The sequence below is a fragment of the Podarcis erhardii genome, assembly GCF_964252035.2.
Source record: "Podarcis erhardii genome assembly, chromosome: 5".
Lineage (NCBI taxonomy): Eukaryota > Metazoa > Chordata > Lepidosauria > Squamata > Lacertidae > Podarcis > Podarcis erhardii.
This window is the reverse complement of record NC_138509.1, coordinates 58,070,682-58,616,117: the sequence shown is the minus strand read 5'-3', so window position 1 is coordinate 58,616,117 and position 545,436 is coordinate 58,070,682. Positions and strand designations below refer to the sequence as shown.

Sequence of the window (545,436 nt, the reverse complement as noted above, 5' to 3'; positions counted from 1 at the left end):
TTAAAACTACCAATGTTGTCGTCCATGTGAACATGACATTCATTTAGCCACGTAGCTGGTCTTTTCTTTCCCCATAGAAAAATATAATAGGCTTGTCTCCCTCTCCCAGAACAATGGCCCAAATTAAACCTGCTGTTATTCAGTTTTCTCAGAAAAGAAAATTAGAGGGTCACTTCAATACAGGTCACGGCACTTTTCTTTTTTTCAACAATCACACTTGAGAAGGGGGCAGTCATCTCCTTCAGTTCTGTACTCTAGGAAAGTACTTGGTCCACAGCTTAAACACACCAAATTTTGCTCCTTAAGCAGCACTTGGACATAAAACAAACCACTAACTTGCAAAAATTAGGATTGGGTTTTAAAAGCCCCACTTCTGACAGGCTTAAACAACCCTTGGACCTTAGGCATGTAAGAGGAAGTGTGGCACTGACATAGGATTGGTATTCTGTTTCTGAGGTAGCTGGGCCTGTTTCAGACTTGTACTTGAGCTTCTAGGTGCTGCTGCCACCAACTGATTTTATCCAAATTCTCCCGTACCTCACAAATGAGAGGCTGGGTAGTAGCTTGCTCAGGAGAAGTGAGACACATTGAGCTACACCTTTGCTCTTGTATAGCCAGTGTGTGGCAATTAGGTAGGTGCAACCACACCTGGCTGGCAATAGTGCCAACAATGTAGTATCAAACCCAGCCTAAGCACGAAGAGCCAAGCACAGAGAAATGGATCAACTAGGAGAGGAAGACTGGTGTCAAAAACAGTGCAGTGCCTACCTCTGCTGAAGCTAGGGCAATGACCAGGCTCTGAATTTCCTACCCAAACATTCTAGTTTCTTTTGGAGAGCCAGCCTGCTGTAGACCAGGTCAAAGACAACACCCACATGGGAGTGGTAGCTAACAAGGCAATCTTTCCATCTTCCAACAGTTCATTGTTTGGTGACATCCTTCACAATTGTGTATATGTCTTGATAACCTCCAAAAGCAGCAATTGAGATGGCTCATCAACATGTCTCGTCTTTGCACATCAAACTATATCACACCACACCAATACTGATATAAAAGAAATGTTTAATAAGTGGCAATAAAGTAAGACTCCTTAGGGCACGCAGAGTACATACACAATGCATAAAGAGGAAGAAGAAACATGGAAAGAGGCAGAGGTCTAAGCCTCTCCTGCAGCCCCACAGTCTGTAACAAGAATGCGTTCTCTTCCACTGGTGAGTTAATAAAGCACACAGAAAAATCATGGAGCTGTCACAAAAGTAATGGCAAAGATTCAATACAATTTCCATGGTAAAGTAGCCCTAAGTGTTGTAGGTGTGTCAAACGGGTAGGAAGCCACTGAAAAGAACCTTTATTTTTATATACATTTTCAAATGTTACTCAGGTGAGGTATATAAATATTACCTAATGACACATTTTACCAACAATTCACAGCAGACACGCTCTTCTTCTAAAGTCACAGCATTTCCCAGGGCCCTGAAGGGAATGAGGCTCCAACTTAAGCCTTCAAATACCCAACTCATGATCACACACTGGGTTTGGGTGATGTGCACAGTACCAGACCTGAGGGAAGGGGAATAGAATAGACCCCCCCCCCAACACACACATTTGGTTCATCAGAATGGGGAAGATTGGAGTCTCTTGGACACAGCAAGTAAAAATACCTGTGCAACACAGAGTGAAGAATGAACTGACTATAAATCAACACAGGAAGTGCAGAACACAACCGCAGTCTTGTTGAGTGCTGTGCAACACACTGATAGAGGTTCATTCAACTGGGCAGGAGGTTATCCTAAACTTCAAGAATGCCCTTGTGGAAAGGTTGCAAGTCTACCCCTCCCCCCACCTCGTTTAACAACTTCATCTGAGAATTGAGGACTTTTACAATGGATATAGGCAGGGCTGAAGCTTTTCAGATGGCAGAAGGAGGGTGCAAGCAAAGCAACAAGTTTTCTGGAGCTCCATTAGGAAGCTGCATTGCCATGTTTTCCATAGAAAGAAGAGAGGGGTGATGGGTGGGAATTCTGAATGGCCAAGACAAACAAGAAACAAACCCTTAGGAACTTCCGCACAAGCCTAACTTTTAAAAGTATGAGATAATCACAAAAGAGACATTCAAAATAAGACTAATACAACACAGGAGGGAGCAGAGAGCATAGAAATAGTTAATGGTCCAAAGTAATAAAACAAAATAAATTCAGGGAGAGAGAGAGTAAAAAATGGGGCCCTGGACTCTTCACAGCAGCTGGAAACATGGGAAGTGATGAATGATTGGCTTAATCTAAAAAAGAAGAGGGGCAATGAGCACAGGAAACATCAAACACACAACACAAGACGTGCTGGTTAGATTACAAGAGTCAGCTATAAATGATGCTTAGAGGGCACCATCACTTCCTCCATGTATGCCACTGGCATTTCTTCCATCCTATCCCCAGCAAGAGCTCCCCTTAATTCAGTATCCCTGAGTCCACCTGCCCAGGTGAATAAGCATGCAGAGATGTTGAAGCAAAATATGTCTCTTTCTCTATGTGGCAAGGCCAATGAAGAAGGGCAGTCTTCAATGAGATGTGCACACACATTTACACAAATATCCCCATAAGGACTTAAACATTAATTTGTCACTGAAAACATTATTACTAAAAATTCTTATTGCTCACATGTACTGTCCCCAAAGATGCACGTGACAAAGCGGGCTGCCCAGAACTGTACTTTGACTCGCTTCCACAGAAAATGAGATTTTAGATAACCCATGTAATGCTTTTACTTGGTTTAGGCCCAGTTCTAAGTAATGTCATAAGCCAGGGCTTGGGCTGTTTCACTTCAGATTGCAGGCGAGAGCTCACATGATTGAACACTCTATCATATGAAAACATTCTCCCACATGCAAAAGCTAGCATATCGGGGAGGATAGGCTAAAACAATTCGCCCCAATAGCTTGCTTTCTATGTGAAAGGGCTTTTAAATATGGAGTATTCAATTATGTAAGTGTCATTAATATTCATTTGTCTATTCTGGGTATAGCCCAAATGCAACTTCAGTGGGAACTAAGTCCTTGATTTTGCAGCATAAACTCCAGACCAGATGCCAGTCCTTCTCCCCCCCCCCCAATGTCCAATTATTTTTGCAGTAGGAACCCCCCACCCACCCAAAAAACCATACTACCGGTACATTGCAAACCAACAGCACACCCAAGACTTATTAGCACAAAGTACAGGAAATAAATATTTTAAAACTATTTACAGTATTCTTCTAGTTTTTGTGACCACCCAGGAAGAAAAGGCAGCAATTACCCTGCACCTAGGAAAGCATTACAACCGCTAGCTGGATGCTATGTTAACACAGCACCTACTATATATATTTATATATAAACACACATATACATATATGTATATATTCACATTGCATTTTAAAGTCACACACAAAAAGCAGATCCTTAAAAAACCTTTGATAAGCATTACAGTGTAAAAAGACCCTCTTAGGTAAAAGGTCACACACCGGTTAACAAAACCCATTCAGACTCCACTCATTTCCACTATTTCTGTGAGAAACAATTCTTAGGGCGACACTTCAAGAGGGAAGGGTTTTTAAGAAGAGGCCAGAGCCTCCTCTACCTGCAAACCAGAGCTCCTGAGTTCATCTTAGACTAGATAGGGAATTTTTCAGTGACCTAGATAAATGTGGGGGGGGGGGGGGAGGTTTGGAAATACAAAAGAAACTAACTGACAACAGGAGAGCAAGAAGAAGGCTTAGGGAAGAACATACAAGTGTCTTTTCATTGAGATTATCTGTGCCAGGAAGATGCCACATGGAGATTATCTCTGTGCAGGAAAATAGCATGCATGAAGTGGCCCGAGGCAGTTTAACCCCTCAAAACCCCCTATGATCATATATGGGACCTTTCAGGAACACGGGGACCTCGCCCAGATAGCGCCATTCCATGAAATTCAAGAACTAGGCAGAGCTAGATTAGGTGTGCATGTAGCAGGGAAGTGAGCAGTGGCAGATGAAGTCCAAGCAAGGACAGAGGTGGGATGTGTGAAAGACTAGGGAGGCACTGGTTTGTAGGCCATTGCATAGCATCATCAAATATCTCTTATCTGCATATTTGTTTCTATTTGGTGGGCATGTGGGAACTGAGTGAAGAGAGTTATATTTATAGCAACATTTTTCAGAAGCACTCACAGATTTAATGAAGTCCCTTTTCAATTTGTGGAGGAATTCAACGTAGCACTAAGGAGATTATTCTGTCAACACAAGCATTTCAGTTTTCAAGAAGGAACAATCGCCCTTCTCCCTCCTCCGCTTGCTGTCAATTACCCTGACACACAGCCCCGAGCCAATTTGGGAGGCAGGGAGGAGAGGGGCTAAAAGCCCTGTTGCGCTCACAGAAGACCTTGTGCTGGCTCCTGCTAGTGGGACTCAATAGTTGAATCCAGCCCAATACTTGGCATTTCCCTTTGGCGCAAGTTAATTCCCCATTGCTCTGCTGTGCTTCCTGGTGATGAGGAAGAGTGGTACCAACACTGATTTCTGCAACAAAAAGAGAAGCGAGGTACTGGCTACCACCTTTAAAGAGGACAAAGGCAGAAGACTGTCTTATCAAAGCCTCTGCCAAGCTAGTGTCATCTAGATGTTTTGGCCAGGGCAGATAGGAGCTGCAGTCCAAAAAATTTGGTGGGCAGCAGGCTGGCAAAGGCTGCCTTATCACATGAGGCTACAAATGGAACAAGGAAATGACTCTGGAGAGAAAAAGATCTTTTCAGCAGCTTCTGGTTTAGAAGATGAATAGGAATAATTGGCCAGGATGTTGCAGCTCATAATAATAATAATAATAAATGATTAGTGATAAGCCTCAGTAACAGTTTTGTGCAGCTTAAATATTCCCCAGACATAGAATGGGAAAAGGGAGATATCATCATTATTCTAAACCCTATGCATAGTGACAGTAATAATGTCAGGAGGAAAGAGCCATAAATAGCATTCCTGCAGGAGCCACCCAGAAGCTATGACAAAGGAACTGTCCAGAGCTAAAGTTGCTACAAAAGTTTCTCTAAGCATTGTGTGCCCTGCACCATCAATCATTGATAATGTGCACAGAAGTTGGGGCTTTCCCTTAAGTACAAGATAACAGCCTTCATTGAAAATTACTGAAAGTAGTAATACTCTCAACCACAGGGAAAGAAAAGCACTGCACACTTGACCAAGAAAAAGGCTGTTGTGAGAAAATGGAAGCACAACTTATGGAAGATCTTTTTGTGAAGAACGTCTAGTTTGTCTCAGCAAGAAGGGAGGGCAAAGGGCCAGATTTAAAGAGATGAGATATGAAGAGATGAGCAACAGGGCAAGTTATGGGGAATTCTCCACCATACCATCAGGGGGAAGAGGGTCCCTTTTCAAACATGGTGTGTGCTAAAGGAGAGGCTAGGATTCATGATGGCCCATTGCATCTGATGGAAAGAAAACAGTACGGAGGCTAGTTTTATCCAATAAGCAAAGCCATCCACTCTCTTCTAGGAATGCCCAGGTAGCATGGAAACAAGAATGTGCAAACCACCCGAGTTTGACTATACTTGTGAGCAGGGATTTTGTGACAGTACTCACTGGTATCACCTCTTTTTTGCTGTCTGTGGAAGCCATCTTGTGCTGACACCTACCCCACTTTTATCAAGACATGAAACTTCATTTTTTACCCCCACAAAAAGCACTGCCTGTAGACCATTTTGGCAATGGGGCCCAAGATGCTTAAGCAGTAGAACCTGCCAAGCACGTAGAGAGGAGCAGAAACAGAGCCACGGTTAGAGGAACTGAAAAGCCTTTCTTGTCACTATACTGAGTAAGGCTATTACAGTCGCAACCCCAGGCTTCTCTCCTTACTCTCACAATTCTTTTGCTAGAGAGCAGCACCAGGTTCATACCAAGTTTATAACATCACCAGGCCATAGCAACTGTACTACTGCAGATAACCATCAAATCTGGAAAGAGCACCTATTTTTGCTGCAGAAACCAACAGAGGACACACACCCCTTGCAAAAAGAAAAAGAAAAAGAAAGACAAATGCTGAAGAAGTGGACGGATGGGAAACAGTGCGCAGGAATTAAGCCCCTGCAAAGAGAGGAGCCCAACCCAAGAAGGCTGGTTTCCAAAGTTATATCTACTGGAAGAATTAAGAGTCAAGTTCTCCCTACCACAAAAGTGTGTTGCAGGGCATCAAAGGGAGAGGAAATGGCCTCTTTGCAACTTACTTAGCGGACAGCATATCAACCTGGCATGTTGGTGACATAGTGTCACTTGCATGACATAAGGACTGATGCACAGAGCACAGTCTGAAGAATGCCTCCCAACCAGAAGGTAGCTTTGCTTCAATATAAATCATACTAAGCTATCACCATCAGAATTTATTTTAAAAAAACAACAACTCTAAATTGCTTTAAACTACTTGGCTCACTTCTCTCCTCCCCCGCCCCCCCAAGCTTACACTAGTCTATTGTCTACATGGCAAAGGCTTGCCTTGCCAGAAGCCACTGGTGCTAGAACCTGGGATAAATCAACCACTGGACCAAACTCTCTCCGGACCTCACCAAAACACTGCAAGGCCTGGTCACTGTATTCCAACCTCTCATAAGCAACCTTGCAGAAAAGGTGGGAGGGGAGGGGCAACTTGGGTAAGCTCTCAAATGCTACACAGGGCTTACAAAGGGATTCTCTTAAGTTACAGACCACACAAGAAATGGGAAAGCAGAAAGGTGTAGAAATATTTTATTAGCAGTGTCGGGATCAGAATCAGTAGCCAAAAGTACCACAAGGTGCTCGGCCACCCAGCACTGTGTTAGGAAGCAGCCCTGGGTTGAGGGAGCAGGAAGATTTTACACCTTTCTGGATGGAGGCGTTTGAAGTTGGAGAAAAGTAGAGGTGAAAAACCTGACATGCTCACCCTTTCCTCTCTCTCACTCACACATACATGCTCACTCACCACACTTCCTTAAATACCTTTTAATACTCCTGGTGGAATGTCTAGCACATTTTATATGTGCAGTTCAAATAGCAATCAGACAAATACGTATCAATCTTTACAGAGAATGCTAGGCCTGACTTAATGCTTACAACAATTCATTTTATACAGCATGATTTACATCAAAAGACAGAAGTTAAAAATCAATGATTCAAAAGTATCCATACAAAAAGAGTCCACCCTGATGTGTCTTATAGCTTTAGTGCACCCTCTCAAGACACAGACTTGGGTAAGCAGGTGAGCAGGAGGGCTTTGCAGTTCCAGGCGATGCCTCCCAAATCTCTTTGATCAATGGAACAAATTATACAGCTAGTTATTTGTGTTCTGCCTGCAGTAATGAGCTTTGGTATAGGAGTGCCAATGCTAACGCACCCTCCCTCCTTTAAAAAACGAAATAAAACCAATTTCCTTGCACCTAAGCCTTGTTCTTGCTCCCTAAAGAGTTTGCCTTTCCTTTTATTCTACAAATCCCTCACCAACTGGAAAGACTGGTTCCAGCCAGTTAATATAATAATGTGTAAAGATGTGTTTGAGTACGTCGATCTCAGATGGTATCCATGGAAAGCTATTCTGAAAGGTCAAGCCATTCGAAGGCCTTCGCGGGAAGCTCCTGGGTGCCACGCACAGCAAGCGAGAGGAAGTTTGCACAAGTTTCTAAGCAAATACCTCTGCCTTTGTTGTGATTTAAAGGAAAACTATGGAAATAAATAAAAGGCTGCTTTTCTCTCCAAGCCCAGAGTAGCAGCAACCACTGCCTGTCACCCAGCAGATGGGTAGCACAAAGTACAAGGGGCAGGGAGTTTCCTCTGAGAAAAAGGCTGCTTCCAAATGCTGTCAGATCCAAAACAAATGTTTGCACTGAGAAGGGGACTGTTTGCCTTTCTAATAGGTGTTCGTAGAAATACCTTGTCTGAAGACAGATACTTCTTGACCTTTACATAATGCACTGATTAAACTTGCAAGGTGAGGCCTTGCAAGGGGAGAGAAGCTTCCTTACTCTTAAGCTGGAACCAAACCACACTTGCAAAAGCACCAGATATTTCTAGTTGCTTCCTTGTTTGCAGCCAGCATTGCCTCATTCTTATTTTAATAACAATAATTTTTAAAATCTTTTTGACATACGGCAAACAGGGAAAGATGAAAAAAGAACTTGCAGCAACTGCATAGAAATCATGTAAGTTTACAGCAGAGAAGAACCTCTGACTATGGGCGCTTTCCAACATTACTTTGTACAGACCCACAAGATGCATGCAAGCTTCACTTTGGAATGGTTTTTTGTCCGTCTATTTCACTGCTAAAATGTGCTTTCAAGTACCCATATTTCAGGGGTGTTCAGGCCTCACAGTAAAATGGACAGGAATACCACCATTCTGAAATGCATCCAGGCTTCATTTTAGGACACAGGACCGAAGGCGCCCGCCTGTAAACAACCATGTCAGAAGTGGCAGGCAGTGTGCATGTACTTAATAGGGGAGGGCTCTCTATCCAAACAAGCGGTCCAGTTCCTTTCTTGGCTAAGTACAAAGTTGGCCGATCATGGCTGCCAATCACTGACGCTTCAGAATCAGCATCTTTTTGACACGAGAGCAAGGCTACGTTACAGCCAAGCCCCAGTTACACAAGATAGTCCAACTGTTCATACCTTAACAACAACACACACCATTCTGACTGACTGACAGGATTAAAGGATGCAAATGCTTTGGGTTTTGGCTTTATAATGCCCTGCTTGGCTTAAACAGTGCCAGGATGCTACAATGCACAAAAGGAAGAAAATGCTCCTGTGTGAACCCCAGCAGGTGGGCTGCCAAGGTCTATGGGATGTGCATGAAAGCTGGTTCTCTTTCCATTACAGTTCAAGTGCTTGTGCATTAACTATAAACTGCCAGCCTTTAAATCACACAGATTAATTTATTCAGTTCCTAAAAGGATAAATAAGGCACTGTACTTCGAACTGAAACTGCCAAACTCCTAGTTCCACTCCAGGAGCTTTCAGAAGCAGCAACTTTCCTTCTCAAGGGCAGAGAATAATAGCTTCCCCTTCTGCTGCAACACAGCTAGGGGGCTCTTCATCATCTGAGAGCGGGGGGTGGCCTTCGGCTAAACACTTGCATCCCTCCCCAGAATGTTCAGAAGTGGATCTGTTTAATGCATTAGGAAGTATTTCCGTGACCCACCTCCTACCCACCCCCAACCCCAGCCGGTTACTTTGCATCCAGACACCTGCGTTTGCTGGGTGAAGAGTCTTTGCTTGCCCTCAGCTTCCTCTTGCCCTGGGCTCTGCTGCTCTCCTGAATTCGCTTCATTGACCTAGTCAAGGCTTTGCCACTGCTTGCCTTTGGGGCAGCCACTTTGGGAAGTCGGCTGCTGGAGTCGTGCACCACTTTCTGCTTGGGAGGCTTAGCAAGCCCTTCTTGCCTGGAAGGCAGACTTGCCTTTTGACCGGCCTTGGCTTTCCCCTTCTGGACGGGGGGCTTCCTTTTCCCAGGTCGCAAGTCATTCAGCTTCTTTGCCTTCTCGTTCCCAGACACAGGCTTATGACTCTTGTCGGCAGCCGCCTGCTTCCTGGTAGCAGGAGGCCCTGCAGGCTTCGGTTTACTGGCCTTCTTAAGAGGAAGCCTTTCTTTGCTCGAGGTGCTCAACAGCCTCTGTGACCTGCTGCTCTCGGTCGGCGACTTCTTCCTGGTTTGCTGAAGGTGGCCTTTGGATGAGGTGTCCTCCTGTACCTTGCCTTTCGCCTTTCGCCCCTTCCCTCCTCTTTCAACCAGGCTTGTCTTAGTCGCAAGTGGGGGTGCTTGGACCTGCTGGGCCAGTTTCGGAGACACCAGGGGCTTAATGCACAGGCTCTTGCCGCTCGGCTTGCTTTCAGTAGAGGGGTGCTTGGTCACGCCATCGTTCTTGTCCTGCTTGGCCACCTTGCGTATGGCGTTGAGTTTGCCTCGCAAGTTGGAGTACTTCCTCAGGATGCGAGAGCTGGTTTGCACAGGCGTGCTGGGAGGCTGGGCGCTCTTGGCTTCGGCTTTGTGTTCCACGCTTGCTTCGGAGGGAGGCGTCTGCTTCGAACTGGCAGCCTGCTCGGGCTCTTTGTCCTCAGAGCCCTCTCGAAGCTTAGCCCACAGCCTCTGAATCTTGATGGTGTTTTTGGCCGGGGTCATAGCAGCAAACTTCTTCAAGTGTTTCTTCAGGCGCTCAGCTTGAAGGGAGCTAGGGTAGCTGCCGGAATAACAGCCCTTCTGGAGTGGAAGCTTGATGAGGGGGATGTCCCCTGGGAGACGTGTGTTCATCTTCTTCACAATGACCAGAGACTTGGTTTCAGTGGTCTCCATAAACCACTTGCAGATGTTGGACATGTCAAACCCCTTCATGAACAGCATCTGAACCGGGGAGAGCTTCTGGCCTTCCGTGGGCCCTTTTAATTTGCGGGTCCTCTTCTTGCTTTTCCAGATCTCTTTCAGTTTGTCGGATTTATTCTTGACCTTTGGAGCTGGCTGAGCCTCTTTCTCCAGCTGAATCCACCCTTTCTGGACCTTCATGTACTGAGTGTTGAAGTTAGTGATGAGTTCTTGGTTCTCTTCCTCAGCACACCATTCCACAAAACTGGGCTTGTTGTCAGAGAGCACTTCCATGCTACTGAAGCCAACGGTGTCTTCACTCTGTGCATTTTCTTGGTCTGTGACATTAGAGCCTGATTGTATAGCCACAGCATTAGAATCTCCTTGTACGGTTTCTTTTCCAGAAGTGTTTTTCGAGGCAGTGGCCACAGGGGTTGGGGCAGGGGTGTGCCTCAAGTTGTAGAACTGGAGAGCTGGCTTCTTAGATTTTACCGATCTCTCTGGTGGTACAAGCTTGCTTTCACTCCTGCTAACAGAACAGGGCCCATGCTGGGTGTGCAACTCCTCTGTAACCTCCATCATACTGTCAAAGTTATCTGGAGTGCCTGATGTCAAATCTGACTGCTTTTCACCCTTATCAGAGGTCTCTGCTGGGACACGAACACTTCTCTTAGCAGAAACACCCTCTAAGCCAATTTCAAGCATCGCCCCTGCCTTGTCCTTGTTTCCTTCTCCATTCTGGTCTTCCTCGACTATGGTCTTTTTCGCTAACAGTGTCTGAGAGGCCTGCCCCATTGTGATGTCATTTCTGTCACCTGGCTGCTGCTCAGAAGAATTCCCAATGTTGTTTAGCAATGTTTCATGGAACCCGTCATTTGGGAAACACAGCGATGCTGCACCGTCAAGTTGCACCTCCCTCTTGAAACGCTTAGCAGGGCTTTTAGAAAGCTTGTTCTGAACTTGAGGAAGCTGTAGAGACATGGAAGAAGTTGATTGCTCAGGACTATCCTCTGCAGATGACAGGGATTGCTGGCTTCGAAGACAGCGATCGGATACAATCTGAGGTTTTTTCTCCCGCTTTCGTTTTTTGTCCGGGCTTGTTTTGGAAGAAGCTCCCTCCTTGTTGTCCACTTCTGATGTTTGGGGCACTGCTGGAGCTTCGCTATCAAGTTCCTTTCCATCACCCACCTTGCTTGTTTCACTTGTATCTTTTACTGTTCCCTCTCCCCAATCTTCATCATTATCTGCAACAGGCAACACAGTCTCACTTTCCCCAGAGTGGATTCCACCTGAGTCCAGAATCCCTTCAATGCTATTTTGAGTATTAATACTTTCATGTGCATCTGCACCCTGCAAGCTGCCAGGGAGCTCTGCAGCATCCAAGTCAGAAAGTGGCTGTGAGAGCTCCATATCTAACTTGCCAGGTCCTACCACTGGAGATTCTATAGAAGGAGCCCCTGAAGGAGCCTCTAGGTCAATATGGGCAGGAGGCTCAGAAACCACAATGCCAGGAGACACTGCCCTTGAACTGGCAACAGGTTCCCCTGGACACATACGCTCTGGAATAGGAGGGAGTTCTCCAGGGAAGGCTATGGAAGGCTCCAGATGGACAAGGGCAGGAGGTTCTGCCAGGTCTATAGGGGAAAGAAGTGGGGGTTCCACATCAGAAGGTAGTTCTACAAATGGTGGCAAGTGTTCAACAGGGGCAGGCTCCTCCAGTGGAGGCATCAAGTCCATTCCGGGGGAAAGGTCTTCAGGGGGCTGAAGGGCCATGCTGTCAGGAGGCACCTGGTTTGGAAGAATGGAAGGCTCGGGGATAGCCTCGGTCTCTGAGAACATGGCACTTTCCTCACCATTGGCAACCTCTGAAGCAGACAACACCACAGATTCTCCTGTGTTGCCGCTGTCTTCATTGGGTCTGCTACTCTTACAAGAGTCTGTACCATTGCCAGCCTTCTGCACAGTGTCCATGTCCATTTCATCCTGTGGCTCCCCTTTGCTCAGTTGGCAGGGAGAGACAAGCGTGGTCTGCAGTGAAGAATTGGACAGGCTGCCTTTCTCTACACGCAAAACAAGGCCGGGTGGCGGGGAGAGAGCAATTGTGGATGCTTCAGCAGAACTGTCTTCTCTCTCCTTCACAAAACTTACCTCAGGAGCGGCCTTCTCAGCCGGACACATCTCATCTCTCTCCTGAGTAGTGTTGTTGGAGGCATCTCCTTGAGGGACGGCCACAGCAGGTCTTTTGTCACCATCGCCACTCATGGCTTGGGCTGCTGCTAAGCAGCTATCATTCGGAAGAGAAGCTCCCTGGCTAGGGCTTGTCAGCACCTCAGGCCTTGGTGCCAGAGTGTTCCCACTCTCCTGTACCTGGGAAGTCTTGGCCAGGGTGCGAACTGTGGGAATCTCACAGCACTCACCGTTGTAATAGTATCCACGAGTGCTCTTCCTTGCCGTCTTCCTAGAGGAGACCACCCTCTTGCTCTCAAAGTGGCACTCTGTAATTGGCTGGCTGATATAAACAACATCGCATTGGTTGTCATAGTCATTAATTCTCAACCCTGAAGGCCTTTTGCTCTTACGTGTGCTTTTGGTGGAGGATGAGTTACTCTTGGTCCTGGAGTGTCCATTGGTGGTTTTGTGGTGAACCACTGGCACAGGGCTATTGGATAGCCAGCCGTCCTTGGCATTCTCCACATGGGTCTTGTCAACAGGTTGCATGTTATAGCTCCCCTTGCTTTTCCCTGAAGCCTGGAGGTGGTTCTCTGCCTTCAGTCTTGCTTCTTGGTCATTCATTTCAGTATCCGAGTGCAAAGAGGCTTTGGAGCTGCACTGCAAGGCATTCTCTTTGTCTGCTCTCCTAGGGGAGTTGGTGGTGAAGCCTGGCTCTCGTGTTTCCTCTGGGAAAGCTTTAAAAGTGTTCTTCTGGGAGCCCACCAGACCGTCTTCACTCATGTGTATGTTTGTTGCTTTCACAGCATTGTAGCCTCCCAGCAAAGCTCTATTTTGCACCTGGTCTTTGTCATCCTCACCTTTCCTACCCCCCATCTCTTGGTCACTACCAAGGGCTTGGCCTTCCAGACTTTTAGCAGAGTGATGGGAATTGGAAGCAGTGAGGTATCCTTGAGAGGGACTGTCCCTGGGACTTGCAGAACTTGTTCTAACACTAGGAAGCTCAGGGAAGTCTCTTCGGACAACTGGGCTGCAGTTTTCCCTTCTATCTGTAGATTTCAGATCTACAGCCTGCTTCAGGGCATGGCAAAGTTTGCGCAGAGAGCCATGAGACCCTGATTGCTCTGTGTCCAGGGAAGAAGGGAGCTTTGATTCAGAGCAAGAAGTTCCAAGCTCCTGGTTCTCAGTGCGATACTGGCTGCAGCCAGAGCTACAAGTGGACACATCCATGTTTTCTGCTCCTGGTAACTGCTGTCCCTCACAGCCTGTCTGTACTTCAGTGCAAATGTCGTTTAGGACACGGACGAAGTGCTTCTGATGGTACGTGCACAGTCTGACCATAAATTTTTCCAATGGAGATTTCGGCTGGCCAAAACAATCTGCAGCGTCCTCACTAGAGAGAGGGAGAGAGAAAGAATCAGTAAAGTTGGGTAGCAAATCACTTTACACTGAAAATCTTCACAACTCTCTCTCTTTCTGCTCCCCTACACTGCATGCTCTACGAAGATGGCAGCTCCAATTGTCTACCTAAAATGAGCAGGCAACTAAAGCAAAAGCTCAAGATTATGTTTGTCATTTCTCCCTTGCCTCCTCATGGCTCACCTATAGCCTCAGTATATTAAACACTGAAAAGTTATTGGGACAAACCCTGCTTTATCCCTTCACTTTTGTCCCTTAGAAAGATTGGTTCTAGGGGAAACCAATCTGAACAAGCTGGAAAACAACTACAGTCATATCTTGGCTTTCGAACGTCTTGTGAGTCGAACATTTTCGGCTCCCGAATGTCGCAAACCCAGAAGTGACTGTTCTGGTTTGCAAACTATTTTTGGAAACCAAATGTCTGACGGGGCTTCCACGGCTTCTGATTGGCTGCAGGAGCTTCCATTTCCCTGCAGACATTTCCCCATTTCAGGCAATGAACAGACTGCCATCACTGCTCTGGGAATCTGGCCGAAGGGAAGGCCAAATATCTCTGTAAGTGATAAAATAAATATTATTTTCCCAAATTTGGTGCAAGTCCTCAACAGCTTCACAGGGGCAGGAGTTTAGGAAGAGACAGACACCCAACAATGAATAGTCTTTATAACAGCTATATATACAAGATCCTTAACATACTTAGACTGAATAGCCAACCTATAGACAATAGCATTTGCCCTCTCCGCATCAGCCACCACAATTCCATAAACATGAAGATCTGAAAGAGCTGTTTTGAATAATAATTAACTCAACAGGTGTGTAAGGAGGTGGCAGCCCTGAGGATAGCAAGGGGCTGGGGGATGGCAGCTGGAGTGTTTGAGAACAGCAAAGCATCAATAAACATCCCTATCAATCTTTTCCCTCCTGCCCCCAAAGTAGGTAGCCAGGTTCTGATTTATATATAATTTATATAATCCAGTGGCTAGGCTGCTGGTAGAGAAGATACATCATCCTAGAGAGTGAGCAGTATTATCTCTTGACAGCTACTGAATAAAACGATCAACCTTTCTGTCTTTGGGAAGTGCATGAAAAATTATTCACTCTCACTCATTATTGAACTCAGGAGGGGCACTACTGAAGCGGTTCATATGTTAATGGCAAGCTAGGTGACAAGGCCTTGTGCTCATGTTTTCCTCCTCCTTGCAGCGGCGTAGCATGGGTTGTCAGCACCTGGGGCAAGGCAAGTAATTTGCGCCCCCTAACCCGTGGATTTGCGCCCCTAACCCTAACCCCCAGATGTTGCGCCCGGTGCGGCCGGCCCCCCCCTGCACCCCCCACGCTACGCCACTGCCTCCTTGTGCCCCACTTCAGTTAGTTACTTCCTCTTTAGGACAAATCACAGTTTGCATCACATCTAATCTGGCAAACTGTGGTTCACACCAATCCTCCAAGCAGGAATACAAACAAGTTTTGAACCATAGTGTGCAATCTTGGAGAGCAAGCACAGAAGCCATAGTTTGTGCTCTGATGAAATGGCATCTGAACAGAGGAGAGCTATGGGACAATTGTGTGTGCTAAAGAGAAGGAAACTAACTGAACCTGAGTATGGGAGGAAATAGAGTTGTGTGTCAACACAAAGCTTGTTCAAATATAGTCAAACCCCGTTTGTCGAATGCAATCCGTTCCGGAAGCCCGTTTGGCTTCTGAAATATTCAACAACCAAGGCGCAGCTTCCGATTGGTTGCAGGAGCTTCCTGCACTCAAGCGGAAGCCGCACCGGATGTTTGGCTTCCGAAAAACGTTAAAAAAAAGAGCATTTACTTCTGGGTTTTCGGTGTTCAGGAGCCAAAACATTCCAAAATGGAGGTGTTCAGGATCCGAGGTTTGACTATAGTACCAAACCATGTCTGAACGGAGCCACTAATAGAAGCTGGCTACTGATTCCAACGAAAAAGCATTCACATTAGTTTCTTATCAGGATTGCTCAGGCCTACCTCTCACAAATGAGGGAATACTCCTGTTTCTCAGCTGTACCATTGCAGATTTCTGTTAGGGGCTCAACAAGATTGAATGCTCTTCCATTTGAAAAAATGCATAGAAAACTAGATGGCTAGGAGAAGCATCCTTGCCTTTCTCTCTAACATGTTAGTTTTCTATGTGTATTTCTTTTGAATGGAATAGCATTCAATCACTTTAAATCTCTAACCATTTACTGAAGTGGTACAGTCCAAACACAGGTTTGCCACATGAGACAACTAGAGCTCAGATTGCCTGAAGTAGAACTTTATACTCTTTTTTGTAGCTTCTCTTAACCTGAGCTCTAATTGTTGGGTACATAAACCTCATATCTGAATATTTTGCAAGCCCACATAATCCATGGAAACTTCCTTTCCAGCTCATTCATAAACAGTGTTTGCCAATCTCTGAATCAGAATGGAATTAAGTATCTTAAGTAAATATATAATTGTTCTGTCCAATACATATTCAAATGCATGCATAGGACATCATCCTAGAAAACAGGTTTTTTTCAATCTCGTTTACTAATTATACTGAGATGTCAAATCACCATTCAATTATGATGTCAATCAAGCAGTTCCACAGAAACTGAAGAAAGAATCAATGGAAAAAGTGACCAAACTAATAATGTAAACCAAGCTTTCCATTTGGTTATTTGAACTATCCTTGAGAAAGTCAGGCAAACTTAACAACTATCGTCAGTAAGCTAAAATGATAGAACCTCGGCCTAACTGAAACCCTGTCACAGTCCAAAGCAAGGGTAACCAACGTGGTACCTGTTGTTGAACTATAACTCCCATCAACTTCAGCCAGCATGAGCAGTTGTCAGGACAGCAGCCATATTTAAGTACTTAAACTGGGCTATAAAGATCCTGGATAGAGTATGGCTTCTCAACAGCATTCTCCTGGGTTCTGTTCAATCACTGTTGGGCTTTCTTTCGTTTGTTAAATTAACTAGAAGAATACTGGAAACTTAAAGGACCAACACACCAGCATATTTAACTGAGAGTCACGTTGATTTTAAAGGAACTTGCTTCCAAGTAAGTATGCTTAGGATTGCAGTCTCAAGAGGCCAAATAAAAGGTGAACTGTGCTTATTAAGGTCACTTCTTAGACCTGTTTATTGAGCATTTATCCTATTTTTTGTTAGCAAAAAGCTTGCAAGGAGGTTAGACAACATCATTCTGATTTGTTTAAAGGGAGTTTACACAATTTTACATCAAGCAATTGTTACCCCCCATTTTCACAGTACTTTCCTCATCACAAAATGTCTAGTTTTGTGGAAAACACATATAATAATAATAATAATAATAATAATAATAATAATAATAATAAATTTTATTTATGCCCTGCCCTCCCCAGCCAAGACCAGGCTCAGGGTGGCTAACACCAGGTAAAAACAATTGATTAAAATACAACTTAAAAACAAGATTAAGTAATCTGATGTACAAGAGCATCAAATCAACCACATTTGTGCTCCTTGATTTGGCAGTATGTGACTGAACCCCACCTGAAAATAGCAACAGTCTAGCAGCACCTCAAGATCATTTAATAGTTAGTTTTTAAAATGAACAAGGGATGTACTCATGACATTTCACTGAGTCTGGTCCAGACACTGCAGTCAAAAGGTTTCTTAGCAACAATTAGGATACAGGTAGGGTTCCCCGCTAGGTCACAACTTGCAGAACCTTCTCATCTCTTGGGTAGAGCCACAGCCATTAAACAGGATTCAGCTGTGGCTTTTCCTGTTTCTCCTCCTAGGCCTCTTACGCACCCTCCACCCCCAACTGCTGTGTGTCAAAACAAGAGTTTCTCTGGCTGCAGCAGGTGGGGGAAGTGTGAGTGTGGAAACTGAAGCTGCATCCTCCTTCAGAGCTGCAGCAATATTAAAGTAACAAAAGGATTCACATGGTTGTCGCCTGGCAAGCCTTGATGCATGTAGGGATGTCAAATCTGGATCTTGATCAGCCAAGCTCACACACTGCAGAAGAACTCCCATTTATGTAAGAACAAAAGAACATCCAAAATGGTGGTTGTTGCATATGCTTGTTTGCAGATAAAGTAACTCTTTGCAGGATCCACTTTTCCAAAACTCTTGAGAGCCTCCAGCTTGCATAGATTTTCCTGCACATTTTTTAAAAATACGAACTTTTAAAAATCCCAGTATAAACACATCTTTCATTAGAAATTGAGGGTAGTTTATTTTTGCTATCCTTTTTTATTACTTTACCTTGTTGATCTGACACATCTTAGCCCCCATAAAGCCCCCCCCCAATTCATCAAGGAGCTCTGTTCCTCTTCTGTTGTGCACATAATTTTAAGAGCCTGAAGGTCACCCGCAACAGATTTCACCTCTCTGCCTCCTGACTTTGGGGCTCTTATAGCACCTGCCACAGCTTTCCCCAGGGCAGCCATCATTGCTTCTTATTCCAGTTTGTCACTAAGTACGAGAGAGAGAAATCAAGGGGCAGTAGCTGTCATTTGTTCAAACACAACTGTTGCCATGCAACAGTCACAGTGCCACAATTAATGCTTTTCAGATTTTGCTCTGCAGTGCAGCTATTTGCATAGCTGGATGCTGAAACATGTCTATTTGCACAGAGCTGTCACTGGCTGGTGTTCTGTTCTCAATTAGTATGTGTGCACAAATCCCTACATGCACATATACAGTCTGTTTGTTGTTGTTGTTTGTTTTCTTCTGAAGGATGCACACAGGCTGCTAAAGAACATTTTAAAATTTCTGAGCAATGCTGGTGATTTTTAGGGTGGGGGCAGGAGATTAGCTACAATAGCAAACAACAGTAATCTTCAATTTGTAGGGATTTGGAGGGTTTACCTGAGAAATGTAGTTCTTGAAGTTCAGGCCATTCAGTTTGGCCCCTATTTGTATAACCACCAAAATCTTCTACTTAACACACAAAACACCCCCCTATTTCCCACTTCCTTAATATGACCAAAAAGGATCCATGTTCCCCAGCTACAGAACAGACTGTTTGGAATCCATCTAACTGAGCTGCTGTATATCCAAATAAGAGGGGTGCGTGTGACCCAATTAATCACCCACTGCCTCCCAAGTTTCCTTTCCATCTCCATTTAGCCTCCTGGTAAATCAGTTTGACAGAGTATAAGTTTACAGGTATGTTTTGTACCTCAGAGGCACAAGAAGAAGAAGCAGAACAAAAGTTCAAGGCTAAGTGTTTCTGTTCCTTTCAGATCACTCTAAGCACCACGATTATAGCTCTGTAAAAAAAAAAGACATAGCTATAAACTTATAAAACCCAGCCCTGGTTTTTTTTTATATACATCAAGAGGGAGACTGTTCTCTCCCTCTCCCTTATGCTTTTCAGCAGCCAACTCACAAAACAGATTATCAGCAGCAGAAGTCCCAGCACCCAGCTGTAGCAGAACTTCCTCTCCCCTTCAGACTGAGGGGGCAACAAAAACCAAGGAGTTTGAATGGACAAGATGGACATGGTTTTGAGCCTGGGCTGCAGAGGCTTTAGAAAGGTCAGTGAAGAAGTGACACATCACCTCTGTGCATAAACACCCCTTATGAACAGTGGTCCAGACCTCCTCATAGCAACCCAAAAAACACAGGTGGTTAGTTTGAAAAACTGCAACCCACACCTGGATGGGCTGAGGAAGAAGAAAAACACACTAGTTTCACCCTTAAATGCATTTTCAGAACACCAATAATGTCTTTTATTCCTGAATCTCTTGCTGATTATTTTTTAAAAAGGGGGAGACCCACTTCAAACTGAATAAAATTTTCCATCAATGTGGTTTTTTTCATGCAGAAAATGCAACCAACAAACAAAACTAAGGCCAGTTTGTGTTGCCTGTGTTGTTTCAGGCTGGCTAGTTTATGAATCAGAACAACAAAAGCATTGGCTATAATCTGGAACAAGTCTTGTGCTTCCACCCATTTGTCACCCAATGCAGGGTGGTTGGTAGAAATTAGTCTACTCTGAACACACAGGGAAATCTGAGCCAGAAAAAAAATAGTTTATGAATCAAGGGGCTTGTAAAGAGGAGGGGTAGATTTTGTACACAATTCTAAAAAAGCCAAATACATAGGCAATCAAACCTACAAGTCCCTTGATTTTCTTTGTTTTTGATGATGTCTTTTGGATTAATATACTCTATATGGGAGAGCAAGGCAGAATTTTAGCCCTTCAGAGTATGGAATTTTGGAAGTACTATACATTTTTTAAAAGCAACCTTCTTCACTATCTGAATCCAATCAAGTTAGGTAAAGAAGCCTCTGCAACCTATATCAAGGGTACCTGATCTGTGCATTTTATTTCTTTCCAGAGCGTTCTGCTCTCCTTCCCACCCACCCACCCACCCTCACCCACCCACTTTCCCCCATACAACATTTTAATCACCAGCTGTGACGCATCTAACAACCTTCTTGTGGCTAATTGAAAAACGTTATCATCCAGTCCATCCCTTTTAAACCAGGGGAGATTTATCATGCTGAAACATTAACCCACGTACTGCTTTCATTTCAAGGGCTTTTCACAATGGTCCTTGCTAATTTTTCTGATTATCAAGGACGTTGGGGAGCTTTTCTTTCTCTCCCCCCCACCCCGGGTGAATGCATGGTGTTCCTGCCGCTGATAGTACAAACACCACTCACTCACTTAACAGCTGGGCGTCGTGGCAGCCACCACGGCCACCTTTATAAAATAAAAACACAAATAAGAGCTTCCAAACTTATGAACTGATGAAAGACTTTAAACATGAAACCCAAACCCAGGAAAAAGAATCTTCTAATCTAACAATTCCAGGGCTCTGAGAATGATCTCTGTAGCTAGGAATAGAAGCCCCAAGCTACAGAGGGATACCTGACCCAAGGCCACTTCTACTACATTAAAAGGTTAGTACTGTACAGGTTTATATAAGTCTCGATTTTACTACACTCTATGAACAGAAGATACCATTCATTCGCTTAGCACAAGTTCATACATCAAATCCACTGAGTTATCTTAAAAACTTCAGGTGAGGATGTCAACCAATCATTAGAAAATGGATGAGCATCTTTAAAACATCACATGATGCCTGTATCATGTGCAAACAGAAGTTTTTAAGAGAAGATAAATATATGGATAACATAATGAATTGCTGTTATGTGAGTAAAGCATTTGTTATTTATATAGATTTATATGCTAGCCTCATATTACTTATTATAACCCAGCCTAGAACTATGGCAAACAAAGCAGATAAGAAATACAAATAAATAAAATCATACGGTAGCTAAGGGTATAATCTGGGGTTCTCAGTGCAAAACAATGGGCAATACAGCACTCTCAGGCACCTGACTTGGTGCCCCCCAATCCTCCTGCCCTCTTAATTTTTTTAAATTTAGTTTTTTAGCTTCTTGGAGAATGTTGACTGTGTTTTTTCCTGTGCTTTATTTGCTTGGGGTACACCAAGTCTGTGTTTTTGGGAAGGGGGATTCACAGCATCTCCAGTTTTTTCTTGTGTGAAACTGGCACTTTATAGTGGCTACAACAGTTTATTCAATTTCCAAACATGCCCCTTGACAAATAAAAGTTGAGGACTCCTACAAATGCCTTGAGTTATCTCTCATGATTAAGGCTACCCACACTAGACAAAAGGCACCATCAGTGCAGTGGCATAGGAAGGGGGTGCAGTGGGTGTGGTCCGCCCCGAGTGTCATCACTGAGGGGGGTGACAAAATGGCAAAAATATGTGTTTCTGGGTCACTACTGGGTGTGCCGCAATGCTCAGTGGTGCACATATTGAACGTATGTAAACGGGGGCTTCCTGTACTGTACACACACAGCCACAGCCCCACCCTCCAACACCAGTATCTACTTACTTTTCAATAGAATAGGATCTTAAACTGACCACTGCCATGGTTGCCAGTCCGTTTCCGAGCCCAGTTCAATGTGTTCATGTTAGTGTTTAAAACTGTAAATGACACAGGCCCCAATTTTCTGAAAGACTGCCTCATTCCCTATAGACCACAGGTAGGCAAACTAAGGCCTGAGGGCCGGATAAGGCCCAATTGCCTTCTGGAGTCGGGAATCGCAGCGTGGATTGCCAGCGCATGCATTCTTTCCCTCTCTCTCCCTCTCCCTTACATGGCAGCACCAGTGGCGCCCCCTCCCTCCCTCCTCCTGGCTTCTCCCCACCCTGCCTATAGAAGAGGAAGGGGGCAGGGCTTTGTTGGTGCCAGCAGCAGCAGCAGCACTTGAGCGGCCGCCATTTTAAGCAGCCCCTCTCCGGAGCCCTTTGGCGCGCTGCTCATCGTCCCCCTGTCGCCGCCAGCCCCTGCCGCTCACAAGACACAGGTAAGCAGCCACCGGGGCCTGTGGTGCTCTTGCATCATCCCCCCCCCCAAAAAAATATAGTCCAGCCCCCCACAAGTTCTGAGGGACAGTGGAGCGGCCCCCTGCTGAAAAAGTTTGCTGACCCCTGCTATAGACCATCTCAGGTGCTGCAACTGGTGGGCGGTGTGACAGCCTCAGAGACGATCTTCTCTGTGGTGGCCCCTAAGTACTCCTTCACCACAGAGGTGTGTCTGGCATCATTTTACCCTGACTTTTGACACTTGAGGTGTATATCTTAAGATGGACCTTATTTTGTCATTTTAAGTTGTCTTAAACCATTTTTAATATTTTAAATGTTTTAACCTACCCTGGGACCTTAGATGAAGTGCAAGAATCCATCCATCCATCCATGAGGGTACCAGTAGACAAGACTGCAGCAGAACAAACAGGACAGAGTTCTGCTTTCTTTCACAAATTGAAACCAGTGCCAATAGTGGCTAATGGAATCCTTATTACTGGGACTATGCTAGAGTTGACTGAATTCTCTCAGAGAAAAAATGCACTATTCAAATCTTGGCCTGGAAATTAGCACCGTTTTCAGTGTTGTGTTGCTGAGTAAATTTGACGTTAAAGTTTATTTACATGCCTGAAACCTCACAATGCTATTTCAAAAGGATTGTGTGTGTGTGCATGTGAGTAAAACTAAAGGATTAAAGACAAAGTTATAATAAAAGGGAAAAGTCACAGCAAGGTGCCTTAGCCAAAGGTAACAGCATGGCATGAAAATCATGCAGAGCCCTCCCTCCTCAGTTGACAGGGCAGTGAGGAAGGGAAATCCAGCCTTGACTTACCACCTGTATTATGTTATGTTGAAAGAAGTATATAGAGTTTCTATACTGCTGTGCGATGAATTGAATGCAAATTATGCTCCTTGCAGCAGATGGAAGGGTGGGGGGGAGCATAGAAGTTGTTTTTTGCTACCTGAAATAATAGCCACCTGAATTTTCTACTGCCTGTATTGCTCTTCCCCCTCTTCTCACCCACAGCACAGGAAGCTTTGCTAGTGAAATGAGCTGTTGTTGGGTCTTAAAGTATTTCCAATTAGTTGAATCAAATATCTGGAGTCTACAGGCAAACACAGAGCTTAGCAATACAGTGAACAGAATGAAGTGCTGCCAGTTACTCTTGTTATGCAGAAATAAGTAGCTATAAGCATTTTTAACAAAATCACATTATTTGGGCTCGTATACAGGCATTTCAGGCATAGGTAGTACTAGGCCTGCTGTCAGGCTAGTTATTAATACTAACATCAAATCTTCAGCCTATGTGGCATATGAATCACAAAAGAAAATGGCTCCTCTGCTTGTTCTGCAGCCGGCAGCACCAACTGCTCCCACGCATGACTCACTAATAACAGCACACATATTGGGAAGTGAAATCCCACTAAACTCAGTCAGACTTCCTTCCCAGTAAAGGTGTTTAGATTCAGGCTGCTACCGTCAGCACCTCCAGCTAAACCTATCGTGAGGGCTGCTACATTGAAAGGACTGGAAGGTTGTCATTCAAACAGAAATCCACTGGGCAAAAATTATTTTTTTTCCAAAATCCCATTTGATTTGCAAATAATAATTTTAAAAAATCAATGAATTGTTTGGTGATCCAAGGACATTGGAGGATGTTTGTGCAGGCAAACATGTTTCTTTCTTATACTGACCAAAACAGAAAGCATGAATTGTACACCACATCTCTTGGTTCAGTCCCACTTCCTAACTGGGTTCACTGCTGATTTGATAAGCTTGAAAGAAAACAGCCTAATTAACACAGAGATGAATCCAGACTTTACTCCTGTTGACATGCACATCCTCCTAGCAGAGTCCCACATCAGAGAACACTTTCTCTAGCAGAGTAACTTGTGCAGATTCCCTCTCCCTCTGCAGCCCCCAGTGCCACTGCCTACACTCTGCCGGAGTACTGGGGGGTACTCGAGAACAACGTGGGAGGTGGCACTGGGAACTCCAGGTGATGGAGAAATCTGCAAAGTTGGTTCATCCCATCCACCAGTAGGATCCCTCTGCTGAACCAAAACCCTTCCATGGATTGATCCAGTCTCTCTGTCAACAGAAGTTAAAGACAAATTTGCCTATTCCTAGTATGGATTACTTAGCTAAAATACAGTGTATAGATAATTAATTGCACCTGGCCCACCAAGGCTTTAATTGTACTGTAGTAGTTTTTACCTATATGGATAACCATATACATGGAAAGCCTGGCATTCCCCAGATGTGTATACAAAGGCACATACTGGCATATTTTGCTTCCAAAATTCAGACTATTCCTACAGTAAAGATGGGTAGAAGATCATAATTTCATCCAGCAATTGAGAGCACAGATTGTTGCCAAAGTAGGTCAGTTTACTTGAACACTAATTGGTCAGAACTTCCCAGGAAGCAAGTGCCCCCCATGTTATTTAGTTGAAAGGTAGAGCTGTTGCCAGTTTTTGTGCATTTGTTCTTGTGCATCTGGGAAACAACCTGCCCAGACAACCCTCCTGAAAAGAGTCTCAGGAAATCAATAGGTTTCCAATCCCTCTCCTAAAACAAAGTTTGGGAAGGGAAGAAAAGAATACTATGCTTCCAGGTGTTAAGTTAAATGTTTAGGTAAAAGGAAGAATTTCCTTACTCCCCCCCCCCAAAAAAAAACATGGGGTGCCACCATGTTTAGTTAGGGCAAAAGGCCCAATTTCAAAAGCAACTTACACCACCACATTGGATCTGTGAAGGACTGAAGGTTTGAGAGAGGTGAATTAGTAAAGGACTGTGTGTAGTAAATGCGAGGAAAGAACTCTACTCCAACTTGACAGATCTTTAACACCTATATATAAACCACAATTCCCAAGATTCTGTGGCATTCTAATGTCACATTGAGAACAAAACTCTGGATGGGGACAGGCAAAGGAAAGGAGGGGTAGCTTTAGTTCTCAAAACACTTTCATTGTATTTTGTGAGACAAACTAAATAGTCTACAGTCTGGAACACCGTCAAGAATAGATAGGCAACAGCAGGCTTAGCTCTCAAGCCACTATTGGGCCCCAAGTAGTTTCCTTTAATTTCTCTTATATAAGTAAATATTGGATGTTCATTGAGAAGGAGGGAAATAAAACATTAAGACTTCTAGCCAGTTTTGCAGTGCAGGCAAAACCTTTCACCCCTGGCAATAATAGTGCCTACTGATACAGAATTGTGGGTGACAACGGGTTGCAAAATACAGCTGCTGCCTACGTACAAAAGAACACACTACAATGATGGACATTCTGCAAGTAATTCATAATTTGCAAAGTGTCTATTAGGGACAGACAGAAGAAATTGTAGGGAGTAGGGATAAGTAATATTATTATGCAGAAACATTATGCCTCTATGCAGCTACACTATGGAAAATGTGATACCCAGCAGAGGCAAGTCTTTTTGACCCTATAACAGTGTACGACTGACCATGTCTAATCAGAAGTAGGTCCTATTGAATTCAACAGGGCTGACTCTCAGTGAGTAATCTTAGGACTGCAGCCTTAGTTTCTCAGTGGAAGCAATTCCCCTCCTCTCACAATGGACTAGTCAATTAAAAGTCCACGTATGATGGCCCATAGAATTTAAAGAGAGTTGTTGAAAATGAAGCCTCTTTCTGTCCACATAGCCTTGCCTTTGGTTGTGTTTGTTGCTGATGCAAACTGTGTGACAATGGAGGATCCCAGAAACTTGCACATATATAATGAGAACTCAGCAAACTACACAGCTGAGGTAGTTAAGAGTGCATATTAATAGGAATATGAGATTAGAAGGAAAGTGCTGTAAATGAATCATCCTGAGTGAAATATAGGATGGTGGAAAGGTTGTTTATAAAAAGTACAGGCATCACTAATATGGCCTTCTATCCAGCAGCCGCCGAAAACTATAGATCTACTTCTTTGACTGACTGGGGGGAGACGAAACTATGTAGAAAGGCCCTATAACACTGATTTCAAATCAATGCCTAGTGGCAGCATTGTGCTACACATAAGCCATATGCAAAAGGAATTAATTTTTTATCCAGATATGTACTGTGTTGCTCAAGACTTTTGTCTTGCCCATATAAATTAAAGGCTGTTAGCAATTAAAATTACAACATTTCACAGTGTCTGTGGTTAGATTCAGATATTCATTTTTGAAAGAATGTAGCAAACATAAGTTCACACATTATTTTCATATTTTCATAATTTCTTCTGAACATGCTCCCATGTGGCAGGCCTGAGATTTATCATACCTCAGATACAATGAAAACATACTGTATCTAGTAATAATACCTCACTACACTGAAAAGAGCATTCGGAAGAACCACAAGGAAGTGAAAGGTAAAAGACACCTTGTGGTGACATTTCCTCATTTGGTACAATTTATTTTTAAATCTTGCATCTCAGTTCTATATAGGAGCTTCAAAAGAGCTAAGAATAAAAAATCAATTCATGTAAAAAGTTAACTCAACTACTAAAACTGATACAATAACAGTTTAGATGAATCAAAACCATAATAATGGAGTATGTCATTGGATAGTGCTATGTTGCTAGATAATAAACCTACACATCAGCCAATCATTAAAAGGTGGCCGAAGGAGGGAACTGAAAATGTGGCTGAGAGGCAGTTACTGCATGACAAGAGTACATTTTTAAATTCATGAGCATCTGCTCTGCTACTCAAATACAAAACACGGTTTTATTTGTATCTATAAACATATATCGACCCACCCTGGTACTCCACTGAAAGAGCACCACAAGGAAACAGAACCATAGATATTTTAAAAAGACACTTTAGAAACCAGCGCTTTGAACCATTCAAGTTTTCACAACAAAATTTATTAGAAGAATAGTGGTTCTGAAAAGTCTAGCATCCAGTGAAAACTACCATACACGTTACAGCTGGGAATGTGTTTTCAAAATGACATGGCCAAAGAATACAACAGGGCTGTTAAACCCTTACACATGCACAACGAGAGAATCAGCGCTTTTGACATACAATGCAAAAAAAAAAAAAAAGTGGACCACGTGAATTAAAAATTTATAAGTACTTATCACATACATTAAGACACAGCTTATTTAGTCCAGTCAAAAAATCAGAACTGCATTAAAAATTAAATGTAGTGCAATCAAACCAAAACCTTAATTTGTGATCATAAGTGCTCTACTACATAAAATGTTGATCATAGCAAGGAACAAAAAAGTTCAAATCACACAGTACAAAAAAAATCTGTAAATAAATACAAACTACAGTACAAGAGAAATATTAAATTATACAATTCCGTCAAACTGTAAACAGTATATTGAAATGAGGTCCATAGATTAAAAAGGGGGTTCCTGCTTTATTTTTCCATGACACTTGTACTTTTAGAGGTCTGTGAAAAATGCCATTTTTCCATACTCTACATAAATAGAACTTTCTAAGGTGTAAAGCATCAAATAATAAAGCAGAGGCATTGCTGACGCACAGTTACGGTGAAATTAATGCTGGTGCGAGCAGCAGGCTTTATTTTAATGTGTTACACACATGCTCAGCAAACAGACCCACCACTACAGGCGTGAAATGCCAACACACTCACAATTAGTGCGCGGCACAAGAGGTGACACGCCCGACAAGGAGCATAAAGGTAGGCGCGATCATGTGCTCCCACAATCTATGTGCTGCTGCTGATTATTTGAAAGTTTTACACTCTTGCCATAAAACACCAACTTTGGCAGAAGGGTTACTAATAAACTCAAGCCCATCTGGCCCATTGGCTTCCATCACAGTGGCCAGTGCACAGAATTCCTAGAGACATTGCATAACTAGAATGTAGAGGTCAGACACCCAAGGGCCAGGGCTCAAGTTTAGAAGTACCTGGGATGAAGGAGAAACCACAGCCGTACTGAGAAGCTGCCCCTGTTCCATTTACAGGGACAGCCAGGAATGTATTTGACATTAGCTGTGCTGGCTTGGTAGTGGCATTTTTAAATATATACGTTTAAGATTACATATATAATATATATGTATATAACATAATACACATACTATATATAGAAATTTCTTACAATACATAATTATCAGGAACCCCCATGCGATCTTGCTCAGTAGTAATAACTGAATATACAGAATGCCACTACGTGTCTGAGGCACTGCGTGCTGGAGAGTAATATGCAGCTTTAAAATCCGTTTGGCTGAGTTATACCTGGATACCTGAACTGAGTTTAAGTTGACATTCATCAAGGATGTGCTATTAGCACATCAAAAGAAAAGCAAAAACAAAATACAAGTCACTGCTAGGTTTAAGAATAGTGTACAAGTACCTGAATTGAGTGAGGGTAGTGTGTAAACTGTCCCTGAGGGTTTTCAAACAGTGTGTGTACAAGCTGGAATCCTAAGCACGTTAGTTTATAACTTACACTGCGGACTGATAAAATACCAACATTTGACAATTTAACAAGTGGAGGTTAGAAAGAGTTATGAGCAAACACTCAAAACATATTTATACATGTTTAAGCAGCAGTAAGCTGCTGTAAGCAAAAATCCCATGGATATAACCACCCAATGGGACTCTGAGAGGCTGCAGTCTGTAATCTGTTTTTCTGATGCTAGGGCATATGACAGCCGCCATCTACCCTCTCTCAACAAGTAAAGAAGTTTCACCTGCTAATGTAGAATGCACCTAGTTACAGACTAGCAATTCAAGATTAGATTTTTAATCAAAGACTTTCCTATTACATACTAAAATCCCTTAAGATCACTAATGCTGGTATGCTAATCTAGTTAGTTTTTTTTTAATTTCCCCCTTCATTTAAGAAATATACCATTCGACAACTTAAACATTAAGATCCATTTTCAGTCCTCTGATGTAAAAAGCATGTCAGTGAATTTATATTAAAAATTTACATGGTAAAAAGGCTTGAATTTCAGCCAAAGATTCTAAATACTGCTCATTCCCTGAAGACAAAAGGGAGAGAGAATCCCTACCCATTTTCCTAGTGATATACTTTCAAACTGAGCACTACACAATGGTCTAAAACTATTCTTCATTTGGGAAACTTTACCTAGCCTCCCCCATTTAGATCCCAAACCTTAAAGCCCTGAAATGGTCTACTGAAATGTTTAATTAAAATATCATGCGTGTACACCCAGAAGCTGCCTGAACATTATAAAATTCCTGGACTGAAACTTTTACAGTACCTTAGACTCTGAAGACCAGATAAATTAAGACTCTAGTTGTAACAGTAAAAGTGCTGAAAGGTCCCTTTTCTGTCTTTTTTTAAAAAAAAAAACAGGTCAGACAAGTGCTTTAATGGTCTATCTATCTTTCTATCAAGTCTGTAAAGGTCTGATGAGTGTAGCACCGAATGTGAGGTACATTAGAGGCTGAAGTGGCATGTCCACAATTTTAGAGTGGGAGAGGAAATACTTAAGTCAGATTTTTATAAACTAGCGACCAAAGACGCAATGTATTTATTGTATAAAGAGATGGAACATCTAATCTTCTAAGGATCTTTTTTTTTAAAAAAAACTTTGTATTAATAAAAATGGATTGTGCAATCAGGTTAATAATTTGAGAATTTTATGATGAATGTTTTCAGGCCATTACCTAATTACAGATAATTTTGCAGGCTTGAAAATATTACTGACTTATACAAACTGACTAAATCAACTCTAGATATCTGTCAGAAAGATGCTGCAGTGGCCAACAACTTGAGTTTTTATTTCTCTGGCATTTTGAGTGCATCTGTGGATTATTTTAGGTGCCTACATAGATTCATCCACAAATTTGCAAAAAGTAACATTACAGTACTTGTTACATCCAATTAAACTGCATCTGCATAATTTTAGACTTCAACAAAAGCTTGCTCACTTGCAAAATTTCAGTTTATGACTAGATATTCTATGGTGTATTTCCAAGGAAGTTGCCAAGTTCTAAATTTGAGAACTCCATAAGGCTAAAGGGCCAAAAGACGCACATCTCCAAATCCTTCCCTCTCTTCCAAGCCCTAGATGAGGCCCAGACCCTGGTCAGTCTGCAGCTCCTTCCGTCTGCCTATCAGCCCACGATGTCAGAGGCCCAAATATCTACAACTGCATTCTTCTCTTTGTCTCCTTTGGACCTAATGTGAAGCTGCAAGCTTTTGATGGAAGGAGTGAACAGAAAATCTCTATCCAAATTCTCCATCAGTGATTTTCTGTTCACAATCTTGAACTGCCCAGATTTGGCCAACCCTGGTATATATCACAATTTAACAAACTGTTCACTTATCAAAAAAACTTGGAAAGCACAGATATAATGACCACATTTGGGCATAATGTTAAACTATGGTTTAGTATTATGCGAATGAGCCTCGCCTCCTGCCGGGCTCATGTATTTCCTCTCCTCATTCCTGCTGCACAGCAGGGAAGAATTTAAAAGCTTTGGTTTGCTTTTAGTTAAGTAGGGTGTGCCACTCCATCCTAACTGGGGATTGTTGTCTAACACTAACTTTGGCTAACGTCACAAAGCCAGCTGCTTAACTCATGGTCTGAAAGTGGCTTATTTTTAAACTAACCAGTCTGTGTTGAACCACAAACCCTAGCTTGAATGAAACATACCACAGTTAACTAAAACCAAAAGCAAATGTTTCTGAGCTCCTTCTGTGGAAAGTGTGGAGGGAAGGAGAGAACATGCGAATTTAGAAGGAGACTAGACTTGTTAAAATGGTGCTAAATCACAGTGTTTTAAAATTCAACTATGAAAGCCATTAGACACCCATGTGTTATAAAAGCCAACTGCAGAATGTGTAATTCGCAGATAGCAGGGAAGTTGATTTTTTTAATTACATTTCTGAAACTGCAAGGAAGAAAAGCAAAAGATGCCTGATCCACAAAGAATGGACACCCTATAACTTCCTAGAAGCACCTATTTTTTTGCCTGAAAACATATGGAAAAAAATTATTTTTATGTCAAGTTTATCTTTTCAAGACTGCCCAAGTCCTTCAAGCAGCCTTGGCTAATATGTGAACCATCCCACTATGGAGCTGAAAGCTAGACTTTTAAAACTTTCTGTTTTAGAGTTCTAGCAAAGTGCTTTTGGATAAGAAAGGGGGATGCTAGGAATGCTTCCCCAACCCACTCATCAGGTGCCATGCCTTTATCCTCTTTATCACCTCTGAGACACTCAGAGACTTTAGGAAGATTTAATCCTAAATTTATTATACATGGAGGGTGGAATCTGCTTTTCCCTGTCAACACCACAATGAAATTTGACTCCCTTTCCATTTTTTTTGGCTTGCTAAGGAGCTTACCATGAGACATCAATAGCATGATGTCAATGGGATCACAAATACAGCCAATGTGTGGAGGTTTTCATGGGAAATAAATAATTCCTGACAGTTTCTGAGCAATCATGGTGTCATCTGAGATCATAGTTCAAACTGCCTCATCATTTGTCAATATGCTTTGGGATAAGCCACAGGAAACAAAGCAGACCTGCACTGCTACCATGTTTATAAGGTACATCTCATTCTTAAAGGATAATGAAAATTTATTCCAGATTTGCATTAGAAAATATTTAAGAAAACATTCAGACTAGGCCTTTCCTTTGGAGGCAGAGCAGCAGGCAGTATGGAGCAGTCCTAGGGCCATACAGAAGCAAGGGCATATTCTTGGGGCATTTGGCTAATGCAAGAAGAGGATCTTCGTGCCCCTGGAGGAGTTATCTTTCAATCCTTTTAATAAACTCAGGAGTTTGGAGGTTATATATATATATATATCTATATATATATCTATATATAAAGTAAGGGCAACAGTCCAAACCCTACAACTTCCATTCTTTATAGCTGTAGTGAAAACAAAAAGGCCTGGGGCACAGGAAATGAGGTTCTAGAATGGCTGACAGAGGTAATAGTGTATCAGATCGCCAGGAAAGAGCTTTTATATTTTACAGATCCAAGTAAAAACTGATACATTTTCTACACACTGGGCTCGCTCCACAGAACTGCACAATAATTAACTCCACACTTGTACCCCTACAACACTAAGCCTTACTCATCTGTATAACCTGCTGTAGCAAAAGGTCACCAAGCAACATCTAAATTCCAGTACAATAGTGAACTTGATTTTAAACGTTACACAAACACACTCTAACATTAGTCTTCTAGGCTGGGAGTAGAGGGAGAACCTATCCTTCATGATACCTGGTCTGTATAAGCAGAGGCTGCCACAAATACTGTTCACAGTTTCATTCTGTCATCCAGGTGCACATGACACCGTCAACAGATACACAATAATTCCACCAAATTTTGGTTCTGGATCTAACACACATGTGGTCAAAATGTCCAGTTCTTCCTCCCAAAGACTTCACCATTTCTGGAACATTGCACTTGGCTTGTCCCCTTAATACGCTCTCAAAAACGACAGGGAAAACAAGGCCTAAGCCCTATGTCTTGCGCAAGTTACATGAGCATCCATTTACTGGAAAACAGGAGAAAACAAGGCTTCTCTTACAAAGACAGCAGCGAACCACATCTTCCCACATCAAACTATGGTCAGTTGAGGATTTTGGCCATGCAAACTTCTGTTCAGCAGAAAATTAAGCATGCTAATGGATAAACACTGATTCCATTTTTTCCTAACAGGAAAGATGCTCCCAAATACTACTCAAAGCTGCACCAAAGGCATCTGTCAGAGCAGTCTTACTTCAGTGAATCACTTAGGATCTAGAGTGAGATACAGTCACAGGATGAGCCACCTGGGCAAAAACAGGTGAGATGAAGTCTTAAACAAAAGTTAAACATTAAAAAGGTGCACCTGAATATTACAGACTAAGTTTACAAAACCTACAATAAGGTAAAATATAGATATATTTATATCTTTTGAATATTCAGCAGCTTTTTGTTTATTTTTGAGAGGCTTCTGAAATTTTAGAAAGGGACAACTAACTAATTTCAACCATGCTTCACAAAACAATAATGGCTATTTTATATTGCAATTACAAAAGTAATGCAATTAGTGCTTTAAAAATAACCTACTTTTTCCTTTTCTTTTTTTAAGCAGAGACCTTTTGAGGAAATATGGTTGTTCCAAAGCTTCTGGGATATTTTTTTTTACCTGAATAGGAAGTGATCACAGATATTAAGTGTTATATTTCAAAGCTTTGCAGATAGGAATCTTACAATCGTCAGGTCCCAGGACTTTTATCTGAGAAAATTAAGTGTTTGGTTGTTTAATTCATTTTCTAACCAAAGCAATAAGAATACGCAACTATCACTATCTATTTACAGTTCTCAACCTATGGTCTGAAATGACGTACAAGTAGTTCTCTTTCTAAACTGCAGCATTAAAGGGTAGGCACACCATTTTTCTGCTGCACGATTGTCATCCACTTAATGATACACATAGAAAATATTTAGGTAAGTAAAATGAGCAGTCCACATACACTATGACAAGGTTTTACGGAACTCAACTCATACATCACTTAAATAAAAACAGCCACAAAAGGTTAAACCTCTGACAGTAAAACTCTATGCAAGTGTTACACTTCTAGCTTGCAGCAAATCTTCTCCCACACTTTCAATAGCAGATGAAACCACAAATTTAAAACAGTGCATTTTTATTGCAATTTCCAGAAAAACTGGAGTATATTGCAGAGTTTCTACACCACTATGGAGCTTCAAACAGGTTTCTGTACTGAGATGACACCTAGATAGCTAAAGGAACTCTGCTTTTGAGTATGGAAACACATTAAGCTACCAAAACAAAAAGAAAAGTCTAAGAACAGTAGTACAAAGCATATCTGGGCCAAAAGCCCAGTCTCTCTCAAGAATGAGAAGTGCATATTTAACACGACAGCAATGGTGTGCCTAACCTTTGAATACAGTGGGTTACTGGGAAGCAATCAACCAATCAAGAAGGCCAACTCAATTAATTGCCCCCAAATTCAAGCAGCAGCCCTGGGGCTATCTAGGCCTTCTTCCTATGAATCTTAGCATCCACTTTCAGTCATTAACACACAGGATAACTAATTAAGAACAGTGCTCAAATGATGTCTCACATACAAATTCCATTGCCTCTTTTGGTTGTGCAAAGCAGTAGAGTGGAGTCTTACCAATCTTTTGCACAGCTAAGATTAAATTGTTTCTCTACCCAAAGAACCATTAAGTCTGATTCAGTGAAGCTGCAAGTCCAGAAAGCTTTATTTAAAGCTTAACATGTAAGAATGTTCAGATGCCTCTGCAACTAACAAGACTGAACTGTGGATTTAGGAGTGCTAGTGGTGATCTGCCTATGCGAGTGTGTGCTAGTCCCCTATTAAAATCAATAGTGGATGAAATAAAAACAGAAATTCAGGATATGCAAGCACATTTCCTGCTACTGGCAACTGTAGTATTTAAAAAGGAAACACCCACTGGGTGTTCAACCCTGACAGTGTTACAACTAGATAAGATGCTCAGCCTAAGTCAGACCAGAGTGATCTGATAATGGGTTTTATTAAAATTTGTAAAAATTTCTTCCCTGAACATTAACATAGATCCTTCATTTACATGACTATTTAGGCAGACTATTGAGGTTGTATGTTTAGAGATCAGTTGGTTTGATGAGGATTTTTGTTTGTTTTTTGCCCAAGATTACAGTAAGCTGTTATATGTATTCCTGACTCCCAGAAGAGAGTTCTTTAAACAAGATGTTGGAAACGCACAGTTTAGCAAACTCAGAATCCAGTCTGTTAAAAAGCACGTAGGTCACAAAAAAGCCATTATTTTGTTAAAGTGAGGAATACCCTAGTATATCATTCAATGTACCCTGATGCTCCTGAATGGAGTGTTGAGATAAGGCTACATCCTCAAGCAGGCAAGCTGAACTCTCTCGCCTTTGCAAAAGAGCAAACACAATTACAGTGAAGGTAGTGTTCCAAAGGAATGAACCAAAGCATTCTGAAGGTAGTGTATGTAAAGTTCCCCCATCCCACTCCCACCCGCCCCGCCGGGTGAGCACTAAGCAGATTGCAAATAGTAAAGGAGGAGTTGAATTTAAAACAAAATGGCTCCGATTAGACCCAACTGACTAGGAATCCAATCACTAATCACTGAATTCAAAATGACTAGCCATACTTAAAAAGTTTAAACTCTCTTTCAGGACAACTGGATCGAAGAAGAAAAAAACTGTGAAAGCCTAATTATAAGCAATTATCCAGTTTTTGTTTTACAAGTCTGGTACTAGAGCTCAAGAAAGTGATTTTTTTAAAAAGGCCATATGAAAAAAGCAAACCCAATAAAATAACTGAAAGTCCATGCAGGCTCAAGAGGCAAACAGTCCACTTCCATGCCTGCATTCTTTGTGAGGTAACTCAATTCTCTATAGAATATTAGAGAAACATGCAAAAGGCCAAAAAAAATCCCCCAACAACAAAACAAAACAAAAACACAAAAGAGGGCTCTAAGCCATTCCGGGCCAGAAAATTTACAAATATGCAACATTCAGAGCACCCTTTTCCCCCTGTGTCCACACAAGTCTTTGCTGAACTGCAAAGGAGCATGTCCTGCACCCAGTGACTGAAGAGGAGTTGGGTACATACAGCAGGAGTTGAACAATGCCATAGTGCTCACCCAGTTTATAATGTAATTGGCACTCTACAACATCCCTAATCATCCTTTGACTCATTCGCACTCTGTGCTGCCTCTCCCTGGGGATCTATCTCAAGCTTTACAGAGACATCCTGTCCCTCCGACCGCATTAATTTCATTTTTTTCTTTGGAGGGTTTTTCAAAGTGCCCAGCCTCTCTTTCACTTTATATTCCAGGGTGCTATGGGGAATCCCATAAATACTCTGAGCTTTGGAGACGCTCATTTTCCCACTCATCACCACAGAGATCGCTTCTTCCAATATCTCACTGTTGTACTGTCTGTATCTGCCTCTTTTCTTCCGAGGTTGCTTAGAGCCAGGATCTCCCTCTTGATCAGAGGTGGGATATGGCTGTCCAGAGGTAGATTGCTCAGCATCTGAGCCCCAGGAGTCTGGTCCGGGATCCAGCAAGCTCCTTCTGTTTTGTTTCGGAAGGATAGCCCTTAACTTTTTACTAAGCGCGCTCTCCGTTTGTGAACCCATCACCAAAGAGCTATAGCTATACTGGTCGCCAGAACGGGACTCCCATGAAAGGTCCATGCCTCGAACTTGTGGTATCTTTAAATCCACAGGAGTTGAATGGCTCATGTCCTTTTTCCCATCCTGTTTAGTTTGAAGTGCCATTTTTTGAAAGGCTGAATTTTCTGTAAGAAAAGGAAGGTCACTGATGTTGCTGAGTGCACCGTTTCCCCTGAATTTCATTCGGGTGAAGTTGAATTCGTAGTGTGGTTTTGCCCAAGAAGCCTCCCTGGATAGTATCATGTGCTGTCCGTGATTCTGCAGCCCAGATGGCCCATGGCTGGCAGCTGTAGCATGCTGGTTTCTGCTCAGCAGTTCTTCGCTTATCTGCAGTGATCGAGCCAATGGAACTTTGAGAGATGTGGAGTGGCCAGACCCTTCCCTCGTTCCATCCTGCCAACTTCTCGGGGGCACCCCATCACCACTCCGAAGTCCCTCTGCATGGTGCTGGCTGGGTCTCCCAGGTCGCCTAATTGGATGGAAGGAAACTGATGTGAGCAGGACTTGCACAGGTAGGGAGGAATGGGTGAGGGGGCCACTCCTTTATTAGAAGACCTTGCTTGGGTAACATCACTTTTGTGGGTTTTTATTTTTATTTTTTTAAGTCTCAGCAGTCAGTTTTTTTAAAAAAAATTGTTCAAAAATAAAGAGAAGCTTTTTGGGCAAAGAAAAACGAAACCTGTCAGCTGGTCTTTGGTTGGGTTCACAAAATCTTGGAGCAGAAAAGGCTTCGCGCAAGTGTCTGAAAATAGCATCTTAATTATAGATTAGAAAGGAATAATCATTTGCTAGAGTCTATTCACGACTGTATTACTAGTGTGACGTTACCACTAAACAAGTACAGTAATAAAAGAGTAAGCCAAGTGACAAAATGCAGCAAATTCAACACGCATACTCTCACACACCAGCCACCTGCACTTTTTATAAAATGCTGAAAGCTCTGGAGGGCATGGATTAACACAATATATGCTAAAGTTGCTGCTCAGCATCAAGAGCGCTCAGCAGAACTCAAAGGTGTTTGCTTATTTTGCATTAAACATTAGAACAGAAAAACGGAATGGTTCTCAAATAAAAATGTTGCACAAATTCAGACTCCATTTCCTTTTAAAATTAATCATAAGTCACATAAATATCAATTTGATTCTGTTTTCACATGCCTAGGTAAAGAAGCAGGATATTTTCTTGCCACATATGTATTATTTATTATGCTCTTTCCAACTTTACTGATTAAACAGATCCAGGTTAAATCTATTTTTAAAAAAGAGTATGATATACAGTCTAATCAGACTATCAATCTTGTTTTATGTACACAATTATTTCAATTCCTGTAAATAATATGAACAAAAAGTATGCAATGCATTCTTGGTACTTTGCTCATTAAGATGATTACTGTGTATATCCTATCTAGAAAACAGCCTTTATATATTCACAGACCCCTTTAACCTAGCCATCTGAGATATGTATTTTAGGACCCACCTTACTCTCTTTACTGTAATTTGTATTTCAATATTGTATTTTTACATTTTTGTAACCTGCCCTAGGACCTCATGATGAAGGGCAGGTAAGAAATCCAATCAACAACAACAATAACGACGACAACAACAACAACAACGTACAGAAGATTTGGATGCATAGCAAGGCAGAAGGAAGAACTTACATTCAAGTTTGGACTTCCTAATTCTTTAGCAAATGCCTATTAAACATTACTCAGAATTTGAAGATTCTTAATTTGGTAACGAACAGTCCACATGAATTCTGAACAAGAACCACCCCAGTGTCAAGAAAAATAATAAATTTCTACCAGAACTTTAAACATGCATTGAATATTTCAGCTAGTTCTAAAACAGTGAATCACTGTCCAGATATAAAGATTAACTAGCGCAGGCTTCTTCAAACTCAGCCCTCCGGATGTTTTGAGACTATCATCCCTGAACACTGGTCCTGCTAGCTAGGGATCATGGGAGTTGTAGGCCAAAAACATCTGGAGGGCAGAGTTTGAGGAAGCCTGAACTAACACTTTGAAAGACAAAGGGCAATAGTTAACTGGCATTTAACTTAACAGTACAAAGCAGAAACACATGCTGATCTCTTGAAGATGCTTTCAGTCAGCCATGTAGGAACACTTTTTTGTTTTAAATGCACAGAACCTGTTAGAATATTCAGAAAGGGAACAGAAATTGATATTCTCTTTCACAATACAGTGTTTAGAGTTCTGACATACAGGGTTAAGTAATATATCCATGTTGTGAGGAATTTAAATGTCTCTTTTGCAGTTATAAGTCAGTGACTGTCAACAATGGTTATTTTTATATCACTAGAAGTCCAGCAACTTGAAGATTATGTAATTCCACATCTATATTCAGCTGCTTAATATTCTAAAGGCTGATTAGCTTTAAAATTATACAAAAAATGTATTCTATCGCAGCATTTTAAAGTATCACCCCAAATTTCTTTATTCTCATGTATCTTCTCCCTATCAGCACATGCAACAAAAAATACAAAGTTGATGGGATTGTATAACCTTCACCAAGAAAAATTTGCACCCAGAAACTGTCTACTAGTCTAATAATAGTATAGTATTTGGAATGTTTGAATTATTGAGTATTCATCTTGGAAACAGCTCCAAGGTAAGTAATTACAAATCCGTCATATATCTAATGAGCCATTAGAAAACAAATGGAATTATAGCACTGTACTATAATAGTAGGTTATACAAAAAAAAAAAAATCCTAACAAATATTTTACAATTCTTGCTCAACCACTATCTTTACTTTAGTGGCCTTGCTTAGACATTCTGACTACTAAAGGAAACACTGTTTTGTTTGCTGATCTATTCAAACTTCATCCCATCCTATCAAAGGCTGAGATCGGGTTCAGATACTTATCAAGCCTCATGTGATCACCTGTGGGATGTGCATGGAACTACCAAAGGTTCACAACCCAACAAAGATCATGTGCAGCCACTGGTTGTATGACCTGATACCCCCATACATGAAGCCACTGAAACTGCATTGTGATAACACTTTTTGACTCGCTACAATCATGAAAACTGCAGTAGTCATTTGTATAAGCTTCAAGGGGAAATGGTTGTTCATACAACTGGCACCCAACATAACCCCTGCCAAGTTGTTAGCCCACTCATAGGTCCAATGCTCCCATAGTCAAATGCACAGGTGTGGCTGAGCATGTGAACAAAGTCAAAATAGTCAAATTTTTCAAAGGTTGAAAGATCATAGCTCTACATTTCATATATCAGGTACAAAACCAAAGTATTCCTGAAATGGAATTAATTTTTCAGTTGACTTCATATTTAAGGATTGGAAGAAGGTGTTTTAACAAGATGTAATTATACTCTGAAGGGTTAAATCAACCCTGTCTATGGAAGCAATAAGGAAGAATTTGACCCTCAGTTTGTTGTTATGCAAATAACTTGAGGGGGGTTTTAGCTTAAAAATACTAAGAATTTCCCTTACCCATTCCCAGGAGTAGCGGAGCAGCCAGGTGAATGGCTCAAGGAGGCGCTGCCTGCACATGGACTTTTCTTAGTGGACAGATCAAGTACTCCGTCTGCAGAGACATGAGAATTACTTGAGAATAGGAAGAAATTAATAAAACTAAACACACACAAACATACAACTTGGTAAGTTTTTATGGCTGAAACACTGTCTCAGTTCATCTTGGGTTGCTTTGGAACTTCCTACTGAACCTCAACCAAAGTCTCTTGACATATCAGCCATTATTTTATTTTCCTTATTTTGTTTTGTTAAGGACATATCAATATTATGACTTTCGTTCAATAAAATATTAATGGTAGATTAAACAGTATGAACACATTATATCTGAGAGCATAGAATGCAAGTTAATTTCAAAACATAGTTCTCTGCATATACTTCATAATGTCTGAAAAGTGGATCAAGTTACTTCTTTTTGAGCATGTATACTTCTTGTTATCCACCATACATTCATTAAGATGTAGTCTATGTATTAATAGTTTCAAGTAAGACACAAAGGAGAACAGGAAAGAAAAAAAACATCTTAACAAGTAGAACCGAAGTTCATGTACCCATAAAAGAAAACTCAACAAGTGTTTAATTCAGGAACTACAAAATGGAGCAAGAGTGGAGAATTTATTGCCTTACAATTATTATTGCAAACAAACTGCAGCTTTCATATTAAGTATTTTCTGGGTACACTTCATTTTATTTAATATATTTATATTCCATCTTTAAATTTAGCAAAAACAATACAATTTAATGGGATAGCTTACAGGGCACTCTCCAGATGCTGTAGACTACAACTTCTATTATCCCTGACCACTGGCCATGTTGGCTGGGGTAATGAGAGTTGTACCCCACAATATCTGGAGTGCACCACTTTGGCTACCACTATTCTTGCTTTTTAAAAAGTGCTGCAGTCCAGATATTCAGTCCATGAGCTATTCAGTTAGAACAGAGATAACTAGTTCAGCAATGCTAGCCTTGCAAGTTCCAAGGCAGATGGTAGAAAGTCATGTGACTGGATTTTAAAAGTCATGTAATAATATATTTTGCATTTATAAGATAATTGAGATATTGTTAGCCATTAGTGGAGGACTAACTAGTAAGCTTGATGAAATCATTTTTTTCTACACAAAGACTACAGCCTATCTCCCATGAAGCTTAAGTATAAACATTCTTAAAAGCTGGAAAATTCTGGAAGGTAACAAGCTACTTGTTATTACTAACAACTTTTAAGAGGTAGCCAGTGGGAAAGAGGAAGGGTAAGTGGTGGCAAGTGTAGAGTAGTTACCAGACAATTTGCCAGCGTGTAAATTTACAGGTGCCCGCATCCTACAAGCAGGATAGATTCTATCTTCTTTTTCTTAATAAGCTGGGTAGATTCTCAATGAATTATTGCTGTGTTTCATATAACACCTAAACTCTCAAGGGATCCAACTCCATTCCCAGCATATGGAGTCTACAGCAACTTCTAATGAACACAGGAACTCACTTTTTAGCAGCTGCAGCTCAGTGAAACAGTGAAACAGTGTCTCCTTTTCTAGCAAACAAGTAACAAAGCTATGGTTGTACAGACCACCTTTAAGACTCTTATCCAGAACTTTATTATGAATCTAAATCTTTCCACAGTATTCTCTCCTCTATCAAAACAGTTTTGGAACTGTTTCAAGTCTGTTTGTAACTACATTATTAGTACAGTTAAGGAGATTTGTTAATATTTGCTGTCCATGCATATATATGCTAAAATGTACTATTTGGCTCACAGAAATGGAAAACATTCAAGTTCATAATTATTCAAAGCAATGTTATTTAAAGCAAACCTAAATTTCAAGATCATCTATACTGTTTAACAATAAAGAATATTTAGTTTTTCAACATGTATTTTTGCAATTTAAGGGGCCAGAGTAAGGTCTGAAAAAGGTCTACTTATTAATAGAGAGATGGGGCAGTACCTCGTTACACCCTGTCCAATTATATACTTATTTGGTTCTGCAAGAAAACCAACTAGAAGACCCATGTTATTCTTCCAAGGTAGAGATTCACAATCCTTTTCACTATCACTTTTCATCTGTGTCTGGTGTAGGTGAAGTTTTACACATATGAAGTAACATGCAGAAGTGGAGAATAGCCAGCTATGCATGCTTACAAGGATTTGAGGCTTACAGTAGCTAACAAAATTAAGTGTGACTCAACAACATCAACCTGTGACAAAGATTAATTCTAATTTGCATTACATTAAGACTTAAGTAATAACAGTATTTGTCGGTAAGACATTAATTCTAGTGGGTCAAGTTTTTGGTTCCATATCTTAAGAAAGTGTTTAAAAGCTAGTGGATTCTGTATATATGTGGAACTCTCTCTGGTAAATTATATGAGGAAATGCTACAGGAATAGGTATATGTAGCCTTGAGCCCAGAAAGCCAAGTGGGCAAACAAATTATGTTTTCAAGAAATACCAGAATCAAAAGAATGAATGTTTTTTTCAGCTTTCTATGAAAACAAAGCAAAGAAGTTACAGGTTTAAAGTGGGAATTTGATGCACACTCCCTTAGGACAAAGCACAATTGAACACAGTGGGATTTTAGTTAGTAAACATGTATCAGATCGCACCTAACTGTGATTAGAATGATTTAGAAAATGGACAAGTTGCTTAAGCTGTATGTGAAAATTTCTTAAGGTTTTTAAGAAAGCTAAAAAGAAAATGCTAGACAATAATATTTTAAAGTGCTTTATTTTCTAACACATATGTATTGACTTTTCAGCAAAGTCCAAGTGGCATACAAAATAATCCAACTTTAGGGCAGACAATTGCTTTCAATAGCTTATGGATTTCTCTCGTCTCTAGAATGCATTAAAATAAACATACATTATAATGTAAGATGAAGGGCAAAATTCTTCAGGTCCATTAAAAGTACTGTGTATATGTTTACTTCCAAGGGAAAAGAACAAAATGTTCAACTGCTTCAACCTTGCATTTGTTCTTTCAAAAGCACTTGGTCAACACCAAGGTTTTCTTTTAACATAAGCACCACAATCAGAGGCTGACAAATGCAGTTACCATATCTTAAGATGCTGGCAACCACCTGCTACCTCCAGCATAAGATGAGATAGGTGCGGCTCATCTCTGATGATATTCGGGACTTTGGAAGAATGTAAGAGCCTCCTGGATCAGGCCAATGACCCATTTAGTCAAGCATCTTGTTCTCTCATTGGCTCATCTGATGCCTGTGGGAAACCTACATCTGGAATCAATGAGAAGTTCCTCTGCTTCCAAGTGTTCCAGAAGGTCAGGAACAAAATTCCATCTTTCTTCTAGAACACCCAAGAAGCGTTGATTTCACCTGACAGTGGACAGAGCATCAGTATTTCCAAAGTCTGGTGAGGCAGTTACAGTAATTTAACTAAGGCTGAAACTTGGGGGAAAGGTGAAGTCTCTTGTTTGACTTTGCCCTAGACTTCAGAATCACCTGGAACCAGTGAGAAGTGCTAATGCTTCTGGGGCTCAGAATGACACAAGCCACAAGGTCCTGACCCTGCACCAAATCTCCTTTGCATGTCAGAAGAATAGGTGGAGAACAGGGTCAGTGATAACCACAACTGGTTCCTGGCTACCAAGGTCAGTCAAAATCTGTGGATCTTGTTTAAAGCCCTTCACCAGAAGACACACTCTTATGTGTAGGGTAAAGGTAAAGGGACCCCTGACCATTAGGCCCAGTCTTGACCAACTCTGGGGTTGCGGTGCTCATCTCGCTTTATTGGCCAAGGGAGCTGGCATACAGCTTTCGGGTCATGTGGCCAGCATGACTAAGCCGCTTCTGGCGAACCAGAGCAGCACACGAAAACGCCGTTTACCTTCCTGCCGGAGCAGTACCTATTTATCTACCTGCACTTTGACGTGCTTTCGAACTGCTAGGTGGGCAAGAGTGGGGACTAAGCAATGGGAGCTCACCCCATCGCGGGGATTCAAACCGCCAACTTTCTGATCGGCAAGTTCTAGGCTCTGTGGTTTCACCCACAGCACCACCCGTCCCAATGTGTAGGATACCACATACTTAAAAGATGTCATACACAAAGAACTAAACACACAAAGAAAGTTACAATTGACATTAAGGACTATATTTTAAGTAAATAATACAGCCTTTACTAAGCGGCTGCTGTAAGACAATTTGAGTATTCAGCTCCAATTACAGGCATTCTGCTTATGAGCAAATTGCCAAAATACTTGCCAAGTGTGATTACAGGCACAATTCACTACATGGAGGCTGGAAGTACACTATCAAACCCATTAATTCAGCATAAGTAAATTTCCCAGAGAGTAAGTTTCTTTTCTGGCAGACCCAGCATCCATCTGGAATATGCTTAATAAAATGAGGGCACATAGCTGTTAGCACTTTCGCACCATTTTCAGCACAGCTTTTCTCCATTCCCTTATGCACTACTAATCAATCCATGCCTCTCTTCTTTCCGTTCTATGATTTACTTAGTCATTAATGGCCAGCAAATTGCAAATGGTTGCAAGGGGCTATGAACAGAAATGTGGCATACCTTGTTCGCTAGGATCCAACTGAGACTTTCTGACAGTGAGGTCCAAGGGCGAGTCCTGGTCAGCCATGAGAAGTTTGCTGAGCACAGGATTTTGAGCCGTTGCACCCACAGGGGATGAGGCTACCAGAGATGCTTTCAGCAGGCTTTGGTTCTTTGTGCTATTGGGCGAGCTGGAGTCCTGAGTAGAGCTAGTTTTTGAGGTATATTCAGCAGCAAACTGTCGAATCATCCGCTGCATGATCTCACGGGCCACTAGGGGAATGTTGGGGTCAGAGACCCTATGACTGTCTAAATGGTAAAATAAAATAAAAAAAATAAGAAGGAAGTTTTATGTAGAACAAATTTTAAAGCAAGACAACTTCCGATACTGAGGGTTGTGGGTTTTTTTAATTAAAAAAAGCTACAATATTTTAACATGCAATTGCAAGACAATAAAAAGGCACAGATCTTACATCAGGGGCTCTCTTAACAGCATCTTCAAGATCTGAGCAACTTATAGAATTGTGCACCCATTCCCTACAGCTCCCTCTCTTAACTGCATTTAAAAGAGCCACTATGTCTGCACCAGCTCCTTAAGATCACAATGCCCAATTTTTAACACAGAGAATTTAAAAATGATATAATACATTCACAAGAATGAAATAATTTATTCCATGCTGGAATGGGAAGAGGGAGGCAAATTAAGCATGCATTTCTTTGTACAGAGGTTTAAAGAATCACCTCCAGTATAACAGCCCTTTGCCAACATAAGACAGAGACCCTATGTATGTCCCCAGATAGAATTCTAGGTCTGCAATAATCTGCCCACCAAAATAAGCTGAGCTAAAGAGAAAGAACTAATAAATTATCAATGTCAATCTCATCTTAGTCAAAACTCTCTAGGTAGAATTAGACACACCATCTTAAATCCACAATTCCTCTTAGCTTCCCCACAACCACATGGATATAATATTTGCCTATTTACTGGTTCTGAGATAATATATCTGCGGTACTTTGAACACAAACTCTGCTGTGTAAATGCTATTATTAGTAACTCCCCAAAATTCTTCTCTTCCCACCAGTCCAGCTGCCTGAGAAATCTTGGGCACTACCAGGGCTTTTTTTCAGCTAGAACTCACCAGAACTCAGTTCCAGGTGGGTGTGATTGCCATTATAAGAGAAAAAGAGAAGTGTTCATGGCACCTCTTTTTCTAGAAAAAAAGCCCAAGGCACCGCTGCATGGAGACAAAATTTAGAGCACAAACTACCCAGAGGGTGGTGAGCCTTTCGGGCCCAGTGGGACAGAACTTTATCATCCCTCAACTCTGTGAGTCAACTTCTAACAGGTGGGTAGGACTGCCCAAATGTCAATCATCTAACATCACAGTAACACCAGCGGATTGATACATCAACATTGGGCCACAGGAGTCAGAGCACTCAGGAGATAGTTCAAAAGTCTTGTTCTTCCCTGTATGCAGCACTTCACAAATGCCAGAAAACCAGAACATTGTTGGGCCTCTGGGAAGTGCTTGGGAAGCATGTCAGGTGCAAGATATATTTAAAGGTGTCAACCAGTGTCCTTTTATAGATTATTTGTACAGATAAAAAACCTTGAGATTCTATGGAAATAATACATGGCTATCTCAAAAAAAGTATTTTAAAAAGATCAGTTAGCCAAGCATGCAAGCCAGTTAGAGTATTGATTTCATTCTTTCATCATGACCAACCTTTTCGATAAAAGACTGCATGGATAAATTCTTCCGCTTGCCTCTCGAACCGAGTGATTTTCGCTTGCTCTTGTCTAAGCAGAGCTTGGTGCCCAACTTCCAAAGCTGGCTCATCCAGACTGACTAAGTGTTCCTATGAAAAATATTTAATACAAATGTAAAAATATAAACACCTCTTCTTTTTTATGCTGACTTTAAAAAAACTGCTCACTGTAAAGCGGTGATACAATTTTATCTGATACAATTTGGAATATATGTCAGAATTTGTCAGCCATCTCTCACTGCTTAACATATAGGGCTGCACATTTATTAAGGAGCAGTTTCCACTAAACTCAGTGGCAGCTACATCTGAGTAAATATATTCAGGATCTTAATTCATCTTAAATGATGAATGCACCAACAAATTCACAATATTAAATACAAAACAAGAAAGGCAGAACCATCTTTGCATTATTTAATAAAATTTACCATATAAGGAAAAGTACTCAAAATTTTCACTTCAAACTGATCAAACACAGGGTTGTTCCAACCAAGGCATTGGGGGGGGGGTGAAATGGCAACCTGCCTGGCTGCTGACTGCAACAACTCCACATTATGTGAAGGGGCAGGGGAAAATTGGTTCAAAGAAAGTATGTGGGGGGATTATGTTGCCACTGCTGCTTTTACTACTAAGTTCTGTGCCCCAGTCTTGAAAATTTTACTACTTTCTCCTGCCCTCCAAAAAAAACTACTTCATTTTTATCCTCCCACCCACCTAAAAGTCCCTTTCCATCAAAACCTCTACCACACTCCTCATAAACTATATTTAGGGAGAGTACATGCAAAGTAGCTAAGGAAACTGATCAACACTGAGGTCAAATCACATGCCCGGTTAGGCATGTAGGTAACCTACCCATTTTCTGTCAAGGTTGAACTTAAATCTCCAGAGTCAATATTTTGTGAAAAAATGACTGTCTGAGAACCCAATCATAAGCACACAATGAACTTCAGTTTGTTAATGCTCTTACCCCTATTTAAGAAATTGGGAAATTTACATCTGAAATAGACCTCTTTAAAAGAAATCCCACATCAAGCACAGCAGTTTGTGAAATCACTAATACAGGAAACAGTTACAAAGTCCCTACTTTCCATATGCAACCACTAGATAGCACTCCTGGCCATGGTTGCCACCTGGCCTTTCCAAGAAGAAACCTGGATTCAAAAGATATTGCCAAGCAGCAAACCAGGTTCTTTAAGAGGAGTGTGATTACATTCAACAGGAATTTCCCCCTGTCTCCATTAAATCCCTGTTGATTAATTCTTATCCAAAATAGTCTGTAGGTATTTATGAAGGGTGAGGACAGATGCTGCTGGATCCAAAATAAATAAAAAATGTAGTTTGATGTTATCCACACGCAACTCTTTCCAATAGTCTAACCATCTGTGGTTTTTTTTTTTTTATAAATATTTATTAAGGTTTTTAAATATAAATGCACACATAATAAACAATCTTACTTCTTTTACAACAATTTCATCACTTCTTTGGACTCCCTCACGTCTCCCGCTCCCATTTACATCGTTAAAAAATTTTTCCAAACAAATTATCAACTTGTTTACAATCTCATGTCCACTCATTCAAATATAATCTAGCACTTCTTCCAAAATTTTTTTATATTTTCTTTAGTCTCACTTATCATCAAATTTAAATCTAGTTTAGTGGTGGCCAGTTTTTTATAATCTAGCATCCTTCTTAACATTCAACCAAATTACAATGTTTTTGTAGATACATCTTAAATTTCTCCCAGTCTTCCTCCATCTTCTCTTCTCCCAGATCACGGATTCTGCCGGTCATCTCGGCCAGTTGCATATAGTCCATCAGCTGCATCTGCCACTCTTCCAGTGTGGGTAGATCTTGAGTTTTCCAGTTTTTTGCAATGAGAATCCTTGCTGCCGTTGTTGCATACATAAAAAATGTTCGATCCTTCTTTAACACCTTCTGGCCGACAATACCCAGAAGGAAGGCCTCTGGTTTCTTTGTGAAGGTATACTTAAATACCTTTTTCAGCTCATTATATATCATTTCCCAGAAGGCCTTCACCTTAGGGCATGTCCACCAGAGGTGAAAGAATGTTCCTTCATTTTCTCTGCATTTCCAACATTTATTATCAGACGAATGGTATATTTTGGCAAGTTTAACTGGGGTCATGTACCATCTATATATCATTTTCATTACATTTTCCTTCAGAGCATTACATGCGGTGAAGTTCAGCCCAGTGGTCCACAACCTTTCCCAGTCCTCAAACATAATGTTATGCCCAATGTCCTGTGCCCATTTTATCATAGCCGATTTAACCATTTCGTCTTGTGTATTCCATTTTAGCAGCAAGTTATACATTCTAGATAGTACCTTGGTCTTTGGTTCTAACAATTCTGTTTCTAACTTCGATTTCTCCACCTGGAACCCTAACTTTTTGTCATTTTTAAAAACTTCTTTAATCTGAGCATAATGTAACCAGTCTCGCACCTTATCCTTCATTTTCTCCAAACTCTGCAATTTCCAATTGTCTCCATCTTTTTCTAATATTTCCCAATATTTTGGCCATTTGGCCTCCATATTGGGTCTTTTTCGGGCCTTAGCCTCCAGAGGTGAAAGCCACCTTGGAGTTTTATTTTCCAATAAGTCTTTATATTTTGTCCAGACATTAAACACTGCTTTCCTGACAATATGGTTCTTAAAGGCCTTATTGATCTTAACTTTGTCATACCATAAGTATGCATGCCAACCAAAAGCATTGTTAAAACCTTCCAGGTCCAGTACGTCAGTGTCTTCGAGAAGTAGCCAATCTTTTAGCCAGCAGAAAGCTGCGGCTTCATAGTACAACTTTAAGTCTGGCAGGGCAAAGCCCCCTCTTTCTTTCGCATCTGTTAATATCTTAAACTTAATTCTGGGCTTTTTGCCCTGCCAGACAAATTTAGATATATCTTTCTGCCACTTCCGGAAGCACTCCGTTTTATCCACAATCTGTAATGTTTGAAACAAAAACAACATTTTTGGCAATACATTCATCTTAATAGCAGCAATTCGGCCTAACAAAGAAAGCTTCAATTTTGTCCAACTATCCAAGTCTCTCTTAATTTCAGACCAACATTTTTCATAGTTGTCCTTGAATAGACTCAGGTTTTTTGCTGTTATGTTTACCCCTAGGTACTTTACCTTTTTAACCATAGTTAATTCTGTTTCTCTCTGAAACCGTTCTGACTCTATATCTGTCAAATTTTTTCCCAGCACCTTGGTTTTCTGTTTGTTTAATTTAAATCCCGCCACCCGACCAAAGTCCTGAATCAATTGTAATACTCTTTTCGTACTAGATTCTGGCTCCTGCTGGGTCAAAACTAGGTCATCTGCAAAAGCTTTAAGTTTGTATTGTTTCGCTCCGACCTCAATAGTCTAAGCATCTGAACCCAGTGACATTATAAACTATGGGAGCACATGTAAGTAGTTCCTGAATGTTATAGATGGAAATGGAAATGCTCAGTAGAGCCTCTCTTGTACTATAGTGAAGAGAATAACAAGATGGTGTGCTCACCCTAGTTTTGATGTACAGTAACAAAATAAGTGGAGGGGGGAGAAACACACCTCTTTCCATTTGTAGGTTCTCATAAATAATTATTTCACCCCACACAATATATAAAGAACATGAAATTTCTATAAGACAAGATGGTTTCTAGTAGATATAAACCTATCAGTGAGTATTAGACACAATACCTAAATGTTATGCTCATGTTCAAGAAGCAACATACCCTTCAGAATCAAAGTCTAGAACTGAAACAACAGGAGACACCCATTATCATTCTGTTCTGTTTCTGAGCTTCCTAGTTATTATTCACCATTGTTGGAAACAGAATGCTGAGCACAATTGAATGGACAGATCCATTTTTAGGTTCTTAATCCGAAAGGTCGTCAAAACATTGCCCTTCAACACACACACACACACACACACACACACACAATGGGAACAAAGAAAAAGAAAGGACTTTAAAATATATGATCAATGCCCATTAAGAGGTTGGGTATGAGGTAAAGTGTCTAGCATGTCTTAAGAAACACTCTCCCAAGTGCTTCAGGCCACTTATACCTTTAATATCCCACATAACTCCTTGCCAGAATTATGCAAAATAAGCAGCTTGGCTTAAGCTCTTCAACCTATGCATAATTTATAAAGGCTAAATAATTTTATTTTTTTCTTAGCACAATTTAGTTTACCTTGCTACCTGTTTGATTCAATTTTTAAAACAGAAGTGCTCACATGAATTTTAAGACCCTTCTTTATTCTGCTTTGTCTGAAAATCCATCCTTTCCTTACAGGTAAAAATACCTTGCATAGAACAAGGTACCTAATGTTAGTATATATCAGTAAAGAACTCACGGCACTTTTAAAAAAATACTTTCAGTAACACTGGCTTCATTGAATAGGGTTGCTGCTGTCCACATATGCCAACTGAATATGGTGTTATAGCGGTGAAGGACAAAAATGGATCGAAAAGCAATTGTAAGGAGGGAATAAAGAAGTGGATCAATTACAGTTAGGCACCAAATGTCTTCAAGGAATGAACCACCCTGTGTGCTGGTGTATAGCACACTGTCAAACATAGGCTAATAACACAAAACACAATAAGCTCAACAGTTCCGAAACATCAACCACCCTCAGACTAAGGCTAGGTAAGGTATTATGTAGCCCCAGCAAACCTTGGTACAAAAAAGCAAAGCAAAGGATATCTCATGTATCCAGATCACAGCAAGGGCTTACACCACTCTTGACCTATAGAACCACAATACATAGGACCACAAGAAAGAACTTGGCGATGCGAAACTTTAGTGAAAATGTACTGTACACAAACCCAAGGATAACAGGGTGCTGATAAAAAAAGTGCTACGGAAAACAAAGAAAAATAGAACATTTGTGAGTTCTGACTTTCCAAAGGAATTCTACAGTATTTATTCATGTCACACTTTCTTCCACAAGGCAATTCAACAGTGCATAGATAGGGTTCCCAAGTGCTTTCCCAATCAGGCACTGGCCAGAACCAATCCTACTTTAGCTTCAGCAAGGCTGTTGCAACATGTGCCCTCAAGCCATGCCCTAGGATCTGCATTAGGATTCTGGACACAAATGCCAAACAGAAATTTCAACTCTTGAGCTGAAACACAAGATGCAACACAAAGCACCAGCACTGGTAACCAAGGGAGGGGGAGGGCGGTTTAACACCAAAGTGTATCTTAACATACACCCAGAACAGGCATGGGCCAATGATCAGCACCAAGATCAGGAAATGTTTATACCCAGGTAAGTCCCCAATAGAAGCTACTAAAGGAATGCCAAGCACAAACAACCAAGGCCTTGGATTTCAAGCACTCTGCTCACTAGCGGTGCTTGATCTAACAACTCTATACTATCCTTTCTTGCATAATAAGCACAACCAGAAAATACACAGCAGATTAATCATGACTAAAGTAAACTATGACTGCCTACTGTAAACCACTTAGAAGTCTTTTGTTGTAGTAGACTGAAAATAAATGTTAAATAAATAAAAAATAACTTCAGTGCAATATGCTCCTCTGGAAAGATGCATACAGTCCCTAATATTAAATTTTCCAACATCTAAACCCCACCTCAATGAAGGAGAATATAAGGTGACCACAATGACAAGAGGAGCATGTATGGGTCATGGATTCCTCAGCGAGACTGATGGAATGGGGATACAGATTGAGGCTTTCTTGTGCACTGACCAATCCACTCCTTTGCAATGAACACACTTTATATATATATATATATATATATATATATATATATATGCAGGTTTTGGTGTCCTCGGGTGTCTTCCCGTGTAAAAGTTGGGGTGTCTAGGCGACGTTTCGACGAGGTCTCACTCGTCATCTTCAGGCTGGTGCTTTCGGCTTCTTGTTACTGGAACAGAGCTGGATCTCAGTGTTTGAGTTCCTATAAATACTGTAGAGGGGGTGTGGTGTATAGCCTCCAATGTTCTGGGCAGAGAGGAAGTTCCCAGGCTAGTGTGCCTTTTCTTCTTTTGTTCCTTAATTACTTGAGAGATATCTTGAGTGATTTCTTGAGTGATATCCTGAGTACCACTTAGGTGGGTCATTAGGTGTGGATTAGTTGTTAAAGTCTTTGTGTCTTGACCTCTTGAACTTTGTGAAGAGTTTTCCTGAGAAGATGGCTGTACTGTACTTTGTTGTGCTCTGGCTTGGCTTCGTGTATAGGGGCAGATTCCAAATTGCTCTTTAACACGGAACATCACCACAAGAGAATAATCATGGAAGCCATCGAGATAGAGAAACACCCTCACAACATGAACAAGCGTGACGACACATCCCGCTTGCCAGACATCTGGAAATTAGCCCTCCCCACAAAAACTGACACCAGATCCAGAGGCACACAGAACGCCAACACCAATCAACCACACCAGACCCAAACCCAGACCCTCTCCACAGATGAATTACAGACACCATCCAGTAGCCAATCCATGGTGGCACCTCCGGATGCTGCACCCCCCTGCAATCCCTACACAGACCTGGCTGACACAAGCCACAAAACCACAGCTCGCCCCTATACACGAAGCCAAGCCAGAGCACAACAAAGTACAGTACAGCCATCTTCTCAGGAAAACTCTTCACAAAGTTCAAGAGGTCAAGACACAAAGACTTTAACAACTAATCCACACCTAATGACCCACCTAAGTGGTACTCAGGATATCACTCAAGAAATCACTCAAGATATCTCTCAAGTAATTAAGGAACAAAAGAAGAAAAGGCACACTAGCCTGGGAACTTCCTCTCTGCCCAGAACATTGGAGGCTATACACCACACCCCCTCTACAGTATTTATAGGAACTCAAACACTGAGATCCAGCTCTGTTCCAGTAACAAGAAGCCGAAAGCACCAGCCTGAAGATGACGAGTGAGACCTCGTCGAAACGTCGCCTAGACACCCCAACTTTTACACGGGAAGACACCCGAGGACACCAAAACCTGCATTCCTGTACCCGTGAAAATCTACGAAAGCATATATATATATATATATATATATATATATATATATATATGAATGATTTGGTACCTATTTTTCTTTATAAAATAATCTGAAACCAGAGTATAACACAATAAAATGAATTAAAAATCAAGCAATCAATGAACAATAAAACACACATAGTTCAATAGCTATTTAGAAAGTGCAGTGACACAGATTCAACCCAAAGCCCAGGTGGTTAAGTAGGTCTTCAACTAGTGCTGAAAGCTAACAAGAGTTGCCACCAACCAATGTTTTCTTCTAGAAAAAAGGTGCCAGTACTCACCATGAAGTTGTTACATTAAGTGCCACATTTTTAAGCAGTGCTTTTCTTCTAGGAAAAAAGGTGCTGGTACTACATAACCTAAGCAAGGATGCTTCCCTACTTGGTACCACACAAACAGCTAAGATAGCCTGGAGAAGAAGTAATCCTTTGCATACTACTTGAAACCACCAGAAGAACTGAGAGAGCTGAAGCAGTTAATCCATTTACTTGACACTATTGGAGGTGGTTCAAGCGCAGGAACACTTCTCCTGCGCACCACCACGGACTTCACACATATCATATGTATGCAACAGTGCCCACAAAGGGATAACTGAGGCACTAACTGCCTTGCTGTAATAGCCACCAGAATGGAGTTTAACATCTTCCCAATGAGTAGTCACTCCTCATCAGTCATGATGATCTGGCAGCCCCTCATTCCAGCCTTACCTAGAAGTGCCAATTTATAGAATGTAGCCAAATAATTATTTTTATTTATAATCCACCAACTCATTTAAAAAAACCTAAGGTGGCGTACAGTTAAATCATTAAAACACCTTAAAATCTTAGGCTCATAAAATACAGAATGAATGGCCAACAGTGAAAATACAGGGGAAGATGGGAAATGAACACAAAGCGAAAGATGACCTGGGGATATGAGCATTCACTGACTCATTCCATCCACAATGGTCATTGAACTGTCAACCACTCCAACTAGTTTCCCCATCCTCTGTGGGACTTCACAGTTGAGGACACCAATAACTGCACTTGGAAACTTGTCATGAACAAACAAAATATTGCACCCAAATTTTGTGGTCCACTTGTATGATTAGTGGAACAGGGCCAACAAGACAAAGATAAGGAGTTAGTGGACAAAGATAGTGATTAGTGGAACAGGGCCAACAAGACAAAGATCAGGAGTTGAGGTTGGGATGTTGCTCTCACAGAGCTAGGCGCTCACCCCACTGTCTCAAATAAACTGCCTTTCTGCTACCTCTATCATTTACCATCTGAAACTGTTGCCAGCAAGAAATCTATTCAGCATATTGCACTTGTACAAAAACATTATCAGTGGCACCAGCATCATCTAAGAATGAGCTTATGCAAACCATACCCATATACTCCCAGGAACAGCCTAAATATCCTAGAGTCTCAAGTGTAATACACAGAATCTACACCTAATATGCTATTCTGCAAGGCATGGATGACCAACTGGCTAGACTGCTGATGCAGGCAAACTGCCAATGGCATGTACGAACTCTGCTAAACTATCTGCACTGGCTGTCCATTTGCTACTGGGACCAGGTTCCAGGCTCTTGTGGTAATATATAAAGCCCTGAACAACTCGAGTCCAGGATACCTTAAGGACCACCAGAGCGCTTATATCCAAACTCAATCATTAAGATAATCCAGAGGAGCAATTAGTTGTTCTCTGAGTTACAGAGGTCCAACTGGCTTCAACCAGAGGGAATTTAGTGTTGCCAGGCCCATGCTGTAGAATATTCTTCCACCAAAGAAACAGGAGGCATCCTTGCTACTGACTTTCGGGTGTCTCATGAAGAGCTTTTTATGCTGACAGGTTTATGAAGTTATTTAAACTTTCCTGATTAGCCAGTCATTTTAATGATTACTATTGGGGGTTTTTTGTTTTCATGGCATGTTATGTTTTATTGTATATACTGTTGTACATCATCTTGATATTTTATGAGTTGGCAGTATATAAATATTTCTATAAATAAAAATGATAAAAGCAATGCAAAGCAACACCATTATCGCACAGCATAGCCATCTGCAATGCAGACACTTTGGTTACAATCTTAACACCCTATCACTGATCTATGACAGAATCTCTGTGAAACAGGCATCATCATTGCCTCTTGTCTAAGAGAAGGAAAGAGTACAAAAATGGTTCCACATATGCAATAAGGAAACTTCTGCTAAGCTTGGACACTTGTAGATCAAAATGAGCACTCCACACAGATCCCTATTCAGCTTCTTAAACATGACATGGGACTGATCTACTTCCCTCAGTGGACTCAGGCATAACTGTACAAAGGGACATGGAGTACAGACAAGAAGTACATGCATGCCATCAAAGTTTCTTAACACCTACCAAAATAGCTAAAATGTATAAGACAAAAACAAATCTGTGCTGGAGGTGTGGTAAAACAGAGGGGACACTTATACATGTTTGGTGGACCTGTGAAAAAATCAACATACACAGTGTATGATGAGCTTAACAAAATGTTTAAGTATAACTTTATGAAAAATACAGAAGCTTTTCTACTAGGGATAACGGACACAGACATAGCAAGAGATGATCAGAAAATATTCCTTGATGCCACAGGAGCAGGATCCTAATTGCTGAAAACTGGGAAAAAGAAACTGTGCCAACAAAAAAGGAATGGCAAGATAAACTGTTAGAGTATATTGAACTGGCTAGATTAACAGAGGCAATTAGAGATCACACTAGACAAGTTTCAAAAAGCATGGGGGGAAATGCAGAGAATACTTCACAAAACAGTGCCCTAAAATACATACCTGGGCTTGTTTTGATGAATGTCTGCAGGAGACGTTGTGGATATGTAAGTTATAATTATAAAAATCTTAATAATTATTCATAAAGGACACAGTTTATAAGAATAAATAAGGAGGCCAGATACGAGATAAAGGAAGTCTTTTATTTGGTTGTTTGTATTGTTGTATGTTATGTTCACTGTGAGGTGGGGGTGGGGGGGTTGTGTTATGTTGTAAATAAAATTCCAATAAAAAAAACAAAGTTTCCCCATAAAATATATAAAATGAATATAGATAATAAAAAGGAATTAAGGCCAAATAGAAATTTTTGAGAGTTTTGATATTTTGTATCTGACAAAGAGAAAAAATGATACCTTGATGTTAGTATTTATTGATTTATCCCCTGCCTTTTTCTCTGACGGAACTCAAGGCAGCTTACAGATAAAAGTAAGAACTGCTAAAAACATAACAATCATTTAAAAAAATGAAACATCAGTAGAATTAAAACTATATACATATATAGAATCTGTTAAAATCGTATCAATAATTACAACACAGCACCAGCTCTTTCATTAAAACAGTCAGTTCACAAAAACATGTTGAAGCAAGGAACTCTTCACCTGCAGGCAGAAATACAACAAGGAGCGAGCCAATGTAGCTTCTCTAAGGAGGGAATTCCAAACTCTGGGAGCAGCCACTGAGAAGGCTTCCCTACCAAGTGCGCCTGTGAGGGTGGCAGAACTGAGAGAAGAGCCTCCTCTGAAGTTCTCATATGAACCCAGGAAGGTTCATCTGAGGGAATACAGTCTTTCAGATAGCTTGGACCTAGGCCCTGTAGGGCTATAGGTTGTAACCAGCACTTTGAATTGTGCCTGGAAACAGACTGGTAGCCAGCGGAGCTGTTATAGTAAGGGAGACATATGCTTCCTATAACCAACCCTGGGCCCCAATCTGGCTGCAGCTCTTTGAGCCAGTTGAAGTTTGCAAAGTGTAGTGTGTGTTACAGGCATCCAAATGGGATGTAACTAAGGAGTATATCACTGTGGCCAGTGATCAAGGGGTACAGTTGGCACACAATCTTTAACTGTGCAAATGCACTTCTTGCCCCTACAGAGACCTGGGCATCCAGGCCCAGGGCTAAGTTCAAGAGCACACCGAAACTGCAAACCTGTGTCTTCAAGGAAGTGTTACCCCCATTCAGCACAGCCTGAATCGCTGTTCCCTGTTCCGCCTTCCGAATGACCACTACTGTCTTGTCTGGATTCAGTTTCAATTTGTTCACTGTCACCCAGTCCATTACTGATGACAGGCACCATTTTAGAACCAAGACAGCTTTCTTGGATTTAGGTGGAAAGGAGAAATAGAGCTGGGTGTCATCAGCATACTAGTGACACCGAGCCCCCAAACTCTAGAAACCTCTCCCAGCAGTTTCATGTAAATGTTAAATAACAGTATAGAACCCTGAGGAACCCTGCAGGTCAACAGCCAAGACATCAAACCGAAGTCCCCCAGCATCACCTTCTGTTTTTGCTGCCCCTCCAGGAAGGGACCCACTGTTAAAGAGTGCCTCCAAGTCCCATTCCAGCAAGGCAGATCTAATCAATCTCCTCCACTCAAACTGAGGTGCCACCACACACTCTAGAACCTTGCCGAAAAATGGGATAAAGCAGGTTGGAAAAGTTTTCTTTTAAAAAACAAAAAACAAAAGTCATATTATATTTAATGTTACATTTACACTGACAGTTTACCTTAAAATAAGTGTTCTGTGCTCATCTAAAATACAAAACTAATTATAGAGCTCCTACCAAATATATTTCTATTTTTAAAACTCTTTTATGTATATTCTGGGGAAAAACACCTTTCTTATCAGGACATTCATCCCTCCAGATTTTCCTCAAATGTCTTATTATCTAACAGTGATATCCAATGCAGTGCTCACACAAGAGGGCTTCTCCTTTCTCTCCTCCCCTTGCAACCTCTTATAAACCCCCAATCTTTTTCAGAGGGGTTTGAGACACTCTCCAGAGCAAATACAGAGGCAGTAGGGGGAGAAAAGAAATCAGAAATCCTATTCTGCAAGCAGATGAATATATTGGATGTTGTCCTAAAGTTATGCTTGTCAGAGCTTTTGTCTATAAGTGCCTTGTTGAATTGTCTCTCCATCACCTGAGAGAAAATACATTTAACAAAGCTCAAAAGAAAATTGCAATCATAACTTAGGATGGCAACTGCATAGTAACACTAGCCATGTAACATATCAACCCAGCTTAAATTTATTTTATCTAGCATTCATTTTTCACAGGACAAAAACAATCTGCAACTTTAGAACTGAGCTAAAAGACCAAATGTTCAATACCTTCAGCATGACTGAGTAAAGGTAAAGGTAAAGGGACCCCTGACCATTAGGTGCAGTCGCGGATGACTCTGGGCTTACAGCGCTCATCTTGCTTTACTGGCCGAGGGAGCCAGCGTACAGCTTCCGGGTCATGTGGCCACGATGACTAAGCCGCTTCTGGCAAACCAGAGCAGCACATGGAAACGCCATTTACCTTCCCACCAGAGCGGTACCTATCTATCTACTTGCACGTGCTTTCGAACTGCTACGTTGGCAGGAGCAGGGACCGAGAAACGGGAGCTCACCCCATCGCAGGGATTCGAGCCGCTGCCCTTCTGATCGGCAAGCCCTAGGCTTTGCGGTTTACACCACAGCGCCACCCACAGGGACACAGCAAATTCATATCCATCTTCCTGAAAACAGATTAATATTTGCTGCATAAGGACATAAATCAGGGGTCTCCAAACTTTATGAGCCCCAGGACCATTTCACAGAAGAACAGGCAATGCCCAGGACCCTCCAAAAACAGGCCAAAGACACCTACATGGTCACAGAGACACACACACACCAAAACAAACAAAATGCAGGCCAAAGAAAAAGCAGGCAACTTTTCCCCAAACAAAACAATTATCAGTTTTTTAAAAATTAAATATTAGGCAGGGCAGCGGGTCTTGGCAGGCACCAAGGAGGTGTCTGAGGGCACCACAATCCCCACACTTTGGACCCTACATGCATCAGCTTAAGTGCCTGCCTAATGCTATAATAGCCATATGTGGATTCAGAATGGAAACAAGAACGAATTAGGTACTTGATTGCATTAGGAACTTGCAGTGAGGTGAGAAGTGCCATAAGCATAGTGCTGTTCCTACACTTAAAATTAGGGTCACTAACATCTGCTTTCCAAGCAGTCCACATTCTGATCTGCCTAGATTACAAAATACTTTCTTCTCCCCACTTTAATAATGATACAAAAAAGGACAGTGGTGGTGTGTACAGTGTGCAGATACTTCCAAAAACAGCAAGGCACTTGTCGCTCCTCTAGACATTGGACTCCGCAAGTAACTGCAGTATCTCCTGAGTTTACTGACAAAGGTGCATAGCTTATTTAAAGATTAGTAGAAAAGCTTGTGAATGTAGTACACAGTCCACTATGCCAAGAAAAGAAGGTGCAAAGCTAATAATATCTATTGGTAATTGTGGATTAATGTGTGCAGAGAATGAAACAGCTGCCATCAGACTGAACTCTACCCACATGCTAGATACGTATACAAGAACCACAACCAAGTAATGAAGTTAGATTCTGGCAGATATAGCTTTCTGTTGTTCTTATGGCACAACTTCATTGCAGTGAAGCAACAGATCTCCACAGAGTGCACATAGGAAAAATGACTCTATATTGCAATCACAGACAAAGTGACATGCTAGGCAGCTCCTATAGACTGAACCTCACAGTTGGCAACCACTGAAGGAATTGAGTACCATTTGCCTTCACATACAACATAGAATTTAAGCACCCCTTCACAATACAGATTCCTCTAAATAGGAAATGAGTAAAAGGAAAAGACCTCCACTGCCCAATTTTCTTTTTCCTTTGTTCGATGTCCTTTTACTTTAAGGAAGCAAATGTAGGTTCCTCTACCCATTACTATTTTTGCCAAACTAAAGCCAGATAAAAACCCAAATCCTTTTTAAAAAAAAGACTGAGCATATTTGCTTTGTTACCTTCACTTTCTCTCGTCTCAAACAGCAGAAAAGACAATTTTCATCAAAAGACCAATCAGAGACACCTTCAGGCTCAAAGTCTGTGAAGAAGAAGAAGCCGTTACTTCATATCTATAAAGACCACAACTTGCTTATGGCTAAAGCTCATTCCCAATTCACTACATGATTTAGAAGACACTTGGTGAAATTCAGAAAACACAAATTTGAATTCTGTCATGCTTTTAATTCCACAATGTTACAAAAGTATAATATTTGCCTACACACAAAGCTGATTTTCCTAAGCAACACCAAAACCACTGCCAGTTATACAGAGATGAAGGCATGCTCATTAGTAATTTTAGCCAATATGAAACTAACTGTGAGCATTGCCTGGGGGGAGGGAAAAAGCACAAATCACCAAGGTAACATACATTTTCTAGAGGCAGAGCAGAGGTTGATTTTGTCATTAGAAATGCAGATCAAGGCAAAAAAAGGGGGGGTAGATGTAATACCTTTAAACAAACTCAGATCTTTTAATAATTCAGGTCCAAACAGCCCTTCTAGAATACTTTCAAATCCTAAAAGCAAAGAAAGAATAGTTAGCTTTCTCTATAATATATGTTACTGTCAGAATATTGAAAATGGTTCTTTATTCATCTGTTCCTTGGATGCTTTTATGCAATGAACTCAAGGCCTCCTGGTCAATCATGACAAATAAATTGGGGGAGGAGAAATGAGCCTTTATGTATATTATCTTTAAGAGTTACACTAAATAACTATATTAATAATTAAGAAGTATATAGTAGAAAAAATGGAAATGTTTGTGTATCAATTGAATTAATTTTTCCACAAAAATCTACCACTCTTTTTAGGTTATAAAAAATATGTATTTTTGCCTCATCTTATTGATCACATTTTAAAGCAAAGATTTTGAACTTCAAGCCTTAGTATTTCTTAGAAAAAGGAAAGCCACTAAGGTGCAAAGGAAACAGCAAAACACAGTGTGCATGCATTGTGTATGAGCTTGTTTATTACAGAGAAGATTTTCTATGCCTTTTTAAAGAGTGCAGTCTGTTTGTGTTCTAAAAGATTCTACCACCACCACCCAATTATTGCCACTATTTGTAAATGTAAATTTAGTGTTAATCTAAAACATGGCTTGCAGCTAAAGAGATAGCCAAACTAGCTACCCGTTACCCATACCATAAGGAAAGGGGCACATTCTAGAAAATAAACCAGGGACATTTTAGGAGACATTTGTTAATTCTGCCAGAGTTTGCTCTGAAAAATAAGACACATTTTTGGGATTTTGTAGTACAATTTCCACATATACTTAACAGTACTGTACTTGTGTAATTTCTACTTTTACTACAATATTTGAAGTCAAGAAAGAAAATGAATTTTTTTCAAGAAAGCCTTGAAAAAAAGCAATGCAACAGCTATTTTTGGAGTCACAATAGAGTGCAATATAGGGCAATTTTGCTTTAGAGATGCATGACTCTCTCTCTCTCTCTCCAACAAGCTTCGCAACGCAGTGGTTGTACTTTCATTTATAAAGTATACACAAGAACCATATTGCAAATTTGGATGTGTTACAGTCATTAGCTATCAGATGTAAAACTTAAAACACACTGCTAACAGAAGCATCTCTTGATCAATGTTGATCAGCTAACAACAAATCTATCAGGGTGAAGCACAAACACAGAAGAGACAAAAATACAGAGAAAAGAAGGGAGAAGTGTAATAAATATACATGTGTGTAATGCAATGAGCACACAATAAGCCAAAATACAATGGATGCAGCTGGACATCATTATCTTACAGTTACTCTGCTAACTTTTAAAAGTTACAAAGCAAAACTGACAAAAATATGTCACAGTCAAGTCTGGGGAAACATCATTACTAAGAAAAAGTTAAAATTCTAAAAGATTATCTGTATATTATGCACATGTTTGCAACAGAGAACCGTTTGCTTTATTATTATAAAAAATAAAAGCCAGAGAAGAATCTGTGAAATGCAGAAATGGCAAGCAGAGAGACGTCCCTTCCTGCAAATGGCAACTATTTATTTATTTTTAAAGAAAAAAGTGTTGGGGCACTCTTGCACATATGCATGTAACATGTAGATGTTATATAAATATTTGTAACTCAATAAACAAACAAGTCATGGCCTGTTTCTCCACCTGCTCTTGCCTCATGCCTTTGTAACTTGGTGAGTGAGGTGGGGTGGGGTGGCAAAACAAAGCATTGTTAAGTGAGGCTATAGAGTATGGACATAATATGAAAGCATAGCCCAAAAAGAAACCATGGTTAGTCTCTTGGGTTGGGTCTGCAAGTTCAGCAAACCATAAAGGTAAAGATAAAGGATCCCTGACAGTTAAGTCCAGTCGCGAACAACTCTGGGGTTGTGGCGCTCATCTCACTTTACTGGCCGAGGGAGCCGACACTTGTCCGCAGACAGTTTTTCCTGGTCATGTGGCTAGCAATGACTAAGCCGCTTCTGGCGAAACCAGAGCAGTGCATGGAAATGCCATTTACCTTCCCGCCGGAACAGTACCTATTTATCTACTTGCACTTTGACGTGCTTTCGAACTACTAGGTTGGGAGGAGCTGGGGCCAAGCAATGAGCGTTCACCCATCGCAGGGATTTGAATTGCCGACCTTCCAATCAGCAAGCCCTAGGCTCAGTGGTTTAGACCACAGCGCCATCCATGTCAACAAACCATACCTAGGCTAAACAAAGCATTGCTTTACATTATATGCAAAGCAGGCCAAATATTATTAAGTTCTACTTATACACGCATGTAATTTTGTTCCTGTTCATTATTCCATGGTGACATCCTATGTTACTCTAAATTATAAAATACTTCCACTATTCAATAAAATCATTTTTGTTTATTTTCCTGCCTCAATCAATGGTTTTGTTAGCTTTGCCAATAGCCTGCTTTCCAAAGCTTGCAATACCATTGTTCTATCAAGATTTACTTATGTCTTCCAGTTTCTCACAATGATCTACAACTTGCTGGTGAGATAAACAGTAACATTTCTTTGTATGGCATAGTTTTGTTCTGCCCTTCAAATCACCTGGTAGTTTGGGCGTACATCTATGCATTGCCCTAATATTTTTACACACAGAAAAAAATGCCAGAAATTGTTTTTTCCATCACATGTGTTAGAACATTGCCACTTCTAGGCATCCTCTGTAACACTGAGGGCTTGGCAAACTGTATATGTGGCGTATTTCTAATGGTGTTAAATATCATCTGTGATTTTGACTGCATTCTAATCTTTGTTGACACAGATTTAAAGGGTCTTTTAGTCCATAGATTCCCATTGTTCTCCTTGTAGTTGATCCCCCATGTCTTTTCTCCCTATAGCCACTATACCTTCTGTTGTGTCGTAGATTATTTTACTATTCTTCTATATATGAAACCATCCCTATATGCTTAGTAGTTGTTCATATTCTATTACAAGTCTGATTGCATCTGCGCTTACTTTAATGTCAGAGGTAAAACTAATTTGTAGTCAGCTACTTTATATTTTACAATTGTTATTTAAATGGCTATCCTGGTTTTTTGTTTGTTCAGGTATATTAGTCTCCTAACCTGTATAGGTCCTTAACCTCTCTATCTTCATATTGCTGATTCTTTTCCTGATAGAATAGCAGGCAATATAAAAATGGGATAAGCTGAAATATACCCAGGGATATTTTTTAAAACCATTCCCTTCCCCATAATTGTAATGTTAACAGGATAAATGGATAGTGTATTCTGCTGATGTTATTTTATCCGTTATCTGGGATATCTATTGTTTTCCTACATCTCTTTCTGTACCATTGCTATCAGAAGCTTTAGTTGGTATGCTGCATCAGACCATCCAAAATTAGATATTCCTAAATCACTTTATGTTTGTTTTTCTTCTAAATCCATGCACTCCCCTCCCCTCCAAAATGTATACATGAAATTAGCAGCTTTTGCTAGGTTTTTAATTTCTCAAGAATATAAACTGGAAAAACTGGGTGGGGTAGACAAAAAGCTTGGATACAAAAGCATGTAATGTGTAGTTAGTATCTAAATGTTACTACTTAAGATTACAGTCTGTTTAGTTCTGTGCAAGGCTGAATGCTTTAAAAAACACACCCATACCTCTTACAATATCTGTAATAGTAATTACCAATGATTCATGTCCCATGGAGTTTGCTATGAATGCAATAGAAAATTCACAATGTCTGCCAAGTGGGTTACACAGCCTGGACAGTATAGAATCCTACCTTGTTCACTGTTCTCACCAATGGTAATGCCACTTGATTTTTATTAATATTAAATATTAGATTTAACAGTTGCATAGCAACAGCAGAAGAGCTTATATGTAATACTTGTCACCAAAAATGCCAAATAAGGCAAGAATGAATATATTCAAAAATTATTTTAAAGGACTTGGCATAATGCAGCAGCAAACAACATGCAGCAAGAAGCAACACAGAAATGAAGGGCTATGACCTGCCTGTTACTTTCAATCACTTAAGAGTCCATAAAAAGCATGCGCTTGTATCGGCAACAAATACCCTGAAAAAGATCTTGAAAAATGAGATCCTGGCTAGTTTTTACTAGGATTTGTCTCAATCACTCTTAGGATATAGGAGAGAACATTCCTTTCTCCAATGATATTTTCCTTCCTTCCCTATTTGACAGATTATGTTTTCTCTATATTTCAAAGGAAAAGAATTAACATGGCTGTCTGCTAAATTCCTGTATTCATACCTTCATCATTCACATGCATGTTTGATCATTTACAGCTGCTGAAGAGAAGCAGTCGTACAACAGTGACAAGCATAAGAGCTCAGGAATTGTAAGAGACTCAGGATGTTTCAAATTTGATATTTTTCACAACATTTCACAACTGATTTTACGTATGAAGACTTGGCAATAAGAGAAGGCCATTTACAATGAAAAACAGGCTTGCTGATGTTTTCATTCTACAAAAATGAGTAAGGGTACCTGGATTTTCTAAAAGTTTCCTCTACAACAAATTAGCTATTATTTACTACAGAAGGACTACTGATTGATTATTGTAAGAGTTGCTTGAAAGGAAACTGTATCTTGATGCATGCATATACACACATTTTCTTGCACTTTGGATGTAATAATAATAACAATTTCTTATTTGTACTCAGCCACTCTGGGCAGCTTCCAACAAAGATTAAAAATACATTAAAATGTCACACATTAAAAACTTCCCTAAACAGGGCTGCCTTCAGATGTCTTCTAAATGTCAGGTAGTTGTTTATCTCTTTGACATCTGATGGGAGGGTGTTCCACAGGGCGGGCACCAGAAGCCCCTCTGCCTGGTTCCCTGTAGCTTTGCTTCTCGCAGTGAGGCCCTTGGCCCTTGGCTTTGCTTCTCACACTGGACCTCAGTGTCTGGGCAGAACGATGGGGGTGGAGATGCTCCTTCAGGTATACTGGGCCAAGGCCATTTAGGGCTTTAAAGGTCAGCACCAACACTTTGAATTGTGCTCAGAAATGTCCTAGGAGCCAATGTAGGTCTTTCAGGACCGGTGTTATATGGTCTTGGCGGCCGCTCCCAGTCACCAATCTAGCTGCCACATTCTGGATTAGTAGTAGTTTCTGGGTCACCTTCAAAGGTAGCCCATTAAGCATTCTTATTTCAAACTAAATGGATCTTGGTTTTTGAAAAACAACTTAAAACAATTTGCATAGTTAAATTTGGTAATAAATAAAATTCACTGTGGGGTGGGGGGGTGAGTGTGCAGGTGCATATATGCACCTAGAATATGAAAACTGGACATTCCCCCTATTAACTAACCTTGTATTTTAGGCTAATGGTTTAATGACCTGCTTCCCTTCTTTGATAATTAAATCTTTTGGAAAATTTTGATGTACACATGCACACACACACACTGCATCATGTAGGCTAAAACAAACACAGTTCCTTTAGCTTTTCCTTGTGTAATGTGTTGCATTATCATCTTCAGAGCTTAACACAGTTCAGCACAGAATCTAGGCTGGCCCTGGTCTTTTGAGTCCAATTCATCACACTGAAGACTCATAAACCCTAAAATATCTCTCAATTGCTTTACTTAGCCAGTTATCTCTTATTGCATACCCTGGCTTTACATAGCCATTTGTCTAGTCACCTGTAATGAGCAAACACTATAAAAAGAGGGAGATTGAGTACCTACACAAGTTCACAATGGAAATAGGATTTGTGGCACAGAATAAAATGCTCTATTACAGCCCTTTAGAGACTAGACAGAAAGCCCTCTGAGTCCTAGAACCGCTTCTACTGCTCCTGGAGTGTTCCCTAGCCACTGAAGAGCAGAAACAAAGCAGCTTAGTCCTTTCCTTCCAAACTTCATACAAGAAGTCTCAAATGTCTGTCAAGAAACACTGTTTTTGCCTGGGTTTCACATGAGAGACTGCATGTGAGCCAGCCAGCCTGTTTCCTTTCCAGAAAAGTGAGGATTGGAATGCTAGCAAAGCCAGGGAATATGAGCCTAGGTTTGCTTCTCAGAACGTGTTGTGTCATAATGTGTTCTCAGTGATGTGGAGTAGATGGCAAAGGCAGCTGCAAGAAATTAATGGACTTATCACTGGTTCTTTCAAACTGTACAGAATACAGAACACCTTTAGGTATATGACTCAAACTAGTAATCTGCTATAATATTACTCTTACAAAGTTGCAGTAAGAGCTTTGTGCTACTATTCTTGCTTCTCACTTGCCTCAGATTACTCAGTCTTCTGTATCAAGTGGAATAAACTCACAAATTTTTGATACACTTACACACTCACATTCAAAGAACTAACATGCAAACAGGTAGAAAAGGTTCTTTCCTTTCATATATTTTCTGAAGACCATGAAAATAAGAACACTGCTGGACCACATCAATTGTATTTCTAGGCTACCACAGTGTTTCCCAAGGTGGCCAACCAGGTGCCGGTGGGAAGGCCAAAAGCAGGACATGAGAGCAATTCCCATTCTCATTGTTATTTCTCAGCAACTGGGATTCAAAGCCATGCCACCTCTGATCCTGGAAGTAATGTTTAGCCACCAAGACTACAATTCGTACTAGTATGATGAGAGGGAAAATTTTCACACCATGCATAACATTATGCACTTCTATCATCCCCCACTAACTCACCTTTTTTCTAAACTAAACAGAACCTAACGTTCAAACTTGTCCTCATAGAGTTGTTCCAGCTCTATGGCTGCACCAAAGATTTGTACAGACACGTCGAGATCACAAGGGGTTTTAATTTTTGTCTCTTTCCTGCTGATCTCCAACACGGAATTTGCCTTTTTCACAGCTGCTGTACACTGGATGGTCCCAAAGCTCTCCATCACAACCCCAAGACCCTGTTTCTCATCATCTACTAGCAGCTCGGTCTCCATCACTGCATATATATGAAGTTAGGAAAAGCTGTGGCACTGAGTGGGTAGAGTGTATGTGAAGCATTCTCCACACAGGCCATGTGGTTCTTCCCCAGCACTTCAGGCAATTTAATACAATCCACCTGGTAACAACTCCACAGGCAGTCCAACCCACTCACCAAACCAAAGGCCAAGACTTCACTCATTAATAGATGGCGGCAGTGCGTCAGGGTGCATTGAGAGATACCATAGGCTTGCTAGGGGGATGAGGAGTCAGTCAATGTGGCAAGCTTTCCCTTCAGCAGATGGATTTATCTCCAGCTGACCAAGCATACTCTTGCTAACTTTTAATCTAAAGGGAAATTGCAAAACATGTTCCAATGACTACTGCACAACAAAGCATCTAGACAGGATATGTAGTCAAACTCTAGTTATTCTCAGTAAGAAACTATTACAAAGTTTGTGTTGTATGCTTCAAAAAGAGATTTACAGTATGTATATAGTGGGGTACCAGTCACAACTTCATACAAATAAAGATGCTACACCTGAGAAAGAGGTAAAACAACAAAGCTACAGAACACCTGCAGCTGGCGCCAACTCCCACTCTCCTTTGCTGCTTAGGAGCAGCAAGTACACTACAAGATATGTATGAGAAGGTGGGGTCTCAGATTTTACTTCAGTATTAGCAAATAGGATACAAGGGAATCAACATTCTAATCCAGCAGACATAGGTACTGTACTTTTCCGTGTATAAGACTAGGTTTTTTTTACTTTAAAATAAGGTTAAAAATCTGGGGGCATCTTATACACAGATAGTGCATGTATCCATTTTCTAAATAGGGGGTCTCCAAAAGTAGGGGGCATCTTATACATGGGGGCATCTTATAAACGGAAAAATACAGTAATTATCAAAACAACTGATTACATGGGGGGAGACAGCCTTGCCAACATAGTGTAGTGGACACAGGTTGGCTTTGGACCAAAGACATGGGTTCCACTGTCATAAAGCTCACTCACAACCTAACCTCATTTACAGTGTTGTTTGGGATAATTCCCCCATGTATGTCATCCTGAGTTCCTTGGAACAAAAGCAGAATACAAGTGTGACTAAAGACAGTGCTTTGCAAGGGTGCTCACAGCCCCAGATACACACACAATCCTGACATGAGAGTGGGCCTATCTTTTAAATCTAATAGTTTTACAGTTGAAGTCTGACTTCACTGTTCTTGCAAATTTAGTATGTAGATATATTGGCTCCTTTGGGTAAAGCAATTTTGCAACTTTTGGCTCTGTTAATCAAGAGATAAACTGCCTTTGTTACTTCCGTAGCGATCATTCAAAATGAAGAACTTCACACCAAAATGTATATATGTAATACATATATTATACAAACATGTAGGAATGTGACCTTAGCGAGTGGTAAGATTTCATATAAATGAGTGTGTGAAAACAGGATAGATATTTATCAGGAATTGTGTAAATTAATTCATTCGGCCACAGAGCAGGACATGAGTTACATTAACTCCATGAGTGTCTTCGAATTCTTCGAAGAGATTCGCATAATCAGCATCACTTCCACCTTCACTAAGATCCTACTGATGACAAACATCTAATATAGACGCTGTATAGCCTCTAAGGACCATATCAACTTCTCACTTTAAGAACATCCTTCACATACACTGCACATAAATCCTATGTACACAGCTACATGCGCCAAATGCACACACTTCAGTATATGCAACATAAGTTACACATATTAATAATCATATGTGATGAACATGTACACAGAGTTTTTTTATTTAAAAAGAAGCATTAACGTTGCAAAGATATGCTTGGAAATGTGTGGGTGTTGCTTGTTGAAATGTCGGAAGCTAGAGGAATTGCACAATATGATTTCCAGTAGTTAAGAGAACAGCACTTCAGCACACTGTAAAGCTTTGTGCCTTCTCCATGACAAACAAAAAACAATGTAAGTTATGCAGAAGAGTAAAAATTGCAGAATTATGCAAAGTACAGTAAGAGGAATCATGCATATCTGCTGAATATTCATAATTTATAGAAGTTGTAGAATTCAGCTTCCCTTATTACAATAGAGAATGAGAACACACACTCAGCCTCTTACTGAAAACATATCCAGTCTCTTCTAAAAATATATTATATAGCAAAGCATTCAAAGAGTTTCATCTTTATATACACACCTTGAATACAAATAATTTTTATAGACTCCCTGTAAAGTAAAACAGCATTATTACCCCATGTTGTGGTTAGGGGCTAAGGCTGAGAGAATGTGACTTGCCTAAAGCCATCAAAATTCAAGATTTGAATAAAGGGCTTCCTGATTTGTAGCTCAGTCTCTTAGTCACTATACCACCCCAGCTCTCTGCTGACATCATGTAATCACCCGCACATCCCTATGCAAAACCCTAATTGACATGGATGAAACAAATCTGCAGATCCTAGGTAATTGTTGCCTTTACCTTCACATGAAGTGGTAATTGCTTTGGCAGACTGTGTCTTAATCTTCTAGATTTGAAGGGGGTGGGGAGCAAAAAAACCAACACATCCTTTGGCTTTATGTACTTTATGAGAGCCAGTGTGGTGTTGTGGTTAGGAGCGGTGGACTCGTAATCTGGGGAACCAGGTTTGCGTCTCCGCTCCTCCACATGCAGCTGCTGGGTGACCTTGGGCTAGTCCCACTTCTTTGAAGTCTCTCAGCCCCACTCACCTCACAGAGTGTTTGTTGTGGGGGAGGAAGGGAAAGGAGAATGTTAGCCGCTTTGAGACTCATTCGGGTAGTGATAAAGCGGGATATCAAATCCAAACTCTTCTTCTTCTACTTTTGACTTTTAATCTACCTAACTGTAAACGCTTTTCTCTCACTTTCTACATCCAATCAACCTCTTCTACCCAGCATACAAGATATCACTACTGTCCCTTCATCATGCTCACAGAAAAAGCATAATGGATTTAGAGGAGTATTGCATTTTTTCTCCAATTGCTTTAATAATATTTAGACTAGAAACAAAGATTTTTAAATAAGAGATTATTCTGCTGGCCAGACACAACTTCACAGGCCTCAGTCAAGGATATTACTTTTTTTTTTTTACAAGTGTTTGACTCTCTTTACATGCAACAGCAAATGCAGTCTTATGAATTCAACAATATGGAAGCCAGAATTTCTAAAGCACCATGCACAGCAGAGTGCTCTGCTGGTGTTTCCTGCTTGGCAGGGGGTTGGACTCGATGGCCCTTGTGGTCTATTCCAACTATGATTCTATGATTCTAGAGTTCTTTCCCTAGTTCTGCACTGTTCTGCCTAAGACCCCTGCTGGCAGTTTGCATATTCTTTACACTGGATGATAACAGTTTTACTTCTCATTTAAAATTAGTTAAGAGTTGTCCAAGAGAATGAAATCTAATTTCTTCCTGCACAGCCAGAGCAAGAATTGACCAGTGAAATCCATTCCTAGAAGTAACAGCAGCCTTTTTAGGACTAATGGCTTCTAAGTTGTCTAAGATTTCGGGCTGGTACTGTCAGCCAATCCAAAAATTGTGATTGTGAGGGTCTTCCCCACTGCTGGCTTGTTAGAAGCAAGTACCTCTCCCCAACACCAAAAGAAGTTCTCCCCCCTGCCCAACCTTTCCTGCAAGCTAGGAGCTTGTGAATTTCAACCAATGCTTAGTGAGAGAGCTCTGGCCCTTCCACCAAGCAAAGGCTCAAGAAACATCCCCACCTTCCTCTCCTTCAGGGAACATGCAAACTTCAGTCACTACTCAGCAGGGGACCACCATCATCAAGCAGTGGCTGGAACCCCTACCACCTCTTTCTTGCAGAAAAGAGTGCTTAGGATCATGTCAGCTTTATCAGCTGCTCAGAAGCAGAGCTCTGGGCCTGTCTCCCAAGCAACAACTGTAAAGGCCTCTTTATCTTGTGGGAAAGAGAGGCGGGAATGTGGGAGATTCAGCTGGTGAAGGCAACAGCACTTGCTTTCAAATAGCACCCAAGATGTCCATAAGCAGGAAGGGAGAGGTATTGCTGGTTTGTCCCTCTGGGACCAAGGAACTCCAGGGGGCTTGGATAAGTATTAGAAACTCAGATAGATAGATATATGCTAATTGACAAATGGCACTTTAAGCCTAGGTTATGGTCGTGTGTTTGTTGTTGTTAACTTCATTTCTAGACCACATTTCTATACCACTATACCACACATATGAGATTTTTTTAAAAAATCTCAAAGTGGTTTACAACACATTAAAACATCAAATAAAACAATCCAGAATAAAACAAATTCAAGATCGAAGGAAAATATTTAATATCCTTCTCTAAGAATTGTTTTGCTTTCCCAATATTTATTTACCAATTTAATTTATACAGCAGCCCAATAGCAGAAGTACTCTAGGAAGCCAGTATGGTATAGCGGTCAGAGTGTGGACCTGGGAGTGGAGTTCAAATCCCCACTCAGTCATGAAGCTCACTGGGTGACCTTGGACAAGTCACAACCTCTTAACCTAACCTCACAGGGTCATTGTAGGGATTGACTGAGGAGGAGGGTGAACCATGTAGTCTTTGGAGAAAAAGGTGGGATATAAATGCAGTAAATAAGCTCTTCTTCTTACCTGCTCAAGAAAACTGGAGGGGCAAGCCAGATGGAGATGTAAGTTGCCAACCTGGCATCCACAGATCTCCACATGGTCGCAATTGGACCTGCACCAGTCACAAAATGTGCCTGGTGAATTTCTAGCACAGGCATGAATCACACAACTTCAATACCATCCCTAGCCTTCCTCCCAACTTTAGAGAGGTGAAGGGGGCAGAGATTGCCTGGACATTTCTGGGATGATCCTTCCCCATTCCCTGGTTTTCAAAGTTGGGAGGAAAGCTGGCCACTCCTCATGCTTGCTAGAGGGTGGTGCCACACTTGCCATGACAAGAGTAATAGCTGAATCCTGCTCTGCTTGAAGCAGCTGATACCATTTCTCCCTACCTGCCTCAGCAAAAGAATAGGAAACAGTTGGTGGCATTGGATGAAAGAGCAAATGGGCGCATCTCTCTCAGTCAGCCAGCAATTTGTCATTCAGGACTTTCTTGTGTAGTTACCAGAATGAACGCCTTTACATGCATTTATCTTGCTGACATTCCTATGGTCAGCAAGGATAAGTGCAAATTAAAAGCTTATTAACACATGGTGATTTTAACAGGAACAAAGGAATCACACACATGGAAGGATTTATTAATCCATAGAAATCATCCCTGAGCTAGACAAATATAGGGCTTCCCTTCCCTGGGTAGCAAAATATAACAACAACAAAAGAGGAACTCTGGCCTGATGGCACAGCATGCAGCGTAGTGAGAAGTTTAAAATATCTAGCATATGCTACTCTTGTCAGTAGTGTAAATCAACATCCAGGAAGAGGTTATATATTACAATTCCCACTGCTTGATTGGTTGTACTTTGCACCCCAGTATGAGATGAGCTCTCATACTTGTGCCATGGGAACAAGAACCCTGAACTACTCTGAGTAGACCCACCGATATTAATGAACATTACTTCATTAGGTACATTCATTTCAGTGTGTCTACTCTTAAGTAAAACTTAGTTGACTATCACCCTTGAGTTTTTTACTCACATCAGCCCTGCTTAACATATAATGAAGCTCCAGATAAAAGTATATTGTATTAAAATGTGAAAATTGGGGTGAAGCTGCAACAACAGAATGTACAACTCTGTTCATAAATAGGGCTCCAGACTTCATACCAACTTCTAAGCACATCTATTTTCAAGCCCCAAATTTAAAGCCCAAAACAACGGAAAGCAAGATTCTCAACATGAATTTTGAGCCAGAGTTACCCTTGCACAGCCCTGTGTATTATTTTCACATTAGTAATCTTCAATACTCATATAAGAAAGAAGAGACCTATGAACATATCACATGTGAAAGGGGGGGGTCAAGTAAAGTTTGCTCTGGGAGGCTAATTTACTTTCCCCATCTTGTGATCCTTCAAGCTGCAAGGAAGCAGCCCCACTTAAATACTTTGTTTGGAAGGGTAGATTGGCCTCAGAGAATATACATCCAATTTCCCCTATCTTTGGTCCCTAGGCAGATGGCTATTTGCCAAAACTCTTTAGCCTAACTCCCAGCACCAGCTGGCTAAGGGCTCTTGCATACATGCTGCTCCCTGCTGCCAACATTCCCTGGCAGCCTGCAAAGAAAACCATCAGCTTCCACTTGTTTGGGGGGTTGAGGAAGAGATGGAGGGTCATTTGCATCCCTAGCGCTTTTTCCACAAGGGTAGGAGATCTGAAAATTCTGATGTGACCATCTCTTATCCTACTGCCCTATCCCAAGCACACATACATGATCTAAAACATTCATTTACTAAGCAAATGGGGGGCAGAGAGAAAGCAAGGCAAATAAGAGGATTTCCCCCCCTCCTGTAACTTTCCACCCCAAAGCCCTCACTGACATACATGCCAGAGACCAATTTTTCCAGAGGGGTAGTTGTGTTAGTCTGTTGCACCAAGAACAGAATCCTGTGGCACCTTAAAAAGAATAATTGTCAGATGCAGGAAGTGAGATCTGAGTTGGCAAATATGTACTGTATACACAAGGGTTAGGGAAAATAAATATATAAAGTGGGAGCTAAATGGCAATGTGGTGCAAAAAATGCAATCAGTGGTAATTCAACCAGAGCTTAGATGTATGTTAAACAGGCACAATATAGGAAAGCATTGTGTCTATTCAAACCAAATTAATGTTACTGAAGCATGGAGCCAGCTCTGGAAAGGGCTTTGGAGTCCTTCTGTAATCAAGGCCAAATACAACTGTGAATTGCATGAGCATTATGCTAGAAATCATTCTAGCCCACTCTTATCCCTGCTCATTGGGGCCAAACTGTTGTGGCACACAAAGTATAAGAGGCTTCACTTTCTCAGCCCTTTTGTCCCTGATATTTGCCTCAGATCCTATTCTACTCTACTCCTTGGCTGGACCTGATCTGCCTTGCTCCTTCAAATCCATCTAGGCTTGGTGGCTCCAGCTTTGACCAGAAAAGGGCACAGAGCTCCAGAGAAGGAATGCCAAATGCCCCAGAATTGCCACTGAAACCACAAGTTAATCACTGCACATTGCTCTTTATTTACAATAAACTCACTGGGTGACCTTGGGCCAATCAGTCTCTCATCCTTCCCTACCTTCTATGGTCGCTGTGGGGATAAAACAAGGAAGAAGACAATCATGTACATCACCTTGTGCTCTTTGGAGGAAAGGTAGGATATAAATATAATTAATTAATTAATTATAATTAATTAATTAATTAATTAATATACTATTCTATGCATGGTGTAGTGTTTTATAAAACTATCTTCTCTAAACCGCGTTCTGGTTCTATTCCCTTAGCGTACAGCCCCTCTCGTCTGCTGCAGTGATATGCACAATCTTACTGCAATGCTACTGTCCCCCCAATCACCCTTCTATCTCCTTTTTTCCTTTACCCATTCACAACTCTGCTTTTTTCAACCACTTTCAAATACTCCACTGGTTCATTCATTCCTCCTCACCACAGATTTCTGCATCTTGAACTTAACCATTTTTCCACTCACCCCATACAATATTTCATTCACTCCTGTTAAACACTTCCAAACAAAATATATGAGAGATTTGTGTCATTTCCACTTAAGAGCTATCAGGCAGCAGTGACAGGAAAAACTATCAGTGCTTGATGTTGGAGAACTAGATGGACCAGTGGTGTGTCAAAGAATAGGCAGTTGGTAAGTAGCAATTGCCCCTGGACAAGCAGCCAAGTGGCAAAAAGGACCACATCCCATGCTTCCCCTTCACCCTCCCACACCAATGAACTTCCCCTTTGACTGCATTGCCTGTTCACTTATTCTTATCACTGCCCCTTATGATTCCAGTTATAGCAGGACACCTCTATTATGTCTTCCTGTATGTTTGCTTTCTCTTTCATTTCATGCTTTATGTGGAGACTGAACAAAGGGAAGCAAAAGACATTTCTGAAAAGTTACTGACAAAGCTAACATTACTGTTAAGAGAAAGTTCTAGGGATCTGACCATTTACAAACTGCTTTGCATAGCATTTAGAATATAGTAGGGGAACCATGTTTTCATATTAGGCTGATTCAGCTATGCCCATCAAATTATTAAGTTTTCAGTCAATCCCTCACATTACAAAATAAAAAGAAATAAAGCAAGCAGACACCAAAGTCATGTATTTCATGCAATTTGCAGCTCTCCTACTCAAGATGGAGACTTTACTGAGAAAGATTGGTATTAAACTATGGAGCACAGACTATTCTGAACCAAATAAAAATAATGGAAAAACCAATGCCATTATTTTTGTGTTTTAGATATTAAAGTCTCTACAGACTAGAATCATCTCAACATATAGCCACTATTTAAAATTATCTTGCACAAAACACCTGAATGCAAACCATTTTATAATACCATAATCACAAAGTTTTTATTCCATTTTGGGGAAACAGACACCTAAAATCAGACCCCCAAGTACATTTGGCTTTATTTTAGTTAAAAATACTGAGCTTTCTCAACTCTCACTTGATAAAGGGAACAGACAGTAGTCAGTGCTTCCAAGAACCTATCATATTGGGATTAATTAGGCACTAGGCTTTTGGCACACATTTTCAACATCTTGGCCAAACTTTACAGAAGCTCTGTAAGTTAACTTTTTTTACTACTGCTATTTATAAAGTGCCACAATAGCCAATCATAGCCAAACAACCAATGTACAAATAGTTATTGGCAACATAACAAAGGAAGGAAAATGGTTTAAATATACTAACATCCTAGTCTTGGGGCATCCAGTCAAGCTACGCAAAGAGGTGTTTTTGTCCCTTGCATACTCCCAAATGTGGAAGTAGGATCAGAAACGGGATCTGGAAGAAAGGGTAAACAGCATGTTAGTTAAATTCACAGATGGCACTACACTGGGTAATGTTGCAAACATTAGCAGGAACAAAAATATAAATGAATTTAGGAACATACGAAGGAAAACACATCACATTTCAGGAAAGTGTGCTAATGACATGTAATGAAATTCTAGCACACAACAAAAATGTTCAAAGGAAACAGAGGATTAGTTGTAATGGATGAAAAGGAGATAAAGGGGACTGCAACAGATCAAGAAGTTAGAAAAAAGTGATGTGAGCTGTATCTGAAGTCAGTGTGCAAGCAGGACTAACACTGGCACAACAGAACATCCCTTCCCTCCCCTCCCTCCATGCAACCCTTATCTGCTTTGTGGAAAGCAGGGGAGAGAGAAGTTCTGTTGCAAAAGCAGAAGTTGTTCTGCTCATTTGATGACTTTGTTGGATACAACACTCTGCCTTCAAGCCACACTAAAGACACTCTTGTCTCATTGTGCTAGAGCCACTTGCTGTAAGCCATTGTACCAATCAGCTTTCTTCACTCTTACACACTGCTTATCTGACTAGTAGATTAGGACAGGGTGGGCAGATCTTAGACTGGTAAGATCAACTTTGTTTTTTCACTAGAATCCTGAGATCTACCAACCAGAGCCGTGTGCAAGGCACACAGAATTAAAGAACAAAGTGCCTTTGAGCATATTCTGAGCATTTTCAGGATCAAATTGAGTTTAGTGTCTTTTCACACAACAGTCCAATCCTGATTAATCTTCATTTCAGCAGACTAATTTTGGTAGGGGAAGATGTTTTGTTGCCATTGTTTAATAACTGGGAGTCAGAAATACTTGCTGATCTATCAAAAATCATCCAGAGATCCTGAATTACTGTCTGTCTACCCCAGCTTAGACAATGATACAGTACGAGATATTGATTTTTTTTGTTTCCCTGGAACTTTTTTTCTTTTTTTTAAAAGAAAATTTGGCTTCAACAGGAAATAAATAAAATTCTATGCTTCAATTGTATCATTCTCAGCAAAGCATATTCCAGGAACATAGAAGTTTATGTGGTAAGTTTGACCTTAAGATTGATCCTGAGGTCAATCTAGAGTTTTACTTATATATATATTTAAAAGTCACTGAGGGAGGGAGACTTTGCCAGTAGTCAGCATGCAGCAAGCTAGGCATGAAGATGTGGTGGGGGAAAGAGTCATATGATGTAGTATTGAAATAAAGGATTCAGAACTGAGAATGGAAGATGAAGCAGGGGAAATAGTTAGATGTCTAAAGGAGGAAATGGGATTAGGAAGGAAACACCCAAAAACAGTGGCAAGGAAGCCACGTAACCCGAAAATGAATTTCTACAGTTGTTTATTCCTCTGAACATTACTGGAGGAGGAAACAAAAGAGTCAATTTATATTAGGGTTGGCTGCCTTTTTTTGTTTGTTTGTTTGTTTGTTTGTTTGTTTTTGCCTAGAACTCTGGCAAATTAGTATTGGACTAACTTTTCCAGGTTGGTATTCTTAATGTAGATAAGAAATTAAGTTCAGTACTTAAATACAAAAAAAAATAAAAAAATAAAAAATGAAATGTAACTGTTTCACTCAATATAATCTCATGGGATACAAGATGAAAAATTTTGAATAAGCATTTTCAGAATAATTGCAATAGTAAGAAGAGCTTCAATTTATTTCCAATAATCAGGAACATTTGTGCAATTTACCTTCCCTATGCTGCAGTCCCTCCCAGCTCTTTCTCTCCCCAAGAGAACTGCACACACACACACACACACACACACACACACACACACACAATAACCAAGCCTTATTACTCTACTGGAATGACAAGAATTAAGCAAGAATTAACCAGAAGGACCATTGACCATGTTTTGGACCTTTTTGTACATAATCTGAATGGTTTATAAAATCTCATTATTAAATGTGCATAGCTTTTTTTTCTTGGCCAAGAAAAATTGGAATAAGTGTATGAACTAATAATAGCAAGGTCCTCAGAGTTAGGTTTCATACTTTTAACACCCACTGTGCTCTCCCAACAGACACAAATCCTGTAACTACTTTATATAATTTAGACAAAGTTCAAAGCACAATGCAACATATACCATATATTCTTAGCACGTGTCTGAGAAACCACAAAAGATGCAAAAGAAAGGGGTTTCCTTCTTTAGTCAAAGAAGATCCCAATGAGAAGAAAACATTTCAATATCTGTATATGCTGCTTAACCAGGGCCATCTTCGGTCAGAGGACAGTGTTAGAAGGTATTTTGTACACAGGTAGAGATGGCTGAATAGAACAGTTATATGTATGTCGTGTATGAAAAGCATATTCTATTTTTATAACACATGAAAGCTGGGCTCAATTATTTTCTCAGTTATCACTTATAGATGTATGAGCTTCACATAGACATTTTGAGAACAGAACACTGGTCTCTGTAGCTAGAGCATGTGCAGGCCTCTAAATGTTGTGCATTTTGTAGAAGATTTGTTGTTTTAACATTTTCCACTGCTCTGCAAGTCCCGAGTTACCTGCATATTTGATGCTGAACAACCAGAAAAGCCTACAAACAGAAGTCAATGAAAACAGCCTCTCTATTCACGATCAAAGAAATAAGCATGGCTGTTTTACATCTTGGGAAGAATAACCATCAGGCTATTCAAGGTCTGTAAGTGTATGCATCTATAGTAATACCAATTCCATATTTTAACTATTATACAGTATTTAGCACTGTAAAATGAAAACTAGATGTAATACTGAACAATCTATAGTTGCACACCCACTCACAATGTTCCCAAGTTCAGAGGTACTTGATTTACAATCTACAATGCTACTATTATGTAGGCCATACATAATGACAAATTTTAGTTTCCTATGATGTTCATGATTTTTAAAAGGCTTAGAGCCAAATCCAGCAGGGTATAGCATTTACAAAAAAGGAAACGTATGGGAACATTGAAGGTTTACGGGGTCGTTTTTCCTTCGCTATTCAGGAAAGTGTATGAAGTAGGTTCAGGGGTATATTAGTGGAGTTCCTATGAAAGGGAGAAGGTTGAACAAAATATTGGCATGTACACTATTGACAGGAAACAAAACATACATTATAATGCACTTTCATTAAGATTCAGAAGAAAATCATAATTTTATTTTTCTGAAAGTTTATTAAAATTTACCAGAATAGTGACGGAACATCTTTCCTTGTCTTCACTGTGCTTCTAATTTTAAGTATCATACTTTAGCTTCACAGAATTACATCTTTTGGAATCTGGACCAGGTAAGTGTGAGTGTCACTATGATGCCTGTATGAAGGTCTGGTGCATATAAATTCTAAAGTAGCACTTATAGGGACATTCAGATATTAGGTAATCAAAGTATCTTGGGAATTACTTTTTATCAATACCAAAAGCAACCATAAAAATAAAGCCTGTCGACTTTGTTCCCTGTGTTAGAAAGTGTTAGAAAGTAGCCCTTAGTATCAAGCCTATCTCTGAAACTTCCATTATTCCCTCAGAGCATTCCAAATTAATGAGATTCGCATCAAACCCTGAAAAACACACTCCTAAATTCTAAAACATGCAAATCAAAACTACAACTCAGCGCTACGCTATTGGTATGTGATTCCCCCCCCCCCAATAGTCAGTCATATCACTTCACAGATGTGTAGCTTTCAACAGCAAGATGAAAATCTGGCTATCTTAGCATGTAACCTTCCTGGCACCAATTATAGCACTTTTTATTACAATACATAGAGCACAGATAACTGATAACTGGTAAAATGACAAGTGGTTATCATTTCAAACTTAAACTCGCTGGCCTGGCATCCAGGCAAATGATCTCGTTTGTAACAACGCAAAATCAAACAAATCATATATATTGGCTTCCAAATCCTGAGCAATAAGGAAAGCTTACTTAATCAAAGCATCTTTTGGTAAGAATAGAACTAAAGATTTCCATTCCAATTTTTAATACTCTCAGCTAAACTTCATTAGAGTATAGTTCTATCTAAACAACTGACTTGCTAACTTTTAACACTCTGTTCTAGTAAAATTCAAAGCCTTTAAATCAGTGTTTCTTAATCTTTTTTTAACTCATGCCCCCTTTTAGTAATATAAAAATCCCACTCTTCCCCTTCAAACCTGGCTCCTACATTATTTTATTTTAATTCTCAAATGGATTGAAATTTTGTTTTTGTTTTTTTTACTTACACTGTACATATTTTGGAAACATTTCTGTCCCCACTCAAGATCATCAAATGCTTCCCTCCCACCCTGGTTCACAAACACTGATTTAGATTTTTAAAAATCCCATGTGGACTTTCTCCATACTTCCTCCAAGACGTCTATTAAAAATGTTGTTACTGCAATATGGCCTAACCAAAGACCATGAACACAAGATAAAATTAACAATTTCTTGTGGACTTATTGGCCCAAATCAGACCAATGATAGCTGCCACACATAATCAACCTGTCTTCCACTGGAACCAGAACCTTGCCTCTGAAGCCACAGGTAGTTCTCTTTCCCAGTACTGCTACCTGAGACAAAACCTAAAGTCCTGTATGCAAACCAAACCAATCCTCCCACCCACTAAAGTTTTATTTGGAATGGACTCATAAACTCAAATATTTTACTTTCCCAGAGAAAGATCAGGGGAAAATATCACAAATACTTATTGCACCCTGGAAGTTTATGAAGCTAAGACCTCATAAAACTGATCAATTTGAAGTTCAAACTGTTAGGTGCAATGCTATCAAGATAAAATGCTACAAACACAATTATACTTTGGACCTTCTAAAATGTTTTTGTACTTTACCTCAAAAAATAATCTGGATAGCTAGGTGATTAACCTTCGCAGCTTAGTCATTTCCTTCATATCTTCTGTTTACACAAAAGGGGGGAAAGTGCACCCACATAGATACCAAGACTACAGGGGTGGGGAGAGAAGCAAAAAGAATTATTCCCTCTAGATGCTATGTTCATTTTTTTCCAAATCGGCAACAGAAGTGCTCCAACATATCACAAATGCTCCAACATGTTTCCTTTTTGTGATATCTGATTAAGTCATACTCAGAATAGATCCACTGAAATCAATCTTAAGTGGTCTACTCCGAGTATGACTACCACTGGATATTATTTTTTTTGAGTTTGCGGACATCCTTAGTATTTCTGACCAAGCTTGAGTAAAACATTAGTATCAATCTCCCCTGCAAATCACAGAATTTCAAACAAATGTCCACAAGTACTAACAGGGATACATAACAACTCAAGTTAACTGATGACCTGAAATAATTGGAGCAGATATGTGCAACGATTGCTAGCCTTTAACCTTCTAGTATACTTTAACACTCGGACACAAACACCACCATTCAAATACATTAAAAAGATACTAGGATGAAGAATAAATTTGTGTTCAGTTCCATCAAGCAGAGGAAGTAGTAAAATGATCTTCCAGAGATAGGCACCTAACTGATAGATGCTAATACAAACAAGCAGACTCACAGCACATATTTCTCCTGAAGAAATATTCTAATGCATTACCTGCTGTAGCTTTTCCAAAAGGCAAGAAGCCATTCCATTTTTTAGTCAACCAGTTAACTCTGACCCACCTTCTAACCAGTGACATCATTCAGATGTGCTTGTGGTTCTCTCCCAAGCCCTGGTCTATTTTTTGATACAGTTAAACAAATATGACAATATACTGAATGCCATTTAATACATGCACTAGTGCAACAAAAAATGTTTCCTATTTTTTAAAAAAGAACAGCATAATTTCAGTGTTTTCTATTAACAGGTTAATATTGAGTAATTACTAACTACAGTTAAAAAGGGGCAACTGCTTAAGCAAGAGTTGTAAGGCAGTTAAATTACAATTAAGAAAAGCAGACACTGCTACAGAATTTTAAGGTGACTTGCTGGATTACAGTTAACATGATCAGCATCCATCTTTTGCTGTCTAGGAAACTAGAGTTCAACTTTAAATGATCTGCTTCTTCTGCCCCTGCTTTTTTACTCAGTAAATACTTGGTGCTTCAGGATAATAAGGCTGCTATCCCTAAGTCACATTTAAGGGATAAACCTCAGTGAAAACGGTGGTATTAATTCCTAGTAAGAATGCATGACTGCATTGTAAGTTTAATAGTATGTAGTCCATCCCTGTGCATTAAGAAAGCTACTGTCTTAAAATGTTGGAATGATGTATTATTATCTAAAGAATTCAAAGGAGAAAGCACATGGGATTTTTAAGATATTTAAATGAGCAGAAAACACTCTTACATGTTGAAATAAACCTGTATTTCACATGAAAGGAGCTTTGTCAGTTCAACCTGAAGACTGCATTATAAATAATATCCCCTTCCACATAACTGCACCTTTTCACCTGCTTCTATATTTTATAAAAAGTAAATGTGCTTTCCCTAGCACAGTGGTTCTCAACCGTAGCAGCTTATGAAGATTCCAAGGCACGTTATTCTGTCATCTTCACAATCCAAAAGATTTAGGGGAATACTACCTTTTCAACAAGAGGTATCATGGCAATAGGGTAAAATTTTCCTAACATCTGAGAACATTATGCAAGGTAAATCGGTGACTATAATATTTCGACACATACACACATCCTTATACACAATTCAGCACCAGGGGATAAACGGAGCAGGATCCGAGCTCCTTGGCCACACGGACACAATGTGGCTGAACATAGGAGAGCAAGGAGCAAACCGATTAGGGGGACCGGGAAGCAAGAATGACCTGTGTGCAAAAATCTGGAAATGGGAGAGGGGCGTGGTCACCCCGGAACAATCCTGCTCTGCCATCATCCCCAGCAAGGGTAACTTTCCCAAGCCGAATCAGCCTCTGACCGGGGGCGGGGGAGGGGGGGGCGTAATATATATATATATATAAATACATATATAGTTGGGCGAGGGGGGTGGGGAGGAGGCCACACGAAGCACTTCCTTCCCTGACCCATTCCGGCCGACACAGCCCAGCTCACCCCCTTCCCCCAAACAAAGGGCCCTCTTCTCTCCCCCGTCCTCCCACCTTCCCGAGAGGGGGCGGGGGAGGGAGGGAGGGAGGGAGAGGAGAGACCAGGCCGGAGTGGGCGGGGCGGAGCCTAGGCCGCGGTTGCTCCGTGAGGCGCGAGGAAGGGGGAGGGGTGTGAGGCGCGCGTGGAGCGGCTAATCCGCGCGGGAGGGAGCGAGCGAGGGCGCGCGCGCGCGCGCGCGGTCAGCCGGCGGGCGAACCGAGGAGTGGGTGGGGGAGGGGCTCAGCGCTCTCTCTCCCCTCACTGTGTGGAGAGAGATGAGGGGAAGTGGGGCGGAGGTGAAAAGAGGGGGGGGGTTGTCTCCACACAAGCGGTCCGCTTCCCCTCCGCCCGCCTGTCCGCCCGCCCGCCGGGCTCCGCTCCCCTCTCCGCCCCCCCATGGTCCCTCACCCACACAGCGCAGCAGCCGGTGTCGCCACGAGTCGAGCTGGTGGCGGAAGCCGCGCCTCTCGATGGAGCACTCCTGCCTCCCGCACGGACTCGCCATCTTCTGGGGGAGGGGCCCCGAGCCTCCGCCGCCGCCGCCGGCACGCCCGCCGTTTGCGTCACGCGCACGTCATCGCGCACGGCCACGCGGAGGCGGGGGGCCACCGCGGGCGCAGCTACCGCCCAAACCTGGCCGCGCGCGGAAATGCGGCGGGGGGGGGGGCAGGGAGGCGCGGACGGTTGGCCATGGCAACGATGAAAGGCGCAGCAGGAACCTGGGGAAAGGGCTCTTCCTGGTCCGCGCGCCCGATCCTCTGCGGGACCCCTGTGCTCCGGGGGCGCAAAGAAGAAACGAGGACAACCAGAGAGTGGAGGTGCGCGTGGATCCGAGTTCACGGGGTGGATCCAAGGTATCCATGGCTGTGTCTTAAACCCCACTGATGCCAGCGAGTCTGCCCTACGCATGAGTAACACGGGATCCAGACCTCCGTGCAGTAATGCTTGGGTTGGCAACATCTAGGCTGCCGTCCTAATCGCACTTAACACAGGGAGTCCGTCCTAGTGAAACCCGGGGAGAGACTTGCCGCTGCCGAGTAAATCTGGCGATGATTCTGCTATTAAAAGAGAGAAATCTGACATGAGAAGAATTTGTGTTTTATATCAAGTACCTTTATAAAAACCTGTAAAAGTTAGCATTCCTAGTGAAAACAAAAACCATAGTGTAAAAAGCTCTTCTGGATCAGACCAAAGGCCACCCTACTACCCCAGCAGCCTGTTCTCCCAGATGTTGATAAGCTTGCAAGTGGGACCTAAGTCCCACAGCATCCTCACCAGTTGCAATGCCCAGCAACTGGTACAAAGAGGTATGCTGCCTGTGCCAGTGTTGTTGGAGCATAACCGTCATGGCTAGGTGCAGGATGCCTCTGTATACCAGTTGCTGGAAGTCACATCTCTCTTGAATATCATGGATATCATGGTGTCTTCATCAGGTTTAGCAACAATGTCTTTCATATTCTCACATCCCCTTGCCGCAGCGATCTCCCAAAGCGTTAACCATTGTGAGCCATGTTTATGGTGGCAACAAACTCACCATACCAATGCCATGCTGACATTGCGGATTTAAACCCAATAAAGTCTTAATCCTGCTTCCTCCTTTCCAGCTATAATTCTGCTCTTTTAGCAGCAGCAGAAAAGGCCACGCACACACACACACCGAACTACTAACGGCTGGAAAGAAAACATCATTTTGAATTTGATCCCACAAGTTTACCTGAGCCACATAGGACACCAGAAAATGGACAGGTGGGCGTGGTTTGGGCCAAACTACTCGGACCAAATGTGAAGGCCTGGAAGGCATAATTAGGTCCATGGGCTGGAGGTTCCCCACCACTGAGAAAGCTGATATGTAGGAACCACATTCAGATTTTTAGCCCCACTCTTTTATATTGGTCTGCACGCTATACAGTAGTTCAAAAGTCTGTTGTTAAAACATTTCCCACTTTCCTGAGTAGTGAGGAATTCCAGGAACAGCACTAACATATTTAGTTCCTTTTGAAGAGAGACAGCTAAAAAAAACTAAGGTGTTTTCAAAATAGTGCTTTAAATACAAATATACAAGCAGAGCGTAAGTAGCAGACAGACACACATAAGGCAGAAGATTCCCCATAGAGCAGAGAAACCCCTGAGGCAGCAATTGCATTGCAGCCCCAAGCTAATTTTTCTGCTGCATCTCTTTCACTTACTCAAGCACAAATATCTGTCTTCTTAGCTGGAGGAGTGCCATCTTCTCCCAAGTGCTGACAGTGGATTACTCATGCAAAAACCCAGGTTCTCAAGTCAACTATCAACCATCTCCGAACTGTAACTACCTACCTACCCATCCTATGAACTCACAATTCATTGAACAAATAAATTGGTCAGCCAGCAAATATAATACTGCCATAAGCTACTTGAAGGTTGATGGCTGCTGAGATAACTCAGTCAGTAGATCATAAGGCTCTCAATTGCAGGATTGTGGGTTCCATGTTAGGCTAAAAGATTCCTGCTCTGCAGGAGGTTGGACTAGAGGACCCTCTTCAATTCTAGTATTCTATGTTGAGGTTGTAGAAATACGCTTCTCTTGCTGTTCATGAGTAGTTAAAGTATTTAAGGACCCACACACGGAGATCCAGTTTCATCAAGTTTGTCCTGTACTGATTCAGTATTTCTGTTTTTATTTTCTGTTTTAATGTGAACAACCTTAGGAGGGTTTTCCTGAAAGGTGGCATACAAATTCTGAAATAAAATAAATCATGTCACTTAGTATTTGTGTTATCTTTACCATTGCCAGAGAGATGTGGTATTTCATCCACTCACTGCATTAGTGAACAAAGCGGGATGAGCAAGAAGTGTTCTCTAATGTATGTTCAAACTGTATAGTTCAGTGCCTTCCACTATTCCCTTCATCTCTTGATTTCAGATTCCATAAAGATATTTGCCATTTTTGGCACACTTGTATCAGAAGGAACAGTATCATCTGCTATAATTTATTATTATTATTATTATTATTATTATTATTATTATTATTATTAATACCCCTCCCATCTAGCTGGGTTGCCCCACCAACATCACCACATAATTCTGAGAAGCAAGTTGTAGGACAGGGAGGGGAAAGCTGCGGCCCTCCAGATATTTCTGGACTGAAACTCCTATGAACATTGGCCGTGCTGGCTGGGGCTGATGGAAGTCTGAGTTCAGCAATACCTGGGGGAGCACAGCTTCCCCAGCCATGGTTAGGGTAATGCAACAATTTTTGTTTTGCACAAATTGAAATTGTACCTCATAACCATAAGATAAAATATAAACTTTCATATTAAAAAAAAACCCAGATCCCTGTTCTAGAAAAAATTAGGGCTGCAGTCATCCAAGGGAGTAAGCCCCCATTGAACATAGTGCAACTTACTTTCACATAAGCATGCATAGGATTGTATTATTGGTTAGGATTGCTACTGCATCTGTTAACTTCATATCATATGACATAGGCTTTCCCCATTGCAAAGGGGACATATCTCAGTAATTGAAGACATTTTTGTATGTAGAACATCCCAGGTTTAATCACTGGCATCTTCCATTTTAAAAACCCACATTCATTTATCAAGGGTTAGGAAAGATCTCTGCCTGAGAACTACTTCAAACCTCTTTCTCTTTGTCAAATCTGACAAAGTAGAGCCCCTCCTTCTAAGATGAATGTCCTTAATTTGGTCAGTGTTGTAGACTCAATAAATTAATGTAATGTCCAAACTTGCTTTTCAGGTTTTCACATGCATGAGTCTTAAAAGAGAGCAGAGAGCTCATATCAAATAATATACTTGAGGTAGTCTGAATTTCTTTATCCAGTGGCTATCAGTCACCCAGAAAGAGTGGCAGCACCCATATGAAGTATTTCACCCATATGAACGTTTTTGAATGAAGTGGGTTTTATTCCACAAAACTTTATGTGATAATAAATTTCTTCAAGGTGCCACAGTGTTGTTGTTTATTTATTTTATTTTTTTAATTTCTATTTTGTATTTTAGTATTGTATTTTGTATTTTCAGCAAAGCAATGCCACACATATATTTCGTGAAAGATTGTTGACTAATGGCTCAGGCATGGTGACCAATGTTTCCCTAAGGAGAACTAATGGTTAGAGGATGGTTTCTTGATCATCCCTCAATATATTTTTTTAAGCGGTTTTTGGAGGATGACTAATCCCTCCCCAGCTAAGCATGGGTCTTAAAGTTTGTGGGTGGGAAAACTGGTTTAAAGAGCAGCAAGAAAGAGGCAGAGCATGAGACAGTGATGGAATCAAGGAAGGAGAGATTAACTGGAGGCTGGAAAGCACCTTGGGGGTAGAGGCACATCTCTCTGGGGTGTTGATGTGGGGCAGTGAATCTACTGCCTTCTATGACTATTGGACTGCTTACCTCTACATGTAACTGCTTGCATAACTATATCAAATATTACAATAATACCATCAGTCTCCAGAGATCTCTCCTGCAAAAGGAAGCTAAAACCCTGGTAGCACTACCCTTTGACAGCTGGGGAAATGAGAAATACACATCAGTATTATAGCTCCAATTTCTTCTGCTTCATCTTCATATTTAATGGCATCTCCAGCCAAGTTGCTCACTAGATGTTTGGGGCTCCTATGATCAGCATGCTGAATATGCTATTCCGTTGCTTGTGCCATCCAAGGACAAATGGAGCAGAATTCCTTCTGGCAGAAAGGAAAGAAGTGAGCTCCCTTCTGTTCTCTGCCAAGTAACCATGGTCAGTCAGGTCTTCCCTCTTGCCACTAGCCTTCCCAGAAGGGACAAGATGTAACCTTTCAATAGCCTTGTGTTCTCTGGCCAGTGGCAGAAATATCAAAGCATCTCCCCCATGTGCCCTAGATCCAGGACACCATACTGAAGGTATCTTTTGTTCCTCATTAAAACCAATAGCATAGCAAAAAAGCCAGTAATGGAGAAGTGAGTAAAGGTTTTGACATGTGAGTTCAAAACATAACCACCTCAGCGTGGTGCCCCATGACAGCAAACAGAGGACAATTTTGCTGCAAACCTGAGTACTGGCAACTCCCCATTCACGTGGGGGTTAGGTTTTGAGGCACTGCACAACTGTGAAATCACATATATTGGGAGCACCATTGAAAAAGCATGCAAACACCACAATCGCTCCCATCAAACCTTCTTGCTCAAACTCCAACTCTCCACAGGCCTCAAATGGTTGGTGCAAGGGCTCCTGCACTTGCAATGGCTTGTGGGATTGCCAAGCACTGTTGTTGTGCTGTTTTGCAGTTGACATGCTTTTTAGGGCCATTTTTGCCCCTTTGTGCCATTTCCAAGTTCGCAGCAATGCATGCATGCGCCGTTGCATGCGTCTTGAATGTGCATAAATGGGAGTTGCCCTTACTGCAGTTCTAAAACATAAGCACATAGGTAGCACCATGAAGCCACTTTGTCAGTGAGCTTAGATGAGCATGCACATCAATTATGTTAGGTGTCTTTTGAATAGTTTTAACTCTGCTCTGGTTCTTCAGTTGCATTTTTGTCCTGTATTGGAACGGATATGTTAATATTGTTGAACATCGCCTCAAAGCTTTGTGGGAGGTGATGTAAAAATGTTATTAAAAATAAATAAATAAATAAATAAATAAATAAAGAGTATAAGAATAGCAGAATACACTCAATCATGGTTGGAACAGTAGCAGTGAGTTGCACAAGCTCATTTTCAACTTGCAGTGCTCCTGCTGAACACACAAACACTCCTTGGGCACCGTATTGGGAGAGCGTTATGCCAAAACCAAACTTCCCAACCAGACCTCCATACTGTTAAACGCAGAAAAGAGAAAGTCATTCTTTTGGTATTTACAATATGGTTTGGGATCACTTGAGTTATTTGGAAGTACTGAGCTGTGAACTGAAGAGCACAGGGATACAACACCTGAAAATATGTTGAGCCAAAGTGATATTCTAGGCATTGCTTCAGTCTAATATACAGTGGACGCTCGGGTTGCGAATGTGATCTGTGCAGGATGCACATTTGCAACCCGCAGTGTCCGCAACCCGCAGCGGCGCGTCTGTGCACACGCAGGTTGTGATTCAGTGCTTCTGCGCATGCGCAAAGCACGATTCAGCGCTTCTGCACATGCACGACCACTGAAACCTGGAAGTAACCCGGTACTTCTGGGTTTCGGCAGTCCGTAACCCAAAAATAACACAACCTGAAGCATCTGTAACCCGAGGTATGACTGTACTTTACACAGGGCAACCTTCTAGTGATATGAATGTACAATTTGGGGTGGCTAAATTCAGCACCCTAGGTTAGCATGGTTGGGCACCTGTCAACATAGGAGCCAACCCCTAGGGGCTGAGGGGGCTTTGCCCCCCAGAAAAATATTTGAGGGGGCTGCCACCCCCCAAGAAAGTTGTTGGGCATTGTCATTCAGATAGGTGTGCATACACTGCATCGTGTAATTGATTATGAGGGGCAGGGCTTACCTGGGCCCCCCAATATTTTTTTCAAGCTGGCCCCCCTGCCTGTCAAGATGCATTTCAGTACAAGGACCCAATCACAAGCCACCTGCTGCACCTACAGCAGCCTCTGGCTCACTGTCTTGCCCTTTCCTTCTGTCTTAGACGGAAGGATGCAGCTGCTGCATTCTCCTCTGGCAGCCCTCTCTGTGGCATGGGAGCAGCTGGTGATAATGGCAGCAAGGGTGAAATGGGCCCAACACTGAGTGGGGTGAGAAAGGGTGAGCCCACGCCGGCTTCACAACACAGAGCCTGCAACAAGGGATCGCCTAAAACCTATTTAAAGCTCGAGTGCTCAAATGCAGGTTATTCAATCAGCATTTGTGATGACATGTAAATGAGAGGCTTGAACACTGAAATATCTGTATAATGACAAGCTGACTTTAAAATTGCTACCTGTTGAACTCCTGGCTGGGCCACATCTTCCTCTGTTCGGAAGGCCTGAGCTTCACAGCAGGATGCCTGTTAACATCATAGGTGTCCACCCCATTTTTCTCAGAAAGTTACATCCTAAGCAGCTTACAAAGTATCTAAAAGCACATCATAATTTCCATGGCACTTTGAAATTGATGGATACATACTGGGTTTAGGCAACTATGCTATTCTCAGTTACACGGACATCAAAGCAAAGCTTGGAAGGCGGATTTTATTTCTGACATCTGTATGGTGCCTCTGGGTTCCGGAGGTTCTCTGGGCAGATTTCATACCTTCACAGAAACAGCCGCTTCTCTTGCTCTCCAGCACTATCTCAGAACAACAAAACTAAAGAAGCACATGTCAGTGCAACTGAACTGTTGTAAAGTTGCTGTATCCCCTGCAAGCTAACACAGCACTGTATCCTAAAGCTTTGGGTTTTTCATATTTGATTTGGTAAGAGATTATATCAGCTGCAATGCCTTCCAGGTCAGCATCTAAGTAGAGATTTACTACCAAAAACACTTGGTCCGCCCAAATTGTTTAATTTCAGCCAGCAAGTAATTTATGCATTGTAGCAAAAACCAACCAACCAACCCAGGAACCAGTTTTCCCCTAACAAGTCCTTTCACACACCAATGAAGCTTTGGGTGAAAAAATGTCATCAGGGCATGTCTAGGGTACAGCTACAATGGCACAGACATATAGTGTGAGACAGTGAGATGCTTGTTCTGGCATATAGTTGTGTTTAAGATTCGTGTTGCATTTGTACCTCTGAACTGTAAAATGGAGAAGGAACTTCAGATAAGAAACTAGGAACCAGCTTCAGCCTCATGCTTTAAAGTTTCAGCTTTAAAGTCCTATACTGGCTTACTCAAACCTTTTCACCCCAAGTTGCATTACTGATTAACTGCTGTTTTACACTCCCTTTCATACTCGCTACAATTTTTAAGCAGTGCCTTGGACCTTTGGAAGTGGCAAAGTTCACACCATGAACAGCAAAGGGAAACAATTGCAATCCTGCAAGAGGAACAATGCTCCAGGCACATAATTAGCCATATTTCTCCATCGTGCCGACCCCCAATGACAAGTGTCCAAGAAATCTTGAGACTTGAATTCCAGGTTTGTTGTCTTTAAAGCATTTCCACCTTGTGAATTCCAGTAAATGTGCCCTCGCTGAGAGCCCACGCTGCAGGAGATCTAGGGAAAATATAGAGCTGGTAGCCAGGCTGAATTAAAAAGCAGAGGTGCCAAGGCACAGGATCAGGAATGAGGACTCTGTTCTCAAGTTAAGTGAGGAGTTTGTGGAGCAAACATGTAGAGAGCAAGCAGATGGGACATACGGAATTTGCTTTGTATTATCAAACTGCTTATTAGTAGTAAGTCTAGACAAATGTGTGGTTTTTTAACAGGCACTGCAAGGAGCTGCTGAAGAAACAGCAGCACCCAATGGCTTTTTCTATCTGGCTTCAGAGAAACCTTCACCACATGGGTTCGGAACATCTGGAAGGCAACTCCTATCAGCTCCAGGATGCCTGGCCAATTGCCTGGGCTGATGGGAGCCCAAAATGTCTAGAAAGCACCGTATTGAGGAAGGCTGCTCCCAAGGATGGATTCTGCTTCAGAGGCACTTGTTTCCTGGAAAGACTCTTATTTTGAGGTTAGAGGAAAATCAGCTTGCCAAAATGATAAGAGACAGAATGTACTAATAGTTTGAGAGAACCAGAGGGCACACATTAAGTTTTATCAAGCTGTGCTGTTATAGAAGGTAGTACAAATGGGAGAATCTCAGTGTCATTACGGGAAGATATACTAAATACCGCGCCTAAGAAAGCCACAGGCACTCGCTCTCCTACAGGCCCCAAGTTGCAGCTTCCACACCAAACTGTCTGACATGATTGATCAGGCAAGTTTCAGCAGATATGGCACTCTCTCATGGATTCCCTTGTATCCTATCTGCTAATACTGAAGTATCATGTAGTGTACTTGCTGCTAAGAAGAATGGGAGTTGGTGCCAGCTGAAGCGATTCTGCAACCCTAAGACTACTTCCTCCCCAGGAAAAAAAACCACCCCTTGCAGAACAGTTCATGAGCGTAAGAAAGGATTTCCACACTTTCAATGCAAACATGTCTACCACCTTTGTTACATCGGTTTCAGTGATGCAGGATAAGCGGGGAAAAGCATGTGTCAAATACAGTCGTACCTCAGAAGTCGATTAGAATCCGTTCTGGAAGTCCATTCGACTTCCAAAGCATTCGAAAACCAAAGCACAGCTTCTCATTGGCTGTAGAAGCCCCGTAGGATGTTCGGCTTTCAAAAGAACATTTGAAAACAGGAACAGTCACTTCCGGGTTTCAATTGTTCAGGAGCCAAAACGTTCGAGAACTAGGCTGTTCAAAAACCAAGGTATGACTGTACATAGAAATGCTAGCAGATGTTGTGTCCAATGAGGACTGAGCATACTCAGTGCTGGCTGACTGAAGGTAGGGAGGGGGGCAGAGGAAATGGCATAGTGTCTGGAAGAGAGTGTGTCTGACTGGCTCCCTGAGCTGGAGCACTCCAAATTGCAACCTTTTCCTAGAGATCCCACTTCTACTTTGATACTGTGGGTTCCTGAATTCTCAGTCCAGGCACCAGAGGGCACCACCTATTTCAAGAATGGATTCACAAACATTACACCGTGTGGTCATTTTGAGGAGGAACTTGCCCAAAAGCAAGCCCGCATCCTAGTTGCTGGCAACTGACACGGAGTTTGCAAACAGAATGTTACTGTGTTTGCAATCATCAGGGAAAATTTTTACCTCTAAAACTGCATCCTGAAAAAGCTGCTCGGAGCTGTTGAAAAATTAGCTGTGTAGCTGGAAGTCTATGTTTACTGCATATCTTCCCAAGCTGCAGGATAGTGTGTAGATAAAATAAAGTCTATGGGGGATTTTATGCTTTGGTCTAAAAACTTCCCTAATAGATTCCAGTTGATGGTGCAGATTATGTCTTCCAAACCCTCTCTGCAGTGTCATTTCAAGGAAGTGGGCAAGCATATGTATACAAGCAGGGGGTAAGTAGACACTCTCTTGCTGAGAACATGACCTAGCACAGCTCCCTAGGGGGAGATGGACCCAATGCAAAGATGCCCCCTGCAGAACCCACAAAGTACAGAATACAGCAGCCTAGGTTGGAGTCAGCTGGTAATCTTGCCAGGATCTTCTGGATGGCATCTTATTCTCCATGCAAAGCAATGACTACATAAAAATCTCCTAGCTTGTATGGCTTGAGTGATGCATGGAACAACTTGTGCTTTTAATGTTATTCTGTTCCGGCTTCAGCAATTATGCTGTTTATTGACTGATTTATGTACAGTGCCATCCAGTGGTGAATGAGGCCACTTGCTCCAACTTGCTAAAATCCATCTCCCACACAGCGTCTCTGATCAGCTACTTGAAACATTCAGGTAGGACTTGAAACATTCAGGATGCTTGCTTTTGCCTTACTGCCAAGCAGCTAAGGCAAAAAGCACTGTGGCAGCAGGTTGTGGGGGTTCCCCATGCTGCCCTTGTGCTTCTGCCCCTTTCTTCTATCTCCATCTCCATTCCCACATCTCACACTAATTCTCTCCTCAGGGTATTAATTTCCTGTAGAATACCCATTTTCTTTAATGTCTGCTTAAGTTGTATTGGCATAGATTTCAGAGCAGAATTCACAGGCCCTTAAATCAAGCACCATGCTAGCCTATTACTTGGGCCTGTGCACAGCCACACGGATGTGCAGGTCTGATGGAAGACTGCTGAAATGTGTGCTGCTTGCACTTGAGCTAAGACCACCTTCCTACTGCAATTCAGCAAGAAACCTGAAGGATACTATATTGGGCACAGAACCCAGTTTCCAGTGAGCCTCAACTACCAAAATTTTTTTAAAAGGAAGAAAGAAAAAAGAGGCAGGTTTCTAATCCTTACAGCTTGAAAATTTTGTTTGAATTTCAGCAGGCAATGCCTACTGAGATCTCAAATATCAGGTGTTGCTAGACAAGATTCTCAGTAATCGGGACTTCAGTGTCCTTTGTAATTCCTTGCTCCTATCAGCAGCTAGAAAAAGGGGTGTATCCAAAGCAATGCCAAGTAACAGACTTTTCCCATCCCTGCATGTCTCACTGAATCTGTCCTGGCTTTCTCCCCACCAACCCTCCCGAGATTTTGGGGAGGGCACAGGGCAAGCATGAGAGAAGGGCAAGTTCCATTGCGCAAGCTTAAATCCATGGAGCACATTAGCTAGATGCTTCCCTACGTGATTGCCTTGGTACATCATCATCATAGCAATAGTAATAATAATTATTCCTACTTTGGCCTTGCAACTCTAGAAAAGGGGAGAACAACTCTGCAGGGTTTGTTGTAGAAATATACCATAGGCAGAGCAAACAGAGAAGGGGTGTGGCAGCACAGGAGACGTTCTGGGTGAGCAAGAGAACAAAACCAGCCCACCCAACCCCACAGGAGCTGAAACATGTTAACTATTGGCCATTCAGAACTGTGGTGAGCCTACATTCTTTATAGCCCTGGTGAATGTAGACTGGGAGAAACTAGACAACAAGCAGCTTCTGCAGCCCCACCCACAGCCACCTTACAGCCCACCTGTGGCTACCACAGGTTTTTAAGACAACAGCACATCCTAACTTTGTGTGGCACCCGAGGTGACCCCTTTGGACCTTGATCAGATGAGCTTGATTTCACCCTGAGGCCTTGTACCTTGCCTCCTCCAATCCTGCAGTGACAGATACAGACAGACAAAAAGTAGGAGACTGGGAAGATCTATGATTAGAGTTTATTGTCTGCATAGTGATTAAGTGGACTGAAGGCGGTTGATGTTGTTTTTCCATTCCTGTCCCCACTGTTAGAGAAAGTGTCCTTCCCCTTAAATAGTCCCTAGAAAAACAGCCAGGATAAAAATTGTTTATGGGATTTTTTTCTGTTATATTTCATTACAAAACCACGCTGGACATAGCAGCTAGGCCCAAGGGGCACCTGCCCCTGCAGCCAATCTGAGGTAAGGCTGGTGTAGGCAGATGCCTACCGGGCAACCTGAGCCCGAGAGAGCCAGCGTTACCTCTGCAGACTCCGCTGAGCCTGCTTCAATAAGGTGTCGAAGTCAAGGGAGTCAAATTTGCTCCTCGCGGGAGCAGGCTCAAAGTCATCTCGGTTTGAGTCTGAAAAACACAAAGACAGTCACCGGTGAGTCAACGAGAATCAGCAACCAGAAAAGTGCACTGGAATGGAAAGGCTGACTAGGCCTCTAGCCACCTCTACACTCCCCCTAGACTGTTTGCCCCAAGAAAACTCTGAAATCAATTATTCCGAATTCTCTCTCTCCCACCTTCTCTATCACACATAGGTCATGAATATACAGGGGTCTTACTATTATGTTATCCATTTTGGATTTTTATGTTGAAAACCACCCTGTGATCTTTGGATGAAGGGCGGTATATAAATTTAACACATAATAATAGGCAAAAATCAGTGCCAAGCTAGCTGAACCTCGACTGACAACTCCATTACCCAAGATACTTAAGACCAAGCTTCCTTTGCTGTGTTGAGAGACACCTCAATGCAGGACTGACACCACAAGAATCATGAGATCGGCAAAATATAGGTTAAGCAGGGGGCTAACCTCCTGCACAAAGAAAGTTCCAAGAACTTGGATACTCCTGTTTGCTCAAAGTCTCAGAGAAAGTTCATGGCAACTGTGTTTAACCCAAGCTCACAGTCACCTCCATGGACTCACCCAAGTCAGCGTAGTTCCTTTTGCAGAACTGCCGGCGTCCTCCAAAGCACAAGTCAAAGGGCTGCTCATCAGGGCGTTGCAGTGAATGCCCACCGTCTATGGCAGCAAAGGCATCTTCAGCATAGCGGTATGTCACAAAGCCATAGTTATCCCTGCCGGATAGGAAGGACAAGGAATTACGATTCTACAGCTGGGACCAGCCAGGAGGAAAGCGAAGGGCCAGAATCCAACACCCTGTCCTCTTCCCCCCTCTTCCTATTAGCTCCATGCGGCAAAGGAGGTTGCCCAAAGGAAGGCTTGATCCTCTCTTACCCCTGCTCCCGGAAGTGCAGGGTGCATTCCTCAATGATCCCAAACACAGAGAAACGGTGTCGTAGTTCTGAACGAGTCATCCGGCTGGGGATCTTCCCAATGAAGACAACACGCCGTTCTTCCTATGCACATAATTGAGGGAGAGAAGGAGCAGAACTCAGCCACAGTTATATCAAGCAGTCATCTTCCTCCTGCCAATCCACTTGCCCCAACACTCACTACAAACTCATTTTTAAATATAGATTCCCTTGCTTACTTGTGAGAACCACTGATGGGAAACTCATGGTCCTTCAGGATGCTAATAGAATATGCATTCCAGCATCAGTGAGCACTGCCCATCCAAGAGGAAAAATCTGGAGGGTCACAGGCTTCCAAAACTTGTTCTAACCTTTCCCATGGTGCCTCTGTGGATCACTAAAAGGAGGGCTACAGCTTCTCCGGAAAGTGCCGGAGAATTTTGGGATGGCCTCACGTTCACTCTCTATGTGGCGAATGTGTTCATGTGCTCTACGCATGAACTTCCCCACTGAACAGAAGTCATGAGCCGGTTTAGCTACTATGCAAATACCCACAACTATTAACCTTTGTTCGTGCAAATACAACTTCAACTTCTAATAGAAAGTGCCCCAGGACCAGGACCTCTCTTGGAAGTTTGCCTAAAGGGCTAAGACATTGTCAGGTTTTCCTCAAGGGAAGGGGAAAAGCCCAAGTAGGTGCACGTTCCCAAGGTAACTCAACCGTATGTGTACCATATCCAGGGAAATCCAAATTCAGCAACCAGCATGCTTTTTTGCTAGTTGAGCACATCTGTTTTTTTTTTTTTCCTTTTTTTTTTTGGCAACTCTTGTTGTGTATTTGCCCATCTCAACAAGGACAAAGACTCTGAAGAACATACCAAGCCTAAACCAGCCACCTCTATGGCTTCTGAGATTTCAGCAAGCATGGCCCACATACTGTCAAGGTCATCTCTGCAGCTCAAGAAGTAGCTACTTGCTTTTTTTTCTTTTTTAAAGCAATTGCTTGCTCAAAAACTGCACTTCTGCACTGTATTAGCACTTTGGCAGTGAGGAAAGTTCACTGTCACTTAAACAGGCCAACCTCTCCTTGTCCTTGGATCAATGGAAAAAGCAGAACTGCCTGGTTCTGGGAAAAACAGCCTAATAGTTGAAGAAAGCGTATCAATTCCAGAGCAGGAAAGCGACACATGGTCTTACAATGACCATGATTAAGGCAGCCCCCCGTGATGTTGCTGCCCTTCCTAGAACACTGGTATACCCCAGAAATACTCACTATTGCACGGTCTTTGTATCCATTTTTCTGCCTTTGGTAACGCTCACGGGAGCTGCTGGAATTGTATCTGTATGGTTTTTTTTAAAAAAAGAAGTCAAAGCAAAGAAGAGTGAAAAAAGTGAAATGGTAGCAGAAAGGTAGGAGCAGCTTGATTCTTCACTTAGGGAGATACAGCCATCATCTCCTGGTTTTAGCTCTTAGAGAAGAATGAGATGTTCTAGGCTACAAGCAGCTTCCAAGGAAGAGAGGGGGTGGGGAGAGAGAGAGAGAGAAGTACAGACACAATTGGGGTCCACTCACGTGGCTGGTCAGTATAAAGCTAAACACCCCACTCATTGTGAAGGTGGGGGGAAAGTGCCACACACAAAAAACCCACAAGCTGTTTATCAAGTGACAACTAACTTGTGAAAGTTGGCGCAGTGGCAAGAGTACAGGCAAGACCTGGAGAACCTAGGCTGCAGTTCAGCTATGAAACTCCATGCCAAAGTCACAGCACACTTTACTGCACACGAGGCAAAATACACACCTCTAAGCCCCTTGGAGGAAGAGCAGAATACTAAGGTGCCAAATATGTGGGAAGGGTTCAAGTTTTCAAGAAAGGAGAATGCAAAACTATTTCACAAGGAAAACCCATATGGTGAGTAAAAAAAGCACAAAAATGTATTTAAAGCATTTCACGTTATTTAATGTGGGGAAACAGAGAGGGAGCCCAAACTGAACATAAAATATTTGACTTTACTTTCATATTAGAATTGCTGGGGTGGTGGTGGAAAAAGGGGAAGAAGACAGATTATATATCCCACTGTTCAAGAGAATAAACACAAGTGCTGCATGTCTCACCTCTTCCTTCTGTGCAGAGAGGGGGAGCAGGAAGATGATCTTGATATGTAGGAGGAACACGAAGAAGACCGGGACCTGCCCCTCGACCGACTCCAGGAGCTCCCACAGGAAGAGGAGCTGGAACTTCGAGAATGGTACCTGGAGTGAAAGAGGGAGCCCAGTGAGACCAGCAGCTGCACACACTGTGTGTCCATGGGGGTGCATGCAAACACTCACAGGAGCTCCCCTGAGTGACCTTCAGCTTGTGCAACCTGCTTGCAGTGGAGCTTCAGCATGCCTTCTCTCCCAAGGAACAAGGGGTTCCCAAGACAGAAAACTTTGTGGCAGAGCAGACTGTGACACCTACTTGCATTTGTAGAGGTCTATCCAAAATATATTGGTCAAATGTTCACCCTAAAACATGCCCAAGATGCTTTAACACTTGTTCTGTATGGGACTGGAGGTTAATAATAGGCCATTTGCATTACATGCAGAAGATTCCCAGTGAAATTCCTAGCATCTAAAGTAAAAAGAAATCAGTTAACAGGAGATTGGGAGAGCTACCCTGGAGAGCTACTGTCAAGAATAGACAAGGCTGATCTAGATGGATGAACAGGAAGCTGCCATATACCAGGTAAGACTATGTTTAAGAAGTAACTTACTGCTAACAGTAGAAGTGCAGAATATGCACAGTGGAGTTAATTAAGGGCTGCATAGCCATTTCTATCTCCCTACTACAAGATATACCAGAAGTATGGCAGATGTTCAGGCCACTGTATTCCACCACAAATCAGGACAAAGGTCAATTTCTGTGCTTGGTATGCATTGTGCAAGTTAAGGCTTCATTTCCATCAACAGGTCTTAATACAGTGGTACCTCGGGTTACAGACGCTTCAGGTTATGCATTTTCGGGTTGCGCACTGCGCCGATCCCAGAAATACTGGAACAGGTTACTTCCAAGTTTCGGCACTCACGCATACGCAGAAGCACTAAATCGCACTTTGCGCATGCACAGAAGCGCCAAATCATGACCCAGGCATGCGCAGACACAGCACTGCGGGTTGCAGACATGCCTCCTGCACGGATCACATTCGCAACCCGAGGCTCTACTGTAATTCACCTGATCAAAATTTCTCCAGAGAGAGGCAATTAAGGAGAGAGTGCAACTTGCACATCCGTTAGCCATGGACTGTTGCCACCTATGCCACTGTGTGGCTAACCTTCCACTCCAAGGGTCCTGAACACTGGGTTTTTGGAAATAATTGAAATCTTAGGCCTTAATCATCATCAGCATCCATGTGCATTCCTCAGTACCATCAAGTGAATAGACCAGCTGAGGGCTGGATATTGGCAGCCGCCTCAGGCAGCACAAGATGTCACTAGAAGAGGCTTAATGGGCCCAGCTGAAAAGGTTCAGCAGCCCACAGGCTGCCATTCCTAGGATGGGAAGAGTCCTCATGGTAACTATATGTCACATGCAAACTGAATTAGCCTGTGGCCCCTCCGTATAAGGCGCAGAACAAATTCACCAAGAAGGGTATCCAGCTAACATGTCCAAGTAACAAAAGGATTTCTATTTATGCAAATCTGCTCCAGAAGGTTGGCAGAACCTCCAAAAGTAAAATTAGGGGGCATGGGGAGGCAGGGAGAAAGTCCTGTTGTGCAAGCAGAAATCCCTATGCTAACGGGACTGTGACTTAGCCCTGCTTTGGATTCAACCCAAAGGGACAGAAAGGGATGCTAGATGCACACTCATTAGAGCAGTTTGCAAAGCTATCCTCCAAGTAACAAGATACAAGTTGAGAAGTTCAGTCCAAAAGCTCCTCTGGAAGAAAACCAGAATAGGCATGTAAAGATAAAGGTAAAGGACATCTGGACGGTTAAGTCCAGTCAAATTTGACTATGGGGTGTTTTCCAGGTCATGTGACCAGCATGACACTTCTGGCGCAATGGAATATCATGACAGAAGCCAGAGAGTTTACCTTCCCTATTGGTACCTATTTATCTACTTACACTATACATACATAGGCATGTGTACTGTAGATAAGAGCCTAAGACTCGCTAAGCTAGGAAAGGGCCCAGCTATCCACAAGGCTAGCAAAGAGTGCAGTGGGCTTCCTTTTGGGCAACGTAGACTCCATTGCTGCTCATGTGCATGCAAAACACCCCAAGCCACCCCACAGCACTCCACACCCATAACTTTCAGCCACAACAGCTGCTGAGGGAAAAGGCCCATAAAACTTCTGTGCCACGCAAGGGCAATTTGACACTCGGGGTGCCGAGTCTTGGCAAGAGGAAAGAGACTTCATCCCTCACCTTCGCCAGCGCTTTGCTGGGGGAGACCGAGAACGTGACCGAGAAGAGGACGCAGAGGAGGAGGAAGAGGAGGAGCGGGAGGGTGAAGAGTCACTGTTGTCACTGTCTCCATCAGAGCTGGAGCTGAAGGATCGGCTGGCGCGGGTCCGGCTGCTTCTCCAGGGCCCCTCTGGGGGACTGGCTGACTTCTGCCTGCCCCGGTAGCACCGCAAGGAGCGTTTGGAAGCCAGCCGCTTCTGCCGAACCTCTTGAGGCTGCTGCAACGTGGGTCCTTCTGCATCCCGGCAGGGGGACGCAGCCGGAGATAACAGTGCGGAGCATGGATCATCGCTGCCCGCGGACCTTGGTGTGCTAGTCCGGTGGTCCAGGGGCTCCTTTTGTGAGCTGGTGGGGCTGCTGTCCAACAGCGGTGACTCTGATGTGTCAGGGCTCGAGCTGGCTGCAACAGGATTAGAGGCTCTGAGCTGCTCCCGCCCAACATCTCTGAGACTCTGGCAGGCAGCCGCCGTGCCAAGGGAGCCAGCAGGGTCCAGTCTGACAGCAGCAGGGAGCTGACTCGCAGCAGGGGGCTGATCCGGCACTTCTTTTGCCACGGCCTTGATGGGCTTTATTGTTATGTCAGAGTTTTGCTTGACGTTCCACCGGGCACCTCCCTTTGGCTGAGCAGCACTAAGCTGACAGTAGTCATGCTCACCGGAGCCGACATGAACGGGGGCTGCAGCTTTCCGGTGAGGATTGCTCAGGGATTTCATGAGCCTAACGCCTTTGGTGGAGCCAGCCTTACCCAACAGGGAGACAGCCGCCAGGGGTTTCCAGAGCTGGTGGGGCGGAGTGGCTGGAGGCGTCAGTCCTGCAGAGAGACAGAGAGCCCTCAGGAGATGGAAGAGAAACCCATGTGCACAGCACCCCTCCCACCCTCAAAAAACGTGGTCCAGGCAACTGGCCTTGTTGCCCCTCCTATGGGGGATGTAAAAGTTTTTGCCCCCAGCAATAGCCCAAAACAGCTCAATTTTGCAACTTCCTCCCAGAAAAAATTAAGAAGACGACTCCATCTTCTTGAATAGGCTATGCGGCAGGTAACCTTTTTTTTTTTTTTGTAGCATTCCCTTCTGGGCAACCTTCCAGGGACCGTATCCCAGTGTTGGGCAGAGCCAGAGATATAAGTGGGAAGAGCAAGTTATGCAACTTTTACCACTGCATAGTGGGCTACTTTCTATTTACACACCCTTCTCTGCACCCCATCTGGACAAGCAATACAGTGGTGCCCCGCAAGACGAATGCCTCGCAAGACGAAAAACTCGCTAGACGAAAGAGTTTTCCGTTTTTTGAGTCGTTCCGCAAGACGAATTTCCCTATGGGCTTGCTTCGCAAGATGAAACGTCTTGCGAGTTCTTGAGTTTTTTTCCTTTTTTTAAAAGCCGCTAAGCCGCTAATAGCCGCTAATAGCCGTGCTTCGCAAGACGAAAAAACCGCAAGATGAAAAGACTCGCGGAACGGATTAATTTCGTCTTGCGAGGCACCACTGTATACATTTTCAAAGTTTGATGACACATTACAGCTAGAGCAAAATAGTTTGGGGTGTGAAACACAAGTCAGTAAGGACTGTTGCCTGGGCGGAGTTCCAAGGGCCACACAGAGAGGCCTGAAGGGCCACACTCTGCTTCCCCATGCTGTAAACTCTTCCTATTTTTCCTAGGTCTTTGAGTGAATTGGTTGCCCCCCCAGGCAGTTTACCTTTAATGTAAATTTCATGCCTTTTCATTTTGACGGCAATTTATAATTGCTCGATTCTTTTTCTGCTTTTTAGCTTATGTCTTTTCATGTTTATGAAAAGGGTGTGTCACAGTTGCCCCATCTACCTTCCCAAAAGAGCACCCTTCCTCAGCATGAACAACCTAAGCTAGGCCCCTCAGCAAGAGCTCAACAGAGAATCTCAGGAATGCATTTTTGGGTGCTGAAGAGATGAGGCAAATTAGCTCTGCCCTCAGCGCTCACTTCACCTCTACCCCACACCACTCCTGGAGAAAGAGCGTGTTGAATTTCCTGGCATTTCAGTCTCAGGGATCATCTCTCAGTACAGAAAGAGCTTAACTCTAAGAGCCTTCACCTGCAACATTGGTGAGCTCTGGCGCCTGAAGCCGGTCCACCATTTTCTTTTCCTGCTGTGCCTCAGAGCTGAAGGGGGGAGAGGGGGGGGGAGAGAGAGAGAGAGAGAGAGAGAGAGAGAGAGAGACCTTTATTATACACAGTGTCCCACACAATCAGGAATCACCCAGTCAGCACGTGGAGCACTGAAACACCGCACGCTTGGTACTCCTTAGCAAGTTATCAGGCAACTTAGTCCAGGATGTGCGTGCTCTGAAAAGCAGGTCTCTTGCCACCAGTGTTTCTTGCCTGCCTCCAGAAATGCAGTGCTATTTGTCAACCAAGCGGAAATAATCGTGGGTGGGAAGATACCTGGATAGGACCAAGTTTTGTACTCACCCATTGTTCCCCAAAGTCACATTGTCCTTAGATTTTGCCATACTAGGAGCTTCCTTTTTGGCTAAAAAATAAAATAAAGCAAAGCATTATTCACAAGCATTTTTTCTGAGCACAAAACTTGCCTATCTTTTCTGGAGACCTAGGTTGTTTTCAATGAAAAACACATTCACCCAAGCCAGTGGGCGCTTTTATTTTATTTTTGCATTTATATCCCATCTTCGCCTTCCAGCAGCTCTAAGTAGCATACATGGTTCTCCCCTCCCCCATTTTATCGTCACAATAACCCTGTGAGGTAGGCCAGGCTGGGAGGCAGAAGCTGGCCCCAGGTCACCAGATGAGCCGGTGGGGAATTGAACTCTCATCTCTTGGCCAATACTCTTAGCCACTGTACCACACTGGCCCTCAGATAGCTCTCTTCGTTTCCACAAGAAGTTTGGTGCTTTGTGGAAAGAAAGTGCAAGGAAGCCTGGGACTGGCTGCCACCTTCATGTGATACACAAGGCAGTCAGGCATGTTTGTGTCAGCTTGCATTTCTTAGTAGAGAAAGTATTGATCTGATATGCAGAGATCTTTCCTATTCTGATTAATTCAAGAGGGTTCTGGAAGCTTCTCTGTGTGAAAGAAACAAGCAGAAGGTTCACGATGTTTGGGTTATTCCTTCAGAGAAGGCAGAGTACAGCTGGCTTAAACTGGTTCTGTTATCTCTTTTGTCAAAGTCATGCTGACTGTAATAGGAGGCCAGAAGGAGCCTCGGTTTCACTTTCTCTTTCTATCTCTTTTCCTTCTGGTGTGGTGTTCTGTATACAGTCGTACCTTGGTTGTCGAACGGAATCCGTTCCAAAGTCCGTTTGACTTCCAAAATGTTCAACAACCGAGGCGCGGCTTCCAATTGGCTGCAGAAGCTTCCTGCACGCAATCAGAAGCCGTGGAAGCCACACTGGACTTTCGGCTTCCAAAGAACATTTGCAAACTGGAACACTTGCTTCTGGGTTTGCAGTGTTTGGGAGCCAAAACGTTCAAGTCGCAAGGCATTCAGGATCCAAGGTACAGCTGTATAGTGTTAAGGTTTAGACTTATTAAAGTTGTTGTAAGTTTAAGTTAAGTCTGCTGCAACTGGATTTCTTATGGACAGTGCCAATCCTGAGTGTATTGGATTTGTGACCATTATGCTCATTTGCCTTCAGTAGCGGTAAAGCTCTGCTGGATGAAATACAATTGCCTCTGGGAATCCTGCAACGTGTTTAAGTTTTTACTCTGCTAAGTATAGGTTGGAATCTGCTCTGGATCAATATGGAGTAGAATTTCAACAACAGTTTTGGGGCAGGCGAAGAAGCTGGAGGAGTGAAGAAGCCTGCTGGCACACTGGTCAACGTGCTGAGCTGCTTGTCCAAATTTCGCAACTCACCTTCTGTCTTTTCAAATTGCTCTAGCAGGCTGGACAAATCAGAGGCTTCAATTCCTGAAGGGAAAATGATAATATTAATGCATTGTGTACACTCATTTGGGCTTCGTGACTTCTCAGAAGAAGCTTCGCTGGCCGGCCGGAGAAGCCAGGCTCCTCACAATTACCGCCTGGCCCCCTTTGCCAGCATCTTCAAAACAGTCTTAAGAGCATGAGGGGGAGTCAGACAGAATATGTAACTACTTAAGCATAAAACATGGAATGCAGTTGTTTGGAGCAAAAAAAGGGGGGTTAAGCAGGTTGCGAAGATGAGCTAGAAAGAGGACTGTCCCCAGGCTTTGAAGCAGAGCATCCCAAAGGGATTTTGACCTCCTGAAGTGAAATACCATGGGGCAGAAATAGGAAAGGAAAATAAGTTTGCAAGGTATAGTGCATAATTAGGAACTATGAGCCTCCAATGGATATGGGCTTCCTTTTCCATTGAGGAACCTCTAAGAAGGGGATCCCACTATACAGGTTTATGAGCCCACCAAGGGGGCACCCTGATCTGCACCCCAAGTTCTGTGTCCAGCAAAGGACTGCCTGCCATGCTATTCTTGGGCCACAGATGCCACTTAACCCTCTCCTCCCCCCAAACCTCAGCAGTACAGCCACTCACCAATTTCATTGATAAAGGCTTGAACAATGTCCTCTTTACAGCTGCGCTGTGCAATGTTGATGAGTGGTTGGTACTTCCAAATATGGGTTGTTTTCTTGGAGAGCTGAGCAGTTTCATGCACCTTCTGGGGCATCAATGATGCTGGAGAAGCAGTTGCTGTTGGGCCAGCTTCCTCAGCACCCACCTCCATTGCAGTTGGCGCTGTGAGCTTTTCTGGCACTGAGGCAGCAGGAAAGGAAGAACGTTCTTCTTGTGACCAGGAATCAGGAGACGCCTCTTTGGCACTTGAAGCTGCAGTGGGTATACTCAAGGTCTTCTCCATATGGTCAGAGAGCACAGGGGCCTTCCCTGAAGGTTGTAGCAGATCAGGAAAGGACAGCTCTTCTAAGGGCTTCGGGGCCTCCCTGATTTGCTGGGAAGGAGGTGCAGAATGGGGTTCCCCCAAAGACTGAGGGCTGGAGCCCTTCCTGGCACAATGAGTTAGTGCCGCTTCCCCTGAAGGCTCAATGACTGATGGAGAAGGCAGCTTCCCCAGAGCTACTTGCCTCCTTGGGTCAGACACTCTTCTGGGGTCAGCTTTGATGGCAGAAGGGACATGCGCCGGCGGGAGCTGTGTAGGCAGGCTTGGCTTCTCACTGGCTGCCAGGCTTTGCATTCTGAAGTGAGAGGGCTCTGGCATCAAGGCTGCATTCTGGGGACTAAGTGCCCCTTCGGAACAAGATGGCGCAGGCAAACTGCCAGCCAGATGTCCTTGATCCCCGTAAGGGATGGGCAACATCGGATGGGGTACTGGCATGCCCGGCCAGTACGGTGGCTGTGGCGCCCACTCAACAGAGCTGTAAGGGGGGCCTGGGGCTAAAGGTGGCAAAGGAATGGGCGGGGGAGGCCAGGTCGGAGGGGGCACAGGAGGAACCATGTGGAAGACAGAAGGGCGGGCCTCAGCAGCAGGAAGTGGTGGTGGCAGGCTTTGGTAGGCGGCTGGAACAGGGGCAAAGGGAGGCCAGGGAGGCACAGGTGGCAGGAAAGCCCCTGAGGCTGGGGGCAGGAAAGGCGGAGGCAGCGTTGGAGGCACCTGAACCCCAACAGGGGGAAAGGCACAGACTGTGCTGGGCAGTGGGGACGCAGCAGGGAGAGATGTGGTAGGTGGTGGTGGTGGAGGAGGAGGTGGAGGAGGAGGAACAGGGCTCATACAGCCATGCTGCAATGGAGGAGCCACTCTTGGTGCAGAATTTGGAGCTGGCATGGATAGAGGTGGGGCACTTGCATTGCCAGCTGGGACAGGAGCAGCAGAGGAGCCAGTTGGCTTCTCAGGGTCCTTTGCCAGTCCAGACGAAGCAACTTTGGAAGGCAGCGGTGGGACCAAGCAAGGAAGCTCAGCCAATTCTGTGGGGAGTTCAGGGAGGCTGGGCCACTTGCTGGCGCTCTGGTTCTCTGTGCCATTCCTAGAGCTCCCTTCGCGAGGCTGGCGCTGCTGACGGCGCTGCCTGTATTCGCTCAGGCTGAGAGGCCTGGGCTTGGCTTCCTTTGGGCGGCAGCCAGCATCCTCATTACTGGAAGGCTGCCTTTCAAAGTCTGCAGTACTGCTGGGGAGCTGCTGGGGAGCTTCTGGGCCAGCCACCTCATTCGCCAGCAGGACGGGCTCACTCGGCACATCCCCCTCCTTGTGCTCAGCAAACCGCAGTTCCTTGTTGCACGGCACAAGTGGGGTTTGGGGCTCCAGTTCCTCCATCTCAATGTCCAATCTTTCCACTGTATGGGCTGACTGGTCTGAGAGCAACCTGCCCTGCTCTTCCCCTCCAGCTTTCTCCACCTCCTTCTCTGGCACAGGGTGGCTTGGATTAGTCCCTGCCTGCTCTTCAGTACAGACAGGAATCGGGCCACAGCTTGTGGCCTCTTTGTGCCCCATTGTTTCCTTGTTGGATTTTCTCTTGGTGCGCATCTGGTCCTTTGCCAAGGCACTGCGCTTTGCTTTTTTCTGTGCAGCTGAGTCAGGTTCAAATATATGATCTTGATCATCCATCGAGCCCTGAGCTTTTGCCCCTGCATGAGCATCTTCTACCACTTGCAGGTCAACCCTGCCGACATCCTCAGCCCGCTTGTCCAGGTCAGGCTCTCCGTCCAGGCAGGCAGCCTTGGTGCTGTCATTAGGTGGTAATTTTTCCAGGGCAGGGTCCAGGAGTGCTGCCCCTTCATCCACATGGCTAGCTGTGCAGTTGTTCTCGGTTCCGTCCTGGATCTCTGTCTCCATTCTCTGCAGGACCACAGGGATCTCCATGCTCTCTCCACTCTCAGGCACCACCTCCAAAACAAGTGGACCAGCAAGGAGCTCCTCGGCAAGGGGCCGGTTGTTAGGACTCAGGCACACTGTGAAAGTGGGTATGCAGTAAGGGTGCATGGACCTCACCAGCTCACTGAGGGAGATGCTCTCCGGGGTAATGACACAGGGACCATCACTTGCAGGTGGGTTCGGTTCCGCCTCCTTCATCGCTGATGCTACAAGTGTCTCCTTCACACCTGCCCCCAAACCCTGCCTGCTGCTTGTTGTGGCTGCTTCCTCCTCCTCCTCTTCCTCCCCATCACTGCGCTGCAGCACAGACAGATCTCGGTCCCTGTGCCTAAACAGCACCCGCTTGCTACTGGGCTTCTTTGAAGCAGCCGAGTCGTTGTGACAACTTGGAGGCAGTCCCAAAGGGAGGCTGGCAGTGCTGGCTTCAATCTGGAGGGGAAAAGAGATTATGTAGTAAAGTTCCTTGCAGGTATTGATGATCTGGGGGGGACGGGGACGGGGGGACGGACGCGATTTCCAACTCCTTTGCTATCTCACCAAAGGATGCTTACTAAACACTGACTTGAAAATAGAAAGATCCACTGCTAGAATTACAGTGGTACCTCAGGTACAAACGCTTCCGGTTACAAACGCTTCAGGTTACAGACTCCGCTAACCCGGCTTAAGAACTTTACTTCAGGATGAGAACAGAAATTGTGCAGCGGCAGTGGGAGGCCCCATTAGCTAAAGTGGTACCTCGGGTTAAGAACAGTTTCAGGTTAAGAACGAACCTCCGGAACGAATTAAGTTCTTAACCAGAGGTACCACTGTTTATTAGTCTCTTAGGGTTGCCAGGTCATCATCCAAGGGGTGCTTTTACTTATTTACAGCATTTTTAAATGCATTTGCGCCTTTCATAGCTATGTGAAAGGCAGCAGCTAAGCAAGTGGCGTTTCTACCGTTTCTGAAGTACTCTGGTGGCAGAGGTTGCCCTTACTCGACTCCTGCTGATTTGGAACTCAGCTCCCCCTCTATGTAGCCCCCAATCCAGGAGAGGCCATGCCAAAGAGGGCTTCATAAATAATCTTGATACAAGGCAGATAGGCGCAGGAAACTATTAGTTTAATATTTTATTTCATTTTTTTTTAATACACTGCTTGATTGTAAGAAGAAAACCTCAAAGCCGTTTGCAAGATAATGTAACAAACAGTAAACCAGAGAGATAAAAACTGGGTTGCCCACTGCACAACCCACCCATTTGGTTGGAACATCTCACCTTCTCTGTCACAATGGAGCAAAGTCTAGGCTCCTTTAAGTCCTCTATGGTGTGGAAGTCTTGTTCAGGGGGTGTCACGGACAAGCTGAGAAACCTCTGAAACTGACAGAAGGAGAGTAGTTTGGAAAGCAGAAGTAAATTCAACTAAATCTGAAAATGCCATGTGAAGCGCTCCTATTTTACCAGCAGAAGCTAAGCTTTGCAAGCTAGCAGCCAATCCATGCTTGTCTGGGGTGCATAGATTAAGGGATGTTCTTCAAACCACATTTAGCATCTTTGCATGTTTCCACCCAAAGGCAAGAGAGCTCTTTTAACACTACCTAGCCACCTCTTAATGCCACAACATGTGCACCAGAGGGCGCTCTGACCTTGCAGAGTTCACAGTGTGCTAGACCCATTACATTTGGATGTCAACTTTGAAGAGGGATATTCTTGCCAGGATTTTCTGAATGCGTGTACTGATGCACATGCCTGCCAGGAAGAGGCAGCTAGCCTGGAGAAAATGATGTCACTATTGTCAATGTATAAGCAAAAAAAAAAAAAAAGACGGGACTGTCCAAAGAAACTTCATCATCAAATGCAGATTGAGATGAGATCACAGGTGAGGAAAAGGGCCTCCAGAACTTCCATAAGGGTGATAAGCATGATCCTGGAACTGTGACACAACCCACAAGAAAACCAAATGCTAGCAGCCAAGAACAGGATGCTGTTGTGTGTATATAATGATGGCAGCAATAAGCTTGGAAATCTTGGAGCTGAGTACCAAGCAAAGTATTAAGCAGCTTGGATGCTCAGCCTATGGGAGAAGTTTCCAGCTGAAGGAAGAGGAGGATGGGGTCATTCACATCCAAGTCTTCTCTTGGTGGAGAAAAAATATATACTTGTGAACTTAGTTGAGATTAGATGAGACAAACTCTGCCAGGGTTCAATCAGCCTATGGTATTACAAAGAAAGGATGAAAGTTACATTAGCTTCTGTCAAACTGACATTTCATAATTAACCCTACCCGGGATGGGCTGCAATTTCAAAGGAGCTACACTGTTGTGGTAACCCCACAATTTTAACTGGCCACACAAGAGAAGGCAAGCACAATCTTCTGTCCCATAAACCATGTCATACCGAAGAATTATCACGCTCTCTGGGTGATGTCAACAATTCAGAGTCAGGAATGGTATCAAAAGGAGAGAGAGACTCGTCATCGGTGCTATCCAGAATATCTGTGATTGCAGTCAACAGGGAAAGCTCGTTCTCTACATCCATGCGGCCTTTTGTCTGTTAGGAGGGGGAAAACAAACCAAATTTGGAATAGACACTCAGTTCATATATGAAACTCAGGGATGGCCAATTTAGCTTTACCCAGGGAGAGTCCAAGGAGCAACTCTCAAGCTCAATGCCGACACAGGCTTAACTCACTGAAAGTTACATGGAAAACAAATCAAGTAAACAAGCTGTGGAGGTCAAGGAATGGAATGATAACAGAGGGTTGCTGTTAATGGCAAACAGCTCAGATCTGCAAGATGAAGGAGCATTACCAAGATAACTTCACAACCAAATAAACACAGAATAGTTAGAACAATTGAAAATAAAATCCTTGCAGCTGGTTAACATTCCTCATACCATCCAAATAACGACTTCTGAAGCAGATATGAGGAATTTAGATATTAGGCCAGCCAGCACATAGCCACTAAGAGTATAAGGTCTATAAATCTCCCAGAGGATGTCTGAACTTTGAGCTTCAACGCAGGCCCACACCAGTAGGTTGCTGGCTGGCTTTCGTCTCTTCATAGAGCAGACCATACCTCAGTCAGACTGCTGAAATCCTCAATGATGGAGATGACGGAAGAGTCTAAGTAGTCCTGCATCGTTTCCAGGAACTCTCCTGCTTCAAGGATGGTTTCTGCATCCAGTGATGTCAAATGCAAATCCTCTGCCAATAAGTACTGGGGTGAAGGAGAAAAAGGAAGAACAGATGAGGGCACAGAAAGCTGGTTGGGGGACAATGTAAGTCAATTAAACATTACCTGCTAGGTGCAGGTAAGAGCCTTCCTAAAAGTTGACTGTCTGATATTAATGCCCTCTCCTCTATTTCAAACACTAGTCTAAACAATCATGTATCCTTCAGCATGAAGGGTAGGATATATATCAATTTAATGAAAAAAAGGTACATACAAAAGGGATTTATTGCATGTGTGGCACAAGCACCAGTTCTGCAGTTCTAAGTAATCAAGTGGGCACATATGGGGTGAAACACTCCTTCCAGTAGCCTTGTTCCAAACTGCTGATGGCATTATATACTAACAGAAACTTACTATACATACATATAGTACAATAACATTGTTTTCTCAAGTATTACAGAGCAGCTACTTGCAAGAAAAGCCTTGATGCCAATAAGGCTTACATTTTTGGTGTTGAGCTTCTTAAGAGGGAAGCAACACTGTATTTCTAAGGTAGAAAAGACCAACCATTCTGCAGTCTTGGAAAAACCTCCAAGGTGTGAAAAAACTTTTTCCCCGCCCTGAGATCATATAGGGGAAACACATACTGGAAGAATTTTGCATCTCAAGGAGATGGGTTAATTGGTTTGTACAATTATTCTTCCTTGCTTCTCAGCACATCCTTCAGGACTTTCAAGGGCTTTCTGGTTTGCTTTATTGTTTTGACTTGCTGCTTGTGTTTCAAGGATAAGTGTTGGCAGAATGTGGGAGGATCAGCTTGTGAGCAAGTTCACAAGGTTGGGTGCCTGCCAGGAGGAGTACAGCTGCAGAATTTATTAATTAGGCCAATGGACAGGGGCCAGCATATCTTACCTTGCAGGTGATGTGACATTCCTCACACCATCCAAATAATGAAGCAGATGTGAGGAATTTAGATATTAGGCCAGCCAACACATAGCCACTAAGAGTTTAAGGTATATTTATATAGCTCTCAGGTGGGATCTGAAATCTGACCTTCAATGTAGATCCAGACCAGTAGGGTGCTGTGCTGGCCAGCTTCGTCTCCTCATTTTCATTCTCATCAACTAAACAGGAAAGTATCTTATATTGTTTCTCTTATGTTGCTCTGCTTAAATACTGGTTTCAATAACTTTTATTTTGTATTGAGTGTACTATTTAATAAATCACCGAGTTTTTCTCCCCTGGTGTTATTTCCACTGACTCCCAAAGAACTCTTGCATTTGGCAAAACAGATCACTAGAGTCAGAAGTGCAGCCCTTTTCATCCAATAAATGTTGGATTCCTGCCCCTAAGTAAACTCAAGCTGTTTTGCTAATACCTTATCCTCCAATTAGGGTACCAATGGTGCCTTACTACCCAAAGCTAGCATGCACTAGGTCAGAAGTTGTCAATGTGAGGCTCTCCAACTCCCATCAACCCCAGCCAGCATGGCCAATGGAATTTGTCTGGAAAGCACAACCTTGCTATCTCTGCACTAGTTTCTATCCCCAGTTGCCTATTTCCATAGTCTCTGTTGATTAGCCCACAGCATGGAACTTTCTTGAGTCAGTGCATGTTTGCCCCCCACCAACACACACACAAAAAAATCAAAGAAAAAATGCCAAGCCACAAAATAAGGTGCAATTTGTTGCTATTACAAGAAAGGTTCATATCATCCAACTGTGCTAAACGTGTTTTTGAGGAATGGATCTTCAAATATTCTAAGCAATGGAATTATCATATCAGCACTGGAATATTCAAGAGACATTTGCACAATAGGATCACCATGCTGATCTCTTGATCACTTCTCAAGGGCTAGGGGGTGGTGAGAAAAGACAGGAGCAGTCGCTGTAAATGGCTTGCCTTAAACAAGGACAACTATTTCAAGGTAAAGGCAAAGCTGGAAGAAAGCAGTGGTCTTCATCTATTTCTACATGGCAGATTCTACAGGAGTAACATTAACTATGAGGCAGCATTCCAAAATCAGTATTGTCAGAGTCAGCAGCAAATAAACATGCATGATCTCTGGGAGGAGCCACCCATTCTGACCTGGGAGGTATTTTCTGGCTGCTGAATCAACACATTTAAGATGGGAAACTTGCCAACTGGAAAAGTTTGCCTTCACTACTGGTTCTGACAGATGGATATGGTGGGAATTCCATTTTCCAATGCCTGCCCCCTAGCCTTTAGGAAGACGTAACTGCAAGAGAACGTGATGAGCAAAGTTATGGGAAACTGTGACAGTGAATGGATTACCTGCGGACCTCCGTATGCTATTGGACTCCCAGCCATTGTGGTCCAACAATATCTATAGAGCTATAGGTTTGAACCCATACTGGACCCTGTTTAGCTTTGCAGACATGCTAGCAGTTTACTGCTGTACCACAGGTGCAAAATCCCACTTCACATTACAGAAAAAATGCAGTTGTCTCATTGACCATATGAACAACAACAAAAAATTCCATTAATGCTCCTTTATTTCCGAGGAATGTTCTCCGGACACCATATTCCACTGCAGTCTAATATCAGCCAAGGAGCATTATAAAGTCAAATATGCTGTAACACACTGTACCTCAAAAAAAACCCTCTAGCACATGCATTCAGTGAATACTATTGCAGTCTGACATATGTTTTGCAGTAACTTGGGATCCTTCTTAGCCCCGTATATCAAACTGAACTGCAATGGGAACAGCAACATTTTTATACTCTTCCAATGAACATTCTACAGGCACCACTCAACAAATCAAGGCATGGCCACCTTGCAATTAACCACTTGTTCAGAGTTGCAATCCTGTCCACGTAAGCAGTTTCCTACTACTTAGCTGCACTGCACACACATGGATGTCCAGCAGGCAAGTTGGTAAATGTTATGCAATTATCTGTAAACACTAGGTCAATGGAAGGTAGCAGAGCTGGCAGGATAGGAGAGATAAGTAAAACTATGAAGCTGAAGACTAGCTTCTCAGGGCAAAGACTATTTTTGTTATGTAACTGTAAGGTGCCCAGTGGTTGACCAAAGTGAATCTGAAGGGTAGCCTTTTGTTTTCTTTGTGTGTACATACATGGTTAACAACCAAGTCACCATGAGTAGCAGTCTGTGCTCTCCTGCCAAGGTAACAAATGCTAACATGGAAGGGCCCCCAGTCTGACAGCTGAAGGACACTGTTCCTGGCAACTGAGAGATCACTAGATGAGATAATGTTTTAGAATGCTTTTAAGAATTGTTTTGTTGTGGATGTGTTTGCAGCCTTGGACTCCTTTAGGAAGGGCAGGATACTACTACTACAGAAACTCATCTGGAGTAAGGTTTAGCTGTAATGTGAAAGTACAGCGCATTAGGCATATATATATATGTGAACAAATTCCTTGATGTCGGAAAATTGTTAATGATGGTGATGATGATGATGATAGTACTACTACTACTAGTAGTAGTAGTAGTAGTACTATCATCATCATCATCACCATCATTAACAATTTTCCGACATCAAGGAATTTGTTCACATATATATATATGCCTAATGCGCTGTACTTTCACATTACAGCTAAACCTTACTCCAGATGAGTTTCTGGAACAGAAATGTCCAATTCGTCATCCTTCACAGAATCTATGATACAGGTGCCAGGAGCCACATGGCTCCTACCTTTTCTATCCCTGGTTTCTAACACTGGTCTCCCATGCAGTTGGGGTGGGAAAGAAATAGGGAGTCACATGAACTGTTGCTCTTCCCAGATACCAAGCACAGAGATGCTAAATCCCTTCAACATGCCTGTTACCATTTTCTCTGTGCTCTGCACTTGCATCAACTCAGTGGCAATGCCCACCGCCCCCAGCAGCATGCAAGGGAGGAGATCATTCTGTCTGGCCAGCTAAAATGCTGGTGCTGATGGAACATTCACCGTAGTATGAAGTTGAATCCCACCCTGAGTTAATGCTTGCTAATCACCACCAAAGTTCTGCACCTCTCAGTTTGGTTCTCGTTTGTCAAAAATCCTGGTTTCCAGCCTGCCGTATTTTCTCATGTACATTCCTCTGTGCAAAGGCCACCGTAACAGACTCTCTTACCTGTGGCAAGCTAGGGAAAGGATGCTGCTTCTTTACAAACAAGCACCTTCTGATCCATTTCAGCACTTTGATCCTACTGCTGACAGTACTTTAACTCCACCAAGGCAGGCTCATAAACACCTCTTCCTAGGGCCACTCCTTTTTTTTTGGTGAAGCAGGGCTAGTCTCAGGATGCAAACACGCATAGAGCAGCCAGCTCAGCTTCAGGGAGGGAGGAAATGTGCAGAGCTGGTTAGAAAGCAGCTATGGAACAAGTTCTAACTCAAAGCACATTTAACCGCTTCCCTCCCTAGACATCCAGCTGAAATTATTGGGCTTTGCACAGCAGACTCTCACTACAAGGACTTGGCAATACTCCATGAATACCTGGGAGCATTCTTTGGCCTGATGTCTCAGTCACCAAATTTTTCCATGACAGCTTCCCACCTTGTCAGCCAAAATTCTTTTCAGATGCAGAATCCAGAGCAGGGCTGCTAAACTCTTCCACATTTTCCACGTGGAGGAGTCTGCATAGCTAGCTTCTCAGATTCTGAAAATTCCCATGGAGTCGTCTGCATTGCTAGCTTCTCAGATTCTGAAAATTCCTAATCAGTTTAAGCTTGAAAATAACCCAAACAAGCTCAAGGTAAGATGGTTTCACATGTGGGGGGGGGGACCATCCTGGCCTTGGATCTCCATTGTAGTCATTAACATCAACTGCTCATCTTTTGGTTGGGAAAGTGGATTTGTCTACCATCTTTCTCTGAAGGTCCAAATGTGGTGTTGTTAAGGCACTTCATAAAATGAAAACTGTTGCCACAACATGCAAAAGGAAAAAAGTGAATTTCTCAATAGGACCCATAGCTCATGATGTCAACTGGATAGGACAACATCTTTTCTTGGATTAAATGTTTATGGGTGGTATCCAGCTTTCCTGTTCCACTAGCACAAGAGACTGTGGACCAGAACCCCACCACCACCGTGCCTCCCCATGCAGTCACCAGCACACCCTCAAAGTCAGGTCTGGAAGGCTAGGAGCGGGGACCTTACAAAGATGATTTTGGGGACAAGCAGGGCAAGGACAAGGGGGTCATTTTTGCTGTGCAAGCAGAGTTCTATTTGCAGAGCATTGGGTACAACCCAGGCAGTTAGCTCAGTTGGTTAGAGCATGGTGCTGATAAGGCCAGGTTGTGGGTTCGATCCCTGTACGGACCAGCTGCATTTTCCCCTGCTGAAGGGGTTGGAATAGTTGACCCTTGTGGTTCCTTCCAACTCTACAATTATATGATTAACCCTTCATGTTCCCTTTCCCTGCTGTGGATTTCACAACTAACCTCTTCCCACCCCCACCGCCATGTGTCTGTAAATGGCATCAATGACTACAGAACAGTTTCCCACCATCAGTAGATTACTGTGGCAAAGCAGGTACCCTGTCACTAGGCCTGAGTCAATATGCTGCGTGAAGAGCTAATCACCTAAGCGAGCATGGATGCATCAGCAGGCAAATTCCTGACACTGACTGCAGGTTTGACCTTGCTGCTCTCTCAAACTGCTGTAGGTTATGTTTGGTTAGCCATCAGGTCCCTGATTACAATGCCATGTCACCTAAAGCTGGATTTTCTCTCCCAACCCCTCTCTATAACTGTGGACCAGGGATGATGGGAGTTGGAGCCCAACATCCAACTCCCTAGAGAGCTACATGCTCCTCCACCCTGCTATAAGCTCACAAGATCTTTGTCTATGCTACCCAGTGTCTTATACTGAACCTTGTTTCCAGATTTGCCTTCTCCAATAGGCAAACATATTCCAGTTATATAGTAAGCCCATAACTTACACCAGGGTTACATTCCAGGGGTTGCACCTAAAGCCAAAATTGCACATACAGTAGTCAAAACACAATGGATTCAATGGCAGGTGGGGTTGCCAAAGTCATTTTTCCCAGGCCCTTTCTGCTCCCTATCATCATCATCATCATCATCATTTTGCCATGCACATAAAGCTGAATGCACACAAGTTGTGGGCTTACTGTATCCTAATAAATGCCCCTATAAATGCCCCTAAAATACTTCAATTGTAATTTAACAAAAGTATAGATTATTAAGGAATTAACATTAAGAATACAGTGAAGGGAAATAGAAAACAAAACAAGAATCCTTAAAGAGGATTCTAAACAAGACATGACAGGTTGAGAATTAACACATCTACCACTGTAATCAAGTCACATATGTTATGAAGCCTAAAGTCTGGTGCTTGTATCTGCTTAGCAGTGTGTTCTCCATGGTATTAGGAATATAGGAAGTTGCCTTACACAGTCAGACCATTCCACTGGCCCATCTAACTCAGTACTGTCTAACTGACCAGAAGTAGCTTTCTACGATTTGTGATAGGGTATGATTGTACTCAGAAAGAATTCATGGGCTTAGTGAGCTTATTACACTGCGAAATTCAATTAAGATATGCATGCGGAATAGTGACAAATGAAAACCTAAGATAAAATCTTGCAAGAGAAGCCAAACATAGTGGTTCAGCTTCTGCAGATGAAAGCTAAGGAAGGCAGGTTCACCTACTACTTAACACCCCTTCCACTTCCAACTGCAACAGGCTGGTAATTTAGCAATATAAATTATGTTAAATGCATTTTCCTTTACTTCTCACTGCACAGACACACAAAACAACTAATTTATTTTTGCATGGTCAGGACACAGTCTGCAATCACATGCTTAGTACATTTATCACATGGTAAGGACGTGGTAAGAAGGAACTCAATTGGAGAAGAAGTCCAGCTGGAGTCCCAGCAAACTCTTCCAGTGAACAAAATGCCAAAGCAGGCCACATGCACGTTACAGCTATTTATCATTCCTAACATGGGCATACACTCTCAACTCCCATAAATGGCTTCTCTCTCAAACTGCTTGCTGGAAGCAAAAGCCATGCTCCAAGTGATCATAATTTTTCCAAAAAATATATAACCCAATACCAAGGGTTTTCAGGAATGCTGGTAGAATCAGATTCAGAGAACAAGAGATGCTAGATTGTTTGGAGCAGACAGAGGCATGCATGCTTGCAGAGTGCCTTCTCTCAGAAGAATTGAAACTGCTGAAAGACTGCATCATCAAATGGGGCTGAACAGGATCAGCAAGTGGGTGGGGATGAACACACCCAGAAATGAAAAGCTTTGGGTGGGGGGTGTATAAGAGGAAGAGGGTGGAGTTAAGGCAGGCAAAAGCATCAGGGCCCATTTTTACATGAGGGAACGCTTCCCAGTCTGCGGCCAACCCAGCACATGAGAGACAGGGCTCACCCATCTCCAGAACAAGCAAAAAGTGCTCTAGCCCACATTGGCATGGGTGGAGGAGACAAAACGAGCCCCGCCCCGCCATGAAAGATAATGTGGATATACCACAGAAGAGAGAGTTAAAAAATAATCACGGGAAAGGGGCTCATTCTGAGCCAGATTTGATCAGAGCGATTCCTAAAGTGCCACGACTAAGTGGGGAGGTCCTATTTCCCTTGCTTAAACCCAGGACCCCAGCCAAGTCATAAATACCCCAGTTCTCCACGGAAATAAGTCCAAAACTGCCCCAATGGTGGTCTTAGAGACACCCCCTCCCGACAAACCCTAAAGCCAGGACTAGCATGTCTTAGAAACCTCCAGTTTAACGTATCCGTTATGTCGAGGCCCTCAATAACTTTTTTTGTCGGGGGTGGAGGCCACCCCCAGATCTCTGAACTGCGGTGGCCCTGACCCAGCTTCCCAAAGCCCACCTTATGTCACCGTGTCACTCCTCTGGCCGCCACCGCGCGCCCGGGGCCCACGCGAGGAGCCTCTCTGGGACTCCACCATTCGCAACTTCGCAAAAGCTGGAGCCAGATGTTCCGCTGAGTATTTCCCCCTCCTGCCCCCGAAGCTCCCTTCCGAGGGCACCGGTTCCTGCCCGGTTCCAGCGCTGCCTTCGCCCTCCTCGCCTCCCAACCCCAGGGCCATGCTAACCCCGGTTTCCCGGTCGTGCTGGCCGGTGCCACCTCCCTATGCCGGCCACGCCGCCTCCACGTGTCCACCCAGCGCCAGCCAAATGGGCTAGCCCAACTCTCTCCCGCCCGCCCGCCCGCCACCAGCCGCCAGACCCGGCCATTACCTGCGTGGAAGAAAGGCCATTGCTCGCCACGGGCTCCGGGCCCCCTCGCAGCGGGAGGGTTCCCCCAGCCCCGGCATGTCCCGCGCCGCCGCCCCACAGCGCCGCCATCTTGGCACCTCCTCGCAAGCAGTTTCAGCAGCCCGGCCGGCACGCTAAAACTCTGTTTCCCAGAAGGCAGCGCGGCGGGGAAGTGAGCGTTTCTTCTGGCGCGATGTATGCTGGGAGCTCCGTTCCCTAAAGCATTATGGACGTTGTAGTTTCTTCTGCTGGAGGCGGGCTCAAACAATAATCAATCACTTCAGGCTTGCAGTAATAGCGCGGACATTCAGTGGTAAAAGCATTGCTTTATCTTTGCATTGGTCTGAGGTAATGCTACAGTTTTTAGCCTATTTGGTATGCAGTTAAGAAACTGTACAGAGGAGAAATCGTTTGGCACTGGACTTCACTGTGGTTATCGGCAGGGTATACGGTAACTAAGAGGTGTTACAGACAGGTAGCCGTGTTGGTCTGCCATAGTCAAAACAAAACAAATTCCTTCCAGTAGCACCTTAAAGACCAACTAAGTCAGTTCTTGGTATGAGCTTTCGTGTGCATGCACACTTCTTCAGATACACATGTGTTCTTCAGCCTTCGCCTGTCTAAATCTCATGCTTGGTGATGGGATCTCTTCAAGCTGCGTGGTTGATTTTTCCAGCAGCATAATCGGAGGTTCGTTTTTATGCAAGATGCAGACCCTCAAAAGTTGCTCTGCTGTTATACTACTACGCCGTTAGCATGCAGATGAAAACGATGAAGAAAGGCTACGGAGATCAGTATTGCAGTAATTGTTCTGTTTAGTCTTCTCTTTTTGTAACAGGTCCAGATCCCAAGAACTAAGGTTGCAAAAATACTGCCAACTAGCGTGCCCATTGAACACAGCGAGATTTCATAGGTCCGACTACGCACGCATAGGATCGCGCTGCTTAGCACACTATGTGCGCGGTAGGCAGCCTGGTGACTGATTTGCAGATTCGGTGACGCACAGTCTGTAGTTTTGTTCTAGCCTTGGACCCCGAAAGACGTCTCGGTACAAAGCAGTATTAAATCATTTCCGACAATTTCCTTTTTATTGAATGCGGCATTTCCTTGCTTACAGCTGCGATGAATTCTATATGCTTCTTATGCGGCGCGAGAGAAAGCAGACTCTTAACAAAGATCAGCTCTGGACTTAAGGCCGTTAGGCAATCTTGTTACATGATTACAATACAATAATACAATAATGCGAAGGAGGAAGACATTTTACAATTGGGCACGGGCTGCTGCCTCAGCTCCATCTTAATAGTAGGCGGCCCGCCCTTCGACTCCGGGAGTGGGTGACGTCACTCAGCCCCGCCTCTTTGTGGCCTCATTTTCCCGCGGTTAGAGCCCGGAAGTTTCCTCCCACAAGCTTTGCTTGGTGCGTGCTTGGCTTCCATGTGGGCAGCTGAGCTGCTGCGTGGTGAGTCAAGCTAAGCTGCAGCTCTGCCAAGAAGGAAGCAGACAAGAGGCCGTGGTAATACTCCAAGCCTCAAGGGGCGAACGGCCTGAGCAGCCGGCACTCTTAGAACCACCCAGTCCAGCTGCAGCCACTTGGGCTCAGAGGATTTACTTGTTTGTTTATTACCATTTTTTGCAGTTCATACATTTCATAAATATTAACAGTATAATAGCAGTAACAACAAGAGTGCAAAAGTGTAGCATGAACTGAGTTCAGCACGTATAAATCTTAAAATATTTTCAGCGGAAGATTCCAATTCTAAATGTAGCTAATCCTTCCATCTGTCCTCTCAAGGGGGTGTGCAACTAAAGCTATGGAGCAATAAAATGCCATTAACTGAAGCAGCAGCAGCATAAACATTTCATTGAATTACCAAATGAAAATTAAAATATATATCAACACAACAGCTTATAAAATACAGGCGGCCCCATCTATTCTGTATGCAGAAGGTCCCAAATTTAATTTTGGACATCTGGTAGGGCTGCAAATGTCTCCTGCCTGAGACTCTGAAGTGCTGCTGCCAGTCAGTGGTAGACATTACTGAGCTAGATGGACCTTATTCTGGTCCATAGGCCCAAAGGAGGGCTTGTGGGAGTGGTTGGGTGCAGGGATATTAAAGAAAGATGTCAAAAATGCCAGAGTGATCAGTTCTAGGGACATATTAAAGAGAAAGGAGTAGACTTACAGAATATCAGTTTGCAAGGTCTCCCAGCTTTTACAAATGCAGGATGGACACCACAGCAAAGAGATTGCTTATCTGTGCCCAAGCAAACATTCATGCATTTTTTATACACAAAGCAGCATACATCATTTTAGCCAGGACTTCCCATCGCTTCACCTGACCAGATGAGGGCATAGGTGGCAAAGACCCAAGTCATACTGAAGGAAGCCTGTTCTGGGCTCAGAGCCCAACACCCGAAACCCACAGATAAGAGTAACACCAAAGCAAGCCAAATAGCTTATATCAACGCATGTGAATATAAACATATATGAGCTCATTGCTACAACAACTACCACTTAATTGTGGGGTTATCTTGACTACCAAGATGGTGTTGCAGAGCTTCCAGAACAGTTCGCCTTTGGTTCAACACAGACCTAAGGTCTGACTCAGCATGAGGAAGGGAACCTGAGGTATGCCACAGCCAGGTATTTCATAAGGATGGGATGACACAGACAAGCCCTTATCTCTTGCGCCTGCTAAGCTGATAAATGTTAAGGATGGGCCTCTTGGGCAGGACCTCTGCACTCTTTCTTAGGACCTGGACAGTTCATAGAGGTGCAGGCAGTCCTTCAGATATACTTTTTGCAAGGTTTCTGCCACTTTAAAGGCAATCACCAGCCCTGGAAACACACTGGCAACTAGTGCAACTGATACAGGATTTGAATTTCCAACCACCTTGTCCCTGCAAGCAATTGGGTGGCTGTATTCTGCAACAGCTGAAACTTCTGGACCATCTTTAAATAAAGCCCCATGCAGAACACATTACAGTAAAAGGTAAAGGTAAAGGACCCCTGACAGTTAAGTCCAGTTGCAGACAACTCTGGAGTTGTGGCGCTCATCTCGCGTTACAGGTGAGGGAGCTGGCATTTGTCCACAGACAGTTTTTCCGGGTCATGTGGTCAGCATGACTAAGCTGCTTCTGGCACAACAGAACACTGAAACCAGAGCAGTGCACAGAAACGCTGTTTACCTTCCCACTGGACCTATTTATCTACTTGCACTTTTTGGCGTGCTTTCAAACTGCTAGGTTGGCAGGAGCTGGAAACAAGCGACGGGAGCTCACTCCTTCGTGGGGATTCGAACCGCCGACTTTTGATCGGCAAGCCCGAGAGGCTCCATGGTTTAGACCACAGCGCCACCCGTGTCCCAGCTGGCTGCAGATAAAAGTCCAGTTCAGTGCCAGAGTGAGGCCACATACAACAGCACTATTCTATATGTTTGTGTGCGGAAAGCAGACATGGCCTCAGTTATACACACACACTGTTTAAAATCTAGGGTAGAGTATTATAATGCTACCTGATGGAAGCTACCATTAAAGAAAGTTCAGAAACTTCATTTCATTTTTTTTATTATTAAATATTTTTTCTTAAAAATCAGCCAGCAGATACTAGAAGAAACTAGATGGCCTGCTTTGCTTTACCCCATTCCTAAATGAATTGTATTGGTTACCAAGTTGTTGGTGGGCTCCCATTTAAACTGCTGCTCTTGATTTTTACAGCAGTAAAAGGTTTGAGACCAGATTATATTGTTATAAGAATTCTGTAAGGTATCATAAATAAAATGAATGTTCATAAGTGCACGAGGTAAACACACATATATAAATACATGTCTGAAATAGTATGGGAGAAACAAAATAAAAAAATTCCTTCCAGTAGCACCTTAAAGACCAACTGAGTTAGTTCTAGGTATGAGCTTTCGTGTGCATGCACACTTCTTCACGAAAGCTCATACCTAGAACTAACTCAGTTGGTCTTTAAGGTGCTACTGGAAGGAATTTTTTTATTTTGTTTTGACCATGGCAGACCAACACGGCTACCTATCTGTAATAGTATGGGAGAGCAATCCTGAAGCCACCTGGACACTTAATGACCCCAAATATTTGCTCTGCAGAAGGAAGCATCTTGGAAAAACCTCCCCCAATAGTTCTTGTCAATTGCAAACCTTTCTAATTTTGTTTTAAGGGCATATTTTGTATATGAATAGGGTAGGCCTGTGACCTGGATTCAATAAATAAGGTATTTACCATCTCAAAAGAATGGCCCAGGCTGGCCAGGTAATGCAATCAGTGAAACATTATCAGTTATCTTAAGATCTTCCTTGTTTTCCTTCTGCTGGTTCCTTTCTCCATTCAATTTTCTCTCACAGATAACATAAGTAGGGGATACTGAATCCCTTGATGGAGAGTTGGGCTTTAAAAGCCAACCCCCTTTTCTTTTCTATAACAAGATGAATTAATTACCCGTACATGTAAATCTGCCTAAGCCTGGTGATTGGCCTCAGTAATGATGTACAAATTAGAGACCCAGGGTGTAAAGGTAAAGGTAAAGGGACCCCTGACCATTAGGTCCAGTCGCAAATGACTCTGGGGTTCCAGTGCTAATCTCGCTTTATTGGCCGAGGGAGCTGGCATACAGCTTCCGGGTCATGTGGCCAGCATGACTAAGCCGCTTCTGGCAAACCAGAGCAGCACACAGAAACGCCATTTACCTTCCCACTGGAGCGGTACCTATTTATCTACTTGACGTGCTTTCAAACTGCTAGGTTGGCAGGAGCAGAGACCGAGCAACGGGAGCTCACCCCGTCACGGGGATTCGAACCGCCGACCTTCTGATCGGCAAGCCCTAGGCTCTGTGGTTTAACCCACAGCGCCACCCGTGTCCCTTGACCCAGGGTGTAGGTTTCTGTTTTTTAAAAAATGTTTCAATATTAATTGCATTTAACCTTTGGCTCGAATGCATCCATGAATGATTCCTGCATGCCAGCGTTTTGTGACTCTCATGCCTCCCTCCTCCACTGCATTCCATCTCTCCTATCTGACCCTGAAAGTGGCACAAAAGGCAGGATGTTTTCCTATGTCTGTTGTGAATTAGCCCCATCATCTCCTTAGGGGTTTCAAGAAACAGATAGGGACAGGAATGTCAACAACCCTGTCAAAGGCTGGGTTGCTAAGGAAACAGTGATAAAGTAGCACATTTGAGACCCAAATGGCCTGAGCAGTTAGGAGCACCCAAAAGGTAATTGTGGAGGTGAAGTTACCTGTATGGAGCCATATGTGTTTTATTTCTCATGACCTGTAAACTTTCTTGATGTATGCAGAAGACTGCTTGATGTTGTATGATGCTTTGTTTGCTGTGTTTGAACTACTGTATATAAGTTTTGTTCTGATTTGTCTCTGGGCAGACTTTTTGAACTGGTTCTGCTGAGTAACTGTGCTATTGCAATAGTAAATAAATCAGGTCCCTAACTGAATATGCTGACACTTGCTGTTAATTCTTTTGGTTCTGTGTTTTATTTAAAAGGTGCTCCCTCACCTGGGTAACAAACAGGTGGCGTAGAAGCCAAATTCTTACCACAGTAATCACACTCTGTGGCTCAAAATTGGGAAGACTGGCAGGCACCAGAGATAAGGCTGTTTCAGGGGTGGTTCTGCTGCAACAAACAGCCACACAAACAGGAGGCAGAGATGTGAGAGGGCATCAAAGGAGGAAGGGAAGGAAAGAGGGATAGAGGCCAGTGTTGCCTGCGACACCCCTGACCATCATTCAAGGCACCCCAGGGTGCCACGGCACACTGGTTGAAATGTGGTGTGAATTATCCAACACGCAACAGAGTGGATTGGTGCATGTGTTCAGAATAACTCTCCTGCAATTAGTTTGCAGCAGAAGTGTAAAACAGTCCCTGTATATCATATACCATAGGTAAAGACTCTGGTTGTAAAATTTTGCACTTGCTTCTAAAGGAAGCTCCAGAGCACAAGGAGAACAGTTTTTTTCAGCCCTAAAATGCCTGGGTGAACAGGATGCAGCTCACCTTAGGCAGCTGCTGCTTGGGCAAAATGCCAGCTACCCACATGCTTCAGATGTTTTTTCATAATTCAGCCTATGAGTGGCACATTTGCACTTTCTGCCCAGACATGGCTATAGAACTGAGGAACTGTTGATTGCCATTGGGGCACCAGTAGCAGAATCTTAGAGTGCCCAAAGCCACTGTAGGGAGCCAGATGCCTTGTGATGGCATGATGACTTTGCAAGATTTAGGGGTGGTTATCCCAAAATGACCCAGCTAAGAAAACGCCCTTATTCCATGTGCTGTCATGTACTGCTCACCATGGAAAATACTTGCCTACAAGGCTTCTATTGCCTTTTGATGAATTTGGGAATTCACTCTTGACAGGTATGTGCATATGTGAGATGTTTGGACCCAGCAGGTTCCCGTATAAAAAAAGCCCTGAATAAAACCTACTTCTTTCCTTAACCCCAAGTAACATCACACATAGACAGAAACAGGGATTTAACTTTCAACATGCCCTTGACATGGACAATGCGAAATAGCCTCAGTGACCTTGGGATGACACTGGATTGTAAGACAGTGGTGGGTTGGGGTGTGTGGGATGAAGCATACAGTTAGCTTAGTGCTACAGCTGGGCATAATACGATGAATGAAAGAAAGGAGTGTTATCAATTATTTGGGAGAGATTCCTACATATTTGGTTGGACTAGATGACCCTCTGAGTCCCAACTCTACAGTTCTATGATTCTACCTGCCACTGCCAGCCTGCTGTGCACATTCCCACCCCACTCCACCCCTTTCCCCTCATTCAGCGAACCAGGACTTTCCCAGACCACCTCCAGTCACCCCAGTCAGGCTACAGAGGAGGAGTGAGGTGGGAGCAGCATCTTCAGTTTTGCCTCAAGTGGCAAAAACATCCCAGCCAACTTCCCACCCCTGGACCTGATTAATTTCCCCTCACTAGGGACTGGAGCTGTGTCCGGCACCAAGGGAATGGTTCCACAAACTAGTTAATCAAGACAACATGGTTAACATAAGGTTTCCTTCTAATTAAAACACATGGTTTGGGGAGGGGCGGTTGAAGTCAAAAGTAGACAAACTGAAAGAGAATCACAGCGATCCTCTTTACAAATAAGCTACCAGTCTCTCCAAAAAACAGTACTGTATGTTATTCAGGAGAATGGGAGCAATTCTCCTGGAATGTACCAAGCTCCAGACTTTCTCACAAACTCTTTGGGTGGCTATATGGAATCTAAGTGATTTCTCCATAGATGCTTTCCTGATCCTCTCTTCATATGGCTCCTGGCATCTTCTCCTGCCCTCCCTGCCTGCCAGCCTCTGTAGATTTTCCCCTACCCTCCTCTCAGTGGCGTAGCGTGGGTTGTCAGCACCCGGGGCAAGGCAAGTAATTTGCACCCCCTAACCCGTGGATTTGCGTCCCCTAACCCTAACCCCCCGATGTTGCGCCTGGTGCGGCCGGCCCCCCTGCACCCCCCACGCTACGCCACTGCCTCCTCTTTAAGAATACTAATATTAAAAGACTATATTCTATTGCACACACATGTTCAAGGCAAGGATGCTGGCACTGACCTAAATTTCGGAGTCTGAAACCAAAAGCCATGAGCCCAAAGACTTGGTTCCTGCATCAGTAGCCTCATTAATTTCTGTAAGGCATCTTAAATTGTTCTGAATATTTTCCGGAAATTACATTGAAAAGGAATGATACTGAAGAATGTTGCAACTCCCTAACTGGAAGACACTACATCTATTGAGGAATGTGGCTATTATTTTAAAGTTTCTGTTTTGGATACATAGTCAAGTTTCACCTGTTAGCTCTGTTGCCTGCTACAGTTTAGTGGTACTGTGTTATTGATGTCAGACTGTACATTTTAAAGGCTTTTAATTATACTTCATCTATTTGTATTGACAGAAATATGTGACAACTGTGTTCCATTTGCACTGGCTAGAATGAGCATCAGAATGTGAAGTTTCTTGTCACTATCAGAGTTTATTAGTAAGTGCTCCCTCCTTTTTGTGAATGTGTTCTGTATCCTTTCGGTATTACTTCCTTTCTCTTTGTTCTTTTAGATTCAACATCTAGGAACAGGTTATCTAATATCCTTTGGAAAGCTTCTAGTAGGAATTATCACTACCACCATTATCATCAATACTTATTGAAATACAAATTGCTTTTAGGCTAGAGGGTCAGTGTCTTTCAGAGCACCAACTTATTGAAAGCCAGGGTCTCTTCTGTTCTTCAGCTTTTGCCTCATTCTCATCAACACATGTGAAAATTTTAAATAAATCTGCACCACCCTTTTCTCTCTTTTTGGTGATAATTAAGTGACCACTTATCCCCACCCTATCTCCTCTAGTTTTGTTTAATGTCATTCTCTTGCAATAATCTGAATGCACATTTTGTTAACAGCCTGCCTCTTGTAAGAGGTTTTCAGGAAGCAGGTTTGCTCCTCATATCCCTTCCCCAACTCCATATCTGTGAAGTCCTTGCTGCTAGGTAAAAGCTAATTTATTAAAGAGCTTGGCCATCTGTTAAAAGATCAGATTGTCCCAACCCTCTGGAGAACTGTTATAATAATTTTAAGGTGTACGCACATAGTGGGCCATATTCCACAGAAAACCAATCCTTCACCCTTCAAAATTAGGAAATATTTACCTGAAAAAATAGGCACTTTACTTTAGCACACTGGACAATCCCAAAGCCATATTGTTTTTCCTAATGACCCCAAATATTTCCTCAGCAGAAGGAAGTATATTTGAAACAAACCTCCCCCAATAGTTCTTTTCACTTACAAATCCTTTAAATCATATTATGTATATGAATAGGGTAGGTCTGTTACCTGGATTCAGGAAGTAAGGTATTTACCATCTCAAAAGAATGGCCCAGGCTGGCCAAGTAATGTAATCAGTAAAATATTATCAGGTATCTTGATAGACAGGATTTGAGTCACACTCTCAAATTTCTGTTGTAGACCTCCTCTTTTGGTGGCAAGTGTATGAAGCTTTTTGGGTGCCCCCTGGCTAAGGGGCTGGGCAGTTTCTAAAGCCTTTAAAAGTTATTGGACACCTTTGTTCTGGGTCCTCACCACCTACCAAAGGGGGCGAATAATTCTGTTGCAACAGGTAAATAAAGATCTGCCTTGCTTTCACTGCCTCCTGCCTCCATCCATCCTTCTCTGACTGATAGGGGACAAGTGGAGTCCCTTGATGGAGAGCTGAGCTGTTAAAGGCAACCTCAGATTTTTCTATAACAGAATGTTGTGCTCCTCAATAAAATAGATATTGGTTATCCCTGGATAACTGGGGATGTCATCTGCAGGCACATGCATGCCCACAGGCCAAGTGTTGGCAACACGCCTCTAACCACTACACTTGCTTGTTCCCATGGTTCCCATTGCTGGGAAGTTATTAAAATAAATGGTAAGTTTGTGGATTTGTATACACCTAAAGGAAAGTACAGTATGGTGAATAAAAATAATGTAAAACATGATTCCCACCCACTCCTTTATAGCAATCACACAAAACTATTCCACCCTACCTTTGGGGGAATAAACTGTGTCAAGAGATATCAGTGAAATCCATGAATATGCAGTACTTGGAATTCACCTAGTTTTTTCTTCTTCTTCACTGGTTGCATGACATCTTCCTAAGCAGAAAATTTGAGAATTCTGCCATCACACATAGGTGCACCATCAGTTCAACTTAATAATTAATCAAAGAGTAGATATTTAATTTTTATATAAAGCTGGGGGAGGAAATAAGCTAGGTTTTTATAGAGTTCCTTCTAAAGTGGCATGAATGAAAAGAAAGGAGCAGGAAAACCTATGGTGAAACTAGAGAAAAAAGCAAAAAAAAAAAAAAAAAGCTGCACAAATCTGGTAATGCAGATAATACCAATACGTATAAAGAAGTGCTGTCAAAATTTAGAATTCTGTATTTTAAAAGTACAGCTAAGGAGAAATACTGCCATGTACTAATTAAAAATAACCTGTTTTTTACCCTAGTACACATTGACACATTGCTGGAATTGGGCTGTGGGGAGTAGTGTGGAGATGACCAAATGAGCACATGCTGTTTGTGGCCTAATATAAGGTACTCTGTGCATACAAGCGAGCTGAGGCAGGCTCTGCTTTCCTGTATCTTAAAAGCAGACTTCAAAGTATCCAGCAGGGAGTTAATATTGATTGTGTTATTGTGTATTATCTATGTGCAGTCTTGACATGGTCAGAAGTGGTTTAACAGGCTTAATTTCTAAAGATAAATTGCTGGTGGCGCTGTGGTCTAAACCACTGAGCCTAGGGCTTGCCGATCGGAAGGTCGGCGGTTCGAATCCCCACGACTGGGTGAGCTCCCGTTGTTTGGTCCCTGCTCCTGCCAACCTAGCAATTTGAAAGCACATCAAAGTGCAAGTAGATAAATAGGTACCGCTCCAGCAGGAAGGTAAACAGCATTTCCATGTGCTGCTCTGGTTTGCCAGAAGCAGCTTAGTCATGCTGGCCACATGACCCAGAAGCTGTACGCCGGCTCCCTCGGCCAGTAAAGTGAGATGAGCACTGCAACCCCAGAGTCGTCCACGACTGGACCTAATGGTCAAGGGTACCTTTACCTTTACCTTTAAGTGTGCCTGAGAGCCATATGATATCTACTAGAAGTTTTGCCCCACTATGGGTGGTATTCAGCTAGGTTTTACTTAGAAAAAGCCCACTGAAATTAATTGGACACTCCTGTAGCATAGCTGTGAACTTTCAGATTTGAAAATAAGGGATCAGCAGCCTCATCTGTCCCAGGGACAGTCTACAGGATATCTAACAATCCGGGATAGCAGCGGGAAGCAGCGGGAAACGGCGCTGGAATAAGGGAATTTCCCACAAAAAAAGGGAAGGTTGACAGCTATGTGCTGTAGTGCAATGAGTCAGTGTGTCTGGCTGTTAACCAAAAAGGTTGGTGGTTCCAGCCCACCCAGAGATAGCTGTGGGCAGAATTCCTGCATTGCAGGGGGTTGGACTGGATGACCCTCAGTGTCCCTTCCAATTATACAGTTCTACAGTTCCAAGTTAGGCCCATTAATTTCAGCTGAGTCTACTCAGAGTACAGTACAACATAGTTGAATGCCACCCTATGCTTATATTTGTGGAGCGCTGTTGATGGTTCTTTAGTTCCAAGAGAAATTAATTGAGTACTGTATATAACAAGAGTTTTACTCAGAATAGTTCCACTAAAATTCATGAACATGGCTAAGCTAGGTACATTAATTGTTATTATTTATTTTTAACTTAATTGTCCCAAGACAGAGTCATCGCATTTGAAAAGATATTGGAGCTCAAATTCTGCTCTCTGTTTTTTGTGGTCTGTTTCTCTTAATCCATTTAAGATGTGATAAGGGTATTCATATAAATTATGCAGAGGACCAAAAGTCGTAAGAGGTTGAGGCTGCAAATATAAGTCTAATTCTTCAAGTAACCAATATGAAAATCAAATTAATATATATTAAAATAAATTAAAACTGAACTTATTATTTAGAACTGAATGAGGGTCAGCGTAGTATAGTGGTCACTTTGATTAGAACTGGAGAGACTCATGTTGAAATCTTCACTCAGCTGTGAAGCCCACCAAGAACTATAGGGCTATTTCAGTCTAACCTACCTCCCAGGGTTGTTGTGAGGATACAATGTATGCTGCTTTGTCCGTGAAGGAAAATGGGTTATAAGTGAGGCAAATAATTTGAAGAACTGGATTGTAAACTGCAGTATGAAATTCAACAAGAATACAGTATTAATACAATATAGGAAAAGACTGGCTGGGCTATAGCTTTGCAGATAAAGAATACAGGCATTTCAGTAGATCACAAACTACTGTACATTACAGGAGGCACGGTCATAAAAAGGCGAAAGCCATTTTGTGTTGCCATAGTAGAAACATTATAGCCAAGACACAGTATTAGTCCTGCTCTGCTTAACACTGATTAGGTCTCAGCAGAGAGAAATATGTAAAAATTTGACTGCTTAATGCTGAATATGATGCAAAGGAAAAAATGGAAGATTCAGGAAAGAGCATCAGAAACATGATAGATATATAGGAATTTTGAAGGGACATCTCATATTTATCTTGTACAGGGAAAAACATATGGAGGTTTCAGACAATGAGTGCTACTCCTGAGCAATTGCCTCTGGAACAATTTTTTAATTTTAATTTTTCACAAAGATTGCTTTTAAAGTAGGAGGATGTGGTTTTTCTTTGATAATAAAGAACAAGATGCCATGCTTATAACTTGTGGGAAGAACCATTTAGGTTGCATTTTCCATCCAGGAATAATTACTTTGGAATACAGGTAAGGGGAGGGGAGGGAATTTGGTGTTGCTTGGTTTGGTTTTTTGATGTGGCAGATCTAACCCAGGCTCAGCTCTGAAACGTATTTGCAACAAGCAGGGTTTAGTGAGCCCTGGGAAATGTAAAGTAACAATACAAGAAAAGTGTCGCCGCCGAGCATTGCAGAGTGCCTTTCCTTCTTCGCCACTGAGTCATCGTGGCCGGTCCCCACACACCTCATTAGCAGGCCTTGCAGGGTAGGTGGCAGGCAGGCAGGCTTTGCAGCAAGCGAAACTACACAGGACACCCAGGGCAGGGCAATGGAGACAGATGGTTTGAGAAATCGGGGAACGTGGGGAGGATCGGTGCAAGAGGCTGGGCCATTTGCAGCAGGGATTTGGTCGGGGAAGGAATCCTGCCTCGGTGCAAGGGGAGAGAGGGAATGGACGGCTCCCGAGGATCCTTCTGATTTTGGAACGATTCAGCCCCAGCCACAAGTTCGCGCCTAAGCAAGATGCACGCAACGCACGTGATCCCGTGCTTTTGCACCCCCGGCGCGCACACATGTATATGCACGCTTGCAAAACATGCCAGCACATGCCACCACACGAGAATACACAGTGAGAGAGGCGAGCGCGCAGGCAAGTGCGCGCGCCTGCCTCGGCTCCCCTCCCCTCCCCGCGCGAGCCCGCCCAGGGTGGCTGCTGTGGCAGAGATTGGTGTGTTTTTCCCCATCTGCGTCACATGGCTGCCCCTCCCCCCGCCCGCCCGCCCGCCTGCCCCTCCCCTCCCTGTCGCGGCTCGGCGCTCGGCTCAGGTCACTTTGACAAGCTCGCGCTCGCTCTCCTCCCCCTCCGCCGCGCAATTAGCATATTAATCAGCCCCCGGGATCGGGATTCGGAGCCGATCGGAGCGCCTCGTCTACGCGCACGGCGAGGCCGGAACGCAGCGTAGCCCAGCCCTGGACTCGCCGAGAGACGCGGGATCGGGCTGCTGCTGCTGCTGCTGCCGCCGCCGCCGCCGCTCCGCTTGCTGCGGCTGCTGCGCTTCCCGGCGGGGAGGCCCCGCGATCGGGGGGCGGCCTTGCCCGAGGGCTCGGCCGGGGTCTCTCTCAGGGCGGCGGATGCCAGGGCCCCGCCGAGCGGGCACGTCGCACCTCCCCTGCGCCAGGCCGGGCATGTGAAGATGTCAGTGGGCTGTGCGTGCCCAGGTGAGTGCGAGCGCTCGGGGAAGCAGGGCGAGGGGAGAGAGGAGGGAGCGGTGGGGCGTACATCCTTCTCGAAGCCTGGGGAAAGCGCCTGCCTCCCTGCCCCTGCCCGGGCCCCTCTGCAACCAGACGGAAAACAACCCCGCAGAAACCTCCTCCCTCCCTCCCTCCCCTCCCCTCCCAAGCAGGGGGAGCAGTTTTGGGGATGGCGGGGTTTCAGCCGAGCATGAGGCGCGGGGCTGTGGGGGAACCTGGCGTTGGCTCGGGATCTGCGCGCGCGCGCGCGTTTGCGGTAGGGCATTTTGCTTGCCACTAGTATAGCTGGTTTCTGGCCAGAGAGTGGGGGGCGGGGGGGGGGCTGGCGCGGTGTGCCCAGCGCTGAGGTGAATGCCTGTTGGAGTTGCTCCTGTGATGGGGGAGGGTCTCCAGGGCTGGGAGTGGGGCACTGTGCAGTTAAGAGGAATGCTGGGAATGGGGGGGGGGTCGGGCTAGGATAGCTAGATCAACATTACAAAAATAGTTGTGGGAGGGACCTGTGCTCTGTGACAGCAGTGGCTGCGCGGGTACTGCTCTCCAGGGGTGTTCGGTTGTGGGGCGGAGGGTTGTCCTGTGGGGGGTTGTATTCAGCAGTGGGGTGCCGATATCCTCAAGGGATGTTGCTTTGCAGCGCGCAAAGGTGTGCGCTTCTTCCGCCTCTACAGGGTTCTGTGCAAACGTCTCTTCCGTTTTTAGGATCACTAATTCCAGTAATTCGTAGCCTGACAGTGCTCAAAGATGTGGTTTATTGGGGTTCACTCCAGTCCGGTGAGGTTAAGCATTGCCTCCAGAGTTGCTGTGGTTGTGACCACTTCTGGCTTGACTTGTGCGGCCCAAGAAGGGGGATGAGGAAGTTGCTATTTTGGGGGGACTGGGACGGACTGACTATTGCCCTGCAACTGCTCTTTTTGGAGAAACTGTTGAGACTACATGGTTGTTGGGTCTCTCCTCTTTGCTAAGTGCTTTTGAGTTGGAGTAGGGGAAGAGGAGAACTAGCTGGCTCATTAACATAGATTTTTATTGGTTTTAATTTTTGTATTATATTGCAAGTTGCTTTGAGTTTGCATTTCCTTAAAAAAAAAAAAATCAACCAACAAGTTTAATACATAAATAAATTGATCTAGCTGGCAGGCGTTCAGTTCTGTGCCAACATGGGTCTTACTGTGCTAGCAGAGTGAAAATTTCCTGATAAGCCTGGGAGTTGCTCCAGAACTAGAGAGTTTTGTAAATTCTGGGTGCTCCTCAATATAGTATTATGCCCCACAACCATTGCTCCAGAGCTTTTAAAACACTTGCACATAAGTTGTCATAGTTGTGAAATGTAAAGCCAAGCAGGGACCCATCCCATTAGTGTTTGGTAAAAGACAGGTGCCAGTCAGGAAGGCTAAGATCTGGGACTGGGTGTGTCTGATAACTGAGGAATGCATTAAGTATTCAAGACTGCTGCTAAGAGGGAGCTGATGGCCATCCTCCATAAAGCATCAAGGATGGGTACTGATTCTCTGCAGACTGTCTGTTCCATTATCAGAACTCTTTGTCTAATGTTATCTCTCTAAATGCCATGAGTGGTGGGGTGGGGTCAAACAGCTTCCCCAGTAGGTTTTCCTCAAAGATGTGTTTGACATGACCATGCTCAACTCCCTTTCCAGCCCCTTTCCTTTTGGAACAATTGTTGCCCGTGGCTCCTCTTCTGCTTCAGCAGCCTGTGACACAATCAAGCAGATTGTGTGGGCGTCACTGAAAAGTTAGGCTGCTTTCAGTAGGGAGCCTGCTGTGCTGCACCCACACAGCCCATGGTTTTTTGGGGAAAACCCTTCACAGCAGAGGCCTAATTTGCCAGAGAGGCTTCACTAATGACCTCCCATAACTGACAGGGAAGTGGCTTGACTGCCTGAGAATTTATACCTCACTCTTAGAGGGGTGCTGCACCCCACACTGAGGTAATGCTAGTGGCCAGGTAATGTGCAACTGCTCCATCTCCCAGTGACACACCAGCCTGACCCTGGGTGTGGGTTAATTTCCTCCAGTGGGCATGGGCCATTACCGTATATCTCCCAGCACACAGGAGCCTCCGCCTAATCTGACATTGGATCCCTGAGACCCTAACCTCTCAGATTCCCTCATTACCCCCTACCTGTTGTCTGCTCGAATCTACTTCCCTGGCTTGCAGCAATCTCAGTTTCTAAACAACCCCCCTTCCCTTCCACTTCCCTTCCCCCACAACCTCCTCCTCCATCTCCCGCTGGAAGCTGCCAGAGCAGCGGCAGCGGCTGCTTCCTCAAGCAGAAAGTCACGTGTTCTCCCTCCAAAGCCAGGCCAAACATTTAAAGCACCAGGCACAGCGTGGGTTTCTTCTCCCTCTCCTCCCTCCAGGCATTCCTCCTTATCTAGCCCTGCATTGGCCCTTCCCGTCTGCTGGCCAATACAAGTGGGGTGGGGTGGGGTGGGGGGGCAGCCAGGGTACTCCATGTCCCAAGGAGCCTGCAATCTGCCTATAAAAAAACAGGGCTGCTGCTGCTGCATAATGCCTGGCTTTTCATAGAGGATCTTGCATTAAGCGAGATGAAGATTGATCCTCTCTGCATCCTTAGCTACATGGCACTCCTGTTTTCTTTCACATTCAAGGTTGGACCTGTGCGTACCAAGGGGCTTGTTAAAATCCCAGCTCCCCAAGGTGTGCACAAGACAACAAATGCTGTGTTGTAGCCATGTCTTGTCCCAGGTGTTTATAGATAGCATCTTGCAAATGGCCTGGGGTCCAGAAGGCCCAGTAGGAGAACCAGGTCCCCCTGCTAGAATGGGCACTGGCTATTTCCAATGGCTTCAGAGGGGAAGTAAGCAGCCATGGTTGTGCCTCCGTGCATGTGCATCCTTTTTCATGCTGCAACTGTAGTTTCCCCCATGATTTTGCTCCTAGGAGCCCATAACAGACTGTTTATCGGAATATAGAACAAACAAGCTCTGGTTCTGGCCTCCTGCCAGCTAGAAACATTTAATGAGCCTCTCGTGTGGCTGCTCTTATGAAGGGGGGGCTGCATTAACTTGGAGGAGTTTCCAGCTGTGAGTATATTTGCCTTTAAAGGGGAAGCCATGGCATTTGTAAGTTACAACAAAAGGGTTGCCTCTATAGGGCATTTCTCCATGTGGTGTAGCTCTGTATTCCTTCCATTTTCTCTAGGACAGAAAGCAAGACTAGTGCCTCACATGCATCCTGTAGACCAGAGGGAGATACCTGATTCCAGTGTGCTTACTGAGTCTCTTGCCTTGCACCAATCCTTCCATGCCTTTTTCCAAATTCCTCCAATTTCCCAGAAGCAGACATCCTCCTTGATTTTTTTTTTAAAAGTGGGAGGTGGCTATAAAATGTATGATGCAGGAGAACCTGATGGAAAGCAGGGGTGTGTGTGTGTAATGATGATGCTGGTGCTGGGTGTGATGTCTCACTGCCACAGCTGGGCCTGCAGGGTTGTGTTATGCAGTGCGTTGTGTACCATATGTTGACTTCCATTATGAAAATTCTTGTGTGATCAGGACACCGCAGTAGTTTGTGCAAATAAATGTGCTTGTGTATATGTTATAAAGCTGTTTCCTATGAAGCTGCAATTGTTCAGATAAACAACTCTGCTTCAGAAAGGACTGGAAATGTTTAGTTTTGTAAAGGTGTTGTGGTTTTGCAGCTGAAGATTGGCTGATAAACCTGAGTCCCTGGCTTCTCCATTGGTATATGGCATGATTCACTTGCCAACACCATTTTGATCTCACCCCCCTCAAGGAGTACGGCATCCACAAAAATAATATATTGGCTTTTCTCAGTGTAGTAGTGCTGGACATAGTGATACAGGGCCCTACAGAAGCCCATTTGGCTTTCTTGGAGAGATTTCACATTTTTTTCCTTTGTTACAGACAACAGTCACTCATTGGGTTAATAAGGAGAACCCAGAAGATGTTCCTCCCATACAATTCCTTCCCATGTTTTCTCTGCTGTTTGCTTTTTCCCTTCTTCATAAAGGCATTTATACCCCACCCTTTAGCAAAAAAAGGCCCTTGAAGCGTCTTACAAAAATCAGTAGCAAGTTCTTTCTCATTGTGGTTTTTAAAAACTGGCATATGAAAATGTTCTTTTGTTTTTTTCTTTGACTTCCAGTGCAGTTGCAACACAAACATTTCAGCGGTTGCTATTGTCTCACCTGGTGCAGAAAAGTGCTTTAGAACATAGCTGGGGATAGTATGAAGTCCTGCCTTTCTGCATTGCTTACCTTGCAGCTACCTGTTTACACTTCTTCCATTACCTGTAACACAATCCCTAATGTTATTATTTGTCCAACAGTTGGCATTAGCCTTTTTTTGTTTTGTTTCACTCATTAAATTTTAATTTCATTTTATTTATGGCACTTCTCAGATTTTCCAAATTTGTAAAGCGGATTGTGGGGGGTAGGATACCTGACACTGCTCACTAGTTCTGTGCCAGGGACTGGACAGCTCTAACGTGCCACCCACTTCCACCTTTGCTCTCACATTCCAGGACGATAACAGTTTGGAACTACAGTGATAATCTCACTCTTAGCTGATTGCAGAAGAGCAGCGCCTCAATAGCACTAAAGAGCCATAATGAAGAAGCACCTTGGGTCATTGCAATGCTCTATTTGCATTTTCCCACACCTGCAAAGAATAATTTTATAAGTGGTTTTTCTGGAGATAGGAATGCAGGACATGGAACATAGGAAGCTGTTGTATATACTGAGTCAGACCATTGGTCCATCTAGCTCAGAGGTTGCACTGACTGACAACGGCTTCCTAGAATTTCAGGCAGGGAGTCTTTCCCAGCTCTACTTAGAGATGCCAGGGATTGAACCTGGGACCTTCTGCATACAAAACAGATTCTCTGCCACTGAGCTATGGTCCTTCTCATTTAAGGCAGAGGTGGAATCCTTCCCTTCCCATTACTTTCACAAGTCAATGTTACAGCTGATGGAGACTCTAGTACTGATTTCTGAAGGTGACTTTGCACAAGAAAATGGGAACCAGGTGGCCAAAGACACTTGGTTAAGTGGGTTTGTTCTGCAAAGGAGATGCTACTTATATACAGTCATACCTTGGATCTTGAACGCCTTGCGACTCAAACGTTTTGGCTCCCGAACGCCGCAAACCTGGAAGTGAGTGTTCTGGTTTGCGAACGTTCTTTGGAACCCAAATGTCTGACATGGCTTCCGTGACTTCTGATTGGCTGCAGGAGCTTCCTGCAGCCAATCGGAATCTGCACCTTGGTTTCCAAACATTTTGTAAGTCAAACGGACTTCCGGAACAGATTCCGTTCGACTTCCGAGGTTCGACTGTATAATGGCTCATATTGCCTCAGAATTATTCTCTGTTCTGAGCCCTTCATCAAATGTTGGATCTGTTCTGAGCCCTACATCCATCAAATGTAAGTAAATACAAATAGGTTATGATTGCTTTGTTTCCCTTCTACAGAATTTAGAACAGGGGTCAGCAAACTTTTTCAGCATGGGGCTGGTCCACTGTCCCTCAGACCTTGTGGGGGGCCGGACTATATTTTTTTGGGGGGAAATGAACGAATTCCTATGCCCCACAAATAACTCAGAGATGCATTTTAAATAAAAGCACACATTCTACTCATGTAAAAACACCAGCCAGCCCCACAAATAACCCAGAGATGCATTTAAAATAAAAGGACACATTCCACTCATGTAAAAACACGCTTATTCCCAGACTTTCTGCGAGCTGGATTTAGAAGGCGACTGGGCCAGATCTGGCCCCCGGGCCTTAGTTTGACTACCCATGATTTAGAATATGCTTGAGCAAGGAAAAGGGAGAGAAGCAGTCTGTTGTGGGAGCACTATAGGGGCAGAGTGATTGGAGCTGGGGCCTCAAAAGTTCTCCCATTACCCCTGGAAGCTCTAACCAAAAGCTTCTTTGGTTTCTGAATTTTCAGCAGTCTTTCTCCGCAGTTGTGAGGACCAGAAACTTGATTTAAAAAAACCAAAAACTTTATGAAAGCTGAGATGCCCAGCCCAGATACCATGCAATATTGATAGCACTAGTGTATTTGTCCTGTCGGAGCAGTTTTTCCTTAGGCATTGAATACTTCTGCCTTCACTCAAAGGGGAAGTACTGCCTAATGAAATTATGAAGTGCAATAGAGTAGTTCCTGGTTCTTCTCCATTTGAATCATCACTGAATAGTCAGGCTATTTATTAGGCTACATAGGATTTAAAGTGCTCCAGATATCCAAATGGCCTCAGAGCACATGAACAGACCCTGATTCCATGACTGCTGGCTGACTGGAGATTGTCACAAACCATGTGGCCAGTGTTAGAAACTGGGATAGAAATGGTGCCTGGGACCTGGGTTGTGGGCGCCTAAACAGAATATCTAGTGTGGCCATTTGGTGGTGGGGAAGAGTCAGCAACGCTTTTTATTTATTATTTTGATAAGCATGAACTAATACGCAATTCACATAAGTGACATATTGTTAATATCATATTTTTAACAGAAATTGTTAATACATGTTTAATTTGGTGTTTACAATAAAAATATTGGTACTATACTTCAGTTTTCAAAATGCTACTCTTTATTACTAAACTCCTTGATATATTGCCTATCCTTAAGCTCAACATATACTTCGAGCCTTCAAAGCACATACATTTCAGTAATCCTTGAGTTTCAGCCAGGTGCAAAAAATGGCACCCAGATTTTTGAGGTGCTTGCAAATGGAGAATCTTTAGATGCAAGATGCACCTGGTGCCCTGCTAATTTCAAACCCTGCATGCAGCCAGGAATGGCTTCTGTTGGGTTTGTGTGTGTGAAAAAGAGGGGTGGCGGAGGCTGTTCAATAGATATTTGAAATTTCTCCTTTCTTATGGGGTTATTCAGTACTGTGAATACTTCCCACAAATATCTGTTGCTGCTAAAGAGTCTGGGAATTTGCTTCATGCTAACTTTCTGCCCCTCTAATCCAGGGTCCACAGCTAACAATCCCAAAGACCCCATATTACCTTTAGGCTACTGTCCGATGCTTTCCATGAAGATCAAGGTGCTACTAAGTATAAACAATAGGCAGATGTTGCCTCTGACTCCCAAGGGATTATTGCTGAAGGACATTCTCTTGTGCAATTCACAACAATATTTAGAATTGGAAAGTCTTCTCTTAACCCTTTGGAGTAACTGGTCAGGGATGCTTGCATGGCAAATGGAGAAGTTCGTTGTGAGTTGAAGAAACAGGGCAGGTACCACATGGTGGCTTCAAGGACATTAAGTATAAGATGGAAGAGGCATCAGTGGTGCTCCTTACGGGAGCGAAATACACTGCTGGCCAGAATGAGAGTATTTTAGTAGCATTATAGCAGCAGGAAATTGGGTCCTTTTAGTAGACACTTGTAGAAAGACAATCTTGCTTGTGCCCAGAAAGAGGTGGCAATGGACATTCCCAGTGGGGAGAGGAAACCACTGCAGTAGCAACTTTGGAGTCACAACCTGGAATTTAATGTACAGTAGATAGAAACACAGTTGTGTGCTGATTACATGGAGATAAGGCCAGAATGCAGGTACATTCTCTCTGTCTCTGTCTGCCTTTCTGTCTCTCTCACAGAAAGAGTCTTTCTCTTTCCCAAGCTTTTGAGCAGCTCTTGATCTCTGCATGCACTTTAAAACTCCATCCTTTGCAAAGAGAAAGACATGTTTCACTCGGGTAGCCTTCCTATGGCAATCTCTAATATGGAAAATGTGGGTGTAGCCAAACAAATAATCAAAAGTATTAATGGGATCTGTTAGGTCCAGATGGGTCTGTGATTGTCCATCTGCTCCAAGAGACATAGTCAATAGAGGAAGCCACTTTACACCGAAGCAGACCACTGGTTCCTCTAACTCAGCATTGCCTACCCTGATTGGTAGCTGTCCTCCTGGGTTGCAGGCAGGAGACATTCCTAACCATTCACAGAGATACCTGGGACCTTTTGCATGCTCTATTATGAACCATGGTCCTTCCCTCGACATGACTAGGGCTGTATGATTAATTCTGTTGTAGAGTAACCAGGAACTGGAAAATTCTACATAATTCATGGATGTGAAAGAACCTAGGAGATCCATGAAGCAAATCCTGTGGAAATTGTGGAGCCTCCAAACAGGATGCCAGATGTGACTTCATGAGGCTGGAAACAGAATACTGAACTAGGCTTCAGCTAATGATGCTACTGCAGTTCCAGTTTGTCTCAGCAGTGGATGCTGGAAAGAGATGACAGGATGCATAGCAATCAGAGGGAACTTTCTTATTGTCCAAGCTAGGAAGGGGTGGAAGATGCTGGTAGGGATTGTTTTCAGATGAAGATAGGAGGTTCTAGGCAGGGCTGTTGCTGCACCTGGATGCAATAAGGGTTGGCAGCGAGAAGCAGTAGTAAGAGATTGCTTGATGGAGCCCGTGGGTGCTGAGTGGGGGCAGGAGCAGCGGATGCCTGGTGGGGGGCGAGTGAGCTGCTGTGTCATACTGGGCCATGATTGGTGCTTTCCCTGTGTGCACTCAGAACTGAAGCAGGAGTTAATTGGGAGCTGTCACATGCTGGGTGCATGTGAGCCCTTGCCAGCCACGCTGCGGCATCTAGCTCTGCTCTGCCGCTCGGCTGCCCAGGGAATTCACCAGCCAACCAGCTCTGAGACAAACACAAAGAAACCTCCGTGCTGCCAGCCTGGGGGCACACACTGCGCAGCCTGGGCATGCACCAGCCTTGGGAATAGGGAGGGGGCAGGCAGGGCCTTGGAGGGAGAACTGCAGGGGGCAGGATATGCTTCCTACTGGGGCAGGCTGGGGCTGGAGTGAAATTGGAATTCCCCTCCACCACGCGGCCAGCCCTCCCGCCGTCATTCAGACATTGCTTTCAGCAGGAAGAGTCTACTGCGTCTAAACTCACTTGCAGCTCCCTTCACAATCAAGCCATCTGCCCTGCATGTTTTGAGAGAGGAACTTTCCTAATGCATGCGCTCTTCCTCCACAGTCTGTAAGATGGAGCTTTTTTCTTGCAATAGTTGGGGAGGAATTACATGTCATGCACAACTGCACATAACAAAACACTATTAGGGTAAAGTAGTTTCAGGAGGGAGGCTGGTTCCAGAGAAGAAGCAGGGAGGCATGAGGAGGAAGTGGGTGCTTAACCCTTCTCTCAGCTGTCATTTTTCTGTTGCAGCTTCTGCCCCCCCCCCCCCCGCCACTATTCCTATGGACTTCCAGACACATGTTTGCAAGGGTGATCTTGCTTTTGGACCAATGTGGGGCAGCAGCAGGTCAGGGGAGCTGCATTAGGAAAGTGTCAGGAGGGGGAAGTGCTCCAGACACCCCACCATCCCAGTGCTCCAGTTTGCCTGCCCACCCCTGAAGGTGCTTTGCTCATGAAGTTTTGTTATGCGTTTTTTTGGGGGGGAGGGCAACGTGTATCTCTACCCTTGCAGATGACGTTGGTAAGTTTTGCCATGCGGCCTCAACATACACACTGGAAAGGAATGGAGTAGAAGACAGCTCTAGCAGTGCTCCTATGCAGAGATTAGGGCAAGGGGCTTTGTGAGTCTTATACACGATTGCATGTGGAGGGAGACTCCGCATTAGAGGTAATAAGCAAGTTGGAAGACCTGTGTGAGGAAAAATCTGCACGTATCTTCTGCCAAGATGCGGAAGCAGCATCCTGCAACCCAAATAAGCAGGTTGCAGTTACTTGAGGTTAATTTAGCAAGCCCAGTCAGGAGGGCCCCCCAAAGATACCCTCGCTGCTGAAGAGCAGCTTCTGTGGAATATGAAAGGATGCATTAGGCACTCAGCTGCAGGTGAGGCACTGTCTCCACACGGATGCTGAAGATACACGAGGCTATGCAGGGCGTAATGGAATAATAGCAGGTGGTGGTTTTTGTTTTTGTTTTAAATATTTATTAAAGTTTTTAAATATAAATGCACAAATAATAAACAATCTTACTTCTATCACAGACATAATTTCATCACTTCTTTGGACTCCCTCGCGTCTCCCGCTCCCAGCAGGTGGTGGTTTAGACCGGCTGATGGGATGACAAGCCACACCCCTAGATCATGTCCCACATAAGGCACCTGAAGGAATAACATCTTTTTTTGAGCCAAGCCTTTTCTCTTCCTCCTCACATGGATTTTCCTGGCAAGTTTCTCCCCCTCTCCACACCTTGTGCTTTGCCTAGGACTGTGCACCCCACCCATCCCCAGGGTGCCTGGGCACCATCCCTGTGAAATGAATCCCTTCATGGCTTGTGTGTGTGTGTGGGGGGGGGAACAATTAGGCTCCTAAAGGAGGTGAGTCACAAGTATGATTCTGTACTTGTGGGTGGGCTCCGTTAGGTATCCTCAAGCTAAGCTGCCTACTTTACTGGCTGTTGCTTTTTGCACACCATGGTATGGGTGCAATTATTTTGCCTGGTATATTCTGTTAGGGATGTTCAGCTGCCAAAGATACTGTTTTACTGCAGAGGTGCGCAGACCTCAGGCTTTCAGGGTCCATTTTGTTTTCCACTAGAATCCACCAGCCAGAGCCAGGTGAATAAGAGTGTCTCATGCAGGTGGCTGAGAATTAATTGGCAGAGGTTGCCTTTGAGCACAAGCTCAGCCCAGGAATTTTATCAGAACCAGAACCAAGATCACATCTTTTCAAACACAAAAATCACTCCTGGTCCCTCACCAGTGGGGGGGGGGGAGCTTTGTTGTTCTTCTTGGATAATTGGGAGTTTTTGCTGATCTACTCCAAAAAATCCAGAGATCTACCCTTAGAATCCAACCTACTTTCTGCCCACCTATGCTTTACTATAAATGGTTATCATCACTGTTAGGTCCCTTCCACACTTCTATGATAAATTCTGTACACCCAGTTGGTCCTAAGGGTGGCCCAGGATGCAGCTTTCGTTTGTCTTCTGTCCTGCTGGAGGGAGGGCGGGCAGGCCCAACAGTTGGATTGAAAGCCTAGTGTTAACTCTAGCAGAGCTTTTCGTCTAGTCTGGAATAACCCTTTGGTTATGCACCAACAGGGTCACTAATGGGGGTTCAGATCCAATCATTTCACTAGAATGAATAAACAGCATGTGGTGGAAAGAATTTGACCACGTTTTTAGCATTTTTAAACTATGCTGGCTGCTAGTACAGTGAGCTAAAGTGTTAAGAGGTAACTACTCTACATTTAGTGATCTTAATTATGGGTCTGTAAATGATGGTGGGGAAGAGCTGCCACCCTTTCATAAACCTCAAATGCTCTTAGAAACATAGGACGGGAGTTGACCTAATTGTCACCTAGTTCATTTCTGCTCTGGGACATGATATTCCATATCAGCAGTGTGCCAAAAACTGTCTATATGTATACATACATACATACATACATACATATGAATATGGAAACTTCAAGGCAGGTTATTTAAGCATTTCACACTTTTACAGTTATTAAAATTCTTTCTTACATTTAACCTAATTTTCTTCCTTGTACTTTAATAAAAATTCTTATCTTTCTTGCTGCTGAGGCTGAAATGGTCACTTTAGATCATTTTAGACAATACAAAACAGTGAGCCTATTCCCACTCCTTTGATACTTTCCTCAGGCTTGAAGATACCCTATTGATTCAGCCTGTCCTAAGTGTGATTTGCATTCTATAAACATTTATCTGGAAGTCAGCACCACCAAACACAAGTGAACATGCACAGGATTGCATTGTCAGACTGCAGTTCAGTGCACCATTATGTGGGTGTGAGCTTTGTGTAACCCAGTAGGACTTTTTTAGACTAATAATTTTAGCCTTTGCAGATCAAGGACCCACATGCAGAATAATATGTTTTGCATCTCCACTCATCTCTCTCTCTCTTTTCAAAAACCCTGAAAAGAATTGTGGTGGTATGACTCACTAGTTAAAGTCAGATCTTAGGCCTTTAATCATTTTTGTAGCTCTCTTCTGACTCCTTTCCATCTTCTTGTCAACACCCTCCTTGAATTGTGATGCTCAGAACTGTTGCCTACATGTGAGCAATGTATTTTTTCTGGCCTCAAAGCCTTGTCCTTTGTGGTTTTCAGAGACTTTCTGAGCTGGAGTTTAACTTTCGTTAGCTGGTAATCTAAAACAAAAGCCCACCATGGAATAATTTCCTCGTGTGTGATGCACATTCCGACTTCCATTGTATCTGTTTCCCACCCATTCCTTTTCATTGCACAGAGTGTTTAAATTCTGCATAAACTTGCAGTGGAGCCTGTGATTATATTGTGGGAAGGTGTGAACAAGAGAAATTGCAACCTGAGCATAACTCATGCTTCATACAGCAAAATTACCAATACTTTGGTCAGAATCTTGCTCAGGATGCATTCCTCATGCCTGTTTCCCTCCTAAAACTGTCAGTGTGGTTCAATGAGGTCAAAGGCAGAGTGGACTTAGCTTTGTAACCTCAGCAACTTGACCCTTCCTGACCCAGAACATCCCATAGGGGATTTAAAAGGGTGAGGGGAGGAAATCTTTGTTTACAAAATCCAGTTTGTGGGTACTTTGACTGCAGGCTCATCCCCAATCTTGTTCATTTCCCTTCATCTACCAGCATGTTGCCAGAATTGCCTGGTTTCCGAAACCACTCAGCTTTATTCAGAGCTATTCATTTATTAGCTGAAGTTGTCCTGTCATAGACAAGTTGGCTGAGGACTAAGAGCCCTGCTTTGTTCTTTCCTAGGGAAGCCCTATATCAGGGGTAGCCAACACAGTGCCCTCCATATGTTGTTGGGCTACAGCTTCCATTATTGCTTATCCTTGGGTTTGCTGGCTGGGGCAGACAGAAGTTGTGCTCTACAATAGTGTCCTATACCAAATGTAATTGAACTGTGAAAAAGACTATAAACTGAAAGTAGAGATGCTGTATATACTTCTTGTTTTTTTGTTTGTTTTGTAACACAATAAAATCTTTAATAAAAACTATTTATTATTATTTTAAAAGAAGGGCACCACTTTGGCTGCATCTGCCTTATATAATCTAAATCATGTTGATGGAATTTGTGCTCTGTATGTTCTACACTGGTCTCTGTGCACATGTTTCCTGCCAGTTTTTGGTGAGACTCTCTACTGGTTTTATTCATGTTCTAGCAACACAGTATTTGCTCCGTAGTCATTCTGGACAGCGACTAGGTGTCAGCCACGTTATTGCGGATTTAAATTCGCCTCTCTTCACCTGTAGGTTGGGCATTCCCAATAACAGAGTCTCCACCAGCAGGGAGTCATGTCTTTTACCACGGAGTATATGCAATAGTATTCAATAAATAAATTTAAAGGTGACAGGAAGACTAAAGAGACTGGGTAGGGATGTGCACCTCAAGGATTGGAATGCCACTCACTCAAAGAAAGAATGAAAGAGGGTTGGAGAAAGTTGAGGACTGAGTGGTGTGCTTGGATTCTGCTGTATGTGCACTCTCATGCTGATAGGATAAAGGATATGGGTCATCCTACATATTTCTTTTGGTCTGGATTGGATTGGAAAATGGATGGGCTGAGCCCAGTGTGGGCTCCTAATCTTTATTACCCCTGCTGCAAAATGTGAGTAATAACAACCTACCTCACAAAAGTGTTGTGGGTGGACATGGTACGGACTGCAAAGCTGCTGGCAGCAGAAACACTGCAGCCCAAGGGAAAACAAAAACAAAACAGCTCCTACTCATTTTACAGCCAATATGAAGAGTTCTGGAAAGACAGCAGGAACTCCCTTTTCTCTAGCCCAGCCGGGTGTTGAGTAAGATAATGCCTTTCAGTTGTTCGTTCTATGGGCAAGGGCAAAAGCTATGTTAAGCTATGCGCCTCTATTAATATGTGCATAAAAGAGGCCAAGAGAAGGATGTGTTTTAAAAGTTCTCCCAGCTGTGCATCTCATTGAAGATCACATCTCATACAGTTGGAGGCTATACAGTGGTACCTTGGGTTACAGACGCTTCAGGTTAGACGCTTCAGGTTACAGACCCTACTAACCCAGAAACAGTACCTTGGGTTAAGAACTTTGCTTCAGGATGAGAACAGAAATCACGTGGTGGTGGTGTGGCAGCAGCAGAAGGCCCCATTAGCTAAAGTGGTGCTTCAGGTAAAGAACAGTTTCAGGTTAAGAACGGACCTCTAGAACGAATTAAGTTCTTAACCCGAGGTACCACTGTTTCTAAATAACCTAGCCAGCCACATTGGTCTTTCCTGTTCTGTAGAGAACACCCACTCATGGATAAGTGGCTCCCCCACTGCTGGTAGAATGCGTAAATGGCAAGAAAAACTAACACTGATGCAGCTTGGATTGTTCAGTTCACACTGGGCTTACCCAGCCAATAGCTGTTGCCTGCCATAGCTCAATGGTAGAGAAGCTTGCTTTACATGCAGAAGGTTCCAGATTCAATCCTGAACATATCCAGGTTAGGGCTGGGAGAGAAATCCTTGCCTGAAATCCTGGAGACCCACTGCCAGTCAGTGTAGACAGTATTGTGCTAGATGGACCACCAATAGTCTGACTATTGGCAGCTTCCTGTACATTGCCAGTCCTCTTCAGCCTTGCTGCCTCCCAGAATTCCCAGCATGGCAAGTTCCCGTTAGGGCTTAGTTTTCACTGAGGTGTGAACCTGTGTTTGGGCTGTACCACTTCAGAATGTAGGTGGGGGCGCACATGACTGAATGCTGCTCCAAACAAAAAAGGGGTATGTGTGAATATAACTGCCCCTCCACAAATATGTCTAGATGGCAGGTGGGAAAGCTAGAAGCTCCTCATTCTTATGATTCCTGGAGGACCCTTAAGGCTTCTACCTCTTAAGGCTTCTCCCCGCCCACCAAAAAACAAAAACAAAAAACCCAATAGCAGCTGGGGCTGCTAAAGCCTTTCAAGATATGTAAAAAGGAAACACTCTTCTGAAGATCCAGAACTCTTAGTTGACTGGCTTAACTCCATTAGATGCTCCCCCCAAATGTGTGCTATTACAGCATCTCCAAAAAAAAATGAGTAGACTGGGGATGAGGAAAGGAATTGGAACGGCATAAGGGGGAGAGAGGACAACTTGTGTACAGCAAAACCAAATGAAAATGCAGCTGCTTGCCTACACCTGAGTCCCAGCTTCAATTTGCAGAGGTTTCTTTTCAGAGGAGAGGGAGGCTGGGGATCCTATTTAATAACCAAGGTGCCTACTGCAGCATGTATCTGGCCTGAGACAATCCAGAACTGACAGTTGCTCTTGCTTTTTAAGTCCAAATCTTCAAGGCAAATGCCATAACTCTTCCCTTCTAGGTATAGCAGCATGATCCTTTCATCTCTTGTCTTGGAAATTTCAGCTGACCAAGTCTGTGAGCAGTCCTTTCCTTGCTAGAGGCCAAAGGTGTGCGTTTGCTGCTTTTGAAACGCAGGCTCTTTCCAGCAGCGTAGCTCCCAGAGAAAACTAGATTCACAACAACTAGTGTCCAGTGGGACTGGTAGGAGAGAAGGCAGGGAGACTGACAGCAGGTGGAGCCGGAGCCAGTGACAGGCAGAGTCACCCCATGGCTGGTTGTAAGTATAAGGCAGGCAGGCAGGAGGTAGCTGAGGGCAGACTGCGGTTGGTAAGGCAGTGCTCCTTTCACCCATATTGACCAGTATTCACTGACAGTTAGATTGTTTCCTATACAGTGGAACCTTGGAAGCCAAATGCCTTTGAATTCAAACATTTTGACTCCTGAACCCGGAAGTGATTGTTCCGGTTTTCGAACGATTTTCAGAAGCCGAACGTCCGGCGTGCCTTCCGCAGCTTCTGATTGGCTGCAGGACACTGCTGCAGCCAATCAGAAGCCATGCTTTGTAAGCTGAACGCTTTGGAAGTCAAACAGACTTCTGGAACTGATTCCGCTTGACTTCCAAGGTACGACTGTACTTGTATCCTGCTGGTCCTGTAGTGAGCTCAGAGCAATAGTTTAACCCCACAACAACCCTGTGAGGAAGATCTGGCTTGTAGAGAGTGACTTTCCTGGTAAACTTCATCCCTGAGTGGGGAGGCAATTCCAGATTTCCCTTGTTCAAACCCAGCACTCTGCTGCATCACACTGGCTCTCTAGAGAAAAACAAAGAATAGTTTTGTAACTGCAAGCAGGCTCTAAATTGCTTCCTGGCTGAGAGGGGCCGGAGTGTTATGGAGTGCTCCTGTTCTCAGCATGGACAGCTTCATTGATTACCAGGGAGGCTGAGTGGTGGCTGTAGTGATGAAGAACAGAATTATTTGCCTGAGCCATGGGAAGCAGATACCATGGTTTGCTTCAGGATTTTTCTGCATGTACTGGTAACTTCTGTGACTCTTATTCCTGAGGAGCAAGCAAAAGAATTTTTGGGGGTTAGAACATTTTACTGTGGTGCTTATAGAGATCAGGGTAGAAGGACAGAGGTACACACTGCTCTGAACTTCTGGTATTATGCTGACAGGTGCCATTGGCCATTATGAATGAAACAAACCCCCTTTCTCTGCCTCTTAATGGTGAAAGGACCAGCTCAGTGTATTACCAGGAACAGTGTTAAGGATTGTGCTGGGGCTCTTACCCCTTTAGTGTCAAGAGCAAACCAGGAAAAATGTCCATAAAAGCACCGTTGCAGATGTGGTAGCTGTGAAAACTGTGCTTGTTTATTTGAGATGTTGGTGGATGAATTTGGCTAATCTCTCTTCATGTTAAAATACAGTTATTTCTAATCAGTAGAAGTGTATTGGTGTGGTTTCGCAGCTCACTGTGCAAGGCAAGCCACCCAGGGAGCCTGTTCTTCTTTCTCTGTGTGTGAGAGAGAAAGGGAGAAGGTGGAGGAGCTTGTTTAGGTGGAGGAGCTTGTTTGAGGACAGCTCATGATGGTCACCTGTGCCCTGCCATCAGTATTCTCATTCACTCTCTTTCTTGCAAGGATTCTGCAGGATCAGTGGTACTGGACACAGAATGCAAAGCATCATTCCATCTTAGATGTATTTCCTTGCTGGAATTTCCCCTGCTTTCTCCTAGGGAAAAAAACCTGGTACCTTGTTGGGATGAGTGTAATCTGCTTCTCCTAGCAAAGCCACTAAGCATTTAATCCTACCAGCCAACAGAGCTTCCCCAGTGTCCCAGTTTAAACCACCAGCCTTTTGTGTGTCTGGCAAATTCAAGTTCACTTTCAGAAGTTGACTCTCAACCAGTATTAACTCAATAGTTTCCTTTGCACAGAGAGCATCACTCACTTCTGCAGCAGGCACATTCCTAATAAATGTTAGCTGGTGTTCAAGCAATGTGAGTTCCAGTGTTCAACAACATGGGAGCAAGGAGGAGAGCCACAACAAGTAGCATTCCCTGACATACAGGTCTATAGGGAGGGGGGCCTTCACAGGTATGTGCAAAGGTCCTTTCCCTACAGACTTTCGTGCTGTACCTGCAGATGTTGGGGGAGGAGCGTGTGACCTTGGAGGTGGGGCTACTTGGATATATATATATATATATATATATATTTGCTTTCGTAGATTTTCACGGGTACAGGAATGCAGGTTTTGGTGTCCTCGGGTGTCTTCCCGTGTAAAAGTTGGGGTGTCTAGGCGACGTTTCGACGAGGTCTCACTCGTCATCTTCAGGCTGGTGCTTTCGGCTTCTTGTTACTGGAACAGAGCAGGATATCAGTGTTTGAGTTCCTATAAATACTGTAGAGGGGGTGTGGTGTATAGCCTCTCTGCCCAGAACATTGGAGGCTATACACCACACCCCCTCTACAGTATTTATAGGAACTCAAACACTGAGATCCTGCTCTGTTCCAGTAACAAGAAGCCGAAAGCACCAGCCTGAAGATGACGAGTGAGACCTCGTCGAAACGTCGCCTAGACACCCCAACTTTTACACGGGAAGACACCCGAGGACACCAAAACCTGCATATATATATATATATATATATATATATATATATATATATATAATGTATTATATATGTATATTATATATTATATATGTATTTGGTTTCACAGTTCACTGTGGGGAAAAAAATATAATGATTTTTATTAAAGATTTCTTAGTTTACAAAAATACATGTATTGTCTTATTTCGAGCTGTGTTTTCTACAGATCAGTTTCATTTGTTGTGAGACATTAGTGTTGTATGCAGTATTAGGTCGAGAAGAAAAGAGGGGGAAAGAGGGGGAGGGTGGAGAGGTGAGTGGGGTGGGAATGCTTCATTATTCTATTTAGCGGGCGGGGGGTGGTTGGTTGTGTCAGTGTCATTTGTGTTGGTCCATTATTGTTCAGCACTGGAACTCATAAACACCCAAATACTGTAGGACTTTTGCTACATTTTTGTGATTCTGTTATGAAGAGAGAATAGTGGAAACACAGCAGTGTTTTAATCGCGGAAAATTTCAGTGAGGCCTATATGACGCAAATACTTGAACTCTTGGGCAGTATTAGTATTTGTTGCCGAGTCTTTGCAAGGGACAGTTTCTGAAGCTCAGGCGGGTTGGGAAACGTTATCTGCCACCACCACTGAAGCCAGTGGGGAACAGCAGCAACTGCAGCACCATGATTAGAACCTGCTCAATGTTTCTTCCAGCTTGGAACCAGCCACCTCAGGCTCAGGAAACAAGTGGAGGAAGATGGAAGAATTACCTATTCAGTAGGGAGCTATCTGTTTAACTAGGCAGAGTCCCAATAGGGACTGTAAGCCAGGCTGGATTGAACTGCACCCCCCCTGGGGAAGGAACTGGCAGGAGAAACTCTATTCCTGATGCATTCAATATGCCCCCCCCCCCCCGGAATCCAGATGCTGGAGCTAATGGAAAGGGTGGGGCAGTGCGCATGTCTGAGCCACTGTGCATGCAAGTTAGTTAAGAGTGAGCATCTCTGTATTTGTGCAAATGCATGCATGTATGTATACCAAATACGTTTGCACACTGGAATTCTGCAATTGATATATTTGTTGTTTGTGTATCTCTGGTTTGCTTGCATTTGGGCTTTTAGGAATGGACAGGCCTTTCTCCATAGAATGCATATTGATGCCTTGGAAAAACAGTAATCAGCAGCTTCATCTTGACATGCCGAATCTAAGGCACTCTTCATATAGAGACACACACAGAACGTTTTCCTCCTTTACAAGCCTGGGAAATAAATTTGCTTTGTGCAAGTCCTGAGGGGGGCTCAGATAATCCATGGTTATCACCAACCCATTCCTCCTGAATTCTAGGTTAAAAAAAAATATTTGTGTCGCTGAGTGGGGAAAATGCTCCCTTCCTCAGCCAGCTGCAAAAAGAGCCCTGCAGATCCTCCTTATTGCCCAGCAACTGAAGGAAACCACAAGTCATGCATGCAGGTGCCCGATAAGCCTGCCTTCTGCAGAACAACTCTTGGGAGAGGGTGGGGCTGACTTTGCTGCTGCCTGTCCTCCTTTGCCTAAGTTGCTTTGTACAGTTCCACATGTTGAAGCCATGCTTAGGAAAGGGGCCCTACCAGATTTCCTCCCCAAACGCCAAAATATAGCAGCCAAGGCTCCCAGTGATTCCCAAATCCCCACGTAACCTGGGCTATTTTTGCTGGGGGTTGGTCTATTGATATCATAGGCTGCCATGGTGTTTCTGCCAATGTCTCAACATGCTTACCGTACTTCCACACTTTAAAAAGAAAGTGAAAGCAACCTGTTGTTACTAGTAGGTGATCATATCTCACCTACACACAGACATGTGTGTACACCATTGCCAATTGTATAATCAGGTAGTGCTTTGTAGCTAACTTGCATCTGATTGATGTGGGTATGTCATGCTACTGCAACTGTAATTTCTTCACAAGAGCAACGCAATTGATCCTCTGCCTTGTGTAGTAACAATATTTCATATTCAGGAAACAGTTTCCTTGTATGTTGAATCTTGTAATCTTGTACAGTGGTACCTTGGGTTACAGACGCTTCAGGTTACAGACTCCGCTAACCCAGAAATAGTACCTCGGGTTAAGAACTTTGCTTCAGGATGAGAACAGAATTCGCGCGGTCGCACGGCGGCGGCAAAGTGGCAGCAGGAGGCCCCATTAGCTAAAGTGGTACCTCAGGTTAAGAATGGTCATCCAGAACAAATTAAGTTCTTAACCAGAGGTACCACTGTATCTGCTTCTAAAGTGTAGCCTTCCACCACTGGTGCTGTTAATGTTCAAAATCTTAAGTCAACCACTAAAAGCCATGAGAATGACTTCAGAAATTCTAAACGCACATGGATATCTTTTTAAAAAAACAGTATTTAATTACCAGTTCCTGACCCTTTGATGCATTCTTCCATCACATTTTCAGCCTTTTTGTCTAGGGATGAAAGAGGTGATTAATCAATTAAAAATGTTACCTTTTATTTTTTTAAAAAAATCAGGTTTTAATCACTATGGGGAGGATGTTGGAAAAAGTAATTTTTGTACACTTCTTGACTCCACTTAACAACATAGTGAAGATAATTTCCTCAAGAAGGAGTGATCTGCCTGTTTTTGTTAGCAAGCAAAAACTAATCTTGATTAAATATCCTCAACATATCATCCAATATGGCTAATTGAAATAAACATATAATAAATGCTTCAAACAGTTGGAGACTCTATTTTCTTCACAAGAATTCCTTAGTTTAACTATGTGCTCCCAGAAGAGATAGTGATGGTGGCTAACTTGGATGGCTCTAATACAAGTTTGGCCAAATTCATGGAGAATACGACTGTCAATGGCTAGTAGCCATGATGGCTATCTTGTTGCCCCACTGTTGAGGCAGTATGCCTCTAAGTACCCATTGTGGGGTTTCACATGGGAAGAGTTCTCTGCACTCAGTCCTGCCTGTGCAGGCATCTGGTTGGCTACTGTGAGAACAAAATGCCTGATGCAGCAGAGTTACACTAGGAAAGGGTTAAGAACAACAATTTGTTCATTTCCCCCTTCCAAGTTCATTGATTTCCATTTTTCTCCAAAAGATGTCCCAAGCTTTACCCAAAGCCATACAAATGTCTCTAGACACCTGGCTATAGCGCCAGTTATTTGGAGGAACCAACTTGCTTCAGTAACTGATTAGTTTACATGTTCAAAGGATGAACCTTGAATGTGAAGTGAGCTGAAAGTCTAGCATGGTCACTCTTTCCTTTCTAGCACAGCAATTTAAATAAGATAAAGGTTGTTATCTGTGGTGGGTGGAGTCCACAGTTTCCTAGAGAAGCACAATAAATTGTAAATGGCTGAAGAGATTCCACTAGGGGGGTGTTTGCTCGGCTGGCTGGCTGGTTGCTGTAAGAATCCCCCTACCCAAGAAGCATCCACTTCTCAGAGTTGTGCAAGGCTGTTGGTTACAAACAACTCCCAGATAACAAGCTTGAGATGGAAGAGTATATTTGGCAAAGTCTGATAAGCAACTCAGCTCCTGTAAAGCATGTGGGAAGGGGTAAGTGCCATGCTTTGGGGTCTGTAGAGTTGAATGGGGTCAGGATTGGGACAGCTGTAGGCTATGTGGCTTGTGAGTAAGAGCACTTTTTGTTCTGAAGGGGGTAATGATGAATTACTGTGGTACATTTCCCCCTTCTATTTGTTCCAAACATGCTGCTCCCCCTCTCCTTCTCAGCCCTTTCTCCTGGCTTGTTTGTGTGTCCCTTGTTAACAAGAGACTCTCATGGACGGTAGTCATCTCCTTGGCATTTTGTTTGCCACTAAAACTCACATACAGGTAAGAAGTGCCAGAGTATTAGTGGGCCTGTCTGTGGCTTTCTCTCTTGCTCTTTGACAGCAGGGTGGTTTGAAGAGCTGTGGAGCAGCTGGCCTGTGCTCTTTCTGACCCTTCCCTAGCAGGAAGAGAATCACTGCTGCATGGAATTGGCATGCACAGATGTAACATGAAACCAGAAGGTTAGGGTAATGCAGAAGTTATTGGTCTGCCAGAAGCCACTTAAGTGGGACTCTGCTTGAGAGTTGTGAGCTGCATAGTGCTAGGTGTGTGGTAAAGGTAAAGGTAAAGGGACCCCTGATCGTTAGGTCAGTCGCAAACGACTCTGGGGTTGTGGCGCTCATCTTACTTTATTGGCCAAGGGAGCCAGCGTACAGCTTCTGGGTCATGTGGCCAGCATGACTAAGCCGCTTCTGGCGAACCAGAGCAGTGCACGGAAACGCCGTTTACCTTCCCGCCAGAGCGGTACCTATTTATCTACTTTGATGTGCTTTTGAACTGCTAGGTTGGCAGAAGCTGGGTGTGTGGTAGTTTCCAGCAAAAGGTTTTGCTAGTACAGACATCTTTCTGTAGGGTTTTGGTTAGCAAGTAGATTGGCTTGCCAGCTAATCTAGACCTCAAAACTAGAGTGATCGCTACTTCCCTATAGGGATAGCTGCTCCCCCTTAAGAGGGCACTAATCCCATGGGAACCACAAGAGCACTTTGGGTGCCACAGGCCTTCTTTCTAGCTATCCTCTAGAGCAGCCTTCCCTATTTTGGTGGCCTCCAGATGTTGTTAGACTCTAGTTTTCATCACCTCCAGCCAGCGTGGCTAATGGTCAAGAATGATGGAAGTTGTAGTTTAAAATGTCTTGAGGGCACCAAGTTGGAGAAATTTGCACTAGGGCATTTTTATGAAGCATTTTCTTCCCTCTGCATGCTGTATGGCTGTTTGTTATTGTGATTTCTCCAATTCCACCAACCCTGTCCACTAGGCTTGATGTCACTGAGCAGCCAGAGGGCAAGGCTGTGTGCACCCTACACAGTTAAAGCACTTTCAAAGCACCTTCTTTCCCTCAAAATAATTTTGGGCACTGTAGCCTGTTAAGGGTTGTTGGGAATCATAACTCTGTGAGGGGTAAACTACAGTGCCTAGAATTCTGTGAGGGAAAGAATGTGCTTTCTCCAGTGTCCTTTAATGTGCTTCAAATGTCCAAGTAAGAGTGAACCAGTGGAAGTTTCATTGGTCATTGGGCCAGGTGGAAGTTTTCCTCAACTGGGCAACAAATCCAGTTGCTGAAAATTAATATAAGTAGCCCTCATAGGAAAAATATTTTCTACAATCAAGCGGTACATATATATTTTATGAAATAACAATAAATAAAAATTGTACCCATTGTTTACTCAGAAGTAAGTTTCAATGAGTTCAGTGGGGCTTACTCTGCAGTGGGTGACTATAGCAATGCAGGCTCAGGAAGTCAATTTAGGGAGCAGTATGGTTGTAGAGAGACACTTGAAAACTCGCCTCAGAGAATCACATATTAACACTTGCTTCTTTTTCAATGACAGCTTCATGTTCAAAACCAGCACCACCCAGTGAAAACCAAAGGCTCTAGGCCAGGCCACCGAGAAGTGCCGCTTTAAGTGGCTTTTTTTTTTTTTAAGGGAGAAATTAGTAAACTGTACCAGTGTTCTATTATGAAAATAATGGACCATAGGCCAAGTCCTTGTTAGCTTGTTTGATAATTCCTTTGCTCGTCAAAATGACCTCAATCTCAATTGTCAGAAAAAAACCCCAACAACAAATCAGGCACAGAGCCAACAAAAAAAATATTATTGACTGCTCACAATCTTTTGTTGGGATCACCTAAATGGAGCTTATGGTCCAGTCTGAGAATCTCTGGTCTAATAGCTTAGTGCAGGAATCAGTGACAGTTACAAGCTCTGTCTAAATGTTTTCAGAGCAACTTTAAAATAATTTCCCTTCTGTCTCAATGACTGGTTCAGAGACACCTGATGTCTCTTTACTTATCTTTCAGGGGCAGTGCAGGGCCATCAAACAAATTAAGGCATGCTTTCCACCTTTTATTCAGGACAATGTGCATTACATTATCATATAATGCAAGCACAAGAATTGGTGTTGGGGTCAAACTTCAGCATCCTGAGAATGTCATCTTCTTTTAAGTTTCTAGCCCTTAAGGCTGCAAAACAAGACTTGAAAATGCCCTGAACATCATATGAAATCTCAGAAGCCAGAGGGGGAGGATGACAGGAATTTTAGTGGACAAGCAGAACAGATTTAGCACCTGGCATAGCTCTTTGTTCCTCCCTATGGCTAACAGAAAAAGAGTAGATTATGCAAAAAATAATAATAAATCAAATTGATATTGCATGATTTTATACAGGCCACTTCATTTGGTTTTCTTGGTCAAAAACAATGATTTATTTATCTCTAGACAGACACAGTCTCTTGATTATATTGTGCTACCAACAAACAACAGAAGAGATCAAATTATTCCAGGTTGCTATATGCTAAAGGTGCCTGCAGGGCAATGAAAAAGTTGGTAAAACTAGCTTTGTAGTTCTGTTGTTCAGAATACTGTCATGCCAGGAATCTGTATGTAAAATCTGGTAAGTTTTTGTAACCTAATAGAATCCAGCTGGAGCAAAAACTGTCCGTAGCTGTGAACCCCGCTTGAGGCCCTGCTACACATGAAGTAGCCACATGTTCCTGTATAGCACAGGAGATAAGCTGAGTGGCACCCATAGCAGAAGCATACCTGGGTACTGGGAACATAGCATAGAAGCTGCCTTGCTGGGGGCAGCTCTTTGGAAACCTCATTGATCAGTGGCAACAAAAGAAATGAGATCAAATGACAGTGGACTCTTTGCCTGTGGAACTAGGACTAGAGAGAGAAGATGAAGGACTCTGTTTAGCAGGCCCTGAAGGAAGCACTTAACTGCCTGAAACAAGTGACAGGAAACACCTGCTCAGCTATGGCCTTTGCAAGGTGCAGAGGTCCCCCCCTCTCCTCCCGTGACTTCGCATGCCAACAAGTCCTGGAGTAGACAGCCTGCCTCTCAGATGAGGGCCCTTCCCCACCGTCACACACAAACAGCCCCAGGATTTGTTGGTGAGCAATTGTTTTGGTGCTTTCTCTGGAGTTAACCAGTGTCCCTTCAAGCCCCTCAGGGTCCTACACATAGCATCTGGAAATCCGACCCAACCTGCACCCTCCATATTCCCTAAGGCGTTCTATCCATCTTGGCTATCCAATCTTGGCAAAGCCCCAGCGAAAAGGACTTAAGTTTCTGAGCAGCTGTGTCTCTCTTCTAACAAGGGGAAATGCTCCTTGTCGGAGAGCGGCATCCGTTGCCACGTGGTTGGATCAATGGCCGTAAAGCTGTGTCTGTGTGATTTATATCTCCCAGAGCACCAGTGCTAGCTGCACAGAGTACAGTAAAAAGGGGCTGGTGAACTGTGGCACATGAAAAGACTGAAGAGAGAGCTGCAGGAGTTGAGAGAGAGAGAGAGAGAGAGAGGTTCTTGTGCTGCTGGACTCCTATGTATAAAAGGTGGAGGGGATCTTCTTCTTCCTCTTCCTGTTAAAATATGTATAGTGCCCTTCGTCCAAAGATCACAGGGTAGTTCACAACATTAAAATACAAAATGAGACAACAAACAAATACACAATACCTCCCACTGGAGACTGAATAGGACTTCCGCCAACCACATCCCAGTCCTGCTTCAGCATCCATCCAATGCCTCTTTAATTATTAACTTGACCAGAACCAGAACCAGCTGGAGCTGCTGCATCTTTGTGGACCTGCTCCAAAGAGGGATTGCTGAAGGTGAGGATGCGCTGCAAGGCTGCTGTAGCATAAGGGTGCCCTAATTGAGAAGACGGGAGAATAAAATGCACACACAGGGCATGTTTTCTTTCTGCCTACCCAAAGGTTGCTAAAGATGTGTTCCTGCTAGAGGATGTGTTCCAGTGACATGGACTGATGCTGCTAAAAAATGATATTGCTGACCCCCACACCTACCAGTCTGCAGGACTTAGTGGTTTTCACCCTCCCCAAATACGTGTGGGAAAATTAGCCCTCCCCCCTGTTTCTGGATTTTGATACACCCCATGAGGCAGGTATAATTCCCACCCTCTCCATGCCTAGCTAACCTGAATCACAGAACTTCTAGTTTTGTTGGGAAGCTTGTTTGTCTCATTTCCTAAGCCCATTATAATATGTATGTAGACATTCTCTATCACTGCAGTGTTGATGGTGGTGCAGTTGTGTGATGTGTGAATCTGAAATGTCAGGTGGGATAGAAGTCTACAATGTGTGAATGCCTGAAAGAAATGTACTCCATTGGATTAATAGATCTGGTACTTTGATCTGGAAGCTCTTGATGTATGTTCAACTGCTGCCAGTGGCGTAGCGTGGGTTGTCAGCACCCGGGGCAAGGCAAGTACCGTATTTTTCGCTCTATAACACGCACCCGACCATAACACGGACGTAGTTTTTAGAGGAGGAAAATCCGTAGGCATGCCACCCGTAGGCATTCCCTCCATAACACGCACAGACATTTCACCTTACTTTCTAGGAGGAAAAAAGTGAGTGTTATGGTGCAAAAAATACGGTAATTTGCGCCCCCTAACCCATGGATTTGCGCTCCCTAACCCTAACCCCCAGATGTTGCACCCGGTGCGGCCGGCCCCCCCTGCACCCCCCACACTACGCCACTGACTATTGCTAAAGACTACTTATATAGTTTTGAGAGAAAAATGTTCAGCACCAATCCCACCACACCTGTAGAACAGGAATCCTGATAACTTTTCTCTCACAGCATTGTGGTGAGGTTAAATACAATAAAGGCTGTAAAGCACTTAGGAAATAAAGAATGTTATAGTAGGCAGTATTAACAGTGTTGGCACTTAGGGTTGCTTTGCTATGCTTCCCAGTGTGGCACACATACAGGTGTGAAGAGGAGGTGGAAGGGGATAAGTTATTTTGCTGTACCTCCAAAATATCAGATTTATATGATTGTGACAGCAAGGGATTGGGTCTCCTTTTCTAGGAAGCCTTGAACCTGCATCAGCCACAGGTTAGAAACCTAACAAATATGTGTGCATTAGGATATGCTGTGGCTCCATTCCCCAAGCTCATGCAGCTTTGGGTCCTGAAGAAGTGTTTCCTTGCCACTGTGGATTGTTAGGATGACACCTGTTAATGCCAGGAGAGGGAAATGGATTAAAAATAATAATATTTTACAAAGGTTATTAATATTTTTAAAATCAGATTCTTGAGTTATCAGGAAAATAGCTTCATAATCAGCCTTTCAGGTTCCATGTGACCATTCAGTGTTTTATCACATGGTATGGTACCCTGAATTTTGGAAATGACTCATAACCCTTTGCTGCAGTAGTGAACATATAGCAGCACCATCCTTTTCCAGACACCATCACTACAGCCATGGTAACTGGGCACATCAAATAACAGATCCACCATGGTGCTTCTGCTGAGAGGAGCAGTATCTCATGAAGGTGCTATTCTGTGACTCATCCTGTTTTGTCTGCCGTTCTTTGCAAAACCCAAGTTTATTAGAGGACTGCTTGGTAGCATTTTAAATCAGAGCCAGAAACTGTCCCTTGCGCCTAGGGCTAGAACCCTAGGCTATGCTGCTTTTTTATGGCATTGAAGCAGCCAAGAGGAGAAATTCTATTGCTGCCTTTGCTTATTAGGCTAGAAACTCTGTGATCCACTTGGGAGACTGAGCATAGATCTGAGAACGTAGTAGTAGCAGCTCTGTGTTTTTTTAAATACTGGCTTCCTCACCTTGATCATTTCCCTGTCTGCTCTTCTGTTGAGCTCAAATGGGTGAAACACCTTCACTACAGTTGTCTGGAACCACCCAGAAGTGTTCGCCTAACATTTTAATGTTTACCATTCCACTAGAACTGAAGGGGTAACACAGTGAAATTAAAACTAAAATCTAGTTTTTGTTTTTTAAGTTCTTTACCACAGCATGCATCATTGATCCTTGAAACATGCTACCATAAGATCATGGTGATAGCCAATAGTTTAACTAACTTCAAAAGGTGTAGAATTTCTTCCTAGACATAATCCTTACCATAGCCATTAATTAAAATGGTTCAGACATCTTATTTCTTTATAGAAATATTTTTTAATGAAATAGCAGTATAATAAATATGAAAGCAACAAAAAAGAGTAAAACCACACAGTAAAAACCATATAAAAAGTTAAACACAGACATCAATTAACCATTATAGATGTGTTCTTCATTTCCTTCACAGGCCTGGTGGAATAGAAAAGTTTTCAGCAGGCGTTTAAAAGTTGAAGCAGAAGGCGCCTGCTGAATCTCTGTTGGCAGAATATTCCACAGGCCTGGGCTGATGACTCTAAAGGCTCCATTTCTTGTTATCAAGTGAGCCTTGCTAACTTGGGGAATGATCTACAACATTCCTGCAGATTATTTTAGTTCTTGCAGATTATTTTAGTTAGTGATCAAGATGGGATATAAGGGTTCGGGTGATCCCTGAGGTACCCTGGACCTAAGTTGTTTAGGATTTTGTAAATACATACAAGGACCTCTTGCTGAGGATGTCACCAGTTTAGGAGAGTGAAATAACTGAAAAGTGAATGGCAAAGGCTGGAGTTATATGCTGATTCATTGCACTGTTTCAGGCTTCCTCTGGTACATCTGGAGCTGGTTCTTGTCAGAGAGGGGATACTGTGCTAGATCTACTAACCACATAAGACTGATCCTTTGTTTTTATGTAGCCGAGACGCACATCTCCTTGCTAGACCCTCACTAGAACTAACTCTCATTCTTAGGAAATTTGTGACCTGAATTCTGTAGCTTAGAGTCTGGTAATTAGAACCATTCCTAACGCTAGGCTGTTCCCGAAAGCAGAGCTTTGGTTTGTCCCAGTGGCAGTTTGACACACAGCACTTTAGCTACGTTTTGTGTGTGTGTGTGTGTATGATTTCGTATTTCAGCACATAATCCAAGCCCCCACTCCTTTTATGAAAAAGAAAACAGATGTGTTTTCAGCTGGAGTTGCAATTGCACGTTACCCAGAGTTCTGCAGAATGAAGTATTCTTCCATTATTTTCTTACTTGCTCAGATGAGTAGCAGGCATTTAAAATGCTGTATTTATTGACTTCTGATTTTAGCATCTGATGAAAATATGACAATCCTGGTTCAGACTGCCAGTACATTTAGGTTTGTGCTGCTAAAGCAAGCCATCAGTTATGTGGAAGGCACACATTCCATATTTTGAGGGTTTGTTCTATTACAGTCAAACCTAGAAACCTGTAACTTAAAAAAAGTCTATTGTGCTAGAACAGTTGTACACATGCAGTTGTATATGTGTGCACATTTGCACAACCAGCTATATACTCCCCCCCCCCAATTATTTTCCAGTGCTCAGTTGAAGGAAGCACCTAATTTTATGCCTTGAATCTTACTGGCTTTTTTACATGGTGTATATCTCAAAATTACTCTTCATTGCAGGAGAATTAAATATACCAACCAACACCAGCCAATCTGAGTGGCTAAAAAGGCTTGCTCTAAAATGAAATGATACATACCTGGGGTTTAGTTTCCAAGTTAAAAACAATAATGTGTTGTTATTACTTTTTTCAGGGAAAAAATGCAATTAAAAGTTCTGAAGGAAAAAGTGTCTTTTGCCAGCTCTGTCCATCAGTTCTCATTTGCAAAAGCTGCCATGTGTCCTTATTTTGGGATGTTGCATTCTACAGAACATATATTGCCCATAGAACAGGTGCTGAAAACTCACTTTTGTCCCTCGTTTCTGGCTAGCACTGGATTTCATGCTTCCCTGCTTAGTAACATTTAGGGTTTGAAAGACATCTTGTCTGTACCTGCAAGGTTCCTATATCCCAGGGCAGCTCTGAAGGGGACACAGTGGCATTAGACCTAATGAGTTGGAACTTGTAGCTCTCCAGCTGTTGTGGGATTATGGGAGTTGTAGTCCAGTGATGTCTGGAAGACACAGGTTCCCTACCCCTGCTTTAGTTCAATACTATCTTACATAAAGACCAATGCTATAGATTCACTCTGTTTCTAAAATTAGAAATGTGAAGGCTCAAACGTGCCTGCAGGTCACTATCCTGTGCTAGAAACCTTCCACTGAATTCTAAATGTGCTCATAATATTTGTAGTTATTCATCAGGCGGCCAGTATAGGTACTCTTATTTATGATTACATGACACGTTCAAGGCTGAGCCCTAGGCTAAGGTTGCATCCTTTTCTCCTGACAGTGGTTCTGTGCTATTGACAGCTGGAGGACATGCAGTGATGCAAAAGGAATGGCTTTCGCCATTCCCAGCAACCAAACTGTGAAGCTGTTGGCTCCTTTGTTGGATGGGGGGAACTGACAATCTGAGCCCTAGGTTCCATGGCTGTCCTTGGTGAGCCACACCACAAGTTTAGTTCTACTGGTTTTAGCCATTGCTCATAACAACTTGACACAAATTCAGCCCTGCTGAAAGGGAAGACAACTGTTTTTGGCTACCTATAGAAGAGACCCCATATCACAAAAAGGCACCACATCCTGGGAATTGCATTGAAGGCTTTGGACTGCACAGCCCTAGGATGTCTCAACCCAGTTGCCCTAATTACACTGAGATATAAACATTTTGCATCTGGTATTGCAGAAATTTAGGCTTTTGGTCTACTCTAAATCAAACCCTACAAGCTAGCAGGAACTGGAGTAGTTAAATGCCCATCTCCCCACATACAGTTCCGCTAGTAATTATTTTCGTGGTTGTTTGTGGGTAACAAAATATCAGTTTCAGCTGGATTCTATGCATGTTTAATTTACTTGGAAGTAACTCCTACTTAAATGCAAAGGGTTTTTGCTTCTTAGGTGCGTCCTTGCAACAAACTACCCCGTAGGAAAAAGCACTTCAAGCTATTTCAGTACGCAACCCCAACCCTTTCATTGAATTAAAGCGATTTGGGCACTAGATTTGCGTAGATGGAAGAAACGAGTGAAACCTCCCAACGTGGCGAAGTTTCCTTCCTACAGGGATATTTGCAAGACCTGGAATAAGGCACGCTTTGAAGCTCTCCATCCCGCTTAGATGGGGGTGGGGGGAATTGGCCTTTTTATGATTTTTTTGTTTTTGCTGTAGAGCCCGAGTGTTTCTTCCATGGTGGGAGAAGACCTGGTACTTCCCAGCCTGCTTTACTTAGAGTGGGGAGCTTTTCACCCACCCCTCTTCTTCTTCTTCTTCTTCACCATCATCATCTTTAAGGGCGGATGGCATCACCTCCCACCGCAGCTTTTCTCTCCTCTGGTCTTTCCGGCTGCCTGGCGTCCCCTTCCCTCCCTGGGATTTACCTCTTTCTGTCTGGGTCTGTCTCTCCCTTTTGTTTTTCTCAGCCTAGGCATGGCAGATCCCTCCCTCTTTCATGCGATCAGAGCAGCCCCTGGAGCGGGGGAGAGAGGAGTGGGAGTGGGGAGGGAAGGCCTCCTCCTCCTCCTTGGAGAGGAGCTTCTGGGCCTCTTTCTGAAAGGCACAGGGAGGTGTGTGTGTGCGTGTGCGTGCGCGCGTGTACGCGAGAGCGAGCGTGTGTGCAAGAGCCGAGCCTCCTCCATGCCCCAACAGAGGGCCTGAGACAGCAGCAGGAGCAGCCATTGTTCAGGGAAAACCTGGCAGACAAAGGAAGGGCTTCCTCCTTTTCACCGAAGCCTTCCTGTTTCCTTCGGCGGCCGCTGGCTCCGCTAGGCCTCTCGGCAGCCGCCGCCGCCGCGCTCCGCTCCCGCCTGGTCCAGTTGCAACCCGGCTCCTGGCCTTTTTCTCAATTATTCTTTCCATTTTGAACTTTCTCTCTCCTCTCCCCATGGCTGGCTGGGAGTAAAGCACCCTCGGGCAGCAGGGATGTTCTGAGTTCCCGTCTTGCCGCCGTCTCCCACTTCTCCCCCCAGCCCACCGTCCCGCCCCTCGCCCGCAACAGCGACACTCCGCCACTTCTCCCCAGGTAAGGCTCGGAGCTCGCCGCTCGCGCTCGGATCAAGTTCGGGGGAGGTCCGCGAGGCCGTCCCGGGTGCCTGGGAAAGGTCCGGGGGGGGGGTGGAGGAGCCGGCGGCGGGGGCGGTTCAATGGCTTCTTCCCAACCGTGGCTCTTGCATGGATGCGGCGCGGCGAAGGGCTTCCTCCATCCGAGCATGTCTGCGCTCCCAGAGCCATGTGAGGATTGGGAAGGAGCTGTGCTGGGCAGGAAAGGCAGAAGGATTGAAGACACTCCGGCTTGCCTTTTGGGTGGGTGGGAGGATCTCCCCGCGAGGGGGTCTTCTTGTTCCCAGCCTGTTTTTTTCCTTTCTTCTGGATTCCTTTCTCTTACCCTCCCCGCCCCGGTGTCTTTAGGCAGTGACACTAGGCCTTACTCTCCTCGGAACAGAGTTGCAAGCTGGCCCTTAAGTAAGAGGGGGTGTGGGAAGCGAAAGGAACCGAGAGGGTTGATTTGGCGATGGGGGCTTCCTAGGTCTGTGGGCTTTGCTTAGGAGCAGCAGCAGCAGCAGCAAAGATCATAAAGTTTCCTTCAAGGTGTGTGTGTATGTTTGGTCAGTGGGCGAGGGAGGCCGCCAAGACACGAGTGAGACCAGAATTCTCCTCTAGTGGAGTTTGCAACTCCCAAGTCTGCTGTTTTCAAAACAGGGGAATGGCAGAATCTCGAAGTGTTAGGAAGAAATTGTGAGAATGGTTTTTTTGGGGGGGGGGAATAGGTCCCTGGAGATAAGCAGCACGAGGGGTCGCAGTGTGCATGATGGGGGTCGTTTAATTTTTCTTTGCCGGAGGCTGTTCTCCTGCTGTCACTCTGCAGCAGTCCTCTCTGGCCTCAGACCTTTCCCTTCTGCCTTGCTCCTGCCTCTTTCTGTAAACCAGAATAGCTTGTGTTTGGCTGAGAGCTCTTTCCCCTGGAAAACCAGTTATAAGTTTTTCCAGTTTCCAGGCTGCTCAGCGAGGCTAGAGCTGGACAGGGTGGTGGAGGAGTGAGTGGCCTTTGCATATCCAGTAGGTCGGTGCTGGAGTTGGGATTCTGTCAGGGTGGAAGCTCTCTTAACCAAGCCTTCCCCTGTTTTATGCATTTCTTAAGTTTCAAACAAATGTTCGGACTTGGGATAGGACAGTAGTTCCTGGGGGAAATGTGGGGAGTGTTTTCAATTAACCTGTCATATTCTGTGATTCTTCTTAGTATCCTTGAGTCTAAACATGCTTTGTAGCTCTATCAAGCCCTGTCCAGGGGGCAAAATTTGCATTGGACACAATGTCTTCAACTTGGAAGAGCCGGCGACTTGTACCCATAGGAGTTTACTTACTGTGGTCCTTCCCTAGTGGAGAGCACATTTGTCTTGGGATCATTAGAAACACTGGCTAATTCTAATCTAGACCCTAGCTGCTGGTTGACTCAGAGCAGGGTAAAGAGGTGGGGATATGTTGAGTTTATGAAAGAGAATTCTCACCTGCACTAGGCTTAAATGAAACCTTCTACAACCTGGTGCCCTCCAGAAGTTTTGGACTGCTAACCTCAACCCCAGCCAGCATAGTCAATGGTCAGGGAGAAGGGGAGAGGTAGTCCATCTGCAACAATTGGAGGGCACCAGGTCGGGAACAGCTGCTTTAGTGTGTCTTGGGACTTTGTACTGAAATTAGAACACGTCCACTTCTTTACAGACTCTTGCCTCAAAGAGGCCCTGCATACCAGACACTAACACTGTTAGTGTAGACAACTCTACAGAACTTGAATTTCCAGTTTAGTGTCTCCCTTTGGTTTCTTGCAAGTCCTCAGGACAGGGAGAAGGATTTGTTAAAATCTCAGCTAAAGGTTTGACAGACTACCTTGTGGCACCTTAAAGACTAAACACATTTATGACAGCATACATTTTTGTGGACCAAACTCTGGTCTATATGAAAGTTTGTGCCATAATAAATTGGTTAGTCTTTAAGGTGCCTCAAGACTTTACATTTTTTGCTTCAACAGATTAGCAAGGATATTGTATTCACTTTAGGTTTTGTTATTTAGGTGCTTGGTCTCCAGACTTAGGGAAGGGTGTGTGTGTGTGTGTGTGTGTGTGTGTGTGTGTGTTATTTGACAGCAAATCATAAAAATCTTTGGACCTCTGTTGTGTGTTGACAGTGTCAGTATTCATTGTGGAAAGATAGATAAGGGATGAGATGCAGTTTCTCTAGAAGATTTGGTGAATAGAGGCTGCAATCAAGAGCTGCTCAAGGGGCACCATCTGTCCTCCAAGGTTTAAGTTTCCCCATCTGGGTAGTTATTCTGAACATGGGATGACTAAAGCAGGCTGGAAAGCAACAACCTCTCCATGACAGACTGGCCACATACAGTGTAAAGCACAGTATTGTGCTTCATCTGTACTGAGCCCAGTAGGGAGTACAAACAGGTCAGTAAGAATCATTTAAGGAGGCTGAGGAAAGCAAATAATAGGTCAACAGCCAACTTATTAATCTCCTTAGTCCTTTGTTATAAACAAGCCATTTCTATCTTTTCTGCATATTTGCAGGGCAATTGTTGTGAGTTTATTTGGAGGAGTATGCTGGTAAAATGTTTACGTTAATACTGCCAAAGGAGATATCTGATACTTGGGTGTCTCTCCTTTTCTGGAAGCATCAATGAAGGAACTGAAGAAGTCTCCACACAATGGATAATCTCTTGTTGCTGGGAAGTTTTGAATGCGCAGGGATCTGTGTTTGAGTTTGTGTCTCACTTGGAACAGTACAGAATCATAAAGCACTCTAAAGATTAAAAATATAACTATCACTCACACAACAGTGCTATCACACTTTATGTGCCCTGTGTTTTTGAATGATTGTCAGAGAACACCTTCCTGCCGAGAAATCCCATGAACATTTTTCATTTCACCCATCAAATATACCCAAGTTGAGCATATACTATACATGTGACGAAATACTCCTGTCTGTATTACTATGTTTTTGTGGTTCATTCCTCCCCCTCCCCCAACTTTTCAAATCCAAGCAGTTGAAGAGCTCCTGTCAATTACAGACCATGCCCATCATCTTTGTCTTATTGTCTATGGTCAGTTCCAGATTACTTCTGGGTTTCCTGTTGTAGAAAGAGATCTAGTAGGCATGCTGCTTCTCCGTGTTGCTCTATCCAGTTGTCATGTAAAGTAGAGGGTTCTCTAGCTATTGAGTAGCACCATAGATTTTCCAGTAGGAATTTATTTGGGCAAGGGGAGCTTCCTTTCTTTTCTTTTTTACAAGATTGTAAGAGCACCTGGATTTCAAACTATTGTTTAGAGTAGGCTATGTTGTAGTATGATTGGGGCCTGCTGGCTAAACATCACAGCCTGGATCTGCACAGGAAAACCTGCTGATTCCACTATCTCCCTCAACAAAGCAAAACAGTGTTGCAAAACAAAACCATTAGTGATTAGGTGAGGGATTATCAGTTCCCCAAAGCTGTATCTTCTTAGCTCTGTCACACCATCTCTTGAACATGCTCAGTACTGATTCAGATCTATTCTGTAGCTTTTGGAAACTGATCTAATGGAAATGTGGTTTTTCATTGTGCTTCTTTATTTTGGTTTAGAATTCCACAGCAGAGAGTCCTAGCCCAGACTCTGCAGGTCCTTGGCACTGGATTTAAGGCATGCCATCCACTCTCCAAAGCACTGTGCTACTGCCAACCCACGGGGGCTCATGGTTGCACAGCACTTTGCTGAACAAGCTGACAAGTATAATTTAAAAAGCCCACAACTCACACTTTTATTTCCTCTACTTCTTTGTCAAGGCCTTTCCAGTTGTATAGAGGTATATATGCTCCATTTTGCTTTTTGAGATCTCTCTTCCTTCCCATAAGAGTATTTGGGCCAGCTCATGTAAGGGTTAATTCATTTGGAATGTAGAATAGCTTTTGGAGGTTATAAAGAAATGGCAATAATGTGCATACAATTGACTAGCATTGGGAATGCAAATAATGGATGTGCTTGCCAGTCTCTGAAAGGGAAGCTGCTCAGCTTATTCCATGGGTAAGAGGCATGAGCCCCAAAAGGTAGTCCAGCTCATCTCATGTGTCTTACCGTGGGTGGAATGGGGAGAGATATGTATGATCCCTCTTCAGGCTTTATACTGGAAGCGTGAACCACTGGCACATCTGCTTTGCTGTAGTCCTTCACCAAATATGCCTGTCCCCCCCCCTTGTTGCTTTTAAAATGATGAATAGGACCACCCTTTCTGCACCAAGAATTTAGAATTCCAAAGTGGAGTACTTTGGGATTCTACCTTGGCTTTAAATGTTGGTTGAAGTGTGCAGGCTATAATCCTGTAAACACTTACCTGGCTGATAGGCCTACTGAGCCTAGTGGGGCTAGTGAAATAGATAACCGTCACTTCAATTGACCAAAATTTTGCTTTTTTTCTCCTAACACTGTTGCATTATAGGGTTTGAGGCATCAGACTTGATATAAATGTGGATACATAACCTCAGAAATAGTGTAGACTTCAAAATGGGCAGCACTGATGGTAGGACAAAATCTGGAGTAATGCACATTACTTTAGGAAAGATTTTCTTCAGCTTTTGATCCTTAAAACAGCAGCATGTGAGATCACAATCCTTCCACCTCTTCTTTCTTTTTCTCTTTTTTATTTGCTGTGTTTCTGTCCTGTTGTCTCCTAAAGCGGAACACACAAATGAAAGAAAAACAGAGGGCCTTCCATCAAACTTACAAACTAAAGAGACAAGACACACAAGGGAAGAGGGATAAAATGGTGAGCTGTAAGTAGGCAGTTTTAACTCACGTGTGCTTCCTTCAGCTCTCTAGTCTCAGGGTTGGAGCACATACTGGTGTTTTGGAACTCTTGGTGGAACGTTGCCTTATACACTGCAGTGCGTTATATCTTCTGAGTGTCCAGGAAACTTAATGGAGCCAGGAAGCACCTATTTATAGTGCCAGAAGCAATGCTGGGATAAGAGAGTTCAGTGTATCAAAGACATGGCAGGCCAAAGTTGCAGGCCCAGTTGATCTTCTGCAGAATGATAGTTGAAGGATCTCTGCAGCAAATGTGGTTGTGGAAACTTTGACTTGGACCCTTTTGCATTTGATACTGCATTCTACTTTCTATCCGTTACTATTGATATTTGTTAAAGAAAACTCTTCCCGCTCCCACAAAGCTTGATAAAATTATCCCAGCCGCCTTGTTGGCATGTCTCCTGCCTTACATTGTATTATTATTATTTAGATACTGAGATGTTAATAAGTTATGAGAGTCTCTTTCGTGAATTGCAGGGATGGGGAGCCTGTGGTCCTTCAGGTGTTCTTAGACTCCCCTTGGTGGCAGCCGGCATGGCCTCTAGCCAGGAGTGATGAGAATTCTAGCTCAATAACATCTGGAGGCCTGCAGATCCCCCCTCCCCAATGCATTGCAATCCACACAACTCTATATTTCTCCTAACATTTATCTGCACCAGTCCTCCTTACCATTCTACCCCTGCTGCAATCATGAGACCGCTTTTAAATATATTTATTATTTTAGTTATTTGCATTTGCTGGTCAACTTAGACTGGATGTTGTTTAGGTGCCTTGAAGCAATTAGATTTTACAACAGAATTTAAAGTACAGCATAGACTAATGCAAGCAAATTCAGTATAAAAGTCTGATACCAAACAAGGAGAATAAAACATCACAACCTTTCTCAACTTCACTGGCTCCTCATTTGCTTCCAGGCCCAATTCAAAGTGTTTGTTTTGACCTGCAAAGCCTTACACAGACTGGGACTTTGGAACCTGGCAAAAGACATCCTTCGATATTTATCATTCCATGCAATATGACCATCTAAACTGTTTTGCCTAAGTGCCCAGTCAGTCTGATATACAAAGAGTAGTTGCTAGAGAAGAGGACCTTCTCAGCAGAGTCCCTTCAGTTGTGAAATGCCCTCTCAAGAGTGGCTCACCTGATACCCACACTAATGTCTTTACAATACCCTAAGAAGGATCAGGCCAATGGCCCATCCAGTCCACATCCTGTTCTCCCAGTGGCCAATCAGATGCTGTGGGAAACCAGCAAGCAGGACCCAAGCACAAGAGCACTCTCCCCTCCGTATTACTGCCACCAACTGTGGAGGCTGAGCTTGGCCATCATGGCTTGTAGCCACTGATCCACCAGACAGACTTAGTTGTTCTCCAAGGCCTTTTAACATCTTCTAGCATTCCTTTACATTGGCATTCATCTGTGAAGCCAGCTTCTAGATGGGGTTGTAGCCGGGATGCCAACCTAAGCTGGTGAAAGGCACTGTGCACCACAGATACCACTTGCACCTCTAATAACAATGATGGATCTAAGAGTGCCCTCAGGCTACAAACATGATTTTTCAGAGGGTGTGCAACCTCATCCAGAACTTCATGTTGGAAAGTGAACTTCATAACCCCTTTGCAACATAGTGTTTATGTTGGAGTGCAGCACCAGGGAAGAGCCTTCTGGCACCTTAAAAGATGTGCACCATCTTTTGTGGACTGGGGTCCACTTTATCAGATATACCAGTGTTTCCCAAACTTGGGTCTCCAGCTGTTTTTGGACTACAACGCTCAACATCCCCAACTACCGGAACCAGTAGTCAGGGTTGGTGGAAATTGTAGTTCAGAAACAGCTGAAGACCCAAGTTTGGGAAGCACTGAGATACATGAAGTGCTATTCTATGTTTGTAGGTCAGTATAAACCTAATGGTAGAGAGAGGAAGAAGAAAGCAGCGAAGCCAGGGTGAAATGAAATGCAAAAATGTAACAGCTGGGCTAAAGCTTAAACGTATGCAAAGTTTACCATTCACAAAACAGTGTTAAAGATAACAAAAGCACCAAGCACCTGATGGTCTAGTCTATGAAAGCTTATGTCATAGTAAAATTTGTTAGCCTGTAAGACTACCATAGTTTTCCCTCTGTAAATGGCTTGAATACTTAATACCAGAGGTCAGCAAGCTTACCGGATGATGGGCCAGTCCACGCTCCGTCTGTTGGAGGATGGGTCGGAGTGTGTGCGCACGTGCACTCTTCCGGATCAGAGGAGTGCCCATGCGCACATGCTATATCCGGCGCTCCTCTGACCTGGATATGTGCCAGAAATAGCGTGTGCGCATGCGCATGGGCGCTTCTCTGTCCTCCACACATGCACACATGCTATTTCTGGCACACATCTGGGTCGGAAGAGCGCCTGTGTGCATGCACACAGGTGCCATCAACCTGGAAGTCAGTCCCCACACCGCGCCACACTGGTAAGAGCGGGTGGCGGCAGGGGTCGCCATGGGCCGGATAGACGAGCCAACCCCTGCTCAATATGCACAACTACTAAACAAGGGGTTTTTTATGTTAGGAAGAGCATACTTTGCTGCCTTATATTGGTCCATCTTGCTCAGAATTATCTGCTGTCTAGCGGTAGCTGTCCAGGATTTCAGACAGGGATGCCAGGAACTGAATTTAGTTTTGGATTTGGTATTGCAGATTCTGTAAGGGGTGTCATAACAACATAAGCAAAGCCTGCTGGATCAGGCCAATGACCCATTTGGTACAGCATCCTGTACTCATAGTGGTCAACCAGATGTTTGTGGGAAACCCTAAGCAGGACCTGAGCACAAGAGCGCTCTCCCCTCCTGTGGTTTCCAGCGGCGGGTATTCAGAAGCATTGCTGCCATTGACCACAGTGTCAGGCCCCTTTGTAGTGCACATTAACCACACTAGGACATCCTCCTGCTGAAATGGCATTAGGAGTAACTAATATAAACTCGTACCATCATTTGAATTTCCCCTCTGTTCCTCTGCAGCCTCTCTAGTTGCGGCTGTGTATTGAGCCTTCCGAATTCTAGCCATGAAATGTGTGCTGAGATATGAAGGTTCTGAATGCTGCTTGTCAAAAATGATCAGGTTAGGGCTCTGACAGACATCCAGAGAAAGGAGCAGCTACTGCAAGCACGGCTGTACATGCTTCGTGAAGTTCAAAATCGCACATAAATGAATTGGATCAGGATGACCCTATTGCCAATGGGTAGAAGAGAGGTGACTAACCCCTCGCCCATGGTCCTAACCTGGTGAGGAATTTGTCTGTCTATCTTCTCAGCTGATCTGCACTGGAGCAGCTGAGGAGGTGGAAGTATATGTGTGCTTCTCCTATGACTGTGCGTACAGAAAGCGAGAGAGCGCACTTGTGAAAGTGTGGAGTGGTCCACTTTTACATGCATCCATCACTGGCCCCTCAGGTCAAAAAATGTTTTCCTCTCCGGACTAGAAGCTATTTAGGGTTGAAGTAATTTTAAGCTTTAAAGTTCATGAGCAACCCATTTCCTTTTCCCAAAAGGCTGTTCAAAACTCTGGAGCTTGTGGATATTGTGCCCACAAACTGCCCCTTTGTAGGAGCCAGAATGCTGCTGTGTTGGGTTACTTTCTTTGTTTCATTGGCACTAGTCTGCCTAATTCAGTTATTCTAGGAAAAGCTATATGTTTGGTCTCTAATCAAGGGCCAAGTGCTCAGCTGCTCAGAGTACTTGGGAATTGTTCTAACTCCTTTTTGTGATTTCTGGCCTGTGACATTCCAGCTGTGTGCTGGAGCCTTGGTACAGAAAGCAGAGTTCAGGTCATGCATTTGGCATTTTTAACCTTGGATAGCAACTTTGCTTCCTCAGTTACACAATCCTTTTTAAGCATTTGTCTTGCATCTTCATGTAACAATCTTAAGCCAGTTAAGTTTTCTCTGGTGCAGTATATTCCAAGTGCTACTGCTTGTCTTTGCCCTATGGTCAAGTTGCAGTAGTAATCTCTTCAGAATCCCAAAACTCATCACAGTCTGTGCACTAACCTTCTTCCTGCCTGATGCCGAACAACCCTCATTGCTAAACTCTTTCCTCCCTCACAGCAAACAGTCCAGCAGGTGAAGCTCTTAGCCATTGTGTGGGTTTTTCCTTTACTCTCTTCTGTCCTTCCCCAGATGAATTCATCCAGCATCACAACTCCCTCCCTTTCAGCTAAACCATTATCACTACACATTTATTTGAACACCTGATAACATAATATTATTCTCTATTAGATGACCCTTTCTCTGGGATCCAATTCTAGGTTGTCTTCTGGAACATCCCTGCTCCCAACATAGTCTGTTCTTAAAGAAACTGCTATGCTGCCTTGTGCTCCAGGGAAGCCAAGTGCAAATTCACACGATCCTATTTGCTTTGTGATAATTCTTGCAGATGAGTGACAGTAGTAAACATCCAGCCCGGATGATTAGGTATTGCAGATACACCAATCTAAAAAGGCAAGCATATAACTTCATAACTTGAAACAATGGATTTTGTGAGCCGTCAGTAGCTGGCACCTGATCCTTGAAGTCTGTAAATTTCGGTTGCATTTAAAACCAGTTCAAACATTCAGAAAAGACATGTAGCACAATGGACTTCCTGGACTATGCCACTTCAGAATGCCAGAATGTCCCCTGCCTCTTTGAGTGCTTCCCAACTTCAAAAACTTGGTCTGTCTGGAAATATAGGATATAATGGAGAATGATATTAGAATAATTTTCTTATTGATGTGCTAGGTTTCTCAATATGGGGAGTTTTAAGGGAGAAGCATTTAAACTTGCAATCCCTCACCAGAGTTCTGACATGATATAATCTGAGGACTGTGCTATGTGCTATTCCTCAGAGTATTTGAATTGACTCCAAGTCTCTTACTGAACTGGTGGCCTTTGGTTTACACAGCTGTAAATGTGATCCACTCGGGTTTGAGCTTTTAAAGGCCATTGAATGTATTGTTTTTATAAACTGGTCCTGTGCCCACAGAATCCACTGCATGGAATGTGTGATTCTGTAGGACCACCAGAAACAGTGATTTGGAGATCACAGTGTGACCTTGCTGGAGCCCAGATCTTTCGCTCCTAAAAATTAGCATTCAAGGCACAGGAAGGAAAAATACTCCCAGAAACTCCCTTCTGGGTTTTTGCTCAGAGTCTAGAGCCTTGTGTTGACCACCTGGCCTGCTGTGAGTTTGCTCAGATAAGGGTCTTGCCTGCCAGCTGGATTTAGTTCCTCACCTCTTTTGTGGAACTTATAAAGTAACGTCCTTGCTTCTGGGAGAGTGAAGCATCTTGACTCAACCCATCTGGAAAACCACATAATAACCACATAATAAATGGAGCCAACTTTCAACTTTGATGTGCCTACCAGCTAGTATGCTTTCAAGGTGGCTCTCGTCAGAGCACACGGCTGTCAGTCCTAACATATAACACCTCTGCAAACCCAGACCAGATTTAGACAAGGCAGTATGCAAGTGAAAAACATTTATACATGCAAGATTTCCCATAGTCTGGCGTCCGATTTAAAGCGGCCTTAACTTGTATGCTGCCCCCTACAGATCTAGTTCTTGCATGCCATGGTGTGGCCTCCATCCAAGCTGTAGAGTACAAAAGGTGCATGGACTGAGGTCAACACATGGGTTAAGAACCTTTTGGTATGATGCTGGACCATATGATGCCCTGTTTTCTTTCCTAAGTGCTTTTTGCGCATCTTTGAACCGGGCCTTAGTCTTGAAATTTAAAACACCCAATTTTCAAAGACCTGAAATATGTATGACTCAAAATAAAAGGGCAGAATGGGCTGTATCACTGCAGTCTGCAGAATAAGGGCTGCCATTTATGAATCCCCCCCAAATGCAAAGAACTTATGCGTGTAAAGAGCTTGCACATCAGAGAGAGAGATTCTAGCTTGAATAATCTCTGTACTTTTGCTAGGTTTTTTTCTTGCTCACCAATACCAACAGTTTTTTTTTTAAGTGATCCCTGCAGTCTGAAGTGGTCCATTCTACCACATCATTTTACCTTTGTTCTGTTCCATATATAGTCAACATGAAAGCGCCAACACAGAAGTAAGAACAGGTCTTGGTCTCTTTCTAATGCAACTGTGAGAAAAGAACTGGGGAAAAACCCCAAGGTCTTTGAGAGAGCTTTGGCAGTTAGTATACTACTAGTTAGCTCCATGCAAATTTCTCCAGCTCAGAAGCCAGTTTTTTTTTTTTTAATGCATCATACCAACACTTGTAACCAGAATGCAATTAAGCAAGTTAAGGAAATTAGACAAATTTGTTTGCTTTGGACTGTGATAGGCTGTTAAAGTTGATGATGAGGTAAAGCAAATGATGACTGCTTTATACTTTGTGTTTGGTGACGTTGTTTCCACTCCAAAACGTAGTGTGTTCTGGGCTCATCTTGTGGATGGAGGCATCTCTATTGAATATCCCTATACCAGTGCCATTGCTCTTTCCAGGCTACTGATAACTACTGTGTAAATGTTCCACGCATTAAAGGAGCAGTGTAGACCCCTACTGTGAGGAAATATACATTCAGAAACCTAGTCTTATTATGTATTAACTGATGTATTAACTGATATTTGATGTGAGCTACATATCAATTGACTATGCAGTGAATGAGTAAGCCATGAAATTATCTGTCAGGTTGTTTTAGCTTTGCCCAAACCAGCATGAAAGCACCTACCTGATTGCCTTGGAGATCTGGCTGCAGATTTGATAAAAGAACAGTGCTTATTCATACAATGCATAATTACCTTATGCAGTTCACTAATGCAAGATATGGTGATGGCAATGATGGCCACTAGCTCAGAAGGTTTTTAAGCGTAAGGCTATCAGCAGCTTTTAGCCATGATATAGCCAGTATAGGGGCGCGGGTGGCGCTGTGGGTTGAACCACAGAGCCTAGGGCTTGCCGATCATAAGGTCGGCGGTTTGAATCCCCACGACGGGGTGAGCTCCCGTTGCTCGGTCCCAGCTTCTGCCAACCTAGCAGTTCGAAAACACGTTAAAGTGCAAGTAGATAAATAGGTACCGCTCCGGCGGGAAGGTAAACGGCGTTTCCGTGCGCTGCTCTGGTTCGCCAGAAGTGGCTTAGTCATGCTGGCCACATGACCCGGAAGCTGTACGCCAGCTCCCTCGGCCAATAAAGCGAGCTGAGCACCGCAACCCCAGAGTCGGTCACAACTGGACCTAATGATCAGGGGTCCCTTTACCTTATAGCCAGTATACCTCCTGAATACCAGTTGCCGGGGTCTAATAGTGGATGGTCATCATCATCTTGAGCTTCCAAAGATGACAGGCAGTTGTCTGGGTACCATTGGAAAAGAGATTTTGAAACAGAAGGACTTAGTTCTGATCTAGCAAGGCAATGGAGACCAATGCTTCTGCCCCTTTTTGAGTTATGGGGCCAAATAAGAAGTCCCTTCAGCTTTCAGGACACCTGGGGAATAGGCCTCCTCCAAAGTGGACTTTACCAATCCAGTATGCATGGGGTGCAAATGAGAAGGCATGGAGGGGATGCTTTAGTTTAATGAAGGTTGTGAAGACTTTGCCGAGGCCCCTCCCATGTATCCTTTTCTTCACCCCCTCCTTCCCAGTTTCATACTGTGAGTGCAGAACAGGAAAATGTGTGGCTCTCCACATGTTTGATGGGCTTCATCTCCCCATCAGCCTTGACCGCTGCTCTGAATGCAGAGTCCAGCAACAACTAGAAAGCTACAAGCTCCTCACCTGTAGAGAGGACTCTACATAAGGTCTGAGTAGCTTCCAGCCGTGTGACAGGCAACTTTTCCTGCCAAAGTGTCTGAATTAATCACAGCCTGCAATTTGAACAGTCCTTGGAGCTGTGTCCTTAGTTTAGACTTGCCGTCCGTAGAGCCTCCTTGCCAGTGTTAGAAACTCAGATATTAAATTAGAAACTCAGATATTAACTCAGATATTGTTTCCTGCTTGGCAGGGGGTTGGACTCGATGGCCCTTGTGGTCTCTTCCAACTCTATGATTCTATGATTCTAAGTGTCATGAAGGTTGCCTAAAAATGGGCTGCTCCCAAGGTGTGGGAACTGTTTCCTCCCCTCCTCTTTTTTATGCAGCTTGTTGGAGTTTAATTTAAATATTGAGAGCAGACTTTGCCTTGGAGGAGCTTGCAGTGAGTTTGCAAGGGAAGCTAAAGTGCCATGCAAATCTCTGAAATGGATGATTTTGGTGTAATTAAGCTGCCTCATGTAAAGAGCGTTAGATGTCCCTTTGGGTACCCTGATCTTGTGATCTCTGACTAGCTTTTTCTTGCTGCTGATAGAAATCCTTTCCCCATGTGGAGCTTTCAGCATATGGCAGACAGGCTCTAGGTTGATCCCATTTTAAATACCTCCCTTTTCAGACTTGCAGCTGCACAGAGATGCTGCTCCGTTGGCTGTGCATGTGGAGTGAGACTTGAGCTCATGTGCCTTCCTCCTTCCTTTTCTGGTTTAGCCATGGAGAGGAGATTGGAAGCTTTTCCTTCCATTTTAGACTTAACCACAGTTTGTCGTGGTGTCTCAGCCCAGTAAGGTGTAGTTAATTTTCAGACTGTGGCTAATTCTATGGTTTCCAAATGAGTTTTTTGCATCAAGGGGGTGGTCTTGTATTTCTTGAAATAGTGGGGTGGGGTGGAGTATAAAATCTCTAAATACATCAACCTCTTTAACTATACAGTGGACACTTGGGTTGCGAAGGTGATCCGTGCAGGATGCACGTTCACAACCCAGTGTTCGCAACCCGCGTCTGTGCATGTGCGGGTTGCGATTCAGCACTTCTGCACATGCGCGACCACCGAAACCCAGAAGTAACCCGTTCTGGTACTTCCGGGTTTCGGCAGTCCGCAACCCGAAAAAACGCAACTTGAAACATCTGTAACCCGAGGTATGACTGTAGTTTGTTTAAACAAGCCAGCTTCAAACTCTTGTTTACAAAGCTGCCTTGTTTCCTGAAACCATAGTTTAGATTAACCGCATTTTAGGGTTCATGTGTAACACTAAATTGTGGTCAATTTAAAATGGGAGTGGGAGCTTCCAGTCTCCTCCATGCAGGTGTACTGGAGGCTTAGCATTACAGGTGAGTGCAGGCACATTGCCCTTGCATAGCTTGCAGATGATTTGTTGGCTTACCTGGAAGGGGCACACAAGCATTTTGGGCAGTTTTCTTTGACTGCCAGGAAGCACAAATGTTTCAGGGTTGTTGGTCCACATGCTAGAGTTAAAAAGAGCTCAGACGTTTGGAGTGTGCAGGTCTAGTTACTAAGAACCCTTGGTCAAGCTGGACCAAGCCGGATGTGCAGCCAGCCAGCCAGCCAGCCAGCCAGGGAAACTCCATTACTCACCAGCAGCAGATGGTGCCTGTCAAGGGATGCTGAGAGGGGAGGAGCAGGGTGGTTGCCTCGGTGATTTTTTCCATCACCACAGCAACAGAAAGGTCACCCAGAGGGTCCTTCATGCTCTCCCTTCCTGTGTATGAAGCTCTGAGATTTGTTGGAACGTAAGTCAGGGGGTATGATTGGAGGGATGGTATATTCTGGGAAGGGGGCAGTGGGGGTTAGAGAGATGCCTTCGGGGATGAATTGTCTTGGGGACCCCTCTCCTGAGATCTTGGAACAGCAGGTAGTACCTGTTCCAAATTCTTTAGACTGAGTTCAAAGTACAAACGAGTGAAATGGAATCCAGAATTTGGCTTGCTTCATCTTCCAGAGTGAGAATAGTTCGTTCCTTGCTCACATGCATAGGTAAAGGTAAAGGGACCCCTGACTGTTAAGTCCAGTTGTGGACGACTCTGGGGTTGCGGCGCTCATCTCGCTTTACTGGCCAAGGGAGCCGGTGTTTGTCCGTAGACAGCTTCCGGGTCATGTGGCCAGCATGACTAAGCTGCTTCTGGCGAACCAGAGCAGCGCACGGAAACGCCGTTTACCTTCTCGCCGGAGCAGTACCTATTTATCTACTTGCGCTTTGATGTGCTTTCAAACTGCTAGGTGGGCAGGAGCAGGGACCGAGCAACGGGAGCTCACCCCGTTACAGGGATTTGAACCGCCGACCTTCTGATCAGCAAGCCCTAAGCTCTGTGGTTTAGACCACAGTGCCACCTGCGTCAGGTCACTTCATTTAGGTATTTGAAAATCAAAAGTTCCCCCACTGCCTCTCATTGAGACAAAAACTCCTCTATCAGAGCACACATGTTTCTTTGCCTTTTCCCATGTATCTACTTAGGATGAGGGACAAGAGGAGCTGCAGGTCTGTGTTCCATGTAGCAGCCTCCTGCAATAAGCATCCTGCGGAGGGAAGCAGAGAGGAGAAACTGGAACAGTTTGTCACCAGGGCATCCTATGTGGCAAGTTGCTCCTTTTCTGAAGAAGAGCCATCTGCTGTGAAGGAACCAACTGGAGTCAAATGATTCCTGATGGTGGGTGGCAGTGCAAACGCAACAATGTCTAGCACAGACAGCTCCCCAGTTGCTCCCTTGAGGCAACAGCTCAGAGGGGGGCAGCTTGGAAATTTACAACCAGGGTTCTTTAACTAAAAAACGACCGACACAAAATGCCAGGGAACTGGTTCACTGTGTCCCAGATTGCATGTTCATTCCCACACCTTGGTTCCCCTGTCTTTGATTGAATATATCCAGGGTGTTTTGCTACTTGACTAAACAAAGGGCCTGTAAGTGCCCCCTACCATTCCCCCCTCCCCCACAATGTGAATGATGTTGTTAGCTAAGCATTTCCAGCTTGAACTCGGCTGTTAGGACCAAAGGCTGGTTGGGTGGGGAAGGTGATGTGCTGCATCACATATTGTCCAGACACAGCGGCGGCACCTGCCAGGAGTGGAACTGGTCTTTCTTGCTCAGCGGGAGTGGCTGCTGCACTGGTGCAGTGCTTCTCCTGGGGAAACAGAGGCAAGATCTGGCTCTGTTCTTTTGGTCCAAAGAAGGGGGATGGAGAGGGAAAACTGTGCTAATAACACCAAAAGGGATGGGGCCAGAAACCAGTATGTGTGTCAATACTCTGCAATGATGTGGCAGAGATTGATGGAGCAGCAAATAGAGCCCTCTAGTGACACACTTGCTTGTTAGCACGAGAGACACTTGCCGGAAAAACACATGTATTTTCAGCCCCTTCCACTCCCACTGAAACTCTGGTATCTCCCCCACACATTCGCTAATTGACATTACTTTTTAGTGCTTTAAATGACACTGGATTGTCAGCGACAGCCTCCTCAAGAAGAGAGATGTAAAATTACCAGAAATTTTAAAGCCATCAAGGACAAAAAAACCAAAACAGCTTTTTTGGGGTGAAAATCTTGAGGAAATTGAAAAATAGGCAATACTTTTTTTCTAGTGCCCTTTAAAGATCCAAAATCACTTTGTTACTTTAGAAACATAAAATGTATCATGTATAACTTGGTTTGCCATTAAATTACCATGTTCTGTGTGCTATATTAAAAATACAATTTATTTAGTTAATAATTACAAATTGAATATACTTTTTGCTTTTCTTTCTTTTTGTTACATTTGGAGTTACAAGCTGCTGAGCTGTAAGAAACCTAGCATCTCTTTGGTTTTTGTACTTTATGAGAAGGCAAAAAACCCCCCCAATAAAAACAGGAGAAACCATCAAAACTACAATTTTTAAAAAAATGAAAATTATTATGTATTTTGAAAATTATTATGTGTTGTATGCAACTAAGTCCTACATTCTGTTTCTAAACAGGGATAGAAAACCTGTGGCCTTTTGGGTGCTGGCTGGATTCTAGCTCCCATCAACCATTACCAGCATGGCCAGTGGTCAGAGTTGCACATGGGAGTTGTAGTACAACAACATCTGGAGGGACACAGGTTCCCCACCCCTGGTTTAAAGCTGCTGTATGCTGAGACATTTCCCTGCTCCTTGGACTTCCCTCAGTGGGTTCTCCCATGTACAACTCTGATCCTTTAAGTCTGTGGTGCAATTTTTCCTACCCACTGCAGAGAGATTAGTCGCCAGAAGTGAGTTGGTGGATACAACACCACACTGCTCTTGATTGTACATATGACCTTGGGTATAAGGCACCAACTCCTCTTTCTCCATCACTCTGTACCAGAGCTGCTAGCCACACCCTTTGTGGCAGGAAGGATGTGGAGTGGTTCGGATTGAGGGGGTGTGCTCTGATAAAATGAACCCGTCAGGGTATTTCATTGGAGCTGCCTGAATTACCTGCAAAGAAACTTTGATCTAGATCTCTGGAAGTACACAAACCACAAGGCTAACTTTTAATTCACACCACGTGACATATTTTCTGTAGTGTCTAGATTTCTTTTTCCGTGTTGATGCAGAAATATTTGTACCTGGGCCCTACTAAGATAAATGTATCTTCCCAATCACTTCTCTGAGCTCAAAGCAAGCTGGATGAGGTGGTAAAATTTGAAGGTGGTAGAAGGGACTGTGCCACTTTAATCTGCATTACAGCACTATAGTTTTTAAATACTCTTCCACATAAAAACTCTCTGTCACAAGAAAGAAAGCATAACAAGGAGAAAGGATCCATACCTCTTGCCTGCTGTTCTGGTTTCCTACACGCATGCAGGTGCTGTTTCTGTGGTTGTTGTTTTTATTTTAATGTAGGACAGTTAAGGGGGAACCTGTGGCCTTCCAGATGTTAGATTACAGTTCCCACCATCTCTGACAGGTGCGCATTGTTTTCTGTGGCTGATGGGAAATGTGTTTCAACAACATCTTTAGGACCACTCTTTCCCCCCCACCCGCCCGGACATATAGACTCCAGAGGTTTAGGCATGAGGTTCAGAAAAGGGGAACCAAAAAGATCAAGGGGCTAATGCAACTTCTCTATGAGGAGAAGTCAAAACATTTTGGGTTTTTTAGTTTGTAGAAGAGGCGAGTAAACACAGGGGCATAATAAAGGTGCCTAAAATTATGTGTGGGGTGGAGGAAGCAGATAGAACCAAAAGCCAACAAAGAAAATCGTATGTTGGAAGAGGCATTGCACACAAAATGAACTATTTCACTGTTGGAGACAGAATCCCTTCTGAATACCAGTTGCTGGGAGACACAAGAGGGGAGTGTGCTGTTGTGCTTGTGTTTCTGCTTGGCGGGCTTCAGGAACAGGACACTGGGCAAGGTGGACCTTTGGTCTGACCCAGCAGTGCTGGTATTATGCAACAAACATATAAATGACACCTTGTGCTGCAAACCAATGTTCTGCTATTTACACCTATCGGTTTCCACTCCAGATACTATCTTGAGCAGGGGCCCCCAACTTTTCTGGGCTCAGGGCACTTGATCTACAAGAGGAAGTGGGTTCTGGGCCATGACAACCTTTGCGACAGTTACTTTGTTAACCTCTGAGGTTCCACAGGACTCGGGTGGAGAGTGCCCCCCAAACTCCTTTTATTTCTATCTCTTCTTCTGAAAATGCTACTGCCTTGTTGATGCTGGAGAAGTCTGGCAAATTAGTGTTCAATGAGGTGGTCACCTGCCACTTAATTTGGCTGGAAGTGGTTTCCTCCTGCCACAGTCCATTTCCCTGACAGGGAAAAAGCAGCACTAAACAATGGCTGTTGTTACTTTCTGCACCCTCTCCTCTTTCTCTTCTTCCCCATATCCAGTGTGAAGTCAAGGGGAGGCAGGGAAGGGAGGAGAGCATCTATAGCAGAGCATTATGCTTTCAAGGCACAACATAACTTTGGCAGCCACTCTGTGTGACTTTTTAGAAGAAGGGAGGAGTGCATGTAGCTGTAATAGGGGTTCACTGTGCTTCCTTTGCTGGGAGCCACACCACAGTGCTGGAACAGCTCCTTCCATGCGTCTCTTGCCCTTGAATGTTAGAAGACAGAACCAGAAGCACAGCTGCTATAGCGCTGTGCTGTTTTTCCATGGTGTGGGAAAGACAGTGCTGTGCAGTGGCAATAAGGGGGATGTGGCAGGTGTCAGTTTTTGGTCACCCAGCTCTTCAGCTAATGATATTTGCTCTCTTATCTCCAGCTTTGAGTTTTGTTTGATGTGGGCATTTTATATTCAGAACTTCTCTGTCTGGAGGAGCTGAGTCAGGGCTGGTGTGGTAGTGGTGTGGATGACTAAGGGGCTGCAGTAGTCACAATGAAATCACGTATGTCTCATCCTTGTCCCTTGTCTGCTTCTGGCTGAGTGATCTTCTTTCATTTTCCCTCCCCCAGGCTGTTCCTCTAAGTCATTCAAGCTGTACTCTCCAAAGGAGCCCCCAAACGGCAACGCCTTCCCCCCCTTTCACCCGGGCACTATGCTGGATCGAGATGTGGGGTAAGTGAGAAGCTCTTTTAGAGATGTATTTCCTTCCTTTTGATAGCTGAGGAGGTCACCTAAATTTGTTTCTGGAGAAACACCTCTGGAGTTCAGGGGAGCTCAGTTCCTGCGTATCATCAGCAGGGTCCACTATTGATTGGAAGGAGGGAATCCCAGAGACATTCATTGTTCAGAGAGACAGCAGGTGGTTGGTTACCTTTGAGAGTAGCTACTATATGCTGAGGGACGTGGGTGGCACTGTGGGTTAAGCCACAGAGCCTAGGATTTGCCGATCAGAAGGTCGGCGGTTCGAATCCCCATGACGGGGTGAGCTGCCATTGCTCGGTCCCTGCTCCTGCCAACCTAGCAGTTCGAAAGCACGTCAAAGTGCAAGTAGATAAATAGGTACCACTCCGGCAGGAAGGCAAACGGCGTTTCCGTGCGCAGCTCTGGTTCGCCAGAAGCGGCTTAGTCATGCTGGCCACATGACCCGGAAGCTGTACGCCGGCTCCCTCGGCCAGTAAAGCGAGATGAGCGCTGCAACCCCAGAGTCGGTCATGTCCGGACCTAATGGTCAGGGGTCCCTTTACCTTTTACTGTATGTACTGTATTAATTATTTTCTCATGGCACACCAGCCATTCTCTTCTGGCATGCTGCTGTGCCCTTGCATGCAGTGCTTTTGTTAATCTATCCTGTATTGGCTTATTTCTCTGCAGACCAACTCCTATGTATCCGCCAACATACCTGGAGCCTGGCATTGGGTAAGAGACTGCACTGCTTTTCCTTCTGACAAACTGTGTTAACAACAGGGTAAAGACAGATAAAACATTTTTCAAGTGTGGTGCAAGTTATTTCTAAGCAGATCACCCAACTGCCCCCTTGTTCACGAGGGTATGAAGGCGGTTACTTTCCCCTCACCTTGAAAAGTACATAGAGGTAAAGAAGGACGTTGGAAGACTCATTTTCCCACTTCCTCTTTTAGCTCTATGTGCTTTTCAAGGCTTAGCTTAATTCTGTTGGATCTGACTTTTACCTAGATCCCTTAGAAAAGTGAAGGTTGTGTGCGTTCTCTTTTTCTCGGGGTGGGGCTGATGTGAGGGAGAAGGGAGAGAAGTGACCAGAGAGCGTGCTACCCATAACACTAAAAAAATCCAAATGTGCCCATAGACCTAAAAAAAGGTTGGCAACCCATATAATCCATATGCATGTTGGAACCGTACCATGGTATTACTGAACTCATATTCTGGAAGAAAAACAAAACTTGGTTTCCAAGTTTAATGACAGCTGTTATAATCTCATGATACAGTCTAGCAAAGCTCTACAGTTAAATGTTTCAAGAAACATTTGCAGCCCTTTGAGGCATTTGCTTTCATGGTAGTGGATCTGTGTTCAAACCATTTGAAATATTAACATCTGTCCTCATCCAAACAGAACCTTAAATGAAGGGTGCATGCGGTGTGCATATTTATGCGTTTTCAGATATGTATGAAATTACCCATTTTGACAAGAGTCAGGACTTCAGTGTGTAGGGAGAAAAGGGGGGAAGGGAAGTGGAATCAAGCTGAGAGGAGTGGCTGGGGCAACCCAGTCTGATGGGTGGAATATAAGAAATAAATTAGCAGCAGCAACAGCAGTGGAGTGACCTTTTCTCTGTTCCTACATTGTAAATCACTCTGAGGGTTTTTGCCTACAATCAAACAGTATATAAATTTTATGAAATAAATGCACTCTCTCGTTTGAGGAAATCCCGTGAAATAGTCTCCTACATCAAGTATCATGCAGGTACTTTCTGACTAGGATTGGAACATTTGTAGAAGCAAATCCCATTGAATTCAACTGGGCTTACTCTTATAAAAGAGTCTCAAATTCAATCCCTGGCATCACAAGATAGGACTGAACTTTTTCAAAATATTGCTTTTATTTTGTATAATCATGAGATACAAATACCCATTTCCCTCCCACAGCAAAAAGCATGCAGCATGTTCTTTCTCCTATTGTTTATTTTGTTCCATAACCATTGCTGCTGATGTCTGTTTTGTTTTATAATCATGGAATGATTAGTAGATGAATCTCTGGGCTATGAAAGACTTTCACCTGAAAACTTAAGAGAACCCTTGCTAAGTCAGTGTAAACAGCAATGAGCTAAATGAATCAGTGGTTGGACCCTGTGTAAGTAAGGTAGCTTCCTGTGTTCCTATTTTAATTGACTAAAAAGCGACCCCCAATTAATCAGACAATAGGTTTTTTTTATTTAAAAAACCCCCAAATATTTTTAATATGAGTAGGTACATAAAGTTCTATGGTGGCAATTACCATCTGCAGAGACATTATCCTACAGTTTTCATCAGCAGCACCTGGTGGTGGTGGTGATTTCGCATCCCTGATCTTAATGGCTGCTGTTAGTTTAAAAAGGAAGACTCCAGGCATAGAGATAGATGCAAATATGTGGTTAATGTCACATCTAATTTTATCATAAGAACAGTAAATTAAGTGTGTACCCTCCATCGCACCTCTGGAAAGGCCTTTTATTTCTTTAACAATGAAATTGTTATTTGACAAGATTCATATACTGCTTGATTGTAAGAAAACCTTCTAAACGTTTGCAAAAATATGGTCCAGTGATTGGAAAGTTGGACACAGATGTGGAGAAACCTGAATTTACATCCCTGCTCAGCCATTAACTTGGTGGGTGGCACTTGGGGTGTGGGGAGGCATTTTTCTGTCTGTTAAATGTGAACACCAAAGCTAGTAATACATTCTGCATCATCGTAACACCCCAGACAAATTATTCTATCTTATTAGATCTAAATATTAATTGTTCAATTACTGGGGTTGATTGACAGGAGGCACACACCATATGGCAACCAGACTGACTACAGGATATTTGAGCTCAATAAGCGGCTGCAAAACTGGACAGAGGTATATTTATATGGGAGTTCAGGGTGGTTGAATCGGGAGGAAGAGTGGGGAAAAGTTGCGGAGGAGGAGGAGGAGGCTCCAGGGCCTCAAGGGTGGGGGTACTGTTACTCTTGCAGGGGATGGAAGAAGAGTCTGGGGTGTCCACCAAGCCCTTGGAAACACCCTTCCTGGGTTCCTTTGCTGCCTTTGGTGGTGGCTGGTTATCACCTAGCCTTTAGAGATCTCGCCTCCCTGCAGGTAATGCCTTTGTCCTCTGTTGCTGCAGGAATGTGACAATCTGTGGTGGGATGCCTTCACCACCGAGTTCTTTGAGGATGATGCCATGCTAACAATCACCTTCTGTCTGGAAGATGGACCAAAGAGATACAGTGAGTCTCAGCCTAGGACGGATCCTGCAGGCAGGCCCTGTTGTCTCATGCAGGGAAAGGGCTGGAAGCTGAGCAGGTTACTTCAAAGCCTCTCCTGAGCTAAGCTTGAAGGTGTAGTCCCCTGTTTTCAGGGTTGGCTGTGAGCTCAGTATCTGGTACATAGTTGGTGTGGCTCAACCAGCCCCCCTTGCCTTCACAGCCCATCCTGAAGAAGGAACTCCAGAAGAATCTACTACATAACTCAGATATTGGTAAAGCTGATGACTAGGAACGGAGTGTATATAAAAACTGACCCTTCATTTTTCAACCACAGAACACTCCAGTTGCCTTCCAGCAGACATTTAGCACCTGCGATCTTGCTTAGGAGCTCATGGCGTGTACCTGTGATGGAGCAGGGCAAATTTTCAGAATTTTCAGCAATTTCTCTCGGTTCCTCCAGTATAAATACATTTTCCATGATTGAAAACAGATTTGTAGTGCTTCCTAGGCACAGACACATAAATTGGCTGAAAAGGTTGGTGTGTTAAGAAGCACACTGGAAATGAAAATCTTCCTAGTCTTAAAAGTTCCAAGCAATTTTTAAAAAGCATTTTCATCCCTGTAGTTCCTCTAAGAATCTTCAATTTTCACGGAGGAACTGAAAAGTTTCAGGGCCAGGATGGTCTTGATTTATGAATTCATGTCAGCACTTGTATGTGTCTAAGGCACACCCACACACCTCCCTTTATATATTATATTCTAGATAAGAGCAGGTCACAGCTCTGATCCCCACATTCGTCATGGGTGGGCCTTGGGCAGCCCACCTATGAGTAAGCCCAAGGGGTTGGGAAACAAGGACAGTTTGCCCAGGACCCCCAAAACTTGGACTGCTCTACATATTCATTTGGATACTTCATCTGGTGCCTTACTATGGAAGACTTTGCTCGCTTGGTATTTCCACGGAGATGCTCACAACCCCCAGCATAAAAATAAGCGCCTATTGCTCTAGCAGCCCTGAGTCTGCAGTGCAAAACATTAGTAACTGATTTTCATCTCCCTTTCCTTCCCCTACGTCTAGCGATTGGCCGCACCCTGATCCCCCGCTATTTCCGCAGCATCTTCGAAGGGGGTGCTACCGAGCTGTATTATGTCCTGAAGCACCCGAAGGAATCCTTCCACAACAACTTTGTCTCGCTCGACTGTGACCAGTGCACCATGGTCACCCAGCATGGCAAGCCCATGTTCACCCAGGTGAGAGGGCAGCACTGGTCCTCTGCCTCGCCCCCAAGCCAGGCTAGCAGGAGTCTGTGCTGAACTGCTCCCCAGAGTAGATCAGCCTTTGTCACTGCTTATGACCTCCTGCAAAGAGCCCGAGGGTGGCGGAAGCAGGCAGAAACCTGGAGACCAGGTTTGTTTGCAGGGTGGAGAAGGCTCCAATGCAATTTGTTTGCTTTCCACTTTCCCAGGTGTGTGTGGAGGGCCGCCTCTACCTGGAGTTCATGTTTGACGACATGATGAGGATAAAGACGTGGCACTTCAGTATCCGGCAGCACCGGGAGCTCATTCCCCGCAGCATCCTTGCTATGCATGTGAGTCCTGTGTTTGGTACTGGCTGTGGGCTTGACCTGGTTTAAGCAACTCAGCCGGACTCCCTCTGAAATCAGGAGCATTTTGTAGTTTGAGCTTGCTTTGTGTTGCTGAGCTGAGCCCTCCCTTCCAAAAAAGCACTGTTGCTTCTTGGATCTTTGTCAGCTCAGCTCCTCGGCACCCAGGCCAGCACCTGTCACCAGAGGGAAGAAGCAGGGGCACAATTCTCAATTCCTAAATTGTTGATCTTGGACTGATGCCATACATGAGGCTTTTATCCAGCTTTTCATATCTGCATTTCATGGGTTTGTTTTTATTGCATTTCATTGGCACTCTCTTTCTACTGAAAAGAATCATAAAGTGGCTTGGGGGAGAAATAATACAAAAAGCAAGGAAAACTAACCCCAAGAAATATTGATGATCACATTAAGAGCAACAATAGTACATATAAGCCTCCTATTCTTGTTGGACTCTTCCTTCTCTCCTTGCTCACGGCAGGCGCAAGATCCCCAGATGCTGGACCAGTTGTCCAAGAACATCACTCGATGCGGACTGTCAAACTCCACGCTCAACTACCTCCGAGTAAGTGCTTTCCCACAGCGCTGGTTAGGCTGTGGAAAAGGCTCCCTTGCATCCTTCCCTTTTACTTTTCATAAAGAAACATAAAGCTTACCTTTCAAATGCGGCACCTGGGGACTAATGCCTCTGTATTTTTTGCTCTACTTTACGATTTATTTGAACAGAGAAGATCATTTTACTGCGTGCATATTGTGACTGCAAGGAGGACTGGAGGCCAGGAAGTTATTGCTAGAAACTAGTTCCGTGCAAGGAAAGAGTACAGGAAAATGCAGATTAGAGATTTATACAGAGGAACATGAATTTCCATAAATATATTTATGTATGAAAATCAGCTTGTGGCATTGGCTTCTGCGAATGCTCCACAGCTGTTGGGGGCAAAGATGCCTTCATACTGGGCTATGCCCATGTGCACAGAAAAGTCTCTGCATTCTGTGTGTAGCTTGAGATGCATGGCTTGGAGGTGTGCACCTGTGGATGCCCCACTAGCAAAGAAAAGGGGCATGGCTGAAGCTGGGAATGTACTTTATCCTGTGACCAGAGACTAGAAGATGGTTTATGTTGCCAGGGTGCCCCTTTTCCATCTTGACACAGACACAGAGCTACATTTGGCTCGAGGGGGTTTCTGTTCTCTTAACAGGGGCCTGCTCTCCGCAGGAAAACCCAACCTTATCTCTCTTTCTTCCCTCTTTACAGCTTTGCGTAATCTTAGAACCAATGCAGGAGTTGATGTCACGGCACAAGACCTACAGCCTCAGTCCCCGGGACTGCCTCAAGACATGCCTCTTCCAAAAGTGGCAACGGATGGTGGCGCCACCTGGTGAGAGTTTTGCAGGGCCACCCTCGGTACTACAGCTTCCTGGATGCATTTCCTGTGAAGCCCACTAGAGGGAGGTATAGGAATTGCCCTTCTCCGGCCTGCAACTGCCAGTTGGGACTACTGACATTTCCTGTGAAACCCACCAGAGGGTGCTATGAGCATTGCCCTTCTCTGGGATGCAATTGCTAGTAGGGAATGCTGACAGTGCTTGGTGCCAGAACTCTTGGCTTCTACTCCTGGCTCTGTTGCTACAATGTGGGATGGGTGAATGAGATCTGGGGGGTTGATGATGTGTGAAGAGGTTACAGGCAAGTGTAACCGGTGAATCAGGCTTTGGGGGAAGCCTAGCAAATATACAATAGCGAGTTGGGAGGTTATTTTTAGTTACAGCTTGATTGTACTGGGGAGCACTGGATTCATTTGCTGGGACCAAGATGTCTCACTGGCATTCCCTTTGCTAACACTTTCCAGCTGAGCCTGCACGTCAGCAGCCCAGCAAGCGCCGGAAAAGGAAGATGTCAGGGGGCAGCACCATGAGTTCTGGAGGTGGCAACACCAACAACAGCAACAGCAAGAAGAAGAGCCCCGCCAGCACCTTTGCCCTCTCCAGTCAGGTACCTGTAAGCATCCCCTTTTCATTCTCTCTTTTCGCAACCTGAGAACTCCTCCTGCGAGGGGCCTTGCTCCACGTAGCTGGGACACCCTCAGAAACGCTGGAGAAGGCTCCCTGCGGTATATCTGCAGGGGGCAAGATAGAGAGCTCTGTTTGTTCAAAACGGCGGCGGAGGCCATCTTGAAAATGGCAGCACTGTTGGGGTGCCTGGTGGTGCCAGCGCCACATCAGGAAGAGGATTCCTTCTGTGATTCTTCATGTTTGACATCCTCACCCCCCTCAGCCCTATGCCACCTACATTCAGGCATAGTCAGAGGGTGAGCTTCCTTCTCATGAGGGAACAGTAGATCCAGAGGCATTTGACCTCTTCCTCCTTGGATCAGATCTGGAACAAAGCAGAGAGGGGCCATATTTATCCTGTGCTCCGGGATATTCCCAGATGTGTTAAGTGGCTGCCAGCTCCTAAACACACAGTGGAAATGGAGTGGCCACAGTTGTAGGAATGTTGGTGGGAGGGGTGGGGGATGGGAGGTTCAGCTTGATAAAAGAAGTAGAGAGTAAAGGAAGCCAAGGGGCGTGGGTCTCCTATTCAGAAGGAAATGTTTTGATTTGGCGGTGGCTGTCTCCCTCTGTGGTGTGGGTCAGGGCAGCCTCCACCTCGATTATGTTTCGGGACCCTCTTCCCTCCTCAGGATGTGATGGTGGTGGGCGAGCCGACCCTGATGGGCGGGGAGTTTGGTGACGAGGACGAGCGCCTGATCACGCGGCTGGAGAACACGCAGTTCGACGCTGCCAACGGCATTGACGACGAGGACAGCTTCAACAACTCCCCCGCGCTGGGCGCCAACAGCCCCTGGAACAGCAAGCCCCCCTCCAGTCAGGAGAGCAAGTCCGAGAACCCGACGTCGCAAGCATCGCAGTAAAGCCCTCACCCTGCCCAGCCTGGCCTTCAACGGACTTGGCTGGCGTCCCCATGGACTGAGTCGAAACCGTTCTACCTGGACAATTTGTGAAGAAGAGTAGCCGGCTGGCTGGCCGGCAAGGTATCAGGGCCGGTGGGCCTTGCAGCACCAGCCTGCTCACCTGCCTGCCTCCAGTTGGCCTGGCCACCACTCCCTGATGTCTGCACTCTTGGCTGTGCCCTTTAGGGCAGACTTGGGGCGCTGGGCCTGACGGAGCCTGGGTCTCACTCTAGGCCTGGCAGAATTTTAACTCCTCCTCCCTTCCCACCCACGCATCCAGCCCTCCGGACAACACAAGCAGCACTCCTGCAGGACACCGTTCCGTGCTCTTTATACGCCCCGTTGGAACCTGACTGGCACGAAACACCTCAGGAAGGGAAGGGGCCACGAATGCTCTTGGCCATTTGGCAGAATGTCCAGCCCTAAGCACGTTTTATATAGAAGTCCAGCTCCATATTTGGCCTCAGGGGGGCTCCCTTCTAACAGGAGGGTCTGGCAATGTCACGGGGGCAGCTATGATTTCTGTGGGGTGGGTCTCAAGCAGTCCCTCCTGGCGGCTGTAGGTGCGGCAGTGGGGCTGCTGCTGCCCCGCCTGAAGACAAGGGGAGTTTAATGCCTCCTGGAATGGGGTTAGAAAGCAACCCTGCAGTTGGCATGGTGAGGGCACCTGCCCCTTTGGGTCTGGCCTTCTGCCTGACCTGCTCCTACAGAAAACTGCAATCTTGACCCCTCCCCTGTACTTTGGGTTTTTTTTTTGTTTTTTTACAAAAAAATATTATTAAAATTGTACGTTTAAAAAAAATATCTGCCCTTCCTCCCTATTTCCCCCCAGTCCTGATTTTTGTACAGGCTTGTCTACCAATTGGGAGTCTTGGTTTTTATATACAGTTCTGAGAGCTTCAAACCAAGGAGAGACTTTGCAGACTTCCTTTCTACATCCTTTGAGGACAGCATGGCTGCCCCACTTTGCCCCCTCTGTGTAACTTGTGTGTGCTGCTGTCCTTGCTCCCTCCCTTCTCTACCACTCCCCCCCCCCCCTTTCGGGTTTGTGTACCTTGTGCTTGTATATTTCCGCGCTGTAGGCTGTGTGTATGATACTGTTCTTTCACTGTGTTCTCACTAATGCAGCCGCCCCCACCAGTGGTTGGGGGAGTTCATTGTGATGGGCGTCCTTTGTGGGAGGCAGGAGAGTTCAGAGGGTACTGTCACCAGTTTACAGCAGTGCAGAACATGGGGAATGGGGGTGGACGCAACCTGGAAATGGGGTAACACGTGCTTTGTAAAGAAGGGTGGCCATTTCCTCCATTACGGAGTGAGGTTCTAGGTAACTTTTTTTACAGCCCCCATCCTTCCTGGTGGGGAGTGACAGGGCTTACGAAGGTTCCCAAAGGAAAGAAGACCTGTTCCTAAACCCACCCAGTTCACTCTCTGGTTTTTGGATGTCACTCAACATTTCCCACCTGCAATTCCTTACTCTTAATTTTGTCCCGAGAACCATGGAGAGAAGTTGCATTGTCATGGAGGCCTCAAACCAACCATCTGTCGAGCTTGGGTTGCCATGTGTGAGGTAGCCCCCAAAGCCTTTTGGTCACCTCATGGCATGGACTGATTGTGAGGGTGGTGGCATTTAGAGGGCACAGTCTGGACTGTCATGGCAACCACCCTTTGCCTTACTTAGACTGTTTCTCTAAGCAGGTCCCAGACTGCGAGGGGCTTTTTGTAGGAGGATGGCTGCCGCTAGGCTTACCCTAGAGCTGCTGTTTCTGGCCATTGCTCTGTGTTAGACACCACCTGGCTCATGCGCTGGAATCCCATAAATACTCCATTCCCCTGGAGGAGCCCAGATGGATCAACCTGGAACATGCTTGGGGTGTGGGGTGGGACTGGTCACTTTTTGTGTTACTGGGCCCAGATGCTCCATTCTGCTCTATCCCCCGGGAGTAGGCAATACAACAGTCAATACTATAATTTACAGGGCGTTTTTCTGTAACCTTTTTGTACCTAAATATATGAGTGTCACGTCCCCCATTGCTGTGCTCGGCATGAACTGGTGACGTGAACTCTGTCCCCTCTCCCCACCCTTCTTGCCCTTTCCACCTACCACTCCCCCCCCCCTGGGGCACTGTAAAGCCTTTTTTTTTTTTTTTTTTGCATAGTTTGTGCCATTTATGGTCATGTATGGTACCAATAAAACAACTTTTTCGGTTTGGTGCTCTCCTGCCAGAGTCATTTCTCATCGGACCTTGAGGAAAGGGACCTGTTCTCGCTAGGTGAGGCTTGGACTTCCTCGCTTAGCCTGAAGACTTACCTGTTGTTCCCTGATGCCAGCCTCTCCCAAACATTAAACTCTCATCCTTTTCTCCTATCCGTCCTCCCTCCCATCTCCACAGAACTGTGTTTGCTGGTACAACCCATTCTGGAACTTGTACACCAGGAAACAAAAGAAATAATAGACACATTGAAAAATCACAGAAAATGTGAGGGCCTGGATCAACAATGCTGGTAGTGATTGGAATGGCATCGCTCCTAGAAACATGGAGTTGGGAGTTTGCAACACGGCTTCTTACCTGCAATAGTAAATTGTCCTACATCACTGACCCAAGCAACCATAAGCCATATCGTAGGGAGATGGGGGAAAAGAGGGAAATGTTATTTCAGGCTGGCTAAGAGAGTCACTTGTTAAGTACTTAGTGGTGGAAAAGCATGATAGGCAGCAGTTATTTGAACAACTGCAAGAGCCATCTTCCTGCCTCACTAGCAGTGGTCACTTGTAGCGTTATATTTCCCTGCCCCTGCATGTGTTTTCAAAATGAATGCAGTGAAGCTACTTCAAAGTAGTTGTAACTCTTCTCGTGTTGGAAAGGCCCATTGTGAGACCTGTGTTTTCCAAAGTCGTTGCAGCCCTCCTCCCTGTTCCACATCTCCTATTTGGAACAGACCTTTCCAACATTTCAAAGACACTGGTCTTTTGACCGCTCTCCTGTCCCTTCTCCATGCAAATTTAAAAAGTGAGGATGGAGTGGTAACTTCTGTCAGCAAACAGCCACAGCACAAACGTGCCTTTATTCCTGTTTTAAGCTTAAACACATTTGTTAGCAGTTGCTAAACTGTTGGATCCCATAGGCACAAACCTGTTGGAAGAGAAGAAACCAACTTCTCCAAAGCCTGGGCCTTTATTTCTTTAACCTTTATATGACAGGCCTACTCAAGGGAAGCCCTAAGGAGTTTTCCGTCAGGATAATTATTTGTGCTGCTTTAGAAGCCTATAACTGGGTGGCTGAGGGGAAATGGGCCCCCACACTTTTGTTCTGACAGCAGCCTCCTGGTGCCTTGGCTCTTATCCCGATAGCAGTTAACCACAGAGATGCAAACAGGCCGCAGTGCTTGTGGTGTTGAGGGTGAGGACAGGAGGAGGTTAAGCAATGGTTAATCTTGCCAATTGTCCTATCCTGTTGGCAAAAGACTAAAGGTCAGGCCAGTTCTGTCAGGATGCCATTGGGGAAGGCTCAGGTTTCTCGCTCCTTTCCTCATCAGTAGGAGCAGCCAAAAAATACTTTTCAGGTCCAGCATCCTAGATCCTCCTTTTCCAGAAAAAGAAAAAGCTGTCATAGGTTACTACAAACCTATAATGTTGGGGTTGAAACTTGAATACAAATCAGCTCTGTTGTATCTTCTTTGCCAGCAGCTTGCTTTTTGTGAGTTGGGACCCACAATAAAAACCCCTCTTTCCTTCAGGGTTACCTTCTCAGCTTGTGAGTTGCAGATTTCAACTTGCTCATTTTTTCTTTATTGAAAGGATGCTCACTTGGGACAGAGAAGAACAGCATGTAGCTTATAGTTGATCTTATCATTTGATGTTCAGTAGCTAATGACAAGATTTTGTTTTTAAAAAATCAGCTGCAGTGAGAGCTAGCGTGTCCTACAACAGTACAGTGGTACCTCGGGTTAAGTACTTAATTTGTTCCGGAGGTCCGTTCTTAACCTGAAACTGTTCTTAACTTGAAGCACCAATTTAGCTAATGGGGCCTGCTGCTGCCGGGCTGCCAGAGCATGATTTCTGTTCTCATCCTGAAGCAAAGTTCTTAACCTGGGGTACTATTTCTGGGTTAGCAGAGTCTGTAACCTGAAGCGTATGTAACCTGAAGTGTATGTAACCTGTAACACCACTGTAATACCAAGATGCACAGAGTCATGATCCACAGGGTTTTTTTTTGTTTTTGTTTGCCATGCAGTGAAACACTGGTGAAGAAAAGAGCATACAGGGACACTGATTTCACTGAATAAGATAATCGGATTCCTTGCAGGGCAATCCTATACACATGTCTACCCAAAATTAAGTCCTATTGAGGCTTACTCCCAGGAAACCAGGCACAGGATTGCAGCCCTGATTCCCTTTGAAATGCACACCCACTGAGGAAAAAACAAAGAACCCCGCCCCCACCCACTACTTCTGCTGTAGCTGCTAGGAGCTGGTGCCTTGTTCCACTGAGCAAATTGATGCAGAGCAATTGCCACTTTGCCCTTTCCTCTCCAGAAGATTACAGTGTCATCAGCCTGAACACAAAGGCACTGCAGTCAGGCCAAACTGTTCTGTGAAGATGTGTTGACTTTGCGCTTGGATATGGAGGTAACATTTGGGTATATTTAGTACTCTCTATGGTCCATTTAAAACTTGACTGTATACTCATTCTAAGGAAGGACCGCTTCTGATGCTGCAAGCTGCTTGCAGGAACTTGCATTTAGGAAGCACAGTAAGTCTGCAACTTGTGTGCATTTAACTTGTGTGCATTCAGCTTTATGCGCTTGGCAATTAAAAAAATCCAAAAACATTTTAAAAGGCGACAGGCATCCAGGGGAAAAAACATTTGCAATCTCACCCACCATTGCACCCAATGTGTTTTGATTATATGTGATTTTGGCTATAGGCACGATCTCTGGAACGTAACCCTCATGTAAGTGGCAGACTCACTATCACATTTCAGGTGTATTCAGATCCCTTTAAAGTCATGTTCATTATCCCATCATTCATTGGGATTTGATTTTCATGCAAAATATGAACATCAATATGTCATCCTATTCTGTCATGTTGTCTTCTATTATTTACATATTGCATTTATATCCCTGTTTTCAGCCAGGATTGGCTCCTGGAGAGAATTTTAAATAAAAGACCCATATATCGTATTTTTCCATGTATAAGACTAAGGGTTTTTTTAACCAAAATAATAGGTTTAAAATTGGGGCTCGTCTTATACATGGGTAATGCTGAGGGGTGTTTTCTTAATTTGTAGTCCCCAAAAATAGGGGGTGTCTTGACATGAGCCAACAGTGTGATGCGGCAGCTAAAAAAGCCAATGCAATTCTGGGCTGCATCAATAGGAGTATAGCATCTAGATCAAGGGAAGTAATAGTGCCACTGTATTCTGCTCTGGTCAGACCTCACCTGGAGTACTGTGTCCAGTTCTGGGCACCACAGTTCAAGAAGGACACTGACAAACTGGAATGTGTCCAGAGGAGGGCAACCAAAATGGTCAAAGGCCTGGAAATGATGCCTTATGAGGAACGGCTAAGGGAGCTGGGCATGTTTAGCCTGGAGAAGAGGAGGTTAAGGGGTGATATGATAGCCATGTTCAAATATATAGAAGGATGTCACATAGAGGAGGGAGAAAGGTTGTTTTCTGCTGCTCCAGAGAAGCGGACACGGAGCAGTGGTTCCAAACTACAAGAAAGAAGATTCCACCTAAACATTAGGAAGAACTTCCTGACAGTAAGAGCTGTTTGACAGTGGCATTTGCTGCCAAGGAGTGTGGTGGAGTCTCCTTCTTTGGAGGTCTTTAAGCAGAGGCTTGACAACCATATGTCAGGAGTGCTCTGATGGTGTTTCCTGCTTGGCAGGGGGTTGGACTCGATGGCCCTTGTGGTCTCTTCCAACTCTATGATTCTATGATTCTTATACATGGGGGCGTCTTATACACGGAAAAAAATATGGTAGATACAATATATCTATAGAGATCTTTGGGGTGGGGTGGGGAGTCTTTTTGCCCCTGGCAGTCATTGATACAATGCAGGCTTTTCTTTCCAGAGGGGGGGGGGCAAAAGAACTGGTAGATACAGGGGTTCGGTGATTGTACAGATGGCAAACCAAAAAAGCTGCCTTTCCCTTGGTCATCATTTTAAAGAGACGGAGGGGACTGGAAAAGGCTGGTCCAAAGGTTTGCATCCCTCTTTCCTGCGTGATATGCTGCTCAACATGCCTGAGACCTCACATTTAACTGTTTAGTATGTTATTAAGTGGAACAACATTGTGAAATGTGTATCTATCTGCTTTCTCTGCTTCTGATTATGTCAGTAATCTAGAAGCATTCTTCAGAGTATAGCCCTTTTAATATTTCTCCTGTGTTTCTCATAGGAGGAATGTTTTAAAGGCCTATCCTGTGAAGGACGTAGGTGGGTCAATTGTTCTGAAAGCACCGCTGCTCCCATTGGTAAATGGCACAGTGTCATTTGGATTCTAAGAGGCTGACCCCAGGGTGGCTTTGGAGAGCAAGCTAGATAGCCATTGGCTCCCTTCAGTTCTTAATCTGTGATTCTGGGAAGAGCAGCCGCTGTCCTGAAAACAAAACTACTTGTGTGAACTTAAAGGTGGCCTTGTGTGTTATATAAACACATGCCAGGCAACGATGCCTGTCCCTGTACCTTGGAAGATGCCTGTCCCTGTACCTTCCAAGGAGGACGTGGCCTGCAACCATCACAAACTCTCAGCCAGAACAGTTTGGATTTACCTGCCCCTCATAAACTTCCCCCTCCCCCTGTCCCCCTGCTTCCTGCTTGTATTTTCAAGCGTGCTAATCTCTGCAGAGGTGTTCCTGTCAGCCACGCCCACAGCAAAAGTGCACAGCACCCTGCGGATTAAGAACAATTCAAAGAATTACAAACCCAAGAGCAACAGGAAAGTAGCATGTTGCTTTCTCTTTTTAAGCACTTGCAGCCATTTATGAAAGATACTCCTTACATAGTTGTTTTAAGGATTATTGAGATAATGTATGTGAAGCTCTGTGAACACTCATAGGGTATTATATCAAAGCATACGTATAATTGTGCACTATTTTATTTAAAAGCATTTAAGCCTGGCTCCAGATTTTGCTAGCTTCAGGTTGTTGGGAGTTTGATAAATATGCTGCAGCAGTGCACAGAAAGAGGCAGTCTGGGAAGTAGTTATTTAAAAAGAAGCAGTGAGTGAGGAGGGAAAAAAGGATACCATTTTGTAATATTACTTCCCTTGATCACGAGCACTATACTTTGGTTGATGCAGCTTAGACTAGCATTAGGCTATTTTGCTGCTGCATCAACCTGTTGTCTCATGTTAAGCTTGTGATCCACTAAGACCCCTAGATCCTTTTCACATGGCAAGGCAGGTGTCCCCCATCTTGTACTGTGCAGTCTGCATGGAGTTCTGCTGCCTGTTCCTTCTCACTCTTTTCCAAAAACCACCTGCAAAAGGACACTCTTTTCCTGCAGTGACATCATGTAGCCCTGGCAACCTCCCCCTCCCAATCCTTCTGTCTCTGCCCACCACTCGGAGCTGGGCAGTACAATATTTTGCATTGCCAATTGCACTTTATGGCCCAGTACTCTGCTCTGTTTCTTAATGGTACCTCTATCAGCTGATCTCCTGAAAGGGAAAACCAGTGTAGCCTGTATGTTTATACTGCACCTGGCATCGTCCCATAATACTCCACTCTTATTGCCTGCTTCCTTAAACTGAGACAAAACTTCAGTAGCAGTGTTGGCAGGGCAGAGGGAGAGTTCCCAGACCTTGCAATCAAGTCCCTTCAAATGCTTAAAGACTCACTAGAACTGGTCTCTGCGTGCCATAAAGAGCACACCCACAGCTTTCTCAACACAGACTGGACAAGGAGCCTTCACTTTGGGAGTGTGCATTTTGTATTACAAATCTGGACTTCCTTTGTCCTCTCTTCTAGGAGGGTGGTCTCCTGCTATTTGGTGAAATGAGTCTTGGAACAGGTAGCAACTGGGCAAAGCAGCAGAAATGTGTGTGGCCTTTTTTATTACAGGTGAATGCTGTTTGTTCCGTTTTCACAGTCACTGGCTTCATATCCCTAAGCAAACAGGTGTTTCAGCACGTCACGCCTCCACCTCTCTTGTCAACAAAAAGAGAACTCCTGGTCTTTAAGGAGCCCAGTTCCAGACTTAGTTATGCAGGCTTTCCATGAGGGTGGCTTTAAAAAGTCATGAGATTTTAAAGTAGAATAACAATTTACCTCTTGAATTCTGACATATGAGCCTGTTGAAGCACACTAGAATTATTTAAAGTGCTCTCCAACTAGCATTGTCTCCTCTAAGGGGAATTAAGTGGGTAACATCCAGTAGATATAACTCTTATAGGGCTAGGTAACTGCACCCAGAGATCAGGGTTCAAATCCCCACTCTGCCACTGTCTCTCAGCCTAAACTACTTCACAGGGATTAAATCAGGGGAAGAGCTACAGTGGCCCCTGCTCTTCCTTTTGAGACCTTGCTGGTTCCCCTCTGTCTGCCCCGTATATCCCCCTCAGCTAGCCTATTGCCCTCAGGAGTTGTGGAGGAAGCACCTCCAGGGTTTGAAGTATGAACTGTCAGGACAGTCAGCTTTGGTACATGCAGTGAGGGAGCATCTTGTCCTTCACTTCGGCAGCAAAATGTATTGTGCTGACCTCACTCGCTGGACCATCACCTTGTCGTGGTGAGTGGACTTGCATGTTCCTATGATCCTTGTGAGAAAAGCTGTCGGGAATCTCGTACTCCCAGCAGGGTCACCCAAGGCGGTAAGGTCAAAGGGAAGGTGCTAGACAAAGAATGATCCAATAAGTCCTCAACGGCAGAACAGGTGGATGATAACAAGCGGCATGTTACAACGGCTGTGAAGACGGATGAAGGCTGCAGCAGATAGGATCTACCGGTTTGTCGTGACTACTCATGCCATCGGAATAGAGCCCTACTGCGAAGACTGTGCGTTGATCAGTGTGCACTGAGCTACACACATAAAACAAATTCACGCACAGGCGTCTTCCAAAAACCCATCCCATGGACTCATTGTTAAAACCATGTTTATGGAAGACAATCTTACTCGGCTACGAGTGATCGCCAAAGAAGAATAATTGTGCTGACCCTGTCTCTCTCACCACGAGGAAGCACAGGATTGCCGTAGATTAAAGATGGAATTTCAATTCCAAAATGCATTTCTATCCCACCTTTTCCTCCAAGGGGCTCAAGGTGGCATACCCCCTTTTTTTTACCTTCACAACATCCCTGACAGTTAGAATAGGTGGAAAGTTTGACTGGCTGAAGGTCACCCAGTGATCTTTGTGCGTGAGGCTCAGGAGTGCCAACTTGAATAAAATATGGGGGGGCACAGGTAAGCCCCATCCCTCCTAATTAATTTGAATGGCACACCATTTGAATGGCAATGCCCATCAACTTTGGCCCCCTCAAAATTTTATTGGGGCACCCCGAAGCACTCTTGGCCCCTAGGGGTTGGCTCCTATGGGCTAAGTTGAGATTTGAACCTTGGTCTCTCTGGTCCTAGTTCAGGACTCCAGTCGCTTCACCACAGGACTTAAAGACTATCCACTCCTAGTCAGACCCTTGAGGGTTTTGTTCTCTCTCTCTCTCTCTCTCTCTCTCTCTCTCTCTCTCTCTCTCTCTCAGTGTGGTGTAGTGGTTAAGAGCGGTAGTTTCCTAATCTGGGGAACCGGGTTCGCGTCTCCGCTCCTCCACATGCAGCTGCTGGGTGACCTTGGGCTAGTCACACTTCTTTGAAGTCTCTCAGCCCCACTCACCTCACAGAGGGGGAGGAAGGGAAAGGAGAATGTTAGCCGCTTTGAGACTCCTTAAAGGGAGTGAAAGGCGGGATAGCAAATCCAAACTCTTCTTCTTCTTCTTCTTCTCTCTCTCTCTCTCTCTCACTCTCCCTGCCCCCCAGCATATTCAATAAAAAAACCCAAATCCTTGATAGTTCCTAGAGTGGCCAGAGGCAAAACAGGAGAGGCTGCTGCCCATTTAATAGCTGTGGGAATTTCAGCAAGTGAATATATTGCATTTCTACCATTGGCCATTTCAGAAACTGGATCTTTTCTCATGGGGAGGGGTTTATCTGGCAAAATAGGCCCGTTTCAGTCATATGTATCTTTCTAATCTAGGACAAACGACAAGCTTCAAGCAAGCAAAGCAGCATCTTTGGTCTGGCAATCTGGGTTGAATGCCAGTGTTGGGGCTGTTTGTTTTTGCAAAACAATTCTGTTCCCCTGAGGCGTGAGCTGCTTGCTAAGGAATGTCCCTCTGGAAGGATAAAGCAGGAGTCCAGACTCCCAGGCGGCTGCTTCAGTCTACCCCAAGGCACCCTTAGCTCTTTAACAAGGAAGTTTCCTGTCAGAAATTCCTCATTCCCCAGGCTCCACTAGGGATAGCTTTAGCAGCCAGAAATGAGGTGCTACGAACCCTCTGAGGGTGTTTGATTTAGGAGAAGGGTGGGCCTGGTTCCTTTCACAGGAGGAGCGGAAAGGCCTAGCGAAGAAATCAGTAGCTCCTCCCTGAGTTTACTACAGCAAAGGAGCAATGTGGGAAAGCTCTATCCTCACAAAATAAATAGTTTTTACGAATCCTTTTGCTAATGGAACAAAACTTTCGGTCTAATCAAGATTATCCCTGTGTGCCATACTTCCGAAAACTACAATGGATGATATCAGGTTCAGAAAGATTACTCCAAGAAGTCCCTTCATTTTTGAATTTGTGACGTACAGTTTTATACGGAAACATGTTGAGCTCTGACTCAAAACCCTCTCATCTTGCCCCAGTCACCTTGAGTCACTCTCTCTTCAACTCAAACTGCAAGACTGTGATGCTCATATAGCTTTACAGTATCTGTAAGGAATGGCCCCCTCAGGGCCTGCTCCTCCCCCTTGGAAATCTACCCTTAACTGCCCAGTTGGAAGGATCCTGATGTGTTTTTAACCTGTGTATATTTTTATTGTGTTTTAAACATATGTTTATTGAATGTTACTTGCAAGCTGACTTGGTAGGATTTATATTCTGAACGATTGGGATATAAAGAATTGCAATCCATAGTAAACAATAGATTCACTCCCCTAACTTATTCACTGTTGATGATATATTGAAGCGTACATCAACTTCTACTAGTTGCATAAAATGGAAGGTCCAGGGACAACATGCCAGCAGTCCATCTCACTTCTGTGTCACAGCTGGAGATTGTTACTTAGGCTTTAAAATACAGGAAGGTTATTGCATTGTTTGTTTATGTCTTTAGCTTATTATGCCTATTATAGGTAGGAACTGAAGTCTTTCTGAAACCCTCTGAGTTAGTGCTCTGACACAGCCTCATGCCCTGCCATGTCTGCTATTAAAGAGAGTGTCACTCAGACCATGGGGAGATTAACAAACATATTGTGGCATAAGCTTTTGTGGGCCAGAGCACACTTTAATGCTTGAGAACATTTGTGACAGGGCCAGTGAGGGGTTCAGTTGAGCAAATATGCCAGCAGATTCTGGTCGTGTTTACTCCGAAGAAAATCCCACTTTATTTAATGGAACTTATTTCCAAATAAATTAGCATTGGATTACAGGCTTAGCTTTTCTTTTTTGCTCTGGAAACAGGCAGAAGCAGCAGCAATTAAAGGAAATCAAAATATTATTTAACAAGCCTTAAGTACATGATAGTAAGAAACTGCTTTCCTTCTAAGAGGAGTTGGAGTTGGTAACAAAATACCAAATGTGTTACCCAACAACTCATACAGTATACCATTAAATACTTACTAAAGATAAGGTGAACAAGCAACAGTCAATTGTGTCAGTTAATAATTCAATAATCTAACTGTAAAGTTGATAAAGGAAATCAGTACTAATAGGCTTTCACTTTTAATTATGACTTCTAGTGCTTTTATGTTATTCTGCTGTCTCCTTCAACTCATTGTTCCACCAAATGCTTCCTCACAGTGCCTGCAGTTTTCACTCAAGGAGCATTTCCACACAACACCCAGGCCTTGCTAAGCATGGCTTCCATTTTTTTGGTTCTGCCTCTCAGCTCCTCTCAGTTGCTCTAAGCTTACCGCTAGCTGCCCTGCCTACATGCAGCCAAGGCTGGGATTCACCAAGGCACAATCCGTTATTATACGGCATGCCAGGTCAACCCAGGGTACTATATCACTCCAGCTGCAGCTTGTTGTAATTGTACAACCTTCACCAACCTGGTGCCCTCAGCTATTTTGGACTACAATTTGTAGTAGTACTAGTAGTAGTAGTGTTGCCACCTTTGTTCTGGCAAAATATAGGACAGGGAGGGGTGGGGTGGTTGGGGGAGATTTTTCCCCATCTGGTGATGAATTGACTTCAGACCAATCCATTGCAATCTATTGCAGCCTAACCAGATTGCCCTTCTGGAATTTGTAACACACAAACATGCGCATGAATTTTTAAATCTGTCTTCACTTGGCTACCCAGAGCTTAAATACATGACCTTTCACGGACATGCATTTGGTGAGGATGCCTAATTTGGCAGAGAGAGAAAGAGGAGACCTGAAATACAGGATATAACTGTATCAAAACAGGACATAGCATTTTAAATTGAAATGCAGGACAATCCTGTATTATACAGGACAGGTGGCAAACCTAACTACAAGTCCCATCAGGCTCAGCTGAAAATGCCCCTCTGTCCCAAACAACATAGTTTCTCTGTCAGTCTTCTCCAAAGAAATGTTCCCTTTCGTCGTCGTTGTTGTTTAAAAAAACAACAACTAATATTAGATAATGACTTTCTATGAGGTTCAGTCTCATCACCATCTTATTTGTATGCCACCTTTCCACAGAAAAGAATTGTGCGAAGAGGTTTATGACAAAAAAAACAGGAATACATCTCAAAACCAACCAACAGTTTCACAATACAGTCACAACATAAATAGCCAATATAACACCATACCCAAAACCACATCAATTCAGTACTGTAAGTATAACAAGATTGCACTAATAACATTACATCTCCTGGCAATAGCTTTCTGGCATTGCCAAGAAAAATATTAACCAAATCACTGAACAGCAAAATCTATTTAAAGAGCCATCTTCTTCAGTCACAAGGTAAGATGTTCCATTCTAAAGTATGGTTTATGTCCCATCATCCAGATTATGTACTTGTCTATGCAAACATGTTTACCAATAAAAACCCAGAAAATGTCAGCCACACAAAACTGATAAAATGGGAACTGAAATGTCAACAAGTGGTTCCTGAAGGTTCCTGAATGTTTGCTTAACATTTAAATCTCCATCTCTCTCTCCCCCCCCCCATTTCCCAGTAGCCTGAACAACTTACCATGATGAACCACTTTAATGAGAAGTACGGTAGTGTGCCACATGCCTAAGTCTTCTTCCATAGTTTGAAAAACTTTAAATTCTGCATGCATAGCATTACACTCTTGCGTTCCATGCAAATATTCATCCTGAATAACTATTCCTTCCAGGGTTATTTTGTACAGTAATCACAATCACCAAGGGCTGAACTACACAATCAGCAGACAACTTGACTATAATGGGCTTCCAATAACATTATTGGCCCGAGAGGCTTTGGAAAGCAGCAGAAACATCTTGGTGCCTTACCGTATCCACATCCCAGCATTCCAGGTGAGACGGTGCTTTCCTTCTGCAAGAGAACCTGGATAAAAAATGCAGCATGAAAAAAATAAGCTTCCTCCATTGTTTGTCTTTTCTGTTTTACTGTACAGGTTTCAATTGATGCTTATTGTTTTTGTAATGCCATGTAAACTTGTGAGTTCTACCTGAAAAGTAGTATACAGTGGTACCTCGGGTTAAGAACTTAATTCGTTCTGGAGGTCTGTTCTTAACCTGAAACTGTTCTTAACCTGAAGCACCACTTTAGCTAATGGGGCCTCCCACTGCCGCCGCGCTGCTGGAGCACAATTTATGTTCTCATCCTGAAGCAAAGTTCTTAACCCGAGGTAATATTTCTGGGTTAGCGGAGTCTGTAACCTGAAGGGTCTGTAACCCTTATATGAAACTTATAGCAATCCTTCCTTCAACAATGTTTTTAGATTTTGTCATTTTCTTCACTTCTGCTACCATTTGCCTTTTCTCTTCAGATACTTTCCCACAAATCACAGATGTTTTGCAAACAAATATAGGTTTCCAATTTGAAACTGGGAACAGATGATTTCTATTAATTATAGGGGTGTGTCAAAATTTTAAAAGTATTGAAATTGTATTAATCACAAGACAACTGACCTTTGTGCCAAAAAGTGATATACAAATAAACAATTATGACAATGGCTATACGTAGTTTCTGTCTGTTTATAAATAATTTATAGATGAAGTTCTACATAAATTTACTTACATATTTTAAAATTATTACACTTATAACCCACCTTTTTTCCGCTCTCTTGTGAAGTAGGCTAGGCTGAGAGACAGAGCTTGGCCCAAGGTCACCCAGTGGTTTTCATGGATGGGTGGGGGTTTAAGCACTGGTCTCCCGGGTCTAAGACAACTACTACCACACGCTGGCTCTCAAATGGTAAGAAATTATTACCAGAGATGGAATCCAAGGGGATGAACTGTGGAATTAAATAAACTTGAGGATGAGGGAATGCTGAAAAGAATGATTACATTTTGATAGATTATCTTATTTGGTAATAATAATATTAAAAGGCAGTCTGATATTTGGTAGAGGAGGCAGAAAATGCAAATGGAAGCCCTATGGTAATGTAATTAATACTTGACAACTTGGTAGCTTAAAATCCACAGTGTGAGGAAGACCCACAATTTAATGCATAGGCAAAGACAACCCTAATAATAATGTTAACCAGATTTGGTGATCCCAACCCAAATAGCGTGGCAGCAAAATACAGACTAGGTAAGTTCAAGAGACTCCCCATATTGGCAGGAGAGTGCCACAGTGTTTACAAAAAGCAGACCTCCTGAAGGCAGCATATGCACAAAGCCCACAGAACAGTTGTGTGCATTCACAGTCAATTAAAGACTTGCCTTTTGACTCTTTTGTTTCCTAGCCACTAATAACAGATCCTCTCCAGTGCAATTATTTATGATTTTAAAATAAAAACTGATAACCCCCTTGATCATAAAATATCCAAGGGGTGAACAAAAGTACATTGAGAATAAAGATCCAGAAGATACTTGCCCAGTACAACTTATGGATTTACACTCTTTTGAGATATTAAAATCTAGCTAGGGTCGGGCAGTTTGTAATAATATTTAGTGTGTGGGTTAAGAACAATGTTGTTGTTGTTGTTTAGTCGTTGAGTCGTGTCCAACTATTCGTGACCCCATGGACCAGAGCACGCCAGGCACTTCTGTCTTCCACTGTCTCCCGCAGTTTGGTCAGACTCATGTTTGTAACTTCGAGAACACTGTCCAACCATCTCGTTCTCTGTCGCTCCCTTCTCCTTGTGCCCTCCATCTTTCCCAACATCAGGGTCTTTTCCAGGGAGTCTTCTCTTCTCATGAGGTGGCCAAAGTATTGGAGCCTCAGCTTCACGATCTGTCCTTCCAGTGAGCACTCAGGGCTAATTTCCTTAAGAATGGATGCGTTTGATCTTCTTGCAGTCCATGGGACTCTCAAGAGTCTCCTCCAGCACCATAATTCAAAAGCATCAATTCTTCGGCAATCAGCCTTCTTTATGGTCCAGCTCTCACTTCCATACATCACTACTGGGAAAACCATGGCTTTAACTATGCGGACCTTTGTTGGCAAGGTGATGTCTCTGCTTTTTAAGATGCTGTCTAGGTTTGCCATCGCCTTTCTCCCAAGGAGAAGGCGTCTTTTAATTTCGTGACTGCTGTCACCATCTGCAGTGATCATGGAGCCCAAGAAAGTAAAATCTCTCACTGCCTCCATTTCTTCCCCTTCACTTTGCCAGGAGGTGATGGGCCCAGTGGCCATTATCTTCGTTTTTTTGATGTTGAGCTTCAGACCATATTTTGCGCTCTCCTCTTTCACCCTCATTAAAAGGTTCTTTAATTCCTCCTCACTTTCTGCCATCAATGTTGTGTCATCTGCATATCTGAGGTTGTTGATATTTCTTCCGGCAATCTTAATTCCGGCTTGGGATTCATCCAGCCCAGCCTTTCGCATGATGAATTCTGCATATAAGTTAAATAAGCAGGGAGACAATATACAGCCTTGCCGTACTCCTTTCCCAATTTTGAACCAATCAGTTGTTCCATATCCAGTTCTAACTGTAGCTTCTTGTCCCACATAGTTAAGAACATTATTATGCTATTATTATAATGTCCATCCAGCCTGGTGTACAAGCTTTTGTCTTCAATAATAATATAATAATATATAATGGAAGAAAATCCTTAATTACCGTATATTCAGTACAATGCTAGCTACAGATAAAACTAATAACCATTCATTTCACAAAGTGAATAGTAAAAAGAAATAAAGTTTTGTGTTTAGTGTTTTATTGAAAATAGTCATTGGAAAGCTTTATTACTGTGTTTATTAGAGGGTTTTTTAATGCATTGGTTTTAACTGCATAATTTTTTTAAAATAAATATAAATGAATAGAAGAGCTGGAAATGCAGGAAAACAAAGTTGCTTAGGAACCATCTCGCGCTCGGGGGAGAGACAGAAACAGTCTGGTGAGTTGGGGAAGTATCCCATTCTCCATCTGTCCGGACCTCCCGCCCTCTTCCCTTAAGCATCTAAGAGTCTCCAAAGCTCCCGAGTCTGCAAGGGGCTTTGCTCAAGAGTTTCCCGCGGGCTCCGGCCTTTGGGAGCCGGGGATGGCCTTGGGGGCGCAGGGGTTGCGCGCGGATGTCCTGGCTTGCTCCCGGGCCGGGGAGGGGGCACGGGCAGCTGGGAGGAGCCAGAGCACCGACCGAGAGAAAGCGGCCGGCAGGCGGGCCGGGGAACGGAAGGGAGAGCAGGGCGGGGACTGGAAAGGAGGTGAGGCTGTTCTCCGGGGTCCAGCCCCCTCGCTCCACGCCGAGAGAAATCCGCTATGGGCACCGGCGCCCGACAGAGCGCCCTCGCTGTAGCCTTTGCTCTCCTTCTCCCGCAGAGGCGGCGCCCCCCAGTGTCCGCGAGGGGGCAGCGGCAGGTGAGGCTAATCGCCCCCCTTCCCCAGGCGCGCGTGGGTTGGGCGGCTTTCTGAATCGATCTCTCCCTCTCCCCGGCCTGAGCGCGACCAAGCGTGGGATCTGTCGGGCGGGCGTCGGAGCGCGCGCGCGAGAGAGATAGAGAGCGAGGAGAAGTTGAGACTTTCCTAACTCCCTCCCGGGCGGCGGACAGTGGCAATTGGCGGGTCGCGGGGAGGGCGAGTCCGTGCCTCCCTCACAGCCGGGGCTGAGCTCCGTGGCGCCGGCGGCAGTGCCGCTTACTTCCTCCTGCTCCGTGCCGCCTCGCTGGGGCGCCGCAGGTGAGGAGTCTTTTCGGTGAGAAGGACTTTCCGGGAGGAAGTGTGCGAGTTGGGCTGCTTGGAGGGTGGGACGGATGGGACGGCCAGTGTGTTTCATCCTTCTGGCAGCGCCTCTTAGTTCTGGCTGGTGTTTCCTGAGTAGGGGGGCTGTTGTCTGGGATGTTAGTTCTTGGAGTGGTAGGGGCTGGAGTTTGGCGCTAAAGAGGCGCTGTTTCTGCCATGTGCTTCCTAAGGACCTGAGAAATGCTCCTGCCCCGAGTCAGGCCAGAGGCTCATCTGGTCTGGCCACTTGTTTCTGCGCCGCCCCCCCCCCCGTGATGATCCTGGCCCCCCTTAAAGCTTCCACATCAGCTTTGAATCTGGAAGGGAACCCGAGGGTCATCCACTCCAACCCCCTGCGATGCAGGAATCTCAGATAAAGCTTCTGTCCTGCTTTCCTCCCTCTCCTTCCAAGTAATATTCAAAGGGACAGTATTTCCAGCCTTTAGCTAGAATAGTTATCTAGCTTCTAGGTTCATGTGCAGTCCTCTAAAAAACGCAAACGTGCTGTTGAAAAGATTATTTTTCTCCAATGAACTCTGTAGTTCTGGAAGGCAGAAAATAAGCACATAAAGTTGTCCCCTCCCCGCTGAATTCTATGCTGGAAAATGCGTCACCTGTTGAATTTTGGTTTGTCAGGCAGCGATTAAATACATAGAGATCCTGTGGTGATGGTGATGATAACAAATAACTCGCCACATCCCATCTCAGAAGAGGTTTGCTAACCAAACAATTTGTTTGGGTGATGCAGCTCTGCAGCCCAATGTTATTCAAACCATTTTGAGGGGGATCGTAAGGGTAAGGTGCAAAAATGGCTTTGTGGTGCTTTAATTCTAAAGCAGCCTTCCCCAGCCTGGTGCCCTTCAGATGTTTTGGACTGCAATTCCTATCGGTTCCAGCCAGCACAGAGGCTAATGGGAATTGTAGTCCAAAGCGTATGAAGGGCCCCAGCTTGGGACAAGCTGTTAGAAAGTAATGAACTCCTCGACATGACTGCAATACTGGCCCCTGCTGCATCATGGTCAGTGTTTGAACTCCTGAAGTCTTCCTTTCCTTGCAGTCGTTTGCATTTTCTTGCTGTGCTCTTGCCCATATACTGTTGGCTATGACTGAGGTTGGCAGAGGGGAAGGTGGCAGTATTCAGATAACAGGTAGCGCATATGCCTCCTAACCTTCTGTGCCAGCCCCCTAAGCTACTGTTTGAAGGTTACGGGGTGGCATGATTTGGCTAAAATTGGGTGAGGAAGGAGTTAAGGGCATGAGCTTGTGGATTGCATTAAGGGCCTCCTATTTTCACCTCTGTGAAAATGTCCTAACTCCAGAACATCCCTGTTGACTACATTATCCACCCACATTCCAACTTGGACAAGGAAGTTGGTGCTATTTCATGTCTACCCCCCCCCCTGCAGTCTTTTCCTGGTTGACTTCTGAGCTGCACCAACTCACTAACACCTTTGCTTTATTGCAGGCAGGCAGTTGAATTCCCTGGTCTTGTGGGGCAAAATTCTCAAATCCTTTCCATCCAAGGCAAGGGTGAAAAGAAACCATTGCAGAGGCCAGCTGTCCTTCTAGGGCAGGGATTCTGTGAAGGAAATGATCTGAAGCTCCTCAGGATCTTTCTGAGCTTGCCCAGGAACTTTGAAAGGGCCCTGCATTTCTACTACCAAGATGGCTCTGCAAAACTTCACACAGCCTCAATATCACCCACAGCCCACTGGCCCAAGTGGTGGCCTGCTGGGCTTGTACAGTATGGTGCACTCCTTCCTAGGGATGGTACAACCCAACACCTTCCCAGCAGGTAAGTGGTATAGCAAGGCAGGTTTTGCCAGACCAGGTCTTCCCTATTATCAAGGGCTACTGTGGTACAGAATAAAATTGGGTTATGAGCCTGTGAAGGGAAAACATATCTTCTCCAAAGACTGTGATCAACAGCTTACTTTCTCCATTATGCACACAGGTCCCACTTTCCAAGCACCCACTAGGTGAATATTCACTTACTGAACATGAGGAATTAACACCTGAACCTCGCTGTACACATCACAGATTCAGATATCAGAACCGAGAGCATTTTTTCCTTCCTTGTTTGCTTGTTGGAGAGAGGGGAAACTGATGGGACAAATCAGAGTGCATTTTGCAGAGGGATTTCCTGGTTTGATTTTTGCGGGGGTGGGGGGAGTCAAAATTCAGTGATCAGGAATGTGTTATAAATTTCCCCATAGGAATAAATGGAGATCAATGACTTGTTATTCAAATGCTCGCCAAACAAACGATTTCAGGGAACACATTGTGTTTAGATAGCAGAACCTGCACGTACTGAGAAGTTGCCTTTGGGATAGATGTTGCAATTGACAACTTTCCCAGGATGAGACAAGAATTGATAACTGATAAGAGGTGTGGATGGCAAACAACTTTTGAGTTTCCAGTACCTTGCTATGGCACAATGCAGGGATATACTGTCTACCTAGTGCTGGAGACAAAGGCCTGTACCCTGCAAAGTTAGTCTGTTAGTGTGAGGAGTCCCACCTGTACAGCAGGACTGCCTCTCCCCATGTACACCCACACCCACAATTTGTTCTTTAGGATTGGGGAAAACCCCAGAACAGATTTGTGGGTGTGTAGACAAGAGGGAGAGGAATTCCCATTACTCTTGTGTAAGTTCTTGTACTAAGGGGATGACTTTGGATACAACCAGAAACCTGTATTTTACTACGCTAAGTTGAGATATTGTGTCTTTTGCTTTTGGAGTCCATACTTGTGACAGTATGACTAAAAAGTGGGTGGAGGAGATGATGGGGCATACCGTAATTTACACATCAGTGAGTCTGGCGGATGGAAGCCACATACCATTAGTTGCTGGGTGCGTTTATTGTGCAATATTCCTTCCTCAAATGTTGAAAAAATATGAGCCAACCTTTGGAGAGTCTTCATATCTACTGAGAGAACAGCATGCAGTGCAATTCTGTGCATGTCTGTGCAGAAGTAAGCTCCAGTGAGCTTAATGGGAAATACTCCTGTGTAAGTGGGCACAGGAATGTGGCTTTCATTCCTCTCCTTGCTCCATTTGCCTGCTTCCTTGTTTCAGGCTCCTGTGCCAATTGCCAGAACAGGTTTTTTTTAAGTGTAAAAAAAAAAAAGTTCTTAAAGAGAAAAATAAATTGCCGAACAAATGTTTGATGACTTATTCATGCAGGCACTTGAGAAAACAACACAAAAAGAAAACTGTGTCTGAAGCACAGGAGACAATAGGCACCTAGTTTATAACTACTGTGTGTGTCCTTTGAGGAGGGAAGGCAGAGGGAAGCAGCAGGCACCCTGCAGCAAAACAGAAGTCCACACCCAGTCCTGTTTCTGTATACGTCTTTGTGCAGTTTAAGAGGAGCCACATAACTAACTTTCAGCCTGCCCATATGCATTTTGCAAGATAAACCTCCAAGCTGTGTCATGCTTTCTAATAAATGGCGCCAGACTTTCATGTAAAACTCCAGCGGAATGTCTTAGAGGTCTCTGGCGAGAAAGAGAGAGGGGTTATCCAACACGTTGGTTCCGGTGACAGAAAATAATGATTTGTTTAATTGCATCTCTGCCCATTTCACATATAATCATAGCTGTCAACTTTTCCCTTTTCTTGTGAGGAATCCTATTGGGAATAAGGGAATTTCCCTTTAAAAAAGGGAAACGTTGACAGGTATGCATATAATTGCAGTTTACAGGCAGCCTTCAAATGCAGCCCCACATACAGTCCAATGCAGTAGTCAAACCTGGAAGTTACCAGAGCATGGATAACTACAGCTAAAGGCTCTTTGAGGTCAGAGCACAGGTCACCTGACACCACCAACATGGCCTTGTTATTTAAAAATGTCCCTCATTCTCTGTGTTATATATGAATAGGAGGGAGACATGATTAAAGAAGCGTGGCAGCCTCTGCTTCATCTAGTTTGGCCTTGAGGTAGGCTGTGTTATCTGGCCCTGAGATTATGATTTCTTATCTTCTTGTGATGCAACTTAAAACGTTATTGGGTCCTCTTTTTGTAGCAGTGTGTTGCATGCTGACTCATGCTCTGTTTGTGGTCAGCAACCTTAACTTCATGACCTTCCCAACAGTTACTGACTCCTGCTCCTTTAAAGACCAGACACAGACAGACTCCTAAAATCAATGATATAGCTAGTCACAATTTAATGGGTTGTGGGTTTTTTTTTTGAGTAATAGCTAGTGAGAATTGGTGCCCCTTTTGACGTTCAAACCATCAAATTGGTTAGGTGTGAATAAGATCCCTGCCCTTATGGGAAAAAATGACTCACAAATTAAGACTGGCAAGAGGAACAAAGCACAAAGATACGGCACCTTTGCGGGGAAATGCTGGAGTCTTACTTCATCTACAAATTCTCCAGAAAAGCAAAGACCAGTTCCAACTCATGGATCACATAATAATAATTTAAAAAAAAAAAAGCAGATGTATACTGTTTTAAGTTTGGGTGTATGTACAGGAATACAGGTTTTCATAATGTATTTTTGGGGCATGTGAAATGTAAAGGGGTGGGGGAATGAACAAGGTCCAGCCTAAGAACAGCCATGCTGGATTAGTTTGAAGGTCTAGTTTGACGGTCCAAGACTGGCCATCTTGGATGCTTCAGGTAAGGGATGAAGCCAAAAGCTTCCTCTTTGTTGTTGGTCCCCATATATGGTATTCGGAGGTTTATTGTTGGGGGGAGGGACCATTGTCAGTCCTGGGGCCACATTCCCTTCCGGGCAACCTTCCAAGGGTTGCATGCCAGTAATGGGTGTGGAAAAAGGCACACGTGGGTAGAGCAATTAATGCAAATATTACTTTTCCTAGATAAGGCTATTTTCCTAACACGCACTCACACTCTCTCTTTCATCCATCCAGGCAGGCAAGAGGTGTTACCAGAGTTCAGGGGCTCATTCCAGCCAGGCAAAAACATTAGGTCTGCAGAGGAGAGCCAACGAGGGGTGTGGCCTGAGGAGAGTTCTGACTGTGAGATAGAGAGGCTTGGAGGACAACATTTTGTCCCTGGGCCTGAGGTTCCCTACTCTGTGATCGTGCCTCTGACAAGCGAGGTTCTAACATGGCATTTAACATGGCATTTGCTGCCATTGTTGGTGCTCCCTGCTGGGTTTATATTTGCAATGAATTATCTGCCACAGCCCCTAAATTTGGCTAATTATGGCCAGTTCAGGAACCCACCAGTCTATCTGTGAAATGTTGGGTTTTATTGTCCAGATCACATATGCTACACAACATAAGAACCAAATATCTGTCATTTTGCTGTCTGTTCACAGTTTTGAGGGATCCTTTTGGAGTACCTTACAGTCTCCTTAGGATTTTCCTGTGCTGAATATTTTGGCGGTCATTTGCAAATCTCATACCTGCCTCCAGATAATTTGTGAACAAGTTAAATATTGCTTCTCACAATAGAAAGTCCTTCAGGGTGGCCTTCATGGCTTATTTCCCTCATTTGTTTATTCTCTCTGCTTTTGAATGTTTGATCATGTGCCATTCCATAAGCAGACCTGTTCTCTTATCCCATGGCTGCTAAGTTTACTCAAGAGCTTTTGGTGGGAGACTCTCTCAGATGTTTGCTGGCAGTCCAGTTATGTCAACTGGATCAGTCTAAATGATCTCCATGTTTTTGTTGGCAGTCTCACATAGTTATACAAAGACTGGTTAGGCAGTACTTCACTGTGCAGCATGTTTGCAACCTGAAGAGCCATTAGCATGGACTTTGCCAAACTGCAGAACCCAGCCAGAAATAGACACCCCAGTATATTTTTCTGTCCTTCCATCATCAACCCCTGATGCCCTCAGTAGTGATTTTTTAAAATATACCTTTCATCAAGATTAGATGTAGCCCCTGGTGGCTGGATAAACTAGGCAGAGAATAGATTTCACAGGAAAATTGTACCCTTAAGTCCTTTGTAAGACATGTGGGGCAGAGGGAGTGAGGAATTGAGCTATTTTATCCTAAGCCTTGGGAGGGCAATGGGATTTAACAGGTCATCAAGGGAAGCTGAAACAGATAGGAATATTCATTTGATGTCAGCACTCCACCCACTTTGGCTGGAATGGCACTCTTCATAGAATGCCTGGGTACCAATATAACTGGTTGCAGCAAGGAAGCTGTTCCAGCTTCAGTCAATCATTAACTTCTCTTTAAAAAAAATTCCCAAATGATCTGATTCCTAGATGCAGGAGAGAGAAGTGTGTTTGGGGGGCGGGGAGGAGGAAGGGAAAGAATGGAGCCAAGAGAGATGGCAAATGGGACCAGGAAGGAGGAACTGGAAGGGGAAGGTGGATGTCTTGGGAGGGAGGAACAAGAAGTGCTGTCACCAAGGACTCCATGGCCCATTATACATCACACTAAACCAAACAGTGGCTTGGCACAGATGAGCAAACATTCGGGTTACTGGAAAGAAAATCACAGCTGCTTTGCTCTTCCTGCCTTGCTGCTTCAAGCTATAGTTTGGCTTAGGGTTACATCTGAACCTCACAGTTTGTCTCAATCCAGAAAAGCCACGAGCTGTAGCCAAGGCTTGTTCTGTGGCTTACCACTCATGGCTTGTTTGGGAGGAATAAACCAGGAGCCCGGCTCACAGGTGTGAACTGTGCCACAGAGTCCTGGATGACAGCACCTCTTGTTGCAATCTTCTCTTCCGAAATCCACATGGGTCCACAGCAAGCATTATAAAGTTTTTAAAGGCTTGGTTCAGAGCCACGTCCTCAAGTTGTGTGGGGCCATTGTCCACTCTGGGCGTTCAAATATCATGAGTCAGGGTTTACACATTTTGACCTTTTATGTTCTTTTATGATGTGGTTTCTTTATTTTTGTGGTTGCATTTCCCAGCTTCTCTGGCATGAGGGCTAAAAATCGCTGCCTTTGTTGCAATACTGCTAAGAATACTGTGCCATTTATTGATGTTCTGATGATTTAATCACAGTCATATTTTCTAAGATGGCTACAGCCTGTACTTTCTTGGAGTCAGAGGAACTGGGGTTCGAGCCTAGCAGAGAGCCGTACTGGGAGCCATGCCCACCCCCACCCCCCCAGTTTCTCAAGAAGGGTTGCATGCTGAATTTTCTTAGTAGCTGTTTATTTATTTTTACATTTCTTTATTAATTTATATACTGCCCTTCATCAAATGACCACAGGGTGATTTACAGCATAGAACATAATAAGCAATATATGTCAATATGTTACTAAATATCCATACAATAAAAAAACCAGTTTATATACATACCAATTATTGCGTATTATGAATTGTAGTGGAGAATATATAAAAGTACATAATACTTTATGAACAAGACATACTAAGCAGTAATGTCAAATTATACACAATGTCTTCCCAGCAGTGAATATCACAACTCAATGGAGTTATTGCCTACTTATCTCAGGTGCAACTATAGAACATAGCGCATATCTAAGAACAATAGCCTCTTGATAAATATGGGAGGGGGAAACCTGCTGGATATCTAAAGTGCAGAAATAGTGTACAAACGCACATACTTTTCTGTATACAAAGCTAGCTCTTAATCCCACCTTCACTTTCTTCTCGTTTTTCACCCTGGGATATCTTCACTTCCCTGCCTCTCTCTCAGTGGCCTTTCATCATCTATCTGATACTTTCATGGGGGTGCATACTTTGCTCCCCTAACGTTTCCCTTAAGGGAAGAAACCAAAAGGGTTCCTATCCCTTGAGGTCATCCTTGTGGGCACTGGACCATCACTGGTAGCCTGCATCCTACCTGGTTAGTAGAGTCCAGTTTGCTTGCCTCTTTGCAGCGACAGCTAATGGACAATGCCTCATGCACTCAAATGCTGAACGATTAGTATAAAATGTTAAACAGTCTTGGAAAGTATCCTCAGCTATAAGAGGCAGAGAGTAAGGTCTTTGAAGCTCACCGTGCTTTCCTCCCTGGAGGCACCCCTTTGCTTTGTTGTTATTTTACACACTCCAAAATGGAGCCCTGGGCATTGTGTGTGTGTGTGTCCTGTGCATGCAGGCCTTAGCTCCGATTTAACTTTCTGTGGTCTGGTTTGCACACATTTACAAGGCCATTCTATCCAATGAAGAGAAAAGCTTCCTGACCCTCTCTGGTGTGAGGTCTGCACACATTGGTTTGTATTGGACATGTGGCAGAGACTCTTTCTCCATCCCCTCTCCTGTCTCCATTCCACTCCATACTGTCATCAGAGATTCCAGTTTCCAGTCAGTCCGCTTGTCCTCAGCCAGACTGAGCCTTGGCATACTTCTTGCTATATTTAGATAAATATTCAGCATAAAATGGACTCTGACTTGCTTTTTGATGTTTCTGTGCTTTCCAGTGCTTTTTAACATCTTGCTCTTCTTGAAAACTCCTCGCAACTTTAGAATGAAAGCACCAGAACTAGTCGCTGTGTTTCAGTTGCACAGGAAAAGTGCTGCTGTTAATCTCCACCCACCCACCCCCGCCGCCGCCCACAACTTTTGTTAATGCAGGAACTTCCTGTTCAGTAATGCTACCCTGCAGACTAATAGAATCATAGAATCATAGAGTTGGAAGAGACCACAAGGGCCATTGAGTCCAACCCCCTGCCAAGCAGGAAACACCATCAGAGCACTCCTGACATATGGTTGTCAAGCCTCTGCTTAAAGACCTCCAAAGAAGGAGACTCCACCACACTCCTTGGCAGCAAATTCCACTGTCGAACAGCTCTTACTGTCAGGAAGTTCTTCCTAATGTTTAGGTGGAATCTTCTTTTTTGTAGTTTGGATCCATTGCTCCGTGTCCGCTTCTCTGGAGCAGCAGAAAACAACCTTTCTCCCTCCTCTATGTGACATCCTTCTATATATTTGAACATGGCTATCATATCACCCCTTAACCTCCTCTTCTCCAGGCTAAACATGCCCAGCTCCCTTAGCCGTTCCTCATAAGGCATCGTTTCCAGGCCTTTGACCATTTTGGTTGCCCTCCTCTGGACACTGGAATATTCCTCTGGAATATTTAGATCATATCCTGGTGTCATAGCCCCATAGTCTTTCGTCTCCAGCCTTCGAGGCTCAACACTGCTTATTTGTGTTTATGTAATTCTGTGAATCACATCTCAATTTACTGTCAGTGCATTTTTCTTTTTCCTGGGTTTTAAATCTGATTGTGTATAATGATGAGTCTTACCTGCTAGGTGATGATCACCCAACTTCCCAACTTGAATAACAAAGGGAGGCATTTGACAAAGTTTAACTCAGGGTAGACCCGTTGAAATGAATGAACCTTAGTCACATTTGTTCATTTCAGTAGGTAAAATTCAGTTGAATACCACCCAAAGTCACTACAGTTGGTTTAGACCACAGCACCACCCACGTCCCTTCAAGCTTGCTAGTTTTACCTAAAACCTGGAGAAACTAATATTCTCAGTTCCATATGTTTACAGGCTAGAACCAGCTGCTCAGTAGTGGGAGAAGAATACATAGGTGGGCCATTGGCCTGATTTAGCGAGGCTCATTTTAGGTGCTTATGTTTTTACCTGCTAGATCAGAGTGGGCAGAAGGCAGATCTAGCTTTACTGGTAGATCTTTGAGTGATTTGCAGTAGATCAGCAAGGGTTTCCGACTGCCAATTGCAAAACGATCCCTTTTCTCCAAATTACGGTATATTATTGAAATGAAACAAGCTTGGGATAGCTTGGTGTGAATTTTTGTGTGGAAGGATCATAGGCTCAGAATTATTTAATGCTAAGTACATGTATTTTGCATTAGGCTCTGGGTGATGGATCTCAGGGTTCCAGTTAAAATCAAGTAACCTTCACAAGCCTGAAGGTCTGGTCTGTTTTCTGCAGTTCCCAGGACACAGCATTTTCTCTTCAGAGCTGTTGAAGCTCAGAGGACATGTTTGCTAACCATACAGTATGGCACCCCTTAGTGGTAAAGTGGGGTATTGCTTAACTTGGGCTGCAAAGCGGAAAAAAGTTTCTTTTCTATCAGCATAATGTTTATTGAGCACTATAGCCCGTGGCACAAAATAAAAAGAGAGAAAGAAATTCCATATGTGATGTGCATAGAGTCATTCAAATGGGTTATAGCAGGAGAGCTTTGGAGAAGGACAGCTGGAGAAAATAGGGTCTCATCCTGGTAACATAGGCTACGGGTAGGAATTTCCAAAGAGATCTCAGTGTTGAGTGATGCACAAATGTCCAATAATGTAGGTGATGGTATATTCCCTCTTCCCCCTCCAGGCACTGCTGACCCCTCTGTTCTTCTCCTCAGATCTTCTGACTCGCCTGATCCAGCGCCAGGTTAATTTCACAGACCCAGCAGTGTATAAAGAGGTGATTTATTTATTTTTTTGTATTGGTTCATGGAACTCAGAGGCTAGTGGGTGGCAGTTGGTGAACCTGGACAGGGATGAAAAGGAAATCTTGGTGTGGTAGGCTCAGCAAACACCAAAAGGTTGACACTTCACCCAGAAGTCAAACGTGGTCAGTGTCTAAATAAATAAATATATAAGCAGTACAAATGAAAACATTCTCAGTTGTTCTCTGCAAGCTTAATAAACCAAGTAAAGATTCTGATAGGGACTCAGGGATGCATGATGGCCCCTCTTTCAGGAGAGTGAAATTAAGATCAGCTGTGGCGTTGGAAGGAGAGTGCTAGGGAAGAAGTCCAGAAAAAAAACCCTGGTTTGGAGGATCAGACTAGGCCAAGCTTGCCTAGACAGTGCCATGCCTTCCCAGTACACTTTTGGTGCTAGCATGCACTGTTTACATTATCCTGGGAGGCTAAGGAGGGAAGGCCTTCTGAGGTCTGAGCATCCAGAGCCACATTGTTCATAGGGATTACCGGACCTGTGATTATGTGTGACTCTGGGTGGGAACTTTTGAAGCCCGTGTGCAAGAACGCAATGCCCTGTGCAAGCACATATATACCCTGTTGACTAACAAGAGCAGCCTGATCCTTGCCAGGAATGCAGGAGCAGGGGTAGAAGCCTGTAAGCCCTGGTACATGCTACTAGGTCACTATCTCTAGATGAGCAAAGTGGACTCCCGAATAACAAACTTCATGTCCAGGACATGGCCAAGAAAACATTCTAATAAATCCAGATTGTTTTTGAAGAAGAACCATCAGTGGACTCTTGGGGACCACCCTGTGCTGAGCCCTTCACCCTTTTATTTTGGGGCAGGCAGGTGTCAGCATCTTTGAATGATCATACTAGCTGACTACTGTGTCTGTTTGTTTTCTTCTCTCCTCCCCTCCCCATCTCTAGATGTTTGTATACCAAACAGGCTTCCTCGTTTGCCTTGCCATTGGTCTTCTTTTCATCATCCTTGTGCCCCTGGTGGGTTTGTTCTTCTGCTGCTGCCGCTGCTGTGGGCACTGCGGCGGCTCCATGTACCAGAAGCAGACAAAAAACACCAATTGCAAGAGGCGGACGTTATTTGCATTCCTGCTAGCTGTCACTACCATTCTCGTGTGAGTTGAGTACTATACTGAGCATCAATGAACAGGGCGGGAGTGGGTTATTGCTGTGACGAGTTCAGCAAGGAGTTTATTCCAGTCTGTCTACGTTGCCTGTTCAGCAGTAGTGGACAGCATGGTGAGGCTGTGCTGCTCATCTGACTTCCCTCTGGCTGAGTCAGTACAGCATGCTGTGACAGAGTGGCTGAGGGATGAGGTTGGTGCTGTGAAAATGCACCAGTGGAGCCAATCTGGCGCTCCTGCCAGCATGCTTGCAACATGTTGACCTTACCTCCCACCCTCCATCCTGGTAACTCAGCTGGAAGGGAGGTCAGGTGATGGAGCAGCCCCCAACTATACAGCTACTGCCATTTGGACCCAATTTCAAGCAAGATGCACCTGCTTAGCTGTCTGATATGAACTGGCTTGTCTCACCTGCATGTACACTGTTTGTAGGCACTTCTCTTATGTGCTGATGTTGTACACATAGTGGCTGCAGGTCTAGTTTAAATGAGACAATTTATTTGTCTACTTGGCATCACTTTTAAGTCTGGCCACAGCCTTTTATGATGGTCTTGTGCAAAGGAATGGCTTCCTGGAGCCTGAGGGAGGATGGGATGGTCCCTGCAGGGAGGCCCAACAGGAAATTGCACTGTGCGCGTAGGCTACTTCTATTGTGTGAAATGAAAAGTTGAGGTTAGTAGCTCTGGCAGCAGAGATTGAGTTTCCAAACCTTTAGGGATCAGCCACTAGAGACGTTTAGCAGTGCAGAATGATCAAAGTAGGCCTTAATTCTTGCCAGTGCTCAAGCAAGTATATCTCCTCACTGAACAACTACAGAGTTACTTTGGAGTCCAGGGGAAATGATGAATGACACCATTTCCAGTCAGACTTGACCTCCAGCATCACTGTTCCTATCAATTCAGCATATGGTTCAAGTCTGAGCAGCCAGTCACTAATTTTCTGCCAGAACACCTTGAGGCACACGAGCATAAATGTGTGAAGGGAGACTCCCATGAGCCTTCTGTGGCATGGCTGGCTGCCTGGGAACCAGAGCATGGCTGGCTTTTACTCTGGAGCATGCCACCACAGGCACAAGCAACTGCCAGAGCCCTTTCTGCACCATTTGTCCTTGCACTAGTTCTATGGAGGTTCTTGCAGACTCAAGGGAACCCAGGGTGCCTATGAAGTGCTGAATTATTTCAGTATCATAAAGTTGGAATGGATCTAAAAACGACCTGGATTAACCTCTGACCAATGGGCAAGGGGAGTGCATCCACCAGGCACCCCCCGTTGAACTATACATTCAAGCTTACAATGTGTTGCAAGCACAGAGTGGGTGCTAAAGAGTAAATAGTTGGAGACGAATCACACAGACATGCAAGTCACATGCTGCAGTTTTACTGCTGCCTTTGGGGGGTACTAGTAGGTTTCTATGACCTGCTCACATTGCCCACGCTGTATCCCCCATTTGCTCCCCCCAAAATGGAACAATGTCAATCAAGACACTTCATAAATAATTCACAACTTTGTTGGTACCCATTGTTATGTTTTTTGACTGGTTGCATGATATTACTAGCTTTTCCTCTTTGAGGAAAAGGAGAAGCAACTTCAGTATGAAGAGTTGTCCTCTCAACTCTACCTGCTTCCTTCACTGCAGGGCTGGGGATATTTGTGCGTATGTCAGCAACCGTCAGATATCACAGGGAATCAGTGGAGGCTTCGTCACTTTGAACAATACGATGGACAACCTGTTCATGTTCCTGAACTCTATCCCTAAGGTATATAGTCTATAAGCTATATTATGCACCTTCCCCTGTTTCCTTTCTGCAGGCAGGTGTCTTTTGTATTGTCCTCCTATCCTCCATGTATGATCACTTCTACTGCCCTGCCTACATAGTGAGGTGTTCTTCCTCTTGCTGCTTGTTTCCTCCACCAGCCTCCCTATGCCTTGCCCTGTTCCCCAGAAATGCACCTCTGTATCCCTACCTCCAACCTCCAATGATTTACTTCTTATGAGCATCGTTGCACTGTTTAACGGCCATTATCCCACTGACATGCCCTAAATCTGCACTTTCAACACTTCAGTGGCCATGGCAAACTACTTAACCACCATCAGTTAGAAGGGTAACTGGATCAGATGATACCTGAGGAAGAATCCTGTGCCAGGAATAGAGGTCCATGGCTTTCCAAGCACAGGTACAAGGTGAATTCTGGGATCATGACAGGGCTACAGGAGTCATCTTGGTAGTTCTGGACTTCAGTGCCTTCTCAGGCACCTGTTTTCCATATCTTCTTTGATTAGGATATAAAAATATACTCGTTTAAACAGCAGCACAAACTGTTCATAGTACTGGAAGGCACAAACATGCTTTGCTGTTAACACAGAATTATCAAATGGTGCTGAGCTACATTGTTTACCAAGGTATATTGGTTTAATGGTACCTCCCACTGAAGGCAGCTCCCACAAGAAACACAGGGACCAATATATCATGCCATGCTAACTTCTTAGAGCTGTTTCTGAATAGTGAATTAAATTGTTCTTTGGGAAACCATTTGCAAAACCTACATGTGCCTGAAATATCTTTTTAACCCATGCTTAACCATGGGGATTGGTAGGAGCTGGTCTGGATAGAAACACCCACCATACATGGAGGCAAAATAACTGCAGTTGTGCTCCCAGTCCACAAAATGTTGGGTTGGCTGTGGCTTCAGTGTCTCTTCACCTGCAGAATTAGATGGTAGTCAATTTTGTATGTTCGGTTCCTCAATTTTTTTGCAAATAGTATTTGCCTCTATGGTGGAAGACACTCATGAACACTTACTTTTAAGCTGTGATCCATCATGAAGTTCCACATATATTTTTGCAGGACAAACGTAAGTGTGTTTATGTCAAAATTGGTGCTCAAAGGGGACTGATTTCCCAGTAAGTGTACACAGGATGGTAGTCTTTAGGGCTTATTTTCTATACAATATTTCTACACTTTCTACACAATATTTATTTATTTAGGCTATTTATATAATGCTATTTCATAAAAAACATATATATTTAAAAAATCAAACATCATTAAGTATTGCGGAAAGATGTATTCTAAATGGCAGTGATTCAGGAGTTCAAAGAAACCTTTTCAACTGGATTGGTGTAAAACTGGGGAGTGGGACAATGCAGAAGCAATGCACTTCAATACAATGGGCACTACTGAGTCCTCTGTGTTCAAGCAATGCACATCATGCTGTTGTCCTTATAAATTCATATCCATGACCATAAATATGTTCAGGATCTTGATCCTGCTTGCTGCCCCCTCCCCTGCAGAGCATACTGTATTTCATCCCTTCCCTGGTTCTTCACAGGAGATTAATAACATCATTGACTCCAGTTCGGTGCCACTGAAGCAAGCCAATCAGAGCCTGCAAGGTGAGTTTCTGCCACTGGCCACAATCTGTGTTGTCTAAATCTTGAGGGAGGGAGGCAAAAAAAGCAGGCCTCAAGCTTGGAAATCAACTGAAATTACCCAGTATCATTGGGGGAGGTGTGGTCAAGGAGCAAGCCAGGAGTCAGGGTCAAAGAGCAGGCCACAACTGGAGGACAAACCAAGAGTTTGGGAGTCAGAAATGGAGGACAAACTAGCTGGCATGAACAAAGAAGAATGAAGGATTCAGGGAACACACCAGTGCTCAGGAAGACTTTGCTGCTCAAGCAAGGGTCAGCTGAAATGGGTAGCCTTTTATATTTCTTCCTGCTCAGGAAGATACAGTGTCCAGCCAGGGTGATAGAGTCAGACCAGTACTGGAAGGATCTTCACTAAGAAGATGTTCACCTGAAGCTCAGTGCTCCACCACACAAGACAGCTGCATACAGACCCAGCATTTCCCGAGAATTAGAAGTCTGCCCCAGAAGTTCAGTGGTCATCTGCAGAATTCCTTCCTTTACCCTTGTGGCCTGCTTCATCCACGCAGTCATCACTGAGTTCTGCTCCTACTTAAACTGTAGAACGTTGGTTTGTACCCAAAGCATTGCCCATTATCCCTTTATCATTCAAGGAGTTCTCAATGTCCATAAACCATTTTTTTCTGGCATTTGGTATGTGACATAATAGTGGGAAGCATTCTTGTTGATCCTCTTGTTCTGATGTTTTCTCTGCAGAGATTGGGCAGACTTTGGGAGACAAGATCAAGAATCAAATAGGTGGACGAGTAAACGAAGCACTGGACGACGCTGAATATCTTCTCAATGGTACTGACCTACTGTCTAATAAAGAGTGTGTTGTGGGATCTAGTAGTAGAGATGGAGGCCCAGAAAGTGTGTCTCTTTAACTGTGGCACAGGGTGAGGCAAAGAAGGTTTAGAGCATGGGTCAGGAATTTTTGGCCCTCCAGATGTTGTTGGGACTCCAACCCCCATCAGCCACAGCCAGCATGGCTAATGATCAGGGCTGATGGGAACTGTAGTCCAGCAACTTCTGGAGGGCCAAAGGATAGCCAGCCCCTTCTTGGGAGAAAAATGCTCATTGCTGTAGTTCATTGTCTTGAATTTGATTTGTTTGTTTAAAGCATTGTTTTGTTTTGTTTATGTTTTTACCCCTCTTTATGTGACTGCTTCAATCTGTGGAACTGGCAATGTTATAGGTCCTGTATAGTATTTGTTCTGCATTTGTAAGAAATTGATCTTGTAGTGGGGCAGCCCCCACACTTCAGAACTCCTTGCCTATTGACATCAGGCAAGCGCTTACATTGTGCTCTTTTTGGCACCTGCTAAAAAACATTTTTGTTTAGACAAGCCTATCCAGACATGTCGAATGTTGAACAGGGGTTTTACTCTGTTTTTTAGCTTATTGTTGATTTTAATATATATTTTTACTGATAATTCCATTGTTTTATATCTTTGTTAACCGATTTGAGGTTTCTTTCTTTTTACATTCAAGTGCCATATAAATTTTACAAAATAAATAAATTGCATTTGATTTGTTCATTGAGGTCCAGCTCTGAGGGTCTTCTGGTGGTTCCCTCCCTGTGAGGTTACAGGGAACCAGGCAGAAAGGGCCTTCTCGGTAGTGGCACCCGCCCTGTGGAACGCAATCCTGTCAGATGTCAAAAAGATAAATAATTATTTGACCTTCCGTAGACATCTGAAGGCAGCCCAGGAAGCTTTCAGTGTGTGGTATTCTCTTGTGTTCTTATTTATTCTGTTGGAAGCCACCCAGAATGGCTGGGGCAACGAACTCAGATGGGTGGGGTACACAAATTTATTTATTTAGTTTTATTTTATTTCATAAAGCTTATGCACCACTTGATTCCCTTGTGCTGAAAACTATCTGTCACTGGGGTGGAGATTGCAAAGTTCCTCCTCACTCTTTTTCTCTGTCCATTGCAGTGACTAGCTCTGTGGAAAAAGAGCTCCGGGCAGTCAATGAGTCAACAAATCACTTGCGGGACCTTCAGGAACAGCTGAACCAAAACCTGACCGCCTTGAGCACTGATATCAACCAGACTTTGAAAGACTGCGGTGCACCTTGCAAGGATGTCCCAAAACGGAACCTGGAGCCTGGGGCCAATCTCAGTGCGGTAAAATGGGGTTGGAGTGCAGAGACCTTAGGAAAGGGATGGTGGGTTTTTAGAGAACATGGGAAGAAGCACCATTCAGGATAAGTGGGCTTAGCTAATTGAGTGACACTACTGAGACAGAGCCTAAAGCCAGTGCCAGGTAGTGCAATAGATGTCAGGGTGGAATCTCAGCTGAGGCCTGGCTACAGTGTTGGAGCGTGTCTACAAGATGCCCATGGATGTGTTTGTCTGGTCTTGCCAGCACATAAACATACAAACGTCTCAGTGGACGCCACGTTGCTCTTACCTGTGTCAGTGTAAACATTTGAGTGAAACACAAAGATTCCTATCCCTCCCAGAACACAATGCATCATCACTTTAATTTCTTATAGATAGATAAACTGCCCCTTCATCTGTTCCCACAGGTTCCAGATGTCAGCCGCCCACTCCAGCTGTTGACCAATCTGACAGACTCAAACCCTCAGGACACCATTGCAAAGGTAACATCCTTCCCTCCGTCCATCTTTTCTCTCTCCTCCGCAATCAGAGTGTGCCACACAGAGCAGACTTTCTGAGTGCCCATGCCAGGTGGCAGTGTGCCAGGGATGGCCTGTCTAGGAGAGGCTGTGCAGTAGGAGCAGAGCCACAGACTGAGCCTAGTAGCATAAACCACAGCCTTGGGTCATAGGGCTCCCCCGATCTCTCAAACCATCAATGCCTGTATCCCATCCTCAGAAGGTATTGTTAGCCCACCTCCTCTTTGGAATCAGCACGTATTGCAATGCCTTTTTGATTCACATTGCTTTGCCCTTTGTTCAACACTATAAGAGCATATGTGATTCTGAGATCTCTGTGTTGTTTGTCTTTTGTTTCCATCTGCATATGTCTTTATTCTGGGTTCTGGCACTGGCAGGCAAGAAAAGTTCTGGCTGATATTCCAAAGAAGGTGTCTGAACAAACAAAAAAGGTGGTGTCTGGTAAGTAGTTTCAACAGATAGATAAAGGTGTGTGTATTCTCATTTCAAGAACCAGTTGAAAGGCTATGGTTACACTTATAATGTCCTCAGAAACTAGAGGTCACCTGCCAAATATCTCTTTGATCAGTTCACATTAATATGTGGAATTTAGTCAAGTTTCGGCTCTCAGTCATTCAATGTAACTCTTTACAGTTTTGCAATAGTGCAGCCTTTTCTTTGTTTAGAAATTGTTATTCTACAAATATACCTTCTACATAGTAATTGGAGTTCACACCCAACAGTTTCTCACATGTGCATGTTCAAGCAACATGGCATTTCCTGTCCTGAAGCTGCAGTTACAGCTACCTGCTGTGGATGCATGGAGTGAAAGGTGTGAGTTAATCACATGTGAACATATGAAGCTCTTGTTCTACAGAGTCAAATCAATGGTCTGTCCAGCCCAGCACTGTCTACTCTGATTCACGGTAGTTCTACAAATTCCACTTGAGATCCCTTAATTGGAGATGCTAAGGAATTCAGTCTAGGACCTTGGACATGCATTCACTCTTATCACTGAGCTACAAGATGTCGCAAAACATTTTTAAAACGTATGTCCTCCTATGGACCAATGCCACATATGCACTGTTGTTTTAGAGGACATGGCTAGTCTGCACATTCTTGCTAGCTCCTCCATTTATTAGGCATCAGTGGGGCTTAGTCAGGGCTGTCTTAAGCATATGCGGCGCTGGGGTACAAATAACGCCCAGCGCCCCCCCCCCCAGTTGCCCAGTCCCAGGCTTGCACGAATGCAGAGCCAGTTAGCCACCTCTGCGTCTCGCTGGCTCGGTCACCCTGTGGGCTCTTTCCCGGACTCAACTCTTGGGTCCCGGACTCTCAGCCTGGCGCTCCTGAGAGCCCGGCACCCAGGTGCCCCGCACCCCTAGCGCCTATGGGTAAGATGGCATTGGGCTTAGTGGGGCTGGATGTTTCCCTTCTCCCAATCCACAGCTTTCCTTGTCCTTCCTGCTTTGTGTTCCCCCTCCCCCCTAACTTGAACTGAATGAAGGATGGGCAGCCAGAAATGAAGGAGGCATGAGATTTGCTGAGGTGTGTGAATGGTTCTTCCTCGGAGAGCTAATAAGCAATTGGGCATAAAATACTACATATCCGGAACACATAGCAGGTGGCTGCCCTGTGGTAAGATGCTCTCTGCCATAGTGAACAAAGTATATTTGTTTATCTGTGTATATTTTGGTCCTTGCAGAAGGAGAGTCTCGCCTCCATGATGTCGAGCAAGCGATTGAAGATACCCGTAGCAACTTTTCCACACTGAGCAGAATGGGGAATATCTCTCAGTCCATGACAGATGTTGTCAGTTGGGCGAGTACCTATGAGCCAGATATTGTCACCTATGATAGCTACAGGTATGAATTAAAGTGTTCTTAGAGTATTGTAAGCTGGGTAAATCCCTTAGGTTAGCTTAAGCCATGGTAGGTCCTGTGTTGGGTGAAATGTTAGTCCCCTGTCCCTCCTATGAGTGGTCATATGTTATCAAAATGGCAGCTGTAGGAAATGGGATGAGAATGGTAGCCTAAACGAAGGGCTAAAAGCTTTCTGGCCACTATTTTGGAAGCCTCTGATGTGCAGTTTCATGTCACACTGATGGTTTCCCACAGCATTTTTGGACAGGGCACCACATCTAATCTGCAGTAGTATGAAAATTAAAATCCTTGTCTTCCGATTTGGTTAATTGGCCTAGATAGCACTTGTTTTTCTTCAGTGCTATACCATTGTTCATAACCTAGGCTTGGATGGGATCTCATGTTTTCTAATTTGCTTCTTCTTGTTGCCAGGGCTTTGATGCACATGCCAGCAGAGTACAGTCTTGCTGACGCTGGTTTTTAGCAGAGATCAAACCCATTACCAGGTTTTGGCTCCTTCCTTCCCTTAGCCATTGCCTTCTGTTGGAGTCTTAACTGTTTTCCTTTTCCTTACTTTAGGTGGATTGCTGGCCTTTGCCTATGCTCTCTGGTGCTCGTGATCATTGTATTCAACGTGCTGGGCCTGTTGTTTGGGGCACTTGGGCTAAACCCGCGAGAGATGCCTACCAAACGGAGCTGCCTCGCAAACACTGGTGGAGACCTCTTCATGGCGTAAGAGACTTTGCACCTTCTCCCATCTCATGACAGAGAGTCATCCAATAAGTCAAAGGAATGTAGGAAGCTGCTGCTGCATCCCATGTCAGGCCCTTGGTTCATCTAGCACAGCACCATCAATGCTGACTGGCAGTGGCTTTCCAGAGTTTCAGCTAGAAGTCCTTCCAAGCCCTACTTGGAGATGCCAGGGATTCATCCTGGAACCTTCTGCATGCAAAACTCATGTTCTGTTACCTTATTACCCTTCCTGATGATTGCTAAATGTTGTCAAGCTGTGTTATGGCGTAGCAAATGTGAGAGCAAGGGTGGCAGGACTCAGGAGGCAGCTGTAGATCTTTACATGTATTGCTGGTTGCCTGATTCCCCAGCTCTCTGGGAGCTATTCTATGGAGGGTTTTCCCATACACAATCTGTTTTGTGTACAGGCTCCTACTAGAGAAAGCTAGGGTGGGAATATCCTTAAGTATCCAGAAATGCAGCATTACTGGCAGATTGGCACAGTGCAGAGCCATGCCCCCTGAGTATTTTGGCACCCTGACCTTGTCCTGGACTTTCCCATGGCCCTCTGGCTGTTCCTTATGTTTATCTGCTGGATTGTGTGTCAGAATGAATGGAAGGGTTGCCTGGGGCAAATGTGCAAAGGCTCTGACGGCTGCTCTTCACATCCATCCAGCAAAATCTGAGACCTCCAATCATGTTTTCCCTTCTCTGACAGGAGCGTTGGGTTCAGCTTCATATTTTCATGGCTGCTGATGCTGTTGGTTCTACTGACATTTTTAGTTGGGGGAAGTATGTACACAGTGGTGTGTCAGCCATGGGCCGATGGGCATCTCCTTCAGGTAAGTCCCTTGGGCTACCATGAGCATTCTTTGATACTGCTGAGTACCATCTGCAGTGGAACAAGGGGGGAAATCATGTGGGTGCGGAGAGAAGTGAGTCATGGTTACCCTTAACACCAGACCAGAACCCACACACTGTAACCTTAGATTCTAATCCTGGGATCCCATCTCTCCCCCTTGTCAATCATTATCATTTTGGCATGGAAATTGCTGAAGTAGGCATGAGACAGCCAGGCAATCCCACAATCTGCAGAGGAGGAAATCGCAGGGAGAGGGAAATACTGAAGATGTTGTTTTGAGTTGAGAGGCTAAGAATCTAATGAATGACTATTTTCTTCTAGTTTCTGGACACACCAGGGTTGTTCCCTGAATTCAACCTGACACGGCTCTTGCATTTGAAGAGTTCTGATGTGAACCTCTCCAGCCTCTACAAGTGAGTGGCTGCCTGGCTGGATTCCTCCATGGCTCCCTGCCTACTGTGACTTTGGTCCTCAGCTTCCCCCAAAGGGAGAGAGACTCTTGAGAGTAGGGTGGGAACTGCAGGCCTGATAGAGTCAGGCATGCAGTGTATGGGAGTAGGGAAAAGTAAGTTCCACCCACTTGCCAACATGCAATGTCAGGGTACCATGCACAGCCATGCCAGGGGGCCCTGGTGCAGAGAAGTCTTTTTAAATTTTTTTTAGTTTTTTCAGATTTTGAAATTTGCAAACAATTCTCAAACAACCAACACAGAAAGAGAACTCTTTTTCCTTACATTTCCAGCATGTATTTGACTTTGTTTTATACAAGCTAGTTTACTAGCGGTTAAATACCAATGATACATTGTTTTCTATAATTTTCTTTCAACGTATAACATGCAGTAAACTTCAAATCCCAGTTCCATAGCGTCTCCCATGCTGTAAGTTGTATATTATGTCCAAAGTCCCTTGCCCAGTATAGACAGGAAGCTTCATAATACAGTTGTACCTTCGAAGTCAAACGGAATCCTTTTCGGAAGTCCGTTTGACTTCCAAAATGTTCGGAAACCAAAGTGTGGCTTCTGATTGGCTGCAGGAAGCTCCTGCAGCCAATTGGAAGCCCCGTCGGACATTTGGGTTCCAAAGAACGGTTGCAAACTGGAATACTCGCTTCCAGTTTGCAGCGTTCGGGAGCCAAAACATCCAAGTACCAAGGTGTTAAGGATCCAATTTGACTGTATAATCTTAAATGTGGTGCAGAGAAGTCTTTCCCTGACCCACTACTTCTCCATTCTGCCAAGAGTTTGCTAGAATAACAGCCTGAATAATGCTTTTCTTTATCTGAGGTACCTTTCAGCCAGATGGCTGTGCTTCTTAGTCCTGCTATTTCCCCACAGTTCTTGCCCCCATGCTGAGCTTATGTCACCAGAGTTAAACTACATGATTGGAAAGCTTGTTTGCATGGTGATGCTGTTTCCCCAGTTTATGTTTGACATAGCACAGTGTATCCTGGTCTCTTAGCTCGGTTTTCACTCTTGCAGGAACTGTGAAAACAATGCCCCCTTGTGGAGCACCCTTCACCTGGGTGAGGTCATCCCTCTGGATGAGATCCTAAACACCAGCAAGGTCAGTGATTAGTGTCTGCAGGTGAATTGAGACAGCCACAAGAGAAATTGAATGACCAGCAAGATTAGTGTCCTCAGATATGCTCTGGGATAGTTTAAAGTCCCGATCTGGGGCATATCTTCAGCCACCTGGAGAACCCCAGAGAAGTGTCTTGGGAGACTGGATTGTTATGTACTCTGCACCTACTCGCCTTGTTTTTCTTTTGCTCTTACAGTACACCGGTAATATTGATGCAGCCTTAAAAAAAATAAATATCAGTTTGGGCTCCACTGACCTCCTGAAGGATGAGCAGAAGCGTCGCCTGCAGGAACTGGGCTCAAAGGATGGGCTGAACCTGAATTTTTCCAGTGCTCTGAAACAAGTGAGATGAGAGGGTGGAACAGCTTATCACAAGATGATTTCTTTTCTTGATCTTTATGGGGTTTGACATTGTCTGGTAACTTGTGAGATATGTCACATCTGAAAAAGAGTCGTGTTTTTTTTTAAATAAAAAGGTTAGGCCATTCAAAGTAGTTTAGATTGCCTAATAGGACTAGTGACTTGCCTAGAAAATGATATCATTGCCAGTAATAGTAGTGTAGGCTCCATCCCCACAGAAAAATGCATGCCCTTCATGCTTGCTGGGGTATGAATTGCTGCAGGAAGGAATCCGTCAGCTGGGATATTCTGATTAACTGACAATGGAAGGCTCGTTGGGTTGATGATGTCAGCATAGGTTACTGGCAGCTGTTCAGTCTGTTCAGGAGAAAGGATACTGTCCGGAAAGGGGTGCAGCCCAAAAGGAAAGCCGTCCCCCAACAAAACCTGTGCAGGTTACTGAGTTTAAGAAAATCTCAAAGACATCTGTATAATGAAATCATGCCATTCCACACAAATAAAAGCAGCAGTTAACACGTAAACAGGACAGGATTTGCCTGGTGCCTAAAAGCAACGACGAAGATGCCAGGCAGATCACCCTTGGGAAGGAGATCCATAATTAGAGCACAGTCACTAAAAAGGTACGCTCTTTGGATGGCACCCACATGTCCTTTTGTAGGTGAGGGCACCCAGAAAAGAGCCTCTGATTGTTGTCTCACAGATCATTGGAGGTGGAGGGATGAGGTGAGCTTTCTCTTCCCAGAGGTGTGATGTGAAATAATAATAGCTTACGTATCAATGGGTTCAAAATGAAATAAAACAAGTTGGAAAGCGGATTCTAGGAAGTGTGCGAACTTAATCTGCCTGGGCCCTGACCTTACTCCCTCCAATGTCTCTTGCTATCCTTGAGGAGCTGACCCACAGTGTGCTCTTTGTCCCTTTCTTTGCAGATCAACGAGACTGTGACAAAACAAGACCTGTCTTCATGGGCAGCAGATCTAGATAAATTGGCAGAAAACACAGTGAGTGGTGCTTTGATTGGGAAATCCCCATTCTTCTGCAGTGCTTCTCTCCCCCAGCTCCCTTTCTAGGGGGAGGGGCCCTGTAGGTGTCTTTTTGGGATCACTTCAACCCAGAGCTGGCCCAATACATTTTGGCACCTGAGGCGGACCACAAAATGGCACCCTCCCCACCAGAGAAGTAGGGGTGAATGAAGATCTACATTGGGAACAAGGGGGAGAATTGAATTAATCTTATCCAACAGCTGAAGTGGAAATGAAATGCTGTCATGGCGGGGGGAAAGGGGCCTGTTCTGAATCATGCCCCCACCATTTCCTCTCTAAGGGTGATAGGAGACCAGCAGCATCTCCTAATTGCCAAGAGGTCACTGTAGAGGTGGCATGGGGGGCAGGGAACTGTTGAGGAGAGGCAGATCCAGCCCCCAAGCAGTGTGCCACAGCCGTCAGTGCCACTGCAGCAGCAGCCATGGGCTGAATCGGCTGTCCCTGTGGATCCTGCTGCCTGAGGTAGTCACCTCATCTTGACCAATAGGTAGGCTGGCCCTGATTTAACCCCAGATCCTCCAGATGGGAAATAATTGCATCCCACATTGTCTCCTGGAAATGTGCCCACTTGTATGTGTGAAAGCAGCAGAAAACCTATCAATATCTCTTCACAATGGTGGTGCTTATGAACGTATTTTCAGGCAATTAATGAGAAAGCTCGGAGCGATTTTCAACTGGAGGCCAGAAGGCTGAGGAAGCTCCAGGATTGGGTCAATGACATGTTTCTTCCTCAGATGGTGAGTGCTGCTCTCCCCAAACACCTTTACCTCCTTTTGGCCCAGACCAGGTGCCGTCTTGTACAAGGCCTCTCTGGACGGTTTTGATTCTTGGCCCTACCAGGCCATAAGATGGTTGATATCTGTCCCACCTTCTGTCAACTCATTCCATCCAGCTCAGTGGATGGTGCCCTCTGATGAGCTTTCTCTGTCCTCAGCACATCCTAAGAAGCAGCATTCGAAAACTACAGAAGTCTCTCCCTCAGATTCCGGTAAGCAGGACAGGGTTTGAGGAAGGAGTGATCTGGGAGGTGGGGCTTCGATGCCAGGCTTTCTGAAGGACACCCCATTAGATATTGGATGGGTGGGGAAGTACAACCTGCTGACAATCTTGCCAGGCCTCCTTGCATAACAATGTGAGAACTCAAGGTAACAGGTGCCAATTGGAAGATACAGAGATTTCCCTTGGCATTGACTCTGTAGGGGTGGGGTTTCAGAACCTGGAAGACTGTGGGAGGTTGACAGAGTTGGTAGGAATCCCAAAGATGGACAGAGGAGGTGTTAATGGGGCACTGGCAGAACTATGCTTGTGTGCGTTTGGGGTCTGTATGGTGCTGGGTATGAAATGCTAAGCACCTGAGATCTGTATGGAAAGTGGTGGTGAGGGCAGCCCATGAGACTGGCTCTGCCAGGGAGTGAACCTGACAGTACTGTGTCCTGCCAGGGTACAGCGAACGCCACGTTGTCAAAAATAGAAGACGCTCAGATATTTATGAAGTGGCAGGCACAGGACGTTGTCAAAAACGTGAGTCTTCTTCTCATCATTCAACCTATTTCCTGGTGGGGGTACACAGAGGGCATCATTATGACTGGATTTGTGCACTGCCACATAATGTAACATGGAGGCTCAATCCCAGAAGTCCTATAGGCCTCTAACTATGACATTAGACATGCTAGTGAACAACTCCGGGAAATGGGAATACAGGAAATGCAGTGGAGAGGAGGACAAGCGAAAGCTAGTGCTCCCAAGATAGGGACATGTGACACCCCTGCTGACTGTACATTGATTAGCCGTATTACCTTTTCCTGCACCCCATACGACAGCCCATTTTCCCTTCCTATTCTTTGAACCATTAATGGAGCTTGGATAGGGGATTGGAGCCCCATAACTGAACCCCTTTCCTTGTTTGGAAGCTGTTGTCCTATCCTCTAACTTGCACCCACCCATCTTACCTTCTTACATCTAGGAGACTTCAGCTTTCGTGAAAACTCTGCTGGGTTTATTTGAATCATATATAGACTGGGCAAAGAGTACCGTAAGTAATGCCAACTGCTGTTGATGGAGATTGGGTTTAATCCTGAATGATGACAAGGTGGGAGCCTGGTTGTCCTTGCTTGTATACTTCTGCTATACTCGCATCCAGGCTGGATGCTTGCCTGTGGGTATGCATACCCAAGCCAGTCAACCATGAATTTACTGAATTTACTGGACCTTTTAGCCATAGTTTATTTATTATTTACTGGTTTAAAAGATTTATAAACTGCTTAATCAAAGCACTCTCCAGAGATGGTGCGCATAACAAAGTGGTAGTTAAAATGCAGATGAAATCTGCAAAGCAATTAAAAAAAAGTATATATAAAACATACTGCATTTTTCCATCTATAAGATGCCCCCATGCATAAGATGCCCCCTATTTTTGAGGACTCAGATTTAAGAAACTGGGGGGAGATGGCCCCAGGACGCCCCCTAATTTTTTACATTCTTTTTAAGGAAAAAACCCTAGTCTTATACATGGAAAAATACGGTAATTAAAACACTGATTAAATCAGTAAAACTTTAAGAACAAATATGAGTAACTAAATTATATGTCTGGGTAAGTTTGCAATAGACGTCTAAAATGATATGGGGCAGGGAACCTTTTCTGCCAGGCGGGCCAGAATTTTATTTCCAAATCTTTGACAGGTTACTTTTGGCAGGTGGACGGAGTTTTGACATCAGGTGATACTGCAGTTTGAAACCTCAGTTGTCCCCATGCCCTGCTGCCTGAACTTCTGAAAACTGTCAGGAGCACTTTTGCAAAGGGCTTTCAATAGCCACACACTCCTTTTTTGAATGTCCAGTTTTTGGAGGTTCAAACAGCAACACCTGGTCCTCCATTTTGGCAAGATGCCCATGCAACCCCACTCATGAAACAGGAAGGAGGAATCCTGCTGAACTTATGGCAGCCGATGAGCGAGGGTTAATTTCTCCTGGCTTGGCTGCACCTGCCTGTTTCCTACAAGTGTGAGCAGCCAATGTAACACTGAATCCCGTCATCCTGCCCATCAGCAGCCAGTGCAGATATCTGAGGGCAACTCCAATATGCTGACAGAACCTCACTCCTGGCAGCAGTCGTGCTGAAGCATTCTGTAGCTAACTGTACTTTCCCGATCAGCCACTTGCATTCACATGCCAGTCTTACAGCCTCATGCACAGGTGGCCCTGGAGGCATATGTAAGCAAAATCAAGTTGATCTCATGGAAAGTGTACTGCCGTTGCCCATCTTACTTCTAGGGTGCAAGCACAGCATGAAGTTATAAGGTAGGCAATGCCAGGACAATTCCTACCATGTGCTTAGCTGGACTGGCAACATTTATGATGACATCACGATGAAGGTGTTTGGCCAGGAAAGGAGTGCAGGGCTCGGGATTTTTCCTGTGCTGGTCATGATGTTTCCTTGTCTTCTTTGCTGGTAGATCAAAGAGCAAGTGGGCCGCTGTGGCCCTGCAGCCTGGGCACTGGATAGTGTGAATACCGTGGTCTGCAGCTGCGTTGTCAATTCATTGGTGAGGCAGTCAGCATGAGGGATGAGCTGGGGTGTGGGAATGAGCCAGCATGGATAAGGGACAGCAGGGTGGCAGTCCGTAGGTTGAGAGATGGCGACTGCAGCCCAGGATGTAGGAGTAACTGGTAGGTGGTGGGGCCACAGAAATTGTAACTACCTTAGGCAGAGGCTGTGCTGTGGCTCTGGGAATCTTGCCTGGGGTGGGGCATGGAAAGAAGCTGGGGAAACATCTGCACGTGGGACAGATCCCTGTGCTCTTGAACGGGCACAAGGCTGGGGAAAGTGTATGTGTGTACAGTGGTGCCCCGCAAGACGAACGCCTCGCAAGACGAAAAACCCGCTAGACGAAAGGGTTTTCTGTTTTTTGAGGCGCTTCACAAAACGAATTTCCCTATGGGCTTCCTTCGCAAGACGAAAACCCATAGGGAAATCTCCGGGACAGCGGGGAAGCGTAGCGCGTCTTCCCCACTGTCCTCGGACCTCCTCCGAAGGCTGGCGGTGGGGCGGAGAGACCTTCTCCCCGTGCCAGCCTTCGGATGGCTGTCCTGAAGACTTGCGGTGGGAGGAGGGTTTTCCTTCCCACCGCCAACATTCAGAATGCTGTTCTGAATTTTGGCAGTGGGGAGGAAAAACCCTCCTCCCACCGCAAGCCCCGGGAACAGAAGAGAAGCGCTGCGCGCCTTCCCCTCTGTTCCCGTACCTCCTCCGAAGGCTGGCGGTGGGGCGGAGAGACCTCCTCCTGCCGCCAGCCTTCGGAAGGCTGTCCTGAAGACTTGCGGTGGGAGGAGGGTTTTCCTTCCCACCGCCAACATTCGGAAGGCTGTTCTGAATGTTGGCGGTGGGGAGGAAAAACCCTCCTCCCACCGCAAGCCCCGGGAACAGAAGAGAAGCGCTGCGCGCCTTCCCCTCTGTTCCCGTACCTGTCCTGAAGGCTTGCGGTGGGGAGAAAAGCCCTTCTCCGCACCGCCAGCCTGGCAAGCGGTCTCCATAGGAACGCATTAATTGATTTTCAATGCATTCCTATGGGAAACCGTGCTTCGCAAGACGAAAAACTCGCAAGAAGAAAAAACTTGCGGAACGAATTAATTTCGTCTTGCGAGGCACCACTGTATGTGAAGGGAGCTCTAGGGAAACGTTGGGGAAATGGATGGAAAAGACCCAGGTAGGCTGTAGGCGAGGCTTACCTTGCATGAGCTCAAGCAGGGTGGGAGTTAAGTGGAGAGAGACAGCAGGAGTACTGACAGCTGCCTTCCCCTCTTCTCCCCCTAGAACGCCTTCTGGTTCAGTCTAGGCTGGTGCACCGTCTTTCTGCTGCCAAGCATCATCTTGGCTGTGCGGCTTGCCAAGTTTTACCGCAGAATGCACATGGATGACATCTACACGTGAGGATGGGTCATACTTTTGCCTGTCACCCTGCCTATGACCATGGATCAGATCCTTTACTTCTCCCCCCTCCCACTCCCAGTACTGTTCACTGGTTATAGGCTTGGACACCCCTTAAGCCCTCTGCCTTTCAGTTGGTTCCATTACCTAGAAGTGCAAGTCCAGGTGTAGGGCTGCTCCCGTGGTATTCTTGTAAACCAACCATCCCTCTTGTGAAAGTGTCTGCTTTTAAGATACTGATGGAAAAGTGGGTTCTCCAGGGGAAGCCTCTAGGAGAAAGTGCTAACTGCCTTCCCTAGTAAATGAAAAAGGGAATGTTTTGACTTCCCACTTGCTTATACAGTGGTACCTCGGGTTACATACGCTTCAGGTTACAAACTCTGCTAACCCAGAAATAGTACCTCGGGTTAAGAACTTTGCTTCAGGGCGAGAACAGAAATCGCATGGCGGTGGCGCAGCGGCAGCGGGAGGCCCCATTAGCTAAAGTGGTGCTTCAGGTTAAGAACAGTTTCAGGTTAAGAACGGACCTCCGGAATGAATTAAGTTCTTAACCCGAGGTACCACTGTACTCAGAAACAGCTTTCAACCTTTCTGGCAAAACATGGTCCTGTGGAAGCCACACCCATGCTGTGTTATCTGGGTTTGTTGTCGTTGTTAGCATCCATCCGTCTTGAGAGACAATGGAGTGTGCCTCCGTGGGTGAAGTCAAACTGCTGTGATAGGGACATTGAGGTGAACTATCCAGGGCACAAGCCTGGGCAGTGTGAAGCAATAACAAAAAATACCCATGACCCTGGGCATGAACTAGACTAGAGCCATGACAAGGTCAAGAAACAATTGCTCACATGACCAGGGAAGATTATTGCTATTAAGGCAGCATTTCAGAGGGCGCATAATTCTAACCTTATGGCTGAACTTCTTTGCACCCACTTTGGCTGTGCGATGCCAGAAGTGGACCCAGAGAACACATGTAAGAAGCCTTACTATATAAAGGAGCTATGCTAGCTAGTGCTTAGGTGCATTGAGCTTGGTCGATGGACATGGGTTTTTCTGCCGTTCAACAGGCACCCCGGATTGGCAGCACTGCTGCAAGGTTGCATTGTCCTGCCATCTGGTTCCAGTATAAGCAGTTGGGGGTTATAGTACTCTTCTTTTTAATTCCCTTGCCCACATTAGGGTTGAGGGAGCTTAGCATGCATCCTGGAAAGCCTTTGAGAAAGCTGTCATATATGCCATTGACATTCTCTTTCTTTTACTAGGGACGGTGCCATGGAAAACATGGAACTGTAAGTATCTTTTCCTACCTCCTATGTTTGGTGTGGAACTCAAAAGAAAGCCGCCCTAGATGTAGGAAATGACCATGCAATTTAAGTAACGGGAAGGAGGTCCAGTACTGGAGAAGGGTGCTGAACAAGACCATTTTGGGAAAGGAGCTCTGCCAATTCAAAATATGAAGCTCTCTTGCTTTGGTGTTGGTGGCTGAGACAGAAGACATTTCATGCTCTGCAGGGTATGCTTTTGGTCTTCTTTGGCCCCAGCTGCACAGAGGCAGTCCCTGGGGTGCTGCTAAGAGGAAGTGTGGCTGGCATTGTGCACAGAACCCACCAAATCCTAACTGGGCATAAACTGAATCTTAGCTGCAGGGAATGCTTTTACAGTGGGTGGGGGCTAGGGAAGTATTCATCCCCACTTCCACTACAGGCCAATAAGACTGATATAGACCAGAGAGATTTCTCCAAGCGTCATTAGTTTTTTTAAAAAAAATCCTTATCAGAAACCCCTTTCTGCTTTATGCCCTGCCCAACCACCCAGCCTCAAGCTTAGAGCGCTCTTTCTACTTTTCTCCCTTTGCAGATCAAGGCCACCACATATGTTCAAAATGCCCCGAGCAGAGCTGAGGAACTAGCAGTTACCTTGCCAATTACCTTGCCACCTATCGTTCTTGAGCAACACTGAGGATGACACATGAATGTCTGCAGAACTGCTTTGCTTCTCTTTCCAATGTGGAGCATAAGGATCACCACTCAGAAGCAAATTCTCCCTGGCCAAGTTGGCTTATCCTGCGAATGACACCATTAGGGGTAGCTGCAAGACATGTTACACAAGACCAGGCCTAGCTTTGTTTTCAATACATAGCCCCACGTGTGTGTGTGTGTGTTTCTACCCTAAAGACTAGGCTTGCAGTCTCTGCACTATGACATTTCTGCAAAGCCACGATCCTTCCATTGGGACTGTAGCTCCTTATGCCACACTGCAGCATATATAAGTATTCTGGAGAGCCTGCCTCTTCTTTGAACACCAGTGCCTTACACAGTTATATGCCATTGAATGATCCTGCTGGCTTGGGTTGATGGCTGACTGTGCTTGCTTTCTGTCCATAATAATGATGGTGGCTCCAGCGAATGCAATTAATCCACCCAGAAGCAGCAAAACTCTCCCTGTCCCCATCTCTACTTGGGGTTGAGGAATGCCGTCTCATGCAGCTGAATCCAGGATTTTGTGTGACACAGCTAAAATGACTGGCTGGGGAAGCGTTTTGGCAATTCAATTATGGGCATTACAAGAAGCCTCATGCTGAGCAACATGACAATCCTCCAGCAAGGAAGTGGGAGCTGACTTCAGTTTTATTGGGACTGCTTTTTTAAAAACTCTCTATGGTTTTCTACTGTGTGTTTAAATTTACAAAGCAAAATCGTGTGCTCTAAATCTCTTAATAATGAAGGTATAACTGAATTGTGTACAATGCATTGACAATGCACTCTTATTTAAAAATGCTAAACGGTGCCTTGGTGTCTCAGGGCAATTTCTATCTATCCTTTACAACAGGGGTGAGGATCTTGTGGCCTTCCAGATGTTGTCTTGACTCCAGCTCCCATTAGCCCTAGCAATCATGGCAAATGATAAGGACTTATGGAAGTTGTAGTCCAGCAACATCTGGAGGGACATACATTCTCCATTCCTGCTCAACAAGAATCCCAGCAACCAGCAAGTGCTAGGTGGTCCCACCTTCTCCCCATCCCTACTCTAGACTGGAAAGAAAGGAGCAAGTACTGTATAGCAAAAGGAGCCTTAGCTAAAAAACTACCACCAAACAACGCATACTGTATGGTTCTGCTAATCCACATGTGCAGAAAGCACATGTTGCCTTAGGCCACTCGTCACCAACCTGTCCTCCAGATGTTTCAGATGGTGATTTCCCAAGGCAGTACCATTGCTGAGGCCGATGGGAAATGCAGTCCCAAACATCTGAAAACCACCAAGTTGGCAAAGGCTGGTCTAAGTTGGTGGCTAGAACACTTTTCACATTTCATGTCGTCCCTTGCTATCTCAGGACGTGCATTTGTATGTTCCCCTTTCGTATGAACTTCTTCTGCCCCCCTCCTTGATTTGCAGTCTTTGGCATTTTATATTTTCCCAAAACAATGAATTTATACAAATGCATCGTGCCAAAAAAAGTAGGTCTCACTGCGGACCGAAAACTCTAGTAGAACTGGGAATGGCCTCAGCCTAACTTTCATGCCTTCAATCTAAACTGAGGGTGGAATTCAGTATAGCACTAAGGCGAACTTCTGTCTGTGGAAGGATTTTTCCTTGTGCAACAGAGTGTTCTCCCAACGAAATCTGTTTTAGGGGTTCCCCCAATCCTTGGGAGAAAATTTGGGGGTGGTGCAGGACATGCACAGGGATGGGGGGGAAGTCCTGTTTGTGCAAGCGGAGACTGTTCTGCTTGTGAAATAATTTAGTTGAGCATTGCCCGTGTGGTAGTAAAGCTTGTCTCTCTTTAATGGGTTACAAGCTTTCAATAAGAAATCCAAGAAGTAATCAGAAACAGCATGTGCCAGATGCCAAGATACATTGTACTACCTCCTTTAACAACCACCAGTGGGTTGTACATTCCACCAGAAATGCTGGTCTAAATGTACGTAGAATGTTTATTGCCAAGGTTAGGAGTCTAGGTAGGCTGTATGCTTTTAAAATTTGGTCTCTGTTATTGTAGTGATGTATTTTCCCAGGTGGAAAGAAGCCTCCCATGCACCCCCATTCCTGTTTCTAATAAATTTCGCTTTGGATTCCTGCTGTGGGTAGATAAGCATTATTTACACACTTGGCTTCAGTGGCAGCTCCTTGAAAGTGGCGCGTTGATCTTGCTGCATTTGGGCTGCTGTCTGAGAACTTAATCAGGGTTCTGAGGCTGGACAAATTCCCTAGTTAATGAGAAGAGTTCTTCCTGGTGATGCATTTTTATTCAGTATTTTTAAAGATTGGTACAGAATTACTGTATGAGATCCAGCTGCCTTTTCAGTACGTGTGTTATAGGGAGTCTGCAGCATTTTTGTTGCTGGGAAAATGCAATCTCCTCCAAATTGCTAACATATCACTGGCTATACTTGCTATTAAGAATGGGTAAATTCAATCTCCTCCAAATTGCTAGCATATCATTGGCTATACTTGCTATTAAGAACGATGTGGTTATGCGGTCACATCAGGCATATAGTGGCTGTATCCTACAGCATCACTGATAAGAGCAGATAGTCCAAATGTCATTTTGTAAACTGTAGGAGGCACTGTATGCCCACTATACTTGATCAGTGAGGGAGGTTTCAAAGCCCTATTACAGCTAATAAAAGCCAGCTTCTTATTGGCAGCTGTACCCTCCCTAAACAACACCTATTCTTTAGTACTGCCCTGCACCACCAAAATACTATAACCCTTCCAACATCATTCTATTTAGTATCCATTTCAGTTTTGAGTCTTTTATAACCTCTCATATGGGTCTTCATCTCCTACCTTAAAAACAAACTGGTGTGGCAGTTCCCAATTCATCAGTGCTATCCTTTAATTCCAATACCAAGGGGCAAGGTATTATGCTATTACAGCTGGATCGAGATATAGCAGCACAGATGTTCAGCAGGATATTTTTAACCATCTGAGAAAAAGACTACATTGCAACAGAACTTACTTCCTGAAATGCTTTACAACCCTCTCAGAAAATGTGGTAGGTGAATTCTGTGGTGTAAGACAAAAGCCTAGCTGGACAAATTTTATAAAAAACAAATAAGAGAGAGAGAGATGAGGGTACACTACTGTGTAGCAGCCATACAAGCTTGAGGGCTGACATTTGTGTACTGATTTGTAAGTGCGCAAATTCCTGGTAAGTGTTGTGTAGGGAGAAGAGGTGCCCAGGAGTTACAATCAAGACTTAAGATGGTTAGAAAGATATGCTAAAGCAGGTGGGGAACATTTGGCCTGGAGAGCAAAAGATTCCCATACCTATGTAAAACACAAGGAACAAGTATGCAATAATAAGAAACGGGAAGCATTTATCACTGCAACATCACCAAGAGTTCTTCCTCTAAAGAAAAGTCTGCAGAATATCCCTAACTGTGCTCACTAGTGTGGCAAAGCGGAGAACATGTGAAAACTCACAAGAAGGTATAGTTAACCTTAGGGGGAAGTAATTCTATATTATTATGTCCAGGATGGGAAATATCTACCATGCTGATTCTCTGTGGCATTTCCAAAGTGCAAACACAGTGGCACTTCCAATTGCCAAGCCCTACAAGATTTCAAATGAAAATGAAAACGAAAGTCTGTTTGAGTGGTACTAGATAATCCAGGAATCATGTTGTAAAGCCACAGGATCAGAAGTGGGAAATGATTAGCAATCTGAAGTGAAGAATCTACTCCCACTTTTCCTCCCTTGATCCTGCTGTAGTAATAAGCCGCTTGAATTAAATGCCACAACCCACCCATACCCAGAGTACATGTGATACTACAGTTCCCCGTGTGAGTGAAAGCGCTCTTTTAGCATTTTCTATAATTATTGGATGATCCATTTGTCTTTTTATATCACTTCAGTGCAATCAGACTTTCCACTACAATTGTAAGGTATAAGCCAGGGCTGAAATATTGGAAAATCAAAGTGGTGGAAGAACTTCTGTAGAGAAAAGGCTCCGTGAGAAATAAGGGTCACAAAATCTAGTGCTGCCTTGTTGGACTGGAAGTTGCTCCTCCTGTGCCCATTGACTGGAAGTGATCCAAGAGTGGTATTCAACTGAACGTTACTCAGAAATTGATGAACATGACTAAGTCAGGCCCAGTAATTTCAATGGGCCTACTCAACTCTGTTGAATACTGCCCTGCCCATTTTGTGGCTCTCTTAAAATGAGCTGGTAGCTGCCGCTGCCAGGTACAGTATCAGACGGTCAGGAAACTGAAGTCTGTCATTGGATCTTTACAAATACAAAGAGTGTGTAGAGAGGAGAGCAAATAACTATGAGGTCTTCTAATAGGTAACTCCTGCAAACACTGCTGTTAAATATAATCTTGGGATTCTATTGCACTGGATTGGCTAGTGCTCTTTCAGTAGTGGAATACCATCACCCCAATCCATTGTATTCTGGTTTCCATCAAAGGAACAGATACAAAGCCAGGACATCCTTTAGGAAAAGGCACCCCTGGAAGCATAATAATCAGTATTACATGCTGCTGCTTATAAAATCAAGAAAAAATCCAGACCAAGGAGGCTGCTTGTTCTTTATGTCTAAAGAGACATCACACGCTACTCCCCTCTTGTTATAAAATGAAATCCTATTTCAAGCTGGTTTGCAACCATTTACCTATTGCTTCTCCCTTCCCTCCGGCACTTGTGTAGCTCTTGTCAAATCTCTTTACATCTCCCCCCTCCACTTGAAGGGACACTTTTAACCTCTCCTTTGTTGGAGGCAACTGTGAGGGAATCTAAAAGGTAGACTATGACCCCCATAACTGCTTTCACAGAAGAAGCTGGGCAGCTGCCAGCACAGCTCTTGTGCTATGAATAAGCAGACAAAAGGTGCATTGATTGCTAGCAGAACAGCTTGCCCACTGCAGCTTTCCTTCCCAGCAATGGTTTGCTTTTTAGTGGAGGGACTTTTTCTGGGTCAGGCTGCAATTTATCTGCTGGGATTGTTCCCCATTAACAAGTGAGGCCAAGCCTGAATCAACAGAAAAGGCACACACAGCTGGGTGCCCAACAATACATATGCCAGGTACTTCACAGCCACAGATGAGTCCTCTTCAAGGTTGTTTACCTTTTAATACTGCATACAGCACACAGGATTCAAAAACAAGAATCTCATTAAAAACAGAATAAACTTGCCAAGATTAGCACAAAAAAATTCTCTGCCAAGTTACTCAGGATGGGCAGGGCAAACACACCATCCAAGGACCATTATGCGGGCAGTTTCTCTTAATCCTCTGCCTAAGAGGCCCCACTGGGCCATCAAAGGGAAGCTTGTGAATCCCAGCACTGTCAAAACCTTAAAATTTTTTTTTTTTTAGGTTTTGCAGAGAGGAGGATATTTGTGCAGCACTTGGAAAAAGAAAGCCCACTCCTCTTTACAAGAACCCACACATTCCTCTTAAGTTTTCAGGTATGAAGGACAAGATGATTTACTCTTGTCTTATCCTTATAGTTATTTTTTTAAAAAAAATGGCTCCAGGGTGAGGAAGCGTATTATGGGTTCCCTGAGAGCCTGAAGAAAACTTGTAAACAGTATTGCAGATGTGGATTAACTAGGTTTGCAACAAGTCCTCCATTTGTGCTGGTTTTGGAAGGCAACTCCCAGTAACACAATTATACCTCTGCATGCCAAGTATTGACAAACTGGTCACTGGTCAGTATTGGTAGGGCTTTCCTCATTATCTGACAGAAGGGGGCAAGATCCAAAGCTGTCCTTGTGTTCTGCTACTTATCCATTTCCCCAGCCCAGGAAAGGCTAATCTGCAGCACCAAAAAGACGTATTTGCTCTGCACAGGAAAAATCCAGATTGCTGCAGCATCAGGCTTGGGCTGAGGCAGAATACATGTGATCTGCTTGGAATTCAGGCAGCTCGGTCTCAGGGCAGGGTCCTGTCTTACAAAGGGTCATAAGCCTACAGAAAATTAACCACCCAATTCAACAGGCGTAAATAATCCAGACAACTCTGTGAGTAATAAAGCCTTCCCCACCCCATTTTTGGCTGGCAAACCCATCCACTGAGTTTGAAAACTGAACTGCATGGTGACTTGCTGCTTACACTCAATAAGCCAGCTCTCTCCTTTGTACCATATTGGGGAACCTTTGCATTTTAAAAAAAAGCAATTGCAGCAATTTCATAAGGTTTAAAATGTTTTCTCCCACCTGCAAAACGAAAAACCCACTCCTGTCTGGAAATGTTAAAATTTACTCTTCCTGCCCCATCTATGTAAGGTGGCTTCAGTGATAAAAGTCTCATTATGTGAGAATATTCCTCATCCCCCATGGCAGTTATTCTTAGGCAGAATGAAGGAAATGCAAGACACCAATAAGCATTACTGTCTTGCTCCAAGTCCCCATCATTCTTCCTCTATAATAGAGATACGTTTGATTTAAGCCTACAGCCAGCGTGAGGCAAGAGGCAAGAGGCAAACACGAGGCAAGAGTTACACTACTCTGCAAGTGTACAGGACATACCCTACCCCAGGGAACTGCAGAGCTCCTTCTATTGACAACCTCCACTTTTCTTTTTGTATAAAAAGCAAAAGATAAAACCACTCCAGGGGACAAAGGTGTGTGCACACATTTGCAGTGGGGCTTCCCCAGTTGCAGGTAAATAATGCATGTTTAAACACATCAGAGGAGTGAGCTGGGGGTTATCAGCCAGAGAAGCAGACAGACAACATGCTTTCCGTCAGGGACTTTCCAAAACGCTGGTCTCAGGGGGGAAGTAATACTGGTCAGTGAAACTTGGCAACATACAGGATGGCATATTGCCAGGAGCAATCCCTGCACTTTAAAAGGTAACTACTAAAGCATATTGATGGAAGTTCAAGATGCGCATCCTTAAGGTAGTCAAAGCAAGGCAATTCCCCAGTGACACTAAGCTCGCATGCAAATATGTCAGGTGCATGTAAACTAGCATTTTACCAAAACGTAGAGGAAGTTTAACAAAACCCAAGCCCACCAGCATCATTCACAAATGGAAGGGAACACACCAGCAGCAGTTCTTCAGCTAGTCTCAACTGTGTGAGCAATAGTGTAGCTGCTATGTGACTTTATCTGCTCTTGTTTAAGGCACCAGAAACACCCAACCCTTGCTACAAGCTCTGCACTCTTCCAAAAAACCCATTGGCAATGCAATAAACTTTGGGATTTACCTCCCACTCTGGCAGAGGCAGCTTGCTGATTCAGGGCCTAAGTGGATACACAGGTTGAAGGCTACCTGACCCCACCAGGCCCAATTACTGTGGATGCCCTTTTGCCTGTCCCCACCTCTAAGCTTCATACCACCTCACGCAAGGAGTGGTGTGTGTGGTTCTGAAAGGGGGTTAACTCCTCCTGGGCAGCTGCCTTTGGGGTATCTTTCTTTTGCCTGGGTGGGGTTGGTGGTGGGAAAGATGGACTCTGTAAGACAGCATAGATTTCATCCTGGCCAGGTGGGCCCTGGGCTAGTCTGTGCAACAGGGGCTTCAGCAGGCCAACAGTCAGCTGGGATGACCCACCTGGGAGAAAGGGAGGAGGATCAAGTTCTGTTGGGGGTAAGTATTGCTGAAGAACGCTCAGGATGTCAGAAGCGCTCAGATTTGCAGGGCAGAATTCCCACAGCTTGTCCAAGTAAGGGTCCAGGTCCCTATGCTGGGAGCACTCTCTCAAAAGGATGGTGAAGATCTCTTTGTTCAGCAAAGGGCTTAGCATGGAGAACTTTTCTGCAGCCTCCATCACACGCTGCCATCTCCCATGCTGGATAAGGAGGTCCATGGCCTGCAGGATGGCTTTGGGCCGCTGGCTACATAGCAGGAGCTCAATCTCCATTTCCCCATCTGCCAGAGAGCCCCTGCTCCTCCTTGGCAGCACAGCCAGTGCCCTTTTGTAGAGGGGCACAGCACCCTCGGGGCCCTCCTTGTTTCCGTAAGTCCAAGAGGCACTCATGTACTCTTGGGATAGCCCCACAAACTGAGGCAGCCACTTAGGCTTGAATTGGTGCAGCGAGAGACAGACGAGTTCAAAAAGTGGAACCATCCCATTTAGAGGCCCCTCCTCTTGCTTGCTGAGGCCGGGCACTGATCCCCCCAGGATTTTCTTCCACACATCTGGAGTAGCTCTGGCTACCACTACTCCATCCCCATTCTGTTGCAGCTGCAGGTGGTTTTGGATGGCCTTCCAAGAGGCCCCAGGGAAGGAACTGAAGATGGCATTCAGATAGGCCAGGTTCTCCTTGTTTAAGTCCAAGTGTAGAAGACGACCGAGCTCCTGCTCCACGAGCGCCTCACCATAGCTCTCCACCTCACTTTCCGAGGCCCCGACCACACACAATTTAAGGAATTCCAGCTTTTGGTAGCTCTGCAGTTCCAGCTGCATTGTGCCCAGCAGTTTGGCATAAGGCTCTGGGAGGGCCCTGGGACGTTTATCCTTGGAAGCAAGGCTATAGCACAGGATGGAGGAGAGTGCAATGGGAGCCTGGAACATGTCTCCCTTTTTCAGTTTCTCTACGGTGAGCTGAGAGCTGCTGAGGCTCCGCCGCTGATAGTATTTGCAGGCCTCTTCAAAAACCATCTCCACCAGGGTGGGCTCTTCCCTGTCGGTACCAGAGAAGTCAAGGCTGTAGATGCCATTCGGACCCAGGAGCTGCACTTCCTGCTCCTCAGCATGGAAGTCCAAAAAAAGCACTTCCTCCGTGCTCAGGACTTTCTTTTCTATCAACTGCCTGCTGCCCAAGTCCACAAGATAAAGAGCCCCTCCAAAGAAGCAGGCAAGGGTGTCTCCAAAAACCTTCAGCTGGACCTGTTCCCCTGGGGCCAAGGCACTTCCCCCAAAGTCAAAGATGGGTCTCCACACTCCGTCGGGCTGTACCAGCTCCACAGCTCCTGCCGTGCTAACCAGGAGGAGCCCCCTGCGACCAGAGAGCACACAGCTATGGATATCCAAAGGGTCCATGTTTGCCAAGAGTCCCACACAGCCCAAGAGCAGCTTCTTGAAGTCCACTTCACTGCCTGGAAGCAAAGCCTTAGTACAAATGCAGCCTTTGGATGGAGCAGCAATGATGATGTCAGCATTTTCGGGACGCCAGATGAGGACAAACTTGGCTACTCCCTGGAAGGTGGCTGGAGTGGGCAGCAGGAAAACACCAGAGGGTGAGGCGAGCACTCGGTACACAGGGCTGTTGTGCAAGACAATCCTTAAGGGGCTTAGCTGGGCTCCCTGCTCCCCAATCTGAAGGCGTCTAGTGCAGATGCAGTACCTGAAGGCTCTCCTCTCAGGCGTCAGCTGGGCGTCCAAGGGGGGCCTCTCCTCACACCACACCAGCTGGGCCCCCCAGCTGCAGATGGAGACAACCCGGGCACGAGCTCCATGGCACAGCTCCAGGCTCTGCAGCAAGTGCCACCCCACTGCGGGCACAAATCGCCAGAGTTCAGTCTTGCCGTGCTCCCAGATGATGGTCAGCACCCAAGGGACAGCTGTCGCGGGGCTTTCCAGGAAAAGCAGCCCCACCACGGGCGGCTGAGGAGGCTGCCAACTCCTCTCCAGGTCCGCCCCGTCGGCGCCCAAGCGCTGGAAGGCCACAACCCGAGCCTGCGAGGCCGGCTGGTTCCACAACAGAAGCAGATGCTGCCTGTCCGGGCTGGCTAAGAGGCGGCTGGGAGCCTCGCCCGGGCGGCCCTGCTCCAGCAGCTCTCGCAGGCAGCGGCCGCGGACGAAGTCGCTCCAGTCCGAGACCTGCCGCAGCTTCATCTCGGGGCGTCCGCCGCGGCTGCCGACCACATGGGGAAGGAGCTCAGCGGGACGCGCCGCGGCGGGGCGAAGCTGGCGGCGCCTCACCAACGCGCCCTGCCTCTTCCAGCCGGTCTCCCCGCCGACTCCGGCGCCACGACGCCCTTCTTGCTCTCGCCGGGCACTTCCACGTCCTCGAGGAGGGCCCCGCTGCCTGCCTCTCACGACTCCCGAGTCCCCTTAACTCTCGTCCGCCAGCTCCTGCGCGCCCTGCTCCTCCGCAGCGGTCAGGTCCTGGCACTCCCGGGCTCCGTCCCTCGTCCCGCTGCCCCGCTGCTTCCCTTTTTCTCCCTTCCTCGCGCGCTCTCGGGAGTTGACAGCGGCTCTCCCTTAGGCGCCCCGGGGTCCGCTCCGAGGAGGCCGAGCGCCGCGCCGAGTGCAGGCAGGTCGACCCGGGCGTTTCTCCAGCGAAGCTCTGGGCGCGCGGGCAGCGAGAACCTCGGCGCCTCTCCCCGTCCAGGTCCGAAAGCAACAGCGCCCCGCACAATTACTGCAATCACGAGGCCTCTCGTTTCCGGGCGCCGTCGCTTCCGCGGCCGGGCCTCGGCGGCAGAGCCCGAGCTGCCTCCGGCTCTCTTACTTCCGTCCCTGCCCGATGAGGTTAAAAATCTCACCGCCCCGACTGAGCTGCGGCTCCGGAGTGCAGAAGCAGGCAGAGGAGAGCAGGAGCCCTGCCGGGCCTGCTTTACAGCTCCGCCCTGCGTTAAAGAGACACGTCATTATCATCATTAGTTTTCACTTGTATAGCGCTTCATATTTCGACGGAATCTCTAAGCGGTTTAACTTTTAGAGGAAGGTCGCAGAGTATTTACTACGAAGGGTGAGAGGACTCAGCAGACCTTTGGCCCCTCAAAATTAGCCGCTTTGTATTACCTGCAATGCATGTTTACTCCGGTGCAAGTCCCATGGTGCTCAGCAGCGTTTACTTCGTATAACACTGCAATTTACCGTCGAAGTAAATCACAAGTCAGTGGTTTTTAGGATTGTTGAAAGCAGCAGAAGGCTTCCTCGGGGTTTTCCGACAGGAGACCAGTCACTGGTTTTATTTAACAGTGCAGTCATAGTTCCCCCTGCTTGAGTGGGCCTCGCAGGAAAGTGGCTTTAGGGTAAAGTTGGCAGTCTAAACTTGTAGTAACATGGTGTGCAGTCCACAAACAAATACGTTCATGGCTTGAAGTATACAAAAAGCAGCTTCTAGCCTTGGGAATAAACCCTACTGAAATAAACTGAATTTTCTTCCCATAGGATCAGGCTGCTTTCTTAAACTCATTTATAAAACCTCCACCAAAGTTCAGTCCTGTGCACCCTTACATTCTAGAACCACTGTGGAACTTACGTTTGAGTAAAGGTGCATAGGATTGGGCTGCATATCTGTCTTGGCTCAGAGAATATTGTGTTCCAGTTTTTCAGAAAGCAACCTCAGTTTTACCTGCATAGGAGTAGTGGGGAATAGGAAGGATTGGGCCCAGCTTGGTGGTTTGCCCTAGGCATCAAGTTGGCCACTATGAAAACAGGATGCTGGACTAGATCAGCTACTGGCCTGATCCAGCAGGCTGTCCTTATGTTCTTAAGGATGGTGTGTCTGAACTATACAAATGTGTGTGCTGACAGCAACACTTCTCAGATGAGGTTTCTTGCTTTGCCAAGAGTGGGGCACATTTCCCGTCTTTGTATTTATTTCTTCTTCAGAAGCAAACAAGCAGGGGCAGGGAAAAAATCTGGAATGACAAACACGCCCAGACTATCTGCAGAGCAGGATGAACAGCCGTCTAGTTGCAAATTTCTGCAAATCTGCTGACTGCAAGCAAGCGAAGCAAACGTCAACAGTTTGTTCTTATCTAACAGTGAGTATGCGCAGCGGTACATGAAGAGTACACATTTACAGGACAACAAACCAGCTGATTGATTTGATCTGATTAAATTGCATGGGTTAATTTGCAGCTAGGGTTTCTTCATGCTTGTGCTGTGTGAGTGTGTAAAAGCACATGGAGGATTCCTCCTGCCTCGTGGTGGTAACTGCTTCTTTTACACAGGCTACTTCAAGGTCTTAGGAACGGGGATCAACTGATTAGGGATCTTGGAGGCAAATTATGTGGATGTGGATCCTTTCACTAGTAAAGGAGAAGAGAAGTTTTCCATTAGGAGCATAGCTGTCAACTTTTTCCTTTTTTTAAGGGAAATTCCCTTATTCCGAATAGGATTCCTCGCAAGAAAAGAAAAAAGTTGACAGCTATGACAGCCTTAAGATTCCCGTACGCAGGACACTGCAACCCTGTAGTACGATTCTTTGCACGTTGACTCTGGAGTAAGCCGCAATATGTTTAACAGAGCTTCCCCCTAGGTAAAAAAGCGCGTGGGATGTAAATACAGTGGATCGGGCTGTGAAAATTACAACTGCTTCCGTACTTTCTAATCGTGGGGTAGATTACAAAAATAACTGGCTGCGGGGAGCCAGTTCTGCCGAAGGTTTCCTTCCCCTCCCCCCATATATGCCCGTGTAAGGCCGGCTCCCGCCTATGCCGTTCTCTTTTCATCCGCACTCAACTCGCACTAGTACCCAGTAGAAGCCGTTCTCCGCAAGGTGGTTGGAGGTGGGACCGGGCAGATAAAGGACGGCGCGCCTGCGTAGTAGGGAGAGGGCGGGGCGAAGTCTGACTCGGTGGCGCATGCGCGCCGAGAGGCGGTCGCCCCGCTCAGGTAACGGGGGCTATTTCGCTCCCTTCCTTTTAGGGTCCGGCCTCGGTTGCGCCCCGCGCTGTGTAGTTAGGCTGCGCCCTTTGAGGCTAGGGAGGGAGCGGCCAGGGTGCGAAGTTGGGGTGGCGGTGGGAGAGGACCTGGCGGCATTGCCTGGGGTCGGGGGGCAAAACATGACTGGGAGGGAGGCGTGTTGGGGTGCAGAGGGGGACCTTTGAGGAGGCTGCCTGTGGGGCGCTCTTGGGGGCGTGTTTAGGGAGAAGGGGGCCTGAGCGCACCTGTTTTTCTGTGTACGTGGGATAGGGGGACGTACCTGGGATGGGCAGAGGAGAGCCCCGTTTACAGTGGAGGTGAGTTGGGGTGGGGCAGGGTGGGGCGGGAGGAAGTAGGTAGGTGCCGCTGCCCAGGAGGCAGTTTTATGCATTTCCTGCTCGAGTCATCTCCCCCCACTCCTCTTTTCTGTTGTTAAGCGCTTTCCCCTTCCTGCACCCCTGTTGCAGTAGTATGGAAGAGGGAAGAGCTCTCATTGGGGGGCAGGTGAAGTGTCTTGTTCTGCTGTTGCCCACACGCTTAAGCACGTGGTTCCCTGCCCTCATAATTGGGACCAGTGTGCTCTTTCTTCTCTTATTTCCACATATTTTGATAAAAGATTAGCTTCCCTGCCCCAAATCTTGTTTCTGTGTGGGGTCCATTCTTCATAGATCACGTAATACAGAGTCGATTCCCAGCTCTTGGAGATGACTAAATTAATATTCTTCAAGGGTGGATTCCCTTCTTTTCTTAGCCTTCCAGGGTATACCTATGGGCACAGTGAAAACTGTTAATCGGTTCGTAGGAGTTGGCTCCTATGTTTATAGCTTATCCCATCACAGTGCATGTATGCACTTTGTTATGTGTTCACAGGAAAGCTGAGTGATTATAGCAGCTGGGTGCACAAGAAAGTGTACACATGCATTACAATACATATGTGTTGTCCACTTTCTTTGATGATCTATGTATTTGTTAACTCCCACACAGAAGTAGCTCCGTGTTGGGGTTTTGCAATGTCTGAAGCTGCTCCAAGTGTGCTTGCACATGTTAATAAAATCAAACAACTTCTCAGAAATATTGCAATCTGCATGTGCCACTTGTATTCATTTTAAAATATACCTGTGTTTTGATTTCTTCGGTCTATATAGTTTTTTTGGGTCACACATAACCAAGTGAGGGAACTTAAAATTGAAATGGTGAACACTTGCTTAACGGCAAGGCATATGTTCTAAAAATGACTTATAAAATACCTTATGCATTTCCCCATTTCATAAAGCAAATGCTTTGAAGTAAAATAGAAGCTGCAGAACTTAAAACCACAGTTGATGTGGTATTCATGATGACCCTTTTCTTTATGCATGAAAGTAGCCATAAGGGAAATAGGAAAATGCACATGGGGTTACAGCTAGGTAACTATGGCTTCCCTCCTCCAGCAGGCCATTCCCTTTCTATACACACACCATTTCTGCCCTCCTTTTCACAAACAATATTCTGTGGTTACTGAGAATTTTCTGCCCTTATTGGCAGTTTTTGTTTTTAAATTGTTTTATATCTGCAACCCTTGGAGTTCCCTTGAATGATCTGATTCTTCTCTCATATTTCTCTGTGTTCTTGTTACTTTTCCTGGCATTCCCCACTTGATTTCACTATTAGTAATTTCATCATCATCTTGTGCCTCCACTCGATGCAACCCCTTATATCCCATCATAATGAGTATCTGTTCACATAATCCCAACACTGTGCTTTGAAAGTGTATTAGCATTTATTCAAAGGTAACAGATTCCATGGTTTACATTTTGTGGTAGCTCTGACACAGATTAGAAGATTTCCTCATGGTTTTTATTTCTGTAACTTCTCATTGAAGCTTTGTTTAAATAATTAACATTTGTACATAATGAAGGGGAGCTGAAGTTGTAAGAGTACAGTTAACTTAAAAGACAATCTGCATTCATGCCTAAGTAGGAATTTGGAGCCATACCTCTCTAGTTCAAGAGGTAACATTGCCCACCAGCTCACATTCCAATAGCAAAATTTGATTAGAGGTTTGTGTCCCAGTGTTGATGGTTAGTTTATTATAATTGAGATTGATTGGCCTGAAAGTCCCTGGCACACTTTTGCCGCAAGTACGAACGAAGCAGAATTGGCTCTAACAGGAAAGAGTAGACAGACTACAGACTTGGCAAATATTCTTTGTTCTTTATTAGAGTCCCAATATCTATTAACCAGAGCCAGGAGCAAAAGACATACAGTTATAATTAAAGAAGAGGGTGCCTCTGAGTACATTCTGAGCCCAGGAATTGGTTTTCAGTACCATAACTGAATTAAGCTCACAACCCTTTCACAGAAAAGTGCATTCCTGGTTAGCGTTCTTCATTTCTGCAGCCTAATTTAGGTGTGAAAAGTCATCTTGTTGCTATTTTTAAACAACTGGGAGTCAGGAATGCTTGCTGATGTATTGCAAATTGTCTAGAGATCTATCAGTAGATTCCAGTCTACACTCTTCCCACCCCTGCTATAAGGGGTGGATTCTTGGGAATCCTTTGTAAGCTGTTCAGAGGCTCTGATGTAGAGGGACATCTTATATTATGCTTCTAAATATCATAAATAAAACTGCATATTTGTGACTGATATGTGTAACTCTTAATGGGTTACCGTCCGTTTGTCTGCCGTTCTCTAGAAGTAGTTGTGGTTGGTTATGCCAACAGTGTCTATTTTATTTTTCCTTCTCTAATTCTCCTTTCTCATTTTGCTTCTGTATTTTCCCTCTCTGTGTTAGTAAGATCAGTCGGTTGGGTGTTTTTGTGGTGGAGGGATCTGAAACACGTGAGCTAAAGTTGCTGGGCAGTGAATCAAGTCATTGTCAGGCAGGTTTTAACCTGAGAGTCGGAACATGGCAGGACAGCAGGGGTTCTTGCATTGCAAACTTGATCTTATTGTATCCTTTTCTCCCTTTCTTTTTGTATTACAGAAGTAGTAGCTGCTTCACATGGGGACTTCTTAGACACTGAGCTGTAGAAAAGAAGATCAAAATTGTAAGTGCTGATTCTAAGGAAGGTACTTGTATCACACCTGTAACGAACTTCGGTAAGATGCTTTGCTTTCTCGGGATAAGAAGTTTGAAATTCAAAACTGGCTACTTCATTACTTCAGCTGTAGGTTTCAGGATAATAAAATAATGTTACCCCCCACTGGTTGTGGAGTGTGTTTGCAACTTAATATGAGGCAGTTGGAGTCTATATTGCTTACACACAAGTGGTTTCCTTAGTTCCAATTAGTTCTAGGTGTGCAAATGTATTCCTGGATGTGGGGCCGCAAGAGGCTTAATTTATAGGCACTGAGGCCATTCTGAGGTTATTGTGGGCTTAATTTTGTTCCCTTGTAGATCAGTTTTAAACTCTGGCAGTAGAAAGAAATGAGCTTGCCTCTGAATATCATTTGCCGGGAATGGGAGAGTGCTGTTGCAGGCATGCCTTGCCTAGGGGCTTCCCTTTGGCATCTGGTGGCTACTGAGACCAGAATGGTGGACAAGATAAGCTCAGCAGAGTTCTTCTTACGTAGTTTCAGTCATGGGATGAGACTGCAAGTTATGACAGGGAAACATTGCACTGTAAAATATTATGTTTAGAACAGAAAATTCTATTTCTAGAAATATTTCAGTTTCACCATATAATTGTATGGTGCCATAGAGTATTTCCTGATTTTAATGTCATCTCTGCAAAAGTCAATGTTTAATCTCGCTTCTTCTTTTCTAGTCTTTCTGCATAATATGAGATAAGGAGAAATTAATGTATCTGGCAGCAGCTGTGTATGTAGCTGCTCTGTGTCACGCCCTGTTGCTCTGTTGCCTTTTTTCTTCTCTGCCTGTTACAGCAGGCCGAAGGGGCTGGAGAAAGCAGAGGGGTGGTGATGCAGGAACACAGCAGCTGCGTACTCTGACATTGCTTCAGTGGGTTTCAGTCTGTGGTGGCAGACATTACTTTGGGTCTGGTCTCTGGCTGTCACCGGTGACTAGAGAGAGAAGTTGGAGAGGTTCACAACCAGGGCATAACAATATCCTTCTCCTGTTTGTTGGTAGCACTTAGGGCATTATTTGAAAATCGGAATCTGTCTGACTATAACTCTCCCTGCCCTGCCCCACCCTTGGGTATTGCATGCTACCCGGTCAAGCTTTTAAAAAAATTGCTCTGGATTGGGATGCTGGAGGAATGCTATAACCAATTCCACCTGTTGATCTCTCTTGCTCAGCCCCTTGGTGGACCCTCAGATGTTGAAGACTTTGGGGATGCATTTCAATCTGCTAGAATTATGATGCTGTGTTTGTTTGGAAACATGGTAATAGCTTGTTGAAATAAGCAGCTACTTTTCTAAAACTGAAGAAGAATGAAGGTCTGTACCAGTGATTTCTGTAGATCACGAGACCAAAAAAGCCCTTGAAGTTTTAGAATGAGAGGGTATTTGTATACTTTTTGTTAACAGCTTTCCACATGTTACTTTGGATTCTCTAACGTAGGCAGCTGTAAGATAGAAGAGACAGTCCTAATTGTTGCCTCTAGCAATTTCCCATATGCATGTGTACTCTGTCTAGTTTAGGACAGCCTGTGTCCCAGTTCTAGCCTTGTTGAAAGTGTGAACTTATCTGCATGATTGTGTTATCTGTCTGTAGCTTCTTTGCTCTCACTTTACAAAGGGATGTAGAATATTTTGCTTTCCTGGGCACCCAACACAAGAACTGAAATCTGTTACTCTTGACTAGGTGTACAAGGATGTTCTTTAACCGCATGAAATAACTTTGAACCAGAAGTATGGCTTGTTGTTTTAGTAGTGGTGACATGGTGTGATTAGTTGTATTCCCGGTAGAGTATATGGACATAAGTGTGTCCTATTGATCTTGCTCCGACTTTATGATTTTTGTCGCAAAAATCTTTGAGTCTGACAAACAGAATGTTGTGCTACTGGTATCGCCTTCCTACAACTTTCTGGGTCATATTCAACCAACTTGTATTCAGAGTAGACCCCTTGAAATTAGTGACCATGGCTGACTTAGGTCCATTAACTTCAATGCATCTACTCGGAATAAAAGTTAATTAAATACAACACAGAAAATTACAAGAAGGTGATGCCAGTAGTACATTGCACTACCTGCTAGAGATTGGCATTGTGTTCCAAAGGTAACAATGGTGAATGTTTCTGCACCTGCCCCTTTAGACCAGACAAATGTGTGGAAGAAATGTCCTGCTATATGACCTGCTTCATATGTCTGATGTTTGCAGAAGATAAATCTCTGTGTGGTAGGCTGAAGCTAATATATGTCAGTCACTGGAAGTGCTCATGAAGGAGAAAGTTGTGGTATTTTCTCTCTATTGTAAACAATTGACATGAGGAGCTCTTTAGGCATTGCAGATGTGCTACCATGTTTGTGCTGCTCTGTGCATTATTTATTGTGCCTAAATGGAACTGCCATATGCCCCAGCTTCTGCTTTACCTCTATAAGTCTATGTCAGCACAGATGCTAGTTGCTTTAAATCCAGTAATCCTAGTATTGGGGTGGGGGCTGGTAGTTTACCCCAGGAAAGGAGACTTTTGCAAAGTATATGTAGGCTATGGGATTGTAGGGCAGTGTGACACTTTCTTTGTGACTTCTTGCTCACAAGAGGAAAGCAAACTTTTCAATAATGGTAGAGAATAGTTGTTGAATAGAAAATATTCCTTTGGGCCAATTCCTATGTTAAACAAAGGTGTGCTTATCATCAATTGTACATGTTTAGAATTTCAGTCAATGCTAACTGCCTGGAGTATGTATCTACATAATATATTTCTAAATGTGTATCTGTGGCTTGTGTGCACTGCATTTTTATATTAACAGGTACAGATTTTTGTGTGTATAAGATTGGTGTGAAGTTGTGTTGCAAGATTCCTAATTTAGCAGGACTTCTGATACAACTATAGTATTCAGTAGACCAATTTCTACTTTCTTAGGTGCTAAATTTATACTTCCTGCTTGGGGTTTCCTGTTTGGGACTCTGGCTTAGCCAGATATTTGTTGGATTACTTTTGACAAGACTTTCTCTCCAGTTCCTCACCTTTTTAAATGAATCTGTAATCTTCCATGCTCCACACTTTCGCATTCTGTCCAGAATACCTGAAGTGAAATGATTCCTGCAGCAGGTATAAGAAGAAAACCATTGCATATAAAAAAATCATGTGCAAATCTATTTTGTATTATGCACATTTGGACAAATGTACACTTGCATTTTATTAAACTTATTTTTTGTACATTTTTCTCCTATGTAGAAAAAATATGTGTGAAGCAGCCCAGAGGAAATTAAGATGGTTGTAATGTAGTTAATAGCTATAAAGTGCCTTGTAAGCTCTAAAATTTTTTTTAAAGCAGAGCATAACCTGGAAACGTGTGAATGCTGTGGAAATTAATCTTGAGAGAGCTTCTCTGAAATGTGGCATGTCTCTCTATCCATAGATTGTAAGCCATGGCGCAAGCTGAGAAGAAAGGCGGATTGCTCCGGAAATCTTCAGCTAGTAAGAAACCCTTGAAAGAGAAGGTTGTGCTAATGTATGATGAGATCTTTACGGTAAGGATTGGACTTTGCTCTCCTCATTGTGGCATTTTGTTCAGCTGCAGTATACATTTTACTATGCTGAAGTAGTCCCATTGGGAAGTGTAACACAGGTTGCCCTAGAGCTGTGCCTTATTGCATTATCTCTGGTTTCGTCTCTTAGTTTAGTATTAGTAGTATCTAGTATTAAGAATGAGAAGGGGAATGCAGTGAATTCTGCCTCTGGGTATGCTTTTACTTTCCTGCTTTGAGGTGAGTATATCTGTACAGCAGGAGATTTCCTCATTTAGAATTACCTCTGCAGGCTCTACCATTGATAAACTGCGGAAGAATATATGGTGTGTCTCAGGGCCCATTTCTGCATGCTGTTTCCTGTTTTCCTGAACCTAGAATGGTTATAATATTGCTATAAGGACATCCATATTTTGTATCCACAGTGGCCATTGTAACAGGAATTGCGTTCTCTTTCAGACAGAAGATCCCAGTAAATGCAGTCCTCGGTTTTGGGAGGAGCTCTTCCTCATGAAGGTAATATACCAAAGATCAAAAACATCCACTGTCTTCTAATAATCTCTTCATGTTTACTCATCTATGTAGCAATTTTCCACCTTTCGCCATGTCCTCAGTGACTCCATGAATTGGCTTTTCCCTCTTCCCTTTGTCTTGACAGGTGAACTTGGAGTACCTGGAAGGGAAGCTGGAGTCTCTAGATGGTGAAGAGCTGATGAAGATAAAAGATAATATTAACTGTTTGTTCCAGCGCTGCATCCGGGCTTTGGGAGAAGAACATCCTATCAGAGTGGTCAATGCATTACAGGTGCTGTACTCTACATTTTGTGTCTTCAGTGGAGCTAAACCCAGGAACAGGCAGCTAATGACAGTTGTATCAGTGTTGATGAAGGAAAGAGTCCAATTCCCATTAAGATTGACTAAGATACATGTCAGTTCAGTGTGCTAGACCAAAAATCCCCTTCGTTAGCATTTATATAATAATAAAATGGTTTTTCTTCTTTGCTACTTTGTTGGCAGTCAGGAGAGTAATTGAGAATGAATCTATGTAAGCATATTTCAAGTTCCAAAACAGGCAAGCATACTAAAAATGCAGCCTGCATGGACATGGAAGAGAGTGAAGACTATGTAATATGAATCCGCTGTGTTATACTAAATCAAAGTAAACATCTTCCCAAAATACAGCTGTAAGGGTCTAGGGCATATAATAATAGGCCTTTGGTGCACTGAAAGCTTTCTCACAGTTCTAGTGTTTTTCTCTTTCCAACACAGACGCTGTGTGCACTGATCCGTGGAGTTCATCAGAAGAACAAATCCACATCTGGCTTTGACATCATCAACATGTTAATGGGTTTTGACAAGGCTGAACTGTGTATGAAGGTGAGGGCTAGCTAGAGTGCAATAAAAGAAAGTGCTGCAGGTGAGGGTTAGGGAGACTGCAATAAGAGGCAATGGTGTGCTTGTGGAAAAGACATGTTAATCCATTGTTAAATATATTGGTTACAGTGTCTCCCATAGTATTAAAGGTCCTGGCCAAGGTATGGACAGTCTCATTTCAAATATAGTTGATATCTGCATGCAACCTCATGCGTTGCTTATATTTCTGCTAGCTTTCTTTGTCCTCTGAATACTGGTAACAGAGAAGAAATAATGGCATATAGTGCTTTTTGCACAAATGATGTGTTGACTTTTAGACACTGTATAAATATCTATAATGAGGCTGTGATTTGCAACTAGAGGGCAAAAATAGAAATCCTTTAAAATGCTTCATAACTAAATGTATCACAGCTGGGTTTTCTTTTGTGTGGGGGGAATTAGCTCCATAAGGAAGCAAGGCTAATTACAGTATAATAGCACCTTGCTTGAGAATTACAGCATAATCAGATTAGTGCAAGGAAACCCCACTCAAGGATCCTTCATGCGAGCACTGGCACTTCACTCTCAGGCTACTCTGTGCAACCATCTGGGCGTACATTTTTATTTCCTTTTGTGAAATCAGCTGAGATTCTGAGGGAACAAAATTGTGTGTCACCATCCACACTGTGTGGTTTGATTTGATGAAGCACAGTTTTAGGCAGAACTGTTGCTTTTATTTGTTGTGGTTATCTGCCTTGGGAAATGTATATTTGGTAATATTTATGTTTTAGATGATGGGACAGAATACCTTTTAAGAATACCTTCTAGAGATGGAAGTAGTTAAACAGATTTATTTATTAAAGACATTTGTACACAAATCCCCCCCAAAAAAACTCTAGGCAGCTAACAACAAAATCAAAACACGATTTAGCAAAATAAAAGTTAAGAATTTTAAAACACCAAAAGAAAAGTTAAGAATTTTAAAACACCAAGACCAGCAGCAGAGTAGAAGTTATTCCAAAGTATCAGATGAAAACAAATACAAGTAAAAGAGCAGTCTACAAACAAATAACATTCTTTAAATGGACAGCTTTTATTAGCTTTTGTAAAGCCATTACAGAGGGGACCAGACATAATAGTATGTATTCAAGGCAGCTTCATTTAGACCAGAGTTGGAGAACCTGTGGTCCTACAGATGTTGGACTGCAACTTCCATCATCTCTTACCTTAGCCATGCTGGCTGAGGCTGATGGGCATTTGAAGTCAACCATATTCAGAGATCCAAAGGTTCCTCATTCCTGACCTAGAATTTTACTGATATAGATCCTTCCCATTAAGGGTCATGATTAAACTCTGTGGGGAAGGGCCATAGCTCAGTGGCAGAGCATCTGCCTTGCATGTAGGTGGTCCTAAATTCGATCCCTGACATATCCAGGTAGGGCTAGGAATGTCCCCTTCTTGAAGTCCTGGAGAGCCATTGCTAGTCAGTGTAGACCAGGGGTAGTCAACCTTTTTATACCTACCACCCACTAATGCATCTTTCTTGATGTTAAAATTTCCTTACCACCCACCAGTGCTCGATGGAAGGACGATTCGGCTTGTGCCGTAGAACCCCCTACCACCCTCCTAGAATCCTGAAATGCCCACTAGTGGGCAGTAGGGACCAGGTTGACAACCCCTGGTGTAGACAAGACTGAGCTATATGCAGTGGCGTAGCGTGGGGGGTGCAGGGGGGGCCGGCCGCACCGGGCGCAACATATGGGGGTTATGGTTAGGGGGCGCAAATCCACGGGTTAGGGGGCGCAAATCCATGGGTTAGGGGGCGCAAATTAACTTGCCTTGCCCCGGGTGCTGACAACCCACGCTACGCCACTGGCTATATGGGCCTGTAGTCTCACTCAGGCTAAAGCAGCGTCCTATGTTCCTAGTACTGTATCGGGTACAGCATCCGTTGGGGGGGCTGTGAGAAGCAATGGATATGCTGTGGTTCATAGTAACTTTCCCCCCTCTAGAATCTGATGGAGAGTCTGGATGCTCTGCTATGTGCAGAAGGCTCTGAAAGTCTCAAGAATTTGTGCCTGAAGCTATTACTCTGTTTGGTGACTGTAAGTAATAGACAATAGAGAGTCAACTATAAAAAGCATGCACTTTCAAAACTTGGAAATTGTTATTTGTGAATTAGCAAGGAATTCTTAATTTCTAAGGCAGAGGAACTTTCAATTCCAGTTGATCAGTATTCCTGTTATAGAGATGGCTGCTGTCTAAATTACAGTATTGGATATAAGTATTGTGTTAGTACATTTAATGTGAAACCTCTTTTCCTGTCACAGGCAGGAATGTACTCTTATGTGTAGACCCTGTTTTAAGATTGTTCAGCGTATGCATCTCATGGAGGGAAGTTTGATGATACCCTTAATTATTTTAGGGAAGATTTACTAATTTACAGAGAGTTTTGTATTTGTTGCTGATGTCTACCTGTGAGGAATTGGTTTCTTTTGTTGCAAGTTTGTATTGTTTTTTTTTTCTTTACAAATGTCTGTCTTGTCTATCCTATCCTACAACTTTTCCCAATAGCTAATAATAAACAAGGAAAATCACCCTGAGGGCAGGGTGAGAGGTAGGCCAACCCATAATTAATGGAAGTATGTGAGCTTCTGTACCTCAAGCAAATCCCTAAAGCTCTGCCAAGTAAAGTGTTAAGTTTCAAGAGTCTCTAGCCTAAGCCATATTTTCTAACACAGATTTTCAGCTTCCCTCTATCCAGAGCTCAATGGTAGGAATGTAGCAAGAAGCATTGTGATGAATCTTCTGGTGTTGAAAATACTGATTTTATTACTAGCAATATTTAGAAAGCACCCATAAGGATAGAAGATAGCCCAGAACAAAATGGTTCAGGGGAAATTATATAAGTGATAAGATAGCATTAATATTGTACTGAGTAAAATCATTAAAGTGGATACCAAAATCAGTAACTTCACTGTAGCCCTAGTACATATGCCTAGAACCCACAAAGAATGGGCTTCATTACACAGAATATAGGAGAGTTTCAGTAATTGAGAGCACTGCTTCTTGAAACAGGAGACAACAAAAATACTGTGGAGTGGTGGGTGCAGTTAAGTAATTTTGCAAGGGTAGTAGTAGATAAGAGCATGTTTTAAGTTTGTTGTCACTTCCAGAAACTTCTTTAAAACAACCACCACCCTTTGATTCTCAATTCAGGTGACAGATAACATCAGTCAAAACACAATTCTGGAGTATGTGATGATTAACAGCATCTTTGAAGCTATCTTACAGGTAAGTTCCTCCCCCCCTAAAAAAACACACAAATCTCTGGGCAGTTAAATTTTCCATTCTTCATAGCTATAAATAGTGCAGTCAAGTTGTGTGGGATCAATTTCAATCTGTTACCTCCGAGGATGTGGACAGGCTGCTTGGACGAGTGAAGCCAACCACCTGTCTCCTGGATCCTTGCCCATCCTGGCTTATAAAAGCTAGCCGGGAAGGACTGGGCGATGCGCTTCGTGGGGTGGTGAATGCTTCCCTCCGTGAGGGAGCCTTCCCAGACCCGCTGAAAGAGGCGGTTATTAAACCGCTTCTTAAAAAACCATCTTTAGATGCGGCCACAATGGCCAATTATCGCCCAGTCTCAAACCTCCCATTCTTGGGCAAGGTGATTGAGCGAGTGGTTGCTGAACAACTCCAGGCACGCCTGGAAGAAGCGGACCATTTGGATCCCTTCCAGTCGGGATTCAGGCCTCATCATGGGACTGAAACTGCCTTGGTCGCACTGGTTGATGATCTCCGGCGGGCTAGGGACAAAGGTGAGAGCTGTTTCCTAGTTCTGCTGGATCTCTCAGCGGCGTTTGATACCATCGACCATGACATCCTTCTGGACCGTCTTCAGGGGCTGGGAGCTGGGGGCACTGTCATACAGTGGTTCCGCTCCTTCCTCCTGGGCCGTGTTCAGAAAGTGGGGGGGGGGGGATGAGTGTTCAGACCCCTGGCCGCTCACTTGTGGGGTGCCTCAGGGTTCTGTCCTCTCCCCCATGCTTTTCAACATCTACATGCAGCCGCTGGGAGGGATCATCAGGAGGTTTGGGCTGGGTGTTCATCAGTATGCAGATGATACCCAGCTCTACCTCTCTTTTAAATCAGAACCAGTGAAGGCGGTAAAGGTCCTGTGTGAGTGTCTGGAAGCGGTTGGAGGATGGATGGCGGCTAACAGATTGAGGTTGAATCCTGACAAGACAGAAGTACTGTTTTTGGGGGACAGGAGGCGGGCAGGTGTGGAGGATTCCCTGGTCCTGAATGGGGTAACTGTGCCCCTGAAGGACCAGGTGCGCAGCCTGGGAGTCATTTTGGACTCACAGCTGTCCATGGAGGCACAGGTCAAATCTGTATCCAGGGCAGCTGTTTACCAGCTCCATCTGGTACGTAGGCTGAGACCCTATCTGCCTGCGGACTGTCTCGCCAGAGTGGTACATGCTCTGGTTATCTCCCGCTTGGACTACTGCAATGCGCTCTACGTGGGGCTACCTTTGAAGGTGACCCGGAAACTACAACTAATACAGAATGCGGCAGCTAGACTGGTGACTGGGAGCGGCCGCCGAGACCATATAACACCGGTCTTGAAAGACCTACATTGGCTCCCAGTACGTTTCCGAGCACAATTCAAAGTGTTGGTGCTGACCTTTAAAGCCCTAAATGGCCTCGGTCCAGTATATCTGAAGGAGCGTCTCCTCTCCCATCGTTCTGCCCGGACACTGAGGTCCAGCTCAGAGGGCCTTCTGGCGGTTCCCTCACTGCGAGAGGCCAAGTTGCAGGGAACCAGCAGAGGGCCTTCTCGGTGGTGGCGCCCGCCCTGTGGAATGCCCTCCCATCGGATGTCAAGGCGATGGACAACTACCTGACATTCAGAAGACATCTGAAGGCCGCCCTGTTCAGGGAAGTTTTTAATATGTGACATTTTAGTGTATTTTTTATCTCTGTTGGAAGCCGCCCAGAGTGGCTGGGGAAACCCAGCCAGATGGGCGGGGTACAAATAATAAATTATTATTATTATTATTATTATTATTATTATTATTATTATTATTATTATTATTATAGTTCCTGTGATGTTGCTTAAATGAAAACTTAAGATGAATGCCAAGTAGCATGTTAATGTCTCTCTTGCTTTAGTCTTTCTGTTTTTGTTTCGGTCAGTGTATACATATTAGAAGATTTCATTCAGATCTTTTATAAATCTGGCACTGTGAACCTAATTCTCTAATAAGCTATGACAAGTAATTTTTTTTAGTGCAGTCAGCTTAAGTCTGTACCCAGCTATTCATTCCCTGTGCTGATTCTCTTCAAGGTAAAATTTTCGTTTGAATTTGCTCTATACAAATGGGGATTGTCAAGGCCTTTTTAAAGTTGTATGGGTTCATTTTGGAAACAGACTTTGGGTCTGTTTGCCTGTTGTTTATCTACATCTTTTTAGTTCAGGTGTCTAGAATCACTTTGTTCTTTGCAGCATAGAACCGTAGTTAATCTAAGTTATTCCTTTTCTTGATTTTAGATCCTCTCCAGTCTCCCCAGTCGCAGGGAACATGGTTATGAAGCTGTTGTCCTGCTTGCCTTATTAGTAAACTACAGAAAATATGAGGTGAGTAATTCATGTGGAAAACGTGTACCTTACCCCTAGGGCACGCATGTCCAAAGTCTGAATGAATTTTATTATTTTGGTCACAGACCAGTTCCAGCCCACATACAATATCAAGGAAGTCATAAAAGACAATAGGAATACATTTGAATTTGCAATTAGGTATAACAGGGACAATACAGATATAGCAACAGTTTAAAAATATATACAGTGGTACCTCGGGTTAAGTACTTAATTCGTTCTGGAGGTCCGTACTTAACCTGAAACTGTTCTTAACCTGAAGCACCACTTTAGCTAATGGGGCCTCCTGCTGCTGCTGCGCCGCCGGAGCACAATTTCTGTTCTCATCCTGAAGCAAAGTTCTTAACCTGAAGCACTATTTCTGGGCTAGCAGAGTCTGTAACCTGAAGCGTATGTAACCCGAGGTACCACTGTAAATTAAAACTTAGTTATTAACATATAACCTAAAATTGTCATTTAAGGCTTGATACCTAAGTTTTATGGCAATTGTACAGAATTTGGCTACCCTTAATGTGATATCGGGATCCTTTTCCTCTGCCAGGGATTTTAGACATTGAAGTTTGGAATCATTCGGAGATTTTTGCATAGCAGGGGTAATAAATACTGAGCGTATATCCCCGTAGAAATGGCACTGTAAGAAGGCATGAGAGACAGTTTCTACCTCCATCAAGCCACAGGGGCCGACTCATTCCGCGTATGGTTTACCCTCGAATCTGTCCTGCAATAAGGCAGATGGCAGCACGTTGAATCTTGCGAGGGTAAATGACTGTCTGTATTTAGGTGTTTGTAATTTTGACAAATAATTTGCTGGGGTAAATCCTCTCCCATTATCTTTTATTGCTGGGTCTCGCTCACGTGGCATTGCACTTCCACATCCCAAATTGTTGGCGGATTATTGCTCTAGCTTTCTCATAACCTACTGCTATCAGGGCCTGTGGGGAAAACCCCAAGCCTCTTAGCTTTTCATGCAGTGTAGCTTTCCATTTGGATTGGTAGGAATCCAGTAGGGTTAAAGGTGCCAACCCAACAGGGAAAAAGATACATTTTAAACAGTAATGGATCTTCAGATTCCATATATGAGTGCCAACAGTGATTTGCCCGACTTCCAGGTGGACAGCTATGTTAGACACACAAGAAGGGATCCCTAGCCAGGCAGTGATACAACTTAGTTTGGAATGATTCTTAAGGGAGCAACAAGGTTTAAGAAGCTGCAGATCTGAGAGCCATATGTCAGTTGTGTTAATATTTTTGCAGCAAAGACCTGGGAGGCTGCCGGAATATATTGGTCCCCTTTTCCATAGAAAAATGTTATAATAGCTTTGGTAGATCTTTGGGCATTTACAATAGTATTTTTAACCTGATAATGCCACGGGCCCTTTTCCTGGAAGGTTAAACCCAGGTATTTAAAAGATGATACCTGTTCAATAGGTCGATTGTCAATTCTCCATTTGTATCTCATTCTTTTTTTAGAGAACACAATAACTTTCGATTTGCTATAGTTAATTGTTAATTGTATGGCATTACAATAAACAGTGGGAGATCTTATAAGTTTTCTTAGGCCTACACAGGAGAAGAAAATTAGAAATGCATCATCCACATATGAGAGAACCGGGAGGGGTGTACCAGCCAATTTAGGGGGGTGGGCATTTTCTTCTCCATGTTTCCTACTAAGGAGTTAATATAGAAGTTGAATAAAGTAGGTGCATGGACACAGCCTTGTTTAACTCCACAGTAGGTTTGGATTTCCTTGGATAAATGGCCCTGTCAGTCACACCTAACCCGGACCTGAGTGTTTTCGTATAAACTGCGGATGAGACACAGTAGATGTCTGTCTATGTTTGAGGTGCTTAGTTTTTCCCAAAGCCTATCTCGTGATATTAAATCCGGCTCAACGGTCAATTTAATCCAGTCCCTGTGGCAGTTTATTTCCTGGGGTAAAATCCCAAAAAAAGCTCAACAATTTTACAACTTTGGTCGGCCCTCACGCATGTTCAGTTCATCAAATCTGGCCCTCTTAGAAAAAAAGTTTGGGCACCCTTGCCGTAGGGGTTTACAAAGTTTGTTTGGCGTTAGTTGTCAATTAAAAAATGGTGGTTGCCAGGACTCTGTCCCTTTTCCAAGGGGAAGATTCCTGTCCTTGAAAGCATCATGCACGACCAGGAACAATTCCACTCTCTTAGGGTGGCAGATTGTTTCTGCAATTGTGCTGCATTTCCACTATGCTCCAAGTGCCTTGAAAGTGCATTGTGAAAAGGAGCCCCATTGGTTTTCTCCAACTTCTTTCTTCCTGGGAAACAGTATAGCTGCAGGACAGTCCCCATCTCTCTCTCATGGGTTTCAAGCTGGAGTGGAGTTCTGGGACTTTTTCTCCTGAGGTGCCTCAGAAATACAACAACGAAATAAGCAGCAGCCTTTCTCTCAACCTTGTAGTAAGAGAGGTAGGTAGGGATTGTTGGCACAGTTGCATTCTAGTTACAAGGTTGGGAGGAAAGCTGGTAGTTGTTGCACTCACCAGGTGAGGATAGTGAGTGGAATTATCAACTCTTGTCCTGGTGCGCTAGAATGTGAGGTAGAGCATGTTGAAAAATTGTGTCCTGCTTACATCCAGATGAAAAGTTTTGTACTGTATCCATTTTAGTAGTATCTCTGTGTTTCCAGTGTACTTTGTGTATGTGTTTAGAAATAATCCTACAGTTCTTTGCTTATAAGTACAAGGAAAGCTGTTCTATAAAGTACATATTTTTAGTATGGGAACAACTGTGGTGTTTGCAAGTTAAAGTTTGCAAGTCTTAAAAAAGTGGGAGTTTCTAGTTTAGGTTTCCAGACCCCATAATGTGTATGATTTGGCAGCTAACTGGGTATCCTGTTAGACTATTAACACCCTTGATAGAATTGATGGCCATGTGATTAGTGGATGACCTGGTATGTTACGTAGCACACAGTTCCTTGAGGGGATAGTGTGCATGCGTTTCTGATGCTTTCCAATTACTTGTTATTTTCTCCAGTTTGCATGAGGCACAGTATTTTTATTATGGCTTCTATCATTTTGCCTAGTCTGCAGGATTTGATCTCACAGTTAGCTAATAGATGCTGAAATCCATAATTTCTGGATGTGGAAACAAGATGTATCAGGTGGTTTCATATTTCTGTAGTCCCTTTGGGATGTTAGTGCATACTTCAGTCAGAAACACAGAAACAATGCTAATAGCATTTCCAAATCTAAAAGCAAACTTAGGTCAGTGGAAATATCCTCAGAGAAAGAAAAGGTTATTGTTTTGCTGCTATTAGATGAGGGTCAACTGGAGTAGTCTGTTTCAGATAAAGTCATTTGGAAGTCCCTCCTGGGGAAAATAGGCTTGCATAAGGCTTAATTTTTCTCCTAGGGGTTGTCTTGGCTTTGTATTACAGCTGAGAGAATTTATATGTATGTGGTGCTGTATAAAGCAGTTAGTATGATTTGATAAAATAGTAGATTATTCCTGGTCAGTCTGGAGAGACATTAGAATTGCATGTATTTGTGTCATGCCTCCAACATTGCAAATCTTCTGTTGGAGGGTGTGGGGGATTTTCCTGTTTTTTATGTAAGCTGTGAGAATCTTTTCATTTCAACCACACTGTTGCTGGTCATACTCTTTTTCCCCCCAGAGCCTCGTGGGCTGCTAAATTGTTCCATTAAGTTAAGGAAATCTAATTGCATTGAGAGCGTATTTGTTGCTTATGACTTTAATGCTTGTCTATTAAAAAAAACAACCCCTCTAGTGTTGCTTACAAAAACATGGTTTTAAATGTGCTTCAAGATTAGCAGAATATTTGCTGATGTCTTTATTTCTTATCCAGGTTCACCTTTTTTTTTTATTGCAAAATCATTACTCTGATTTATAGACAGTGCTCCTTCCAGCATAGAATTTCAGTCCATTGCCCTGATTACTACCTCCAATGGCTTTCTTATTCCCAGGTGACTCCATGAACTGCAGCAATTTAGCAGTGGGTAGGGCTTTCCTAAATCTATAGATTCATTTCCTCTCTAGTTTAGAGCCCTTTGATATCCAGTTGCCAACACCTAAGCATAAAGCTTTCTGGAAGCATAAAAACAAGTAATTTCATAATCTTAAACTGAGAGGTGGGTACTGCTGTCTGTTGAATCCTAAGGCAGAACATGTAAATCTCTATAAATACGTGTATGTTTAAAGTGAAAAACAATATAATAGAATGAAACAAACACTTATCTATAATCCGGATATGGCATGTTAAGGCTAGGCATGAATCAAATTATCCTCCTTTTGCGATCTCTGACACAGAGGTGGAGAACAGGATCTGATTGGGCAGGTGGGGGTTGAGATTGTTTTCTCCCCCACCCTCATGGGCCACGTTTGACAGGTGGCTGGAGCCACCCATCGGCCAATCACTTTCCCCTCAGGAATCTTATGACTTTAATGTCCCTTTCAAAGGGCAATCTTGCTCAGTACTTTGCATAGGGGTTTGCAGGCACTGTGGGTCAACTGATTGGTGGTGTTTGCAAACCTCCTTTTGGAACTAGATTTTTCCCTGTCCGAAATTAAGAAAATCCTTAAGTGGACATTTGTAAAGAAACCAGAGGCTTTTCTCTTGGGCATGGTAGGCCAAATGGTTCCAAAGAAAGATAGAACATTCTTTATGTACGCAACAACAGCAGCAAGAATTCTTTTGGCGAAGTATTGGAAGACTAAAGAATTACCTACTCTGGAAGAATGGCAGACCAAGGTGACTGAATTTATGGGACTGGCAGAGATGACCGGCAGAATCCGTGACCAGAGGAGAGAGACAGTGGAAGAAGACTGGAAAAAATTCAAAATCTATCTTAAAAATTGTTGTAAAATTTCGGAATGTTAAGATGTCAAGGGATTGGATATAAAGAATTACAGCTGTAAAAATTGAAATTTAAAAAAAAGCTTTAAAGAGAATTAAATATAAAAAGGGATGAAGGATTGCTAAAAAATTTTAAAATAAGGATGCAGTGAAGGGGAGGTTTGGGGAAGTCGTGTTATGTTTGTCTGTTTTTTGTTTATGTTGTAAAATTAATAAAAATTATTTTTTTTAAAAAAATAAATAGATTTTTCCCTGTCCCATGCCTGACGCCATATACGGCAGGTATAGGGCAGGTGGCTGTGGCTTGGTCTGCAGGCAGGAGGTTACCCACGCCTGCTGTAACAAAGTCTGTTCAGCTTGTTTTGTGGAAGGTCTCATTTCAAACCCCACCCAGACTGTGGTTTGCAGCGCTAACCATAATGCAGAACCCAGGACATGATTTGAACTTTAAAAATTATACAGGCAAGCTGCTTCTGTACAGCCAGTCCTCCAGTCCTTGACTGCAGTGGCTTCTGAAGGTGGAACCATGGCCATAACTAGTTCAAAACCCATAGTTTGACAATTTTAACACCTCATGGTACCATACTTAAGCTTTCTAGTGTGATATCAGAATTGGTTTAAGGCATAGTAATCAGAATGGCAGTCAATTTTAGATCATGATTTCTTTCAGAATCTCATAAATCGTGATATTCTAGTGAGGGAAATGTTGAAGATGTGTGCATATAGGCAGTTAGGTTTTAGAAAATTAAGTATCCCACAATTGTATACATGTCTGTATGTATGCATGACTCCCATATAAGCTGGTGTAGGCTTTGCAGCCTTAGCCTGGTTTCATGTTGTGCTCCCCACTCCTGCCTACAAGCAATAAGAATAATCCAGATTTGGCAGGGTGTGTATTGGGGAAAGGAGGGAATGGAACCTCCTTACTATGGTTTGGTAACCAGAACAAAGCACGTTTGTTAAACTGATACAGTTTTAATATGAAGTAAAACTAATTGCTTTTTTGTTTAACCTTATTTGTGACAGTTTGGTTACTTTTATTGTTTGGAATCTTATTATAATTACTACTATTATAATATATTTATTTATACCTTGCCTTTTTCATTGTTGGGACTCAAGGCAGCTTACAGATAAAAAGTAGGAACTGCTAAAAAAGAAGAATAAATCATTAAAATACTCATTAAAATATAATTAGACCTTGATAGAATTAAAACTGCCTACATCTATGAAATCTGTTTAAAATTTTTATGATAACAATATGTACACTGCATGTAACTGAGTAAAGCTTTAACATTACAGTGGTACCTCAAGTTACCAATGACTCAGGTTACAAACGCTTCAGGTTACAAACTCCACTAACCTGGAAGAGTTACCTTGAGTTGAGAACTTTGCCCCAGGATGAGAACGGAAATGGTGTGCCGGCAGCGCAGTGGCAGCAAGAGGCCCCATTAGCAAAAGCATGCCTCTAGTTAAGAACAGTTTCAGGTTAAGAACAGACCTCTGGAACGAATTAAGTTCATAACTAGAGGTACCACTGTATTTAAGCTCATGTCCTTTTAAAAAAATAACCCATGTTGCCAGTTTTAAAATGTTAATATGCTAGCTCAGAAAAATGCTGAGTCGATTTAAGATGGCTAAATAATAGCCATAGTGATATCTTTTAATCACTGCAGTTACTGCAATGCAAGCACCACCAGGTGGCGTGATGCTTCTGGTGAGAACTGGGGGTGAGAGGCTGAGCCCCTGTTCTGGGTAACTCTGTAGCTGCACAAAATGCAATGTGCTTGAAGTTCCACTTCTAGTCCTAAAAATCCATGACCATCACAAAAAACACAGTGGTGACCGGACCCAAAGTTGGTTAGCTTGGGCAAGGTAGTAGCCATCTGTCCCTTCATACCATATCCTGTGGAGATCACTTCAGAAACCTTGCAGTGCCTTTTCTCTTTTAGAGGAATTTCTAAAGTCAGGAATGGGATGATTGTGTGCTGAGAACTGTACAAGAGCCTAACTAACATTCATAGCTGTGGAATTGAAGGACAACCAAGATTCACCAGAGAACTGGGTAAAGTCGTTCCAAAAGAATAACTGTGTTTTGCAATAAGTAAAGGAAGATGCAGAACAAGGTGTGACTGTTCTTGTAGAAAGCTTAGGCCTTGGGGGTATTAGAGACCTCACTGATACAATCTCCTTGCTGTGGCAGGCCCTTGCACCCAAAGTGGTAATGGGAAATTATGGTGCAGGACCAAATAGCCCTTTTAGGTGAAACAAAGCTCTGTTTATCTTAGTGTCTTCAAAGCTATCTCCTCATCTAATCAAGGTAACTATGTAGAAAGGTCAAAGGCCTTCAGTACATTGAACAGTCGTAAAGATTGTGTAAAAGAAAAGATCTGAAAGTGCAGAGGCCTGGGGGCAAAGCTATTCTGTTTATTAATTCTGCCCTGGGAGATGAAAAGGTTGTTTTTTTAAAATGATTATACACCAAATAAATGAACAGGTTCAGCTGCATATTGTTAATCTCTTGCTGCAGATAGCAGTGCCATGTTTGGAATATACATTCAGGAAGCACACTTTCCACAGATTAGGGGTTGTTTTTTTTGTTCTCCCCTTCCTTTCCTAAGTTTAAATTTGTGAGGAATGTTCTCATCTCTCCCTCCATTTTAAGTGTTCTTGTGATGCAGAGCTGGGGGCATTATGCTCTGCTGGGGTTTATGTTACAAGATACCAGTCCATATTAGCCTTTTCTTCTTCTTTTAAAAATACTTTTCTACCTTTCCTCATGGATTACACATGACTCATGTGGGACTGAGTTGGAGTTAGGCAAGAGTTAAGTTTTTCCAAACTGCAAAGTATTGCAACCAAGAATTCCATGGCCTCCCCAGGAAAAGAGGAGGAAGAGAATCAACAGAGAAAATAAAACGCACATAGCCGGGAAGGCAGGTGCACTCCCTCTTCACCCCTGTGCACTTACATTCTTGATCTATTAGAGCCGAAACCCTACTGACTCTGATAAATAACAAAGAAATCCTCTTGAGTATGTGCAGTTTCTCATTTTAAATGTACTTAACTCATGACACCATCATGACTACAGGAATAGCATTGTGTTTCCTTCTGCTGCCCTGGTCCTAAGCGCTTTTACTTGTGAGAAAACATCATTTATATTTTTAAAGTAAAAGTGCAGTCATACCTCGGGTTACAGATGCTTCAGGTTGCGTGTTTTCGGGTTGTGCACTGCGCCGAACCCGGAAGTACAGGAATGGGTTACTTCCGGGTTTCGGCAGTTGTGCATGCACAGAAGCGTTGAATTGCGACCCACGCGTGCGCAGACACGGCGCTGCAGGTTGCAATTGCTGCGGGTTGCAAATGTGCCTCCCGCACAGATCACGTTTGCAACCCGAGCGTCCACTGTACTAAACTGAACATCTGTAATGTTGTGCATAGATTGTAAACTGTGTGTCTGGTTCAGTGGTGGTGTGATCCTGACATTACTAGGGTGGTTCTGAGTTGCTGTTATGCATGACTGAAGAAAAGGCACTTGAAATGTGCCAAGGCACTCATATCTAAGGGGAGGGTCTTCACTTCAAGGATGCCAATAATAACTATTTTTTAATCGTTTCACAAAATACCCAGTGTCTTGACTTCTGTCCTTTGAACTGCTCCTGAGTGAAGAAAGCCTTTGGTTCATACACAAGGATTTCAGAAAAGTCTGAAAGATGTCAGTTATTTGGGGACTTAGATGTTGCTGTTCCTCCAGTCAATGACTGTCAGAGTGGCTTACAATAGATTTAACATATTTAAATTTGTGTGTGCATATGTGTAAAGAAAATTCCATTTTTTTATTCCTGCTGTGTTGTAACAGCTGTCAGAACACACAGATATGAAGTAGGTAAAGCTTTTCCTATACACACTTAGTAGGAGCAAGTGTCATTGAATTCATTGAGACTTTATTTTGAGTAGATATGTACAGGGTGTACTGTAAGACGTCTAGCTTGACTCTTAGTCTGCTAACTTTTGGTTATCCCTGTCCTTGTATCTGATAAAGTAGGTATATGCCTTCAAAAGCTCATAGCACACTGAATTTATCTGTCCTTAAGATGACAGATGCTTCTCTGTATTTTGCATTACCATCCTGTAATGGCAATTTTTCTTGAATTGTTGCTTTTCCCTTCCCAGTATTTGGCTCCGTTTAGGCACTGATAATAATCACTGAACTAAACTAAAGCTGTGAGCATAAGGTTGTTGTTAATGGGATTGCAATTCCTTTGGTCCCAGATGTTTCAGTCTGCGCTGGTCTATCTCTCATATATGAACCAGTCTGTGCTAGACACTCTCTATAATGAGTGTTGCATGGTGGGTATGTATGTATGAGACATGGGTACCTCTTTATTTAGAACGCTGTTCAACCAGGAGCATAGAAAACTGCTATACTGATGGACACTGGCACTAGATGGATGCAGTATTGAATATATTGGCTTGTTTACTGTTTCCCTAACCGTTGAAATAATGAAGGCTAATGTGTAAAACGTGACCATGACTCTCAGTATCTTGGAGGGGCTCTCATTTGTATGTGAGGCTACTGCACTGAAAGGAGGAGTGGACCTAGAGTCTCGTGGTTTAAATTGACAGGCACGTGTGTCCCCTGGCATCATAAGACGGGCAAGACCTTTTCATGAAGCTGTGTTGGCTTTGCTGAGTCACTAAGCTAACCCATGATAACCCATGACTTTCCTTCTTCCCACTACAGTCTGTGAATCCTTATATAGTGAAGCTGTCCATCATAGATGATGAGGCCACCCTCAATGTGAGTATGATGGATTAAGTGCTGTGAGTATTGCACATTATCCAGAGGACTAGGAATACAACAAGGAGCTGAACTGAATTAATTTTTTTAAAATCCCAAGACATTTTCAGAAGCTCTGATTTCCATGATCATGACTGAAGTATTCCACAGTGTATGAGAGAGGAATAAATCTATGATATAAGTAATGCAATAAAATATTTAATGAAGAAACAAAAAAATATTTGAATGAGAAATTAATGGGATCTGTAGCAATGTGAAGCCTCCACATGTTTTTCCTGCCAAAGGGTATAGTCCTAATTTGGGGACATAGCTTTTGCCTCCACCTATAGAACTGGTAATACAGAATTTTAGTTCCATTATTTTCATATCTTGCCTTTCTTCCAGAGTACCCAAGGCAGCATACATAGCTCTCTTCCCACCATAATTTTATACCTTCGGCAACCTGTAAAATAAATTAAGCCCGGGGGGAGGGGAGTGCTGTTGCCCCCCAGTGAGCTTCAAGGTTGCATAGTGATTTGAACCTGGGCCTTCCAGTCCTAATCTGATATTCTTACCACTGCAAAAGACTAGCTTACTTGAAATGAGTCTTACATCGAGAGGGACATGCAGTATGACCTTGTCAGATAATGACAGAAGCCTGATCCCTGTAGCTTATATGGATCTAGTGCTATAAATTATTGGGGGTAATTTGGAGAATAAGCTTTTGGGGGGCAAAGGGCTCTGTCTCTGTTCTGCACTTGCTGTGTGGCTGTAACTGTAGGGAGTAGAACTCAACATCTTGCTTTGTTTTTACAGGGAATGGGTCTTGTAGTTGCTCAGGCTTTATCAGAATACAACCGGTAAGTCAAGTTAAGGCATATCTTTTTTTTACAGCAGCAAAAGCAGTTAACATCCCCTTCTGAGAAAACTTGCTGATGTGCCTGTCAGCTGCTTGCTTCGGCTGCCTGAAAATGTCTAGATCTTTGAGAAGTTGTATTCCTGCTGTCATTCCAATCAGTAAATCTGTTTTTGGCCTTGCGTAGTAGAGGTTTGGTTTCACAGGGGAACTGCCAGGATTGCATTTACTTTCTTCTTCCTTTAATTGCCATTGGCTGTACCTTTTTGTGAACTGTCTGTAACATCTTCTGCTCCACCACTGATAGAAGGCTAAGTGAATTGCTGTGTATTGCTTCTGACAGAAAATCTATTTTGGTTATAGGACTTTTGAAATAAACAAATATCTAACCTTATAGAAATGATTAGAGTGGATCAACTTTGTTATTCACCTCATCTAATGTCCACATATGAGCTCTGATGTGGGATCAGTTACTTAGAATAATAGAATTGTAGAGTTGGAAGGCACCCTTTGAAAATAGGAAGTGGGCGAAAGCTGACTATTCCTCTTTTCTTTAAATACTGTTAAGAATTTGAGTCAAATCTTTTTTGCACACCTAGGTTGGCAGCATCATGGCTTGATCTATCTGTTGCTGCCCTTTTTTTTAGGCAGTATAAAGACAAGGAAGAAGAACACCAGAGTGGCTTTTTCTCAGCGTTGACTAACATGGTAAGGGGTGTGTGTGTGTGTGTGTGTGTGTGTGTGTGTGTGTGTGTGTGTGTGTGTTTTGCTGGTCAGTGTTTGCTGTGCCAGGGGCCCAGTCCAATGCTTGTAAAAGAAAATGAAAATGATTTTCTTATATATGCTACATTAGGCTATGACTCTGGCTCCCCTGAAAATATATAGTGCCCATTTTACTTTAAGAATTGTGTGCCTGCTCAGCTTGAGGGAAAATTTCTATAGATCCTAATGCTGTGCAATATTGCTTATTTCCACAGGTGGGCAGCATGTTCATAGCTGATGCAGATGAGAAAATCTCCGTTCAGTAAGTGCACCCAGCAGATAGCAATTTGCTGTTTTGATTGAGGAGTATAAAATGCTATCCATTGCTGACATTTAACTTAAAAATATAAAGCAAGAGAAATTTAACTCTAGCTCAGCAGCCAGTACTAGAGATGGCAGCAGGCAGTCTGGTACATGAGTGAATTAGCAGAAGCTTTAGTCAGATGGTTAGGGTATAGCATTTCTATTCTTACGCACTGAAACTGGAATGGAAATGGGGGCAAATAGGAAGGAGGAGTTACCATACATGGCATTTGGATATCCATGTATTTGGCACTGATGACCACATCAGAAATTTTGCCACAGTCAAGCAAACAAAAACATTGTTGATGCCTGCAACCTTCTGGGGCCATAGCTACCCTATGTGCTTCAAGTTGACCAGTTGGTTGTAGATGCTATGATCTTTCCTTTGTCCTTAATATTCCTTCCTTCTTATTTGGGGCTGGGGATAACTAGAGCAGGGTGCTATATGTGAAGTGCAATAAATAAATGTTAAGTGCTGCAATAAATTGGGGTGGACGACTACATTTGTATAAAGTAAAAGTTACCTTCTATCAATGCATATGGGGTATGTGTAGATTTTTGCTAGGTGTCTAGTGGGTTTGGAAGTCGGGGGGGGGCGTGGAATACCCTGCAGGGACCCAGCTTTTTTTTCTTTTAAAAATAATTTTCATTAAAGATTTCTTAGATTACAAAAATACATTTTTTCAAGTTGTGTTTTCTACAGATCAGTTACATTTGTTGTGATACATTAGTGTTGCATGCAGTATTAGACTGGGAAGAAAAGAGGGGGAGGGGGGAATGGTTTGTGGGGTGGGGTGGGGTGGCGATGCTTCTATTATTCTACTTAGTGTATGTGTGCGGTTTTGTGTCAGCGTCACTTGTGTGGATTCTCTTTCTATTCGCTTGTTATGCTTCCTTGGTGGTAAGAGAGGTTGGTTGTCTTTGGCTGGCTGTAGTGAGATTTGTTTATGTGTGTGAGGGGGTGGGTATTTGAGGGACCCAGCTTTATAATATAAATATGTCTTTGTTTATCATTCTGGGTATCCAAAGTTGCTGGGTAGTAAGGGTGGGGGAAGTGACCCATTATTTTACACTCATTTACTGCAGCACATCTTTTTCTCTTACATTCTTTTTGTAGAACCAATGAGGCTATCCTTTTGGCTCTTTATGAAGCTGTTCACTTGAACCGAAACTTCATCACTGTGTTGGCACAGGTGGGATGAAATTCCTTTTTCTGGATTGGAATGCAAACTAAAATAGTTTCAGCATGCTGGAGATAGCTGTGCCAATGGACCTTGGAGCTCTTCCTGCCTTTTGTCAGATGTGGTGTTCTGCCACAATGGTTTGTTTACTTGGTGGTCTGCCACAAGAAGCAGGCTTTCTTCTGAATTTGATAATAATAATAATAATAATAATAATAATAATAATAATAATAATAATAATAATAATAATTTATTATTTGTACCCCGCCCATCTGGCTGGGTTTCCCCAGCCACTCTGGGCGGCTTCCATAAAAACCAGAAATACACTAAAATATCACAGATTAAAAACTTCCCTGAACAGGGCTGCCTTAAGATGTCTTCTGAATGTCAGGTAGTTATTTATCGCTTTGACATCTGATGGGAGGGCGTTCCACAAGGCGGGTGCCACTACCGAGAAGGCCCTCTGCCTGGTTCCCTGTAGCTTTGCTTCTCGTAATGAGGGAACCGCCAGAAGGCCCTCGGCGCTGGACCTCAGCGTCCGGGCAGAACGATGGGGGTGGAGACGCTCCTTCAGGTATACTGGGCCGAGGCCGTTTAGGGCTTTAAAGGTCAACACCAGCACTTTGAATTGTGCTCGGAAACGTACTGGGAGCCAATGTAGGTCTTTCAAGACCGGTGTTATGTGGTCTCGGCGGCTGCCCCCAGTCACCAGTCTAGCTGCCGCATTCTGGATTAGTTGTAGTTTCCGAGTCACCTTCAAAGGTAGCCCCACGTAGAGCGCATTGCAGTAGTCCAAGCGGGAGATAACTAGAGCATGCACCACTCTGGCGAGACAGTCCGCGGGCAGGTAGGGTCTCAGCCTGCGTACCAGGTGGAGTTGGTAGACAGCTGCCCTGGATACAGAATTGACCTGCGCCTCCATGGACAGCTGTGAGTCCAAAATGACTCCCAGGCTGCGCACCTGGTCCTTCAGGGGCACAGTTACCCCATTCAGGACCAGGGAGTCCTCCACACCAGCCCGCCACCTGTCCCCCAAAAACAGTACTTCTGTCTTGTCAGGATTCAACCTCAATCCATTAGCCGCCATCCATCCTCCAACCGCCTCCAGGCACTCACACAGGACCTTCACCGCCTTCACTGGTTCTGATTTGAAAGAGAGGTAGAGCTGGGTATCATCTGCATATTGATGGACACCCAGTCCAAACCCCCTGATGATCTCTCCCAGCGGCTTCATATAGATGTTAAAAAGCATGGGGGAGAGGACGGAACCCTGAGGCACCCCACAAGTGAGGTCTCAGGGGTCTGAATACTCATCCCCCACCACCACTTTCTGAACACGGCCCAGGAGGAAGGAGCGAAACCACTGTATAACAGTGCCCCCAGCTCCCAGCCCCTCTAGACGGTCCAGAAGGATGTTATGGTCGATTGTATCAAAGGCCGCTGAGAGATCCAGCAGAACTAGGAAACAGCTCTCACCTTTGTCCCTAGCCCGCCGGAGATCATCAACCAGCGCGACCAAGGCAGTTTCAGTCCCATGATGAGGCCTGAATCCCGATTGGAAGGGATCCAAATGGTCCGCATCCTCCAGGCGTGCCTGGAGTTGTTCAGCAACCACGCGCTCAATTACCTTGCCCAAGAATGGAAGATTTGAGACTGGGCGATAGTTGGCCATACTGGCCGGGTCTAAAGATGGTTTTTTGATGGCTTAGGGAACAAATGCACAGTGCTTATTTGTTTCTTTCTGTTACCCCCCCCCCCCCCAATCTGAGTACTGTATGGACTCTGAGCCCTGAGGGTGAGATTCAGACTAGTTTCTTACTGAAAGCAAATTTGTTACTGAAGCAAGATGTGATAGGTCCCTGGCGACTACCAAGTGAGGAAGGATGCTTCAAGCTAGTTTAAAACTGGAGGGTTGTTTGTGCAGTATTTGCATACCAAATGGCTCTTCTTTTATCCTAGTCTTCCTCAGGTTAAGTGTACATTGGTGGGAATCAACACTCTGCAGGCAAGGATAGCTAGTCCTGAAACAAGAAAGCTTTAGCTCAGTTGGGCCTGGGAAGGCAGAAATAGCTTTGGTCCCCTAGATTTAAGGGTATTAAATTGTTCTGAGTCGAAAACTGCTCTATACTTTTTTCCTACTCATAAGGTCTTTTGAATGTTGCTTTCAATCTCTGGCCATTCTTTTTTATTTAATCAACCTTCTGCCCTCTCACCTGATTTCATAGAATCATAGAATCATAGAGTTGGAAGAGACCACAAGGGCCATCGAGTCCAACCCCCTGCCAAGCAGGAAACACCATCAGAGCACTCCTGACATATGGTTGTCAAGCCTCTGCTTAAAGACCTCCAAAGAAGGAGACTCCACCACTCTCCTTGGCAGCAAATTCCACTGTCGAACAGCTCTTACTGTCAGGAAGTTCTTCCTAATGTTTAGGTGGAATCTTCTTTCTTGTAGTTTGGAACCATTGCTCCGTGTCCGCTTCTCTGGAGCAGCAGAAAACAACCTTTCTCCCTCCTCTATGTGACATCCTTTTATATATTTGAACATGGCTATCATATCACCCCTTAACCATTTAAAGGTTACTGGCATGGCTGTGGCATTTCCAGTCATCACTGCTCCTTGGTTTGGGCTCTTGTAATCTTCTCTAGAGCTGCATATGTTTTGGCTTCTGCATGTTGGCTTTTGTGAAAAGCTGAGTTTTAATTTTTCTGCTTGTGCAGTTCTTGCAGGATTGGCTTCTGTTCTGGAGTGCAGTAAATGTAGTGGTATTTTATTTAATTAAGTTTGCATCAATTGGGTGTGTCTGTGTGTGTTACTTTTCATGTGTGTTTGCTGGTATTGGAACCACAGCTAAAATTTGTGTAATTCACATGTGTTTAAGTTGTTTTGCTCATACTGTATATGTGCACAGGCTGGAGACTATAGAGCAGAGCTAAACAGGGAGGATATATGTTGGTCTAGCTATTGGGGAGTTGTTGTACCATGCACAAAATTACATTGATAGATGTGTTTTAGAAATGAGGTGCCAGAAATGAGGTGCTAGGTGGTGCTGTTATCCCTTAGCTGGCTCGGGAGTTATAAAACCTTATTATAGCAGCATGCAATCGTTTTATTGCATGGAAATAGAGTTGCTTGCCTGTAATATTTTCAATGGGCTGTATGTTTCAAAGCTTGCCCCAGAGATGGCTTTCTGAAATTGGGTCTACAACCATTGGCGATGTGCTCTCTTACAAAACGGGCTGGTAAGAGCCCATTCATAAACCAGACTTTCTAGATCTCTGCCATGGCAGACCCCTATGTGAACTTCCATGAAACATTGTGCAGTTAAAAGCAGATTGGTAGTTCTAGAACACATTTCAAATCATTGCTCTGCTTGTTGCCAAGAGAACATTTGAAGATGCATTGATATGAAAGGCGTACTCTGAAACAGACTTCATTACTTCACTGTTGGATATGAAATAGAATAGTATGAAACCTTGCCTGTTCTCTGAATGCCAGTGATACAAATGGAACCCTATGGAGAATAAAGTTAAATCAGAAATTAGATTGAGGGGGAGGGGGCTGCTGGCTGAGATGAAATGCAGAGAAGAACTAGTAGAAGAAGGCAGGGGAAATCTGTAACTACATTATTATTTATGTAGCCCTGTTCTCTGGAAGCACCTGGGTGGCAACGTGATGCATTGACTTGCTCTTTAAGGAGAAATACATTAAGATAAGAACTATAAGGACAGGAGGAAAATGCTGCTTCAGCAGCAAGTCTGTATTTTGGAGGGTGTGAGAAAGAGAACGTCCCCCAAATGGTGCTGTCAGTTCAATTGTTACAAAATAGTGAAAGGCTGAATGGGGGCACTTTCCAAGTTTTTCTATTACAAACACCAACTCACAGATTTCTGTAGGTATTGTAGGTCTCATCAGGTTTATCAACAATGCTGAGCTTGGAATGAGGGTGCAGCAAACAAAACTTACGTAGTACGGTATGGGCCACGTGGAACAGAACTGATCTACATGTGTTTGGTTCCTAGAGTCATCCTGAAATTGGTTTGGTGACCATGCCAGTAAGCCCAACGACTCCGACAACTCCAGTCACTCCTCTTGGGACCACACCACCTTCTTCTGACGGTGAGCTCTTCTACATATGCTCCAGTTGCCTGCATCTTGATGTGTTTATACCCTGGGAAACATAGCAATTGTCCTCACTTTGTCCAGAGAAAACTTAAGCTTTTGTAGTTCAAAGCCAAGGTTTTCAATGCATCTGAAACCCCACCAAGTGTAAGAATGAATCACAGCATGATGGCTTCATGTGGCTGGATCATAAACTGACTCCAAATGAGATTTCCCCTGGATCTGTTTTTATGATGTGGGAAGGCAGTTGTCCTTGGTAAACAGGAGGACAATACACAGTTGCATGGGCAAAGTTGTGGGTAGTTATCCTGGGGAAAATAGCATCAATTGTCTATACTGGACCTCACGGTTTCCCTGTGTATGTGTGTGTGCTGACTTCTTTATGCGTCACAGATGGTTTAATGGCAGAATGTGAAGGGCTTGAATAGAGCTCAGTTTGTAGGCATCTCTGGGTGAGAGCAGTGTGTGTTACCCTCTTGTCGCTGCTATTCAGGTCACTCCGATATCCTAGCAGAAGAGCATTCTTCTCTGGGAGGATAAATTCTTCTTGGTTGCCATGGATATCAAAAGCCTCCGTTTAAAAAAAATCATGTCTTCTACCTCTGCATATGTATTCCATATGATGCTGAGGGTTGGGAGCTGCTTAGGCTTTCTTTCAAATTGTTCACTGCAAATGTATCCGCCCACACACTTTTTTTTAAATATACAGCAGGCAGAATTTGTGCTTACCTTCATCTCTCTCTGTCTTTCACAGACGGCTGCAGACAGGCATAGTGAGCGCCGCCTTCCTACTGCTGGGAGGTTGATTAACAATAGTAGAGTAATTTTAATCTTGACCTGCATCACTACCGTTAAAGGTCTTTCTCACTGTTGCTTTTTATTTCTCCTTTGTCCTTTTAGTAATCATGAGCATGAGTTTGCTTTGCTCCCAAGATTTCTGGCTCATTCTTTTTTAAAATTTTTTTTAAGCATGCCAGGATTACTCCACCTCCTCAGGCCTTGCAATTAAGTAATCATTGACTCACAATTGGCAGTATACTACTTCAAAGTGGAAGGTCACTTTTCCTTTTGGTTTGCCTCAAAAGGATTTTGTTAAGCCCCCCAGCCCATGTAGTTCTGGGTTCTTTACCATCAACTGGAGTTTGCAAACAGGCTTACAGTCCGAAACCACTTCCTCTGCATCTTGCTTGTGACATGGACTAAATAACATTTTTTCATTTTTTTAAAAAAATTAAAAACCCACGCTTTCTTTCATGAAAGGGTCAAGGCTGCAGGGGTTGAGCTATGATAAATAGTAACTTTCTACACAGTGATTTAAAAAGAAAAAGAAAAGAAAAGAAAAGAAAAGAAAAGAAAAGAAAAGAAAAGAAAAGAAAATGACCTACCTTTTCCTGCTTTTGTGTGAACTGTGTCTAAGGTGACTGTCACCATGGTTATCCTAAGTGCTGATTTTGCTGGCTGCTGTTAAATATTCATTCACGGTGTGCATCATAGCAGCTCCAGAAAGATCCATTATAGTTGTTGAATACATATTAGTTAAATCACTGAGTGGATTAGTGCTACTATGGAGAGGTTGTATAGTTCTGATGGTAGAGGGAACAGCTGAGCTGAGGGCCCTGTTAGCAGTGAGCTGAGAACAGCTTTCTTGCCTGTTAAATGTGGAGGAATGACCTACTGGACAAGTTACATAACTGGGCTGACCTCTCTGAAACTGTCATATTCTCATGATTTCTCTTTGGGTGTCCCAGAAGTGAAGGCAGCAAGACACGTGTTGGGCTGGCAATATATATTGCTTGGCCATTATGTTACAAGGCTTTGATGGGTAACTTGTGGATGTCCAAATATTGTTGGACTCCCATCATTTTTAACTGTGCTGGCTGGGACTGATGGGGAGTTCAATATCTGCTGGGGCCACAAGTCCTCCTTCCCTATTTGAAGGGCTTAAGTGTTCTTGTTTTTGTTTAAATCCAGCAGTGCTAGAAATGCCTCCGCTCCAGAAAAGGCACTTAAGACTTTGCTGTACTGGTGATCATTAAATGGAAGGGAAAGGCTAATGGACATCCAAGCCTTGCAATGCTGTTAATGACCAAAGAAATGCACATCCTTCCTGGAAGCAGCAGAGATGTGCGGGGAGGAAGCTGCTGTATTGAGCTTGAACTGAAGCTTGACATCAGGGTTCTTGTCCCATACTTAGATGGCAACCTTTTGAGCAGTAGTGGAAAAGTATGTACGGATATTGCAAGGAAGAGAATGGAGAAGTATGCAAATCCCAGAGAACAGAGTTCAGTCCTTCTCTTTCTCTTGTTCCTTCTCCTTCCCTCAGTGATTTGGCCCTTTCTCTCTCCCCCGCTTCCTCTCAAAGGGAGCTGAAAAGTTGATGCGGATCCCAATCCCTCCCCCCCATCAAAAGGAGCCGTGCAGCTGATTCGGATCCCGGTCTCGCCTGCCTCCCTTCTCCCCTGTCAAAGGGAGTCGCGCAGCTGATGCAGATCCCAATTGTGCCTGCCCCCCCCCAGTTGTCAGAGGGACCCAGTGCCAGGGCTGCTGCTGCAGCCGGGCCGGGCGGCAAGTGATCAGGCAAGGAATGTCACTGCTCCCTGCCCCCACGAGCAGGTCGTGGCGGCAGGATCCAGTGCTTGGGGGGGGCGGCGGCAACATTCCTTGCCCGCTTTATTTAATCCTGGGATTCACCAGGATCACTCCCGTGATCTACTGGTCGATCGCAGTCGACAGGTTGCACATGTCTGACCTACAACAACTGGAGAGGTACAGGTTAGCCAAGTGTGAGTTAGGGCCATGCCTGCAGAATAGGATATTAAGCAGGGTGGCAAAAGCACTACAAAGTTGAAGTATTTCCTGTGGCGTTGGTTGTGGATGGTCTTACCACATTGTGGAAGTGGGGAGTTGAACCAATGAACGTTATTGGCAGTGGTACTGCCTGGGACTATAGAAAGTTATGAACAGAAATACCTGTAAGACTGGATGTTTCCATAACAGAGGCATCCTCTTTACCTCCACTGGGAGAGCTTTCGAAACTTTGTGCTGGTGATTAGCAAATCTTATCTGACCTTTCCTAGTTATAAGCACCGTGGAGCTGCCTCTGGATGCTGACGTGCAGACCAGCAACCTGCTGATAACTTTCTTAAAGTACAGCTCCATTGTAATGCAGGACACCAAAGGTAAGCATTTGTGTTGACACAGCTTTACATTTCAGAAATTTGCTGGAGAGTGGGGGGGAAAAGGGGATGTTGCTAGTTGGTCTGTATACAAAAATCTACCTGGACTCCCCGTGGAGATGAAAGTGGTTCACGCTGAGAGAATGAGCTGGTTTCTCATTGCCAGATGGCAATTACTGGATACTAGGGAGCCCTGGTGCTGAAGGGAGGGAAACCAAATATAGAATAAGAAAAACTGTAGTTCATAACCGCCGGAGGAGTCTCAGCATGCCCTCCCTATGAGGCAAAGCGCATCCAATTTTCAGCTATATCGAGGGAGGCGGCAGAGGCTTCAATGCATTGAGTATGGCATTTCTAAGAGTGCCCAAGAGGAGCAGTGCAAAACAGAGCTCTGGATGAACCTCTATGTATCATATTTCCTGACTGGCAAAGGTAGCTTGATGTGGGCTGGTGAAGGAAGGCTCTGCTGAGTGGGCAAGAAGCTTTGACTTTCTTCATAAAGTGGGTGATAATTGGGTCGTGCATGGATTTAGGTAGTCTGCCTACATTATGGTTTCATAAATCACAGAGCCTTGTACGTTGGCATGTTTTCTTACCTCTGTATTTTAACCTTTTGCAGGCCATTTGTATCACAAGTTAGGAATTTCTGGCATTAGCCTGCTACATTTTGCTTAGTGTCCCATTTTGGGCAACATGCAAAAATAATCTCCTGAAGAGTTTAAGAGAGAATTGTAGCTATTCCTTACCTCCCACCCTTGACTAGAGTCATTTGGTCCCTTTTAAATTTCCATTACAGTTTATGTAGCTAAGTGTGAAGACATTAAGCAGCACAATGCAACTTTTTGTTATAATTCCTTTGTAACATCCTGCAACAGCAATTTTAGCTGGGCCTGGGTTCTTTTAAATTCAACAAAATGTACCTTCTGAGGAGACAATTAAATTGATTCCCCCCTTTAAAAATATTTGAGATTACTTTTAAATTCTTTCTCTGTTCAGTTTTTTAAGCAGAGCGTAACTAGTGTTCTAGGTTAATCTTTCTAACATGTAGATGGCTGAAGAATTGAATGCTGTCCGTTAAGGATATTAATTGTTAGCTCCCCTCTACCAATGCTCAGTCTAGTTAACATTTTATGAATTAATTCCCCTAGTTGTTACTCTCATTTGGGGTTATCTGTTAATGTTTCCTGGTTCTGACTTTTCCTTGGCTTGAGATAGAGGAGAAGAAAGCTCCAGTCAGGTAGCCGCTGTCTGCATAGAAATGGCATGGTAGCAGAACCTCCCTCTCCCTGTCACCTCATCTATTACCTAGGACCAAAGTCGATATCCATATCGGGGTAGCTGTGTCATTTTTATAATGTACTTATGGCTTATAAGGAGGAGTGAGATGTGCTTATACTAAAGTACTGTTCTGTGCAGCTGCAGATCCATACCCAATGATGTGCTGTTGAACATATTGCATCACTTGCAGTATGAGTAATCGAAAGAGCAAATGCTCAGTATAGAAAAGTAATGCCTGGCATGTAATCCCAAAGGACACACGACTGTGGCCTCTATGTCTTGCAGTGAAAAGATAACAAGGCTCCAGAGTACTGGAGCTCTCTTTTTAAATTGGTAACACACCTGGCCTCAAGGGATGACAATGTTTAAATGTACTTGTGTGCCATTGTCCTTCACATGTACCCACAGAACTGGTTTGGATGTCATGAAAAGCCATGCTTTGTTGTGATGGGAACGAGTTTCAGCAAGTTTTGGGCTTGCATGTGCTCTCTTCCCCTCCTCTTGTGCCATGGCTGCAAAGAGGAGATTAGAAGCTTTTTCTTCCATTTCGATCAATCATAGCTTGTTGTTTCACCTGGATGTGAAAACTGGTTCATCTTAAATAAATATGTATTAAAAACAAGCCAGCTTCATAACCATGGGTTATAAGCCACCTTGTTTGAACAATTCTTATTTGAGATTAATCACAGTTTTAGATTTGGACATAATGCAGATTGCAGTTAATCAACAACTTCCAATTTCCTCATTATGGTTGCATCAGAGAAAGACGTAAGATGTGATCTGATAGCTTCCTTTGGCTTGTTCCTGTCATGATAAACGATGGCTTATTGTGATGTCCAAAGCTGCCCACAGTTTTGAGGCTTTCACGTTTATCTTTTTTAAAATGACTCTTTGTCCCTAGTGAGCAGAGTTAACAATTGGATCCATGTCAAGGCTGCCCACCACTCTTCAAGGCTCTTCATTGTTAGCCAGAAAATCCATCTCATTGTACAAGGCTTTACAAGGCCAAAAGAGGATGATAAGAGCTCTGCTAGATCAGAATGAAGGCCCATCTTGTCTACCAAGTGGCCAACGAGATGCCGATGGGAAGCCAGCAAATAGGACTTGAGTGCAACAGCACTTTCCCTGCCTATGATTCCCAGCATCTGGTAGATGGAGGCATATTACCTGTGACTGTGAAGGTAGACTACAGCTGTCATGTCTAGCAGCCTTTAGTAGCCCTAAATTCCAGTGCTATTTTGCTAGAAAAAAGGTTCCAGAACTAGGCGTAATGATAGGGAAGAGAAGAATGATAGGAGTTGTAGTCCAACAACATCTGGAGGGCCACAGGTTACCCAACCTTAACGATAGGCTCTGGGACAAGAACTATTTCTGTACTAATAGTAAGTCTAGTGGCTGTGTTACATAGACACAGTGGAAAAGATTAACATCAAAGATGTAAAGAGAGACTATGAAACCAGGATTAATAGCACAAGCTTTATTATAGATCTTTGGAGGTCTTACAGTTTCTTGTCTAGGGTAACAACTTTCAGCACAGAGCTGAAATGCTACTGATGTCTCACCTCTTGCTCTGCTTTTTCTGCTTCCTGATTCACCTACTGACCCTTTGGCACATCAAGGTATAAGTGGCTCATATGGGACCTGCTGTTTTTCATTTGCAGATGAACACCGGCTCCACAGTGGCAAGCTCTGTCTGATTATCTTGACCTGCATAGCAGAGGTAAGCCCCGCTGCTGGTGTCCTGTATCTCATTTACATATGCATTAGCCTCTAGCCTGTGACCTGGCGCTAAGCCTGCATTCCTAGCCCTCCTTTCTTTAGGAAGTCGAATGATAACTAATGCGGTATTTATAGTTAACCATGTGCTGATGGTCAGCTTTCCAAACAAATCATTCCCTTTTGTACATTACTTTTATTCTGATGCTGAACGTTTGGAGCAGTAAACATGAGAGATCACTTGTGTGTGTGTGTGTGTGTGTGTGTGTGTGTGTGTGTGTGTATACACTTATGTGTGTATGTGTATATACTTCTGCAGAAGGCACTTGACACAAGTCAACTAGGAAGTGATACATGATTACACATTGGTGCTTTCCAGTCTCCTAGAGGAGTCCCATTTTTCTATTGGAAAAAGTATATTTGTTCAAGTGCCAGCTAATAGTTGGGGTTCTGTTTTGTTTAGCATTAGAGCAACACCCTTCTGCCCTACAGCAGCTCATTCTGCATCAATGCTACCTAGAATCTTGGTTTTTAAAGTTTCAAGAGGCCATGAATTCCTATTATTTCCGTTTCATTATTATTTTAAAGTGGTATTTCAGGAGGCCATGAATTCGTATTATTTCCATTTCATTATTATTATTTTTTAAAAAAAGCCTCAGCAATTAGCTGCTGTTGATATCACCTAAGCTTACTTGAGAGGAATGTAGGTAGCAGAAGACAGAGTTATTGCCTGCTTTCAACCAGGGTGTGTTTGACTGTGGAATTCAAGGAGAGCAAATTTGTTGCCATACTTGTGTTACGTAGAACATGATTTGATTTAGAATTAAAGCTAAAATGAAAGCTGACTGAGGCTGCTGAGCCATCTTCCAGCAGCTCAAGCTGTAATAACTCCAGTGACAATGAGTCCAATTGGAATGTCACCATAAAGCTTTCTATATACATTATTGTAAAGAAGCTTTTTTGTGAATTCTGCAGAGTGCATTACAATTTTCCTGACACTTTCCTGCAAAGATGAACATCAGAAGGAAGCAACAAAATGCATCCAGTTTTTTGTGGGGTTTTTGAGCTGGGCTAGTCATCCATATGGAGAATCTGCATAAAAGCATAATTTAAAAGCACACTTAAAAACATAATAAAAATACTGATAATTACCAGTAGTTACCTGTATAATATTTACTTGGCAGTTTTGCAAGTGTTACCTTTCATGACTGTGCTACCTTTCATGACTGTAGTGTTTTTTCCTTCCTTAATAGGACCAGTATGCTAATGCTTTTCTGCATGATGACAACATGAATTTTCGAGTAAACCTCCACAGAATGGTGAGTCTCTCTCATTAAGTTCCTTGGTTTACCAGGCTGGGGTGGACTCTTAAATTGGATATCATTCATGCATGGTGATGCTTCCAAATATTTGAAAACCTACTTAATGTGGATTAAACACACTTTAATAATATGTTTAAATAATTGAGATAACTGAACAGAATTTTGAAATGTAATTCTAGTGTGTTAGAATATCATAAATTAATCCTGAAAAAAACCATATTAACATAAGGTTTCAAAAATGCACATCTCTCATGGGGTCACTTATGATTTCTATTTAGCTCATGCATAAAATTGTCTTTTCTGTCATGGCTCCTTAACTTTAGACACCAATGGTCATAACGGTTATCTTACTATGAAAAACTTTTCTTCCTGACTTGTAGATAAAACATTATAGCCAATGATTGTATGAAAATCTGCTACCTAGCTCAGTATTTTTTCCTCTAGCAGTGATGTGTATGGACATTGTGTTGAAGGACACAATAGGAGGTACAGCCTATCCGAAACCCAGCCTACAGATACCCTGGTCTTTGCTTATAGCCAAATCAGTAAAGTGACCAATGAGACTGTGTGGAATGGGAGAGGGGGAAAGCCATCCCTTTGGGCAGCAGTTTTATTTGCATGGAAAGTATTTGAGATAATGTATCTTGGGTGTCCCTGCTCCATGCCACATGACTATTTTATCTTCATGTGTTTTGAAGCCTATGAGACACAGAAAGAAAGCTGCTGACAAGAACCTTCCCTGTCGGCCTCTGGTTTGCGCAGTGCTGGGTAAGTGTACTTACTAGATTTGGTCAGCAGCTATTCCAAAGATCGGTGTGTATGTGGGGGGGGGGGAGAGATTTATTTATTTAATTTGTATATCGCCCTTCATTTATAGATCTCAGGGCAGTTCACAACATGAAAATACAAGATAAAAACATAAAATACATAAGAACAAAACAAGAACAAAAAAACCCAGGCAAACCAATAACCCCCTACTTCCTCCCACAAATACATTTAAAAGGGTATAGGATGTTAATCAGCCAAAGGGCTGGTTGAAGAGAAACGTTTTTGCCTGGTGCCCTAAGGTATATAATGAAGGTGCCAGCCGAACCTCCCTCAGGAGAACATTCCTCAGTACTTTGCCAGCTAGGCATTAATTCTAAAATGTATTCCATTTACCAATATGGCATCTTCTTGCCTCTTCTCTGCCTACCCCTTTACTTACTTTGGGCAAGGAGAAAAGTGAGTCTTTATAAATAAATCTTAACAGAAATTGGCTGCAGAGTAATGGAACACATTTGTTCCAAAGAGTTTCAGAAGCTAATGGAATACTGTTTTGCCAACTTTCCTTAGCTGGATAATGCACTAAAATCTAACATATTAGTGCTGCACATAAATAAAATTAACTGCTGATGACTTTAAATAAGAGACTGGATGAGCTGGTGTGGATAATTGAATATAAGAATTCTTTAGGTTCCGCTCTACTCTACAGTTCTTTGAAAATTGGTAGGAAAGACAGGCAAATATTGGCAAAAGTGTCTGGGTCACCTTGTCCACTCTGGAAAACATTGACAAAAGGCCAGAAATAGAAATTGAATATTTCTGAACCTATGTGATGCCATTAGACTTTATTGACTCAGTGACACAGTAACAATTTAAGCTATTATTGAGACCCTGTCAGATTTATTGTGCTTTGGAACATTCTCCATAGATGCAAAGCACCATTTTGTATCTCATTATCTAGTGTAAAATAAATATGCCCCCCTGTCACAGCAAATTTCTTAAACTTGTTTTTTGCAGGAATTTTCTACCAGTGGCGAGATTTGAAATAAGTAGAAATCTAGCCCTCAAAAGTAGCTTTTGATATGGATAATAAGGGGAAAGTTGGACAACTGTTTGAAGGATTTGATGCTTGGGAGTTGAAAGGCATACACAAACAGAAAGCAGTATTTAATGTCTGGACAAAATACAAAGACTTATTGGAAAATAAAACTCCAAGGTGGCTTTCACCTCTGGAAGCTAAGGCCCGAAAAAGACCCAATATGGAGGCCAAATGGCCAAAATATTGGGAAATACTAGAAAAAGATGGAGACAATTGGAAATTGCAGAGTTTGGATAAATTAAAGGATAAAGTGCGAGACTGGTTACACTACGCTCAGATTAAAGAAGTCTTTAAAAATGATAGAAAGTGAGGGTTCCAGGTGGAGAAATCGAAATTGGAAACAGAACTGTTAGAACCAAAGACTAAGGTACTTTCAAGAATGTATAACTTGCTGTTAAAATGGAATACACAAGACGAAATGGTTAAATCAGCTATGATAAAGTGGGCACAGGACATTGGGTACAATATCATGCTTGAGGACTGGGAAAGGTTGTGGACCATTGGGATGAACTTCACTGCATGTAATGCTTTGAAGGAAAATGTAATGAAAATGATATATAGATGGTACATGACCCCAGTTAAACTTGCTAAGATATACCATTTGTCTGATAATAAATGTTGGAAATGTAAAGAAAATGAGGGAACATTCTTTCACCTCTGGTGGACTTGCCCTAGGGTGAAGGCCTTCTGGGAAATGATATATAATGAGCTGAAAAAGGTATTTAAGTATACCTTCACCAAGAAACCAGAGGCCTTCCTTCTGGGCATTGTCGGCCAGAAGGTGTTAAAGAAGGACCGAACATTTTTCATGTATGCAACAACGGCAGCAAGGATACTTATCGCTAAAAACTGGAAGACTCAAGAACTACCCACACTGGAAGAGTGGCAGATGCAACTGATGGACTATATGGAACTAGCCGAGATGACTGGCAGAATCCGAGACCTGGGAGAGGAGAGAGTCGAAGAAGACTGGAAGAAATTCAAGATTTACTTTAAAAAATACTGTAATTTGGTTGAATGCTAAGAAAGGATGCTAGATCATAAATAATTGTGCACCACTAAATTAGTGAGAATTAAGATGATAAGTAAATTTGAGGAAAAATTATAAACCTTTTGGAGAATTTATAGATTATATTTAAATGAATTTGACATAAGAGTGTAAACAAGATGATAAATTGCTGGCAAGAATTGGCAATGATGCAAATGGGAGCGGGAGGCGCGAGGAAGTCCAAAGATGTTATGAAAATATGTTATGATATATGTTATACTGTTTTTTATTTTTGCATTCATGTTTGAAAAATCCAAATAAAATATTATTTAAAAAAAATAAATGAAAGGCATACACAAACATGCCTTTTAAGGCATTCATTTCCCACTAGTATCATCTCAGATTTTTGGAAAAGAGAATAACCACAGCTAGAACTCTCCATACAGTCCCTTCCCACTGCTCATAATTATAGTGTGTTCTGTCTGCATTGATGTTAACACTAGGCAGTGCAAGTTCACGATCTGAAAACGAAAACTTAAATTGGTTATAAGTCCAAGGTCTTCGTCATAGTTTTGTCATGATATCTATATCCTTTCCTTCTAGATCTGATGGTAGAATTTATCATTACACACATGATGAAAGAGTTTCCCATGGATCTTTATGTGTAAGTAATAGTTGACTAAAGCATATTGAGGCATTTATTAACAGGCATCACTTTTTATTTTATTTTTTTTAAAAAAGAGAATGATTTCCCTCCCCGAGGTAATTTCAGGAAACTCCCTAAGAGTTGTGCTTTTGTTCAATGTGCCAAGAAATTGAAATTGAAACGAATTCCCATTCGGAGAGTTTTCCTAAATTACTTAATCAACAGAACAAGAGCAAAAATCTTGAGCTGGAAAGTATTTCAAAACACCAAGCAAGTGTGTGAAGCATTGTCCAGGAGAGATGGTGAAACACGGTGCTAATGGCCTATAAAAGACCAAAAAGGAAAGCGGGGGCAGGGGGGGGCAATGCTTTGATGCCTGTGCATGCAAGAAGCCACTTCATTTTACCTGGCTTATCAGAACCATGTATCATATGTAGCTCTTGAGATGTTCTTTCAAAATTCTTTTGAAGGACTATTTGAATGCCAGCAGCATCTAACCTTTGTGTACTGTGAGAGACTGGGAGATTAATCAAATCATTTATAATGCTTCATTTCCCACAAATGCATTTGTGCTCGAAACAGTTTACAAAAAAAAGTGTTACTGTGTTGCAATAGGTGAAGAACTCAGAAGTGATTATCTTTCAGCCTCCTGGCAAGTGTGCTGTGTGGTGCTGCGGGTTAGTATCTGCAGGTTAATCCTATCATCTCTATTAATCCATTGCAGGCGGTCCCTTGGAGATTTGGTACAAGGTGTCATGCCAGCTTTATTTCTCAGTAGTGTTTGAATCAGGAGAGTGTATCTCTGGATCAATGCCTGGACTCAGTGGTAGTCTGGGTAAGAAGAAACTGACTTGGTATCCTGGCAAGACAGGCATTGTGATTGGTTGGTTTTTGAGTCCAGATAATTGGTCAATTGCCTGCTTTGGACAGAGTTGTGCTCCTCCCAAAGGATCAGGTTTGTAGTGTGAGTTTACTCTCTTTGTCACCAGAGATGGACCCCGGTGGCCAGGAGAGACATTTTCTAGCTTTGGCTGATCAGCCAGCTACAACTGTTTCTGGACAAGGGTAGCCTGACAACTGTCAGCCATGTGCTGCCTATATGTGGATGTAGCTCTTTGTGGAACAGCCCTTGAGGTCAAACTGGAAGCTGCAGCTAGTGCAGAAAATGACAGATCACTTTGGCTGAATATCACCATCATATTAATGGGCTGTTGAAATAATTCCATTGACAGCCCAGTACCTAATTGGCAAAGTTCAAGGTGCTGGCATGGGTGGAAAAAGGCCATATACAGCTGGGGATGAGGATACTGAAAACACATTCGCATCCTTTTATACCCAGCAGTCTGAGCCAGTATAGTGTGGTGGTTGAGTGTCGGACTAAGACCTGTTGCAGGGATATAATGGAGTGGGGTGGAATTGGTGCACTACCTTGAGCTCACTGGAGGACAGGTGGGATAGAAACACAATAATGAAATAATAATAAATATAACTGATCCCTACATTCTGCAGGAGGGGGAATCCTGAAGATAGCATCTTTTAAGGAGGTCTGTAGTGCAGCGGCTGCTATCCACTGGAACTCAGACAGGCACCATCTTAATTGTCTTTTTGGTGTCTGTTAAAGACTTCCCTTTTTCAATCAACTTTCCAATAGGAGATCTTTATTCGACGCAATATCTGTATTGGATTCCAAATGGTTTTAACTGTGTTTATATATGTACTGATTTGTAATTGTTTTATGTGTGTAATTGGTAGCTATTTTTATATATGCAGTTGTTTTATATATGTTGTTTTTGTATTGTGAAATTTTGTATTTGTTTGGTGAGATCACTTTGATATGCCTTTGAGGAAGCAATACCGAAATTAAATAACAATATCACTTTTATGCAGCTGGCTCTTGAAAATTTGCCTGTGTGTTCCTGCACTGTATATCACAATTACATGCTGCTTATTTCATTAGGCTTTCCTCTCTGTTTTCTCCAGCCGCTGCATTCAAATAGTGCACAAGCTGCTTTGCTACCAGAAGAAATGCAGAGTGAGGCTTCATTACACTTGGAGGGAACTCTGGTCAGGTAATTATTATTATTATTTGCTTGCTTGCCTCTCATCCAGAACAGTTTATCCTTCTTGTCCCTTTGCAAGCTTGGTGTTTTGTTGTTCTAGAATCAGAATTACTACAATAACTGAAGTGTGTTGCCCATTGTCCTCTACCTTTCGAAGCATGATTGCACCAGGAAGTATAATTGTGGGGAAGCAAGGAGCAGGAGAAGTAGCTGTTTAAATCAAGCTGTATGAGTGGTTTTCTTTAGGTCGAGCTTCCTCCATATCAGGTGAGAAGTTTCTATATAGGATTTGTACTAATCGCTGTTAAATTTTAGAGCAGAAATAGGTGTGATCCTAACAAGTAGGTGCTATTTTCCATGTTCGGTTCTCCCTTTTGTCCCTGTAAGTTTCAGACAGATTTACTTTGAAATCTAATGTCATACTATGCAATCCCCACTCCTACTCCTCATCATTGGCTACTGCTGTGGGTGGAGAAAGGCAGGTAAGATTCAGGTTTGCCTGAATATTAAAGAGGGGCGGTGGGGTGAGAACCTTGTGTCACGCTACTGTGTCCATACTAGCCCTAATCCAAGCATTGTAGCTCTCCCCTGGGAGATTTAAACTGAAATGGGGCATAGCAATACTTAATAGACAGGCAGTGGACTGACTTTTGCCTCTGGAGGATGAAAAGGATTGAGCTAATCAGTTTGTCTAGCTTCTAATTCTGTCGTCTTGTTCTGTGCCTGGAAGCAGGACCAGCAAGTAATTTTTGAGTACAGCTAACTGTGCCCTCACCATAAAAGTTTCCATAAAGAAGTTGTTATAGAAATGGTCTAGTCCTATTATACGTCCTGGGAACAATAGCTAATGGCTTGGTTTTTTCAATGAAACTCTTTAGGGAAGGGCAATTGGGAAGCTGTGTTAAATTGTTCTTAAAGCAGAGCTTTGTTAGATGGCTAGCAGTCTTACCTCTATGGCTAACTGCAGCTAGGTGAAAATACTGCTGTTATCTGATTCTGCCTCAATCAGTTCACATTCCTTTATGTTTTCTAAAGCAGAGTACAGAGGGCGATATATCTTTTCTCTATTAATGAATTAGCAATATTTCTGTCCCCCTTGCTTTTGTCAGAGCTGTGGCTGGCACTGAACATTATGAGAGCTTTCCCCCTTCTCTCTCACCCTGATAATGTTTTTTGCTGCCACTTGGTATGAACTTGCATATCATGCATTTTGCATTTCTAAGCATTGCTGGGGGAGGGCAGATTTGTGGGGCTGCTGCTTTGGATAGCAGCTATGAAATATGTGTAACATCAAGCTCTGTTCAGTTGCACTTAAAGACAAGGCTGATTCATATGGCGAAGTACCAAACCATTAGCTAGTGCTTGTCATTCTTGGAATGAATAACAGACTGACAGTTATCATTTACCCTATACACACCAGTGGAGCTATATGCCTGGTGTTCATACAGCTTCTAAAAATACTGCTTGGAGGGCATGAAACATGCAATCCTAAAGGCTTGCTGGTATCCTCTCCTGTTGGCTCTCCAATTTGTTTCCTGCCTTTGCTCAGGTCAAAAACAAGTTCCTCTTGTCTACTGCATTCTGCCAAAACACTAGCTTGTTGCTCCTAAAACTCTTCCTATGTATTTCAACCACCAGATCTGTCTCCTATTGTGTATCTCCATTCTGTTCTTCTACACGCCCACACAAAGTTTGTTCTTCTCTTGCTCCACTTTCTTCTTCCCCTACCTTTCTGTTCTTCAGAAGACTCCAGCAGGGAAACATTGCTTAAGTCATCATAAAGGAAGCACATCAGGGTGGTGAGACTTGCAGCTTTAGTTGCAAGGAAAGCCCTCACAGTGTCATACAACTAAAGAAAGTTAGATCAGCATATGCAGCACAAAGGTTTCTTGGGGCAAACCCCACTTGTTTAGATAGTAGCTGTGATCAGGGACATACTAGCCTCCCATCCAACTTCCTATTTACTTCGGAAGGCCATGGCCTTCATGGTTTCATATTCTGGTTTGGAGGGACTCCTTAAGTCACAGTTTCCCAGTTCAGATGTTCAGAGACTTGCTCAAGAAGCCAAGATAATTTTTCTGAAGCCAGATGTGAAAAGGACAAGGAGCGAATATGCAGGCACAACATTATTTAGCAGATCGAGATTGGGATGGCCAAACCAGGCCCAATATGTGTCTTGTATGTGTGTGTGTGTGCTGAACTTGCCCTAGCCTAGGGCATACATGTTGGCATCCCCAACATAATGCATTGTATGTTAAGCAGTCCCAGAAGATTGTTTGGAAATGTTAACTGTCTAGCTGTCCTTTTTTTTAATCAGTTAACTGGAACACATATTTTCATTGAGAAAAGATCTCTACCTGTTTGCTTACAGGCATAATTCAAAGTGTTAGTCCCAAAACAGCTTGGACCCGAAGCCCTAAGTCTTTGAAGCAATGTGGGAAAGTGGATGCTTTCAATGGGGAGTGCCCAGTTGCCCCCCAAGCATGCTGGGAAATAGCCTTGGCTAAATGTGGGGAAATTTTCAATGTCTTCCTGTACAGGATTCTAAGCTCGTACTTCGAAACAGATCACTCAGTGTATCCTCACACACCTCTTTTTAACCATTTACTAGCGATTGCCTGAGTACATAAGTGGAAATGATCAGACCCACCCTCCCACTGAGAGTAGAAAGGGAAGGTATGGAGAGGTAACCTTCTGGCATAATCAAAACAAAATAAAAAAATTCCTTCCAGTAGCACCTTAAAGACCAACTGAGTTAGTTCTAGGTATGAGCTTTCGTGTGCATGCACACTTCTTCAGATACACTGAAACAGAAGTCACCGGACCTTTCTATATAGTGAGAAGGTGGGGAGGGGTATTACTCAGAAGGGTGGTGGGAATGGGTGATTGGCAGATAGCTGCGATGAGCCTGTTGACGACTCTTAACGACTGCAATAGGTCTAACAGGAAAAAGCAAGGGGTGAGAAGGTGAAAAATGGCTTTGTCATGTATAATGAGATAAGAATCCAATGTCTTTGTTCAAACCAGGTCTCTCCATAGTTTTAAGTTTGGTGATAAGTTGTAATTCAGCAGCTTCTCTTTCCAGTCTATTTCTGAAATTCCTTTGTAATAGAACAGCTACTTTGAGATCTTGTATAGAATGTCCTGGGAGATTGAAGTGTTCTCCTACTGGTTTTTCTGTCTTGTGGTTCCTGATGTCGGATTTATGTCCATTTATTCTTTGGCGTAAGGTCTGGCCTGTTTGTCCAATATAGAGAGCTGAAGGACACTGTTGGCATTTTATGGCATACACAATGTTAGACGATGAGCAATTAAATAGTCCCGAGATGGTATGTGTGATGTTGTTGGGGCCAGTAATGGTGTTGTCCGGGTGTATGTGGCAGCAAAGTTGGCATCTGGGTTTATTGCAGGCTCTGGTGCCAGTGTCCGTGTTAAGTCTGGTTATAGTATTATTGTGGGTTAGGAGTTGTTTAAGATTGGGGGGCTGTCTGGAGGCAATGAAAGGTCTTCCTCCCAGAGCTTGAGAAAGAGAACTGTCATTGTCCAGGAGAGGTTGTAGATCTCTGATGATGCGTTGTACTGTTTTAACTTGGGAGCTGTATGTGATGACTAGAGGTGTTCTGTTATTTTCTTTTTTGGGTCTGTCTTGCAGCAAGTTCTCTCTGGGTATCAGTCTGGCTCTGTTGATCTGTTGTCTAACTTCATCTGCTGGGTATTTTAGTTCTAAAAAGGTTTGCTGTAGATCTCTTAGGTGAGAGTCTCTGTCTGTAGAATTGGAGCAGATGCGGCTGTAACGTAGTGCCTGGCTATATACAATGGACTGTTTGGTATGTTTGGGATGGTAGCTAGAGGCATGTAGATATGTTTGTCGGTCAGTTGGTTTACGGTATAAGGTGGTGTCTATGCGCCCATCCTGTATTTTTATAGTAGTGTCCAAAAAATGTATTTCTTGCATAGATTGATTCATTGTTAGGTTGATGGTGGGGTGAAAATCATTGAATTTCTGGTGGAAGGTGTCCAGGGTCTGTTGACCATGTGTCCAGATGATAAAAATATCATCAATGTATCGCAGGTACAAGAGAGGTTTGAGTGGGTAGGAGTTTAGGAAACGTTGTTCTAAATCCGCCATGGTTTGAGTGGGTAGGAGTTTAGGAAACGTTGTTCTAAATCCGCCATGAAGATGTTGGCATACTGTGGGGCCATGCGGGTGCCCATTGCTGTGCAATCTTAAACAACTCCTAACCCCAATCTTAAACAACTCCTAACCCACAATAATACTATAACCAGACTTAACACGGACACTGGCACCAGAGCCTGCAATAAACCCAGATGCCAACTTTGCTGCCACATACACCCGGACAACACCATTACTGGCCCCAACAACATCACACATACCATCTCGGGACTATTTAATTGCTCATCGTCTAACATTGTGTATGCCATAAAATGCCAACAGTGTCCTTCAGCTCTCTATATTGGACAAACAGGCCAGACCTTACGCCAAAGAATAAATGGACATAAATCCGACATCAGGAACCACAAGACAGAAAAACCAGTAGGAGAACACTTCAATCTCCCAGGACATTCTATACAAGATCTCAAAGTAGCTGTTCTATTACAAAGGAATTTCAGAAATAGACTGGAAAGAGAAGCTGCTGAATTACAACTTATCACCAAACTTAAAACTATGGAGAGACCTGGTTTGAACAAAGACATTGGATTCTTATCTCATTATACATGACAAAGCCATTTTTCACCTTCTCACCCCTTGCTTTTTCCTGTTAGACCTATTGCAGTCGTTAAGAGTCGTCAACAGGCTCATCGCAGCTATCTGCCAATCACCCATTCCCACCACCCTTCTGAGTAATACCCCTCCCCACCTTCTCACTATATAGAAAGGTCCGGTGACTTCTGTTTCAGTGTATCTGAAGAAGTGTGCATGCACATGAAAGCTCATACCTAGAACTAACTCAGTTGGTCTTTAAGGTGCTACTGGAAGGAATTTTTTTATTTTGTTTTGACCATGGCAGACCAACACGGCTACCTATCTGTAACTGGAACTTCTGGCATAAATTAATTATGTCAGATAAGAGATCCATGTATCTCAGAATAATTTATTTCTATTTGATTTTCATTCCTGGATTATGCTGAATAATCTCTATGTAATATCAGCGTATTGTCTTTTATTGACAAAGATGTTAATTTAACCCTATTTTTTGGTATTTGATAATGGTTCACTTTGATGTAGTGTAAGATTTGTTCTGTAACTTTTTGCCTTGTCCTGTTCCCGATGTCCAAACCTACAGTTTGATTTTGTTGTACAAATGTTGTCCTCGTTTGTATGGAGCATGTAAACAACATGTAAAAAAACAAACAAACATTGGGATGAGGGTAATTATTAACTTGTTAATTATGAACCTGTTTGAAATCTGATCTGCTTCAGAGGCCCTTCTTCAGGTGCCCTCCTTGTCAGAAATTAGGTGGATGATAGCTGGGAAGCGAGTCTTTTTAGTAGTAGCTCTCCATCTTTGAAATATTCACTCCAGATAAACTCAAGAGACATATAATGCTATTTCATTTACCTTTTTCCTTAACAATGTTTTTTTAAAAATTATGCTTCGCTATCCACTATTTTTTCAATGTTTATGTTATCTGTGTTTAATAGTGTTTTTAAAATAATAATAATAATATTTTTATGTAGTTCTATAATTTTTTACTATTGGAAGGCTTTTTTAAAAAGTCAGAATGCAACATTAACAATTGTGATGAATAAAAAATATGTCCTCATTTTGACTAGCCTGGATAGGGGTGTTCTGATCTGTGGTGGCATGACCTTTACAACAGCAGAATTTCCACTCTTGCTTTGTTACTCCAGCGCCAAGAACACACATTTTGTATTGTGAGTAGCAAGTGTATTTGTCAGACAAACGTTGGAATAAAAAAAAGAAATCAAAACATATGGATAAGGCATTGGTGCAATTTAAATCAATCAATCAATCAATCAATCAATCAATCAATCAATGCCACTTCAAGTGCTGCATTTTGTTCAGGATAGCCCATGTTATAAAGGGTGTTGATAACCTAGCACTTAAAACAGTTGTATTGCCTTCACTGAAGTTCTGTATGTCCATATTTTTAAAGTAGAGTACTTATGTAGGTGTTAGTACAGTTTATGACGTTCAGTGATCAGGTGGTAGATTGCAGAGTATCCATTCACGGCAGGCATTTCTTCTGCCTGTGGCGTTGTGTGGCCAGGCACACCTCCGCTTTCACTTATATATCCCCAGCTCCCTTTTGGCAAAATCCCATTGCTTTCTTGGCTGATTGACAGCAAGCCTTCCAGCACAAGTAGTGTCCCCTGGTAATTGCCTGCCATGTCCATGAATTCTGGGGGAGACTGTGCCTCAGGGAAGTTTGATGCACTTGTTTGTAAGAAAAGAACATCTATTTCTAGAGCAAACTCTAAATCCATGAGTATCTCTCTGGAGGACGGTGCTGATACCTCGCTGTCAGACCCTATTTGTAAATAATCCTCTCTCTCACCAAGTGTGTTTTGATCACTCTTGTGTCGCAATTTGATTGGTGCTTAGTGTGGCTGATTCCTGCATCCTGCTTAGCAAACAACCCCCTGCTACTCCCTTAGGAGATTTCTTCCTGGAGTTTTCCTACTTCCTGCCTTTGAGTAGTAGTTGTTGTTAAGACATCATGGTATTATTACAAGTATAATTTGCAGGCCTCAAAAGAATTGCTTTGGAAGTGGAAAAATAGAAATATACTGACGCTGACGCCTTAGGGCAATCTCAGTTGGTTTATGTGGAAAGTGTGTCTATCCACAAAGGGTTTGACCAGGCTCTGTTTACCTGATGGCATTCACTCTGGCAACAGTTAATTCTAGTTGCCTGTTGGCATTAAGGTACAAACCAGAGGTCCTAGTGCTATGGTCTGCTCAGCTAGCTAGGTGTGCCTTATGCCATTGCCTGTGATGGCCTTACAGTAGATAAAGGAACTTAAGGTTTCTGCTTGATTTTCTTTATTCAACCTGGTTGGTATTGCAGGAACAATACCTGTCTTGTTGCATCTAGCTACCATTGAGCATTGTAAGAAGGGTACTCTGGCTGAGTGAGCTGAGCCACTTGTGAAAGATGTCAGTATTTTTAGAAGTTTGTTGTGAAGAGTGGTTCACCAACTCCCTGCTCAAGCATTCTTAAGGAAAATAAGCTCTGTTTACTTCCATTTGTTCTGCCTTTGACTATGGACAGCAGCTGAATCATCTTTATTCTATTGTGTATTATTTTTGCACAGTATTATTTTACTCTGTGTGTATATGTACATACTCTACATCATTACTAAAATTGTACCCCAGCCTCTTCTCCCCAGTTTACCCTCTAGATTAAGTGCCTCCTTCTTTCAGTTTTGTCTCATACATCTTTCTTCTTAGCCAAGCCCTTGGCTCTCCTAATTCTCTCTTCAGAGCTCTCTCCAGTTTGTCTAATATACTGTATTTTTCCATGTATAAGACACCCCCTATTTTGGGGGACTCCAAATTAAGAAAACACCCCCTCAGCACTACCCGTGTATAAGACAAGCCCCAATTTTAAACCTAATTTTTTGGTGAAAAAACCTAGTCTTATACACAGAAAAATACGGTATGTTCCTTCTGTATTGGAAGTTGATTGTGGTGGAAACTCTTTATTGAGAAGCCTGCAGGTGGAAGCTGCTAAAGGAGTAGTTTCTCATAACTGATTTAATTATTGATTTTAATTGCATAATTAACCTTCTCAGAGCATTTAGTCTAGATTATTGTCCATTATTGTGGACTTATTTCACCTAATTATTGCCCCTTCCTCAGCCAGCCAGCTTGAGGAATTAATATTTTACCTGTGGGATCTTGCTACCTCCCCTTAGAGGCAAGTGCATACATAACATTTGAGATTATTTTTAAATATGGTAAAATTATTGCGAGTTTACTAGAAGATGCTCTTAGCTCATTTCTCTCCACCACCCCCATTCCCCTAATCTATCTTTAATCTTTTTTTCAGTGCTGAGAGTCACCACTACCTTTAGTGATTAATGCCAACTAGAATTTTACACTTAGCCTTAGTTTTGGTTAAAGTTGAAGTCTTCTGCTGCTTAGACATATTTATCTGAATACCTCTGTTTTGAAGAAGATTTGCTCACTAGCACCTGGATGGACTTTCTGCCAGCAGTAATTCAGTTGTCTCCATGGCTGCTCAGAAGTTCCTGTGGTTCCCCCTTCCTTTCTCCTGCTGCTGGACTATGGGCAAAAAAAGCCAGTCTGGCTTGTCATGTCATCTGAACCTGGGTCATGGTTTGTTTCCAAACAAGCAACAAACAATAACCAAGGTTTGTTCTTGTCTCACCATTTGGGTGGGTGGGGGGAGCACCACAGGGACTTTTGAGCATTGTGCACCAACAGGCTGCTCCTTCATGTTAAGTCATAGCTTTTTATTTAAGCTATGGTTTATTTAAACTATGGTTTAGTGTGACATGTGCACTGGGCCACTGAGTCAGAGAACATACATTTTATGTCCAGATTTACATGCAGCCTTGCATGACTTAGCATTAACTTCTTTGCCTGCAACAGTGTGTTGGCATTTCATATATGTTTCATTTTATTTTTAACACTCTCCTAAAAAAAGAGAGGTGACAAACAGCATTGTGCATGCAGAAGGGATTTTCTGCATTTTGAAAATCATCTGGGAAGGCCTCTAGTTTCCTTTTAAAAATCTGCACAAAGTCCATAGTTCTCTTTCTTCTGCTTCTTCTCTTATGAAAATTTGACCCTAGATAGGAGGTAGAAATAAATCTGAGAATTTTTCGTTCATTCAGGAGTTGAGTGCTGACATTAGGAACTGACACAATATGCAGTATAGAGGGATGGATTTAGTAGAGCACCTTTGGTAGAGATGTTGGCTGCCGCCTCTTTTTCTGCTTTGAGAAGTGGGGCATCAGTAAGAGTTAAAAGTCCTGGAGCTGGAGTTGCCCCTGATTTTTCAGAAAATAGGCAAATAAACCCCCTCTCCAGAGCGCCATGAAGGACTTGGGAAAGTTGCATTTAGGGACTGGACCTGTGCACAATATCTAATCTTTAACTATATTGCACCTCAATGGAGATAATGATTTTTAGCACATCTTATACAATTTCAGCAGGGTGTTTCCATGTCTTTCCACCTGACCTGCTTTTGCCAAACAGTTATATAAGGTTTTGGCCTTGTAGTAAGAAGAGGCAGGCAGCACATCCCACAAAGATGTTCTCTGTTCTGTTGGGCATTATACCACCAGCACCTGCCTTTGATGCAGAACCTTGTGGAAAACTTCCTGCCTTTCTTTTTTTCACTTTCTTGAATTTCTCCCCTTTACCCCCACCTGCTTTGTAGCTTGTTCAAATACCAAGAATGAAGTATAATATAGTCTTTTCTGTTAGCATCAGGTTTCCATGCTATCCTGAATGAATTGTGCAGCTTGGTGTGGGTTCTATAGCTAGATAGTCAGGAGGTGGATAGTGGCTGGCCAAATAGCATACCATTCTTCTCAGGGGGTTCTCACAAAGGGAAAAGGACCCCCAGCATTTCCACCTGCTATAACAGACAGCTCAAAACTCCTGCTGAGCACTGGAAGTGCCAGTTTGCAGACTGATCTGAGCTGTGTGAGCTGGAGAGCCATACCAATTTGCAGCCATCTTAATAAAAAAATAAAAAAATTGAGAAAACGGCTTAAAAGCAGGTTACCCTACTTTTTTCCTTCAGTTGCTTTTATCCCAGTGAGAGGAAATTGAGTGAGAGTAGTAATCTGGGCAATTAGACAAAATGCCAGTGCTGTCTGTTGTGGACACGGCCTGTAACTTTTGTACTGAGCTTCTAGTCTGGGGTACAGGTGCTCTTGCTTCCTAGTCTGGGGTACAGGTGGATGTTTTGGGGTCTTTTTTATATTAAGAGTTCAAATGGTAGCAGCCAGAGGAGGAGCCCCTTGAGAATGAATGAAGTACGGAATACATTTTTGTGCCCCTAAGTGGTGTAGTGTTTAGTCTCATGCCTTTCTCTTTCTGTCTCTTTCTTCTCTCTCTCCTGCTGAGTGTTCAGCAGTTGGGGGACCTGAAATTGCTCTCAGTGCTTCAGGGAATGAGGATGCTAGGATATTTTGTGGCAACCTGCGACAATTCAGAAAAGCACCTTTGGAGATGCATAGATCACTGAGACTTTGCTGTTCTTTATAGCTGGGGTGTGTGGACGTAGCCAGGATTTATGTTAGGGGGACAGGCTTTATGTGTGGGGGGGTGGGACAGAGCCAAGCTATCTACAACACGATTGGTCACTTAAGTATTTTTGTTTATTTACTTGATTTGGGTGCGGCAGATGCCACCCCCACCCCCCGGCTATACCCATGCTAACCACCAACCTAGATGGCTTTAAAAAGGATTAGACAAATTCACGGAGGAGGAAGCTGTTAACATTATTAGCTATGATGGCTGTGCTGTGCATCCACAGCTGGAGGCAGTAATGCTTCTAAGTACCAATTGCCGGAAACCACAGGAAGGAAGAGTGTTCCTGTGTTCGAATCCTGCTTGCAGGTTTATCACAGGTATCTGGTTCTGTGATAACAGGTTGCTGGACTAGATGGACCTTATCCAGAAGACTTCTTATGTTCTTACGTCCTGCACTGGCTACCTATTCTGAGCCCAGTTCAAGGCTGATGTTGACATACAAAGCCATACACAGCTTGGGGCCTGATTATCTGAAGGAGCGCATCTCCCCCTTGTATGTTGAGATCAGCAGTGGAGACGTTTCTGTCATCCATCACTGGGTGAGCTGCATAGTGTGGTGACATGGAATAGGGTCTTCTTGGTGGTAGTGTCCTGCCTTGGTGGTAGTGTCCTGTCTCCCTATGAGGTACATCTGACACCATCATTGTTCATCTTTTAGTTCCAGTTGCAATACATACCGTTTTTTCTGGGCTAATACTGCTCGTCCAATTACTGTACAAATTTTATTTTATGTTACTGTTTCTTGCTTGTTACATATTATTCTGGTGTTACTGTTGCTTGGATGGTGTATATTGCATGTTACAGTTTTTATTGTTGTTTTAAGTGTAACCCAAGTGTTCTCCATGCCAGAAGCTAGTAGACGTAGGATCATTTTAAAATAAGAGTTCAGATTTTCAGGGTAGAGATTTTCAGATTCTCCACTAAAACTGAGCAGTCTGTGAATCAGACCTGCAGATAAACAGCCACAGGCAAATTGCACTTCTACAGACAGTTTTGTGGTGGAGCATTCCATGCGCTTGAGCCAGTGATCTCTGTCTGTGGAATTTCTTAAAGCTGAGCCAATGATCAAAGCATATTATAGCTGCTCATGTGAGAAGTGTCCAGTAAACCACCATCACAAAGACTCAGGGCAGCTGTCTTAGTCCCTAGCAGTGATTGCCTTGGATGGTGACATTCACCACGGAGGCTTAGTTACCTTGGAAACATGTTTTAACTGCATCTCTGCTCTGAAGAACCCATTTGAAGCTACTCTTCTGCCCTGAAGGCTGATGCCTCTAAGTACAATATGGGCAGCAGACTCTTTCAAGCTGGAGGCAGTGTGGCATATAGGGCATGTCCACAGTCCCCAAAGACCAATTCATTACACTAGCAAATGAAGCTATAAACACAAGACTAGGTATTAACACAGAGAGGCTTGTTAATAGTATGAGGACAGTGGGTGTGTGCATGTCACAGCAGTGGTGAGCTCATTAGTCAGCTCTAAATCTGAGGGCAAAATGTTATCGTCTAAATACAAGGATGAAATGTGTAGGTTTTTTTAAAAAGGAATTTGCAAAGAAGTTGTCTTTGGTTGTCATGGTTATATCTGTGATCACTAGACCGAGATGGAAATTGCTTCTCTGCCATATTTGCTTGATTATGTTTTGGCGTAAATTGAGTTTCTAAACATTTTATCTTTCCTTATGTGATTAACCTGATGTACACAGACACCTGTAAAATAATCCTAGTGTTATTGGATCATGTGGCCCTCACTATCCTTCAGCTGTTTTCAATCATATCCAAAAGATGAGAGAGCCCCACCTACCCTCAGTGCCATGGTTGGTTCTTACTCCTCTCTTGTTCTATCTTCCCTGCAGTTATTGACTTGTGGCTGAAATCTGTTCCAAATGGATGAATATACTTTCACATGGGGCAGACTCTTCCCCCCCCACCTTATCCTGCTTGTGTTTTTATCCTACCAGTCATATTAACCTGGCGCACCCAATGCCCTCTTGACTAACTCATTAAACCTTCCATAACGTGCCTGATTTTTAACATTGTCTCATGACAGAGGATAAATTCTGAGCATTTCAAGTCTCCAGATCATGGATAGGTAAACTACGGCCCAGGAGCTGGATCCAGCCCAATCGCCTTCTAAATCCGGCCCGTGAACGGTCTGGGAATCAGCGTGTTTTTACATGAGCAGAATGTGTCCTTTTATTTAAAATGCATCTCTGTGTTACTTGTGGGGCCTGCCTGGTGTTTTTACATGAGTAGAATGTGTGCTTTTATTTAGAGTACATCTCTGGGTTATTTTTGGGGCATAGTCCGGCCCCCCACAAAGTCTGAGGGACAGTGGACCGGCCCCCTGCTGAAAAAAAATGCTGACCCTGCTCCAGATAAATGATCAGTTGGCAGTTGGATAATCTTTTGTTCTGGATCCTGCCAGATTGCCCTTGTCTTAAATGGGCTTCCTGTTCTGGGACTTCTCAGCTAGCGGATTATAGAGCATGTTGCTTTCTTGCACAGTGGTGGTTCTATAAGTAGGAATGCTCTTCATGATAATGTTCTAGCTGTACCTGTAAAATTGGGCTCACAGACTGACATTAAGCCGATCCAGCTAGAAAGTGATGAAGAGCCTTTGACATAAAACTTCTTTGTATGGTTTCCTTACTGGGAAATTTCAGGCTAAGAATTTGATCACAGAACTGCTATATCTACACCTAGCTCCAGAGCAGAAAATTGCTGTCAGTTCACATAATCAAAAGGGGATTCTTTCACTTGCCAAATAAGCTCCAAGTAAAACAGAAGTGCCTGTGTTTGAAAATTGCTTTCTATTGTTACCAGTGATTGTAATAACACTGTCAAGTATATAAATTTCTTACCAGTATTCAGAATGCAGCAGTTCCTCATAAACCATTCATGAGCCAAACATTTTTCATTTACTAATCTGTCCATTCTCCTTGGGTGACTGCTGATATAAAAGAGGGATGGAGAATCCAGTGGCTAACATTTTCTTCTCTCCAGGCAATACTCCCAAGAGGAATCAAAAGCGACATGTCCTGCCCTAAGAAACCTGGCACACTGTGTAGTATCTACTTGGGTGTCATGCATGCCATTATAAAACTAGTCAAGCTATTGCAGAGTTGCACTATACCTGCTTCTGCCTTGTGCATCATCAGCACAAATGACAGCTGAGATTGGTTCTCCGTGTCCTGTGCTGTCAGTGTTTGAAACTGAAAGCAGGCAGCTGATTTCCCAGACCTTTGGTGCTACTTAAGGTGCTGACAAGTAGGGGGAGGAAACCCTCTGTGTCAGTTGATTTGAATGGCAACTGACTCAACATAGTATTGAACAGGAAGGATAAATCTGGGACAACAATACATCAGTTTCTGTGCCTGCTTATCTGTGACGGACAGGATTCTAATTAATCAAACGCTTTCTTTGAAGACTTTGAGCAAGTATCTGCTTATGATAATGTAGTTGCATTTAAAAAACCCTTTTCGTTCTTTTCTCAGCTCTGATTAATCTGTTGAAGTTTCTCTTGTCCAACGAGACTGTTTTGCTGGCAAAACACAACATCTTTACATTGGCTCTCATGGTGAGTTTCTTTCTGGGGGACAGTGAGAGTTAATAGCACTGAATTTAAAACAGGAATTAGTGTGGAGCACATTAGTGTGGAGCTCACTCAAAAACACACACAAAAAACCCAGATAGTGATCTTATTGGAGCCGTTTTTAGAAGTTCTGTTCTCTATCATGGCAGCTCTATTTTTTCTGTGTATCTGGGTTGGGAGCACTTATTTTTGGCTCAAGCTGGAATTGGATTCAAGGACTTTTCCTGCGGCTGGATATCTGTTAGGAATGTCAAAGCATTTGGGCAAGGTGTTAAGTGGAAATGTGAAAGAGGGAGGAAAGCCCCTTCATGTGTATGTTATTGACTGTTGTGCTGTGTGACAAATGGATCTGTCACTGCTTTGGGTAACAAGTGGAGTCTGCTCAAACAAACAAATGAAACAGTTGCACTGTATCCCCATCCCCTAACAAGACTGAACATGCTCAGGAATTCAGCCAGCCTGGAACAGGAACCTTGTAGTGGCTTACATGGGAGAGTGGGAGTTCCCCAGCAGGGCTGTATAATGTGAGAGGGCTCAGGTTTGGGCCCGGTTGCTGGATAGGGATGTTCTCAAGAGTGGTAAAAGGAAAATGCCTCCCCCATCACACCCCACTGCTTTTCTTCCCCTAGCCTAGAAACAGCCCTGTTTAGAGCAAGAAAAGGAGGTGTGTTTTTTTAACCCTCTCAGGATACTTGCTTCTGCCCCTAAGCTCTGTCCTCTCGCTAGTAGGCTTTGGCAGACTCTCTTCTTCAGTCCTCCAATTTCCTTCCCTCCCTCATAGGAATGATGCCTGCTTTCAGTGTTTTGGGTGGCTTATAACCCGATTTTATTTTTATCCCTAAATTTATCAGGGAAAGAAAAAAGTGGTTTATAATCAATTGAGGTGAAGCACTTGTTATCTACAAAACACTTGTTATCTACAAAAATTAAGTAATGACTTCTTTATTTTAAATGTTTAGATAACTGCATATATTATATGGCACATTTTTCCTGTGGTAATTCCTATAGCTTTTGTTTTTGAAGGTGGTAAACCTGTTTAACATGTTCATCACTTATGGAGATACCTTCCTTCCGACTCCTAGCAGCTATGATGAGCTATACTATGAAATCATCAGAATGCACCAGAGTTTTGATAACCTGTATTCTATGGGTGAGTAGTGTTGGATGACTTGGTTTGGTGTTGACAAAATACACAGATATGACAGATAAACTGTGTGGGTGTGAGAGAGAGCAATTATGTACAATGCCTGATCAGCATGTGTGCTCACTGTGTGGCTGTCAGTTACCACATGGATGTGAAATAATCCTGTTCAGTAAGGATAAAGGTTCCTTGTTCTTGGCAAAGGACATTTTGAAAGCGACTCTTCAGGAGCAGACATGCAGAAACGATGCTGTTTGGGTATAGAATTGCTAACTGGTTCACCTGTGTATACATGAAAGTGTGTTTGTTTGCTATTGCCAGGCATATAATATTTAAATGGTAGCAAGGCGCACGGTGCCCTCATTTAGAGTGAGCCAGCCTGCCGTGCGCAGAGAGTTCCCAGCTGGGAAAATATGCCTTAGTCTCAGGTCAGAGAGCAAGTGCACCCCCCAGAGCCAATCAGCAGCAGGAGTTGGTGTTGTAAACAAGAGGTGAAAAAAGCATTTGATGGATGCACAACAAGGAACCCACTGTACAGAACAGGGAGCACGTAGGCCTGCTAGCATCCACAGAACCAGGTCAATGCCTCAGAAGCAGTTGGAAAACAAACACCCCCCACAATACCCTTTTTAAAATAGTGCAGCAAACAGTCTAGATATGTAAATGATGTTTTTGGGTAGGGGAGTGAAGGTGCAGAGAGATGCAGTGAGATGCTGTAGAGCAAATACTTAGTAGGGAGGCAGAATGAATGGGAGGAAGGAATGCTGGCAGGGAAACATAACCAAGGAATTATATGAATGCACTTACCTCTGAGTAACACTTTAGAAGGGCTGCATATAAAGGGCCAGCCCGCCCTGCCTCCCATTGCTTTCCTCTCTGTTTAGAAACATTAGTCTGTCAAGCATATAATAAGGGTTAAATGGTCGTTCATAAAAGGGACGTAGTTGATCCACTCACACAGCATGATAATGTTAGAACAGTTACATAAAACTCTTAGAATAGCCTCTTCCAATAAACATCGATAATAACTTTAAGACAAAAAATTGAATGTACATGCATATTCAAAGTGAGAACAAATAAAAGGATAAATGTGTTTTCCCATATTGTTTCTGCTGTATGCTGAACAGTGGAGGCAATAAGCTTCTTAGTAGTTTTATATATATGTTGAGCAGTGTAGAAGCAGCCCAGTGAAGTTCCAGGAAAGTTCCTTAGGTTGGGATGTGTTTTCGAAGTCTTATCCTCCTTATTATACCCTTACATTGGTATAATGTAAATACATGCACATTCTTTACTCATGTGGTGGTGGTCACATTTGGATGATGCCTGTACTTCATCTAAGATTATTTATATTTTTCTAATAATTCGTTTAGTTACTTGATTGCCTTGGAAAATGTTGTACTGTTGTCAAAATAGGTGCCATAGAATGTAACCTTCCTTTAATCTTTTTTATTTCAGTTTTGAGGCTATCTACCAACGCTGGCCAGTGGAAGGAGCCAGCCAGCAAGGTGACACACGCATTGGTTAACATAAGGTAAGAAAAGGAAAGCAATTAACTGTAGCACAAAGGTTTTGTTACTCATTTGTGCATTCTTGCTTTTATTCCCAGAACACTTCATTTTTTGTTGCACTATAGCATGCTTGTTGGTTTCTTAGCCAGGATTTTGGGGTGGGGTGGGATATAAACCTGAAGGAGTCTTGTAGCACTTTGCTTCCCCCACCCCCGCAAAAAAGTGCTATATTGCCTAGTTTGCTGAACATGTTCCCACTTCAGCAGCAATTGCTTTTGTAAACTTAAGGGTACAACAACTCATATGTTCTTTAAAATGGGTTAAGGTATGAGTTTCAAAATACATTGTTTTCTAAGAGTAAGATGTAGACTTACTTTGGATAGTCAGGGGCAAGGTGTAAGTATTTGAATGCATCTTTTGCAATACTCTTTGCTGTTCCCAGAAGTTCCACTTTTTAAAGCTATGAGCAAGTGCCTATGAGCTCATCCTCATAATATCCCTGTGGAATGATACATGATTCTGCTGGTAGGGGGGCTGATGGGCTAATGGGCTTTCCTCCATACTGAGGCTCTTACATCTCATGGGGCTTACAGGGGCTGCTGGAATCCATAGTGGCTGGCATGTTGGGTGATGACCTTGGGAGCCTGTCCCCAAGGTACTATTTAAAATGAAAGATTGGAATAAAAACCAATACTTAAAAGCAGATTATGGCCTGAAGAGTATTCCTTTTTTGAGGGGCATGCAAACAACTAATTGCTAGAGCCTGCAATGCATCTTTCTTGAGAGGCTGTTAGAGAATTTGTGTCCCTTGCCTTTTCGTTCAGCAGTGGCTACTGCTGAAGACTGGAGACTAGCCAGGTTGGGAGAGAAGTTTGGGGGTTGTGTAACTGGAAGTTTAAAACTGAACAGCCCATGATTCACTAAGAAGTACCAAATCTTCCCCCTTGAGTTCCCTAAGAGCTAGTCATTTGTGTCAGGGTAAGAAGGATTAGAAAGTCAGGCACAGAAGTCATGCTTCCCCTGTGACACAAAACTTACCTTTGTTGTGGTGTCTCTAGTTTCTTTGCTCAGGAAGACAGCATGTGGAAAACAAACTCCCTCCAGGCATTTTCCAAGTAATTTTATGTGTCTGTAAACTACCATTAAAGATTCTCTCTGCAGGCCTGTGAGTTTCATGTCCTTATATATAGGTTCTGCAAGATTTACTCTGCTGCGCTCTTTATTTTTCATGAACAGAGTTAAATGAAGCTCTTGGGGACTGATAATGCTCTAAATGTACCAGCAGAACAGGCAGTCATAGGTAGGGGGTTGCTATCTAAAATGCCGTAGAAGATTGGGCCTGCCCTTGGCATGGTGTGAATCTTTTGTGTGGGGGGTGGGGGTGGTGCTGCTTAGAAAAGTCTCTAGAACTGAGAGTAGAAACAAAGTGAATTATGCTTGCAAATTGGAAGGCTGTGACAGGAGAACAGTCTGGTTGTTATTTCCTCTGCGGGCTCCTTGACAATTATTTACTATAATTGATCTTCTTGGACAATAGGAAAACAGCCACTAGACTGTAGCAGCAGTTTTGCAAAGAGAACGATCCTGCAAACTCTTTTGGTGTTAGACTGTTTGCCCAACTAATACTTAAGGCTGCAGTCTTAAACCTGTTTATGTGGGAGTAAGCACCACTGAATTCAATAAGACTTACTTTTGAGTAGACACAATTAGGATTGCTCTGCAGATCCGTTCCTTGCATTCCACATCTATAAACTTGCATGAAAAACTAAATTAACTTGAATGAGAAATAGTTTCTTACTGATGAATTTCTTACCTGGCAGGCATTGATTCATTATATGTAGTTTTGAGAGGTTAGTTCGCTAAACTATGATAAGTGGCATACTCTTCCCTATTAACTCGTGGGTTTTAGCTTTGACCCACAACTGTTTTGATGGAGGCGGCCTGAAACTGCATTTTACAGTACTTAATTTTTTAGTGTTGGAGCATTATGCAAATACAGTGTTACCTCGGGATGCGAACGGGATCCATTTCGGAGCCTCGTTCGCATCCCGAAGTGAACGTAACAAGCGATGGCGCGTCTGTGCGTGCGTGGGTCGTGTTTTGCCGCTTCCGCGCATGTGACATCATTTTGAGCATCTGCGCATGTGCGAGTCGCAAAACCCGGAAGTAACGCGCTTGTGACAGCATTGACAGCACTTGTGAAGCAGCTGCTGGGACAGCTATATAAAGCTTGCCTGCCTTGTGGGTGGGGCTGCCATAAAGGGGCAACACCAAAAGGAATTGTCCCTTTCGGGGTGGCACTTTGGGGGGTTGGAACGAAGGCATTTGCCAGCCTCCTTGTGGTAAGATCAGTGTTTTTAAGGGGGATGGGGATGTTTTAAATTGTTTAATTGTTAAGTATATTTTTATTAGTTTGTATACATTAATATTGTTATTGTTTTAATCAATTTTATTGGGATTTTTTGTTTTTTATATTGTAATCTTACATTTGTGTAATGTAAAGTAGCCTGTGTGTAATTGTGTGTAATTGTGTAATTCCCTGATACCTATGGGTATAGGGCAGTATACAAATTTAATTAATAATAATAATTTTTATTGATCCATTTGCTGAAACAGTTGTGGCTTTATAGTTGAGACTTGCAGATGATGTGCAATCTTATGAGATCAGTGTGTAGCATAACATGATTTGAGGACAGTTTTCATTTAGACTTAACAAAGGTTGATCATCCTGTTGTATTCATTGCTGCTGAGGTACGATCAGTATGCAACTGATATGTATATTTTACCCCCAACCTCTTTGCTTTTGTTATTTGGGGTAGAGCTTTTCTTTGACTTACTGTGATTTTTCCTGTTCTATTCACAGGAGGGTAAAGTTCTGCTCTTGTTTCAGAGTGCTTTAGACTATAGAGTCCAGGTTGGTTGCATAGGCCAATATATAGTTTCTTTTTATTTGCTCAGCTTATTTTGGATGGATGATTCATTTTCCATCATTTTTATGCTTCTTTTAAAAATAGAAATAGAATGCCATTTTCCTCTATTTTACAAGTGGATTTTGTGCTAGTGGGAGCCATTTGGCCATAGGATACTGTTAGTTTTTTTGTAGTACATCATTTGAGGCATTCTTCAGTTTAAAAAAGGAAATAAAATTAATTTCAGAATGTTTTTCTAGTGTAATGCAGGGGATCATTTTATTCTAAATCACTTAAGGGCAAGAGAAGTCATATTAGTGATACCCAAGCTCTGTTGGAGATTTTTTAGTAATCTGGTCCTTGTTGATTGCTCAGCATTTTTCCACTTTTTCTCATATGATACCTTTTGTGCTTGCATGTTTTATTTTTTTGTTCAAGGTCTTACATTTTGAGTACTATTTTACACCAGATGTTTGTTTTCAAATGATTTTGAGGCAAAATGCCCTTCTCCTTACCTTCCACTTTGTTTGTGCCATTGGTTTAGTTTAGCTGATTCTAGTATTAAGCAGCCTGTAGTGCATTTTTTTTTGAACTTTTGATTTTCCAAATCTCGCTAGCAAAGTAAATGGTTCAGTAAAAGAAGACATATCTTTAACTCACCACCACCTTTGCACCCCTAACACTGAGATTTCACTAGACATTGTCCATAGACTTTCAATACTATCCTTGTAGTCACAGAGGCTAGAAGCTTGCTTTTAAAAAAGATTTTAAAATCTATCATTTTCAGGAAGTTGAATCATCTTCCCAGAACTCATGTCTCCATCTGCATAGCATGATTGTGGAATATATTTCCCTCTGTCAAAATGGCAAACCTGGCAATGTCCAGTCACCCTTGATTGTTGCAGAATTTACCATATTTTCAAGTTGCATGTATCATGTGGTGGTTTTGCCATGTAAAATGACTGGCTGCGTTGGTTGAGGTACTCAGTTGTAAGGTCGATAACTGGAAAGCTGACCTTCACTTCCGTAAGGAAATAAGCAGCTTTCCAGGCGATCAATTTTTCCAGGCTAATGAGCCCTTTACATTAACATCTTGCAGGTTTGCATTTAATGAGACTTTTATTAATGCAGGGTTTGAAGGGACATCCTCTGATTGCTTACTAAGTGATGGAGGTGGCGCCTGAATCATTGTATTCTTTTAATAGACTTTCTTCTGATCAGTAATTTTCTCAAGGTGAATAAATAGATTAACCCCATGATTAATAGATTCAATTGCTCCATTATCCGTAATGCAGTGACATCATTTAAGGTATTTTTTCCCCACTGAAACATTTTGAAATTGGCTAGTGAAGTCTTTGCTATGCTACCTAGGCTAATAGATCTTTGATGTTTCATTTGGGTAATTGTGTTTCTTCTGGTGCTGTCCATTGTGGTGTCTCTGCCTCAATGCCGCTGCTTGCTTTATTATCTCAGAATGCAGAGTTGCTCTGCTGTAGTTGCCCTTGTTAGTCCTCTTTTAATACAAGAGGCCCTGCTGCGTTCAGCATTGTCACGAGAGTGATTAGTGAGGTGTGGCTGCTGTTAGAACATAATTTCTGCATGTGTATATAATGCATATGCTAGCTGTCGGATTGTGTTGGCAGTAGTAGGGCTGTAATTTTTTGAAGTTTAAGTGATTTAATATTCAGGTGATTTCTCTTACAGAATTTGAGAGTTGATCATATTATAGTTGGGCTCAGGTGCTTGATGAATGCAAGTCAAACTTCTAGGTCGTTCACATGATGAAACACAGGGAGGCTGAAAGGGCTACGCTAGAATGTTCATTGTTATCCAAGCCTGTTCATTGTATATGTACCAGTTCAGAAACCTCATACTTGAAAGTAATAAAAGGTCTTGCTGTTAAACATTTTCCAGATATCACAAGAACTGTTCTTATTAGGGGTCCAAACCTAATCCAGTGCAGGATCTGAAACTACTGGTATTGTTAAGGGTTTCCTTTCTGCCAGAGTGTTTTTTTCCCCACCTGTCCTTTCAAATTACTTTGGTGTCCTGGGAATATGGAGTGTATGAATCTGCCTGTTTCTGTGGATAGCAGTGTCCTATACTGCCACATTGCATAAATGGGCACATTTAAAGCTAGATTTTCCCTTTCACCTTCCTATACACCTTTCTCCTTAGGTGCCTTTTGGCTTCATCAACACTGATTGTTATGCCCCCATAATAAACTCCATCTAGTTGCAGTATAATGACTCCGTTTATATTGTTCACTGAGGTGCGTTTAACAGTAATGACCTTTGGCATACTGTCACCACTAATTTAGCTTGGTTGATCTCAAATTGCAGGATAACAAAGAGCAGCCAAGTGGCTAAAAATGCAGTCCTAGTTGTTGTTGGGTTTATCGCTGAGATCTGGAATAGGTTCCAAAATGCAGTTGCAGGAATAGGATAGAGATGTTTTTTTCCTCTCAGATGGAACGGTTTCACATAGATTCTCTCTCTCTCTCCCCCTTTTGGACGTTGTACAATGGGGTATGACATGGGAAGGAGAAGAAAGCAGGCAGGAGGGGAAAGTAGCAACAGGCTCTTGAGGGGAATGGAGAGGTAGCAATTTTGAGAGGCTGCTTGGAGCACCTCATGAAATGTGGTTAATGCATTTCATAGAGAGAGAAAATATAGTGCTTTCTCCCTCTGCATTTCTTTTAAGTGAAACATGGTATATGTGTATTGCCTTAGACATATTGCACAGTTGGTGTAAGAGGCATTTTGTGAGCTGCTTTTGATGCTGAATATATTTCATTGGTTAAAAATTCCTTTGTAATATCTTTCTGCAACCCCCTGTAACTTTCTTAGCTACGGAAGCAAATTAAAGTGAGTTTTTGGCAGGGTGTGGGTGTGGGTGTGCAATATGAGGCACAGAACAGTTACATGTTTCTCTTTTGCACATATAAATGGCAAGACCAGAGATAGGGAGCCCTGACTTCCCAGCCCTTTTCTTCCCCCTGCTAGCTTTTTTAATAGGTATCTTTCAAAGATTCATTCCTTCTGCATATCAACACTTCATGAAGTGGCAAAAATATCTGACCAAAATATTGTTCGTCTTTATTCTATATCTTGTGTCAGCATCGCCCTTGAGCCAGTGTCACCAACTGGACTCATGCACTTCAACCCCGACTGGGCTAGGCGAGCTGGGTAGCACTTCCAGAGACCACCAGGTCAAAGTGCCGTGGATTCACAGCTTAGAGTTGTGAGCACCGGATTCACTTCCACAATACAGTCGTCGCACAGCAGAGTATAGCAGAGTCTGGCAGTGTATAAACAACTCGGAGAGCAGCTCTGTAGAATATCTTTTATTCTATAACTACAGCTATAATACAAAACTATATACAGAGCTAAATAGGTCTAAGCATAAATGAATGCTACACTGAATGTCTGCAGCTGCTCTTAGCAGCAACCTTATCTCTACACACGATCTCTAACACTCAGTCTCTCTCTCTCTCCGACACACTAACTGACTGACTGACTTGGTGCTGGAGCTGAATAAGTAGAAAGCAAAACACTGCTCCTCCTCTCTGGAGAATCAGCAGACTTGTCAGGAGATTCTTGGATATGGGAGAGGTGAAATCTCCTCATCTTGTGTCTCCTTCACCCCTCTAGTCTTTTTATTTTTAAGGATGTGTGCTTCCACAAAGGTGTGTGGATACTGTGGGAATTGGTGTTCATATAATATCTTGGTTTTTGTTTCTGTTATGGCAGCTGTTCTGCCCTGTGCAGATCTAACTCTCCTAATTACATAGTTATGCAATCACAAGGAGGCTGTGAACATTTGAAGCTCCTCTTATATTGAGGTGATGTGACTACTCTGCCTGTGTCTGTCGACCCTGACAGCAGCTTTCCTCCCCAAGTTCAGATACAACTTTCTCCACTAAAGCACAAATTCTTACTACTGCTCTGAACAACATTTATGGACAAAAATGGTTTCAAACCAGTCCCAAACTCTGTGTCAACTTTCGGCTAAGCAGGAAGCCTGGTTATTCTTTTTTTTGAAAAAAATAATTTATTTTGCAAATATAACAGATGGAAAGAGAGAGACAAAGAGATAGAAACATTGCCAGCTGACTAACAATATTCCATCAATCCTAACTTAAAACAAAAAGGCTTAAACATTACAAGGATTCCTTGTGTCCAAATAGGTTCCAAAATCAGATGGATGCTTACAAGCCATGCAATGGAACATAGAAAAGCCAGTGAGATCTTCGGACCACTGAATAGTGGACAGTCCAGCGTTTATCTTTCCAGACTTGCAATATAAGTTTCTTAGCCACCATAAGGATTTGTGAAATCCACTTTTGTTGTCCACCTGTTCATCCTCTGACTGTAGCGCTATAATTTAAGAGTGTCTGAACACCCACAGATATAAAGGATTTTTCCAGAACAGAGTTAAGATGAACAATAATTTCTGAGCAGCAAGAAAACATCCTGGGACATATTATACCTCAAAGAAGTGCTTTTAGCATTACATTGCCAGCAAAAGAACTAGACAGTTTTTTCTGATAAAGGCGTGCTGTGGAGTCCAATGTACTTGGAACACCAATGTTTGCTGAATAAATTTCAATTTTAAATCTAACAAAACAATACATATAGATGCTAAAGCAACTTTCCATTAATTGAACTGAATGAAACACTCTAAATCTATATTCCATGCATCTCTTAAGTTCCTGAACATCAATTTACAGCATTCCCATAAACTTTTATAAACCATTATTATGAGTTTAGCTTTCTGTGCAGATCCAATTATTTGAGGCACTCAAAGCTGGTGGCCCATAAATCGACTCTTAAAAGGTGCTGCAATTGGATAATATTGCCCTTCAGGTCTAGTGGGTTAGTGGTGTCTGCACCACAAAACTGAAAATGACAACAATTCTCTATCTGATCCTATTAACTGGTCTAACATATACAGTGGTACCTCGGGTTAAGCACTTAATTCGTTCCAGAGGTCCATACTTAACCTGAAACTGTTCTTAACCTGAAGCACCACTTTAGCTAATGGGGCCTCCTGCTGCTGCCGCACCGCCGAAGCACGATTTCTGTTCTCATCCTGAAGCAAAGTTCTTAATCCGAGGTAATATTTCTGGGTTAGCGGAGTCTGTAACCTGAAGCATATGTAACCTGAAGCGTATGTAACCCGAGGTACCACTGTACATCCCACTATCAACCCCTTCTACAAAAATGAGGTTAATCTAGCTGTCCTTAACCACTGTTAGTGTTGATGCAGACATAACATTGAATTGAATTGAAGGGCAGGCAGGAATTTATGCTCCAAAATGGCAGGGAAGGAGGAAGAAGATAATTTGGGTGTATGGTTCCCCATTTCCCCCCGACACAGCTCCTTTTGACTGAAATAAAATTCTGCCTTTAGCTAGGGACTTGAGCATCAAGAGCAGATGGGCTCCAAAGGAAGAGCAATCTTTTTTCCAAGCCAGTTGGACTAATGATTTTAAACGGGGTAGCTGAAGAAATAAAGCGGAAGGCAATATGCTTTGATGTATCCATGCAAAACCTGTGGAGCTACCACCTGTTCTTTCAGCTAATCTCTCAGAACAGTGCAGCTTCATGTGTAACTTCTCAGCAGAAGCAACCTAAAACCCTGTTTTTTCTTCTTCTCAGCATATTTTACAGTTAGTATTTACATAAGAGATAATATTTCTAGAAACTCAATCCTGCATTATGTGGCTTTATTATTAATTATTTATATAGTGCATTGCATATGCAAAAGCCTGCTCAGTACTTTTTCTTGTTTGTTTGTACACTTCTATGGTAGGTGGGCTAAGCTAGGCGGTGGTAGTTTCTGCTGTATAAATGAGAAATTGAACTCAAGATGTAGGACTTGTAAGATTTGCATTGTGTATTAACAAAACCTTCATTCAGCGATCTGTATAACATGCCTAGTGGTGTTATTTGCCTTAATTTGCACCATTCTACTATTAGTTGTGTGGTGGAGCAGGAAGTTGTGCAGGAGGCTGAACTCTACCCTCACCCACTTTCACTAGAATCTTTTTCACCAATTCCTCCTTTTGATTTCACCAGCCATGGCTCATATATTTAAAACTAATCTTTGCAATTCTTAAGGACTAGAAACTTGCTTTTCTAAAAGAATTGCTTTTTATTGCTTTTATTTATTAAATTTATATACAACCCTATATCCAAGGATCACAGGGTGGTTTACAGTGTAAAAAATACAAAACTGAGATTCTTAATAAGTCAGATTCTTCTCCAACTGCCGTGTTTTAACATGTTTATTCATAAAGATGGGTGACTCAGCATATTTCTAGTCCATGTCAACTTCACATGTGTGCAGTCATAGGTCAGTTTCATCCTGTGTGTCCCCCCCCCCGCCCGGTTTAAATAGAAATGCACAAGACAATCATGTATAGCTTGTATGCATTTTATACATTTTCACCTGCTTTACACATTGAATTTTCCTGCAAAAATGCATTTTGAGTCATGTTTTGGGAACCAAAGCTGTATTGGAAAAATTGGAGAAGTGCATAATCTGATTGATAGCTGCATTTCATCCACATATAACTGACCAACTAATGACCAACAAATCAGGTGATTTCACTTTAAAATCTAATTCAAATGAATTTCTCTTCCTTCTTTACTTGTCCATAACATTACTGTTTTGATAGTTGCTCTAACACTCTTGATGTGCTGTCCAGAATATATATCCCTCTGAATTCTAAAATTATCATGACTTCACCTCTTTTGGATGTGAGATTATCTCTAATCTAGAGACGAGGAACCTTTTTTCTACTAAGGGGCATTGACTCACAGGAAGAAAAAAAAGGTAAAGGTTTCATGGTTAATTAATTGAAGGACGGATTGACCCCCTTCCCCCAGTGGGTCAGTGCTTGAAGAACACCTTTGAAATTCAGGTTTGCTGTTAGCTGCCTGATCCACAACTTCTGAACATCTGAATGGCTTGGGCCATTTAAAATGTGTTTGTGAGAATATGATGTAATGTGTTGGGATGGGTAATAGGGAAGTGGGGATGATGTGAGAATGAAGCAATATTTCCCACAAAGAAAACAAGCATATGCCTGAATCCAAAAGAACGTACAGCTTTGAGCTTGTAATTGTTGAAGAACAGGCTTTTTGGCAAACTTGCTCTGCGACCAAAAGGACTTTGAAAATTGCTTTGTGATGTGCATTTGGGATGTACTGTTCAAAGAGACTCAAATTCCACTGGTACACTCTTGTTTTTCACTTATATTTACATATCTAATTAAATGTTTAAATGCATCTCAACTAAACCTATATCTCAGAATTCAGATCTTGTCTTGGGAGTCTTTCAGTGTCTGCTAGAAGTCGGTCTGTTTTCCCTGTTGAAGAACTGTGGTATTTCCCCCAGGATCGTTCTTAATGGAGTTCAAAGTCAGTCAAATTCATCCCCAAGGATCCCCATGATTCCATTTCTCTCTCCTCCCTCCATTCAGTGATATCACTCCTGTCATGCTGTGCTCAGCAGGTTTATATGCTGCCTGTGGCTCAGATAAATGTTTGTAAATTAAGAAGAACCTCTTGGAGTAGAAGTCTCAGAGGAAATAGGATCAATCTGAATGTATTGATGAAGGATCTCTGGAAATGTAAAAGTCCAAATGTTTAGGGCATATAGAAACAGGGAATGCAATTAGAGATTAATTTAGTACATCTTTAGTCTGAGGTTTTAACTGGAGACTCCTAGACCTACATCAAATACTGGTCATTTTTTTGCTTGTTGTTACCAATTAGCATGGTCAAAGCTATAATTATTCATTACCCAAAATTATTGCCATTGGAAAAAATTATTGAGTACCATTATTTGAACAAATGGCAACAACCAGTGCAGATGGTTCTGCTGTCTATCAGATTACCCAATAATTTGGATGATAGCTTCCCTTTCTGCTGGTTGGCTTCTTTCCACATGTCTCCCTGGAAGTCGGATGTTAGGCCTGTTTTACGCTAGCTTTTGCTGTGTGTGTCAAAAAACTTCATGAGGCACTCCACCTTGAATGCCATTAACAAATGTAATCATTCGATGATTTTTCTGCTCATAGCCAGATAAATCATTTGCCAAATTTCCCAGAGCCTCTTGTTGGTTGAGATGTAAGTGGAGGCTGATACCCATTACAAGAGGAGGGGAATCATGAGGTGGTGGCTTTTCCTTTTGACAAGGCAAGGCAGTTTTCCAAAAGCCGCCTTACCAGGGTAATATACTATCCCCTGCTTCTCTCACACACCTGGTTTCTTCTAAGATGGTATGAGTATGGCATAGTTGAAGGATAATGTCAGAAGACAAATGGCAGCCTGATCCTATGCAGGTTTACTAAATTCACTGGGCTTACTTCCAAATAAGGGTGCACAGTCCGTCCTGCAGTCTTTGGAAGTCTCTCTGTTCTATCTAGGTAGATAAGAATGCTGGAAGAAATGAGAAAGTAAAGAGGAAACCCACTTCTTCCTTAGTACTCTGCAACTTATTTCATGGGGATTAGCCATTTTAGAGTGGTTTCCAGAAATGTATATATTGCTAAACATGCCTGGAACTGCTTCTTAATCTTATTCCAGCACAACCGAGTCTCCTGACTCAATAGGGAAACTTTCCATGTTTAGGGAGTTCTCCTGCCCTATGTTCTTACTGTGTGGTTTCAGCACGAGGCCAGGATGTACGGAGGCAAAAGCTCATTTGATCTCCACAATACCCACGTACCACCAGCTCCTATGGAAAGCAGCTGAACACGATCTTATCATATTCCTGTTGCTGTCTGCCTGGGTTATATGTAAGCCTGAATAAATACATTTTCGCTTTCCAGCTGGCTTTGAACGTCTTGATTCAAAGATTGACTTTCATAGAGAGGTTTTAATTGCAACCCCCTCCCTGTGCGCCAGTAAGAACCAAGCAGTTTCTTCCTTTTGTTGCTTAAATGGAAAGGAACAGCAAACATAATTGTTTTACTCCTGGTACCCTGAGACTTGTGTTTATTGAATAACAGACACTCCGGTATCCAATAATGTTTTAATTAATAGGTGATAAAATTGGGGTGTGGGCTGATTTTGCTGAAGAAACAGATTTGCAGTTTTGATTCCCCCCCCCCTTTAGGACTGAATCAGCTCATTAAGTACATCTGCTCATTAAGGTAACAAAGTGCCTACCTTGATTGCCAACAGAAAACAGTGATTATAGTGACTGGCAGAGCTCCAGTCCCTGAGATGAACAAGAAGATTAGAGGAAGGAAATGGGCCAGAGATAAAAGCAAAGATTACAGTCCCATGTACTCAAGAGGACATTGCAGAGTGCAAAGAGAAGATGGCTTTCTTGTTAGATGTGTAAGCTTGGGTGCCGATCATTCAAGGAATGCCAGTCGGCACAACAGGGAATAATTTGTCACCAAAACACTGGCTGCAAGGAAAGGGAATGCAAATTAAATGAGTCACCAAATGAATGTTTTCTTTTCAGTTGTTAAAGGTGCCTCATAAGCCAAGTACCTGTCTGTCTGCAAATGCCAGCCTATGGGGATAGAAAAGTTTGGCTGAGCTAGTTCCTGTCCCCTGGGAGTTAATGCCACCTTATGAGGTACTCAAGAATAGAAAGCAATGTTTTCCCTAAAGCCTGTACCTATGGAGACTGGAGAAAACACTCTGGGTTCAAAGGGCCACCCACTTCCTTGCAGTTCTGCTTGGCCTACTGTCTTCTGCAAACAGAAGTTCTCTTTGCCAGTAGTGGGGTGGGCATGTGTTAAGTCATGGTGTGTTACCTTTAGCAATGCTAATTGGAACAAAAGAGGCCTGTTAGATGTTAAAGCTGCTGCTGCGCATGGAAACAGGCGTCATATAGAAGTCCAAAAGGGCAAGGTATGTGTTGCTTTCAGTAATGTGTCCTTTGTGCTCTGATATATTTTTTGCACCAGGGACTGATGTTTCTTCAACAAGCTGAAAATCTGTATGAAAATGAAGGCTTTTTTGTCATAAGACTTATATTGTCTGTGATCCATCAGAAGGAGTCTGAGCCGCAGGGCACTAGTGACACCTCTGTTGGACATTTTTCCTAAGAGATTATGAAAGCACAAAAAAGATGTTTTTCTCGCTGTTGATTAATGATTAATTAGACCAGTGCCACCATTTTGTGTATTAATTACAGTCATTATTTTCTTCCTCATTAGTTAAGAGGTTTCCTTGGTTGTTTGGGAGATGCTAGAGAGCACCTGCTGTCTTCACAGAGCTAAGGAAATATCAGCCTACATCCAGACCTCCTAATATCAGGTTTATTGAACTGTAAGGAGGATATTTATTAGGTGAAATTAGAAATCCTGCTATGCTTGGAGGAAATAGAGTTGGTGCTGTGGACTCTAAGGGACAGTAAAGGCAGTAAACAAGGACTAATGATATTGCTTAGGCTCGGAATAAGGGGAAATGTACTGCCTGTACCTGAAGGGTTTCCTACTGGGTAAATTAATCCAATACTTGTGCATGTGTGTGTGTGCGTGTTCGCGTGGGCACTGAGATGTGTAGGCGATAGAATACACATGATGTGTTTTGCATGTTAACCTTTGTGGAGTCTCCAAGGCTTTCAAAGAAACAGGTTGTTATTAATGCGTATGCAAAACAGAGGTAAAAGGTAAGAGAAGTGGTGGCACTGTGGTGTAAACCACTGAGACTCTTGGGCTTGCCGATCAGTAGGTCGGCAGATTGAATTCGTGCAATGAGGTGAGCGTCTGTTGCTCTGTCCAAGCTTCTGCCAACCTAGCAGTTTGAATAAGTACCAGTGCAAGTAGATAAATAGGTACCACTGCAGTGGGAAGGTAAACAGCATTTCTGTGTGCTCTGGTTTCTGTCATAGTGTTCTGTCGCACCAGAAGCAGTTTAGTCATGCAGGCCACATGACCCAGAAAGCTGTCTGTGGACAAACACGGCTCCCTCTACCTGAAGCGAGATGAGCACCACACCCCATAGTCGCCTTTGACTGGACTTAACCATCCAGTGATCCTCTGCCTTTTTAAAATGCAAAGCAAAAGTAGCTTTTATTTATACACATTCTCCCTTAATTAATTATTTAAGAGCTTGCTTGTGATTTTGTGCCTTAGTTGATCTCCCCCCCCCCCCAACTTTGGATTATGAACTTTCTGCATTAACTTTTCATAGTCATCTGAGTCGAGCCAGTCTGATGCAGGTGTGCTCTTTCAGTTTTTCAGGGCAGCGTGCCTACCATATGCTAGTCATGATTGTTCTAATTGTTTAGCATTTGAAATACTTTTGTTGCCTTTCAGTTTGCCCAGAGATAATTGTTGGCAGGAGAAAGTCATGCTTTCATAGCATGTGTCTCCTCTTGTAGCTTCTGCACTGTCAGAAACAGTCAGCTGCAGCCATTTAGGAAGTGTGTGAACCAGAAGGCCAGAATGGGGTAACTTACTAAATTTAACCCTGAGCTGAAATCAGATTTGAAACATTTGATCCTTTTTTGTTTGGATCTCTCCTTGTCCAAGTAAGAACAGTGAGACCTCACTTTCCCTCTGCACATTGTGTTCTGTGCAATATTGTGTTCTTGCACCTGGCTGCTGTACCTCAAAATTAGGGATTGCATGTTGAAAGCTAATTCATGCCACCATAAAGAGATGCCAGTTTACAAATGCTTTAAGTTTCTGGGGTTTTGATTGAAATTAGTGGCATATTTTCTGCCACTTTGAGAAACTGGTAAGGCTATCTGAAGGGAATTTGGGAGGTGCTGCTGTACAATTCACATTCATATCCCATTTAAAAGGTGGTTTTGCAACCCTAAGGTGGTTTTGCAATCTATGAGTGTTCAGGGCGATGACAAGTTGATAAATTCCTGGGGTCTGTTAGACTTCTGACCAGCCCAAGGTGATGATTTCTGATTTGGATTTATCGGGAATGTAAGAGGGAGTGGTTTACTGAGAAAATCGTGAACAGATGAAAGGTCCCTCTTCTATGCTAGTGATTTTTCTCTCCCACCTTCATTTTTGATTTATTTTCATTTGCTTCATTGATAACCTTTGAGGTCTCTTCCAATTCTATTATTGTTATAGCCATGTGTGAAAACATTACTCTGTGAAATATTAATTTTTAAAAGCGGGCTATTTGCAAATAGCTTTTTGTAGTTATTTTTAAAAGTTCACTGAATAAAAAGCTAAGCTCAGAAGAAAAACTGGAGCAGTTGCCTCATTCTGCCTCTTATCGATGAGCTTGTCAGCATGTTGGGTCTTGTGGATGAGCTCCAGCTTTGAAGCGTAGTCATTTATGAGAAAAAATTAGCCTGAGTATGATTAATGCTGTGCCTGACAATCTGACAGGGAGCTCCCTGTTGACTAGCAACAGTAATTCTGCATTTCCTCCTATGAAAGATTCATCCATGACTGAAAGACCAAGCACAGTTCACATACAGCACTAAGCCCAAATCATAAGTTAACTGCAAGTTGTCCCATAAACGCTCAAACACACCATGTATTGTTTTTCTAAAGCTTGGACTGGTTTCCATCTGCTCTTGCTCTTTATCTTTGTAGCTTGATGATCCTGGTTTTGGTGATCAAACGGTGGTTAGAAAAGGTGATGAATTCATGTAACACTAAACTGTAGTTAAAACAAACTGTGATTTGTAAGCCAACAACAAACCATGGTTTCAGATAGTGATTTATTGTCAGCAAACAAAAAAAATAGTTAAGCTGCTGGGCAGGGTTCAAATGATCAATCAAACCATGACTTTGCTGCATGTGGCTCAAGCATTGGAATTCCAGTTAAAGTTGTATTAAAATTCAGTTAGTGTGAATTGACCTCCAAGGAAATTAATGTCTTAGCATGGGAGGTAGATCTGTTTTTGGCTCCTGGGACTTTTCTCCTCCATTTAAAAAAAAATGCATGTCCATGTAAATTCCACTCCTGTGTCTTACATGTTGTAAACTGGGATTCTGTTGTTGTTGTTTCAATTTCTATACTGCCCTTTATCTAAAGATCACAGGGTTATATACAACATTAAAAACTTAATTTACATAGTATAATAATAAAAGACAATAAAACAACATTAGAAAAATTATAATAACCCCACCCCCCAATTTAAAAGGCCATAGATCGTTTAATGGCGAAAGGCCATTTTCGCCTGGTTCCATAATTACATGTCTTTAGGCACTAGGCAAGCCTCTCTGGGGAGAGCATTCTGCAAATGGAGAGCCACAACAGAAAAGGCCTGTTCTCATGTTGCCACCCTCTGAACCTCTCAGGGAAGAGAGACACAGAGAAGGGTCCCAGATGACAAGTGCAGGGTTTGTATGGGGAGAGGCAGTCCCTAAGATATTGAGGTCCTGAGCACACATGTGATCTAATGTGGGTTCTAATGTGGTCTAATTGGGTTCTGTAATTTTACATGTGGACATAATAGATGGACCTCTTCTTAAGCATGAGTCCATTTCCACTGCTCAATTGCTGAACAAAGGATCTATTAATTCAATACTAGTTTCTGGCTGCACAGCTTTTATCCTCTTTGCTCTGACTTGAGCACCCAGGATATTATTTTGGATGGAAGCTGCTTGTAGCTGAATGTTCCTAGCTTGATCTCCTCATTATTCTTTGGTCAGTGGCATAGCTTGGTGGACTGCAAGAATCTGTCATTTGAATTGATTCAGAGTGACAGCAGGGCAGGGAAGAGGTGGCGGAAGCTGCATGTCTCTTGCAGTCTTCACATCTGGCTCCTCTCTGATGAATTCAGTGAGCTTCGTTCGGATTAATCCATTATAGCAAGATGTATTGCAGTGTTGCACTGTGTATGGCAAGACAGAACTGGCGTTGCTGCTAGGATTGGATTTGCTGTGCAGATGACTAATTGTCCTGTCACCATTTACTGTGTGGTTAGCCTTAAGTTGATTAGCTGTGTAACAAAAGAGAGAGGACAAGGCAACATAACATATTGGAGAATAACATAAAATCCTGCTGAAGAACAAGAGATTTTAATTGGAAGCTTGGTGGATTTGGTCAGCAAGAACACTTCGAGAGCAAGTGTTCTCGAAAGTGGCAAATGGGTGTTTACAGCAGGAGCTCACTGACACCCCACATCCACCCAGGCTACCTTAGATTCTGCAAATTTTGGTTACATTCCAAAACTTACCAGTTCTTAAAGTATCTGCTTACCTACAACACTCATTGACCTGCATCTCTTACAGTCAGAGGAAGTAATGATAGGCAGTATTTTATTATAATAATAATAATAATAATAATAATGATAATAATAATAATAATATAGTGTCAAATTGAACAGAAGGGGGGAAAACCTTACAAAGATTGGTAATTTTGGTATATTTTTAATATTAAATTTGAATGATGTTCATCTTCCCAAATTCTTAGGTATAGCCATTATCAGCCTATTTAAATTCATTTTAATCATTTGGGAGATCAGAACAAAAAATGTCAGGATATGTTATGACATCTGGGCACCAGCAAAATTGCCCATTAGTATACAAAGTATGTGATTTACAATTACCCACTGGCATTAATTTAGACTTAAACAGTTAATCATATATCTTGAGACACTACCAAAGTTATTAAATAATAGTAATTCATCCACATACAAAGCTAATTTAAATTCTACTTGCTTGTGAACAAAACCAACATTTGCCCTTACTTGCGATTTAGGAGAGTGGTATAATGTTCTAATTCACTTCGTATATTCTTGAGGAAATCAAAGTTTTTCCAAAGTAACAAACATAAATTGCCAGTATATTTTGTCAAACACTTTTTCAGTGTCCAGAGAAATAAGTGAAACTGGATATTTGGTACTTCCAAGGGCAGCAGCTTTGTGGGGTTTGAGCTTCATTGGAGTAAACCTTTAATTTCATTTTCCTGTAGTTCTTCCCTCCCCTTCTGCAACTATTTATACAGTTGAGTTAAGCACCCTAATACAGCCACTAAGGGTGGCTGTATTAGAAGGGTGGGGAGAGTTATGTAGAAAATAAAATATTTGCCACAAGGAAAAATTCTTGCAATTGTATGGTAGGAATATGAGGAGACAAAACAAATCAGCTGTAAAGTGAACTTGAGAAAATGAATGTTTAGTTAACCATCCTAAGTGGCCAATCATCATCTGTATTCCACCCAGTGCCAAATATCTTCCCACTCTCATCTAGAAAACTGTCCTGAGGTCTTATGATGAAGGGTGATATATAAATCGAATGAATGAATGAATAGAAAAAAACCAACATTTATTTCTTACATTTGTATCCTACCTTTCTTCAATTGTGAAATCCAAGGTGGCATACTGATGTATTCTGTTTCAATAAGGTAGTGGTCTTGTGTGCCTTCAGACTATACCGAACAATTATGAACTGGAAAATGGGTTGGTAAAGAATTGATTTGTGACATGCATCCTACTAGAATTCAATAAAGTAGTTTTGGTTGGGAGAATTCCTTTGTGGTCTCCTCTATCTTTCTATGTATGAGACCCTGTGCAAAATAAATTAGTTCATGAAAAGCTAATGCTGAGTTCCTGGCTTTCTTCCTTTTCTGCATTAGACTACATGAAAGATTGCTGTATTCGTTGGAAGGCTCTAATACTGTACTCTTATTCCTTGGTGTTTATCATTGCTTTAGTATATAGACCACACTCATTCTTTCCTGGCGGTCAGAAATCACTCTTCTGTGTGGACTAGATAACCACCTCAAATGTAAAGTCTGTGATCATCTGACAAATTGCTTGGAATACATTACTGGTGATAAATGCAATCTCCTTAAAGGGAAACCTATTCATTTAACATAGTACTTCCAGGATTAATTGCTTGCCAGGCTAAATTGCTCCATAAAAGTGCATACTTTTTTATCCAATTTCTTCATGGCATGATTAGTTAGACCATTCCATGCTTTGTGTGCTAATTACACTGGCTTTTTCTTTTCTTTAATTATTATTAATTCTTACACAGCATGTTTTGCTTTTAGTTTTTTGGCTGCTCCTTTAAAATCGTATTGCTGTTTCCTCTTTAAATATCATGTTGTGCTTTAGAAAACAGAGGAAGCAGCTCTATAAAATGTAGGCAGAGGGCAGCCCTTACTTCACTACCAGTTAGCAGTATTAGGAGCCACAGGGTGCTAAATACTTCCATTTTATTTTCCACCCAGATGTCCTCAGATTTGCATACCAAAAAAATAGAATAAACAATGTTATTTCAAACAGAGAGTGAGAGAGAGCAAGAGCAGTAGGAAAATAATCAACACCAATGCAAGGAGGGAGAGCAAATAAATATTGAAGGCCTGTTGAAGTGAGACGCTCTTCTCTAAATGTCAGAAGGTCAAATAAGGAAGGGGCCAGATGTTTGTGTGCTGTAGCCAAGAGGGCCTTATCCTGTATTCTTTCTAGCTGCACATCTCACACCTGTAGGAAGCTGAGCGAGGCCTTTCTTGAAGACCTCAACAGATGGGCAAGAGCAAGTGGGAGCAGGCTGTCTTTTAAGTAGACAACTTGGGAACCGAGAGGCTGAGGAATGTTTATTATGTTTGCTCTCTGTAACTGTTAGCAGAGATTGTATTTGATGGAGTTATTTTATAATAAGACACAAAGGTATTTCACAGTGCAGTTCCTATACAGATTGGGCATCTCACATTTTTTAAGAAAGACTTAAAAAAAAAAATGTTCCCCAAAGCTTTTGATACAAGGTGTGAATTAGAGCTTTCTATTTCGGTTGAATCTGATAGTAATGTAGTCAGTATTTCTAGTTGTTTCAACATTTATATCTTGCACTAAATCTCAGTTGCCGCTTAAGACTTTGTGAAGGTAAGTAATAGTGTCTACTGCTTTACCCCTATGCACTTGCTTACTGACACTCAAAGAACACTAAAAGGTTAATGAGATAGGACTTTCCTTTGCAGAAGTCTTGTTTCATTTTTGGCAGGATTTGTCCTTCTTTGTGCTTGATAATTTTATGCTTTCCAACAATTTATCTGGAATATATGTTAAGCTAACTAGCCTGCCATTTTCTGGATCCATTTTTAAACACTGACATAACTTTGAGCACCTTACAGCCGTTCTGTACAGAGGCTGAACTTAGGAACATGTTATATATTTTTGTGAGAAGATGAGCAATTCTGCATTTGGGTTTCTTGGAATTCTTGGAAGGATACCATCTGGGCCTAGTGACTTGGTTCTTTTCAGTTGTCAGTAATGTCTAGAACTTGTCACTACTATTTGCCTTGATTCCTCAGGCTCCCTTCCTGAAAATGGCAGTTCAGGCATGCGTATCTGCCCTACATCTCTGAAGTTGTACAGTTGTGGAAAGAATGTACATTGTAACTTCTTAAAAACAACATTTGAGTTGACTATTGCTTGAATCCACAGATAAGTGAATTTTGCAGAGCTACAAATCCAAGATAAATATAAGAAAAGCCAAGAAATTAAGAAAAATGCCTAGTATCTAGAAGAGCACCAGAAAAATAAATACTCTATGTATTGTCTATCCTTGAACTGTGTGTGTGCGCACACCCCCACACCCCTTTGCCAGAACAAGGAATCAAGGGCACATTTATTTGGATCCATCTGCATTTTACTTAGTTGCACCTGTAGTTCTGCTGAGTCTTTGGCTGGTTGTCGACAACAAGATTTGGACTATAAATAGTTTCTCTCTTTTTTCACCATGACCCCACTTCCAAGCCTTTTACTCTGTCTGAGCATCCAAGCCCCAATGCCTTTCTTACATATTCAGATCCCCAAGATGTGCTTTGGGAAACCCATAGTGAACTTAAAGGTAAAGGTAGAGGGGCCCCTGACTGTTAAGTCCAGTCGTGAACGACTCTGGGGTTGTGGTGCTCATCTCGCTTTACTGGCTGGCCAAGGGAGCCGGCGTACAGCTTCCGGGTCATGTGGCCAGCATGACTAAGCTGCTTCTGGTGAACCATAGTGGTGCACGGAAATGCCATTTACCTTCCCGCCAGAGCGGCACCTATTTATTTACTTGCACTTTGACATGCTTTTGAACTGCTAGGTTGGCAGGAGCAGGGATCGAGCAATGGGAGCTCACACTGTTGCGGGGATTCGAACTGTCGATCTTCTGTTTGGCAAGCCCTAGGCTCTGTGGTTTAGAACTTACATGTCTCCTAAATGGCTCATCTGCATCAATCCAAAGGATGGAAATAAACCTCCAGAAGTGTTTACAAAATTCCTCAGTGAGTATGTGAATTAGTTCCTCATACAAGGCTAGATTCTCTGGTAAATTATTCCCCAGCATGCACATTGCTGATGCCGAGCAAACAAATAACTGAAAACTCAGTAGGGAGCTGCTTCAGAACACCAGGCTAACACTGTCCCTCAGCTCTCCCACTTTTTAAAAAACCAGTATAATTTTAATGGGTTAGGAACCACCCCCCGGTCGACATATGTTGAATTGTGGCAGCACTAGCATAGCCACAATAGTGCAGCTCATGGGAATTGTAGTCCAGATCTGGAGGGCACCAGCTTGGCAAAGGCTGCTGTATTACATGATTCCTAAAATGGGCTATCATTATACAATGTGTTACAACAGAAAGATACTTGGGGGTGAGATGTGATGTCAGTGAAGCTCCAAATAGAAGGTTGTAGATACCTCCTAGTAACAACAAAGTTTAGCAAATGATAATTGACTGGTGTAATGTATACTGTGCAAGTATATGTGGGCTTAGACTTTGTAGACGTTTTTGTGTTCATTCAGTGATACTGTAGCTGTTTAAGGGGAAAAATATTTTTATTTTCAAAAGCAACTTATGCTATAGCCTCAGTTCCTTCACCTCATTTTAGAGATGCTGTTATTACATTTATGGTAGAATGCAAACCTGACATAGGAACATTAGTTGCATCCCATCATACCCAGTTCCAGTTGTTGCACTTTTACTGGTGTTTATCCTAGTAACCCCAATGGTGGCAGTATTTAGTGTGTGACAATGTTAGGATGAGAATATTAATACTTCACTTTTTTCATCTGAATTCTCATCTCAAGTATTGCATCTGTACTACATTTTTAGAGATGTGCTTTATCTGTAAGGGCATTTTACCATAATTATTATCAGGGTTGAAGCTACATTTGTGGTCTGTAAGTATTTTTTGTGAGCACTGCTGAATTTTGAATATGTTACACATTGGCAATATGCTCCAAGCCAAGGGGATCACTGTTTTGAATTTCTTATTCTTCTGGGATGTTGAGAAGGGGTGGGCATCAGCACAATTTGGAAGTACTTCTCTTGGCAGCAGCTAGAATTAAACTGCTAGGATACCAAGAGAAATTGCTAGTCCAACTCCCTGCTGAATCAAAAAATTCATTGCTTTAGTGAATTTCTATTGTCTTGCTGGAGCTCATTGTTAATGAGAACTCTGCGTGTGCTCTGGAACTATGTGATACTTTGACGTTACTCTGCACTTTAGATTCATTCCAGAGTAGTACGAAAACAAATATTGCTTTAAGCTGACTGACCCCCCTAGGCATGGGATTGAACAGCAGTTTTGGCTACAACATGTGCAAAAGCCAAATTAGTTCCTGGAACCTTTGCCCATATATAATTCAACCACATGCCATTATTCAGCCATTATGTTTTCCCAGAAGATTCCTCAAGGAAACATCTTTAACTAGTAATCAAGCTCAGTTCACATTTCCTGGGAAAGGGTCACCATCTTCTTCATGAGAAGCACCTTAAGTCTGCTGGCTGCTAGTTGTGATTGGCCAGAGACCCCTTGTGAGCATCCTGCCACTCTCTAGCAGGAAACCTATAGAATCATAGAATTGTAGAGCAGGAAGTTAACCCAAGAGCCATCTAATTCAACCCCCTGCAATGCAAGAATCTATATTGATATGCCTGGTAGTGACTCAGAACTTGACTTGAGTAGCATTTAATTCCTCTTCTTTTCTTAACGTTATCACATTTTGGTTATGGTACACTGCCCATCAATAAACGCCTTTGCTATAACTGGGCATCTTGCAGATTCCCAAGCTATTCAACTGTTTGGATGCCCCTAAAAAGCTGTTTTTCATGCCTGTTCTTCCACATGTTATTTTATTCCAGTCATGTATCTGATGTGAAACACAAGCTACTGTGTTCTTAAGAAAAGCTTTTCCTGTTTCTTAAACTTTAGTATGAGGAACCCATGGGGCGTGTTGTAAGCCTGGCTCTATTGTTTTCTTTCTGGAAGAAGAGTATGAGGTGGTTGAGCCCTTTCAAGGTAGTCTAGTCATTACATGAACCATTGTGTCAAATACAGAGGGCCAAGCATAGCATATGGAGGAATAAATCTCTGTGCACATTCTATATTTCACTTTACATTGTGTAAGCTTTGTGATAGGCATTATCTCTGTTGACTAACCTGGCTGCCCCTCTGGAATGTAGAATAAACATTCTAAATGTCACTCATTGCTTGGCATATTTTGAAGCTGGCATGTGATCTGCACAAGCCACAGCAAAAGGAACCCCAGATGCGTCATGCTTTTTTTAAAGGGAAGAAGCATGTAATAAAATGACTAATTAGACTACTAATGAGCGTAAAGAGTAATTAAAATATTTTTGCTTTTTGCCAGCACCAGACTCTGAAGTGTTTTAAGTCTCAGAGGGCTGGAATCTAAACCCATTATGATTTATTTTGAAGCATATGAGCCAATTTACAGTTATTACTGTTGCAGGGGGTGGGTGGGAGTAGGACTCAACATTTGCCAGCAGTGCCTATTATGAAGTGACTAGGGAACTGGCGCCTGAAGTTTTGTGGTAATTCTTACACTGTTGAGTCCCATCATATAGTCTAATGCTCATCCCTAGTGACCCATCCCTTTAGTTACCTTCTCCTAGAATGCAAGTTTCGCCAGAACCTTAATTTGCCTTTTACCTTCAGCCAGTGTGGTGTAGTGGATAAGAGCGGTATTCTTGTAATCTGGGGAACCGGGTTCGCGTCTCCGCTCCTCCACATGCAGCTGCTGGGTGACCTTGGGCCAGTCACACTTCTCTGAAGTCTCTCAGCCCCACTCACCTCACAGAGTGTTTGTTGTGGGGCAGGAAGGGAAAGGAGAATGTTAGCCGCTTTGAGACTCCTGAAGGGGAGTGAAAGGCGGGATATCAAATCCAAACTCTTCTCTTCTTCTTCTTCATCATCATAGTTTAATCGGCCAGAAAAGGACACAAAGAACATAAAAGGTGTTTCTGAGTATGTGTTTTCATTCACTCCCCATATTACGCAGGCTGTAGTGTGTGACGAGCAATGAGTAGGAGTAAGGCAGACCACTGAGCCTGTTTATCACGGTTTAAGTTTAGCAAAGCAATTTGAGTAAGGAAACCTTATTACAGAAGAGAGAAAAACATTCTTCCAGCTTAATAACAATTTCAGCCGGGAGATTGTTGAGTCTTTGGGTATATTAACCAATAGGATGAGAGATTATAATGTTTTGTGTTAAAGCTGATATGCGTGAAGCTCACTTTTAAATTGTTTCCCCCAGCAGCTGCCTCCACATAGTGAGTCAGCATCTTCTCTTCATACCACTTCTCACCCATCTTTCATATTTCACTCAGTGAAACAGGCAAGCAATTATCCATGTAACCACCTGGTGAGATTTCTAGAAAGCAGTGTCTAGGGCAGGGGTAACTGGCCTATAACCCTTTAGATGTTTTTTGTTCCCTTAGACTTAGACAGCATGACCAATGCAGTTCCAACAACATTTGGAGGATTGTGGGTTAGCCACCCTTGGTTTTAGATACACAGAGAGGCCCATTCTCACCCATCTGTAGCCTGAGGCAAGCATGCCTGTATAAAAGAGAAACTGCCTTAAGGAGAAGCAGCGTTAAATAGTGACAACCATGAAACAATTGCAGATCAATAATGAGATACATAGCTGCCATGTTCTGCTGGTGGTAGCCTACCCAGCATTCTGCCTTAGAGCCGTAATTAGCCCTATGTAGCTACCAATACACACCATAGACTCTATGTAGAGTGGGCCTCTCTACATTTTTGCCTCAGGACTTTTGTCTCTGATAGCTGAATGTTGGAAGAGTGTGCATATGTAGCTGTGTCTGAATGTGTCCTTTCATATCAGACATTTTCTCCAGGTGACGTCTGCAATAACAAATAGCAATGTAGGCACCATGCTATTTCCACCCTTGCTTAAACATGGCATCTTTGCTCCACCGCAGGGCTGTTGGGGCTGATCGCTGCGTACAAGGTAGACCAAACAAAATGGAAAGCTTTTGAAAAAAAAGGTGTTGCTTTACATATCCTTTGCCAAGCATAGTATAGAGTTGTGTGTATGAACTCCATAATACATCTGTGTTTATGCTTTTGATAGACAAGTTCACTGCCTTGCTCAATATTTAGGCTAAAGACACAGTCAATGGAAACAATGGTACCTCCCATGGCAATACTTACCCCCTTGAAAAGTATGGACTTAGCCCTTTGAGTGTGGAAGCAAAAGTCATGTGTTAAGCCACCTTCAAATAATTTATTTAGTATAATTTAAGACCATCGCAACTCATGTTCCGCTTCTTTAGTTTTAACACCTTGTCTCACAACAACTGCATTGTTACTTGAATGATTGCCCTACTCATAGCATTTTAAGAGGCATGATTCATAATTATTTCATATGTTTACCTTGAAAATTTATTTGGCAGGTTAGGGGGCTTCTACAGAAATTACAGCTAGCCACTGGGAAATATGGACAAAGTACATGTAGTAGATGAGCGGTGCAAAGTGGACTTATTTATGTTGTACCCAAAGGCATAGTTAAGGTGCCTAACAGGAGCACTGGTGTCTGTGGTTGGTTAGAATAAATCCTCATGGTCCGTTTGCTTACTTTTAAGCCTCCTGGGCTGCAAATCTTTATGCAGAAGGATGGATGTCTTGGTGAATGATCCAGAATGCTTGAAATTTTTAACTGACTGGCTAACATGTGAATAATAAAAACAATACAGTCCCTGCCTGCTAGCTTCTGACCCAACTAACACAATACAAAAGGAGAAAGAGATGAGAAAGGAAGAGGAGGCAAGCACACACCAGTTATTATCTAAGTTTAAGGACTAGCTGTTTAGGGAGAGGATGAGCCCAAATGTTGTTGTTCTCATAGCAGGACAGGTGGAAAGACCATTCCTCTCATCTCCCTCTCTGCTGTGGCCTCATAGAATGGTTGCTGCCATGTGGTGGTTGAGGAATAAGCCTGATGGAGTTGGTCTTCCAACAGAGTTGATAGAGTGGCCCTGCTTCCCAGGGTTCCCTCTGAATTAATCAGCCATTAGCTTCACTAACAACTGCTTTGTAAATGAATGCCTTTTTGATGTTTATGGATGTTTAAAGAATCTATGTCCCAATCAGGCACTGTTATTGTCCAATGTGAACTCATTATGGCTCATTGGGTGCAGAGGCATTTTATTTCCATAGCTCTTGCCAACATGTGACAGATATGCTGTGTGAAAGGTTGCTGTGAATACCTGCTTTATATGCATTGTGACTGGTAAATGGTCACACTGAAGTGGTTAATCTTTGGACCTCTGCTATCTACTCTGGCAGAAGTCAAAGAGCAGTGATTTAAGAGGGGTGGGGGGGTGAGAACTCGGATACATCACTCATCTTAAATCTACAGCCATGCATTGCAGCAGAAAATTAGCTTATTCTTCAAGCCACAGAGATAGACTGAATTGCTTAATAACCAGAAAGTGATGAGAGATAGAAAATTGAGTGCCGGGGAAGGAATCAAAAGCATTCAATGTGTTCCCTTTTGGAAGCAAACGGAGCCAGATGAAAACAGAGAGGCTGAAAAGCTGCTGAAGGTTCAGCCTACACAAGCAGGCTCTCTTCTGTACTTTCCCTCCTGCTTCTTTAAAATGGGATGTGAGGCTCCCTCAACGCAGAATCCATCTACCACACAAAGAATACATCCCTACTTGACAGGAATGAACAGGTGTAACAGGCTGCTTTCTCCTACCATCTGACAACACTGCTGACTCAAATATTTTTCTGTACCCTTAAAAAGAATCTGCTTATACTGTCTGACGAAACTATCCCTTTGTTTTGCTTTCCCCCCTGCCGTTTATTTTTGTGGCTAGTGGATCCCTCCTTTTAAAGCGTAAACTCACTGGTTTATTTTTATGCTCATTACTGAGGAGGAAAACAACCCTGACACTTTGCACAGAGGAACAGCAGCCTTATCATTAAAGCTGGGTCAGGAGGAAAGTCCTATCTGCAGCAAGAGCTTCCTCTTTGGCTGCTTCTTGAATGGTTTACTTGACTTGAATTCACAATGGCAGAAGCCATGGGAGCTGGTTCAGAATGTCAGCAACCTCTCTGCTCAGGACTATTCTGCTCTGCTTACAGCACTATTAGGCCATTGTTTAAAGATTATAGATTGGGTTTTGTGTGTCAGCTGGCATATGGTGGGATGTTCTGTTACCATATGCCCTGGTTGACACGCCTGTGTGCACTTTTCAGACACGGACCCTTAACATTTGGAGAGGAATTTTGAATGCTGTGTTAATGCCGGTGTTCAAGTGCTACTGAAATCTGTTGTTCTTTTTAAAGAGAATTGAAGAGGCCTGAGACGAGAGTATTCCAGAGGAGAGCAGTGAATTTTATCAAGAAGAAATTAATGAAACAATTTATTTAAAGCACTTAATCCTAACCAGAATTTATGGTGCTAATAAATGCTTAGAACTGTTCATTATTCTGGCAACTGTAGGTAAAAGCAGGAGCTAAGCAGAAAAGCAAGCATGTGCTGTAAAATATCCCAATTCTCTAGTAAGAGTATGGAAAGGGGGTGGGGGAAGAGGAAGTTGGGCACAAATAGATGGTTTTAAAGTGATTATTTTTGTAAATGCTAGGAATTTGGGCACAATTAGAGGGTTTTAAAGTGATTGTTGATGTAAATGCTAGGGGTTTCTGGGATGAGATGGGTAGAGAAGAGAGCAGGTTTCCAGGGGGTGGAAATAAGTGAGGATAGCAGAGCAGAGGAAAAGGTGCTTTTCTTGGGGCAGGGGCACAGTGTGTCATGAGAGAAGGTATGAGAATAATGCAGTGGTTTGGCAAAGAGTTAAGAGCTGAAGAGCTTATGCCTTAGGTGTGCAGAAAAACTAGGTTAGAAACAGAACAAAATTCGAGGGGGTGTGGAAATAGAGAGGTGATAACTTTTGTTGGCTTATGGACCAACTAAGTAAAGAGGGAGGAATTAGTGGAACTCGTTACCTTTCATTATCTGCATAGCTGACTGGTGGTGAAGTGGAGGCAATTGGGCTTCAGTAATGAAAAGGGAGATGGAGAAGGATGAGAATGCAAGATTTCTCATGCCAGCAGACTTGGGAGAAAGAACCCCAAAAATCTGGAGCAACTAACTCTGGCTTTTTTGCCCAGGTTTAATAAAACAACAACAGCAACAAAGAATAGATTCCTGTTACTTGATGGCTCATTTAAAGCATGATTGCGATGTTAAAAATTTTAAAAGGTGCGCACAGTTTGAGCACTCCCACTTTGCTCCTGCCACAGTGGATCAGGGAAACAGCAGTTGACTTAGCGTTGCATCTGAACCAATTCTCATGGTTTGCTTCCCTCCACATAAACCATGATCTGAAGCCAACATTTCTTTTGTGGGAGAAACAAGCCACAAGCATGGAACTTTTGCCCAGTGTGATTAAACAAGCCATACCTCTTGGCTCAGCATTATGTCTGAATGCATCTTCTATGCACTGAAGGAGACATAAACCTGGCTTTCCCCCTAACCTTGCCTTTCTAATCAGAAGCTTCCTGCCAAACAGGTGTGTTCTTTTGCAGATGAAAAGTCTGCCTTTGTCTCTCAGCAGGCTGACTTTCAGTTTGTGCTAAAGCAAATTCATTAATGTTGCAGAATTCCAGTAAATTTGTGTTACCACTTCAGCGATGAAATATGTGCCACAAAACCCAATATGTGTCAAAGGTGCCTTAGCACAAGGTTGTTTCCTGCCCAGTTCTGTGTAAGAAAATTACTTTGATGTTCATTTGCCATGGAAAATAGTGTCTGTCTCAAACAGCTCTGAGTTTAAGGCGAATCAATATCCTGTTTGTGGCTAATCTATAAATTAGGAGACCTGTCCAGAGTATTCTGGATCCATAGCAGAGACCTGAATTACAATAGTTTTGCTCTCGAGTAGTTAATTCTTAGATAATTTGCCTCACAGTTGCATTATTAATCTGAAAAAGAAATGTAGAATAGCATGGAATAGATGCATCTTTAAAGCACAGTGCTGTCTAAAACAGGGCTTTTGTGTTTATACTAATGTGCAGTTCAGTGACTTTATGAGAAGTTAGAAGTTGGGGTGCTGTGAATAAAGCACATTGCTAAGGGAAGAGCCAATTGAACCGAGCTTCAGATGTGAACCAGGGGATTAGTACAGATTTTAAAATATTTTTTTGCTGTCTTTGCTTTATTCTGTTTTGCTCACCTACTTCTGGAATTGAAACCGTGAGGAGGATGCATTTGAAGAGAGTTAAGTCACAGTTGCCTTGATTATATATATATCGGATTTGTATAAGCATAGTAACAATAAACTTATCCAATTGAGTTAATTGCTCAGAGGCACGTTATGAGGCAAGCAATGTACTCCAGGGCAAATTTCTTACTTGGACAAGTACCCATAATTAAACTTTTAGAGCAAAGGAGCACAGAACGCTGTTTATACAGCGGCAGTTCATTTCTCCCTTTAGCTCAGTATTGCCTACACTGACTGGCAGCAGCTCTCCAGAAATTCGTGTGTCTCTCCCAGCCCACCTGGAGATGACTCTCCCCACAATGATTCTCCCCACAATTATGATATGATGAGTCAGGGTAGTACACATCATGTTCAAGAGGAAATTCATGCTCTCATAAAATCTATTTGTTGTTTGCATGAAGCAACAGTAGTAGTAATGTTAGGCCTGCTGACTCTACCTGTATTACCACCAGTATCCGGAGGAAATCGTAAGCAAGTACACCGAAGGAGTACTTGAGTTCTATGGACATAACCAGGGTTGGGTGTCTTCTGGCTGAAACAGTTTAAGTATATGAACGCTCACTAGGAAAAGAGTAATGGCCAAGCTACACATTATGTAATATCCACACCCACATTATGTATTATCTCTACACCCACACCAGTGTTTTTTTTCAGATAAATTTGCTGGCTCAGGTGGCTATTTGCCTCTTAGAGCTTAAAATATGTATATATAATTAAAATCTTATAGCAGAACAAAGCTGTATCAGAAATAAAACTAGTGTGCAAAACAAAAACAATTTAAAGTTAAGAGTCAAGAGTTTTCTTAAAAAAGCTTGTGTAAACAGGTAAGTTTTTAAGAAGCATTTAAAGGCTCATGAATTGCACATCATTCCACAGGGAGATGGCGAATGTTATCACTACAAGGCCTGTAGTAATCTGGTAGTTGTGGAAACACTGACAGGGTCTCATTGGAAAATCTTAAAATTTGCCCTGGTCTGTACTGGAGGTAATGGTCTTCTAGCTATTACTTTAAAATATGTTTTTCAATTGACAATATATATGAGTAGTTCATCAAGCATCACTCTCCTGGCTCCCACTCTCAGACAAAGTACTCGGACTCTCGACTTGAGAATTCTCAAAGGCTTTATTCTAAAAGTCATCACATAGTTTAAACATAGATTAAGATACAGGCTACAGAATCAGTAATTCAGAAATAAAAGTGTAAGATACATGGTTGGCAGAAGCTAACACATTGTCACAACAGCTGACATGTCCACTTTGCTCCTGCTTTGCAGAGCGGGATGGTCACATGATTCATGTCCCAAACAATGGGGCTGGACAAGCAAGCGGGCACTCCTGTGTGTAGGCTGGATCTGCTTGCCAGCACATTTAACAGCACATCTTTGGAGATGGGGCCAGCTCACTATCTGATTCAGGCTCATTTACCTCCCTGGTTGCCAGGGCAATCTCAATCTCTAGAGGCAGGTTGACAGCTGGGATGTCCAGCAGCATCTGGGCAGACTATCTGGACCCCTCCTCCTATTTCCCGCTCCCTCTGATAGATCCTGCCAGGACCATCCCTCCTTGTTTGTTGCCATGAGGCTTTTGACGGTCACTTTTGATTGCTTTTATCAATTTGTTTTTATTGATTTATTCTATGCTCTGACTCTATAGCTGCCCATAAGGTAATTTTACTTGGATATTTTATTCTCCGTTTTCCCCTTTTCATCCTTCTGTCATATTCATCTCATTTCACATGTTTGGTACTTCTTGCCATTTATGCATGGCTGACGTTAATAAGGTGGTACTATAAGGGAAGACTGAAATCTTTGCAAAATTGCTGCTGAGCTCTCTACACTTAAAATACTGGATGAAATGCAGTATAGTGCTAAGTGAACAAGGATTGCTGCTTGTGCTGCTTGTTCTCCATGAGGGGAGAAGGTCTCATTGTGCAGGTGGAAATCCTTGCGCTGACAGGGTGGGTTAGTTGAATACCACCCAATATTTTGAGAACACTTGAAGGGTCAGCCCAAACTTTCTCACAAGGAAGATGGGCCCCTGAAAATGATGACTTCACCCTAGTCTTTCACTCTGGAGTTTATGCACAGGTACCAAAGTCTGATGGAACTTCCTCTGGATGTTTACAATTGTATTGCATTGAGCGGTCACTCAGCTGCTCTCCACACACCCAGTCCCAGGCTTCAGAAGGCTTAGTGAGTTTCCCAGGGGATCTAAATGATGGCAGATGGGAATCCCTCCATTCAAAGTTCGTTCTGTGGCCTCTTCACAGTTCTCCTTTTCTAGCTACTTAGAAGAGTGCTTTATAGCAAGCTCTCTTGCTCCGAAGTTCTGCAGAATAGGACTATGTAGGAAGGCTGGATCTGACTAAATTAAAGTGCAGTCATGTGTTATCTGTTTATGAAGGAACCCCTCCCTGCACCTCATGAATACTATATGCTCCTTCTTACCATAGGAGGGCAGGGATAAAAGGTCATGCTGCATGTAGCTTGGAGTGAATCAATAACTTTTAGAAGTGCTAAGCCACACCAAAACTAATTATTTTTGTGGTCCAGAAAATACATTAGTGCTGCATTATGATGCTGGCATAGGCAAGTGGAATCCATCAAAGTCACTGGTCTCAGTTGGTGGGGGAGAGCAGCTTGCTTTGAGAAGAAGCTGCTCCTCCTGTTGCAGGCAGTGTTAAGGGGTGTGCTGAAGGGAAAGTGGAGGAGCGATCCCTGTTTCCTTCCCATAATACTTCTTGTTAGAAATGTTCTAGCTACATACTACTCTGCCCCTCCTTTCAAGAGAGAAAAATTGGACTTACTGTGAAGTTTTGTTGGTTTACCTTACCCAAGTCCTAGAATGTCTGAGTGTGTTATGAATACAATATTTATAGAGGATATCATCTAGGTTGGGGACTCCTGGGGACTTCCAGCTACTCTTGTTCTCTTTGGATTGATAATATTGTTATCTAATATTAATGGTTTCCCCCCTTTGAATTCAATGTTTAAGTTTAGATATATCTACAGTGGTACCTCTGGATGCCAACAGGATTCGTTCCGGAGCCCCGTTCACATCCTGAAGTGAATGCAAGCCGCGTCTGCGCATGCACGGGTCGCGATTCCCCACTTCCGCGCATTCGCTTGATGTCATTTTGAGCGCATGCACGAGCAGCGAAACCCGGAAGTAACGTGTTCCGTTACTTCCGGGTCGCCGCAGAACGCAACCCAAAAATGCTCAACCCGAAGCATATTTAACCCGAGGTATGGCTGTATATTGAGAAGGATGTGTGTGTTTTGCTCCTCTGTTACTTTTTTGTAGCAGTAGGTAAAGCGTCTCCTCAAAGTATACTTCCCTCCCATCACCACCAAAAATGAAACCTTATTCCTACCCTGGCACTAATCTCCTTGATAAAGCATAGTGGGCTGAGAGCCAGTTCCTTCTCATTGGACGAATACAGCTGTCTTTTTACAAAGGGTTTTGCTTGTCCCCCTTTGCTCATTATGGGACACTGTATTCTGTACAATGATTATATAAAAGCAAAATTATCAAAATAAAGACTTTTAGCATGCTTATGCGAATGTTCTCTAGTAGTTGGAATAAGGATTGGATTCTAAGGGTTCTGTGTGCAAGAGGTTTGGAGAGAGAACTTAGTTCCAAGAACTAAGAAAAGTTTTAGGTAGGGAAACAAGTGCAGCCTTTGTAGGCAATCGTTTGGATCGTTTCTTCATCTCCTTAGTGTTCATGTAATGTATTGACCTCTGCTATGTCTATGAAAGCAATTTACATTTAGAAGAGCTGTTATCACACTTGCCATAAAGAAATCAGTATTTGTATTCATAGAACCGGGATACTTTTAACAACCTGAAACAAAAAGGAAGTTCATGCTTTATCTCCATTTGCCTTTGTTTTATTTTATTTTGTGTTGGTCACAAATTGCATTTGTACGTTGTGTGAGACTTAATTTTATTTGCACTTTTATATACCACCTTGCAATCTGCTGATGGAGGGTGGTTTAGAAATATTCTCAATATATAAAAATACATTTTGATTGTCTTAACTCCTAAGACTCTAATAGCCTTGTACGGGGATTCAACATTGTACTGAGGAGTAAGTGGAAGTTATTTGAAATATCATATTGTTCTTGTCAGCATCTCCATTCAGCTGTGACTTGTTTATTATGCGCTTTGCAGATAAGGTTGCTTACATGCTGTCCACCTTTGATGCTACAGTTGGGTCAGAAGTGTCATTAGTATCATATTTTGCTGTTGGCTATCTGTTTCGGTTAATATCACATTAGGCCACAGAGAGCATACTTAAGAAGCTACATGCAACTGTATACACAATGCACCATAGACTGCTCTGGCTGATCAAATTTGCTTGGGAAGAACTCGACTTAAAACTGTCTCCTCTAATATACAGTATTGTCTTAGTGCTGGAAATTTTCTGGTAATATGACTGACCAATCCTCCCAAAATAGTGGTGCTATGGGATAGCCATAGGTGGCTCATCTGGTATGGTGCAGCTGCTACATTAGTTTCTCAGCAGATGGATTACTTTTGCTTACCAAGAAGTCAATACGATGCGAATTTGGCAGTCCTGCTGACATGCTTGCACTGCGCTGACTTCCCTGCCACAACTCCCATCTCCTAGTAAGTAACAGCATCACATCTGCTGGGAAACTAGCATAGCAGCTGTTACCCTGGCAGCTGAGACCACATAACACCAGTCCTGAAAGACCTACACTGGCTCCCAGTATGTTTCTGAGCACAATTCAAAGTATGGGTGCTGACCTTTAAAGCCCTAAACGGCCTCGGTCCAGTATACCTGAAGGAGTGTCTCCTCCCCCATCGTTCAGCACGGACACTGAGGTCCAGCTCCGAGGGCCTTCTGGCAGTTCCCTCGCTGCAAGAAGTGAGGTTGCAGGGAACTAGGCAGAGGGCCTTCTCAGTGGTGGCACCCGCCCTGTGGAATGCCCTCCCACCAGATGTCAAGGAAATAAACAACTATCTGACTTTTAGAAGACATCTGAAGGCAGTCCTGTTTAGGGAAGTTTTTAATGTTTGAAGTTTTATTCTGTTTAATATTCTGTTGGAAGCCGCCCAGAGTAACCCAACCAGATGGGCGGGATAATAATAATAATAATAATAATAATAATAATAATAATAATAATAATAATAAATGTTTCTGAGGACAGCATAATTGAAGTCTGAGAACCACTGTGGCAATTTCTGGATTTGAGTACTGCCTGAGACTACTCAGCACTGAAAGGCTGAAAGATTCCAACAGGCAAGAAGTATCATACATGCAGACAGGCCTGATGCCAGCATTGTTTTGCAACTTTGAAAATGAGCAACCTATGTCTACATTCAGCTCTTGTGTAGCAAAACATAAGCTGCTTCATCTTTAGGGTGACTGTGAACACTGGAGCCATCAGAGGAAGGGAAATTGCTGATTGATCCCTAGAACCTCATCTCCTCAGCTGCATTTTTTGTTAGATCATAATTACTGAGAACCTTTCCCCCCCCCCTGAAAATATATATATAATCTGTTTGAAGCAGAAATATCCAGATGACTGAACAGACCAAGACTATATGTATGGATATATTATTCTAGAATCTGTTTCAGGCAAACTCAAGAGGAGGGCTTCAAGGTATGGTGTCAAATAAGAAATAGTATGGTGTCAAATAAGAAATCCTAGGTAACTTAGTAACCACCAGATGGTTCTAATTTTTATTGGTTTTCCATGTAGAACTGATATGTGTAAATATATGCCTTTGAGCTGTTGATTTTAAACTTTGTCAGCTAAAATGACACCATAGCTATGCAATACATTAGAAGAAAAGGCTTCTTTGCAACACGTAATGGGGAATATTTTCACTCTCTGACCTTCCTACATGAATGTAAAATTTCTCTCTCTGTTTCAGAGCCATTATCAACCATTTCAATCCAAAGATAGAGTCTTACGCAGCTGTGAATCACATCTCACAGCTTTCAGAAGAACAGGTGAGTTACATGCATATTTTTAATTCTGTTATTTCTTATGGAGCACTGTTCAGAAGAGTTCACCCTACTCTGTCCCGGCTGACTGCATTGGAAGCCTTATATTACCCCTTGCTAGGGTTTAGCAAGCTTTCAAAATAGCATCACATGAGCAATAAATGGGGCATGTGCTGCCACATGGTTTAAGTCTAGGAAGGCAGAGCTGTGGCCCAGGAAGAAAGACTTTTTCCAAGACTACCCTGAATTGAAAGAGAATGCACAGCAGGGTCAAGGTGGTTTCTCATTTGCAAATGTGTACTTGATAAGTGATGACTCTGGAAATGCACAGTGAGACCTTGGGAAACATTTGGAATGCAACTTAATTTGGGGGAGTGCTAGGATTATGTGAATATACGCAATAGTTGATGCAGACTTTTCAGTGTAATGGAATTCACTAAGCCATGAATAGCTATTTTAAGTACATTTCTAAATGAGGAGATTTTTCATAGAGAGAGCAATTAGGGTTATATTTTATTTTATCATAATTCAACCTGATTCCTCTACTTCCTTGCCTGTCAGAGCTGTGTAAATGGGCCTTCCTGAAGTTAAATAGCTTCAGGGAGGAAAAGGTTGACCTTCTTGTCCATTTCATTAAAACACACAGAGAGAACTGGGGCTTAGGAATTTTGAAGCTTGGCAGTAGCTAGTCATACACTCGGTCCACCCTTCTTTCCCTTCAGTTACAATTTATTATGTTGATGCATTGCAAGATAACCTGAAGTTAGGGGTTAATGATGCAGCATCCTTGTTCTTGTTGGCTTTCCTTTGTACAGTTCCTCTGCAGAAAGAGTACTGCCAAGCTCCAGACAATCTATTCAACTTAATTTTCTTGCCAGGAGTTGCTGTACCCGTTACTATGTTCTATGATGTTGTATTTTACAGATTCTCATTCATCTGTTCACTGTTGATTATATCAGCCTATGCTTTTTTTACTTCTTTTTTTAAACCCTTTCAGCACGTGCAGTAATTGAAAATGGGGCCCTGGATGTGGGAGGCTTCGCAACCATGCTTGGCTTAGTCTGCTAGTTTTAAGAAAGGGAAGCAGCTTCTCCCTGTCAGTGCAGTGGAGCATTCATCCCCCAGCAGTTCAGGGAGGTCATGCTGAATTCCTTCTTCACCACACGCCTGTGCTTTAAATAAAACCACCAGCAGCAGCAGGCGGCAGGTAATGAAATCAGCTCTGATGCACAGAGCAGTTTGAGGAGAGATTATTAGGAAGCAGGGAAGTGGTTTGATTTCTTCTTTCAAATGGAAGCATTACCCCAAAGTGGCAGAAAGATCAAAATAGAGAGGAGTTAATTAAAAAGAGGTGGGACCTCCGGATGGCATCCAAAGGAGGAAGGTCTAGGCTAGGGCTATGCTAAATGGTAGCCACTTCAATTTTGTGCATGGAGGTAAAGCTTTGGAGAAGGGGTGGAATGTTCAGTGAACACTCAAATTTTGTTTACCTTCCTATCTCCTCACTGCTATTCACTGCCTGGTTTTTTAAACTGGAACATCTTCCTGGGACTAATGAACCTAGCCAATCACAGATCAGGTAGTGAGAGTAATGATTTCACTGAGGGCAAATGAAGCCAATATATTTGTTTCTATTTTTAGTTATTAAATTTGTATACTGCCCCCATCACCTGTAGTCCTCAGGTCAGTTTACAACATAAAAATACAAGGCCAAAAAACCCCTCAAGAACAGAAACAAATCAATAACCACCCACACCTCCTTCCAGCAGGTTGCTTTGCCCTCACCATGAACCATGATATCAGAGATAGGAGGGATCTTGCACCTGTTGTCAAGGCAACCAGGCTTGGCTATCTTGGTCATTGCTACATTGGACTGGGGTGGATTCATTGGTTAATAGCCTTTGCTGTCACTGTCCCCACACAATAGGTGAACATTTGAGCCCCTTTTCTTCGACCCTTCCAAAAAAATAAAAAAAATGAAGGAAGGGTCTGCATTTTGTAGATGCTAGAAAGGTTTTGAGAAACAACTCTCTTTGATTCAGCATTTCTCTATATGTCCATCCTAAGAGGGCCTTAGATCTGCTTCTGCAGTGAGAATCATGGAATCATTCTGGATATGGGATTCTGCTCTATTTTTGATTTTTTTAAGCTAAATATTTCTGAATGCTTCTGCTTTTAACCAATCTAATAATGAGCTAAAATATATATTCCAGTGTTTTGAACAAATAGCTTGACTAGATAGCACACACAGACTGTTAATAATTTGGAACATCATATTAAATACATTGGCTAAAGCAGGGGGAGGGGGAGAGAGCGCAATATTTTTTGGCAGTAGTGTGTTGTGAGCATTGAATATGCTTTTTTGAAAGGATATCTCCTGTTAAAATCTGATAAGAAATCCAATTTTGTAACTTATAAATAATTAAGTAAATTGCATGATTATTCAAAACTAGGGAATGTCATTGTGATCAAGTCTACCCCCACCCCCTGGCTATGCAGGCAACTCCACAAAGCAATTGTTGCATCCAGGCATTGTGATTTAGTTAACATGCTTCTCAGTTTGTGTCCACATGCAGGCTTTCCCAATTTTATAATACATAGAGTACTTCTTATTGTTCACTATGCATTTGCCTCTCAATACTTGCTCATTTTTTGTCCCTCCATTTCATTTTCTACTCTACTGGATGTGGATGTGGGGAGGATAATTAAATTTAACCCTCAGAGTGTGTGGGCTACTCTGCTGGTCACTCCCCCAAAGAGATGGACCAGAACAAGCCATATTGTGGAAACCTTCAAGCGACTGCTGTAATTTTTGCTGCACAGTCAGGGCAGATGTATTCAGCCAGTTCTGTCTTTGTGCCCCGTTTCTTTCAATCAGCTGTAGCAAAACTACTATATCATGCTGTCATTCCACATTGTTATTCTGCATTGTCATGCATTTCCTATCTAGTTCTCCTGATTCAAACCTTTAGTAATTTTGCTGGGATTGTCTGTCTCATGACATTTAGCTCTTCCCTTAGTGATTACAGTTATGATGTAATAAGAGCTCTGTTGCTCAGTAATACTAATTTGTGTAAAGCTATTAGCTAAATTTTCTTTTGCTCCCTCTGCTTTTCATCAGTTTATTTCAAACAAGTTTTTAAAAGCAAATAAACTTAGGAGTTGCTGTTTGCAGGCTCACATATCCCCACCATGATCCTAAGTGCTGTGCTCTGTTCTCTTTACATCTGGGTATGTACTGAGTCCCCAGCTACAGGTAAATTAATATAGTAGTTGCTTTAAGTGGCTGTTCTTGGTATTTTGAGCAGGAAAGAATATGTTCAAGCTTTTTCAAGCCACTGTTAATTTGTTTCATGGTCAGGTCATATATCCATAAATGTCTTTGTGCATGTGTATTTAGTACTCCAAAACCGATACAAGAAAGATCTGAAATGGTCCTCATTGTTAACAGGCTCTTTCATACACACTCACCAAAATAACCACCAGAATTTCATAAATGTCCAGCTTTCATTTAAGTATGAAGTGTACTCCGGAATTTTAACCTTTGTTTTCTGGGGCTTGAATTCCAAGCTCATGGATGATATCAGCTTGCTGAAGTGGTCGTTTTCTTACTTCTAGTACGCATTGTGCTAGTTTACTGTTCGAGTAGCACACATGAGTTATGTAATACCTTGTGACAGCTTTAGAGCATGCATATGACAACATTAATTGTGTCCCCAAAATATCCCTGCTTAACTACAGAGAGAGAGAGAGAGAGAGAGAGAGAGAGAGAGAGAGAGAGAGAGAGAAGCCTCAGAGCAATTGCTTTAGTGCCTTTTAGTGGCTTCCATTAAATTTAATGTATTGGTTGCAATAAAACAAATGTCACTGGAGCAGGATGGAATGGGCGGAAAAGCCACATTGGAGACAGGATTGGCTTGCCATATACCAGGGGCAGTTTATCGTCCAGGAGAGTTGATCCCTCCTTCCCCTGGTTTTTCAGCCATTTCATAAATGTATTTTCTAATTTAGTTATATTTTAATTACATGGAAGAATCAAGGCTTTTCAGGGCAGCAAGTATACTTTGGCAATGATGTTTTCTGAGTTTATCAGACTCACTTGTATCTATGTACAGGACTTAGCTTGACAGTTTAGGAAAGATCTTCAAGTGCAACTTCTTCATAGTTCAGAAGCAAAAAATATTTCTTTTTGATAACTAAAGGGGAACACACATTACAGGTTTCTGTCTGAGATAGCCAAGATGCCAAGGTAAATTAATTTTTTTTAATTACTTGAATTAAAACTAATTGTATTCAGTTACTGCAAACAATTAAATTTCCAAAATATCTGTCAGGTTTCCCTGAGTACATATGTGATGGGTGGAATTCAATGTCACGCTCCTCCAAATGTTCCATCTGTGCAAGCATTGCAGCTTGCCAGATGAAGCAATCCCCCCTCTCCTACCGCTGTGTGCTATTCTTGGATTTCTCACTGCCCCTGAGCCACATTCAAGGTACATGGTGACGGAGGAAGAAGAAGAAGAAGAAGAAGAGTTTGGATTTGATATCCCGTTTTATCACTACCCTAAGGAGTCTCAAAGCGGCTAACATTCTCCTTTCCCTTCCTCCCCCACAACAAACACTCTGTGAGGTGAGTGGGGCTGAGAGACTTCAAAGAAGTGTGACTGGCCCAAGGTCACCCAGCAGCTGCATGTGGAGGAGCGGAGACGCGAACCCGGTTCCCCAGATTACGAGACTACCGCTCTTAACCACTGCACCACACTGGCTCTGTGTGCACACTGGAGAGGGTGCAAAAGCAGAAGTCCTTGCACAAGACTTTCACTGATGGGACACATTAGGTTAACTTTGCCCATTATAATCAGCTCAATGAGAAGATTACAATTTTTGCAAGATCAGGATGGAAGACATTCCTCTGATGGGGTGACACTTGTCACCAGATGTGACATGCAGGGTCCAACCAGGTCTTCTGCCTCATCTCCAAAGGGAGGAGCCATTCTGCCCACCAAGCCAACCCAGTTTGTGGGTGGTCTAGGTGGTGGGTTGAATGGCTCTATATAGCAATTTATCTTCTGACTATATGGTGTGTGTGTTTTCCAATTTTTTCTAAACTCTTTTTTTATCCAGTTTGGTTGAGTGTGTTCCTTCCTTTCCATGTTCTCATTCTGTTTCCTGCCGTGAAACATTAATTTTCTTCTTCATTAGTTTCTTTCCAGCCCCTTTCTTCTTCTCATTCAACCCCATTAAGTGTTTGTTCTCCTTCCTCCTCCACCCACCATCCCGGTGTGGTTCCCTGGGGTGTATGTGGGGTTTATTTTAGGAGTGATGATGAGTCCTGGGATCCTCAGAAAGGGTCTTGGAGGGTATTTAGCAGCTGTTTCTTCTTTTGAGATTTGTCTAGTGACACAGAGCACAACAGTTCCCAGTCACCTCTTCCAAAGGTGGAAATGTTTAAAGTGGTCTTTCAGCCACACCCCTCTCCTTGTTTCCTCACCGCTCCATAGTGAGCTATTCAGCCCTGCTCTCTGGTTCCAGGTATTCCAGCACCTTTAGTTCATCTGGACTGTCTGTGCTCCTTAGCCTTCTTGGCAATTGGTGTGTGGGCATCGTTTGAGAACAGAGCAGCGTCAGGTGCATCTCACCAATAGACTAGCTTGGCAGGAGCATCGTTTTGGATTTCATGCATGTCTGCAGGTACTGGCTTCCCACCAGGAAACTAGCTCAGCGGGGAGGCCTATTGAGGCTAGGGCATTAGGTACTAGGTGCATCATCCCAATAAACTGGCTAGGCAAGAATACATTTCCTGTGCTATAGCTGTTTAGTAGTTCACTGTCACAGGAGTGTGCTAGTCAGTAATAACACAGTTCAAAGATGGAGTTAACTTTCTATTAGCAAAAACATGACCTCCACAGACTTGGTTGTGTGTCAGGCCTAATGAGCAGAGTAGCTCATTCCCAATGGTCTTCCTCCATGAAAATCAGCAAGACTAAAAGTCCCTGCCTCCTCACCAGGGCTTTTCCCATGCAATCAAAGACCGCACCTGCATGCAGTCAAGCTCTCCTCCAAAGTTTTCATATCTCTTCTGGTTCTGGGAGACAAGTGGGGAAGGGAGCTTGCTGCAGCAGGAAGAGGAGACACCTGTGACTCTTCGTCAGCATGGCTCATTTCTGCCTCTTGGCCTCCTTCATCCTACTGTCCTGCTTCAACTTCTACCTCTGATTCTGGACTTCTCTCTGCCACAGACTTTCCCAGCTCACTAAGTCCTGTTACCTCTTCAGCTTCTAACACCTCCTCTTCCCAGTCTTCTCCCTCTGACTACTCATCGTTGTCCCACCACCACTCCCTGGGCTTTGAGCCTTCTCCAGCTGGTTCCTTCCAGCATTCCTCTTTCTCCAGCCAGTTCATGGCAATGACTATATCCTAGGTATAGATTAAATTTGAATTTAGAAACTGTAGGAGGTAAGCTACTAATGCATCAAAGTGAACACAAGAATTTCCGCTTGCACAGTGGAACTTCCCTCCCTCTCCACTTCCTGTGCACACCCTCCTCAAATTTAAGAAGCATGCAGGGGGAGGGAAGGGGAGGTGGGAGAACGTTCCGTTGCACAAGCAATAGTCCTTGCACTGATGCAACAATTGCCTTAGTGCTATGTTGGATTCCACCCTATATTTTTTCCTATCTATTTTTTGTGTGGTTTGCTTGTTTCTACTGTACTCCAACTCCACAAATCCTGTATGCTGGGATATTCTTAAACAAATCTTTACCATTTTACTGCTAATTATTTTAAGGGCTGTTGCTTGTTGGTAATCTAGTTATTTCAAATAATTAACTTCGATGTTACTTCAGTTAATTAACTTGAACTAATTAATTTCTTGTTTTATAGATACTCCTTTGTCCCATTCAAGCACTTGGGGTCAGAAAGCACTTTCTGCTACATGGCAGCAGGGCGGGGGGACTAATCAATGTGGATCTTTTTGCTGCTAAGGATGTTCAGATTCTGTGTTTCTAATGTGCAGTTAAAAGACAGTGGTTGGGATACTAGGGATCCTCTCACACCAGGTGTTTTTTATTGTACAGATATAGAGGTCAAGAGTTAAGACATCCTGCTATGCAGCACCAAACATCCAGCATGGAATGCCTGTCTCGGTGTCAGAATAGCAAGCTGAGTTTACGAAACATATTTGTTGAGAGCCAGTGTGGTGTAGTGGTTAAGAGCAGTAGACTCGTAATCTGGGGAACCGGGTTCGCGTCTCCACTCCTCCGCATGCAGCTGCTGGGTGACCTTGGGCTAGTCACACTTCTCTGAAGTCTCTCAGCCCCACTCACCTCACAGAGTGTTTGTTGTGGGGGAGGAAGGGAAAGGAGATTGTTAGCCGCTTTGAGACTCCTTAGGGTAGTGATAAAGCGGGATACCAAATCCAAACTCTTCTTCTTCTTCTTCTTAGCTGTCCCGTACAATAGGGTGTGCTATCTTAAGTCTGCATGAGGATGCAGGCAGAAACATTTTGAGAGACAAGGCTGCTATTTTGAACAGCTTTCAAAGTGTTGTATGATGTGTCTAATTTTAGATACTCTTTCAGAGATGGCTTTGTTCACTGTTTTGGTATATTGAAACTTGCCACGAACCTCTGTGATAGGGTAGGTTCAGTGGTAGTAAAACTGCTGCTCCCTAAGCATCAACTCAAGAGTAGCATAGCAGATTATTAACCTATTTTCTATTTATAATCCAAATTCACTGGGTTACAGGCTAGTGCTCAGAGCACACTCATTAGTTCTATTTTTTATTATCTCTGCGTTTGCTTGTAGAAAAATGCCTAATAACTTCCATAATTTAATTCCATCAGTTGGAGCAGGGGGTACTTGTGGCTTTCTTAACACTGAGGCTTAATGTGTTGGGACTTGTGAAGCTCACTGAGATTTTTGTGATGGAGGATGTTGTCAAGTTCAAAGTGATGCTGTTGATTAGCCCTACCATTAACCATCTGCTCCAGTTGGTTAAAGTGCCACTGAAGAACAATCAAAAGAGCCTGCGTTTAAAATAGATTAAATTACAACTTTTTGCATCTGATATTAAAGAAGGAGCTGTCGCTTGTTAGCTTTTGTAAGCATTTGATTATCTGTATCCCCCCCCCCCTAGTTTTCCTGAAACCAAGGGGACAATAAGCACTGACTGCTTTCAGGCATTGACTTCAGTAGCATGACATGCAAGTGCTATGTAAGCTGCCCTCCTGACACTGCCTGCCCTCCCGTTGCTTTCTCCTGGATTATCTGCGCTGTGTAGGTGACATCTATTCCCCATGGTGGCAAACTAGGTCATCTGATTTTTATTTGCTTCCTAGGAGGGGGAAGCAGATCAACCACTATGTCTCCTGGAGCATCAGAACAAATGCTTGTGAGGCAAAAAGGTGCAGTGTCTGTAGGGAGACAACGTAAAAGCAGGAGAATGAACGCTGCTTTGGTGGTTGTTTTGCCTCTCACCTTCAGATACTGCGAATTCAGTTCAAAGTGTTAGCCGGCAAAGACTGTCAGCCCCTAGGTGCCTAAAGGGATGCTTTTCATTCCACATGAAGGGAATCCTGCATATCTCGGCTGAGATGTGTCACTGTTCTGTGTTGTATCTGTCCTGGAGAGCCAGGAGATTGAATAATGCCAAATTAATGGAGAACTAGGTGCAAAAAAGGGCCACTATTTTGTTAAATTGAAATAGCTGTATTGAGTCGCGTCAAGGGAAATGGTGGGTATAAAAAATGTATAAATAAATAACTATATGGAGAGCAACCAAATTTTTAGTTTAAAGAGAGCAGGGCAAGTCAGAAAGGTGATATGCAGGAGCCAAACAAATGGACCATTATACTGACATTCCTCTCTTCTCCTTGTGGTAGAGGAGGATAGTTTTCACCTGCTGTACCTCTTCCTGGTGAAAGGTGAATTCTGGACACTAGGATGAGGGATGGCCCTATTTTCTTAATAGGGTTCAAGATCTTTACAGAGCTTCTTTTTCTTACCATGTTCTCTTCCCTGTCTTTGCTAATTAGAGGCCCATGGTACCCAGACCAAAGTAAGGAAGAAAATATGCCCTATGCCAGCCTGTCACTTTAAGATTACCCAGTTTTTCTAGCCCTTGGTTCTCCTCTGGTGGGGAGACAACTGTCTGTAGGGAGACAACGTAAAAGCAGGAGAATGAACACTGCTTTGGTGGTTGGTTTGCCTCTCACCTTCAGATACTGCGAATTCAGTTCAAAGTGTTAGCCGGCAAAGACTGTCAGCCCCTAGGTGCCTTCCTTACAATTTCCCAATACGCAGGCTGGGGAAAGGCTGCTAGGCTGCTGTCTCCTAGGTGTCATTGCTACCTTGCCTGATTCATCCCCTGGTTAAGAGCCACCTGTCAGGCAGAACCAACGTGGGTCAAGTGTCTTAAAAGCTGGACTGTTGCAAACAAAATTGGTTGTCCCTCAACTTCACAAATAAAATACTTTTGATCTCTGATGTATTTAGTTTTATACCAATAGCTTTAAAAAATTTTGGAAGCGTGTTGGTTTCTTTTAACAGTACTTGGAATCTGAAAGTCAGCAAGATGGTCAGGTATATGGTTCTATCCCTCTTCTGACGATGGGCAGATAAGGGTCTATGTTGAACGTACCATATGATTGCCTGGCAACCATTCCTCTTGCCACCAGTAGCAGCTTCTGAATGCTTTGCTCCAGTGAAGCAAGCAAACAATCAAAATAAAACAAAGCTCCCCCCCCCATAAGCAAGGCAATAGTTTATCTTCTTGACAAAGAGGCAGATGGTCTCACAGATACGTAGTTCCATCCCCCTGAAATAATTAAAGTTTCTATTTCCCCCCCTTAAAGGGAATTTGGAATGGGACGACAGAATCTGTCACTACATCCTCCATGCCAAAAAGTTCCAGATCTAGAGGACTTCCTACAGCTTCTTAATTCTTATTCAAAAGTAGGCTCTGATTCTTCATTTAACAGATGACAGATTACCCTGCCCTGCTTTCTAGTTTCCCAAGTTATGCTGTTTGACTAGGATATATCCATCCCTGTATGAAAGATCAGATCACTTTCACATTCACAGCCAGTGTTCTAGACCATTCTTTTCCTTTGTGCCACCTGAGTGTGTGTTTTAAAAGAAAAGAGTCAGACAGGTATGGTGTTCTGAACTGCCCTGATTTTGCCTCAGTGGTCTCCCACACATTGTGGATAATGAGCCAAACTACTATCAGCTTAGCTGAAATGTTTGTCCCTTCCTAATCCTGACGTCTCTGCTCATGGGACGAGGAGCTCACACTCCTCTGCTGCCCAGCACAAAGTAACTGTGTCAATTGTCCCTTACCTTCCTTTGTACCACATGGTAGTTCTTCTCTCCAGCCAATTCCTGGCCAAGAAACTGACTCAGCCTGCATTTTTACACTGCTAAACTGTCTTGCACCTGGGTGAGGACATCGAGCATTTAGTGATCTGCATTCACAAACTAGAAACTACTGGGGGGAATATCTGGTACCCAGGACTTCTAGGGGATCCTATGCAAATCCATAGCAATGCATACATAGAACAATAAATAAGACTTGTAACATTTGTGTGCACATGATATTTTTAAACCAATCATTAAACTGTGAAGAACCTTTCACGGAAGCAGGCAAACAGTTTCAGACGTCACAACCCCTGGTAGTAAAAGCTAACCACACCCAAAGGTCCCGGGCAAAGATGTGCATCCTCATCTATCGAGAGGACACCAATAGCATCAGCACAAGATGCACCTCAGAAGAGAGATCTATCTTTCCACAAGTGGGGGACCACCCAATAAAAGGTCTTCTCCTGCACTGTCACCTGTAAATGCAATTTGCAGGTGGAATCACAAAGACTGACTTCTCTATAAGTCTTAATGCCCAAGCAGGTTAATATCTCTTTTGAATATGGGGTCCCAAGTTGCTTAGGGCTTTTTTATAAGCACCCAGAATCTGGCTAAGAGGAGAATTGACAATCCTTTTTGACCCCATAAAATTCCCCACTATCTAGTTTCAGTGCCAACATGGAAAAGAGGATTGAATCTTTAGATGGACAGATAGCTGTCCCATAGAGGAAGAGTTAAAAAAAAAACATTTTTTTTAAGCTCTCAGCCTTTTCTGACCCACGCTCAAGTTATCATGAGTTTTGGTGCAGAGGAGGCAGTTTGACATGACGTGGGCTTTATTTTATCAGCATGAAACAACTCTCTTGCTGCTTCTCTGTCACAATTGCTGCAGTTACTTTTCCAGGAGGTTATACAGGAATATAAAGTAGGTCATGCTGTGCACTGTGGATTCCGTGCAATCCCAAATATGGAAACCTGCCTGTGCAGTCTAGAAGTGGGACATTCTAGAAAGTTCTGGAAGATTAGAGTTGCCACCACTCTCTTCTTTACCCAGGTATTTGGTGTTCTTTACATGGAGTGAGGGAGTTTGACCAACACCTTTTGGCTCAGTTTCTTTATGACCACATAGTGAGCAGCAGCAGAAAGGGATCTCTCATCATTTGGTAGTTCTGTAAGTTGTTGTTCCCATTCTCTTCCCCACCTCCAACTCTGTACGGATAGGGTATTGCTAAACCAAATGTGTCATGACTTCTTCCACCCCTTCCAAATTCTCTGAATTGGCCCGTCCTTGTCATTGCCTAGTTTGTCAACATTGTGAAGGCATCAGCCTTGTAGCGCTTCTTGAACTCTTCATCAACACTGCCTTTGGAATCTTTAGGCTCAGAAGCCTTTGGCTACTCAGTGCCATTACTGTATTTCATCACCTAAGCAGTTGTGGCTAAGCCTTGTGCCAGTGCCCCCTTTGTATCAGCATGTTAAGAAGCTTTATACAGTGGTACCTCTAGTTACGGACTCGATCCGTTCCAGGGTGCTGTTTGCACCCCGAAAGGTCCGCAGCTAGAGTGCCACTTCTGTGCATGCATGAGACGCGCAGAGCGCTTATGCACATGCGTGCACGGTGAAACCCAGAAGTATACACTTCCAGGCTTGCCACGTTCGTATCCTGAAAAAATGCTACCGGAGACTGATGTAACGAGGTACAACTGTACAGGATCTCCTTCTAATACTCCTACTTGTTGCACCATCATTTTATCAACCCTTTGACAGTGGCCAAACACTATAAACAGTTCAACATTGCCTACAGCAGTGAAAGTTTTAAACCTAACCTAATGGGCTGAAGAAGTTACTCTTGGCTATCATTTAAAATGGTTGAGAAGGAGAGAAGTGAGAAACATCCTTTTTCCTCCCCTCTGAGGTCAGAAGACAGAAGCGACGGACCAGACACGTGTTTCATTCCAGAAATCGTTTTTCCTCTGTACTTCACAAAAGGAAAAGAAGGCAAAGAACCACGATCTCCTCCTTCCTCCTGGCCCTCTTCACTGAGGAAGAGGTGTGAATTCTCACTGCATTTTTCATCTATCAAGTTGGGAGTGGGGGCAGGGGAACAGGCATGATGCCAGCACACTTCCTCCCCATCCACCAGCATTGGGGGTTGCCTCTAGCACTTCAGCCATGAAGAGGCAAAAGCAATCATAGACTCCCTACATGTTGAAGCCAGTCTTCCAAAGATGGTTGTGGAGTCTTTGAAAGCACCAAGCTATGCTGATGTCTGTCCAGCACGACTTCAGAGGTGCCATTCACAGTGACAACACCTGTAATTCTCAACTGTCTGGGCATTTAGAGTGAGTTAACATGAACATTGTTGTGAGCACTTGATTCTTCTAAGTCTGTCCCTTTCCCACCTGGACTGTCTGACTAGTGCTGCTCTGCTGTTGAAGTAAGTTAATAAAATTGTTGACTGGATTGATTCTGAATTACACTCTGTATTACTAAAAGAAATTAAATGCTAGATGAAGACATCGCTGCTCAGATGTCCTAGGATTCAAGACTTTGTTAGGCTAAAATACTGGGTTTTGTATAGAAACAATAATTTAGAAGAGGAAGTCTCCTTCTGCATGTCAACTTCCCAAATCATATATTCACATCAACATTAATACTTGTGTCAGACTTTAAAAATAAGTAATGATATACACAGCTTTTCCTTTATGGGCATTATCTCTGTGTAGGCAAAATCACCAGAGGGTGGTATTTTGGCTACTACATGCAGTCAATGCAAGGATTTCTGCTTGCACACTAGGACTTCCTCCCCTCTCTTCCCCCTTGTTCCTGTTCTGTGCCCTCCCCTAAACTACTCCAGAGGGCTGGGGGAACTCCTAGAATAAATTTAGGGGGCATGCAGGCAGGGCTGTAGCTAGGGGGTGGTGAGGTGGACCCCCGCCAGGGGCGCACAAAATCAGCTTAAAAATATGTTCATAAATATTGAGTATTGCCTCATAAGAAATGGTTTTAAATAGAGGGTGAATTGAATGGGTGGAGGGAGGGGGGGTTGTAGGACACGGCTGGGGGGGGCAATCTGGACGGTTCTGCCAGGGGCGCAAGATCACCTAGCTAAGGCTCTGCATGCAGGGGGAGAAAAGGGAGAGAATGTTCTATTGGTCAAGCAGAAATCTTTGTGCTGATGGAGCTTTCACTTTAGCACTATGTTGAATACAACCTAGAGACATGATTCTGCTGAGAAGGGATAATGGGGCAAGTCCATTAGGAGCGGGGAACCAAGCAATAGGAAAATAAAGACAAGAAAATAATAAAGAGAACTATTTGACTTGGAGCAAATGAGTGATTTTATAACAGGAAAAAGCAGCTAACATATTAATCCCTGCTGTGCAGCCTCTGTGTTCTTTTTGCAAATGATTTCTGAATGTCATCTAATCCTTCTAAAACTTAGGAAATACAGGCTTGTCTCTGTATGCAATGCTATGTAATCAGAGGAAATTAACCAGATGAAGTGAAGGGAGCTAACTAAATTGATAAATCATTGATGGTAAGGAGTTGTGTATGTGCTGTATCTAATTGCATTTTGTAAATTAATGCCCAACATGTTCCTGAAGGGTTGGTGTGCTGAACATATATGCAAAAATATGCTAAAATACCCCAGTGAGGCTTTGAAATCTGCCTGTTCATAGATCATTGTGCACATCACCTTCAATTGCTCTGGACAGCTTCTAACAGGGACTTTTTGCAGCCCTTGAATTTATGCAGTGGAAATTCACAATGGAAATTGAACAAGCCTCAGAGTCACGGAATAAATCAAATCTCATTTCTCCGTGTGTGGAGGGTGGGCTTTTTGTCCTGTCCCTTTGCCTTTCCAGCAACTTTTAAATTGTACTGTTTTCACACCACCAGGTCAGATCCACCTTTCCTTTTAATGATCAGTTCTTAGTGCTTGGCCACTTCCCTGAACCTTTTTTTAAAAAGAAAAAAAATCAGAGCTAATGGCTTCTCAGATGCCTGGTGCCTTGCTATAGCTCTGTAACTTTAATTCTTGCATGAGAATTGTTAGGCAGAAAGAATGATGGCCCTCTCAGGAATATAGGAAACTGCTTTATATTGAATCAGGCCATTGAGCTCATGTATTCTCTGCACCAATGATGGTAAATCTGTGGCCCTCAAGATTTTGCAGGGCTACAGTTCCAGTCATCCCTGAGCCATGCTCGCTGGGGCTGATGGGATTTAGAGGGCCAGAGGTTTCCCAATCCTTTTCTGTACCAACTGGTAGTAGTTCTCCAGGAAAGGGAGTCTTTCCCACCCCTTTCTGAAGACACCAGGAATTGAACCTGGAAGACCAGGTTCTGCATACTAAGGAGACACTGTACTACTGAGCCTTGAGCATTCTTTAGGCTCACATGTAACACAGTTGGTTGGCAGTACAGGCCAGAATTCCTAAATGTTTTCTATGAAATGCTTCTTTCACTGATAAGAAAATCTTAAATGATTTGAATGCGCCGCTTCTTTTCTTTTCTTTTTTCATTTAGGCCAGGGGTGGCAGGCGACCTCTGGCCTTCCATATGTTGGTCTGCAGCTTCCATCAACTCCAGCCAGAGGTTCCCCATGGATGTACATACAGGTTGTAAATAAGGTTACTCAGGGCTGTAAATACTGTAACATCAGAATATTGGGCTGCAGTCTGGAGAGCTGCACAATTCCCCTCTCTGTCTATTTTTAAGGCAGATATTTGGACACCAAGACTGGCACTATAAAAGAGGATTGCCCTAATTTTTATTGTATACTTGGAATCCTATTGATTCTCTGCCTCTTTGTAGAGAGGAGGGCAGAATTTTCTTTTATAGCCATGAGAGACTGATGCAACCACTTTCCAAAATCTTAAACAGAATGGCTTGTTTAAGATCCACCCAGCATTTCTTTAGTAGCCCCTACAGAGTCCACCCCCAAGCCTTAGCAGATATGGTTTGGCATGTTGGATTTGTGCACTACTTGGTGGGGGATATTGAAGAAGTGGATTTTGGGGTATTAGCTGTAAATTCTTAGTCTAATAGTTGTGCATAGTACTATTCTCTCCTGCCTTAACCATTGCTTGAGAACTTTTTTTGTTGGGGGGCAGTGCTTTTTACACCCTTGAAAAACCTGACTGGCACTTTCCCCCCTTATTTTCTGAGTTGTACTTAATAAAGGTTGCAATGATGAGACTAGCATGTAAGTTTGCTCATGGCCATGAAGGGTTATCTTTTCCAAAGCCTACCTCACTATCAGGGCTTACAGTTCTACTCATTCCCTCATCCTTGATGGGGAGCCATATGCCTAGATCAGAGGTTTTCAACCTTTTTGAGTTATGTCACCCCTTGCCTGCAGAGCTGGCACCCTCTCACTCTTTCTCGAACACGCTCACTTGTGGAGTGTTCCCTCAGCCTCCTCTCCCCTCTCATTGGGAGTCCTCTGAGCTGCCCCTCCCCCACCCTCTAAGAGATGTGCTTCCTCACATTGCCCCACAGATATCTGGGACTTGTCTGTCCATTCCCAACAGTGGGTCTGCAGCTCCCAAGTCTCTAAAAGCTTTTTGCTTGCACTGTAGGGACAAAGGTTAATACTGGCTCTTTGTTTTGTAAGGGTAATTTCATCCAGAAGAAATCTATCAGGCTTGTATGTGTGTGCACAGCACAGAGAAGTCAGCTGCCTTGCCTGGACCTGCAGCAGCCTCTAGGGTGGAGTTTGGCAGATGTTTTGCATTGGCAGTGGTATCATGAAGGGTACAGCAACGAATTGCTCCCCTGATTAAATCTGCAGGGTGCACTTTAGGGAATCGGGATTGAATTACCGGAGCTGGAACTTGTTCAAAAGCCTGAGGATCATCCCTGCTGTGATTAACAACAAAAACAAACCAACTGTTGGTTCTCTTCTGCTTCAGACATTAACTCCCTGGGTTGTACCTGTGCCCCTACTCCCTCCCCCCCCCCCAGTGCACTGCATAAAAACAGGGAGTGGTAACTATTATGGATTCTGTAGGCAAGATTATCTGCATTTTGCTGTGGAAGTGGGGGAGATAAATTCAGTTAAATAAAAAGGAAAAGTGTATTGACCTTTTGATTAAACAAAGCATCTCAATATATAACATAGACCCTTTTCAGTTTTGCTCTGTGGAAGCTTATAATTTTTTAGGCAACGGGAGTAGGTTCAGTTGGAGGTGATATCCTCTGGTGTGAGAGCTATCTCACCCTTCCCTGCAGCTGCGCCAGTGATCCTTCCTTCTGATCACCATTGCCTGTTTGAGCTTTGCCTTCCCACTTCCTAACTGCAGTTTGCATCTGTTGAAGATGCCCCATGATGTTATTGTGCTCCCTTTTTGTCAGTTGTAGTCCTAAGAAGCAATTTATCTTGGTGCCCAGCCTCAGTGACCTGTTACACAAATCATGGTAGTAGTACTCGTGATCCAGAACTAACCTTACTATGGGTTATAACACTAATTTTGCCGTAGCAACTGTCAAAGAAAGGACTGGTATTGCTTTGGAATGATAGGGAATAAAGAAACAATAGTGTTTGTTTAAAAGAACAATAATTTTTGAGAAGGGGGGGGGTTGAGAGAAGTGCTAATGTGCCTGGATTGAATAAGCAAAAAGAGTGCAAGCAGCATAAATGGTATTTTCCCTAGTGAATTGTAGCCACGTGATTCTCATTGACTTGAATGGGTGTTGTGCTGCTAAAACACTTTTAAATTCAGCCCATTTAATGGCCAGGCTGGGAGCCAGCGGGAAATTACTGCCGTTGCTAATACATGCTTGCATCTTTGCAAAATCTGAGAGTAAACCTAGGTGGAGGAACTGTGGGTTTTTTGTACTCTCCTCTCCACCTCCAACCACATCATTTTTCCTCTTCACTGAAACTCTGCCCATGTCAGACTGTGGTCCCTGCCCCCTTTACCGTCTTGAACAGTGCACAGCACAAGGCCTGTTCTAGTTGGTAACTTTGAACTACTGCTAGACCATTTTGCTGTGTCCTCATGAGGATCTGGGCTGTGTGGAGAAGTGATTTGCTAGCCTCTTGGAGTATTGCAACAATAATGTTGTCTACTGTGCAGTAAAGCAAATGAAAGACTATCTTCTCCCCAGATTTCCAGCTGTGTTGGCTTTGGGGTCCTGGCTGTGTCATGACTCTAGAGTCTAGCAGCAAACCAGACTCTGAGGCTGCAGAGGCTGCAGCTAAGGAGCTGAACCAGATTTAGGGCTCTGAGCCTGCTGTTGGAGATTGGAAGACCAGTGAGGCTGACTGACGGGAGCACCCAGAACAATCTCTCACACCACCAGGATCTATAGGACCAGAGCCAATACCCTAATGGGAGCCTTCCCCCTGAGCCTGAGGAACAAAATGCCTCTCACAATAGCAGCACAGGGAGGAAGAGTGCCTGTCTTCCAGGCAGAGGATTGACCCTTTAAAATCTAAAGTTATCCACAAAGGCAAGGAGCCTGGGAAAGGCAGTCTGGGTAGCAGAGACTAAAGAAGACTCAGTCTGCTCTCAACCTTTGTTGAATGAGTAAGTTGCTTGCTCAGAGCTATCCATGGTTCTGCAGCTCCTGCCTTGCCTTACATCTGACTGGAAGAGGACATATGCATCCCTTTTTGGAGGCTAACGAGCCTGAGTCCTAATCTCTGTATCCAAAATCCCTACAATATGGTGTTGGTCACATTTATGATTTGGTTAGGAACATTCCCATGAAAGAAAATGTAAGATAGAAAGTGTCAACAAGATTCTGGTGTTCTAATAAGTTATTAGCTCTTCATTGGAAGATGAGAGTGGCTGTTCCACCCACCCATTTCTATTAATGCTATGTATCCTTTGGTTGCAAGATCCAGGTTCTCCCAAGGTGTTGATTCTCCCAAGGTGTTATTCTTTTCCATCAGAGAGGAGGGATCAGGAAGAAAAGGACAATATTGTTCTAATTCTGTCAAAGACATTTACTTGCCATTTAGGGGTATATTCTTGTTAGCCTCAGAATTTCATGTAATAGAACACTATGCAAATTCACTTATCATGGGAGTGTTGCTCCTCTCTCTGGTGAGTATGAGCCCCAATTCCCTCTCTAGCTCTGAGCTTGGGAGAAGGGCAGAGGTTTCCCTCTGTTATCAAGTTATTCTTTGGATGCACTTGCAGCACAACCCAAAGTTCAGGATGATGTCAGACAAGCTCTTGCCCCTGCTTCAGCGAGGAGTAGAGTTGATGGTGAGCAGCTGTGTATCACCTTCATTAGAAAGAAACTGGAAATGGACACGAAATCTTAAGAACATAAGAAGCATTTGTTGGATCAGGCCAATGGCCCATCAAGTCCAGCATCCAGTCATCACACTGACCAACCAGATGCTGGCAAATAGGACCCAAGCACAAAAGCACTTGCCTCTCTTGTGGATTCCAGCAGTTGATATTCAGAAGCATACTGCTTCCAACCATGGAGGCAGAGCATAGCCATCATGGCTAGTAGCCATTGACAGCCTTCTTCTCCATGATAATCCTATTTTAAAGCCATCCATGTTGATGGCCAACAGTTCTACAGCACAGTCATTTAGGGAGTCTAGACATTTTACCTTTTGTCATGGGTGGAACGCATATGCAGCCATTTTATGTGAGGATACTTGAAGCCACCCATTACTACAACAAAATTCCCATGAATTTTATCGCTCACCAGAAATTCTTTGTTGCATTGAAAATGCAAACTAGGCCCAGGTGGCAGTGCAATTTTGTTTTGAACAGTTTTGAAGTTGGCAAATATTTGGTTTATTTTTGAAAGTATACCCTTGGTTAATGCAAATCATTCACTTTGGCTACTGAGGGATGTTTTTAAAAGCTATGAACACTTAATTCATATGTGTTCCTTCCAGCTGAACTGATGAATGTATACAGTAAACAATAGAGAGCACAGCTAAAGTAAAAAGAGCCAAATTTGTCTGGGAAGAGAATGTCTTGCCAGGTTCAGTTGTGTATCCTCTTTAAAGGGCTCCAGCTACTTTACTGTTGCCAGAATGGTACACACACCCACACAGAGTGAGAACCTAAGACCATTTTTAACAGCATACTTGCTAGGCCTGCCTGAGGGAGGAGCTGGACTCCAGGACAGTAACCTGTCTTCCCCAAATACCATGTAGAAGAAGAAGAAGAAGAAGAAGAAGAAGAAGAAGAAGAAGAAGAAGAAGAAGATTCTCCTCCTCCTCCTCCTCTCCCCTCCCCCACCCCCAGTTTGGTCCTACTTCTACTCATTTGTAATTTCTGCTAGTTGAGTTTAGTATCCGTAATACATTATCTGAAGAATGTAGTGAGACTCAACTGATAGCTCCATCTGCTTGAACTAACATACGAGAATGACTTGATTCTGTGGTTAGTCGTACGGATAACTGCTGATAGTCTGAGACAGCACTGCTGTAAAAACCTTTCAATTTGGATCATGAACCACAGCCTGCTTAGCCATTCTGTCTACAGCTCAGCATATTTGTCTGTGGAAAAGTGGTCTCCTGCTTCAAATTCTGGCATTGTGTGTTCTATGCCTCTACAATAAAACGGAGTAGGGCACTTCGATTGATCAGGCGCTAACTATGTAACTGTTGTGGATGCTGGTTTTAGTCCAGGGCTACTGCTTTAAATTTCTATTCCGCCTTTCCACACAATAGTGTTCAAGATAACAACAACAAATGAGATACAATGCAAAATAAAGTAATTGCACAAAATACTCAGCTGTTTATAGAACAAGTAAAAAACAGATCAATAAAGCAGTGGCTATTTAACAAAAGGCAGGCAGTAGATGAAACAGATCAGTGGAACTGGCCAAAGGCTGTCTAATTAGAAAGGTGTTCACTTGTCAAAAGATCGCTAGAGAAATAAGGCTTCCTAAGAAGGGAGTTCCAGGGCCTGTGCAGCCACTAAAAAGGACCCTTTTCAAGTTCTACCAAATGAATGGTGGCAGGACAGAAAGAGGAGCCTCTTCTATAGATCTTAAAACCCAGGCACATTTGTATGGGAGAAAGTGCTCCTTAGGGTCACCTCAACCAAAGCTGTTTAAGGCATTGTTGAGCATCACCAGCAGTTTGAATTGCACTTGGAAATAGACTGATGGCCAGTGAAGATGTTACATGAAGAAGTCACATACTGCCTATAACCAGCCCCCGTTAGCATCTCGGCTGCAGCATTCTGAACCAGCTGAAGTTTCCAAGCACTCTACATAGGCAACCCTACACAGAGTGAAAATACAGTAGTCCAGATGAAATGTAACCAAGACATGTGTCATATGGCCAGATCTGAAATTTCTAGGAATGCACACTGTACACTAGCCATAACTGTGAAGGCCCATTCATGTGATGGTTCTAATGTGCATGTTCTTTAATAAATGCCTTAAATGAAACTAGATTTAGATACATTCACTACTACTTCATTTGCTGAGATAACACGATGCCTGTTAATGTGTTGAGTGCTCTAAGGAACATTAGGCTGAATTGAAAAGAAGTTGAGGGAGGGATTAAAAATAAATAAATAGAAACCATGGAAACTTGGACAAAGCTTCTCTTGGTCAGGAGTAGTGTTTATGCACAATTCCCTTCCCTTGTCATTTGTGCAGTTATATATTACCTTTTACCTTGCTTTCTCGCTTCCCCAAGGCCTCACCTAAATGTTCAGCACACTATGAAAGACTAAGTGTTGCAGTAAATTACACAATAGTTCAGAAAGTATGCAAATTTAATTTAGTAAATAATTACTCTTGAATGAGGAATTGGGATTTTGGTGGAATTGAGCTGAACACTGTTAATGGATCTCAGATGAATATTGTGGGTGGTCCAGTCACAGTCTAGAAATCTAGAAACAGTTACAAAATGTGCTGAGTGTTTTGTTTTTATTTAACATCTAATTATTTAGTTACATACTTTGTCTTTGCTGCTTCTAGGAATTAATTCCAGCAGAGACTTCAGCTGCATCAGCAAATTCTTAAGATGCTGTCTGCAGACTGATACAATTTTTCAGCTTTTTCTGTATTAATTAGAACACTCTTGTAAAATTTGTCAATTATCTGTTGTTTTATGTACAGATGCAGTCACTGCTTTCCAGTTAAAAGTGATAAGTCTTTCAATTACAGGAAGAAATTATATTAGCAGCTAATAGTTTCCAGAGACATGCTTTTGGATAATGGATGGGCATGATAAGTGTAGGACCATTTTTGTGACATACAGTGCTTAATTAACTTTGTTTTGGAAGAATGCATAGGAAATAGCTGTTTAAATCAAACTCATTGGGCTGATCCGTCCCATCTAGCTGTATTCTGGAGGGTAAACACTGCAGGTCTAGCAGTTCAGTATATTTTGCTTTGAAAGGGCTTTGGTTAGGATGGTCTTCCCCAACCTGGTGTGTGCCAGATGTGTTTTGGACTATAACTTCCATCAGCTTTCTGTTACAGGGATAATATAGGTTGCCACTTTCAAAAGAAACTAAGGCAATTGAATCTTTGGCCTATCTTCTCAGCTGTTTCTGAAATAACCTCATGACAGATATTACTGCAAGTTTGTATGACCCCCTTTGTGTGCTCAAATTAGGAGGGGGGAAAAGCAAAATAGGGGCACTAATTGCACAACCTTCCTTGTTTCCAAGGTAGCTATTAAAATCTTAACACTTTTCGATTTCCCATATATGCAGTTCCACAGTCCCCAGAGCTACAATTATTTCCTTGCCGTGGGGCGTTTTTTTTTTTTTTTTCTTGTTACTAAACCTATAAGAGAGGTCATGGAGTGAAGGCCTATTCAGTGATAACATGGTGAAAGATAGATCTAATCTTCAACAATACATACCTGTGTGAAAATGGTTACAAGTTCCTTCTTAAAGCGAGAATCTGACGGGTTCCCTCCTCATAAGGAACATCATTTTCAAATGTTGCAACAAATAGGCTATCTTTACATGTGCACAAGAAATGTGACTCATGAAAGAGCATTTAGACTATAGCCCCCACCCCGAAGTACCCTTGATGGGTGCATAGCATGGTTAAAACCTGTGACGTTTTATATAGAAGTGTTCCTGATATGCAGAATATAATAATCTGAATTTTTTTAGTGCCGCTTACCCAAATCAGGCACATTCATAGCACGCACGCCCCAAACACCATCTTTTTATATTGTTGACATCCATCATCTCGATAGACAATGGAAGAGTGTGCCATTGGGGTAAGTCAAATTGTTGGAGAGTGTATAGCCCCTGCTGTAGCTGTAGAGACCAATATGAGAGACCTGTTTTGATGCAGCTGGGGCAGATGAAGGTGTTCACTTCTGCTGGTGCACGTGTACCATGGTGTTTCTTCTCTCTCTGGTCCTCCCAGCGGTCATTTCTCCTCTTGTCACTGCTGACTGTCTCCAGACACTGCAGTTTTAATGTTGCCAGCCTTCATATCATGTTTTATAACACAGGGTTGATCTGCCAGCAGGCCTGGAGCCTGGAGCCAGCTTTTTGGGGATCCTGCCATCTTCCATTCTGTGTCCAAGACCAAGCCACTGTAGATGTCACTGAGACAGAAGTGTGAACATGCTGAGAATGTTGGCTTGGAAGAGCACATCTTTGTTTGAGACTCTGTCCTGCCATGTGATGTTTATATTAGGAAAGCCAATACTGATTTATCAGGAAATGTATTCTAACACTATAAAATATAAAGTCTGTCAGTAATTCAGTAGGATTTTATTCCATCAGAAACAGCCTTTTTTGCACCTCTATGTTCCCTTGATAGTTCAAGGAGTTCGTTCAATTATCATACTGGTGATGTGTTTTGGATGCTGTCTCTGCCTTCCATATTAATAGGATACCAATGTGGCTGGGATAGATGTTTGTTTGCTTTTTAACTCACTGTGCAAGAGGTCTGGTACCTGCCTCAGATCAGCATCTCTGACTGTAGTTCCAGAAACAACCACATACCACAACATGGCTGAGTTGGAACAGTTACCTGATCTTCTTATTTGCAAAACTGTATTTGACCATACAAGCACAAGAGCTTAAATTCTCACAAGTTGCTTAATAAAAGCCATGTTTCTTCTATACATGGACAAAAATCTGTCTTTTGGAATGATTGGGAAATAATTCATTTTTGCAGAGAACATCACGGGCTCTTGGTTCATGAGAACAACATGTCTAAATCTTTGACAGTAGTGAGGATTTCCACCAAGTGGACAAAACCAGCCTGTTCCTAAAAATTCTTGGACTGACACCCTTCATTTGCTTCATAGCAACTGTAATGTGATGCTCACTTCTTAGACAGCCTCCTGTATTGCAGTTTGTCACTTGCAACTCAAGTGTTGTTCCTACTTACTGAGGTGCAGAGAAATTGGTAATGTGGAAGACCGTTGCCACAAGTTGCGGCTTGTTCAGGGATTGACCTCACACTACCACCCACATCTTGCATCCCTAAGATACGGCAGGCAGTAGCAGGGTGGGAGCTGCTATTTCTGGGGGGGGGGGGACAAGCTGCAGAGAAATCTGGAGCAGGGTATATCTGAACGAAGAACAAAGCAGATTTATCAAAGGAGCCAGCTCTATTCCTGCTGTGAGTGGCCTCAGCCTAGATCTTCAAATTACATAAATTCTAAACTGCATTTGTCAATTGTGGAAAGAGAAGACGGTTCAGTCAAAACCTCTGCAAATGCCAGGCTTCTAATGACAAAGAGGGTATAAATACTGGTCCTCAACAGAGTGTAAGAATGGGGAACTGAGATTTGTGGAAGAGCTGCTCCCTGCCGTGTTCTTGGCTTAAAAACCGTTGCAGCTATTCCCTTGCCTGCTGGACCTCTCTTTTTGCAACGCCCCTAACAGGTATTTTTGTGTGCCATTTCTGCCCACAAATTGAGGCTTACACATCTTCAGAAAGTGAGGTGATCTGTTTAAAAGCTGTGCCAATCCAACAGGGACAATTAAGCTTTGCCTCTTTCTGGGGTTTTTTTTCCTGAGAGGCTTGGAATACACGCCTCTGTTTGCTGCTGGAGTTCTTGTTATTACTTATATTTGTTAGTTGATTTACACAAAAGAAAGTCTCAGAGCAACTTAACAAGATAACAGACCACAGATAAAACAATTAAAACCAGAAAATTTAAAACAATGAAATCCAAAATACTTAAAACATTTATCCATCCCGCTAAAGGTGACCATCACCATAGGAGCCAATGATTAGCAACGGCCTGAGTAATAATGATGGCACCAGGTGCATTTCCCTGGGGAGAACATTTCACAGATGGGGGGGGGGTGTCACTAGTGAGAATGCCCATAAGCAACAGAACTTCATGTGCAGCAGTAGGAGGCTGATGTGACTTAATGTGTTGCACAACAGCAAGAAAGCCCACCCAGAAATGATGTCAGAGACTTCAGGTCAATGCCCAGGAATAGACAACTGTTTAAATATGTAAGGAAAGTAATTGATACTAAACTTAATATGCCTATTTTTTAATTTTAAAAAACGCAGTGTTGATAACTTGTGTGTGCAAACTCCTGCATTCTCACTGTCTCTTCAGGCATTTAAAAATAAGATCATGTAGCTTTTTCAATGTGTCATGGTAAGAAGAAGCTAAACAGATGAGAACCTTGTACGCACTGCCTTGAAGCACACATTCAGAAGACAGCTCTGTTCAGAGCCTCCTTCCCTTTCAAGTACACTTCACCTTCTTTCTGTGGTTAATTGTAGATGACTTGAATCTGTACAGTTGGCAAGAGGACAGAGTTCTGATTCATGGAGCTGTGGTGATAGCTTTCTATTTAACTGTCTGGCAGAGGGTGTATTATTCGATTATGCTCAGTTCCTAGTGGCTAGTTGCATTTGGGAGTGAATTATTCTTCCTCCTGGGTCTGATCTCTGTGCTTGAGGTCTACGCTTTCAAACACTTATTATTCCCATCGCAACCTCGGCACGTATGCAAGAAAATGGCCAATTGAATCTGTAGATAGCTGTTACTGCTGCTGATTTTTTCCTCACTGCCAGTAAACCTGACAAACAGAATCAAGGAAGGAGGCTGTTTTCAGAGGAGGCAGCCTGTTCTAGCAAGAGCAGGATTGCTGACAAAACTATTCAGAAGTGACCTTGCAGCACATCAACATTTATTCTTCCACTGCACCGCCCCATTCTCCGTTGTGTAGTGCATAGATTGCACCTGTGGAGAGCATCTTCGAGGTGCTAGGCAGCACATTTTTATAGATCTACTTGGCAGAGCTCCTCCAAGTTTGGCAGATTCCTCTTCCATCCTCATTTCCCATTAAGGCAGTAGGATTCCTGTACGTTCACTGCTGAATGCTGTAGATTGAACAATTTTCAACAAGCTGATTCTTCTTTCTCATTGTGTATTTCTGGTGCAGGTTTTGGAAGTGGTGCGCTCCAACTACGACACGCTCACCCTAAAGTTGCAGGATGGGCTGGACCAATATGAACGTTACTCGGAGCAACACAAAGAAGCTGCTTTCTTTAAAGAACTGGTGAGTTTCAGCTCGTGAGTAGGAGCCTCAAAGTCTTGGCCCATGGTCTACTTTGCAGAGCAGCCACAGCACAGCCAGAACGTCCCTTTTATTATCCAGAAATATGACTGGCACAGGTGACAAACTAGTGTACTTTTCATTAGGTCACTTTGAACAGGATGCTGGCGAGACATGATTAGGGAAAGAAGGTTTTACCTCCATTCATCTCAGGGTTTATTGCACTCTTTTTCTGCATGTTCCTAAAGGAGAGAGCCAGAGAAATCTCGTGCTGATTGAACCTGCCAGCAGCTCATCAGATGAGCATGTTCCAATAGTTCCATTGACAGAACATGAATAAGGGAGGTTTTTCATTTGAATTTCCCAAGAGGGAAATTGCCAAACGCAGAAGCTTGAAACAGCCATGTTCAGAAACAGCCATGGTTGTCCTGATCTGTGCATTCATACAAGCAGGTGGCATATTCCCCTTCCCTTGTACTATGTTCTCTGCTACTTTTTGTGCATCAGCTGTGTGTGCTGCCTAAGTTCTCTCCCCCCCCCCCTTCTTTCAGGAATTGTTGCTGCTCAGTATGCCCTGCTGTTCACTAACTTTACATTTCCCTTGATTAAAATGCAGATTTGCTTTTTCCAATTTTCTGAGATTATACTTTTTCCAGAGTCCATCCTCCTAAATGCTAGTAGTTTAGATTCAGTTTCACCGAGTATAGCTAACACAATTGCCAGCGGTCTTCCTTCCTCCAGTTTTTCTATCAGAAATGTTCAAATGGACTCTCTTCCCAGTTGAATGAAGACAAGGAAGCTTTCATCATTATTCTTCATCTGATGATTGAACAAATGCAACCAGTTTAATCCCTATTTCTCTAGAGACTTCTTGAGCCTCTTACAAGCCAATCTCTGAGAACTACAATAAATGTTTTGTGTATTCCCCGAGTTTGCTATCAAAGCAGAAGGGAAGAATCCAATTGACCTGATTTGGTTGTATGTTGACAAAATCCCATTATTTACCAGTTAAGATCTGCTGCCCTATTTAATAGTAAGGGGGTACATACTCTGAACCAAACATGTTCAACATTAAATTATGGAAATGTCCCAGATCTGCACTGTTTATTTTGATTGCTGTGTTCTGAATTTTTATGCAGAATTATGTACATTATCTATGACTACAATAGAAGGTGATCTAGATGGAAACACAAAAGGTTCAACTAGTTCAGCATTCTGTTTCTTACAGTGTCCCTGAAGGCAGCTGTCATGACTTAACAGACCTATCACCCATGGCTTTTCCCAGTCCTCTTTTAAAACCATTGAAACCAGTGGTCCTTGCCACATAGCATTACAGTGAATTCCATTTAAAAACATAGAGAAAGGAGGAGAGTACAAGCTCTTAAGTTTCTTCTCCTGGCTTGTGCAGGATGCAGAAGAAACCTTATTGGACTTCAAAACAGTAAACATCCATCCAGGACTCAGGGCTTGCACCACTTGTGGCTCAGTCGTGTACTGAAAGCTGCATGCCTGGGAGCTGTTCACAGTCCTACCAACTTTGCATCTAGCCAATTTCCCGCTCTGTCTTGCCACTGCTATTGGACCTCCACTGCTCTAATCCTGACCTCACCACCACATCCTTCCTCCAATTTACCTCTGGGTTGAATGCACCTAATTCCCAAGAGCTCTGTCTTGGCCCACAAGCTCTGGACCACCCGAGACTATGAAGCTAAAAAAGCCAATGCAATTCTGGGCTGCATCAATAGGAGTATAGCATCTAGATCAAGGGAAGTAATAGTGCCACTGTATTCTGCTCTGGTCAGATCTCACCTGGAGTACTGTGTCCAGTTCTGGGCACCACAGTTCAAGAAGGACACTGACAAACTGGAACGTGTCCAGAGGAGGGCAACCAAAATGGTCAAAGGCCTGGAAACGATGCCTTATGAGGAACGGCTAAGGGAGCTGGACATGTTTAGCCTGGAGAAGAGGCGGTTAAGGGGTGATATGATAGCCATGTTCAAATATATAAAAGGATGTCACATAGAGGAGGGAGAAAGGTTGTTTTCTGCTGCTCCAGAGAAGTGGACACGGAGCAATGGCTCCAAACTACAAGAAAGAAGATTCCACCTAAACATTAGGAAGAACTTCCTGACAGTAAGAGCTGTTCAACAGTGGAATTTGCTGCCAAGGAGTGTGGTGGAGTCTCCTTCTTTGGAGGTCTTTAAGCAGAGGCTTGACAACCATATGTCAGGAGTGCTCTGATGGTGTTTCCTGCTTGGCAGGGGGTTGGACTCAATGGCCCTTGTGGTCTCTTCCAACTCTATGATTCTATGAGACACAAAGATAGACTGAGGAAGGAAATTTTTCAGCCATCTCTGCACCTGGGTAGATTGCAAGCAGCAAGAGAGAGATTCATAGGCTGTTTTGATCTGACTGAACATCCTTGTGGTAGTTGAAAGTCTTAGTTTGTTGGTAGGCTTTCTTCCCCGAGCCAATCACGTTGCAACAAAAGCTCACATATCAGGGGTCTCCTTCAGTGCCAGAGGTGCTGGTCTGTGTAAGTGGTATATGAAATGACTGTTCTCTCTCTCACAGGTTCGATCCATCAGCATCAATGTCCGGCGAAATCTGGCCTTCAACACTCTCAGCCAGGAGACCTTGCTTAAAGAATTCTCAACCATCTCCTGAAGCGGAGTTGCCATCCTGCTTCCTGGCCAGTCCTGGCATCACTGAGTCCCTTTCCCCAGCATTGGCTGTAACTCCTGATTGTGGGGTGGTCTATCCCTAGTGCTTGTGTGGTTTTTCCCCAGGAATCATCAAGGGAAGAACTGGACTTGTCCCACATTCCTGAGCACAGAGAACTGGTGATGTTGACTACACTGTGGAGTTGGGAGTGAGGAAGAGGAATATGTAGTTACCGCTTTTTCTCGCTTTTCTCTGTGCAGCAACTATTGTGCAGGGATAAGAGTTTTTCCCCAAGTGAGCAAAATTAGAGCAAAACAGTGTTGTTGGGAGAGCTCATCCTTCTGATTCTCTGCAACCTGTCTGATGATGGACAGATGCTGAGGAAGAGAAAGCAGTGCAGGCCATGGGAACTAAGTCCTTTATAATAAGGGGCAGATTGACTGAACTTCTGTCTATAAGTTATCTGCTTGACTTGGGTGCTTTGCATCTGTTGCCCATGTGTATTGCCAGCCCCATCTCAAACTGGTGTGGAAATTACCAGCTGAAGTCTCTGCCCTTCACTCTGAGTTAGGGCCTCCTGACTGAATGGTGCTTGCAAGAGATTCTCTTCAAGAGGTTTCACAGTGTGCTGCCTAAAACACTTGGTTTCCGGAGTTCCTGAACTAAGAGGTTACCTCTATGAGCTCACCTCTGCTATTCCTACTGCCCTGTTCTAAGACTGTGGGAATTAAGGATTTGAATATATGCCATTGATTCCCCACCCCCAACCCATAGGACCAATAAAAGAGAGTGCCCTCTGCTTTTATTGCTAATGCAGTTGTTGTGTATCAGAGGGAACCCATTTTTCCCTGATTCCAGTAGGTTAACTAAGCTCCTACATTAGGTTCTTCAGCACCTCTCCACTGGCCTGATACTCCTGGATCCCCAAGGTGCTGATATGGTGACCAAGTGCTCCTATCCACATTTTCAGTGTCTAGTCCATTCAACACATACACTGCCTATGCCAAATTTCACATTGACTGAAGCAGGAACTGCTTAGCTCACCTTCCCTTCCTCTGTCAAAGTCTACCTTCTCTGTGCTCCAATAAAGTGCTTCATTGCATAGGTAGAAGTAGGGAATTAATTAGTTGGGAGTATCTCACAGCATTTTAGGGGAAAAGAAGCCTGGGATGGGGCAAGTCAGTGTTCTACATCTTTGGCATTCTGTTCTCTACTCCTGTCCACCAAGGGCTGCAACGGCAGATTACAGGACATGTTTGTGCGGTCAACTGCCCATCGATTTTTGTTATCCCTTTTCTAGAAATATAGGACTGTGCTCTGTTGGGAAGCCAGGAGTTGGTCATACCTTTGGTACTGTACTCAGACTGGAAATCTCAATCAGATGAGCTCTAAAATTTAGAGTCTGAATTCTTAATTAAAATGTTGGGAGGATTTGGCACAGTATCTGTTGCAGGAGATTGTCTCCTACCTGCATATTATCTTCCAGGTTGCAGAACCTTGTCCAATGGATGCAAACAGGATTCGGCAAGCAGGTGTACAGGCACCTTTACTGGGCTCTTTCCTGGTGTATGTTGGTTATTATTCAGAACAGACTGCCATCTTGTGTGATTCCTCTGTTCTTTTTGGGCTCCGATGAGAAGCTCCCTTCCCCAGTACGTTGATGGATCTCAGCCATGCTTAGCAGTGGACTTTGAGGCCAGAATTTCAAGGAAGAATTCCTTTTTCCCCTCTAGAAGAAACATTATGAACACCTTGCTGCTGAAATAGCACCTGTAAGATGTTGTATATAGAATTTGGCAGTAAGGGGCCAGGGAGGGGTGTGGCGCCTCTGATCACTCTATTGTGTGCAGTGTATCTTTTTGTGCTCTTTTGGGGGAGAGGTAATAAATTATTACTACTCTTAACATTTTCTTGGTGCTAATGCTGTGCTTGCCGCTGTACCAAATACACAAACGACATCGTCCTTGCTAAAGAGCACTTGCCATCTTCAGTGACGTATTTAGGATGGGATGTGCGAGGTGGAAAGAAGTTGGGTTTGAAAATCTGAAAATTGCAAGCTTGATTCTTTGAGTCATTTTCAGTTTGTTACCTGCAAGCATTTTCTTTGTGAAACTAGTTGCAGGGGTTACCAACATAGAGCACATTTGCGGTACTCATCGGGTCCCCTCCTCAGCCGAAATTTGGTTGAAAGATGTATTACTTTGCAGCCAATAGAAGAGGTTGTGACTGAGTGGGTGGGTGGCAACCCTTGCTCAGGAGCCTTTTACTTCTCTCCCATGTGACCACATGGAATCTTTTCATTTGTTCATGAGCCTTCTCTTGCTTGGTAGGCAGGGTCATCCTCCTCAGAATTAACCAGGAAGAGAAGCTCTGTGGTCCTATACTTTGGGCTGGGAGTGGGGTCTTCACAGAGGTCATCAGAGTTCTTTTCAGCAAGGTGTGTGTTTCTGCGCTTCCCCCTTTCCAATCTGCATTCTGTAGTTAGTTCTCAGTTTGTTATAGGAGTATCCTTTGTTTTAGGATGTACTTCCTAGTTTATAGTGCTTGGTACTATTATGAACTGATGCCTTTGGGTTTATCTGACTCAGCTGGAAGCATCTTGGAGTGTAGGTTGTATCCATAGGTTGTATCCAACATTGTCATTTCTTTTGCACAACAGACTTTGGCTTGCACGGTGGAACTCCCCCCTTCAGCTCCCTGAAGCAGATATGGGGAGGGTGGGTAGAGCAGAGGCAGAAGAAGTCTCATTGTGCAAGTGGAATGTCCCTCACTCTGCTTTGGATACAACACAATGTCATTTTTCTACTGGAATTCTTTGAGCAGTTGTGCACTTCCTGTTTGCATGCATATCCTTTGATGCTTGTGACAAAAGGTTGGCTTGGGGAAGATGCTACCCTCACTATATGCACATGTCAAGCAATTCAAGGTGGTTTGGGTCAAGGGTCTCTGTTATGAAGTGTGCAGTGTGCACGCAATGCAAGCTTGCACATGCAACCTTGGCATGCAACCTATTTTTAGGATCTTTTGTGCTTGAGCCTGAACACACTTTGGAATTTGGCACTCCATGGGTAGTCATGGACAACGAAATCTCAAGTAATTTTTTTGTATTGGAAGGAATTACTGTAACATATTTGTTGAAAGCTATTAAGCAGAATCAATTGATGCCGATGTTCACAACACACTAACAACAGGCTAAGTTTAAAAGAGTTTAAAGCTAATAAAAGGGTTAAAACTAATGGTGCAAGCTTTCAATTTGCAGAAATATACAACAAAGGAAGAATGCTAACAAGAAATTGAGGAGGGGGGAAGCTGCCTGGCCACAGCAATAAAAGGAAATCATTCTAAAGCACCAGCCTTACCACAAAAACTGCAGGAGGGGGCTTGTGCAGCACACTTTGGAAAAAGAAGATGAACACAATTTGGCAATATTAACAAATGAGGAAAACGTTTGGGATGACTGGCAAAGGAAAAAGATTTCAGTTCTGGAGAGCTTGAAGCAACTAACGGTATGAGCTATTTGGCTTTCTTAACAGAACACAGGGAAGTAAGTCTTTTTTTAATAGTGGAAATGCTTGAAGTGGTTTGTGAGCATAAAGGAGAGAAATGTGGTGGAGAAAATTGCTGCTGAGGATGTGCTGTACAAATCTGTTTGGAAGAAATGTGAAGGGAAAGGCAAAAAAAATTGCACGGGGTGGGGAGGGATTTTCAGAGCAGTAGGACAAGCATGGAGAAGGGAAATATCTGTTGCCAGCTTAAGAACACTGGCTCAGAGTATTTTGGTAAGGGATGCAGAGGAGAGTTTGGTAGTGTCATCCTGGAGCCATTCTGGTACAGCAAAAGGAACAAAAACAAGGAAAAATAAAATGAGGTAGTGTAACGAAGGGGCATATGGCCTGTTCTGTGAAGAAGAGGACACAGTTTCTGACACCTGCAGAGTGGGTGGGTGGATCTGAGAGTCACAGATTACAACCTTAGTGAAGATCCTAGGAGATAGAGTCCGACCCCTGAAGATAAGAAGCCCCTAACTCTGAGCAGGCTAGTAGCAGCTTTTACGACCAAATCTGAGTTTAATATTTACAATAAAAGGCTAAAAATATTGTCTTCCCGAAAGGATTGGGTGCTAAAAGTTTCTAAATCATGCCAGCCAGGAAGAGATTGTCCTAAATCTCTGAGAAATGCCTTCTAAAGGTGTAACTTCTTTCTGATGTCCAGGTGCGGAAGGGGAAAAGGATTAACATCATCACTATTTTCTGGTGGTAGCCTGATGCCACTGAAACTTCTTAATTAGCTATGTGGGGAAAACGAATGAGTGACATTTTAGGTGTCTTGGCTTAACACTTCCAGAAAGGTTCTGATGCTCTTGTGTTTTACTTTTAAATTTACAAGTGATAAGGAGTGTCAGGGAGATAGCTGCCAATGTATTTAGCAGGACACATTGCAGGTGGTTCATTCCTTGTCTTCCAGATCATAACAGAGCTTCCATTCTCAGGTGCAGGCTACAATACTTAGAGGAAAATCTGAATTTAGGAGTACTTCATAACATTCCCTCTTTCTGTTGCTACTGTACTGCACACTGGTTTTTTTTCCAGCAGAACTCATGTCTTCACACAGTATAGTATTAGAGGCAGTGCATTAGGTCCAAGGTTTGATTATTTTGTTGACTGGCCTTCCTTTTATCCTGTCTGGAACCACAGCTGCCTCCCAGGCAGTGGTTTGTCCCTTGAGAGATATGGAAATTATGCCGCTGCTTGTAGAGGCCATAGAAAGAGAAAGAACTCAGAGCTGTGAATTAGTGATTCTAGATTAGTTAGCACAAATCTATCTCTAGTGGGGTCTCCCTTATTCTGAGCCATGACCCCTGTCTGAGACAGCTGTAGCTTTTCATCTCTGCTAATTCCGCTTGGATTTTCCTCCATTCCTTCCACCTGATGCTGGCTCAGACTCTTTAGAGACAGGATATGTTTAGCGCTAATGAGGGAGACTAAGATGGGGCTTGTGGTGGAGAATTTCGACAGAACTATATGGAGCACTTGAATAAATTTTATAATGGTTAATTTATAGCTGTCTTTGCCATCAATTTAGCTGCCTCTGAGACTCTGGAGTTGCCAGGTCTTAAGTGGAGTGGCAGAAGCCAGATGACAAATATTTTAACAGCATATAATGACCTAATCTTAGGAGGGAGGGGGTATGTACCACAAAACATGAAAGTGGATGTGCCTATTTTTTAACTTATATGTGATCTAAGCCAGTGTTTCCCAACCTTGGGCCTCCAGCTGTTTTTGAACTACAATTCCCATCATCCCTGACCACTGGTCTTGCTAGCTAGGGATGATGGGAGTTGTAGGCCAAAAACATCTGGAGGCCCAAGGTTGGGAAACACTGATCTAAGCAGTACTATTTTTCGGGGGGTGGGGGTGCCAGAACTCAACATGAATATCTCCCTTGTTCTTCTATAATGGCAATGGTGCCCACCTGAGAGGTGCCAGAACTGAGTTCAGGTGAGTTCTGGCACCTCTTTTCTCCTAGGATGCTTGCATACAGAATAGCCTCCTTGCACCCATATTTAGGGCACCTATACCTATATAAATAGTTGTGTGGAGGAGAGAATAACATGCAAACTGTACCTGCTGAATTCTGTGCTCTGCATAACCATTAAAGGAGCAGGAACAGTGCCCTCATTTGCATCTTGGCCACCCTGCCCACCTTTGGTCTTGGTCTTTCAGTGCCCAGTTCTCCTCATCTGTAGGCGCCAATACTGAAGCCAGAGCCAGCAATATGTCAGACTTTAATAAAAATGGATGCTTTTAAATTCTAAACATTTAATTTTGGCAGCCAACCTCTTGCAAAGCTTTCAGAGCAATCTTGTTAATGTTTTAACCAAAGCACAAACAAGCATATCTCAGCACTTCTGTCTGGCTCTCAGGATCCCCCCCCCCAACATCCCCTACCTCCTGGCTTCTGCTCCTGAAGTGTGCTCAATCCTGCTGCTGCAGCGTGCTTTGCCTGGAAAGTCTTAATTTGCCAAATGGACATTTGCTCACAGCTTGCCCTTAGTTAAAGGGTGGATTGAAGTTGGGGCGATTGAAATCTCATAGCCATTAACAATGTCTGTGAAGTGAACATTCATAAAGCAGTGAGAGGGAGACCCCTGCAATATCCTTCCATTCTGAGCAGAATCTAAACTAAGAAAAGGATAAATTAGAGATGTTTTCAGTGGGCATATATAAATAGCTGCAAGCCAAGGAACTCTTGCTCTCAATTTTTTAAAAACTGCTATACACAAAGAGCATTCTAGAAACACTGTCCATGCTCGTTAGGGATTGTGCTGGTGATTCCACCTTCATATTACCTACTGGGCAGCCAATGAGATAATGATGTTCTACCACATGCCTCATCTCTCTCTCTCTCTCTCTCTCTCTCTCTCTCTCTCTCTCACACACACACACACACACACACACACACACAGACCACTCAAGTGCTCCCATTCCATCAGCTCCAGTGGCTCAGGCATGATGACTCTGCTACTTCCAGTCCCCAGGTATCTCCACAGGCAGTTCTAATCTTGTACTCCTCACAAGCACTATTTCTGAGGGCAGTACAAAAAGGAAAGTCCATGCAAAATAAGACATTTCAGCACTTTTCATAGAACCTCAGACCATGTCTGGCCAACCGGTACAGAAAACTACCTCCAAGCAGCCTTGCAGCTGCTGAATGATCAGAAGGCAGATTTTGTTGCATTTCCCCGAAATAAATTTCTGTCCCTCGCACCAGCAGTTGTTTTAGTGTTCTGACAGCCCCTGGACTGCAAAGCGAAGTGGCCCAGAGGCACTATATGGTCCATTAATAGAACACCTAACAATGGCAACTTTCACCCATTTAAATCTGAAACGGCTCAATCACTGCATGAGAACTTAATATTTGCCAATTTTTCATCCTGGCAAGAATTGAATCTCTGTGGGCATCTGTTGATCATTCAGAAGCAGACTCTATAAATGTTTCCAATACAGAAGGCTTCCAGTTCTCTCTTTGCAGCCCTGAGGGAGTTTGTGAATGTTTTTGTAAAGGTTATGGCACACTTTGTCTAGCAAGAATTGAGTCTTTCCAAACCCAGATTATATTCTTCTGGTCTTGTCCATGGGGCGGACAGAGAATAAAGGGATGTTCAAACCTGTCTTAACCTGCCTCATGGACTAACTGCATCTAGAGAGCTCTCTTCCTCTGTTGCAGTGATGAGAAATGCTGAAATCATGATGAAATTGGGTTATTGATGTTAACATCCAGATTTAGGTCACTGATGAGGACTTTAGGCAAATGTGGATCTTATAGTTTGTCAACCAGTAGGGGATGATTGTCTCACAAGAGTAATTGGTCCAGATTCCACACAGTTGTTTTCAGGGCTCCTCTTGCCTTCCGGCTTGAAACTGCAGCGCAAACATACCTACAGAGTTAGTTAATGAGGGATATTTGTGTATCACCATTTTGGTGTCTGTTCCCAGTCAGATGCAGACAACCACAGACTGTCTTCCTTAGTCTGAGTATTTTTGTGTGTGATGAAGCATCCTGGATTTAGGAGCCAGGAAAGAATTCTCACTCAAGTTCCTCAAAGCAGAGATAGGGATGACGCGTGAAGTGTGAATCCGATAACTAAACTGGTGCAAACAGTACTTGGTTTAAAAATAAGTAAAGGCGCAGCACAAATACCTAGGAAAAGAAGATGTCCTCAACCTTAGCTGCTATTCCTGCACGCAACAGGAGGAAGGTTATTCCCAGGGGTTGTAGGGTGGGTAATTTCTCCCACCTATGTTAAAAAGGAGCAAGAGAAAGAGAACCTGTATGAACCAGTGATGCCTGGCTTGTTCTTTTTAGATGTCTGAATTTACCAGTTTCCAGCTTAGATACTCTGAGTCCAGCAGGATCTCATAATGTTTGTTTTACATTGGTGTGCATCTTAGTGCACTTGGGCATAATAGTCTTCTGTTTTTTATATATATAGTTTTAACTTGTTAGGACTAAAGAGCTTTCTTCCAGGCTATATGGGCTTAGTATAGGAGCTAGAGGGAAGCTCCTTCTCCCCCTGGATAAGCCCAACAATAAACACTGCCTGACCCCAGAATCCCTGAGAATTAAAGTCAGTGGGGAATACTTCAAGTTTAGTGGAAGAAGGGGTATATGACCCTTGTGCCAAAAATCAGCTATTTGATTATTTTCACAAGGAATTCCCAACATTATCCTGCCTTCGGCTGCATGGTTTCTGCCACTGGTTTCTGCCAAGCAATGGATCTGCAACTCTCATCCTGCAAACTACTTGGGAAAGAAGCATTCTCTCCCAACCCTAAGAGAGCAGGTTCCTTTCCCATTTATTGCAGCCAGCTGCTATCAACTAGAATCTGCCTTCTCCCTAGCTGCCTTTTATCGCCTCAATTAACATTTCCTTTATGGCAGCTTGTGAGTGTGGGTAACTGTTCAATAGCCTTCTCCCAAGGCACACTATCCAGATTTCATATGCTCTGACGGAAGCTTACCTGGCATTCTGTCCTCATTACAGCCATTTCACACCCCATGAGTCACCATAGGGCACTAATGTGGCACATTCACGCTGGAGAGGGCTCTCCTACAGTAACATGTCTTGCTGTAAAATGTGTGTGCATGCGCACTGTGCTACAGCATAATAGCAGTTCCAAGCGTTCTGGCTCTGGTTGGGCAGTTTATAAGCTATCCCAAATGGTTGCTTACTATCTTGCAAGAAGCTTATTACCACACCACGGCTATACGGGAAAGCCTGCTGATCCATATCAAACGCATTCCACAAATGAGTACCTTAGGAAACCATTACCAATCTTGCCTAGTTGTCAGGGTCTTCTGCCCAGATGGCTTTGAGTTCAGTATTAGAAGGGTATAATCCCTGATGACAGCCATTATCTTGTTTCTCAGTCATTGGAGCTGGTTCTCCCCAGTGTTCCTGTCCCAAGTCCTCATACACAAATGTTGAGGTGGCATGTCTGTGATTGGAGCAAGGCTACACCACTTCAGATTGTACCACTCCATGACTGATGGGTGGGCAGGGAGAGAGATTGGCTAGTGCTGGCAGCAAGGAATAAGAGCAATTGCCACGATTCATCTGGCTTGGGTAGTTCTAGTGATCAGTGGGCCCTGGCAGCTGACCTGGGTTACGTATTTAATATACAGTGTGCACTTGTTCAAGGAAATGAGAACAGACAGAATAGAGGTCACCAGCAATCCTCAGTATAGGATAGGTAACCTGTGGCCCTCCAGATATTGTTGGATTACAACCTGACATCCTTGAGCATTGGTCATGCTGGCTGGTGATGATGGGAGTTGGAGTCCAACAACGCCTGGAGGACCACAGGTTCTCCATCCTTGCCTTACGAGTTCCTTCTCAAGTAGATGCTTTTTAGGGTGAATTTTGCATCAAGGCCAGAGCTAGACTTCCTTCTTTAGGGACGAGGAGGCTGTGGGAAGTTTATACCTGTGCATGGGGGAGAGAACATGATCGATACTGAGGACTATTTTGTTGAGTCCAATGGCTTTTGAATTCAACAGCCAAAGCAATTCTATGCAAAAGAGTCAATTGCTGGCTCTTGAATCCTATATCTAGAATGGGGTGTAGATGCCTAGCAAATATTTAGACTGGCAGCAGGGCAAGATCTTAAACCTGCCATGATCAAGCAAGTCATGTGACATGAAAGGAAGGAATGTCCCATGTAAACTATTAAAGGCACATCTGATTCCAGTTGTACAGCATGACAAATAATTATATATGAAATTTCTATGCCCTGCGGAAAAATGTTAGCCCTTTGATCTAAGCAGAGCATCTCGCCTGCATCAAAGGAACAGAGCACTTTGTCCTAGGGTACTTTGAGCCAACCCAGTTTCAACAGTGTTTGCATCTAAGGTTTTGCTTCTGTGTTGTTGAGGTGTGCCAAAAGCACATGGACCTGTTCCGTTTTTCAGAGTGGATGGGGAGTCTGAGGATTTTCTTCTGGCGGAGGTCTCTCAAAACAACAACAACAACAACAACAACAAATTATTTATACCCTGCCCATCTGGCTGGGTTTCACCAGCCACTCTTAGACCTTATCTGTTTTTGTTTATGGTGTGCTTGCTTTGCCTCTGTGATATTTGCTGGTTTTGGAGCCAGCTGCAGCACTGGGGGTCGGCCAAGTGGTATAGCTGAACCATATGGCGTGAAAGCATGGATAACATGACACCCTTCAACACAGTGACTTGCTGCCCTGCCTTGTCTGCAGGAAAACACACCCACACATAAAGCAGCACTTGGTGCATAAGGACCATGATGGATGGTGGGCCTCTAGCATGGAGATCCATCTGGGGTCAGCCTGGCACTTTTGCAGTTTTGTATTCACATTTCCTGCCTTAAAGCACCCTGTTGTCTAGCTGCAAGCTGCCATGTGGCATAACACATTTCACCGTGTTGGCATAAAACAAGACTGCCAGCCTTAGCTCAGAACTCTCTGTGTCCCCGATTCACAGGTGGCCAGTTCCTCAAAGGGGGTGTGCAAGATTGCACTTCACAACATGGCAACAATGTAGAGCCATGTTCCATCTCCCTGCAGCCTTTGGCTCTTGTTGAACTATTACGGTAGCTTCCAGCAAAGCATTTTTCATACTTCTGGTTAGCAAGCTGCATTGATACACCTTTTGTGGGGTTGGGAAGTGGCACAGCTGGGGGGGCGGCTCATTTGACTCTTGTCTCCATACAGAAGATGATTCCTGTTGCTTCTGCTGATGTGCATTCCACATCTATGCATATTTACACATGTTGGCCCCACTCATTTCAGTGGGACTTACTCCCTAGTAAATGTACATAGTGCTGTTGTGGGGATTCTTTTGCACCAACCCCCCTTCCCCCTTTGCAGAGCCTGCATATGCAACATTGGGAAAATCATTACTAGAGAATTAATTCAGGCGCTCCGTTTTGTTGATAAAAATGTGCCCTGTTTCAAATGGTTTACACTGGTCTCTCAGTCTTAGAGAAAAATTCAAGCCCAGGCCATTCTGGAGACAAAGACAGATGCGTTTCTCACCCTACCTTGCTAATCATTCTGGGCAGAGTTGTGCCACCTCAGGCCTTCGATTCATTTCCCTTAAATGCTTCCCTTCCTTTCTGATCTACCTAGTTGCTGATGAAGTGCAGCCTGGTTCAGGCTCCTTCTCCTTTGCCCCTCTCAGACTAATTGAATTAAGCGGATGGGAAGTGAATCCAATTGACTAGATTAAATGAGCTGGGCACAGATCTGGGAAGAAATCGGGGCCTTGGAAGTGGAGCAAAGGAGCGCTTCCTCTGGCCACAGCTCTTCCGCTGCCCCATGAACTGCACCCCCCTAGGTGCCAGCACTTCACCACCCTTTGCCTTATGCTTAACCTCTCATCCCTGGTCTTCCAGCAGCCCCTGCTGGGAAAGTACAATGGCTCCCCGTCTCCTCAGACATTTCCCCCCTCACTCTCTTCTGTTGCGCAGAGCCTCCTTACTCACCTAGGTAATTAGTGGTTAATTAGCCAAGCTGTCTGACTTCGGCATGGCCCCCTCCACTCACGCTTCCCTCACGCTGGGCCTCAGGGCTGTGAGTGTGTAATGAACTGCAGGCTGGGGAAGGCCCCAGCCACATTTGCTCATTTAATTTCTGCTGCATCAGCTTACAAGTGCATTGGCTCTGAGGCTCTTGCTGTGCTGGAGGGGGCCTGGGACCTCCAAGCTGTTAGGTTTAAGTTGCGCCCCGGGAGAGCCAACGCTCTGGTGACAAGCACCAGCTGGGGCTGGAGGAGGCTGGAGAGCACTGTCCTCTTCAATGCCAGCATTCCCAGACTGGCTTCCTCTCCCCGCTCCCCCACTCCCGCCCCCAAGAAGAACTGTCCCTAGATACTTCCATACATCTGCTGCTAGTGGAGGGAAGAGCATGTTTGTGAGGATGAAACACACAGTCTTCATTTCCCTCTTTCCCTTTCGAAAGTGAGTGGAGACGGGGTGCAAATGCCTCTAGAAATAATGACATCTGAAATGGAAAGTTTTGCCTTTTTACACTTGACATTCCTATCTGGTCCATGTTTAGGATCTCCCAAGGTTTGGGGGACATTTTTATCAGCTGCTTTGAAGATTGAGTGTGTGTGTGTGCGCGCTCTGGGCCCCCACACACTCTGGGTTGTTTAACCTTTTCCTCCAAACATCCATCTCCTGATGTAATTTCCCCCACACCCTGCCCCAAACTATTTTAAAAGTCAGGAACACCATCTGCACCTTTTCCTTCCCCCGCCCCAATGCCTCACTACTTATGGAGATAATAACAAGGCGGGGGGGGGGGGAGGGATTTACATAAGGGAAAAGACTAAAACCCTGTCCAGAGTAGCCACATGAGGGTGCTTATTTAGTTTTCTCCTTCTCCTTAACACATACTGTAATCCTAATCCCAGATCTCCCACATGCCAAAGTTACACAAGATCAGCCCTATACTACCCAGCTCCCTTGCTGATTTGGAAACTCAAAACATTTGCTATCACCATCTTGCCACATTTTAAATCCCCGATAGGCTGCAATATTTGCCAGCAAACATGGAGTTTCTGTCCATGAAACTGACATGTAATCTATACACTGCCATTCATACTTAGCAGAGTTTTTAAAACTCACCTATCCAGCCTTAAAGATTATTATACCAAGTAATATAGAAGCAGAGGACAGGAAATGAACCTCCATTCTTGAAATGCTTCCTGAATTGCGGAGGTGGCTGTGGCCTTCCTTGCAGAATGGGATGCCAATCTTGCTCATAGGTAGCAAGGCTTTAGGTTAAAATCAAACCGGGTATTATTGTTGTTTATTGTTGTTTATTAAATATGTATACTGCTATTTATCTGAAGATCACAGGGCAGTTTACAATATAAAACACAACAATATTCCCCACATTTAAAAAATGAAAAATTAATTATGGTAAAATAAAAAAGGAACATCAACTGTCCAGGATTTAGATCATGGTGATTTAATATCCTGTGCTTGACTTTTCCCACATAGTTAAGCCATAAGAATGGAAATCTGCAATTAGCTAAAGGTGTGCTTAATAATGGTGATCAATGCTCTGTCTTTGCTTAATGAGCTGTTAAATTGCATCCCTGAGATAGATCACTAAGACCAGCCTGCCATTGTAGCTGGGAGGGGAGGTGAGGTGTTGTGTTGCAATGGTGAGGGCATAGTGCTCTCATTCTAACACAGATACAACACCAGGCTTTCTTCCTAGCAGGACTGAAAGGACTTGATATCAATGTTCTTCATTTGGCCTCTTGATTTACAAAGTCCCAGCGTTTTGGTCCTGAAGGGTTACTATGAATATGGTCTCATAAGTTTCCCACTAGCCTCAAACACTGCAGTGAGACTGTATCTCCTGCTGCCATTCCCCACAGCCTGCTTTTATATCCAGGTGATTTTAAAGGCCTTCTAAGTGCACAACAAGCAACCCAATTGCTTCTAGCCTTCCAGCTGCAAGCTTTGAACATAATGCTCTTGTAAAATATGCTGGTCTATTATTGAGGTGTATGTGATGGATTTGTTATCTGATCTGTACCAGCATTTGAATAAGCACTCTTCCACAGCTGCTTTTGTTTTAATACAGCCAAACAACAGCAACAAGTGATGGAAGATGTATATAACTGCATGCTGTATCTATTTTGGCTAGGTTTGCTAATACATCAAGGCTGTTGGAATCCATTCTTTTTGTGTCTAAGCCTTTGTGAAATGCTCCAGGCCAGAGTAAATCAAGTAGCCACTGGAGGTTTAGCATTGAGGTGAAAGCTATTTCAGACAATGCAGGTATGACTCAAAGCAGCTTTACGTCCTGCAAAGAAGTCACTAAACAGGAATGATTCTGTCGTCTTAAAAAATGGTCTTTATTTCTTAAATTCAAATGTATGCATGGTACACGCCCTTCTATTGATCTTGTAACAAACTGAAAGAAATGCAGAGAGGAAGAGTTGGTTTTGCGCACAGAACAATTAACAACCAGAACAAGTAAAAACTACCATCTCCAACAAACCAAATGGAAGGTGTACGCAAATGGGTATGTGCTTTTTTTTTTGGTGCCAGGAAGAATGAATTATTCCTGGGGGGGCCAGTTCACACATGCACCCCCCCCCACCACACCCACAGTATGAAATGGTGCAGTCTGTCACTGTCACAGGATTCCAGTTCTAAATATATGAACCTACTCTATTGAAAAGTATTAAGTTTTTAGATGATGTCAGGTGCTTGATCTGTGGTGGCTTTTGTAGAAGTTTGTAACCTCTGAGAAGATGCTCCCAGACAGTCTCTCTCTAAGGTATTTCCTTTCAAGAGGCACTCGACTCTGGTTTTAACTACATCCTTGATTCATCAGAAGAGCACAAAGTCTGATTCCTTAGGTCCCACAACTGGTTCAGAGAGAACGTCTGAGAAGCAGCTCTTGAGAAGCACTGAGCTCCTGTTTCCACCTTAGCACCCACGATTCTTCTCCAAAAGCCATGGTGGCACCTTAGCAGGTGAAGAGGCTGCATCCATGAGAGTTGCTCATGCCACAGAAAGTTGAGTGTTGTATCTAGTAATCAAATTGTGCTGTTTTTTGTTTTACTTCTGTGCTCTATAATTTACTTTTCTCATCTCACATGTATACTGCCCATCTCATATCTGCTGCAGACTTGCCTATACACCTCATGCCCCATTAAATCAACATGGTTCTAGTCTATAGGGTGCCAGAACACTTTTTGCCTTCCTTCTGCTCACAGAGCTGCTTTCTGGGAAGTTCTATGAGGTATACTTATAGTTACCTATGTAGAGCTTGCCTGGGCATCTCCCTGAGCCAGGGAGCAATTACCCAAAAAGCTTTGATTAACTCTTATTTGACAGCAATTGAGAAAAATAACCTTGGCCAGAAGAGTTTTTGGCACTGATTATTTAACCTGACATCATGTGTCCTGTTGGCAGACCCTGAGAGGCGATATCCATCTGGAACCACTTACGTTATTCATTGTTTCTTACATTTGTTTTTAATTTGCCCTTATTTGACTCTGGCTGTGACCACCTAGCTGACACACACACTCCATCCCCTTTTCCTGGGCTCAGGTTTTACACTCTGCTTACAAACCAACCAACCAACCAAAGGATGGAAGACAACAGAGGATGGCAGTCATCTCTTCCCCTCACAGTCCATAAATCAACCCCTCCCACAGAGCCCCAGGCCAACAGCCAGCTGCTTAATCCCAAGATTTCCCCCAGCTTTTGAGGGCTGAACAGAATGGGACTATAATATCTCCTCCAGCAAGTGGTGGCTAGAGAGAAGCTTTTCCTCCCTCTTTCATAATACTAGAGCCCCAGAGTCACCTAATGAAACTGAATGGTAGGCCATTCAAGACAGACAAGAGGACTACAAGACTCTGGTTACAGCCGCCAATTTGTATAGCTTTAACACGGGATTAGATAAATTCATGGTGGACAGGGCTATCAATGGCTGAGAGTCACAATGGTTGTCTAATACCTCCAGGATGAGAGGCAACATGGAGACGGAGAGAGCTACTGCCCTTGTGTCCTGCTTGTGGACATCTGGTTGACTGCTGTGTGGAAACAGCACACTGGACTAGATAAGCTTTTGGGTTGATCCAACAAGGCTACTCATGTTCTTATGGACTCCGGGATCAACACAGGTTGTTTATAAGGTGCAGTTCTGTCCTCTGTGACCAGTGTGGGCTGCATTGATAGGATGGAAATGATATTCTATTGGAGATGATAAAATTCTATGATTGTATGGAAACAACTTGGGTCAATAATAATAACAACAGTAGCATTGGCAGAATATTTCACTGTCTGCAAAGCGTTTCACATATATGTAGACCTTTTAGAAGAAGAAAACCCCCCAAAAGTGAGTGGTTTTATCCTCATATTGCAGTGGGGGATTAAGGCTGAGAGCCAAACTTGATGTGACATTATTTTGCCATGGGCTTAAAAAAAAATAAAAATAGCTGGTGTGGAGGAGGGAGGCTTCAAGCTTTTGCCCCCACCCTGGACCCAATCTGAATGGAATGATTCCACACCTGCTATCTGCAATGACAGGAAAGCTCTCACTGGGAACAAGAACCTGTGGTTTTGAGTTCAGTGCCAGGACTCAGCACCAGTCCCCTGAATATATGCAGAGTTTAATTTCAGCCAGGTGTCACAAAGGTTTAAAATCTGGAAGCTGTCTTCAATGCCTGCGAATCTGCCTTCATTATGTAATACTCTGTGTCTAACTAGAACGAGTTCCAAGTTTATTAAAGAGAAGGTGGGAAGCGTAAGAGAAAATGAAACAAGCTGCACAATACACAAAAGTAAAATGCACCTACAAGTCTAATATTAGACAGGCAGGAGCTTAACATCCAGCACTGTAACTCCTAAGGGGCCACAGCAGCATATTAGAAATTCAAACTAAGTAAAGCAATGTAGTTCACTCTCTTAAAAAAAAGCTCTGCAGAAAAGTGGGAAACCACTTAGATCTTACAACTCATGAACAAATCAAAAGAGGGAGGGAAGATAAATTTCAACATTTTTGGCGATGGCCAGAGCAGGATGCTGAACTAGAGGCGCCACTGGTCTGATCCAGCAGGCTCTCCTTATGTTCTTAAAAGTAACTGGCACATACATGTTTTTGGAACTCTCTATGGACTGAGTAGAAAACAGAATTTCTCTTTGCACTATGTACCCCACTGTACCATCATCACATTAGAGATCTTGGTGTGCTTGTAATTGGTAGCTGGCCCCCTCACCACACTTTTCTATTCACATTAGCTGAAAGATGGGCTGTGGATTGGACTCTGGCAGAGATTTCCTCTTTGTTTGACACCTTTCAAGAGAAATACCACAGGCTATTTGATAGACTATCAAAGGAAATTGTTCCTCTTTGTAACAGCTAAAAAGCCAGGCTAGATAAAGTGTACATTTTGGCATTAAAAAAAAACAAAAAAAAAAACAATTGTGGTGGGATAGAGAGAGAATGTCATTCTGGAGATAGGAGTACTGTACTGTACTGTACTGTACTATAAAAAAGAGAAAAACAGCTATTGTATCAGATTTGGGAATTTGGTGAGGTATAGTTACAGTATAAGGGATGTGGGTGGCGCTGTGGGTTAAACCACAGAGCCGAGGACTTGCCGATCAGAAGGTTGGTGGTTCGAATCCCCGCGACGGGGTGAGCTCCCGTTGCTTGGTCCCTGCTCCTGCCAACCTAGCAGTTCAAAAGCATGTCAAAGCGCTCTAGCAGGAAGGTAAACGGCATTTCTGCGTGCTGCTCTGGTTCACCAGAAGCGGCTTAGTCATGCTGGCCACATGATCCGGAAGCTGTATGCCGGCTCCCTCAGCCAATAAAGTGAGATGAGCGCCGCAACCCCAGAGTCGGCCACGACTGGACCTAATGGTCAGGGATCCCTTTACCTTTACCTTTAGTTACAGTATATCCTTGCCCTTGAATCACTTGAATCTACCTGGGCAGTTATCTTTCTACAAGGGCTGACATTGATGCAGAAATCCAGCATCGCCTGAGCTCTACAAGTGCGGCTTTCTCCCTGTTGAAGTGCAGTGTGTTTGAGGACCGGGACATTCGTAGGGAAACCAAAATGCTTGTTTACAAAGCTATTGTACCCTTGAACCATGAAACACTGCTAAGATGCAAGCCTTTAAAGTAAAAAGTGAAATATATATTGAAAGTGCATTTAGTCATAGGTTAGAATTTGTGTTTTTATATTATTTCAAATCAGTATTGATTCCTTCATCCTTACCAACTCCATACATTTTTTAAATAAACCAAATTGGATTTGGTATGGCCTCTATGATCCTAATGAATCTTTACCACTTCTGACAGATCTCCTAAAGGTGTGGGCTCAGCATGTGCTCTTTGCTGCAGGGGGAAATTGGCAGGGCTAGCAGCATCCCTAGAAGAGAAAAGGCAGCCTTCTGCCTTCCAAATAAAATGGAAGCTTTTGTTGAGCTCCCATACGTCTGGGTTTCCCTGGACATTACTGGGACTTCAAAGGCAGAATTGACATGGGGGGGGGGGATTTCCCAAAGGCAGCACTTTGGATCTTTGGCAAGTCAATTGAAAAAAAAATTCTTTTTTTGTGTGTGTTTTTGTAAAATAAAAAGGCTAAACAACCTTGGGGTTTGTGTAAAAAAAATCCCAACAAGTTCAGTGGTTTTATTTAAAAATAAACCAGCTCAACAACATTCAGGATATCCTGGTTTTTAGTTTTTGATATATGGCAAGCCTAGCTTTTGCCATTTTTGCATACGGCAACTTGCACCAAGGGGACATGAACCACAGCCTCTCTTGATTTGCCCTGGTACTTCAGGGCAAAGGAATCTGTCTTACTGTGAGTGTTCCCTTTCTTGTGCCAGTGGGATTAGCTCAATGGCTTATTGATCAGTTTCCCCCCTTCTTGGCTCCAAGAGAAAGGCAACTGCTTTGTTCCTAGTGTGCAGCCCTGTTACGGAACAGTCATGGACATCCTCTGAGCCTATATATCTATCTATATCTATCTATCTACTTACAATACCTTCGGAGTTCTCACCATGTCAGTGACGGCCACTCTATTCTGACATGCCCTTGCCCTCTGGTCTTGTGGTGCCTTCCAAATAACTCTGCTGACCCACTCCTACCACGTCACTGATTTCCCCCTGTGAGCACAGGCAAGAGCTTTTTCTTGTCCCCCTCTTGCTTCAACTTTGCAAACAAGTTGAATCAGAGTCGGATTGCCTCCCCATTTCTCTCTCTTTCTCTTTCTCTTCAGCAATTAATTTGTGGAAGGAGCTGCATCATTTTCTCCCACTGCCTCCTAAGCGAAATGTGTGTCTCATTTGCTGTGGGAATGCTGAACGCTGTATTCGGTATTTAGAGCACGAGCAAGGAAAACCTCAAATTAATAACCCTCCCACTCACCATCGGAGTGAATGGGGGTGGAGGAGAGGGAGGAGGGAGGGCCGCATGCAAGCAGGAGAAATGATTAGAAAGAGATTTTCTATCAAGGCAAGAGCTCAAGAAGGGGGGGAGGGAAAGCAGGAGAAGGGCGCTGGGAGCCACAAGAGCAAGAGGTGATCTCCTTCCTGGCTCCTGGGTCTCTGTGTGGGTACCACCTGCTCTGCAACATAGGGAGCTGGAGGAGGTGTTACTGCTCTTCAGAGGACAACCTGGAGTCAAGGTAGCCTAAGCCACCCAGGCTTTTTGAATGAGAAAATGTGGAATAGCCAGCGGTCTTCCTTTGATTGGTCCTAGGGGTGTGAGAATACTAGGCATATTTCTCCTTTGCCTTGAACATGGTGAGAAAGGTGCCAAGATAGTGTTTTCTCCAGAGACTCTATATGCAAGAAAGTTCCAGGGAAAGGGAATGGGGAGGAGTAGGACAGAGAGCACTTGCCAAGGCCAGTAAAACTCTCATGGGGAGAGACACCTCTAGGAGCATAAAGGACCTAGAAGCAGCAGCAATGGATTGCCCTTCCTGCAGACTCTGGGCCCTTGTAAGACCATCTTACCTGGGCTGCCCTTTGGGGCTTGGGGTTAAGTCAGGGAAGGATAGGGAAATCAGCTGGTTTTGAAAAAGTGTTCTGTCAGAGCAAGCTTCTCATCCCCATGTGCAAGTCTGGAGGTTCTCCTGACCTCCCTGAGCCAATTTTGGGGAGTAGGTAGCCCCACTACACTAGTAGTCCTTCTATGGGCATGGGCTTCCACTAGCAAAACTGGTTACTGAATTCTGCCATTATGAATCCCTTTTGGGGTGAGGCAATTTGGTACCTTTGCTTCTTCTATCTGCAATTGCCTGGGAAATTCCAGTGCGGACTTTTTCTTTTTCTTTAAAGTGAATCATTGGAGACTGGAACTCTCAAGCAAGATGAATTGGAGTTCAAATATTAATCACAGGAAATAAATACTATAATCCCGATTGATCTGTTCATTTGATAAATGGCACTCACCTCAGTCTCCCATGTGTGCGCCCTCCAGACAGACTGCTGTCAATCTGGTGTCAGCTGCTCTCTGTGTGACACTCCATCTATCAGATGAAATTAACAATGATATTTCTCAAGTTTTCCCTAGTCAGTTTCTCTCCCCCCCCCCCCGTGTTTGCCTTCTCTCTCTGCACGGGGAAGGCAGCACCCTTCACAGAAAGCTTACTTTTAAAAAAGCGGGGGAGGATGCTGATAATTTGAGATCCAGGCATTTCTAGAGGAGCTGTGATATGCACATATTCTGGCAACTCCCTTCCTTGCTACAGCAGGCTTAATGCAACTCTTGCACATTCACACATGTTCCCGATACCTTCTTTTTGCCATTCTGTATTTGTGTTATACAGTCTTGCATTGTGGTGCCACTGAGGGCTCCTGTAACTTGCAGAGACCCCACTCCTATTAGGCACAGGATATCTGGAGTACCCTGAAAAACATAACTGAGACCTGAGGACCTGGCACTCTCTGCAAAAAAGGCTGAGCAAAATTGCTTCCAGGCTCCTTTTCTACCCAGTCTCTTGGAGAAAACAGAACAGGAAGATGGTCCCATAAAGTTTGAGCACATCAATGTGGCAGCTCTCTCCTCAACCAGGATAGCAAAACTCTAATAATAAATGAAATAATCAACAGTTAGCTGTTCGTGAATGGCCCCCCAAAATCTGCATCCTTTCCCTGCAGATCAGCCCTGTCAATCAGCTTCCCACTTTCTCTGCCAGCTCACACTTGTGGTTCCTGCTTGGTACTAAGAAAAGGGCACTTTCTGAATTGCTTATGGACAGCAACCCACAAGTCCCAAGGCTGGGGCTATCACTCTCTCTGTGCCCCTCTGGACTGTCAAGTGCAGGGCCAGAGGGCAACCCCCCCCCACAAAAAAACCCCTTATCCCTGACCAAAGGTATTTCAAGCAGCCCATTTCCCTGATGAGCACAGGCTGCCCACACTCCCTTGGAAGAATTTCAGGTGGCATTTGCTTCAGGGAAATGAATCTCCACATCCATCGCAGGGCACAATGAGAACATGCCATCAGCTCCAGGTCTCCAAAGGTCTGTAGCTTTCTTATGCTCTTTGGGAAATAAAGCACCTCAGGAAGGGGAAAAGGGGAAACTCTAATTAGTCTTGTCCCCTTCCTTTTGCTTCGCACATGATAGTGCTCAATAATTACGTGGAATGCAAGCTCCTCCAAATGGGTGTGGCTTGGGGATGTTTCACAAATCTTTAATAAAATGAATGAACTGTTTACTTCCTCTGCCCCAGCTCTGTGGGGAGATGTACAAACTCCAGATTCCTCTTGCAAAGAAAATGGGCAAGAACAGAGAAGGACATATTGACTGGAGCAGCCCATGTCATCCTGAGCCAGCTCTGCCAGTGCTGAATACAGGTATTGTAATTAAGGAAATTATTTGATGTCGGGGAGGAGAGGCAAAGGAGCAACAGCAGCCATGGAAGTACTGATGGAGGGGGGGTGTTAAACTCTATAGAGGCATGGCTCCCCCACGCCACCTGTTGGCCACCATGGAACAGTTCAGTTTCTCCACGGTGGTATCGTAGACTGGGTTAAGGCCTTGAATCAATTTGGCTGGCGTTTTAGCAGTACAGCAGAGACCAAAATATGAGCAGTACTCATTAATTAAGATTAATGGTGTGGGTCGAGGAAAGTGAAGAAGATGCGTTATCTGCATTTCCAGGCTTCACAGAAAGATGCCCTCTTTTTTAAAAAAAGCCAAAATTTTCCTAGCATTTTTTGTTTTAAGAAAAACATGAGAATTACCAAAAGGAACAACCAAGAAGCCAAGAGTGAGATGGGCTATGTGGCAATCTAGCCAAGAAGCTGTTACTCGCATAAATCTCCTTTCCAACTTACCGGGATATGCCCTGCAACTTATTCCTGGACCACTGTGATGCATTTTCTTTTGTGGCAACCCTGGGCCAGTACAGTCCACCATCCCTTGCTGTAAACACGCTGTGGTCTCTATAAAGGTCCTCATTAGGCAAGTGGATGGGTATTGGACCAGGACAGGCTGCAATCCATCTAGAGTGCACTGCTGGAACGAAATACATCACCATGCTGTGATACCTCTGATCCAGCATCTGAAATCCATCCAGGGCAGGTGTTCTCTTAGCTTAGCTACTGGCCCTCTGACAGCTGCCCGCTGTCTGGCTATTGGGCCTCCTCAGTGAGGAACTTCCTTTAGTCAGCGTGTCCCATATATCCCTACCACCAGCGTGTCCCATATATCCCTACCACCTTTCTAGCTGGTCTTAGGACCTGCCACCGCCGCGTCCTGGCAAGCTCCTGCGCTCTAAGAGGATGCAACAGGCAGAATTCAACCGGTGAAGCTCTCCCACCTTGGGTTTATTATTTTTTCATAATAACGGAGCCAGGAGTTTTTTTGTTGTTTTTTTAAAGAGTGGTGGAAGTGGCAACCCCACCCCAAGGACTGGTTCCTTCTAAGACCTCGGAGTCCCACCTGCTCCTCTGAAAGCCGCCTAGAGCGGATTGAACTGGCGAGGGCCGTCGGCGAAGCGTGCGCACGTGCAGCCCTACGCAGCGTGCGATGGGCGCAAGGAGGCGCCTTCGGAATGGCGAAGTCTCAATGGTGGGCCCCATCCCCGGCCTCTGCGAGCGCGGGTGGACGGGCTTGATTTGCATAGTACCCGGCTGGAACTCTCCCCTTTTGCTCGCGGCTCCTCTGCTCCCGGGTCTCCGCGCGAGGCCTGGTGGGCGGGTGCGCGCCTCGCCTGCCCTCGAAGGGGCGGCCTTCCCTCTGCAACTGTGGGAGGGCGTCGAGGAAGCGAGCTCGCGACGCCCGCGCGCGTATTTGTGTACCGGCGCACGTGTCTCCCGGCCTCAGGAGACACGTGTCTAACTGACCCCCCCCCCCACTTTTTTTTTCCATTCCTCAGTTTCCCAGCCGGCGTGCACGGTAGAAAACCCCACCCTCCCCTCCCGGGAATGAGAGTGTTAGTTCCAGCGTGAAGCGCCACCCTCGGCGTGGGGCGGTACTGAAGACGGGAAGGACCAGGCGCGGAGTCTCGCTCGCCTCAGGGGAGGCAATCTCCTTCTCCCTTAACCCGGTGTAGAAGCCCACCCGTGTGAACGGGAGGAAAGCGGCTGTGCGCAGAAGCTGGCGGGGGAGGTGGAGAAGGCAGTCGGAGGAGGAGGAGGGGAGAGAGCGGGCGCTCGCTTCTCCTGTTGCCGGGGAGCTGGACGCCGCTTGCCCCGGCCCCGCCGGGAGGATCTGCCGAGGGCGCCGGGGGGAAGGAGGGAGGGAGGGGAGGGAGGAGCTGGATCCCGGGCGCCAGAGAGGAGGACAGCTAGGCGAGAGGAGGCGCGCAGTCGGTGCCCGTCCCGTCCCAGCGCCCCGGGGCGTCTCCGCTCCGCAAGATGCGCGGCAAGGACAGGAAAGAGAGCCTCTCCGACTCCCGCGACCTCGACGGTTCTTACGACCAACTAACCGGTGAGTTCCTCCCGGGCTGGCAAGGCGCTCGGCTCGGGGGCGCTGCGGGAAAGGGCAGCATCCTTCTAGCGGCAAACTACCTGGAGCAGGGTAGAGGTCCTGGGTCTAAAATGTTCCCTCTGAACTTCACACACGCACCAGTGTCCCTTTGTGCTCCCTCGCCACTCTCTTGGGCGACCTGCAGTCCATGTGCAAACTTCCACTTAGCCAAAGTGGGTGCTTGCTCGATGTCGACTTCCTCCCTTGAAATCTGGCCCCGTGGCTTACCTAGGGGGCACCTGGAGCATGTTGGCTGGAAGTGTGTGTGTGTGTGTGTGTGTGAATGCTGGAGAAATGAGTCTTCTTTATTTAGCGTTGGGAGATGCCCCTTGCTCCAGACAATCAGAACTATTTGCTGCCTGGATTAGGTGTGGTGCCCCCTTTGCAAAACTAAAGGGAATTCTTGATGAATAGTCTCTTCCGTGTCCAAGTCAAGGGAACCTGAGTGAACAGACCCACCTGAGAAAGGCAAGTGGGCATCTGGAAGATAACACAGAAGGGGGTAAAGCCACCAAGGTAAAGCATCAAGATGCATCTCAGATGTGTCTGGCTTACCAAGGGAAGGCATGCCCCCTGGGGCCTTCGTGGTTTCCCCACACCTGGAAAAGGGCCTAGTAGATAAGGAACCCCTTGCACTGGGGACTAGCAAAATGCCTCCAGAGGCCTGTAGCTCTCCTTGGTGCTGTTTTTTGTCAAAGGCCTCTGCTATAGCTGAGTAGTCCAATTTTCGCTGCGCCTGTTGCCCCTAAATGTCCTTTAAGCAATTCAGTGCCTGCAAAATGGGCTCTTCACCCGCAGAGATGTGATGAAAGGAGATATTTTGAGCTGAGTAGGAATTCAAAGCCCACACAACTTTCCCATTTCTCCAGTGACTTTAACACGTCCATATGGATTTAAAATCAAAATCAAGTTAAAAATAGAGTGCCTCCCAGGCTGCAACCTTTGATTGCAGAGCCTGCTGGGGAGACGCAAGCATTGTGCTGCTAATTCTCTGCTGTCCAGGTAACAGCCTTGATTTCACAGTACCCTGTTCAGCAGGCAGATTTCCGTGTGCTCTTTTCATATGAAGGAAAGCGAGACACAGTTAGAAGCAGGAAATCTCTGCTTTCCAAAGTGAGCTCTGCTTCACAATTACTAGTGAAAATGAGTAATGCCTCTCCATTGTTGTTGCTGTTTCTGGATGTCACCATGGATTCATTCTCTGTCTCCTCATTTTCCTTTACAATTGGACAGAATTCTCTCTTGGAACTAAACTTCATGTATAAAGCTGCTGCAAAAGAAATAGGGGGTTATTCAATTCTGTTTTACTCAAAGGAATGAACATTACAGCACTAAGTTAGGATCATTGATTTCAGTGGGTCTACTCTGAGTACAACTTAGTTGAATGCCACCCAATATGTTTCGGTTTTTAAAGGGATTTGTCTGATGAATAGGTTTTGTCTTTTAAGTCAGTTGGTGTACTTGCTTCTAGTAGGTTAGGATCAGATCCTGTCCCTTCCATCTGTCCTGCCCCATTGTTTTCAGGTACAACTTCATATTGAATCTTCTGTCACCAACTCCCTTGAGTCATTTATCCCCATCTTTGTAGTCTCTTCCCAGACACAGCTGCTGTATGTGTCCTCGGTAGGCAGTTAGTCAGAAGACTAAACAAGAAATGAAGAGAACAGAACACTTGCTATGGAGCTAGTCAAACCATGTGGCTGAAGATCACATAGACCTACTGTCACCTGCACTGAACGTGCAGCAAAATATGACCTCCCAGTAGACTTGCAAAGAAAGCGCAGTGGGGGCTGAGTTCTCCTTGTCTGACAGGGCTGTGCTGGCACTGTTCCTTTATCCGCAGGGTGCCTCTGCAGACATCACGCGGGGCAGTGATGGGGACAAAAGGCAGGTCTGTTTGCTTCACTAGATTCAGGTCAGGGCTGCTGTGCAAGTCCACATTGTGACCTGACATACCCTGGTTTAACCATCTTTTCAAAGTTTTCTTAGGAATGTAATGAAGCACAATGTTGGTCGTGTCTAGAGAATTCACTAGGCCAGATCAAAACAGGCAAAAGTCATTAAAAAGTTACCTTGTGTTGATGAGCATGCTAAGGATGGTTGTGTGAACTGGCACACAATGAGAAGGCAAATAAAGTGCCTGGGCTTATCCACACTTTCCCTTGTCCCATTGCCTTACCTTTAGCACTCTTTAACTACTCATTGGTGCTCAATTGCAGCAGTCAGTTTGTTCTGATTTAAAGCTAAAGAGTGAATTTTCCCTGGGAAAGGAGTGGGGCAAGGGGAAAACTGCTCAGTCTTGTGCTTTCTAGGCATGGGGCAAGCGCAAGTGTGGATGTGCCCTCCGTGTCTGTGTGTGCACGGTGCTTCCAGACACACCTCATTCTGGAAGTGCCTGACAGCATTAGCTATCCTGAACAGAATGACTTTGGGCTTGAGAGTACCTAAAAAGCATTACGATGTTCTGGCCAAGGATTGTATTCACATTCATCACTGTGCCTGTGGCACCGAGCAAGATATTATTGGAATGCCAATAAAAATGCAATACACTTTCAGTGCTGCTTCTGGCTAACTCAGCAACAACCCTACTTTTCCAAAAGGATGTTGGAAAGCATTCTTGAATCAATAATCTGGCTAGACCCTTTACTTGGTCCAATCTCATCTCCAAGTCATGCAGGTTTTACTTTCCTAGAAGAAACCACAGAATGGTTAAGCTATCACTTTGAGGTTGTCATACGATGTCCAAAGTTAGTCCACAGTGGGTACGGATTTGACCCATCAGCTGTATCCAGTTTTGCACCTCTGAGTTATAGAGTGCCCTCTTATTTCTTAGCCGTTGGTTGCTATTCTAATATTGTAGTCTTAAAATATTGGAAAGCAACTGTGCACAAGCAGCCTTCTCATTTCTGTGCAACTGCTTGTAATGCAGATCTGAGCAACTTTCAGAATGCCACTGCCACCACCACAATTCTTGATTGCAGTGGGGTGAGGAACATGAGTTTAGACTCTTCTGTTTAGTGTCTGCACAAGTGGGTGTCCAGTTTGGTTGCTTTCCACCATTGCCACCTGGAAATCAAAACCCTATAAAAAGCACCTGGAACCATCACAAATGCTACAAGTTGCTGCTTTGTGTGAGGAAGAGGGTGAATTCTAGGCACCTCAATGTGACAGAAGTGTAGGAATATAGGAAGCTGCTTTATAGTGAGCTGGATTATTTGCCCATCTAGCTCTGTGCTGTCTGCACTGATGTGCACTGGCTGTCTAGGCTTCCAGATAGGGGACATTTCCAATCCTATCCTACCTTGGGATTAAACCTGGGGTCTTCTTCCTTCAAAGCAGATGCCCTGTCACTGAGCTACGGCCCATTCTTCTGTCGTACAAATCTGAACCTGAAAATAAAGTATTAGACCCTTGCTGTTGCTGTTATTCTGATCTGTTCCACTGCTGTAGCCACCCGTATCAAGACCAAGTTGTACTTGGAATAGGTCCATTGAAAGGAAGTCAGGACCAATAATTTCTGTGGGTCTACTCTGAGGAAAACCTTGTTGAATTGTACCCAATAGGTTTAAGAAGAGATGGTGGCAATATGACAGAGGCATCATTGACTGCAGCATACATGTATTTCTTTCGTCTCACTATGGTTCTGGTGAAATGAGTCCTGCAGCTTCTTGAAGCACTGTAAATACATGTGAAACATCTTCAATCATAAACAACAGCAAAGCACAATCTCCCACCCCACTCAGTTTGTAAAGTCTTCTCCAATCAAGTGTCTTCCACATGTTTTGTACAACAATGATCATCCCATCAGCTGTACTAACTGGAACTGAGGAAACTCATAGCTCAAAATATCTGTAGGATACCCAGTTGAAGAAGGTTGGAGTATGCTATGGGAAGATGTGGCCCTCTCATGCGGCCTTACATTTCTGCTAAAACCATTGGCTGGCTTTGCCTCATTACGCCCCCAGCAAGGCCCACAAACACTTTGTGACTGGTTCTAGCCACACTGCACTGTTTGTGATTTATTTCACAACTCATAAGCTGCCTCTTGTGAAATAGGCAGAAATGTGAAATACTGATTGGAGATTAATCCCAAGTTCTGGTGGTTCATGATTTTAAAACATCAGACCTGCCAGGGATAAAGATGTAGTTGGTCTCCCATTCTTGGTAGCACCTACTTTCTGGTCACCATTTTGCCTCAGCCATACCTTGCTTCCCCCTGAGCCTCCATCCAGTAGGCTTCTCCTCGCAAATCCTTTGCCATGTTGTTGACGCAGAACAGCTGTTGTGCTCAACCCCAGAGACAGCTGCATTTTGGCAGCGGGTGAATGATCACTATAGAAACAGCCTACATTGTGCTTTGGGACCCTGTCAAGGCATAAATTTACTTCACTCCATTACAGTGACAGGTAAAGAACTGCAGTAACTCATATTGCCTCTTCCAAGCCACCTACTGGGGAATGCCAAGCATATTAATGTATATGATCGCAAAGTAGCATCTGGCCTGATCCCCCTACAGCCCACAGAGGGGTTGTGATTAAAAACCCTTTCAGCATGAAACGTAAGGCCATGCAGGCAGCCTGGTCCTGTCAGTGTGAGGGAGGAGAAAGCGAGGTGTGATGATCGCCCTCAACTATTTGTCTGCCTGGGGAAAAGACAACGGAGGCTATGGTATTTTAACAACTTTTGGCATTTCATGCGCTGTGTGGCTACCAGCGAGCTTTAAGCCCTGTAGGAGGCAACAGTATGAGCCAGAATTCTTTTCTTATCTATCCAAATAGCACACGTTGACGTCTCCCCTCTTTTTTTCTACAGAAAACAGCTTATTGTCTGGCCTAAATATGAGAGATCTGGTTATTGTGCATACAGTATACTTAAGCAGCACGTAAGATGTGTGTGCATGTGTGTGGTAGAGTATGATTGTGTGTGTTACTGGTTATGTAGCAAGTGGTGTGTGCATGAGGCAGAATTAGTGTGTGTGTGGAGGTGCCTCCCCTTACATTCCCCCCATCTTACCCCATCCCCTTCCAGAGTTCTCTTGCTTATGCTGACACTCTGATATAGATTTTGCTGCTGGATTTTGACACCCTGTTTGTTAACATAAAATCTTGTAAATGTCTGCCTTGAGCTGGCTAATTTCACCCCAAAGGTCCATGGGCATATTGGCCCCTGTATGCAGGAGCCTCCCCACCACCACCCATTTGGTTTTATGGTGGAGACTACTCAGAGTAAGTGGGTAGAAAAGCCGATCTGGACCAGACTGAGCCGTGAGTGGCCCAGTGCCACGAGATTTCCAAGGCCAAGTATTTTGCCCTATAGGGATGCTGCGCCTTATGAATTAAACCTTGTGCTGTTTGGGTCCATATATACTGCATGTCACCCCTTCTCTCTCTGTGCTGTGCCCATTAATTAAGTTTCTATCTCTCTCTCGCTCTCTCTCTTTTGCTCTCCTGGCTTGGAAACTCCCTTGTTTTAGGCTGATTAATTGAATCTGATTTGTGACTGTTTTACCTGGCTCTGAGTCAAGATGAGGTGGTGGTTTTTGTGATGCGCAGGTGTATGTGTGCAGCGAAGTGCCTGGGGGCTGCTGTTGTGGCCCAAAGCAGATGGCTTGTGGGGGGTTTCGAGGTGTTGAGCTGGTCCAAGTCAGCTGGGCTTGTCTCCAAGAGGACATGGACAGAGGGTGAACAGGGCCTGTGTGCCAAAATCTGTGCATTTGGAGAGGGTCTGAGGAGCCAGTGCTGGTGCCAGCAGCCAAGCTGAAGATGGGTTGGAAGGGGTTGTCTGGGGCTATTTTTTTCCAACTTGTGGCTTAATTTCATTTCATCTGAAAAGATGGTTTTGTACAGATTCTAGAAGGACAGAACAAAAGACAGACGTTGTCTTTCTTAGCCTGTCTAGTGAAGCCCCATTGACAGGGAATTGGTTTTGCAAAATTTCAACCTTTTGCAAAATTACAAGCTGCAGGATTTCAACCTGCCCATGTTAATCAGCAACTCGGCAGAAATTCTGAATTAGCAAAATGGACCATTTTCTTGTTGCCATCACCTGTGCAAAATGAAGTTTTCATGCTGCTTGTGTCTTAGGACTGTTACAGGAGTGCTAGTATGCTCCATTAGTGTGCTGCTTGCAGTCGCATTTCCCAGCTGGGTCCACTCCAGATGTTTTGGACAACAGGCATGCTGGCCGGAGCTGTAGTTGAAAACATCTGGAGGGAACCTGGTTGGGGAAAACACTGGATTACAGTTTTGAGCCTGATCATATTATGAAGGCAAGAAGATTTCTAAGCATCCAGAGGGGCTTTCGGACATGATGCACAGTGACACATGATGCACAGTGGGTACCACTGGGGCTTCGCTAGTGCAGGAGCCAGGAAAACTAAAGAACTGCAGCTCAGGATAGTGGAGCTATAATAAAAGCAACAGAAAAAGTAGTCCTGGGGTAGTTTGAGGTGGTCTGACGAGGCTGATCCAGCTCCCAAGTACTGGTCCATCCAGATGGGAACATTCCTTAGTGCCTGGTTCATGTTTGGGTGCTTACAGACTCCATAGCACCCCAGATCTTAGTCATCTTTGTGATATTCTTTATGTTCTTTCACGGGGGTGGAGCCTGGAGGAAGACAAAGGCACTCAGTTTGATCCCAAGCTTTTGTGAAGCAAGCCACTCACACAGAGCTGTCTATGGTTCAGCAACATCTCAGCCTTGCTTAGCTTCCTTCCTTTTCATAGGTCCCAGCACTGGACCAGACATAGGTGGTCTCTTCCTCCCTACCTTTGGATGGGTGGGGTACTCTTTGGGGGGAAATTCTGAGGGACCCTTCTGCCAGGGCCAAATCCAAACCTTTGTCCCCTGTTGGCTGTGTGCTAGACACACCCCCTTGCCTTTCAGATGCAAGCAAGTCATCTCACCTAACTGGACTGGCAGGGAAGCGAAAGTAAGCAGAGAGCCTGGATCAATCTAGTCATTTGGGATGAATTCCTGAGCGGTTATCATTTTGGATGATCAGGAAGCTATAAAAGGAGTTTAGAGCAAGGTAAAGGACATCTAAAGTGCTCAGCTAGAAGCACAAGGAATGGTTCCAAAGAAAATAAGGTGCAGATGCTGTGTGGGGGGTTCTGGTGCCAACATTGCACCCTCCCGTGGGTGAAACGCATCAGCTGCTCAAGAGTCTGGGATTCCCCATATTTGCCATATGGATGGATTAGGTGATCAGAGCTTGGCAGTTAGGTATGAGCGCTTGTGTGGCTTATGGGCTCCTGGGAAGGAGCAGCCCACCCCCACGCTCTCCCTGATCACAGACATATCCAAGCAGAGCTGTCACCTGCTGTGTTGCAGAAACTCAGAATCCATGCAACAACAACAAAAGGCTAGAAGGGGTTAAGCATTAAAAATCATTCTTAGCCAGCCATCACTCAAACAAAGGATGGAAGGTAGGAATGGTTTGGGTTTTAAAGGAGAGGGAAGTACCATTCCTGACCTGCTAAGAGATGTAGCTACTCAGCTGGGTTCCAGGTGGTCCTTTCCTGCATATGTGCTCCCTGAAAGATACTAATACCCCTACGGAGTTATTTCTTAAGAGCTCAAAATGAGATTAATAAAATGAAGATTACCCGTTGGGGAAGGTTGGGACGGGGGAAAGGCAAGGCAGATTGGCCCAGCTTTTCTGATAGGCTGGAGTTTCTCCCCCTCCTGCTTTCCTTTTTATCAGCAGTGATTTCATTAAGCAAAGTGCTTTCACTTTGGTTTAAGGCAGATTGAGAAGCTGGTGATTAATCAGCCGGGTCTGGTGGCTTTCTCCCTTCTTAGGAATTGTAGGAACAAAGCTACGCAACAGGGGCTCTGGGGCTTTTGAGGGGGTCGGGACACAATTTTTGATAAACTCCATGGCCTCCTCCTCTAACATGTGTTGGTTTACGTGGAAACTTGGGACCTTGTTATCCCCACTAATCAGCAATTATCTATAGGCAGTAGCACCTCAAGGATGATCCATCTGCAGCAGAGCCAACCACCGGTGCCTAATACGACAGCCATAAAAAATCAGGATCCAAGCCATGCAATCTTCTTTTTCTGGGCACTGGCAGTTTGCGCTGTTTACAACTGCCTGCATCTGGTAGATTATTCCATTTTAATTGTACAAGCTAGAAGGGGCCAACAAAGCTAGGGAGGGCTGGTGGGCAGAATCCCAACTAAGTCCTAGGTGACTTCTGGTACAGCGCTTTCTCCATCTTCGGCTGTGTACACATTACCGGTTAAAAACGCAGTGGGGTCCTCCTTTTCTCAACTCAGATCAAAGCTGGTTTGTGGGGAGACACATCCAAAACCAGTATCTCATGAGAAACAGCATGATAGGTATGGACTGTCGCTCATGTCGCCCGTACATCACTGCGTTGGGAATGCTCTGCACACAGAGTGAATGGGAGGGTGTACACAGGGCTTTTGTTTCTCATCTGTTAAATGGGAGTAATAATGACTTAGCCTATTTACAGGGTTCTTGTGTGATTAATGAATGAAAGACGGTGAAGTAGTGAAGTTGCTGGAAACCCCAGGAGGGGAGAGTGCTCTTGTGCTCAAAGTTCGCTGGGCGGTTTCCCTTGGGCATCTGGCTGCTTGGGGTGAGAACAAGATACTACACTAGATGGGCCATTGGCCTGATAAGAATAGCCAGCTAGGTTCTCACATTGGCCAAGCAGTCGGCTCTTCCTCTGCTCTTAATATGCAAAATGTGCTAGTGTGCCTCCCATTCATGCTCAGATTGTGCATAGGGCTTAACTGCTCTCCAGGCTAGGAAGAAAATGAGTTACTTGCCAGGATAAAATGGAAATAATGCAAAATGTGTACATTTCTCAGTTGATGCAAAAGTAAAATTGGCCTGAGAACGAGGATTTAGGATAGCATTGAAAAGGGAGACAGGGTCAATATTGTGCAGCTGGAGAAAATCTGACCCAGGGTGCAAAGGCATTGTGTTAATGTTGTGGTTTCTGAAAACAGGCAGTTTATATTGCTCTCTGTTTGTTGCGACATCATGTCTGGCCTTTCTTGCCCTTTGGCACGGATATGTCTCACCAGAAAATTAAAAGGTCTTGGGCTGTGAGTCCCAGTTTTCTCACTGTAAGTGTGGCGTTTGGTAACAAGGTACTTTCATTCCATACAATGTCTCTGTTAACAGTTATCTGCCTGATTCTCTACACAGAGATGGGTTGGAACTCCCTTTTTAAGAATCTGGGTGAGACATTCACAGTAAGGAATGTCGTGAGTTGCTTTACCACCGTAATGCATTTGGTTTGCTTTGAGCACGCAGAAACAAAAAGCATGATATATCAACTGTGAACTCATCCTCTGTAGCCAAAACAGTAGCATCCATGCACAAAAGGAAGGTATCACCAGACATTGGGGGAGCCACAATGTTTGCAGAAGTGCAAAAAAGCATTTTTTTTTGGAAACCTAAAGGGATGGGGAAATTAAAAAACAGCCCATTGAGGATTGACAGAGGTGGAGGAATATAATATCCTGGAACAAGGTATGGGTTGCTGCTTGAATCCGGAATAAAAGCGTTCCACACACTGCAACATTTTGTTGCAGCCCCCCCCCCCCAAGACTTCATCTGCTTCCTGTTCTTCACTTTCATTTGGTGGTATATCTTGACTGTGCCAAGAAGGACGACTTTGCTCTCCTCCTCCATCATTATCTTAGGCATTGTACTTAGGCATTACCCGCTCTGTGTGTGCATCTTCGCTCTGCCCTAGTTTTGACTGTTGTTGTGGTTGGAGGTGGGGGAAGGCAACAATAGTGCTGTTACCTAATTTCTGCTGGTCTTACAGTGAAGCACGCCAGGGGTTTTCCCTCCTGTTCCCCTCCCTTCATTGATCTGCCTGGCCAAAACTCAGAAGTGAGTTTTGCTGGCTAAGTTGTCTTCATATTGTCAGCTACAACTGCAGAGGCCAGAGCCGTTTGTCTCGTCATTCAGGGGAGGCTCTCTGTAACAAAAGTGTGATGAACCCTGACATAGATGCACCTGTAGAATTGTGTCCTCTTATGGGTGCCTCTTTCTGACAACCCCCCTTTACTGCCTTTAATGGTTCCCCCCCCCCCCAGTTCTTTCTCAGGGCTCGTCTGCACTTCATCTGCACAGCGCTGGGTTTGTAGGGTTTACTCTATCTTTACACGGCACAGCCTGCTGTTGTAATGCTTCAGATTCTGAGAGGATCTTGTGTTTGCACAACAGTGAGCTCTCCTGTGCCAGAAAGGCTGTTCTGGGCTCCATTGAGGTTTCCTTCCTCCACCCACTGGCAGGTATTGCGCTTGCCAAGGCAGTCATGCAGATCATCCTTTATTATCCTTTTTAAAAGTTGCATGTGGGATTGTGGCATTGTGCAAAATGCATGAATAAATCTTTCATGGAAATGGGCAGTGACACAAATCCGTAGTCATCCAGGAGGTTCTGTAAAGCAGGCAGCAGTTGGGCTTGTTTGGGCGGACAGTCTCTTCCCATACTATGAAAGAAAATGGATAGTCAGCACAAGGAAAGCCAAGGCCAGGTGAAATAAGGATCACCTGGGAAATACAGAGAGCTGGACTATCAGGAAATTATTGAAATCCTAATGACAAAGAGTTTGAACAGTGTCCCACATAACCTTTGTGGAGCTTTAAATAGATTTTATTTTATTTTATTTCATTTCATTTTATTTTATATTTTATTTTATATTTTATTTTATTTATTTTATTTTATTTTATTCATTTTTATTTTTATTTTATTTTATTTATTGCAATGCATTGCATTGCAAACCACTCTGTGGGGATTTCTTTATCCCGAAAGGCAGCCTAAATACTTTAATAAATAATAAATCAATTTATTATAAATGAAATTGAATTTAGATTCACAGTATAAGCACAATTTAAATCAGACTCATGCCAGCTACATTACTGCCCTGGAGATGTTTGGGTTGAAAGGCAGAATACTAATTCAATTAACAACGCCAACAACAACCTTTTTACAGGCATATGTCAAGGGCTCAGCACCTCCTTTTAAGTATTTGAATCCGTTACGTTTACATGGATATTTCCCCAGCTTCTAATAACATTTGCTCTCTTCTCTCATAGGATTTTCATATGTTTCTGGTGCTCTGTTATAGATTATTTTTAGAAAATGTTTGTATTTTTTTTAAAAAAGCACAATATATACAACAATGTACAATTTAATAACACATAAATTAAACTAAGTCATTATTATATTGTAAATTAATCTGAAATAATCTTAATTCCTCCAGCATCATGTCTCTGTATAATAAATTTAGGATCAATGTTGTATTCTAGATTTAAAATGATGATTCAGTACATAAATACAGAGGCAAAATTCAGAGCTTACTAGCAACCACCTTTTTAGGTTTTCTGTAAACTGGGGAAGACATCCATGTTAGAAGTTCAATTCCTTGCTTAGCCATGAAGCTCAATAGAAATTGCCTTGCTCTTGCCCTCTCTAATCTGCTTCATGGCGTTGGTACAAGGATAAATAAAATAAGAAATGTACCAAAAAAAAGTTGCTGAAAAATGTTGTTGTTGTTGTTCCTGCTGCTGCTGCTATTGGCAAGCCTGGTTAGAAACCGGTCATGTTTTGCATCTGTATGTGAGCTTCTTTGAAACTTCCAGTCTGTTTCCCAGTTGCTCTGTGCACTTTCCACTTTGACCTGTGTTTCAGGTTCTGAACTACTTTGTGCAAATGAAGTTCTTTGCCCCCTCCCCAATTCACAGTCATGGGGAATTTAAAAGTAGCTATAAGTAGATTAAATTTACAAGTACAGAGCCATTCAAGAGTGGATGAAGCCTGCCAAATTGCAGGCAAATAGGTGCAGGAGCTTTTTGTGAGGGAAATGAAAGGAATTCACTTGTCTCTAGAAACCAGGTGAGGTGTTCTTGCTTTTTTAAAGGCTTAAAATGAAAAAGTGATGGAGTGGTGTGTATTGTTGCTTGTATATTTTTTATTTTAAAAAAGGCATTGTCACCCCAGCCTTTCTTTCCAGCACTTCCTTCTTTTGATAGGCCTTCCAGGCATTCAGTAGGCCTTCCTGTGAGACTCTATGCAAAATGTTGCCTGCAGAGTTCTGAAGAGCTCTTGAGTTTTGTTTAGCTGTTTGTTAAAACAGAGCAATGCAGGGTTTTCTTTTTTAAAAACGAAGCTTTTAACTTTATTTTTTAAAAAACACCCTCCTCTGCTTTGGTTTAACAAAAAGCAATCCAGAGAATATTCAACCTAGTCAGGAAATGTTTTGGATGGCCTCTCTTTTTGTAAGGCCCCTGGACCTAGAGATTCATAGGAAAACGTGGAGCCATAAGGTACCAAAACTACAGAGCAACATACGGTCCAACCTGGGAAGTGATTATGATAAACTTTGACTCATGGGGTCGCGGTAGGATGGGGGCAGAAGACATCCAAATCAACCTTCACCACCTCATTATTTGGCCTCCACCTCTAGTGTAGAACAGGGGAGTGAACAATCATGATGGTGGACCCAAAGCCATTTGTGATGACAGCTGCGCATCCTGTCAACATGCATACAAGAGGCTTGGTGTATGGATGATATCAGTGTGGGCTCACTGGAAGCTGCTACATTCTGAAAGGAAAATTAGCTCTTAGACATCCCTTTTCCAGTGTCTTAATTTCCGCCCCATTTAGTCTGAAAATTGGGGTTTGTATTCCCATATTATTATTTTAGACTTTACAGTTCTGATCTCATCTCTGCTCAGAAGTATACAGTGAGGCAGGCCAAGTAGAGAAAGGGCGATGGGCTTTATGACTTGACCAAGACTTTATGACTTGCCACGTCCAAGCCCAGCAGACTCACCGTTGCATCATCCCGGCTTGCACTGTCCCTTTTATGATGCCCCAGTGAAGGCAACCTCACTGACTGCCAACCTAGCAATGTTCTGAAGGATCTCATGAGTTCAGTTTTCTTCTAACGCTGTATAAGGAGGCTTACTTAAACCACGAAGGTTCCTTACAGTTATTATTTTAATAAATTTTTCATTGTGCCTTTGCTCCCACCGCAACTTAAAAAGTATCATACATTCCACCCTTGAAGCTCAGCTGCTGAAAGAACAGCAGGGGGAACTGTGGAAGAGGAAGGACTTGATAATGGTGAGAAGTTCTAGAAAGCAGAGTGCATCTAGTCCTGTAGAAACTGGGGACTGAGATGCAGAAACAAGTGTGCGTGATGGTGTAGATAGATAGATGATAGATAGATAGAGAGATAGAGAGATAGAGAGATGATTACAGCTCTGATTACTCTGCGCAGAACATGGTTACCAGCGGTCTCTTTTCTGGGCAACTCAATGACAATTTGACATTGTTCTATTTAGTTTTTTGAGCATGCTTGTCCTTCACGTCCCATTAAAGCAGATTGGCACAGCTGAGCATCTATAAACAAGTCAGGTATGGGTAATGAGATTCCTGCTATGGCTTGGCTGTTGGAGTTTCTTAAAGGGGAACAAGAGAAGCAGGGAGAGGGGTTTTGTTTTGTTTTGAGCCCAGTACAGCCACCTGAAAATGCTCTACTGCAAACATACTGACCAAGCACTTGCATTTTGTCTTTGATTATCAGCGGAAGTGATGCAGAACTTAATGCAAGGTGATAGCTCCATCCCTTTATTCTCACAAGTCCTCTTGTTAGTTTTTAATATCTGTATTCTGTTTTGCACATTAAGAGGTTTCTTTTTCCATCATTTACTTATTCATATAGCATCATCAGTGTGCATGGTGCTTTGCATAGTACACAGCATCAGCTCCCTGCCCTCAAAGATTTTGCAATCTAAAATTCAACATGCACGAAAAAAATAGAGGAAAGGGAGGCAGAGGGAAGTAGGGAAGTAATATATGGATGTTTCTCTGTTGTACTGGCTGAGACAGAATTACAGATAAAGTTAAAGTAGGGCAGAGGAATAAAACTTTTATAACAAACCTTTGATCTTATTATTATCCACTCAGATTTTCACTTGTTCCTCAAACATTACCCAAGCTGCTTCTTTTGAACCCAGTTTCTTTCTTCTTCGTTTGCCTGTAGTAAATATTTCAAGGAGATATTGATCCCTTCATATGTCCTTAACTTGCTTAACACACTCCATTGTGGCCTGTAGTTTGCTCAGCATAACCACAGTAACCTAACAGAGCAATCCTATGCATGTCTACCCAAAAGTTAGACCAATAGAGCTCAATGGGACATACTCTCAGGTAAGGCAATAAAGGATTGCAGCCCAAATCTGGAAATGCTAAACCAGGCACCCCCAACCTGCGGCCCTCCAGATGTTTTGGCCTACAACTCCCATGATCCCTAGCTAACAGGACGAGTGGTCAGAGATGATGGGAATTGTAGTCCAAAACATCTGGAGGGCCGAAGGTTGGGGATGCCTGTGCTAAACCCTATCTCCTTCATTTTAATCTGGAATAAACCTGAATTTGCTCCTACCATTGGATCAAAAGTCTTGGGGAACTTTTTGCCATTCCCCCCCCTGTGTTGATCATTAACTTCACTGTAAGATTTTGAAAGAGTTTTAAAAGATTTAGACAAGAGTCTTCCAGAACGAGATACATTCAAATACTTCAGTATCCTGGATATCTCCTTGAGCCTTTGGCTCTGAGCTTAAAGTTACTGTTCCTAATTAATTCTGCTTATGAATGAGCAGAGCAGAATATATAAATGTCTGACTAGCCTTATACTCCACTGAGAATCAAACCTGTCTCTGTATAATGAGTATTTCTTGCACATACAGATGAAAACCAATAAATCTGGGTTTGGGTCCTGTTGATTTTATATCCTGATACTATTTATAATTTCTGAAGAATAGACTTAACTGGAATGGGAGTGAGCAAAAACAACATAACGGCTCATCAAATTGGGTTTGGTTGTTAAGTTTTATTAACTGAACATGTAGCATTGATTCTAATGAGGCTGAGCTTCCAAATCTTAAATGTATTTTGAAACACTTTAATAACACTTTTAAAAATTCAGACATATTTACTATCTGTCATACTGTGATTTTATGTTGTGAACTGTCCTGAGATCTACAGGTTTAGGGCGGTATACAATTTTAAATTTTTTTAAAAATATATATGTACCATCCAGACATGTCCCCAAGAGCTGGAATTGGCTTCCAGTTCCTTCCATGTTTCCACATGGTGGCAAACAGTGTTTCCTGTCATCTAATGTGAAAGGTGTCACTTTAATAAGAAGCTCTAGACCATGGCTGGGAACACGTAAGCTTAATCAGACTAAAACTGTGGGGTTTTAATGAGAGCTGTCTTTTCGGAGACGTTCTGTGCTGATGGCATTTTTGTAAATAATCTGTGCACTTGACATATCTTGAGTTAGGAAGTGCGTTAGAGCCAAGCTACACATGACCTTAAATGCATCTTTGCTTTTAACAGCGCCGCTTTTAATAAATGCAAATAGCATTAGCCAAAGAGGGGCGGGGGATAATTATCACAGCATGGGATGTGATTAAACCCTTTCCTCCCCTGCTTTGGTCTTGAGTAAGATCCATCTTCTGAAGCTGGAATTTGTACTGGGAAGAAATCCCCCCTTCCTGATCCATGCCTGCTGTGGTTCCAAAAGTTATCAGCCCTCTCATCACAGCAGATGCTCTTTGCATTTTTCAAAAACCTGAAAGTTGTATGCAAAGACATATTAATAACCCATGTAGATTGGCCCTATGTGCTTAAAGAGGGACAGCAGATAGGATTTCCTCAGCAAACAATGCCTTCTGCTTCTAGGCATGTACCTCCTATCTTTTATTATTTTGACTAGGGAAGACTTCTGTTTATAACCGTGTAAAATTACCCAACTATCACCTTTATTGAAACATGATGATCATGTTAATTTTAATTACAGGCAAGCAATTAATTATAGTTAATGGGCTAAAGCAAGCTGTACTTTCTGAGAACCCTATTCTATCCATTTGTGTAATCCACATAAATGCCTGATCCTGCCTGGAATCCCAATGCATTCCTAAAGGTCACTGCCTCCCTGCCACTAGCTTGCAGATTTGGGCTGCATGAAGTCAGGTTCTGCTCAGTTCTCCTTCTTGTTTCCAGTACGTTGGAGGCAGACACAGATCCTGCGCTGAACTTTGAGGAGGATTGTTCTAAAACCGAGCAGAGGCAAGAGAACGCCCTCTACTTTTGAAAAACATTTTAGATCCTCATTCTGCCACAAACTCTGTCCCCTGAGAGAAGGTGTCCAGGGCAGATAATGACCCCTTTTTCCAGTGCTTGCTTCCACAAAAGATTGTGCCCAGCGGCAGAGAATAGCAACTGGCCTCCACCCAAGACTTCTAATCTCTGATTCTGTGACTGCAATCCTGTGCATGCATTATTGGGGAATATGCCCCCATTGAACTCTGCAGGACTTAGAATCATAGAATTGCAGAGTTGGAATGGGCTGCATCTAGTCCAGCCCCCTGCGATGCAGAAATCTCAACTAAAGCATCCATGACAGAGGCCATTCAACCTCTTCTTGCTTCTGAGTAAACATGCATAGGAGCAGGCAGTGCATTTCCGGCAATATTAATATGATCACGAAATGTGGATTAGCGACCACCTTTTTTTCACTTAGTCAAAGGGCTTAAAGAGTGGCAAAAGTGGGAGTTTTCCTGGCTGTTCCTAATAGTATTGAGAAGATGGATCTGCACAAGGGAGAATGGGCTTGGTTAGCAAATCTCGAAAGGAAAACGGTCAGAGGCACAAATCTTGGAGAGCCAGACTGATTGTAGAAACGTATGCTGAAGAATCTTTTAAAAAATACTTTTAACAGTACACTGTTCCTTCACAGCCATGGATGTGTGAATGAACACTTGCAAAATGGACAGAGACTCTTTCGCCTGTCCCTCTTTTGGAAGGGGGCCAGAAATAGTTTGTCAGTGGAATGATATCAGGGTGGCATCATTACCCCAATGCACAGGTCTCTGGATGCTTCAGCAGGCTGTAGACCTGCCATTGCTTGCAAGTATCTCTGCACATTCATCTGTGGAGCAGGCGGGTTGGGGGCTCCAGAAATGAGCTTGAATTTCTATCAAAAAGAAACTTGGGAAGCATTACTTTAGTGTCCCCTGCTTGTTTGCTTGGCCTCACATGTCTCTGTGTAGCCTCTGAGGGTCCTGTGTTGCACAGAGTCACATGCACGACTTTCGAGGGCTGCCCTCAGCCACCTGATTAAATTTGGGCATCAATAGATTTGAAGTATACGCATGACTGAGCAGCCTCCTCGCCTGATGCGAAGCAGCGGCAAGGAGACGCTGAGAGCTGGGAGGTCAGTGGAAATTACTTTCACTACCTCCACACTGTCGGCAGCTGTGGCAAATTTGCAAATAAATGGTTGGTTTTTCTTTACCCCTAGCGGAAGACTTGGAGGATTTGGGGTGGGGGCCCCCCGGGGGCTCGAATGTCTCTTTGCAGCAAGACCTATCATTCTGTTTTCACCAGAGCTTCTCTTTTAACTGGATTAGGCGAATGAGCTGCTATTTGGATAATCGCTTTGCTTCCCTTTAGATTAATTTTTTAAAAATTACATCGTGCAGGGGAATTAAAACAAAAACAAAAACCCTAACCTTAGGTACGTTTGCAAAACAGTAATCCCAGCAGCCTTATGACTGGCGGGACCCAGCATTTCCTCTGCTCCACAAACTGCTCTCACTCCTTCCCCTCCCCCCCCCAACCAGCCTCGCATGTCAATTTGCTGCTGCCTCTGACACCGCTGAGAAGTTGCCGGGAGAGAGTGTTGCTAATTCCCTATTCAAGCCAACTTGCTCGCTCTTAATTTTCTCCAATGAAATGTCAATGAATTTTAAATGCTGTGAGTTCTGGTGACGGCAGACAGAGTTCCCCTGAGAGGGGAGCGAGCTCTCGCTCACAACAAGCCTGCTGCAGCAGTAAAAGCAAAGGAAACTGCCAGTCCAGCCCAAGGGGGGCTGCAAACCCCAGCACTGACTGCCAGTTGAGGGCACTTGAGCATGCAGAATGGAGGCCTTCCAGCAGAGGGCAGCACAGACAAGGGCTGGTTCAAAGCCAGTCTGAAAGTGTAAGTGTCCGTCTTCCATGCCTTTGGAAAGAGAGCAGATTGTACCGTTGACAACTCAAGAACAGCTTGCCTATACTGTAGAGGCCAGTGGCAGTGAGAGAAGCCCCTGTGGGTCACTTCAGATGCTCGGCATGGCCTATATAGAAATCTGTGTAGTGGACGGGATCTTTAAAAAGGCACATGTAGGCGATCTGTCTCGCTATATGCTTGGTACATACAGTGAAATGGACACGTTATAATGATTACTGTACATTGCAAATGACTACATGAAGCAGCTTGCACAGGAAGGGCAGCTTTAGAAGTGTGCCTGGGATTGGAGGAGCTGCTGTGATGTCAGGGAAGGGCATCAGAACTTGTAGGTTAGATTACTGCAATGTGTTATACGTGGAGCTGCCTCTGAAGACGGTACGGAAACTCCAGCGTGCAGATTTCAGCAGCCAGGCTGCTCACTGGGACAAGGCTGTTTGAGCATATTACACCGATCCTGGCCTGACTGCCCTAGCTTCCAATGAGTTTGCTGGCCCGATTCAAAGTGCTGGTTTTGACCTATAAAACCTTGAATGGCTCAGGACTGCAATACCTCAAGGACTGCCTCTTCCCGTATGAATCGACCCAAACCCTGTGATCATCATCTGAAGCTCTTCCTTTGCAAGAGGTCTGGAGGGTGTCAACACAAGAACGGGCCTTTTCTGCAATGGGTTCCAGCTTGTGGAATGCTCTCTTCAAGGAAGCTCACCTGGTGTCTTCATTACATATCTTCAGGCTCCAGGCAAAAATATTCCTCTTCAACCATTTGGCTGATTAACATTCTACAGCCTTTTTTTGGGGGGGGGGGTATTGGTTTCTTTGATCTTCAGATGAAGGGCAGTATACAAATTTAATAAATTAATGAAACTAGAAGGAAGCCTGTTCCAACGAGTGGGAGCAGGGAGGGGAACTGGGTCTGATGTCTGCTTTTCATAGTTACCTAAGGCAAGGCAGAACCGTGTTGGCATGGAGCCATCTTTGTGTGACATAGCAGTGGTTCTACACACAGAGGCTGCTTCAAACTGCCTGCGTGATAAAGGTAACATGTAGCCTAGCAACTGCCTAGCCCTCAGTTTTGCTCCTCGGAAATCTTCTTTTTGCTATTTGCCGTCTAAATAATGACTGCTCCCCCTCCTCACACTTCTGTCCAAAGGCCCACCCCCCAGCTTTTGACAAATGCATCATCTGACTTGTCTGCTGTCAGAAGAACCTGCAATTTGCAGAACACGATAGTGGTGCCTGTACATGGAAATTCTGCTAATGGCACTGCGCCGGCGACGCGGGGACCCTCAAAAACCATGGGCGCTGAAACCCATGGGCATGGTGACTCGGCGGGCACCGTTTGCGCCCCCCCGACCCTCGAAGGAGCCTTTTTAAAGGCTGCGGAGCGGGTGCCGGGGTGTGTGTGGTGCTATGAGTCCTCCGCTTCCCCTGCCGAGCGAAGCCGCATGCCATTCGGCGGAGAGCGCTGACTTCTTCCATTGAAAATTTGGATCAAAAAGAACAACCCGTGAGTAATTGGAAACTGGACTTAAAAAGGGGAAAAAAATTTAAATTCGGAGCGAGCGGGGGAGGTGCAAAAAGGAAGTCAGTCTCCCCCCGGTTGTAGAGGAATTAAAGCAAAGGATTTGACAACTAAGATCGAGTGCTACCTTATTTTGATAAAGTTACTAATTTCACGATGGAAAACTATAAGATTGGGCTGGAGGAGAAAAGTAAAATGTGAGCTAAAAGGCAACCCCCCCGTGAACCGGGAGCGATCCGCGAGAACGCCGGGAGAGGAGCAACAGAGGCTTTGACAGCTGTCAAAGGAACTGTCAAAGTTGAAGAATAAAAAGAGAACTTTGTTACGAGGACTTTGCCGGTTATATTCGTTACAAATTGGATATTAACTGTTTAAAATAAGGAATAACAAGTTACTTTGACTGTTGGGTGTGATCTGGAAGGAAACTGAGTTACTATAATCCCTCTAGAGGGGATGTGGGACACTATAAGTATTGCTGGTATGGAATTTGAATAGGACTTTTTATCTCCTGGGAAACTGCAGAAATGGAATACTATTTTGTCTACAGAGGTCTCTACACTAAAGGAGACAATGGATTTATCTATTGAAGAATGGAAGGGACTTGACGTAAAGTTTTGTTCCTGAATAACAAAGCCTCTGTAGAGGATTTAGAAGCTTTTGGAATTAGAACATTTTTGCAGGGGAGCAGGAAATGAAACTAGAGGAAAGTGAGGAGAGAGAATAACAAGAACAACATGAACAATAAGAATTGGATAAAGTTGGAAGTGGGAACATTTGGGACATCCAGATTTGAAAGGTCTAAAGAAACAAAATTGGAGTTTTTGCTCTTGAATACAGAGATTTGGATGGAAAAAATGGGCCTTTTTGAGATAGAGTTTTTCCAAGATTGGACGTTCAAAATTAAAGATGACCAAAAAGGCGGCAAAGACTTTTAAAAAGACGGCAAAGTGGACTTGTGAAGGATTTCGGCCTAGATGTGGGATCTCCAGGATGACAGCAGGGATGGACACTGGGGAACGCAACCGGGAAAGGGGGGGGGGGATATTGCAATCCAAAGGGTGTTAAACTATACTTTATTCTTTTTTCTATCTTTTTTTATTTTAACCTGTTCTGCATATTAAAGAGGGGAACTCGTGGAAGGGAGCGGGGTCGATTTTAGGGGATGGAAAAATATTTTTAACATTGGGTTAATCATAATAAGTTTAAAATTTGGGGTAAGAACTTGTTGAATCTATTTGGAATACAAAAGGGGGTGGGGCGGGGAAATCCTGAAGGGATATCAGTGAAAATAAGGTTATAAAATGGATGTTTTATTTTTCTTTTTTCTTTTTTCTGTTATATTTGAAAATGTTCAATAAAGATTATTTAAAAAAAAAAAAAGGAAATTCTGCTAATGGCAAACGAGTCAGGAATACTTCTGATGTTCCTGAATGGAACAGAAATGCTTAACATGCTCCTTGGTTGTTTCTGATGCTCATGTGTGAACGAACACCTGTGTTCTGCTATGTGTCTCCACAAGGACTCCTGTGTTAGGAATCACTAAGGGAACCAATGGGAACTTGGTGGACAGGTGGGGTGGGTATTTGCTGGTGTGTGGGTGTCATAGATGGGAAGGGAAGGATAAACCTCCCCTCTGCATGTGCTAAAATTCTGATAACAATCCCACCCACCATGCACTGCTATTAATTTAAGAAAAAAGGAGAGGTGTAGCTGCATCAAGTGTAATGTGGCTTGATGTTTTAAAGGTCCCCTTCAGACCTCCTTTTGATTTCATGGTCATGCTGATATGTGCTCAGGGTGGTCATGTGTGATACTGCTTTCAGTACCATTTGCCCCTGCAAGGGTTTGGGGATGATCATACTGCTTATTTCCCTGTAACTTCCTACTGAAATCCCACAACTTTTCATGCCATAAATGGGGTTTTTTAGTCCTGCTTTTGTTTCACTGGAAGAATTGGGGAGCCATCGCAAAATAAACGAAAGTGGAATAAATCTTCCACCAACGCCCTGTTATTGCCCAGTGCACCTGCAATAAAACACTAGTTTGGAGGGTTCCAAGACCAGTGGGAAACTGACTACATCTACATGGCCTATGACCCAAGGGGATTCAACCACCAGAACGATGCCTCTGTTTTATTTCCACCCTTAGGCAACTGCCCATTTCAAAATGGTAGAAAACCTGGAAATGAATAATTTAATGGTGGAGGTGGTGTTGGGGGGGGGCTGAGAAAGACGCTTGCTTGGAAAAGGGAGTTGCCAGGTAAGTTGTTCCTTCGCAGCATGGGGAGACCAGCAGGAAGACGAGGAAATTCCTGTGAGAAAAATGCAAAGAAGATTAGACAGATCTATGGAGCAAAAGGCTATTGATGACTCATGGACATGATGGCTATGTTCTGCCTCCATGGTCACAGGCAGGAATCCTTCTGCATACACCTGGTTGCTGGGCACTGCAGGTGGGCAGAGTGCTGTGGCACTTAATGTCTCAATTGCAGGCTTCTCACAGGCATGTGAGAACAGGATGCCAGACTAGCTGTGCCATTGGCCTGATCCAGCAGAATCTTCTTAATACTTTTATGTTGAAAATCTTCTTTCTGCCTCCTGCATACCTGATTGATAGCTCCTTTTTCACCTGGAAGCCCCAGAATCCCCCTGGCACCCCCAGTCTTCCCTGCTCCCTGACTCACTAAATAATGTGATTAATTCCAACTAAATGAAGTGCTAATGGCCTCACACTTCCACAGTTATTTAATTAGCTGCCAATAAAAGCAAACCTCGTTGCCCTGGGGATTCTGGCAGCTTGTAATTAATACAGAAAGGGGTGGTGGTGGTGGGATATAAACAGGTGCTCCTAGCAAAGGGTTAATGTGTGATGACACAATCTCCTGCTGCCCCGCTTCCTTGGGATTGGTTCACAAGAACCTGAAGCCTAGCTGGATGCTAAGGAGGGGAGGGGCAGGGGAAACCCAGAAGCAGAGAATTAAATCTTCTGCAGGCTAGTCAAGGTATCAGCACATGCAGAGCAAGTGGCTCACCGACAACAGAGGAAACCAAGAGGGAGACTAGGTAGTGCAGGCATCTTGCTAACACACACTTCAGTAGCAGCCTCTGCCTTTACTGACTTAGTAGCAGCCGCTGCAACTGACTTTCAGGCTCACTAGCAGGCTCATGCTTCTGCTCCATCAACAGATGAAGGCTTCCTTGTGCTGGAACGTAGGGGGCTCAGTTGTCATTATCAGAGGCACATGTTTGTACATCAGAACTGCCCCTCTACAGAAGCCACAAGGGAATGCAGCTCCAGCACGCCAAAGGTGGAATGGAGTTGCCTATAGTCCTCTGCTGCAGAATAGCATGCTAGGGTCATGTAGCAGACTCCACTCTTGATACCTGATGGAGCCAAACATCCCCCCCCCTTTTGTGTCTCCCTCTGCCTTTCCCAGCCATCACAGATGTGTTCAGAGACAAGGAATTCCATTACCAAATGGGAGGACAGCATTGTGGTGCCTGCATTAGCTTGCAAGCAATAGAGGAATGAATGTGGCCACTTTTCCTGATCAGCTGGAGAGGATGTGTCCTAGCGAGAGACGGTGCCAGTGATTAGCTTGTTTGCTTGTTTCCAAAAGCAAACAGGGTTGGATGGTTTACGTCTAGGGAGTCTAGCTTTGCCCATCATGACATAAGGATCAGATCAGTTACTCTGGATCTTTCCCTGCGTCTCTGGTTTTCCTGTTTTAATTCCCAAGCCTTCCAGCAGCTTGGTTCTTACTCCCCAAACCTGTTACCTTGTTGCTGGAATTGCAAACATGTAGGGTTATCCAGCTGTCGGCATGAACCTGTGCCATGACCCCAATCTGAACTAAGAGGTCCATGACTTGTTCCTTGAAGAAGAAAATGATGTTGAGAATTCCAGTCATGAAACGGCAATTAAGCGTGTCGTCTGACCCTTAGACAGTAGAGTTTTGCTCACTAACTGCCTAGGAAAACTGATCTGCAACACATTCTGCTTCCTGAGATAAGTTCACTTGGAAAGGCTTGCTTTAAATTTGGTTGCATTTACATGGGCAACGTACTGCTGTGCTGTTATAGAAAAGACAAATTGAGTTCTAAGCTAGGTGGTGTTTTAAATTCAACCCTTTCTCCTTCACGAGACAAACACTATTTGGCGAAAGCAGCTTCTTCCCCAAGCTGTCTCTTGCTTTCCCAGCTTAGAATATCTGAAGGCATTAATGCGCTTCCTCCTCTGGTGAAATCCCTGACTCAGTTTCCTCCTCATTCATTCTAGAATAATTTCAGTGGTGAATTCATAACTGGTATTTGTGTTTACTGCCCTCTGCCTGGCTCAGAGGGAACATTCCCAGAGATTCACAAGCTTTAGCTGAACCTGTAACTTTTATGCTTCACTTAAAAATTCTATTTTTTTTATTTTAAAAAAAATCTTCTCAGAGAGATCGTGAGCTTCAGATGAGTCTTATTTGACTCTGAGGGTGAGAAAGGTGTGAGATGGATAGAATAGTTGGGCTATGTGCCCAATGCTACTGTAGTCTGTTTCTTTGTCTTATAATCATAGAATCATAGAACTGTAGAGTTGGAAGGGATCCTGGGGACCATCTAGTCCACCCCTTGCAATACAAGAATATGCAGCTGTCCCATATGGGGATCAAACCTGCAACCTTAACATTATCAGTACCATGGAGCCATCCAATAAGATTCAATAGTTTTATTATTGTTAGGTCCTAATTATTGTTATTGATGCATTTTAGTGGCTGGAAACTGTTTTATAAGTCAATATTTCTGGAAAGCGGCATGTAAGTCTTTTAAAAAGGTAAAGGGACCCCTGACCATTAGGTCCAGTCATGGCTGACTCTGGGGTTGCGGCGCTCATCTCGCTTTACTGGCTGAATGAGCCGGCGTACAGCTTCCGGGTCATGTGGCCAGCATGACTAAGCCGCTTCTGGCGAACCAGAGCAGTGCACGGAAATGCCGTTTACCTTCCCACCAGAGCGGTACCTATTTATCTACTTGCACTTTGACGTGCTTTCGAACTACTAGTTGGCAGGAGCAGGGACCGAGCAACGGGAGCTCACCCCATCGTGGGGATTAGACCTGCCGACCTTCTGACCAGCAAGCCCTAGGCTCTGTGCTTTAACCCACAGCGCCACCCACATCCCTCCAAGTCTTTTAAATAGAGCAAAATTAATAAAGCTTCTTAGGGGGTTGTTTTATAGTTCAATACTCTAAAATTGCAAACAGCATTTTATAGCATCAATAACAATTTCCCTGTTCGCCCACATGGGCCAGACTATATTTCTAAGTAAAACGGGCTTCCAGTGCACTTGGTAAGAACACAGGCTGTCTCTTCATATTAATCTGGGCCTGGGTCGTTGTCTGTCTTGCCTAATGCCCAGCACTTTCTGAGGCCCATGGTGGGTTCTTTCTCCACTGTGGGAAGTAGGCTCTTGCCAGTTCATGGTCTGCACAACTTATTCTTTTATTTTGCTAACTTGCAGCCTATTGCACAGATAGCTTTTGTGGTATGCAAATGTAGCACCCCTCCCTCACTGGGCAAGGTGGAATAATGCAGGCAAGCCATGCAGGTGCAGTGTTTGAGGGCTATTATAGCTACGATTCTGCTGCTGCAGAAACCTTAATGCATCTCACTCCAGCGCAAGAGGAGGCAAGGCAAATGTGCCAGTAATTAGACTCCTGAGGCCTCCAGTCAGTGCCGTGGCTTCGTGCAAACTGGTTATTAACATGCTTATTTGTGTGCTGATCGTTAGAGCCAGAGGAAGCAGACCAAGTGGAGGAAAACAGGCTGTGTTCAGCTGTTCAACCCTTTATCCTGTTTGGGAGCCCAGCAGCTGCTATTAGAAGGCTAAGAGTGGCAAAGGGAGATTCCCTGGTTGGTAATGAGAACAAGTTTGGGAAGTTGGGAGACCCAAGTCAGCAGGATTTATTAGTGTGCAGTACAGAATCCTGGCTGTGATTAATCTGTGGCACACCTGCATTTTATTTTATGAAATGAGAGAGTGTGTGCATTTCAGAATAGCACAAGGGGACCTCCCTGCTGCATTATAAGCCATTACAGGGTCTTTTTGAAATTCTGGATCTGTTTCTCTTCTTGCATCCAAAACCTTTCTTGTTGTGTATGAAGCATTGGCTCCTTTGCTTGTGAAATTTTGGTTGCAAGAAGCAACGTTTGTGCTCTGGGGAGCTCCCCTAAAAGGCTTGGCATCCTCCGTTAGAAGGAGTTTGGTGCTTGGAGTTGGCAGCCAACTGCCCAAAGGTGCCACAGCCAGAAAGAACATGGCATTGGCCAGGCCATTTCAACTGCGTGCTTTAAACAGGCTGCCATCGTTGCTGGAGTGTAAAGGAAAGAAACCTCAGGGATGGCAGCATGGCTCTCCATCAGATCAACAGATGGAGCTCTATTTTGGTTTGGACTGTTTGTGCAACTCTTGAGTAATTTCGGTAGTATTTGACAGCAGCTTTGCAACACTGGAATTGGCCTTTATGTGGCTCAATTCCTGCCCCCCCCCCATCCCTCTACTTGGTGTCATGCCCAGAGCAGCTCATGGAACTGTGCACATAAGGTCTGATGTTCCATAGAACTGTTTTGCGCCTCACTATTGTACTGACAGACAATTCAGAATTAATAAAATGTATATGGTACAGATCCTACAACAGGATGCAAGGGGGGGGGGGGACAGAAAAGAAAAACGTCGTACACGTTGAATGCTAAGGCCAAACAAAAACCTGAAGTGGTTGCTTTCTGCATACAAGTATGTTTTGCCATGAAGGAACACAAACGATTGTACTGCCTGTTCCCCCCCTCCTTTGAATGTTTGAGCTGATGCTAAATCCTCCTCCCACACAAGTGTCAGGTGGAAGAGATGCCGCTTCTTGGTGGTTGCCTAAGTGATGTGGACTGTTTCATCTCCTCCCCCTCCAGGTAATACAAAGCTTACACTTTGGGGAAGGAGCCAAAGGGCAGGAGAGCAGTGGCACTCATCCCACAGCTCTCAGCCAAGGATGAGCAGCTGGTGGGAGCAGGAAGAGCACCTGGAGCATGAGACCCTGCAGAAGGCAGGGGATTGCCAGGAGCAGGAGGAGCTGCCACCACATTAACATTGGGAAGCTGACTGCCAGGAGAAAACCAGCTCAGCCTGTCAGCTCACCTTAATCACCAACACACTGATTAAACTCCAGCACACAAAAAACAAGAAGAGGAAACCTGGCCCCCAGGAATCTGGGGGATCCCTGTTCCCTCACTAACCCATACCAATACATCCACAACATAAATAAATTGGGATAAACAAAAAATAAATAAAAGAAACGAACTGTGGTCTTCATATTCAAGTCAACCCTTCTAGTAATCTAAGCACTATAAGGCCTAGTCCATGGGTAGGCAAACTAAGGCCTGGGGGCTGGATCCGGCTCAATCGCCTTCTCAATCTGGCCCACAGACGGTCTGGGAATCAGTGTGTTTTTACATGAGTAGAATGTGTGATTTTATTTAAAATGCATCTCTGGGTTATTTGTGGGGCATAGGAATTCGTTCATTCCCCCCCCAAAAAAATATAGTCCGCCCCCCCCACAAGGTCTGAGGGACAGTGGACTGGCCCCGTGCTGAAAAAGTTTGCTGACCCCTGGCCTAGTCACTTGAGGCACAAAAAGAATGGATTTGCTTGGATAATGCTAATGTCACATTTTGAGTTGCGTTTTTGTTCTGCTTCCATGACAGCAAGAATGCTGTGTTAAAGCTGTGCGAGGCAAAATATACATAGGTGGAAAATGTGTAACTTGTAGCCTGATGGCTTTTCTTGAAGGAGAAAAGCAGCTTCCAGAGAGCGAGCAAGTAGGGGTAGAGAAGCAATGAATAAGGAGGGGCACTTAACTCTTTTCTCACCTGCCATTTCCCTTCTCCAAATTTCCCCCAAACAGCTTCCCCACTCCCCCCACACACATCAAGGTTTCAAAAATGGGTTGTTGCACCAATGGGGTGCCCAAAGATGCTGTCCTTCTGGACATCCCTGACATCCCCAATCCCTTCCAAAAGCAGCTTCGCAGCCTGAGAGCCTTCAAATCAAGTATCCCATAGGAATTAAGAGGTTTGAAAAATCACCCAACTTAAGGAGGGGTGTATAGGCTTCATATCAGACCCGGGCACTCCTGCTTTGGTGCTAGCTAGCTTTCTGTCCTGAATATGAATGCATAGTTGAGTGATGGTCGCTGATCTGGATGAAAGGCCAATGTGAAATTTGATCGTCACCCTATAGGGCTGCTTCTGAATTTAAGAAGCATGTGGCCTCAACCGTAAGAAACTACTTCAATTTTGCCATCCTTAAGTTCAGACTCATTTTCTTGCACCTCTGCAAAGGCCGATTGCCATCTGCAGACGCCATGTGCTGAAATGATAATGTGGAAAGATCTAATGCTATGCATGGCCTGGCATTTGGGAATGTCACTGGAAGGGTAATTTTTGAGTGCTTGCACTGGCATGCAAAAGCTCCAAAAAGAACCAAAGCCCTGGGGATGGGTGGTGGCAGAGCACATGTTTTGCATGCAAATGTTCCCTATCTCGATCTCTGGCCTCACCAGTTAAAAAAGAAAGGAAAGGAAAGACTGTACCTGAAATCCTTAGAGAGCTTCTGCCAGGCAGAACAGATGATGCTGGGACAGACGGACAAATTCTTTGACCACTGCAACACATGGTGCTCAAGATTTGAATATACTTTGTTGTCATTCATCTGGAAGAGTGTGCTTTTGGGAGTCAAGTCATGGAGTCTGGCCTTACCAACGGCCTGACAAAGACCAATATCCTTGGTTTGAATATACAGGCTGTGGAGGGTTGTGTTCTGGGCCTCCCCACATGTAATTGAAATCGCTTGGGTCTCCTCACGAGCCAGTGGAGCTTTGTTGAGGCCTCCCTGCCTAACAGCTGCTGTGTGGGGTAGCACAGCAGCAGCAGCTGATTCTCCTGTGCGTCAGCTGTAGAAGCCCCCTGCCCCTCCTCATGAGGCAGAGGCTTGTTGAGGCTGCTCAGTAGGGTGGAGAGGGTAATGAGGGAGGTGTTGTCTGTGGGGGGGGGGGAATAAGATCTGTGACCCACGTGTGGGTTAATTACCGTAACAAACTAACCAGCTGGAAGTCTGGATTCAAAACAGGTTTTGCACACACTTCAGCAGAAGAGAGCCCCCAGCAAAGTTATAAACAGTCACAGAGTTAAGCAGCAGTATAGTGTGGGAATATGGGTTGTTAAATCCCCTTTCATATCCTGTTTAATCCACCTACAGTGCTTGCCCCTCTCTCTTATCTTTCTGGCAATGAGAAGACAACTCTCTTGAGTAAGTTTAAAAGCTTTACTTACAAAATCCAAAGGTCTGATTCATGTACCATTCCATGCAGCAGCAAGGAGAACACAGGTAGAATACTCTTGGGTACAAAATACAGAAAGTTTCAAACATGCAGTCTGTGCTTGATTACATGGCACGAAAAGATAGTGAGGAAAAGAAGAGAAGAAGCTTCATTTCCTTCCCCACCAGGGGGACATGACCTGAGTCTAGGAACACAGTTCTATGGTCTTAACCCCTTCGTGCACTAACTAGCACTCATACATAGGTACGTTTGATTGCAATTTCCTACCTAATCATTGTATTGGGTTCGTTTGTGTGGAATTTACTAAAGCTGTTGTACAGGACTGCTCCCAAGAGGTATCTGTAGGGGCATGGTTTTTGCAATGCATCTTCCAGGTTTATAGGTAGAGTAGATGTGAGTGAGGAGCCATATGAGAAGAGGAAGCCAGCCTTAGGCAGAGGTTCCAGGTTACAAACATGCCTTTGTTTGTGCTGCTCTGAAGCCTCAGAACCATCTGCTTCCCTTTGCCTTTCCTTAATGACCCAACAGAAACTGAGCTGTGTGTATAGGAAAAGGATGGCAAATCCTGTGGTGCCCTGCAGGGCATTTCTGTGACACTGCAAATCTAGGCATGCTCATCACTTGGCACGGGCTCTTCACTCCAGGAGCCTACGGAGCTCTGTTGAGCAGCTGAGGAACCCTGCTAGCACCTTGCCCTTAGGGAGATTCTTTAATGACTCTCCAGCTTCAGAAAACCTGAGTCATTTGCACTGTTAGAAAAGTACTGCATAGAGACTAGGGAGAGGGATGTATTAGGGGACATAGAAAGCTGCCTTACACCCTGTCAGACCATTTGTCTTTCTGGCCCAGTGTTGTCTTCTCTGATTGACAGCAGGGCTCCAAAGCCTTAGGCTCTTTCCCATCTTCAGCTCCCTGGGTTGTTGCTGTTTTATGCTGCTGATAATAGGGGATTGAACCTGGAACCTTCTGCGTACAAAGCAAAGCATCTGCTCGACCATTGAACAGAACCCTGATGGTCACCCTCTACCTCCACTGCCACAGGCAATGAATATTAGTTGCTACAGATTTCACTGTTGTCCTTGGGTCCTGCTCTCAAGCTTCCCAAAAGCATCTGGTGAGATCAGGGTATTGGACTAGGTGGGCCACTGACCTAGTCCAGGAGACTCTTCTTAGAGGGAGCCAGCTTCATCCATAGACTGGGGGGTAGGGGTTAGGCTTGAGGTTCTGGTTCTTTCTAGCCTTTCTGGACACTGTTTTGGCAGCTGATGGTTTGCCATGGCTCAAGCTTAATAATAATAATAATAATAATAATAATAATAATAATAATAATAATAATTTATTATTTATACCCCACCCATCTGGCTGGGTTTCCCCAGCCACTTTGGGCAGCTTTCAACAAGAGATTAAAAATACATTAAAACACCAGTCATTAAAAGCTTCCCTAAACAGGGCGGCCTTCAGATGTCTTCAAAAAGTCTGGTAGTTCTTCTCTTTGACATCTGGTGGGAGGGCGTTCCACAGGGTGGGTGCCACTACCGAGAAGGCCCTCTGCCTGGTTCCCTGTAACTTGGCTTCTTGCAGCGAGGGAACCACCAGAAGGCCCTCGGAGCTGGGCCTCAGTGTCCGGGTAGAACGATGGGGGTGAAGACGCTCCTTCAGGTATACTGGACCGAGGCCATTTAGGGCTTTAAAGGTAAGCACCAACACTTTGAATGGTGCTCAGAAACGTACTGGGAGTCAATGTAGATCTTTCAAGACCGGTGTGGTCTCGGCGGCCACTCCCAGTCACCAGTCTAGCTGCCGCATTCTGGATTAGTTGTAGTTTCCGGGTCACCTTCAAAGGTAGCCCCACATGGAGCACATTGCGGGAATCCAAGTGAGAGATAACTAGAGCATGCACCACCCTGGCAAGACAGTCCGCAGGCAGATAGGGTCTTTGCCTGCCTACCAGATGGAGCTGGGAAACAGCTGCCCCGGGCACAGATTTGACCTGTCCCTCCGTGGACAGCTGTGAGTCCAGAATGACTCCCAGGCTGCGCACCTGGTCCTTCAGGGGCACAGTTACCCCATTCAGGACCAGGGAGTCCTCCACACCTGCCCGCCTCCTCTCCCCCCAAAACAGTACTTCTGTCTTGTCAGGATTCAACCTTAATCTGTTAGCCACCATCCATCCTCCAGCCGCCTCCAGACACTCACACAGGACCTTCACTGCCTTCACTGGTTCTGATGTGAAAGAGAGGTAGAGCTGGGTATCATCCGCATATTGATGAACACCCAACCCAATCCCCTGATGATCTCTCCCAGCGGCTGCATGTAGATGCTGAAAAGCATGGGGGAGAGGACAGAACCCTGAGACACCCCACAAGTGAGAGCCCAGGGGTCTGAACACTCATCCCCCACCATCACTTTCTGAACACGGCCCAGGAGGAAGGAGTGGAACCACTGTATAACAGTGCCCCCAGCTCCCAGCCCTTCTAGACAGTCCAGAAGGATGTTATGGTCCATGGTTTCAAAAGCCGCTGAGAGATCCAGCAGAACTAGGAAACAGCTCTCACCTTTGTCCCTAGCCCGCCGGAGATCATCAACCAGCACAACCAAGGCAGTTTCAGTCCCATGGTGAGGCCTGAATGCTGACTGAAAGGGATCCAAATGGTTCCCTTTTTCCAGGCGTGCCTGGAGTTGTTCAGCAACCACTCGCTCAATCACCTTGCCCAAGAATGGAAATTTGAGACTGGGCGATAGTTGGCCATATTGGCCAGGTCTAGAGATGTTTTTTTAAGAAGCGGTTTAATGACTGCCTCTTTCAGCAGGTCTGGGAAGGCTCCCTCACAGAGAGAACCATTCACCACCCCGCGAAGCCCATCGCCCAGCCCTTCCTGGCTAGCTTTTATAAGCCAGGATGGGCAAGGATAAAGGAGACAGGTGGTTGGTCTCACTCATCCAAGCAGCCTGCCCACATCCTCAGAGGTAACAGATTGGAATTGATCCCACACAACTAGCACTCTCCCGCCCAGCCCTGCTCCCACAGTGGAGTCTACCTCTTCCCCAATCTGAGCAACTTTATCTTAACATTTTTTGCCTTCCCCACAACTTGTTCCTTTCTCTTTCTCCTCCCTAATAAGTGCATGAACTGCAAACTTCAGGCAGCAGAAGTGTTTCTCTCCTTCCATTATTTTTTGTGTGTGTGTTAACAAGCTTAACTTCTTGTTAGGTACATGTTCTGATCTGGGAGATTTCTAACTAATTGGTTCTCGCCCCCATGTTAAGGCCCTTTGTCCCTTCAGCCAAGTTACACAGAGAAAGGAAGAGAAAGAGGATACTAACCTTTCTTAGTGAGGTTTTGGATGGAGGGAGGTTAGAGGCCAGCAGATCTGTGGTGTAGTATTCCAGTGTGAAGCCCTCGCTCCTGCTAGCAAGAGTTTTCACTGCACTCCCCAGTGATGGGCAAATGTTTGGGGATGGATTTGGTTCGAGTGATAAAGTAACTACATGTCATATCAAGTGATTTCTCAGGTGCTGGTTTAAGGGCTCAGCAAAGGACCCCAGGATTTCACACTAGTGATTAAAGGGGGACACTTATTTAGGAGTGGATAAATCTGTGAATTTCCCTATTTCCGTGTTTCTCATTTTTGCCAAATTTAAGCTCATTTTCTTGACATTTCTGTACCAGTTTGTGATCTATTTTTGTTTTATTTCTTAAAAAGTCCTCAGAAAAAATTGCTACATTTTTTAGTGTGCATCTTCTCTAATATGTGCATTTTCTGCAAACAAATTTCTCTAATACATTTTGTATCTTATTTTCTCTAATATTTGCATTTTACTACACAATTTCCCCTTTTTGGTTGGGGAACTGCATAGCAAAATTCAGAGGAGAGCTGCATTTTGGTTCTTGCACCATTTCAGGAAGTGCGCATTAGGTAGGATTGCATTCAGATGTGAAGCAAACCAAATTGCTCCCCCAATCCTGCTCTTCTTCTGAGCATTTTTCTTTGACTGGGTGACTTTTGTCCTCTTAATGGTGGCTGTGAGACTGATACGAATGTGGAGGCAGATTGCCTCACAGCAGATCACCTCCCTGCTAAAATTGTTCTGAGTTGCCAAACTCCCTACGCTTCTCTAGAAGGACCACTGATGGCCTTTTTGATCTGTCAGCTCTTTTGACAAGATGCAGCAGGGACTCCGAGATGCTCTCCTCGTCTCATTCCACGCCACTGCCTTCAACAGAGCACAGCCTTTGATTTGCTCTTTAGCAGTTCATTCCTGGCGTTTGGGGAGGCTTTTCGCTCTGGGTGCAAAGAAAGTCACATTGCGAGAGTAAAAGCCATTCCCATGGAGATGAGGACCACTTTAGATCACACCTCCTCACAGATTCGCACTCGTGTGCAGCAAAAAGCAATGCTAACATAAGGAAATTAGCCGAACACTGCCTTAGTTTATCAAGGAGCAACCTGTGCACAGTTTCAGGGAAGCCATTAATTTCTCGTTGTCACAAAGACAGTGACCCTTGGCAGAGAGCACAGTTTGCAGTGGGCAAATCTTATTTTCAACGGTAGAGCAAAGACACTCTTCACTGTGGTGGGAGCAGGTTGGCTGCTGCTGTGGCAGCACTGCCTGAAATATGCCCAGGGTTTGGGTGGGGGATGCTGAGCCCATCTAATATGAACCCTGAGTTACAGTTGAGTGTTCATATGTTCACACACAGGGGTTTTTGTTTAGCTGTTGCTTTAGAGCAGGGGTCAGCAAACTTTTTCAGCAGGGGGCCAATCCTCTGTCCCTCAGACCATGTCGGGGACCGGACTATATATTTTGGAAAAATAATAATGAAAGAATTCCTATGCCCCACAAATAACCCAGAGATGCATTTTAAATAAAAGGACACATTCTACTCATGTAAAAACATGCTGATTCCTGGACCGTCCGCGGGCCGGATTTAGAAGGTGATTGGGCCAGATTGGGCCCCCAGGCCTTAGTTTGCCTACTCATGCTTCATAGATAGTAGCCTGTTTCAGTTTTGTGATGTTATAGGCATGCCTCTGCCCGACTTTGCCTAGTGCACCGGACCCAGGTTCGCTCCTCAGCTCACAAGCTCTGTTGTGCTTCTGTGTGTGTGTCGCACTTGATCTATGAGCCATCCCCAGTGCCAGATACAGCCATGGAGCCCTCTTTTCCTCCTGCACCAGCAAGACAGGAGGCCTGCATTATTCATCCCTCCCCTGGTATACACTGCAGCCTTCCTTCCTTGCCTGACTCCGATCTAGGCTGACGGACGGAGAGCTTTCCCATGTACAGCCCTGAAATATTTAGCAGAACTGTCTGAAAAATGCAAGCCTGCTCGAGCAGGCAACTTGTCTCACCCTGCTTACCCAGTACTTGATCCTTCCAGAGTGAAGCTCACTAGCTTACCCAGACTAGCCCTGTGGCGGCACCACCGTGGTGGGAGCCTGACCCTGACTCTATCCTCAGGCGCCTCCATCTCTTGCTCTGAATCCAAGGGCTCAGAGGGAACTACGATGTTGGGGAACTGGTATGACTGACAAGAGGCTAAGAAAGTCTTAGTATCTCAGAGCTGGGGGGAACCCAACTACAGCACCCAAGATAGGGGAGGCTTCCCGTCTCTGCTTGAAAACTTCTAATGTTCAGGGAAGTTTTTAATGTGTGACATTTTAATCTTTGTTGGAAGCCACCTAGAGTGGCTAGGGAAACCCAGCCAGATGGGCGGGGTACAAATAATAATAAATTATTATTATTATTATTATTATTATTATTATTATTATTATTATTATTATTATGGAAAGGGATTCCACTACTTTCTAGTGTAGTCTGCTCCACTGCAGAACAGCTCGTTGTGTCAGGAAGTTCTATTAATCTTTAGTCATCAATTCCCTTCATTATAATCTGAATTCTTTGCTCTGGGCTCTACCCTCTGCAGAACGGTACCCAGGGATGGCTTCTTCCCAGGATGCCTCTGGGTCCCCTCGAGTGAGAGAGGGCAAGGCAGAGGAAGCTGGTTCTTTGCATTCCAGTATGCCCAGTTTTTCATATATATATATATTGGATTTTTGTAAACAAAAGGAGGAAGAGAAAAGGGACTTGATGGGAACATAGGAAGCTGTCTTATACTGAGTCAGACCACTGGATATCTAGCTTAGTGTTGCCTGCATCAGCTGGCAGTGGCTCTCCAGGATTTCAGAAAAGGTCTCTCCTAATCTTAGAGATGTTGGGGATTGAACCTGGGATCTTTTTGCATGCAATGCTGAGCTGTGACCCTTTCCTCCCTGGTAAATGTCTGGTGGTTGAGGTGAGCATCTGAGGGGCTGGACAGTGAAAAGTATTGGGGAGTGTAGCCTCTCTTAATTTCTTGAGTGTGCGATTTTGTGGTTTCATTGGAGGGCAGCTGTGCTGTGCTGCCCGGCTTGTTTGTAAAGAGTTTGCTTGTAGTGGTGGTGATGTTGCCTGTGTAGGTTTGTGTACTTCAGTATTTGTTTTTGTTTTTCTAAGGGGGGTGGTGGAAATGCTGTTTGGGTAGGTTTGGGGGGTTTTTTAGGGTCCTCCCACCAAACTTCAAAATATGCCTGTATACATTTGGTGAGTCCTGCTCTTGAGCAATAGAGAAAAAACTTTGCTCCATCATCTATATGAGACAGACCTTTGGATATTTGGAGATGGCTATCATATTGCTACTTAATCATCTCTTCAGGAAGTCCATAGAGAAGGACAAGATTATCCCTGCCCTGGGGGATAAGCATGAGCTACTTATCTGGATATTACACAGATTTACAAAAACGGGTGCTGTGATCCCAGTTGTTCTTCCCATTTTCCTGCTTTTCAGATGTCTGAAGCCACATGCACAGCATGTTCTGCCTCCACCTGTCAGAATTTTAACTAAGTTTAGCAAGCTGCTTCCAGGTTTTGTTTACTTGTGTGCCTGGTTTTATGCACTATTTTCAGTAAATAAACTGTTCATTGTTTGAGAATAGCTATTTTGCCTGGGGCTGTTGAAAAGCTTTCACTTGCTGATGGGTCTCATCTGTTTAGTACTATGTTAGTGGGACATACAATATTCTTGAGTAGGTTAGAAAGTTTTCCTGTGTTTTGAAATGCACAGTGCGCACAGAACTTCATGGCACTCCCAGGCTCCCTTTTGCTTGAGTGTTCAGCATGCATCCCTGCCTGTTTGGCTACAAATGAGTTACAGTGGTGCCCCGCAAGACGAACGCCTCGCAAGACGGAAAACCCGCTAGACGAAAGGGTTTTCCGTTTTGGAGGCACTTCACAAAACGAATTTCCCTATGGGCTTGCTTCGCAAGACGAAAATGTCTTGCGAGTTCCTGCGGGGTTTTTCCCCTCCCCCCCTTTTCCTAAGCCCTAAGCCGCTTATCAGCTGATCCGCTAAAAGCCGCTAAACCGCTAATAGCGCTAATCCGCTAAGCTGTCAATGGGCTTGCTTCGCAAGACGAAAAAACCGCTATACGAAGAGCCTCACGGAACGGATTAATTTCGTCTTGCGAGGCACCACTGTAGTAGGAAACCTCAGCAAGCGTATTCTGTCTTCCCTGGATTTGAATGTGAGAAACACCTTGGGCCATCTGAATCCACCCTCCAGATTCATGATGGGCTCATCCCTACTTCCGTTCCCCCCATGTTTTCTAGGCATCGGTTTTTCTTTTTTCCTGCTTTCTGCCGGAAAACCCGCTGCTTACTGCTGAACTGGAACAAACATCCATCACCTTGCTGCCCCTTTCAGAGTGCTGTCCTAGACTTCGTAAGATCATAATGATACTAGATGCAGTACTTATATAGACATCTCGCTCTGAATCTACTCAGTTAGATCAAGAGAGAATCTGGCAGCTGGGGTTTCTTGGTTCTGCTTGGCGCAGCTGGAACTTGCTGCGAGATCCATCAGGTCCCAGCAAGAGACAGACAAGTGGCAGTATTCTCTGGCAGGAGGGGAGTGCGCAGCAAGGCAGCGATATTGCAACACAAGGGGTTTAATTATGTGTGGAAGACCATCATTTGGGAGGGAATGTTTGCTGCTTCTCCAGGAGGGCAGGGAGGAGGGAAGCCATGATTAGTTCTCAGCTCTTAAATTCCGGCACTGTGATGACATGACATATAATGACAGCACGTCCCATGTCAAAATGATTGCGAATCCTGGAGGCTAATAGCTATGCAAATAACCTCGTTATCTGCCCTATTTATTTCCTGGGCTTCACACTGCCTTTATTTAAGTGATGCTCCTAGAGAAGGTGGGAGGCAGTGTCATCACCATGGCCCTGCCGCGGCTGAGAAAAGATGCTGACTCCTGCTGAGGTTCCCTTTCCTGGAAGAGAGGCCCAGAATCCAAGGGCTGCCTCCATACTCGGTTCCTCCTTTGTCCTGTAATCACACCAGGCAGCCTACCTAGTCATGGGCAGTACTGGTGTTGATAGAGCTCTGGGGGACCAGTTAGACAAGTGGCGCTTTTATCAATTCATTCATCAGCTGTGAGTTTAGAGGACTACACCAAAAGTTGTAGAGGTGCTTTATCTGCACGTGCACATTTATGTGTGCAGGGTACACATAAATGTGCATGTGCAGATAAAGCACCTTCTCTAGCGACATGTGTGACTGACGTCAGCATTTCTCATGACATGTGCGCACAGCGCATTGCGAGGGGGCGCATTTGCTCTTCAAAGTCCTGTCATGTTTGATGAAACAACCCATCAGATCAGGACCCGATATCCATGTGCGCATTTGTGGAGGTAAGACCGGTTCTTTTCACATGTCTGGTTCATAGATTTGGTCTTCAGGATTATGATGCCCCAGGTCATATTTCTCAAGTATCCAGTAAATCTCGACTAGCCCCACCTTTCCTCCACCTTTGTTTCTTCTTAGCTCTCCAGCAGTTCTATTAAATATTTCACTGCAAACAAAAACTGATGTTGGCTTGTTGGGATGTGCTTTTTGTGTAGCAGCCCAGATGGTGCTGTATTAGGAAGACGGTTTCTTTGCCAAGTCCTTGCCCCTCCGGGCTGCACAGACATTGCCAAATCTTAGGGAAAGAGCCTCAAGGGTTGTATCCCTGAGAGAAAACTCTTGTCATTAGAACAGTACTGTGAACACATCTCGCTTGAAGCCTGGTGCTGCAATTCTCTTACTTAGGAGAAAGGAGCAGAGGGAAATTTGTTAAGCTCACATTTGCACTCCTTGAACCAATATGCAAACTGAAGCATGGCTAGCCTTTGAAATTCTCACTGTTCTGATTTTTGCAATGCAATTTTCTGCCCCTAAAGTCTGAATTAGGGAAGAGTGTGCACAAAAATGCACATTTTACTGAAATTAAAATTAAAATGCACTATTTCCCCCAGGAATTTGTTTGCATAACTGTGTGTATATTAGAAACAAATAGCATATAGATGTTTTTTATATTGGGAGAAATGTGTGTTACAATCTTAGCATGTGGACCTACAGAGAACCGATTCCTACTTTCATTTATGATGTGATAAAACCACAAAGAGATTATGTCTCTTCCCCGCCTCATTTTTACATTTTATATACTGATACTTTTCTTCTGACCATCCTCCTATGTAGTGAGATAGATGTCCCCAATCTGGAAAATTGCAGTTCACCATGACCTGGAAAATGACTGAAAATAATCAGTCTCTTCTCATTATGGCCATTTAGATAAAAGCTTCAGAACATTTCAATTGGGGAGGGGGGAAGCCACCCCTTTCAGAATAATGTTCCATATTCCCAATATTGCGTCAGCAACTGCATCAGATTACCTCTGCTGTTTAAATGCATTTCTCTTCCTTTTTGATCTGAAATGGATGTATTTAGACATCATTCTCTCTCTTTCTATAATTGCTGCTGGAAGACTCTGTTCTTCCAGAGTCAAAGTTGAGGGGGTTGCACCTCTCTCTGCCTCCCACCCTTTTAGAACTGCAAAGTTTTTGGGGGAATTTGTTTCTGATGCCAGTGGGGCTTAGTTTACGGGTTGATGGGAAGAACAACCTGCAAATGGATGATCTAGTTATCAGTACCTGTTTCTCTCCCCAACCCTTATACTTTATTGAAAGTTTAAAAGTACATAATTATATGTGCTCTAAACATGGTGAGACATACATAAAAGAGAGAAAAAGAACAACAGCACCCATGTAGAAGGGAAATTAAAAGGAGGAGGGGAAAACCCCCAAACTGTAAACTTTACAAAGTTGTTGTACTTCACCAGATCTTAACCTATTACAGTATTTGTAAGAATGGATTCCAAATATCACTGAATTTGTCCATGGCAAGTCTGCATTTATATACAAGTTGTTGTTGTTGTTGTTGTTATATGCAAGTTGTCATATGTTGCGAGTTTGTACATATCTTCAACCCAATCAAAGAAGGGAACTGCATTTTTATTTTTCCAGTTCATCAGTATCAGTCTTTTTGCTGTGGTAAGGGCACAGAGTCCACTCATATTGTCCTTTGGGGCATATAATTCAAAAGGATATTTTGCTCTGTAAATGTAAGGTTGTTCTGTACAGTTCTGTTGTCAGTACAGTACTTGTTTCTTGAACCCAAACGCCATTGATAGGTTTGCAGTGCCACCTAGTGACAACTCTCTGTTCTGCAGCAATTCAGGACTAAAAGTTATTTCTCCCCTTAGCAAGTGGAGACTCGCCAGTAACTCTGCCCACCTATGTGATTTCCAGCAACTGGTATTCGGAGGCATAATGCTTCTAACAGGTACTGGGTAGGGTAGCCACTCTTCAGCCACTGGAAATCATATTCAGACACCTTTCAGACTTCTGAGAGTTTAGCAGGCTTTGGACGCACACTTTATTTATTTTTTAAAAATATTCACATCCCAGGCATTTTAAAGACTCGTTTTCTGTGAGAATAGCATTCAAAGGCAGTGTACATGCAGGCATCAGAACAGCATGAAACAGCATGAATTAAAAAATGGTAGAACTTTAGTAAAAAAAAAACCCAAAACCTAAACTCCAAAGCAGCAACGATATAAAACATCGCACACTGCACAGTCACCCAGAGGGAAATGGCTTTTCAAGACAAAAGGTTTTACCAGCTGCTGAAATGACAGTAAGCAGCGAAGCAGAGCTGAGTTCCCAAGGAAGGATGCTCCACAAAGGGGAATGCCATCTTCCCTGATCACGTCCAACCTTTCCTTCTCCCTGGCCTTACTTGAGCAAAGGATGGGATGTGGAGCTGATCTTGCTAATCAACAAGAGAATGGGAACAGCCACCCCCCAAAGTACGAAGGGTCCAGGCTATCTCAGGCTTTAATGATCAAAAACATCACTTTGAATTCTGAAATTCAGCCGCGATTTGAGTTTTGAAATATGCAGCCATTCCTTCTTAAGCCAAGTTCAGAATTGTGCACTTTCTGTAGCCTCTTCCAGTTATGAGGCTGACAACTGTATTCTGCACCAGCTGCAGCTTCCAACCTGCTTTTAAATTCCAGGCGATATTTCATGCCTGTCTTCATAGCCATGTGGGATAGAAACTTAAAAGTTTTAGTAATGAAAGCTGAGATTTCCCCCACAGGAAGTTTCCTTCTTTGTCCAGTATTGCATCCTTTATATTTTTATGAACTCCTGTGGAAGTGTGATGCGCACTCTGGCTGTGGTGCTTGATCTTTTTTTGCTATACTCAGGGCAACTGGAACTCAGCTCCTAACTTTGCTCAGCTCTCCTGTCTGCTGTGCCCAGTAATATGCAATGTCCATGTTCTACCGCTAAAGTTTGGCCTCTCCACAAATGTTATCATTCTCTGCAGTAGTATTTCTGAGATGTATTTAAAAACACAATTCCTCTACCAACCAGGAAGATACAGAAGAATTGGGCCTCACTGTGTAAATTTGCCTTCTACAGATATCCAAGGGAGTAGTTTTACTTTCCTATTCCTTATGTGTTTTTGTTTTGTTTTGTTATAATTGCAAAAATCTACATTAAAGCTCCAGCGCCTCCGCCTCCTTTTTAAATAACAGAAAACAAGTTTCAGATAGGGTGAACATGGACTGGAGAGGCAACAGCTGGCAAACATGCATTTTTCACCTTGTAAAGGAAAGGCAGCTTTAGAAATGTGCCTGGGATTGGAGGAGCTGCTGTCATGTCAGGGAAGGACATCAGAACTTGTAAGATAGATTACTGCAATGTGTAATACGTGGGGCTGCTGCTGAAAATGCTTTGGAAACTCCAGGTGGTGCAGAATTTGGTGGTTAGGTTGCTCAATGAGTAAGAGAGTTTGAGCATCGTACAGTGGTACCTCGGGTTAAGAACTTAATTCGTTCAGGAGGTCTTAAAGGATTTTGCAAAGTTTTTTGCAGATAAAGTCACTCAGATTCGAGAAGAGGTAGACACCAACGTGGGAGCGGGGCCGGGGCGGGAGAGTGCTAGAGTCCTGTCTAGTCAAGTTGTGTGGGATCAATTCCAATCTGTCACCCCCGAGGATGTGGACAGGCTGCTTGGACAAGTGAAACCAACCACTTGTCTCCTTGTTCCTTGCCCATCCTGTCTTATAAAAGCTAGCCAGGAAGGGCTGGGCGATGGGCTTCGTGGGTGGTGAATGCTTCCCTGCCTGAGGGAGCCTTCCCAGACCTGCTGAAAGAGGCGGTCATTAAACCGCTTCTTAAAAAAACAACTTTAGATGTGGCCAATATGGCCAACTATCGCCCAGTCTCAAATTTCCATTCTTGGGCAAGGTGATTGAGCGAGTGGTTGCTGAACAACTCCAGGCACGCCTGGAAGAAGCGGACCATTTGGATCCCTTTCAGTCAGCATTCAGGCCTCACCATGGGACTGAAACTGCCTTGGTTGTGCTGGTTGATGATCTCCGGCAGGCTAGGGACAAAGGTGAGAGCTGTTTCCTAGTTCTGCTGGATCTCTCAGCGGCTTTTGATACCATGGACCATAACATCATTCTGGACCGTCTTGACGGGCTGGGAGCTGGGGGCACTGTCATACAGTGGTTCCGCTCCTTCCTCCTGGGCCGTGTTCAGAAAGTGGTGGTGGGGGATGAGTGTTCATTTTGGACTCGCAGCTGTCCATGGAGGCACAGGTCAAATCTGTGTCCAGGGCAGCTGTTTACCAGCTCCATCTGGTACGCAGGCTGAGACCCTATCTGCCTGCGGACTGTCTTGCCAGAGTGGTTCATGCTCTGGTTATCTCCCGCTTGGACTACTGCAATGCGCTCTACGTGGGGCTACCTTTGAAGGTGACCCGGAAACTACAACTAATCCAGAACGCGGCAGCTAGACTGGTGACTGGGAGTGGCCGCTGAGACCACATAACACCGGTCTTAAAAGACCTACATTGGCTCCCAGTACGTTTCCGACCACAATTCAAAGTGTTGGTGCTGACCTTTAAAGCCCTAAACGGCCTCGGTCCAGTATATTTGAAGGAGCGTCTCCTCCCCCATCGTTCTACCCGGACACTGAGGTCCAGCACCGAGGGCCTTCTGGCGGTTCCCTCACTGCGAGAGGCCAAGTTACAGGGAACCAGGCAGAGGGCCTTCTCGGTAGTGGCGCCCTCCCTGTGGAACACCCTCCCACCATATGTCAAGGAGAACAACAACTACCAGACTTTTAGAAGACATCTGAAGGCAGCCTGTTCAGGGAAGCTTTTAATGTTTGATGTATTAGAGTATTTTAATATTTTTGGGGGGAAGCCGCCCAGAGTGGCTAGGGAAGCCCAGCCAGATGGGCGGGGTACAAATAAAAAATTATTACTATTATTAACCTGAAACTGTTCTTAACCTGAAGCGCCACTTTAGCTAATGGGGCCTCCTGCTGCTGCTGTGCCGCTGCAGCATGATTTCTGTTCTCATCCTGAAGCAAAGTTCTTAACCTGAGATAATATTTCCGGGTTAGCGGAGTCTGTAACCTGAAGCGTCTGTAACCTGAAGCGTATGTAACCCGAGGTACCACTGTATACCGATCCTGGCCTGACTGCACTGGCTGCCTCTTAGATTCCAGGCCCAATTCAAAGTGCTGGTTTTGACCTATAAAGCCTTAAATGTCCCAGGACCGCAATAACTTATGGACCGCCTCTCTCCATTTAAACTGAACCGGGCCCTGTGATCATCATCTCAGGCCCTTCTTCATGTGCCTCCTCCACAAGAGGTCCAGAGGATGGTAACATGAGACCAGGCCTTTTTGCAGTGACTCCCCATTTGTGGAATGCTGTCTCGCAAAGATGCTCACCTGGTACCTTCATTACATAACTTTAGGGGACTGGCAAAAAACAACTCTCTTCAACCAGGCATTTAGCTAATTGGTGTTTGGGCCGGGGGTATTGTTTTGTTATTGTTATTTTTTTGCATTTTCATGTTGTATTTTTATGTTGTGAACCACCCTGTGATCTTCAGGTGAATGGTGGTATATAAATTTAATATAATAATAATAATAATAATAATAATAATAATAATAATAATAGCACAATGTGTGCATTTGTATAAAATGCTGTATTACGGGTTGCAGATGAGAATGCTGCTTGGAGACTATATTGGCAGTGCTCAGAAACCAACTTGAAAAAAGAGTGGAAGGTGGTTTTAACCAAGGCTTATCAGGATCTTCCCAAGTCGGTGCTGCAAGTAATTAGCCTCTGGGGAAGGGGAAGCTGTTCCTCCCAGCTGGCATTTGAGCCAGAAACTGTTTAATGGCCCTTGAAAGCAAACTGATAAATCCCAGCACAACACCATGGGAACAGAGCAACTTCGGCTTTTTCCTATGTGGACAGGGGTCAGCAACTGGAAGCTCCTGAGCCCAAACAGGCCATTAAGGACAGCTGTCACCCCACAGACAGAGGGGGAGACTGGTGGTGGTAGACCAGTCTGGGGACTCTGCATTCATCCATTATCCCCTCCATTGTTTCTCAAAGTGACCCTCCAGGAAAACTCATTGCAGACCAGGATATAAGTTTATGTCTATATCTCTGTGCTTCCATCTGCCTCCCCGCTGGTTTGGCCTGCAACTCTCACCAGCCCCAGGTGAAGTTCCTGGTTCAACTCTCACCTCTGGCCATTAATTCGTAGATAGCTTTAGGCAAGCCACTGTTTTGCCAGCTTCAGTGCTCCTCCTGAACCCACCTGCAACATGGGGATAATAATACTAGCTCACTTTGCAGGGTTGTTGTTACAACTGCGGCAAAATAATGCATGTGAAGTGCTTTGAACACTTGAAAGCACTACAGAAATCCTGTCTGTTGTTATTACTCTCCAGGGCCTCTGTCACTTTTTGTGTGCTTTTGTCATCCTGCTTCCTTCGTTTCTTAGATCCTGGTGCCCCTATGGGAGTATATTGTAGAATCATGGAAGAGTTGGAAGGGATCCTAAGGGCCATCTAGTCCAACCCCCTGCAAGGCAGGAATCTCATCTAAAGCATCCATGACAGGTGGCCATCCAACCTCTGTTTAAAAACCTCCAGTGAAGGAGAGTCCACCACCTCCCGAGGGAGTCTGTTCCACTGCTGAACAACTCTTACTGTCAGAAAGTTTCCCCCCTAATGTTTAGTTGGCATCTCCTTTCTTGCAACTTGAAGCCCACTGGTTGGAGTCCTACCCTCCAGAGCAGGAGAAAAGAAGCATGTTCCCTCCTCCAAATATCCTTAAGATATTTGAAGATTGCTATCATATCTCCTCTCAGACTCCTCTTTTCCAGGCTAAACATACCCAGCTCCTTCAAGTGCTCCTCATAAGGCTTATTTTTCAGACCCTTGATCATCAGGGTTGTCCTACTCTGCACAGCTTGTCAACATCTTTCTTAAATTGTGGTGCCCAGAATTGAACACAGCATTCCAAGTGTGGTCTCACTAAGGCAGAACAGAGTGGTACTATTATTTCCCTTGATCTGGACACTATACTTAGCCTAGAATAGCCTTAGCTTTTTTTGCTGCTGCATCACACGGTTGGCTCATGTTAAGCTTGTGGTCCACCAAGACCCCTAAATCCTTTTCACATGTACTGCTAGTAAGCCAGGTGTCTCCCATCCTATATTTGTGCATCTGGTTCTTCCTGCCTAAGTGCAGAACCTTAAGTTTATTTGGGGCCTTTCACTTAACGTCCCTTTAAAAAGATGAGAAAAGGCTTTGGGTGCTGCTAGGTTATTGCCAAAGTTCATTCTTCCATGGTAGTTTCAAACCTGGATTATAAAACTTGAAATCCAACTGATTGACTTATATGATTCCCCACCCCCAGGATTTAAGCAGTGATTGGTGGCTTCCCCCTGAGGATGTGGGATGTTGCAGAGACCGGTGGTTTGCTGGTGTGAAAAGTGCCATACCTCATTGCAGAATGGTAAAGAGGACTGGGACTGAAAGTCCCCCTGTGGTTTCAGTCATCAGTACTTTGCAGACCAGGAGTGGCATGGTCCTGCGGGAGCCCCTAAACTGCCATGAGTTCATGTTTGCAAGGCCAGAGCTAGTTTTTCCTTGTAGCATTTTCCATTAAGAAGTGTGAACGCTGCTGTTGAATAGGGAGAGGCAATTTTCACTGTAAATAGCATGTTTAAACTGACGGCAAAATGTTATTGCAAATGCAGCCTTGGATCCCTTTATAATCAGGAGCAATGACTCTGGGGCAATTGAAATATTAAACTATGAACATAAACACTTTGTGCCTAAGACAGATTTGGGAATAGTTTTATATTTATCTTTGTAATTAAACAGCAGTTCTATTTATGAGTCGACCGGGAAGCTAAAATGGTCTTGGCACGAGGCCAATGGGGCGGCAGTCCTTTCCTGAGAGGGAGATCCAGTGAGTACGATGGGGGTTTTCTTCTGAGAAAACATAGAGCAGATGTGCTCTGGAAAGTACAGAAGGGGTAGGACAGGAAGAGAGCGTTTATGGTGGGATGAGAAGGATGGTTTCAATGGGAGGAAGGTAGTGAGAGAAGGACCACGGTTCAGTGGTAGCACATTGCCTTTGCATGTGGTCAGCCCCAGGCACAATCTCTGCCATTTCCTGGGAGAGACCCTGAAGAGCACTTGCTAGTGTAGACAGAGCACAGCTGGATGGACCAACTGCCTGCTTCAGGTAGCTTGGTAGAGCATGACCCCTTAATTTCAGGGTCATGGGTTCGAGTCCATGTTGATGCCTGCATTTGCAGGGGTTGGACTAGATGACCCTTGTGGCCCCTTCCAACTCTTCAGTTCTGTGATTCTAAGACAGCTTCCTATCTTTCTATGTTTTGACATGGCATGGTGCATATAAAGGTACCTTAGATACTGAACCAGAGCACGGGTCTATCTAGCTCAGTATTGTCCATACTGAATGGCAGCTGACTCTCCAGGGTTTCAGACTGGAGTCTGTCCAAGCCCTACCTGGAGATGCCAGAAATTGAACCCAGGACCTTCTGCATTCAAAGCAGGCACTCTTCCACTGAGCTGTGGCCCTTGGTAGGTGATGTGCTAATCAGCCAAAAGGTGATGCCGCTTGCCAATGCCAGAAGAAAATAGGAAGGTTACTAGGTAGGATTCATAGTTTAACTATGCAGTGTGCAAAGAAATACTTTTATGAGACAGGGTGAGCTCCCGTTGCTTGGTCCCAGCTCCTGCCAACCCAGCAGTTCGAAAGCACGCCAAAAAGGCAAGTAGATAAATAAGTACCGCTCCAGCGGGAAGGTAAACGGCGTTTCCGTGTGCTGCTCTGGTTTTGGCAGAAGCAGCTTAGTCATGCTGGCCACATGACCCGGAAAAACTGTGGACAAATGCCTGCTCCCTCAGCCTGTAAAGCGAGATGAGCGCCGCAACCCCAGAGTCGTCTGTGACTGGACTTAACTGTTGGGTCCTTTACCTTTACCTTTTTAAGCAGCCTCACACAACCAGAGCATAGACCAAGCAGGAGCTCGCCCAAATGGCAGACCCTCCAAGTTTCCCGTTTTTCTAGGGACAGTCCCGCATTTACAGTTTCTGATTTGATCCCAGAATGTCCCGTTTTTCCTTAGGATGTCCCTATTTTCATCGGAGAAATGTTGGAGGGTGTGTGATCCCCGAGCCAAGGAGATAAGTAACTATACAACCTTTAGAAGACATCTGAAGGCAGCCCTGTATAGGGAAGCATTTTAATGTTTAATGCTTTGTTATGTTTTTATATATGTTATATATGTTGGAAGCGTCCCAGAGTGGCTGGGGCAACCCAGTCAGATGGTTGGGATATTATTATAGGACATCTCTATTTTCACCAGAGAAGTGTTGGAGGTGGTCATGTCTGAGATGCATCTGTATCTGAGTGGGCCCAATATTATGGCCGCCACAAACTGATGCCTTGGTTACAGGATAGTAGTACTGCCTTCTTCCACTAGATGTGCTCCTCCTCTAACACTTGCTAGGTAGCTGAGAAAGCCTTTGTGCAGAGGTGTGCGTAGATTAAAAAGGCCCTTCCTGTACTGTCATCCACAGTGTGTTCTAAAAACCACTTCTCTGGCTTCTTTAAACAAAGGCTTGGTAGCCTACAAAATACAAAAAACAGGGAGCAAAACTGCAGCTTCGTTTCTGGTCCTCTCACCTTGAAAAAAGGGTATTGTGTAGTGTTGGGAACAGCTGTCAACTTTCAGATTTGAAAATAAGAGACCAGCAGCCTCGAAAATAAGGGATCAGCAGCCTCCCCTGTCCCGGGGACAGTCTACGGGATATCTAACAATCCAGGATAGCAGCGGGAAACGGCACTGGAATAAGGGAATTTCCTGCCAAAAAAGGGAAGGTTGACAGCTATGGTTGGGAAAGGTTCAGAAACAGCAACCTAAATTGTCAGGGAACTGCCATCGGAGCCAGAGGTGAAGCGAAGGCTCCAGAGCGATACTGGAGAGGGTCCCAGCAGGGAGAGAGGCAGCCCATCTGCTGGGGAAGGAAATCAGCGTAACACCAGGGGTGAAGGGGGGCAGATGGGGGAATCGGAGAGAAGGCTCCAGGACTCTTCACCGGAGACAAGTGGGGAGAGCACGGGTACTCCGCTGCCCACACCCTCCCTGCGCAGAAGACTTCCGCGCAGGGAGAGTAGGAGGAGACTTGGCGTCAAAGAACTTCTTTGCTGGAAGAAGTTTAAGAAACACCCACTGACGGATTCTGCCAGCGATTGAGACAGCCACGGATGGGTGGCTGTCCGGACAGAAAGGGTTCACCCAGGTAACTCAGCCAGGTGTGGCGACGACTTACGCACGAGCAACCCCCTAGAACCATTACATAAATGATCGAGGGGAGTGGAGCAACTCCCCTGAGAAGAAAAGTTGCAACATTTGGGACTTCTTAGAGAAAAGGCAAGTAAGAGGGCACCATGCTAGAAGTTTATAAAACCATGCATGGTATGAAGACCGTGGATAGAGAAAAGCTTTGCTCCCTTCTCTCACAACACGAGAACTCATGGACATAAAAATAATGCTGGAAGATTCGGGACAGATAAAAGAAAGTGCTTCGCCCAGTGCATAGTTAAACTATGGAACTCACTCCCAGAAAAGGCAGTGATGGCTACCAACCTAGATGGCTTTAAAAGAGAATTCATGGAGAAGAGGGCTATCGATGGCTGAATACCAGTTGCTGGAAGCCACAAGAGGGGAAGAAGAGTTTGGATTTGATATCCTGCTTTATCACTACCCAAAGGAGTCGCAAAGCGGCTAACAATCTCCTTTTCCCTTCCTCCCCCACAACAAACACTCTGTGAGGTGAGTGGGGCTGAGAGACTTCAGAGAAGTGTGACTAGCCCAAAGGTCACCCAGCAGCTGCATGTGGAGGAGTGGAGACGTGAACCCGGTTCACCAGATTACGAGTCCACCGCTCTTAACCACTACACCACACTGGCTCTTGTGCTTGAATGTTGCTTGCTGGTTTCCCATAGGCATCTGGTTGGCCACTATGAAAACAGGATGCTGGACTAGATGGGCCACTGGCCTGATCCAGAAGGCTCTTCTTGTATTTGATCAGCCAGTGTATCTGCAAATATGTCTTCAAGTAGGCTAGAACTGAGATCTTCAGGAAAAGAAAACCCATGTTGGGTGGTTTATTAAATACTCCTGGCCATGCAGGGGAGGCCCAGCTATGACGAGCATTGCCTTCTTGTGCCTCCTGCTGCTGTTCTTCCTGCAAAGGATGTCACTGAGCACCAAGATAAACAAAGACTCCCACAGAATGCTGCACTCTTACATTCTTTTTATTACACAATCTAGGATGACTACCACTTCCTGTTTCATGGCTGGCAGCAGCACCTGGCATCCTTGGGCAGCTGCCAGAGCACCAGCAGACTGGCAGGGGCCGCCACTAATGCCTGCTCCGGCCCCCACATCTTCATCCTGACACTTCCAAGAAGCACCAGGCAAATGGGTCTGCCTGCTGATTTCATTTCCCACAATGCCCCAGCGGAATCTTCAGTCCAGAGGCATTGTGGTCAATTCACATGGTGGCTCAGCCCAGCAACCTGGCGCTGCTTGGCTGGTGCCCACTGTCACCAGGTAAGGCGGGGGGAGGAATTAGTATACAATAAACTCAATATGCAGAGTACTGACAGTGAGCAAAGTCTTGTTTGTATTCACACGCTCTACTGGTACTCTGTTGACAAGTACTCATGTATATTTAGCCTAATTTATACATCTCTCTTGCATCAGAAAGTTCATCATTGTAAGGCACAGTTATACAGGGATGTATGCGTTATCAGACATGGCATTCTCCACATGGTGTGTGCATGCAGGCTCAGACCAATGGGCCTTGCTCCCATGACTCCTTCTAGAAACTATACACTGCAGGGAGAGTATAACTGTGAACTGTGAAGAGGCTAGAACAACCCCACTTCACCCATAAGCATGCTTAGAAGCAGTAGGGAAATCCATACTTGATTATCACTCTCAATGGGAATCAAGCGGCTGTGCAGGGGGCTCCTTCAAAACGTGTGATGTTTTGACTGTAAGCACACGGAGAGGCAGATATCTGTGACTACCAGTCATGTAGCGAGCCAAGCATTGCCGTGCGTGGGAATTCAAGAAAGTGGAGAAGTGGGGAAAGATTGCAATGCTCAGCTTTTGTGGCAGCTGAAGTCTACAGATTGTTGATTCTCTGTGTGTTCAGAGCTGCTGCACCAGGGATTTTTTAAGCAGACGCCGCGCAGTAAGCTTGTATGCCATCCCTTCTTGGTCTTGATCTGACCCCGTAGTGAGTATGGCATGGTGGTCTTGAGTCTGCCTCTAAGCTAGGAAGGATCAGCGGTATAGAGAGGGATGTGTGTGCAGACTAGTACATGATTTGAGGATATTCTTGGGCCAAAGAGATGACCCTTTCTCAGACATGCACAACTAGCTAAAGATAAGCTCCCACACTGATGCAAGGAGGTGACCCCTATGTCTAAGGACCAAGATTTTGGCCTTGGATTGGTTGGAGTGTTGTCATAGGTAGGTAGGTTGACAGATAGTCAGTCAGTCAGGGATAGTCAGTCAGGAATGGTTTGCTGAGTTGCATCAGGACCACAGTGTGAGTGGGGGGAAGGGGGCCTTAACACCTTGCCCCCACTGGTCCTGCTAATGGCAACAGGAGGAATGGCAATGTGTAAAATTTCCTGCAGTGATGACCATAAACTTGGGTGACTTTAAAGAGGATTTGACAGCCTGTTGTACCTCCAACTCCCATCCATCCCAGACAACATGGTCAATGTCCAGGGATGATGCAATCAGCATCTGGAGGGTCATGGGTTTCTCATCGCTGGTGTATAGAGACAGTTGATGATCTGAAAGTTGCCAATGTTTATCTGTTTCTTTTAACGATGTTCAGTTCAGTTCAAGGTTTCCCAACAGTCAGGGGAAAAATCTAACCTCCAACTGATACTCAAAGCCACACGACAACAGGAACATAACAGGCTTATACCAAGGAAGATTATTTGTCTATCTAGTCTAGTATTGTCTACTCTGACTGGCAGTAGTTCTCAATGGTCTTGGGCAAATCCTATATTGTAACTGGAGATGCCAAGGATTGTACCTGGAACCTTCTGCATGAAACACATAGAATCATAGAATCATAGAATCATAGAGTTGGAAGAGACCACAAGGGCCATCAAGTCCAACCCCCTGCCAAGCAGGAAACACTATCAGAGCACTCCTGACATATGGTTGTCAAGCCTCTGCTTAAAGACCTCCAAAGACCTCCATGTGTTCTACCACTCTGCTACGTTCCCTGCTAAACTTAGTGTACATGCAACACGAGCGTACCTGAAACATGTTGGAACTGGCTCTAAGTCACATGGGCATGTAATAACAATATACCTCCAAAATTATCAGAAAGGCTTTTTTCCATGAAAGAGATCCATGCTTGGATTTAGCAGACTCCTATGTGTTGTTTGGGACATTCTGTGGTGGGAAAGACAAGGCTTGTTCTCCCAGGAGGTTATGTAATATATTTAACGACAAAGCTCAATTGTTCTTAATGTAGGTTTGAATGGATGTTCAGTTTTGTATAGGTTGCATTTGTTTGCATTTTGGGTTAAAGTGTTGTAAGCTGCCCTATGAACAGTTTTCTGCTGCAAGGCAATCTATGAATGTTTGAAGTGAATAAATGAAATCCGTACTCTGTCTTTTGTAGCTTTTTAGAGCATCTAAAGCAGTGCCAGGGAAGCTGCAACTCTCAGGATATTTTTGGACTCCAGTTTTCATCTGCTCACAGCCTTTCACAGCCAGTGATGAGGGAAGATGGAGTTGAAGTCCAACAGCATCTGGAGGGTCACAGGTTCCCCACCTCTGATTTCCGTGCTTTTCTTTGCTTTCCCCAACTAAACCTATGCTTTTGCTAAGGTGTGGCTTGCTCTGGGTTATTCACAAAGTGCATTTGCTTATATAAGTCTCTGAACACTTTAAGTTACTGTGTGTAATACTCTTCAGGATAAGAAATGGGGTGAAACTGAGTAAGAAAGTATGTCACCACATACGTACTGTATATTCTTTGCTTGCATATATGCTTTGTTCCAGGTACTTCTGCCTGGTGTCCACTCATTATCTTGCTACCTGGATCTCTATAAGGTAATGGCAGTGAAAGCCTGACTTGTAAAGGTGTGTATGAAAGCAGATTCACCATCTCTAGCATTCCTGCGTGTTTGTTTTTTTAAATATGCTAGCTCTTATCAAGATAGCCATCTTGGGTTGTCTGGACAAGTTACTTGGTTTGTGACACCTGCATCACCTCTCTTACACGCTATGCAACAAAGCCCCATCCATTTGCCTGTTATCTTCAGAAACCAAACTGTGCTGAAGTGTAATAAAGGATGTTGCTGCAAACTGTCAAAAGCAGCGGGCACAACTATAGGTGTGTGGCCAGCCACCACCCCCTCCTTTGGGGCTGCCATTCTCCTTCCTGGTTGTTAACCCAGATTCTTTTCAGATACAGAGGCAGGTGGTTTTGTGGTCCACAGCTGTGTCTCTTCCTACCTCTTTATTTTCACCCAGCTGCAGCTTTCCCTTGTCACTCGCTGATGTATCGCCCCGATAGCTTGAGGAATTACATTGCCAGCACTCCTTTGTTTGCACAGAGCCAGATGTGGAGCAGTGCTAGGCGTCTGTCTCTGTGCCCTGTCCTGTGATGCTTCCCCCACTTTGATGGAAAAGGCACATCCTTGCAGTCTGCAGGAAAGGCGTTAGGAGGAGGCAGCGCCCCATTGGCCAGCAGGACCTGTGGAGTCAGACCATTGCCATGCCAACCGACACTGCCTGTGGTTTCCCGGGAGCCTGTTGTAGAGCGCTGGGTGTGGCAGAGGAAGATGCCAGGCAGAGCAGGGAACCAAAGAGGCATCTGCTGCCCAACGTTGCCTGGAAGGGGACACTCCCCCAAGGCAGGGCATTGCCAGCTGCCCCCCTTCATGGAACTATGCGACTGGCTGGGAGAGCCACTTAGCACTGCCTCTTTTGTGGTTCTTGCTTCGCTGTCCACTCCTCGCTGCTTCTTCCTGCAACTTTGCTGCACGGAGGAGGAGGAGGAGGAGGAGGGTCCGAGGAGGGAGCGTCGCTTGCGTGTGTCATTGGAGAAGCTCGCAGTTAAGACAGCAGCAAGCCACTCCGTGCTCAGCTTTGTCCTGCGCTACAATTGTTCCAAGTTTTCAGAAGCCCTCGAAAGTGCTGGGACTTTCTGAATCTGGATGGGGAGTGCAGCTCTGGGCGTGTCCCCTTACTGGTAGCTGCTGCTCTCGCAGTGACCCAGGCATTGCCTGTGCCACCACCAATCCCAGCGGAATTATCTGAGCACAAACCTCCTCCTCTTCCTCCCACCTAGCCCTGCTGTCTGTCTGAGATCAGGGGGTTGTTCTAGCTTGGATGTCTGGGCACGGTCAGAGGCAGGAACAGAAGGGCCCCCTACTCCTTGAGCACTTCTAGTTCTCATCCTGCCCAGGGAGTTGTTTTTCTGCCACTGTGTATTGGCACCATGACTCACTGCCAGCGACGGTGCAAGAGGCAGCTGGGGCGGGCGATCCGTTTCTTCTACCAGCTGGTCACGGGGACCCTGTCTCAAGGTAGGCTGCTTCCGGGCTTCTGGAGGAGGGGTGGGCTCTGGAGTTGGCATGGCAAGGAACTGTGGCAGATGGCTAGAGATCATGAGCATTTTGTTGGGTGGTCTTTAAAGCCATGGGCTCTGCAGTGAAGCACAAGGGAGAGCAATCTTTCTCTCCCCCCCCCTTAGTTGTAGGTCATCCTGCCTCTTTGGAGTAGGGGAAGAAGAAAACAAAATTTATGTGGCTAGTCCAGAATGAAAATCGCCTGGGGATCCTGGGCACCAAAATGACATGACTGAGAGATGATGGAGTCACACTGAGTTTCAGTTGCGCCTCAACGCATACACTTCTGTTCTGGTTCAGGGCCAGGACCCCCAATTAGGTCCTTGGAATTGGTGGCTGGGTTTTTCTGCAGCCTTGCTGGGAGCACCAGGGCTGGCTGGGAAGAAATCGTTCCTGCATCACACCCTTTTCAGACTCTCTTGCTTTAAACATGAGGCATATCTAATGTGTTGGCTGCCATGGCCCATTTCCACCCCACCCTGTAAAAGGCCTCTTTGCAGAGAGATGGAAGCTCTGCTCTGCAAGCAGAATTATACGTACCCAGCAGAAGCACTGAGAGTTGGACTGGAGCCCATTACTTCGTATTGGAGCTGATGCCGTTTGATCTGTGCACCCAAACTTCATGCACAAAGCATGCCTCAAGTGGTTGAGCCCGAGCAGATTCCAGCCTATATGCAGAGATTCTGGGCTTTTTTCAGCTTTTTCTTGTCCCAATGTGCAACAGCCTTTCTCCATTCCTTCAGTGTCCTGTGTGCTTCCCAGGCGTAGGTTTGGGGCAAAGAGTGAGTCATGATTTAAGTGCACATTCTAATGCAAGGATGAGGAGCCTGTGGCCATCCAAATCTTGTTAGATTCCAACTCCCATCAACAAGGCAAATAGTCAGGGATGATGGGAATTCTACTTCAACATCATTTGGAGTACCAGAAGTTCCCCACACAACTTCTAATGTGTGTTGTCCTCCTTTTCTAGTTAAATCTCAAATGGTTCTCCTCTGATGTCATCCTTTCCTGATCTAGAAGCTCATTGAGTTGAGGAAGAATCACACCCCCAACATACCGTATTCCCTCTGCTTGTTGGTCTCTAGAATTCAGTGAATATTCAAAGGATTTCTGTCGCTGAGTCAAGTTGCCCAGTGGAGGTGGTCAGACTCGTTTTCAGCTCTCCCCTACTAGACCTGGGCTCAGTATTTCAAGATGGTACTTCCTCCTGCATTCACTGTCCATCCCAGCCTATTTCTGGCCCCAATGAGTGGCATATTGCTCTGAAGCATGAACCTGTCTCTGTCATTTCCAGAGTCACACACAACTGTTTGGTAGGATGCTGGCAATGAGCGCTGAAAAGTTGAGGAACATCAACGGCTGCATTTTGTACCAACTTCACTCTCTAGTGATGTTAATTCTGTATTTAGCAGGTGCCAGTCTTGAGTTTTGTAAATTTCATTGTGATAGGTGTATCTTCTTGAGGAAGGCAGAGAAATAGCCTAACTTGTGAATGGACTGAATATGGGTGGAACTTAACTGCCTGCGAGAGATGACGACGACAGCTCTGGTTTACCATGAGGACTTCTTGAAGTTAAGCCCATTTATTGGAGAGTGAAGTTGAGATTCTAAATGATGCCAGTACCCTGGGCTGAAAGTGTGCTTGCTGTAATGTTGATCTCAATATCCTTAGGAAATAGTAATGATACCATTTATTGTTTAAGTACCTAACCCAGGGGTAGGGAACCTGCTGCCCTCCAGATGCTGCTGGACTACAACTCCCACCATCCCTGACCTCCAGCAACATCTGGTACCCCATCCCTGGTTTAATGTAACTGAATAGTAATGACTGAAAATGTATTTCAGCTCTGAACTCCTTGTTCTCCAAGCCTCATGCTCTGTCAGCCACACCACACACTACCCGATTTGCCCAGGTAGAATGAGGACACCATTGGTCCTCCTGCCCTCCTTTGCCAGTTTCCCATACTACTTGTCAGGAAAGTTCATTTCACAGCTGGGCATCAGAGCTTAGGTGCATATTCAGGTGTATATTCATAATGCATATTCAGAAGGATGCATTTTGTCCTCTGTGCCATTGGCTGTAGCACCCAGGTCCCTAAAACTGGCATGTTAGAGTCATCCTTGTGTTTGCCTGAGGATCAAGACAAGTTCCTCATGGGCCATGCCTCAGTTTTCCTAGGTCATGCAATAGGCATTTATGGTTAGTAAGGAATGAATAACTTTAGTTCACTCTGGAGTCAAGGCACTCAGAATTTGTCAGTCTCCCTTAGCTCAGCATCCATGGTTGAGGTTTAACAGAGGCAAACAGAAACAGAATCATCAGGTTTAGCCAGCAGCTTGTGTTCTTCTCAAGATTTAAAGCCAGTTTGGCTTTATGCTTTATGTTTGGCTTTATGTTTAACACAGGTGCACCCTTGCTTGGATGGCAAACACCAGGAAATATGAATTCTGGTATTCTGATTTAGTCTGTGCCAACTGTTCACATGTGAACTTTTTTGTTTGCACTTTTAGGGTGCTGGACTGTCTCCACCCAAGTCCCCTTTGTCCACCCCTTTCACTGCTGCTCACAGGCTTTTTGCTGCCTGATCAACTGATGTTTCAGGGTGGGGAGGGAGAGCATGTATTCAGCAAGATGATGTCATGCAGCCAATTTGATTTGGCTGTGTGCAAACACTGTCAAGCCAATTCATAGCGAGAGTAGTGTTTCCTGCATCACATTATATCCTCACTCTCAATATGCTCTGGGGATGACAGGGAGAGTGCTTATCAGGGCGGTAGGGCCATCACCCCTTTTAACACCCACCCCAGTGGAAAAAGCATTTGCAAAAAGCCCTTCTTCCTGCCACACACACATTTTGTCTCACCCTAATTGCAGTGTCGTTTGTTCCATTGTGTTGAAATCCTTGTGAGAATTGGGATATTTCCAATCAAACACTGCAGGTGCAAATGGGAAAGTTGGCTTCTTTGCTTCCTGTTAAAACAAATGGAATTTCCCCCCCCCCCCAGACGTCTTTCCCTAGCTCTGCCTCTTTAAATGACACCACCCGTTCATGGAACATGCTGCTCAATGGGGCTTGCTCCCCTAATGTTCCTACCTGATACAAAGACAATGTAGATTAAGAACATTTCCCCTGTAGCTGGCTGCAGACAGTTAATCAAATTGCCCCAAGAAAAGAGAGATTCAATTTGTGTGAAGGGTTGAAAAGAAGATTAACTTGGTTCAAAAGAAAATATTTGGTGTGAGGGATCAACTGGTATCCCCGCAGCAGCTTCTCCAGGGACTGACTGAATCGCAACAACTAGGCACTTGATGTATCAGCCCGGATTTGCTGAAATCTTGGACCGCCAATATTTATGCAATATCCTGCATAAAGTATGGAGCTGGATGGAAGGTTTTTGCATCTATCATGCCCCCCCTCCCAGGCACACATGTTTATTAGTTGAGGGGGTTTGCCAGTGGCCTGCAAGGAAAGGTACCTCTGATTCAAACTCCAAGCTCAGGTGGGCCTGATGTCATCTCTCTTTTTCTGCAAGAATAAAAACCTGAATTTTGGCCACGAGAATGTGACTTTTTGGACTCTGCCATAAGCAAGGGTATCATCTAATATTAACTAGTGAGAAGATGCATTTTTTGTTTTTATGTTAAAATTATATTACCTTTAATGCAATTTCTTTTCTTAAATATAATATAAGTTGTTACCATATTTCCCCTTAGGATTCAAGGGTCTGCACCCTTATTATTTGGTCTGCCAGTGCTTTGTTCCTGCTCCAGAGGAGCTTCAGTGGTACTAGGATACAAGCCTGCTTAGAGTCTGACTCTTTACCCATAAAACCCTTGTACTTAATCTTAGGGCCTTAGTACATCATTTTTATCATGCATTCATGTATTGATAGTGCTATCTAGGTGGTCATACACAGTCCCACTTTCAATACTGTTTGAAACGTTTGCAAACGTTTTGGGGTGCTTCATTCCCAATCAGTGCCTATCCTATAACTTCCTGCTAAAATCCCATAACTTATTATACCACCAACAAACTGGTTTATCTTGTTGCACTGTAGCCCCTCCAATAATGTGGTAGCATTGGGGAAGCATTGCAGAACAACTAATGAAGCAGAATAAACCCACTGCTAATGGACTATTACTGTGTCAAGAGCAAGTTGCATTAATGCATATGAAATAAAACAGTCTGGATGGGTCTCTAGGTGTGCAGAAGCAGATTGTGGCTAATGAATGAAAGGCACTCTGCACATGCCCTAAGGTGCTCTCTTCTGTATTATTCATTCACATGCCATTAGAGCTGGGCCCAGTCCAAATAAAGCACAGACTCTCCTGTTAAAAGTGCCCTGGAATGCTGTGAGCTCCCTGTGACACTGGGCGAAGAGAAATGATTCTGGATCAATTAACCAGATTGAGACAGTAACATCTGTAGCCAAAAATAGCCTTTTGTCAATATTTGGCTGTGCTTTATTAATAATCAGCTCCCACTCTGATTAGCAGCTTTGTAATAAGATTCAGCTGTGACCTAAATTTAACTCTTCTAATGGATAAAGCAAAAGAAGAAGAAGAAGAAGAAGAAGGTATTAGCTATCATTAGATCAGCCTGACCAGGCCAGGTAATCTAGGTGAGTGAGCTCCCAGCTGCAGGAAAGGGCACCCATGTCATCAGTGATGAACCCTCATTTCCTGAGCATTGCCTTAGCTGAACAGACGGCACAGGCAGATTCAAATTCTGTAGGACCTACGTTCCGCTGCTGGCTGAGTTGTGTTTTAAGGAATCTGTTGCTGTTATATAACTATGAAATGGTCCATGTGATACATTGCCCTATTTCAGATAGAAATCAAAGCTGGGGTGTGTGTAATTAACCCATAACTGACAGAGATGGGATTGTGTTGGAATATATATATAATATTTATGCTGTTCAGACAAAAAGGCTCCCAGGGCAGCTTACAACAACCAGTAGTAGGATTGTAAGCCTGAGGACAGGGACTTTCTAAGAAGACATGGCACAGAAGGAAAAAGGGTGGGGAGGGAGGAAGGAAACAGCAAGCTCAGGAACCAGTTCTTAAAGTTACAGTCTTTATAACACAGTTATATACCGTATTTTTTGCTCTATAAGACTCACTTTTTCCCTCCTAAAAAGTAAGGGGAAATGTGTGTGCGTCTTGTGGAACGAATGCATGCTGCGAAGCTATCCCAGAAGCCAGAACAGCAAGAGGGATTGCTGCTTTCACTGCGCAGCGGTCCCTCTTGCTGTTCTGGGCTTCTGAGGTTCAGAATATTTTTTTTCTTGTTTTCCTCCTCCAAAAACTAAGTGTGTCTTGTGGTCTGGTGCGTCTTATAGAGCGAAAAATATGATAGTTCTACCTACAGATTCTAGAGAGCAGCCCCTATCTGGAGGTGCTCCCTCCTCCTCAAGGTTATATCTAGGAACAGAGCGGGTGGAAATATTTGTGTCAAGAGGGCAGGATTGTTCTTGGCACACAGTTCTTCCCTCAGTCAGCTGATTCGAGGACAGTCAGAATCCTCCTAAAGAAAGGCCTTGATGGAGTTGCCTGCCTCCCTTGCTGTTCCCTGCGGTGGTTCTGGCTGTCTTGGCAAAGAGCAAGCTCTTCCTGGGAGCACCTTTCCCCTCTCTAGATCAGATCGGGGAATCTGCCGAGAAAGGACAGAGTGTTTTGTGATGGTCTTGTGCGGCGTGGTATGCAGAAAATTCTGCCTGCATTTTTGGCTTATTTCTGGGGAGAGAGCGATGAAGGATGCTCTGGGGTCCAGAGCCTTCAGCTCAAATTCTCCAAGTACCTCCAGTCTCCCTTGGGCTTGTAGAAGAAGGCAGCCATCCTGGGTTTGGGTTTTTTTTTAAAAAAAATTGAATGCAAATGGCTTTTTGTGATTTGGCAACCCATCCTGCACAGTGCTTGATGGGGGCAGGCTGCAGCTTTTGACTCCATGCCCTTGGGTCATGGGGCCACACATTCACAGTGGCACGGAAAATTAGTGGCTGTGCTTGAAGCCTTGCCGATGTGCAACTCTGTCTGCTATTTTTACCCAGGCAGGTGGGTGACTGTTTAATTTTAGCTCAGTGCCAGCACTGTCTCGCCAGGGAACTGGTGTGTGTGTGTGTGTGTGTTTTCACAGCTTTCTTTTACATATAGAGGGAGATAAGTGGGGTGATGACACCTGGTTCTTAGACTCTGACTGCGTGCAAAGGTGACAGCACAGTGGTGCACTTATGGCAACACAGGCTACGCGTAGAAAAGTCATAGCTCAGTAGGTAGAGGATTTGCCTTGCATGCAGAAGGTCGCAGGTTCAATCCCCAGCTGGGAGAGGCTGTCTGAAACCCCGCAGAGCCACTGTCAGTGTAGACAATACTAAGCTAGATGGACCAATGGTCTGATTCTGTATAAGGCAGTTTCTTGTTATCCTAAGTGCTTTGAACATTTGAAGATACTATATTATTATACAGTAGTAGTATTAGGCCAAAGGGTGAGCGACTGAGCCCAGACCCCTGGACATTGTCATCTGCTTCACATATAGATCACAAAAGGATTGTGGTGAAGGGCTGGAGGAGGCAATGTTGCTTGTGTATGCTGCTATGCTGCATTTCAGGGTACTTATATTTGGGGGATTATCTTTGTTGTGCTAAAGGACCTCAGGTGAATCATGTCTGGTTAGCGTTTAGAGAGAGACTTACAGACCCCTAAGGATAAATACACCTGTTTCCTCTTGGTCTGTCTGTGCTGTAAAAATGCAGTAACTTCGTGAGTGAAGGAGGAAAATTCTCCCTCTCTGAAATGGAAGAAGGTGACACTGTTTATTCCTGTGGGTTACCCAGTGGTGACATGAAGTGTTTGGACTGTTACTCCCAGGTACCCCTTTAGTTTAACAGAGATTGCTTTTCCCTATGCCTGTTTTTGATATCAGCCAACTATTGTTTGTTTGTTTGTTGCTGAGAACATCTGCGGCTAAGGAAGCGTTCTGTCTAACCAGAAAGTTTGCTTCCTTCATTTTAAACACTAGGCTGGATTGTTGCCTCTCAGCTTTGATGCAATGAATACTGCTAGTAAAACACTTCCTTCAGTCACTGCTGAAATTTGAGAGCAAAGCTATTTTGGCATCTGGAGGTGGGTGAAGCTTAACTGATCACACTCATGCGTGTGCGCACACGTGTGCACACGTACAGACTTCAGAGACATAGTACTTCTTAATTGGCACCTCATGCCTCCTGGAGAAGAGTTGCAGCAAAGTTTGTAGATAGGGCTGGGGTAGACCCCTGGCAGAAAGCTTGGAGGACTGCTGCTAGTGAACTTAGACTAGGGGTGTCTTCCAGATGTTGATGGACTACAACTCCTATCATACCCAGCCAGCTTAGCCTGTGGTCAGGGATGATGGGAGTTGTAGTCTGACAATGAAGACCCATTTGAAGAAGACTGATCTAGACAATGCTGATCAAGATGAGTCAGTGGTCTGAGGACCATTTACTCCCTGGGTGAGGCACAAAACACCTCCATATTGATATCTAACCAAGGCTTCAGAACAGTGAGCCCTGCTGCTCTAAGCAGTTGGCTTAGGGAAGAGGAAGGAAGTGTGTGTGAGTAAGAATTAAATTTGAAAGACCATAAGAAGTTGCCGTAGGTGAAGATGGACACTCCTGGCCTCCATATCTTACCTTGGGGGAGATTTGAGCTGTGGAGGGAGTTACTGCTTCTTCAAGCAGGCAAAAGGCAAAGCAGAAACCCAGCTACTTCTGCACATTCATTTAATGTACAGTTTAATTAAGCACAATTTAATATCTTCCCATTCGTTATATATAAAGCTCTGTGGGGAGGGGGGAGGGAAGCCCCAAACTGCCAGGTGGCAACCCTTGCTGTGGGACAGAGGCTGCCTCAGTTTGTGGGGTGGGGTAGGGGGTAGTGAGTTCACATAGGAAGATTCAACGCAGTAGGTCCTGATCCTGCCCAAGTATCTCACCTTCCCCTTCTCCAATGTTCACCCCACTGGGCTCCCCCCGGGCCAGCCAGTTATTTTTAGACAGGCGCCATGTGTTGGAAGGAGAACAATTAATGTAATTGGTTTGGGGAGCCTCGTTTGTGCACGGGGCCGAGAGTGGCTCTGAATCTGCCTGGAAGAGGCTGGCGGCACCAACGTAGCAGAGGACCGGGGGGAGCCAAGGGAAAGCAGGGTGGGCAACGCATCTGGCATGGAGACATGGAGAGGGAAACGCCACACAGTGACAGCCTCTTGTATGCCTCCCTTATCGTCATCCTCCTGGTCATGTCCTACTGGTTCACGACCAAGTGCTTCAAGATCCTCAGTGGCATTGAAGGTAAATTGTGGGCTGTGGGGGGTGGAGGGTGTTTGGTGGAAAGGAAGTGCTGAAGGCAAACCCCGGGTGGAAACGCTGGGAATTGGGAGGAAAGGGGTTTCTTGCCTCATAGCAGGCAGCAAGGATAAGGGGCTCCCAGCTCCTTTACAGCCGCAGTGTCTTCTCTTTTTCTTCTTCTGCAATTGCTTTACTCTACCTGCACTTTTCTTCCTTCCCTGGGTCCCTGATCTCTTAGCATGTCAGCAGTGGGCTACCCAGTTCCCCTCAGTTTGTAAAGTCCCCATACCTGTGCACTGATCCATGTTCCCAAATTAACGCATGGTCTAATGTGGTAGTCTTCAGCCTTTTGAGACCCAGGACCCACCTTTAGTCCAAACATTCATTGGGGGGGGGTCTTCTTCTTAATCTTTTACCATATATTTGCATGGTGGTAGTGCTCCTGTTGTGGCCCACCTTGGATTCGGCTGCAACCCAATAGTGGGTCCCAACTCACCAGCTGAAGACCAGTGGTCTAATGGACAGCCTTGGGGCTTAAATTCCTAAAGGAAGACTTTGGAGAACCGCAGAAGGTTGTCATTCTCTGACCTGTGGTGGGGCTTTCCCCCATCTAAACCCAGTTGTATTGTGTCTAGTTATGGTTACTTAGAGGTAGGAGAAAGCACTCTGCACATGCTCTTAACCTGATCTTTGTGCTTCTGAATTGAGCATCCGAGATCAATGCTTTGTGTGTTCAGCTCTAGTTGACTTCTGGAGTTGCTCTTGCTGAATGGGATGCTCCCTGAATAATTGTCCTTTGATTCTGAACTCTGAGTGATTTTCATAATATAGAGAAGTAGGGAAATTAGCTTTCCCCAGTTCTGAAGTGGGAATAATAGGTCTTAGGTGCTGTGAGTTCCATAGACACCAGAAATTGTTGGTGTGGGTGTGATGGATGCCACTGCCTTAGCTTTGCTGGACTTTAGCGTACAGTTTATGACCAGATGACATATTGTGCTCCTTTCCATCATGTTGGCACTCTGTAATGCCAGCAGTGTTTGTGGAGGTGGGGGTTATGGGTAGGAAAGAATGGCACTTTGCAGTCCATTCTTTGGATCAAGTTGTAGTTCTCAGTTCTTTTGACAGACCAGTTTGTTTCTGTTGTTGTCTGAGAAGCTTCATCAGGGTGGTTCTTCTGCCAGTTGCACAGTATGATTTTACACATGCACAAAACGGCAGGGAACAGATTAAGAAAAGTGAAGGTGAAGACAAGGACTAGTTTGGAGCTGTCCACAGGCAGAGTGAGGGATGGGCTTTGGCTGCAATCGTACCAGCTAGACCAGGGGTCAGCAAACTTTTTCAGCAGGGGGCTGGTCCACTGTCCCTCAGACCTTGTAGGGGGCCGTACTATATTTTTTTGGGGGGGGCGAAATGAATTAATTCATATGCCCCACAAATAACCCAGAGATGCATTTTAAATAAAAGCACACATTCTATTCATGTAAAAACACCAGGCAGGCCCCACAAATAACCCAGAGATGGCACATTCTACTCATGTAAAAACACACTGCTTCCTGGACCATCCGCATGCCGGATTTAGAAGGCGATTGGGCCAGATCTGGCCCCCGGGCCTTAGTTTGCCTACCCATGTGCTAGACCAATGAACTACTAGGCAGTTGTGCCTGGTACATACATAGAGAGGGATGCAAGGTACATGCAGAGAGAGAGAGAGAAACTGACCTGAGAAGGAGATGGTGCTTTTGAAAAAAGAAGAAGATGGCAACCCTGGTTATGATAATGGATAGTACCAGTTGCTGTAGAGGCTGAAAATCCATTCCAGGACAGCCTTTTTTTTTTTTTTTTAGTTTAGAGAAAGGACAAAGTACAGGGGACACGAAAGAGGTGTATTAAGATTATACATGGTGTGGAGAAAGTGGATATTTTTTTCTCCCTCTTTTGTAATACCAGAACTCCAGGACCATCCAATGAAGCTCAACGTCAGAAGATTCAAGGCAAACATAAGAAAGTCCTTCTTCACACCATCACGTAGTTAAGCTGTGCAGTTTGCTCACCCAAGATGTAGTCGTGGCCACCGACTTGGATGGCTTTAAAAGCAGACAAGCACCTGGAGAAGGCGGCTTGTAGCCGGTGACTTCTAGCCATGATGCCTCTGCTTTGCCTCCCCTGTTAGAGGCACGATGCCTCTGAATGTCAGTTGCTGGGAATCTGAAGTGGAGAGAGTGCTATTGCACTCAAGTCCTGCTTGTGGGTTTCCTATAATGGCCAACTGGTTGGCCACTGTGAGAGCAGGAAGTTGGGCTACAGAGTCTTTGGCAGGACTCTTCTTACATCCTTAGGTGTGCTTGTGAGCACAGGGGCCAGGATACGGCCCAAATGGGGGAATCCTGGGCATTTCTGCCCCCCCTCCTCCACCACAGGGCTCCAAATAGGCTTGCATTGTAGACACCACACTGCTATTCTGTGTGCCCATAGTCCTTAGCTGCTTGAGATGTGTTTGCTTGTTCATTACATTTCTATCCTACCTTTCCTGCAAAGAGCTCAAGGCAGTATATGTGGTTCTCTGCAACAACCCTGTGAGGTAGGTTAGGCTGAGAGATAGCTGCTAACCACACTAAGTGGGTATTTCAGCCTAGGCCTCCCCAGTTCTAATCTAACACTCTGGCTGTTATAGTCAAATGAGACCGACGTCAGCATCCAGTGGCAATCTCCCTAAGTGTGAACGTACTGAGAATGTAATTTTCAGGCAAAGTCCTCCATGCCTTCAATTAGTCCCACTGTGCCATTTCTTTCAAATGCTTTTAGATGCAGCTGTGGACTAGTTTCTTGGCAGGGACGCTGCCTGCCATGCCCATTTGGAGCAGGAAGTGGGGTTTCTTCCGCAGGAGCAGCAGCTGTGTTTCAGACAACAGAGGTGTCGCATGAAATACAACAGGGATGGGGAACCTGTGGCCCTCCAGACATTGCTGGACTCCAGTTCCCATCAGCCCTCTGCCAGCATGGCCCAATGATCAGGGATGATGGGAGTTGTATGCCAGAAACATCCAGAGGGCCACAGGTTGCCCCACTCCTGAAATACAGAATCGATACTTTCTAACTTTAATGTAGCTTTCAGTGCATCCAGGTTCCCTGCCTCAGAAGGTGCAAAGAAGAGGCTGCAAGCTGTGGGGCCCAATGCATTTAGAGGGCACAACCAACAAAGAGAGAGAAAGAGGGAGGGTGGGTGGGTGGGTGCCTGCCAAGTGCTGACACTTAAAAACTCAGGAGCAAAGCGAAAGCAAACTGGACAACATTTCAGAGTCTCATCTCTTCTTTCCACCCCCAGATTTATGGGCTCAGTATTCTATACTGACAGAAGCATTTGTGGGTAATTCATTTGTCAATTTGCTACTTGCTATTAATGAATTCAGAGTGATGTCGCTTATTTGTTATAAATAATTTCTGAAGCACTTCAGTATGTCAAGTGTTTTACTACTCATCATCTCACTTGCCTCTCTGTCCCTGTGAAGTAGGTCATTGCAATTTCCGTTATAAGGACAATAAGTCAAGGCTGAAGTCCTTTCTGCAGGATCAAACAAAAGTGCCCCAGCCACATTTCCTGATTTGTGTGATGCTCTTGCAAATTTGAATCCAGTGCTAAGAGTGCACTATTGCTGCTGTTTCTCCTTTCCCCCTTTTTGGAGTAACTCCCACTAACTACATGTAGTCCATCACACAGTGGTGCCAGGGCAGGTCTTCAGAGCAGGAGTCCAGGGCCTCACTCAGCAGAATGGGTAGCCCCCTCCCACATATGCAGCAGGAGGGGGGACTCACCACAGTGTGCAGGAAGTGAAGCTACATACATTGCCATTTAAGAACCCCTTTGTTTAGTCGTTTAGTCGTGTCTGACTCTTCGTGACCCCATGGACCAGAGCACGCCAGGCACTCCTGTCTTCCACTGCCTCCCGCAGTTTCGTCAAACTCATGCTGGTAGCTTTGACAACACTGTCCAACCATCTTGTCCTCTGTCGTCCCCTTCTCCTTGTGCCCTCCATCTTTCCCAACATCAGGGTCTTTTCCAGGGAGTCTTCTCTTCTCATGAGGTGGCCAAAGTATTAGAGCCTCAGCTTCACGATCTGTCCTTCCAGTGAGCACTCAGGGCTGATTTCCTTAAGAATGGATAGGTTTGATCTTCTTGCAGTCCATGGAACTCTCAAGAGTCTCCTCCAGCACCATTAAGAACCCCTACCCACTCATAAAACCACTAAGTCCTGTTTCTAACATTTGCCAGCAAATGAAGGAGGGAGGGAGGGAGGGAGGGAAGAGAGGAAGGAAGGAAGCATCTCATGGATGCTGTCATTCAAGGATGATGGGAGTTGCAGTCCAACACCTCCCATCTTCCCCGACCATTGGCCATACCAGCTGGAGCTGATAAGTATTGGAGCCTGACCACACCCAAAGCTTCCCCATTCCTGATGTACCAAGAAGATTCATGCATTGACCACGGGGGTTAGATTTGATGGCCCCCAATGTCTCTCCCAATTCATGATTCTGTGAACTCAAGGCAGCTGAGAGTTGGTGGGTGGATGTAATTTTGATACCTTTGCTGCTTATTTAAGTTTTAGTTGCTGCTATTTGGATGAATGCGCCAGTGCTGGAATTGTGTCCAGGACCCCAGCAGCATGGGAGCCAGGCATAGACTTGTGAACTGAGGCAGGAGAGCTGCAGGCAAATGAAGACTAAGGCTGGACGCCAGGTTCTAGGACACAATAGGTCAGGGGCTGTGAAGAAGACTGGAGAGAGAAACTTATTCTGTATTCTATACCGTCTACAATATGTTTGTCCACACTGAACATACACAGCTATTGAGATTGCCATCTGTGCAAAGTGTCACATTTTTTCAGGTCTTATATTTCTAATATGGGGGAGTGTAGGAGTGATGTCCCTGAAACATAGGGCCATCTTCCATGAAAGGCATGTGAACTGTGTTCAGCAAAAAAAAGTAATTCTGGAGAAAAGTAGAATATGTATGTCCTGTATTAACAAAAAAGGAGCCATTCTGAAAAGTGTAAGCCATTGAAAAACCACAGAAGTGAAGTATTCAGTCTATCTTTTGCTATTGCCTGACCAGATACAACTTGTGTAGACAGTTCCTTGGAAGTGCTGATCAACTAGCATTCTTCATCTCTCACTAGGATGACATATATACTGCCGTTTGTTCTAATTTGCAGTTTTATCAGAATGCTTTGATTGGTTTCCAGAAGCACCTGGCTCCTGAGATTATAAACTATACCTGGAAATAGGAGCAGGAAATGTAACCCACATACGCTTCAACCTGCTTGATCTATTCTTTAGAAGAGTGGTCCATGAGAGTAAAATAAGAAAGGAGTACTTTGGCTTCACATCAGTTTCGAGTTGTGGGATGTGAGGGTGGGAGGGAGTGTGTGGGAAGGTGGGGGTGGGGATGTATGGTGTATGTGAACCATCTCTATTTATCTACATGGAATTAGCTTAAATACATGGTGTGGTGATGTCAGCATGTTGAGCAGGGTGCTAGGGTGAAAGCAATTAAAAATTAAGGTTGCACAGATTTTTTTGAGCTTTAAATTTGGGCATGAAAATTAAGCTACCCTTATTCAGGAAGAGGGGTGTGTGATTATTAGTGGTCTTTTGCATCATTTTCCTTCATGCCTTCTGTCATGCCTCTGCTAGAGGAGTCCTCCTCAGATGAAAAATGGCTGCTCCCTGGGGGGAACCATATGGAGTTAGAAGTGAGGCAGACCCAGGCCTATCAGACTAGACTGTTAACATCCCAAGCCTGGGCTGAGCCACCTCCAGGCCCTGCTAAGCTATCTACCAAGGAATGCAGGATTTGTTTCTCCAACCAGGAGGTGCCCAATCCTACATTTAAAGCCTGAATCTCTTGTGTCTGTAGTGCATTGCTAAATGCTACGTTCCAGATTCCAATGCTGCATAATGCCATTCTCTGCTTCAGTTCTTACCAGACTTCCCCTTCTCTTCCTGAATTTCCTCTAGGCTGACTACTTCCCTTTGACTGCGTTGTCACATCCGTGTCCTTCATTTCACCATCCAGGTTTCCAGAGTATGCATGGTGGGCTGCTGTGGGAGTGATGAAATCCACTTGGCCACTTTATGGCTAAGAAAGCACGGTGGTGTGAGGAATATTGTCCCAAGTCAGTGTCACTAGCTCCCACTAATTTGGTGCCAGACTATTATTGTCTTGAGGCTCCCCGAGTAGATGTGGGTCCCCAGATGTTTCTTGCATACCACCCATGTCCTTGCACAGCACCCCCTGAGTTCTGCTTCATCTACCTGAAAAGCATCCACCCCACAGAACCCCTACAATTAATGCAGGATGTTAGAAGGAATTTTGCTCTTGCATTTGGATCTGAGCAGCTTGCCGTTTCAGCACCCTGGACAGTTCATGTGCTTCATTACCAGGCACATAAAAGGCCTCATTATTTTAAGAAACATTTTAAAAAGAAAAATCTGTGAAAAGGAGGGTAGGAACAGAAGGTATCTACAGCCAAATACAGAGAATTCACCCCTGTGAGATTAAAAGCTTAACTCTTCACAATCCCAACCAAACCATGGCCTTCCTTTGAAGCTTCATTTCCCTACATAGTTTTGTAATTAATATGCTACAGATTTGGGGAATGGAAAGGGTGATTCAATTTAGGGCTCAGCTGCGTTCAGAGACAAGAATAGGCTCGGTCGTAAATCCTTTTAATGTTATCTCCCCTGACTTCCCAGAGTTCTTTTGCTCACCTGCATGGAAAGATGACTTGCTAAATCAAAGACGAATTTATAATAATTGTGAATTAGATTGGAGAATCGGTGCAATGATAAGCCTTAGCAGGCTAATACGTCATTTTGCATGCTTCTGCATTTGCAGTATTAATTTTGCAGCTACAACAAGTGACACCTTGGTCACAGATAAGATGGAACCATATGTAATGGCAAATTAATAACAAACCCTTTTTTAAAAAAAAACAAAAAGCCTTCACTGTTTCAAGGAGTGTGTATTTAAAATTACGCATTCATTAAAGAGAGAAGTACTTTATTGCATATGTAGGCATTGAATGGATCCAGCAATGTGGAATCTTCCTTGACTTTAGCCCACATGTTTGAATAGTTGCTCCAGGTTCTTCATCACTGTAGGCAAGTATTGCTCTTAACTTCGCTTGAAGAAGTTTCTCCCTTATTGTCTCTGGTGCTTCCAGACAAGTTGCTGCATCATTTACATTCCGGTCTCATTTCCCATATGACATTCATGAGGTAAAGTAGGGATGGGGAAACCGTGGCCCTCCAGATGTTGCTGGATTACAACTCCCATCATCCCTGACCATTAACCATGCTGGTTGGGGCTGATGGGAGTTGGAGTCCAACAACATTTGGACTGCCACAGGTTCCCTACCTCTGAGGTAGAAGGTGTGTTTTGTATGAATCAGTATGGATTACTCAACCTTTAACATCCTTTCAGAAGGTTAACCCTGTGAGTCCATTGCAGCACAAACAACAAAAGCATTTGCGGCACCTTAACCTATGTAAACCACTGAACAATAGTCATTTTCCTTTTGTGGCAAAGGGGTAACATTTTCAATGCATATTAATACATGAGTCGGAACTTAAATGCACTGCTGATTGTGAATAGAAATGTTAGGTAGTAAATGTTCTAACTAAATGAATCTGCTTTAGAATCTTGTTATTCATATGTGTCTGAACGTGCATGTTTCATGAGAAACTATTTTGAGTTTGACAGCCAATATGATGGTTGGCAGTGAGATAATTTAAATTCTGATGTTTAAAATTTGTTTGGTGGTTCCACAACAAGATTACCAGCTTTACAAAAAAATAATAATAAATACTTTTAATAGTCTTCTACTTTTTTGGAGATTTCATGCCAGCCGAGTGCATTAAGTAGTGTTGTTGTTGTTGTTGTTGTTTTAAAAAAAAGAAAGCTCAAAAGGTTTTATCTGCCTGAAGCACAAAAACAGTTCCGTTTAGTAATTCTGAAGGTTTTGGCCTTGGTTATTGCTAGGAAACCTGAGCAAGGGAGGTTTCCAGATGGAGGAAGGAGAGAAGATTCCTGGCACATGGCAGGGGAAAGATCTGATCTGAAGCCAGGGATTAGCAAGATGTGCTACAAAGGGATGCTGAACTATATGCTCTTGTTTGTGGTTGTCCAGGTAGACTTTAGCCACCAGAGGGTGTAATGAAACTGCATTTTAGAGCAGTGTTTTTGTTTTGCTCTGTATCTTTTCAAATATCATTCTGGCCATATTTAGAATTTTGTTAATCCCTTGAATAAATTGCACTAAGCCTTTGTTCTCCTGCCTTTGTAGTTTTGTAGCTTTGTTATGTGCAAAATCTCTGTTCCCCTCTGCTTTGACTATTTGCTATCTTGTTCTTTTTATTTATCTTGTTCTGTATTATCCCCTTGTACTAATCTTCCCAAGCACTAATGCTAAACAAGAAAACAACATGTTAACAATAAATCATTGGAGCATGAGATCCCACTAACCCACATCTCCTTTGCAGTACCTGGCATGGGGACAACAGATCACAGCACTGTTGATTAATCTGGAATTATTCCTGGATCTGTGCTTGCAGTCCAACTCCATTCTAAGTATGCCTGGAAAGAGTGGGAAATCTTTTGCATTTAATCACCCATACTGTGTGAGAAGGGGACGCGGGTGGCGCTGTGGGTAAAACCTCAGTGCCTAGGGCTTGCCAATCGCATGGTCGGCGGTTCGAATCCCCGCGGCGGGGTGAGCTCCCGTCTTTCGGTCCCAGCTCCTGCCCACCTAGCAGTTCGAAAGCACCCTTAAGTGCAAGTAGATAAATAGGTACCGCTTTATAGCGGGAAGGTAAACGGTGTTTCCGTGTGCTGCGCTGGTGCTGGCTCGCCAGAGCAGCTTCGTCACGCTGGCCACGTGACCCGGAAGTGTCTCCGGACAGCGCTGGCCCCCAGGCTCTTAAGTGAGATGGGCGCACAACCCTAGAGTCGGACACGACAGGCTCCATACGGGCAGGGGTACCTTTACCTTTACTGTGTGAGAACAACAAGGTATTTAAAAGTTGTTAAGGAGTAACACTATCATGTCATGTGATCCTGTATGTGTATGCCCACATGTGGCTCTGGGATGACCTTAATTTATGGGTCTTGTTCTTTAAGTGGACTTTTCAAAGTGGCTAATTCTCAGATTGCCTCCAGGCTGTCAGTATTTTGAATGAGGGATTCAAGTTCCTACTGCAAGTTTAGGTTTGCACTCTGCGCACATAGTGGATAAATATCACTATTTATTTATTTAACTTTTTGCTGCTAGGAAAGTGACAGGGAAATGCACCGAAAAGTGTGAGATGAAGAAATGACACAGGAAGATGGCTAAAAAGCGCACAAGCAAATCAGGACAAATGCTCATTGTCATATAACCACCCCATAAACTGATCGGGACAAATGTTCAACAAAGACTGGACACATTCTGACCTTCTTCTCTGGAGGAGCCCGCGTTTTCATGCAGTGATAACGTTTGACCACTAGAGGCCACTCTGGTGTGTGCCTGTGGGATCTTGCTGTCTCCTCCCCTCAAGCAGGGAGCCCATACTGGATATTGACAGCAAAATTAGTGGCTTCAGAATGGAACACAAAGAAGGTTGTTGGTCTTCAGGTCTTGGCTCGTGCATGCAGCAATCTATATTCATCCATTCACACATCAATGTAAACAGCATCACTGGAGTATATGAGAAGGACCGGCTCCTAAGGTCCTGATGGGTTATAGACCAGGGGAGTACATTGCTTCCCTCCCCTCATGGTGAATTCTGTTTTTAATTGAAAGCTAATTTGGTAGGGAGGAGGATAATGTTGTTGCTCTTTGGACTCTTTTTTAAAAAAAATTTGAGCTGAATGTTCTTTTGCACACCAAGGTTGCACTGGTGAGCAACTGTGGCACGCAACCAGGGAAGGCGTGTATATATTTACAGTGGTACCTCAGGTTACAGACGCTTCAGGTTACAGACTCTGCTAACCCAGAACCTTGGGTTAAGAACTTTGCTTCAGGATGAGAACAGAAATCACGCAGCGGCAGCGGGAGGCCCCATTAGCTAAAGTGGTACCTCAGGTTAAGAACAGTTTCAGGTTAAGAACGGACCTCCGGAACGAATTAAGTTCTTAACCCGAGGTACCACTGTATTTATTTTTTTAAAAAAGATTGCACATAGTTGGTTTGTTGCTACTCCTCACTAATGATATCTTGTACAATATGCAATATTTGTTTATCCACAGCCCCATTAGACAATATTGAGATTGCTGTCTGTGGAAAATGTCGCATTTTCTCATGTCTGAAATATTTAATATGGGTGGGTGGGAGTAACATCCCTGCAATATAAGGGCATCGTCCATGCAAGGCCTGTAGACCATGTTCAACAACAAAAAATAATTCTGGAGAAAAGGGGATTAATGCATGTCCTGTATATTAACTTCCTTAACCAAAATTGAAAAACCACAGAAATGAAGCGTTTAGTTTGTCTTTTGTTATCTCCTCATGCTTTAAGTTCTCCAGCAGTCTAAGTCCATTGCTTAACAAGACACAGCTTTGGAAGTGCTGATCAAGTAACACTCTTCATCTCACTGCGATAACATATATTGCCGTTTGTTCCAATCTGCAGTTTTATCAGAATGCTTTGATTGCTTTGCAGAAGCACCTGGCTCCTGAGATTGTGAACTATACCTGGAAATAGGAGCAGGAAATGTAACCCCCATACACTTCAACCTGCTTGCCTTAATATTCTTTAGTAGAGCGGGCCGAAAGATCCTTATGAGTTAAATAAGAAAGGAGTACCGTACTTAGGCTTCACATCAGCTTGGAGTTTCATGTGCGTATGTGTATGATGTATGTGAACCATCTCTATTTATCTACATGGAATTAGCTTAAATACATGGTGTGGTGATGGCAGCAGTCTTGAACAGAGTGCTAGTGTGAAAGCAATTAAAAATTAGTGTTGCACTGATTCTTTTTTGAGCTTTATTTGTGTTGTGACCTGACTGTCCTTCATCTCATCATCCGGGTTTCAAAAGTGTGGCTGTTGTGGGAGTGATGTGACCCTCTTGGCAAAGCAAGATGGGGTGAGGCACATTGTCCCAAGCCAGCCCCCACTGGAAACCACTAGCTACCACTAATTTGGGGGTTTCCAAGCAGGTGAAGTTCCCCAGATGCTTCTTGGATACCACACAAGCACTTGCAGAGCACCCTGTTCTGCTTCATCTATGTGAAGAGCACCCACCCCACAGACCCTCAGCACACAGTGCAAACAAGCCAAGAAGCCCTTGTTTCTAGAAGAGTCCATTTAAGTTCAAAGGAAGGGGCAAGGTCAGAGAGCCTCTTGTCACAGTCCCCACTTCTGTGCCTTATAACTACTTAAAGAATCTGTGGGTGTAACCTTCTGCTGGTGTTGCTGAACTCATGGCTATTATAGTCAGGATGATAATTGCTGTGTTGGCTTACAGCTACTTTGACCTGCTCCTTTTGTTGGTGATGACCCTGTTCTGGTACTTCAACCCTGGTCATCCTTGTGCCCATAGCTTCCTGAAGCCCTTTTAACACTGTCCTGAGTTGGAACACGACAAGCCTCCGTTTGCATGGATTTAAGGTTGAGAACAGATCAGCCTCTCTTTGTGCCAAACTGACCTTGGCTTAGTTTGAAAGGAGTTGGCTGGTAGATGCGTAATTCTGTCTCACTGCTGGAATAGATTGCCTTTTGATAGACACTTTCCACTTCTGTGAGTTTTTATTCTGTGTAAAGGAGCTGCTGCCGGACTAAGCAGTGTGCAGGATGACAGCACCCCATACTTCAGAGTGTATGGACTGTAGTGGACTGTGGCTGACTTTGCAATAGCTTTTCATTGAAGGGGATAAATGCTGCCTTCACATTATCTGTCTGAAGGCTACTGGTTCCAGAGCTTCTGTCTCCTATTTCATTCATATATATATATATATATATATATATATATATATATATGGGGTAAAGGATCCCTGGATGGTTAAATCCAGTCAAATGCGACTATGGGGTTGTGGCGCTGATCTTGCTTTCAGGCCAAGGGAGCTGGTGTTTGTCCACAGACAGCTTTCCGGGTTATGTGGCCAGCATGACTAAACCACTTCTGGAGCAATGGAATACCGCGACAGAAACCAGAGTACATGGAAAAACCACTTACCTTCCCGCCACAGTGGTACCTATTTATCTACTTGCACTGGAGTGCTTTTGAACTGCTAGGTTGGCAGGAGCTATACACACACACACACACACACACACACACACAGTTGGCAACGCACATACGTAATTATAAATCCTGACCTAATAGCAAGAGGTAGTTTTTAGTGTTGTATTTCACTACATACAGTATTTCACCTGGGTGCCAGCTCCACTGTCACAAGGATCATACAAAGATTCCCCAACCCCTCCCATATACATGAACATTAAGGAGGAGATGGGATTTTGTTGTGTCCTGAGGCTGCATTGAGATAACAGTATCTCTGGCTTTGGGCACATGTTAGCACTCGGCTTCCCTGAAAAAAGGCCTACTCTCTGCAAGAGTAGCTGCTCTGTGTAGCTGCTCAAGCTCCAGGATCTCCCCCACACATTGCTTTATGTCTTTCAACAGGGAATCTCTGCTAAATGAGTTTGCACATTTTACCCCTTTTGTAAGGACAGATGCTGTGCATCATCATCAACACTGCTTTGTGAATGGTTACTAATGATTTTACATACATTTAACTCAACCTTAACATACAAGTTACAGTCTGCGCTCTCTTATTTTCCCACCTCCCTCTGACTTCACAGCTCATATTCTTTCCTCTCCACAACTGTGTGTATGTACTGCCAATTTAGGGTAACACTTTTGTGCATCTGAAGAAATGGACGCTAGTCCATGAAAGCTTATGCCTGGCAGGAGGGATTTCTCGGACGGAATGAATGCATCAGAATGAGAGAGTGAGGCTAGCTTAATCCAGCCCTGCAGAATTGCAGAGCAAAATCTCCTGACCTGTATGGGAAAATGATTGCTTGTACATAAGAGCATGAGCAAAGTTCTTATTATTGCAGGGTGATTTCATGGTGTTTGGCGGGGTGGGGGAGAGTAGGAAGACCCTCCAGATCCACCAGGGATCTGTACCCAGTTCCTCTTCTCCTTTGGACTCAACATTTGGAAAGAGATGCAAAGCGACTAGAGGGATGGGGATGACACATACACTGACATGTCTACTCACTATCCCATTGGTATAAGTGCACTCTTCTCTTCTGCTCTGTAATAAGAGTGGCTGGCTGGACTGGGGTGCAGAGTTGTCTCTGATGAGCGATAATAACCAATGGTTTGTGGGGATTAAGGAATTAACTCTCGCAATGGGAGAGTCATTGGCCTGGGCAACCCTTGCCCTCTTCCAGCAGGCCACAGTTGGGGCGCTTGTTTCAGGTTTCGTCTATCTGAAGAGCAGGCGCCAATGCCAGGCTGGCAGCCTCCCCTGGGCTCTGCTGGTATGAGTAATATGCAGAGCCTGGGCAGGCCTCCCCCTGCCCTGAATCCTGGCACCAGGCCCTGGCATTTTTCTTGACTCCGGTTCAGGCACGTCCAGTTCTACAAATGAAAGGCTTAGCCAGTCAGAAACTGCCAATGCTGCTGCTCAGTAAGCTGTTAAGCTCCGGGCACTTCTAGGTATGTGTGGTGACAAAAATATAGACCAGGTGGGTGAGAAGGGCTAAGAGAGAACACCAACAGCACAACAGAGGTATGTAAAAGCTGGGGTTGAAGGAGTTTGGGGCACAGTCTGGGAAACACCCAGACGTGGTAGAACTTGTACCTGGGATATTGGATGCTCCCATTCTCCACTCTTCTCCCTCCTTAGGCAGGGATAGGAATGGATTTAAAAGCTAGTCAGGTTGATGGCTGGGGGGAAAACTTGCATACCTTTGGCAACGTCTTTGCTAGTGCCGTTTTTGCTGACTGTGGATTTAAAAAACAACAACAATCAGGCAGTAGAAAAAATAAATAGAAGTATCTAGAAGGTGAACAAGTAGGGGACCTGTCAGGTGTTGGCAGATTATTTTTATTACCATGCTGCTACTTTTATATCCTTTGACAAACCCTTCCCCTCCCCATGCCAGGCAATCAATAGCTTTCTGAATATTGGTGATGTCTGCTTTGAGCCCTGGCTATCAATTTACAGGTAGCGGCTGAAACAACATCAGTAAATATACCTGACTGCTGCCAGCTGCAAAGCAGGCTGCTTTCTCCTCTGGCACTAGAATTCCACCCCCAGGCCAGCTCTCCCCTTGGCGTCTGTGGGGCATTATTGGGGAAGAAATTCTGAAGGCTTGGATGCTGCCTCAGATAGGGATTCCTTCTGAAGTCTGGCATTTGGGGGTTCCTTCTCTGTCCAGTGAGCTAGTTTATCATTACCCTCCCCCTTGGTCTTGTGATACTATGCAATCCTTACCCTTTTATCCAGCGTGATACTTCTTAACCACCAACACCCACACCCTCCAAGCAGAGGCAGCTAGGATGCTCTTTGCGATGGTGGAATTATCAAGGAGAACCATTGTAAAAAAAATAAAAAGGAGAACCATGTATATTTTGTATATGGGAAGAACATTAAGAAATTGGTAGTTACCACATGGGCTAGCCTTGCTCAGCTGGGTGTTCTGGGGGTGGACTCTTAGGCTGGGTTGAAGTTTTCCAGAGTATGTTGTGCTCTGCACATTTTAAGCTCCGTTGTTTCCTCTGCGGCAAGAGATGGGCAAGGGCAGTGCCTAGAGAGAAACAGGTGTCCTCCCGCAGCAGTGCTGGAACTGGACATTTTGAGGCGTCACATGAGGGTCTCTCCCTTTTTAATGCCCCGTCCCATCTGCACTGAACTTTCCTGGGCACCAGCCAAGATCCTCTTAACTCTCCCATCTCCTTAGCAGCTGCATTAAGCAAATCGATTGTGTTGGTGTCATTGGGATGGGATGGGAGGGCAGGGCTCCTTCTGCACACATTCCTCCCCCTCCCCTTGCATTTCTCTCTTGGCGCTGCTGCCACGCTCCCTCTCTCCCTCTCACTTTCATCTCTGAGAGCCAGGCAAGCACAGCTCAGACTCCACTGCCTCAGACTTCGCAAACTCCCTGTCCTGCGCTGTGTGACCCCTTTCTCCCCTTAGCAGGCACAGCAATCTCTGTGCCCCTTGGGAGAGGGTCAGAGGTGCCCCCGGTGCTGTTCCTGATGGAGGCTGATCTTCAGCAGCAGGGTTGAAAGCAGCAGCACCGTTTCAAAGGGAATACAAGGACCCACGGGCATGTGGGTGACCCTGGCTGAACTGGGGTGAGTGAGGAGCTGGGAGAGCAGGCACGGGTGGGCTTGAGGGCCTTGATGCCATGAGTCCCCTTCACCATGAACCTGGAAGGCCTGGAGATGATTGCCGTGTTGGTGGTTCTGGTCCTCTTCGTCAAGGTGCTGGAGCAGTTTGGACTCTTTGAACCAGTCTCCTTGGAAGGTAATGCACAGGGAAAGGGGTGGTGCTGGGGAACTGGCTCTGCTTAATCTGTACTCCTCTGGCTGGTTGTAGGGTGAGCCTTGATTAGCCAAATCTATCACTTTTGACAGGGCAATGGATAGTTAAGTTTAGTGGAGAGGGAGCCTCTGCTGCAACCCAGAAGGCTTTATTATCCCTTCAAAAATTAAAAAATAAATAAATACTTGGATGGACTCTAAGGGGCAATGAGATTGTGGAAAGGGTCATACACCTTTCGGAGTGCATGCAGTTGAAGACTATACTAAATACAGAGGATAAGCAGCAATGCCTATCCTTAAAGTGAGAACTGGAAACTAAAAGAAAGGAAGGGAAAGTGTTTGCACTCTGTGCAAAGTAAGAGAGAAGTGCAGAGCTCTACACCAAATGGACGAGCCTTGGGTTAAGTAGAACTTTGAAGCAGGCAGGTCATCTAAGCCACAAGCCTGTGTCAGACACAGTGTCCCCTTCCAGGGTGATGACTTCTTAAAGAGGCAGGAAACCATGGAACTTTCTGAACCCCATCTAGATATGAAGCAAGTGGGCACGAGTGTGGCACCAACTTGGTGCCGCTAATACATGCGTTCACCTTGCATGAGAAAAACATTTTAGGGGTGCATGCTTGGAGTGTGGACTGGTAAACAAGCATGGTGAACCAGAGCAGGAGATGTGTGGCGGATGGCACTGGAAGGTGGAGGGGGCACTGTGTGTATGGGTTATTATACTGATAGAGGTGGTAGCTTGCATTCTGTTGGCAATAAACACATGTGAAGCAGTAGTATTGGATGACTAGAGACAGGCACTGTGTGCTTATTTTAGTGGGAAGTGTGCAAGTATTGATGAGCCCTGTATAACGATCTCTGTATCTGTACAGTGCTTTGGTGTGGTGTGGTGGACTCTATGCAAATGCCCTTCTGCTTCAAGGTGTCAGCCCCTCTCTTCCTATGCTAGACTTCCTTGAGACTGGGCTTTTCCAGGCGACCTGTTTATTGAGCACTTGTGCTAATTTGCTTGCACAGATCTTACCTGGAGCTTAGATTATGATCAGGCTTTATTAAGCATTGATTCTGATTTGTTTGCAAGGGGGGTCATGTGGCAATGAACACTCATCCTGATTAATAGGAAATGATCTTCTTACTAATCGCTTGCTCATCCCATCCTTTTAAGTGCACTTCCTAGTCACTTTCTTAGCTGCAAAAAGTCTGCTTAAAAATAAATAAGCAGATTTGTTGCCCTGGGGCAACAGATCACCTTAATTCACTTCAACAGCACAAACCTATATTTCCAGTATGCCCTTGAGTCTCTCCCTGAAAATAGTGCTTGTCTGGAGGAACCCATTGTCCCTCATTGCGCACTTAGAAGAGGAAGATGCAGGAGGAAAAATGTTAACATAAGGACCCACAAAGGGGAGGAGGGAAGTCCATGGGAATTTATGGAAGTCTCTTTTCGTTTTGATTGCTTGACGATTGTTTGTAAATTTCAAAATCTGAAAATGAAATAAATTTATTTTTAAAAAAATAGAAGAGGAAGGGCTGTAACTCAGTGGAGCACATGTGCTTTGCATGCAAATGTTTCCAGGTTCAATCCCCACCATCTAGTACTGAGCTAGATGGACCATTGATCTCACATGGTATAAGGCAGCTTCCAATATTCCTATAACATTGCAGAATGAAAATAATATGTGATGACGCCATATAATGGTAATACTTTGACCAGGTGATTAGGTGGCTCACATGCTCTTTCTCCACTGTGGGTTCATCCGCACTTCTGCTTGTGCCATGCATGGAAGGACAGGTCTGAGTGGTTTTCCCCTTGCCCCGCTCCTCTGCAAGGGAAAAGCCATTCTTTAGTGACAGATTGGAACAAATGGCAATCAGGGAAACCCAAATTGCTGTTTGCTCAAATTGAAAAAGCAGAGTTTTCCCCAGGGGAAAGTGGCAGGATGAGAGGAAGTGTGGCTAAGCCCTGAGTGTTGAACAAGTTGCCTGAGGTTACTTACCTGTAAGACTCTGGGCATTAGCCCTGAAAACCAATACAGTTCCAAGAAGCAGAGACAGGGAAATAAGAAAAGCAAGCAAGCCACCGTAGATTCTGCTTGGGCAAGAATGCTCTGTGCATAGTTTGACCCTTGTGTCACTTGCCTACTCCTGCCCTGTGACAGGCTGCTCCCAGAGCAGGACTCCATTGCTTAGTATGATATTTTGGAGGAGATTTCTTGGTTCTGGGAGCTCATAAAGGATCTTTCCCACCCTTCCCCCTTCATGGGACATTCCATTTTGTCTGTCCTTTTCACACAGGCCATGTAGCCACGAGTGTAAATAAGTTTGTTTCAGTTCTTACTTTCACCTTGGAAAAAACCAGTCCCATTTTCCCCACCCCTTTGGCAGAGAGGGGCAAGTTAGGTGTCACAGAAGTGGATTACATGCTTTGCTGCAGCTATGGTGCTTTGCCTTTCATGGGTTTTCCATTCCTGCCTGCTTTCTCCACTGAGAGTTGGGCTTAACTCTGCCCCCTCCATTGTGCCTGCTGTGTTATCTCTTTGTGCAGACATTCTGGACAGAGATCTGTAGCTGCTCTACTTGTTGCTGCTTGAGACTGGGACTTCCCGGAGATTTATATGTTGGAGGACAGCATCCAGTTGTTTTGCAGATGACTTAGTTTGGGCTACAAATGATGTGCTCAGGGAGTGGAGTCTAATTCTTTGGCTGTTTGGTTTTTAGAATGGATTTTCTGCCTGAGAGGATGCAGATATTCAGTATGTGTCTACACAAGGAGAGAGATCATAGTCTGGCAGATAAAAATGTGGCATATCCAAGGTTAACAAGTCACCCCAGTTGTCTGATGGTCACACTTCTTCATAGTACGGCTGCAGAGCCAGTAAAACACCATCTCTATAGATGGCCCTACGAAGCACCTTTCACTTCGTCATCTATCTGTTTCACAACACTATTGTAGCCTGACCTCTTGTTTCCCGTGCATAGACAGTCACCCCTGGCTATAAACTTAGCAAAGAGACAAACCAGAAACACACTGCTATTAACATAACCAATAATCTGTTCACGACCTACATGGTAACATTGATACTTGGCAAATGGGTAAGGGAAAATGGGTCACATAGCAGAGAATGGCAGAGTTCAAGATCACAGAGAAAGGGAGTCTTGTCAATAAATAGCCTGGCGGGGGGGAATTTAACGGCCTGCTGGGGCTGGTAGAGGTGTGATGCAGAACTCCATCCTTCTTGCAGCAGCCTGTTGTATTTCTCTGCTGGCTGTGGAGCAGGGGGCTTCCCTAACCCTCTGACAGCCGACTTGGTTTCTGTGGTGGGTGCATTCTGTGCCTCTTCTAAAAGCCCCGCCAGTTGCTTACATGTATAAAGGAAGGGCATTCAGTGTTAGAGCATCTGCCTTGGATCCAGAAGGTCCCAGGGTCAGTCGACAACTCCTGGTAGGGCTGGGAATGTCCCCTTCCTGAAACCTCAGAGAGCTTCTGCCATTTAGTCTAAACAGCCCTGAGCTAGATGGACCAATGGTATGACTCAGTAGAAGGCACCTTCCTGTGATCCTATACAGTGTCTCTCTATAATGCTTCTTTATTTTCCTTGTGCATGAAGCGTAGGGCCTAATCAAATTTGATGCCTCTGATTTGCATTTATGGTATCTAATCAGAATATTATGCCTATATAGGTACACCCACAACAAAATAGAATACCATGACAAGTCCTGTTTTGCTTTGTCCAGCAAAATGTTGTCATTGGTTGCTCTGTGGTTCTCCATAATTTGGTCTTGTAGGGCACAATAATGACTTGAGAACTGCATAGAGAGTCATTTGTAGCACCTTTGCAGAAGCATAATAGCAGACATGTGGCTAGAGGTCCCCAGTCCTCCATAATTACGGTATTTATCTATCTATTTAGTGCACTTGTACCCCCAAAAGGCTCCCAGAGTGGTTTACATACAAATAAGATAGGAAAAATAAGAGGGAAAAGCAAACTCAGGTGCCAATTCCTAAAGTTAAATAGTTCAGGGAAAAGAATGTGCCAGATGGAGCTGGTCTTTCAGCAGAGCTGATGGGAGTGAGCCCTGCTTCTCATTTCTTCCACAACCACTTTGTAAATGGTGAAAGAATGTACAAAGAGCCTGCTTGACCAAGCCAGTGACCTATTTAGTCCAGCATCTTGTTCTCCCAATAGCCAGCCAGATACATATGGGAAACTTGTAAGCATGCCCTGAATTCAAGAGCACTCTCCCCTCCTGCTGTTTCCAGCAACTGGCATTCAGAAACCTAATGCCTCTGATCACAGAGGCAGAGCATAGCCATCATAGCTAGTAGTCACAGATAGTGTTATTCTCCATGAATCCATCTAATCCTCTTTTAAAGCGGTCTGCATTGGTGCCCATCGCTGCCTCCTGTGGGAGCAAGTTCCATAGTTCAACTGTCAACCTTCTGAAGAAGTACTTTCTTTTTATCTGTTCTGAATCTTTCGATATTCAGCTTCATGGGATGTCAGTGAGTGTAAGGAGAAAAACTGCTCTCTATTCACTTTCTCCATGTCACACAGAATTTTATAAACCTCTCATTCACCTTTTCTTTAAGCTAAGAAGTCTGAAATGCTGCAACCTTTCTTCATAGTGGAGTTATTTCATCCCCGTGATCAGATTGTTTGCCCTTTTCTGAATCTTTTCCCAACTCTACAGTATACTTTTTGGGGTGAGGTGACCAGGACTGTACACAATATTCCAAATGCAGTCACACCGTAGATTTGTGTAACAGCACTGTGATATTTGCAGTTTTATTTTAGAGCAGTGGGAGAGGGGAACTTCCATAGGATTAATTAGGCCTGACAGGCCTCACATCATTGGGCCCTTCAGGCTATTTTGCCCATGTCACACCCACCTGCCAAGGTAAAAGATGACTGGACCAGGCCAAAAGGGGCTCCTGAAGTTCTGCCAGCCAGCTGATCTAGTAGGCTGCCATCGCTATTAGGTCTGTGGGAAATCCTGTAACTCAAGACAAGTTCCCTGGAGTGCCCTGCTCAAGACTGATACGGTGTTGGGAACTTGTGAGAGGAATTCTTATGTGCCATTTCCCTCCCACAAATCTTTTTGTCATCCTTGAAGCAGAAATGAGAACCTACCTGCTCTCTTTGGCCTATATGGCTCTCCCCTGGTCTCCACCTTCCCACCCAGCAAGTACATTGCTCGAGGGCATGAGTGAGGATCCATCCCTTTTTCCGAGCTGATCCTCCGGCCCCTGCCTCCCCCTCCCTCCGTGTGTTATTTCTGACCACAAAAGTGCTCCCAGGCTAGGCACTGCTGCATCATGCCAGCTGGTGAAACAAAATCCCCTAATGGTTTGCAGATATTAATGGATGCGGCCCTGCAGTCAGCCCCACTGCAGTCCATGCTGATCATCCCTGTGTCTATGCCAAGCACTAGACTGGCTTTTTTCTGGCTGTTGCCCAGCATAAGAAAAGGGCAGGACAAGGTAGGTGGGAGACGATGAATCCCGAGATGGTGCAGGATGGCGAAAGCAGCTTCTTTTTGATTTGCTGTCCTCCCTTGGAAAGTCATTCAATTCAGAGGCACCTGATCCCAAACAAGCCTCTCTAATGTGAGTGCCAGGGCAGCCTATGGATTATTATTCACAGTGTAATTAATGATTAGCAACTTTTCTATCCTCATGTCTACCTCATTTTGTTCGTGTGTATGTGTGTATACAGTGGTACCTCGGTTTAAGAACAGCCCTATTTATGAACTATTCGGTATACGAACTCTGCAAAACCAGAAGTAGTGTTCCTCTTAGCGAACTTTACCTCCGTCTACGAATGGAAGCTGAATGGTGGAAGGGCACTGGCGGCGGGAAGCTTCATTCAGGAAAGCGCGCCTCAGTTTAAGAACAGCTTTGGTTTAAGAACACACTTCCGGAACTTTATGTGTGTTTTTTTAGTTGTTTTTATTTTTGTATTTTTTTTTCTTTTTGTTTTACAATGTATTATTTTTGAAAACTTTAATACATATCTTATAAAAAAAAAATAAGAACAGACTTCCAGAACGGATTAAGTTCATAAACCGAGGTACCACTGTATACACACACACACACACACAAAATGAGGAAAACGTGAAAATACACACATACACAGATTTAACATTTTGTAATTCTGTGCTCACTGCACAACAGGTGTGGAGAACTTTTGAGCATCAAGTTGTTACTGGACTACAACTCCCATCAGCCCCAACAAGCATGGCCAACGGCCAGGGTGGTGGGAGTTGTGGTTCAGCAACGTTCTCCACACCTGTAGAACACATAGCTCTTTTTTCAAAATAGCAAACTCTAGTAAGACCGTTACTCCTTTTGTTCCCAACAGAGCAGAGCCCATCTTAAGACTGTTTCATTCTGCAGCTCCCCGCTCGCTCCAACCTTGTTTTCTTTTGTTTAACATACTGAGAAACTGTTCTGGAGAGATCAAAAACTTGCTAATTATTTTGTGGCATCATGATTGGTTCTAATTAAAGTATTGTCCTACTGTGGGTTTTTTATTTCCTCCCATTTTGTGACTCTTTTGGTGATAGTTATTTTATTCTTTTATTCTGCCTCTCCTGCATGGGTACAGCAGTTCCTCCTGTCAAGCTAGTCCCCTTGGAGAGCAGGAGTTAACCCTCCTTTAGTCTCCCATAACCAAGTTGTGATTGTTTAAGCAGAAGTAAAATCTGTCCAGGCCTACTGAATTTCAGGATGGTGCTCAGCTGAGAGGAGTTTGTGTTTATGTATTTCATGATGATGTTCTACCCAGGGAATATTTCCCCTCCCCCAGATATTTGAAAACCTTGTTTTCTGCTATTAGACTCTATATACTATGTAATGCCACAAAATGTAAGATTCAAATACTTTTAAAAAAGAAAAACTGAAAAAGAATCCTAAAACTTTAAAAGTATGGAGAGAGCAAAACTAAAAAAGCCCCTCAAATAATATCTGTTTACTATTAATAAACTCTTACATACATAAGGTGGTCATATGCATGGTCCTCTATCTCAGTGTTTCCCAACCTTGGGCCTCCAGCTGTTTTTGAACTACAATTCCCATCATCCCTGACCACTGGTCTTGCTAGCTAGGGATGATGGGAGTTGTAGTCCAAAAACAGCTGGAGGCCCAAGGTTGGGAAACACTGCTCTATCTGAAGTATGGAAAGCAGTCCTCTATCTGAAAGTTCTATTTGAAGAGCTGTCAGGTGCAAGTCCATTTAAAGATAAACAACTCTAAGGAGGGGCCTTGAAATTTATTCTGCCTGGCCTGCCCCCCTGGCAATATGATGCACACAGAGGAAAAAGCTCTGCTGGATTTGCAGTATTACTGGGTAAAGGCTAAAATAAAGTTTGGCATTGTGCGGGCATAAAGATGGAACAGGGTGAATTTGTCAGAGGAAAGTCTGGCTCAATGCTAGGGCTCAGTCTTGGCTCACAAGAACTGCTGAGCACTCAGCAAGGTGGCTGTGAGTGGAAGCTGATTGCACAGAAACACTAACCCTTATCCTAATGAAAGCTGTGTTAATGGATACAAGGCTTTGTGCTTTATAGACTGAAATATGTTGGATCTCTTTGATCTTTAATTGTGGAAGAGTGCAAATAAAAGATCTGTAGGAATTTTCCCCATCCCAACCCCAAGTTAAAAAATGGCTTCTCTTGGATGGGGCCTGATAATACCAGATTGTTAATGATGGGTTTGAGCCCTTGGCTATAATCCGTATGAACAGCCCCACTTTCTGTTTCTCCTGTGAGTTCTGGCTGAAAAGTAGGCTTACTGTACCATTGGAGGAGCAATGAAGAAAGAGCTGGACCACCTTCTCTTCCCTTCCATAACTGCACTGAATTGTTGTGTCCTCTTCTCTTTCATTGTCCAGCTTCACTACCTATGCCTTTTGGGGTGCATAGGCAGGAACATTTTCTTTTATATTTTGTGGGGGCTGAGCATGGGGGTGGTACTGTAACCCAAGAACAACTAGCATTGTCTTAATTAATAGACTCAGCAGGTCTTTGACTGAGCCATGCATGAGTTGAGATTGTTGTGGGGCCCACAATCCAGCCTCTTAAGAATCCATGCTTTTATTGCAAGCCCAAGTGCTTGTTTCTTATGGCTGCAAAGATAAGATCAGAATTATTCAATCGATTAGGCTTATGGTCCAACTAGTCCTGCATGCTCCCTCCAGCAGTGTCCAGCCAGATGCTCCTGAATGTGATGGAGAAAGTAATCCACTTTTCTTTGTCCCCATCTGTTGGTAACCAATATTGAATATTGGGGGTAGGGGTTTCCTTTGTTTGATCCTGTGTCTTGTAGTACTGGATAAGAGTTACATTCTGTCCTGACTGCAATCCTTTTAAAAAGCTGGTGATCATCATTACTGCCACAGCTGCTGGTTTCATGGGGGGGGGGGGATTTTCTTGCAATAACTCAGATGGTGAGTTTTCCTAGTCCAAGATTTTTATTTTATATTAAGAGTTTGCATAGCATACATACTGTCCTTTGCTAAAGCAGTGTTATGCGTCTTGAACTTCATCCTGGTTGCCTCTGTCATGAACTTTGTGTATTTTGGCTTCATGGGTACCCAGACATGTATTTTGTGCAACACACATTCATTGGATGGTACCAGGGATTGCAGCTGATGATGGCGTAAGTGTTGAAGGCAAGAAAACTCGGAAGGTGATGGCCTCTCCTCTTATACCTGAAAAATTCCTTTTATTTATGATGTACTAAAATGTATAGAAAATGGATAATGTGCATCTGGTAGAGAGAGCTGTAAAACTGAAAGATCCCGTTTCATATCTTGTCTCTGCTGTGAAGTCTTAGGGGTGGCCTTAGGCAACCCTCCCTCTCTCAGCTTCATCTACCTCCTTGTATAAAATATGGATATTATATCACTGACCTACCTTACATGATTGTTGTATTACAATACAGTGTGTATGCAGAGTGTTCTGAAGACTTCTAAAGTGCTACCTAATGCCAAGGTTAATCATTATTATTTCAAAATATTTGGGGGTGGGGAGGACTTTTCTACTGCCTTTGAATTTGTAGATGTGCTGGTGCACATCTTCTGCATTTCATTCATGCTGTGAAACAGTGTCATGTGTGCAGACTTTATGACTGGTGTTTCACAATGTGCGGCTTGACATCGTTTGCTTAGAAAGACATCACTGAGCCTACAAACAACATGAGTCTACTTCTTAGCATTGGGGGTGGGGAGCAGTGAAAAGAGTGCTTTATTTATATATAAGTTTGAGGATGCATCCAGAAAAGGAGACACATAGAAATGGTTGCAGGCGGCCCCTTATATTTTCAGCTTGCTTTCCCCTTTGTTCTTGCCAATACCCCTTGCAACTAGATGGTCTGCACATGCTCTAGAGCCATCAGATAGGATGTTTCCCCCGTCTTTGGTGTATACGCTTTCTCTGAGTGCTATTTATATCCCACCATGCCAGTAACTCCCTCCCTTAACAACCTTGGCGTATTCATGGCCCTTCAAGGTGGAATGTGGTGTCCCCTAGTAGTTTGGAGAGGTGGTGCCATCTGCTTTGAAGCCTTGCTGCATCATCACAGGCATGCCATGCCAGGGACTAATGGTGTTGGGAGAGTCATCCTTGAAACCCACGGTTCTTTAGAGCACCATCTTTACTACTCTCCACAAACCCACAAAGGTGCTGACTCATTGGTGGCCCAAAGGCTGCTGCTCTTCTGAGCATTTTTAACTGGGTGGGGGTGATGGGGAGGATGAAAAAGCTGGCTTTATTGATTATGGCTCCTGAAGTACCAGCATCAATAATTCAGAAGAGCAGTTGGCAGGAAACGGAGGCCTCAGAGTGGGGCAAGGGAATGTGACAGCTTGGAAAGGGAGCGGAGGAGGAGATAAAAGCCTGGCCAGGGAATATTCACACATAATCTAGTCTGAGATGGATGTTGGGCAAAAGTGCAGATTGAAATTGATGAGTTGATTACCCACTCTGGGATGGATGGGCTCAGTTGTGGATCCTGAGAACTGTCTGTGGGATGAAAATGTGAACAAGGGTAGTGATAGGTAACCTCAAACCAGAGGCCCCCCAATATAACCCATCCATTTTCTGGAGTAAGCAGACCTGAAGACTCCATGTTGCCCATGTGGCATAAAATTCAGCTTGCATGCTCACAGTTTCCTTAAACATGTTCCTACCAGATTATCTGTGGAGCTTCTGGGTATGTCGTGCTGCATCATGAGCAGCAGCTTCCTCTTGTGGCATCTGTTGTGAAATCCTGGACAAGGGGGACTCTGAGCTGTGGCACAATGGCAGAGCATCTGCTTTGCATGCAGAAGGTCCCAAATTCAATCCCCCATATCTCCAGGTGGGGCTGAGAACGTCCAGTGCCTGAAACCAGGGAGAGCCTCTGCCTGTCAGTGTAGACAGTACTGAGCTAGACTGACCAAGGTACAGTGGTGCCTCACAAGACGAAAATAATCTGTTCCCCGAGTCTCTTCGTCTAGTGGTTTTTTTGTCTTGCGAAGCATCCCTATTAGCGGCTTAGCGGATTAGCGCTATTAGCGGCTTAGCAGCTTAGAAAAAGGGGGGGGAGGGAAAAAACTCACAAGACTCGCAAGACGTTTTCGTCTTGCGAAGCAAGCCCACAGGGAAATTCGTCTTGTGAAGCGCCTCGAAAAACGGAAAACCCTTTCGTCTAGCGGGTTTTTCGTCTTGCGAGGCATTCGTCTTGCGGGGCACCACTGTATAAGGCAGTATAACTCAGTATAAGGCAGCTTCCTATATTCCCTAGGCTCTCATCTTCTAGGGGACAGTTGAGAGTGTAAGCTTGCCAAACATACCCCCTTCAAATTATGTACTATAGAATACATGAACCAGCAAATGTTGCAAGAACAGCAAATCGTCTTTGAGATCTTTCCATCCTGCTCACTCAGAAGGGGAGTTTTCACCATAATGATGGTATCGACCCTTATCAAAAACACTGAGCTTGGTGCTGAAGAGCCAAAGTAATGATGAGAATATTAATATAGGATGGTGTCTGCACATCCTCGGTCTGTTCCCTTTTGCTTACTCTGAGATTGAAATCTGTTCCGGTCTTATCAGCCTCTCAGCAGCAGGTTTGTCTTCCTCGTCCTCTGCACCCACCTTAGGGGAAATAGTAGCAAGCCTGGTTCTAGTTGCTAATCTGGGCAATCCACTAGCTGCCATGTACCTCCCTGTCATGGCAGCTCTTCCAATAAGTACATTGTCCATATTGTCAGTGGTGCCGCACTCCTTTGGAACATGAAATTATCTCCTTCTGCACTTTCCCTTAGGCTACATCTAGCATTGTAAAAGAATATACAGGACATCTCCTGCAGCTCTTAAAAGCCCTCTGAGCTGCCACCACCTGTTAGTTCACTGCAGAGCAACAGGGAAATACCAACTACAAGTCATTATCCATGTTGACAGCTCTATGCCTTAGTTATTTAATTATATCTCCTGGCGTTCCAGTCTCTCTAAGATCCGTTCCCGAAGAAAGTATAGTAAACCAAAGCAGTAGAGGCACAAATATGGCCTTTTCCAAATGGCCAGTGATTTTCATGGAGGAAGGTTAATAATGGAATACTGCAAAGATACTGCAAAGAATCTTTCTTGCAACCTGTGCTGTCTGGGGATGGAGGGAGTTGCAGTCCAAAACACCTGTACAGCACCAGTCTGGCAAAAGAAATCAGTGCCTGGTAAGTGTCCCTGAGGAAAGAATTCCACAAGCAGGGTTCTATTAACCAAAGGTTCTACTCTGCAGTAACACCCACCTCACAGTGACATGCAAAGGGGGGCTTTTGAGAGGGATCTTAAAGACTGGGGCAGAGTCTCATGGCAGCACATGAGGATTCAGATTAGATATCCTGGTTCCAAACCGTATGGGAATTTATAGGTCAAAATCAGTGTCTTGAATTATGCAGAAGAACAAATTGGAAGCGAATGAGCCTCTTTTTAATACTGGAGAGATTTCTTCTAATCAGCTAGTACCGGTCAGTAATCCAGATGCCATATTCTGAACCAATGGAAGTTTCTGAGTGGTTTTCAAGGGCGGTCCAATGTACAGCTTGTTACAGTAGCTGAATCTGGATCTTACTAGGGCATGGATATCACCAGCTGCAGGAATGGTTTAGGTTATTCTTATATCTCCTGATTGTGGGACTACAGATATATAATTGGTGAAGCAATGTCTAGTTCTGCACTTATAGCCATGCATTTTTCTTTAGTCCCAATTCAACCATTTACTCCTCTTCCCTTCTAAATTTCTCTCACGCAGTTGCAATTGCTATATATTAGCCCCACCTAGTAGCTGGAGGGACAGCATACAAGTTTTTATTCATTATGTGGATTGTGCCTTATTTTGCAAAGAACTGTGTTTAAGTTTTGCTTTATTACAGCTTTATATATCTTTTGGTGTTAGTTGTTTCTGAGTAAGGAGGGAGAAGCTGTTTGATTTGGCTTTCCTGGATGTTTTAAATGGGAGAGTGAAATCGCAGTGAGTATAGGCACCAAGGGCAGCTCCAAAATTTGCTGTGTACTTTTTCCCAAGGTCTAGAAGTCTGCATCCTTCCTTCTCCTTCCAGCAGATAGGTGCAGACAATCATTTAAAGTGTTCTGTAGCACCCTCATTTTTGACTTTCAACAGAGGACTCTGAGCTAATTGTCCTTCTTCTGTGGCTTATTTCAGCTGTGTATGAAATGCTGCCAATATAGCTTTAAATTTGCTTACCTATCTGACAACCTTTTCTGGGGTGAGTTGCATTTCGGGGACAGGCCTTAATGCGACCACAACAATGTATTCTGCCTCTCTCCTGTGTATAGGGCTCTTCTGGTAGTTGTGGGAGCTCCTTTTTATTGGAATCAGTTATTGGAGCCAATGCTAATTCATATGCAGCCCTGTGTTCAGGTACTTACATGGACTTCATTCCTTTTGGTCTCTTGTAGTGAATTCTGGGGTTTTCATCCCAGCTTCCTTTAAGCTTGTTCAGAGATCTGTGGTGAAATTGGATGATACAACACTGGGCAGTGTTATTCATATGACTTGTTTGTGTTCATCCTGAAAGGATGATTTAGTTCTGTGGAGACTAAACCTGTGCTTCAGGTTAGAACTGAGGCAAGATGTGAAAGTTTTTTTTTATACAGTTCAGGATCCACAACAACCAATGAGAAGTGGGGGGCAAGGCACAGACAGGAGTGGATCATACCTCTATTCACAATAGTGAGATTAGTCTTCCATGAGAAATAAAAATACACTCCACTGGCAAGAGAGGCAGTGTGTATGATCTGGAGCAAGTTGCTCAGGATAAAGATATACTTGCTTCCTGGGCTGATTTATTATTTATTGTGCATCTAGAGGCTATTTTCTGTAGAGCACAATCATAAATCTATGTGGTCATCAAGTGGAGCAAATGTTCCCCAGCCTCCCTAGTGGGTGTTTTGTGAAAAAGATGGAGTATGTAGCTTTTATGTTGTGCAAAACCCCCTTGTCCTTTTGCAGTCTTGATAGGTGTGCTATGTTCAGTGGATCATACAGCAGAGGGGGGAAAGTGTGTGAGAGAAAGTGAGTGACTACCTTTTAAAGTTACTCTTTCTTGTGAAATTATTATCTATGGCACTGTTCAAAGCTGCCCAAAGAGCAGGTGCTGAAACAAAATGCCCAAAGCCAGGAGAGCAAATAAACAACTTTACTGCTTCCCCAAACCATCTTTCCTTTTAAGTGCATGTTTGACTGCTGTGTTCGCAGTGTTCTTACTGAAAGGTGCTGCTGTGGGTTTGGTGGTTTGGGTTCCCTTCCTTCCTGGAAGTGTCTTTGCACCTGACCTGGTCTGGTCTGAAGCAAATGTCCCTAACTGCTTGGCTGTCTGGGTCATGATGTCTCTCATTTCTCCTGTATTGCTCATCTCTCTAGCTATTCCTGTTTGTCTCCATTTGTCAGTCATTGCCACTTCTTTTCTATAATGCTCAGAACATCCTTGCAGTCATGAGTCTTGCACGCACACACACTTGTACACAAGCTTAAAAGCAGCAACATTTAAATTGACCTGAGGAAGTAAATAGGAAGTAATATTACAATGATGGTGCTAAAAAAATTCATTTCTGGGCAATAAAAGGTGAGTTTATCTGATATCTACTGGCCTCAGTAGCAAACTAGTATAACTGAGGCTACCGGAAATAATGCCTTTAAATTTTTGTCCCATTACCCCCACAAGTAAGTATCTTGGTGTGTGCTGCTGGACTACAACTCCCATCATCCCCAACAATTGACCATGTTGGCTGGAGTTAATAAGAAATAGATTCCAACAGCATCTGGAGGGCAATCAGATCAACAACCCTGGTATAAAGCTATTATCATGCATTCTTGAGACAAGTATGAAAGGATCTCCTTTCATACATTCTCCTATCAAAAATTAGGCCACTTCTTGGCCAAAACATCCAGGTGAAAGAATAGTAAAACAACTGACATCAGACAAAACAGTAACATAGCAAATAAAATCACCAATAAATCCAGCAATAAAGTGAGAAATGGCAGAAATTAAGTATTAGTAGTCAAGTACAGGAATATCTTCACCGGACATCAAAAAGACAATGAGAGTTGGGGCCAGCAAAGTGTCCCTGGGAAGTGTATTCCACATTACACGGGTGAATTCACTGGGAAAGCCCTGTCTTCCCTATCACCACTCACCACACTTCTGCAGGTGGCAGCACTCAGAGCAGAGCCTCTTAACGATGGGGCAGGTTCATTTTAGATACTCGGTTCCCTGGCCTCAGGGATCTTCCCTCCCCAGCCCTCAAATAGGTAAGTGTGCTTAAGTACTAGCTAGTTAATTAATTACAAAATAAATAAATAAAGTTAAAGGGTGATATATAAATTTATTGATAAAGAGAGCTGGAAAAAACCCAGAACTAAGCGCTGTGGGTTAAACCACAGAGCCTAGAGCTTGCCAATCAGAAGGTCAGTAGTTCGAATCCCCGCTACGGGGTGAGCTCCCATTGCTCGGTCCCAGCTCCTGCCCACCTAGCAGTTTGAAAGCACGTCAAAGTGCAAGTAGATAAATAGGTACCGCTCTGGTGGGAAGGTAAACGGCGTTTCCGTGCACTGCTCTGGTTTGCCAGAAGCGGCTTAGTCATGCTGGCCACATGACCCAGAAGCTGTACGCTGGCTCCCTCGGCCAATAAAGCGAGATGAGCACTGCAACCCCAGAGTCGGTCACAACTGGACCTAATGGTCAGGGGTCCCTTTACCTTTAAGTGCTCAGTGACCTGAGCTAGAGTATATTTACTCTCTCTGAGTTCAGCACAACTTGCATCCTGATAACTTTAGAATGTATCCAACTAAGTCATACTCAAGGAAGAGCCATTTAAATCAATGGATTTAAGTTAGTCAAGTCCATTGCTTTTAATGAGTCTGCTCTCAGAATGACTTTGTTGGGTATGGCCCTGCGCTTAAAGTGTAATGCTACATGTCTAATCAGAAGTAAGTCCCACTGAGTTCAGTGGGGCTTACTCCCAGGTAAGAGTTTGCAGTCTTAGGAGTTGTGGCCTTAGTCTTATTTAAGAGATTTTGTTGATGAATGGAGGGGAAACAAGACATTTCTGGTCCCACATTTCCAATGATGATGGGGAGACCTGCAAAGCTCAGAAAACAAGGCAACTGATACCCAACACACAAAAGGCAAGGATCAGTTACAGCCAGACTGCAGTACAGTAGTTGAAAAACTCTTTTATCAAGGGGGAAGTGTTTATCCTTTTTGTAAAAAGAGATGGATTTTGGTGTGCTGTAGAATGACATTTTCTTCCAAGCCATTTTTACCAAGGTGTATAAAAAGGTTTTTTGGCAATAGGATGGCAAGCATGCCAACCTTTACAGCTGCCTTTCATCCAACCCTCCTGTCTGTTTCTGCACACATTCCATGTCTGCACCTTTCATTTATTCCTCTGTGGGCTGCAACCGCATGTTATGTTTTAATTTGTACAGCTCAGCTTTATACCTCATTTGTCTTAAAATGCTGACCATTCTTACACAAACTTCCTTCTCCACGCAGCCTCTGCTGCTTTCCTAGAAGCAGGAAGAGGAAGGTGCACATCTTTACTCCCAGCCATTTTCTCCTGAAAGCTAAGGGTGGAGCCTAAAGCCCTCATTCACCTGCTCTGAGCTATCAGATCTAACTCTCATTTAGAATAATAGAATTGTAGAGTTCAAAGGGACCAGGAGAGTCATCTAGTCAACTCCCCTGTAATGCAGGAATCTTTTGCCCAACATGTGGCTCAAAACCATGATCCTAAGATTAAGAGTCTCCTGTGATACTGACTGAGCTGCACATCATGATACAGCCATCCAGGGTATCATGCTGGAAAATGCCATGTCACTCATCCATTGGAGCAGCTGATTTCTTGGGGCAAAGAGTGCACACTTAAACACCAGGATGCAGTTTCTTTAGCCCTCCCGGTGTTTTCACTTCCTTTGGGTCAGGCACAGAAAACCTATGGACCTCCAGATGTTGCTGGATTCCAACTTCTATAAGTCATAGTCAGCATGGCCAGTGGTTGATGGGAGTCCAACAACATCTAAAGGGCCACAGGTTCCCCATCCCTTCTTTGTGCCCAATTGATGCTCAGTGGGAGCATGCATGTGCTTTAGAAGAGTTGTGAGTCATTGTTGGGTGTACTGTGACAGTGCTGGATCCATTTCCCTGTTGCATTGAAGCCATGCATGACTGTCTTTCTGATCCATACCAAGTCTGTTGTGGCTTGTGCTTAGGGATCGGGTGTGGGTGGAATGAAGGGTGCCATCATATGTTAATGCTTCTCCTGGTTGGCAACTGTCATTTCTTTGCAGGCAACCCACCTGGCCACGCTAAAAAAGCCCTGAAGCAGCGGTTCCTCAAGCTGCTGCCCTGCTGCCGTCAGCCCAAATCCATCCCCTCAATCAGCGAAAGCAAGTGACACTTTATCCCTCTCTGTGTGTCTTCTCTGTTCTGTGACATCATTAACTCCCAGGGGAGCAGGAGAAGTGGGAGAAGGGATTCCTTCTGTATAGTATTTATATAAAATACTTGTATGCCACTTTTCTCAAACACCAATCCAAAGCAGTGTATTATAAAAGGACTGTGAGAGTGATGTACGCAGGGACAAAAGGGAATAGAGGAGACAAAATGTAGGCTCTCTGCCTCAAGCCGCTAATTGTATATGGCTGCTTTGTGGATGAACTTGTGTCTGGAATAGATGTCTTCTCCAGCTTTCTACTCCAGTTGACAGAGCTCAAAATGAATAGGAAGACAAAGGACAGCAAGGTGGGGATTTTGTCCTAGAACACTGGAGAGGGCAGGTTGTATGTGGAGGCAATATATGCAGCCATCATGACAACAGCCGATGCATCTCATTGATTGATTACTTATAATAGTGTGTTTGGGTTGAGTTTGTGTGTGGTTCCAATTAAAACCTGCTTCTGCCTCTGTCAATGCCTCTGTCACTTATTTGATGCTGTTAAGAGTTTGGTTTCCTTGATTATGGTGAATGGGCCTGACATTATGAATTTGCCTACTTAGCAACTAACATGTTTTTGAATCCAAAGCAGTGTTAGTGGTTCTGCTGCTTTTCATAAGAATCTTTCTACTTCCATTATCTCTGCTTGTATATCAGTAAGTCAACAGAAAATACAAAAATGCCACAAGCATTTCTTTCTTCCAAAGGAAAGTAAACCTGGTAGTACTGACCCTGGTCTTCTCAATGTGCATTGAAGTGAGGAGTGCATAACACTGTTCACAGCCTGTGTCCATGGAAGATGGTGTAAATCAACTCTTATCTCTGGTTCCTATCCAAATTGATCTGAATTTAATACTTATCGCTTCCCTTGATGCAGTATTGGGAGGGGGGTATTAATGCATTTCACAAACAGGGCTCTATCCTGAATTGACCAAAGCTCTCTAAACCTCCTCTAGGCCAGGATGATACTGCAGCACTTGATTTCTGGCTGTAATCCAGGTGTGAGATCTTGCATCTAAAGGTAGTTCCACAGAGTACATGCACATGAGATGGGTCTATTTGTGCCAATGCAGGGTGGGAAAGGAAATTCAACAACTCACTTTGAAAAAAATTAATTCAAGGAATGCAGGTGGGATGCTTTGGTTCTGTCCATGCTATACTTTTGAAGCTCTTTCTTTTCTTGCAGACAGTGTAGAGGATGAGTTTGAGCTCTCCACTGTTTGTCATCGGCCCGAGGGCCTGGATCAGCTGCAGGAGCAAACCAAGTTCACCCGCAAGGAGCTGCAGGTCTTGTACCGAGGCTTCAAGAATGTGAGTTGGAAAGAAACTCCCCTTCCTGCTGGTGCACTTGGGGGCCATTTCTTTCCCCTATACTAGGCTTTAAAAAAACAAGTACAAAACTTTTAGATAGAAAGAAAGAGACTGCCCTTTTCCATATTGTTGAAGAGAGCATATTTTAAAATATCCACTCACTACACATCAAATTTGCAATTTGTAACTTACTCACAGTCACAAAAACTATAACTATAATGAAATCCTCTTTTGTGACTATAGGCAGGCACTTCCAACACACTGTCCAGCCAAAGTGCTTCCCATTACTCAGGAGCGTCAGACTTCTTGTATGGCTCCAGTAAGCTAGCTAGCGCGCTCTCTCTCTCTCTCTCTCTCTCTCTCTCTCTCTCTCTCTCTCACACACACACACACACACACACACACATATTTCCCCCTTGAGTGTCTATACTGCAGCACACACCCCTAATTCTCATATAAATGAAATTGCACCAGCACTTCGACATGGGGTGGCATGCTTCTTTCTGCTTTTGAACCACTCATCCCTCCTAGGCCAGTAATGGATGCCTCCAAAGCACAGAGGGATTTTCTTTGTGATGTTTGGATGCCAGAAGAATCCAGCTACATGCTATGACTTCCTCTGAGCCTGGGGAGGCACCCTACACAATAGCCCCCTCTTGCTATATCTTACTGGCTATATTCTGCACCCTGATTGGAATTTCTTCCTATATTATCTCAAGTGTAACCACCAGTAGATAATAAGGTAATGCTGCTTTCTGCTTTCAGAAGCATTTGTTTTACTTACGTGCTTACTTACTTACTTACTTACACACACACACACACACACACACACAGAGCCGTGTACAGTGGGATCACCCGCAGCCTGAGAGACACTGCTCAAGTTTTCCCCTAGGAGGTGATCTGCTTTCTGTCATTGGTTATGAGAGTCAGCTCCTCAAAGTCCTCTTTGATGACACACCTCACCACACTGGCCCTACTCTGGGGTATTGTTTAGACTAGCTCTTCGAAGGTGAACTTGTCTGCACTTTTCCATTTGACAGGAGTGCCCTAGTGGCATTGTTAATGAAGAGAGCTTCAAGCAGATCTACTCACAATTCTTCCCACAGGGAGGTGAGTGCCACTCCCAGCTGAGATCTTTTGGAGGAACTGGGAGGCCAGATAAGGACAGTGAGTGGCTTGGCGGCTGCTAGAAATAATTTGGGATATATTCTTGAGGGCCTTGGCACAGTCATCTTCAGCTGCCCATAGCTTCCCTGCCTGCTGTGCCAAGCACAGCTCCTTGCCCAAGAGAACGGTCCATGACACATCTTTGTAGTTAAATATGGCTTCCTCTTTGCTCAATTTTAAACAGGCTTATAAGACCATTTTACTTGAGCAGGCTTTTCTTCTTAAGTGCCAGGACTGTTCTTTATGATGATAATATGTTTTTATTTGTAAGCTGCCTTGAGTATACTTTATTAGAGAAGGGCAGACAATAAATATTGCCATAAATAAATAAGATATCTATGTCTAAGGGGAAGCAACAATAATTTCCTGGCACTTGATAAAGTATTTCCAAAAGCTGCAGCTATTGTCACTTTCTCTGGTTGTTCTCTGCCTGCTATTCGGTTGGTTTGTTGACATCTGGTAAAAGGCCTCCTAATCATTTACTGTGATGCACTTCTTTTCAGATTCCAGTACATATGCAACTTTCCTTTTCAACGCATTTGACACCGACCATGATGGCTCAGTCAGTTTTGAGGTAAGATTCTACATGCAGTTATTTTTGTTGTTGTTTAGTTGTTTAGTTGTGTCCGACTCTTCGTGACCCCATGGACCAGAGCACGCCAGGCACTCCTGTCTTCCATTGCCTCCCGCAGTTTGGTCAAACTCATGCTGGTAGCTTCGAGAACACTATCCAACCATCTCGTCCTCTGTCGTTCCCTTCTCCTTGTGCCCTCCATCTTTCCCAACATCAGGGTCTTTCCAGGGAGTCTTCTCTTCTCATGAGGTGGCCAAAGTATTGGAGCCTCAGCTTCACAATCTGTCCTTCCAGTGAGCACTCAGGGCTGATTTCCTTCAGAATGGAGAGGTTTGATCTTCTTGCAGTCCATGGGACTCTCAAGAGTCTCCTCCAGCACCATAATTCAAAAGCATCAATTCTTCAGCGATCAGCCTTCTTTATGGTCCAGCTCTCACTTCCATACATCACTACTGGAAAAACCATAGCTTTAACTATACGGACCTTTATTGGCAAGGTGATGTCTCTGCTTTTTAAGATGCTGTCTAGGTTTGTCATTGCTTTTCTCCCAAGAAGCAGGCGTCTTTTAATTCCGTGGTATGTTACTTATGGAGCAACTTTTATAACAAACCTTGACTGGGTGTTTCACAGAATAAAAACAATGCTTCTGGCATTGCAGACAAGCCCACAAAAAGTAGGCTTACAATATTGTTTCTCCAGCAGCCCACAGCATTTCTAAGCAGAGAAGGGCACTTCCCTCTTCTTACAGCCTACTTGGTTTCTATACTGAGTGCAGGAGAGAGATGGAACACACAGTCCCTCCCCCACTGCTCACCTGTGTGCAGTTTTTCAGGTGTTTAAATTGTGTACTTTTATCACTGATGTGTATGCTGCCCTTTGGGAAGAAGGGCAGGGTATAAATTTAATTTTTTAAGACATTCCTTGTCACCTATGAGTACCAGATGAGTTCTTAAATACAGGGTGGTAATTCAGTAGTAGAGCATCTGCTTTGCATGCAAAACAACCCTGGTCGATTCCCAGCATGTTCAGGCAACACCATGCCCTACAGCTCCACTGATCCTAAAATCTCACAATTATTTCTGCACTTTCAGTCTATTCACCTAAACCTTGCAACTCAGGTCAGTGAGGCCACCTGGTAGAGGTGCATGGACCTGCCTTTCTGAGCTCTTTACTAAGTAGAGTGAGGGCAAATGAGATAAAAAAACACAGACATCCTACCTGAGGAAGGCATCTTTCCCACTCTCTCCAGTGAACAACCACAACAGCTCTCTCTCTCTTGTCTATTAATTTTCCCAAAAGTTTTGTGAACTTTCATTTGTGTGTATTTATATTTCTCTCAAGTACACTCTGTAGATCATTTTACTTCAAGATTCAAACCCCAGAAGCTTAGGGTGGGTAGCAATAAGTTAAAAAATATAAAGTAATTGTGTACTAGATATCTGAAACTTCCTCAGTCTACACACTTAAAGCCAATGGAAAGGCTGCCCTAATGGAAACAAATTTAAATGAATGAATGTTATGCTGACAGATTGCCTGAGAATACTTCACCATTTTCTCTTGATGTTCTAATTTCAAATTCTGTTGTCAAAAAATAATCATGAAGGTTGAAGCAGGAAGGTCAGCAGGAAAGCTCTTAAGTCAGGGGCGAGGAACCCTTCCGATGTTGTTGGGATTCCAGTTCTGATCAGCCCCAGGCAGCTTGGCCAACGGGATGGGATGATAGGAGTTGTAGTCCAGCAGCATTTGGAGGGTCACAGGCTCCCCACCCCTGCTCTAGGGTATTAAACAATCAGATACTCCGGAATTCTTTCCCCAGGTGGGCTTTTTACTCTGTGAGTTGCTCTTTGCAGTTTGTTGCCATTGGGTCCCCTCCACATCCCAGAATCTGCTTTGCTTAAATCTCAAGCCTTCATGGCATTTGAGCTAGACTTGATTGTTTCCTCACCCCACCCCACCCTTTTTCTTTTTCATTCCCCTGCAGGATTTTGTGGCTGGCTTATCCATTATTCTACGTGGTACTATAGATGATCGGCTCAACTGGGCCTTCAACCTCTATGACCTGAACAAAGATGGCTGTATCACCAAAGAGGTACATATAGAGGGAGAAGGAGTCAATGGTAACAGAAGATACTGGGCTCTCCTGCTTGTTGTCCACTTTCTTAGGAATCTCCCTCAGCCCACAATTGAGTTCTGATTTCTGCTGGCCATTCTTTTTGTGCTCTTATCTTGCAGGAAATGCTGGACATAATGAAATCCATTTATGACATGATGGGCAAATACACTTACCCAGCCATGCGAGAAGAAGCACCTCAGGAGCATGTGGAAAGCTTTTTCCAGGTGAGCCTTGAGTCATTTCCATGGGTGAAGAAGACCCAGTGAAATTAATAAACATAACTAAGGACCATTCATTTCAATGGGTCTACTCTGAGTAAAACATAATTAGTCTTCTCCGATAAAGAAAACAATGCCCGACCTGAAGAATTTGGAGCAAATGATTCAGCAGAGGAAACACAGCCCAGAATAACTAAGGAGATAGTACAAGAATACTTGGCTAGTTTAGATGTATTCAAGTCTCCAGGGCCAGATGAACTGCATCCAAGAGTATTAAAAGAACTGGCAGATGTGATCTCAGAACCACTGGCAGTCATCTTTGAGAATTCCTGGAGAACAGGCGAAGTCCCGGCAGACTGGAGGAGGGCAAATGTTGTCCCTATTTTCAAAAAGGGGAAAAGAGAGGACCCAAATAATTACCGCCCAGTCAGTCTGACATCAATACCAGGGAAGATTCTGGAGCAGATCATTAAGCAAACAGTCTGTGAGCACCTAGAAAGGAATGCTGTGATCACCAATAGTCAGCATGGATTTCTGAAAAATAAGTCATGTCAGACGAACCTGATCTCGTTTTTTGACAGAATTACAAGCCTGGTAGATGAAGGGAACACAGTGGATGTAGCCTACCTTGATTTCAGCAAGGCATTTGACAAGGTGCCCCATGATATTCTTGTAAAGAAGCTGGTAAAATGCGGTCTCGACTATGCTACCACTCAGTGGATTTGTAACTGGCTGACTGACCGAACCCAAAGGGTGCTCATCAATGGTTCCTCTTCATCCTGGAGAAGAGTGACTAGTGGGGTGCCACAGGGTTCTGTCTTGGGCCCAGTCTTATTCAACATCTTTATCAACGACTTGGATGATGGACTCAAGGGCATCCTGATCAAATTTGCAGATGACACCAAACTGGGAGGGGTGGCTAACACCCCAGAGGACAGGATCACACTTCAAAACGACCTTGACAGGTTAGAGAAGTGGGCCAAAACAAACAAGATGAATTTTAACAGGGAGAAATGTAAAGTATTGCACTTGGGCAAAAAAAATGAGAGGCACAAATACAAGATGGGTGACACCTGGCTTGAGAGCAGTACATGTGAAAAGGATCTAGGAGTCTTGGTTGACCACAAACTTGACATGAGCCAACAGTGTGACGCAGCAGCTAAAAAAGCCAATGCAATTCTGGGCTGCATCAATAGGAGTATAGCATCTAGATCAAGGGAAGTAATAGTGCCACTGTATTCTGCTCTGGTCAGACCTCACCTGGAGTACTGTGTCCAGTTCTGGGCACCACAGTTCAAGAAGGACACTGACAAACTGGAACGTGTCCAGAGGAGGGCAACCAAAATGGTCAAAGGCCTGGAAACGATGCCTTATGAGGAACGGCTAAGGGAGCTGGGCATGTTTAGCCTGGAGAAGAGGAGGTTAAGGGGTGATATGATAGCCATGTTCAAATATATAAAAGGATGTCACATAGAGGAGGGAGAAAGGTTGTTTTCTGCTGCTCCAGAGAAGAGGACACGGAGCAATGGTTCCAAACTACAAGAAAGAAGATTCCACCTAAACATTAGGAAGAACTTCCTGACAGTAAGAGCTGTTTGACAGTGGAATTTGCTGCCAAGGAGTGTGGTGGAGTCTCCTTCTTTGGAGGTCTTTAAGCAGAGGCTTGACAACCATATGTCAGGAGTGCTCTGATCGTGTTTCCTGCTTGGCAGGGGGTTGGACTTGATGGCCCTTGTGGTCTCTTCCAACTCTATGATTCTATGATAATTACTACCCCATGTCAGCATCCTGCAGTTCTACAAAACCTTCCCATCCCTGGTAGTTGAGCGAGTGGGTTATTTTAGTCAAGATATTTGGGTTTGCCCTCTTCCTAGAAAAGCCTTTCGATCTTGGCACCCTCCAGACGTTTTGGATTCCAACTCCCACCATACCTGCCCAGTGTAACCAATGGCCAGGGGTAATGGGAGTTGTAGTTCAACATATTTGGAATGCAAATGTGTGCATTTGGGTAGAGAGTCAACACAGAGTAGAAAACTCAACACAGGGTTTTGTCAGAACTTTAAGCTTTCCCAATGGCCACTCTTCCTTCCTCTTTCCAGTAGAGGCAGCATCTCCCATCTCTTACTCACCTCCCATCTCTGTTTGCAGCACCAGCCCACTGCTGTTTCCTTGAATGCTTGCAAGATGTCATTAGTGAGGTAGGGGGGCATTCTCTGCCAGAAATGCCTTTGAAGCTACCTAGAAGCTGACAGGTTCCCTGACCAGGTCTGCCTCAAGGATGTCCTTCCTGGTTGTGGGTATTGTAGTGTGCCTGAAGCTGCTCCTAGGAAACAGATGTTACCTTGCCTTTAATTCTCACATCCCTGGTTCTTGCATTTCAGAAAATGGATCGGAACAAGGATGGAGTGGTGACTATTGAGGAATTCATTGAGTCCTGCCAGAAGGTAGCATACCCCCGTTAGAGAAGGGTGGGGATATTGCATTACTGTCAGTGGGTACAGACCACTGCTATTTTTCTGCCACGCATAAAAAGGGGGTGGGGGTTGAAAAGGTCCTTTACACCCAAGGTATAGTTTGGGGGGGGCGGAGGGAGTCAAAGCTGATAATTAGTTCTAGGACTTCTTAATTATTCTAACTTGTCCTCTTTTCTTTGGCAGGATGAAAACATCATGAGTTCCATGAAGCTCTTTGACAATGTGATCTAGCGGGCCACTCCTGGAGCCCAGACCTTCACACACACTCCTGGGGCTTCTCTTCTTGGTGTATCCCTCTGAGGCATTCTTCTCTTGGCTGTATGGACAAAGCAGCCCCTTGTCCATGCTGGACTGGGAGACATTTCTGGAGACCATGTATTCAAGATGCAACTGGGGGAAAGTCCCTGCAGTGGGAACCACGGGGGTGGGAGGGAGCCTTTGGCTGGGTTGGACCAAGGCCCAGCAGGGGGAACAGCCTGACATCCACAAACACTTCCTCTGGGCATTGAAAAGAAAAAAACAACCCGGATCAACCTGCTGCCTCCCCTTGGAAGCTGCCCTGCCCTGTCACCAAGTAGTATGCCCACCCTTTAGGGCCTTCCAAATCACAGCAACCCCCGACCCTTCACTGGAGTTCCAAGCAGGTTTCGCACCACCAAATGGCAGTGCAACAGCTGATTGCCAAGGACTTTCAAAGGATTTTGTGTGTGTGCAATCTTACCCACTGCCTATAAGGAGTGGACTCCATCTAATTTACACCAAGGCTCTCACTGCAATACCCTGAGGCTTCCAGTTGGGAGATAAATTTCCCAGTGTCAAGGTAACTTGCAATCCTGGCACTAAACTCTGGGGGAGAGCTGAGGCAAAGAAATAGAGAGTGAGTGGGATTTTGCTTTGTGGTTTCTTTCCTTTGCATCCTCAACAGGGAATGAAAATTGTGTGCCACTCACGAGAGGCAGGTACAACACAACCTTTAGCTTTCATTTACAGATCAGGAGGGAGGGGTGAATTATGCTTGGATTCCCATGGCAAGAAAGTACACTAAGCTTGATCAGAGCTTTTCCTTGCATCCCGCCCCCTATAAACTGTCATGAAAACAGGGGTAGAAGTGGTGAGGACATGTCACTAGAAACGTTTAAGTGAGGATGGAATCTCTGGTCTCACTGGGCAGGGTCTCTATGCGGCCTGAGATAATGATAATACTATCTGTTACGCAGCTCCAACAACTGAGGGCCATACAGAAAGTAGGTGTCAAGAGCTCAGACATCCTTCAATGAGAAGAAACTCAGGGTTCAGCTAAGGTTTACGGGTGACAGTCTGGCATCAGCTAGGTTATGCTTTGTCCTTGAACTAAGTTCACTGAAAGATAAAAACATGACATAGCTCCTTGACTTACATTGATCATGGTGAATGGAAGAGGTGGAAGAGGGCATGTGTGAGAGCAGATAAAAGAAAATCCTAGGAATCACATTAGAGGGTGGAAGAGCTTTGCTGTTTCTTCCCTGTGCCAACTATCTCTTTAGCTGCTGCTCATCTCTCTGTGATGCTTACCCACTTTTTATGTTTTATTACAAATAAGCCCTTGGGTCATTCAGAAGCAGAAACAGTATGGGCAACTGGCATCTTCAGAGTGTTTATGAATCTCCAACAGAGTGCCAGGTTCTGAACAGAGCATAGCAGCAACACTGTACTTGTGTAGAGGGCTTACACATCACACTAGCTGGCCAGGACAAGGATACTATAATGGGTCAGCGATTCATAATGAGCAGCGGGAGTGGACTAGCCAGAGGAGCTGAAAATGTAGGTCTTGTGGAAGGGCTTAAATTGGAATAAGCTGTTTGATGCATGGAGGAAAGAGTGGCATGGCAATGTAGGATACAAAAACTGATGAAAGAGGAGTTGTGCAAACTGCAGAGGCCAACGTAGAAAGTAAACGAAGACAAAGAAAGAGAAACTGCCTGTAACAGAGATATTAAGGGTTTAAAAAGAACTAGAATCTTGAAGCTGCTTCTAGTATGACAAGACCACTCAGATTAAGGCAAAGTATAGGAAAGAGACAAGGATGATACCGAATAGGTTTGGGGGGTTTTTGGTCATACAAACAGGTACTGTATCCCAACGAAGGCAGAAAAGTGAGGGAAGAGTTAGCGAGCCAGAGGCTGAGGTACTCAACAGCAGACAATATCTAGATGACAGAGATGAACACCCTCTATCCTGGCCCTGCCTAGCATCCCCTGCAGTACACCAGCTAGTTCTACCAATTTTCTTAATATCCTACCCACAGCCCTAGTTTTATCCCAGCACTTAACTCCTCTCAGGCTCATCTCAGTTATTGTTCCTGCACCCTAACAACCAACCCTATACTTTAGCTCCCATCTCAGACTACAGTTGCAATCTTGAGTAAGCACTTAGGCACTTGGCAGTCTAGAGCAAGATTCAAAGACCCACAGAAATGAGTTTCTTTGTTCTGTGGTCTGAAAGTGGAATGTATCATTCAAGAGTGTGTGAAGGACAGGAATTGGAACTGGCCAGCTCAGGATTTTTAGCTATGCAAACAGACTTCCATGTGCACTGGAGCCCAGCTTTGGCTCTTCTCCTTCCTGAAGCTGCCATTTCAGTTCTTGCCAACCCATCATGCCAGCGCTTAAGGGTCCCTCTTTGTGTAGTTCAGACATGTTTTCTGCTAAGGGTCACAGCTGGGATCAAATCTTGGAGATTGGAAACAGTTTGGCATCTACATGGTGGTTACTGTATTTTTATTTAAATTTGTACAATGCCTGGACCCATATCCACACTATGTTTTTAAAGTTCCTTTACCTTGGCTTAGTTTCTCCTCCCCATGCCTCAAAATGATTTTAACAATCCCATCCCTGTATAACCCTCCCCAAGCCTGTCCCTTCCACACATGCATTCTCTTCAATGAAACAATTTCTAATCACAAACATCCTCCTACCATCTTGCACTCCCATCTTCCATCCAAGAAAGCCTGTTTCTGTGCACAACACAACAGTTTCCTTTCTCCTGCATCTCTCCCATCCTTATTCCTCACCGGTACCATCCTATCTGGCTTATCTCAAACTTAAGGGTTTACACTAGTGTTTCTTACCCCTTAAGGCCTATAGGAGAAGCTGGATGGGGGGGGGGAGAGAAGAGTCACACCCAAACTACCCTCCGTGGCTATTCATAACCAGTCAGAATAGTATAGTAGTGCTCTGCTACCCTGCAATTGCTCACAGGGCAGCTTCCAGTATAAAAGTTGCCTAATGTGGTATATGTGTATGTCTGACATCAGAGCATGTTCTAATTGCCATCCTGAAATCATTGATATGGCCATAATGTGTATGGTAGATCACTTTCCCTTGTACAGAAAATTCCCATGCTGCCATTGCTAGGAATATCTTGTGGTGATGTAGAAACTTCACACACATCCGGGGAAATCCACACTTTATGGTCACTGCATGAAGCAGCCATAATATTTAAAATGGCTCTGTTAGCTGTGGATGGGATGCAAGCCACATGGCTGACAGCTGGCCACTGCTGAGGGAACTACCCTCATCAAAGATGAACAAGTACCTGGCTGGTATGCAAAGTTAACACTACCCTTATAACACCGCCACTTCCAAGTGTGTCTAAAGTAGCCCTGTGCTTTTCCTGATGGGTCTTTATGCTGATGGGTCTTTATGCTGGAACACTCTAGCAGAAATGATTGTCTCACTTTACTAAGAACCCAGAGTTGTTCTTCAAGAACAGAGGTGACAATTCAAAGGCCTTCCTGGTTACCAGCAAGTCAGGGTGGAAAGTGTGTAATCAGAACTGGGAATCACAATTAGTCCAGACTCAAGGCTCTCTTGCTCTCAGATACAGGCTGGCTTCTGGGGCTGCATTTTCAAGAAGGGCCAAGAGCATATTTCCTCATATTGTCAGTTACCAAATAAAGATGGGTGTTGGTGAGCCCAAGTAAATTATAAAAGGAGGTGCTTTATACCGTGTTAGGCCAATGGTCCATCCAGCCTGATACGGTCTGTCTTTTCCAGGTTTAGGCAGAATTCCTTGCTTCCAGAGATAGCTGCATTCAAGATTAGTCTTCATAATGCAGCTGTGGCCCACTCCCATGAAATGTTGATAGCCTTTCCCACTTTTCACTGTGTCTGTTATCAGATACAGCCATAGGTCCATTAGAAACTACAGTGGGGAGTTGAGAGTAAAGAAACACCACATAGATTACCTCCCCATACACAGTGATCTTCCACCAGCCCAGCCCAGATATACTCACCTTTTAAAAGGGCTTTTATTCCCTTTCTGACAAAGTACTTCACTATTTCAGGGGATTTTGCAGTTGAGAAGTATGTCTTAGGCTGCATACTCAACATCCCTTCTAATACAGAGAATTTGTCCTTCTGACACCCTTTAACTAAACTGTCACATTTGTAGTAAGGGTGGTCAGAGTGAGAAGATGGTGAATTTATCCACCATCTTTTAATGCATGTTTATGGGTAAAGTGGCGATTTCAATCTAATTAAGAGAGCATTACAGAAACCAGGTTATTCTAAAAGAATGAACATAAAGTAGGAGGACATGACCTTTTCATTCAGCGTTATATTGGTTCTATTTAGAATCATTCTCTGATTTTGCAAAGCCCATCACTCATCTCTTTGCAGATTGTTCTTTTGTTTGAAACATCTTCATCCTGTCTGTTGATACTCCTAACCTGATGGCAATCCCTATGTGGGTGGGGCTACTGCTCCACTCCTCACTTATACGCCAGCTGCATATTTCTACCTGTGCTCTCACTACAATCACTAAATCGGGGCCAGATGGCCCATTCCCACTGCACTAGTGGGGCACATTGAGCTCTGCCATCAGCTTTGCATTTTCAACTCTGTATATTTTGTATAATAATAAAGATCAAGTATGACAATAAAATGCAACCACAATGGCTATGCACAAACACCACAGCCTCTGTTGCTGTTTGCTTTCCCACATATCATCACAGGGAAGTGCTGGGTACTGCATTCAAATGGGTTTTGTGTGCCTCCCTTTCATTCTTTATATTACTGTTAAGGCTAGCAGGGGCTGTACCTTCTTATGTGCAACTACTACTGAAACATCTGCTGTGGTTCATCTCTGTGTCATTATGAAGTATTCAGACTCTTCATTGCAAATGGGATCTGAAGTCTTCCTTCAAAAGTGCAGCAAGCTTGCTTCTGGTCAGCTGTACAGATGCCACATAAAGAGAACCCTCCTTAAAAGTTGCTAGAGGCATTGATTTTCCAAGAATAAAATGAGGACAAATGAAGCAATCAAAACAGTATCAAAGTCTGGGTAGGGAGCTGGCCCTGATTTTATACCTAGTGTAGCCTCAGGCTCTCCCAAGTTAGGTGCTGCAAGATTGCCCCCCCCCCCCGCAGTTGGGAATCTGAGGTGAGATACCCATGCAGTGTAACTTTCTCCCAGTTCCAGTCACTACACAGAGGCAGATTAAGGTCCAAAACAGTTTACTGCTGCAAAAGATCAGGCCTCAGTAATACAGTTCCAGATGTTGACATATGCATGCAGCTTGTAAGCTTTGCAGATACAGATACATACAAGTAGAAAATATCTATGTTGCTCCAGAAATTCAAGACATAGACACAGACTCATCGACTGACTGATGAGCTAACATGCCTTAAACACACACACAGACACGACACTGGGCCATAGCAACTGGCTTTGCTGACCTTGCATCTGTTGGCTTATGTCAGACATGGGGTGATTTGTGGCCATGAAATAAATTAATGCCTTCATGTCCATTTCCTCCAACATTATCCTCCATAAATTTGTCTAATCCTCCTTTAAAGGCATCCAAGTTGGTGGCCAACACAGCCTCCTATAGGAGCAAATTCTATAGTTTAACTATGCACTTGCATGAAGTGTTATTTTATCTGCCCTGAATCTTCCAACATTCAGTTTCATTGGATGTCCATGAGTTCTACTATTTCACCAAAAATGCATCTGTGGCCTGCCAAGGTCAATGCTGCAGCTTTTGGAGCACTGGTCATGCCACCTCTGGGGTGGGGAAGGTTGCAAAATGGAGAGATTTGCCTCTTCCCACCTCTTGCACCCTTATGATCCTGAAAGAGCAAGGGTCCTAAAACACAAATCTATAAACAGAGTGCCACCTAGTGACCAATGGATGCAACAGCATCACCCTATAACATTCACTACTCCTCCTTCTTGCATACTAAGAACTCAGCAGAAAGTTGAAATGGGTGGTCACATAACTCCCTATACCATGGATGGGGAAGCTGTGCCTCTGCAGATATTGCTGAACTCCAACTTCCATCAGCTCCAGTCATCATGGCTAGTGGTCAGGGATGAGAGCTATAGCCCAACAATATCTGGAAACCCACAGGTTTCCCATCCCTGCCCTATGGTGTGAGGAGTCATTTTCCAAGAAGAGAAGAAAGCAGCTCAAAATTAAAGAGGCTCATACTTGTGAGGAACAGAAGTCATTGATGATGTGGTGTGTCTGGTACTAACACAGAGAAGCTGCCCAAAGTACCAACAACTCTAGTGCAAGTGGAGAAAAGAAAGTGGCTAGTCAAAGCGAACAGCATCAATCAGATTTCATCTCAATTGTCACACAGGTGTTTCTTTTATTTCTGAGACAAAAAGCCTCACCATCACATAAACTTCTGATCTTAAAGTTGCTTGTTTCTACACATCAGATTATGATCAACCCTATCTGAAGCCTAAAATGATACAGAGAAAAAAGCAAACAGGATGCAAGTATTTATTATATGACAATATGAAAATGTTAAAGCCAAGCAGACATAAAATAAAGCAACAGCAAAATAGATGTTCAATCACACCCCTATGAAATTCTAAACCATCCTAAGTATTTGTAGTCAATTCAATTTTTTTAATGACTAAAAATTAAAAGAAGCCTGCCACATGGATATTTGGTAGGTAAAGCTTTCCTAGAAACAATGCTTTGCCTGTACAATTTCTGTATTATCACTGAAAGGCACCAGAGTAGGCACAGCAAAAATGCGGGACCTAAACTTTCCCCCTCTAAGATAATTTTCACGTGTCTGCTCCTCAAAAAAGGAACTAGATTTTGTATTATCCTTTCACTATCAGCACTTAGCGTTGGGCAATATAAAAGTGTTACATATGCAAATAAAGCAATGACAATTGTACAGAAAAGCAGCAATCTTTCCTCAGTAAGGTTTGCCAGGAGACCACTATGTTACTAGTCCAAACATAAAGGTGTACTCTTGTCAAGTAAGCAACCCTGAAAAGCTAGTAAAAGACCAGCTCAGTCCAAAACATGACAAGATTCTGTCCTGGCTCCTCCCCTCCCCCATCTTGTCCTCTCACTCACCAGACTCTGTCCTGGCTTCACCTGCATCGAATGCAACCCTGCTCTGCCAGAGAGGTGGCATTTTTCAAAAGGAAAACAGTAACCAAGGGAATACGTCAGTCAAGCACATCTACCGACATTGGAGATTATTGTTCACCCACTGGAAACGGGCAAGACTTTTCCAGGAGCAACGTAGGAGTCCACTTTCTTTTAAGAGGGGCTGGGGTTCTACAGGGTTTCAGACAGACGCCTTTCCCAGCCCAGCCTGTCGGTGTCAGAAATGGAACTATATGCATACAAAGCGTTTACTCTGCCAATGAGCTTGCAGCCCTTTCCCTGTTCGATATTTACTTCATTTTTATCCAACTTTTTAGCCAAGGAGTTTGGGCAACTCAAAGCCTCACACACACTGGGGCGGGGGGGGGGAGCCGCCAGAACAACCCTGTGAGGTAGGCTAGGCTGCGAAAGTGACTAGGAATGTCACCGAGTGAGCTTCGTGCCTGAGCGGGAATTTGAAGCCAGGTGACAGTTCAATCACTGAACCGCCTTGGTTCGCTATTCCTGCGGCCGGCCTCTCCCTAGAGGTGAGAAGCGTGCTCTGAGGCGCGCCCAGTTCGCTACCCCTCAGGTCTACGGAGGCCCCAGCCTAGAAAAGTAGGTCAAACCTCAAGGCAGCGGACCACAAGCTCCTCCTTCTCCACAGATGTGCAGCGAGGCGGAAAGTCGGCGGTGGAGAAGCCTACCGCTTTCGTGCGCTTACGCAAGACTCCGCCCCTTGCGCAGCGTTTAATCAAACAAACCCCCCGTGGCTACGCTCTGCGCTTGCGCCTTAACCCCCGCTACTTTGTTTATTTCCCCTCCCGCGTGCGCAGTAGCCTCCTACGGGGTCCGTTCAGTAGCTACGCATGCGCTCCAAGGCCGCTGCTCAGAGCTGCCGTTGCTCGCCTGCGCAGTGGGCCGCGATCTCGTTTTCGCGCGTGCGCATTGACACGCCCCTCCCCCTGCCGGTCCCTCGCGCCTGCGCGGTTAGGTAGTTTTCTCAGCCACCCTTCCCCCACGTCCTTTTCGTTCGCTCAAGCAGCTGCTTTGTTGGACTGCTCGCCCCTGCTCCCTTCGCCTGGCGCGCGGTGGGAAGGAGGTGGAGCCGCACGTGATCAGCAGCAGCGGCCCCGGTTGGCAGTCGAGCGAGCAGGGCGGTTGGTTCCGGCTCGGACCGGTTGGGGCTGGTTTTCCCCGCGCAAGCGCAGCCCGCCCCGGTTAGAGCGCAGGGAAGGGCGATGGCGGCGGACGGGAGTCCCGGAGCAGGCCTGGCGGGGATGGTCGACGAGGCGCGGGGGGAGCCTCAAGGCACGCCTGGCCCCAGCCCTGTGGCTGCCGTCGCCTCGCCCAACGAGGCGTCCCCGGCGAGACCCGACCCGGCGGGCCCCGAAGCGGATCCCGACAGCGGCTCCGGCGCTGTGGGCAACGGGGGCCTTCGGCGGTTCCTCTGCGGCGTCGTAGAAGGTAAGGGGAGAGCGAGGGGCTGCGGGGCCGGGCGAATTCGCGGTCGAGAGCGAGGAGGCGAGGCCGTAGCCGGAACAAAGCATCCCCGCCTCTCCCTCCAGCGCCGTCTCCTCCTCCTCCTCCTCCCCGCTCCATTTTCTTCTGGCTCCGCCCTGGGAATGAAACCTGGCGGCGGAGGGTTAAAACCGTTTGCTCTCCTGCGGTGAAGGCGAAGCTGCCCCTTTCAGTGCATCTGCCTTCCAATTCGCTGAATTTAAATGCTGCAAACTTCCGAGCCACATGTTGGTTCTTCCGTTCACGTGAGTGCACACACTGTAAAAACGTTACGAAACGTGCAACAAAACAAAAACAGTTCACGGACCATAGCTGTCAAGGTTTCCCTTTTTTTTTTTTAAGGGAAATTCCCTTATTAAGAATAGGATTCCTCGCAAGAAAAGGGAAAAGTTGACAGCTATGTCACGGACACAGTTGAAAACTAACCGCTTTCTTGTGCCCCAAGGGTTTTCCGTGTGTGAAGTAACCAGGTTGCTGATAGGGTTACAGTTCAGCTAGTGTTCTGGAATGGATAGTAGTAGTAGGCTTGTTTTCTTCCTGTGTTTTTTCATTGCCACACAGAAAGAAAGAAAAACACTAAGGTGTTTATTGATACTTACTGGTTGGTTCTTCAAGTACCAGTGTTATGCTGCTGCCTAGACTAGGAGTGAGAACCTGTAGCCTGCCCCCCCCCCAAGTTGTTAGAGTCCCACCAGCCCTAGACATTATGGTCGTTGGCAGGCTGTCATGGGAGATATGTCCCACATAATGCTCATGGGGTCTTGACTGGCAGTGAGTGACCAGGAACAAGACCTTGGGGTCATAGTGGATAGCTCAGTGAAGATCTCAGCCCATTGTGCAGCAACTGTGAAAAATGCAAATTCCATGCTAGGGATCATTTGGAAGGGATTTTAAATAAAACGGCTGATATCATAATGCTGTTATACAAATCAGTGGTGCAACAGCTTTAGGAATACTGAATACAGTTCAGGTCACTTCACCTCAGGAAGGATATTGCAGAGTTGAGAAAGTTTCATAAAAGGTCATCCAAAATAATCAAAGGGGTTGGGAAACTCCCCTTTGAGGAAAGCATACAACATTTGGGACTTCTAGTTCAGAGAAAAGGTGAATAAGAGATAGCATAAAATTGTATAAACTATCTGTGATTTGGAGAAAGTGGATAGACAAGTTTTTCTCCCTCATACTTCTAGTACTAGTGAACATCCAATGAAGCTGAACATTGGGAGATTTAAGACAGTCAAAAGAAAGTACAGTATTTTTCCATGTATAAGACTACGTTTTTTTCCTTTAAAATAATGTCAAAAATTAGGGGGCGTCTTATACACAGATACATCTTCCCCCTTTTTCTTAAATCTGGGTCCCCAAAATACATGCGGTGTCTTATAGACGGAAAAATACAATACACACAGTGCATAGTTGAACTATGGAATTTGCTCCCATAGGAGGCAATAATGGCCACCAACTTTGATGGCTTTAAAAGAGAATTAGACAAATTAATGAAGGACAAGGCTATCAGTGGCTGTGATCCATGATGGCTATGTTTTGCCTCCATTATTGGAGGTATATACTTCATACTGTTTGCTGGAAACCGCAAGAGGGATAAGTGCTCTTGCTCTCGGGTCCTGCTTCTGGGTTTCCTATAGGCATCTGGTTTGTCGCTGTGAGAACAGTAGGATAGACTAAATGGTCTGATCTAGCAAGCTGTTATGTAACCTGTAAGGTATCATGTTGGCTACCTCTGAATCTGGAGAGGTGGACCTGCAGGCTTATGAAAGGCGTGTTCCTTCAGCTTGAAGATATAATCTTGTTCACAGTTGGTGGTAGAGGCGCATGCATGAATTTTGATCTAGCATAGATTTAAGCTGTGAATATCAGCCTAAATCTAAATGTTGGTGGTTTTTTTCCACCCACACAGTAGGTGTTGTTAGCTGTGGTGTTACATGCCTTTTTTCTGTGGCATGTTGTAGGTTTGTGGTTTTGATGAGATCTCAATATGGAAAAGGAGGTTTATTTCCAGCTTGATTAATATAGAAAAGGGGTAGCTAATGTGTCGCCCTCCAGAAATTTTAGACTGAAATTCCCATCATCCTTGAATATTGACTATGCTGGCTGGGACTGATGGGTATTGTACTTCATGACATCTGAAGGGTATCACATTGGCTATCCCTTGATATACACACTATCTGTATGTGTGCCTACTTTGTGTGGAGTTTTTGTGGGAGAATTGAGAAGTCAGATGGCTACCAGATGTTGTCAGGAATTAAATAGGTTTATTAAATCAGTCATGATTTGTGTATATGCAAAATGCCTCTTCTAAATAGCAACTTCTATTACAAGATGTATATATTGTCTCATGCCAGTCATGTTTGCACTTTTGTGAAAGTACAGCCAGGCACAGACATAACTCCCCCAAACCCTTTGTTCCTGGAGTGAGAAGCTTGTAATGAAAACTGCCATATTGATGGTTTTGGCAACCGGAGAAGAGCATAACAGCTTCCCACGCTGGCAGTTGTCGGAGTATTTTTGCAGGCACTGTCGGGGGAGGGTTCATTCTTACCCTCCTTACAATCATGTTTTAAAACACTCTAGCTCCACTTCTGATTTAATGCTTTGCTTCAGGGCTTAAGTTGGGTTTTAAAAAATGTGAGCTCAGGAGGCTATTATTTTTGACTGGGCTAGTAGCCTTGTAAAAACTTGTGGTTGCCAGGACCCTGCCTCTCCCCTTGTCCCTCTCCCCATGTTACTGGAATAACATGATTGTGAATTGGCTGTTTGTGGATGGGCACTTGCTGAGATGTAACGTTCAGGACCTGTGTGCATTTTTCTGTGAGTTACCCAGGTGCATGGATTCCATTGGTAACAGATTTGGAAAGGCAGCTTGTGTCATAGTCACTATGATGGCAGGCCTCGTTCACATCAGGGAAATGAACTGAGTGTACATTAGAACAGATTTTCAAAAGGTCATACTTTGCTCCAAGAAATACATTCCAGTAGTGCTAAACAGGACATAAGTTCCAACATGTATCATGCATACAGGTTTGATCTCGCAGCATTTTACACTGCCGTACTTGTTTATAAGTTGCTTAACAAATGTATATAATGAATTATTAAACTAATAATTATTAAGTTTATTATGTCTCAGATGTTGCACTTGATATTTTGTTAAGAAGCAGCACAATATTTGAAACTGTCTACCATCAATATTTCCCACAGGATTTTATGGAAGGCCTTGGGTTATGGAACAGAGAAAAGAGCTTTTTAGAAGGTATGTGGCATTGTGTACTGTAGCATTCTAATACATAATTTTTTTGGGGGGGGGGCTTATTGGGTCATTGTTTTTGTTTTGATTTTATGTATTTGATATTTTTTTGAATTGCCCTGAGTCCTTTGGGTATAGGGTGGTATACGAAATACAGTAAGTAAGTAAGTAAGTAAGTAAGTAAGTAAGTAAGTAAATAATAACAATTAGTCGTAAAAATAAAGAATTTGTTTAGTGCAGAATTAAGGCATAGGTTCTGAAAACTAAAGTATGGGAGGAGAGGAGGAGCCAAAAGGTCATAGAAAATTTAGTGGTTTTTGCTTTCAGTGACTGTTCTAAGCTAACTCATAATAAATCAAATCAAACCTCTGAAATTCAATTTCTATGCTGCTTTTCATTCAAATGAATCCCAAAGTGGCTTCAGTTAATAACAGTGTGATAAAACAATACAGATGCCGTATAAATCATATAAAGTAATTAACAAATCATCAGCAAAACAATTGCTATATATAAAACACTGTTAACAAAGCAACAACTAATAAGCTAAACATCACAATTAAATTAAAGCAAAAGTAATATATGATTAACAAATCAATACAACATGTAAACAATATCAACAATATTAATAAAATAAATAAGCAGAATCCAGCAAAAATCATTTATATACCATTTAATATTTCGAAAGCTCTGAGCAGTGTTTTTAAGTTAAGAAAATGAATAGTGTCCTCCAGTTTCCAAGCATATCACAATATGTCATTTTATTTTGCAACAAACTTATGGGCATTGGAAAATAGAATAGCACCAATAATGGATTTATAGTGACTTTCTGTGTTATATCTTGAATTTCCTTGAAAATTATCTGCCAGAATGGTTGCATCTGCACACTTTCCCACCACATAAGATGCACTGTTCATACCACAGTCCCTCCAGCAAAGCAGTTTCCCAGGATGTACTACCACCTGAAAAAAACCTTGAAGTAACATTTTTAAAGAAAAATAACAAAAAGTAGAAGCTTGTAGAACATAAAGCATCTAACCATGGTCACAGATTTAGATTTGTATATTTGGTCTTCTTATTTATCTTCCTTATTTGTTCAGGTGTACCATTCTTGCTTTTTCTCCCTGGGGTGCTGCACAACTTGCATGGTACTCTTGGCTATACAATTAAGCAATGCAGATTTGTACAATGTATTTCAAACAACATTTTAATTTTGCTTTGTAGACTTCAGAAATGGGGACTGAATGCATACCTATATGCACCAAAAGATGATTACAAGCACAGGATGTTTTGGCGAGAAATGTATTCTGTGGAGGAAGCTGGTAATTAACTTTATTGCATTTTTAAATATATATATTCATTGAATTACAGTTGTTTCCACATTTGGATGGTAAATTAAAAGTGAAGTTGAGAGGGGTAAGCTTTTTGTTGTTTTAATTAGAAGATGCATTAAATAACTCTTAGAGGCTTTCCTGCCTTGCTGGATGAGAGAAAATCAGTGTTCTGTTAAAGTACACACAGATCATTTTTTAATATCCTCCCCAACCCAACAGTCCAGTTATGGAACTCAAGACAGTGTACATAGGATTCTTAGGTGGTCCTCCCATCCAGACACTGGCCATAGCCGGACCTGCTTAGCTTTAACAAGGTTGCTGCATTATATCACCTTGAATGATGCCATGGGATGATCCCTTTGCCTCAATGCTAGGGAGAAAGAAGACGTATTCAACAGTGACAACCCACAATGCTTCATTAATGGAGGAGAGAACAATGTCTGTGCTCCTAACTGACTTAGTTTCTTATTATATCAGCCTGGTACAGATATAGCACAGTCTTTTCTCTTCTAACCCTGGTTCATGTGCTCAGCATTTTCCCCATCATCATCATCATTTCCTCCAATTCTTTCATTTTCAGAGCAAGCTGTGGTGCAGCATTACATTTGCACCAGCATTTTTGTGAACCACACTTTGCAAATCCATTTCTGTTGCAGCTGGACTGCCACTTCCCCACTCCCTTTCTACAGTGTCATCTACCACCTGGAGTCCTGTGGGACAGATTCCAGAAGAGAGAGGTTGGCTAGCAAAGACACCAGAGCCTGCTCCAGCCAGAATTGCTCCTGCCCCCTAAGTAGCCTGTGAAGAGGCTTTTGATGAGAAAGTTACATTAATGATACAACAACAATATTAAAAATATATTTCATTATATGCCACTTTGAAAATATTTGTATCCTGAAAGGTGGAATATAAATAATTGTAGTGGATAGATGTGATTTGTGCCTGACTGCGTTAGTAAAAATGCTATTGTAACACTGGATCTGCCCAAAATATTTTAATGTCAAAGACAGAAGGAATCCTTTGTTCCAAATTGACACGTGCAACTTGATCCTATACATGCTTACTTAAAAGCAGATCCCAGTTTCCCCACATTTTACCGTGTGTGTGTATGAAAGAATCAGATGGAGGACTGAGTATGTTTTGACAAAAAATGTTAATTATTCATATTTCCTTGCCCCTTAAAAGTATTTTTTGCCTGCATATATTGAAATGTATTCTGATTAATGAAATGCCTTAACTTCATAGTTGCTTGTTGCTAAAATAGTTGGCTTTGATTTCTAGAGCAGCTCATGACTCTCATCGCGGCTGCTCAAGAATATGGGATAGAATTTATCTATGCTATCTCTCCTGGACTCGATATTACCTTCTCAAACCCAAAAGAAGTTTCTACATTGAAACGCAAGCTGGACCAGGTATGTTATATTTATGTATATTATAATTTTAAACATAAATGAGAAATTGCAAAAACACTGGATAAAGGAAATATGCCCCTACCTGTGTTGCACTCTAGGTGGGGTTACATTCCCTAGCTTTTATGTTGTACAATATTAACAAGTGTTAATATTTTTTCTTCTTTATCCTGCTAGGTTTCTCAGTTTGGCTGCCGATCTTTTGCACTGTTATTTGATGATATTGATCACAATATGTGTGCAGCCGACAAAGAAGTGTTCAGTTCCTTTGCACATGCCCAGATCTCAATCACTAATGAAATCTTCCAGTATCTAGGAGAGCCAGAAACATTCCTGTTCTGTCCCACAGGTAAAGTAACCATGCAGATACTGCATTTTAACAAGAATGAGGTCAAAAAGCCTTCTGTTCTTGTCCCCTTCCTCTCACGGCAAAACTTTCCTGATGGAGGGGTTGGTGAAGAGAATTGCCAATTAGACACCATTCCTTAAAGGCACCCTGAACATCTTCAAACAGTTGGGTACAACCCTCCTTTCTGTCTTAGCCACACTTTACTTGAACTTGCTACAAATTTAATAGCAGTCTATGGTAAACTGGATGCATGTTTATGACTTCTAGTTGCAGGTATGTGGCATACTTTTTCACACTGTCTGAATATTTTTTCTTCAGGAGTTTGGTGGGGGTGGGATTCTAGCAGGTTTGCCATCTTAGTCCATTGTAGCAAAAAGCAGTTTTAAAAAAATTACTTACATTGTGGCATAAGCTTCTGTAGAGCAGATCTCACTTCATCAGATACAGGAAGGTCCACTCCTATAAAGTCACAGCATACAGAGCCAATGAACACGTTTTTGTCTTAGTATTTTTTTCTGTTGTGATCACTCTGAAATTTTTGGGTGAAGGGCAGTGTATAAATTTAATAATAATAATAATAATAATAATAATAATAATAATAATACCTTGGAAAGAGGAAGCAGAGGATAACTGTTGAATGGTTAACTTGCGCTGTCATGAAACGAACAATTGCTGGTTGTAATTTGTGTTTTGCTATTGTTGATTGTATCCAACGTGTTATCCAACGTGTTTTATGAAATCACAACATATTCACTAGACTCCTGAGTGACTTCCAATCTGACTTTCCTCATCAACGAATTAGAACTATGTGCAATGAAGGATTACATACACTGAGTACCAAGAGAAGAATAAATGATTAAAAAAGAAAATACAAACGGTGGTGGTGGGGAGAATTCTAATGAATAACATTCGCATGGGGAATGGCTAGCTCCTAAAATTGCTAGTTTTGGAACTAGAGCGTAGAAAATTCTGTGAGGGGCTTTCCTTCCTTGCCATTTCCTTCCTTTATGTACTTACATTATGTGAAGTGTCCTTGGCATAAGTTCATACATATTCTCTGTTGCCAAGGGTCTGGTGCATGAATTACTTTATTTGCCAAAGTACTTGTAACACTTTTGGCTATTCCCCAACAATGATGTTGAGCTAACCAAAGGCTCATTGCATAGACAGACCCTGCTTTCAGTCTTGCCGGGTTGTACATAGGTATGGTATTAAGATAACCGTACTGGAGATTCTCAAACTTACTTCAGAGCTTAAATATAATCATGCACATGTAGCAAAATAACAGAGTTCCAGACTTGTTTTGGCAGGCATGCCTTCATAAGAATAAATTTCTGCAATTCTGGATCCAGCTTTTTGAGCATGCATAGCTGAGACAAACCTACTCAATTCCAAAAGGAAGGAAGAGGTAGAATCCCTACTTGACAGGGAGGGAATGGAAGTAAAATGGGCCAGCTACTGTGGAAAAAACACCTGAACAAAGGCCTGGAGAAGATGGCAGTCTCAGAACTGTCAAGCCTCTGCCCAGTTACCAGCCAGTTGGTCCCAAAACACAGGTGATCAAAAGAAACAAGAAGAGATAAAGGCAAGATATCCCAGTTGATAAGCAGTAGCCAGGATCAGCTCTAGCACTTTTAAAAGAAGAAGCAGTAATCAGATAATTGAGTCCCAGTAACCTCTTAACTAAGGGACGCGGGTGGCGATGTGGGTTAAACCACAGAGCCTAGGACTTGCCGATCAGTTCGGGGGTTCGAATCCCCACGATGGGGTGAGCTTCCGTTGCTCGGTCCCTGCTCCTGCCAACCTAGCAGTTCGAAAGCACGTCAAAGTGCAAGTAGATAAATAGGTACCACTCCGGCGGGAAGGTAAACAGCGTTTCTGTGCGCTGCTCTGGTTCTCCAGAAGCGGCTTAGTCATGCTGGCCACATGACCCAGAAGCTGTACGCCGGCTCCCCCGGCCAATAAAGCGAGATGAGCGCCGCAACCCCAGAGTCGGCCACGACTGGACCTAACGGTCAGGGGTCCCTTTACCTTTACCTTTTTAACCTCTTAACTGTCAGAGTGTCCCTAATACCTTAAGCCTTGGAGGACAGCGGGAATGAGCCTTTTGGAATTTAGGAAGGCACTTGCATTGTTGAGAATGTTTATGGATTCATGTGGGTGTCCCTAAAGTTGTGTTGTTGTGACATTATTATTTTTTGTCTTTACATTTAAACACTACCTCAGCCATTGCAAGAGTTAACAATAATTTTTTTTTGCATAAAAGCAAATCTGTCAGAAATGACATGGTAGGATATTGGGAACTGCCATAATCATCTAGCAGTGCCACACACAAGAGAGCAAAATGTGCTAGTGGGTTTTAACTTGTATTTTTCTCTGTTCCAGAATACTGTGGCACTTTCTGCTATCCAAATGTTGCTCAGTCTCCTTATTTACGAACTGTAGGGGAAAAGCTGTTACCTGGAATTGATGTGTTATGGACAGGTGAGTATTTTGCTTTGTTGAGGTTGATATTGCCAACTTGGTTCAGCATTCTTATTAAATGTTTTAGTATGCTGCTTACATTTTCTCATCCTAGCCTATGGCTAATCAATAAACTCATTCTGAGTCAGTTGTGAAACTACATTTTAGGTCCCAAAGTGGTATCTAAAGACATTCCAGTGGAGTCCATTGAAGAGGTTTCAAAGATAATTCGCAGAGCTCCAGTCATCTGGGACAACATTCATGCCAACGACTATGATCAGAAAAGGCTGTTTCTTGGTCCATATAAAGGCCGATCAACGGAACTCATCCCACGCTTAAAGGGAGTCCTGACCAATCCAAATTGTGAATTTGAAGCCAACTTTGTTGCTATTCACACCCTTGCAACCTGGTATAAATCCAACATGAATGGAGTGAGGAAAGATGTTGTGATGAGTAAGTTGATCAGAAGTGCTCAGTCACTATCTTAGGAACAATGCTTTTAGAAATAGTGTAATAGCTTAATAATTTAATAATCTTAAAATGTCACTTTGATGAAAGGAGTTTCAGGAAATGTCATCTTAATAAATTAGTACTTTTGTCTTTAAATGCAAATACATGGCAGCCTTGAACCTTGCTCTTGAATTAATATTCTGTTTCTTAATAATCTGTGCAGCTGACACTGAAGACAGTACTGTTTCAATTCAGATTAAACTGGAGAATGAAGGCAGTGATGAAGATATTGAAACAGATGTTCTCTATAGCCCACAATTGGCCTTGAAGTTGTCATTAACAGAGTGGCTACAGGAATTTGCAGTACCTCATCAGTACAGCAGTGAGTAAGCAATTTTGGTTTTGTCTTGCCTACAATATTGGAGTGAATGAAACCAAGAATGTTTTTCTAGAGTTCAGTAAAAAAAAATCTGCTGAATAAAATACTTCAAAAGATTCCTGCTGTTATGGTTGCATTATGTATCAGGAACAGTTTTTAATTTTTTTTAAAGGAACTGACTGTTTCTGAGTGACAAGTATCTTTTCCTGAAGCAATGTACTTTGTAAGGGATTCTGTGTCAGGTGTGGGGGTGTTCTCAATTTGTCTTTGTTGGGAGAGGACACTATCAAAAATACTATATTGAAAATATGTGGAATTGCATTGCACCCAATATAATTTGTGCATCTGAAGGGATTGTTCTGAATTACACATATTTTTGGTACATCCAAATGTATTTCAGGAAAATGCACAAGTGTTGTGCCTTTTCAAAATATGTCTAATTGCAGCAAAATAGACACTTGCATGTATGTGTATGTCATTCAAAGACAGAGAGTGTGTGTGTTCACAAGTTATTTATATATGTGAAATTTGGTTGTATGAAAAAGCTGAGTAGATATGACTGAATTTTGTCTGCTCTGTCCGCAGGCAGACAAGTGGCCCATAGTGGCGCTAAAACAAGTGTTGTGGATGTGCCTCTGGTTACACCGTCCGCTTTAAATTCTACCACTGTGATTACTACCGTTTACCAAGAGCCCATAATGAGCCAGGGAACTGCACTAAGCAACGAATCGCAGGTTCTGGTCAAAGAGGAAGAAAAGAAGCAACTGGATGAGGAGCCAATGGACATGGTAGTGGAAAAACAAGAGGATTCTGACAAGAATATCAATCAAATATTGACTGACATTGCTGAAGCAAAAATGTCAGAAGAGTTAAAACCAATGGATACAGATAAAGAGAGCATAGCTGAATCAAAATCTCCAGAGATGTCAATGCAGGATGATTGTGGTGATATTGCACCTATGCAGACAGATGAGCAAACTAACAAGGAGCAGTTTGTGCCTGGTCCCCATGAGAAGCCGTTATATGCAGTAGAACCAGTAACTCTAGAAGATCTACAGTTGCTTGCAGACTTGTTCTATCTTCCATATGAACATGGAGTCAAAGGGGCCCAAATGTTACGAGAGTTCCAGTGGCTCAGAGCAAACAGCAGTGTTGTTAGTGTGAATTGTAAAGGAAAGGACTCTGAAAAGGTGAGTGACCGCATTGTTTTCATTTGGTGTAAGTGTGCATATTTCCTATTTGAAAAAAGCACAATAGCAAAAGAAATAATGAGCAACTGCATTGGAAGTCTCTGAGCTGAACCTAGCCTGTAGATAATTAAGAATATCATGCATGTAGGCTGGTTGGTGGTTGAGTGTCCTGTGCTGTAGAATGTATCTTCATGCTTTGAATGTGTGCACTACTCGTGTGTCATCCTGGCTAGAGATGTAAAAGTCAATAGGTATTGTCATAATATCCATCTAGTTTCATCCTCAACATGAAAATACAGTTTGTATGAAATTTGTTCCTTTTTATCTTTACTTAGATTGAAGAATGGCGTGCTCGAGCCGCCAAGTTTGAAGAGATGTGTAGCTTGGTGATGGGCATGTTCACTCGTCTTTCAAACTGTGCCAACCGGACAATCCTCTATGACATGTACTCATACGTCTGGGACATCAAGAGCATCATGTCTATGGTGAAATCTTTTGTGCAGTGGCTAGGTATGTTCTTTAGGAACCAGTTAGAGCGGCAACTAGCATAAATGCTTGTCTTTAATTAGCCCATGGAAAAAATGATGTCAATTGAACGTTTTTATATTATGGTCGCTTTGACCCTAAATCCTTCTTACTTTTTCTATTATTGGTCGCCATTCATGTTTCACTATAGACTGGCAGTAAAAGTGACAGTGAACATACGCTGAATATCTCTCTTGGTCTTTATTTTTTTTTCTTGGGCTAAGGAACATAAAAGTTGATCTCTGAAACATAAGTTTTGACTCAGACTGAATGCACACTGGACTATAATGCAGTATTTCCCGGCCTTGTTGCAAAATTGGAAATGACACTATGAAATGTGACCATGCCTCAGCTATCTGCTGCTTGCTCTGTCTCAATAACGTTATTGCTGTCTTCAACAGAACAATTGCAGATGTGACCTTTCAATGGGCCTGGCCAAGAGGGAGCCGAGCCTCCCAGCCCTTTCTCTGCGCATGCGAGCTTTAGCATAAGGCTATTCTGGTGCAAAAGTGATTTGCTTTAACATTCGCAAGATGACTGATTTTGGGCAAGGGAAGAAATTCCAGAGCTCTGAAGTCTGCTTTCATACCAGACTGTTCTCTAAAGAGAAATCAAAGAGCCTTTTTTGCCTGCAGCCTTTTTTAAATTACACAGGGTTTTTTTGGAATAGCACCAGCATGGCCTGGGTTCCTCTAGTGACCTCATTTCACTTTCAGGTTTCAATCCAACTGTAAGGAATATGCTGTGGACTTGCTTGATGCACACAGCAGGCAGCAACGCTGATGGTTTCCTGTCACAATTTCTGTAGTTGTCACAAATCTCATAATAAACCTCTTGCACCGTACTGGATCAGCCTACAGTTCTTGGATCACTTGAAGCTGTAATCACTTGTATACATTCATAAGTATTCATAGGTCGTATTGAGCTAGTTGCCAAGATATCCAATATTGCATTTTGCTGTTACTCAGCAGAAGACCGTATGGTTCTAGCAAAAAAAAATTAGGGCTTAGTGCAGAGAGGTTTTTTAAGTTGGTGCATTTCCCACTAAATACAGTGGTGCCTCTCAAGACGAAAAGAATCCGTTCCGCGAGTCTCTTCGTCTAGCGGTTTTTTCGTCTTGCAAAGCAAGCCCATTAGCGGCTTAGCGGATTAGTGCTATTAGCGGATAAGCGGCTTAGCGGCTTAGAAAAAGGGGGGGAAAGGGGAAAAAAGTCGGAAAAACTCGCAAGACATTTTCGTCTTGCGAAGCAAGCCCATAGGGAAATTGGTCTTGCGAAGCGCCTCCAAAACGGAAAACCCTTTCATCTAGCAGGCTTTTCGTCTTGCGAGGCATTTGTTTTGCGGGGCACCACTGTAAATAGGAAATAATTCAAAACTTGAGCCTTAGAATAGAGTTTGTACCTTCATGAGACCTATTTCTTTGTCTTTTTCTTCTCCCCTCAGTATTGGTTCAGGCATTATAGATTGTTTAGGGAAGAGGAACAGGAAGGTAGAATCAGCCAACCCCTACAACAAGATTGTCAGCCCCTATTTTAAAGGCAGGAAGGGAGGCACACCATACTTCTAAGTGGTATATTTGGTTACCAAATTACCCATTTTGTCAAAGAAACAGATGGGAAACTAAATTGTACATTTCTCCTGGAAGGAGCATTAAGCAACTGCAATGATAAACATGAATTTGATTGACCATAGATTTCAGCTGTGAGGTTGATTTGCTTTTGAAACATTTCCCAATTTTTGGAGCAGGCTGCTGATCATAGCTGCCATTTTCTTTCATAAGGATGGCTTCTCCCAGCAGAAGTACTTAGTGCTTGCTACCCATTTCTGACACTATCTGGTAATACAGTAGGTTTGTATATTCCACTGGATGCATCTACACCAAAAGAAACTGTCTCGCCGCAGACCAAGTGAATTCTTGTAGCTGAGATCTTGGTCTTGCTGTTTATTGAGACCATTCTTTAGTTTATATAATTACTTATATAGTCATAAAAGTTGCTTCTCATTTGATGTGAATACAGAAGAATCACTAAACTGGAATGGTTTAGCCATTGAATGTTGATACACTTGGTGGTCCGCTGAAGGCTGATCTCTATACCCTTTCTTTCAATCCAGCTAGCATTCAGTTTATGAAACTAGTGTAGATAATACTACTATGGATTACTAATGCCTTCTACTGTCTTCTTCCCCAATGTGTGCAGATGGGAGAATCTTCAGCACAAGTATCTACTGCTATTGGATGGACCACGCCAGATGCTTTCAGCGTGTCGTGATTAATAAATTTAAGATGGGAAGGTTCTGTCCATGAGGCAGCTCAGATTAGGGCAGTAGGCACGGCCTGAAGTCACATTTGCGCAGCGACTCAGGCATTAACTCTTGATTTTCATTCATACAGCTCTTCATTCATGCAGCTCTGTAAAGTGTATAATAGCTGGAATGCTAGTTACGGTGTAGTCTCAAAGGAGAAGTACTCCAAGTTACTAGCAAAAGGGTATAATATAAAGCCTCTTTAATGAAGCACTTTGATATGGAAACACAAGAAACTCTAATTGACATGTTTTGAGTCATCTCAAACTTGCTATTTTAAAGGCTTTCTTTCATAATTGGCTAAGCATTGATATCCAGCTTGGTTCACTTTGAGACTACCTAGCTAGTATGACACATTCGACTGTACTGATCTGAGATTGTTACTTGAACAGGAAGTAGATCGCTGTCCACAAGAGGAAACAAACTTGCGCAGCTTATCTTATCAGAAGACTAGGCAGGTTACTTTAATCCCCGCATCAACAATTCACCTGCCTATCCCCTCTCAAAGATGTTAGTTATGCTAATTGGTTGTATAACTTGGCTATCAAAGCTGTTATCAAAGCTTAGCCATTATTAAAAAATATATAACCTTCTTACTAAATTGTGCAGAGGGCTTTAAAGCCCTTGCCACAGCTGGCTGTCAGGAATTAATGGCATTTCTCACATGGTTGAGGGTGGGTAAAATAAAATACTGTAACTGAGGCTGTTGTTGCCTAGATTGGGAACAATATGTGTGCTGTGGTTACTGTTGTGTAAGCAGAGCTACGGAAGTGGACAGTATTGGTTTCTAATCTCTTGAAAAAGAAGTATCTGTTCCACATAGCTGTTTGGGCTATTCCATCCCACGCCAAACCTGGTTTTCTGGCAAGATTCAAACAATATGAAAATGTGACTTCAGACAGGTCCAAGTATTTCCATGGGGCTGTGATAATGGCTTATTATCTATACCTTCATCAATGAAAATGTGAGAGCTGTTCCATGTTCTTAGTGATGAAAGAGAAGGACAAGGCAAGCTCAACTCTTGGAATAAATATTATACCTGTACAGAACGGGGCATACTGGCTTTTTACAGTATTGAATTTTCTGCTGTCTAAGGCTATCGTCTAACTTCATTTTATTAACAAAGAGCACAAAGCATCTAATCAGGAATCTACACATGGCAGCATTATCGCAGCCCCTCAAGTTCTTGGATTATAGCTCAGTTAGAGAGCTTTTCCCACAAAGTGTGTATTAGCTTGTTGGACATTTTAGCATCTCAGGACAATCCCCCTTCTCGTAACGTTCTCCGCTTGGATCTGATCTCCACAGGGTGTCGTAGTCAATCTTCAGCACAGTTCTTAAGTGGAGACCAAGAACCCTGGGCCTTTAGAGGTGGTCTAGCAGGAGAGTTCCAGGTATCAATATGAATTCACAACTGAATGACATTGTCTTTGTTTGAGAAATCTTTTATTGCGCGTCGGAGGACTGGAAGGCTTGGTCTGCCGAAGGCTTTCTGGTCCAAACCCAAATAGCCTGACAGCTTTGTTTTTAAATAATTTTCCTCCCATTTCTACAGTAATATCACAAGGAGATGCTGCCATTCCCACGCGCCTGCGAAGCGCTGCGGCTTTTAGTTGTACATTTCACATTGTTTCTTTGCAGGTCGCACAGCGTTTTTATCTGCGCCCGCAATTGCACAATGCGCGCCTGCTTGTCTGCCGACGAGAACTCCATGAGCAAAGAAAATACGATACTGTGTATTCCAAGATCCTCTCTAAGCAAAACTTGTAGTTTGCGTTCCTCATAATCCAGTTGGCAAACCAGTTCAAAAGAAATGTTTCTTCTGTGCCTGAATTTGTTCATGGATTTTTCAGGGGCTTACTTTCTTCCCCCTCACAGGTGCTCTCTGCGCACAGCCAATTGAGTCAGCATGTTGTTTTGGGGTTAGTGTCTCCTCTGGCCAGTTAACCCTCTTCAGACCAAACCTTTCCTCCTGACATGGCTATGTTAAGCTGAGAGCATAGATGAGATTTGGTGAAATTATACTAAAGCAGAAATGAGTTTAATGTAAACTCCATTAAGTGTTGTAACAGTTGTGTATCTTTAAAAAACTTCTGTTCAGATAAAATGGAAAAATGGTCCTTACATTTGTAAAGCCTACAAAACCCTACTTCCCTCTGGGGTGCCTGCAGTAGCAAAAGTTAACTTGGGAGTCTGCAATGCACGCCCAGGAATGTATTTCATCTTCTCAAACATTTACACTAATTTTTTGTTTTCACAGCGTTTGCTGCCTATTGAAGGAGCAAATGACCTCTTTTTTCAGCCACCTCCTCTTACTCCAACTTCTAAAGTTTACACCATCAGACCCTATTTCCCTAAAGATGAGGTAACCCATTTCTTTGGTAATTACTGTACACAGTAATGCTGTTTGGAGGAGCATGTTGATAAAAGCAACTGTTTCTCTATATTTTGTTATTCTGTGAGTCTTCTGAATGCCTAGGAGAGGTGTGGTTCAAATGGGGGAAATGTAGAAGATTGAGTGGCTTACTCTGGGTTCATGGAAGTCTCTGGCAGCCCTAGCAGTATTATAAAAAAAATCTTTTTCCTAGATGCTTTTTATGTGATCCCATTTATCAAAGGGAACATAAATAGGAAAAGCCTTGAGATCCCTGCCCAGTTGACTGCCTTGATAACACTGAATGAGTTTAATGTAAACTACTGATCACCAAGTACAATGAATAAGGAGTGACATAATCCAAATGCATGTTAGCCTGAACTATTTGGAAATAATACATAATCTCAGAAGCATTGTAGAATAGCTCAGGAAACATAGTAAGCTGCCTTGCATTGAGTCAAACTATTGGTTCATCTAGCTCATTGTCTACCCTGACAAGCAGCAGCTTTCCAGGAGATTCCCTGCCCTACATGGCGATGTTAGGGAGTGAACCTGAGACCTTGTGCATGCAAAGCAGGTGTTGCAAGCCCTTAGCTGTGGCCTTTCCTGTTAGGTTATTTATCTGACGCATTTGTACTGTGTACTTCCTCCAATGTGACTTACATGGAGTTATTTTAGTTTCAAGGCACAATGAATTCCACGTGGATTTAAGCCTTCATTTCCCTAGGCCGTCCAATATGCCATCCACTACCTGTCCAATATGAGCTGTTGTGGAGGCATGGAATACAATGAAGTAGTGAGGATGCCTGTCAGTTAGTAGAACAGCAAGGCTTCCTAAGCAACAGTTCAGGTGTATGTGCTGTGGGAGGGAAAACTCACACAATGAATATTTCTATATGTCTTTAGGCATCCGTGTACAAGATCTGCAGAGAAATGTATGATGATGAAACTGATCAGCCTTTCCATAGCCAGCCAGACTTAATTGGAGACAAGTAGGTATACTCTTGAAATAAACTGGAATTTGTTGAATTACATACAGTGGTACCTCGGGTACAGACGCTTCAGGTTACAGACTCCGCTAACCCAGAAACCTCAGGTTAAGAACTTTGCTTCAGGATGAGAACAGAAATTGCGCAGCAGCGGCATGGCAACAGCGGGAGGCCCCGTTAGCTAAAGTGGTACCTCACGTTAAGAACAGTTTCAGGTTAAGAATGGACCTCCGGAACGAATTAAGTTCTTAACCCGAGGTACCACTGTACTGTATTCATTTAGTAATAGTACTCCTTGTGGGTGGCTAATCTTTGGCGCTCCAGATCTTGGAGCCCAGCCACCATCAGCAGCATGGCCAGTGGTCAGGGATAATTGGAATTAGAGTCCAGCAGCATCTGAAGTGTCACAGATTGTCTGTCTCCTGGTGTGCCTCTTGCTATCAAGAAATGTAAATACAATATTCAGAACAACTGGGAAGAGCAGGAAACATCCATGCCTTGCCAGCTGAATAGAACACACAGGTTTTGTAAGGCTGTGCTTCACATGTTCAATTTGAATCTGAATTCTAATCTGAAAGATGCTCTCCATTCTGGCTTGAAGACAGACTTCCAAGTTCTATAGACTTCTTGCAAATTTGAGTGCAACTCAGCAAACACTTGATAGGGGAAACAAAATTTAAGGAACAGAACAGAATTGGCACCAATCTAAAGTAGCAGAAAAAATAAAAGAAGTCTGTATCACCCTTTGTGGAAAACTCCAGACATTCTTCTGAATCAAGTATGAACCCCTAGAGATTAACAGCTAAGATCTTCACACCCTGCAGATGCAGGTCAGGGTATGAAAAAAGGAATCTGTAAACTGTTCTGTTACTGGTATCCAGCCTTTAATTTCTTACACAGTTAGTACAATGCAGTGCTGCCAAGAAATCATGCTGAGTCATGGCAAAGATTTACTGAAAACCACCTACATTCTTGCTGTTTCATTGATCAAACTGTGTATGTGCTGGGGGGGGGGAACCCATCCTATAAGGTGCTCCTGTAAGCTTCAGACATTTTATTGTTCAATGAAGGTAGTGCAGCTGCAAATACTGTGATTATATGTTTGTATGGATTGGCCATTGAATATACTAACTGTGGATTGTCGTGTAAGCCTCCCTTTTCACTCCCATTTGAGGCTTGCCAATTCTCATGATCCCCAATACTGCAATACTGTTGTTGTTTTTAAACTATTTTTTAAAAAGCATTAAACCGTTCGAGGAGGAGTAGGGAAGTTGGCTTTACTTTGTAAATTTACAGCTGAAACTACTGTCCAGGCTTTAGGCATTTACTCACATAGTTCTCTTCTGCCTGGAGCAGCCGTCTTGGCTGTTGTTAAACCCACTTCTGCACTTTTTATAATCCCTACTAATTCATTATAACAATTCCCAATTCTGATTACCTTTCCATAATACACTTAATTTTGAAACCCCCTTGGATAGGTACTTAGCCACTTGTATGTTCTATATGATGCCTGACTAACTGGCATTTAAAAGTACTAAGTCATAGTTCTTAGACTTGTACAACTTTCAACCGTGGTTCATTTATTCTCCTGTGCTCTTTAAGTGTTATGTAGTTTTGTTTGCATCAGTTATCTTTGGGCTCTACTGACCATTCCTTTCTTCTCAGGCTAGTAGGTGGTTTGCTGTCCCTCAGCCCAGATTACTGCTTTGTCCTGGAGGATGAAGATGGCATCTGTGGCTATGCACTGGGCACCGTTGATGTAACTCCTTTCATTAAGAAATGCAAAATTGCCTGGTTTCCTTTCATGCAGGAGAAATACAGCAAGCCAAGCAGTGATAAGGAGCTATCAGAGGCAGAGGTTAGTTATGCTGGCGTATGCTTGAATTGTCAAATTGCTGTTTTTAGGCTTTCATCCCCTGTTGTCTTTATAATCCTAGGAAGAGTAGGGGCAATTTATCCAATTTATTCCAATATAGAGGCCTCAGACACATGACACTGTGATAGTGTGATGGCCAAGTAGTCTCTAGAATTAGTTTCTCTCTGTGCCTTTATAAACCCACACTTACAATTATCTCTAACATTGAGTTATATTTCATTCTTACTACTTAAACAGAACAATTCCAACTGATAGCTTTATATTTAGTACACTGCAATATGTAATCGTAGATTCTATTTTACAGTGTAGTTATGGTTTGACATGAATCATAGAATAGGCAATGTAGTGTGATCATTAGATTTCAGGGACTCCCTTCCTGATCACAATATTATAAAAGCTCTGGGAACAGTGCCTGGGAGAGGCTTGATGAAAAGCCTCACTTCTTTTCACTGTCTGGAACCCAAGCATAAATCATCTAACTGCCAATCTGTCATGACACTCAATCCTTTCCCCTCTTTTAACCACTGTGATATTTGCATTTAGGATAGAATAGCTAACTTAGCCTGATATTCCAGTTACAGATAGGTAGCCGTGTTGGTCTGCCATAGTCAAAACAAAACAAATTCCTTCCAGTAGCACCTTAAAGACCAACTAAGTCAGTTCTTGGTATGAGCTTTTGTGTGCATGCACACTTCTTCAGATACCTGAAGAAGTGTGCATGCACACAAAAGCTCATACCAAGAACTGACTTAGTTGGTCTTTAAGGTGCTACTGGAAGGAATTTGTTTTGTTTAGCCTGATATGTTTTAGATATACAATTTCTGCTGCTGCTGAATTTAGTTTCTCTAAATTTAATTTATTTGGATTTGAATAAACTCATTGCATTATTTTTGTTTTGCTGAGTGTATGCCAAAATAATGGCTATCTTTATTGTACCTTGAAATAAACTAAGATATGTTACTAGCAATTAAGGTCTGCATTGTTTAAAAATGATGTTTTTTATCAGAAGCTTAGAACAGTAAAAGAGAATATAGTCTTCAAAAGGGAAGTTCTGTTTTTCCAGCACCAGCCACCCAGTTTAATCTGTATACTTATCTCTAATTACTTAAAGAATGGTACTGACCAAATCTACTGTACTTAGCTACTTTAGCTTTTTGTTTAGAGATTAATGTGGTTGTCAAGTGAATAGGCTAATCCAAGTCTGTAGAAAGAACCTGTTCGGCAAGTGCACACAATGTTTCCAGCATAGATCACCGAACATTTTTTTTGATGTTGAAAGACTATTTCTGTTGTGCCTGTTGTAGAAAATTATGCTGAGCTTCCATGAGGAGCAAGAAGTTCTGCCAGAAACATTCCTTGCCAACTTCCCATCACTGATAAAGATTGATATCCATAAGAAGGTGACTGATCCAAGTGTGGCTAAAAGCATGATGGCATGCTTGCTCTCTTCTCTGAAGGCAAATGGTAAGCTCTTATTTCTGACTCTTGTAGCTGTTGGGATATGAAAGGCAACTGTAGGCTCCTTACTAAGTGCCTATGGCCGTATCTTAACTAGACCTGGGTAATTTTTCAATATATCTTTCAAAATCGGTTATGAAATCCACATCACAGTAACGGTTTCATAAAATGTTATCTGGCAAACATTGCGATTTTGAGAAAACTGTAGCCAGCCAATGTTTCTTAGTGCCTCCGCTGCCTCCTGCAGGAGCAGTGAGCGACTCACAAGAGCAGGCTATGTTTCTTTGGATTGTGCAAGGAGCCCCAGCTCAGCTCCACTGCCTCTGCAAAAACAGGTGACAATTATGAAAGTAGCTGGAAAAGCAGCAGCCAGCCAGCAGCAGAAACTTATCAGCCCTCACAATAGACTTCTTTCAATTTTGCAGCAAGCCCTGGCGCAGCAGGCTAGAAGCCAGCGTGACAGGCCAGTAGGTGTGGTTTACAGAGATGCTGCTCTGAGCTGGCTCGGGGCTTGTTGGGAGCCCTCTTTGCCCCTTCCTTGCCCCCTCCTTGCCCCCATGAAAGAAGAAACTATGGCTTTCTTCAGAGCAAGAACCAAAAACGTTGCCCTGTCATTTAACTCTTTTTCTTTACTCCCGTCCCCCCTTCCACCTGTATGAGTACATGTGCTAAGCGTCTCTCCCCCCTCTGATGCCTTTAGGGTGCAAGTTGCTGTGTAACATTGCTGGTTCATCCTAAATAGCTTCCTTATAAAAAAAGGAAGTTTTTTTTTAAAAAAATAAGGATGCTATCTTGTTGTTTGCTTGCCCTTCCTCCTTCCCTTGGATAAAAAGAGAGAGAGATTGGTGGGATGGGGGCTTTTGGGGGGCCCTTCTGTGTCACAGTAGGGGGAAATGAAGGGGAAAAGATTTGTTTCTGCCTTTATGCTGAAATGGGAGATTGAGTGGTGGTTGTGCAGGCAAATGTATGTCTACTCAGAAGTAAGCCCTACTGAATTCAGTGGTGCTTACTCATGCATAGAATTGCAGTTGGCCCTCATGTGGGAAAGGAGATGCAACTTGACACTAGTAAATTACATAAATTATCTTAAATGAGTAGAAAACAGATTAAATTGTTAATCATATGCAAGTTTAATTAATATTTTTACTAAATCTACTACTTTTGTAAATTTTAAATTTGCCTCTAAAACTTTAATATATTCTCCAGAAGTCTTCAATGGTTTAGTTGAAGCATGCAATCATTGAGTTAATTTTCATATAATTATATGCATCAAATTTAGATTCTTTGTTCAATATTTTCCTGGATTATTCACAATGACTCATCACTGTATTTTGGATTGTCCTACATCTGAATACCACAATTTGGTATCCAAGCCCAAAACCAAAGTCCTGTTTGGATACATCTTGGGTTGCCTGCTGATGAAAGTGATGATTTCATCAGTGTATGGTAATTTAGACCCGTAACTTAGTAGTAGTTGCCAGGTCATTACCATGTTCACATCTATGTAGCACCATCTTATTTCAGATATCGTGGTGTTTAGTTACCTCATTGATGAGATGTCACTTTTTTTAGCCAATGAAGAACCACTTCTGTAGCCCACATCATCCTTGCAAGTCCTAGACAGCTATGCAGTTTGAACAGTTGTATGCAAGCTTCCTGTGAAGACTGGTGGACACCCAGTAGCTGAGATCCAGAAAAGCATGCAAATAGTTCCACATAGTTTGTTTATACAGTATGCTGCTTTTCCATAATAAACTGTGCCCAAAGCAGCTCATGATAAGATTAATATCAAAATATAAAACATTTTTTTAAAAATAACTCTTGACCTTGATTCAACTGCACAATTCAGTGTGAAATGATTAGAGAAATCAAACAATGTTTGTGAAGTTTCTTCATTATAAAGACTCCTCTCTGCTTCTACTCTCTCCCCAAATATCTCCTCTTGTGTCTTTTTCAGGCTCCCGTGGGGCTTTCTGTGAAGTGAGACCAGATGATAAAAGAATCCTGGAATTTTACAGCAAACTGGGATGCTTTGAAATAGCTAAAATGGAGGGATTTCCAAAGGATGTCATTATTCTTGGAAGGAGCTTGTAAGGAGATTGTTGGTGAACTTTTGATACTGTAATCACGTAATGGTTGGAGAGCCTGAGGTTTATCTTGTTGCTGTTCCACGCAAAGGCAGCAGTCAGCTGGCCTGACAGGAGCTATGTGAAAATTCATCCATTACCCTTTCTGAGATGCTGCTCAAAATATTATTGGAAAATGGATACTGGTCATCCTCATTTCCTGGTCTTAAGCAAAGTGCCAAGGAGTACTGCATATTACATGAGTTCCCAAAGAGGTACTGGTGACAAATCCATGCATCCACCTCTGTACTCAGCAGAATGGCTGTCTTTTCCAGAAAGTCCTGACATGAAATAGTTTGTCCCTGTGTCCTGTTCTTGAAGTGGGATGAGAGAGATGAACATGGGATCTCTCCATTTACAGAGGGAAACAGGGTGCCTGTGTTGGCCAGCTTAAGGACAAACAAACACTGATGACTCTAGTTTTTGTTGATTGTCATGCTTGCTGATAGGGAAATTGAATGACCATCACTTCTAAAGAATTGGTTAAGCTTTGTGCTTCATAGGGATAAAAACTGTGCATTTGTCTGTGGCAAAGTCACTCAGTGGCAGAAGTGTAAATTTCAGTGTGTAAATATATATAAACTCGCTGTATGCTAATACTTTGTGTTTAATCGTTTTAGTAATTTTGCTTTCTGAAGCAAAGCGGTATTCTGAGACAGCACCTTTGAATAATGTCAAACCACAAGAGAGGCTAATGCCAATTTCACTACAGGCCTTTTCTACCGTGCCTCGTGCCCTTCACTAGAATTGCCGCTTTGGGGGAAAATGAGCGCTGATCAAGAAGGGCCGTTCCTTTAGAGGACAAACTCTTCAAAGGTGGAGTGGACACTGCCTCCTGCTGGGGGAAAGCTGGTCAGAGGGCAACCTCATGAAATCATTAATGCCCCTGACAGCCAGCCAGATTGCCTATCCAGACTGGTTGGATGGGTGGAATACTGCAGTTTACAGCTTCCACCTTTCCATGTCAGTCATTCTGACTAAATCAGGGTCTTCAAGTCATGCACATTTGTGACAGACTTCTTTGTGGACAAAAGTAAGCACATTTTACAGATTTAAGTAGTTATCTAATTTTACTATCACTGCATTTAAGTTGTCCCCTGAAATCAGATAAGTGGAATCTGCATGGCTTAGGAATATTAGTAAGTCCATAACTTGGAAGGAGTTATTACTGTTCCATATAATGCCTTGTTCCCATGAGGCAGTCAGTCAATGTTACACCTCATTTTTCTCATCTGCTACAGTCAACTGCTTTTGCTTCCTTTGAAAATATTCCCTTTTGAAAGGATTGAGTTTAACCTTTTTTAAAACCCTCTGTGTAAACTTTGAAGAGGTTTTATATACTTTTTCAAATGGAATTTTACTGTTGGTGTACTTTGCAGCCTCTTCTGAGATGCTGGTGTTCAGCCTTTGTTATATGTTCACTATGAGAACAGTTTTAATAGCAAGTTATTTAAACTGCAGCAAATACATTTCATTTGGAGTGCAAGGCACCATACCATAATGATAGATCTTGCATAATTCCAAGCTGGTTTTCATGAGGATTCTATGGCTTTGAGTGTATGCAAAGCAGCTAGCCACTTGGTTTAGTTTTAATTAGATCCCAGAGAAAACATCTGGATTTATGGCATTACACATTTCAGGGGAGGGGGGGTATCTAGGTTTTTATACTGTTAACATAAACTTATGAATTTATCACTGTTAAGTTAATTGTGTGATGGTCTTGAAAGTCTGGGTCAGTCTCTCACTCGGGTTGTAAAGTGATGCAGTGACACAACTTTCATGGTTATCAGTTTTCATTGTGTACAGTTGGAATGCCACTTTCATGACTGTCTTTAGACCTACTGTATCTGTAGCAGAACAATGGACTGTGTAAAATTGTATTTGAAGACCATGTGAGAAATAGAATAAATTGCAAAGTGAATGTAAAGACTCGTCTCTGTATAATGCTGCAGAATGAGGAAAGTGGGTGGAGAAGAATAATTCTTCATACTGTGTTTCAGAGCATTCTGCTGATTATGTTGAAGAGATGGCTTTTAGTACAGCAAATTTGCTTTTGAGCTGTGTTCATTGCTGCTGAGCCTAAACATTGCTATTTTGTAAATAGCCTTATTAGCTAGCATGGGGGGAAAGCATAGGGAACTTCTGAGGGTTTATTTGTCTTGGGCGGGTGTAATAATCTAAGATGCTATTTGGAGGTCAAATATAATGTCGTATTTTTAAATAAAAGCATCAGAGCAATTAAAATTATATGATGAAGCTAGTGGTGGCCAGTTTGTGATTGAGGCTGGCTATTTACAGTATTTATTTCATTTTTTTACCCTATTCATTCCTTTTATTTGTTATGTGGCTTTTCCCCAAAAAATCATGCTCAGAGTGGCTTACAACAAAGAAAATAGGAACACATTTCAAACAAACAGTGTAAAAACAATTTCATGATAACATAGCAAAATAGCTATTTCAATACCATAAATATAACAAGATTACTTAAACAACATGCAGCTTCCAATAGCAAAAATAACAAGGGAGCTTCAAAGTTTCACCTTAGTCCTAGAAACATCCCTTCCATGATGCTGCTGTCTCTCAGCCACTTGCAAGGCTTAGGGCAAGACTTAGGGCATGATGCTAAAATTTATACACCACTTTAAAAACAAAACAAAAAACCCTCAAAGAGGTTATGCCCTATAGTTTTGAAGATGGGAGGAGATGAGACATTCAGAAGCCTACTTAATGTACTGTCCCAAACCTTTGATTTCTTTTCCATTAATACTGGACATTATTAGGATTCTAACTGCTTCATACAAGGCATTTAAGTATCCCCTCCTCCTTCCCAATTTGCTGTAGAGCTTAAAATTGCATGAAGAGCAGAATAATTGTGTGTTTTATTGTGACATCGTGTTTCTATACACAGACAAATGTGGGGCAAAGTGAGCAAGGGGCCCAGAGCATTGAGCTTCTGAAGGCGTTTTTGGCCAGCGTTACTCTGCTGTTTCAATGCAATGAAAAGCATGGTGAACACAAATACATTCATTATCCAGAACAGTTAGCCTCTCAGAAGAAAACAACTTGTTAAACTCATCACTCATGTTAGTCTGCATTGTTTTGGAGTAACTGAACTTAGGAAGCATTAGCTTAGGAGCCCTTCCGTTTAAGAAGATGTTGTTTTCCTGTCCAGATGGCTTAGCTCCCTATTACACAGTGGCCTATCCCACTTACAGAAAGCAAGTGACCTGAATCCAGGATGCCCTCACTATTTCTTTTCAGCAGGAAAGGAGTGGAGCATCTGTCAAGTTCTTGGCTTATCTCCCCCACCCCCTGCTTTTAATCCAAAGAGTGTCAAAGCTCACCTCTGTTGGATGTCGCAAATATGCCACTCATCTTCCTCTCAGATTCCACAGGGTTTAAATTAGGAATCATTCCATATCAAAAGTTGTCTTTTACTGGACATATGGAACCAGTGCTAATTGCATGCACGTTGGCAGTTATGCAAATTTTAAAGTGTTTTCTCCTATTTGCTTGTCTAGTCTTTTGTATTTTTTGATTTCCTATTCCAAACCTTAATAAAGTCTTTGATTTGGAACTTGGAGGTTGAATGTGTACTTTTGTCAATCCCAGGCAAGGATCTACTCCTTTACATATCTTAACTGCTATACATATAGAGCGTGGGAAGGTAAAAGACTGAATTTGGCTTGCTGTGACAGGGGAGCCAACTAGTGCTTATACAGTATCTCCCTGGCAAATTCAGCTCAAGCATTTTGGGACGTTTCTCAACCAAGAGTAGAGACCACTGTAAAGTGGTGGCCGTTTAAAAGGAGTTGCGGTTGAGGGATGGGCTGTTTGAGCCAGAAAAGGTCTTGATCTAACCCCTTTTCCACTCCACAAGTATGTCCTGGTAAAGTAGGTGATTTGAGATACGTGCTTGGGAAGATCTGCAGTTAACACATTCCCTATAGGAGTGGATATCATCCCTCATAGGTTGCTGTAGTAGTATTTCAGCTGCCTCTGTTGGGTGTTGGATGCTTACAAACTCTTGGTTGCAGTGCCTTACTGTGTATATACCCTATTCTCTCACATAGGTTAGCTTTAAGAGTAACCCAGGTCACCAAAATGCTGGAGAGGGTGCACCTCCACAGGCACATACCTCCACATGTGCTGGGAGTGTCCCAAAATCCAACTATTCTGGACAAGAGCCATACGAGAAATATGTAAAATAACCAAGTATTAGAAATCACCCCAGAATTGGCCCTACTAAACATTCCAAGACAACAATGACCACTTACGCCACAAAGAACTCAACCCACCTACTCTCAGCAGCCAGAAACATCATAACCAGACACTGGAGAGACCTGTCAGGAATAAGCAAGGACCAATGGTACCAAATGGTATGGGAAACAGCCTTACTAGAAAAATTAACCAATAAACTGAAACTAACATGGGGACAAATAGAAGAAGATGCCTTCACTCCAGTATGGCTCCCCTTTATCATATACACAGCCCAACAAGACAACAAAAAAAATGCACCAACAGCATACAAATCAATACCCACCCACCCTCACTCACACATGAAAACACCACAGCCAACCACACCCTAGGCCAACCCCAACCTCTCTCACCACCAAAGAAACAGGGAACAGCAGAGAACCTGCACAAGCAACGCTGACACAAAACCCCACATAATAAGTAAAATAGAAACATCACCACCCGACCCCACCCTCACGCATCTTCCCCCCCCCCCAAATTTCCCCCTATTCTTCCTAATATCTCAACAAATGAAACCGATTTCTAAAAAAAAAAGTTACATGGGGGGGAAAATATGAGAGAGAGACATTGCACATACCTTGGTAAATCAAGAAAATCTTTAATAAAAAATACATTTAAAAAAAGAGAAACCCAGGTTTGGACTTTTTAAACTGAAAGTAGGTTGCATTTTACTTATTTATTTAAATTTGTTTACTGCCATTGATATTTGTATACCCATTGATCTCAGGGCAGTTTGCAACATAAAATCACAATATAAAAATCAGAAAATACATAAAAAATACAAAGACAACCAATCCCCTTTCCAGAACGGACTTTAAAGGGCCATTGGAATGAAATCAGCCAAAGGCCTGGTTAAAGAGAAACATTTTTGCCTGGCACCTAAAGGTGTATAATGATGGTGCCAGCTGAACTTCCCTGGACAGAGCATTCCACAAAAAGGGAGCCACTGCAAAAAATGCATTGTTGCCACCCTCCGAACCTCCCATGGAGGAGGCGCATGAAGAAGGGCCTCAGAGGATGCTCTCAGGATCCAGGTAAGTTCATAGAGAGAGAGAGAGAGACAGTCCCTGAGGTATAGCAGTCCTGAGTCAATTAAGGCTTTATAAAAACCAGCACTCTGAATTGGGCCCAGAAACTAATTAGTAGCCATTGCAGTCGGACCAGGATCGGTGTAATAAGCTCAAACCGTCTTGCCTTGGTGAGCAACCTGGCGGCTGAATTTTGCACTAACAGAAGTTACTGAACCATCTTCAGCCCTACGTATAACACATTGCAGTCATCTAAACTGGAGGTTAATGCAGCATAGGCAACAGTAGTTAGGCTGTCCCTGTCCAGACAAGGGCACAGCTGGGCCACCAGCCGAAGCTGACAGAAGGCACTCCACGCCACTGACGCCAACAATTGTATCAATTGTCAATGTGCAAACCAAACAGTCTTCCTCTATGGAGCAGGATTTGACTTCTCTGTCCTCCCTACAACCCCCATGCACCCTCCAAATTTGTTCCTCCTGATCAGATTTAGGGGGAGGCAGGAGGGAGGAGAGGAAGACGAGATCCCATAGTGCAAGCAGAAGCCCATGCAGTGTTGGATTCTGCCCAATAGAAAACTTCTGAAAGAAGAGAGTGGTCTGCAGAATGAGTTACTCGTTTGTTTCTTGCCTTGGGGTATAATTAATTATGTTTTAAGTCTCTTACTGAGCAGCAAAGGAATTGTAGTTTATAATGGCATATGGTCAAAAATAAAATAAAAAATGTCTTCTGAAAATCTGGCTTAAGTTTGTGGTCAAAAGAATGTGCACAAAGGGTTAGCCTCCTGCCAGAGGCCTGCAGAGAGAGAGTGAGATGATATGGAAATGTAATACATCTGTATTCTGTGTGGCATCGTCCCCCATCACTTTCAGTGTACAATGATGAATCCTGGAAGAAGAGTGAAGGAGAGATGGATTCATTGGACATAGCATAGCTATTCCAGATGTCAAGTTGATGGATTGAAGGCTAGTGAATAAAAAAGCCACAAGCCAGGCTTAGGAGGAGTGGTGGATACTGGGGAGCCTTTTTTAATTCTAGCTTTTAAGCAGAATTGCAATGTATATTTATTTGTTAAGATTAAAGACCTTTTTTGAAAAAAAAGCAATGTATTATACAACTGCTACACTTATTAGCAGTAAAGGTAAAGGTAAAGGTAAGGTAAAGCTAAAGGTAAAGGGACCCCTGACCGTTAGGTCCAGTCGTGACCAACTCTGGGGTTGTGGCGCTCATCTCGCTTTATTGGCCAAGGGAGCTGGCATACAGCTTCCGGGTCATGTGGCCAGCATGACTAAGCCGCTTCTGGCGAACCAGAGCAGCACACGGAAACACCGTTTAACTTCCTGCCAGAGTGGTACCTATTTATCTACTTGCACTTTGAACTGCTAGGTTGGCAGGAGCAGGGACCAAGCAATGGGAGCTCACCCCATCGCAGGGATTTGAACTGCTGACCTTCTGATCGGCAAGCCCTAGGCTCTGTGGTTTCGACTCTGTGGTTTACACTTATTAGCAGTAGACTACTAATTTAAGTCATTAGATGGATCCCAGTGAATGAATGAGGCCCTCTTAAGAATAGAAATGAGCAGCAACAGTTCTTTTAGAAACTTGTGGTCATGAGTGTGGCATGTTCAGAAGCGTGCACCCAGCCTCCAAGTTTCTGACTGGCACCTAAAGATATACAGTCGTACCTTGGATTTTGAACAGCTTAGTTCACGAACAACTTGGAACTCGAACGCCACAAACCCAGACGTAGGTGTTCTGGTTTGTGAGCTTTGCCTCAGAAGCCGAACATCTGCAGGACGCTCCTACAGTCAATGGTTTCCAAACGTCTTGGTTTCCAAACGTTTCAGAAGTTGAACAGACTTCCGGAATGCATTCTGTTTGAAAACCAAGGTATGACTGTATATGGAAGGGGCCAGATGAATCTCCCTGGGGAGAGCATATATCCAGGAAGTTTGTAGGAACATGGTATACACAATAAGGTTGGGAAGTTAGTTGGGAAAGGTTTATGTATAGGAATAGCAAAATACTTGGAAAGCCCCCTGTGTGCTCCGCAACCTTCGCTAGTGGCAATAAATATTTTTTAGCCCAAATACTGCATTCCTTTCTAGGCAACCCGGGGACCACATGCCAGAGGTGTGTGGGGCCAAATGGAAAAGTGGACAGAACAGTAAATATAAAAGTCACTTTTGTACAGTAGGCTAATGTCCAGTTGTACTCTCACACCCCTCTCTATCCTCTAGAGTCACTACTTGAGATCAATGATGCAGTCCAGCCAGGCGAAAATTTTCAAGATTCCAAATCCTGGACAAAGAGGGTGTGGCTGGGGTAGGAAAGGGCTCCAGAGAGTCCCAAGAGGCCTAGTGGGCCACATTTGACTCCCACACCTGAGGTTCCCACCCCCTGGCTTTAAGGGTTTGCTGCCTCTTATATGTTTGCATACCATCTTTCAAATATATACCCAGGGATGGTTGCACTCCAACAATTGCAGTGTAAATACAGGAAAGGCAAGCTAAAAACCACCAAGGCAACACAAAAACGTCAGGATTAAAACAAAACTGGGAAAATAAAAAGGATAATGTGAATGGTGAGGGTTTCTTAAGGCACAGTATGAGAAAGTACAAGAAGTAAGGCATATCCTTAGGCACCAGGCGAAAACATTTCCTTTCAACCGGCCGTTTGGCTGATTAACATGGCCTTTTAAATGTGTCTGTGGCATGGCAATTATTGGTTTGTTTTGTTTTATTCTATATTTTGTATTTTTCCTGTTGTATTTTTATGTTGTGAACTGCCCTGTGATCTTCAGGAGGTATACAAATTTAATAAATAAATAATATGAAGAAGCCTGGTGTAGTTTGCTCCTCCATAGAAATGGACCAATCCTTTTCAAGCCTTATCTTCTTCAATCCTATATAAACTGACATGTGAGTAAGTCCCATTGAACTTACATCCTGTGGGACTTAACTTCTGCATGAACAAGGGTGTGCTCTGGTTCACCCAACATCTCTGCAGCCATTTTGGGGCCCTGCACTGGTGAGGAAGGACTGCAGAATCATGAAAGGCACTTCAAAGGTTTAGTTCAGTTCAACCGATCATTTCAGGTAGGAAAACCATACACCAGGCCTAAAATTGGCAGCTGGAATAGCTCAGTAGGTAGAGAACGAGACTCTTAATCTCAGAGTTGTGGGTTCGAGTCCCATGTTGGACGAAAGATTCCTGAATTGCAGGAGGTTGGATTAGACGGCCCTCCCCTCCAACTCTACAATTCTATGATCCTACTTTATCTCTGTGTATGTCCCAGTGCGGGAAACTGCACAACTTCCAATCATCTCTTTCTCATGGAGGATATCCACAACACTTTGCACCCTATCTGATTCTGTCTGAAGGGTAAGGAGCTTCTGTGTTCAGACTGCTGGAATGCAGAGAGGGGCAACCATGCTGTAACTACATTGGATCAGATCAACTGGAGGTACAAAGACCAAACGCTTTGCTCTTCAGAACTAGCAGGACTTTCTAAGAAGACAGGAAGGAAACTGCCTTACTACAAGGAGAGAATGTCTGCTTCTGTACGAGGCAGCTTTGGGACTGCTCCTGAGTTCTTCTGTCTTTTAACATCTGACAGCAGAAACTAGCTACCAGGAAAACTCATCAGTATCCCACTGGGGCAATAACCCTTTTGTTTTTACTGCCCAGAAATAAAATACTATAAATGTGACATTCAACAAACCACCCCCTGCCTTCAACTCACAGCTGGGAAATTGACGAGGCTGACCCAAAAATGGCCGTCTTTCTATGCGAGGCCAGCTGATATTCTAGTGAGCTGCAAAAAAAGGGTATACCACTGTGTTTGATTGTTTTTTAAATCTCTGCTAAGGCTCATCTTAACATGAACCTCATCTCTACAGGAAGTTAAGCCTTGTGCTGAATGGCACAGGTCATTTTCCAAACCATATAATGACAGAACAAAGGCTCCTAGATGCTGCTACAGAGCTATGGCAAGTGAGTGAATAATCATCACCTCCAGGTTCCTAATTCTGTGGAGGGGATGGTTGCGGTGGAGAATCCTGATGACCTAAACAGATGGCTGCAAGTGAGGTAGGATTGCTAAAAGCAGAAGGTAGGCCAAGACATTAATGTACTGCCCATCTGAAACCACAGTGTGGGTCTCCATAGCCCCAAAGGGTTTGGCCAGGTCGGGTCTGCAAAACAGCCGCTATATATTCTATTTAGAAAGGGACTGACCCTTGTGATCTTCCTTTGCTCTCATTTTAAGATTACCAGGATGCCTTGGGTCAAAATACCACCTATGAAATATATCTGTAAGCAACACAGCCCTTCCATGCCAGATTTAAGGCAGATTAGACAGTTCCCCCACACAGGACACCAAGCCAAGGGGGTGCAAAATTGAGAAGATCCATTAGAAGGCACCAAATTTTGGCCTCACACAGGGTGTCACATACCAAAGATCACCAAAGTCTGCCTCTGAGCCCTGTAACCAATCATTTTCAGTTGCACCAATCCTTTCCCTGGAGATGGTCCTAGAGCAGGGATGGGAAACTTGCACATGATGCTGGACATACAACTCCCATCATCCCTGACTGCTACTGACCATTCTGGCTGGGGCTGATGGGAGCACCCACACCTGGTGGCCCACAGGTTCCCCATCCCTGGTCTAGAGTGTATATCTGCTCCAGCAGCAAAGCATCTTGAAGATGGCTCAAAGCAGATGAAACTACTATTTTGCTGCATTCACACATTGCGAAAAGCATGATTCTAATACAAACTCATGATCATTTGCAATTTAAAGCTGGTGAGAGAAGCGAATGCTGGAGAAGCTGCCCTGTAGGTAGGTTAAGCCCAACCATTTCCAACACCCCTTAGCATAAACAGCAAAGGACTCAAACCCTCCTTTCTCTGCTTTCTCTGAATTCAACGGGGGCAGCGGCTGCCACACTCGGCAAGGGAGTCTCTGACTTCAGAGAACAGCGGGGCCCTTACTAAGCAGGTGGAGCAGCTTCAGTTTTCCTGGGCGAATCCTGAGTTCCAGGAATAACTGGAAATGCAGGAAAACTGCATCATCCCTAAGTCCAAGCGCTGCTGCTACCCAGTGCCGGATTTACGTATAAGCTAAACAAGCTATAGCTTAGGGCCCCACTCTCTTGGAAGCTCCCAAAGAATTTAAAGGGAGAAAAACTGTTTGTACATTTCCAAAATATAAGATAAAAAACAAATAAAATAAAACCTACATATAGCAACAGTGTTTTGTGTTGTGTAGGCTCCTATGATGATAACGAGCCCCACCTGCTAACCTGCTCCCTAAAATATCACTGGTTTGCTCATTTCTATATATAGGGTGCCTACATTCTGCATGTGCAAATGGCTTTAGATACCTTTTAGGTCCATAAATTACCATATAGCATATATTCGACACAAAAAACCAGCGACAATTTGTTGCTGGCAAAGGACAGCTGGACATATAAAGGGCCCCGTTACCTTCAGTAGCTTAGGGCCTCATCAAACCTAAATCCGGCCCTGCTGCTACCCGTCTAGCGCAGGCACGGCGACAGCGGCTCTCCCGCAGGTCGTTCCCAGCCGCAGCTGGAGACACGACTGCAGGAGGAGGCTGGACCCAGGACCGCGTGCGTCGTCCACGGCAGCCACGACTCCACTTTTGGCCAGCTGGAGTGCTCACCCACTGATATGCTATTGCATGCCCGGGGAACCAGGGCGCCCCAGAGCGATCCCTCTCTCTCTCCCACCCTCCCGCGCCACCTAAGACTCCGCATTTCGTTTCGGATCCTTGCATGATCCTTGCACGAACAGCGCCGTCTCTCCTTCCGGGAGGAAAGCAACGAAAGCAAGCCCGCTCTCTGGAAAAAGAGACTTTTCGAAGAAGGCGCAGATAAAATTTCCCCAGAGCAAACGCGATCACCCACCCCGCCCGCCTCCCTCGGAGAGGCCGCCTACCTCGCCCGCCTATTGGAGGAGGGATCCACGTTGCCGGTGGGGCGGCCTTAGCCAAGCCGGGCTAGTCGGTGGTTCCGCTGCGCGAGCCTCTTCCTGCCTCGCTCTCTTTCGGCGCAAGCCATGGCCTCTCTGGTGGATCTGGAGTGCATCGCGGATGGGGTCAAGGCGCCGATTTGCACCAGCAGCTTCTTGTTCCGTGAGTTGAAGGAGGGCTGGCCTGTCCTTGCCTGGAAAGAGAAGAAACGGGGATAGGCGGGCATGTAGGTGGGGGGGGGGGGGAACGGGGCCCTTTGGGGCAAAACAGGAAAAGGCATTTAGGGATGTTCAGAGGGACCTCCTACTGGGATCTGGGTTGTTTAGACTTGACCCGTAATGGGATTTGTTTGAACTGAGTCTCTATATGTTCAAGTCCCGGAAGCACGTGGCGTGGCGACGCTAAGTTATCCCGGCGCCGCGTGTGCCTCTTAAAGCCCCAGATGCGTCCACGTGGCTTGCTTGGCTAGTTACATGGGAGGAGCAGGAGGGGTATTTCCCACCGAAAATGCATTAGATCTTTCGTACTGTGAGATCTGCCTATGTTGGAATCAGACGAGCGGCGAATATTTCGTGACCCTAGAACAGCAGTTCGGTGCACGTGGGTTTTGGAGTCCACGTGCATCGCTGAGCCTCGTGAGACTTGCTTCGGCCCTCGGGTACATAGAATCAGACTACTGTACAAATAATGTTTCTGGGCCCTTCTAGTTTACGTCTGGAACATAGCACAGTGGATTTTATCCTTCTGCGGCAGTCCAGCAAATGAAACCGTTAGAAATATAAATTCTGTGTACATGCAGTATGAGATCTCGTAGCTATATTAATGACAGCAATAAAAGTTTTTGTTAGAAAACTGAAACTAATTATTGCATTTGAAAATTGTTTAAAAAGATTTTGGGGACATTCTGATTAATTTCAAAAACGCATTGAAGAAAGGGAAGATTTAAAAAGTGTGAATGGTAAATAAGAATACTTTGTAAAGAGTGGATTTGTTTCCAAATGGTCAAACGCCGTCTTGCAGAGTGGCACAACTGCTTTTGCAATAGTGAAAAATACCTCTTAGCTTGAATCACACACCTTATCCTCATCCCCACCTTATTTTATTTACAGTATCAGTTTGGTACTAGGGTCCAACAAAACCCTGACTAATGTTAAATGTAATGTTAATTTAATTTCTTCATTGGTCAATCAGGAATAGCTGGAGGGAGGGAAGTAAAACAAGGACATGCGCA

At 43.8% G+C, this 545,436-nt stretch overlaps 10 protein-coding genes and 4 long non-coding RNA genes across 28 annotated transcripts in view; 6 read left to right on the top strand and 8 right to left on the bottom strand.

The window, feature by feature from the left end:
* Window positions 1-1,045: 1,045 nt before the first annotated feature.
* On the bottom strand, window positions 1,046-19,151 carry LOC309342902 (uncharacterized protein). The gene is made up of 2 exons (XM_081863860.1): window positions 19,086-19,151; window positions 1,046-13,897 (listed from the first exon to the last, which is right to left on the bottom strand). Exon 2 carries the CDS (start codon window positions 13,843-13,845, stop codon window positions 9,208-9,210), a length of 4,638 nt encoding a protein of 1,545 aa, XP_081719986.1. The 5' UTR covers window positions 13,846-13,897; window positions 19,086-19,151; the 3' UTR covers window positions 1,046-9,207.
* A 7,944-nt stretch (window positions 19,152-27,095) lies between these two features.
* Window positions 27,096-83,888, bottom strand: LCOR (ligand dependent nuclear receptor corepressor). Its single transcript, XM_081863869.1, has 7 exons — window positions 83,745-83,888; window positions 60,527-60,592; window positions 60,036-60,115; window positions 46,136-46,268; window positions 44,430-44,717; window positions 39,861-39,954; window positions 27,096-36,856 (listed from the first exon to the last, which is right to left on the bottom strand). Exons 1-7 carry the CDS (start codon window positions 83,839-83,841, stop codon window positions 35,887-35,889), a joined length of 1,728 nt encoding a protein of 575 aa, XP_081719995.1. The 5' UTR covers window positions 83,842-83,888; the 3' UTR covers window positions 27,096-35,886.
* An 11,157-nt stretch (window positions 83,889-95,045) lies between these two features.
* On the bottom strand, window positions 95,046-119,156 carry PPRC1 (PPARG related coactivator 1). Its single transcript, XM_081863859.1, has 14 exons — window positions 118,953-119,156; window positions 110,640-110,780; window positions 109,960-110,112; window positions 108,841-108,942; window positions 105,299-108,014; window positions 104,644-104,697; window positions 103,239-103,299; window positions 102,862-102,929; window positions 100,755-101,604; window positions 98,460-98,597; window positions 97,620-97,686; window positions 96,330-96,451; window positions 96,018-96,169; window positions 95,046-95,442 (listed from the first exon to the last, which is right to left on the bottom strand). Exons 1-14 carry the CDS (start codon window positions 119,058-119,060, stop codon window positions 95,339-95,341), a joined length of 4,836 nt encoding a protein of 1,611 aa, XP_081719985.1. The 5' UTR covers window positions 119,061-119,156; the 3' UTR covers window positions 95,046-95,338.
* A 12,963-nt stretch (window positions 119,157-132,119) lies between these two features.
* Window positions 132,120-191,948, top strand: LDB1 (LIM domain binding 1). Of its 3 annotated transcripts, none has more exons than XM_081863877.1 (11): window positions 132,120-132,512; window positions 183,237-183,339; window positions 184,039-184,083; window positions 186,166-186,241; window positions 186,507-186,609; window positions 187,667-187,839; window positions 188,055-188,177; window positions 188,674-188,757; window positions 189,448-189,571; window positions 190,043-190,185; window positions 190,877-191,948. In XM_081863877.1, exons 1-11 carry the CDS (start codon window positions 132,488-132,490, stop codon window positions 191,105-191,107), a joined length of 1,230 nt encoding a protein of 409 aa, XP_081720003.1. In that variant the 5' UTR covers window positions 132,120-132,487; the 3' UTR covers window positions 191,108-191,948. The 3 variants fall into 3 exon arrangements, with proteins under 3 accessions (XP_081720003.1, XP_081720002.1, XP_081720004.1); XM_081863876.1 differs by having other exon boundaries at window positions 132,123-132,512; window positions 190,043-190,191; XM_081863878.1 differs by lacking the exon at window positions 132,120-132,512 and adding an exon at window positions 163,813-164,218 and having other exon boundaries at window positions 190,043-190,191.
* A 16,191-nt stretch (window positions 191,949-208,139) lies between these two features.
* Window positions 208,140-241,577, top strand: LOC309342965 (prominin-1-A-like). 5 transcript variants are annotated; one of them, XR_014157047.1, is made up of 25 exons: window positions 208,140-208,280; window positions 210,106-210,435; window positions 218,896-218,957; window positions 219,893-220,098; window positions 221,744-221,864; window positions 223,435-223,498; window positions 224,228-224,317; window positions 225,454-225,644; window positions 226,049-226,123; window positions 226,537-226,600; window positions 227,844-228,003; window positions 228,580-228,732; window positions 229,451-229,574; window positions 229,916-230,007; window positions 231,073-231,157; window positions 231,372-231,518; window positions 232,465-232,536; window positions 233,220-233,315; window positions 233,513-233,566; window positions 234,019-234,099; window positions 234,542-234,610; window positions 236,031-236,120; window positions 237,389-237,847; window positions 238,076-238,788; window positions 239,357-241,577. XR_014157047.1 is itself a non-coding variant. In XM_081863972.1 (25 exons), exons 2-25 carry the CDS (start codon window positions 210,306-210,308, stop codon window positions 239,406-239,408), a joined length of 2,418 nt encoding a protein of 805 aa, XP_081720098.1. In that variant the 5' UTR covers window positions 208,141-208,280; window positions 210,110-210,305; the 3' UTR covers window positions 239,409-241,577. The 5 variants fall into 5 exon arrangements, 4 of the variants coding, with proteins under 4 accessions (XP_081720098.1, XP_081720095.1, XP_081720097.1 ...); XM_081863972.1 differs by having other exon boundaries at window positions 208,141-208,280; window positions 210,110-210,435; window positions 237,389-237,501; window positions 238,762-238,788; XM_081863969.1 differs by having other exon boundaries at window positions 208,141-208,280; window positions 237,389-237,501; window positions 238,762-238,788.
* A 2,983-nt stretch (window positions 241,578-244,560) lies between these two features.
* On the bottom strand, window positions 244,561-250,181 carry HPS6 (HPS6 biogenesis of lysosomal organelles complex 2 subunit 3). The gene has a single exon (XM_081863968.1). It carries the CDS (start codon window positions 249,232-249,234, stop codon window positions 246,787-246,789), a length of 2,448 nt encoding a protein of 815 aa, XP_081720094.1. The 5' UTR covers window positions 249,235-250,181; the 3' UTR covers window positions 244,561-246,786.
* Window positions 250,182-250,991: 810 nt separating this feature from the next.
* On the top strand, window positions 250,992-377,754 carry ARMH3 (armadillo like helical domain containing 3). Of its 4 annotated transcripts, XM_081863973.1 has the most exons (27): window positions 251,916-251,970; window positions 254,966-255,029; window positions 258,473-258,584; window positions 259,041-259,097; window positions 259,240-259,386; window positions 259,851-259,958; window positions 261,947-262,039; window positions 263,154-263,228; window positions 265,492-265,578; window positions 275,183-275,239; window positions 276,035-276,078; window positions 276,722-276,782; window positions 277,052-277,098; window positions 278,257-278,332; window positions 282,344-282,440; window positions 285,521-285,622; window positions 288,559-288,617; window positions 289,867-289,932; window positions 290,634-290,703; window positions 293,391-293,451; window positions 295,414-295,502; window positions 309,273-309,355; window positions 310,394-310,520; window positions 311,967-312,042; window positions 347,294-347,372; window positions 373,073-373,189; window positions 375,761-377,754. In XM_081863973.1, the coding sequence occupies exons 3-27, from the start codon at window positions 258,483-258,485 to the stop codon at window positions 375,851-375,853; spliced, it is 2,073 nt and encodes a 690-aa protein (XP_081720099.1). In that variant the 5' UTR covers window positions 251,916-251,970; window positions 254,966-255,029; window positions 258,473-258,482; the 3' UTR covers window positions 375,854-377,754. The 4 variants fall into 4 exon arrangements, with proteins under 4 accessions (XP_081720102.1, XP_081720099.1, XP_081720100.1 ...); XM_081863976.1 differs by lacking the exons at window positions 251,916-251,970; window positions 254,966-255,029 and adding an exon at window positions 250,992-251,117; XM_081863974.1 differs by lacking the exon at window positions 254,966-255,029 and having other exon boundaries at window positions 251,917-251,970.
* Window positions 254,174-278,355, bottom strand: LOC309342991. Its single transcript, XR_014157054.1, has 3 exons — window positions 278,244-278,355; window positions 258,078-258,153; window positions 254,174-255,006 (listed from the first exon to the last, which is right to left on the bottom strand). It is a non-coding gene; the product is annotated as an uncharacterized lncRNA (long non-coding RNA).
* Window positions 377,755-390,007: 12,253 nt separating the features above from the next.
* Window positions 390,008-398,445, bottom strand: LOC309342995. Its single transcript, XR_014157057.1, has 4 exons — window positions 398,330-398,445; window positions 396,801-396,942; window positions 395,832-395,902; window positions 390,008-390,211 (listed from the first exon to the last, which is right to left on the bottom strand). It is a non-coding gene; the product is annotated as an uncharacterized lncRNA (long non-coding RNA).
* Window positions 398,446-398,663: 218 nt separating this feature from the next.
* On the top strand, window positions 398,664-503,366 carry KCNIP2 (potassium voltage-gated channel interacting protein 2). Of its 6 annotated transcripts, none has more exons than XM_081864018.1 (9): window positions 398,664-399,319; window positions 493,536-493,638; window positions 494,872-494,992; window positions 496,033-496,102; window positions 496,663-496,733; window positions 498,715-498,822; window positions 498,966-499,070; window positions 501,446-501,508; window positions 501,722-503,366. In XM_081864018.1, exons 1-9 carry the CDS (start codon window positions 399,247-399,249, stop codon window positions 501,767-501,769), a joined length of 762 nt encoding a protein of 253 aa, XP_081720144.1. In that variant the 5' UTR covers window positions 398,664-399,246; the 3' UTR covers window positions 501,770-503,366. The 6 variants fall into 6 exon arrangements, with proteins under 6 accessions (XP_081720144.1, XP_081720147.1, XP_081720143.1 ...); XM_081864017.1 differs by having other exon boundaries at window positions 398,668-399,319; window positions 493,536-493,634; window positions 494,868-494,992; XM_081864022.1 differs by lacking the exon at window positions 398,664-399,319 and adding an exon at window positions 476,270-476,666.
* A 3,650-nt stretch (window positions 503,367-507,016) lies between these two features.
* On the bottom strand, window positions 507,017-509,879 carry LOC309342994. The gene is made up of 2 exons (XR_014157056.1): window positions 509,549-509,879; window positions 507,017-508,269 (listed from the first exon to the last, which is right to left on the bottom strand). It is a non-coding gene; the product is annotated as an uncharacterized lncRNA (long non-coding RNA).
* Window positions 509,880-509,928: 49 nt separating this feature from the next.
* Window positions 509,929-534,849, top strand: OGA (O-GlcNAcase). Its single transcript, XM_081863963.1, has 16 exons — window positions 509,929-510,386; window positions 513,654-513,705; window positions 514,921-515,018; window positions 516,312-516,442; window positions 516,617-516,788; window positions 519,174-519,272; window positions 519,420-519,704; window positions 519,925-520,083; window positions 520,666-521,270; window positions 521,606-521,780; window positions 525,408-525,493; window positions 526,360-526,464; window positions 527,380-527,465; window positions 529,128-529,320; window positions 530,643-530,802; window positions 532,754-534,849. Exons 1-16 carry the CDS (start codon window positions 510,161-510,163, stop codon window positions 532,888-532,890), a joined length of 2,769 nt encoding a protein of 922 aa, XP_081720089.1. The 5' UTR covers window positions 509,929-510,160; the 3' UTR covers window positions 532,891-534,849.
* Window positions 515,027-519,167, bottom strand: LOC309342988. Its single transcript, XR_014157051.1, has 4 exons — window positions 518,835-519,167; window positions 517,394-518,464; window positions 517,188-517,247; window positions 515,027-515,400 (listed from the first exon to the last, which is right to left on the bottom strand). It is a non-coding gene; the product is annotated as an uncharacterized lncRNA (long non-coding RNA).
* A 9,348-nt stretch (window positions 534,850-544,197) lies between the features above and the next one.
* The window catches only part of NPM3 (nucleophosmin/nucleoplasmin 3), a 6,351-nt gene continuing 5,112 nt past the window's right edge, over window positions 544,198-545,436 (top strand). Inside the window, exon 1 of the mRNA XM_081864031.1 lies at window positions 544,198-544,367. Within this exon, the coding sequence (XP_081720157.1) occupies window positions 544,292-544,367 (76 nt within the window). The 5' untranslated portion in view covers window positions 544,198-544,291. The remainder of the gene's footprint in view (window positions 544,368-545,436) is intronic.

Excerpts from the sequence above, each read along its gene's own strand:
- OGA (XM_081863963.1), top strand. The coding sequence starts at position 510,161 with ATGGCGGCGGACGGGAGTCCCGGAGCAGGCCTGGCGGGGATGGTCGAC. Across the intron at positions 529,321-530,642 it reads AGGAGCTATCAGAGGCAGAG|AAAATTATGCTGAGCTTCCA; the intron begins GTTAGTTATGCT and ends TGCCTGTTGTAG. Across the intron at positions 530,803-532,753 it reads CTCTTCTCTGAAGGCAAATG|GCTCCCGTGGGGCTTTCTGT; the intron begins GTAAGCTCTTAT and ends TGTCTTTTTCAG.
- HPS6 (XM_081863968.1), bottom strand. The coding sequence starts at position 249,234 with ATGAAGCTGCGGCAGGTCTCGGACTGGAGCGACTTCGTCCGCGGCCGC.
- LOC309342902 (XM_081863860.1), bottom strand. The coding sequence starts at position 13,845 with ATGGTCAGACTGTGCACGTACCATCAGAAGCACTTCGTCCGTGTCCTA.
- LCOR (XM_081863869.1), bottom strand. The coding sequence starts at position 83,841 with ATGGCGAGTCCGTGCGGGAGGCAGGAGTGCTCCATCGAGAGGCGCGGC. Across the intron at positions 60,116-60,526 it reads AGATCTGAGTTTGTTTAAAG|ACTTTGAGCCTGAAGGTGTC; the intron begins GTATTACATCTA and ends TCTTCTTCACAG. Across the intron at positions 46,269-60,035 it reads TGAGACGAGAGAAAGTGAAG|GAACACTTAGTCAGTCTGGA; the intron begins GTAACAAAGCAA and ends TATTTTTCATAG.
- LOC309342965 (XM_081863972.1), top strand. The coding sequence starts at position 210,306 with ATGGCTCTGCAAAACTTCACACAGCCTCAATATCACCCACAGCCCACT. Across the intron at positions 231,519-232,464 it reads TTTCCAGTGCTCTGAAACAA|ATCAACGAGACTGTGACAAA; the intron begins GTGAGATGAGAG and ends CTTTCTTTGCAG. Across the intron at positions 233,567-234,018 it reads AGTCTCTCCCTCAGATTCCG|GGTACAGCGAACGCCACGTT; the intron begins GTAAGCAGGACA and ends GTGTCCTGCCAG.
- KCNIP2 (XM_081864022.1), top strand. The coding sequence starts at position 476,564 with ATGAACCTGGAAGGCCTGGAGATGATTGCCGTGTTGGTGGTTCTGGTC. Across the intron at positions 498,823-498,965 it reads ATGGCTGTATCACCAAAGAG|GAAATGCTGGACATAATGAA; the intron begins GTACATATAGAG and ends CTTATCTTGCAG. Across the intron at positions 499,071-501,445 it reads ATGTGGAAAGCTTTTTCCAG|AAAATGGATCGGAACAAGGA; the intron begins GTGAGCCTTGAG and ends CTTGCATTTCAG.
- PPRC1 (XM_081863859.1), bottom strand. The coding sequence starts at position 119,060 with ATGGCGGCGCTGTGGGGCGGCGGCGCGGGACATGCCGGGGCTGGGGGA. Across the intron at positions 108,943-109,959 it reads GAGAGCGTGATAATTCTTCG|TTTCAGAGGTTTCTCAGCTT; the intron begins GTATGACATGGT and ends TCCTTCTGTCAG. Across the intron at positions 108,015-108,840 it reads GCTCCATTGTGACAGAGAAG|ATTGAAGCCAGCACTGCCAG; the intron begins GTGAGATGTTCC and ends TTTCCCCTCCAG.
- LDB1 (XM_081863876.1), top strand. The coding sequence starts at position 132,488 with ATGTCAGTGGGCTGTGCGTGCCCAG. Across the intron at positions 188,178-188,673 it reads GCAGCATCCTTGCTATGCAT|GCGCAAGATCCCCAGATGCT; the intron begins GTGAGTCCTGTG and ends TGCTCACGGCAG. Across the intron at positions 188,758-189,447 it reads CCACGCTCAACTACCTCCGA|CTTTGCGTAATCTTAGAACC; the intron begins GTAAGTGCTTTC and ends CCCTCTTTACAG.
- ARMH3 (XM_081863976.1), top strand. The coding sequence starts at position 258,483 with ATGGCGCAAGCTGAGAAGAAAGGCGGATTGCTCCGGAAATCTTCAGCT. Across the intron at positions 259,387-259,850 it reads GAGTGGTCAATGCATTACAG|ACGCTGTGTGCACTGATCCG; the intron begins GTGCTGTACTCT and ends TTTCCAACACAG. Across the intron at positions 259,959-261,946 it reads AGGCTGAACTGTGTATGAAG|AATCTGATGGAGAGTCTGGA; the intron begins GTGAGGGCTAGC and ends TCCCCCCTCTAG.